This window comes from Diadema setosum, chromosome 8 (genome assembly GCF_964275005.1).
Source record: "Diadema setosum chromosome 8, eeDiaSeto1, whole genome shotgun sequence".
In the NCBI taxonomy this organism is placed as follows: domain Eukaryota; kingdom Metazoa; phylum Echinodermata; class Echinoidea; order Diadematoida; family Diadematidae; genus Diadema; species Diadema setosum.
Window position 1 is genome coordinate 10,227,182 of NC_092692.1, and position 562,882 is coordinate 10,790,063.

The 562,882-nt window shown below is 38.1% G+C and overlaps 14 protein-coding genes across 15 annotated transcripts; 5 read left to right on the top strand and 9 right to left on the bottom strand.

Moving 5' to 3' along the window:
• Positions 1-18,681: 18,681 nt before the first annotated feature.
• Positions 18,682-60,527, bottom strand: LOC140231803 (tectonin beta-propeller repeat-containing protein 1-like). The gene is made up of 25 exons (XM_072311955.1): positions 60,522-60,527; positions 59,755-60,054; positions 53,681-53,869; positions 48,462-48,590; positions 47,183-47,305; positions 46,310-46,490; positions 40,332-40,429; positions 39,662-39,784; positions 35,391-35,896; positions 34,567-35,282; positions 33,812-33,945; positions 32,812-32,967; positions 32,384-32,536; positions 31,610-31,755; positions 30,617-30,744; positions 29,660-29,762; positions 28,796-28,871; positions 27,954-28,033; positions 24,276-24,338; positions 23,623-23,797; positions 22,722-22,857; positions 22,108-22,200; positions 21,184-21,290; positions 19,581-19,688; positions 18,682-18,849 (listed from the first exon to the last, which is right to left on the bottom strand). Exons 1-25 carry the CDS (start codon positions 60,525-60,527, stop codon positions 18,682-18,684), a joined length of 4,197 nt encoding a protein of 1,398 aa, XP_072168056.1.
• Positions 60,528-72,834: 12,307 nt separating this feature from the next.
• On the top strand, positions 72,835-85,297 carry LOC140231804 (CDP-diacylglycerol--glycerol-3-phosphate 3-phosphatidyltransferase, mitochondrial-like). Its single transcript, XM_072311957.1, has 9 exons — positions 72,835-73,077; positions 73,811-73,888; positions 74,524-74,807; positions 75,741-75,922; positions 76,989-77,677; positions 80,614-80,773; positions 82,116-82,181; positions 82,886-82,968; positions 85,178-85,297. Exons 1-9 carry the CDS (start codon positions 72,835-72,837, stop codon positions 85,295-85,297), a joined length of 1,905 nt encoding a protein of 634 aa, XP_072168058.1.
• A 10,237-nt stretch (positions 85,298-95,534) lies between these two features.
• Positions 95,535-106,271, bottom strand: LOC140231805 (WD repeat-containing protein 13-like). Its single transcript, XM_072311958.1, has 14 exons — positions 106,137-106,271; positions 105,525-105,580; positions 104,617-104,708; positions 103,643-103,694; positions 102,813-102,937; positions 102,109-102,191; positions 101,245-101,385; positions 100,407-100,573; positions 99,728-99,871; positions 99,176-99,234; positions 98,233-98,352; positions 97,672-97,790; positions 96,032-96,180; positions 95,535-95,597 (listed from the first exon to the last, which is right to left on the bottom strand). The coding sequence occupies exons 1-14, from the start codon at positions 106,219-106,221 to the stop codon at positions 95,535-95,537; spliced, it is 1,455 nt and encodes a 484-aa protein (XP_072168059.1). The 5' UTR covers positions 106,222-106,271.
• Positions 106,272-115,727: 9,456 nt separating this feature from the next.
• On the bottom strand, positions 115,728-132,056 carry LOC140232303 (eukaryotic peptide chain release factor GTP-binding subunit ERF3A-like). The gene is made up of 14 exons (XM_072312431.1): positions 131,728-132,056; positions 129,153-129,284; positions 127,060-127,173; positions 126,287-126,320; positions 125,503-125,580; positions 124,298-124,478; positions 122,696-122,850; positions 121,505-121,745; positions 120,153-120,233; positions 119,477-119,578; positions 118,519-118,590; positions 117,687-117,776; positions 117,029-117,197; positions 115,728-116,400 (listed from the first exon to the last, which is right to left on the bottom strand). Exons 1-14 carry the CDS (start codon positions 131,936-131,938, stop codon positions 116,360-116,362), a joined length of 1,701 nt encoding a protein of 566 aa, XP_072168532.1. The 5' UTR covers positions 131,939-132,056; the 3' UTR covers positions 115,728-116,359.
• Positions 132,057-136,050: 3,994 nt separating this feature from the next.
• Positions 136,051-141,807, top strand: LOC140231977 (transmembrane protein 180-like). The gene is made up of 5 exons (XM_072312128.1): positions 136,051-136,083; positions 137,906-138,833; positions 139,316-139,470; positions 140,439-140,522; positions 141,528-141,807. Exons 2-5 carry the CDS (start codon positions 137,928-137,930, stop codon positions 141,805-141,807), a joined length of 1,425 nt encoding a protein of 474 aa, XP_072168229.1. The 5' UTR covers positions 136,051-136,083; positions 137,906-137,927.
• A 17,279-nt stretch (positions 141,808-159,086) lies between these two features.
• LOC140232043 (uncharacterized) lies at positions 159,087-171,813 on the top strand. Of its 2 annotated transcripts, XM_072312194.1 has the most exons (12): positions 159,087-159,216; positions 160,494-160,595; positions 162,002-162,115; positions 162,244-162,357; positions 162,959-163,072; positions 163,730-163,843; positions 164,292-164,405; positions 165,071-165,184; positions 166,088-166,201; positions 168,549-168,662; positions 169,789-170,130; positions 170,849-171,813. In XM_072312194.1, the coding sequence occupies exons 2-12, from the start codon at positions 160,538-160,540 to the stop codon at positions 171,181-171,183; spliced, it is 1,647 nt and encodes a 548-aa protein (XP_072168295.1). In that variant the 5' UTR covers positions 159,087-159,216; positions 160,494-160,537; the 3' UTR covers positions 171,184-171,813. The 2 variants fall into 2 exon arrangements, with proteins under 2 accessions (XP_072168295.1, XP_072168296.1); XM_072312195.1 differs by lacking the exon at positions 162,959-163,072.
• Positions 171,814-198,026: 26,213 nt separating this feature from the next.
• Positions 198,027-411,817, bottom strand: LOC140231807 (uncharacterized). The gene is given in 170 exon segments (XM_072311960.1): positions 198,027-200,079; positions 201,136-201,305; positions 202,201-202,320; positions 202,945-203,058; positions 203,710-203,829; positions 204,553-204,666; positions 205,208-205,324; positions 211,406-211,519; positions 212,022-212,150; positions 212,404-212,772; positions 213,553-213,666; positions 214,219-214,332; positions 214,809-214,922; positions 215,281-215,394; positions 216,010-216,123; positions 216,899-217,012; positions 217,592-217,705; positions 218,367-218,480; positions 218,935-219,051; positions 219,654-219,764; positions 220,623-220,739; positions 221,124-221,234; positions 222,059-222,169; positions 222,648-222,761; positions 223,070-223,180; positions 223,591-223,704; positions 224,532-224,642; positions 225,294-225,407; positions 225,888-225,998; positions 226,455-226,571; positions 227,102-227,212; positions 227,776-227,889; positions 228,442-228,552; positions 228,917-229,030; positions 229,482-229,595; positions 230,236-230,349; positions 230,542-230,652; positions 231,668-231,784; positions 232,317-232,427; positions 232,963-233,073; positions 233,852-233,965; positions 234,357-234,467; positions 234,865-234,978; positions 235,450-235,560; positions 236,191-236,304; positions 237,449-237,559; positions 238,162-238,275; positions 238,895-239,005; positions 240,885-240,998; positions 241,663-241,776; positions 242,383-242,496; positions 242,979-243,092; positions 244,072-244,185; positions 244,864-244,977; positions 246,625-246,741; positions 247,196-247,309; positions 247,681-247,794; positions 248,425-248,538; positions 249,169-249,282; positions 249,737-249,850; positions 250,655-250,888; positions 251,403-251,516; positions 253,407-256,712; positions 257,593-257,706; positions 258,991-259,815; positions 259,930-262,851; positions 263,194-263,892; positions 264,226-264,339; positions 265,207-265,320; positions 266,310-266,423; positions 266,845-267,300; positions 267,574-268,275; positions 270,006-270,128; positions 270,243-270,380; positions 272,988-273,332; positions 274,266-274,441; positions 274,670-275,123; positions 277,277-277,846; positions 281,187-281,300; positions 282,027-282,140; positions 282,991-283,104; positions 283,751-283,864; positions 284,365-284,703; positions 285,536-285,649; positions 286,024-286,137; positions 287,550-287,663; positions 288,224-288,337; positions 289,202-289,315; positions 290,486-290,599; positions 291,084-291,197; positions 291,576-291,689; positions 292,066-292,179; positions 292,901-293,698; positions 294,299-294,412; positions 297,126-297,239; positions 297,636-297,749; positions 298,838-298,951; positions 299,586-299,699; positions 300,389-300,502; positions 301,627-301,740; positions 302,216-302,329; positions 303,099-303,212; positions 303,755-303,868; positions 304,394-304,507; positions 304,991-305,104; positions 305,743-305,856; positions 306,057-306,170; positions 306,795-306,908; positions 307,944-308,057; positions 309,377-309,490; positions 311,642-311,755; positions 312,410-312,529; positions 313,059-313,307; positions 314,349-314,594; positions 315,013-315,255; positions 315,830-316,072; positions 316,951-317,070; positions 318,216-318,335; positions 319,079-319,198; positions 325,960-326,076; positions 332,909-333,028; positions 333,313-333,432; positions 338,447-338,566; positions 343,014-343,133; positions 344,125-344,244; positions 346,524-346,643; positions 347,246-347,365; positions 356,354-356,473; positions 358,443-358,562; positions 358,833-358,952; positions 359,324-359,443; positions 360,541-360,681; positions 362,300-362,419; positions 367,399-367,518; positions 368,367-368,486; positions 368,807-368,926; positions 369,232-369,351; positions 370,284-370,403; positions 372,067-372,186; positions 372,718-372,837; positions 373,215-373,334; positions 374,028-374,147; positions 374,989-375,108; positions 376,318-376,437; positions 377,966-378,088; positions 378,614-378,847; positions 379,264-379,497; positions 379,864-379,983; positions 380,518-380,757; positions 381,565-381,801; positions 382,317-382,550; positions 383,197-383,430; positions 384,059-384,175; positions 388,198-388,434; positions 388,794-388,913; positions 389,589-389,699; positions 390,500-390,619; positions 391,764-391,877; positions 392,176-392,292; positions 393,002-393,133; positions 393,861-393,977; positions 394,464-394,595; positions 395,111-395,263; positions 395,742-395,894; positions 396,356-396,508; positions 397,003-397,152; positions 397,635-397,784; positions 398,578-398,645; positions 399,110-399,338; positions 411,601-411,817. Coding segments are annotated over 170 exon segments (32,109 nt in total). The 3' UTR covers positions 198,027-199,923.
• LOC140231662 (uncharacterized) lies at positions 270,469-272,940 on the bottom strand (the record flags this gene model as incomplete). The annotated part of the gene is made up of 2 exons (XM_072311819.1): positions 272,481-272,940; positions 270,469-270,899 (listed from the first exon to the last, which is right to left on the bottom strand). Coding segments are annotated over exons 1-2 (891 nt in total), but the record flags the coding sequence as incomplete, so codon positions are not given.
• A 27,568-nt stretch (positions 411,818-439,385) lies between the features above and the next one.
• LOC140231510 (uncharacterized) lies at positions 439,386-445,362 on the top strand. The gene is made up of 4 exons (XM_072311644.1): positions 439,386-439,744; positions 441,522-441,714; positions 442,326-442,568; positions 443,854-445,362. Exons 1-4 carry the CDS (start codon positions 439,395-439,397, stop codon positions 443,956-443,958), a joined length of 891 nt encoding a protein of 296 aa, XP_072167745.1. The 5' UTR covers positions 439,386-439,394; the 3' UTR covers positions 443,959-445,362.
• A 3,355-nt stretch (positions 445,363-448,717) lies between these two features.
• On the bottom strand, positions 448,718-452,905 carry LOC140231942 (protein chibby homolog 1-like). The gene is made up of 4 exons (XM_072312090.1): positions 452,832-452,905; positions 451,332-451,538; positions 450,153-450,271; positions 448,718-449,028 (listed from the first exon to the last, which is right to left on the bottom strand). The coding sequence occupies exons 2-4, from the start codon at positions 451,519-451,521 to the stop codon at positions 448,927-448,929; spliced, it is 411 nt and encodes a 136-aa protein (XP_072168191.1). The 5' UTR covers positions 451,522-451,538; positions 452,832-452,905; the 3' UTR covers positions 448,718-448,926.
• A 4,588-nt stretch (positions 452,906-457,493) lies between these two features.
• On the top strand, positions 457,494-461,161 carry LOC140231808 (uncharacterized). The gene is made up of 3 exons (XM_072311961.1): positions 457,494-457,609; positions 459,392-459,525; positions 461,046-461,161. The coding sequence occupies exons 2-3, from the start codon at positions 459,393-459,395 to the stop codon at positions 461,159-461,161; spliced, it is 249 nt and encodes an 82-aa protein (XP_072168062.1). The 5' UTR covers positions 457,494-457,609; position 459,392.
• A 41,525-nt stretch (positions 461,162-502,686) lies between these two features.
• Positions 502,687-516,455, bottom strand: LOC140231809 (uncharacterized). Its single transcript, XM_072311962.1, has 4 exons — positions 516,110-516,455; positions 506,754-506,883; positions 503,609-503,676; positions 502,687-502,934 (listed from the first exon to the last, which is right to left on the bottom strand). The coding sequence occupies exons 1-4, from the start codon at positions 516,453-516,455 to the stop codon at positions 502,687-502,689; spliced, it is 792 nt and encodes a 263-aa protein (XP_072168063.1).
• Positions 516,456-532,053: 15,598 nt separating this feature from the next.
• On the bottom strand, positions 532,054-536,511 carry LOC140231618 (uncharacterized). The gene is made up of 4 exons (XM_072311768.1): positions 536,172-536,511; positions 534,451-534,580; positions 533,176-533,243; positions 532,054-532,307 (listed from the first exon to the last, which is right to left on the bottom strand). Exons 1-4 carry the CDS (start codon positions 536,509-536,511, stop codon positions 532,054-532,056), a joined length of 792 nt encoding a protein of 263 aa, XP_072167869.1.
• Positions 536,512-548,875: 12,364 nt separating this feature from the next.
• LOC140231500 (uncharacterized) lies at positions 548,876-559,785 on the bottom strand. Its single transcript, XM_072311633.1, has 4 exons — positions 559,446-559,785; positions 556,154-556,283; positions 550,270-550,337; positions 548,876-549,129 (listed from the first exon to the last, which is right to left on the bottom strand). The coding sequence occupies exons 1-4, from the start codon at positions 559,783-559,785 to the stop codon at positions 548,876-548,878; spliced, it is 792 nt and encodes a 263-aa protein (XP_072167734.1).
• Between the last annotated feature and the right edge of the window lie 3,097 nt (positions 559,786-562,882).

The following is a 562,882-nucleotide window of genomic DNA, read 5'->3' on the forward strand; positions in this document are numbered from 1 at the left end:
AAGATGTTACGAAGTTGCCAAAGAGAGAGCCAGCAGTGAGTGAAAGAGAGAGTGAGAGAGTTTAATGTGTTACCTGTTTCCTCTTTGTTTTGGCTGTTTGTACATGGTAGTTGTAGTCTATAGTCTTGTGAGAGCTTATTACGGTCATTGTTTGAAATCAGGGAATTATGCATGAATAACCTTCTTATTTGATAAATAAACTTTTATAGCATTGTCCTTGCATTCTTTGTTTGTTTGTAGATGAATGTTGTGGTTATTTATTGAAAGACTGACAAAAGATGGCAGTGGAGAGCCAAATATTTTGCAAGATGTCGCATTGAAATGGTACATCTGGTAGGAGTCCTTGTTGATCTCAAGGTTAAAACAAAGATGCTATTCCTTTTTAAACTTAGAAATATGCACAATTTGTGTATAAATATAGTCCTTTTGAAATCAGATGTTTTCTCAAGAGAGCAATGCTGATACATGATTATGAAAGTCCTGCAAATCATGAATGGTTTGAAAATTGTAAGCAGAGAAACTGGTGACATGTTAAAATTTACCTCAGTCAAGTACACTTGCCCAGTGGCGCAGATGTTTGGTATTGTGTAGAGTGAACTAGAGAATTTATATTTTGCCGATTGTTTCTTTTTGTAAGTAAATTATTAGGGTGTTGAAGTCACCTGAATGTCTTGTGACTCTGACTTTGTATGGTGATTGCAGGATAGACTGTCGAAGAGGGCAAATATTTTGCTCGAAGTTGTCTTGTTTTAGGACATGCTTCATGAGAGTGAAGGGCTAGTGTATCTTTGTATATAAGAGAGTCATAATTTAATGAATTTTGTACAATAGGTAAGAAAAGGATATTGTATATAACTTATTGATGGTGCTAGAATTGGGCAGTTATGTATCTGGCACTGGTTTCAAGTAATGTGTACATGGAGGTTATTAATTTCCATAATGTTGACATTTCACAGTGATGTTAAACCCATGTATGATATTTTCTCCATCACAGTGTACGATGGTCGTGTAGTTAAAAAAAAAAAAAAATCAGAGATAGCAAAGACTTGTAAATGTTCATGTACGTAATTTATGCCAATGCACAATTGGACAGGCTAGAATGAATAAGATTGTAGTCTTTGTCAAAGACAAACAGAAATAGTGAATATCCTATGTATTTTCGTTTACAGCGTAGTTGTCAGTCAATAGTCATGGTTAAGCTCAGTTTTGTACTCTGTGTATTTGAAACTACTGTGCCTCCATTATGTATATCATTCCATCTTCAGTTTTTTATTCTTGAAAAAAGGAACAGAAATACAATTTTTTACTGTCAATGATCAGAAATTTTGTATGGTCTGAGGTAACATTGTTCCAGATTTTGTCATTTTTACAACTGACATGTCGATGCATCGCCTCAAATGAATTTATTTAAAATGATACCAATTGTGCAAGGTGCCTATCACACAGGGCCATATCTTTAAGCGCAGTATGAAGAAACACCGAGGGTTTAGCAGATTTTGGGGAAAAAACATATGGGTGCAGAATTTTTGGTCTTTTTTCCAACATGGGTTCCTCTTGGTGCATTTTAACTTGCTTTTCCCCGAAAGATGGTGCCAATCTCTTCTTCAGCCTCTGCTTGATAATTTTTCTTTTTGATAATAGATTCAGTTTTTGGTGTCTCTTTTCTCCGAGGTCAAGGGTCAACAAAATGACGACTATCCATGCTTCAAAATTGTATGGAAATTTTTTTTTTTTTTTTTCTGTATTGGGAGCTTTTCTGTGATAACACATACGTGTACTCATGTACATACAGATGTAGCAGTGGTCAACAACAACAAAATGGAAGGTACTTTGCGGCCAAGTACTGCATCTCATAGGATGCATTACTGCAGCATTGATGCTCTGCAGGGTCTAGCACTGTGACATGAAGTGTTATGTAATTTATTCACTCATGCTTAACCTCTCACAGCCAATTGTAATCTTTGTGGAAAAGATGCTAGGGAAATTGTTCCTTAATCTTGCATAGGATTGGAAACAAACTAATGTCATGGACCAGAGAAACAAGTGTTTTTGTCACATTGACCCTTGACCTCTGTCGTAGATACTCCGAATGTGTTCGATGTCTTTCACTTCTTTGATGATCGTGTGTCTGTTTCATCGTGTGATCCATTACTCGGTGCCTTGCCTCACTGATACAGTGGAACATTGTGACTTTTGCAAGGACCATGGAAATCATGTCGTTATATCAAGTTTCTTGTTATAGCAAGGTTTTGTTGTACCCAACCTCTATATTGACATATTTCATTGTAATTTTTTCTTTTTCAAACAATACTGCCGCCTGGAAGCCCCTACCTATTCTCATTTGGAGATTAGTTCATGTATGTCCTTTGTAAAAAAAAAAAAAGTGATTGCTGTATTAATAGATAATGTCTTGTGAAAAGTGATTTTCCTTGAATTCTGCCCTTACTCACATATTCAGCTGCTACAGTACATGTGGACAGATTTTCTTAAGATTCCATATATGTCAGCCCTGTATCATGTAGTTTTGTATGTGATCTGCTTTTCATTTTATTTTCTCATTATGTTGTAAACTGCTACACTGTAACTAGTATAGCTCATGTTTTGTGCAGCTTGAGTAAACAAAGCTTGTTTTTGTTAGTTCACACTTTTTCTGGAATGTAATTATTGGGCATAGTCACCTCTGTATGTGTATTATTTAGCATAGATTGAGCCTAAAAAGCATTTTCTAGAGAAAAGTACTATGCAGTTCAATTAACAAAGCATATTTACAATGCAAGATGTGCAATTTTACTGCATGGCATTTCCAAAAAGATTCTGCAGCTTAAGTTTGTAAAGAGATGTGTGGTCAAAATTCAGTGGATTGACAACTCGAACAAAATGATCTTATCAAGGTGAAGTTAAAAAAGGTTAGTGATATATTTTGGAAAGAACAAATCCACCTTAACCCAGCTGTGCAACAGATGCATGGACTGATGTAGTGTCTCAATTCATGCAGGTTCAGTATTCACATCGAGTGATGAGAATTCAAAAGATTAAAGGTGCCCGCATTTCTGGGAGCTAAAATAATATTACTCCAGCATCCACAGTGGCAATGCAGTGGGATTGCGATTCTGTATCGAATGGTCAAAAGGCATGTCGTCCCATTAGGAAAACTTTTCCAAGTTCCGCTAGAGTTGTGAATCTGCCCAAATCGACCACATGCCGGCATTTAATTGCGCTTCTCATTTTGTTTGCTCGCAACATCCCCTATACACTTTTCAGACATGCTGTAATATCCTATGGGCGGTGTTCAAGGCCTTTTATGAGCCTTGTTCAAATGATGATGATATATGTGAGAAACTCAAAATTGATCACGACCACCTGTGAGCGTGATGTTGGGTGTCAATTACTATTTTGTTGTGTATTTTTGTACAGTTGGAGACAATAAAGAATATGGCGAATGATTTCAAACAGAAGACAACATACCACTGTATCCTCATTGTTATTTCAGAGATTTTTTTTCCTTCGTATAATTTTATTAGATACAATAAACAAATGTATTGTTTAAATAGGCAAGTTGTCATCATGCATAGGATCTTACATCAGTACAAATTATATTTTACATGATATTACACTTCCGGAAAACTTGAAGAAGAAATGATATAAACTTGAGATGCACAAGAGAACAGAAGGATCTGTTTTGACTGTAGTGAAGGAATAGCGTCACATAATGCAAATCTCTGCACTGACAAGGAAAAATACCCATTTTGTACTCAATAGGACAAATGAAACAGTCACACTAATTCATGCGCATGACCTCACAGAAGTATAAAATTTGACAAACACACATACCCATTGATATACCGAATAACAGTGAATCACATGCACACGAATGAACTCGGGGGAAGATTTCTTTCTGAGCTCAAGCCCGCAGCATAGACAGGTACATGTACGTACAGTACCATCTTCCAGTGCAGTGCGCATCTATTACGACAAATTTAATCAGGCTGCATGTTGCACTTTAATACAGAAATTTACTTACAAATCCTGTAATTATAAAATGGTCAGTTGCATGACGATGAAGCAATTCATCGGAGCCGACTGTCAAATGTCGCAAAGGCAATCACGTACTACAAGCGTATCGCTCAAAAATGTGGAATTTAACAACTTGCACTTGGTTATGAATGTTTGACAGACACCGCCCTGGTTTTATATATGATACTTGTCATATAATGCTATTAACCTCTTGAAGACAATTCCCAAGAATACTCGGGCAGGTGTCTGTGGGAAATGCATGTTATAGCAAAATCAGTCCATCCTCAGTGGGTTAGGGGAACAGGCTTGCTGTTTTCATCATCTACAGCAGAGACAGAGCAAACTACTCGCCTTGCGACAATTTCATTCTAAACCAACCCACACCCACTAGTAGGTGTACAAAAAATCTCATGTTTGCACATTCTTAGCAACCTCGACATCCACGATAGTCGCAGTTCAGCACCAACTATTAAATGTAAGACTAGAAACATTCGTGGCATGAAACTTTCGCAAATTGGAGCTGAAAGCCTTTTTTTTTGCAGCATTAAACCTACGTGAACTGCCACAATGGCATTCAATGCAGTGCGTAGACAGAAACTTTTGCAGTCATTTTACTTTCGTGAATCGTGGCTCCTTTCGAAATTTGCGAAAGTTTCGTGCATTTGGAAATTTCTGGTCACAAACCAATGAAACGGCATGCAGGATTTCAACACCACTGCAATGCTCCAGTGAGAAATAAATCCAAATTTTTAGAGAAATCCATCAGAAATTCACATTTTAAATGATTGATCACAAAAGCATATCTTGTAACAGGAAATCCTAGCATAACTTAGAACATGCTGGATAAGACTGGTATACAATTATAAGTGCCACTATCAATTCTTAAACAATTAACTCCAATACACTACACACATTTATATGTACCTGCCTATCAGAAGGGTATACATATCATCTGTCCCAATCTCTATCAATACGCTTGAATGTGTAGGTATTATATAAAATTCTGTACATATAAATATGATATATAATTATCATTATTATTATTATTATTTATTGGCAGTACAGTGATCTTTTCTGACCGCCATCAAACGGCCAAAGTTTTCGCAATAATCAAATCGGAATAACAAGAATCTGTTGATTATCAAGTGCATTGCACCAAATCATTTTACGACTGGAAATCTGTCCCAAGTGAAAGATTGCAGAAGGGTACAAAAATCTCTCGTAAGATTCTTTTTTTTCTCTCTCTCTCTGGTTCTTGGAGTGTGCTCTATATCGAGTATCTCCACAATGTCATCTTGACAGTTAAAAGAGAGCAGGCACAAAGATGAAAGGCATATCCATATATTGATTATACGATGATTGTCGATTAATATTATGAAAAAAAGGAGGACTTATGAAAACCGACCAACCAAACAAAAACACAGACGCATAAACTTCTTGCAAGGTAGCCATTCCAAGCATGCCGACACTTGGTATTGACAAGAAAGAAATTGACCGGGACTCTGTTGTCAACCAGAATGGCTCAAGCTGATTCGATAAACATCCTAATTTTAGAAGTTTTGCACATCACAAACCTTACAAGCTGCTGTCTGCGCAACGTACAGTCAACCTCACTTAAGTCAAATCCACAGTGACCAGAGAAACTTTGTTGACTTACACACATTTTGACTTAACAAGGTACATGGTGGAAGTAAAACATGTTAATCATCCATTTGAGAAGAAGTTTTCTTTGACTTTGAGCGTCAATATTTCAACTTGTGTTAGCTTGACTTGGGTGAGGTTAACTGCAGTTCATCAGGAATATGATGGAATTAACACGTATCAATGATCCTTTTGATTTTTTTTTTTAAACTTTAATAGCCAATTTGCGATGTTAACTTGACAAGTTAAATTCATGAGTAATGTACTTGACTTATATGAAAATTTTGTGAATGGTTGAATCTGCGATCAAGAACCACATTTACGGAATGAGAATGAAGTGTTAGCACTTTCTAGAAGCCACCTTCAAGATCACACACAACACACATGTCAGGGGAGGCAATAGTTGTACGAGTTGTTCATTTTGCAAATACATGATGTATTTGTTGATTAGTGATTTTCATGAAGTATACTGTGTATACAGTAGATATCTTTAATATGTGAATGTGTGGCACAGCTCTTGTTCTAATGACGACAATGATAACAATAATGGTACACTCGCAAAACAGCACGCTACATTGATGCTAAATAAAATGCTGCTTTGGGCGGAAACAATCTGACTGTTCTGTCTAAAATGAATGAAAACTGCTAAGAATTTATGTCCAAACGAATCTCAATTTTTTTAACATGCTGTACATCCAAAGTGACAGGCCTTGGGTGAATACACAGAGGCAGGTGGGAAAGAAAAAACAAACAAAAACAAACAAACAAGTTAGAGGATATGGATGTAAACATTGCCAGTGTCTCTACACACACACACAAATGACACACACACTTGCCAAAGTGTAGGAAAACAAGGACTTCTGTTGAAAAGTATTGGATATACATTTCATATGCATACATTTGATTGCACCACTTTGCATAATCTACTGTACAAGTTTACAAAAGAAACAACTGCTACATATATATAGAAGCACAATAGCGTTTTCTTGATCACTGAGACTCTGTACAATGTATTTACACTTTCTTAATGATATTGCACTTTTATGTATCATTGGTATGTTTGTATACATGTGTATGATGAAAATGTCATATTTTCAGCTAAAATTTTTCATACATACATGTAACTCTTGGAATAGTCTTGCCTTGAAACTTCATTCACACATACAATGTATATGTATGTATACACACTGCAGTTTGTCAAACACGAATACGAGGGCAGGTCAAATTACATGTAGGTACACTTGGCACACTGCAAAAGTGGAAATTTTTGCAGTGAATAAATTTTCATGCATTTCGGCCGACATGAAACAAGCCCAAGAATAAAAGGCAGTTAGCATGAAAATATTTTTGCTTGTAATAATATGCAGTAATATCAAATAAATATAAAATTCATTTTATATTATTCATTATTACTCATTCATTATCATTCATTATTCATTTTATCCACCTGAGCATGAAAAATAGTTCCAAAAAAAAAAAATTCCACCTTTACAGCAGGTTTATACACAGAGTACAATGCCTTTAAGATTTGTACACACATATGTGTATACATTGGAGCATTAAGGCCTCAGGCACAATGTACATGTACAATGTAGTACATGTACTGTACTGGGAAACTTTAAGGCCTGAATTCACAAGGCTGTTTGAATCATATTGATGATTTAGTGCAAAACTGCCATACATGTGTACATGTAGGCCCTACATGTACCTTTCACATGCGCATACAGATGTATCAGCGCATGTTCATAACTGATGTCTGTTGGGTGCAAACATTTTATCATGCAAAATTATGCAGTTGAAATTTGTGTACCCAGTAATTTGTGGCCCAAATTCAACCTACCTTTATATATATATATATATATATAAAACTATCACTATCAAGTCCTGTAAAAGTGGAAATGTTTGCACATTTCTTGCAACGAGAAACTTGCCTGAAAATATATGCACGCAAATCTTTTTTGCCTGTTACACACAACACTATTTTAAAATGCTTTTACTCTGCAAAATTAAAAACATGAGAAATTCATCTGACGTGGCTGAGTGCAAAAAGTTACTCCACAAAAACTTCCACTTTTACCATAATGGATTCATATGAAAATAGAGACAGAAAACACCATCTTTCCCATCTGCAGACAGTGATATGATTCCTACCTGTAGAAACGAATGAGTATTTTCACCACCATAGCTGCAAGTGAGCTAAAAACCTCTAACAAGAAAACAAATGTAGCAAACTAAAGCAGCAATACAATGTTCTCTTGAACCTCCTCATCAATACATGGAATTGGGTAATCAGGATCCCATTTCATTAAAAACTGCCGCATTTCTACGACAAATTTGCTCTCAGCCAATCAGATGCAAGGATTTTAGTAGCTTATAACAACTATCGTAACTTGTTATTGATAATAAGTTTCATGAACTAGGCCCTGGTTTCGCATTCATACTTTCAGTTTCAACTAAAGAAAACATCAATATTGTGAGAGAGTGAAAAATGTAGCTGGAACACTCAGGGATCTCTGGATGCTGCTACAACTTTGATTGCTATTCGACGTAAATCAATTTTGATGAAAGAACATTAAGTGTTTCCTGAGTACAGCCATGACTGGCGAAAATTTAAAAGTTAACCCTGAACCATGACCCTAACAACCACAAATTATGCCTACACTCTTTTGAGTAGATGTCCTGTAACTAAAACGAAGTAACAAGGTCAGTTTCAAGGAATGTCATTATATGTTTTGCATAAATAAACAGTGTTCATCTGCAGAATTTGACCTCGACCTTTGGCCATTGACCCTCACTGGACACTGCCCACAAATATGTGCTTTCAATTTCAAAAAGCATTAGATTGAAAATACCTTGAATTATTGCATACTCAAGAATATTTCCTACACATACTCTTATCCAACAGACATGTACCGGTAACACTAAAAAATGCAATGCTGTCAGCATCATTTAATGTGGAATAGAAAACAAATTCTGTGGCAATACTCTCCAAAATTATTTGGTAAATGAGTAAAAATTATTACACTTCACATATCTCCTTTGTCGTGACGTATTCACTTCTCACTGAACACTTGACATAATACTTTTAAAAAGGTGATAAGATAATGCCTGAATATATAACATACAGATGATAGAATTTCACCTAACATCCCATTATCTGATGCAAAATAAAATGAAGCACGGCTAAGGCACCATGCAAAAGAAAATTATCTAGGCATATATATGAATATAAAGATCTTGTAGAAGAAGGTTCATGTGATAAACAATATAATTTTAAAGATGATAGCATATAAATTCATATCAACTAAATGATAATAAAATTGTAAGTTGTTTTAAAGCTTGATAACATCTGGTGAATGCATAAACATTAATGTATTATTGAAATACACATCCTTATATAAATCATATAAGTTTAAAATTTATCAAATCCAGCTACTGATAACATTTGCAAAGATTTCCATATAAGCTTTTGAGTATGCATTTGGCAAGGCTGAGCACCAAAATTCACATCTTTAATCAAAATTCTAAAATTTCAGACAAACAGCAGACCACTAAGATATATGAGTGCCAAAGACTATGATTGTTGAAATTTTACAGTGCTTTTGAATTAAATTCAAGAGCCAAACTAATGTGCTGTAAGCCTGGCAAGTACATTATGTAGGGCAACAAGACAAAATGAACATCTGTTTGAGCACCCAAACAATTTTGTTGCAGTAGATGCATAAAAAATGTAAACAGCTTCATTCCATCTGCAGGTTAATAAAACATGAGACAACTATTACTCTTCATGTTTGAAACAGTGATGCAAAGACTGCAAAAATAGAAGAAAAAAGCTGAAAGAGATTCAAAAATAGAATCTTAAGATGCTGAAAAACAAGAGAATGTTTTGAAAGAATTCTAAGATGCTGAAAAACAAGAGTGTTTTGAAAGAATTCTAAAAGATTATCTACCTTAAGGTTTTGGCCATTGCCAAAGTGGTATCTGTCTTACTTAACCCTTTGTGTGTTAATAAAACATGAGACAACTATTACTCTTCATTTTTTAAATAGTGACGCAAAGACGTGCAAATATAGAAGAGAGAAGCTGAAAGAGATTCAAAAAGAGAATTCTAAGATGCTGAAAAACAAGAGAGTGTTTTGAAAGAATTCTAAGATGCTGAAAAACAAAGAGTGTTTTGAAAGAATTCTAAGATGCTGAAAAACAAAGAGTGTTTTGAAAGAATTCTAAGATGCTGAAAAACAAGAGAGTGTTTTGAAAGAATTCTAAGATGCTGAAAAACAAGAGAGTGTTTTGAAAGAATTCTAAGATGCTGAAAAACAAAGAGTGTTTTGAAAGAATTCTAAGAGATTATCTACCTTAAGGTTTTGGCCATTGTTACGTAAAGTGGTATCTGTCCTACTTAACCCTTTGTGTGTTATGAGTGTGGATTGATACAGAGAACCCATACCATTGCACACACTGCCCAAAGTCCCTAGCACAGGGAGGGTAGAATATCAGCTGCCATCTACCCAAATGATTAATTGATTAAGTCAGCTTCATGAATTCACAATATCAGGCTTTCAAGCGGGATAATGTAAAAAAGTAGGAATAAAGTAGGAACAGAATCTCTAAAAAAGTAGGAAAAAGTAGGACATGAGAGGGAAAAAGTAGGACATTAGAGAAAAAAAGTAGGAATAAATCAGGACATGTGCAGGCTTTTTGGAGTAGTTTTCGTCGATACTCACCAGAACTCTTGATGTTACATGTAAATCTTAATTTGTACTCACAACCCTGCTGCCTCAGCCTCACTTTTGCTCCTGGGAGAGCCTGAAAAATACAACAAAGGCAGGCATTCGTTAGAACAATGTCAGGAAACAAACATAAATGCACGCTCAACCGTACAGGCAATATAAATCTTGATAACTTACTACAATACTTGCATAGAAAAGACATCATTCTGTGATTGACATGAACACCCTGCATCACAACACCAACAAAAAGTCGGTAGACATGGATTTTAGTTAAGAGCAGATTCTGAAAGAGCACACTTTATGCTTTAAAATGATGTATAACTCCATTCAAATGGACTCTCCTAACCTATCCTAATATTGGAATGAAAGCACACACTCTGGAAAATGTGAACTGAGAAAAGGGGCTCTGAACTATAGCGTCTTTCCAAGTGCTTAATCTTTATCAAGCTGTGCTAGCTCTGCAATGAATGGAACAAATAACAGGATGTTAACCACTGGAGCAACAACAATGAAGAGATTATCAGATTAAGCTGTGCATGCTTTATTAACACATTCTGTAGATGATTTATGCCAATTTTCAAAGCAGTAGCATCATCATTTCTGTAGTTATTGGAGTTGAAAGTTAATGGAGTATGGACAGGGTTTTTAGGACAAGAAAAGAGGACTCTATGAGGAAACACCTAATCACACTATTCTACCCAAAAGTGTTCAAGAAAAAACTTGCTGAAAACACAATTTCCTTTTCGTTTTATGATCCCAAAATTAAGTATAATATAGAAGAAGACTTGGTCTTTCAGAAAATATGAAAAACTCAAGATTGGCTGTGTTGGCCCATATCACCTATTTTCAGTCCTAACACAAAATCAGTGTGTGCAACTTATTGTTGGTTTTGTGATGCAAAACTACTACTGTTTGCAATCTTTGCCAAATTCACTGCAGATGCATCTTTACATTCAACTTCTTTTCAGCTCATCATGACCCTTTTTGTGGAATACACATACAGCTATTTGATCTTTTTCAGGAAGTTTCTCCATTTTGCAATATCATTCCAGGCACTTTTAAGCTCATTCAATATTCTTGAAATCAAACTTCTTCATATAATTTTGAGAATATTATATCCTTCAGCCTTTGAAAGTTTACAAGGTTGAGATTCTGCTTTTCTTTCTCCAGATATTTTGGGGCTCTGTATTTCAGCTTGTCAATTTTATAAACTACTCTTTGCAAGACAAAATCAGTGTGTGCAACTTATTGTTGGTTTTGTGATGCACGGTCACATATCATCCCACAAAATATGTCATAAACATTCCATGATGTGTAAGTTATACACTAATGCCAAAGGTACGTTAAACACTTCCATAATCAAAAGATGACATCTTTTATCTACATTCATTTGAATGTTTTGAAGTTGTGGAGATAATTTTATGTGTTTCATTTCAAAATGTGAAAAAGATTGAAAATAAGGATATTTGACAAAAGCAATTAAAAAAAAAGATGGCACTTTTATATACAGTCATTTGAAGTTGTGAAGATATTTTTCATTTCAAAGTGTGACGAAGACTGGAAATAAAGATGTTTGGCAAGTATGCTGCCAAGTTCCAGCTAAATGACCATGAGATAAGCAATAGACTAACTTTTCAAGAGACCTTCAATTTCAAATACATGTAACCAGGTAACATGTGTTCAAACATTTTAAAATAACAGGATACATATTGTAATTTAAACTACTTATATGTAGCAGTCAGTATTAGTCTCTGAGAGCATGTGTTATCATACTACATTTCTGGCAAGACATGCATGAAGAATGGGTTGTCTCATGACAGTGAGGCCTTACAAAGTGAAATGATATCTACCAATGCATTAACATCTCTATTTTGCAAATCCTGGTCCACTACAAATCTACACACTCAAAAACTGTGTGTTTATGGCACAGTGTCCACCACTGAATTTCCAGTGATATAGATTACCTTGGTATAATCATATGATATAGATGGAAACATACAAGGCAAGCTCAATTTGAAACACTTTAACCAATAGAACACAAAACATCCAAAGAGAGAGAGAAAAAAAGCAAATACTTTACATTTCAGTATCAATCAGGGAAATATAGTATTGTCACATGTACAGTAACAGATGACTAATATAACCAAATGACTCCACTTTAAAAAAGTGAGGAGCATGTATGTATATCTGCTTTTTGTTTCTTATTGTCTGTAGTCTTAGCAACTTTATAGACCTAGCAAAAGTGACTCTATTTTTTTTTTTTAAATAATTTTCTGTGGATAACAAATAAATCGTTTTCATTTCTTTGGTGTTCTGTAGATGCTAGATTTCATGTATTCTTGAATGAACTTACATTTGTTAATTTAGAAAGATGGTAGAAACTTATCATTCTGTACTTTCCAATGACTGTCTACTGTTTGCAATCTTTGCCAAATTCACTGCAGATGCATCTTTACATTCAACTTCTTTTCAGCTCATCATGACCCTTTTTGTGGAATACACATACAGCTATTTGATCTTTTTCAGGAAGTTTCTCCATTTTGCAATATCATTCCAGGCACTTTTAAGCTCATTCAATATTCTTGAAATCAAACTTCTTCATATAATTTTGAGAATATTATATCCTTCAGCCTTTGAAAGTTTACAAGGTTGAGATTCTGCTTTTCATTCTCCAGATATTTTGGGGCTCTGTATTTCAGCTTGTCAATTTTATAAACTACTCTTTGCAAGATCTGGGGAATAAACGGTGATTGTCATTATCATTTAAGTCCTTGCTAGCTTCTCTGATTTGTCAGCAAATTCCAATTAACAAATCTTTTTGGCTCATGCAAATACACTCTAGATGATCTGTAAATTTACCATGCAGTTCCCACCCCCCCCCCTTAAATACAGTGTATTTGTGCCCTTTCAATTTTGATACTCTCCATTGTTCTTTGGGTATTCACCTTCAACTTACAGTTTTGTATGTTGACATAATTGGCATACATATCCATTCATTCACTTTTTTTCTTCTTTAAGAAGTTTCCCTGTCTCACATTTTACCAAGACTCTTTCAAATTGTTCAATATTTTGGGTATGTTACTTCAGATGATCCATCACACTTTAACCACTTATAAGGGATTTCTGTTCTACCATTTTCTCACATCTTGTTCAAACTAGCTGGGTAATAAAAAGATGTTCAGCCTTAACTAAAATTTGCAAGATCTACGGAATAAAAAAACGTCATGGTTTCTAATTTTTCTGCAAGTTGTTTCCTCCAAACTTAACAAACTGTTCTTGGCAGTTCAATCTAAAACATTCACACACTTGATTTTATTTGTGGAATATACTGTACATTCATTATCTTTCCTGATTGTTTGTTTTTTTTTTCAGGTATGCTTTAGATGGCTTTTCTCTCTATATATTTCTGATAGTTCTGTAAGTGTCTTCAGGAAGTGGACTTCAACGTCCCATGGTTCAACTTCAATCAATCAATACGGAAATATTACTTTTGTGTTTGTTTTCCATGAAGTTCCTCCATTTCCTACTTTCTTCTAAGTTCTTCAAGGTAATGTATGTCTTACCTATGATACAATTCAACATCTTAAACAATTTGTAAGATGTAACAAGCCATCAACTTTTAAGATTGTCCATAAAGAGGTTTCTGCTCTTTATCTTCCAAGATGGCTTTGAAATTACTGTTGTTCTCACTCCTTGGTAACGATTTGTGGGATCTGTTAATCAAAAATTTCTTCTTGTTCATCTGATTTTTCAGCAACTAACCTTCCTCGGCTGTTTAACTTCAGATGAATTAAGGAAGATTTCTAGTAGTCGTATCTACCACCTGCCCATGATTCAAGTGGATATCACAAGTCATATGTCTCATGTTAAACCTTATAAGTCTTCCAAGTTATCTTTTGACAGATTTGGCGACTTACATTTTCTTTTCTTGAACTCTTACCAAAAGATCAAACTGATGTAACCTGAGTGCTTTTGATTTAGCCTCAGTAATATGCAAGTTTCATGCAAATGGGTCCCTACCAATTAATGCTTTCTAGGGATTACTCATCCTCACATCAACCAGATCTAGTTTCTGTGGTGAAAAACTTACTTTCACATTAAGTTTGTCATATTGCAATCATTGTTAATCATTATCAAAACATATATATTACTGAAGGATTTCAGGCAAAGGGGATCTGAAGGTGTTATTTCTTGTTTTAATATGACCTTTACAATTGATGTGGTAAATCATATTTTAGCAAAGGAAATTTCTGGTTTCTGAGGATTTGCATGCCAGCACATGCATGAGACATGATCTGCTTGAACTCTACATTCATTAAAACTGGCTGTAGGTGGCATTTTTCCCTCAGTTGTATTCTTTGGAAGTCACATGTCAAATTCTACTTTTCAGTACTAGTATATGGCAAGCTTACCTGGTAATTTTGAGCAATGATGAGAGCTGGTTGAGCACTGCCCCAAGTTCTAGGCTGCAATATCAGTGGGTTCAATCACATCTACACAGGAGCAAAAGGTGAGGCTGGCAGCAGTCTTGTGGTTGATTGGTTTGTGTTATCCCTCTTTCATGTTGAAGACAGAGGCTCTCCCCACCAGTAAGCATCTGCAACTAGAGTCTACTCATCATTTCTGAATATAAACTATTCAAGTAGCCTTGCACATTTTTTTTTTTTTTTTGCGGGGTTTTTCACCAAAAAAGTAGGAAAAAGTAGGAAAAAGTAGGATTTTGAGCAAAAAAGTAGGAAAAGTAGGAACAGCAGTAAAAAAGTAGGAAAAAGTAGGAAAAGTAGGATCACTTGAAAGCCTGCAATATTGACTATTTCTCGCACATACATTATTTTCATACATGCAAAATTTCTCACACCTGCAGTCTTCCATGCCATTTCTACAGCTGAACGCTGCATTGCTTCGCTTGCAATAATTATTGCCATACCGGGCAAGTGTTAAGGATACCTCAAGTAAGGCTTAGGCATGCATCTTTTGGATTGCCATGGATGAATTTGCTCAAGAAGAGCTCATCATATTTGATTTCTGGTACAGCAATAAATCGATTAATAGAGTTGTGTCACCCACACAGCATTATTTCAGATGACAACAGTCAGTATGCACAAAGGATATGGATTAGTGTTGATTTTCACACAGATCTTGACAAATATTTTAAACATAAACTAGAAATGTCGCTTTGGCGACTGGTATGCCTCCGCCATAATGCATGATTTTCCCAATAGGTCTAGATAGTACATGTGGACACTGTGTGATTACATTTTCACAAAATTGGCAAAATATTGGAATGACAAGTTTGTCACAAATGTGTTGAATGTTCACCTTCCTTGACGTAGGTTTAATTGGATGAATAGGAGAGCATGTATCTAGGGATTTAAGGACTTTAACTTGACTTTGACCCAATCATACATTTAGGCATTGAGTAATTTTCAAGGTACAGGTGTGGAGAAAAAGTGCAATTTCTGAATTAAATAGTAAATTGTTACCATTTTCATCTGGCCCTTGACCCTAAAATTCATAAGATAATTACTTTCAGGTAGAACATGCATAATATGTACTAAGTTTCAAGGTAACTTGAGCCACTTCCGAGATATGGAGGAAAAAGTTAGTTCAGCACTTTCACTTGATCTTTGACCTTTTGACCTTTGAGGCAAAAAGAGAAAAAAAAAATCTTTCCAGAGAATTTCTATTAGGTTACACATGCATACACCAAGTGTAAAAAAATAACCCTGCTGGCATTGCATAAATATGAGGGTAATAGTAAAATTTTGAAGTCTTGCACTTGACCTTTGACCCCATGAACCCTACATTCTCTAGATAATCATTTCCAGTCAGTACATGTATATACTATGTTCCATGAAGATACCTTGAACAATTTTCCAAGGTACAGAGAAAAAAAAGAAGTTTTAATACTTTTACTTGACCTTTTAACCTTTGACCTTTGACCTCATGACCCAAACTTTCACCAGAGAATCTTAATTGGGTAATACATGTATACACTAAGTTTCAAGAAAATATCTTCAGGCATTCAATAGATATGGTGGAAATAGTGAAATTTTATGTATTTGACCCTGACCTTTTGACCTTTGACCTTTGACCTCATGACCCAAACTTTCACCAGAGAATCTTAATTGGGTAATACATGTATACACTAAGTTTCAAGAAAATATCTTCAGGCATTCAATAGATATGGTGGAAATAGTGAAATTTTATGTATTTGACCTTGACCTTTTGACCCTTGACCTTGAGCATGTGCACCCAAAAGTTGATAGGCACAACTTCATCCCCTAATACACATACATGCCAAGTTTCATTAGGATACCTCAACAGGTTTCGATAGTTACCTTGTCCACAAAATTCATTACGGACGGACGGAAGGACGGACGGACGGACAACCCGAAAACATAATGCCTCCGGCACCACTTCGTGGCGGAGGCATAAAAATCATAACAACTGGAATGTTAGGGAAGGTCCATCATTGGATGTTTTGTGGATATCACACAATAACCGACCTTGACTTGAGTTGTGAGCATCGCGGTCATACGACTGCAATGTTTGTTGTTTTGACTCTCCAAGGAAACAAAACTGTATTCCACAGCCACTGTTTGCATTTGATTTTTCCTAACCTCACTGATTTCACTTGCGTCATTCGAGTATGGTAGTGGGGAAGACACTAGCAATAGACACGCTTTATCTGCAACATTACAAATGTTAGAGTTCTCCAATGTAGTCACAGCTACTCTTATAACAAATATTAATGGATACAACTCCGACAATAAAAAGATCATGACCCTTGTGTCATTCACTCGATTTTGTGCAAGTTTTCACCAACCTGCTGATTTTATCTGATTGCCTTCAGTTATAACACTCCTTCTTGAAAAATACAGACCTTCTATTCTATTCCACTAAACTAACATAGCAAAGAAAGGAAGAAAACAATCATATGCGAGCGTTCTTACTCCATATAGAGACTTCACAATTCCTTCTCTTCCGACTATTCATACGTAACACAGCCAATACTAAAAAAATCGCGAGTAATTCATACATCAGAGTATGCCTGAGTCTCCACATCCGTGACTGAATGTGAATGTGTCCAATTTGACCAGTGTCCATAAGAAATGTGTGCACTGCACTCTCCCTGTGGCAAGCTCAAATCCTGCAAAGGCACAACGCAACCTTATCTTCTTGCATGGGGGCAGCAATAATATGGCACCACGCCAAGTCATGCCCACATCTGCAGCAAAGAGGATTGGCTTTTACTTACAGCACTGCGTAGCTAAACATCCCTATCGACCACTGTGAAAAATCACAGCTACATGTATCACTTGCAAAGAGTTCAGCTGCAATGCAGAATTGCACAAAATGTTCATCCACTCTGCAGAATGTAAAAACTTGGCAGCATGCATCGTGGAGTTCAGTCATGGAATAGAGTCCTTTCGATTTGAGGAAGGTTTGCGTGCACATACAACATAATCAATAATCTAGACAATGGATCGCAGTTTTGACACCAATACAAATGCACAAGTGTCTGACGCAAACAAACCGAATTGCAGTTGGAGTGTAATCGTATGAGGAAAGGTCAAACAAAACTTTTAGATAGATTTGTTGTTCTTTTCACATATCAAGTCTTTTTTCTAAATATGGAAATCTTTATCATCTCACAAAAACATGACAATGTCTAGATTTCCAATGTAATGAAACTGAGTTCTCTAACATTCTCTTTCACACTGTAACTGTGAAATTATCAAAATGAAAAACTGGAAAAAAAAACCAACAACAAACATTGCCACATCAGAGGTTCATCAGTGAGAGTGCTAGACATTTTCTCTCGGTGCAAATGACAAGCTCTGTTGAGTTTAAAACAGATGAGAAAGATCTGGAAACATTTCAAAGAGACTTGCTGGTATGGAAATACAGCATTAGAGTGTATGCATGAAAACACCGATAAAGTACAATGATATTACACCATTATTAGCAGATGGAAGCTCAAAATGCAGGGACACACACGAAAAATGTAACGACTGGACATCATGGTACCCTGCTGTACATTGTATATACGGTGGTCAACCCTAGACTGTCCACTCTGGCTGGCAAACACAAAGAGCACATGCTGGATGTACCTAGTAAATATATCCTACACTGTATGCCTTCTAAAAGAATACCAATCCAGGATTTAGACAAACAAATCTGAACAGAGATTTGAGACATACTAGGACAAGATTCCTCTGCAAACTTGCAAAAGGGCTCCCTCTTGTGGTAGAAACTAAACTTTCCTCGAGAAAACGCCGAGCCCCGACCGCTAGCAGACGGCATTGCTGTCGGAGCTGATGTAGGGGCGGAGTGGATCGGCCTGCCGGCGCGCCTCCAGCGTGCTGCCGTGGATGGTTGCCATGGCGCTGTCCTCCACCTCCAGCTCCTTCTCCTCCTCCTTGGTGCACCCTCGGACACACAGGTGCATGATGCCTCCCTGTGGGAAGAGCAAGAGATGACAAATGAATTGATTCTTGCCTCTGTATCAGACGAGGCCGCTGTAGAAAACTGACTATGTGCTGTACAGCTGTCTCTGCATAATCAGCTACCATTTTAATATCCACATACAACCTAAACAAACAGTTTTGATGCCTGTCATGTTCACTGAATAATTGGGTAGGTATTATGGCTAAACAGGTGGAAATTTACCAGACATACATCATCTATTCTCATAGTGACCAACAGATATTCTGTAAATATACATGTAAATCATAATACACACAGCAGATAAAATAATGATTCCATTATCTCATAATTCTCTAAATTTGTTGTGAGGGTGAGACATAATCTCTTGGTCTAATTTACATAAATGTGATTGTGACTGTTTAATAATATTCTATGAAAACATGACAGATTTCTACTCCAGTACTTTCATTTTATGTGTCCAATCTTGACAAAAGTTTCACAGCTCAGTTTGTGCGATTTTAACCTACGCACAAAAGTCAACATGAACATGCCAGGGCTTTTCACTTCAAAAACTTGACCATGACAATGATAATCTTGAATGATGAGTTATTTGGAGGCAAAAGAACAATTCTGCCAAATTTAGTCCAGCTCCCATGTTTCCAGCTTTAAAAAAAAGTAAGCAAACAAATTATGATGATGATAATCCATAGATACAAATCTATTTGTGAGTTGAGGGTGATAGATATACATCACTGGACTCACCCCGGCTCCTTTGTCCCAGGCTGTCCCTGTGCGTTTGTTGGCAGTGATCCCATCTCGTCTGCAGACCACACCCCTGGCCCCATCCACCTGGTCTGCCACAATCCACACCTTGTAGACAGAGACAAAAACAGTAGCAAACAAACATGGGAAAACTTTAAAGGTATCGTACAGTGTTGGTTAAGACCCGATTTCAGGTTTCCAACATTTTTTGGTGAAATAATGAGAAACCTCTTATGAAATATGAAAGAGCAAGTAATTCTATGAGGAGTTCAATGTTTATCTGATGAAAATTGGTTTTGAAATGGCTGAGATATCAAAAAAAGAGCAATTTTAATAAAGTGTGGGACCCACACTTTATTACGATTACGATCGCTTTGTTTTACTTTGTTTTTGAATGTTTCAGTCATTCCAAACCCGATTTTCATCAAATAAACTTTGAATTCCTCTTAAAATGGTATGCTCTGTACTATATCATAAGTGTTTTCTTGGTATCTCGCAAAAAGTTAAAAGCCCAATTCTCATCTCCACCAATACTAGTCATCCCTTTAAAGTCATTGCCCAAACAATGTTTTTAGCTCAAAATAAAGACAAACTAGAAACAAAACTGCACATCATTGCCCGAAAGCTACCAGTGTATGCTCTGTACTATATCATAAGTGCTTTCTTGGTATCTCGCAAAACGTTAAAAGCCCAATTCTCATCTCCACCAATACTGTACCATCCCTTGAAAGGCATTGCCCAAACAATGTTTTAGCTCAAAATAAAGACAAACTAGAAACAAAACTGCGCTTCATTGCCCGAAAGCTAACAGTGTAGCTGGCACGTAAAAAAAAAAAAATATGCTTTGAAAGAAACAGCAGTTTAACATGATTGCTATCAAAGTGCTTCAATATATATTAAACTCACTGGGTGACCAGACTCACAATTTAATTTGTCTCTGGAGAGAATAGGTTAGAATAAACTCTTCATCTTACGGTTTCTTCCAAATAGTATGACAAAATTTGTTCAAAGACCCCTCAACAGCTTACATTTGATTCTAACAACTATTGGCATGGCAAAGGTCAGTATCATTATGTCAACTGATATGACTCCACGCAATGTTCATGTTTGGCCCAGATATCTTCAGGTGTTTGCCATAATTTGAAAGAGTCCAAGACAAATTCACAACATCAGTACATATAAACTCCAACTGCCACCTACAATGTGTATCTACAGTGTTTCACTGTATTCTCTCCTTATTTTTATTTTTATCATTTTTTTGTGTGTGAGTGTGTGTGACCATCCAACGAAGAAATTTAAAGTTTTGTACGTTGTGTTCTCCACATTAGCCGGATGTTAAAACTCTCAAATTGCATACCACTTGAAAAAGAAAAAAAAAATCTGACATTTGACATGGCTGATGCAGTGAAGATTACACCATCACATCATGCAAACAGGGCACTGAAGAGTCAAATCTGCTACAGCATCATTGTTTGAAACATCTTACAGGTAGGTATACTTTACATTTTAAGCATTGCATGGACATTATACATAAGAGAGAAGAAAGGCATGTGAGACAGAAATCATCAACATGGGAGATATAAAAGAAGAACTGGACGCTCACCTGGTCCTGTGGGCCGACGGACACCTTGCGTACCTTGGGACTGACCTGAATCCACCGGGTGCCTTCTGGGAAGGTTGGGGTGATATCCTGTCTGAACCATAGGTTCACTGGAGTTAAATCAAAACAAATTGAAAGAATCAGAGCTTCTTCTTCTTCCTTATCTCTTTTACTCTCTGTGAATAAAGATTACACATTTGATCTGTATTGTAATTGACCCAAATGAAAAGGAAAGGAATCAGCCTGGGATTTGAACCTATCACTTTACTGGTTTCTGGGCAGCAGCACTTTTACCAACAGACCTGACGCTGTTTTTTGTTCATTTTCTTTTTCTTTCTTTCTTTTTTTTTTCTGAGAGAGTGTGCACACTCCAGCACACTCTCTCTGAAAAACAATGAATGGTGTTTGGAAAAGTTTAGACCCCTTCTATCTGAACCCTCCCCTTATGATTATGTGCCAAACAATTCTAATGTTGCCTGCCAGACTAAATGATACAAAAAGTGCTAAAGAATGAAACAAACTCGGCATCACGATCACCAAGTTTGAGGAGGACCTTGTTATGTTATTTCATAGGAGTCATGGTAAATTCACCAAGAGTTCCTACAAGCATAAAATATCTGATGAACAATCTAAATCTGTCCTTCTCAACCCTTTTCAACTTGAGGCCCACTTTGGCTCCTACAGACTTTTTTCGAGGCCCAGATTGATAGAATGTAAATATCTTTTATTTTCCTTTTTGGCCGACATTGCAGCCCACCAGTGAGAGCCTTGCAGCCCAACCGTGGGCTGCAGCCTATCGGTTAAGACAGCTCTGCATGATGATTTCTGTGACTTAATGCTGTTTTTGTTGAATATAAAAATCGGATTAATGACTGGTTTCCGTGGCTATGAAGATTGGTCAGTTGTCAGGGAAGGGCTCCAACTCACTTTGGGCATCGATGGCCCAGGCGCTGGACATTCCAACCGAGATCTGTTTCAGAGGAGCCACTGACGGTGGGGCGATGTGGAACCATGTTTCACCTGCAGAAGAAAATCGAGTGCATTATGTAACCAGCTTTCATGCCAAAAACGTCTGGACTTACATGTAATTGCAAGTGCTTGTGCATTTTCCTTGAAGATGTGATTTCTACCATCACAGTAGGTCTCGTCTTGCACTGTATGATCCACGTGCCACTGCCATCAAATTCTACGTTATGTTGGCATGAATGACAGTGTACAAACTGTACAGACTGCTTATTACTAGCCTTTTTGGACAGGTACAGTACAGCATGTTGGCAAGCCAAAGTATCATGTCGTGACTAGAAATTTTCCTAGATATGATTTTGTTTACTCTGATGAGATTCACAAACACAATCTTATGAAAAAAATGGCAATGGCAAGGTAAACACATAAACAGAATACAGAGCCAGGAATCAGAATGTTACGGATTTACCAAGCCCATACTGTCACTTTCATGGAAGCATAAAAAAGAGGAGGCAGAGCTCATTCCTCTTCGCATTCACCAAATTAAGAGAGGAGAAACGTGTAACAGGCTGACGTACCTGTCCTGTTGGAATCACTGACTCCGTTGCGGAAGAAAGCAGAACCGTCCCTCGCCACAGCCCATATCTGGTACTTGCCCCCCACCGAGATGGACTGGAAGGGCTGGTCCGTCGGTACGTGCATCCATGCAGTGCCCTGCAGAATCGAGAGATACACTGTACCTTGCATTTTGTTCTCATGATGACTGACAGGTGGTTATGTGACTTGTTAGCCAGTGGTAGCCAGGCAAAATGTGAATTCAACAAGGCAAGAAGCATGTCAACACCACTTTTGATATCTTGATAAACTGTCACACTGGTATCAGGGGTGGAAATTCTTGCCAAGAACACACAGTCACCAGTCTCTTAAACTGTTGAGATACACTGTACATTGTATGATATGCTTTGTATTACCCCAACTATCACAGATCTTAACAATGGTTATTTTTGCATTGATTTCCACTGGTGACTATCCATTCATTAGATCTTTTGCACTTCAATTTAAATACAAAAAGAAAAATTACCACAAATTTTGAAAGAAGTCTTCTAAAAATTGAGAGAAGGCTGCTGGACTGAAGTGGCTATACACCACTTAAAAGTTTCAATAAGCAACATTTTGGTTTTTCATTCATTTTGATCACTTTCTCTTTCACACACACCTACTTTTCATAGATACAGGTTTCCCTTGTTACCATGGCAACTGCATCTTTTGGAGCAGAACTCCGGCTCTCACCTCTGACCAGGCAGTGATCACACCTAGCCTGGTGACAATGTCCTCATTCCATCAACAGACCTTTTTTCTTTATCATTCCCTTTGATCATTTTCTCTTTCAACACACACCTGGTCCTCATTAGTCACAGATGCAGGTATCCCTTGTTACCATGGCACCTGCATCTTTTGGAGCAGGGCTCTGGCTCTCACCTCTGGACAGTCGCTGGTCACGCCCAGCCTGGTGACCACGTCTCCGTTGGCGCCGATGGCCCACAGTGCGATGGGCCCCTCGTGGTGATCGTCGACGTCCACCTGGAGCGAGACGTCCCGGAGAGCCAGGTTCTGGATCTGCTTCCAGGGGCCGGACGTTGTGATCTGACACCGCCTTCAGCCATCCAGAATAAAACAGAAGTGATTTTTGCAGATTAGACAAGTTTGCTTATCACTTAATGGCAGTGCAATTCATATCATATAAATGTTCCTTTGTTTGTTAATATTTCCATCTAAGAAGATGGCTGGATAGCCCAAATTCAGCTGCACTAGCTGGTCTTCCATGGGGTCCAGTTGGATGTGAGATGGGCCCACTTCACTGGTTTATGTACCCTGCTCTTTGCAATGAATGAATGCAGCAGGATCATTTACATTGTGTATGTGCATGAGTTGTGACTCTCTCACACGAGGGACCTACATTTTATGTCCTATCTGAGGGACAGTGTGTTTGCCTCTAACTAGAGGGGATAGTATGATTAGACACAATATTGCTCTGGATCTGGAGGCAGACACCCTACCGACTGAGCCATATCCCCGCCCAAGTGAATAAATTTTTGTTTCAGAAGTCTCAGAAAGGCATATTATGCTCTTACCTGACCCATCGTCTCCTCCTGACATAGTCATTCCACCTTCTGTCCTTGTGGAAGGCCTTGGTGCTACATTGCAAGGAAACAAGGGGACGCTGTCATTGTTACAGTGAAGAATCCAAATGGTCATACAGTTAATCAAGTGTAAAGTTTTGGAGGGTGTAAGACATACAATTTGTACATGTAATCAACATCTTCAGTAGCTCTGACCCTTTGAGTGCTTTGAGTGCAATTGGCACAAAAAACAAGTCCAACAACAACAACAACAAATAATAGTAGTAAAAATAATAATAATTTAAAAAATGAGAAATAAAAGAATAATAATAATAATAATAATAATGATAATAATAATAATAATAATGATAATAATAACAATAATAATAATAACAATAATAATGATAATGATAGTAATAATAATAATAATAATAATAACAATAACAATAATAACAACAATAATAATAATAATAATAATAATAATAATAATAATAATAATAATAATAATAATAACAATAATAACAATAATAATAATAATAATAACAATAATAATAATAATAATAATAACAATAATAACAATAACAATAATAATAACAACAACAATAATAACAACAATAATAATAATAACAACAATAATAATAATAACAATAATAATAATAATAATAATAATAATAATAATAATAATAACAACAATAATAATAATAATAATAATAATAATAATAATAATAATAATAATATAATCATAATGATATTATTATTATTTTTATCATTATTATTATAAATAAACAACCATAGTGTTGTACACAAAGCCCAAAGTTCCTGGCACAGAAAGAGTTATAACTGACATACTTTATGATGTGCACCTCTTGTGTCGGTAGGTTACACTGTATCAAATGTCTAAATTGACTTGAAGTTATCATTTATTTTGGCATATCTTTTGATGCACACTGACACTGACACTTGACACTGACATTGTGTTTTCACATCTATAGCATTACTTTGATGTGAATGGCAGCCAGCATCAGTTTGTATTTGAAGAGTTTGTTTGCAAAAACTGCTAAGTCCATATTTGCCAAGTGGAGATATTTGCGATTAAAGATCAAGAAAAATAAAGAGAATAATAAGAAAAATTTTGCTTCTTTTGACCATAACTTTAAAAACATACCTTTTTATGTAGTGACCAATATATCATTTAAAAGGTATTATTTCGTACTTTATGACAGAGATCGTACTTCAAAATCTTCAAAAATGGACTTATCGGTTTTTGCAAACAAACCCTTCATTTTGTTATGCTAGTTTTGTCCTACACAGAGATGTTCTGGCTATACAATTCAGAAGAGGGAAGGGGTTTATTTTTAGGGCCATCTTCTTTTCCATTTGCAGTTTTCCATGACTGTAACAGCATTTTACACACATGCAGAGTCCCAGCACACAAATTTCAAGGTTTTCAACCCAACATGCAAAAACCAAGAAACATAGCAAAATAATGATAATTAGTCTTTATCAAACACATATCAGTCCAATATGTTTTCAACCAACAAAAAAAAAAAATGACTCACATTTCATTGTCAGGATGTATAAATGAAAATAAATGCAGCTTAAAAATGTGTACTTTGTAAATGATAATGAATACAGTTAAATTAAACAAAAAATACAGTTAAGAAAAAAACACAACTTTCATCCCCACCAAGAATGATTTGGGTCTGGAATTAAACAGAAAAATAAGAAATGACATGAAATCTTCTCCATAACCCATAAAACCCAAAATAAAGACATCCTTACAATGTACTCGTGGTATATGGAAAGACTTGTTTGGGGCTTTGATACTCTTACAGATCACAGATACATGAGAGATTTTTTTTTCATTAAATTTCGAAGGATGCTGAAAATGTACGCTGGCCACAAATACTGTAAAACGAGGAATTTTCGCGTGCACTTTAATTTCGCGAATTTCGCGAGCGCCAAGATTCGTGAAATTAAAATGCACTCGAAAGTCCTTGTTTACACTATATATGCATTGAACGTTTTATGCCATGTGTAATACTCGTTTTCTGTCTTTACTCGTTAAATGTTGTCCTAATATTTATACTCAGAAGAAGACAACAGAAAACAGTAGAACTGGAAATGTCATACTGTAGAATGAGGAATGTTCGCGCGCGTTTTTAATTTCGCGAATTTCGCGAGCGCCAAGATTCGCGAAATTAAAATGCACTCGAAAGTCCTTGTTTACACTATATATGCATTGAACGCCAGTGGCACTTCGCGAAAATTTCATGCCACGAAAAAGGCTGTCGGTTCCAATTCGTGAAAAATTCATGCCGCGAATATATCATGTTTTACAGTAGTAAGATACAAGATCGGAACATGGGATATCTTTATTGGTTTTTGGGTAAAGCACACTCAACTAACAGATGTAGCAACAGCGTAGGACCTAACTGCATTTGCACTCTCTGTCAGGCATTGAGCATGAACCTGTATGTAACCCATCACCTTTGACCTTTGATCCCACAACCTCACAGGCAGAGGTCAACCAATAAAAAAGAACAGTGAGCTACCTGATTACTGGTCTCTGGTTTGGAAGTTGCATGGGGAAAGACATGAGGGCAAAACCCACAGGGAGCTGGGTGTTTGGGTTGGAGCTAATGAGAAGGGTGGGCCGCGTAGGGGCAGGGAACAAGTAGGCCCAAAGAGTGTTAAAGTGGTAGAAGTGCTATTCCATATCAACATAACTGCATTTCTTCTTCTCAGTACTAGATTTACATATAGTTCCACATAAACTCTGACCATTCTGGCAGATACATGTTTATTGAAATTTGACATTTTGATCAGTTAATCAATGACAAGGTGCATTTACTTTTATAAAGAGATTTTGATGCAATTTCCTGTTTAGGGTACAGTGGACTCCCGTTAGTCCTCTGGACCCGCAATTTTCTTTCGTTATATCCGAACAAATGAACAATAAAAATACATAGGGTGGATTATGTTGCGGCCTGAATTTTAACTTTCTTGTAACCGGAATTTCTTAATAACTGTGTTCGTTGTAAAGGGAGTGCACTGTACTACATGTAATTGTCTGTATTATACAAGAGCACAATACAGTAATAGTGACTGTCACAAAATACATAAAGAATTTATGGCACGCACTGGAAAGGCATATCAATAATTCTAAATCTACTGGAGATAGTCCTGTGACTACAATGTATATTTGTCTTGGATGATACACACAAAAAAAATTCACAAATTTCACAGCACAACATAAGAACACCAAATGCATCATGAAGACAGCCAAGTAAAACACAGTGACAATAACATAAAGACGTCTGAGATTCGTGTACACATTTTTGTAGTACAGCGCACGATATTTGTATAGTCTAACTTTAATGCCTAAACCCAACCCAAACACAACTTTTGAGGTAGCCCACTGTAGAAATATATGTACCTTCTCCCCCATTGCTGTATTATACATTTGTGAAGAAAAATGAAAAAAAAAAATATATATATATAAAGAGGTGCATATGTATATTTTCATGGCATACCACTGGAATATCATTATGTATCTAGACAACAGCAATATACTAGATAACTTGATACACATACACACACACACAACTAAATAAATGTCTGTATATAATTATATTACATTAAAATGATCCAAAAAGAAAAAAATCCAGAAATGAAGAACAGACTTACTTTTTGAATTCTTTTGCATACTGCCATCCCTCCTTGTCTGTACTCCCAGATATTGAAAAATCTACCTTCCAGTCAGAAATCTGCAGTGAAAGATGATATTAATTCAGATTCAATTGCATCACTTGTCATATTTTCATTTAAGTCTTAATTGCTTACTGTCTTGGGGTGGGCACAGCTGTACAGAAGTGCAGTGGAACATTTACATTTGTATTGAGGTAAGCTCTAATAGTGACCTCAATGTTCATATGCTGTTGGGACTATTGTAGGTTCCTAAAACTATTGCACAAAATGCCATGTTCAGTCATTATCCATGGAAAATGATATCCGTGCTGACCCTACCTTACTCAAGAAGCAAATTTCATCACTTCAACGATCTCAACCACAATCCAAAGATCTAATCTGCCAAACCTCATGTTTAACAGATATGAACAAATGGAAGGAAAAATTTGCAACATGAATTTTTATTCACTTCCTCAACTTCATTACTCAAAGATGGGCACTACAACAAAAGCACAACAATGAATTTTCCTGGCAAAAAAATGGGAATATTCCTAGAAACTAGGTCCAGTTGTTGGGTACACCAGACAATCAGTCAGACATGAAAATCATGGGATTATGATTATTTTCATCATTATTATGGGAAAGTGACAGCAGGAAAGAAAAAAAAAACAGAAAGAAAGAAAAGGTCGATCTTGCACTGGGCAACAGGGACACACTCTCCATTCCTCCAGTTGGAGGCTCAACACATTAACCTTTTGAAAATAATGAGGGTCACTGAGAGTGGACAAGCGATCAAAGATGAAGGATGCAGCTGAGAGGAAAAGGGTTAATAAGATACACACCCACTGCCAGTGTGGAGAAGGAAGGGGCAGGTCTCTTGATTCTAGCATCTTGTCAGATTCCGTCGTCCACATCCCCCTTGTGATGAGAAAAAAACAGAATGATTGAATAAGCAAAAAATGTGGAAAAATACAATAATGTTAAGGTAGGCACACCATGACAGTAAAAATGAGATCTTGAAGGTGACAAAATTTCACCGTTTTCCTTCTAGCTGTATTCACTCTTTACTTTTCTCTCATTTTCCTTTGGTCACAAGTCAAAACACAGCTATGACATGAATCCACACCAGTCACCACAATTACTATTCTTTTGAATGATGAATTAACCAGCATTCTCTATATACAGCTTCTATATTGTACATCATTATCACAGTACTAGCAAAACAAAATAAACTCCAAAACCTTATGCACACATTTCCGTGTATTTGCGCTTCTTTTATACTTTTTTTCTAGCATATGGAATAAATAAATTGAATTGAATTTACAAATTCTTGCCTTAGCAATCAATCTGTCTACATGTATCAATATATATTTCTGTGGTAGTTTTGTTTTGTTTTGTTTTTTGTTTTATTTTGTTTTTATCCAGATCAAGCAATGCATTTTAGATAATCATATGCTTCCTGAACATAAAAAAAATTAGCTGAAGAGATAAATTGACAATACGTACAATGTACTGGGTAACGTGATGTAGCAGCACTGTGAAGGCATTCACTAGTGTCTACCCGCAAATACATGAATACACACAAGCAGAATGACCGGCAAACAGACTCACGAATGCTCATACACACACATACACATACAAAACAAAACAAAACAAAAGTAAAGAAATGAATCCTTTCTAATGAAGAGTCAGTTAGATGTTAATACCTGTCGGTGAAGCCAGACAGAGGACTCCATCGCTGCTTCTCATAGACGTAGAGGTTCTTGGAGTCAGTCTGGGGCTGGATACCAAATGTACTACTCGCTATACCTACACAGATTTCGACAGAAACAGATACAGAAATCCACATTTTTGCAGAGAAAATGTGTCAGTATATTATATGAAATCATCACAAAATAATATGTAGGACACACGGCAAGATAAATCAAATGAGATATGTGGTTTAGTGCTGTTGATGTTTTATGGGGTTTTTTCGGGGGGGGGGGGGAGGGGGAGGGGCAGATCAGTTCTAGCTTCATGAAATGAAACAAGAGTGGTATATTGACAAGAACTAAAAACTATGAAACCAGTGTACGCGAGTGGTCCCTAAGATTATGTATCTACTATGGCTGAATAAGTTGTGAGAGGAAATTTAACAAAAGACTTTTCTGACATAAAAGTGATGATTTGATGTGATGTTTACAGTCTGGTCATTAAGCCTTTGCCAAGACAAAATCATTTCTCTACACTGCTGTAACTACCAGCACATGGTTCATTGTAAAGACAATGCTTGATGTCACAACAGTGTAAGAAAATTTATGTTAGATGGCAAGTAAAAACAAATGGTGAGAGATGAAAGCAACAATAAAGTTCCCTTGTTTGGGGAACATTTTCTATTCCACTAATGCAAAAGTACAAAATAATTGGCAGAATCAAATAATATTGATGATACATGTATGTTAATAATTGTCATCAACATTTCAGTCAGCAACAGTTGAATGCTGCCTCATGAATTTACCGAAGGTAATCGAAATGTCCCGATCATTTAATAATCCCCATCAGTGCAGTGACTATCAATCAAAATACAGCAATTTCATCATCATCACAACATTCCTCTCTTTTCCTTTTTTTTTTCTCTGTAATCCTTGTCATCATTTGCACCTGGGTCATTTACAGTCCCTTACCCTTGAAGACTCCACCACCATAGCCTCCCGTGTAGACCCAAGGGGTGTGGTCAAGCCCCAGACCCCACACCACGCCCGCACCACAGCACTCTATGCTGGCCATGTGACCTCCTATCTGCCTCCAGTACCTGACAAGGACAGAAAACAGGTTTAACTCTTTATACATGTCAAGGCACTGCCAAGTTTTTACATCAGCACTCAGTAATCCAGCCACAGTTGACTTAATTGTAGAAGAACAAGCCTACTCAGGTGTACATGTAGCAATGTGCCTCAGTCCACCAGGAAGGCTATGGTGACACAATACAGATTGGGGGATTAAGTAATCTCTATTTATTGACATTTAGTTTTCAGACATCTAGATCAATCAGTGAACGGGCACTTCAGTGATTGTGCCAATTAGTGAAAAAGCACAGTACAGGTTGATAAAAATTACCAAGCCGGTATCATAGTTTATCTACATCACTGACACTAATGCCGCACATCTCTGGGTGATACAGAGCCTTTTCCGTCTTTTACACAGATCAAATGAGAACATAAAAAGTTGTATTTCCCTTATGGGTGCCAGCAATTAACTATTTCATTTGGACTAATACACAGACATCACTTGGTTTCAGAATCATGCCAGTGTTACCAAGTTACCAATACAAACACATTTGTTCATTCTAGAATACTGCAATACTCTACTCAAAATTCTGAAATGAAACATATCATTCAAACAAATCCAGCCCAACTAAAATCCCTCATATTATCAATAATGATGTGAAGCTCACAGAAAAGTACATGCATAGAAGTTTCTACTTGATTTCATCGAAGTATGTGACCAGGCTATGTAATTTAACATTTATTTTCAATAGTCCTTTCTTTTTTTGAAGTAAACAAAATGAGGTACGGAAAATGAAGTTATAATTTTGCACAAAACCACAGGGTGTGGATTGTATTCAGATTTTACATTATCAAACATTTACAAAAGTGAGGATGTAATCAGACACTTACAAATGTGAAGAAGGGGCGATCTGCATGTTGGGCAGAGTCTCATGTATGAACACGTCTCCCCGACAGGTGACTAACCATGCTGCCCTGGGCGAGGGCGCCCCATAGATGCCTCGCACCTCATTGCAAGCCATGCTTATGGCAGCCACCTGCAACACAAAAATTTGTGATCACAACATACTTCCCTTTGATACTTCGAATGTCTGTATTTTGTTCAGCAATGTTCTCTTTCTCAATTATCCAAACTAAATCCACTCTTGTTTCTTTATCATTCACTGCTTTCCTTCATAACTGATACAGGAAGCTATATCATTTGTGACCCATCTCTCATTTATTCATAACACCTACTCATGTATTAATTGGATAGAAGCAAAAGTATCAGACATCATAACTAATCTTGGTTTCATTATTTGTTTTCAACACTAGAATGTAATACCCTTCTTCCCTGTTGCTCCAATAATTCACACTTGCTCCCCCCCCCCCCCCAAAAAAAAAAAGAAAAAAAGAAAAAGAAAACAAAATAAATAGATAGATGGGAAAAATTGTACATTATCATTAGACTTTCCCAAAGTTGCATTCCCTTCTACTCCACAACTGGTAAAATGTCATTAACCCGTTGAGGACGGATTGATTTTGCTACAACATGCATTTCCCATAGACACCTGCCCGAGTATACTCGGGACTCGTCCTCAACGGGTTAAAATAGCATTGATACTGCCGTGCTAAATTTGGGAGAAATTTCGTGAAGAGTTGTCAAATGCGATATCGCTGTCTCACCCATTCCCGCAGCTCCTTGTCGTTGTTCACTCGTAACGAGATGGGCTTCCGGTCCAGGACCCTCTTCGGTGTGTAGATGCAGAACGAGGGTCGCTCCGAGCTGTTGTTGACCTCCACGACACAGGTGATCTCACTGAGCAAAAAGCTGATGAGCTGATGACAAGGAGACACAAAGTTAAACAGAAGATTACCTGGTGAATGCACTCAAATCACCTGTATCAGGTTTGGTATCAGTGCGAACATCATTGCTTTGGTGACAGGCAGTGCTACCAATATCACTAATCTTTGATATTGGATGATTTTTTGTTAAATCTGTCAACAACTTCCAGCATTCGTATCCTCATCTTCATTCAAACAGAAGGTACTTTTTCTGTTTTTTGTTGGTTTTTTTTTTACATATGTGAATCCAGGAGGTGTTTCTTGCTTACCTTCTGCTTGCCAATCGGCTGGAAGTGTACCGAGAATCGGCTCTGCTGGCGCCCCGTACCGTCCATGCCCCGCTCCAGCTCTATGGTGCAGTCAACCCACTGACGGCGCCTCCCTTCCGAGCACCACTGCATGGCGCCCATCTTGGCCCATGAGCTCTACAGAAGGGCGTGGAATTTGCAACATCAATATTCACTTCACTCAATTTCATTTCATTCATATTCCATCTTTCTTACGGGAAGATATAGCAAATTATAGCAAATACACCAAACACCACAGATCATCTGACTATTCTCCCTGAGTACAGATTTGACAAGACAAAACGATAAAAGACACGGTTCTACTGGGGTACCAAAGAAAATGAGAAACATGATGGGGCCCCCATGAAAGCAAGCTTGTTTGACTGCATGTCCTATTAAGAACTGGTCTTCAACAGATAATGGATGGATGCAATGTAAAGCAATAATCCTCCCCTCCCCCCCCCCCCCCCCCATAATAATAATCCTACTTATAATACCAGGGGAAGCTGAAGAAAAAGTGTGACATGCACGGTAACCACTGTTGCATTAATGCGTGTGCCCTGGTGAGTCTGTACCTTTATATCATTACAGATTGGTGCTGGTTTTGTCCACCTACACTGATGACACACTCATATTGTGACTCACAAATACCATGGCTTCAATATGGCAGGCCATGCATTCTTCCACAGCTGTATGACATCAGTACATGAGGGAATGACATGTTCTAGGTGACTTGTTCAAAACAGACAAGAGATTCCAAATGTTCATCCATTCTTTTTATGTTTTCCTTCTTTGTATGCATCCTTCTTTCATTATTTCTGTATGTCTTTCTATTTTTCTATTCAACTGAATTTAGATTCCTGTCTCAAGAAACAAACAAACCTCTCCCCCCCCCTAAAAAAAAAAAAAAAGTTATAACCTTTCAAAACCCAAACAAATGCAATGAACAATGCAAGAGAGAAGCAGGGACCATTGGACTTACTCTCTCCACAGCACAGGGGTAGTGTTCATAACCTTTGACCTCTTCTTCCCTCCTCCGTCTCAGAAGCTTGAGGATGGAGCCTCTCCACGCTCCCTCCTGGAGTCTGTGACGGAAGCTCTGCTGGCTTAGGGTGGCTTCATAGAGAAAGTGATCGACAAAGAGTTCACAGTTAATACTACCAAAGCCCACTGTCTAAAATGCTGCTGTATATCATATATAAAAACATGTTACCCTTAAAATTCCTTTAAGCATAACCATACTGTGTATCAAAAACACTGTGAAACAGAGTGGCAGTAGTTGTTTTTTTTTTTGGTTGTTTTTTGGTTGTTTTGTTTTGTTTTTTGCATTTTTGCTGTGCATTTTATCAATGTGTTGACTATGATTACTGCGCAAGATTTTTCTCAACTTGCAGCTACATGTACTTTTGTAAAGTAAATGTATTGATGAAAGGAATGGGACAGTATAATCCCACAGGTTTCAGTATCTCCTGAAATTTCAACCTGACAAAACAACTTCATTCTGCACACTCCAGGAGCTTTTGCATGTTTTCTAATTCATGGATGTTTGGAACTAGTTAAGGTACAGACCATGTACTGCACTCATAAGACACATGACTGGCATTTCAAGACTATGTGCACTCAACAAGCACAAATACTGACATTGTGTAAATTTCAATTATCAGATGACTCTCCAAAATTTGACACACTCATGCACAATACCCACGTTCTACAAATGGATTGTTGCATACAATCTACCTTGATAGAACCACTTTGGCAGGGATGTCGGTTCTACCACGCATCCACCACCGCTGACCCACGACCACCGGACCTCCTCCTCTTCATCCGCTGTGGTGGACAGGTCCACCATGCTGTCGCTGTACGGCAGAGGCGATTCGGCCCGTCGGGGGAAGAGATGGGGGGACATCTGCTGCCGCGCGTGGGCGAGGCACAACAGTTTCCTCCGCCCGTAGAGCCTGTCGCCGGAGTCTACCATGATGGTCGGCATCGCCTTGTGATTCGCATCACTCATTGTGCTGGGATCCACAGCCAGGTCATGACTGCTGATCGAGAACTTCAGTTCAGGAGTGGAGTCCTTGCGATACCTTCGGTCCTCCCCTTCAACAGATTCGGGGATTCCGGTGGTGGACGTAGCCTGGTGGCTCTGCTGCTGCAACAACTGTCTAAGGTCCATGGTGACGTCTGGGCCCACCAGGGCTCCGGGAAGAGACTGCACGCAATCGGGCAGATTGTCCGTCTGGGTCCCTTTCTCGCTGCCGCCACCCGCCAGAGGGTTTTCGCTGGAGTCCTCCTCATCGTAGTCTGTGATGTAGTTGATGGGCGTGTCCGAGAAGTCGGAGTGATAGCTGGGCTGCCTGGCCAACGCAGGCTTCTCCCCTTCAACCGGTGTCTGGTTGTGCACCTCGTCCACCGTTAAGCCCTTGGGCGGTGCAGACTCCGGTAGAGCACTGCCACTTTGAGTGTCACTACCAGACGTGGCCTCTGATGCCTCCTGGCAATGGACGCAATCTCCTGGATCCACCATATCTCGCTTGGACACGGAGTCCTCACCAGCTTTCGACCGGTCGGAATCCTTTTGCCTCTGCGCTTCTTTCGCTCTGTTGTAAGAGCTGAGGGAGAGCGAACTGCCCATAGTTCTTGACTGGCCCTGTATGTCCGTGTAGGAATTCAAACTATCCTCAAACTGCGAGTAAATCCCCGAGACGGCACTGGCAAGGATACCGTCATCGGTCTGCACACACATGGTCCTCACCAGCTTCCCGTTGTGCATGAACTCATCTCCCAAAACCGATGGACCACTCATGTCCTCATCCATCATCGAGAGTCCCGAGGGGTCGCTCACGCTCCGCGCAAAGCGGTTGTTGACGTCCAGATACTGCATCTTCCCCGACAGGCTGATGGAATAGGAGGCCAAGCTCTCGGCTATGCTGATGCTGTCGTCGTGGTAACCCGTATCATTTTTGTCGGTGATGACGATGGACTTCCACTCCCTGCCACTCAGTTCCTCATAGGACACACCGGACCGGAAGACTAGGCAGGGGCGATCTTCTGCTGTCAGTGCCCATACCTGTATGGAGTTAAATGGGGAATACTGGTAGTATTACAATTTAAGTCTATTATCATCTGGCAAGTATCATTAATGAAGGCGCATCAACAAGACATTTATTATGTTGCATAAGTTTCTCTGTTTCAACCACAGCCTAATGCTGTACTTATGAATTACATCATGTTACATCAATTACATCAAAAAATAAAATGTAAAAATTTCCAAAAAACCGGATATTCCTTTTAGTAATCAACCAATACACACAAGTGTACATACCACTTTGGGTCTGTTTGTTTGTTTATTTGTTTGTTTGTTTGTTTGTTTATTTGCATTGAAAAAAAAAAGAAATCAATTTACATGTGCTGGATATATCAATCAACTATGTTTGAAGACTGCAGACAAGCCATTCATTCTGTTAAATATCTAATATTCAACTACTGAAAATAAATAAACAAAATGACCAATAACAAACACTGAGATGTAAATTATTTTTGTACACAAAATGACCAATAACAAACACAGAGATGTAAATTATCTTTTCATTAAAGGACAAGTTCACCTTCATTAACATAAGGATTGAGAGAATGCAGCAATATTAGTAGAACACATCAGTGAAAGTTTGAGGAAAATTGGACAATCAATGCAAAAGTTATGAATTTTTAAAGCTTTTGTGTAGGAACCACTGGATGAGGAGACTACTAAGGCTCGTGATGTCATATGAGTACAACAGTATAAAGAAAATGTAAAGAAAATTCAACATATTTTCACTTTTTTCGCATAATAAAAGAGCACTTGACTTGCCTCTTTCTAAAGGCAATGGGAATAATATTACTAGAGGTGGGCTATAGAGGGTCAATTTTAGGTCACATTTTCAGAACATGCTCATCACACCTTAGTTTGATGACTTTGTGCCTACTGACACCATTTTTGAAAAAAAGAACGAAAAAAATGCGAAATCCGGGATGCCCCGGCCAAAATCGTGAAAAATCCAAGATGGCCGCCGTTTCAGCTTAAAAAAGACATTTTTGGCTATAACTCTGCTATTTTTTGGTCTATTGTGATGGTTTTGGTGTCTAACCCCATGTTTTAGGGGTCAAGGAAATGGATTATAATGATCATTTTAGTGTAAAACCTAATCTTCCACATGATACTAACCTTTTTCCCATATTTAGGGTTAAATTTTCCTTGTCCTTTACCCCTACCCCACACGCCATTTTTTGCACTTTTTTCCGTATTTTTTTCAAGTCATGTTGACCACCATACTCTTAACAGCAAGTTCTAGCTATCAATCTGGTGTTTTCCACCAACAATACAGCAAGAAATATACAAATAACTTTATACATTAACGTTATACATGTACATGTATCATGCAGATACCGGTATGTGGCTGGTGCATTCAGGATGTATGGTAACTGTGAAGCCAGTGCTTATACTGTATCATGCTTTGTAGTGCTAATTAACATTTGGTAATTAGACATGTAGTCACAGTGTACAGTTCTACTGTAGGTGCACAAATTGAATTTTAAAATGACTTGAATAAGCCTATACCAATATTGTCCAGCACAAGGGTAATGTCTCGGCTGGATGATGCATCCCATGAGCCAATAATATTATATTGTACATGGAAGAATCTGCATCAGCAGTACTGTCTGTACATCAGCTTGCTTTGGACATCACTAGTGCCGATGCTGATCTGTCCCTTTCATTCTTTCCATGTGTTCGAGATGCCTCATGCTCTTGGTCTCAACACATACCAAGGTACAACCAGTACCAATTTCGTGCACCTTTGTATGTAATCCAATATCACAATGCAGAATTCATTGATGCCCAGTTCACTATCAACAGTTTCTTCAAGGTTGGAGTGGACAGTTGGTTGTATAATTGCACTGGTTGACTTTTGATTGAATGCATTCACCATGTCATCTTCAGTAGGCAGATCAGGGGCAGGGAGATTATCAGACTCTCCTCCAGTCAATAGAAGAGTCAAGTTCACCTTCATTTCCACCTCAGAGATTTGGTATCAAAACCTTATACACGTGTGGGTGCACAATAATCTTGATGGGATATGAGTGTGGTATGACAGCTCTCCAGGTAAAATAGCTTTGAGTTTGGTAGGATCTTGGGTATCCAGGCATTCCTTGAGTTCATCAACATTGTTAATGGGCCTCCCCATGTTTTACATTCCTGTAACAGACAGCCTACAATGGTTGTATGCACATACTCTAACTGCTTGTTGTGCTTTGGCCACGTTTTGGAATTGGAAAAAAGAACTGGAAATAACTAATAAAGTCAAAAGATATCAATTACCTCAGCTTTTGGCACTTTCAATTCAGTCACAGAGAGTGAGATGATGACTTTACCATAATAAATGTGAGGAACATACATTGTACATAACATTTGTTTGTCATAGAACTGTTTGGATAATCACCCAATTGGTATCAAATTTCCCATCAAAAGTGAGGACTCCATTGCTGTATAAAAGTACAGCATACATGTACATGGTAGGGAAAAGCAGGCATGAGTAATAAGGGACCAAGTCGTGATGGTGAAACACCAAACCAGGCTAAAAGATGAAAAAATGACTGAGCTATGGTAAAAATGTGTTTTTTAGGCAAGATGGCGAATACAGTGTACACTTGTACATCATCCAGTCAAAACATTACATGTACCTTTGTGTTGGACAATTGGCATATCATAGAAGGCTTATCCAAGTCAGTTTACAAATTTGTACACCTACTGTAGAACTGTACACTTTGACTATTGTTAAAGGTCTAATGACCAAATGTTAATGGGCACTATAAAGCAGATACAGTATTAGCACTGGTTGCACAGTTACCATGCATCCTGAATGCACCAGCCACACAACGGTATCTGCAAGACACATGTATACATGTATAACGTATTAAAGTTATTTGTATATTTCTTGCTTATTGTTGGTAGAAAACACCAGATTGATAGCTAGAACTTGTTATTAAGAGTAAGGTAGTCAACATGACTTTAAAAAAATAAAGAAAAAAGTGCAAAAAATGGCGGTTGGGGTAGGGGTAAAGGACAAGGAAAATTTAACTCTAAATATGGGAAAAAGGTTAGTATCATGTGGAAGATTTGGTTTTACACTGAAATTATCATTATATTCCATTTCCTTGACCCCTAAAACATGGGGTTAGAAACCAAAACCATCACAATAGACCAAAAAATAGCCGAGTTATAGCCAAAAATGTCTTTTTTAAGCCAAAACGGCGGCCATCTTGGATTTTTTACGATTTCGGCCGGGGCACCCCGGATTTCGCATTTTTTTCGTTCTTTTTTTTCAAAAATGGTGTCAGTAGGTACAAAGTCATCAAACTAAGGTGTGATGAGCATGTTCTGAAAATGTCACTCTCTATAGCCCACCTCTAATATTACCCATAACATATGTCCGTACCGAGTCAAGGGAATGTGTACTTTTTTCAAAAGGTGAAATTTTGTGAAATTCTCTTTATATTTTCCTTATACATGTATTGTTGTACACATGTGACATCATACACTGCAGTAGTCTTCTCATCCAGCGGTGACTGCACAAAAACTTCAAAAATTCATAACTTTTGAACGGATTGTCCGATTTTCCTCAAACTTTCAATGATGTGTTCTACTAATATTGCTTTATTCTTTCAATCCTTATGTTAATGAAGGTGAACTTGTCCTTTAAGTGGAAAAATGAAACACACTACACACATATTGGCAAAACAAAAGCGACTGGAAATAATAATTGATGTGTGATGAATAACATTCTAAAAATTGTCTCACCTGGTCATTGGGTCCCACCGACAACTGGCCGACTTGACCAAACATTTCAATCCAGCTCGTACCCTCGCGATTGCTGCGATTTTCGTTCCCTACAGTGGACATGAAGCCTTTCCTGAACCAAACCTTAGACAATAACAAAACAAAAACAAAAAATCACCAAACATTGTACAGTATTCAAATCGACCAACATCTCTATCTGCACTGTGATGATCATCAAAGACTGGTGGCCTGTAGAGGAGGCACAAAAAAAAAAAAATACTGGATTTATCCTACTTCATTTTATCATCTTTATTATCATTAAGTATAAAAGAGTTCTTCATTCCATTCATATTATACACACACAACACACACACACACATCCACACACAAGCCGGACATACGATGTATGCATTCTTTTTTTTAAACAATCGATGAGTTGCCAATATTAATAGTTGGTAATTGAATCTGCATACCCCTAAATGCAATGATGCTGCACACTAGCCCCGATCATCTGTATATCCCATCACAAAATTTAGAAACTTTCCTGGAGAAAGATAAATTTTTACATTCTAACATCTAGGGCTTTGGGCATTAACTATGAAGAATGGATGGAAGTGAAAGGCAGCAACAGAGAATGAAGTGAAAACTTGGCAACTCCACAAGCTGGATCTCTGCAGTACTTCTGTATTACCTTCTTATCTCTTGTTAGGGCCCACACAACATTGTTTCCCATTGTCACACTGGCCAGCAGTCCTTTTTCGGGTGGACTAACGTATGTCCAACTCGTACCTGGTGAGGGAATATAGGCACAAAAAGTTCTGATTCTTGTCTGGCCCTTACCAAAGTCACAATCTTGCAGTGTTAACATATTGCTTTCAAGATCCCACTGCAAAGAGCAATCGGGAGTATACTTGTGTATAACATAGGTCAAGACAATACTCAAATGTGATGCGCTCCGTCGGAATGAGTCAAAAGTCGCAAAAAATGAAATCGTAGTTATGCCAATATGTGAATTCTACAGACTCTAAGCTTTACACTGATATATAATACAACTCATTTCGACATCCCTATAGATCATAAAAACGAATATTAACTACGCTTATGATGTCAGTCCATTTTCTAAATAACGGAGAAAATCGCTCTCAAAGTTCAGACTATGTTCAAGCTCACGACCTGTTTCTTTCACGGGACGAAACAATACAACAGTCCTGCTTAGCGACGGCGTTTACGCTCCATCGCACGCACTACCATATAAGGCGATAGCTTGGGTGTGTAAGATAATTAACCAATCGCCGGACAGGTCTATCATTAACGATTCTGACCAATACTGCAGCCCGAATGTAAACTTCGGTGCGTCTGTGTCCGTGCCGCTGCCTCCGCATGAATGAGTCGGTACGCGTTGTGTTTCGGCTGCGGTGTAGTTTGCCGCAAGTTTTGAAGTCACAAACAATAGGAAACAGTAGAAAGAAAAAAAGGCACGCAATGCGTATTACGAGAAGCGTCTTTTAGTGAGGGCGTTGATCGCTTCCATTCTCCTCCCATGTTGTTGTCAATGGAAACGTTTAGCAAGTACCAATAGCTAAATAGAACCTGTGAACCCATTGTAGGCGGGAGTTCAAAAGACAGCATCGGTAGAGAAAATCAATGAAGTTAATTAAGGATAGTCGTCTTTTGAGATTGTGTTCTTTGCATGTATTAAAAACCCTCAAATTATGCACATGGTCGTAATGTTGCAGAGCATCAAAGACTGCTTTCGCGTCTGTTCTGCTGCAGCTGTATACAGTCGTAACATTCTGAATTCCCGCCATATTAGGCACATTCCTTTTATAGACGTTGCGTCCACAGTAATTATCGCTTATCACACTTGCCAATGCTGCACATACTATACGTATCAGAAGCAAATATCGATGTAGGCCTGACAGCTTGACGTTGGGTTTATATGATTGTATCATAAATATACTTCTTATTCTTGGTCACTTTTGTAATACCATAGCATATAAAGAACCATTATATTAACTTGTGGCTTAAGCTTAATGTTTTTACATCACATTTACAATTACAATCTTTCTGCATTTGAGATAGATATTTATACTGACAAATATTCGGAATTAATACTTAGGCCTTCTTCATTTCGTTTTGTATTCACAAACCTTACTAAAATAAAAATGATTGCTTGATTACTTTCGGGTAAAGGAACCACCGGAAAAGGAACTGCATTTGATTTTCTTGCTAACGAACCTAAGCTAATAGCGAACCATATTTCATTGTGTGATTAACGAACCTTCAGGACAATCAATTGTATTACCCCCCCCCCAAAAAAAAAAGAGCATTTTAATGTCATGCGTTGTCAATAGTGATAAAAGGCCCGTTTTTATTTCGTAGTGTGTCTCAGTACCCCTGTGTTTATCTTTAAGTATGTGTCTCTCTTTATGATTGCGATTGATGTTCAACTATTTCTTTCCCGCAAGCTTGAAAAGGAAGAAGCTAAAATTGAGGCAAGGAGACGAGTTTTCTTCTATGAGATACAATCATTAAGACATACATGTATTCCCGAAAGTTGTGTGATTGCTTATGCACTAAAGAATTGTGTCCATTACATGTATCAGGCACTATACACAACGGTTGAAATGTGCTGAAAGTCGAACTTCGTTTTTTTTTTTTTTTTTCTATTTCCATTTCAAGCGGGGATAGACTAGAAATTAGTTTGTCTATACTGGCAGGAGACATTAGTTTTCCAGTACATACTCCACATTTAAACAGTCGCCATATTTTCGTGGTCAGAATCAGATAATGGACACGTGATATATTATAAAAATGAAAATACAAAACAACGAACATGTCATATATATATATATATATATATATTTATATATATATATATATATATGTACAAACATTATGAATTTATACTTACCTGTGATATTCTGCATAAAAAACAAGCACGCCAATTAAATAACTTAATAGAATTAATAGAACACACTGTACACAGCGATATCATGCATGGCAGATCAAATCAAGTTCAATTGGTGAGAAAGCTAAATGCAGTTAAAAAGTTGACTTCTTTACGTTTCTCTTTCAATTTATGAAACAGAATTACTTTGTATATCTATTGAAGCGGATTGTCTCTGTTGCGAACGATCGTCATACATGTATATAGCATTGTTAGTCTTCTGAGCAAATCCGAAACCCTAAATACTTTAATTTTTGCTTGATAATGTAATAACCCTTATAACTTTATAAAGGACTCGCAAATTCAAAGTTTCAAACCGTATACTAAAACATTACATTGTACACGATGTATTTTAATGCGTTGTGCGTTAGCATGTTAACAGCATCAATCTGCCTTTTATTTTCCGTACGTAAAGCGCACAGAAACGTAACCAAACGTTACCAAATACAGTGGAATGCATTTTACGGCGTGGTATTATCATTAGAGGTATATCCCATTCCTTTTTACTTTTATTTGCTTGAAGCAGTAGTCAAACCATGTGTCATTTTCGTAGCGACATCACTTAGGAATTAAAATGTATGAAGATAATCGTTACTTAATTATTTTGCGCTATCATTATAGCATTTACATTTTCCAACTACGTATTATTGACAGGATTATGTTACTGTGATGGTTACGATTACGAATGTTGGTTATGAATTCAAAAGACTGGTTCATTAATCGAACTATAAAGGTAATAGCCGTTTTGAAAGTTGTTCGGTACAAGTTCAAAACGCATCGTCATAGGGGGAACTGATAGCTCTATAGAAAACTTGTTTAGGCCAGTAAAGATTGCCGTATGCAATCTTTTTAGAAAGTTTTGACTTAGGCCATCTTTGAGTATTTTGAGAAATTATATAAAGAACTATTCGTTTTGATTATGTCAAGAATTAGTTTGAACTATGAGAATAAAAAGCCGCGGTTACCTCAACAATGTCGTAGTGCGATTAGACATGATGGGTAAAGTGAATTTCATGACTTGTTGACTTATCCTTACTGAATTGATGATCACTTCTGTAAACCATCAGTTAAGTCTTGTAGATGATACCTCTGTAATCGTAGTAAAAATTCTTTTGAGCGATGAGACGAAAACCAACAAACAAAATGCCATGTATCATCGCTCGAGTTTCCAACATTTGGCGTCACCCGACCAACAATAAGTGCCGAATCAAATGGAACATTATATTGTGGGATAGTAGACTGTGTTACGATTTTTAAATATTGCGAGCAATTGTAAAAAAAAAAAAAAAAAAAAAAAAAAAAAGAAGAGGAAATGAGGCAAAGTTCAAGAAATTCGAAAAAGCATGTAAATGCAGGCGATCATGTTTAATAGTCAAAGTAAGAGATTACAATCGGCCATGCGGATGTATTTATGATTGCCTAATATTTACATGCCTGATTTTTGTAAACTATGTTATATTCAAATTTAAGTTCCCTTCCCTCCTTGATAAAAGTTGTGTTGGGTTTTCGCTAAAGGCATTTACAGTATTAGGAAACGCTATAAAAACGACAACAAATGCCTACTATACATCAAGAGATGACCTATACATACATGAAACACAAAAATTCTGTACGTTCTGATATAATGCAACTGCTTGTTTGTTTGTTTGTTTGTTTGTTTTGAATTACCATGGTCTTTGTTGGGGTAAAGATGAAGAAAAATAGTAAAGTGTATCACTCTCAAATCCGGATTATTGCGATAAGTGTGTATTCCCGCCATTTCTATACAGGTAAACGATTTAAGCTTGGTATGCTTTTATAAAAGCCTATGGTGTCACGCAGAAGAACTGATTCCGCGATCGCTTTTAACCTTTCATAAAATTCATGTTTTAAGATAGTAACGATAGCTTGTAAGAGATAAAGTAAGTTAGCGTCCCTGACTGTGGTTCTGAACACAAAAGGGGACTGAAAAATTCTTTTACAAATTAGCATACATAATGCCGATCCTCCAACACTGTTGCTCCATTACAGTATGTCACTGATTCTGCTATCAATGGCGAAGAAAGAATACTGGTTGCGTGATTATCCACCCCTTGATAGCAGGAAGTTTAACTTCATTGTTCAAGGCTTCGTTGATGCGGGGTTTACTCGGATAAAAGGCGTGAACAGTGTCGCCTGAGTTCTTTCATTCGAATTCCTCACAATACACAATTCAATAGGCAATTAGCGCTGCTACTTCGCAAAGCTGTTAGCCAAATTCTTTGCAGACTTGACCTCTCACATGTCAGCTACACGTGATACACGACAAACAGCTATCATTACAAACATTCTGATAAAAAAACAAAACAAAATGAAGAAGCACACTTTTGAGTAGCGACACAGCTTTCTGTCACTTTCTCAAATAGGTCTTCTGAAAAATACACAGATGACAAGAGTCAGAATATCCTCCAAAGGGAACACGAGCTATTTGGGCATAATAATAATGTTTGTCTTCCGATTTCTCTCCGTGCCGTCACGGCCCAAACCATCATAAGTAAATAGGGCAATAATTTTTATTAACCAGGGAAATAATATTGCGCATTACATACATTTGGCTAATTATCACACGAATTGTCGACTTTATAAAAACGAGAATAACTGACAACTTAGGCCCTACTATATCTCCAAAGATGAACTTTAAACAGCAAGTCACATACCAGGGAACGAAAGTTATAATCATTTGAATGAATTCATTAATGAGGCCAATAACCGTTGTAAAAGTACACACACGCATCACTAGAGAGGTTTCAAGTTCGATATGTGATCATTTTAGCTCATTGATAAAGTATCATAAATTTTGCGTGATCGTCGTTGGAATAAAATTTTTCAGCGCCATTTGTGCGTCACATCAATCACCACTTCATGAAATGTGGTGCATGTATCAAACGCAACTCGCTGGTCATGCAATTGATAGCTGCCTTGGTCAGCTCACTGTTATTGCGTAATTCTAAAGCCCTCGCCGCCGCCGCCGCCGCCGCACGCATCATGCTTTGTCTTCAATGGGGTCAAGAGCAGTGCTTCATTAGCATACGCCCTAGCAACGGAGGCGGAGACTCGATCGGGCGAGAACAATAGGTGCGAAACGCAACGCAAAGGCGAGCGTTCAAAAAAAATGTAACCGAAAAAAAATGGTCTCAGAAAAACTGTGATTTGGGACACTTGCACTCATTTTTACACACTGAAATTTTCTGTACAAATAGATAAAACATCAAGGAATCAAAATCCGTCATAAAAAAATTTCGGCCCGAGCAGTGCTTCCCCTTCATTTTCGGCTCATTACGGGAAAACTCCCCGTGCGACTTATGACTCATTTTGTTGGAGCGTCACACAAATCAGGAAGGATTTTGCATTCTATTTGGAAGCCATGAAGAGAAAATGAAGTTCTTAGAAAGCCTCCTGCAGAATAAGGGATACTTGGCAGCTCTAATGTACATGCAACTGATCATAATGGGTAAGTGTCATTTGCCTTGTTTCCCAAAGTGCGTGTGCATGTGTGTCACTGCACTAGCACTCTACTCTTTGCAAAACATTACGACGTTCATATACACTATAGAATATATGATAATGTAATTTGAAAGCGGTCAAAAGTCAACAAAAGTATGTCAGAATCATTTTAATGACACATCATTCTAATGGTAAAGTCATAATAGGCTTTCAGAGTATGGAGAAACCTTGGTGGCACGATATCTCTCCCATCTAACCTAGAGGATGGTCCCTGGAGACACCGATGCGGATCACCCCCTGTCCGTCCCACGTCACTCCCCACACCACCCCAGTAGGGCCGACAGAGAGCTGCAGCAGCCCCTTGCCCTCCGACGTGAAGACTTCTCTCCAGAGGTAGCCCTCCGGGTTTTTACGGGTCACACCAACTCTACAGAACACCTGAGAATCGGGCAGAGACAGTTCAAATGAACATCAGAGATTCCAGTTGCAAAAGTGGGCATAACTTCTGCCATATTCACTTCTCACATTTGTTACCAAGGAAAATGTTCATTCAAGAGTACTGTATTGCATATGGAATCCATCCATATCCAGTACATATTGCCAGACAACAGTCACCATCTAAATATTATGTACTTATTACAAAATGAATGTCATTTTGTGAAACTCTATACATACAATGTCAATAAAGCACTTTTTCTATCAAGTATATTATGTAGTTTTTGTATCTTTTTTTCTGAACAGCACAGCATGGCCCTTCTTGTTATCTTTCATTTCATGGTTGGTTTTCCCTTATTTAAGTTTAGAAAAATGATTTCATTTCTATTTACATATAAAGACAGTCATTCTCAAACAAACAGGAAGCCACATATTTCTCAATCTCTGCCTTTTCTTTTAACAACAAAACACAAAGAGAAAAGTGATTTAACAGAGATGATTACAAGCAAATATTTCCATAGTGACAATCAGCTCTAAAACAACCATTGAAGGGATTGTAGCACATCATCTGAGGTTGCAAAGTATCAGAAGAAATGAACTTGGAACATCTCTGCACATGATTGGAGATCTGCAATAATGCGATTTTATAAAGATCCATGACCTTTGATCTCTATCACCAATATCTCACGGATTACCTTTCCGAGAGCCGATATTGCCCAGACCGAGAGGTATCCCTCCGACTGCCCAGGAAGTTCATGGCCGCCAACCGATAATTCCATCAGCGGCTCTTCCAGCGGGTCCGAGTGGATCCCTTTAATCTGACGACACCAGAAAAACAGTTCGGGCAAGGTGATTCGGGTTTGTGGTGCCGGTAAAGATTGCATTATCTTTTCAGCTATCTTATCGGCCTTCAACCTACATTCCCCAAGGAATTATCTGTGTGACCAACATTGAACTCTAAATATCAATGAATGATGGGCATAATTCTCATATGGCTACACAACTGTCAATTTTTGTTCTAAAATGTACACAAATGGATAAGAAATGTGTGACATAATGCGGTAATAACACAATTTCAGTTGGGTTACAATAAAACGTGAAATATTAACCAAAAGCTTCTGCCAAAAGTACTACAATATCAGAGATTACCAGATCATGGTTGTTGCATGATGCTTCATATTCAATTAAAATGTACCTCAATCACATTACATCAAGCCCTGGTGGTATCCACAGCGCGTGAGAGTATATTGCCTGCAGCATGTTCTGCATGTGGTTCAGAACAACACTGCTTGGACACGATTTGATCATCAAGTACATGTAATAGCAGCCTTCTACATACCAATTACTGAGCAGGGAGGGTGCTTCAGGAATAAATGTCAGTATGTCAACTTTTATTATTTCACACTTTTGATCTTGAAAATACTACAAAACAACTCATTATCCCAGCAAATCAGGTCAGCCAGACAAGTTTCTTGGTAGAGCTTTCTGATAAATTGCAAGAAAATTCCAAACAGTGAGAGATGAATTCTGATCCCTTCCGAGTACTAGGTTCTTGCTTTAAGTGGTAATGCACACATTGACTTTGAGTCTTCAATGAGAGCACAGCTACGTATTATTGCAAACAAAAGGGACAGAGAGAGATTGACAATGACAATTTCAAATAATGTGTTACCATTTGTTTGCCTGATAATGACAGGTGTACAAAAAAAAAAAGTCTGGTTTTTTTTTTTTTTGAATGGCTACAATTGTTGAAGACGATCTATTTGGCATTACCATCGTCATCTAGGATGAATACTATTTTTATGAGGACTATCCGATCAAAATTTTAAATGGGGTGTATCGATCATAGAGGTACCATACTAATTACTATACAAAATATCATAGAAAAAAAAAAGACACACACACAGAGAAAAATACAAATAAAGGTTTGAGACGGAGACAATCACACATGAGAAAGTGCAAATTAAGGAATACCTGAGCCCATGCATCCGTAGCGATGTACTTTCGGTAACGAATCCATTTCCTCCTCCTGACGCAAGAATTCCACCGCTTCTCAGACGTGTAGTTGTCATTGGTATTGAAATTGACCGCATACTGCCAGCCCTGGTTAATATCAAACACAAAATGTCATTGTGATATGTACAATAACTATACACACTGTAATCTAACTCCATCCGGCCATGTTGCATTCAAATCATGTGAGGAAGGCTGTCTGTATCCAAAACTACATGTGCCTGCACTCCTTTCAACATTTTACACTTTAAAGCAATGTTCAATAGACACCCTCATACATTGTACTGTACCTGCACTACACACTCTGAGCACTACGTCGAAGCAGTATGGTTTCAAGTGGACCACTTACACATGACACCCAAAGGCAACTGGTAAAACTATTGCAAGATTTTAGTGGGGGGGGGGGGGGAATACAAGTACAAAAATCTAGTCATCCAATCACATTCTCTATTAAATATTTATAGTAGTAAATGTGGGAAGACCTTCTATGTAGCATTAAATGCATGTTGCACTGTACAGAAAGATACTATTTCCACAACAGCTTGAGTTGATGAAATAAAGGACCCTTAAAGCATACAAGACTGCAGTAACCAACTTAATCTGCTCCTGGACATATCTTGTTACCTTCCTGCATTGCTTACTGCTATCATGTTAGTTTTAATGATGGCAATTGACTGTGATGATCACTTTCATATCAAGCACATTAGGGGGGGGGGGGGGGGAAGGCAGGGAAAAGACAGCATACAGTATCACTCACAAAAACAAAAGTCCTCATAGTAAAGTCTTCTATGGCTGTTGAAAAACAGCCATGGTTGATGTTAGTACTGTCATTAAATATTAAAGCGAATAAATGGTTATATATGAATTGCTGCATGAACCACTGCAATATGCTGTCATGTGAACAGTGACACTAACATATCATGACCACGGTATCTCTGCTTAAATCAAATGCTCATGCCTTCTGGAATTATTGATTAAATGGCATACACAGACATGAATTGAATAAAAACTTATTTTGACTCGTTATACAATTGTATTTGATGTGAACAGCTGTTTGTACGAACATGTATGTGAAGCCCACATGTGCAAAGTAATTTCCTTAGATTTATTAAATTATGATTTTTTTTTTTTTAAACTTCCATGTTCTGTAATTATTTTTCTTCTCTCTTACACACACCCTCTCTCTATGTTTGGAAAATTCCTGCTACATTATAGGGCTATTTGCTGCTTCTCCCTTTGTAATTCTGTAATTACAAACAGTATCTTTTTTCATTTATGATTATGATAATGATTATGATTGTGATTGTGAATTTTTTTTTTTTTTTGCTTACTAAACTTATACATTCTAGGGTCCTTGACACTTCAGACACAACTGCAGCATGATACATGTTACTTCCTTTCTCACCATACATTGTAGCATGAGGCAATGAATTCATTGAGCTATTTACAGGGTGACACGACATTTGCTCCTGCGACAATTGCTCCGGTCTTATTTTCTCCAAGGACTTAGGGTTAGGGTTAGGGTTGTGATAGGGTTTCAGGTTTATTTTGATGTGAGGATTAGGATTAGGGTGAGGGTTATGTGTTTGAGTAGGTTTTATGTTGGGCTTCGCCTACAGATATTTCATGGGAGCAATTGTCGCAGGAGCAAATGTCATGGAACCATTTACAGACTCTACTGTAAAGCCCTGCTCATGTGCCCTGAATACAGTTGCCATGGCAAATGCCACTTTTGTTGTTGGTGTATTATGCAAAGACGGAACTCTGCTAATGTGTAGACCCATCACATAGACTTTTCTCTCCATACATACAAATGTCATAACTTTGCTGTATTGCATGGAGACATCTTTATGTTTCCAGCATACATGCTATAGATTTTTGGCTTAGTCTCTTACCACCAGTCATTCCAAGGACTTTGTATCTAGACCTTGATTCTGCATTTCTTTTTTCTTTCTTTTTTTTTTTGGGGGGGGGGGGAGAAGATTACACTTTAGGTTTTACATTGTACAATACTGAATTGTTTCAAATTTTTCTGAGCAAGATTTATGGTTAACTCTCATCAACTGACTTTGTCTCTATTACAAAGCAAGAGTCAATTTTGTTTTTAATATCAAAGGCAATTAGTGGTAGAGATGATCTATTAATCAAAGTAATTGCTTCACTGTCTGAGAAACTTAAAAGGAGCGTTTCATCTTTTTGTAAGTTCTACTTCTTCCATTTGAGAGATATGCAATTTTGATCATCCCCATCATGGATATTATGAGCAAACTGGGCTGGTTTTCCATGGGAACTGTTGTTGTCTCTCAGCAAGATAAATTCAGGTGCTTTAATTCTCCACAAGCCTCAACTTAATATGTTTTGGCTTTTGATAACTTCCTGAATGAGATCTGATGTGGTCTGGTTTCTGGTGTACACTCAGATGTAGGTTTTCACAGTCACTGGTCAAGATACAAGGGCTGGTCAATCAGAGTGTGCATTTTATTTCATTTTATTTCCTTTTATTTTACCTTAATTATCATTATTTGTTGTTGTTGTTGTTCTTATTGTTGTTGCTTTTACTATTATGATTATGATTATGATTATTATCATTATCATTATTATTATTATCATTATTATTATTATTATTATTATTATTATTATTATTATTATTATTATTATTATTATTATTATTATTATTATTATTATTATTATTATCATTATTATCATTATTATTATTTATTATTAATTATTAATTATTATTACTATCAGACAGATGGGCTAAGCCAACACTGATTTCTGGTATTAAACCTCTGGTCAAAATCAGTTTTTATCACACCCTGTACCGTTGACCCTTTTCTCTCATAAATTTGCTCAAAGGAAGTTATGAACTACCTGTTCCAGTTCTCCTATCCAAACACAACTCTGGCAATGCAATACACATACAATGCAGCTTGACAACGTACATGTTGTATGTGGCAAATCACCTTTGAAGTAATTATGTTTTTGTTTCAAAGCAGTTTCGCTTATTCTTGCAAGTCAGACTGTTTGATGTGAAACTACTCAGCGGTAATCTGCGTATTTTGACCCCCACTCATTAAAGGAACTACTGTATTGACGTCAAATCAAACGGATATGGTTGTATACCTACCTGGGCCATTCCTCTTTTATCACCTATCTACTAGAATACATCTAATAGCAATAAGATAGTTATATTTGCATTACGGTGTATATCAGGGAATATGAGAAATGCAAATATATCCCCCTGCTGGTTTTCATTTCATGCCACAAGACAAGCCATACACTACGAGGCATGTGAGCATAGCAATGTGTAAATAAAAGATTGCTCATACATCAAAAGAGATAATCAATTTTCTTTCTGTAGTACCTGTGAAGCCTGAAGCTTTTACATTGTTTGAATTCTCTCAGACGTCATATAATAAGCCGGCTTGTTGACACCCACTCGAAAGATATTAAACAATTGGCAGTTTCACTTTAGAAAATGATAGTACACAGCCCGAGTATGAGTTATGCCATCTTACAAATGAACACCAATTCATTTTATATTATACTGTACAAACTTGGGTTGTATGACATTTACTTGCATCATAGAAATTACTTGATTGTTGTTACAGCTGTCCTACACACAACTGTAAACTTGCTCTCTCTGCCATACACTGTCATAAACAGAATGAATATGCTTTATGAATTACAATGTTTTAAAAAAAATCAACACATTGGCAGCCTGTTCAAATACATTGTCATTGACACTTTCAGGACTTAAAGCCAACCCTAAACATGGAGTTTTTCTTCTTCTTTTTTTTCTCCTACATCACCTTTAAATAAGGTAGCTGTCATATGAAAAAAAAAAAAAAAATTTTATTATCACATATTCAGGCTGGAAAGATTTCATGCACGAACTTGAGAGTTTTCAATGCATTATGGGTGGTTCAAAGAATTTTGAGATATATATTCAGCATACACCTTGATGAATACATGCACTTGGGGATTTTCAACATTGTGTTTTAAATATGTAATTGCTGCTTAAAAAGTACATCAACCCTCAACTGCTGTGTCGTCACATATAATTTTTGATGCCTTCCTTCTGAGATAATGAAAGCATTACTACTCTGAGTTATGCATTGATGACATCATCTCAGCTGATTTGTACATGCAATTGCAACCAATATATTGATAATTGGATAGAAGCAAGTGAAAGTTCACAATTCGTTATTCCACAACCTTTTTCTTTTTCATTCTAAGTCCAAGTTTGATGACGTTTTACCATCTTGTTTTATCTGTTTACTTTATCAGAGTTAACTTGAACATGGTGAGAAACTGAGTTTCAAGTTGTCATTAAATCTGGGTGAAGAAAAGAAACACAAACATGGAAATCATGCTTAAGAAAAAAAAAAAAAAAAAAAAAAAAATTGCTAACCGAACTCGTGGACAGATCTATTGTGAGGAAATATTGCAGACAATATGACATAATCTACCAAGTACACTTCAGTTTAGTATGCATGGGGAGGTAAATTCACTCTTTCATGAACAGACATACCAACAAGTTTGTATACTCAGGTTTATCTTTCTTTTATGTTCGTTTTTTACACATACTGATAAAATAAGAGCTTCTTCGTAACATACGAAAAAGAATGATGTACACATAGATAGGACAGACTGCAAACCTTGGTGAAAAGTAGAAATATTGACACTTGGCATTCCATAAACCAATGAACTGATTTGGCTGCAGCCATGAGTTGAAGGGAAGGGATTTTGAGAAGACTATAATATTATATATTGCTATAAATGTTAGCCCAACTTGGAAAATATTCGGGAACAACAGGCTCTTACATGTGGCCCAATTTGGAGAAACTTATCAAGTGGTTACAGACTTCTTTCAGCCAACATCCTGGTCTATGTGTCAGGATTTGTACCATAATTTGTTTTGGTGCACATATGGGCCGATGCGGAAATTCCATTCCAGCAGGTCACTGCTGGTCGTAGTTTCTGAATGCAATGCAAATGAAGATCAATGTAATTGAAGAGCTACAACATCTCCCGGTCAGCTCCCTTTAACCCGTCGAGGACGAGTCCCGAGTATACTCGGGCAGGGGTCTATGGGAAATGCGTGTTGTAGCAAAATTAGCCCGTCCTCAACGGGTTAAGGGCCACTTGTGCCAACAGCAGAGGCTGATGTAACTTACCCCTTTACCCGTGGGCTGACCCTTGAAGTTCTCGTCGATGTGCCAGTCCGATTCCCACTTCCAGTGCTTGTTGGGCAGCCGCACGTCGGAGGGACGCGGGAAGAGCCGCCCGCCCTTTTCATCACTCCATGGGGAGCGGTCCGAAAAGATCAGGTTCTTGTCTGCATACCCCTTGATTGGTGCCCATCTCTGAAAAGGGGGAGACAATAGAGAGAGATTTTAAAATACTCCCAACATGAAGGCTGGGTCAATATCAAAATCAATACACAGAAACAAAGAAAAACAATGAATACTGGTACCACATGAACCTTGAAATTCACATTTGCCAACTTCACTGAACTACCGTGTTCCTGGTTTAGAAGCACTGGAGGTGATTCTTTGATTTCGCGATCAGTCATAGCCCAAGGTTTTATTTGCACTTTTATTTTTTTTTCCCCAAACAAGTGCCAGAGAAGATTGGAAAATTCTGGTAAGACACTTGCTAACAAACCCCATGCATACAAAATATCTGCCACGCTGCGAACGTAGAAATGCTAGTCCTGATACTTTCTGAGACTTCAGTTTCGAGGATGCATTCTTCAACATGCTTGCCAAATGCAGTGTAAAAATCACTGCCAACTTCTGACTTTTAAGGAAAACATTTCCCTTATATGATGGATGGATGGACACATGAACTATGCTCCAAGTTGAAACGAGTACAAATTAGATTTCGAAATTTGGCACTTCTGGATAGTCTTATCCCCCCCCCCCCCCCCCATGACCCCCAAAACAAATGGAGGGGTGGTGGTAAAGAGAATAAATGTACATTCTCTTTTGCAAATTGTAGTGTGATATATAGAGGGTTTGTTCCATTTTCAACATTGATTTGCTGCAACTTGCTTACATATTCCTCATTGTTTTGTGGGGTTTTTTTCAGGGTCTTGGAATATGAAAATGTGATTAAACACAATGATCAAGTTGACTGAGTAAAATCAGGCAGACAGAATCATAGAATTATTCATCAAGACTTGACAAGAAATAAAACAGTCACATAATTTTAAAGCTTCACCTTTTTTTACCAAGTATAGTGATATTGATCAGAAACAGACACAAATTATATGAGGCACTGAGTTCATGTACAATGTACTCACAACTTTCCCATTGTTACGTACCCAAAAAACATATATTTAGTTTCAAAATTTATTGTCAAGAACTTAGCACCTGCAACCCCTTTTCCATAAAAGTCTTCTTTGCTAGCTTATTGCTAGACTGTAATAATATGATGTGAAGGATGTCAACTTTTTATTGAATTCCAGTCACTTCAAGGAAGTTCATTGAAGATTAATGTTCAGGTCAATGAGAGATTGAAGAGTTCATTTATAATACAGCTGTACACCAATACATCCTCCATTTTGCATACTGTAAAACCAGAAATATTCGTGAGATGAAATTTTCGCAAGTTGGAGCCATCCATCTTTTTCACGGCATGAAATATTCATGAATTGCCATGAGCATTTAATGCATTATAATGTAGACACAAACTTTCATATGCATTTTAAGATCATGAATTTTGGAAAAAATTTGCAAAAATTTGTTGTTTTACACTATGTGGTTGTGACAAACCATGTTTTGAACATGAAGAGAGAAAATGGATAATGGGTTACCGGTAGCCTTTCTAGAAGTGACCAAGTTATTGACAACGTGGCCATGTTGAAGTTTATGGACCATTAAAGGTTTATCATAGAACCCTCAACACAAACCTGCAGTCCTGCAGGCTGGCCTGTTAATTTGACCTCTTTCATTAACAGATCTCATCCATTCAGTGAGACATTCATTATTCCTTCATGATAACACTCAAACTTGAAAAAAAAAAAGTGCAATTTGTCATTGTTGTCTTTAAGATTCATGTGCTCAGTCATGCATGACATTTGTCAACACAATTTGTATCAATGGAAAGAAGAAGAGTTCTTCTTTCCTCACAACTGGCATTGTGCTCTCCATGGCTGACAATAATGAAATAGTAGCCTTCCGAAGTTGGATTTCTTTTTTTTTTCTTTTTCTTTTTTTGATAAGCACTTTATATTTAATGACTATGAAGGTGAGATTTCATGCAGCTAGAATGGATTAGAGAGTGAGGGGTGAAATGGTGCAACAGACTGACCTGGTTCCTGAAGTGAACTCTAGACATAGAAAGGGAACGGCATTCCTGGACACAGACACACACACACACACAAATGAGAGAACTAGTGATGTTTGGTTACCGTGGTGCTGGTGAGAGCGCATCACCAAGAACTGGTATTCATGCCAATTATAGCCTTTTGGCAGGGCCTCGTGGCTGAAAAAGAGACTAACTGCCAGAGAACAGGTGAATGCAAGACCCCGAGCGGCACAGCCGCGGGGCCTTTTGAAACCCGACATGAATTTCTTGAGCGTTGTTTCTCGCCGATTCTGCTACCAAAAAGGTAGCGGCCAATCAGCGACTGCATTGTTCGCAACGTATCACATCTAATGAATACGCATAAGTATGCGTGTCAGTGGCTCGCTCATCTGTATCCAGCCTACGCTGCCTGACTGCGGAAGCTGCCTGCATTGCCAGCATTGATACGTCCTCATTAACAGCAAACCAGCTGCTGTCCGACTCATGAATATATGAATACTTCATACTCGCGTACGTCGCAAAGCAGCAGGGAATATAAAAAAAAAAAAAAAAAAAACAGGTTTCAAAAGGCCTCGTGGCTGCACCGCTCGGTCTCACATTCACCCATTTCTCGCAGTGCTCGGTATGGCGAGTTAGTCTCAATCTTCACCCATGAGGCCTTGTCAAAAGGCTATGCCAATTATTTAATGTTAGTAATGATGGCTGCGATGCCAACAAAAGATGGAAAGATGATGATGATGATGAAGATGAAGATGTTGATGATGATGACACTGATAATGAGCCAAAGCCCATTGTATGACTTTGGGAGACCATCAGGTGAGAACTTCTTATCAAGTCTTCTCTTTGATTTTGCTGGTCATATGAAGTGAGATTTCATATTATCATTTTGGTCAAACTTTTAGGAAATAATACAAAATTTACCAAAAACTTTGACAATCAGTCCAAATAGCACCAAAAGCTTAAAATCTTGTCAACTAAACTTACAGGCAAATCATTTTTCAAATGAAAAAGTCTAAATATTATGTTGCTATCTCACTACCAGAATCAATCAAAATATATAAACTATCATAAATATCAATATTATTTGAAATGGGGGGGTCTCATACTGCTCATTTCCAAATACCTACATCTGCTGTTGTAGATATATTCTTGTACTTGGTCTGCAACAACTGAAGTTATGCGAAATTGTTGGGCATTAGCTGGTTTGTATGATCAATCCATATGGGGTATCCATTCAGATGACCAGATATTACACTATACTTTTTAGCAGCAGAGAGATCAACATTTATAAAGTAAATTCAAGAGGTTCAAAACAGCATTTAGGTAGGTGCCTGTCTATTGTAGGCATTTCAATAGGCAAAGAGATTCCTATATCACACAGGACTTTTGATATCCTCTCAGCAGGACATGAAGAGATATCTCAGTATTGAGGGGGGGGGGGGGGGGGGTCTCATGCAGGACCAGAGAGACTTGGCAGCTCTGCCAAAGTTGATGTTCAATATAGAATTGAGGGAAGTGAAAGAGGACAAGAGTGACACTGATAATGGCGTCATAAGCAATAGAAACATCCTGGTAGATCATGCTATTGTGATACAGCATGACTTCCATGGCTTTCATCACAACACACACAAAAGAGCTGTAGTGTGTATTATGTGTTAAAACAGCTGGAGATATTGTGCAGTACATGCAGTTACATAATCAGCAAGATGGTACTCCTTAGACAATTAATGTAGTCATGCAGAAAGGAGAAGGGGGGGGGGGTGCAGGGATTGCTAGTTTCTGGCCATGTTTGAGCACTCAAAAGCAAACCGAATCGTACCATACCATACTATACTGTACCATGCCATCCCAGATTGGAAGCAGACTCGAGTCAGAAGGGTCACACATTACGTGTACATAGCAGCTACATACAAGTGTCCTTTATAGAGAGAAATCAACTCTTTGTACTATTCTTCTCATCAACTGGTACAGAACGCTTTTGGATCACTTTGCATTCAAGCGCTCTCTGGCACAGTACGCCCGAGTACGGTACGGTACAGTACGCTTTTGGAGCACATCAGGAAATGGTGCACTTTTGATATGGTATGGTACAGTACATTTGGGAGCATTCAAGCTCTCCTCTGGCATGGGTATGGTACGCTTTTAATAATAGGAGACTTAAAGGTGCATGGTCCCGGTGTTTTAGTCAAATGCGTACGCGGGCGCATGGCGCAAGTTTCCTAAAGAGACCTACGCTATCGACTCCTCTTTAGCGCTTACGCTTTGGCCCACTTCCCCGAGTCCGATGAAGTCCGATTCACTGTAGTCAGTGGCCGGATCACAGTTCGGCGCATGATTCGACTGAGGGGGTTGACAGCTTTAGCAAACTTCTTCTGTGATGTCATAATAACAAGCACATATGCACGCACCCTGGCATTACTACAGACTGCGCGATGCGCAGAGAAGACAACGAAGGCAAGACAACAAAGGCAACATTACTTAGCAACAGCTACGCACTTTACTCTTGATGACAGCACAACTTCAGTAATCTTCGTATCAATGCTAACGGTGATTGGCAGTACCATCAACAGCGCCCTCTACACTACCGGGACTATGCCCCTTTAACACTCAAACATACCCTTGATATGCCTTGCATTTGGCAATGAAATTACCATACAAGTAATTCTCAAGTTCTGTGTCTGTCATCCCATAGAAGCAAGACATGATACTTTCCATTCATTTACTGCAATGCAATGGTTCCCCTTTCATTATAAAGAGGATATCCGCATGACGGATTAACTCCTCTGTGTATGTTTTGAAATAACATGCACCATGCAGTGACCATGCAAGGGATTTTTTTTTCCTTTCTAGCTACATATACATGACCTTACTCATAAATAGATCGTGCACATTGACAATTTGATAATATTCTTTAATCACGCGATGAAATACAAAAACTTTGTGAGTTCATGAATGCTATGACCATTGTAAATAGAATCCTTTTTCTACTTTCTAAAAGCATAGGAGACGCACAATGTCAACTCTGATTGACACTTTGTATGCATTTCCGTAAGAAAAAATAACAGGAAGCAATAGGAGCACTGTATGAACTCATTAAAAAAAAAGTGATTTTCACTCTGCAATGCCACATAGATGGATCAATTTTTCCTGAGATAAAAGCGGCAAAGGGAAAGCTTTTGTTTGGAAGCATTTATGATTGTAAGAATAGTGAATTATCTACAGAAACAGCAACAAGTATCAGACTGGATAATGACACTATGGGCTACTTCACTACACTTATAAATTACAATTTCTCACCTTCTCTGAATTTGGATAGAAAAAGAAGTGATTCCGGTAAGACTATACCTATGTAATATAATGATACCTAGGGCAACAATTATACAGCATCAAGACAGAACATACCCTATCAGCTTTACGTGCATGAGTTTCGCTTGCATTTTAATATCCATGGTGTGCTAGCTGATGAGAAAAATGAGACACAAAGATAATATTGGCCACTGCAGCTATTGTGAGCATGTCTGCATGAAGATTACGATATTTTGCTAGTTCGGCATTCATGAACACATATTTTGAGGTTCTATTTCATCTGCAAATGAAAACCATGGCCAAAATAACTGGGTTTAACTTGTAGCCTCATAAAGATAACCAATAAATGTATATTTTGAAAATGAACAGGTCTGAGCACAGCCACTAAAAATCACTGAGACAATGCATGAGACGACTTCTTCCACTGATCATTGCGGAAAAAAAAAGGTATATTTTCAAATCGTAACTCACCCTGGATCATACTCTGTTAAATTACAAGTGCTACTCAGTTACTCAGACCATAATATCAAATACAAAACTTCTTTGAAAACAAAACAAAAGTTAGCATTAGCTCTACCAGTATATAGAGAAATGGTCACTTCCCAGTTCACTGAACGCAAGATAAACCCACCTGATTCTCGTAAGTGTACTCGAGACAGCGAATCGGGACGTCGCTGCCGAAAACGTAGATGTACGGCTGGAGGTTGGACCCAAGGCCCCACACCACGTGCCTCGCTGCGGAGATCCGCTTGAAGCTCAGCACCTGCTTGGTACCATAGGCTGCGCTGCGCAGCTCCCAGACCTGGCTCTCGGTAGACAGGGCGTAGGCCTTCCCGCTGTTGCCGATGGCCCACAAATACTGATGCTGGCATTCTCGTCCTACTCTCTCTCTCTCCTCTCTCTGTCTTTCTGTTTCTCTGCTTGCCAAATGCTGCTAATTTTTAAGCAGCTCAAAACTCAGCATAATGCCATGACGAGGTAGACAGGGTATACCACAGCCTATCTGAAATGTAATGTACAGAGTAATGCAAAATGTAGAAAGACATTTAAATTATTTGACTTTCGAATTTAAAACACAAGCACTGTTATAAATATTTAGTACAATATACAGTATAAACTGTACATGGCCGGTATTTATTCATGATGAATAAACGGCACTGCTACAGATTTTTCATTACTAAGCCTCCATCCTGTTTGCTTATAATGCTTATATTTATTCAAGAATATTTATTTCAGTATGCAGACCACAACAAACACAGAAGATTTACTTGGTGTACTCACACACTGTAGCTAACTGGTCAAATCCATGCATCAATCAGTACAGACCCATGAAAATAGTTACCGTCCTGTAGATTACTGTCTATCATTAGAAATTTCAACATTTGTATTACAACTCACCTCCATCAAAGTGGTACACTCATTCTATTCAAACCCACAGCACAGTGTCACATGCTTCACAATATTTCACAATCATCACCATACAGTCACATGTCTTAGCCTATTTGATTTGGGTACAATGTATCATACATGCATGAGTTAATTCCATTCTTTTGCCAATCTCCCAGTATCCCAACTTTCATTGTTTCCCCATTATTTAAGCTTTTGTGGTTTTTTTTTTTGTGGGGGAGACTTTTGCTGTTTACCTCAAGTCTCGAAAATAAACCTGGCCAGAAGCGAAAAAAAAAAAAAAAAAAATCCGGGGACCATTTTTTTTTTGATCTTATCTTTTTTTTTTAACTTGCAATTTTATTTTTTTCTATTTATGGCAATGACCTCTATACCAAAAATAGTGGTGTTTAGATGCAAGAAACGCCATTTTCACACACAGATTTTCAAAAATTCTCCCTACTGTGGGAGGGGGTACACCCCCTTCCCACACCCTCCCCCCCCCCCCCCCCTTGCTCGCTCCGCTCGCATACCGCCCCCAACCCCCTTTATAAAAAGCTAGATCCGCCCCTGCTGGCACTACAGGATTTGTCCCATGGCACTGGCTGAAAGCTCAAGAAACACATTAAAGGCCACCTGAAATTCTGCTGATGTAGATACATGTAGCATGTATTTTTATCATACTGTTGTATATTAAGGAGTTACAATGTATTTGATCACAGTGTTTTTATATTTACTTGTATCATCACATTTTTCATGGTTTCTGCAACAAAAGTCAGACCCTAAGAATAGATATATTCCTTTTGGCTATTATGATGTCATCTCCATTAAAGTCAGCTACAATATATGACACTTGGTGCAATAACTCACAATAGCAGCAGAAATTATAGGATAAAACAATTCCTACACAGCATCGACTTCTGCTAACTGGCAAAAAGGTTTAGAGCTCTTATTCTAATCCAGATAAGACCAAGTTCCACTTCTAATGAGTTTGTGTGCTAGTCAAGATTGTTTTAAAGAATTGTATCTGTGATGATAAAACAAAACCTGTTTGGGGGGATGTTCATGGATAGACTTGTTCACACCTGGCCCCTGTTTCATAAAAGATGTTAGGATGTCAACTCTTGCTGAAATGACAAACTTCATATAGCATTAGCAACAGCCAATCAGGAAGCTGCATTCTTGTCATTACCATGACAATTCTCGCTATCACCAATGACGTAAAAAGTACCCGGATGTTGATTTAAGCATCATTTACAGTGCATTATGGGATAGTCCGGTAGTAGTCAGTTGAAAGCAGGAGTAATAGGAAATCCATGTTCTGGCAAAATCAGTCCGTCCTCAATGGGTTAAGGGTCAATAATAGGGTTGACTGACACCATTTCCTAAACTGCTTCTAGCATGTGGTATGCTTACACTATGCCTCTTGAAACAGCTTCAACTGTTTCTGAAAATGCTTCCTAATATGGAAGCTGTAAACATGATTCAATTCGTTGGAATACACCCTGTTTTTCATACACATAAAATTTTGATTTGATTTTGCAATTTGATACCACTTTGGTACCTAGGTACCCCGCTTATACTGTGTCAAGGTTTTTGAGCCTCCACAAGGAGGTTCGAAAACTTACTCAAAGAAGTGGTCTCTCATCTGTTTATATTACTGCGCGAGCTAATTTTGTCCAAAGCAGGTCCTAGCAGGCCCAACTGGCTTCATTCCCATGGTAAATGCATTCCCCTCCGGATACATGGCGCCGCCTTTTGAATTTCTTAGTAAAACCACAACATGATCGAGCGCGAAAGTGTGCAAGTTGTGTGGCGTTTATCAGCGGCAGTTGGTCACGACGGCAGGTCGCTTATGTTAGCTGGCGATTCCAGTGATAACTTCCACTAGTTCCAGATCATCAAAAAAAGTGGCTTCTTAAACCTCCAGGCCCTAGCGTTTACACTGCAGCCTAGGCTCTTTTCAAAGCTGCTATCATGCTATAATAGCAGGTTCTGAAATACAAAAAGATCTGTCTGTCCGGAGGAGTCTTTTATTTTTTGGACGTTATCGCTCTCCTCCATATAGGAGAGATCCGTGAAGCCAGACACTGTCTCCGCAGAACATAGCCCTGACGACAGATATCTCCAGACGATCTTTCGGTCAAGTTCTGAAACAACCCCCTGGACGTGGTTTCAGTTCAGTACCTGTGCTATTAAATGTTACCACGGGTAACATTATAGTATTCAGTAATTACACAGCAGAAGAGTAACCCCAGGTAACACTAACACTAGTATTACGTAACACTAACAGAACTAGGGTGTCTACAAGACAGTAGAGATCATTAAATATTGATACAGCCATTACACTACAGGCACAGTGCAGCACATTCTTGACCAAAAGATCAGTCTGTATCTGGTCGTCAAGGATAATATTTGTTCCACGGAGACTGCGTCTGGCTTCATGGATCCCTCCTCCAGAGAGCGACAACATCAAAAAAATAAAAAAACTCCTCCGACATGATCACATCCACACAATGGATATTTCTGTCTAAGCACATTCATAATTTCATGTCGTAGGCATGCATGTCACATTGCCTTTTTAATAACACGTCCTACCCGCACGAATGCCTAAGTAAATGTAAGTATAAAATAGACTTGAAGCATAGCCGAATGTAGAGCTACACTCAGCTATGCTTCAAGCCTAAAAAATTACATAGATCTAATGAATGTAGAAGCATATCATCAGAACATCTTTGACTATGAGATAGACTAGTCTAGACCTAGTGAATTAGAACCCTACTGCTGTATGGTAGGGGTCCAACCTACCGACCGGGTCCATAACGACCGACCGCGCATTATAATGGCATTGCGCGTACAGAAAGAAAATGTACGCATGGGACTACGCGCAACGGTGTTCGATTCTTCACTGGCTACGCTACCGAGTAAAATGTGGCGAAAACAACTAAGTATTCCCTCTAAATTACCGAAATTTAGCAAAATCGAATAAGGTTTAGCGTGTAAACTACATATAACTAGGCCTACCTTTGCTGACTCGTTGTTAGATGTAGAGTATCCTTCCGTAATAAATTGACGATTTTGACCGCAAAATTGTCACCGCCGCTTGTCAGATCGTGCACACACGTTACACCTATACACATGACATAAACATTTTGTCGCCCGCTACGACCGTACGAGTTGATGCAGAAACGAGAAATGAATGTGAAAAAACAAACCGACTCATCTAATTTATTTCAATTACGATGAAAAGTTTCCTAATGAAAATCAAGTCAAATTCATCAAACAGTCCTTCAAAAGTAACATCGAAGGATTCAAAATATATTCAAATATTATTGGGGAAAAAAATTACGACTAGAAAAAACAGCAGCTTGTCGAAAAACGCGTTTAAGTACGCTTTATACGTATTGTCAATAGAGGGCGGGGTGGTCGGTCGATATGAGCCCGGCAACTGAGTGCGGAAAAAATGACACCCTTACCCTGCCCACGCGTTCGAAGCCGCCATCTAGAGCGCGTACCTCAGATCGCATTTTCAGTGCGCGCTGTGAATCCGAGTATTTTCTCCACACGTGAGTAAAATTTCAGGCAAATTGTGAGATTTTTCACGTTTCTATTGATAGAAAAACGTTAGGTGTCCGATATTATGAACACCCAACCATACACTAGCCCGAGTGTATGCAGACCAGCTCTGGCTAGGCTCTGGTCTCTTTAACAATAAACATGCTTTATTTAGCTATTAGCCTCGGGTTAGGCTACATTCGTACATAGCAGTTATCTAGGCTCCTACACCCATAAATAATTTTAATTCATAAGACGTCGATTATCAAACAAACCAACAGGCACCGGTCCGGGTGATACACGCCACACGGGTCGGGTAGACTTTCCTTTTTCTTAATTTTTTCGGAGGTAAATGTTAATTAGATGGCCACTTACACAACCATATCTTCCGTTGTTGTGGTTTGCCGGTCCTCGCTCCACTACGCTAAGTTCACAAAAGGTCTTGCACCAGTGAGAATTGTACTAGATCTAAACTTTACATGTAGTAATTTTGACTTCCAGGTGGTGTTTCTGTCTCTCACAATCGGCCACCACGGCACGAGACATACAGCACCGTTACACACCAACCAACAGACACTCCACTGTACATACTAGTAGCCCTCAAGAAGTTAGGGGCTACGTCCTGCGGATGATATCTACTGTACACACAGTAAAGGGAAAAATATTACACCTGACACACAAGCAGTACTCGTCGTCTACACTTCGAATGTGCACAGAAAGATGTATGGGATGCGGTTGGGTGAAAAAGTTGTTCACTTTTATCGATTTTGTAATTTCTCCGGTGTTATGACCGGGGGGGGGGGGGGGGGGGGGGGGGGGCGAACATGAACGTACCCGGTATGATACATTTATTACGGATAAAACCGGGATAAGTTTTCTAGTCTCTTTGAACATACATGCAATTTTTACCAATACAAGGATTAATCTGATAAAATGGTTTTGAACATAATTCAGATTGCATTGGTTTTGTTTTTTATTTTTCATTTTTTATTTTTTTTAAAGAATTGAAAAAGAACAATCTGTGAGTGCACACTTTTTGTAGAAATTGTCCATCCCCCAAGCGTACCGAGTCTATCGAAGGGACCAAGCAAGGGAAGGGTAGGAGCTAAGGGTGAGGTTGGGGTATGTGGGCCCATCCCATTCGAGGGAGAACATTTTTAGACATGAAATTCAACAAAATTCAACAAAATTCTTGCACACACATTTTGGTAGAATAATTTGACTTTTTTTATCAAACAAACAAAAACCGGATTTCGAGAATCAGTTTCGGGAATCAATGTCCCCTCCCATTTGCTGGTACGAAAGTGACAGATCTGGTGCACACTTTTGATGAAATATTCGGAATTTTGTCAATCTCCAAAGTGTACTAATCATGTAAGGAACGTTTCCCCCCGCCCACGACAGGGAAATTGTTCATTTTCAGAATTGAATTACACCGATATGGTGCACATTTCAGTGAAATGTTTGGACAATTTTCTATCAGAACATGCAAGAAAATGTTTCCGTTTCTCGGGAATTATTTGAGGCAAAATGACATGTTTGCCCCCCCCCCCTGCATATTTTCATGGAGGGGGAGCAACTGTGGACTGTCAAATACCAAGAGGAAAATTAATGATGGAGTCAAGTCTGAAATATTTTGTTACATCTCTTGAACCAATGTGCAGTATGTTCCTTTGTACAATACAGAATAACACATTTTCATGATTTTGAGTTTTATAATTTCAGTACCTTATCATTATCCATTTCTTTTTGCAGTTATTGAACTCTTTGTTGTAAAATGTGATAGGCCTAAGTGAATTATTGTTTATTATTTACTGAGAGTGCAGAAATAAGTTTTCCTCAGATAAGGAAGAATATCAGTATTATTTTGAGTTTCGTTTTGTATTTGTTTGTTTCATTTTTGACAAACGGTCTTATAGTGCCATGATTTCGTAGACCTATTTTCATACAAACAACACTATGTCTTGCGTTCTTCTTTAGGTCTATATAATACATACATTTTATACAACATTTTATATTATGAAACATGATGGATATTCTTTCTTTCTTTCTTTTCTTCTTCTCCTCCTCTCTTCTTTCTTCCCTCTCCCTTCCTTTCTTCTTCTTCTTTCTTCTTCTTCTTCTTTCTTCTTCTTCTTCTTCCTTCTTCTTCTCTTCTTCTTCTTCTTCTTCTTCTCTTCTTCTTCTTCTTCTTCTTCTTCTTCACAGCTAAATACCGGTAAGGGAATTCGTTGAACATAGTACATTCCATGTAGTAAGAACTCAAACACCCCCTTCCCCACCCCCACCCCAACCTGGGCCGGCCGCTTGAGATCCTCTCAAAGTCGAACGTCTTTCACGATCTCTCATCTGTTTCATAGTTTTTGTAAATCTACCCAAAGTGGTAAGTAAAGAGAGAAAGATCGGTTACAGAATATCATGACTCTTTGAAAGTTTGATTTTCAAACAATTCCTCGATCGGTCAATCCTTGAATACATCCCCGATTTCATCACGGATGCGGTCATGACATTGTAAGTCTACTGCCCTCTTTAGACAGCAACTCACAATTTTGTGATATCAGAGTCATCTAATCTCATAAGAGGGAGAATCAAGTAATAATGTAGTCAGAACAAGGAGGTGATGGAAGAGTCCACCTCCCTGGTCAGAAGTATTCTTACACAATAATCATTCTTGCATGTAAGAAAGAATTTCGTTCTTGATGCAATAATAGTTCGATGATTCTTTTTTTTTTCATGTTCCATATTCCACATTTCATACAAGTTTTATATTCCATTTGATTTTGAAAAAGAAATGTTTTTAACACAATGGTCAGTTTGAAACAAAATTGCACAAAAAAAATGTATAAGGACGTATATTATTGACGTGTAATATGAGGAACCCACCAAAAAAACAAAGCTTGTAGGATGTGGGTTCCAAAAATATAACATAGGCTTTTAGTACAGTATATCAATGTCAAAAGTGACGTAACATGCAAAATACAAGATGTCGAGAATGTTATAAAGTTTACGGAATGTACAAAGTATTGTATGATGTTTATGATTAAACTTATGGTATCAATGCTAAGAAAAGTAGCAAGTTGATCAAACTAATGTAGCCATCCGAGCGAGGCATCATTTGAGTATGCAGAAATTTTTCAAGTGATCACGGCAAAATAATTAAACGTATATGATTTTAGAAAATTGGCTTTAAGATTTTGCTTGAAGGAACTTTTGAAGAACTTGATTGCAACCGAACCGAATCTAACTCATTCCAGAAAGAAGGGCCAGTCAATGCAATTGTCTTAAGGGCTAAAACTGTACGAACAGGGGAAAAAATGATATGATTCACTGTGTCTTGTAGGGCAAGTATGGATATCACTGTTTTTAACAAACATTGAGAAAAATATACCACGAAGATCACCAGTATTCAACTTATACATAAAAAATTCCACCATGATACAAATACAAATCAGAAATTTTCAACAATTTACTTGAAACAAACAATTCACTAGTGTGATCAAAAAATGTGCACGATTGATAATCCGCAAGGCCTTTTTCTGAATCAAAAATAACGAATCGATTTTAGTCTTTGAGCAATTCCCCCAGGCCAATATTCTGTAATTAAAGTAAGGTAATAATAGAGTTGTATAAAAGAGAATGCAATACTGGCTTTGGGAAGAGATATTTCAGTTTGTGAATAACTCCAACATTCTAACACAACAATTTACATAAACAATCAACATGTACCTTCCACGAAAGGTTACTGTCAATATAAATACCCACAAATTTTGTTGAATCTATTTGGTTTAACTGTGATCCGTTCACTAAAACTATATCTGGAAGAGATTTTATTGTGTTACTGAAAACCATATAATTAGTCTTATTTATATTAAGCGACAATTTGTTTGCCTGAATCCACTCAAAGAATCAAGCAAAACATAAGGATCTGAGTGAGAATAAAAGAGACTTGTATCATCTGCGAACAGAAGAAAAGACAGCAGAGAGGATGAGTTCCGGAAGTCATTGATATATAAAATGAATAAAAGAGGACCTAAGAGGGAGCCCTGTGGAACACCACAACAAATCGAGTTTATTTCAGAGTCATGATTATTTACTGAAACAAATTGAGTTCGACCGTCAAGATAACTTCTGAACCACTCAAGGCCTTTCCACGAATACCGTAATGATTTAGTTTATACAAAAGAATTTCGTGATCTATTATGTCAAAGGCCGTGGAGTAGTCCAGAAACAAACTGACTGTATGCGACTTTGTGTCTATAGCTCTTACAACTTTCTCAACCAGTAGTAATATATAGCATGAGTGGTTGTATGTTTTTTCCGGAACCCGAATTGATTATCAGCTGAAATATCACATTCATTTACAAATTTGATTAAACGATTATAAACCACCTTCTCAAGTAATTTAGAAAAGGAGGACAGAAGCGATTATTGGTCGATAATTTCTTAACTCATCCTCTCTGCCTTTCTTCTAAATTGGGATAACTTTGGCAACTTTCATATTAGTGGGCACGATACCTGTTAATAAAGATAAATTCAAAATGTGAACTAATGGTGAAAGTATTTCATTTACAATATTTCATTTACAATACGTTTCATCAGGTGATTAGAAATCCCATCATGACCTGTACTCTTCTTGGGGCTAAAAGAATTGACAATATCTAAGACCTCTGCTTCAAGTACTGGGAGAAAAAACTGAGGAAAAAGACTGAGGATTGGAATTTAGTAGATATGAATGAAAGGGTCTGTGTACAGATTAAATATTGCGGGCCAGATTCGGACCAATATTAACACACACAAAAAAAAAGGTTAAATGCTTCCGCAATTTCGACATCATCTGTTAAATTCTTCCCTTCACAAAGGATATTATCAATAATACCCTTATTTTACACGTTTATGAATAAAACTATTTATTACATGCCAAGTAGATTTTGCGTCTGACTTGTGCTGTTCAAACAAAGAACAAAAATAATCTTTTTTTTTTTTTTTGCTTTACGCAACGGGGATGTAAGAGTGTTCCGATATTTAATGTACTTTGATTTATTCAAAGCTGTATTACGTGATTTATATCTGTAAAACAAAGTATTCGTGGATTTTATGATCATACATGGCCAGACATGACATTGCTATGATGAAGACAAAACCGATGGAGAGAGAAAGAGAGAGAGAGAGAGAGAGAGAGAGAGAGAGAGAGAGAGAAAAGGTGTTGCACCGCATAGTGCATAAGACCATGAATATGACGTCATAGATACGTGATAGATCTTCTTTTTTTTTTTTAATCGACATCGTGTATTGATCTGTATATTGGCCCCTTGTTCAATATGATAAACAAAATAATGTGTATAATTCGCATCTAATATACCGCAATGAACCCTTTTCATCTGCGCTATAGACGATGAAATTTCACATTTCAAATTCAAATCAAATTTTATTTCCAATATTGCAATTTTGTTCAAGTTTAAGGAAAGTAAAACATACAATAATAATATGTGATAAAAACACATATATTGTATATTGTATATTATATATATATATATATATATATATATATATATATATATTATATATAATGTATTTTGTTTGAATTTCTTGTATGTTATTCTGTAATCCGCAGTAGAGGCTATCATTATAGTAGCTGCGCAATATAAATGTCCTTTATTTTATATATATATATATATATATATATATATATATATATATATATATATGTATATATATATATATAAATAAAAAATAAAAATAAATAATAATAAAAAAGTGCGAGAGATAATTCCCTTCCCAAACGTACGCGGTGCCTCATTGTGGGTAGCATATACTGATTAGTGAGTAAAAGAAATCGGACTGAGGTGGACGTTGCTCTCGATCTTGAGTCTCCCTTTTAATCAGTCCGAAAGCTCAACTGATTAAAAGGGAGACTCAAGATCGAGAGCAACGTCCGCCTCAGTCCAATTTCTTTCAGTATAATGTTCATGATTCTTTGGTTGCCACTCTGAATGCCACCATAAGTGCTCAAGCACGCCTATAAAATATTGAAGGAGCCACATCTCCATAAGAAGAGATAAATTGAAATAATTTATTAACAGTCCCTGACTGTAAGACTAATCTCACCTGTAGGCCTACTATATATAGGTTATGCTCATTCTACCAAAAGGTCTTCCATAAAACTATAGCTTTGAACACCCTTTTATATATATTAAAAAAAAAGAAGAAGAAAAGATCAGGAATTTTGTAGTCATTTTGAGAAGGAAATGGGAGAGACAATGGTTCATTTCTTTTCTGATTATGAAAAGATTTTTCCCAATTCGGAGATGATATGTTTTAAACATGATAGAAAATATTTCAGTAATTTCCAGTTAACCGATTTCGAAAAAAAAAAAGGTTTATCTTTAGATAAATGTATTAGTTTTGTATTAGTTGTGAAGTTGTTTGATTTTGATAGCAAATTATCAAATATTGGGGTTTTTTCAAGTCTCATAAAAAGCAAAACAAAATTAAGTGTCATTTAGCCAAGAAAAGAAAGAAGCTTACTTTACATAAAAAAGAGAGTTTTGATCCATGATTTATGTTCATGATAAAATTGTCATACATGTAGTTGTTTTATGCCCCTAAATTTCAGCTTATAAGGGCGTATTTTCAGATGTAACGACTTTGCAAGGGATGTGTATTGGTCCCGCCATTTATGTCGTCAATGAATGAGGGAGCAGTGATCCCTTCGACATGTGTATGATAATTTTTTTAAAATACATGTAAAAGATTCTTGTCACATATTGTTTTTGCTTTGTTTTCCTTTTTTCATGTTGACTGCTAATCATTTGTAAATTTTGCGATTCTATGTGATTGTGAAACATAAAAGCATATTAAAAAACAAAAACAAGCTTATCCCATATTATCCGCACACGCAACTCTGTTTCACACGTGCACTCCCCTCACACACACTACACACACAAAAAAGAGCACACAGTTCCGAATTCCGTTCGCTCACTGCGCGCGCGCGTGCGTCGCGTACGACGGTACTTGTACGTGGTGTGTATGGAAGCATGCATGGTAACGTGCACGTGCATGAAGCCAGTCATTGCCAGTGCAGTCGTGGACAGTTTAGTGTAGTGTGTTATGACGCAATCTCAACTCTGTCGTGCGACAAGCTAAGGCCTTGGGTGGACGATTGCATACTTCCTCCGTTGTACCAGGCCGGTACTCTCGGGTGCCCGCTCCGTGTAGCTCCGCTCCGCTGCCTAGCCAACCGTACCGGCGTTCTGAGCTCTTGAGAATTCGATCGACATGATCGAGTATCTACCCGAGCCTTCAGCCTCGGTTAATTTACACACGTTATCGCTACCTACGTACCGGCCTATCACTAATCAGGGCTGTGCTAATTCACCTGCCGTTTTTTTTTTTTAAATAACTTGTAAGGTAAGGAACTAAACTGTAATTGCCTAACGCTTACTTGTTCCTCAGGCACAGATAGACAGGGGGTCTTTTCCCGTCCCGGCCCTTTCTTGGCCTTGCTTATACTATATAGGCCTTATTTCCCAAACAGTTTCAGCCTCGCATCAGGCCTCAGGATCAGGAGCTGCACAGGATCAGTAGAACACAGAGTTGACCGACAAGTATGTCTAAGGCGAAAAACTTCTCATTTATAATAATGACATTTGCTGGGTCAGAAGCGAACAACTGACCCAGCAAATGTCATTATTATAAATGAGAAGTTTTTCCAAGTTTTTCGCCTTATACTTCTACTTAATTGTCGGTCAAAACACAGAGCAGCTATTCCGTAGTCTATGAGACTGAGTGTCTAGTAGTAATATAGAGATCACAATAATAGTGTAGCCTGACCAGACCACTGTGTGACAGCGGCTGCGTGTAGTTGAATAATAATAGTGTAGACATATGAATTCCCCAATTACCGTATCTTTTCGTTTTACAAGTGGGAATTGATGTCTGCTGGCAAAGTCAATGCCAATTTGGAACCCCGGTAGTGAGATTGAGAATGGGTATAGAATCTAATGTTGTTGATAGAAATGACATTTATTTATTTACAGAGTTGCCAAGCCTTCCTTGAGTCCATAGTTGTCCTAGATCTTATCTATGTGACATTTCCTGTTATAAATTAATTTATCATCCAGGCAAATTGATGAAAGCTTGTGTGATTAAATACTGGTATACCTGTACCCTGTTTCATAAAGCTGTTCGTGAAGTTACGAACAACTTACGAGCGACTGGTGTACTACGTGGCTTCTCAATCAATGCGCGAGAAGGTAAATAAACAGCATAATTTATCTAGTTACGACGACAAAACTGATATTTAGAGCACCGTTTCTTCTTATTTTCCTCAAACCTCCTCTTTAGAGCTAAGCTTATGATTTTGAAACATTTTTCCTCTTCAAATATCGAATGCTGGACCGGGCGGGACCCTGGGCCTGGGTGGCTGGTCAAACGTTCAGTCACTGAGAAGCGTGTGCCTGTGTGTGGTGATCAGTTCTAGCCTGATGTGCTATACTTATCAGAATTTCCATAATTCAGCACAAGAACTGATCACCAGTCGCTCGTAAGTCGTTCATAACTTTACGAATCAGCTTTATGAAAACCCCCCTGGTATTAATTGTTTATTGTCATTGAGATACAAGATGTAGCACACAAGTACACTGTATCTTCTTGATAACTCCCCCCCCCCCCCCCCCCCACCTCAAATCTCCCTGGTTTTGATTTCAAGTCAAGGTGTTTGAATTTTCTTTGACGGTCACTTTATTTAGAGTTGAGGCAGCCGGACTCGACTATGTACCGTCTGATGTGCCAGACGACCCTTGTGGTATGCCTTGGAACTCGGCGGGTGGCGCAGTGCATGCAAAACGCGAATCGTTCCCTGACGACCATGATGGAGGCCGTAGAAAACGGACGAGACACTGCCAGCTTGGCCTCGCATTTCCGGTGGATAAAGGTGATGGCGCCAGAGTTCAGAGTTCGTGGAGACCAGATTACTGTGTTGCATGACCCCTCAGAATTCTACAACACAATCAAGGTGAGCATGTTCAGAACGATTCTCTGAATGTAAGGCAGTAAATGAAATCACAATATGCAGAAATGCACTATTGAAATACGTTCATAAATGGTTTGATGCAAATATGATTTGTAATTTTCATTGTCTGACTAGTACATGAGAGAGAACAGTAAGGGTATGGAAGACCATCTTTGAGATATTTGCTTTATCACTTAAAGCCTTCAAGAAAAATCTGATGATGATCCAGTGAAGAACATACAATTCTTGATTTTTACATGCAGCCTGGCGTTTGAGTTTGTATCTAATACAAATGCTACCCTTTTGAATTATGTATTAATGTGTACTTTTGTCAGTGTTGATGTACACAGGGCCAACTGAAATAGAATGCAGAATACATTTTTGTTTTCTAATCAGTTTTAGACCATAATGTTGTGGATACTTTGCATCAAATAGTCACATAAGGGATTTCCAGCAGTATATCATCTTTAATTTCTTCTGTGACATGAAATCATATATATTTTAAACTTTTGACATGATCCACACTTAAGTTAAATGCTCTTCAGAACTTAATGTATACAGAGCTCCTGAAATAGTACTAAATGGCACAGTTACCCTTCATCATCTGGAACATGCTGAGTAACAAACTTTACACATTGTACATTTCCAGTGGCATCATTGGTTGCCTGTATGCGTACATGTAGCTAACGTATTGAATATTGTAAACTTTGTTTTGTAATTTGTATTTTATACTCAGGAGCAAATTGGAATCGCGAGAAAAAGTGTTGTGTTGGCCTCCCTGTACCTTGGGGATGGACCCATGGAGCAAGAATTGGTAAGACCTCTAGCACTAGATCTCCACTTAAGTGAAATATGCCAGTATGTACATGTATTACTTTTAAAGCCTGCAGTTACACTGTACATGTATACATTTCCTTCATCCATAAGGACCAATGTTAGACAGTAAATGATGTGCAAAGGTAGTCACCAGCTGCTTACCTTATCTTTATACCAACAGGATTTCTTTTTACTTGATAGAAAATGCTGAGATGTCATTAAAAGAATAGTATCTGAATTTCAGTTTGAAAATGACATTTGCTTTATTCTTTAATTACATCCAAATATAGTTTTTGTCATGATAGTATTTCTGTGTGTAGAAAATTGTGGGAATTTCTCCCACCACATTTTTGTGAAACTCTGCAAGAACTACACTTTGTTCATTCTCCTTGGAGCTTCAAGAACATCAGCATTGACATACATTGTATATGCAAGGTTTAGCCCTGCCTGTATATCCCTTATATTTAAACCAAAACTTTAAGAATGTATAACTTTAGAATCGAAACATCACTGATGTGTTGTCCTAATATTGCTGCTTTTCTCAATCCACATATATTTGGGTTTTTGTTCCCTTAAAGTGAAGTTAATCATTTTAAAAGCCTTTCTTCTCTGCAATGCCCAAATTACCTCCAGGTCTCCTGCCTGCGCCAAGCCTGCCAGCGGTCCCTCGCTGACTGTGAGCAACTGAGTGTCCATGTCTTGCTGGATTGTGTGAGGGGGTCAAGGGGGAAGAGTAACTCCCGGACCATGCTGCTCCCGCTCATTCGCGAGTTCCGAGACCGCGTGTCCGTCTCCCTGTACCACACACCGGAGCTGAGGGGCGCGAAAAAGGCCCTCATACCAGAACGGTTCAATGAAGCCATTGGTCTCTCTCATCTCAAGGTCTACACATTTGATGACAACCTATTAATGTCAGGGTTAGTTCGAATTGACAGGATGAATATATACATATATATATATATATATTTTTTTTTTTGGGGGGGGGGGGAGGGGGAAGGATGTGGACAGTGCATGATTGGTAGAAATATAAGTAGATATTTAGTCATGTTTTATCTACCATTGATTGTTTGCCGTACAGTAATTACTGTAAGAGCAACAAGTCATTGTTTGCCAGTTAGCATGCTTAAACTGAAGCTTGATGGCCTTATCTTAGGTGCATATTCAGGACATATAAACACTTACCAACTTGAGAGTATTATGTATATGTGGACTCTGTAATACCAGTAAAACATTGTGATTAAGATCACTGTACAACATGGTGACTGGTTTTCCAACCACAAAAAAAAAAAAAAGAAAAAAAAAAGAAAAGAAAAGTAAATTAGAAAGATATGATGGAGGTTGAAAAGATGGCAAAATCAAATTGATTTGCACTTTGATGCAAAATGTAATGAATGTGTGTTTGTTCTTTATTTCAGATGTTGTGGGTATCACAGGAAAGGAGGTTTATGATTCATACAAATCAGTAATGATATGAACTACATTTGAGTGCGTCTGCTTTGTAGGGACAATGCATTCAGCTTCTATGAAATATCGTCTTGAATACATACATACTGAATCATGAGAAATAGTTTTTTCCACATTCTAAGATAGATTATTGCTGGAGTTAGAAAAGCAGACTGCCTAATTACTTGCTTGCAATGCATATTCATTACCTAACTGTAGAAAAAAAAAAATGAAGTAGATACAATTGTATGTGTGTGGAAAATGTAATAAATATGAGTACAAAAGAGAAAAAGGACTTGTTAAACAGATATCTCTGTCACACCTGTGTAGATGGTTGTGCTACCCTTTTCCTCAAGGTTTGCAGTTTGCCATTGTCCAGTGATACCACATAACCATTCCTGTTGCAGTGCTAACTTGAGCGAGATGTACTTCAGCAACCGCCAGGACCGGTACATTTTGATCAGGGACTGCCCCGAACTGGTGAGCTTCTTCAACCGCTTGGTGTTGGGTGTGAGCTCCATGTCCTTCCAGCTGCATTCAGACAACTCCCTCTCTCTCTTCTCAGATACCAGCATCCATCCAGTGAAAGGTGAGTTCAGGGAGCATGCATCCAAGGAGGAGATTTATTATTATCATTTTAATGATGATGATGATGATGATTATTATTATCATCATCATCATCATCATCATCATTATTATTATTATCATTATTATTATTATTATTATTATTATTATTATTATTATTATTATTATTATTATTATTATTATTATTATTATTATTATTATTATTATTATTATTATTATTATTATTATCATTATCATCATCATCATCATCATCATCATCATTATCATCATCATCATCATAGTGAGGATAATAACATCATCTTACTTTTGCTCTATGGAGTAGAAGGCTATGTGGCAGACTGATAAAAAGTTTTTTGAGATCCACAATGAGTAAGAAAGTAATAATCAGATAAATGTCAAATTGTCATTTTTAAAACCATCTGATTACCACTGTCTGAAAAGTGTAATGTTGAACATAATATGTCACACAGTAGGTAGTTGTTTTGACGGCTACGATGGTATTGTTGCATTCAGTGGGAAATGTACAGTAAAGAGGTCATCTTGATTGTTAACTTCATTTCATAATCACCTGACAGTTTTAGGGTAATTTTCTGACATTCAAACTGATGTAAGCTTGTGGTATATTCAGCCTGTCTCATCCTTATTATGTGGCTTTGATTTCATCAGAGACAGCCTTTTATTTCTAAATTCCACATTTGGTGTCATTTCACCATTTCGACATCAGAGTGCAGGGTCAGCATTGTCACTTCTACAAGTGTGCATTGTTTGTCTGCTTCTTTTTTGTCTTGTAATGCCAAGTGCAATAAGGGCTCTGATCAATGATGTTGAGGTTTTCATGCCACAACCTTTTGATTAGTCAATACTATATGAACTTTTACCTTGAATGTATTGATTTGTGAATAATATGCCAATTTGTTGCTTGTCACAAATGATAGGATAATCATTGTACAGTTGTCAGACATTTATTTCAGGGCAGGGAATCACCATTGACAGAAAGTTGAGGAATGTATGTCCTTGTCATATTCTGATGGCTAAATTGTGCATAAAACTGTTGCCTTCTGCTCTCACAGGAAACATCGATCAGTTTAAGCAGCAAGCATGTAGGGCAATGACAGCTCTCATAAGCCCCGATGAGACTAGCGGGATTGTGTGTTCAGTGAGCGAATGGCAGAGGACGATGCTGCAGAAAAGCCGAGGTAGCTTGATGCAGGAGGGCAGGAATACGCACCACCCTCGCCCCATTTCAGGAAGGACTGAAAATGCTGTGGGTCATTCAAGTGTGGGAAACGGTGCATTGAGTAATGATAGGAGGACGAGTTGTGGTGTATTGGAAAGCGGTGGAGGAAGTGCCAATGGAAGCGGTGCTAGGGAGGGGCATCCTGACAGGGAGGCTGGACTTGGTCAAGAACCACTTGTGCAGGGGGACAGTGGGAGGGGAAGGACCAGAGACCAGTGTCAAGGGGTGGAAAATTGTGGGATGACGGGAAACGATGGAAGTCCTGCAAAACAGTCCAGGATGACCGCTGCATCCGAAGCGGACGAGGTGTTGTCAGGAAAGGACACCGTGATATATCCCCTGGTCCAGATGGGACCCCTCGGAGTGACCGTTGACCAGGAGGTGACCAGGAGACTGCTTGGCGAGGGGGATGGTGAAGGTGTGTGCTACCTGGCCTCTGGCTACTTCAACTTGACCTCGGAGTACATGGACACCATTCTCAAGTCCAAGCCAACATTTGAGATACTGATGGCTTCCCCACAGGTCTGTGTGAAATCTTCCATTTTTTGTATACCTGGTAATGCTACATTTGGTGAAATTAGTTCAAATGACTTTCTGCAATGATAGATTAACCCTTTAATACTGTATTATCTTCACAGATTGGCACAGATGTCTGGAAATTGATTGTCAGTGAGTAGGGATTACCTAATCCCTTTATGCTGCCATTTCCTTCCTGTTGGACTGAGGCACATTGCTATGCCTGAGTGGGCTTACTAACATTATGTCTACAGTTGAAGGTCAAGTTTGAATTGAAAGTTTAGATTGATCACTGACAACAGATAATGAAAAAAGCTGGGCAAGTTATGCTTAATGTCTGGGCGCATAAAGAGTCAAAGTGATGTTGATTTTCAGGAAGAATAACAATCATGCATATTATCAAAATGGCAGTGTCAGAGACATTTTTAAGTTTTCACATTTGTGTGTACATCGTTCTGTAGCCAATTTATCTATTTGCAATCATTTCCCCCCTTCCACCACTATAACTTGACCCTGTAATTGAGCCTACCTCTGTGAAATTTGGCATGGTACCATATTCGAAACCAATCCAAATACCTTATTCTTTTCCTCTCTTTTAATTTTTTTAAGCTATGGTTGACACTGATTGACCAAAGGGTTAAGGTTATAAAAGTTGATTATAATATAAGTGGTAGAAATTGAGGGAGTAAAAGTAGTTTTATTGTCCCCGCTGAACGAGTTCGAGCAGGGGACTATGAAACGGGCTCCGTACGTGTGTGTGTGTCCGTGTGTCCGTGTGTCCGTCTGTCCGTGCGTCCGTGTGTGATCAAAATGTTCAAAATGCTACTCCTTCGCCATTTCTAACCCGATTTTGATTCTGTTTGCTTTATATGATAGCACTACATGGGAGCTTTGAAACTTCTATACAGAATTTCAGTTGTGACCTTTGACCTTGACCTTTGACCTATATTGTACATTTTGCTTCAAAATGCTACTCGTTCGCCATTTCTAACCCGATTTTGATTCCGTTTGCTTTATATGATGGCACTAGGTGAGGGCTTCAAAACTTCTACACAGAATTTTGACCTTTGACTTCTTTGACCTTTGACCTTGATTTTTGACCTATATTGCACATTGCCTACAAAATGCTACTCCTTCGCCATTTCTAACCCGATTTTGATTCCGTTTGCTTTATGTGATGACACTAGGTGAGGGCTTCAAAACTTCTACACAGAATTTTGACCTTTGACTTCTTTGACCTTTGACCTTGATTTTTTTACCTATATTGCACATTGGCTACAAAATGCTACTCCTTCACTATTTCTAACCCGATTTCGATTCCATTTGCTTTATGTAATGGTACTAGGTGAGGGCTTCAAATCTTCTACATAGAATTTTGACCTTTGACTTCTTTGACCTTTGACCTTGATCTTTTTACCTATATTGTACATTTTGCTACTAAATGCTACTTCCGGCGGGGACATATATTACGCACCGCATGATTTCTACTTTTCCTTGTTAGCTGTGTAGTGCAATGGCCAATTATGATATAATGTTCACTCTCAGGCATTTGTGTGTGTGTTTGTGGTAGAGCTAATGAAAAGCTAGAATCACACCAGTCCAAAATCCAGGTCAAATTCCAAAATTCTACAAATATTGCCACAAGTGACAGTCAATAAATGCCTAACAAAACGGTACCATTAAACATAGTACCATGGAAACTGATGATAGTATTAGTCTTTGGTACATGAGATATTGGGAAAAGAACCACTATAAATATCAATGAATTGAAAGTCCAGCCCATGTGTATGCAGTGTATTAAAGTGGCCTAGGATGTCGGCTACACATACATAATGTACGGGTATCTGCCATTCTGTTCCTAGGGCATATTAGCACTTGCAACAAATGTCCCATATAATTCTCCATGAATTGAGCACTTGGCCATATGTATCCTGTTTTCCTTTCCATACAATTGTATACATCTGAACTATCAGTTGAACATATGAGAATATACTTATATAATATGTGTATATATACATTGTATGTATCAATTATATGCAAGCTCTTTTCTCCAGAAGGATTTTTTCCCTTGCTTTCAATGTAATAACATTAGTGTCTTGTAGTGTGTGTGATACAGTTAAAGGGACTGTGTAGTACTGGTTGAGGTGAGGATTCAGCTTGTAATGTTTTGTGAGATATTAAGAAACCACTCCATGAAATGTTAAAGAGCATACAGTTCTATAGGGAATCAAAAGTTTATTTGATGAAAATCGGTTTTGAAATGACTGAGATATCTAAAAACAAGGAAGAACAAAGAGTTCCTAATAGAAGTCATGGCCTGTCAGTTTTATTAGGATCGCTTTTTTCGATATCTCAGCCATTTCAAGGCCAATTTTCATCAAATAAACGTTGAATCCTTCTTGAAATTACATGTTCTTTCATATTTCATAAGAGGTTTCTCATTATCTCACCAAAAAAATGTCATAAACCTGAATCCTCACCTCAACCACTATTGTACAGTCCCTTTAAACTTCGTTATAACGAGATCTGTAGGACCACCGATATTACCTCGTCATAACCAGTTCCTTGTTATGATATTATGCATTATAAACAAAGAGAAACATAGCATGGAGTCATATATACAATGTACAAGTAGTCAAACTTGTCAGCAGTCTTTGCATTGCTATTACACAAGCTTGTATATGGATTTAACAAGGGAGATCACCTCATTAATGTGGTTCCTCATCATAAGCGAGCTCATTATAACAGGGTCTTTCTCTATCAGGCAGTATAATTCGATCTCGAGCTTGTCTATGTTACATGTACCGGTATGTGTATGCACATTAGTCGTAGTTTCTCTGTAGTGCTTCAGAATGGACATGCCTGTGTACCTAAGATATAGAGTGTAGAGTTGTATCTCGTACATGTTTGACACAGCGACCTCTGCCCTATTCTTTTCAAAGGTCAACGGTTTTTATGGGTCACGTGGCATCTCTGGCTACATCCCAGACTCGTACACGTTCATCGCCTGCCAGTTTTTTGGCACTCTCTGTCGTCGGGGTCTTCAGCACAGGATCAGGCTCTACGAGTACTACAGGGACTCCTGGACCTTCCATGTCAAAGGTCGGGAACAGGGATTCGGACAAGTGCCAGCTAGCACTTTATGTGGCCCATTTGTTTTTTAAATCTGTCTCTTGCTTTGGATTAGGTTTACTGTACAGTGCACTCCCATTACAATGAACGCGGTTCATAATGAAATTCCGGTTACAATGAAACAAAAATTCAGGCTGCAGCATTATCCGCTGTATGTTCTTTATTGATGTTTTTTATTGTTTATTTGTTTGGTTATAATGAAATTTTGATGTGATGAAAGAAATCTGCTGTTCCCGAGGACTTTATTATAAGGGAAGTCCACTGTAATCACAACTGTAAAGTGCTCTTGATTGTATGTACTGTACGAGCTGAAATTTTCGTGTACAGATATTTTCGCGAATTGCTACTTGGAGGACATTTTCGCATGTTGTTATTTTCGCGGTTCAAAAGCGATTCGCGATATTCGCGAAAATAAAACCACCGCGAAAATTTCAGCTCGTACAGTATTAGGGAGCTTTAGATTTTCACGATGCAGATATTCGGAAGAAAAAACAACAACAACTGTTGATATAGCACAATGGAAGACTAAGGTCCAGTATACATGCAAGAGATATAGACCCCGTTTACAGTGCGAGGCTCGGCCGCGGCCGAGCCGCGGCCGAGCTCGGCCCCGCTTGAGTGTAAACGTGCAAAAGGCCAAATGCGAGGCCAAAATTGGCCTCGCATTTGGCCTCGCTCTGGAGGTGGTCTCGGCCGCGGCCGAGCCGCGGCCGAGCCCTGCCTCTTCTTGGTGTAAACGCAAACTGGGCCAAATGCGCGGCCAATTGCGCGGCCAATTTTAGTCTGGCTTCCAAACCCTCTGCCTGTATCTTTCGCTATTCAGGATATTAACCCCCTCAACGTGGAAAACTAGTATAGTTTAAGGTGGTTTTGTCCTGCAAAGGATTTTTCCTTCGGCAAAGGCCTCTGCCCGAACGGCGACTTCGTCGCCACGGAATCCAGTTGGCAAAGGGTCTGAAAACCAGGCTATACCAAATTGCATTTGTTTACAAGCAGAGCGCCACTACGACAAAATATTGAAAGGTTTGAATTAAAAGCGCGGCCGAGCCCAGCAGTGTAAACGGACAAAATTGCGAGGCTCGGCCGCGCAATTGAGGCCGGACTCGGCCGCGGCCGAGCCGCGGCCGAGCCCGGCCCCGCACTGTAAACGGGGTCTTAAAGACCAACATATTGACTGCAATATTACCTGGGCATGGTATTCAAAGTATGCTGAAATCTGCATATGTTTTATACTCCGAGACCATTTTGATTATTTGATTCATTCGTTTACTAATCTTTTCATTTTTTTATTCGTTTGTTTTTGTATGCACAGGTCTCTGGTATTATCTTCCAGGACAGAGACGGCCCACACTGACGCTCATAGGTTCCCCAAACTTTGGTGAGTATAATAATCAAAGACATAAGCTTGCCACTGGCAGTACCAAGTTGTGTTGCACAATCCTACCAAAACATTTAGTTCTTTTCAAAGATGTGTTTTTGTTTTTTGTTTTGTTTTGTTTTGTTTTGTTTTGTTTTGTTTTGTTTTGTTTTTTTTTTTGGGGGGGGGGTTGTTTGTTCTTGTAGATGACATATCCAAAGTAATTTTTGATGATGAGGAAAATTTGTCAAGGAAAGCAGTGAGAAGGAGGCATATCATAGTTTGTGCAGTCTGATTCATCTGATCTAGTGTCAGAATGCATTATATATGTTCTTCACGGTGGAACAACAATTTGCTGCAGGCTGATTGAGAGCTCCTGGAGACAGGATAACAACTGAAGTCAGCTCATCAAGATTCACAGTACACTCTTATTCATCATGATGCTTGATATGCAAGTTGAATGCAGTTAGCGACCTTTTGCTTCTCATTGATGCAATCATATGTGATGCTTGCATGATGCACGTTAAACGCAATTAGCGATCTTTTGCTTCTCATTGATGCAATCGTATGTGATGCTTGATGCAAGTTAAACACAATAAGCGACCTTTTGCTTCTCATTGATGCAATCGTATGTGACGCTTGATGCAAGTTAAATGTAATTAGCGACCTTTTGCTTCTCATTGATGCAGTGGCATGTGTTTGTTTCCCCACATGTTTGCCTGAAGGTCATAGGTCGGTTCATCGAGATCTTGAGGCCCAGCTGGCCATCGTGACGCAAAATGACTCCCTCAGAGAACAGCTGCACATGGTAATGGTTACTTGCTTTTCTTTTCTTCACGATGATATATATCTGTTTGTATGTGAATATGAGATGTGCTTTCCATGTTGCATTCATGATCGAATTCATCATGAGTATGTGATATTCAAACAAAAGCTAAGAAAAACGTCCGACCAAGTGGCCCTTTTGCTACAGGATCCTGAAGTCCTGTACACTCTAGACAGGAATAAGTGAGACCCTGTAGGTCATAATGGGTTGAAATCAGTTTGATCTGTTAGCTCTCAGTGTGTTTTAAGCTTGTTGGGCCCATAAAGTGTGTAGAAAAGTGTAGCCATGGCATATTGTTCATATCTTCTGGTAGTTGTATGCTGCATTTAGCATTTGTATATGTGTGTTAGTTATATTTTCCGAGATGTTATTCTTCCAGCGATAGCGTTTGTCCCATTAATAATTCAATTAAAGAGAAGGGGGGGGGGGGGGCAGGAGAAGTGTATTGCCAGAGACATTTTTTGTGCATTCTTTCCATAGAAGGCTAGACCTTGTGACTCTAGTTAGCTGTACAACAGCATTGTCAATTGACCATTGCTTCACTATGTAATATTTATTGATTCAGCAGTGCTGCATCCTGTGATAGACAAGCACAGTACATAAATTTATCCACCATGTGAGATCAGCATTATCATGATATGAGTATGAATATCAAACAGCTTTGTACACTGCAGTGATTTTAACGAAGACAATATACAGTATACATACAGTTATGTTTGTGCACTATATTGTGGAGGTTTTTCTGGCTGATTGGATAAGAGCGCTTGTCTGTGAATCGCAAGAGCATGGTATGTGTTTTGGGGTTCAAGCCCAATGAAGCCTGACACATACTAAATACTTGTCTGTAAAGCTCATTGAAATTCTTTATAAGTCTTTAACATGCTATATGAAAAATAGCTTTTATTATTATCACTCCTTGAAGAAAAAACAAACAATCAAATTGAATACAGTGGATAAGTGGATGAGTGGATAAGAGCGCTTGTCTGTGAATCGCAAGAGCATGGTATGTGTTTTGGGGTTCAAGCCCAGTGAAGCCTGACATGTACTAAATACTAGTCTGTAAAGGGCATTGAAATTCTTAATAAGTCTGAAATGTGCTATATAAAAAATAGCTTTTTATTATTATTATTATCACACCTTGAAAAAACAACCAACAATTAAATTGAATACAGTGGATAAGTGGATAAGAGCGCTAGTCTTTGAATCACAAGAGCTTGGTATGTGTTTTTGGGGTTCAAGCCCAATGAAGCCTGACATGTACTAAATACATGTACTAGTCTGTAAAGGGCATTGAAATTCTTAATAAGTCTGAAATGTGCTATATTAAAAATAGCTTTTTATTATCATTATTATCACACATTGAAAAACAACCAACAATTAAATTGAATACAGTGGATAAGTGGATAAGAGCGCTAGTCTTTGAATCACAAGAGCTTGGTATGTGTTTTTGGGTTCAAGCCCAATGAAGCCTGACATGTACTAAATACTAGTCTGTAAAGGGCATTGAAATTCTTAATAAATCTGAAATGTGCTATATAAAAAATAGCTTTTATTGTTATCATTATCACTCCTTGAAAAAACGACAACAACAATCAAATTGAATACAGTGGATAAGTGGATAAGAGCGCTTGACTTTGAATTGCAGGAGCATGGTATGTGTTTTGGGGTTCAAGCCCAATGAAGCCTGACTCATAGTGAATACTAGTCTGTAAAGGGCATTGAAATTCTTAATAAGTCTGAAATGTGCTATATGAAAAATAGCTTTTATTATTATTATTATTATTATCACTCCTTGAAAAAAAAACCCAACAATCAAATTGAATAGAGTAAGAGATATCATTGTTTGGATGGTTGAAGGAATGTTTTATTTCCCCTTTACCCGTCATCCTAACTGGTTTCTGGCTGGAACAAACAAAGGTAGTGCATAGTTAGTTCATGGATTATGTAAATATCGACAGTTCAAATACATGTTACACATCACAGAGCCCGACAGGCAGCCAATAATAAACACATATTGTACTTTACAAACATGTGATTGCGGTATGCCTCTTTCACCATAGGTTAATCCATGGGCTAAGTAGAGAATGTGGATTTTTATTATTTTCAAAGTACATGTACCTTTGTGAATTTGACTGAGAACATGTTATCCTAATTACATTTTTTGAAATCCTTCCATTGATCCCTATTTTAGGAGCAAGAGAGGCTGTACGCTAGATCGCAAATGGTGACCGGGGAAACATTCACGGAGCCCGACAGAAAAGTGCCTCTCTGGACGAAACTGGTTGTCAGTATCACAAGGAATTTCTTCTGATTGAGAGTTGGGGGGGGGGGGGGAGTGGGTGAGTGAGTGAGAAAGAGAGAGGGAGAGAAGGGGAGAGAGAATGGCTTGAGACAGGTTCAGAGGGAAGGAGCTCGCAGTGGGGAAAAGAACTAAAGGGCAAGTTTCATGCCCCATTGACGAGGAACTGTAACTCAGGGCTATTTTTAGTCAGCACTATTGCAAAAACACTCTGTATGATGTAGGCCATGCAGCTGTTTATATTACTGTATGAAAATGTCATTTGCATTATTGTGTATTAAGTTTTATTGACTTTGTACGAGGCACAAATAAGATATTTTATACATGCCTTTGGTATTACTTGCATGGTATAATGTACTTAGTGTGGCAACAGGTGAGGGCTATTGCTCAGTGTTGCTCCATGCATGCAGTCATTGTAAAAAATATTTGAGCATGTTTACTTCACCATGTCCCCCACTCTGTGCAATCAATCAAGTGAAACTGTTTAATAGTCTTTGTCTGTGTCAGGGGATGAGATGTCAAGATCTTCCAAGAGAACCATGTACTGTTGCAGAGACTCCAACTCTCCTGCTTTCGACGGGAGATCTCCCACTGAAAGCCCATTTTTGCAAAATCTCCCACTCTCCCGCCTGAGATTTAATTTCTCCCTTACTTAGTGTCATCGTATGTTGAAAAATAAGCCTTAGATAGCATGAGGGAGCATCTAGAACCCTAGAGCTTCCAGGGCCCTTAAGCAGGCTCTGGACCCTGGCCGCAAGGAACTTCGCACTTCGCACTTATGCGCGCACATCAAGTTTGAGTCTCCCGTTTGCTAGGGGTTTTAGGCGGGAGAATCTCCAGATCAGAAGGTGCTTGGGGTTGGAGTCTCTGCTGTTGTGTGAAATATTTTTTTTTTAAGTGGAAACTTTTTTTGTGTGATTAATTTCTTGCTATAGGGTAAGCCCCACTACCCTATAATTTGGGAGATGAGAATAGTTTTTCACATATATCAATATCTCAAAATAAATATATACATGTATGTACCATATTTTTATACGTTTGCTGCTATTTACATGGAGATTCATTTAAAGGCAAAATTCGCACAAAATTTCCATGCCATGAAATACCATGTCATATATTCCACGTATCAGTAGCATGTAAGCGTCCTGTATGAGGTATTTTATTAAGAACACACACAAAACTCTCCAAAACCTTGTACTACAAGAAACTCATGAAAAAGGGGAATTGTATAATTTCCTCCTCTTTTCCTTTGAAATGTGGAAACATTTTGAAACATATTTTTTTAAGCCCTATCACATATAGATTACTATTTGCTGTGTTGGGGGCCAGTATGCTGTGAATTCACACAGTAGCAATAGACTCTGGGGACTGTGTGGTGTCCAAAAGATTAGGGACTAGAGGCAGATATGCAGGTATGTAGAATACAGGAATTTAGATTAAACAGTGCACCAGTTTGTGCAATTGTGTACAAGGATGGATTGTGCACTGTTCTGTATTCCAGGGCATGTATGTGCTATAAAATGTTGATAGCACAGGAAAGAGGTGCAATATTGTCAAGGCCAGATGATAATATCTTTGCTTTGCATCTTGCAATTTCATTTGTCACAGTATTAAATGTACTACCATATGATGCGATAAGTTGAAAGCGAATTTCCAGATATGAGTCACTGCAATTAAGTAACGAAAGAGTATTCTTTGTGCAATGTATGCCACATCTGTGCCTGGTAGACAGATAGTTTTCCAACTATGTCAGAGGTGAACCTCTAGGGTTGGTATTGTTATCCCGTTTTCTGGAACAGGAAACGGAGTGAATTACCGCACAATGTATTCTTATATAGCAATATCAGTTGCTGGATTGCATACCTGTGCAAGCATTCATATGATAGGAACCATACATATTACTAGTACTCTCATCTTTCTAGGGTCTTCTTTTCCCAAACAACAGTCCTCTGCAAGGACTACACACACATGGTGTTAACAGCAAACCTCTCTTCTTCATACGTCACCATGTAAACTTTCAAACCACACTAAAAGTTTATCATATTGGATGCACTATTTGTGACCCTGCTTCACAAAATAAACAGAAAGTCGCCAGACATGAAATTTTAGTTAAGAGCATATTCTGAAAGAGCACACTGTAAGCTTTAAAATGATGTATAACTCAAATCAAATGGACTCTCCTAACCTATCTTAATATTGGAAAGAAAGCACACACTCAGGAAAAGTGTGAACAGAGAAAAGAGGCTCTGAAGTACAGTGTCTATTCAAGAGCTTAATCTATACCAAGCCGTGCTGGCTGTGTGATGAATTGGACAAAAAACAGGAAGTAAACCACCAGAGTAACAACAATGAAGAGATTATCAGATTTAACTGAAATTGAGCATACCTTATTAACACATTCTGTCCATAATTGATGTCAACTTTCAGAGCAGTAGCTTTGTCCTTTCAAAAGTTATTACAGTTGAAAGTGATGAGTGTGTACAAGGTTTTTTAGAAATGAAAAGGGGACTCTAACGACACACCTAATCACACTATTCTTCAAAAAAAGTTCGAGATCAACTGCTAAAAAACACACTTTCCTGCCCGTTTTATGATCCCAAATTTTAGCATAATGTAGAAGAAGACTTGCTCTTTCAGAAAAGATGAAAAAGTCAAGATCGGCTAGGTTGACCCATTTCACTTATTTTCAGTCCTCGCGCAAAATCAGTGTGTGCGACGTTTTGTTCGTTTTGTGATGCACGGTCACATTTATTCCTGCATGACAAAACTTTGCTTGTGCATTTACAGCGAATGTGTGCCCATCCAGATATGCAGCCTTGACTTGCCAAAGTATTTCACTGTCTTTATGTCAATTCCTTGGTCACTTACTGTTTATGTCATGATACAGCAGTGGCTTCGTATTTTCAAATTCTGTCGGTAGATCGCTACGTGTATTCATGAAATTGAAAATATGCCATACCTTAATACCCAAAATGCTAGAATAACATGCATGCAGGTAATAATTTCTGCAACGTGCAATTAGTACGCAAGAGCAGTCATGCCTTTAGCAATGGTTTTATGTGTATATCATTAATTTAACCACTAAAGAATTTGTCCTACAAGTCTTGATTCGTAAAGATTTATGTTCATGAAATATGTATTTGTAAGTACTAGTACCCTCAAAACTTGGCCTTATGGCAAACTGAAATACACTGGTTCAACACATTGGTGTGACCAAAATATCCTTTTGAGGAAGGATGTTGATGTAGCTGATCACATGTTTTGGTCTTGAGTACAACAACTGAGTTGTATATGACTCATCAGTCATGGCTGAACTTAACAGTAATTTTATTCCAAAGATTTCCTTCATAAAGGTGGAGTAAAGGGAAAGGAGTTCAAAAATTATCATTAGACTCCCATGAGTTCCCAGTATTAGCAATTGATATCATATGTGTTGTCCTACCACCATGTATGTGTTCTATTTTGGACTTAAGATGCTGAAGGGTACTGCTGTGCCTGTTTTTATAAATACAGTCGACCTCGCCTAAGTCAAAAATTCTTCCACTTGCATGATATCCACTGTAGACAATTCAATGAAGAGATGTACATATCTATCCAAGATAGAGGGATTTTTTGGTTGGTTTTTTGTTGTTGTTGTTGTTTGTTTGTTTGTTTGTTTTTTACTATTGTAGCCAATTTGTAGACTTCTGCAAGGTCGACTTGGGTAAGGGTGATTGTACATGCGCATGTCAAAACATTTGTTCATATCCTGTATACTGAAAGATACAGCACCAAGCAACAATAGTGTTGTTGTTGTTTTTTTCATACATCCATCAGGAGAATTTTTAATACCCTGATGGGAGACTTTCAGCACCCTTACAGGAGTCAGTACAGTGTTCTCACTCCATATGAAACTGTTGCATATGAACAGTTCTGTGACCTCTATGTGTTTTAGATTATCCACTATTTATCTTTAGTTTCCTTTTACTTGGTTTGATGCAATGAGGTCATTGTGACCAGAATACAGCATTTGGGCATACAGTCAACTCCACTCAGGGCGATCTTGATAGGATTTAGGAAAATTCAGTGACTGCGGCGATAATTAATATCTGCGTGCCTAGAGAATTAACACATGTAAGACCATGAATGTAATTGGGGCTTTTTATTTTCATTAACCCAGCTGATTATTCAACGTAGGAGCGGTCAACTTACATGTACATAGAGTTGACAGTATGCACATGTACCAGTATTGCATAATCAGAAGCTGTGTTGCCCAAAGACAAGACATGCCGTATGGTTCAGGTCTAGATCGAGCTGAGTGTGTTTCAAGTACACTGTATGTCACCAATGAGATAACAATGTCAATTCATATTTGAACTGTGGAATTATAATCAAATTGTTCCAATCTGAGCTTGTGGTATATGTTTTTGTTTGTTTGTGTTACTGTCTGAAACAGAGGGTAAATAAACCTATATATGGCAAAGAATCAACAGAACTGAAAATATTATTTTTTATTGTGTGTGTGACATAAAATGATATATCTTACACATGTATGTCACATAAAATAGAGGGAGCGTAAGGGACTTTTCAGTTCACATTCTTCTAAAAGCACTAAATTTGACACACATGTAGCCCTAAACCATACTTTCTACAAGTATTTCAATTTTTGACAGGCCCCCAAGGACGCCCACTGGGGCGGCCATATTCAACAGCACTCTATGAAATGTCAAAGAGCATACAATTCTAAGGGGAATCAAAAGTTAATTTGATGAAAATCGGTTTTGAAATGACTGAGATATCCAAAAACAAGGTGAAACTAGAAATGTCGCTTTGGCGACTGGTATGCCTCCGCCATAATGCATGATTTTCCCAATAGGTCTAGATAGTACATGTGGACAATGTGTGACTACATTTTCACAAAATTGGCAAAATATTGAAATAACAAATTTGTCACAAATGTGTTGAATGTTCACCTTCCTTGACCTAGGTTCAATTGGATGAATAGGAGAGCATGTATCTAGGGATTTAAGGACTTTAACTTGACTTTGACCCATTCATACATTTAGGCATTGAGTAATTTTCAAGGTACAGGTGTGGAGAATTGGTGTGAATTTCTGAATTGAATAGTAAATTGTTACCATTTTCATCTGGCCCTTGACCCTAAAATTCATAAGATAATCACTTTCAGGTAGAACATGCATAATATGTACTAAGTTTCAAGATAACTTGAGCCACTTCCGAGATATGGAGGAAACAGTTAGTTCAGCACTTTCACTTGATCTTTGACCTTTTGACCTTTGAGGGAAAAAAAGAAGAAGAAAAAAAACTTTCCAGAGAATTTCTATTAGGTTACACATGCATACACCAAGTGTAAAAAAAAACTAGAAATGTCGCTATGGCGACTGATGCCTCCGCCATAATGCATGATTCTCCCAATAGGCGTATAGTACAATGTCTTCACAATGTGTGATCCATGACAGTTTCACATAACTGGCAAAATATTGAAATGACAGGTTTGTCAGAAATGTCTTGAACTGGGTTTGCTATAATTTTCTAAGAGTGCAGGTACACATATTTGGGGAATTTTGGGAAAGTTTATGCAATGAGTAATTTCCAAGGTACGAAGAAAGAGTGTGATGACGGTACAAAATATATATATTTTTTATTTTTATTTTTTATTTTTTTTTTTTTGGGGGGGGCATTGAAACCTGGCCTTTGACCCTTAACCTTTGACCTTCTGGCTGGAAATTTCCCGGAGAATCTCCATTAGGTAATGCATGTATTAAGTTTTGAAACTAATAATGCAAGCATTGCACTAGTATATGAGGGAAATAGTAAAATTTTGAGGAGTTGACCTTGACCTTTGACCCCTGACTATTGACCCATGACCCCTAAATTCCCTAGATAATCCCTGCCAGACAGTACACGCATATGTACCAAGTTCCACGAAGATACATTGAAGCATTTGAGAGAAAAGTAATATTGCAACATTTTCACCTAACCTTTGACCTTTTGACCTTTGACCTTATGACATGAAACTCTCTCTGGAGAATCTTTACGCAGTAGTACATGTCCACACCAAGTTTCAAGAAAATACCTTCGGGCATTGCATAGATATGGGGGAAATTGCAACATTTGTAGCATTTGACCATGACCTTTTGACCTTTGACCTCTTGCCAATGTCACTAAAATCTACTCCACTAATTGTCCAATCATACATCTTCCTTGGACCAAGTTTGGTGAAAGCTGCTTCATCCAGTTTTGAGTTATCACGTAAACAGATAAATTTTAGGATTTGACCTTGATCTTTGACCTTTGACCTCTGTCCGATTTCACTGAAAAACTAATCAAGTAATTGTCCCATCATACATCATCCTCCAACAAAGTTTGGTGAAATTTGCTCCATCCAGTCTTGAGTTATCGCGTAAACGGATACAATTTCATGATTTGACCTTGACCTTTGACCTTTGACCTTCAGCCGATTTCACCCAAAATCTAATCAAATAATTGCCCCATCATACTTCATACTTGGACCAAGTTTGGTAAAATTCCAGTAAATATTACTCAAGTTATCGCGTAAACGAAAGCGGACGGACGTACGTACGGACGTACGTACGGACGTACGGACGGACGGACAACCCGAAAACATAATGCCTCCGGCACCACTTCGTAGCGGAGGCATAAAAAATAACCCTACGGGCATTGCATAAATATGAGGGAAATAGTAAAATTTTGAAGTGTTGCACTTGACCTTTGACCCCTGACCTTTGAACCCATGAACCCTACATTCTCTAGATAATCAATTCCAGTCAGTACATGTATATACTATGTTCAATGAAGATACCTTGAACAATTTTCCAAGGTACGGAGAAAAAAAAGAAGTTTTAATATTTTTACTTGACCTTTTGACCTTTGACCTTTGACCTCATGACCTAAACTTTCACCAGAGAATCTTAATTGGGTAATACATGTATACACTAAGTTTCAAGAAAATATCTTCAGGCATTCAATAGATATGGTGGAAATAGTGATATTTTATGTATTTGACCCTGACCTTTTGACCTTTGACCTTTGACATCATGACCCAAACTTTCACCAGAGAATTTTAATTGGGTAATACATGTATACACTAAGTTTCAAGAAAATATCTTCAGGCATTCAATAGATATGGTGGAAATAGTGAAATTTTATGTATTTGACCTTGACCTTTTGACCTTTGACCTTGAGCATGTGCACCCAAAAGTTGATAGGCACAACTTCACCTCCTAATACACGTACATGCCAAGTTTCATTAGGATACCTCAACAGGTTTTGATAGTTACCTTGTCCACAAAATTCATTACGGACGGACGGAAGGACGGACAGACAACGGACAACCCGAAAACATAATGCCTCCGGCACCACTTCGTGGCAGAGGCATAAAAAAGAGATCCTGATAAAAGTCGTGGCCTGTCGCCTTTTATTATTATCGCTTTTTTTGATATTTCGGCCATTTGAAAACTACTGTACTTTTCATCAAATAAATGTTGAATCCTGATGAAAATTACATCCTCTTTCATATCTCAGAAGAGGTTTCTCATTATCTCACTTAGGAATGTTATAAACCTGAATCCTCCCCTCAATCAGTACTGTACAGTCCCTTTAAGTGACCTGTGGGCAAAATTTGGTGCTTGTGGAAGAATTTGAACCAAACACTTCATTTTATGCACCCAGACCCCTGACTAAAATGAATGCAAATCTTTGATCTTAACAGATTTGCTGTGATGGATGTTCAATGGGTAAACAGCTACAGTACAATATACATTGTATTCTCGTGTAAATACATGTAGATGCAATGTATTTACACGTACATGTACACACGTACATGTACACATACATGTAGATGCAATGTTAAAGTGGAAAGCTATCACTGTATGTTTCCTTTTTTTTGTGGGTAAAAATCAGGACTCCTAATGCAAAAACAAATAGACAAACACACGTACAGACACTTCCTGACACAATAGTTAGTGGTAGTACTCGGATTATTTAATTTGCTTCATTAGCTAATTAGTTTTATAATCAATTCATCTTTTTGCACAATCCTTATCTCAAAAATATAAGTACTGTATTCCCATGGTCCATGGCAGCTAATTAACAGTCATAATAGAATGCATGAGTGACATATACAAGAATAGACAATGTACTGACATCCAAATCATATGCATAACTTAAGTGCAAAGACATACTGAAAGCTTGGTTGAGGAGTGCCCAACGTAGTAAACATGTGTACCTTGCACTAAGAGCCTCTGGTTGAAATTATGTATTCAGAAGAGACAGGAATAGCACGATCTTCGGAAGGACCCAGTTCTGCTAGCAAAGGAATCCATAATTTGTCTGGAGGCTCGAAAAGGCGCATGATACAACAATGTATATTTGTATTTGTATCCTCAAACACATCTTAAAAAAAAGAAAAGCAGAACATTTTTCACTAACAATAAACATTCCTCTAGTTCTATTGTTTGTTTACATACTGCAGCACAGATGATAATGCACTGATTAGACACAGTAAGAAGTAGTCTACGATGCCAGTAGTACTACAGTGCACTCCCATTATAACGAACATGGTTATAACAAAATTCTAGTTACAACGAAATAAAAATTCAGGCTGCAACATTATCGGCTCGATGTATTTTTATTGTTTATTTGTTTCGTTATAATGAAATTTCGATATAACGAAAGAAAACTGTCAGTCCCGAGGACTTCGTTATAACAGGAGTCCACCGTACAGACATTGCAGTGATCCATAGTGAAGAAAGAAGGACAGAATGCTTGAAATCATCACAGCCTCAACACAGAGAAATAAAATGCTCCAACTGTAGCAGAGCCAGGCATATCACATTTGAATATAAGTGTAGGAGGAACAAAATGAATTGAAGGAGAAATATATCAGAAAACAAATATTTTACTTCAATCCCACAATGATTGTCTCATTGAATTTCAAGGTCCAGAATCTGAATGACAATGGCCTTAAATATGTGTTTCTGCGCTCACGAGTCAACGAATCAGGAACGATAGCAATTTGAAGTGAACTGTGTCCACACCTCACATATCCAACGACAATGGACAAAGTCTTATTTGACAGACTTAACAGGGCAGCAAGCCAGGCGACTGCAATCGACATGACACTGCATGCTGGCCGGGCAGGGCAGCGAAAAGTGGCCAACATCCATAAGATAAGATAAGTAATATAATATTCCATTCATTCCTCTTTATTTTTTTATTTCTTTTTTTACCAGAAGTTCAGTTCTGCTTCATCATTTTACAAGAAACAAATTGAAAAAAACAACAACAAACAAACAAGAAAATCACGACATAAAATACAACATTCCATCAGATTTCAGATTAAATAATACAGTTCCATGCTTTACAACTAAGCCTTTAAACTTAGCCTTACATTACACAATGTATTAAACTTCAACAGATACAATTGTACAAGTACTTTATGATAATGGCAATAGCTTGAATTGTAAGAAATAGACACCAGAAATAAATATTGTATGCTGCATGAAATGAATACATGTCATCTATTCTTGTTTGTTCTGCCATTATACGGGCATTCCTCACTTAACTACTGTAACAGACCCTATGGCGCCATCCTCTGCCACAATAGTACAATCCTGGAGATGTTTACGATCAACTTATTGCACTGAATACATTCACATGATGGAGCCAGCATTGACCAGCTTTGCACACTCCAAGCTGATGCACGATGCCATACGGGTGAAGGGCTTGATGGGGTAATACACATAAGGGCACCTGTTGCCCAGACTAGCTGGGCATGTATTACATACACAAGGCTGTTCAAAGACACGCAGAATGCTCCGAGCAAGTGCTCGGACTCTTGTCCTATTTAGGATAACATGAATGAAACTTGTCCGTCACAGGAAACATCCTGTTCTGCTCTTCAGATGGGGCTGTGTGCATTGGATGATTCTGCAGCATCTGTGCCTCTACATTTCCACACATCTCCTGTGCAGAACATTTTGTTGGAGAACATCACGGACATGAGCACAAGTGTAAGACCCGAGGACATCTCGCATCGCAAATTTGCGTTGAGAAAACCTCTGGAACCACTCCCGACACCTCACTACCATGTAGCTTTTCAAGGGTGCATTAAATTACCCCTCCTTCCTGGGGGTAACACCCAACCCCCTTCATCCTATCCCAGCCACGGTATAGGAACGCGTCAGTCTTCTCCCCCTCCTCCTCCCTGTGTCCTCTCATCAAGGGCTCATGTCTGCTCCGTGGCCGTCACTGCCTCATCCTGGTGTCTCTTCCAAACTATCACCAGGCCCTGCAGATCAGAGATAGGCAACAGGGAAGCTAATGATTAGCAAGGAGCTAGAGGTGATACTTTAGCAGGGCTGCAATCATTCCCACATCAAATCAGGAAGAGGTTCCAAAGAGACACTTGGGTACCTAAATAGGCAAACATTATTCCCAAATTCAGTTAGCGGATCCAGGAGAGGGCACACCAGGCACGCACCACCTTTAATTTTGTTCTTTTCTTTTTTTTAATAAAAGACATAAAAAGAAAGGTGTCCCCTTTAATTTTTGTTTTTGATTTGAATGAGACCATCCTTGTCAGGACATTGTGCTCCCATGTTTTGTGCTTGTTGGCTGACTAAACCCGGAAATGGTAAATAAACTGCTTTGCACCCCCCTTCATAAAATTCCTGAATTCCCTCTCATAGAAGCATTCCTCCTAAACCCCCATATGTGCCTCACCTCTGCATCAGATGTTGCCAGGAGACTCTCGTCATAGTTGAAGCCGACACCCAGGACAGGGGCTGAGTGTCCCTGGAGCTTATTGACACAGGGCTTGGCGGTGCGCTCGATGTCAAAGAAGTACACAGTCATGTCTTCACTGCCGGACACTGAGAGAATCAGAAGAGTGATGTGTTCACGTCAAATCAAATTGGAAAATGCTGGCAGCATCTAACTTGAGCAACAACAGTGCGCATTTCATATTTAAAGCCGTTACTTGGGTTATGACAAAAAGCAAATACTCTTTGCATACAGTTAAACTCGCCTAAGTCGACATCGCATATGTCGAATAATCGCGCAAGTCAATGATTTTAAAAAGTCCAGATTTTTCCCCATTGACTTACGTGTATTAATTCACTCACAAGTCGAATTTTGTAAGTCGAATACTCGCCTAAGTCGATGAAGTTCCAAGAACACTTTCACAGAAAAACCATTAAATTCACTGTGCCTAAGTCGAATAAGATTTTATTGTGCAATAAATCACTGTCAAAATCACGAGACGCCAGTTTTTGTTTACATAAAACCTAGCCCGACCAGACAGGTGACAAAAAATGATCTAAAGTATCAAAATTCAAAGCGATCGCATGCGATTGTTGAACTCTCTTCGTGTCTGGAGGTCCGCTGGTACAGCCCTGTCGCGCTACGTACAGTATATAGCAACTGGGCTGTGTATAGTTTGTGCGTACAGCGACTGGGCTGTGTATAGTCTGTGTATGTTTGCAGTCTGCGCTGTGCAGTGGATGGATGAAGCTGCTGAGTTTTCAAAGCGGAAAGTAAGGGGACAGTTACGGGCACGGGTAAATCAGAATTACAACTCCACACGCATTTCAAGCCACGGCATGGTAAACTGGAATCAATCACTGCTCAAATATCGTTCATATTCACTTCCCCAAGGTTTAACAAGGGTGTAAAGTAATCGGACCTGTGCCAATACTAATGCACTGTCCATGCAAAGTTAGCCGCGGCCCTGCTGGGCGACCCGTGCTGCGGCACACCTCTCTAGCTCTCGGCTCCAGAGTAGACAACATACATGTACATTTATACATAATGTATGTGTGTGGTGTAACTGTTGTTAAGTCGATTTTTTTTCGACTTACGCACAAGTCGAAAATCGCCTAAGTTGACGTGTTTTGCTCAGTCCCGAGAAGATCAACTTATGCAAGTTTAACTGTACTTGACATCTCTTAAAGGAGCTGCCAGCAGCCTCTACAGATCAAAAAATACATGGACAATATTAAGAAAATATTATACAGGTGTATGACTGTAGGCTCTATGTGATATGAGACTTATTCAAGCAATGATGATGCTGGAGCTAGTAATGATGATGATGATTATAAAGACGATGATGCTGATGATAGAGAAAATGACAATGATGATAGCAATGATGATGACGAAAAAGAATATTAGAATGATAGATGATAATAATTATGATTACGATGATAGTAATGATGATAATGATGATGATGATGATGATGATGATATCAATGACCATGAAAAAGAGAATGAAAATGATGCTAATGATGATAAGAAACATGACAATGATATAGATTACAGTGAAGATAATGACAATGATGTCCACCAAGACATTCTGATCTCTTTACCCACACATGCTCCCTCCCTGAAGGACATCAAGGGACAGAAGGAGCTTCTCACATTCTCCTTCCTGTGTTTGATGGAGAACGTCTTCTTCAGACTGACCTCCCCATCACTGCCTGTTACCCTGCCAAGAAACAACAAAAAAAAATTCTCCTGCACTTTTGATCAACTGCTACTGATGAAGCTTGAAACATCTGTTTTAATATTCACATGTAACACAATACTTTTTGTTAATAGTCTGTCCAGTAAAACCAGCAAAGTGATTTCATTTCCTACGAAGGTGCATGTTTGCTCTGCTAATAAACAAACTACCCACTTTATAAACATACCCATACTTAGGCTAACCTAGTGATGAAATGTTCAAAAAGGAGCAGCACAGCAAAAGTTAATAATTCTTTTTATTAGAATATTTCATTTCTCTCTCGTGTCTCATGCCTGAATGACAGTCTTGCAGACAACCTGTGGAATCTTACGCATAAGACTAAATTCTCCTTTCCAAACTGGAATTGTAATTCTTCCCTTTCTACCACAGATAACAGTCAGACAGAGGAATAATCATGTAATACCTGTAGAGGCAAAGCTGGTTGATGGCACAGTTGATGAGGAGGAGAGGGTCACGAGCCTCCCTGGATGCCCAGGCCCTGAAGGAGAGGCATGTGATGGGACTGCCCTCACACACCACCAGCCTGGCAGATGCAGAGTTAGAAGTAATCACTATCATGATAATCTATGAGTGGGGCTACAATTGCAATGTATTAGACATAATGTCTTAAATTACTACAATTCAATATTGCAATATAACAGAAATAATGTCTGAAATCACTGCAGGGGTACATATATAATCTTACCCTATTAGTATGTTAGCATTGGTAGCTTTGGAAGAAGGAAATATAATCACTCATACAAGTATTAAATCATTAAATCATAAATCTATTATATCACACCTGAAATACTACATAGAAATACTGATAATTTACAGGAATAAACAGGGTTTCCAAAGACAGGGGAAAGGGTAACTGTCATAGGATCCATCTACTGTTCTTATTTTTCCTGAATGAATATTTACATAAAGTATACAACCAAGTCAACACATTGGCTCAGTAAATCAACAAGAAAGACAGCAGTACAATAAACACATTAAACATCATGATTTTGTTAAATCTTACTGTTATCACATCCATGTCAGGGGCAGATCCATGAATTCCCTAGAGGGGAGGCACCTTAACAAAATTAAAGGGAGGCGCATGCGCCTCCTTTTTTCTTTTTATTTCTTTTGTTTAAAAAATAATAATAATAAAGGGGGTGCGCGCCCGGTGCGCCCCCCTCTGGATCCACCACTGCATGTGTCCTGGTGGTTCACAGAAATCTATGAAATGCATCTTTTATAGTTACATCAAATTTGATCTTTCCAATATTCATTGGTACACTGTATACAATACCATTTCTTCTTCTGCAATAGCTATAAACCTGTCATCATTATGTGCCTACATATTTGTACATAAAACATACCTCTTTCCCTTTGACAGTTTGCCTGTAGCCATGTCATACTGGAATGATGAAATTACACCCTGAAATAAAAAGAAAGCCCACAAAACAAATGTACAGTGCATAACAACCCTTATTACACTGCTTCTACAAAATATGCTTTTAGGTATCACACTACAGTGAACAACAAAAATGATAAAATCGTTGGCACTCACACTGTACACATTTGGGAAATAAGGACCTCTTTGCTTACACAAATTTCTTCAAGATGATAATTGACAATGTACAATATGACAGTGATTTGATCATTCACTTTTGTGGGAAATACTATTGAATTACAGCATCCTTTCATCTTTTCTTATTCTCTTTTTTTATTTCAGTTTCTCCTTCACACACTACAACAGTAACCTTGCCAAACAGATGTTTGGATACTTGTGTGTTATACATGAACTATAATCTGCTCGCTGGAAGGAAGGTGGTAGTTTGATGCTGTGACGCTAAAAGTACACTGCCATGTTGACACACAATTCAAGTTTGCCTTGTCTCAGAAACCAAACAGGGGCTCAAATTCCTTACCTTGTCATCCCCTCCCCACAGCAAGGCACCCGTGTCATCAAAGGTCAAGCACAAGACCTGACCGGTCAGTTTTCCCTGGCCCCCCTTGGTGGGTTTGCCCGTCGACACGTTCAACACCTGAACAACTCCACGGGCATTACCAGTCTGTTATGTTGTTGATGTTGTTTTTGTCAGAGGGTGCAGATGTTAAGGAAATTGTTCTTTATTTTTTCTTATGATTCAGAATATACCATATCTTCTCCATTCAAGCAAATACAAAGTGTTACATTTCTCTGTTTTATTTCAAAGCTAATAAAATATGTCAATAAGATATGGCCCAAAGTGTACTGGCACATAAAAACCCTAGAATTCAGTACCATGCTTCTTTGCACATTGGTAATAAAAAAAAATGACAGAGTTTTGTGAGTCCTCTCTATACATTCAGTCATTATAAAATCTTACTTTATAGAATTACAAAAATATTTCATAAAATTATGAAATGTCATCATTTTCACGCTTCTAGCAAAACTGCCAAATAACAACTACTGAGTAAAAAACACACAAAGTGATCACCATCAAAATAGTTCAGTTAATTTCTACTGCAAACTGCATAGGCACATAAATGGTTGAAGAACAAAATAACAAATCAGGTTGTGCATGACAGAAAGTTTCTGACTTGACCGGTACACAGAAGGGATACGACCACCATGTTGTTGTTGAGTGGCTGGAAGCAGCAGGAAAGGAGAGGCGACTGCTGGGGGTCAGTCACCGTCCGGGCACATGAGCCACTACTGACCACCCAGAGTCTGGCCGTGCCGTCCAGGGAGCAGGACAGAATGAGGTCATTGGACAGGGACCAGCAGAAATCTGTCGATCAATAATAAAAAAGCAACAAACAAAACAAACAAACATAGATAACCTAAGGTCTGCTTCAAATGTAGACAATAACATTCACGTACGATGACAATTTTAACAATGGCTACAAAAAAATCTTAAGTATCTATTCAACATTTACTGGTTGTTGCTGTTGGTTATGAAACGCTGAATAATGTGTATCACCATCTCAACTAACCATGTGTCATGTCATAAATACAACATGGATAATAACACAGGGTATCCGTATGTCCCTGGCCATTCTGTCTAAGTGCTCAAATGGCACAAGAAATTCCTCACATGGCATACAGAGGAAAGAGAGAGAGAGGAAAGTGAGAAAGAAAAACAAAGTTATCAGTTAATCATATCCTAAATTAGATACACGTGTTTTCAGTGCTGTCTTTTAAAAAAGAATCAACCGACAGAATGGTACAAATATGGAAAAGAGCTTATTCCAGAGAGTGGATCTAGCATGAACAAGAGACATGTCACCCCACATGATTTTTGTTCTGAGAACAATGAGAAGGCCAGAGATACAAGAACGAAGTGATCTTAACGAAGTGTACTGTTGAAACTGAAAAGTATCACAATGGGGAACAAATCTATTTAAACAATAAGAAGAAAGGAGTAACAGTTTAAATTCAATGCAATACTTGGCTTGTTACCTGTGACACCTTTGGTGTGTCCCTTTAATGTACAGACAACCGTTGCTGGGGACGGCAGGACCTGGCACACGGAGATGGTCTTATCAAGGGAGCTACATGCTATCCTGGACTTGTCATCATTGGCAAACTTGACAGCGGTCACTGCAATTCAAATAAAATCACAGCAGGCTACTGATAGACGTGTGCATTACAAAAGAGATGATTTGTAAGACTTTTAGCACAACCAGCCTGTCATGAAATCAAAATGTCTGGATAACATGTAACTCAGATTGGTCTATTCAATACTGTTAAACACAATATTTTTGTGGCATGAAATTTCGCAAACTGATGGCCTTTTTGAGGCATGAAATTTGTGTGAGTTGCCTTAAACATCTAATGCAAATAATGTACATTGTAGACTAGTACTTTTGCATGCATTTTTACAATTCCACAAATCTTGGCTCTCACGAAATTTGCGAAATTAAAATGCATGTGAACAATCCTCATTTTACAGTATCTTCTACAGTGGACTCCCCTTATAACGAAGTCCTCGGGACCGGCAGTTTTCTTTCATTATATTGAAATTTCATTATAACCGAACAAATAGAAATACATAGAGTGGATAATGTGGCCTGAATTTTTACTTCACTGTAACCGGAATTCTGTTATAACCGTGTTCTTTATAACGGGAGTGCACTGTACAATTAGTATTACCCATGTATCTTCGCACTTCATCAAACATATGTGACAGCATTCTCCAATCTTTAATGGAAAGACAAATATAAGAAAAATGGGTTGCAATCACTGTTTCCCAAGTTCAGTGTCCATCAATATAATTCAAATCAACTCAAACCACCATGAAAAAAAAAAGAGGATTGGAGGTACCTGCTTTCTGGTGGTGGTCAAAGATGTGGTGCATTCCTGTGAAGGCATAGTTCTCTGCCAGCGTCGTTCCTCCAGCCATAGCCCTAACACATTGACAAGTGCAATGAAAAATTAAGCCAATGCATGCAAGCTGTAAGTATGACAACTGATGTGCAAGACATCAAATAAAATTGGACATGCCGTACTCAAGCTACAGTCTTACTTGAATGTCAAACAGGTAGCAAGTGCTTCACATCATTGAGTAACTATAAATGGCCTCTTTGGTCATGTCACTGAATAGCATCAACGGAGGGGAAGAAAAGTGGTAAATGAAGTCAAATTGAGTGCAGGAATGACATCAAGAAATGAAATTCCACTTTGCACTCAGCATTCATAAAATGTAGGAATGTTTTACTGTCTCCTTTAGTTAAAACAGTCAAAATTGTATTCTTTTTAATTCAAAATGGCATCATGATCATGAAAGAAACTTCCAAATAAGCCATTATTTCAAACCAATCTTTACTGATCAGTTTTTGCTTGAGGCCTAGGGCAGCCATAGGCAAATGTTAGCTATTTATGACCACTGCATGAAACTGTAAAATCTGTCATTGTACACACTATAAAAGTGGCATTGTTGGCACGAATGGTCAATAGTTTGCACTGCCTATAGTCAGTGCTTCCCCGTGCAAAATCTATAGCCATGCAAGCCACCTGTCGCAACTCACTTGCTGGCATCGGCATTCCTGGTTGGCACGAGACGCATCTGGTCATCTTCTTTGTCCAGCTTGAAAGAACCCTTGCTGTGCTGTCGGCGATGGGTGCGAAAATCCCCCAAACTATCGTCAAGCATCTAGAGGATGTTAAACAAACAAACAAACAACAGATAAAGGTTTTTCAATTTCACTCATTATGATCTCTGATAGTATTCAAGATATTCGATTAGTAGAGATAGCTATGTCACTGTAAGCTTCAAATGAGCTCAAAAACATACACATACAGTGCAATGCCATGAATTAAACATGTGAAAAAGGTGGTTGAAAATCAAGTGTACAGTTTTCCTCAAGAATCTATGTTTTTCCTCAGTACCCACATGTACAAAAACCTGAGCCTGTTTCTTCATTAGTATCATGAGAGACACACATTGTGTTTGTTACATGATGATATCTTTTCACCGATAGCCACTCAATGCATTACCTGTATTCGTTGTATACTTTGTTACTGTACTTGTTTTTGATGGATGGACATGAAACATAATGCAGTACTCATAATGATAAACACTACTTCAAAGACCCATTATGATTCTTCAGTACATTGTATCAGTGCCATCATTCATGCCAACTTCATACTATAGATGTTTATTACTGTGGAAGACACCCACTTCTACATGTTCTTACAGTTTTGCCAGCACGTAAGCTCAACTTCATACCCAGTTTACATTGCAAATGAAAGTCATGTTTATACATGTTTGTTCATGCTTGTGGTGAGGTATGCTGAAAAGACAGCCACAGGATACATATACAGTCCTGTGAGGGTGAATCAAGAAAACACAACTCACATCCAGATTTGTCCTGCTTCCCATCATACTGGCACTTCTGCTGCGAAGGCTGCTACTGAAAATAAAGATGAGAGCATTGGTGACAGGATTTTCCTCAAACAATTTCATTCCATTCAAGGATAAATGGGAATACACCAATATACTTTAATACTGCTACATATCTCACCTCATAGAGACATTTCCCAAGGGAACACCCACACTATCGAATTCACCTGCTTTTTCTGGTACTGTATCTACACAATGAATCCAGGGGGTGTTTCATGAAGTCGAACTTACTGTAAGATTGACTGAAAAATTATGGTATGCCACTGGTCTCCCTATTCAATTTCATTAGTCTTTTATCACCACCCACTTCAAATTATCCGAAATGTTCACAGAACAATTCCACTGTTATCTATTTTATCTTGTATTATCAATGGCTACATGAAAAAAGTCTCCAAATCTTCATTTTTATTAGAAAGTTGAGCAATATTGAAGACACACACAGCATACCATAATTTTTAGTCAATCTTTAAAATGCTAAGTTCGACTTAAATTCTTTGTGAAACACCTGCCACTGTTGCTAAATCAGGTAAGCCTTGAGCAAACCATCTGGTTGTCAAAACACATTTTCTAGTACAGGTATGCATGATATAATACTATACTAATGTACTCATAGTCCAATATCTTTGACATGAAATATACTTACCATGTAGGCCTATATCTTTGTGGACAATTAAGTACATCAATCAATCAGTACCTGACATACATAATGTGTAAAGCACAGATTGCTGTATAGTAAGGCAGTGGACCTGCAGAAAGCATTTGTGTGTGTGTGTGTGGGGGGGGGGGGGGGACCAAGAGTGGTAGAAGGGGGAGAAGGGGAGGGGGAGATTGGGGTGAGGAGGAGGGTTTAGAGAAACTAGCATGGCAGCTATATTGTAATGAAGGCTGAATATTGCCTTGAACAGAGGGTTAAAAACTGCTGTACTTACCCCTGGTCAGACATGGAAATATTCGCCCCATATCGCTCAGTGAGAAGCTGGATCCTCTGCTTCATGTACTGCTTGCGGATTTGAGGATCAAGCTGGCAGGGGTAAAGGAGAAAAGATGTGTCAAACTGGGGCTTTAGGCTGCGTTCACATAGAAGTATTCGGTATTCGGTATTCGCTATTCGTTATTCGGGCACCGAATACACCATCACCCGCACCGTCAACTCACCATCCCATGCAGTGAGGATTTCTTCCTCCTACATCCCAGCAAATCTTATTAACAATTTCTAAACTACATCAAAATATCAGTCTACATGTCTAGTTTTGCTAAAGGGCAAATCCAGACCAAAAGTGTCATTATTTCATAAACGAGAGACGGTATACGCTGCAAGAAAATCGAACAAGTTCGATTCCCAATTTGCTATACTTTTCGCAGCTATTCGTACTTTCGAATAGTGCCCTCCTATGTGAACCGGTGTGAGGTAATCCTATCGTTCGATTCAAGCTATTCACGTGCCCTCGACAAACGAGCCCGAATACCCGAATAGGGACTTCTATGTGAATGCAGCCTAAGGGCATAATTACAAGAGCTCACCTGCAGCAGCAACAATGATGAGAAACATCATACACATGAAGTTGACATGCATAGCATACTCACAGACTATTATTGTATTAATATGCAAGACTGAAATACCATCCATGGTACTGCTGCTGCTGCAGTGCTGGTACTTTCTAGAAATGTATGGGTTCTGAGGCATATCCCTACTTTTGAAAAAAAAGGTAGGGTCCTAGCTACACTCAAAATTTGGATATGTAAAACAATTAAAACATGTTGAACCTCAAAGCATCCTTACTCATGGAACCTTCAAGTAAACTATTTAAAAAAGCACAAAAAATAATGAACAACTTACTCCGGATGAAGCGCTGTCTCGCAAAAGTTGACTCCGTCGTCGAATGTACAATGTTCCTGAAATAAATACACACCAGATGAAAAAGTTATGAAATAGAAATTACCAGCTAAATTTCCATATGAAAGAGACGAAACTTTACAAGCCTAAATAGTAAAAGGATCTAACGAGCTAAACCTAGAAGCCATATCTGAACTTCTTTGGATAATTTATGAAACTAGATGTAGGCCTAGGGGTAGTAGGAGTAGGACCCTAACAATTACTGCTGCATGTCCACTCTTCTTCTCGTTCTTGCCCAGCATAGGGCCTATAATACAATAATTATTCTACAATTCTAGACATCATTTTGTATTACTAAAAACACACAGGTGAAGACGAGCAGAGATCGACTGAGTCAAAGCTATCAAACAACGAAACTGCGACTCCACTTTCTCATCCCGGACAGCCGCGGGAATTTGTCGGCCGACCGACGGGGAGAGAACAATCCCCGTGGGCGTGGCGGCCGCAGTGTTCCAGCAGCAATCGCGTTGCACTGCTGCATACGCCCGTAGCTAGCCGCGGCTACTCTCATTCATTACAATACAAAGCGTCAAAGCCGGAGAAGTGTTTACTTACGGAATTGCGGGTTGTTGGGGGTCCTGTACGCGTTATATCTGGCGTCAATTGCCAGAATTTGTTGCCACATTGTTGCCATCGTCATATGATAGTAAAATAAACGTTTAATTCATCAGCAGTGACAGGAGACTCGAATAAATAAAAATCCAGTCACAAAATCCAAGCATCGGTCTCCGTCACTCCGACCTCGATCTGTGCGAGTATGGTAGGGTTAAAGCTACAAAGAGCCCCAAAGATCGTACTATTAAACTTGCCCAGAGTTCTGTGTATTGGCCCCGCATACACAACGAGTAGTGACACCGACATCGCAGAGCTAAAATTGTTATTGCTAGTTTCGGAACCAGTATGTCAGAGCTTCCATTGATGTTGGTTCTGCAATGACTCATCATCTAACCAAACCAATATGTCAGCACAAGCTATGAACTGCACAACAGGAATCCAAATGTTGGTGTTATCTTTCTAGTTTGTTCTCTCTTTGAATCTATAGAAAACAAGGAAAGGGAATATATATATAATATATATATATATATATATATATATATATATATATATATATATATATATATATATATATATATATATATGTATATATATATATATATGTATATATATATATACATATATACATATATATATATATATATATATATATATATATATATATATATATATATATACACACGCAACCGTTCCCTATCTTTCATTTGTGATTACTTGCATGATTTCCATCAAACTTAATCTATTCATTACTCTCAACTTTCCATAAACGTTCTACAAACTTCACAGCATTGCTTTCCAATGTTCTTTGCAGATAAATCTGGTATATTTATACAATTACCAACTATATTTCCCCCAATACCAGTTCATATTATGTACTTTCAGACTATAACTGAGCTGCCACATTCCATTCAAGCATGGCTCATTTTCAACCAAATTGAGCCACTCATTTGAATAAAAAAAAAAAGTCAAATCTTTGATTTCGTTTTTTGATAGGGGTATAACTGTATCTTTTTTATCATTTTGCATGTACATTGCAAACATTTTGTGAATAAAAGGAATAATACCACATATCTCTCTTTGCTATAGGTGCCACATTCCATTTAAAACTGGAAAATCATGGTTTTTCAAGCTTCTTTGTCCTAGACGTTTATGTCCAACAGCTGATCACTCGTGATCTATCATATGCCACTTTCTGACGTCTGATGTCTGCTATCAAAGCAGAATTCTAGTCTGATAAGAAAGAATAACCCGGGTAACAATTTTTTGAATATACTAGCACAACACTGGAAATTTGATCAACTTGGAGGTAAATTATAAAGAAGTTAATTGTGAAATTGTGATCTTTTTTTTTTAATTTTCACAAGACATATCTTGAGCAGTCAATATGAATATGCAAATGAGTGAGTTGATGATCATGATGTCATCACCTCACAGCTTGCTGTATACTTTGTACGCAACTAAAATTACCTCTCTTTCTTTTTTTTTTTTTCAAAAGCAGCTATAAGCCTCACCTCTGATATCTGTAGGCATCTATTTTGAACTTTTTCAGCCAGGAATATCATTATGTTTTAAAATTTTGTAACTGAAAAATTAATTTTTGTCAGTTTTTTTTTTTTTTTTTTTTACAAGATCAATGGGAAAGTGTGAGGTAATGGCATTACCAGCTAAACAATCTTTTGCATATTCATATCAAAGTCTTAAAAGTTATAACTTTCCCAATTCTTATATATCTGATTTTGATAAAATTTTCGCTATTAGTTCTAATAAAATTGTAAGGCCTAGGCCTACTCTTTCCTTTCAGATCAACATTTAACTGGTTTGGAATTTCCCTATAGGCCTCACGGTTGTTAAATTTATAATCCTCAAATTGGCAACAAATTTTTAAAAAGTTACCTGTTTCTCTCATATAATTAAACAATTTTTGCACATTTTTGTGTGTTATATTAAAAGGGATGGTAGAGTTTCGGTTGATATGGGGCTTCAGCTTTCCATTTTTTGATGATTTTCTGAGACAATGGGAAACCTCTTATGAAATATGAAAGAACACATAATTCTCAGAGGAATTTACATTTATTTAATGAAAATTGGTTTTGAAAAGGCCGACATCTCCAAAACAAAGTGATCCTAATACAGGGCAAGTGCCAAATTGTGTCTCGCCCATTCGCGTACAAGGAATTAATATTTTTTATAACTCCCAGAAGTTAATTGACCTGCTTATGACCTTTGACCTTGTGGTGACCTTCAACATCCCATGGGACATTTACCATCCAAGTTTGGTCACAAGCGGACAAAGGGATCAAAAGTAATGAGCCATAATCGGAACGTGCCATAAAAACATAACATTGGGCCCTAAAAATTAGTTGACCCCTTTCTGTGACCTTTGACCTCGTGATGACCTTTAACTCCCCAAGGGACATCTACCATCCAAGTTTGCTCACAAACGGACATAGGGATCAAAAGTTATGAGCCACAATCAAAACGCGCCCTAAAAACATAACATTGTACTTGTTGACCCCTGTCTGTGACCTTTGACCTTGTGACGACCTTCACCTCCCCAAGGGACATCTTCCATCCAAGTTTGGTCACAAACGGACAAAGGGATCAAAAGTTATGAGCCATAAACGAAATGTGCCCTAAAAACTTAACATTGGGCCCTAAAAGTGATCGTTGACCCGTCTGTGACCTTTGACCTTGTGGTTACCTTCAACTTCCCAAGAGACATCTACCATCACCCAAGTTTGATTGCCATTGTAGCAACATATGCTGAGTTACGTGTGATAAGAGAGTCTTGCAAGTAAACTTTAACGTATGACCTCAAATGACCTTTGACCTCATCATGTGACCTCTTACGGCACCATAACATGAAGGTACCCCCAGTGCATCCATCACCCAAGTTTGATTGCCATTGTAGCAACATGTGTCGAGTTACGTGTGATAAGAGTCTTGCAAGTAAACTTTAACGTATGACCTCAAATGACCTTTGACCTTATCCTGTGACCTCAAACGGCACCATAACATGAAGGTACCCCCAGTGCATCTATGACCCAAGTTAGGTTGTAATCCAAGCAACTTATGTGAAGTCATTTGTCAAAAGAGAGTCTTGCAAGTAAACTTTAACATAGAAAAGAGAGTCTTGCACATACTCTTTACTATATGACCTCAAATGACCTTTGACATCATCACATGACCTCCGACAACACCATAAAATGAAGATACCCCTAGGGCTTCTATCACCCAAGTTTGGCTGCCATTGCTGTAACAGCTGCCAAGTTATGCATCATAAGAGAGTCTTGCAGGTAAACTTTAACATTTGTGACGGACGACGGACGGACGACGGACAGACGACATTTGGATCCCTTCACCTCCAGTGGGCGAGACAATAAGGTGGGCCAGTCTTTTGTTAGGATCACTTTGTTTTACTTTGTTTTTAGATATCTCAGTCATTTCAAAACTGATTTTCACCAAATGAAACTTTGAATCCCTCTTAGAATTATAGGCTCTTTAAAATTTCATAAAGTGGTTTAAAGTACATGTATCTGGTTAAAAGATAAAAGCTGAATCCTCCCCTCATCCAATACTACACTGTCCCTTTAAAGGTAGGGGATACCTTTTACAGACCTCCCAAAATGCAGCAAAACATTAAATATGAACCTCAGGGGACTTGCTTAGGCCACTGCTTAGAAATTTGGAAGTCAACAGTTATCTAAAATTTGAATAATGCACAAAACTCAACTACTCAGTAGTTCTGTGTGTCAGCTACACTTAAGCCTTTTGTTGCATTCTTCTGTATTTGTGATCTATAAACACAAATCTAAAAGTACAAGAGCTGATGTAATAACATATAGAGTGTGTGGCAAGAATGTATATAGAAATGTTTGTAAGTGTTGATGAACTTTCTTCACAAAATATACATGATGGACACACATGCAGTACATGGGTCTGCAAAGGTAGCCTAGTAATGTACTGGAATTTACGGTGAGCCCCGAAAACAATTCAATTCAAAATCTAACGGTCAAAAAAATGTACTAAATGTTACCTTCCACTTTCGATACTTTATGGGAATTTCTAAAATGATACTCTCTTCAACATACCACTGTATTTATACAACTCTTCATTTAAGGAGTGCAAATGGGATTCCCTACCTTTAAGGAATCAAAACACAAAACAATCTTCAAAACCAGTATATGATTAGTGGGGGAAAAAAGCAGAAAAAAAAAAGAGAAGAAAAAACAAAAGAAAAAGAAAGGAAAGGTCCTTTTTTGTTCAGATTTTAATGATTTATCTAAATTTTGCTTTTGAGGCTTTCCAAGCAAGGAAAAAATATCTGTAAAAATGAAATGTATTTGCAGAAATTTCAAGATTGGCAGAGAGCAATTCAACATCTTTTGCTTCTGGTGCCAAGGTCATATCAGTGCGAGATGATAGTCACTCTTCTTTTCCAAAATCTTTCATTCTCCCCCCCCCCCCCCCACTTCTACAAAAAGTAAGAAGAATCATCCTTAGCATATTGTCTCGCTTACAGTACAGAAGTCAGAACCAAGAACAAAGAGACACCGAGCACACTTATGTAAGATATCCTGTTGATTTATTATCATTGATGATACAACCTTAGTAATACACGTTGTACATTACAATGTCTAATCATCCCACATGTCAGAGTATCTCTCACATTCTAAAATGTGGGAAGGAAAAAGAAAATGTATGAGCCAACTCGGATGTCAAAAGTTGTGTCACTGAAATGTGCATTCATTTGACCAAAAAAAAAAAAGAAAGAAAAAAAAAAGAGAAAATGTGCTCTCACTGAACATATCAATATACAAAGTTGTCTTGTCATACTCTCCTGTAATATTTTCTTTTTGTATTATCAGGAATGGCTGCACCACATCAATGCAGAGACTGTCCTGGTAGTCCAGAAATAGTTTTGGCTCAAAGAGAGTATCAAGAGATAAAACAAGAGTCAAAGGCCCATGGGACTTTTCAAATTGCCAAGAGGAGCGCACACACAGAGAGCAGAATGCTGACAAATCGACAGGAGGAAAATAAGAGTCACTGAAGAAATACAGCGTTAGATATTACCTACATTATGATATAGTCACGCGTCCGTGAAGTCCACAAGGGTCTACGGTACGACCTATGTTGTAGTAGCATTCAGTGCAAACGAAATAATTCTCTATGATGTTGGCAAAAGTCGGAAGCTGCGCGAGCTTGCCCGTACAAAATCAAAGTGCCATGCAGGAGGTGAAAGGAAATAACATGCAGGCCTTACAGATAAACAAGGACAGCTCTAGTCTGCCCACAAATACAGGATTTTTTTAGGGTTTCTTACATACTCCACCTAATGGACACATGCTTTAATACTTTGTGCTAAAGACCGCCATTGAAGAATCCTGGAAACATGTACACTTTTTGCAGGAAATCTCCTACAGAGAAAAAAAAACAAACAAACCCCCCCAAAAACCAAAAACAAAACAAAACAATACAACTAGGAGCATTTGTCTTGTTCGATAATCTAGAAGCCAAAACTGAAAGATGCAACTGTCAGTTGAGTTTTAAAAGAATTAAGAAATAGACATACATGTAGATGCAGATGAAACAAAAATCATTTCCCATGTCTAAACTCTCAATTTAGTGTCTTAATCTCTGACAAAGTTGTTAATGATGACACTTACTGAGATTATTTTGAACAGGTATATGTAGGAGATTCATTCCTTGTCTCTAAGATTGAGTACATGTAAGTTCCCATACAATGTGAACCCATGTCTCATAGGCAATAAGTTCAAAGGGCATGGTTTTGTTTCATATCATCATCAACACGATTCCACTAGAATGGCACCTGATCAACTCATGGGCTGTAGCTTCTTGTTCAATACACACTATAATCACATTTATTTCAGCATATTCATAGAACTGCTCATTATACTCCTTTCTCGCTTCCTCTCAAATTTAATTGGCTAGTTAAGTATCGACATTCATTTGGCTATTCTCAGGAAGGACTGCGGATCCGACGTCCATCTGGACGCGTCCACCTCGTACATATATCCACATATTCCAAACATCCTCTGACAATGATGCTGTGGTATTTTATAGAGGAAAATTGAGGGGAAAAAAAAAACACCTTTAGGATATATTCCCCTCTATTTGTACTCAATTAAGCTAAAAATAGTATCAAAAGAAATAATAAGAAAAAAAAAATGCAAGTGAAAGTTATTGAAAAATGTCACTCAGGTAATTTGGCTACATCTAATCTCTAATCTATGATCCTCGATATGAATTAACTCATTTTGTTTAAAATAATACAAATATGGCCTTTAGAAATATAATCATGCAAGAGAATGATCCATATTTCTACAGAAAATTCCATTATCTCACAAGGGATTTGAACAAAATTTGACATCTGTAACATCAATCTTTATACTCCTTGGTTCCCCTGATCGGATAGGACTGAGAAAATGCAGCTTTAAAATACGAGTTTCACAGATCAATTGTGAAATATTCTGTGACTGTCCTTGGTTTTCTGCTGTCCAATACACAGGATTAATGATAACAGCATTGTAGGGCTATGGTGTAGTGTGTCACCTCAGACCATCAAGCTCTGTTTAAAAGCACATCCTCTTCAGTTGGATCTCATTTGAATTTGCAAAACAACAGAAGATTAGGGAGAGACTAGACCTCTTGATTTCATAGACAGTCGATAGAACAGGAGATACCTTTGCAACAGGCAGCAAAGCTTGATGTCTACCTTGGGTTTCTTTGACAAAAGTCCCCCAAAACAGAGACAAACAAAAGATTAATGGTTCACTCCCTGTATGGAGTAAATTAAAGGAACCTCAGCAGGGACAGAATCACAATTTTGATAAGCAGTCTGACAAAATTGATATAATATCTATGCACGCACACACATACACTCGTACACAATCTAGCTGAAAGTATGAAGGCTACATGTGATTTCACTATCTTACAATTACTTTTGGCATTTAAGACAGGACAGCAAAGAATTAAGATGAAAATGGTGTACAACCGATGGGAAACGAAGGTTTCAGAACACAATGTCATATTTAAACAGTAGCACCTCCCTGGTATGGGTACATGCCAGCTCATCCGAAGCCAATATTTGATGGGAGAAGCTTTTTATATATGATAACATTTACAGGAGTTCAATATTTATTACAGTGCATGTTTATTACTACAATGACTGTCTTGTTTAGAAGGGATAAAAAAAAAAAACCACACAAAACAATGTAATGTTGATTGTCTCTTCAATATGAAGACTAAAGCATTGCATTATCTTAAAGATGGTAATGACTCTGAAAACAAGACTATCGAGATATACAATGTAGTTAAGCGACCGGGAACGATGGGAAAAAAATTTGAATCACTCCCGATGACTGTAACTTACCACGTAAAATAATTCCCTTGCTAAAGTGGGCAGCGCATCACCCTCCAACTCTCCTCATAAATAAATGAATCCCTGTGAAAAATTTCTTTAAGTCTTGCTGAATGTTTTCTTTGAAGCACTTGTGGCGGTCACTACACGTTCATGGATCGGCATACCCTACGAACTGATACACAACACCATCATGACCAGTTTTTCGCTTGGGACACATGCACCACTGATACAATTCTAAGCACATATCCCCTCTAACATCAATTGACTGTCACATGGTTGGGGGTCTATCCACAAAGGTTACAGACTGATAATTATCAGAAAAATATGCTTCCCCCTCAAAAAATAAAATAAAATAAAAAATAAAATAAAATAATGTGAGGCTCTTCCTCTCAGTCATTTCAACTCTGAAAAAAAAAATAATAATAAAAGACAAATAAATAATAACTTGGATATTACAGCACAGAAAATGAAAACATGTTTACAAGGCCAAAACACAGTTGCAGGTTGAAGTCACAGACAGAAGAAAATCATCAGCGCATAAGGCCATCAACGACACAATCATCATCATCATCATGTAGAAAAACATTCCGATGATTCTAGGGGCCCTCCGTGGCAGAAATGACAAAAGTGGCAGCTAAACATATTTTATCTCGTGCTCTCTCTCTCTCAGACAACTTGATACCAACTGTGGCCATAAATCGCATAATCTATTCCTGTCCCACCTGTCACCATTTTAGACTAGCCCTGTGTTACAGTCTATAGAACGAGTGTCATAGCTATGATAAAAAAAAAATGAAGAAGAGAAATAAAGTAGCATGCCGGTATAGCTATTAATGCCTCAGTTCACTTCACATCTGACAGCCATCTTGGATGGAGAAGTACATTGCACAAAAATCTACAGGACATTGATTCAGCAGAAAGTTACAAAACAGTCGGTGGACATGGGTATGGGTATGCCAGGGTTTACTATAGTTCCTAATAGAAGCAAGCTTTCTCCACTGCATTGGAAGACGATCAATGCACTGAGTCTGACACGATATTACACCTGCACATGGTACTTCCCCTAACCTTGAAGTCCTTACCCATGCATATATCTCCATGCATTTGCTGGAACATCGTATTGACAAAGAATTGCAGCCCCATCCCCCCTTCCCCACTCCCCCCCATTCCCCAATGGAGAAAAAAAAAACCGAAACACCACATGAATGAATATGGTGAAGAAAAAACCTTTGTTTTTCAACAGCCAGACACTTGTGCACACATACTTGGCAAATAATGTGAGACATTTTGATGGTTACAGCAGGTGCATACAAATACTTCTGAGAAATGGTCACTGACTCCGCTCTTTCAACAAAGTTTGAACACAGCATCATAATGAGGTCCAATTACGCAGTTCTGAAGAAGGCTGGTCAACTGGTCTGAACTGATCCATACTGGCGCTAATCTTTGAGGTCATACGTGTTTGTGTTTTGCTTCTTTTTTTTCCCTTCTTGTTTTTAAATAATTTATTCCTTTGTCAGAGTATCTCACTTAGGACAGAGGGGAGATTTGCTGCGACCACTCAAAAGACAGACCAGTGAAGTGGGCGGTTCTGCGTCCATGCCTTCTGGCACACCGGCCAAAGGCTTGCTCAAAGATCTGCTATCGTGTCCTTAAAATCGAACGTTGGCTAATCGGCGGTACGTGGGTAGGCTGGAGAAGCATCATGGTGTAGAGAAGGGCCCTCTCGTGGCAATGCAGTAACTCTGAAGTGACGGAACTTGGCTGCATCAACTCCCTGTACCGCCTTTTGTCTTGATTTGTTTGTTTGATGTGTGTGTTTGTGTGTGTATTGAGTGTCTTCTTTCTTCAAATTCTGATTAACTTTATGGCATGTACTTAGTCACAGATCCCTGGACCAGAGACTCCAACTCTCCTGTTTTCGACGGGAGATCTCCCGCCGAAAACCCACTTTTGCAAAATCTCCCGTTCTCCCGTTTGAGATCTAATTTCTCCCGCCCTGGCTCTTTGTCTCCCGTTGGAAGGGAATTCTTACTTATTTCTATCGTATGTTGAAAAAATAAGCCTTAGATAGCACAAGAGAGCATCTAGAACCCTAGGAACTTTGCGCTTCGCACACATCAAGTTGGAGTCTCCCGTTTGCTAGGGGTTTCAGGCAGGAGAATCTCCAGATCAGGTGCTTTGGGTTGGAGTCTCTGCTGGACAAGTTTTCCCTTCCCCTTTCCATCCTGACTTCAAATGTTGTGAGTTTAAGATGAGACAATGACATAGAGAGGACGACAGCAAAGTTTCCCTGAAGCCTAATCTCCACAGGCCCCCAGGCCCCATGTCTTCTAGGGCATTGATCTATTTATTCTAAATGTTTGTGATGACATGGCGAATAGTCAAGGCACACCATTTCTTGTTAAAATGGCCGTAATCCTCTTTTGCTTTAAGGATGTTCCATTCAAAATAAAAGAAGACATCCAAACAAGCAAATCTTACTCATATCTTTACACCCTGTTACTGGAACAACTATGGAGGGATTTACGTCCTGAAAATGAAAAGATAACTATCAAGAATGAAAAGAGAGAGTCTTAAATGAGGCAACTGTTTCGACATAAACTGCTGGGAGGGGGGATGCTCGTATTGCCTGGAAATTTGCTGCCTTCTCTTTAGACCATTGACTCTGTTCAGAGTTAGCACAGAGTGTGGATGTACGTTTGTCTGTGTGTGTAACCCAAATTTCCTGTTCCTCATGTTGCTTAGTAGTGACGCTTGCCAATTGTCCGTTGTGTGTTGGGGTTTGCTCGTCGTATGATGAATGCATCCAGGTCCGGTCACGTGGCTGAACAGTTTACAGTAGCTTCAGCACCTTCCCAATGGCAATTGTTCTCCCTGCATGCACACACACAGAAAACAAGAGGTACAAGTTCTCTAAATTAATTGCTGCACTCGGGGGGAAAAAAATCAAAATTATTCCTTTTGCACCGGAAAGTTTCTTGCAGTAGGAACATCTACTTATGCAGAGTGAGTTTTTTTTTGGTTTGTTTGTTTGTTTGTTTGTTTTCTCAGTGGGAGAGGGTGGACACGGCGTTGGGTGATTGAGTTGATACATTATGATATTGATGATGATGAACAGCATTTATATAGTGCAATTTGTCTTACGATATGAACCAGGCAAAGTGACAAACATTTCCTGAACTTGCAATGGTTACTCAGGAATAATGTCTAGAGTGATTTGCTACCATTTGATATGGATAACATACACTGTAGGATTGAGGTATGATGAGATTTTGCTTTTACCAGACATGAAAATTATTCTTGTAGTGATTTTTGCACAGAATGTTTACACTCAGAAAAAATTCCGATATGCAAACTGGACATCCTGCTAAGAGTTGCCTTACTGATGTCACAATTGCTCTTAATAACAGTCCCATCTGAACTTTCACTCAGCTTATTCTCTATTTTTCTTTCTAAGGTAAGGCCTGTCCTATTGGCTCCCATGTGGGTGTCATTCATTTACCTTCATCTCGCAGCGTAAAGCGTCCCATTTGGGAGAATTCCTTGAACGTCTCCATACACACCACGCCGGTCGTCTCCAGCCGCGCGATGGCCACCTGGTCCTGTTTGATGAAGCGAGGGCGCTGTTTGCCTCTCTTCCCCGTCCTCTTGTCAACCATTGCTATGAGTTTCTGAAAATTGGATCGACAAAAGAATGGACTTCATACAGAGTGGACTTTAGCAATGTGAAGGAGAAGTCACTCGTTACATCAACTGGCACGTTGGGTGAGGCCATTCAAACTAAGGTATGCGGCTACTCAGCCACAACTGTGTGCATATAAATTTGAGTCTACAACTAATTCAGATTTGAGTCTACAAATTCATTTCATATTATTCAGTAATTACACCTTACATTTTCACAAAATTTGTGCAAGTACGATCTTTGCATTCCTATCGTATGATTGTAAACATCTACTGAGTTTGATAATCATCCATATCTTGGTTGATCACATCTTAGCACTGAGACTGTAAACATCTATGCATATAATTATCCACATCTTTGTTCGTCACATGTTAGGGATAAACAAAAATCTTTCTAACCTGCCACAACCCGTTTCAACCTGTCCTTGAAAACATACCAACAAACATAGCAAACAAACAAACATACAAGGAACACTTACAGTAATCTGGACCTCCTCCACTGCATTGTGGATGTGAAGTACGGCACCATAACCTGGGCAGATGATGGACTTATGTTCTACTATCGCAATCTGTGTGAGAGGACAAAAATTTGACGCTTAACATTGCATGCACATTAATGTAATAGAGGAAGCTGCTAATATGACATTACAACTTGAGTCACCATGCAAGAATCTGACAGATGTCAATTATCAACATTCCAACTTTTATCATGGCCAATTCCAACAGTTTGATGTCAAGCTACATGTACATCTAGCTTCAGTGAACATACCACTATTTCTATGTGCCTAGTTTGTATACCTCGCAAATGAGTGCTATACAAACCTGGAATAATTCATAACATGGTATCCGAAACTTTTTCAGCTTGTTCAAAGCCAATTTAATCTTTTTACTTAATTCTGCACTCATCATACACAGCTACAATAGCTCTACTTGCCCTTATTGTGGGTCAGTGCCATATTGGAAGTGCACCAAAAAATGCTGGCATGAATGGATGGGGAAGAAAAGTATGCTTTCCCACATATGATGTACCGGTAAAAATTTATTGACTTCTACTTATGCATCTGAATGAGATAAGGTTTTACAATGGCTTGTTCATTGCAGGAGGTCAAATTTCATCAACAAAATATGAAAACATTAAAAAAACTGCACATGCAATATCTAGCTGCCAGCTTTCATTGTGTGGAAATAGAGTCAAAGTTATGTGCTACACCGTCAAGTTTGAGGTGGCACTTAAATAAATTGCAGGTGGATTTTAATGAAATTTCTGCTGAAGACAAAGGAGTCTTCTAGGATGAGGAGGGAACCACTCACCTGGGCATCAAATATTTTGGAGGTATGGCAGACATCAGTGGGTTCACACAGCACAAATCCCTGCGAAACATCCTGTGCAATTTGATCAGAAACAAATAAAACAAACATCATTCAACAATTCATATCAAGGCTTCAAAACTACAAGTTCTGTGGAATTTGATCAGAAACAAAGGAACAAATGTCATTCACCAATCGATATCAAAACTACAAATTAGTGCAAGACACACATCGAATGATATTCATATGTAAAGAATGAACAACAGCAGTTCCCCTGCGCTAAAGCAGCACCAGTTTGTACAGACGATGACCAAGAGCTGCCATAAACCATTCCTTATGTGATCCTGGGATATGAGGTTCCTGTGGCGTCAGTTGATACACAGGAACCTGGTATACCGGTTCCCAAAATATAGATAATATAGATAAGAGTGCAGGTATTGGTGGCCTAAATTCATGTTTATTTGTGTTATGCTGCCCAGAAGAATGGCTTTGATAGAAAGATTAGAATTTCTTCTATCAATATCTGTTCTCATTCTGTATGAAAACTGTATGTATCACAGTATTGGCTTATTTACCTTTTTTCAGTGTAGTGTGCACTTGTTTTGCAGTAAAACTCATATGAAAATGTAGCAATCAAGATATAGCTCAGCAGAGTTTGACTTTAGCTGACCCCATTCAGGTGCCTCTTTTGTGTGAAACAAAGAGTTTGTGGGCAGCCATTAGCGCACAATCTATTCATACCTCACGCCCAATTAATAATTTCACTGTTCAATGGCACATGTACAATGAAGTTGACCATGGAAAGGGGATACAAGCAATGCTTGACTGCTTCCGCACAGGTGGATTACCAACCTGTCCGCTTTCTGTCGACCTGCAAAAAGAATCTCATTTTGGGGGCATTGAAGGCTCTCGGAGAATTGTGGGAGGAATGGGTTAACAGTGGATGTGGCATGTAACTCACGTCTTCTTCAACCCCTCGGACCTTGATCTTCACATTCTCGCCAGTCCCTGCAAAGTATGTCTCCTCCTCGTCGGAGATGATTTGGAGGATTTCAACGCTAGTCTGGAGGGAAGCAAAGCAGTGATAGCGGATGGTGGGAATGTTGATTGTATTCTCACTCTGGTTTTGTACAGAGCATTTCCAAATTATCGTGTGGACATTATAACAGCGATCTACTGCAGGAAGGACAGTAACAGAATCATTTGTTAAGAAAATAAGTAGCTAATTTCAGTATCATCCTCCTTGTCATTACCATTTACTACCATTTATTGTCAGCAGCAAAAGTACTTGCAGTTGTTGGGCTGATTACAATCAAAATGAAGATACCATTCATTGATGGCTACAAAATAAATAGTGTTAGTAATATTGAAACATCTAAAATGCAAACATGTAGTTTCAGCTTCTACCAACCTTTGACATGCTTAGTTTCTAGCCATCTGCTGCAGACAGCAAGAATCTGTGAGAATAATTACTTGGTTTAAGAAGGTCGATGACAGTCGACAAAAGCTTGCCTACTATTAGGACTTAAAGGTTGATAGAAGAAGCTTCTTGTTATGACTACCCTTAACCAACAAAAGTTTCTTGCGTCAAAAAACAAAAAAAAAATCTGCATATTGATGGTAATGTTATTTCTTACCTTATTGGGCATCAGTGTGTAGGACGACCCCTTCCTGATGCTTCCTGATTCAATTTTGCCCAGCAAGATGGTTCCCATGTCCTTCATTGCGTATACAGAGAACACATAAAGTGCTTTGGGTTTGTTTGGCATGCTTTAAACATTCATGCATGGTGCTGAAAACACCGTAATCACAGCATTCTTTCTTCAGTTGTCACTTCGTAATTTTCTTCCATTTTGTGCACTAGCATGTCAGTCCTACACACAAAACACTTTTTCTTTTTTGCTACAACAAATACCATTTATTGTAAAAGTGGATATTTTTGCAGGAGTAATTTTTCGCCCTCGGCAAAGTAAGATAATCTGTGTGTTTTCAATTCTGTGTAATCAAGACATTACATAGTGGTACGTATAGCAAGAAAAAATACTCACATGCTTGTATTTTCGAACTAGCTTCTGGTTGCACGAAATGCGCGAAAATTTCCACTTTTACAGTATACCATGAATTTACGTTCAAGGGATGGTTTCCCATGTTGCGCTATACAATCATAGCGTTAACATTAACCATGCTTGGTGTTGTCTTCGATTGAATGGCTCTTCTACAGACATTCAATTGCATGTGCTTCTTGCAATCCTACTATCACAGCCAGATACATATTTGAGTGGGATTGAGTCAGTGTTGCTATTTCAGGAAATCTTTGCTTAACTTCAACAAAATCAATGGAGAACATACATATATGTAGCTCTCTAATTTAAAGTGAGTTAGCAGATTTATTCACTACCTGTAACCCAGTCAATGGACACCAACAATTAGAAACGACAACCCTACTATAGATGACATTATGATTATTCACTCCTTTGGACACTTTCGGTAGATTTTTATCCAAAAATTCAAGAAAATTTCGATATGACTTTGATGACATTTGTTGCCATCTACCAAATAAAGTAAATTTGGGTTTAACTTCATCTGCATAACAACTGAAACACTAAATTTCCCTCTTTTTGACTGTCTATCATATTTTCACTAAGGTAAGAATTTCTGCTGGTAACATCATAAAATCCAGGACACTGCTTATGCTAATACTACAAAACAAATAGCTTCTGATCAATATTGATGACTAATGTCCAAAATGGGATAAATCTGGAATGCCTAGAAAAATAATATCTTTACATTTCTTTTGTTATGCAATTGAGATAAAACTAAATTCATAATGCATCTTAGCATGACAATGTAAGGTATCAAACCGATGCATCAGTGACAACACAAATCTATAATTTTATAAGAAATTGGCATATCTAAAAAAATAAAAACTATGGGTATGAATAATTTTGCAATAATCTGTAAGTTGTGCTAGGTTTTTGGCTCAACCCACCTTGTATCTGTCGGTGATAGGCAACCGGAGGGGCCCATCGAAACTCCTCGCGGGCAGAGGCGGGAGGTCGTCGATGTACTTGATGAACGGCGGCCCCTTGTACCAAGGACACTTGTCGCTGGCCGAGACCTTGAGGTTGGCCCCCGTGATCCCGGACACAGGAATGAAGTGAATGTCTTTCTTGGGGTTGAAGCCCACTTTGCGGAGAAAGGGAAGCAGCTTCTCTCGGCACTCATCGTACCTGTGCAAAGATTGACACATGAAATATGATATACAATATGTCAAAAAACAACAACAATTACAATCGGATTTCCGCATTGCTAATTTTCAATATGATTTAAGTGCCTGAATGCTATTTAGGGTCTAAAAATACAACATCTTAATTATATTTTGCGGAAGACCCCATAAATTTGGTTTAGTGGGCACAGAGAAATGTGGATCATGGTAAAGCATGTCATGGGTCTGTTTCTTCCAAGTTTAGCACTTGAATGCTCTTGGAATTGCATATAAATGTGTTATTCCTGACATGCACTTCAAAGATCCTCATTTCTCTTTGACCACGGAAGCAAATTGGATGAGGTTTTCTGTAAGTTGTGGGTAACAAGTTACAGTTTTATGCCCTGAAATTGTACTTGGACTGATTCACTATTTTTTTAAGTTATCATTACGGACGGTCCCATTGTAATTTCTTGGGGGGGGGGGGATATGGTAGATATAAAGAAAGAGAGAGAGATAGATTGCATAGAGACATAAAAAATAAAGGTAGGTAGATGTTTACACAGATATAAAGATAGATAAATACATGTACACATGGATGAACATATAGATAGATGGATAGATAGATAGATACAATTGTAGATAGTGAAATAAGATTAGATGACAGACAGGGAGACAGTGCTTAAATTACTAGAAGGTGAGAAAAGACACTGCTGATGACGTTTGACACCATATTTCAAAACAATATATGAAGAGAGCAAATACATTTTTTGTTCGTGTGAATTACGTTGACACACAAGAAACCTCATAAAATATTTTGCAATTGTAGAGAAAAATGAAATGTCTCAAAGCTGAATGGAGTAATCTGGTATGTTTTGTTCATGTGAATTATGATGATACACAAGAAACCTCACAAGATATTTTGTAATTGTAGAGAACAATGAAATACATACAGATCCAAATAAAGTACAGTACCTTGCAAGTGACCACTCTACTGTTGGATCGTCCATTTTGTTGATGAGAATGACTAAGTGCTTGACCCCCGCTGTCTTGGCCAACATGGCGTGCTCCCTGGTCTGGCCTCCCCTCTCGAAGCCCGTTTCAAATTCACCTTTGCGGGCAGATATTACCTGAAATAAATGGGATCCAAGTAAGAAGGGTCTACAAATATGCATTTTTAACTCATTTTTGGATTGATGGTAATATATGGTGGGGGGGGGGGGGTGGGCTCCCTCCCACAGAAACTGTATACCTGGTGCTGATACCTGGTGCTGATGGAGACGGAGATTTGAGAACAATGCAATGAACCGTTATTTTGAAAGCCTGGTTTTGAAGTCACCAACTATCAATTTTACAATTCTCTAACAACACACAATGATTGCACTCTCCAAAAATCAAAGCTTTTGTATCCAATTTGTCCCACTCCACACCCAAAAGTCTACTATTGAAATAGGAAAAAAACCTGGCTTCCTGATAGGCAGAGTGCAAAGGAATTCAGGTTTTGAAGTTTAAATCAAGTCCACAAATGGAGGAGATGGGTTTTTACAATTACTATTTCATTATTTACAATGACAAACACGAAATCCTTGTACCAGAGTCAAGTATGTTAATCTATCTTCAGTAAAGTCTCCAAGTGACTCGCATCTAGAGTTGGCTTATTTCAAGAATAATGCTGATTAACAGGGTGGCATTGCATGTCATGGACAAAATGCATAATCAAATGTACGCCTGTGTGATAAGAAATTCAGCAGACATTATAATCAGCCAAGCAGAGAAGGAAACCACAGAGCTTAAAGGCCAAACTGTGACCACAATTGACAGTGATCACACAAACAAAATGATTGTTCAACCACAGCATATCTCAATCCCCTCTCTGACAAGCTTTTCCCTCACTATCAAACACAACAGAAGTTCAAAGCACTCGGTGCAAGATTTCATTCAAGCGATCCAAATCACTGCACACACAATACAAAAAAAAAAAAAAATACAAAAAACAATGGACACTAGAAAAGAACATGTCCAAGACTTGAACACAGGTTTTACTAGCTACTAGCGAGAGGTCCACTAGTACTTCTTTCTAATATGAGCTGTTGTAAAATGGCTAACATACAGCACAACTTTGTCAAAGCAGATCCATCATTCTCTATCCCCCGAGCCCCGACGAAATAATAAACAAATATATGAAAATATTGCTAGCTTGTCCCATCCAGGTACAAGCATGTACAAGGCAAAAGTGTATGAATCTGGACCTTTAAAAAAAAAAAAAGGCATCACAGCAATAATGTATTGATCTGGGAGAGGGCATGGTATACAAATCAACCTAAAACAAAGCAATCCAAATAAAAAGTACCCCCACCTCTCTTTCTGATCACTTTGTTTTGATATCTCAGCCATTTCAAAACCAATTTTCATCAAATAGATTTTGAATTCCTCTGAGAATTAAATGCTCTTTCAAATTTCATTAGAAGTTTTTCATTATTTCACACACACATATAAGTTGGAAACCTGAAGCCCAATTCTCAACTGAAACCATACCATCTCTTTAAGTGGATAGAGATTCTCTGCACCAGCACTCACCAGTACAGCTAGATCAGCCTGTGCAGCACCCCCTATCATGTTGGGTACGAAGCTCCGATGGCCCGGGGCATCCAGGATTGTGAAGTGCTTTTTCTCTGTCTCGAAGTAGGCCCGCCCCACCTCCACCGTCTTGCCCTTGTCTCTCTCCTCTTGGTTGGTATCCAGTGCCCAAGATAGGTACCTGGTGGAGAGGATCAATGCAGTCCCTTCAAGTTAGTGTCCTCAAGCCAATTGCTTTTATGCAACCTTAAATCATTTTATGGCTACTTTTTCAAATACTGTGCATGATGAAGAGTTTACTGGATAAATATTAAATTGAAAAGTGATTTCTATGTCCTTCTTAAAGGGGATGGCTAGTAACTGATCAGTGGGAATCAGTGGGAATGCTGGGGGATGATTGTTCCAATCCTTGTGGGATTCATTAAGAGTACATTAGATATCTATTGTTGTGTGAAAATTATTTGCTTCAGAATGGTCTCATATTCAAGTAATGTGCAGTTCAATGTTTCCACGTTAGCACGCCTGTTCAGTGACGGGGCGATCGATCAAGACTGAGTTTGCTGTTAAAAATCACTATATCAATCAAGGGTGCTCCAATGGAAAGTTAACAACCATTTTTGTAAACTCATCACATAATCTGGAATCAAGCATACCTGCCAACCCTGAGACTTAATAAATCTGAACAAACAGAGAAAAATTATTTAAAAATCTGAACTTTCATAAATTTCATATACTTTACTATTAACAGATATTTCCAAAAATCAGAACACACTGAAAGTAATGCATTTTCTTTCAGTGCAAAATCTGAATGTTCAGATTAAAACTGAACAGTTGGCAGGTATGAATCAAGTGTACTGGAAACGAGGCCTCATCCACAATGTACACACAGTGTTGTTCATAATGTTATTGATCACTTCTAAAACAGCGGAGAAAAGAACAAACGTAACCTAACACCACGATTGATTCTGAGTCGCTCAAAGTGACCATGCACTTTACAAAACCTTTTTTTTTTTGCTATGTATCGCCTTGAAAACAATTACTACTATTCGTCTATATTGGCATTATATCCAGTGTGTCTCCTACAGGACTGTAGGTCCAGAACAGAACACTTCATGCATACATGTATCTCCACGATGGAGGCCTCACAAGTAAAGATATAAAATGAATAAGTACAAGAATTCTAAATCAATATCGCAAAAACTCACCAACTCTCTCTGTTTTTCTCCTTGGCCTCCCGTTCATACTTCTCCAGGGTTCGTTTGTCCACACCTCCAGTTAAAAACCTGTTACCATGGAGATGATGGAAAGGGAATACTATGTTGCACTTCATTTCTCACACATAGCTTATTAGATGCAACCAAGGGGTCCGTTTCATAAAAACACCACATAGAAGTCTTTACATAAATCTCAGAATGGCCAAAGTGGCTCATATGTAGCTACGAGTGACTTTCAAAAAAGAAGTAAAATCAATTTCATGAAGTCTCTCATAAGTGTGTCTTATGTGCGAAGAGATCTCTCATAAGACTTTCATAACACGGACCCCAGGAACATATATTTTGTCAACAAGGCATTTCTCCCTCATTCTGTATCTCCTTATTTGTGCATATCGCCTTCTCATTCAGCACTTTGTGCCTGGAGAATGCTGACAGTTGCTAGCCACATGAGGTAAACCACGACATCACCCTACCATTTTTTTGGTGTGTGCTCGTCTGCACATTGGGATAATTAACCCACACTGACATGATGTTATATGTCTGTTTACAAATGGGGACGAAAATATTTTACACTGACAAATGTCAGGAATGTGAAACAGAAAATTACAAACTGAAATTGTCAGTCAAGTATAGACATTTTGGAAACAGACACTGACAAAACACTGATCGTACTGTTGCTTGCGGTTGACTCTTGAAATCCTGTACAAATCCTTCATCTATGTCAAGTCAATTCTGTTTTTTCACAATAACACACAATGTACTACAAATTACTCACATTATATGACCTCCAATAGTGGACTTTCCAGCATCTGAAAAATAGAAGAGAGAACAAGTTTCAAAGCTCCCATGTAGTGCTATCATATAAAGCAAACAGAATCAAAATTGGCTCATAAATGACAGAGAAGTAGCAAATTGAAGATTTTGATCACACACGGACGCACACACGGACACACGGACGGACACACGGACGGACACACGGACGGACGGACGGACACACGGACACACACACGTACGGAGCCCGTTTCATAGTCCCCTGCTCGAACTCGTTCGGCGGGGACAAAAATATCACATCAGGAATCTTTACTTTCTTTTCAATAATGCATATTTCTTGTCACAATAAAATACTACTACTACTACTACTACCACTACACTTGTACCTCTGCCAGCACCATTTCAACTATGATCACAAATTACTATAAACACTTCTACCATTACTAACACTGCTTCTACTGCTACCACTTTAACTAACACTGCCATGACCACGAATCTGCTACTGCTGATAGAGCTACTACTGACACTACTACAATAGCAGTGATATAATGTACAAAGTATATCATCATTTCCTGCACTTTTTCTTTTCTGAGATGATAAGGATGCCACATTCCACTGCTCAGATCAAACAATGAAACGTGTTGCTTTTACTTTCTCACACAGCATAAGATTCAACAGTGTTGCACTTACCAATGCACATGGCAAGAAGGCACCACGACCATGTCAGCATAAAGATTAGCTCTCAAAATGAAGGATTTGTTCAAAGAGAAGACTCACCTACGTGTCCAATGAACACGACATTTACATGTTCCTTTTTGTCCTTGGGTTCCTCTTCCTTGACTGGTAGCTTAGAAGGTTTCATAGCTACATTTGCCTTCATTGGTCCATTATCTACACAATCACAGAAAAGGAGAGAGAGAAAAAGGTGAAAGTAAAGAGAAGGGGGAGCACACACACACACACACAGGATGAGAGAAAATAACAGACAAGTCAAGAAAGGAGAAAAATAGAGACATGTCGAATAGTATCTGAATTCATTCTGCACAAATAGGGGGAGGGGGATGCTAAATAACATGATGATTATGTTTTCCTTTTCTTTTCAACTTACTGAAAGTAAAAAAGAAAAAAAAAATGTCCATGCAAGCAGGCATGTGGATTTATTGCAACCTATATTCTTACAACAAAAAGAAACAAATACACCAAAAAAAAAAAAAAAAACAGGAGAGAGAAAAAAACAACAACTAGGTATGTAGTTCAGGAATGAACCAATTGCCCAACATAATCACATGAACCACAATACCATGCTCAAGTGAAAATGACTAAGAGACCAACACATCTACGAACTGCTGGCAGCCAATAGGCAACTTCACACAGACCCAATGAACAGTCACACATCTGGTCACCAGACCTACACTTCTGCAGGTCTACCCAGAATATTATCAAAAGAAGGGTCCCCTATCAGTAAAAGGTTCCCTCATACTCTCTAATTTTGCAAGCGACACATAGACTATGTGAATAGGGGCATTCAGTATTGGAAGTTTTGTGGTTTGCATACAAACAATAAAATCTGCAGCTGCCTGGAGGGAAGTTCTTCAATTCATTGCGGTACCCTCACTAAAAATCAAATTATACCCTTATCTTGCAAAGTGACAAGGGATTGACTCATCTCATTACTATTCATGAGATCTGACAGCATCTTAAATGCAAAAACAGCCTTCAGATAACTAGTATCCAGAGGCAGAAAGAAGCATGCCTTGGAGTGGATGACAGGTTATGGGTGTAGTTTTCATCTGCCCAAATGGAGCAAAATACATTTCTGAAATGTTCTACATTTTGGCTAGAGAGTTGACCCAAATGGAAAGGGGTTCACAGGGAATCTACACAGAAGGAGATCTAAAGCTGAAAATCATGTGAACAACAATCAAATGCCCCCACTGGAACTACTGGTGAGTTCATTTTTGTGTAGGTTGCACCTCATGGGCAGGTCAGATTCATGGTCTCATAAATGATATCTACATTTCATTTGTTAGTTTGATTAATCATAGTGACAAAATTAAGGTTCTGATGAATTAATTGAATATAAAACTCACAGAAGTCTCAAGTCCTTTCATGACAATACTAGAGTTTTATTTGCCAAGTTCACTGCAGAATTCTCTCTTATCATGATTGGAGCTCCAAGATACTTGTATCCTTCAGCAAATCAGCAAATATTTCTTTTTCTTATATGACTAATAGAGATAATCGCTTTTAGGTACAGCAATCCTGTTTCAGACACTGTTCAAATAAAAGCTCTATCCCATCTCATTAAGTATTTCTTAAATCTTTAATGTATACTAACAACTGGGTAATATTTTTATTACTGGGTAGCTGTCACCATTGTGGTTGTTAGTATGGTAACTGCAATTTTGAAAACTTAATCACATTTTTAAATTGACACTGTGTAAATGAATGGCTTGTCCCATCTCATGAAGTATTTTTTCAAATAATTGTAATTTCTGCTGTATGCTAGAAGCTGGGTAATATTTTGATAAATGGATACTAGCTGTTATGATTTCAATTAATACTATGGTAACCACAATTTAAAAAAAAATGAAGTAGAAACCTCTATGCAATTGATCTTTCCTGCTAGGCTAATTTCAGTGAAATGCACTAGTTGAGTCAGAAGTGTGAGTTTTGTTTTGTTTTTTTCATTCAAAAACCAGCAATTAAAAAAAAAAACTGCATCATTCTTATTTTCACGCTACAACTGTACTTCAGCAGAGCATAAAATCAACAAAAATCTCCACGAAGTGATAATATCTGTACACAGTAGCTTGCATCAATTTTATGCCCCATGAATCGACTTCGGTGTGAAGGCTGTGGGTTTGTACCTGGGCCCTCCGAGGGTTCCGGTGAGGAGTCTGGGGCGGACGGTTCCTCCTGCATAGCTTCCCCCTCCTCTTCCTCTCCTTCTGCATCTTCCATCTCATCTTCATTGGCATTGGCTGCCTCTAGTGGTGTAGCTGCAATGGGATGGGGAATTGAAAGAAAAAAGAGGGGGGGTAGGGGCACAAAATTTAGTTAATGGGCACAAAATTTACTTACTCTGCACACTCATTGCCAATTCATTCATTGGTGAAGAAACTTGCACATCTGTATAAAATGGAAGTGGTATGTGTCAAGACTGGGGAAAGGCTTGAACCTTCCAATCAATCCAGATGGCAAAACAATGATGATGATGATGATGATGATTATGCAAATAAAAATAAAAATAGAAATAATAATAATAATAATAATAATAATAATAATAATAATAATAATAATAATAATAATAATAATAATAATAATAATAATAATAATAATAATATTGATGATAATAATAACAAGAAGAAAAAAAAAAAAAAAAGAAGAAGAGGAGGAGGAGGAGGAGGAAGAAAGAGAAACAATAAGCCAAAACAGAAAGTGAGTGATTGCACAACTGAATGAGATATGAATTATGTGTACTTTGCAACATCATCATAGTGAGTGGGTGTAAAATGTATGTACAGTATGTGAGTCGACGTTTACTACAGATTTTGATGACTGGCCAAGTAACAATGCAGCTGTGACTCTTCAGCACAACTGTGAAAGTATTCCTAATCTCTAGATTATTGAAGTAAATGTTTCATTATAGTTTGGACCATACATGTTAATCAACACCATTAGGTTTTGTTTTACCTTGTTTCCATTAAATTATGACAAGTGATCCGACTCAGAAAACCATGTTACACAGGGCAAAATGAATTGAATTGCATGAATTTGTTATTGTTGTTGCTGTTGTTGGGTTGTGCTTTGTGACTGACTCAAGAGGAAGCTATGAATCTGTTTACATTATCAATCTAAAACAACAATACAGAAACTCACTGATAGCCAGAAATGTAGAGGTCATGTATGTAAAATGAATTATTTCCAGGCTTTCTTCATCCACATTCTCTAATAGTGGAATTGGAGAGAAAGCATATTTTTCTCTTTTCATTTGTTTATACAGCAGTTAGTTGCTATATATTCGTCAAGCCATTCACTTTCCATTTTAGATTTATCTTTTATCTAATCATCCTCAATGTTAAACAAAAATAATGTACCTGAACAAGACAGTTATTTCTATAGTCAAAGCAAAACATGCAGTTCTAAGTAAATGAATGACTGAATGAATAAACACAAATACAATGAACCAAATAAATGAACTGATGTGGATAGAGCAAATTTTGGACTAGTTCCAAAAAGCTGTGGTAATTTCAGAGTCAGTGAGGCCATCACAATAAAGCATCCCGTACAGGATGCACATGTGTGGTATACATGTACGTACTAGTACTCTGCATGTAGTGTAAGAGAGAACTGACATGGTTTTAAAAGTTCATTTTTTCATAATCAGAAGCACTGAAATGTTCATTGAGTACACTACATATTTGTTTTTATGACTCCCTATTTGTATTACTATCAAAGCAACATTCATTCATGTCATATTTCTGGGAGTAAAAGTCTCTTTTGCTTAGTTTGGCAAACAGATTCATTAGGTATGCACATACATGTAGAGAATTCAAGGAGACATTGCCATTGTTTCTCCACTTTATCAAGGTGTTACAAACTCTCTCAAAAATAAAACAAAATTAAAAAAAAAAACTACAAAGAAATATAAAATTTTACATACTCTAAGAACTCGGCGACAAAACCTAAAAGGTATTGAGCCATTGTGCACTTATCAGTGTCATAACATAACGTCATCAGAAAAAACAAATTAACATGGTGAGTTTGGAAGAATGTTTTTTTTTTTTTTTTTTTAAATACATCCATATTAATTATCCTGAAATTATAATACCGGTAGGCCTATTGGTTGAATTTGGCAAAGATTTCTCACAAACCCTTTTATTTGCACTTAATGTTACTGTAGATTCTGAATGATAAAAGAATAATTTGTAGAAATTCTTCAAACAGGCCTGAAATAATTTTTCTTTTGTTAGTTGAAATACAGTGCACTCAGGCCATGGGCCATCAACAAATAAATAAATAAATAAATAAATAAATGTAAAAAACATAACAAGGACAATAACCAATATTCAATAATAATCAACGTTTCCTAGACAATAATAGTAAGGGCCTAGCGGTCTAGACATTAAGTGAACAATAGAAATAGTCGTACAACATACAACATAATACATGTACATGGACCATACACACGCACACACACACAAACACAGTCTCAGACACAAAAAAAAAAAAAAAAATCTAGAGTACTGCTTCATCATGTTCATATTTCACATAGACCTAGCCATTTCTAAATCCATTCGACCATTGTCATTGATATTGTTATGTTGCCAAGTCTGCACTGAATCATTAGAGAACTTGATTACATACAATGGACTATATTTTACCCCATCGGTACTCCTGCTACACAAAAACATTAGTGCAACAATTAAGCAATACCATTACCATTCACTGGTTCTGCAAAAGCCTGTGTTTTGGTAGCATATGACGGAACAAATGCTGGTGCATTCACATTGGGAATGAATGGTTTGGCCTCCACGTTCAACGTAGAAAACTGACTGGATAGTTCAGTAGTGGGATAGTGATCACCGGGCCCGGGGTCTTCTTGATCTTCCCAGTTGTCCAGACCAGACGATTCACATTGCTCTGTCTCCATTTTGGCGACTAATTCGCGATATCGAGAGATTTACGCTCCCCACAGCGCCACGAGTCTGCAATGTATCCACACAAGAGAGCCTATTTCGTTTCAATGATGAAGTCACGCAGTCTGCATGTCCGTCTACACACAGCATGAGCAGCATGCATGCATTGCATAGCATTATTGGATCCACACTTCATTCGCCGTGCGTGCACTGTAGAAGTAGCATGTGCAGTTTTATCTTTCTTTGACGTCATTTGGCGACAATGAGGGCGTTTGTCGTATTGCGCAATTCGTGTGTGACATTGTGCATGTCGCACTCGTCCTGCAGTCAAAATTGTTTATAAACTATACGTTTCTTTTCCTAAACAATGAACAAGTAAATGCAAAGAGAACAAAGGAACAAAGTAAGAAACAATGCTATGAAGTTAGAATGTGTACCTCAGATTTCATAGAAGTTGTGGATTGTATTACTACGTTAATAATCAGTATAAATCTTAAAATGTATAGGCCTATGTTACCATTAAGAATACAATGACCTTAGCTCTCAATACAAGAGCATGATCAAGTCGCATATAAGTAGTTCAGCACATCATGATTTTATGAAACGAAGCGTCGGACACGGATAATGATGGAAGACTGCAACTGCACCAACAGTTGCTGTTATTGATGTCAAAATAATAAAGCATACAATTATTTTCTCTGTGCTGTAAGGCTTTTATGTAATTCATAGCTGTGTATCGGTGAATATATCAATCTTCAGGAACCAATTCTCTTCTCAAGCTTTATCTGCTGCCAATGTGGTAATCAGCTGTATAACCAGTTATGAATTGTAATGAATTTCTAATTGTTGTTTTTTTAAGAAGGAGTATGAAAACATGTGGAAAATGCGAAAATCAGCTCACACTGGTTAAAATATTAGCATAATTATAATCTCTCATTATCATTCATTGATTGTTATGCTATTTCAGCATACTATAGCTTTTTTAAGGTCATTTTGCTTGACAATACAAATCGTACTAACCACTCATTATCAAGTACACTACGATGATGGTCCACCGAAAATAAGTGTTACACAAACAGTTGAAATTTGGCTGATCTTTGATCCAGGAAACGATAGTCCGTTCTTTTTCTCCAGACATTTAGAGTACACTGAGGGAGAAATGCATGCGTATATGATAAATAAAATTATCATTCAGTAGCAATTAATTTCAATACCAAGCCGCCATATCGTAATCACTCTGGCTTATACCCCTGGTCAAATGGAGACTCATGAGACATATAATATCTAAAATTATGCTTTCTTCAAAATGTTATATATAAGGAGAATGTTTGGTGTCCATAGCGTAGACCAAGGATACACAATGCTGACATTTTCTTTTTGATTTTGCTTTCTTCGGTGAATTTAAAAGGCAACTTATAGATAGACCGAAGTAGGCCTGTGAATAAGAGGAAACCCTTTGAAGCTTTCCACCTTAAATGCTACCTGATGAATATTTTTTGTTCTTTCTATCTCTCGCTTCTTCTTCTTCTTTTTAGTGCATAAAAATTCTATCAAACTGTCTCTTGGTCCGTCTGCCTCTGACCCCAACTTCTGACGGACCCTTCCTCTTCATTTCCATGCGTTGCTTGATTCATGTTCGTTTCTTTTTCTAGCTCTCCGCCCTCTTGCGCCTCTTTCTTTGACTATAATTATGTTCATGTCTACAGGAAAATGAGTGGTGGATAATCACGTGAATAATCAATTTTGAAAGAATGCATGCGCCCTGTTGCAAATCTTTCATTCAATATAGCATATTCGATAATAATAGAAATGTTGCCAGTTGTTCTAAACATCGCGATTGCAATTCAAATTTCTATCACAATGGGGGGGAAACAGTCATTTTTCTATCACTGATTTTTTTTTCCATTATTACTTTTTCGAGTGGATTCAATTGCATGGGAACGTGAAATGCAGCGTCCACATGTTATGATGATAGTGATGTTTTAGAGAGAGGGAGAGGCAGTGAGAGGGAAGGAGGGGGAGAGAGCTCCAATAAAGGAGAAGACGGTATTCATACGCCATTTAAGTTGAATGGAATATATTCCGCCTGGCTCTCGCTGGTGTAAAATATTCAAAATATCGACTACTTCGAGGGACAAGGGTAGATCTATTTGCACAGACGGTGATTTCTCAACAGCACTCTGCTCCGAGACGAAGTCGAGAGGCACATTTATGGCCCATACACAATAATGATTATTGAGAAATCCCCGACTCAGGGCAAATAGGTTTAATCGTGACCCGAAAAGAAGCAGTCAGTATTTGTTTTATAAACCGCATTCCACTTAAGAGGAATTAAAATGAAGTTGTCGTGGTTCCGATGGTAGAAGTATACATAAATTAGAATTAATTTCACAATGCGCAAAGTATCTACGCGCATCTTAAAAAACCGCTAGCTGACAGTGCCGCGAAAACTACAATAGTGACAGGGCAGCTTTAGCCAATCAGAACCGAGTATTCATCAAATGAGGTATACACCGTTTTACCAAAAATGTGCTGCTCGAAAGAGCGCACGAAATAACTCCCAACCGAAATATTGAATGCTTAGTTCTTATTACCAATCTCTTTTTCTTCTACAACATCAACTCAGATTGAGTGCAATGCCGGTATATGCAATACCAGTTTGGTGTTCAGTCATTATGCTCGCCGTTTTCAGTGATATCAAATCTTATTTTTTAAGTGCATGTGCAGAAATCGATCTCGATAAGATCATTGATAAAATAGCATTAAAAGACAATGAGAGTGTAATTTTTAGAAACCAGCCTCATGCTTTGATACGTCCTCATCATGCTCATGTTGATCTACATAGTTTTTTAAATTCATCGAAGAAAATGAAACCATTATGTCGCTATACAACAGCATTGGTAATTCACTGCATGCATATAATATAGCCTAAACTCCTCATCATCATATTTTAACTATACCTCCCCCGCTCTCTCTCTCAGACGAATGTGTTAAGCTGTGTTTTTTTTTTAATCTTTTATCATTTTTTCTTTCATCAGGAATAGGTCCTGTAATTACTTTCGTGTTATATATATATATATTCTTTTGTTATGATGCAAAACTAGAAAAATTTCTATAAACTAGGGCTCTATGAGAGGCTGAAGAGAAAGTAAAAAATGAGCAGAATTGTGCTTTATATTAGTTTTTTTTGCCAGCTAAAAATACAAATTCTACTTTGGCGAAAATGTTGTCGAAAGTGATACTAAAATCGCGAAAACCAAGAGTTGTTTGAGAGAGAATCACGCACGTATATGGAATAACTGAAGCTGCACGCTTTTTTTCTTTTTCCCCCCTTTTTCTCTCTCAAAAAGAGATGTATATATCATATCGTCATTAGCGAGTGACAGCAATAAACAACAACAACAACAACAAATCAAAAAAAAAAACAAAAACAAAAACACAAAAAAAAAAAAACATACTCAGGGGCCGGGGCGGGGAGACTGGGAGGTTGCAGGCCCCAACACTTTCGCCTCGTCAAAATGAATAGATAAAAAACCCTCTCAACATCGTGAATTCAATTCCCAAAGATTCCGTCCTTCCCGTATAAAGGGTGGGTTGGTGGGGGGGGGGGGGAGGGGGTACATTACCTTGACTCCCATGTCAGCAGTAGCAGCCCCACCCAACATTGGGAAAAAAAAAAAGTTCGACGGTCCCGGATATTAAATGTAATATGAAATATTGGGCATTTCGCTTTGTAGGGCCTACATGAGTTTTAACCATAACGATATTAGTACAAAATCTTGGAATAAAATCCATGACAAACTTAACCTGCTAACTGCATGCTGTTACTGAAAATAGAGATAGGCCTTCTTCTCCTGACCAGAAAAGCAGAGGAAAACGGGCATCTCAAGCTATCCAGTTTCCTCCTGAAAAGGAACAATGGTATGTAATATCTAGGGTATGTACTGATTTGGAGATGATTTTTCAGGGTGATTGATTCAGTTGGGTCTCTCAATGCACCGGTCGAGTTGCTTATGTCTTCACATGGTCGATGGGCGAGTTGTCTGATTACACCGGAAGTTATTTCTCATTTGTTTACTGTACACAGTACTTGTACGTTGTTCTGCTACGTTTGACGGCTTCTGTGTTCTACGTGGCTGCTCAATCAATGTGCGAGAAGGTAAATAAACAGCTTAATTTATCTAGTTATGGAGACTAAACTGATATTCAGAGCACCGTTTCTTCTTATTTTCCTCAAACCTCCCTTCTCTTAGAGCTAAGCTTACGATTTCGCAACATTTTTCCTCTTCAAATATCGGATGCGATGCTGGAGCGACCGGGACCCTGCCTGGCTCCGGCCCTGGCCCTGGCTGGCTGGTCAAACGTTCGGTCACTGAATGATGCGTGTGCCCTGTAGTCCCATTCATATGTATTCACCGAATGAATTTCAATCGTTGTTCTACAGTTCATATTCACTGTGACCTTGCCCTTACTTCGCCCCATTTGCCATTTCGAGTAATTTTGTCTCTGGGATGGAGGTCAGACATCTAAGACTGCTTGCTAGTTATGTGAGATTGGCATAATTAACTCGTTCCGTTCCATATGTACCGGTATATATGGAATTGGAAACCTGGTGTCCTCGCCTCGGTCTCTCTGACCGGCTCTCTGGCCTCTTAAATAACTTGCTAACGTTAGGCTCTAGACTCTAACGTTAGAAGCTATCCTTTAATTGCTTGGGACTGGGTTGAGGTTTCAAAATTCAGTAACATTAACATTTTAACACTTAACAGTATCACTAGTATGGAGTGGTTGTTGTTTTTGTATTTAAGGCGCGTCATTCAGATATGAATATTTGGGCCTTTTAGTGTTTATCTTTATAATATCATTATTTTACATATAATTAATTTCTCAAAACATAAACTTTTTACAATTATTTTTATGTGCCCTATGTGTCTCCTGTTATACCGTTGGGGCAAATAAGTTCTGGTGCATGCTGATGGCAAACTCTGATCAGCCTGGCTCGTTATTTTACATTGAGCAGGCTTCACTCGGTCGCGCACACAGACCTAACGTTAGATCCCTCATTTGCCGCACTCAGGACCCTCTGCCCAACGCATATGTGGGTTAATTGCCCCAGTGGCAGTGCTTTCAGTCGTCTTCTCTTCATGTTCATGTTGACTGTTGTAATTAGCAAATTTCTCATTTTAAAGGGACTGTACAGTACTGGTTGAGGTGGGGATTCATGTTTTGAACATTCCTAAAGTGAGATAATGAGAAACCTCTTATGAAATATGAAAGAGCAGGTAATTTCATTAAGAAGAACTCAACGTTTGAATACTTGAAGAAAATTGATTTTCAAATGGCTGAGATATCAAAAAAAAAAGTGATAATAATAAAGGGTGACAGGCCACGCTTTAGGATCTCTTTGTTTCACCTTGTTTCTGGATATCTCGGCCATTTCAAAACCGATTTTCATCAAATAAAATTTTGATACCCCTTAGAAATGTTGCATGCTCTTTGACATCTCATAGAGTGGTTTCTGAATATCTCGCAAAACATTAAAAGCTAAATCCTCACCTCGACCAGAACTGTACACACCCTTTAAAGCCAGGCTAGATGTGGAACCTACATGTAACTTACACTTAGTTTAGGTGATGACTGATGTAGCGCTCAAAATTAAATTGCTAGAAGAAATTAAAAATTAATATTATAAGTATTACTATGTAGACACAGCCATATTTCAAATTGCATGCTTCTGGCATGCACCTAAATACAAGTAAATTTATATGTATTTCTAGAACAAAGTACTACAAAGGAGCAATCCGCACATTCACTTAAGAATCAATTAGACTAGGCACCCTTATTGTTGCAATGTGCCTAATGGTCTTCTGAAGAAATGAATGTGATGTGAAAACCTAATCTCCCCCATCCTTTGTATTTGAATTATGTATGTATGTATGTGAATAATTTTATTGTCTATTAAATCATTACCATGGCAACAGGTGAATCTTCTGGCTGTCCAGGATGCGGCAACTCGTGAACAGGAATGCCTTTGCGTATTCCATGACCTCACTGGCAGCAGTTCTCATGAACTCTGTCTTCCGCTTCTACTATGTACACCTCTTCACGGAACACTACCACATTTCGGAGACATGGTTTCACACGGCCCAGGTCATATACATGATCTGGAATGCTGTCAATGATCCACTCTTTGCCTACTGGCAGGACAACTCGAGCTTCAAAGCCTTCCGGTCCCGACGGCACTCCATCATGTACGGGGCCCCGATCTTTGCGGTGTGCTTCCTCCTGCCATGGTTCCCATGGAAACACTACGAGGCCAATGAGTGGATGATCGGTGTCCACCTCACAGTGTCCTTGTGCTGCTATGACGCCCTCTTCACATTCGTTCTACTGGCGCACTGTGCCCTGTATGCAGAAATATCCACCCACCATGAGGATAGGCTCAGACTCACAAGATATGCCCAGGTGGCCTCTCTTCTTGGTTCTACTTCCGTGCTTGTCAGCGAATTTGTCTCTGATAATTTGAACAACTTCCATTCATTCCAGCTGTGGTGTGTAGTGGTCGCATTTTTCAGCTGGGCAGCCATGAACTACACAGGGCAGCATGTGCGGACGCGCTTCGAACTTCAGCCGCAGGTCCAAGAAGATGAGGGAAAACTAAATATGGAGAAGAAATCAATCGGGCACGCTAAGCAGACAGGCTCAGTTGCATTGTCCTTTGACCAGGCCAAACAAATTATCTGCAATCGGAACTTCTTGATTTTTGTCTTCACCAACTTCTGCCAAATTCTTCACATGGAATATGGAGCAAATTTTCTCTCAGCCTTTGTCACCCAGCTCATTCCAGAATCTGACCTTTCACACTTCTTCAGAAAAGCCCTGTTTGGTTCAACATTCATCCTACCACAGGTAATTGATCCCAGAGTCTTTGTAGTGAGTCTGTGGCTGAACTTTTGATCTTGCACAATTGAATACTAGTAGCTTTTTACAGTGTGACTGTCAGTCATCCGTCAGAGCAAGAAACCAAGAATTTAACATTTGAATTTGTGTGAAAATGTTTTATTCGTCATTAAAATCATGAAACAAAATAAGGAATTAAACTCCATATGTTAGGACCTCTGGAAGTGCTGTTACAGCTGTGACTTATCATATTGACACTCCATGCAGGTATCAGTTCTTGAGTTATCAATTTATAATGGCTGTCATATAGCATTTCATGGAAACAAATGGATGCTCAGTTACACGGGTCAGTATGGACAGAATATGTGTAGTATATTTGAATGTAAAGGCTTTTACATATATGCTTGGCCCAGTTTGCAAGGTTGATTAGCAGCAACCTTTCGTGTCCTCTGTGGATACCCTAAGTGTTATTTCCTTGTGTCATCTTTCAGCTCCTTGTCCTGTTTCTGAGCACTTTCGTGTCCCGGTTTGGATACTACCAAGTCATCAGGGTGTCTCTCCTCGTCAAGATCTTCTCTGCCTTACTGATGTTGATCATCGGTTCCCACCACACCCATATCATGGTCTTCTTCTTTCTTGTCGACAGGTGAGTCTTGCCTGTCGCTCTGATTTAACAGAATCTACGTAGCTGAAGTCACAGAATCAGCCATTTAGTGAAATGAGAAATGGGAGAAAGCCTTGGATAGGAACAATGTTGGACCGTTGAAAACATTTTAAAAAGTCTTATAAATGTTAAGAAAAAATTAAAAGATGTAATCCATTTAAATCCATACACAAGGTGTAATCTTTTTCATAATTCATTCTTATATTTCTATATGATGGAAGCAGTAGTGTTGTGCATGTCATACTTATGTTATGCTCAGAAAAGGCATTTATACCAAGGAGCTTTAGATACACAGTGCCAAGAATATGGGGTCACCATAGCTTTTCTTGGTAAGAAATGTTGAAATTTTGCAAATAAAGAAGACTTAATTTTGCAGTTTCATGAGTGTGTAGCCATTGATAATTTCTTTGTTCCCCAGTTGCATTAAGTATGAAATAAGCCATTGTTGCATTATTATGATAAATCATTGTCATTTTCTCATCGTTATTTTTGTTGTTATTATTATTATTATTATTATTATTGTTATTATTATTGTTATTGTTATCATTATTATTATTATTTTGTGTGTGTGTGTGTGTGTGGAAGCAAAGGGAATCATTTCCTAGATGGAACAGAGAATATATCGCATGTGCTGACATCTGAATCTTATTGTTCACACTGTATATAGTCGGTTGTTTTAAGGCATATGACTGCAATGTATGCGATTTCAGGAGAATGATTAAGTAGGCTTTATGTTCCGTCTTGTATGTATTATGAAAATCTTCCCCCAACAGGAAACAAAAACTGTTTAATGTTCCTGTGGCTGTTGCAGGCGTCTGAGGTGCAATTGTTGGAACCAGAGGAGGGAAGATGGGGAGGGAGGGGGCAGGCTCCTCCTGTTTCTGAATTTGATGGAATCAAATATATATTTTTATGTGAAATATTTATCCCCCCCCCCCCAAAATACACAGGAGCCTTCCTGATGCCATCTTCAGCTTCTTCAACCTCTCCCTCTCTGATATCATCGATGAGGATCAAGAAAAGTTTAGAAGACTGTGAGTTCCTCGGATATGATCGCATGGCTCTTTGATTCTAGATTCTGAATGTTTGTGCTCTGAATGTAACAGTGTGTCAGGATATGTTGACATTGCACTTCCTTTAATAAGTCATTGACAAATCTCTAGTTAATGTCCTTACTGCTTCCCATATGGAAGAATTGCAGCACTCCCATAACTTATTTAGATTGATATTAATAAGTGAATTGAAATCAGATTAACGGAATGTAGAGTTTTCATCAAAATCTGACATACAAGAATTTTAAACTTTCAAACATGCAGTTTGGAAGACTGTAGTTATTCAATCACTATTTGTTTTCTTGTTTTTGGAATGTTCATAAAAGCTGAGTGAGGCTGCATCTGTTAATGCTACTTTGCACTTCTTAAATCTGCCTTAAAAGTATGTGATGAGCATACTGCTTCAGTGAACATTCCCATAAGATGCTGTACATGTAGGAAAACCAAACTTACTGCTCCAGTGACCATCTCTCTTTAAATGTTGCTCTATGGATGAGAAGTCTGCCTTGAGCCATAAGTCCAAACTTACTACTCCAGCGAGTATCACTTCAAGTTGTGTTACACCTGGGAACCTCAAGTGGTTAAAAGGTGAATATGGTAGCATTGTTGTAGATTGCAGAAAACTGAGGTGTGCTCCAAAACTGAACACTCCATGGAGATTTTAGCCATTAGCATTATTTTGGAATTTCAAATTCATCCTATAGAATCTACAATTCAGTTTGTAATCTTATCTAACCTAATCTTCATGAGATCTCTAGTTTTTGTTTTCTTGTATGATTGTTAAACCTTGGTAGAGTATATTAGTGGTACTTGTAGTTACCTTCTTTAACCAAGGGTATCTTTCAAGGTGGTTTAGAGAAATGGGCTGATGTAAACATTTGTCATGGGACAGCAGATGTAATGATCTCATACAAATTGAGTGAAAAGGTCTCCATGACAACAGTGATATTGAAATGTTTGTTTGATTTCCCATTTGTACTTGCCCAGGAGCCCGCTGTCCTCAAGTGTGTTTGGCTATAATGCCCTCTTCACCAAGCCAGCCTCCTCCCTAGCTCCCATGGCCATTCTCACCATCCTCAACAGGTACGGCTACCAGGATCTACAGGAGGAGAAGCTCTCCCTCGGGGACACCATCGAGCTCCGGGGCATCATGTTCTGGATCGCCTGCCTCGTTCCCATGGCGATCGGCACCTTGCAGCTCCTCGTGTGGCAGGGCTACAGTCTGCGCAGCAGCCACGTCATCGTCGCCAAGCATGTGGAATCGTAGGGTTCCTGTAAGAAGCTGTCGATGAGAGTAAAGCAGATCAAACAGAGAAACAAGCAACATGTGTAGCTGTAAGTTAGGATTCAGAGCGAGGTGTGTGGACATTTTTGCTAATGTTGCGCTCAGCTGAATTAATACAAGAAGTAGAATATGAAAATATTGAAATATGCACAGAACTACTCTCATCCTGGATCCTGTAGGCAAAATCTGAAATTAGGCCATTATGAAAATATTGATTGTGCATGCCAAAAATATCCAGTTTTACAGCAATGTATTCATTTTACACCATTGCAGAGAACCTTTTAAACAGTAATTTCAGCATGTGGTCAAGGAATGGCAGGTGTACACTATCATGTTTTACTCATAAATTGTCAAATGCTGTAATTTTTTCCCTTCTCAACTGATATGATGACTTAATAGTTCCTGAGCAAAATAAAAAAGAAAAAAGAAAAAAGAAGGGGGAGTGCTGCCATGAAATACAAGTGTATATTTTTCCCCCTCACTTCCGATACTTTCACTGAACATCATGAAAAAAAAAGACATCTGCACTGTAAAAGTGGAAATTTTCTCGCATTTGGTGCGACATGAACGTATCGCAAAAATAAAAGCATGCGATTTGTTTTGCTTGTCATTGTATGCAATACCGTGTGTTTTGATTCCGTAGAATTAAATTAATCTTATGTGGCCAAATGTTAAGAATTGTGCAAAAATTTCCCCTTCTACATTGTATTTGATAAACATATAATATTGGTAATGCTCAGTTAGAGTCAGTGTATGACATAGACTCTGGGTGAGACATGCCATCGTTCTTGGCATGCATTTATTTATTTATTTTTTTATTTTTTTTTTTGATAACATGTTAAACCTGGTCAAGAAGTGTGCTGATAGTAATTAATCCTGTTTTAGTTTATGTTACAGTGGCTGCTGTGTGCATTCCCCATAATGAATGAACCACTGTGTAATTTTAAAATACATGTACTGCATATTAATATACATGGCTTGCAACTGGTGGTGTGCTATATACTATTTATTTGTGACTGCTAATTCCTTTTTTCCCCAAGTTTACTTGCACCTAGGTGTATGTTCACTTTGCAATGATGTGCATTAATGCATGCCTGAACAAATATCTTGAAAAAATACCGACTGAGAAAGAATGTTGGTATTTAAATCCAATATTTGTTTATGTTTGTCTCTGGTATTGTTAAATATCATTGCATTTGTATGTCAGTTCATCATCGGAAAATTGTATTTTGCCACGTGTCTTCCAAATCATCTTTGGCCTGATGATGACAGTTGATATTAAAAAAAGAATTCATTGCAATAAGCTTATAAATGTTTCCCACGATTTTCATCAATGTACAATGCACTCCCATTATTACGAAGTTCATGGGACCGGCATTTTTTTGTCTATCATTTAGATATTGAAATTTTGTTATAGCTGAACAGTAAAGTACATAGAGATATATAAATGATGATTTTGAGTCCTGAATTTTTATGCCTCCGCCTGAAGGGTGCTGAAGGCATTATTGTATTGTAAGTTTTATAATGTTAAAATGAAAATGGATTTCATTATAACCGTGCTCCTTATAACGGGAGTGCCCTGTAGTGCACTGTAGTACACTTTATACTCCATAGCAGTGCAAAGTTGCTGTCATGGAAGTGACCAGTGTCCATAGCTGGTCCTTCTGTGTGCATTATGTACACAATAATGCTTTTGTCAAACTGAGCCATTGTTATTGATTGATTGTATAGACACATGTGCATGTTTGCTTTTGAATCAGACATATAGATGCTAGTATGTCTTGTGCATTTTTATTTTGTGTGTGTGTCTCGCATATTTCTTACCAGGTTCTTCAACCATTATTGTAACCTTCAACTCATCATTGTGACTACCGGGTATTCATATGTTTTGTTTATCATGTCCTAGATGCAATGTGTTATAGAGCCTTGAGAAGGATTTTTGTTTTGTTTTGTTTTATTTTGAATTGTATCATTGGGTTGTGAGGAAACTGACTAGTAGAAATTTCTCCTGAAAACCTGGATTGTAAAAAAAATGCTTGTTTGAGATTTATAGCATAATAATTTGGGTCTTTATATGAACGATCTCTTTCAATGAACATGAAGATTTTATTTTTGTGCAAGTGAGATTACTTTAAATGTTGAATTCATGAATATATAGAACTATATATTTTGTATTTTTAAGGAAATTACCATTTCTTTAATGGAAGCTTTTGTTTTGTAGTCTGGTCTTCCTGTTGTAAGGGAGTACAGATTTTAAATCCCTACTTCACCCTATTCCAGAAGTGTATATAGCCAAATCACAAAAATGAAGTTGCTTTGATTTGTTCATTACCTTTATACACCTTGCCTGAATTGAGATTATGTTTTCTATTCTTTCCCGTCCTCTGTGATGATATGAAGGGAAAATATTTCAAGCTGTCATAGAGTGACTACATGGTATGTCAGGACACATTGTGGCCAGTGTTTAGTGGCAGTGTACATTCCAATGCTGGGAATCAGACTTCCTGTGACATGCATTGAGCCAAATAACCAATAGCTCACGAGGACTTTGTAAGAACATTTGATATGCCACTGCTGGCACCATTCAGGAGAAAGTTCGCACATGGTGAAGAGGGATATGCACAAATCTGTTTTCATATTGATGGAAGTGAGATGAAATCTATGTAAAGGCATGCTCAAAACTTATATATTCATACATGTACAGATTTTTGCATGTTTCTTTATTAATCCTTAATCCTTAATCCTAAGATTGCAATCTCACAGTCCTAGTGAATGAAGGCGTCTCTTATAGAGGCAAAAGGAATGTGACAAGGACAAAAAAAAATGCACACTTACTTGTTTTGATGGGGAGGAAGGATATATTTTACCTATTTTCACAGCATATTTTATTTGGGGCTTTCCCTTGAACTGGTCTCTCTATATGGCATTTTAGTTCGGCAAGTTTGTCTTCATTTCATGCAGGGGCCTACAATATAATATACTTGTTGGATAGCTGCCAAGGTAAAAGGCCACTAGTTAAAATGAAGAATCAACACACTGAATTCAATGTTTGCGTACTGTATACATGATAGCAGAATAACATTTGCTGCTATTTGTCTGCAGTCTGACAGAATATAAGGCATTACTTGTGCCTATTGTAGCAAATTGATGCTCCTTCTAAAGGAAGCACCACAGAAAATTTATTAGTGAAAAGAATGCTTAAATTTAAATTCTGCTTGAATGTAGGATATTTGCTCTGTGTGTTGTATCAAAGTGGTATTGCTTTTGAGCAAAACACCACAAGGAATTCATTTGCTTGAGAGTGCTTGGATGGAGAATACATGCAGTAAACAGAGTATAGTAGTATCTCAGCTAAGAGGTTGCAATTCAGAGAAAGAAATAGCTGTCCTTAACTTGGTGCAGAGATGCCTGTCATTGCATTTTATTGCAGTATTTTGTACTGTTTTATACTGTCTTGTTTGCGGGAAACTACTGTCCCCCCCCCCCCAAATTGTTTTACTACACATATATATTGCAGGAAATGTGCAAATACTGTTTTCCCACCATATATATGCTTTTTCTACTCTCAGAGTCAGCTCTGTAATATTTTGTACTAGGTTGGCATCCTTGATATATTTTTGCTGAAGTTGGTCACTCTGCTTCTATTGGATCGATGGATTCAATGACTTACGTATTTATCTCATCAGGGTTTTGGATACTAATTATCATGAATCAAAGATTTTGATATATTATAGACAGCAATGAAAAATAATGTCATTGTATGATTCCCCCCTTACAGATATTAAATGGACTGATAAGGAGACAGAACAAAGATCATGCATATTCTTACATTCTTAAAGCACCTAACAAATCTAACAAATAGCAAACTTTGAAAATGAAATAAGTATTTGATTTCATTCATTTTTTGTAAAAATGCTGGAAAGTAATACTTAACTAGCACACAAAGCATAATAGTAGTATTACACACATGTGAAATATCAGGCTATGCTGAAATATCGGTGACAGTTTGTACGAACCAGAGGGTATAGGTTTACTGTATTAGTGCACTAAGCTATTTGAGTTGCAAGATGTGGTCAGACTGGCAAAAGCGCGGAGATCAAAAAGTTTGGTGGGGGTGGCATATGGGGAATTGTTGAAGTGGGAAGTTTCACGAGAAGTTTTGTGGGGAGTTTTGCGGAAAGTTTGTGGTCACACTGGCAAAACTTCGAAGTCCTAAAGATTGCGATCATAAACTTCTCGATCTTTTGCCAGTCTGACTGCGCCTGCAGTTGAAACAAGCCTTTTTATTGATTTTGTCTCCTGGTGAATGAGGCTAAAAGTGGACAAAGTGCACTTTTTAACCAAGAATTCAATTCATCATGTATATTCTGCTTTCACAACAGAGATGAATGTCACAGGCCATAAATGAACTCTCTTGTTGCACTGTATTATATCATACCAGGTTAATTTAGAGCTATGGAATTAACATTCAGGATTATACCACAGAACTCTACACACAGAGTTCTGTGGATTAGTTTTGGTCTCCACACAATGTAGTATGTTCTGATGAAGTATAAAAATTTCTTTTTACTGAATTCCCAAGTGCAAATGGATCCCTTGCAGATCTGAATCTTTGTATGTATTTTGCATCTTGATCGTATGCAGTGTGCTGTGGATTTGGTCACTCTTATTTCTGAATTCTTCTTTTTTTTTGTGCTACAATGTATTTTGAGTCTGTTTCCATTTGAAAACTTGTGTGTTTTTCTAAACAATGAGTGATAATCGTACAGAAAAGTCATGGTAAGGGCTTTCAGAATTTACGAATATGCAAAGCATCGCATTTATTATTTTCAAGCTATTTGGAGGGCTTGACTATCTCCCTCCTCGAAGGAGGAATACACATATTTTTATGTATTCATAGAATAACTATATGTGGGCAGATATATTCCAGAGACTATGACTTATTATACATATGTTACGCTTAATTCAGACATGTAGTATGTGTATTGAGGATTTGTACTCTCGGAAAATGTAATTTCTTGTTCAAAATTCGCTCCATGTTCAAGAATGTCAAAGGTGCTAATCAAGTTGAGCTTAAAGTAAAAAAGTTTGGCATGATTCTCTCGTGAAATAATGATATCGTTCTCACGATGGAGATGAGATTATGACATAATTATAGCCTATACCAAGACTCCAACTCCCTTATACACAATTTTTCACATAGTTTAACTTATTTATTCTTTTTTTTTTACCTTTTTGACATGGCTACAGCAAGGAACGATTAAATCCTTCACAACAAATTATTCTTGAATTGTAACAATCAATGAAGAGGCTAAAGTAGGTAATTTATCGTTAACCAAAAGACTGATTTTGCTGTGAAAGATTGTGATCATTTGTCTCGTATCTGCTGATCTACATTTCAATAAGCATGCTCAGAAAAAGGAATCAGTGAAAATCGAACCTGCCATCTTCTGCCTTCCATGCAGGCAGCGACACTTTCACCAGGCTGTCCCTGGTTGCCAGCAGTGACACAATGAACTTACAACAGATTCCTAGGCTCGTCAATTCCAACATTATTATTAAGTAGTCCAATGCAAACAAGGTTTATTGAATGAAATCAAGAGGGGGTGAAGGGATGCTATGAAAGATTTTGAGCATTTGTCTCCCTCTGTACATGTATAAGAATATCATAAAGAGTGAATTTTTGATATTCGTATGTACAAGTAGTAGGAGAGTTGTAAAAAATTTCATTCCACAGTCTTATTTCCATCTTATGTATGTGTGACTGTCGACACTAAGCAAGTGACATCTAAAAATTCTGTACGTTGCCATATTCTTTGTCCCATATTTAATGGAACTTCAACTGTTCCGTTTGATTCACCTTTCTCTGCTATACACCTGAAAATCAACTCCCACTGCATGGAGTAAAGTTTTTTTTTTTTTTTCATGAAGAATCTGAAATATGCTAAAATCTGTGTAAATTGAGATAAACAGCCTGCATTGTTTTTCACATTCTAATATAATCGTTACTCCTGTTGTAGGAGTATCATTAACTTGTATCTATTTTCATCTGTACTGCTGCGAAGTATCAATTAAAAGAAGAGGAATAAAAAAGACATATTGCAAAGGAGAGCATCTTGCGTATTTCTGTGCCAGTGGAATAAGCAACGCTGAAATACGTGTATGAGCACTTTCAAAACTCCCGTTTCCTAAACATTAGATGATTGTTGGGTCAATCATTATGTTTAATTTCAGCATGGGGATACTACTGCAGTTTTTGATTCATAGATGAAGCCTTGGATCTAAAGATCATTTCACAATGCGTTCTTTTCAATCACATGCCTGACCGGAAAAGACAAAAAAAAAAAAAAAAAGTCACTACATGGTTCTGACAGAGCACGTTTGCTCCATTTTGCATCATTTCACATTTGACCTCTCTCCATACTCGGTCGTACTGTGCATTCCAGGAATGCACAGTGTCAGCGAGTGAGTTGTCATTGTAAAGAAAGTTAATCAGGCTTTCTTACGATGTCACACCTGAATGAAATGATGCTGTTTTCAGAGAAATGATACATCAAACTGGAAATGCAAGACTTTTTGAGGAGTATATAATAATATCAATGATTTTGTGGGTATATAGTATATACATATACCGTTTGTCCCCCCCCCCCCAAAAAAAAAAAAGCGGAACAGTGGATTTTCAGTACCGTGCGTTCTAAAAGTGATATATTTTTTGACATCATTAGAAAGAGCATCTTCCGCAGAAGACAATGATACCAAAATCATTAAATTTGGTTCAGTACTTTTTAATCTACGCCAATTTCTGTAAATGCAGTCATTTTCAAATTTCGCTGGATTTGTGCGACGTATGAGCTGATAATTTGGGTGCGATACGCGTTCCATACGGTGTATTGTGTAAGCCCGTTGATCCATGTCAACAAAAGATACAACTTTCATATTGGGCGCAGGCCAGAATGAGGACTTCCACGACTATAATACTGGCGGCGGACCGGAAAAAAAAACAAAAAAACAGTGTGTGTGTGTGTGTGTGTGTGACATGTGTGTGTGCGTGCGGAAAGCTATATCTTTTATTGACATGGATGGGCTTACACAATACACCGTATATGGTATATATATATATATATATATATATATATATATATATATATATATTTAGATATATAGATATATATATCACGTGATATGATATGATAATTTGAATTAATTTGTCCTTGCATACAATCGGCACTAATGATATTGAAACGTCCTTCCGAAATGCCAATCGGTATATCCCTTTCTCTTTCAAACCAATTAAATCATCGTATCACTAAGCATTAAAGGGTGTGTACAGTTTTGGTCGAGGTGAGGATTTAGCTTTTCACGTTTTGCGAGATATTCAGAAACCACTCTATGAGATGTCAAAGAACATGCAATTCTAAGGGGTATCAAAAGTTTATTTGATGAAAATCGGTTTTGAAATGCTTGAAATATCCAAAAACAAGGTGAAACAAATAGATCCTAATAAAAGGTGTGGCATGTAGTCTTTTATCATCACTTTTTTGATATCTCAGCCATTCGAAAACCAATCCTCATCAAATAAAGGTTTAATCCTTCTTAAAATTACATGCTCTTTCATATTTCATAAGAGGTTTCTCATTATCTCACTTAGGAATGTTCAAAACATGAATACCCACCTCAACCAGTATACTGTACAGCCCCTTTAACCTATTGTGCGTGAATGACAATTTTCACCATTATCTCGAGCTTTCAAAGGGAGACGTGAAAGTCACGCTCGCCTGATTCTAAGATTAAATTCGAAAAATGAAGGAGACTGCCAATTGCACAAAGTGGATTATTATAGTATAAGAACGATAGAAAAAGAACTAAAACAACGTCAACGGTCATTCTTGTCTACTTCTCTCGCCAATACCCCGTCAGAAATTAATGCATTTGCTCAGTCAGACGAAGTGGCTCTCTAGTTTCCAATCATCGGGCGAGATAAGCACATCTCAAAGATACTGCGATTACTTCTCTATTTGACTTTTGTGATGTTTACCACGCATAATGATTTGTACTCCGCTCTGAAGATTATTGACTGGCTTTCTTTCGTATGTCAAACTTTATCACACGGAGAATGGTAAGCTCAGTCTGTATAACTCAAACGCAGTCAGACCATTAGGCCTACATATTTCAAGCTTGATCGCTTACGATGGTGGTCTCCTGTATTCAGTTATCTCTGTCATTTACTGAAGAATACTTTATATCTTATTGTATGTTCCTGTATTATGTATTCTGCTCCATACAATCCCAAGAATTATTTTGTGATATTTTGTAATATGTTTGAACTGTCAGCTGGCAAAAAATAGTTGAATATTCAATTGTAATGATACAGGAGGGATGATGAAATCAAATAAAAAAAATTGTTTCAAACAAAGTTATATGTATATTGATAGATATATATTTATATATACGATTACATTTTCATTATGTAATACAACAAATATAGATTAAATATCGCGGCAGGTTGTGGGGTCAGACCATTTAATAATTACAAAGTTACTTTTAACAACCTGTGTAATGGTTCTCATTTCATATATGCGTGTACCGTTAATATAGAATTTAAAACAATGGCTCTAGCAAATATTGTGAAGGCTAATACACATATAGGTGTGCACTGAAACCATGCAAATTATTAACATGATTATTTTTTTTTTACTTTCCTTATACAGTGCAGCTATTTAATCGAGATATATTTACTCTCACCGAATAGAATGATACAGTTGATTGCAGGTATCATCTCTCTTTTATTCTTTATTCATGTTCACTTTACAACGAAATCTCATCACAATGCAGATCTGTCAAAATTATTGTCATCACAATAAGAATTCCAGTAGTTCCACCTATATTTTCATCTATGTTCATTGTTTATACTCACCAGAGTGAATTTTATATAGGCTACATGAAGAAACCTACTACTAGTATAAAAGTACAAACAATGTCCCATGAATGAAATGTGTTGTTGTTGTTTTTTTTTTCTTGCTGCTCTTTCCTTTTTTAGAACATCCCAAGGGCGTCGACATTCGGTTACTGCGTGTTGTACATTCTTCACCTGGGTAAGATAATGATTAATATTGAATGAATCGTACATATTAACAATACCTTATCAAAATGTCTTCAAAGCGCTCCATAATATTACAACCAAAACACTCTCACATGCAATTTGTTTCTTTCGGTAAATGCGATTTTGAAAGCATTTTTTTTTTAAAGAAACCATTCAAAACTATGGGGATGTCCTCTATGGGGATGTCCTGTCCCTTTAAAATGTTTTAAAATATCTTAAATATATATACATACTTATAAGCATAAAATCCAGATTTCTCAATTAGCTGTCAAACCAAGGAGGTTCAAGAGATGGAGTAACAACAGTCCTATTCCCTTTGATTCCATGTTAAATGCCGCCACTCAGAAATATTTGAAGTATGTGCTAAACTGGAGCTGCCCCACAGAATTGATTCATGTGGCATTGCATCATGACTAGTCACTCTAGGAAGATATGTCTTTATGATGGTAACTACTTTTCGCCGTCCCTTCTTATTAAATATGAGCGGTACGTGCAGGCACAGACACCACTTGGACATGGGGACGTGCGAATAAAAATTGGGCAAATATTGGTGAAATAAAAATCAAGATTACTCGACTTTACATAACTTTACACTAATCTAACATATAAATGAATAAAGAACTATATTTGAATATTATACCATATCACTTTCATTTGTCGGAAGTGCTCGGAAAGATGATAAAATCGGCTTTCCAGTGAGGGTACAGTTTTGAATATTTTTACGACAGACAGCTCAGATTTACACTTTTGCACATAATTTCTGGACGGGATTTATTTTTGTTTCATATGCCTTATTATTAATAAAAAAAAATTCATTTCATTCATAATCGAATAGAATATAGCCGACGCTATGTTTGCGTTTAAAATGAATCTTCAGATTGCTCAGAAAGACGGGGGCATCGAACCTCGATCATCAAAGGCACAAATGCTCATGTGGAATACTTTTGTGCATCAATAGAAAACTGACAGCTGTTTCAATAATTACAGCCTGTTGGAACTCCATCTCTTGAACCTCTTTGGTCAAACATGTCGTTTTTAACCGAGTGTGTACTTCAATTTACGTATAGTTATCTATAGACTTACAATGACTTATCAGGCCTGGTCCACTGTGACAATTTATAAGTGTTGTACTTTTTTTGTTTGTTTGTTTGTTTGCGGCATTATCCCGGCTAAAAACTACGTCTTAGGAATATTGGCCATCGGCTAAAACCTGCATGTCAGTGCATGTTATACATTCAAATTCACATGAAGTTTGGAAGATTAGTAATGTTTTCAATTCTCCTTGAGCTTTAACAGGCATGGCAAGTATTACGTAATATGAACACAATGTTATTATGTCGTCCGTCACATCAGTGTTTATAAAATGGTTATTATTTCGACTCATCAGATCCTTGTATATCATTAGCTTTCTTTTTGCACACATTGTCTTGATCTGTTCTCGATACATTTTAATAAGCATCCCTACAGCCCACTCCAATACTTCTGGACTAAAATGGTGGAAATAGGCCTGTATATTCATATTGACTTGCATCTCGGTTAATCATATTGAGAACAAACGCTAATCAGTTGTTGGAGGCGATTTCTCTTACCAACATGCAGCATCGCCGACCCCATACGACCTGCACCCTTGCCTCACCAATAGCTATGGTCTGAACTACACGCTGCCTAAGATCAAGGGGTGTCAGATTCAGAAGACAGTAGGTCCAGGCGGAAACCTGGTCCAGACTTTTCCCAAATTAACGCCGGCCTCATCTGCGGGACCAAGCTGCCGGAACCAGCGGCAGAGTCGTCTGGGAATTCCACAAGGAATGATCGTCTGTCGAATACCTGGTGGGCGTCCATTTTTCCCCGTTTCAAGAATTACGTACTATTGAATATTATGTTAATCAGTCGTTCCTAAATGTGAACTTCCACTTGTCATGTTTTATTCTGGTCATTTGCTCAATTTAGTTTTGATATAACCAAGGAGGTTCAAGCGATGGAATCATAATTACAGTCGAGGGGTGCGTTAGACCAACGGCGTAGCCAGGATTTGATCTTAGGGGGGGCGGTTAGTCTGCGAAGGAGCGAAGCGACCGAGCCCGAGCGAGCGGAGCGAGCGAGGGGGGGAGGGTGTGGGAGGGGGGTTTCCCCCCTCCCACGGTAAGAATTTTTTTGCATTTTGATGTTGTAAATGGTGCAATTTGATGCATGTTTTTGCGCGTTTTATCGACGTGAAACAGTCCCACTTGTTTAAGGTAGTGTAGATTATTATTGAACAATTTGCCTATAAAATGGTATAATTTCTATACACTACTTGTGTTAATTCTTTTCACTGAATATCATCAACGCGACTGAACCCGAGCGAGCGGAGCGAGCGAGGGTGGAGGGGAGGGTGTGGGAGGGGGGTGTCCCCCCTCCCACGGTAAGAACTTTTTGCATTTTGATGTTGCAAATGGTGCAATTTGATGCATGTTTTTGCGCGTTTTATCGACGAGAAACAGTCCCACTTGTTTAAGGTGGCAGTATATTTTGATGTAGATTATTATTGAACAATTTGCCTATAAAATGGTATAATGTAAATACACTTCTTGTGTTAATTCTTTTCACTGAATATCATGAACGCGACTGAACCCGAGCGAGCGGAGCGAGCGAAGGGGGAGGGGAGGGTGTGGGAGGGGGGTGTCCCCCCTCCCACGGTAAGAACTTTTTGCATTTTGATATTGTAAATGGTGCAATTTGATGCATGTTTTTGCGCATTTTATCGACGTGAAAGAGTCCCACTTGTTTAAGGTAGCAGTATATTTTAGTGTAGATTATTATTGAACAATTTGCCTATAAAATGGTATAAATTCTATACACTACTTGTGTTAATTCTTTTCACTGAATATCATGAACGCGACTGAACCCGAGCGAGCGGAGCGAGCGAGGGTGGAGGGGAGGGTGTGGGAGGGGGGTGTCCCCCCTCCCACGGTAAGAACTTTTTGCATTTTGATGTTGCAAATGGTGAAATTTGATGCATGTTTTTGCGCGTTTTATCGACGAGAAACAGTCCCACTTGTTTAAGGTAGCAGTATATTTTGATGTAGATTATTATTGAACAATTTGCCTAAAAAATGGTATAATGTAAATACACTTCTTGTGTTAATTCTTTTCACTGAATATCATGAACGCGACTGAACCCGAGCGAGCGGAGCGAGCGAAGGGGGAGGGGAGGGTGTGGGAGGGGGGTGTCCCCCCTCCCACGGTAAGAACTTTTTGCATTTTGATATTGTAACTGGTGCAATTTGATGCATGTTTTTGCGCGTTTTATCGACGTGAAACAGTCCCACTTGTTTAAGGTAGCAGTATATTTTAGTGTAGATTATTATTGAACAATTTGCCTATAAAATGGTATAAATTCTATACACTACTTGTGTTAATTCTTTTCACTGAATATCATGAACGCGACTGAACCCGAGCGAGCGGAGCGAGCGAGGGTGGAGGGGAGGGTGTGGGAGGGGGGTGTCCCCCCTCCCACGGTAAGAACTTTTTGCATTTTGATGTTGCAAATGGTGCAATTTGATGCATGTTTTTGCGCGTTTTATCGACGAGAAACAGTCCCACTTGTTTAAGGTGGCAGTATATTTTGATGTAGATTATTATTGAACAATTTGCCTATAAAATGGTATAATGTAAATACACTTCTTGTGTTAATTCTTTTCACTGAATATCATGAACGCGACTGAACCCGAGCGAGCGGAGCGAGCGAAGGGGGAGGGGAGGGTGTGGGAGGGGGGTGTCCCCCCTCCCACGGTAAGAACTTTTTGCATTTTGATATTGTAAATGGTGCAATTTGATGCATGTTTTTGCGCATTTTATCGACGTGAAAGAGTCCCACTTGTTTAAGGTAGCAGTATATTTTAGTGTAGATTATTATTGAACAATTTGCCTATAAAATGGTATAAATTCTATACACTACTTGTGTTAATTCTTTTCACTGAATATCATGAACGCGACTGAACCCGAGCGAGCGGAGCGAGCGAGGGTGGAGGGGAGGGTGTGGGAGGGGGGTGTCCCCCCTCCCACGGTAAGAACTTTTTGCATTTTGATGTTGCAAATGGTGAAATTTGATGCATGTTTTTGCGCGTTTTATCGACGAGAAACAGTCCCACTTGTTTAAGGTAGCAGTATATTTTGATGTAGATTATTATTGAACAATTTGCCTAAAAAATGGTATAATGTAAATACACTTCTTGTGTTAATTCTTTTCACTGAATATCATGAACGCGACTGAACCCGAGCGAGCGGAGCGAGCGAAGGGGGAGGGGAGGGTGTGGGAGGGGGGTGTCCCCCCTCCCACGGTAAGAACTTTTTGCATTTTGATATTGTAACTGGTGCAATTTGATGCATGTTTTTGCGCGTTTTATCGACGTGAAACAGTCCCACTTGTTTAAGGTAGCAGTATATTTTAGTGTAGATTATTATTGAACAATTTGCCTATAAAATGGTATAAATTCTATACACTACTTGTGTTAATTCTTTTCACTGAATATCATGAACGCGACTGAACCCGAGCGAGCGGAGCGAGCGAGGGTGGAGGGGAGGGTGTGGGAGGGGGGTGTCCCCCCTCCCACGGTAAGAACTTTTTGCATTTTGATGTTGCAAATGGTGAAATTTGATGAATGTTTTTGCGCGTTTTATCGACGAGAAACAGTCCCACTTGTTTAAGGTAGCAGTATATTTTCATGTAGATTATTATTGAACAATTTGCCTATAAAATGGTATAATATAAATACACTTCTTGTGTTAATTCTTTTCACTGAATATCATGAACGCGACTGAACCCGAGCGAGCGGAGCGAGCGAAGGGGGAGGGGAGGGTGTGGGAGGGGGGTGTCCCCCCTCCCACGGTAAGAACTTTTTGCATTTTGATGTTGTAAATGGTGCAATTTGATGCATGTTTTGCGCGTTTTATCGACGAGAAACAGTCCCACTTGTTTAAGGTAGCAGTATATTTTGATGGAGATTATTATTGAACAATTTGCCTATACAATGGTACAATTTAAATACACTAACTGCTTGTGTTAATTCTTTTCACTGAATATCATGTAACGCGACTGAACCCGAGCGAGCGGAGCGAGCGAGGGGGGAGGGGAGGGTGTGGGAGGGGGGTGTCCCCCCTCCCACGGTAAGAACTTTTTGCATTTTGATGTTGCAAATGGTGCAATTTGATGCATGTTTTTGCGCGTTTTATCGACGAGAAACACTGAGTCCCACTTGTTTAAGGTAGCAGTATATTTTGATGTAGATTATTATTGAACAATTTTCCTGTAAAATGGTATATCATTTAAATAATCTTCTTGTATTAATTCTTTTCACTGAATATCATGAACGCTGTCTGCACTTCAGTAATTAAACAGAAAAAGCATGCACACGAGGGTGTAGATAGGGGCATATCCCCTCCCACACGAAGGTGATTTTGCGTTTTCAGACCTGAAATTCAGCGATCTGGTGCAAATTTTTGGTGCAATACTATTTCATCGAAGTGTTAAAATCACGGAATTTAGCTCTTATTCCGAATGTGCACCATCTGTGTGTATGCATAAAGTCTAGTGAGGTAGAGCTGAGGGGAAGGGGGATTCCCCCTGCCGCTCGCGGAGCTTTTGCGTTTTTAGAATTGAAATAAAGCGATCTGGGTATAGCCACAGTCTATACTTCTATGCATGGCGGAAGGGGGGGGGGGAGGGGCGGGCGAGCAGGGAGAAGGCGTGGGCGAGTGTTATCTCCACCCTTCCCTTCCGATGGAGCTTTTGCCTTTTTAAGGTTGAAATTGAGACATCTCGTATACGCATTTTAGATGGAATCAACATTTGGGAAATCACACACACACACACACACACACACACACAAACTGATGGGGGGGGGGGGGCTGAGGGAGGAAAGGGTCGATTAATAGGGGAAATTCCCCTGATAAGTCTTGTGCACTCAGAATTATTCATCTTTTTTTTTTTTTGTAAATCTAAAAAGTGTACTAAGCTAGGGAAAGAGGCACAGAGGGGGAGGGTTTGGGAGGGGGTTACCCCCTCCCAAGCACGAGAGATTTTGCATATTTTGAATTGAAATTCAACGATCTGGTGCACACTTTGAGTGAAATATTCAAAAAAATATCTTATTTGATGAAAGGTTGCAAAGGAGACCCGCTTCATGTGCATGCATACAGTATACACGCATTTTTTTTTTCCGCCTCCCAAATCCCCGGTCCAAATCTTAGGGGGGGGGGGGGGGCGACCGCCCCCATCGCCCCCCCTGGCTACGCCTTAGACAGCTCTGCTAAAGCGTACCTTACCGTACCTTACCCGCGCCAATTCTCGATCTGTTCCAAACAATATATAGATGATGACTGGCGGGGGAGGGAACATACCGAATGTTCCGCCCGAAGGGTTTGAAATGCTGTTGAGGAAGGTTACAAGTCCCGAGACGAAGTCGACGGACTTATAGACTCCCAAAATAGCATTTCAAACCCTGAGGGTGAAACGTTTGGTACATGTTCCCGACAACAAAAGTCATCATCTGTTATATTATAATTATGGGTTAATCAAATACGTCAAATACGTCAACGTCAACCACCAGCACAACGGACTTGATCGCTCTCGCAGAGCCAAATTCACTGTGCGCGGATCCTTCTGTCATTTGTTACGTGAAAATGTTTTCTCATGGGAGAACGCAGGCGCGGTGGAGCACCTCAATTTGCATCTCATTATCACCCCGTTCTATTTGAATTTCCAACGGGCATCCACGGCTGCCCGAAACTGTGTGCATGAAAAAGTCAAATCTTTACCTTCTCCTTGTGCCGCTATGCGTGTCGCTAGTAAACTCAAACTTCTCACACTATCTAAGTTTTTTAAAAACCTTCCTTTTGATGAAAAAATTATGAAATTTGCTGCACTAGAACTTGAGATATTAAAGCGTTTTGAAAATCACCTCTCGCAAAATATGCTCTCCGTTTTTTTGGTTTTTTTTTCCCGACTGGACTATGGCCGGGCTCCAATGTGTCCGAAATTGGCAACATAAGTTCATCAGGCCTCAATCCATATATGGTGAAAGTTTTCGCTTGGTTCCACCTGTACTTTTTGAGAAATCAACTTGTCTCTACAGGGTTTGGAATAGAAAATTGTAGTCAGCGAACCATTTGAAAATGACGTCATTTCTTTTCCCGTAATACAGGTATTGTATTGGGCATGCATGGTACGTGAGATTCAGGATTTCGTGCTCATTGTTGGTTTGCATGTGACGCAGTCAATTTTGCTGAGTGTCGCACGGCGGTGACTGCTGAGCTGCTGCCGCGCACGCTGCACGCAGCAATGCGTTGTGTGTGCTGCACGTGACATGCAACGCTACAGTGACGCGATTATATATACATGTTGCCGACCTGTACGCTTTGCGTTCGTGTCATTTTTGACATCACCTTCTGTTTTTTTCCGACACAACCATGGCCGGGAATATTACGGTATGAAATTTAAAATGCAAGCAGATAAATAAATTTCGGTGTACTTTATTCGAATGGCGCTTTGGTTCCGCAATCACACTTTGTGAATTTTAGGATGATTTTCGAGGCATATTTTTGGTAATTTTGCTCGCAAGATTTTCGCTAAAATTTCACATTTTATCATTGTCAAATCCTTTAATATGTTATATGTGCATATTCGGACATGTTTTCAAATTCAAACTAACTCAATCTTAATCCGAAAATAGGTTTCCTTAAATTGTTGTTAGCTTGAGAAGTTGTTTACTTTTTCTCAACTACGCGAGTACATGTTGTTTACTTTATGCAAATGAGGCTCGGCTGCCAATGGATTTCTGCGAGATAATTGGGGTGCTCCACCGCGCCTGAACGTTACAAAAATGTTCTCCCATGGGCGAACATAACCAATGTTCCTCCATCACGTGACTGTGTTTAGCCAATCACTAACCGGTATTTGACTAACCCATTTAACATAAAATTTTTCCCCCACTACCTAATACTCGTACTCTTTGGTTCAGAAGTTGGTATGAGAAGAATGCGCGTAACACACTACGTCATAATACGAAGAGTTAATTCTCTTTGTTAGGGACACCTGTCAATAAGCGTGACAGGTGCATGACCCTGTTGCTAGAAAATGTATCTGACTGGAGGGTGTTTCATCAACGCTTGTCAGCGCCGACAACTGTCGGCACTGACCAATTTCAGCAAAATCCTTGGTTTTGATTGGCTGAGATGCTCTGGTCACTGACTGTTACTATGGTGATTCAAGTTGTCAGCGCCGACAAACGTTGATGAAACACCCCCCTAAGGTACGTTTTCTCCACAGAGATCTCAAACGCTCCAAATCCGGCATGTTATGGCATGGTTAGCTTTACTTGAGCGCTTGAATGTGACCTTTTCCCTTTGATCGTATGTTTGATGCCGCGACTCAAGAGTATTTGAAGCATGAGCCAAACTGGAGCTGACCCATAGATACGAAAACACTTGATTCATGTCTCATTGCATATGACCTCACACTCTCCATGGAAGATAATGTTCCGTGGAATATGTCTTAATGATGCTAATTTTCACCCTTCCAATTTATGATAAAAAGATGAGCTGGACATGTCTGATGGACACTAATCTGACATACTAACGTCTAATCAAAAACTATAATATACCTCAAGAATACAGCGTATCAGTTTCATCAGGTCTGTCAGAATTGACCAGAAAAAAGGACAGCTTTCAAATGAGAGTACAGTTTAAAATACTTTCACAAAATAAAACTCGGATTTGTATTTTGTTTCACATATTTCATGACGGAATTGACTTTTGTTTAGGTGCTTTATCATTGGGTGAAATTTGATTTCATGTCGGGCAAAGTCTATCCATTTTGTTCGCGTTCAGAACGTATCTTGAGATTGCTGAGAGAGAGATGGGAACCTCAAATGCTTATATTGATAACGGTGTCCCCCACCTGAATACTTAAAGATTTGTAATGAAGATATGCATTATTTCACATGATTATTTACTTTGAATGTGAACTCTTGTTTGTATTTTCATGACTTGTGAATAATATGTTTGATATGTTATACTTACTTTCTTTTGCAGCGGAGAAATAGAACTTACTGAAACTGAAAAAAAAAAGATCATAAACGGTGCAAATGCTCCTGTAGAAGTCTTTTGTGCATCCATTGAAAACTGACAGCTCTTGAAATAAAATTGGTCAGTTGGAACTCCAGCTCTTGAAACTCCTTGTTTTGAGTTTAAAGGAGATGCAGTCACAACCGTCTCATTCCCTTTGAGACCATGTTTGATGCCATTACTAAAAAAAAAAAAAAATAAAAAAAAATCGAAGAATGTGCCAAACTGGATCTACCTCACATATATTTAGGAGAACAATCAATTGATTTTGATAAAGTCATACATTATAAAGCGCTCAACATTCGAGGTGGCCCAGGCCTACCAGAAAATAGATTTGGGCCACCAAAGGAAAACGAAAACTGTCGAGCGTTGATTTATCACTATATATATATATATATATATATATATATATATATATATATATACAAAATATAATTTCATATCATCGATATTTATGTCAAAGATTGCCAGAGCAACCCGTGCTTTTCTGGGTGGTGTGAAGAAACCATGACAGCGTATGAGTGTCACTGTCCGCCGGTATACACTGGAATCCATTGCGACGAAGGTAGGAACGCGTTAATTCTTGTAAAGCAGCAGAAAAAGTGTGTGTGTGTGTGTGTGTGCGCGCGTGTTTGTTAGTGTGTGTGTGTGTGTGTGTGTGTGTGTGTGTGTCTACATACGTGGACGGACACTTTTGCCAATTTGTTGTGGTATAAAAATAGTAGGATTCAGTCTCTCTTTCAAAAACCCGAACGATGATTGGAAAAAGCAATTAGTTTATTGATGCCCAACTTGTATTTTCGAATTCAGGCATGACCGTTTCAGAGTGGACATGGTCAGCAGTTATGGCAATGAAAAAAAAACAATCCTCTCAAAATAATAGCACTAACAGTGATACCAACACGGACCTCTGTTTGGATGCATATGATACGGTCCGATCGCAACTAGGGCTAACACCATAGTGACACGACACAAACCAAAATAAACCATTGTTTCCCTCATTATGAAATTTGCGATGGTAATTGTTTGATATCTTAAACTGTTACCATGATTACTCGATTTATTGCGGATGTGGGTGAGAAACTGAGGAAACGTAGCAACCCGGAGTCATAGAGAGTGTTGCAATTATGTAGTTCTTCTAAGTATTGCAAATAAAAAAAGAAAGAAAAAAAACTTAAAAAATGCAACTGACAATAGAACGTTGGGAGTAGTGAATAAAGGTAAAACAAAATGAACTTAAGAAATCTCAAGCACTTAGAAATGTTCATCCACATATTGACCTGGAAAGCGTGAGTCATTAAATCTGAGTCAGCCACGTACTGCAAAACTGTGAACCTTTGAGATTATAATTTCCAAGCTGAGTAGATGATTAATGGTCACTGCACAGTATTAAGCACCATTAAGCAATTTTTTTTTAGTCAGAAAAATAAGACAAACACTTAGTTATCCATCAAAGCCTCCCCCAAAAAAACAACAACCCCACAACAACAAAGAAAAAACAAATAGTGAAACCAAATGAGAAAAAAAAAACCTGTTTAACTTCAACATTTAATCTAAAAATGTATAAAAATGCATAACAATGCATACAAAATGTTTGTTATACATTAAATGTATAACAAACATTTTTAATCTGCAGAAATTAAAACCGAACTGATATCTTTCATTGTTGCGTGACATAACCATGCGGACCCTGCTCTCAAAAGGAAGGAGGTCGGGTGTTCGAACCCCCTGAACCCCCAACCCCACCCCTGTTACGGGCCTTGGAAAAAAAAAAATCAGGAATGCAATGTGCCTGTCTTCAGTTAGATTCAGAGCGAGAGTGGAGCTGCTATGCTCCCAATAGACAATAATTTTCGGTTTTAATATTTCAGCATGATCAATTTCGTAGATTCAATGTATAAATGAATTTTATAATCACAATGAGAGAAGTCATATGTCCACCATCATTATTATGTCCCCATTACTCTTTAGATATCAATGAGTGCATGTGCAACCCATGTCAACACGATGGATTGTGTATCAACCAGGTGGGCTCCTTTGTCTGTAACTGTCAAAACGGAACGACTGGAACACTATGCGAGATCGGTGAGTGAGGATCTTTAAAGAGAGTGTTTTAGAGAATTTTAACATCCTTTAGTTGGTCGTTGCATACAGTTGTAGAGAGCAGAGACTGTAGGTGGTAAACATGAATATGAATCCTCGTTACTCTTCAGATATCGATGAGTGCACGTCCTACCCATGTCAGTATGATGGATTGTGTATCGACCAGTTGGGTTTCTTCGAATGCAGCTGTCAAAACGGAACCACTGGAACATTATGCGAGATTGGTGAGTGAGGATCTTTAGAGGATGCTTTAAAGAATATAAAATGTTCTTTCGTTGGTTATTTGAGTCTCTTAGGTGTGAACAAGACGTGATAATATTCCGGTAGATAAAGGAGGAAAATAGCAAGATGTGATCACAGTTGAGAAGACGCGCGATATGAAAGCACGGTGTGTTTGAGTGGTCCATTCATCCGTTGATCGGGCCGTTGATCAATTAAATTTGTGATCAGCTGAACATGTGTACCTACATTGCACCATTAAGCCTTTGTCCTTAGACATTAACTTATCCTAACTAAGTATATACATTAACATCAGTATAAAACTCAACATTTACGATTAGACCAACTTCAACTCTTATCATTAATTAAGGTGTATATGATTGTTTTTAAGGAGAGTGATGTACAGTATATCGTATATTCGCTAAGCTCGTATTCCTAACACGGAAAATTAGGAAAATATACCGGAGCGTTCGTAATTCCAAGCATTGAACATCTTTATTCCGGATATTTGTTGCATTATTGCGAATCTTGTTTTCATAATCATCCGTGATGATGACCTAATTCAATTGGAGAACAACTACAAAATATAAATCTTCATTACTCAAGATGTCAACGAGTGCATTTGCAACCCATGCCAGCATGATGGAGTGTGTAACAATCAGATGGGCTCCTTTAACTGCACTTGTCATCCCGGAACGACTGGACCACTATGCGAGCTCGGTGAGCAAGGGAAATAGAGTGTTCAGAGAGTCTTTACATTGTTTTAACAATATGAAGGAAATATAAAGGTAATTCCACTAAAATTCATTTTTCATGAAAGTTTAGTACACATTCCATCAACTTGATACTGATATAATTATGTTAAGGCTAGCAATTGTTCCCCCTGCTTTGTGAAAGAGGTTAATTAAGTGCTCTTTCATTATGGTAGAAAAGATAATTTTTACGGAGTTTTCTTTATATTTTCTTTATATTGTTGTCCACACATACGTCATAACCTCTAGTAGTCTCTTTGGGTTTGGGTTTCCTTTAAAGTAGACCTTGGTGAAGGGGTAGACGAAAGGTGTCCGGGCACCACTTTAGCGAGCAAGTCTTTTTTCCGTGTTAGGAGTAGGCCTATCCGAGGCCTCTGTAGCAGCAGATTTACTCTTTCTTTTGCCAGTTTCTCTCTTCTTTTATCTCCACAAGAACTATTGAATATAAGATATAAAACACTATTTCGATTTCTTATCGACGAAAAAAACCAGCAACAACAACAACAACCGCATACACACACAAGTTTGAGAGCGGAGCCACATTGCCATATAAGCTGTTGTCGAATGTGCGGGCAAAATGGAGGAACCCCGACACAAATCGGTATGAATCATCATTATTTTTCAGATGTCAACGAATGCATGTGCAACCCATGTCAACATGATGGAGTGTGTATCAACCAGGTGGGTTCCTTCGTCTGCAACTGTCAAAACGGAACGACTGGAACACTATGCGAGATTGGTGAGCGAGGATTTTTAGAGAGTGTTGTGAGGAATATTAATGATCTTTCGTTGGTCATTTTAGAAACCTTTCTGGGCGTTGGAAAAAAGAGGTGACAATCTTACAGCAAGAAAAGGTAGAAGAGAGGAAGATTTGATTACAACGAAGAAGATACGAAACTTTAAATGAAGTGTGTCCGCGTGATGGTCCATTCATCTGTTGAGGGTAATGTGGGTAAAAACATCTTGTCCAACGAGGTAAGAACTGGGTGGGAATCGAACTATGGTCCTCCAATTGGGAATCTGGAGTCTTATCCATTATGCCACAGCGATGCCGAAAATATTTGATGTTATTTCATCCGAATATTATTGTATTAATCCGAATCGCATTCTTATCGTAATGACGATGACAGTCACAATGGGACAACCCATGATTTTATCAATATGAATCCTCAATATATACTCTTCAGATGTCGATGAGTGCATGTCCAACCCATGCCAGCATGGGGGACAGTGTATCGACCAGCTTGGATTGTTTGTCTGCAACTGTCAAAACGGAACGACTGGAACATTATGCGAGATCGGTGAGCGAGGATCATTTAGAGAATGTTGTGAGAAATATTATTGTTTCTTTGTTGGTCATTTTAGAGCCTCTTCTAGGAAGGAACAAGAGATGATAATCTTTCCAGGAGATAAAGATGGAAAAGAGCAAGAGATGATTACAGCGATGAAGACACAAGAGATGAAAGAAAGTGTGTCTGAGTGATCCATTCATCGATTGATCAACTAAACAATGTCTTGTCAGAACTTGTAAAATTCTAGTCATGCTAGTTATCAACTGAATATCGTTGGATTGCACCTTACGAACTTCGTACATGAACACTTATCTGAATGAAATACACTGTATTAGCATCCACATACGTAATATTAACACTTAATTAATATTTTGAAGTCAAAAGGATCCTGAAGTTTCGATCCAAGTATGTTCTTCAGAGATAGAATGACCAATACTTTGATTGTATTTTATGATTTGTAGTACTTTATTTCCCGTTGTTCCCAGCACGTAAAATTCCTGTACCTGAGGGTCCGTACCAAAATCCAAAAATCAAAGGTTTCTTTATCCGAAGATTTTGCTGCATTAAAGCGAATCTTATTTCTATGATTCTCAGTGATGATGACAGACATGTATGTATTAATCACGATGAGAGAACAGCTACCAATATCAATCCCCATGGCGTATACTCTTCAGATATCAACGAGTGCACGTCGAACCCATGCCAGCATGATGGAACATGTGTTGACCAGCTGGGCTCCTTTGTCTGCATGTGCCTGCCTGGAACGACCGGAACACTGTGCGAGATCGGTGAGAGAGGATCTTTTTAGAGAGAGTGTATTAAAGAGTATTAGTGTTCTTTCGTTAGTCATTTTAGAGTCTCTTCTAGGAGTTTTAAAGAGTTAGACCAGTTCGTAATTCTACGTTGCGCATGAGCAGAAAAAGGTCAATTGACCAGGGAGGTGAGACGAAAATGACCTCCCTAATTGTAGGGCTACCAACAGGTACGTTGGTTTGTAAATTCACTGAGATAAGCATCTGTGATAATATGACGATTGTTCATGTGATCCTAATAAATAGTGGTTTCCAACACATCCACCTGGCGGTAAGCCTGGTACCTGGCAGTTTTACTAGAAAAGAAAATCTTTATACATTCAGGGTGAAACAATGATATATCCTTTCCCAGGTGTTAACTATTGAGAGATCATTCTGGTCTGCGCAAGTTTATTCTTTGTCAGAGGAAGCTCACGCATTGCATTGCGCTGCTTTCAGGGCAGGTGAAGTACCTAGCCAAATGAGAAGAAAGAAAAGTCTTTTATACCAATGTACACAATGAGCTAATTACGAACTGACTTATCAACGTTCCGTCGATAGTCATTTTAGAGCCTGCTCTAGGAGGTAACAAGAGATGAATCTCTTGTTACGGATTTCCTTAGCCGAATATTTTGTTGCATTAATCTGAATCTTATTTCTAAGATCCTCAGTGAGGAAATTGCCAAAAGTAAAAACAAACTTGATTTGCCTGAGGCAAAGTGAAAAAAAAAAAGAAAACATGATATCCACAGAAAACTAATAGAAGCTGTTCAGAGAAGGCTTCTTTTCTTGCATTAAACCGAATCACATTTCTCTGATACTCAGAGACGATGACATACATGTATATAACCACGATGAAAGAAGAACTACCAATATCAATCCCCATTATAAACTTTTTAGATATCAACGAGTGCACGTCGAACCCATGCCAGCATGGCGGATCGTGTATCGACCGGCTGGGTTCCTTTGGCTGCACGTGCCTGCCTGGAACGAGTGGAACACTATGCGAGATCGGTGAGAGAGGATCTTTTTAGAGAGAGTGTTTTAAAGAGTAGTAACCATGGTAAAGTTCTTTGTTTAGTCATTTTAGAGACTCTTCTGGGAGTGAACAAGAGGTTATAATCTTACCAGGAGATGAAGATGGAAAAGAGGAAGATAATCATTATGGTGATCGCAATGAAGAAGACACGAGACATCAACATGATGGAAGAAAGTATGCCAGCGCGGACCATTTATTTTTTGTCTGATGTCAAACTAAACGTTTCAAAGGATGTTAAGTGCTATAAGTAACAGAGAGTCTATCCGGACTGCAATAGAAATAGTAAATGATGTCAATGGTTGCACACATTGAAAGGATTCGGAGAACTACACGAGAGCGCAAAACTCTGTCAAGTTCACCGAATCACGATAACAGAATAGAACTGTTTTGTATCTTGTACACATCTTGGATCTTTATTGTGCTCCAAATCACCACCACAGATATTCCCAACTGGCGAACAAACGAAAAAATGAACAAACATACTAAAAAGCGCCAGCAAAAGCATACCCTCCTGAGCAGAAATAACAGGACGAGAGGGTATTGTTAGACAACTTTCAGCAAAGCTTTTCTTTGCCTTGTGCATTCATTTCTCTCTTTTTTTCATAAGAGACAGGTCTGATTCTAAACAATGAGAAAATAACATTAGTATCAATCAAAATTAGCTTTGTAACGAATTGTATGGATTTTATGAGCATCTTATTCCAAGTAACGTTATGCTTATGTAGCAGCAGTATTATGTCAAAGTTATGTCATATCATTGAACACAATCAAAACTAGTAAATTACAGTTTACTCCATATACATGATACTACCAAATCTTTTCTTTTTCAAATACGTAATGAATGTATGTTTATTGTACTTTTATATCATTACTATTAAAACTTCTTAAGTTATGTTTCATTGAAGTGCAATGCCATGCAATGTTCAAATTGGCTTTGATTATAGAGTATCGTTAGACAACCAGAACTATAGAGGTCTCATCACGGTATAACGCATAATCATTTTCCTGAGATTCTGAGATATTAGTCTGTTTTAGCGCAATCGAGTCTTTATTTTTGTTGTTTCACAAGACCAAGTCAGGTTGACAGTAATACTAATTCCTCATCTTTTTGCGTAGGTTTTGACAAATCTCGATCTTTTCTAAAAACATGCGAAATCTTGGAAATGCATTTCTTATTTTTATGTCCATGTAGGATGAACTATCTTAACATTCTTATTTATGTCTGCATGCAAAAAAAAAAAAATCATCTGAAAATAATCATTTCGCTTGATGCCATTATCACAGGCATTCATCGGATGATGTTCATGACATTTTGAGATATGTATCGAACATGCCGGGTAAACATGTTCATTGATTCACAATACCCCGGTCATCAATTTGTGGCCATAATAACATTTCTACTATTCAGATTAGATTATTACTTCAGATTACTTTATATAATACGCCTAAAAGACAAACAAACAAACACACGTTCTGAACCAAGATTCTGCCAGTGACTTCATCTGTCGATCATTGGTAAAATGCTTTAATGAATCACAAAAGACATTGGAGTGCGCTTCCCCCTTGACCAAACCTAACTCATCCCAAAAATAGATAAGCTTCCAAAAAAAAAAAAAAAAAAAGAGAGAAAAGATATACCCTACCGAACGATACAAAGGTTACTGACAAAAATTGGAAAAGACACAAGGGCGATATGACATTTTGAAATTTCACATACTCACATTTTTTTTTTCGAAAATCATTTATTGACCAGTCCTTATGAATATTCAGATCAGAAAGTTGACGATGTCATGCTCTCACACATTTCATATTCATTTCATATACAGACGTGACAAGAAGATCTCATATTTCAGCTGTATAAATACAAAACTTGTCTTAAAAAGTCACCAAAAAATGTTATCTCTCAGATATCTTGGTATGGGAACATGCTTTTACTTGTATTAGCTAAATATTTTTTTTTCTTGATTTCTTATATAACATACATGAAAAACTGCGAGGGTGTGACATCATCAACTCGCTCATTTCAATATTCATAAAGACTGGTCGAGAAATGTTTTCCGAAATCATGTGAAATTTAAAAATGTCCTAGCTTCCCTATATTTCTTATCCAATTTTTAAAATTTTTCTATCATTCTGTAAGGAATATCTTTCTCTTTCTTTTGAAGTTTATTTAATTGTTAGCGTGAATTTCTTCTTTCCTCGTTTACTCTGTACCAGTACATGTATAACCAATCTATAGTTGCTCCAATGTAAAAAATGTGGAATCCATCCGGAGGTCTTCTTTGATATTGTTATTTTCGTTGACTTGTTATCCACTGTTAGATGTGAATGAGTGTGAACGCAACCCCTGTCTGAATGGAGGAACATGTGTTGATCTTATGAACAACTACACCTGCTCATGTCCCAGTTATCTTGATGGCTCTCAATGCGAAATTCGTAAGTAAGAATTGGATTTATCGGGCTTATAACGTTTAGTAGGCCGAATGTCGACTGTTCAGTGCAGTTAAAAAATCAGTGTCACGATGTTGTAATGCCGTCCCTGGGTTTTTTGTCTTAAACTGCTGAAATGGTTTTATAATTACTAGATATCTAAGATATCTTGAACCTGTTTATTTATTTTTTTGTGACTTAAGGTTTTCAACGTCTTCTGAAAGTGTATGTAATCCTTCATTAAAAAAAATTAATTACATGTATGTGTCAAGTACCTTTTAGAAACGAGGCGCAGTTTTCTTAAACAGTCATGTCACGTGACCGACAAAACGAAACGAATTGATGACGTATAAGTATACGAAGTCGAGATCAGGCTCAGCGTCCACTAGCCATTCAATCCTTGCAGGATGGAGTGGAGGGGGGGGGGGCAATGACACGGTAATAGGGATGCAAGTAGAATGAGGGAGGATGAGATAGGCATACATCTTCTTTTTTCTTGATGATGTTACAGGTCCCTACAACACCCCCCCCCCCCCACCCCCGCGTCGCCTCATACTGTTTGCTGAAATGAATTGCTTTAGATCTGTATATTCGGCACTCTAATGCCTTATTACCATCACAAATTATGTTATTACTGGTATTTCTGCCATCATTTTTGTCAGCAATAGTATGTTTAGATAACCACATTCTCTTCCATTCGACTCTCTCACGCGAGAAAGTCCTTCCTTTATCAGGAAGCCATCTGTCTGAAAATAAACATTAGGCCAATGTAGGCCCTATTATTCTTCCTGCATGCTAAATATTCCCTGTGTCTTTTATCTAATGATTAAGTATCTTTACATGCGATGAATTGTATTTTCAGAATTTAATTTAATTTTTCTTTATAGTATGAACCCTACTACAATTTCGGATTAACAAACCTTCGCAATAACAGACGGTAATAACGATAGAAATAACCAGCTGTTACCCATTTTCAAATGATGGGATAGTATCAACGCCTAACAAATCACTCTTCACCACAATCATTTCCGATTTGATATGTCAAATCAACAAGAATTATAGTGTTTCCGAAGTTAATGATGAAATGGTCGTGATTGCTATTCTTTATTCATATATTTTCTTATTCTGACAGTGAGAAATTTCAGCATTCGCCTGGTTCATAACAGTGACAATTGGGTACGTGGCAGGCTGGAGGTGCTGTGGAACAGCACATGGACAAGCTTGCGCATCAACACGTATTATACTCATAATCTATTCGACAACAACGCAACTGCAGTTGCGTGTCGTCAGCTCGGGTTCACAGGGCACTCCTCTTTCCAGCAATTGCATCATACGAGTACGGAAAGCGTGGTCTTCGTCTTCTATCTCGTTTGTAGCGGTCAGGAGACTGATCTCGGGCAGTGTCAACATTACTCCATATTCCTATCAAGAAATCATTATTTTTCAATTGTAGTACAAGAGATCACGTGTGCAGGTAACTTCCTGTTTCTTTCTTGATTAAGACCTTATACGATGCTATCATTTGCAATGTTTATGTGTTGTATGTTTGCCTTATTTCCCTTTTGAATTCCATTTTGTCTTACTTTTATTTTGTGTTTTTTGTCTGTTTTACACGCAGCGTCCTGTGCAGTTGTTTCTAGTATGGCTTGCCTTTGGCAATTGAAGGAACTTCCCGAAATGACAAGAAAGTAGATTAGGCCCATCTGACACTCGCAATTGCCAGCTACATAGAATAGACCTATATTATAAAGTATTACTACAGTATATCATGCCGGCCTGTCGGTCTTATCATCTTTAGTGATGTTGCGTGTTGTTGTTGTTTTCGTCATCGCCGTCGTTGTTGGGAGAATACATGGACAAAAACCATGGAGCGCCAACATTTCGTTACGAAATCAGTCACTTCGTTAACAAAATGGCCATTTCGTTACGAAATGTTGTCATTTCGTTACAAAATAATATTTTCGTCTACGAAGTGACTGAATTTGTAACGAAATATTCCGTGCGACACTTGGCGCTTCATGGTTTTTGTCCATGGTTTAAACCATGGTTTAAATTGTACATGCAGTTGTACCACCTTCGTGAATTCCGGCCAAAGTGTTTAACGTCTTTCAAATCTGTTCTTTTGTTGCACATGCAGTTATTACTCTGAATTCGCTTATACTTTATCATTCTTGTCCATTTTGTTTCATCAGAAACCCAAGTCCGTCTGACAGACGGCTCAACCTCCGACCTAGGTCGAGTGGAGATCTTCTACCAGGGTACGTGGGGAACGGTTTGCGGCAATCTGTGGGATGACGAGGAAGCCGGTGTGGTGTGTCGCATGCTCGGGTACAGCTCGGGCGAGACTATCCCAGCACTCAGTGTCAGCACCAAGCCTATGGTACTTAGTGACGTCCAATGTGTCGGCTCGGAAACCGATATCGGTGCTTGCGAGCACTCGCCATTTATGACGGGGACATGTAATAACCAACCATCAACCAGCCAAGGGCAAGAAGCCTGGGCGTCTTGCTATACTCTTTCTAACTGAGAATTCACGAGAGACAGAAAGAAAATACAAACAAACCAACAACCCGGGGCTAACAGACACTAAAATTGCAATATGCGTGCTGAAAATGATATTTGCACAGAGCGAACTAGATTACGTCGTAGTTATTTCCGTCGCAAGTGTTTTTTAAGGATTTCTGTAGCAAATCATATCTTGATTAAGGATTGATCTATTTCTTATACTCCGATGAAAGGAAAAAGTTGGAAAGACGAAGCCCAAATAAAGATTATTATATACGTAATCACCTCTGTAATAAGATGAACAATCAGAATAGAATTCTCGCTTATATTTTTTTTTTCTTTCTACATCTCAGCTCTTGGTAAACTACTATGTATACTGTACCAGAATTATAGAAGCTGTACCGCGAAAGAACTCGAATTTTCACAGTGGTTTATGTTAAGTTAGTGCAGGGCCGGCGGAGCATTCAAGAGTGTGGGGGCCCACTTCCGGGTTTCATGAGCTAACAAGCAAAAAAAAAAAAAGTCCTCGGTGGAAAAACATAACCTTACCGCGCTCACACTTCAAGATCTCTATCTATTTCTATTTAGTGCTACTTACGTACTTTCGGGTTAAAAAAAGTGTGGGGGCCAAAAGTGATGACACCTTATGTATTCCTTTGTATGGTGCACAAAAAGTGTGGGGGCCCGAGCCCCCACGGCCCCCACGGTTCCGCCGGCCATGTAGTGTGTATGTATTTGGTCAGGGGTCGGTTATTACTAAAAGGAAAATATCTTTTTCTTCACGAGTGCTCGTGTTAGTTTGTATGTATGGGTTGCAAGCACTCTTTATCACGTTAATTGCATATAATGGTGAGGAAATCAAAATAGAAAACCATCAAGACTCGAAGACAGCATCAAAGGCTGACAACGTTCTTCAAAAATGTTCAGTGAAGAAGTGTATAGTTGTCCCTCCTATGACATTTGTCAAAATCATTATAGACCACAGAGAAACAGACGCAGCCCTAGGTCTTCAATATTCATCAATATCCTTTAGCTTGTTTAGTCAGTCCCTTTTCCCCAGAAACAAATCACCCTTTGGAACAATCTACCACACTCGGGGCTGTTAACCTTACAGGATTCGATTTATTTGTAACCAACAGCAAAGAGGCTGAAATAGTTTTGTTGTTGACAAAAAGAGAGATTTCCTGATACACGCAATGGGAGAGTTATAAAGTATCATCCCCTAGTCTTATTTCCGTAATTATTAGTTACGTTCAGACAGTTGTGTAACGTAACTTCGAGGATAAGATCGTAGGTAAGTATGGGGCACCAAGTGTTGCATGGTCTCTTTCGTCACGAATTACAATTTCGTGACGAAATTGTTTTTTCGTTGACTGTAATTGACGTCGTCACTTGTCAACGAAAAACGATTTTCGTCATCAACGAAATTGTCATTGATTTTTTTTTGTGACGAAAGAGATCATGTGACACTTGGCGCCCCATACTTAACAATACTCAACAATTCTATTTTCATGTACAATGTAGAAGTATCAATTAAAAGAATATATTACAAAGGAGACCGTCTCTTTTTATCTCTGATGATGTGTATTTCATTGTACTAAACCGAAATCACTTCGTGCTATTATTTTCTCCAAATATCAAAGGGATGTCAAAGATATTGGCATTGCAATAGGGTGTGCAGGTGAATGAGACATATTCATTTCCTTTGATTTCATCTGTTTTTTCATTACAAAAATAAATGCACAATCATTCGCACAATGTACATTGTACTTGTATGCACACTAGTTGTTTTTTTTTTTCAAATATTAACATTAGCCAGTGAGTTGCTAGTAAAATAAGATAACACACTTTTGGACAAAGTCACAATAAAGTTGTATTATATAGTGGGTAATTAAGTAGGCGGTTGGAAATAGCGGGGATTGCTAAAATGCTTAGTCTGTTTAATGCAGTATCCTCCGGGAAAAAAATCCACAAATGTGAGCAACCCTTGCTGTTCATTACGAGAGAGAGAGAAAAAAAAATAATGAGAACAAAAGCGCGGAAGTCAAGGGGGGGGGGGTGGGGGAGACGAAAGCTTTAAAAGACATTACGAACAAAGGAATTACAAGACAGTGCGTACAGTCAGGGGCCAGTCAGGAAAGGTGCACGTCACAAACTTGATACCCATGAGTCATACAGCCAACGAGTCATACAGCCCATGTCCACATAAGCTCGGCATTAGGCATTAGGGCATCGAGTCCCATACCAGGCAAATAAGGCCCACGAGTCCGACACTAGGCAAAGAAGGTCCACGTGTTCGACATTAAGAAGAAGAATAAAAAAGGCCCACGAGACCGACACATTGAGCCCGGTGCTGTAATGTCGATCTAGTTGACCTGTTTTGACTGGTGTCGGACTCTAGGGCCTAATTTGCCTATCTGTCGGAACCATGGGTCTTACTTGCCTAGTTTCGAGCTCGTGGTCTGTAAGGCTAATGGGCATTCTTTTCTTCTTTTTTTTTAAATGTCGTTATGTGGTATGATTCGTGGGTGTTAGTCTTTTTGGATGACCCCGTCAAGAAGAGGCAATTGGTGTCTGCATAGGGAAAATGTATGCACTATACATGCGAATGTCTGGCATGATGAGTAACGAACAATGATGAGCTTCAGATAAGACTTGATCATGGTTTAAAAAAGATTTCTACGATTTAATTATTGACGGTATTAAAACTGAGTGCATGTAGGATAGTGATAGCTATAGGGAGTTCCAAAACATAAGGCCACTAGAGACACGAACTGATTTTGTTCAGTTGTGCGCGTCAAGGGTGAATGATATTCATTCAGTTTCAATTTATTTCATACTTTTCATATCAAGTTACATCAGAATGATAGCATAATTCTGGTATCTTATCGATGATAAACAAACGAATTTACATAGTATAGCATGCACAGTAATCATAATGAGCAATCGAAATTATGGTTCGGTTTTTAGAACAAGAAGTATGACGTGACCTACATAAAATCAAGCCTGTTTGGCTGTAAGCCCTGAATACTAAATCAGCGATGTTTATGAATGGGAAAGGGAGAGCGGATGAGTTCAGACCTGATAAAAATGAAAAAAAAAAAGAAAGAAAAAAGAAAAGAGAAATGAAGAATGCTTTTATGATATGAACTAAATTCAATGTAAACCATAATTGTGACCGAATCCCCACTTCCTTTCAGAATAAAACATGACGATTGGTCACCTAGTTTGGTTTGGTATACACAAGACTGTTTTTCTTTTTTCTTTTTTTCTTTTTTTGCACTGGATTCTGGAACTAAACAGGTATTCAGCATAAAGACAAAAAGTGTCATGTGCAATCATTGAACCATCAGAAGCCCGCCTTTGAGCTCTGGGTAGAAAGAGAGAGAAATGAAAGGGTGCACGTCAAGAGACCGACACCCACGAGTCATACAGCTCACAAGTCATACAGCCCATGAGTTATATACAGCACACGAGCCATACGGCCCATTTGTTCGACACTAAGCCAACAAGGCCCACAAGGCTGACACATTACGCCCCGTGTTATGTAGAACGCATCGGCTGTTTTTACCTAGTGTAGAACTCATGGGCTTTTATTTGCCTAGTGTCGAACTCATGGGCTGTATGACTCTTTAGCTGTATGACTCATGGACCTGTTTTCAATGTCGAACTCGATCGTGGGCTGTATGACTCGTGGGTGTCGGTCTAGTGGGATGACCCTAAACGGAATAGACTGCGGAATTTAATACTCATGGCGACGGCAAGGCCCAGATTGCAATCTGTAGCGTGTGAACAAGTTATTGATAATAGGGCAGTAATGTATAACAACATGAAGACGCTGCAAATCTATTCAGTATCTACAAGATTTGCATTCAATAAAAAGTGATAGGGGGGGGGGGAGGGAGGGGAAGGAGAGATCATTACAGTATCTGGGGCCTTCATCGATTATCGTGTTTGTTGTTGTTGTTGTTGTTGTTTTTTGTGTTTTTTTTTTGGGGGGGGGGGGATTTTTGTCCGAATACGCAGCAGGTGAAATGCGTCATAGCTGAAAATCAAACTGTTTTCTCTGAACATAATGAGTAGAAAGATCAGGTAGCTCCTTGGTAGAAAACTGATGCATAAAATGCCGACGTTATAGCAGATCTGTAGTTTTCAGCATCTTGTTTTTCGAGAAATAAAGGGTTTGCGTGAGAAACCATGATATCATAAAACACACACACACACACACACACACACACACACACACACACACACACCCAGATCACTCAGCCGCATCATATGCAAACTGCAATGAAACGATACAGCTATTCATTCGGCGTGGCTCAGAAATGTTCGCTATCTCATAATTATATTCAACGTATATAAATGCATATGTACCCTATTGGTACGTATTTATGTATATATATATATATATATATATATATATATATATATATATACATAAATAACAAAAAAGTTGATATAGATGTTAAAGCAATCTATATACGTACATCATCAGGGTCGCTACAAACTTCCGAAAGTCTATGACCCGCCAATCGACCGTCACGTGATCAAGGCAAAGACGTCGGGTCATTCTGCTGATGAAGGCTGTAGCGTTGGCAGCTGAAAATTCCGGAGGTAAATATTTTCTATTAAGATCAATTTCAATTTCATATGAATGTCCAATGCTGATGAGCTTCTACTCTTAGAAAACGAGAAGTGATTAATTATAATTGCATCAATATTATCCTTGTTGAGAGAAATTAGCTCTTCGGTTTATGCAATAGACTTGATAGACTATCTTCCATTCCTTTTTTTTCCCATTGTATTTTCAATCGGCACTAATGACATTGAGACGTCCTTTCGATATGCCAATATCCCTTTCTCTTTCAGACAATTAAATCATCGTATTACTAATCAGCATTAACCTAAATGTGTACGAATTAACATTTTTGGCATTATATCACGAGTCTTCAAATAAAGACGTGAAAGTCACGCTCGCCCCATTCCAAGATTAAATTCATAAAATGAAGGAGACTGCTAATCATACAAAATATAGAAATATATAACGAAAACAACATCAAGAGTCCTTCCAGAGTTCTTTCGCCAATGCCATGTCAGAGAGTAAATGCATATTACCTCCGTCACAAAGGGTGGCTCTCTATCATAGTTTCCTGTCATCGGACGAGATATAAGCACATCTCAAAGCTACTGCGATTCGTTCTTCTCTTTTCGTCTTTGAAAAAAAAATGTGTCGAGATATACAACAACAACTTTGTAATCTGCTCCGAAGATACTGACAGGCTTTCTGTCGCACGTCAAACTTTATCGCAGGGAAAATGGTAAGCTCAGTCTATTATAAGTCTAAAGCAGTCAGACTGTTATTACATAATTTTCTATACGCCATGAGATATAAAACCAAATTTATATAGTTATTGATAAATTGACACCACGTATCAAGATACATGCCAACATGTAATGCGACATGGAATGTTTGAATATTACGGCATGTTGTGGGGGTCAGTTGTTCCAATAATTTGAAGTTACTTCTAACAACGTGTGAAATGGTGCTCATTTTATAGTGATAAAGATGTATACTTCATGAATTAAAATATCGGCTCAAGCAATTATTGCTATAAATACGCAATGCGCACTGAATCCATGCATATCATCAGTTTGTTGTTGTTGTTGTTTTCGTGTACAGCGTAGCTTTCAGGTCGGAATATCTTTATCACTATCACCGAATACAATCGTACATGTTGATTACAGATATCATTTTTTCTTTTATACATGTTCACTTTAAAAAGAAAACATAACACAGATCTATCAGAAATTATTGTCATCAGAACAAGAATTCAATTAGTTCCACCAATATTGTCATTTATGTTTCTCGTTGGTCATCAGAAGGAATCTTCATAGGCTACATCACTGGACCTAGTATTATGTAAAAGAGTAAGAATGCCCGATGAATGAAATGCCTTCTTTTCCTTGCTGCTGTTTGCTTTTTCAGAACATCCCAAGGGTGTCAATATTCGGTTACTGCGCGTTGTACATTCTTCACCTGGGTAAGATGATGAACGAATACAATTAATTGCCATTATGGTTTGAATATATTACATATAACAATAAATTACACTCCCCGAACTTCTGATACGGCAATTAATGTATGAATTTTGTATTTCATTTCAAATTATCATGTTGTGTATTTTCTCTTCAGACTGCGCTTTGGATTTGGCAATGCGGTATAGGGTGATACACGCATAACTTTTCATACCCCAAAGTATCTTCAAACAGCTTCATAATATTACATCCCGAATACTCTCATATTACTTATTTCCTTCCTTCAATGCAATTTTGAAAGTGAACTTATCTATTTTCACTATATCCTGCTGTGGAGCCTTGAAGACTATGGGAATGTCCTGAATGTCCTGTCCTGCTATTATGCAAAGGACAAGTCTATGATATTAGTAAAACCATGGTTTTATAGACATTCTGGATTCATTTGATAAATAAAAAAAAGTTATTTTGCTTGTTCTGTATATAATTTTTAAACTTCATTCTACTTTGATTCTTTCTCATTTACATTTTATATGTATTTTCTGCGTGGGCTAGCTCAGATAAACTTTTGATTGAAATAGTTTCTTTATTACAAAAGAAGATTCTATGTAATACTTTACGTACCGGTGCGTGCTTTATTCCTCTTGCCGATTTCTCTTGCCGACATGCAGCGTCGCCGACCTCATCATGCGACTGCCACGCTTGTCTCGCGAACGGATCTGGTCTGAATTACACGCTGCCTAAGATCAAGGGGTGTCAGAAGACAGTAGGTCCAGGCGGAAACCTGATCCAGACTATTCCCAAATTGACCCCGGCCTCATCTGCGAAAGTGAGATGCCCGAACCAACGGCAGAGTCGTCTGGGAATTCCACAGGGAATGATCGTCTGTCGAATACCTGGTGGGCATTTCCTTTCTCTGTTTCAAGAAATAGTATTGAATACAATACACCAGTCGTTCGTAGATGCGGACTTACACCTGTCATGTTCTGTTATGGACATTAAACGAATTAGCTTTAGGATAAATAAGGACGTTCAAGAGATGGATTCAAAACAGTCGGAGGGTGCCTTCGATACGCTTGAAGATGAAATATATACCTGTAACAGTTTTATCTGACGGAATTAATCAGAAAATTGTATAATCGGCTTTCCGGGAGGTTACTGTTTCAAACACTTTCACATCATGCCGCCCTGGTTCACATTTTTGCACATTTTAGGGCCCTACTTCTGAATGGAATTGAACCTTGTCTTGTGTCATGTTTTATCAAAAGTTGAAGTTTCGTTTCATTTAATGAGAACAGAATGAATCGTGATTACAACACTGGAAATGAAAACAAAAACAAGTAGGCCTAATAGTATTTGGCTGTTTATATTTCATTCCTGTTGGTTTTTTTTTTTTCAGGGGGATTGATATGACTGTCTGTGATAGCACGTTTTTCAACATGTACAATGTGAATAATATCAAAGGGATCATAATATAGTACATTGACGCAAGACATTGATGTTGATAATTGTATCATATATAAATATATGTACAGAATTATTTGACAGGCCCGATGGCTTTTGCTCAACCGAAATAGATGTCGAAACAGCCCCCTTTTTTTCTTTTTCTTTTTTTACAGAAAAAAAATATGATCAGGCCAACAATTTCATTGTCGTGCCACAAAAAGAACAAAATTAGTGTCTCTATGTTTGATATTGATGTCAAAGATTGCCAGAGCAACCCGTGCTTTTCTGGGTGGTGTGAAGAAACCATGACAGCGTATGAGTGTCACTGTCCGCCGGAATACACTGGAATTCATTGCGACGAAGGTAGGAATACGCACAATAAAGAATAATTTCAAGGCCCTCGTGAGAAATTCTTGTCAAGGGCATGTGTGTGCGTGTGTGTGTGTATGTATGTGTTTGTTTACTGTTTTGTTTGTTTGTATGTGTGTGTGTGTGTGTGTGTGTGTGTCTATATGCTAGGACGTGCACTTTTGCCAGTGTATTTTGGTATACAAGTTAGTAGCATTCAGTCTATTATCTCTTTCCAAACCCGAAGGACGTTTTTAAAAAGCAATTGCTATAATTAATAGACACACAATTTCAAGCGTGTCCGTTTCAGAGCGGCCACGGCTAATACATGTATAGTTATGGCAATGAAATCCCCCCTCAAGAAAAGAAAAATAAAGATACAAAGATAATAGCATTAACAATCATCCTAACACGACCTCGGTTTGGATGCATGTATGACAGCTCCGATGGCTATGATGGCTACCACCATAGTGACATGACACTAACCAAAAATAAACCATTATTTCCTTCATTGTAAATAATACTTGTTTGAGATTAGAATTTTTTACTATATTCATTGCGGATGTGGCTGAGAATTTATGAGGAAACTCAACAAACACGGAGTCAAAGAGAGCAATGCAATGATTGTTCATTTTAGGTATTAGAAACAAAAAAAAGAAAAGAAAAAGAAACTGAAAAATCAAAACTGGCAGTAGAACCTGGCGAGCAGTGAATAAAGGTAAGACAAAATAAACTTAAATTTTTCAAACACTTCATAAATATTCAACCACATATTGACATCAGAATCTGTGGCAATGATGTACTGCAAAACTCTGAATAATTAAAACTAAATTTCCATGGTGAATAGATAATTCGAGATCACCGCAGGATATTAAGCACACTTAGGCATACTTTTTCTTTTCAGTCAAGAAAGTAAGACAAATGGTTGGTTATTTAATTTTTAAATGGCAAAGAAAAACTAACACAAAACAAACAGAGAAAGCATATCATACAAACTTTTTAAGTTAAAGATTTATTTGAAAGTGTATGAAAAAGTTGTATACAAAATGTTTTTATAAATTCAATTTGTAAAAATTAAAACCAGACTTAATTCTTTCATTGTTGTGTGATTAGGAAAAAAATATTTTGTTCATGCGGACCCTGCTCTCCAATGGACAGGGGGAGGAGGTGGGGAGTTTCGAACAGCCTGAACCTAGGAGGTCACAGAGAAATTCAGGAATGACAATGCGCTCGTCTTCAGTTAAGGCTCAGAGTAATAGTGGCGCTGCTATGCTCAAAATAGACGATAATTGTCGGTTTTGATATCTCAGTATGATCAATTTGATAGATTCAATGCATTAATGAAATATATGATTACAGTGAGAGAAGTCATATATCCACCAGCATCAATTATATGCCCTCATTACTCTTCAGACATCAACGAGTGCACTTCGAACCCTTGCTTTCAAGGTGGGGTGTGTACCAACCACGTGGGCTCCTTTGTCTGCAGCTGTCAAAACGGAACAACTGGAACACTATGCGAGATTGGTGAGCAAGGATCATTTAGAGATTGCTTTAAAAGAATGCTGATGTTCTTCAGTTGATGGTTTTAAAGACTTTTCTAGGAGGGAACAATACGTGCTAATATTTCCAGCAGATAAAGTGGGAAACGAGCAAGATATGTTTACAGTGAAGAAGACACGAGAAATTTAAGAAAGTGCATGTGTCCGCATGGTCCATTCACCCGTTGATCAAGTTAAAACTTGTAAACTTGTGATCGACTGAACAATAAAGTGCTGATAAAGGGTATTCAACAAGTCACTTAATGTCAACATGTACACTTAGGCCTATATCATTTCGATTCTTATGGTTACCTAATGTGTTACGATATGTCGTAGCGGTGGCGTACCGTGGGTCAAGACATTGGGGGGGGGGGGCACCTCATGGCAGCAACATCAGAATTGCATAACGTAACAATTAAATGCGAGCGAGCGGAGCGAGCGAGCTTGAAAATTTTGACATTTTACAGTCTCCAAACTGCCGTTTGTAGCTAGTATATATAATAATATATGTGTGTATATATATATATATATACATATATATTTGCTTTGGAAATTAAGGGGGTTGCACCGGGCGCAACTACTGGCAGTTGCTAGCAGTAACATCACGAGAATGGCATAACGATTAAATGCGAGCGAGCGAAGCGAGCGAGCTTGAAAATTTTGACATTTTACAGTCCCCAAACTGCCGTTTGTAGCTATATTTTTTCGCTTTGGAAATTCGGGGGGGGGGGGGGGGCGCACCGGGTGCAACTGCTGGCAATTACTGGCAGTAATATCAGGAAAATGGCATATAACGGTTAAATGCGAGCGAGCGAAGCGAGCGAGCTTGAAAATTTTGACATTTTACAGTCCCAAAACTGCCGTTTGTAGCTATATTTTTTCGCTTTGGAAATTAAGGAGAGGGGGCGCACCGGGCGCAACTGCTGGCAATTACTGACAGCAACATCAGGAGAATTGCATAACGATTAAATGCGAGCGAGCGAAACGAGCGAGGTTGAAAATTTTGACATTTTATAGTCCCAAAACTGCCGTTTTTAGCTATATTTTTTTCGCTTTGGAAATTAAGGGGAGGGGGCGCACCGGGCGCAACTACTGGCAATTACTGACAGCAACATCAGGAGAATTGCATAGCGATTAAATGCGAGCGAGCGAAGCGAACGAGCTTGAAAATTTTGACATTTTACAGTCCCAAAACTGCCGTTTTTAGCTATATTTTTACGCTTTGGAAATTAAGGAGAGGGCCTGGGCGCACCGGGCACAACTGCTGGCAATTACTGACAGCAACATCAGGAAAATTGCATAACGATTAAATGCGAGCGAGCGAAGCGAGCGAGCTCGAAAATTTTGACATTTTACAGTCCCAAAACTGCCGTTTGTAGCTATATTTTTTTCGCTTTGGAAATTAAGGAGAGGGGGTGCACCGGGCGCAACTGCTGGCAATTACTTACAGCAACATCAGGAAAATTGCATAACGATTAAATGCGAGCGAGCGAGGTTGAAAATTTTGACATTTTACAGTCCCAAAACTGCCGTTTGTAGCTATATTTTTTTCGCTTTGGAAATTAAGGAGAGGGGGTGCACCGGGCGCAACTGCTGGCAATTACTGACAGCAGCATCAGGAGAATTGCATAACGATTAAATGCGAGCGAGCAAAGCGAGCGAGCTTGAAAACTTTGGCATTTTGCAGTCCAAAAACTGTCGTTTGTAGCTACATATATATTTTTTCGCTTTGGAGGGAGGGGGCGCCCGATGCGCCCCTGGATCTTTTTTATCTTATTTATTTTTATTTATTTATTCTCCACTCATGGGATGGATTGCCCTGGTCAGCTTAAAGCTGGTTTTCACAGGGGTCCACCACTGGTAGTCAAGGGTGTCGGTTTATGTTCATGATTGGGGGAGGTATGACCAGCGAGGGGGCGTCGAAGTGACCAAGCGGGAGAAGGATGTCCAAAATCTGCACTTTATAGAGAGAATCCCCTAATTTGTTTGTGTTTGTGAGTGTGTGTGTTTCATATAGATGGAAAAGTTAGGAAATAGCCAAGGTCAAGTCTTATTATTGGCAATGCAAGGCATTTTAATATAGACTAGTATGTAAAACAACACTGCAAAATCAATGATCGTGAAAGCTTTGATAGCAAATGTGTACAGCCTATCAAACATCACATTGCGCAACATTGCAGCGACTCTTTTTGCCATTCCGATGTTCTGAGTACACAGCGCACATCCTGCTTGTATTCAAAATGCCAACCAGGAATCACACTGAATCACAATCTTTTGTCGTCTCCGGGCTTTTTGAACAATGTTTCACTATAATACCTCTTTAATTATATGGTTAAAAGAAATCTTAGAAAAATATCTTTTTTTCTTGATCATCCTTTCATGTCGATTTCAAAAGCAGTTTACTAACCCTTGAATTACCATTTTGGTAGGGTTTTTTTTTTTTTTTTTTCTAACCAGCGGATTGGGGGGGGGGGGGCACGTGCCCCCCCCCCCCCATGCCCCTCCTCCCCCCCCCCCCCGTAGTTACGCCACTGTGTCGTAGGGAGAGCAATAGTCATACATGTTGTACTGGACTCAGACCCGAAATACGTCTCTGAGAAGTAAGAAAAGGTCCACTGGGCTAACATATTTGGTATCCCCAAGGACGACTCTTTAGATCCTGAGGTTAGAAATTATATAATGCCTTCCCAGATGGGTGAAGATCTCTTGAAGAATCCGAAATACAAGACATGGAGGTCTGATAGGCCCTATGGCTTGTATATCATAGTTATACCAAGAAGGTACTAGGCGGGCTAGCCTAGCATATAGTACCTCCTTGGTATTCCTAGTACCTCCTTGGTTATACTGATGGTTCATGCGTATATTCCGCAAGATCGTTATTTCGAACACATGAAATTTTTGCACCTGTGGGTTCATTTATGACAATGTCATAGTACTAATATTGATAGGGTTGTTGTTTCATTAGTCATAATGTTATCTTAATGACCATCACAATAGGAGAATTCATAATGATACTAATATGAATCCTCGTTACTCTTCAGATATCGATGAGTGCGCGTCCTACCCATGTCAGTATGATGGATTGTGTATCGACCAGTTGGGCTTCTTCGAATGCAGCTGTCAAAACGGAACCACTGGAACAATATGCGAGATTGGTGAGTGAGGATCTTCCAGAGAGTGCTTTGGAGAATGTTAATGTCCTTTCCTTAGTTATTTCAGAGCCGCATCTGTGTATAAAGAAGAGGTGGTTATAGTAGATAAAGGTGGAAAATATTAGGATGTGATTACAGTGAAGAAAGCGCACGAGCTACGAACGCAAGTGTGTCTGAGCGGTGCATTCATCCGTTGATCGGCCCGTTGGTTAACTAAATTTATGATCAGCTGAAGATGTGTACATTGCACTAATAAACTTTTGTCATTAAACATTTATCCGGACTAAGTGTGTACATTCACATCAGGACCAATGTTTTACTCTTAGCCCAACTTCAAATCTTATAATCTTATGTTTAAATGATTATTCTTAAGAAGAGTAATATAATGAAATTCCTATATAGGATAGGACTCTGTCTGTGAGAATCGGGTCATTGGGTTAACATGTTTGGTAACACCGAAAAAAGACGTTTTGTGAGGTCATTAAAGGTCGTGGCAGATTCTCAGCTTTGGTGAAATTCTCGTTAAAAGCAAAAGTACAATACAGTCGTGATATGGCTTAATGCCAGTTTTCCTGAGGGTTCATAATTATATTCGGCAAGCTCGTTCATTATTCCAAACACGGATGATTACGAAAAGTACTGGAAGGTTCCTATGTCCGAATATTGAAAGTTCAAAAAGTGCCACAAACTTTGTTTTCCGAACATTTGTAGCATTAATTTGTAGCAATAAATCCTTATTACTCGACAGATATCGATGAGTGCATTTGCAACCCGTGCCAGCACGATGGAGTGTGTAACAATCATGTGAGCTCCTTTAACTGCACATGTCAGCCCGGAACGACTGGACCACTATGTGAGCTCGGTGAGCAAGGATTTTTTATAGAGTGTTTTAGAGAATCCTTACATTGTTTTTTTTTTTTTTTTAGTTCATTATAGATGTTCTTCATTCATCCACTGTCCTTTTCAATACTCATCAATATTCAATGAAATATAAAGATTAGACGAGAAATGTCCCTCGGAGTTTGAGATTGATTTTGATGAGTAATTTGACGTTAAGAATATGGGATCCCGCCCACGCATGGCCAACGATGATTTTCAAAGCATTGATAACGATATGCTCATAGTCACGACAGAAAGCTATTATGATGATTATAATATTAATAGTAATGATCATAATGATGATGATAATGATAATAATAATAATAATAGTAATAATGATAATAATAATAACAATAACAATAACAATAACAACAACAACAATAACAATAACAATAAAATAGCTTCAGGTGGTCGGAACTGGCCAACCCTTGAAAAACGGACATATCGAGGGATGTGATCCAACTATGCATGAGTATACAATTCAAAACCACTTTAATGTACTAGATAAAGCGCTCCTAGTTGTACTTGAACAACTGTTGGTTAAATAACTCTATTATGAGCTCCAATATAAATTTTTTGATAGTATGTGTTAAAATAATTTGTTTGCGCTGTCAGAATTCTGTTCATTTTTCTTTCTGTAAACCTCATACTAATCTTTGGTTGAAACTTCTGAGATGGCGCCACGAAACAATTAGGTGCGATTAATTAATAGCATGGTTAAATGAGTACCATCCATAATGAAATAATAATTATCGCCTTAATTGTTAAGGTCTGTCAGATCTGTAAACAATCTCAGTCTGCCATTCTTTTTTGGCCTTGTACAAAAAATATTAGACATAAACTCGTCTGCATCCTGGTATTGCGGGAATATGGATGGAAACCATAAAGCCTTCGGAAGTCATTGTGTGTCTGCCTCTCAGAATAACCTGCCCAGGCACTTTGTTGCTCATGCGGGTCCTGCACTTGTTTGGGGAAGTCATTTCCAAACAGAAGTTTTCAAATTTTGCCGAAGTTTTGCAGAAATGTGTGAATTTCGCATTCATGTTCTCCGATGCAGCTCAACTCAAAAATTTACGTCTGCTGAGTGTACACACAACGATCATTGTTTAACCTTGAGGTGTTATTGATAATGTTTTTGATAATATCAAAGGATTACGACTATAAATATTTTGATGTCGATTTCTTATTGGGGAAGAAAGGTCTGAAAACGGAGCCACATTGCTAGCACGTTGTTGGCGCATGTGCGGGTAAAATAAAAATTATCATATGAACATAATCCGACACCCTCCAATATGAATCGTCATTCCTCTTCAGATATCGATGAGTGCATGTGCAACCCATGCCAGCACGATGGAATGTGCATCAACCAGGTGGGCTCCTTCGTCTGCAACTGCCAAAACGGAACGACTGGAACACTATGCGAGATCGGTGAGCGAGGATCTTTAAAGAATGTTTTAGAGAATATTAACGGTCTTTTACTTGGTCATTCTATAAGAGATTCTCTAGGAGGAAACATGAAGAAATACTAATACCAGCAGAAACAGTGGAATAGAGCAAGACATGATAATCTTATTAGCAGAAACAGATGGAAAACAGCAAGATGTGATCGCAGCGAAGGAGACGCAAGACATGAAAGAGGGTATGTCTGAGCGGTCCACTCACCCGTAATTGATCAAGTACACTTGTACAAGCTTGTGATCAGCTAAATATTAAGGTTGTTCATTGCATCATTACATTCGTCGTTCTTCAAAAGTTATCCTGATGAAGTACGGCATATATAAGTTCATAATAGTAACTTTAACATTTACATTTAGGCCAATGTCAAATCTCATTATTTCTTAAGTTGTTAAGATTATTTTCATGGAGATCAATAAATTTCTATTATGATGATAATTCTATATTTAGGACTTTGACGCAAAATCCGTGCGCAAGAATCGGACCAATTGGGCTAACATGTTTAGTAGTCCTAAGGACGACCCTATAGATCTCGAGCCATTTAATGTCGAGATAGAAAGACTTTCCAACTGGTTAAAGTTTTCGTTAAAAAGCAAAAGTACAATACAGGTAAGGTATGGCTTGATCCTAGTTATTGCATTACCTCATGGTTCGTTGATCCAAAAATTTGTAGGGTTTGTTTATCCGAATACTGCTTCATTGATCCATTTATTTTTCAATGACGATGGAAAAAAACAATGGGAGAGCCCACAATTCTACCAATATGAATCCTCGTATTCGCTTCAGATATCAACGAGTGCATGTGTAACCCCTGTCAGCACGATGGAGTGTGTATCAACGAGGTTGGCTCCTTCGACTGCTTCTGTCCAAGAGGAACGACAGGAAGATTATGCGAGATTGGTGAGCGACGATCTTTAGAGAGTGGTTTAGAGAATATAAACGTTCGTTCGTTAGTCATTTCAGAGACTCTTCTGAGTAGAACAAGAGGCGAAAATTTAACCAGAAGAAAAAGGTAGAAAAAAAGCAAGATATGCCCACAGCGATGGAGACGCAAGACAGTTCAGAAAGTGTGTCTCAGTGGTCCATTCATCCATTTATCAACTGAATTTGTAAATTTTTGGTCAACGGAATATGTGTTATTGCATTAAGAAACATTTTGTCCTCAAGCAGTAAAACTAATGACGCATATACACTAACATTAGTAAAACATTTAAACTTAGGCCAACTTTAAATCTTATGATTTCTCAATGTGTTTATGATTATTTGTAGAGAGAGTAATTATGTTGAAAAATGCTAACCAGGACTCTGACATGATATCATCAGTCTGCTAGAATTGAACCATTGGGCAAATGTTGGGTTACCATCTTTCGTAGCTCCAAGAACGACCGAAGTGTTGTGATGAGATAACTTCCCAGCTTGATGAAAGTTCACTTTAGATAATCATTGCCGAAGCACAATAAAAGCGTGGTATGGCTTGATACTGGTTTTTCCGATGTTTCATGTATTCTGCAAACTCGTTATTCAGAAACACGCAAAATTGATGTACCTGATGGTTCGTTGGTTTGTTGGTTTAGAAATTTAAACAGTATTTGCTCATACGAATATTGTGTTGCATTGATCCGAATCTTATTTCTCTGATCCTCAGGGACGATGACATACATGTATATAGGCACGATGAGACAACAGCTACCAATATTAATCCACATTATACTCTTCAGATATCAACGAGTGCACGTCGAACCCATGCCAACATGATGGAGCATGTATCGACCAGCTGGATTCCTTTGGCTGCACGTGCCCGCCTGGAACTAGTGGAACACTATGCGAGATCGGTGAGAGAGGATCTTTTAGACAGTATTCTGGAGAATGTTAACGATAGTTCTTTGGATATTATAAAGATTCTTCTACGAGGTAACAAGAGATGGTAATCTTACCAGGAGACAAAAGTGGAAAAGAGCAGGAGATGATTACGGCGAAGAAGACAAACGAGATGAAAGAAAGTGTGTCTGAGTTATCCACTCATCGATTGATTAACTATAAAACAATGTCATGTCAGAGGTTGCAAACTTCTGGTGATCAGCTGTGAACGGTTGGATTGCATCCATACAAATTCCGTTTGTATAAACAGAATAATCTTGATGAAGTATTTTTCTTCACATCAGTAAGACTCAACATTTACGCTTATGCTTATACTTATTTTGTGTATTGATTTATTTCTGAGTTCACTTAATATCGTGATAAAATGCATTCTAAGTTGAGTGAAAGTTCTCTTTAATAATAAAGCCGAATAACAATATAGGCGTGAGATGGCGTAATGCTGGTTATTCTGAAAGTTTATATTATCAGGCTGATTTTCCCCAAATTTTCGTTAATGTGAGAGTTCATTCTTTTTTTTAAATCCGAATATTTGTTACAGTAGTCGAAATATGTCTATGATGACGATGACATACAGTGTACATTGTATAATCACAAATGGAGAAGAGCTAGCAATATGAATTCTCATTACTCTTCAGATATCGATGAGTGCATGTGCAACCCATGCCAGCAAAGTGGAGAGTGTATCAACCAGGTGGGCTCCTTTGTCTGCAGCTGTCAACCCGGAACGAGTGGAACGCTATGCGAGATTGGTGAGCGAGGATCTTTAGTAAAATTACTAGAGAGTATTTCAAAGAATTTTTAACGTTAATTCGTTGGTCATTTAAAAAAAAAATAAGTAGAATTGTTTCAGGCCGTAATGCTTATATAGGCCGTTGTCAAAGTCTAGCGATTTGTTTATTTGCGGTCTCCTCCATCTGTATGCTTAAAGATGTGTCGTCATGAAGTGATATATGTATCATTTACATTGTATGTTCTGAGAACTCCTGCTTACATGTCCATGACTAGCCTAGCCTAGGTTAAGGTATATTCCATATCTTTTGTTAATCACATTAGTTTTGTACCAATGATTGACAGATGATGCCACTGGCAGAAGTATTTTTTTCTATTTTTTTTTTTTTTTTTTTTGGGGGGGGGGGGGTCGTGTTTCTCCCAGGAATCTTAGGAGAAATAGTAGAAAAATGTTATAACATAGAGGGCACGTATTTAGACATCCATTTGGTCACATATCCAAGTGATGTTGAGGGTAGCATGAATAAACACAAGCAAACATGCACTTGCACTTTATATTTCCTTTACTATGTGTACATGGAGTGCATCAATGTTCCTTTTGTCGTCGTTTGTTATCCCGATGAGACACATTCCTTCACGCCAGTAAAACTCAACATTTTATGTCCAGTTGACATTATCATAATGAGCAGTTTATTGTTATGCAGGACTTCAGACGCGCTTGTTTAGTTGTTGTTTTCGTTGATTTGTTATCCCTCGTTAGATGTGAACGAGTGTGACAGCAACCCCTGTCTAAATGGAGGAACCTGTGTTGATCTTATGAACAACTACACCTGCTCATGTCCCAGTGACCTTGGTGGCTCTGGTTGCGAAATTCGTAAGTGAGAATAGGATTTATAGGGATTTGTATGGTCGGTAGCCGATTCTTCAGTTTTTGACAGAAGTCAATAAATGCAACAAAGGACTTTCTTCCCTTGGTCATAGTTGCCTTGGAATTCTAGGCCTACTGCCTAAGTGGTTTTGAGATTGTGAGATATCCAATTTCCTTTAAGAGTTTTGACTTCAGAAAGTTTTCAGCGTCTTCATGAACAGCATTATTATGATCCTCTGGAAAAATAGACAATTTCTCGTAATATATTATGTATTTTTTCCTCAGCAACTATGGGCGCAGTATTCGTAAGTAGTCATGTCATCCAACCAACCAAACGAAAGTGATTGATGATACAATGCAGAGTCGAGTTGCTATAGCTATGGTGCCCGTAATGAGCTCGACACCCACAAGTCATATATCCCACGAGTTCGACACTCACGAGTAATACATCAGCCCATGAGTTCGACGCCGAGTGAACAAGGCTAAAACGCCCACGAGTTCGATATTTCATCACGGGGCAGAATGTAAACAGTGTGGAGATCGTGGGCCTTTTTTGCCTAGGTGTAGACTGTATATAACTCGTAGGCCTATTTTGCTTGATGCCGAGCTCATTTGCCTTGTTCCCTTAGTGTCTAACTCGTGAACAGGTATGACACCATTTAATCCAGCCGTGGAAGGTGCTCCGTGATCCTGGTAAACCTACTCGGTATTCTGTGTGAAGCGAACCCACTTACTACAGTTTATGTTTCTTCTTGGGGGGGGGGGGGAGGGTAAGGTTCGGAAAACTAAAAAATGCACACACACACAAAAAAAAAACTACAGCAAGAACAACATAAACCTGGATTTCTCTTGGATGTGCGTCTTTGTGCAAAAACATCCTCCAGCGTCAAAATTTGTCCCTTCTGAAAGTGTTTTGTATAAATCTAGATGGGGTGGGGGTGTAGATATGTAGACTTTTTCTTTCTTTCTCCCCGCCTCGCCCCACACTGTTCGGTGGAGCGAAACGAAATTCTTCCCCCTCCCGTGTATAGCCATATATATATATATTTTTTTTTTTTTTAGTTAATCTGCTTATGAACTCTTCAATTTCCGCTTTCATTTATTATATCAAAATACCAATCAACAAGAATTATGCATGTGTCGGAAGTCCATGACGACTTAGCCGGTATTCAACATGTTTATCCATACATCTTCTTATTCGGACAGTGAGAAGTTTCACCATACGTCTGGACAATAATAATGGCAACTCGCTTAGTGGCACCCTTCAGGTACTGTGGAACAACGCGTGGAGAAGCTTGCGCGTCTATTCTGTTTATCCATTCAATGACAACGAAGCTGCAGTTGTATGTCGTCAACTTGGGTTCACCGGCCACTCATCTAGATCGCTACAGCGATTGGTTCATACGAATGCCGACATCTTGACCCTTTTCAGTCTCTCTTGTAGCGGCCAGGAGGATGATCTCGGACAGTGCCGGAATCACGTCAAATACTTAAGTACAACATATTGGACAAGGCGTATTACGGTTACATGTTCAGGTGATTTTGTTATCATCATTTTTTTTTTGTTAATTCAGAGACTTGCGATAGTATAGGTTTTTCCGGCCTGTTTCGCACTTTTGTAAGTCCAATTCCTTTTTGCTGCATTCAATGTAGCAACATTTAGCGTAGATGACATGTTCGGTATTTCAATTTTATGATCTCATCATGCAAATTCATTTGGGAGCATTCAAATTATCTTTAACCCCATTCTAATCAACACTTTTTCAACTAAAACCCGTAAGACAAGCACCATTTCGTTCTTCATTCATTCAATTTAGAATGATACAAAAAATGTCACGTAATCACATATATGCTGCACTCGTTCAATCGAATTCATTTTTGGGCATCCAATTTGATATCTCCTGCAGTCAATCTAACACACATGTTTATGCTTTGGTTCTTCCTTTATTTCCTTTCATCATAGTTATTGCTTTGTAAGCATCATTACATTTCATATTTTCGTATTCATTTGAGAGATTTTGGCAGAAGTTTTTTTTTCTTCTTCAATGAGCTTATTGAGTCTCCCAGTCCGAAGATGCACGTGACCATATATCACTTGTCTGGCCGTTGAGCTCCGTATTCCGAGTGTGCCGGCCAGTTCTAGGAAATCAAGGTTATGATCATCAAACTTAATGTTTCTATAATTCTTTCTCTGTCTTCTTGATATATGTCTGTATCTAACTTCTGCTGTCATGACTGTAACAAGATGAAGTTAATCTGTCGTACTGGTACATATAGGCCTATAATGAGGGCGTTACACAACAAACTCGAGTTATAAAGGGTAAAAAAAATATGCTTTTACTGCTTAACAATACGTGGATGAAACAAAAAAGTCACATAGAAATACACGTTAAATGTTCACACCTTTTCAACAACAACAACGACAACAACAACAACCAAAAAAATAAAAGAATAACATGACATATCTTTGAATGAAAATGTTTGGAATTTGACTGCCCATTCGCGAAATTGAATGACTCAAAGAACCTTTTCGGCGAGTGATGACAAATTTGAATGAACATAGAGTACAATGCCAACTTGAATGTCCTTTTTACGAATTCGAAAGCCACATGTGCAAATTTAATTGATCGAAAGGCTAAATTAAGCACAAGGTGCAATGTTGAAAGACGGACTGTGCGACGATAACGAGGGGGCTTGCTAAATTGAATGAACCTTCTATCAAATGGACTGACAAAAGTGCGAAAAGTGGAAAACGGATATCAAGTATACTACGTGTATAGATATAAATAACATATGACATGTATTTTTGTATGTGTTTGGTAGAGACCTACGACAATATAGGTATTATACATATACATGTACACACATACACACACACACATGTGTATATATATATATATATATATATATATATATATATATATATACATATAAAGATAAGTAACAAAACTGGAACAAAGTTCATGCTGTATTCATGCACCAACGGTTTATTTCTGCACACAATTTTCAAGCGTCTCGCCGCCCTTTCTCGAGTCTATCAATACAGCATGAACTTTATTTCAGTTTTGTTACTTATCTTTTTATCTTGCCAACACGTGGACAACCTAATCAACATATATATATATATATATATATATATATATATATATATATATATATATGTGTGTGTGTGTGTGTGTGTGTGTATGTGTGTGTGTGTGTACACGTATGATGTGTTTTTGTATGTGAGTGTTTTTTCTTTACTTTTAGCAGTGTTTTTTGTTTGTTTCACACCCAAAGTCGGGCGTTATGTTTCAAGCTTCCCTTTGGCAAGGAATCTAAAGTAATGACAGAAAGTAGATTAGGCCAACCCACTTGAATTGCTAGCGCCAACTGGCCTATAACAATATAATACGGTATATCTTAATAAGCTGTCGGGCTTTCATTTTTTTTTTCTGTGTATGTGTTGGGATGAATAGCTTGTAATGCTATGAATATCGCGAATAGGGGGGAGAGGTAGAGAATTACCAAAAATGTAAACCTCGATCAGAGTGCACCAGATTGTTGAAATTCAATTCTGAAAATGCAAAACCTCCCTCGTGTGGGAAAGGGAACTGTCATTTATTGCATCCTCCCTCCTTCTCTGCGATCCTTCGCTGTGTATTCTCACAAATTGATGAATGTATCCCCCACGGGAAAAATCGCGCGTTCTTTCTTGTCTGCATGTGTGTGTGCGTGTGTGTGTGTGGGGGGGGGGGTTGCATCAATATGTTTGTGTTACTAGTAATTATCTCTTATTCTAGGTGAACACTAGTGTGTCACAGATTCTTATTGGTTTTATCAACAAGTGATTCCTCATACGATCAATTTATGACTGTCTGTATAAGCCAGTTCACAGTTCCAATCTGAGCATGTGCAGTTAAAGGTCATTGCAGACCTTCTCTCAAAATGGATTTGCAACTGAGGTATTCAAAACCTAGATAGGGCTTCATGACAACTGTGCTATAAATGAACCAGGTGCAGATTGGTATTTACAGGTGAATGTGCATTCTTTTCAGCAACATTAACAGAAGCAATTATGCCGCACTGACATGTAAATTACCACTTCCCGCATGGATGTTCTTCTTGAAGACTATTCCATGTATTGCAAAGTCTGTGGTTGGAGAGGTCATTGCAGACTAGTGCTAACTGTGAACTGGCTTATTTCAGTCTTGTGTGTTCTTTGTGCGTGTCTGTTATTATTTCGTTTCGGATAACTGAATAAACTAAAGTGAGTACTAGTATGTAAGTATACTATAAAGAGATTAATGGGTAACATTCGGTGTTATTGGCTACAGAAAATTGAGAAAACAAACATGATGACAAAATTCTATACGTAATGATTTGTTTTTGTTTGTTTTTTCAGGAACGAATTCTTCAAGTTATACACGTCGTTCAATATATAGATAACATCAAGAATTGCTGCAGTTTCCCTTATGATTGCATTATATAAGTAAAAGATAGAAAATCATCGATTCAGTCCTTTGTCAATAAAATTTTCCTTATATTTTTTTCCAGAGTTGCACAATGATCCGCATGTTGATTTATAACAGTCAAATAAGCCTCCATTAACAGGCTTTTGAAATAACATTTCCCACCTGATCATGATCGTGGCCTCCTTTCTCAAATTCAGATTGCATCCCTGAATTCGTCTATATTTTTGTCTCCGCGATCTTCAGAAACCCAAGTCCGTCTGACAGGTAGCTCAACCCACGACCTAGGTCGAGTGGAGATCTTCTACCAGGGTACGTGGGGAACGGTGTGCAACAGTTTGTGGGATGATGAGGAAGCCGGTGTGGTGTGTCGCATGCTCGGGTACAGCTCGGGCAAGACTATCCCAGCACTCAGTGTCAGTGCCATGCCTGTGGTACTTAGTGATGTCCAATGTGTCGGCTCGGAAACCGATATCGGTGCGTGCGAGCACTCGCCATTTACGAAGGGGACATGTAACCAACCATCAACCCGCCAAGGGCAAGAAGCCTGGGCGTCTTGCCATACTTAACCTCTTCCTGAGGAAAACAAACAAACAAACAAACAAACAAACAAACAAACAAACAAACAAACAAACAAACAAACAAACAAACAAACAAACAAACAAACAAATAAACAAACAAACAAACAAACAAACAAACAAACAAACAAACAAACAAACAAACAAACAAACGCAAAACCGAGGCTAAAGAACAGGCAATAATATTGCAATGTGCGTGCTAAAAATAGTTTCAGAGCAAATCAGATATCGATTATCTCTTACTCGTTACTTATTTCCGTCGCAGTACCTGTTCTATGTTTCTGGAAGATTTCTCTGCAAGCAAATTATATCGTAATTTTAAGAGTTGATCAATACGTCACACTTGGCATTCTGGAGTAAATTTTTTCATATAGGTAGACGACAACCTCTCTCCGCGAATCCCCCGTGAGTATACAAAGAGTAAGGCTTCAAATTACACATAATAATATCAATCCATTGACGATTTCGGCACAAGATTGGTCAAATCCCGCAAGAAGTTTTCAAGCGGAGAGCGAAAAATCGCAACTGATTAAAGTTAGCCAATTGGGGGGTAAAGTGTGTATTTACATGCACCTACGTACGTCATTTGCACGAACTATGATTGCCTTCTCATGTTGGGGATTCCTGCCCGATTTAATAAAAATCCAGCTACCTGTTTTAAACAAAATGATGAAAAAGAAAAAAAAAAATGATCAAATTGGCTAATTCGCAGTAATCTTGCCTCGTTCCAAAGGAACCCTTCCATCGTTTTCAAAAATTATGATCCCTTTTCAAGGTTGACCACGATTCCTACTAATTAACTTTGGTCAAAGTCCAGAAACCAATTTTCCTGAGGAAGAAAAGAGTGACAATCGTAAAGATTTTGGGCTACAACTTACTGTACAAACTGTTCTTCACTAGCGTTGATGATCCTTTAATTGTCAAGTTTGGTCAAATGTTTTCTAAGACAAATCCAATATTAATTTTATTCAGGATATTTTGGCTCGTGCATGGATTTCTTCTCTACGATCTTTCCTCGGTGTTTTAGGCCTACATGTGCAAGTACATGTGTACTTGTTTTTGTTTTGTTTTGCTGTTCCCGATGAAATGATATTTTACAAAAGTGCTTTTGCTATGGTCCTACAATGTCGATATTTAGAATGAATCTGTAATGTTGTGAACCTTCAGGCCCTATTTGTCATAATTATCATGACAAACATGTAAATCTTCAACTGGTGTTCCGTTGGCATATTTCCTTGAATAGTGCATACAACTTGTTTATCAACTCTGATTAAATCTTCGGAGAATATTTTCTCCAATGTCATGTATATCTGGCATTGATATTGATATTGATATTACATTGTTGTATATCTCTTGTATGCATATCATATCAATGCATTTATATGTTACACCCATGTTCTGTATGGGCGTGCATTCTACGTATGCGCCAATGTAATGTTTATGCATGCAAACAAATTTGATCCAGGAACGGAGAACAAAATCGAATGAAGAGAACAGAAAATCAATGTTGCATATGCGTGTACATCCAGACATATTACATAATAACAAAAGCCGCGATGAAACGTCTGTAATTTGTGTCGCTTGAGTAGTTTTAGCTTGAGTAGTTTTAGACACACAGTTCTCTTGAAGTGAGGTGATTTGCTTCTCCCTTCTCTCATCACCTGACTAGTGTATAGACATCACCTGACTAGTGTATAGACATCACCTGACTAGTGTATAGACATCACCTGACTAGTGTATAGACATCACCTGACTAGTGTATAGACATCACGTGTGACAGCATCATTACCTTTCTTCTCCTCTTCATAACCATCAAATCTTAATTTACACCAAGACTGTTTTCGCCCACTTCGTATAAAAAAAAAGAAAAAGAAAAAAAAAAAAGAAGACCTATTGACACTCAGCATGTGTTCCAGTGGGCATGTAAATGTAGATTAATGATGTGATTGCAAGCTTATTTTTCAACTTTTGTGCCACATATTCTTGACCATCTCTGTCAAACTTGCCATTAAAAAGGACGAATGCATATTCAGAAAAGTTATGAAATTTCTCTTTGCGTCATACTAAATTCCATTTGAAAGTCAATAAATTAATGTTTAAGTAGCAACAGGAATGGTATCAAACTGGTCATTTTAATAAAAATTCTAACTTCTTGTATGATTACATTCCTTTAAAAAAACAACAACATTCAACTATACCTTTAAGGGGAAATTCAGTCCAAATATAAGTTAGTCTGATAAGAAAGAGTAAAATGTTACGAGTTCAAGGTATAATTTTGATCCAAATCGGATAAAAAACAAGAAGCTCATGATATTTTGAAGTTTAGCTTGTTTTTGAGGAAACAATTCTTGAACGGTCAATATGAATATGCAAATGGCAAAATGAACATGCCATCCCCTCACAACTTGCGATTATGGTTATTGCATTATAGCTTGCTTCATTATAATTTGTACATAAAATTTTGTAATTTCTAGTTTTTCAATCAAATGCAATTATGCCCAAGGCTCACATCCTGATATATATATCTATCTGATCACTATCCAACCAGGAATAATATCATGTTTCAGACTTCAATGACAGAAGCATTGAATTTTCATCATTTTTTGTACACGATCAATGGAAAATTGGGAGGGTATGACATGGTCAGCTCACTCATTTGCATATTCACATCGACTGTAGAAGAACTGTTTTGTAGAAATTAGCAAAACTTCAAAATTTCATAACTTCCTAATTTTTCATCCGATTTCTGTCAAATTTTTACCGTTGAATTCATAAGGTCTTACTCTTTTTTATAAGGCTAAGTTATTTTTGGACTGGATTTCCCCTTTTTAAGAGTTCAAAGGTGTGCCTCAGATTCTGTAAAACTGATTCTATCAGCTGGAATTAAAAACAAACAAAAATAACAAATGAAATATTTGATCACAAAATGGGTTAAGCACCATGTCAAACATTTCAAAGTAAGTCAATAATCAGATGAAGCAAAACAAAACCTTTCCAGTGATACCTGATCAGTCGTTACATCAGGAATATTCTTCGAGTTGAGATAAAAAAAAACCACCATATTTTCTCATTAATTTCTTTGTTTTTTTAGCAGGTTCTATCACAAATATCTCAAATTAACAAGAATGGAGTTAACTCCTTTTGCAATCAAACTCTGCGAATGTGTATCTAAGGTGTGGGTTTAAAATGTGTACAGCCATTTCCTTCTGATGAAGTCAGAGAAAGTGTGATGATGACTTGAGATATGAAAGATGCACCCTTGGGTAATAAAAACTGTTACAGTTGCCGTTGTGACCTTTTTGTCCTGTAAGAAAAGATGTGTAGTTGTATTGAATGGTCAATGTGTGATCTTGATCCTATACACATCCACCTGGATTCCAAATATGCTCTCATGGAGAAAAATTTCTCTGTACCTTGTCAAGAGGGAACTATCACACAGACATAACAAACAGTTTTTCATTTAATAAATGGCCCTTTAGGCACGTTTTATTTAATATTCAGATGTGTATAAAATGATCAAAAGTACAAAATAGAAATATTTCCACATGCCAAAATACAACTTAGTAAAATATATGTCCTGGTATGACATGGGTAAAATGTGTATGATTTTTGGAAAAAATAAACTGTAAGGTATATATACCACATTTTCACATTGTATACATATATGGATTTAGAGAGGATAATATTTTCATATGTGTTCATAACGTCAGCTTTTGCTCTATGCTGAGATTGTTATAGCACCATGCGCAGTATTGAATGTGTACAGAGTCAAATCTAGTGACAATACACCATATGCAGGAATGCTGGGTAAGACGCATACAATTAGTAATTCAACTTGAAATATATCATACATTTCTCTATGCTCTATGTCAAGTAAAAAAGTGAAATGTTGCTGTTCGCCAGCTTGCATTTTCTTTCAAATCTACTCAGTTGCATTTTAGGCTAATATACAAAGGCCATTAGTGGGTGAATGTAGCACAGATTTTTGAATTATTTTTTTTTTTCCAGATGTAAGATAAGTAACAAGGTGACTAGAAGTTTGAGCAAGTTAGCCTGCTAATCAAATTATTCTTTTTTTAAATAAACAGCAATGGTACCGGAAGAAATTTCTACTATCAAAGAGGAGATAATATACTAGTATCTACATCCTGAGTACATCCTTCACAATTAAGAGAATAGTTAAAACCGGCAGACCATGCACTTGTTAACTTGTCAAAGATTCTAATGGTTCAAAGTTCTCAGTAACTATTTATATATATTTTAAAGCATTATTATTAATCAAGCGATGAGTTGACTGGATAAATGGCATCATCATTTTACATACATGTATATTGACAAATATCCATCATTATCTGTCGAATTTCATACCAAACACTTTGACATGTTCCCACAACACAGTACGTTACTTCAGAATGCAGTGAAAACATACATGGGATGACACCTATATGAGAAACAGCAATGATGAAATACAATGTACTTAGTAAAATCCATGACAGATATGACAACTATACAGTGTGTACATACAAATATGTCCAAAAATGCATTGAATAAGTTATAATTTCTTTTTACAAAATATGTAAAACTTCATTAAAAAGAATGTGAAATGCCACTCAACCAGAGAAAAAAATCTTTACATGCTGTTGAAAGATACAATACAGTACAAGACACCTGATGAAAACCAATAAATACTAAAAACGGACACGTAACATGTTCAAACACCAGAACTATAACCACAGACATACAACATACTTTTGTTGCGTATATGAGCAGAGATGATGCTACTATTTAAAAACAACAGTCTTAGTATGGGCCGTCAGAACAGAAATATAAAAATATACACACATCCACATAAGGTAATTCAGTTACAACATCATGGTGATATGAATGGAGAATTGTTGCATGATCAAAGAAACGTTTAAACGCTTTCAATAGAATTTAAGATATCAACAAGAAGTCCAAATTTCGCAGGATGGGAGAATTGATTCCTTGAAAGACATTCAAATATGGAAATGTGTTGACAACGTAACAACATAACATAGAATTTGACATTGACACATATGAAACAAAACTTTTTTTTTCCAATACTTGTAGTACTTGTATCATAGATTTGCTTCAGTACAAACACCTCTAGAATTACAATTCGGCATCAGACCTGGTAATCACACACAGTGAATCACATACAACGAAACAATGCCAGTTCACAGTTAAGTTTGTTGTGCTACTGTATCTCCAAGTATCAAATACTCTCATAAATCATAATCTGTAACACACACTCTAAGATGTATCTAGCTTTGAAAAAAGGTTTGACGCATAATACTAGAATCTCTGCTCAGATTGTGAGTGGTAATAATGAGGGGTTTATCACGTATTGCAAAGGAACAGAGCCGCGACTCTGTCACAGCTAGTAATACGATGACTTCCGTCTCGGCGACGTGCACAAGCAGTAGAGGACGACGATGAATACAAGGATGAGGAATATTAAGACGCAGATCACCGCTATCCACCAGGGTTCAATCAGCAGGCTACCGGACGGCTCTTCTGCCGTTGATGCCCCTGTCTCTGGAAGTCCTGAGCTGCTGCTCTTTATGCCTGAAGGCGCTGGTAGGAAAGGGACAGCAAAGGCATGCAAATATAGTGAGAATTAGCAAAAGAAAGATGAAAGAATGGAGCACGAGATCTCAGCACAGTATACATAGCATCACACTGTCCTAAAATTGAAACCAGGGGCCCGTTTCATAAAACTTGTCATCAGTGACAACTGCCACATTTCTATGACAAATTTGCTCTCAGCCAATCAGATGCAAGGATTTCTGTAGCTTGTCACAGCTATGACAACTTGTCACTGATGACAAGTTTTATGAAACAGGCCCCCTATGGCCATAAGAATATGGCATTCTCAATTTTGCACAAAGTTGGCCCAGAACTTGCTTAAAAAAGCTAATCAACATCCGAAACAAGTATGATGCCTACAGAAGATCACACAATGAAACCCACACCACAAGAAGGCTACATGAATATGTGAATCTTTAATTAGAACATAAACCTTTGCATAATCTGCAGGCTCTTTTCGGGGTTGCCGCAGATTTTGCTTGCACTCACAAAGTTGCTGCCAGATCTTGAGAAACTCCATTGGAGGTCATATGATGGCTTAAGATGGCGTCAAGGGTAGCCTAAAGTTTATATGATCAAGCATTTTCCTTTTAACTATTGCATGTATATACTTGCTTATTTTTGGGACAGTATGCAAAACCGATATAATATAATATGAATTGATAGGCACGCATTCTGATTAACAAGCAAGGGTGGCAGCAACGCGAGCATACTATTTCCATAGCTTTTGACTTCCCTCAACTGTCATTTTTGAACTTTGCATTAGGACATCCTCTTGAAACTGTAGTGTAACTACATGAAGCTTGCATGCCAAATTTTACATGCTGTTAAACATGAAGTCATAATATATCAAACCTCATCAGTAGCTTTGGTGTGTGTGTGTGTGTACATGTTCTTATGCATGAAAGCAACTTCTACATTTTCAGGAAAGAGAAACTATAATGATAAGCCATGATGTCAGACACATTTTAAACCTGTGCATAAGCAAAACTTAATCATACACAGAAAATAAATGCAAATTACTTGAAAGGCTGCAAAAAAATGCATCGTACTGCTTACCTCTGTCACAGTTTGTGCCGGAGTAACCTCCAACGCAGTAGCAGCGATAGCTACCTAAGGTGTTGAAACAGGACCCACCATTCTTGCATGGACTGGCATCGCACTCATTAATGTCTGTAACAAAATACATTTCAATAGATGTCTTCATACATAATCTTCATGTGGAATATACAATTGCAGCAATAGAGCACTCTTGGAGGCTACATGTAACATACTTTGGATTGGCTGCTGGCGATACACAGACATACATTTATATGTGGGAATTGCAAATAAGTAGGGTTTCATAAGAGGTTCTGAGGAATGTTTATTTACTGTGCCTCTTGTGCAGTTTGGTAGCACTGACATTAAAACAAAATAACCCATGCTTTGGATGTGGGAATTGCAAATGAGTAGGTTTCATGAGGTTCTAAGCAGTGTTTATTTACTGTCACATTTGATGCAGTTAGGTGGGTAACACTGATTTTAAACAAAACAAACTAGGGAAACCTGGATGTGTATGGTAGGCAAGGCTGAAGCCATTAACTGCTCAGTGGTTCTAAGAATTAGAGCACTGCTCGTGTGTGTCTGAGAGAGGGAGAGAGGCATTATACATTGTATATGTACCTACCATCGCAGATAACAGTGTGCAAATACTGTAGAAGTGGAAATTTTCATGGCATTGAAACTTTCGCGCCTTTTGGCGCAACCGGTAACTAGCAAGAAAATAAAAGTACACAAATTATTTTGTTTGCCATATATTCTAGTCAGTGATGTTTAGATTCCTTGGAATTAAAAACACACAAAACTCATCTTTCGGCCGAGCGCGAAAAATTACTTGCGTGAAAATATCCACTTTTACAGTATAATGTAAGTGGTTAGTTCCTTGTCTATATCTACAGTAAGGATTCAGAGCTGCATGTACATGTACAGTATAGATTATCACTCTCATACAAAATTTTCATGTGGCACTTTAAAACTTCAAACTCAGTTTTGATGTTTGACCAAAAAAAAAAAATGTCTTTCCACACACCTGTATTGCAGTTATCCCCGGTCCAGCCTGCATCACACTGGCACCGATAGGCTCCGTTCCCGAGGTTGAGGCAGGTTCCAAACTTGCACGGTCTGCTGTCACAGGGGTCTACCTCAATTTCTGGAAATGGGGGAAGGGGGATGGGGGCAAGGAAGAAGGGCAGAGGCGTGTCACTTGAGGACTTATAGAATATACCTGTAGGTGATGGAGCACTTTAATGTCTCAATACAGTGCACTTCCATTATAACAGACACAGTTGTTATGAAATCATGTTAGAACAAAATAAAATTCAAGATCCCCCAAACTGTAGTCTTTATATTCATATATACATGTACTTTACTTGTTCAGCTGCAATGAAATTTTGATATAACTAAAGAAAAATGCTAGTCCTAAAGACTTTGTTATAACAGGAGTCCACTGTATTAGTCCTGCCGATGTTCAGCTATCAAACAACTACAGAGCTCATAATTTGGTAGGAGCTTACTTGCCGCCTTGAGGAAAGAGATTCAGATCAGTGAAAACATTCACTTTATGTGATAGAAGCTAATTTTGATTTGAAGTCTCACACATTTCTGGACATTTCAGGTATGGACAATTTACATGTTCTGCAGAGAATGGTATTAGCAAAAATAGTTATGATTCCAAGGCTGTACGTGTCATTCCTAGTCTCACACGCAGAGGAAAGAGTTGCGACAGTTGTCTGTACACTACCTCATAAAACCAGTTGGAATAAAGATGTCTTACCTTGTTCACAGTTGGTTCCTGTAAATCCAGGTGCACAGAAACAGTCATAGGCAAAATTTCCGACGTCTACACAGGTCCCTCCATTGATGCAGGGGTCGCTGACGCAAGCGCTCCCTAGGAGAAGGATATTTGTGAATGATGTCAGTACAGTATTCATATGTCCAACATACATGTATCCTCTCACTTTCTTCATGACATTCTCTCTGTCAATTCTGTTTTATGATAAAAGTCACTCATTTCTGGTGACTTAATATGATAGATATGCACCATGCATTTATGAAATATTGTAAGTGTGTAACATTGCATTCACTGCTGTTCACTTGGATCCTTCCAAGTAAAATTTCATATATATATCCAAGATATCCTTTTTCAAAAGAAATGCAAAGTCTTTGCAATGGCTACAAAATAAAGTAGTTGCATATTAACCTTACACTTCCTGACTGCTTGTTTCTTACAAAGACAAAAAGTGAAGAATAACTTTGATGTTCAAGTAGATTATTAAAACTATCTTCTAGAATGGTGAAAATGTATAATGTGCATCCTTTATGAAGATTTATCAGTATGATTGCACACAGTGCAAAACACAATAAAAGTATATACTGGCTTGGAAGTAAAAGAAATTTGGAACAAGATGGTCTTTAGCATGACATCTAGGGCCAGGGACACACATGTGCATGCCATGTTTGCATGTCACACAAGTTTCACACACACAAAAAGCAGATTACAAGAATGGAGCACAGAAGAAACAGCTCTTTGACATCTTACCGAATTGGCAAAGATCTCCAAAGAAGCCTTCTAAACAGACACACTCGTAGGAAGTGGTGCCTGAACTAACGCAGGTTGCTCCATTGAAGCACAGGTTCCCATCGCAGGGATCTGGCGGTGCTGTTTGAAAAAATGAATTTTCAAATGAATAAATGAGTGAATGACAGAGTTTGAGTGGTTCCTGTTTTACCTCTAAATAAGACATATATTTCTAAATATCTAAATAGACCAAAGTAACATCCTTACAATTTTTCTAGCATAAACATGATGGTAGCAATACCAAACAAAACTGACATAACAGCAAATTTAAAGTCAAAGTTGTAAAATTGTTCAAAAACATGATAAAGTCTAACCTCGTTTAAATCAGCCTCACACAACTCGGATGGATACAAACATGTATCAATTCTATGATGTCAGTTAAGACTCTATTTATATGTTGAAGGATTTTCTTTGGTTTCTTTGGATTCGATTTCGGTGAGGTTGACTGTAAGTATGTGCAATGATTACCCTGATGTAACAATTCTTGTACAAACCAAATCTTGGCTGGCATTACCCTGCATCTGATTAAAGAATAGCACATCTAAACTCCCACACTACATTTGTGTATTTGTGAGCTTCAGAAGATGGCTTTCATATTTTTCAACAGCATACAAGCATAGGTAGAAGACAGATAACTTCAGTTTAAATACATGAAAAAAACTTTAACAAATAGCCACTTCAGTGACATGACGTACGATGTACACAATTGATGATCTCTGAAATGTGATCTAAGTTTTTACATAACATTACACACAAATATGCATGATGTTGTCAACATGTATATGCGTGATGTTGCAGGCATACCTATTTGGCAATGTACACCAGTATAGCCGTCGGCACAAATGCAGATGTAGCCATTGACATCATCAATACACTGTCCTCCATTCAGGCAAGGCGTACTGTCACATTCTTGGATATCTGTGTGGGGAGAGAATGTGATTATTAATTTCAAAACATTGCTTATAAAGAATCTGTGCACAAAGACTGTATGAACTACAAATCAAAACTGACGAAAAAAAAGAAGCCATTTTGCAGCGATGTAAGACTTGATGATTAGATGTATCATTTGCCATTGACGTTCCTCATCATAATATCAAAATAATAACCTCATGACTATTAGGGTCACAAAGTGGAAACCACTGGAAAAAACAGAAACAACAAAAAGGACAAACTACAAGCAGAATAACATAAGGACGTATGAAATCAAGATGTACAACAGCTAGGCTCTTAGGTCACTTGACTTAGAACACAAATTCATGTGTTTTAAAAACAAATGTGCTTTCAAAGTTTCCATCAATACATTTGAACAACAACAGAACAAGGGTAACACTATGCACATCAGTATCATCTAGACACTGGCAAAGAGGAAAAATGAAATGAAAAGTGAGACCATGGCAATTGTAATTTGAGGCACATTTTGAGCAGAATGTTGAGAAGAATGAGAAGATCCTGGACTCACTTGTCTCACAGTACGTGCCGGTGTAACCTGGGCTACACTCGCACGAATACTGATTCCCAGAGCTGACACACTGGGCTCCGTTCAGGCAAGGGGTGGTGTCACACGGATCGGGTGTTACTGCAAATAGAAGGTACAATCATATACATTTTCCATGAGGCTATGAAAGAGCAACACTCAACTAAAAAGGAAGGGGTTATCAAGGATATTCATAATGTACAACAGCTACTGTACTTGGTTCTCATGCTTCTAATATTACAATTCTATTACGTAATACTCGTATAAGTCTTCAGAGGTTAGCATTTCCCAGGTGTTTAAGGCAGTGAAGTCACATAATGAAATTCAAAGTAGGTAAAAATTCCAGGCAGTCCCAGTTGCCTATAAATACCCGTGTCAGTGAGCAGTAAGCATCTTTTTCAAGTGTGACGGCAGTGAATTATACCAGGGAGGTGAGACACCTCCGTGATTATACATCTCAAACTCCCATGTCTAGTGATCAGGAAGACGACGCTACCTCTCAGCCCCCATCCCCGCGGGGAGATCAGGGCATGGAAGGCCGCCTTGAAGCTCAGCTAGAGAGACCGAGATACTCTCCCGCTTCATGGATAGGGCGGCGGCACACCGTGGTAATGACAAACGGCATGCGAGCCATGCCAGCTGGTGCAGGAGAGCTTCTCCTCCCGGCGATTAGTCCGGACATGCGAGCCATGTCCGCGAGGACAGGGGCGCTGCCCCGCCCATCGAAGACTTCAGCGAGCTAGCCATCCCCATCGGCAGCTCAACAGACGACGATATTCTCATGTCAGCCTCCTTCCTGGCAAAACTGATTGCGTTGCCCTGTATGGGTGGCCTGGACTCTGCCCTTGTGGTTATGGTCATTTTGACAACCGAATTGATCCGGATGCCATGTCCTTACAGCCAAACTCTTTCAAAGCCTGGTACCAAATTTGATTTTAACTTAAATTCTGATCTCATTTGGGCCAAATTTAAAAATTGGCTGATTTGCTAATGAAGGCAGTCACACTGCCCATATCAGAAGGTAAGTGCTCTATAAAATCGCGAAGCAAATGCTCAATTGCCATCGAATGCCCAAGCAGTTCTCACACCAAAAATCGAGAGCAAAATTTGGGCGATCCTCCTTCACGAGGCCTTGGGTCTTGTGAGCTCCCAACTTCTACAACAAAATGTAGTGAAGGGACTTCTACCACATAGATAAATCCTTTCTGAAATTCACATATCATGCACGGATAATCATCCATGCAATTGACACAACGAGAATTGTAACAACTCATGTCACCATCGATGGCCTGACACTCCCGGGCTTTGCTTATCGTATGATCCGAGCATGCACCATCGAGGTATCTTAAAACCCCATCTCAACCCTTCTCAGCAACACTTGCGCAGCAAGTCGATTCCACTTGGTAGAAAGTTGTTCAGAAAGACATCTGAGAGAAATTGACAAGTGTCACATAAGCATACATCGTGTGTCATGAATGTCTCTACGCAAGCCAGCAAAAAAAAAAAAAAAAAAAAAAAAAAAAAAAAGAAAAAAAAAGGATGAGTACTGTCCAAGACCGCTCAGTGCTAGAAATCTCAAGCTTTCCAAAGATGACTGGTCAAAATAATTCCCGAGCCTTGGATATTGGCCACAATATTTGGCTATGAAGCCAATAATTTCATTTCAACCCCATACCAATAAATTTTTCCTCTACAAAGTGTACATTCTACCGAGGAGGAAAAGGCAACCCATGAAGAATTGTCTCCGAACATTCTCGCAAAGCAAGCTATTAGAGAGATTCCTCACATGGAGTATCAACTCTATTCTAGCGCTACCAAAGACCGGCGGTCTAAGTCCAATCATAAATTTGAAAAACTTGAACAAATTTGTAAGATACCAACACTTCAGAGTGGAACAGTTTCGCTTGATTACGGCCTTAATTTTGCCCCTCCAAAGGGTGCATATTTATCCGTATCCGTTCACCTTGTTCATCAAGCATAGTCTTTCGAATGGAAATACTAAGTAGTATTTTCACTGCATTCCTTCAGTGCCTTCCATCTGGCCTTAATTTGACCCCACAGAATTCCCTTAAAGTTATGAAACCTGTCTTTGCCTCGGTGAGTAGTGGCATTACAACAATCACCTATTTCGATGATATCCATATTCTTTCTCACACCAGAGAAGAGTGTCTTGACAAAGCCAATGATCAACTTGTCACCCTTAAAGAGTTTCAGTAAGGATTTCGACAAATCCAGTTTCAACCCAAAGCACGTCGAGACCTTCCTTGGTTCTCATATTAATTCCCAGCAAATGATTTTCAGTTTTTTCCTCAGAACAAGCTTGACAAGGTTACTGCCCTTGGAAATTCAATCTTGTATGGCAACGAAACCAAATTTCGGGATTCTAATGCCTTCCACAAAGAAATTTACATTCTCGTCAATTAGGACTAGAAAAAATAAATCAACTAATGCTCTGCGTAAAGCAGAAGATGACATCGACACGAAGTTTGGTGTCGTTATCTAGTCATGCGATACAAAACATTCTTTGGTGGTGGCTGTCTCGCAAGACAAAGAATTACTTTCCACCTTCATTAGCATGATAATTTCAAGCGATGCTTGCATCCCAGTATGGAGAGTAGTTAATTCTGAACAATGACAATTCCTTTGCTCAGAGAGTCTGGAGTGCCAAACAGAATTCCCCGCATAGCAATGTGTGTGAACCTCTTGCAATTCAGAACGATCTTGAAGCCCTGTGTGGCTCGTGTACAAAAAATGTACTTATTCATAATTCGGTCAGACATTTCTACAGCTACTAGTAGCATATCTGACCCGAACGAATTCACGGCCAACATTGGAATTGGTGTCTAGCAATTGGATATCAGCTTCACATTCAACAGATGTAGATAATTCTTAAGTTTTCTGCTTGTCTCGCAGAGACATGAACAACTAATTACTATTTTACATGTTTTTCACCACACAATCCACAAACTCTACATATGGATTAGGAACTTTCCTCATGTCAAATGGAAGCTAAGTTTTATTGCCCTGAATTTCGATGCCTTTTTCCTTACCCTAGAACGTTTTCAGTCCTCCACAAGCTTCAACTGAACAAGGTGATCTGAGCAATCCTCACTGCCCCAATGGCGGCGGCAGCCATGGGCCTCATTATCGCTCAAAATGCGAATAGCCCCACCTCTATTACTCCTAGAGAAAACTCTTGCCCCACACCCTCACCCACCGACGAGCCTCCAGCTCACACTAGCCGCCTGCATGGGTGCTCTCTGCTAGCGATGACAAGTGGCAGACACATCGCAGCACATTGCAAAGCTCCTCTCATCGTCATGGCGAGACAATACCAATAAACAAAACAAATGAGGGTGCTTGAAGACAGTAGCAATGTCTGTATTCTGAACAATCTTGTGATCCTTTTTAACCCGTCTACAGAACATGTTGTCAACATCTAAGCCTATAGCATAGCTTTTCAACAAAGCCCACCCCACGATTAACTCATAGACCTGCTCGGTCTTCCATACTACCTGAAACCGAGAGCTATGACATAGGCAAACAGCCCCTATAGTCAGAACTTATGAAGGGTGTATCTAACTCCGACCCTCGCAAGCCTAAATGCAACAACATTGGGGATGTTTCAATTGTTTTGAATCACTTTTTATCGTTTCAAGATACCTATGAACTATAGACTCCTTCAGTGCCTTGAGCCAAAAACAATTTTCCTAGCTCGTTTCGGCAAAACGTACACAAATGCTGAGACATCTAGTTCTTATGACATTACCGGAAGATGATGCCACGTTTGCACATTAGAGATATGGAAGGTATATCTCTAACCAGGTAATTAAAGTGCCTTCTTTTACCTCCAACCCTAAACTCTGTGTTCCGATCAACTCTTCATGAGTATATTAAATGCACAGAACATCTCCAACGAGCAAGTTCAGAAAGCAAACTCATAATTCCTCCGAAACATCCCAACAAATCGGTGACGACAAGCATCTTGGAGCGGAGGCTGAAAGCCAGTCCCTCGCAGCTGCTTGTATAAACACTTAAAATATAACTAATATACTGTCAATAGCTGTACGTGTACATCCCTGTACACTGTACTGACTGTTGCATACAATTAGGTATGAATGTATTGTTGCTATGGGAACATGTACCGAGTTTGATCTGTCTTCGAGATCAGTATGAAAGGGTACCACAGGACGTATATACCTCGTGCTCATATACATAAGGATTTGGGAGCACAGTCATCCCGCGTTCATCCCAGACTCTGGTCTGGTAAGACATCCACGGATGCTAATATGAAAGTGGTATCACATTCTCAGCTCATAGCTACAGAAGCGCCGCAACTTCTAAACTTTCGCGCATGAAGTATAAAGGTCATAATGAAATCTTGTCCACAACTGACTGGACGAACGCTGGTACATTTTGAACCTTCTACCTTCTAACAATTGATTCCACATTAGTTCAACAATTCTCAGTTCTACTGAGTTAGAAAGATACATGTAAATTGTGATAGTATGTGTATATACCTGTATATTAGTATCTCAGTTAAGAACAATGTCATAATATGAGTCAGATAAGACACAAGACCATAAATCACGTTACGTTGTGCATTGGAAAATGGCGACACATTATTCGGCCACTCGTTTAGGACATTCGGTCCACCAAACTGATGAATTTAAACTCTAATATCAACCCAAAATGCAATGGACTTGCCTCTAATTATTGCTGCAATATTACTATGCCGAGTATGAACTGGTTAATGTCTAATTCTTCCTTCAAATGTACATGAATATTAAGGAACATGATTAGGATTATGTCTTGATTGGAAAATCGGTACAAGAGGTCCATTGTATTTGATTAACTTGTCTGTGCGCTATCATGCTTAATCCTGCTCCAGTTAAAGCACGCAAGGTATCAAAATGATATCATACTCAAAACCTATGCCTTGCACCTTATACTAGTAGGTTCTCAAGCAAACTTTGCTCGAGTTCTTCTCTTGTTTGCGACAATGTGTGTCACCATCGATAGATATTCTCTATGCATGAGGAGTCATGACCAAAGTTTCAACCTTGTTGTGAAAACTGTCCATCATCCTTCTTGTCCTCTTGCCCTCACTCATGCCACTAGACTGACTTCTGTACGGAACTTTGAACATGCTAACCTCTGAAGACTTATACGAGTATTACGTAATAGAATTCCTAAATTATACAAGTAATAAGAAGTATAATTAGAATTCTATTAGTAATAATGAAGTATAAGTCGAAGAGGTTCCCACCCAGCATCTCATTTGATCGATACTCTTCAGTTCTGAACCCTCCCTTTACAACACTGAACAGAAGTCAAAACTGGTGGGCCCTTATACTGTATACTGATGTTTTGCTTAATTGCTTGACTTGAGATGTCCATACGTATAAGAATGCTCCGTGCCTTTGGAACAGCAATGATTGTGCTTTACTTATTGCTTGTCTGTATGATGAGAAGGACCAGTGAGCTAATTGTCTGCATTGCACCCAATACTGCATGGTGTTGCTGGTCTGTCTATTTAAAGCCGTATTCTCTTTGAAAAGATGCTTACTGCTCACTGACACGGGTATTTATAGCCAACTGGGACTGCCTGGAATTTTTACCTACTTTGAATTTCATTATGTGACTTCACTGCCTTAAACACCTGGGAAATGCTAACCTCTTCGACTTATACTTCATTATTACTAATAGAATTCTAATTATACTTCTTATTACTTGTATAATTTAGGAATTATATACCAGATGGAGTAAAAAAGCTAACAGCCACCTGCCACATATTCCAACCAACAATTTACAAAGGGCTTCAACCAATCACATGATTGATATCAATATATCGTATATATCAAATATCTTTTCAAGTAATATTTCTTGCACTGATTTGTTTTGATTGCAACTGAGTGACAAACTGCCCTTGATTTTTGTACCATGGCTATTACTCTAAACATTGAATCATTGGCGATTATTTATGTCAATATGCACACACATACATGGTACAATTTTGTATATATCAATTAACCCCTTCCATGCTGAATTCTGAAATCCCCATAGACTGAATACACTGGCCACTAGGTTCTCGTAGGGAGTGGGTTAAGGTGAAAGTGCAGTTTCTCTTGCCACTGGCCAAAGAGATTGCTGCACCAGAGTAGCCTGTGTGTCCATACTTACTCTCCTCACAGTAGCGGCCAGAGAAGCCAGGGGCACAGTTGCACAGGTAGCTGGTCCCGCTGGGCACGCAGGTGGCTCCGTTCATACATTGGTCGTAGTCACATGGATTGGCACCTGGTCAATGATTGGGATTCAGATATACGATGATGGCCCTCAACGTTCAAACCAGTATTGCAGGAAGGTAACAAATTTACATTTTGATCGATGCTTGCTGCTAAGAATACTGGTAGATCACAGCAGGACATTGATGCAGTTAGATATAATATTACCAGTATTGCATCAAAACTTTGAAATCAAAATTTTGACTAGCTCTCCTTTTTAGTAAACACTGTTGTTCACAAAAATGACAGTTTAACACAGCATTGCTCTTTTAGAATATGTTGATATGCACATGAAGGATTACATAGCAATGAAATAATCTACTGATTGGATAAGTCAGTACCACAGACATCTTATGATATCAGCCTATGCTAATTGTCTATTGAAAATATCTAACAATGCAGACAAGCATTCAACTGAGCAACGACAACAACCATCATTGAAGACAAGAAAACAAAGCACAAAAAGCAGCACAAGAGAAAAGGGAGGAGTGAGTATACAGAGAAGACCAACTTACCGACGGGGACCTCGTTCTCACAGAGGGAGCCGTACCATCCGGCTACACAGTAGCACATGAAGTCGTTGATGCCGTTCCCTGTCTGCACACAGTCCGAGCCATGGAGGCAGGGGTAGCCATCGCAGTTAACTAGGAGAGGAGAATGTTTCATATGTTGATATTATGTCAAACTGCATGAACACTAGCTCATTCTCTTTTGGACTATATGCAGAAAAATTTGATCAGCACACATGTTGGAGTGCCTTCTTTCTAATGGCGCATTTGTCTAGAAACAAACAGTTGAGGAAAAATGATTACCTATAATACTCTTAATTTGTATCACCATTTGTGTCACCATAATAATAACAATGAGTGGGATATCTGTTTTATAAAATTCACTCACATGCCAGTGCCTCGTCGATGACTCGTATCGAGAAGCCTCTGGCCGTGAAGCTGCCCGTCTCTTCCCCCGTGGTGAAGACGATCCAGAGCTCGTTAGAGTCCGAGTTGAAGTTCGCTGGGATGGTGTTGCCTGAGGCCCGCACGACCACCGAGTTCCTGTCGTTGGGGTCCAGGCCGTTGCCAGCCTCGAGGAAGTCCAGGCCCTCGCGGGTGCTGAAGTCGGTGAAGATGACCCGCATGCGGCGGTCGGTCGGCATGGTGATCAGCCAGCGGCAGAAGCGCCGGTTGTCGTACTGGTTGGGGTAGTTTGGCGAGAGGATCTCCACCTGGTCGTTGGCAGCCAAGTTGATGGACTGGATGCATTCGTTGGCTGCAATTATTTTGGGATGTGAACATGAATAAAGATATCAAATTACTGGTGGAACTCATATGCCATACTTTGCAAAAATAAGGGTAGCTGGCAAAAAGTTGATTTTCCCTTCAGAGAGCAGATAACAGCATGTCAGTAGGTACAGATATATTGAAGATATACTCAGATAGATACATTGGAAACTGAATGTACTGAATACAGATATACAAACTTGTACTAAGGATACAGATATACTAAAGATAGGCCAAGACAGAAGGCATGACTCTTTAAAATCTACTTTGGATATATGTGCTGATTAGTGGAGCTGGAATGAAGACTTTTAATGCTCTCTTTGAAATATCATTTTGGTTTTTAAGTACATTTGATGTTTTATAAGAAATCATGTGTTAACTAATCTTAACAATGCAATGACTAAATATTCAACATGGAATATACAAGTCTTTGCTGCTAGGCCTAGGAAGGCAATGCTATAAATGAATTCATAAATTGGCATACAAATATTAGCCCTGAAAATGATTTTGAATACATTCCCCATTATAAAACTTTTTGTCAAAATCATGTAAAGGTACGGGCTGTTTCTTTATGATTTACAAAGCGTTCATTCTGTCATCGGCAATGAAACAAACTTAAGAATACCTTATGACACACAGTTGCGTATGTAAAGTACAAACCCTCTCAAAGCTTGATGTAGTTTTTATGAATTCATATATGTATGTTTTCAGTAAGATTATGAAACCAAAGAGTAAAAAGATATCCGTAGAATGATTCACTGTTGCTTACCTTCCTCACACCTCACACCCGTGAATCCATTAGGACAGATACACATAAACTCGTTGATTAGGTTCTGACACACTGCTCCATTCTCACATGGGTTGGAGGCACATTCATTGATGTCTGTTGAAAAAAGAAAGAAAGAATTGAACAGAAAGCACATTACAATGAAGCAATATAAAAAAAAAGTGTGTCATGTTTTATAAAAAGATCCGTTACCAAGAACTGATGAAAAAGGCAAACTATGTTAATCTTTCATATTTTCTTCCATAACCCAATTATTAAGTTTATTTGAGGTATGTCCATTAAAGAGAACAAAATATTCACATAGTGTACAAACAGGGTATGTAATGAAATAGCAACATAAAGTACACACACCTCGAAGGCTTGGCAAGGTCTACATAACAATATGCATAATTATTTGACATTTTCAAATGTGGAAATTATGACTTACTAAATAATAGCATGGATAACAATGCACTTTTTACTACATATTCTTGCACAAAGCTGTACAAGCCGTGTTTCTCTTGGTAAGCACACACTGTTAGATCCTGTACTTGACAACATCCTGTACATCATCATCAACATTCCAAAACAACAACAACAAGAAACAGCAACCCTGCATGCTGCCTTCTTCAGTTCTCTTTCCTTCAAGTGATATAATATTGCATATACCTGTTTCACAGAAGGTGCCTTCATAGCCTGGTACACAGCTACACATGAATGCATTGACCAGATCCATACAGGTGGCTCCATTAAGGCAGGGGTTGTTAGCACACTCATCAATATCTGTAGGGAGGGAAAAAGAATGGTGCCGAGTTAACTCGTCTAATGACTTGTTTGTCAGCTATAAAACAACTAATTGTATCAGCTGAATGATTATCACTGTTATTCTAATCATGATTAAACATATTCTTATTGTCAGTATGTTCACATTGCCAAAACTAGCTTCAAGTAGACTCCTTGTATCAAATCCACAGCCGGTAAAGGAAAACAAGGTTTGGAAATGATCTCATTGTTCACATTGAGCACACTAAGCAAGCAATTGTATGTAGACCACCACTGTCACACATATTGCATATTGCCAATGTATCTGTTCTCCCCTCATAGAGAAAGCCTACAGAAAAGATTTAGTGTATTACAGTTATAATTTTCATTGACAGAAGAACAATATACAAGTGAATTATCTAAGACATTATTTTATCATTGACATGGCAAACACAAACACACACAGACAGACAGACAAAACTCTCAGACATGCTGACCTGTCTCACAGTTGACTCCTTCAAAACCTGGTGGACAGGTGCAGGTGTAACTGGAGAAGAACTCATTACAGGTGGCTCCATTTTCGCATGGATTGGACTCGCAGGCAAACAGTTCTAGATTGGGGGCAAAAATGATGGGTGAAGTGAGAAGCTGTCCACAATATAATATGGCATACAAAAAAAATATATATTTTGCTGAAAAAGCATGAAATGGTGTGATGTAGCTCTCCCACTCATACAAGGAACATTCAAGGAATAAAATGTACACTTGCAGCTCTTTTAGACAATTTTTTATTGAACGATGGATGCAAAGAGAACTACAATTGTATCACATGTCTCAAAGAGGGTATATTATGTTATCAGTATGTTCATGTTTTTATTTTCTGCACATAGTAACTCATTCAATATCACAAACAACAATTGCTAAATGATCTTACGACATATAATGTATTTGTTTTTTTTTATGACTTACGAGTTTCGCAATTCGTTCCTGTGAATTCAGGCGGGCAAATACAGACGTAGCTGTCAATGTTGTTGATGCATGTTGCTCCATTCCGACACTGATTTGGATTGCATGCATCAACGTCTGATGGATTGAAAGAAGTTTAAGAAGGGAGAAATCAGATTAAGAAGGTAGAGATCAGAAACATGGTACATGAATGTCATAAGGAATGAAGATATAGTATGACAAAAGGCATGGGATTTTGCATCACACAAATGAGACATGCATATTAAAGTTCCTGACATCTTTCTTCCAAATTAAGAAATAACTTTTAACTTTCAAGAATAACTCAAATCCTAAAATTGTGACATGCCTGAGCCTGACATGTGATTTATGTGTAGAGTTATTGCTCTTCAAATACATACACACAAATGTGATTCACGGCTAATATATCCTTTTAGCCTGAAAAACAAATTGATTATATTCCCTTAGAAAGACTACAAGACTCTGGAAGAACTGAATAAATAAAAGGAAATGTAAGCAAAAAGACCAAAAACAATTTGAACTTTAACACTGCAAACCATGAGGGGGCCAAAATACAAATGTACAACTGTAGGTTCATCAAATGTATCACATTCATTATGATTGCTGATTTCAATTTTTATAAAAGATATGGAATTTGGAAAGGAAACAAGCGAGGAAATCTGAAATGAGTATAAGCGAGGTTATGTTGTCATTAGTACCCATTCCATTCCTTACCAATTTCACAATTTGTTCCTTCAAAACCCGGTGGACATGAACAATTGTACGAAGTGAAGAAGTTGTTGCAGGTTGCTCCATTCTGGCAAGGGTCTGGCTCACAGGCATTGAGTTCTGTGTCGGATAACACATGTGTTGTGAAATATTAGGAATAGTAATTCAGCCTTGGTGTAATAATTTGTGAGTAACTGTTTAGAGGCAAGTTTTTATTTCTCTTCTCTTTGGTGCCATTAATGAGTGCTAACATACTGTAAAAGTGGACATTTTTGCAGTGTAGAAATTTTTGCGCATTTCGTGCAATCAGAAACTAGCGCAAAGATAAAAGCACGCGAATATTTTTGCTTGCCATATGTTCCTGTAGTTGATGTCTTGATACTGCGGAATTAACAACACGCTAAACACTTCTGATCTGGCCTAGCGTGAAAAATTAGTCACGCGAAAATATCCACTTTTACGGTAGTCCAATTCGTGTGATAGTAGCAAAATCTTGCTACTTACACTTTAATGTTGCTACATATTACACACAATTTATTTTTGCATTAGCTGAGATACAATACCGAGCACATAAATCATGAAGGCTTTTACACTACTCATTTTCAAAGTTTTCTCCCAGTGCTACTGGCCAAACAGTGTGCCTTGATATATTTTACATATTTACAAAAATAATTACACGTAAGCACAATATACTATGCTGTTATGATTTGCTGACAAGGAGTTGCTTGATAGGTGAAGAAAAGAATAAAAAAAAGAAAATATCTGGAAGGAACTGATGTTTAAGATAACTGGCATAGAAAAGGCATAAAAAAATGGCATAAAGATATATGTAGAGCTGCAGTATCAAACTCTGCTGCTTCTGTTACCACTGAACTTTTTGTTGTTAATGGCTTACCAGTCTCACAGTTGTCTCCAGTGTATTCCTGCGGACATGTGCAGGTGTAGAATGTGATGAAGTCATTACATGTGGCCCCATTTAGACATCCATTGCCATCGCACGCATTTTGAACTGCAAGAGATCAAACACATTTTCCAATGTGACAATATAAACAACTTAGTCTAACCCACTCTTTAATGGAAGTTTTATATTACATAGGAATCACACAAAACTGGGAGTGAGAATGACCTGCATAGACATTCCATTTTTCATCCAAGTGTAAATGAACCCTCTGGAAATAAATCTAATAGCTTTTTTTTTTTTCATGGAATCCATCATCAAATTTCTACTCACTTCCAAAAAGCTCTACAAGATGCATACCAATGATTTGACTTTGTGTTAGAAATCATTTGACATTGTGTTACATCTATGTAGGAAAAAATAAATGCAGAAATAAAATCTATCAACGTGTGGAAAGAACAGTTACATGGGTTCAGAATTTCTGTGTATACCTGACAATCTTGGGCAAGGAGGTTTACTTCTCAAACATTCATATAATATGGGAAAAAAAAATGAATCAAAGTTATGATATAGAGTAGGACCACTACATAATTGTATTTCTACTTTGCACTAAGCAGTACTGAGTAGAGGTCTACTTGTTTTCCATCAGTGATGAATACATGATGATATCATATAACCATAGTAGCATACCATTCTCACAGTCCATCCCAAAGTACCCTGGTGGACAGGAACAGTTGTATGAGTTGAGAACATTGGTGCAGTTGGCATCATTCTGACATGGGTTGCTGCCACATGCATTAAACTCTGCAGAAGCAAGAAGGAAAAAATAAAGTTTATAATATACAATCAGTATTTAAAATGATGAGCGTGCATTTGACTTTTTATTTCATTCAATTTCGTTTTCAATTTATGCCCATAATTCTTAAGAGACTAACAGACCAAGAAAAAAAGAATGCAAATCATACGAAGGTTACAAAATAGAAATGAGGTGAAAGATTCACCTGAACATACAAAACTATATTGCCATATGAAAAGAAATGTAATGGTAAATTTACAGTGGCATTGGTGACTTTAATCTTGCAAAGTAGGAGAAATGTGATGGGGCCTTCAAAAAAGCAAGTTTGTAACAAAGTTGTAGGTCCCAATATAAAATTAGGTGTAAAGAAATAATGGATAACTATTCTGACCAAAAAACTGACTGCAAAAGGTATTAAAATGGTATAATGTATGTACTGGTCTTTTAGTCTGCATGTTCTCTTGATAGCGCAAATCACAGGCAAAAGGATTTAGGCACCAATTCTTGACTAGCTGTATGCCAACATGAAAATGGATGTTGAGAACTATTACATATTGCAATGTGCAAACTTCGAACAATACAGACGGAGAGTTTATCATACTTGGCATGGCAATACCTCTAACTATAATTACATCATGCATACATCCTATGGAGCAGGATCTAACCTACCTTCTGTGCAATTGACTCCTTTCCATCCTGGAGCACATATGCAGATGTAGTCTCCGAGATCGTTGATGCAAGTTGCTCCATTTGCACATGGGTTAGGGTCGCATCCATCAAGTTCTGCCAAGAGAACAAAATTGCAGTGCATTCATCAAAATTTTGACTTCAAAATCATGGCCTTTGATTACAGCATCAGGTGTGGAATTGAATTGATGATGATGATGGTGATAATGATGATGATGATGATGATGATGATGATGATGATGATGAAACAGCATTTATACAGTGCCATTTATCTGTAGAAACATTCAAAGGCACCCGGCTCCCACAATGTGTCACATATCATTCACAAAGTTGCTAGAAAAGATAAGTCTTCAGTTCAGACATTGAGGTATTGCACTTTGACAGGAAGAGAGTTCTTTTAAGAAATCCCACAAACCAAAAAGATGCATGTATTCTGATGTGCTGGATTAGACAATACTCTGTGAAGTATGGTTAAACAAATTTTGGGCATGATGAAAATAGGAGAGGCTACAGTACATGTATTTATTCCACTGAAAGTCAATATCTTTACCTATTTCGCAGAAATCTCCATCGTATCCCTGCGGACACATGCAAGTGAAGGTGAAGTCTGGGTTCTGGGTGCAGGTGGCTCCATTCAGGCATGGGTCACTGGCACAGCCTGAGTATGCTGTCAAAGTGGAAACCACAAAGTGCATCAGTGATATCATGATACATTGTAGGTGATAAGTTTCCAGTATTTGAGGGGTGGCAATGTCATGAGTCTTTTTTTGAGGCCTTTTTTAATAGACAATATCTAAGACATTCAAAGCTACTTTTATAGCTGACTACACATAGGCGAATGTTGGTTTTCTACATCAGTGCATGGCAGAACATCGAGTTTCTAATCAGTTGCCTGTGAGATATACATTCCCCCCCCCCCCCCGTATTAATGCGCTTAGAAACATCAGTATTAAGCACTATATAAATGTTATTCATTATCATTACATGTATGTTTTTCATGGACAAAACTATAATATGCAAGAAACTTGTGTCACTTCAGCTGTACAGTCTTTTAACACAACAAAAGAACCCCAGGATGGGTGACTGTTGTACACATATCTTTATTTTTTTTTTTTTAAATGAAAGCACTGGGAGTTCTGCATTATTTTAGTCAATTCTTCCCTGGAAATACTATTCAAATCATCTAAAAGTCTTTCCTTTTAGTAATAACATGGCATACCTCACTGGGAAAATGTGTTTTTGCTGCACAGTGAATCAAGTACAACTTACTTTCACAGTTGTCTCCAGAGAAGCCCATGGGACAGTCACAAGTGTAAGATGTCCTGAAGTTTGTACAGGTGGCTCCATTCTGACAGGGGTCTGGATCACACAGGTTTATCTCTGTGGAAGGAACATCAGCCATGGAATAATCACCAGATCACCTGACATTTTTTTTTCTGTTTTCACAAAATACTGCTCTGAATCTATAAATATTTCACAAGCAGTACAGAAATAGCGTCCTAAATAGAAGCTACACAATATGCCAACAAATGGTGCTTAACACTTACTGTATTACTTGTGTTGCCACAAACTTGTATCACGAAGGCAACATACATGTACACTGTACATTGTATGAAGAGTTTGATCTTGAAATGGGATAAGTCCCCTTTGTCAATATTTTAAAGTACATTGTTAGTCCATTATTACACTGTAGATAGAGCAAATTCAAATCTTTCCAGAGATACCTCACTTGTTATATAATGAGGAATATTCTTGAGGTTATAATTGAAATTATCCTGCATTTTCTTTGTTTTTTAGCAGCTGTAATCTCAATTTCTCAAATCAAAAAAAAAAAAAAAAAATGGAGTTAACTCATTTTGCAACCCAACTCTTCATAGGCAATCCCTTGACCACTACCCTTCCAGGTAACTTGCAAGCACGGCAAATTGAAAGGCGAACATAAAACCATGATATGCAGTCTGATATACACTGTAGAGCACTGTAAACATCAATACCACTGGTATGTTGAACAAGGAGATGATTTTCATGTGATGTTTTTTATAACACCTATGGTAGTGTTTGCCTAATTGAGTTATGGATCTCAAAAAGACAAAGACTTTTGACTTCTGCCAAATTTCCATGATCATTTTCTTTCCAGATGTATTATATACAATATAGCATGCATTGGCAAGGGAAACCTGCCATTTCAATTTACAGCAATGCCAGAAAAGTTATCATATATATCAAAATGGTTCATACCTATCTCACAGACGACACCTTGGAAGCCCGGTGGGCAGTCACACCTGTAGGTGTTATTGGACTGCTGGACACAGGTGGCTCCATTCATGCAGGGGTTGCTGTCACAACCGATGTAATCTGCACCATGAAAATGTACACGATTGAGTTTTATTTGTGAGTTTTACAAAAACTTGTTGAATGTACAATTGTAGGAAAATACAATTAGTGTACATCATCACTCATGGATTTCCCCCAGATTAAAGAACATTGGGACTGACTTGTTAGCAACTATGCAATACAAATTGAGGAGAATACATTCATATCACATGCACACACAACATTATACTACATGTGCCTGCACATGAAAAAGAAGATCTTAATATTGTTTGTTTGATTGTTTTTGTTTTGTTTTTTGCTAGAATGCAGCATTTCATTCAACATACATTAAAACATTTGGAGGTGTCTTCATTTTCATCTGATGTAGATATGTACGGTTGACACAAGAGGAACAGCAAAACTAACCTTCACACAGAAGACCAGAAAAGCCATCTGGACAGACGCACGTATAGGATGTGTTAGAACTGACACAAGTTGCTCCATTTTGGCAGGGATCACTGTCACACCCAACATAGTCTGGAAAAAAAAAAACAACAACAACACATCAACATACATAGCTATCCATTGGTAAACAGGATATTATGCTCGTATCACCACAGATACACTTATAACGTAAGTTATGCACACAGCGACTAATTCAGGGATGTTGACCTTGCAGACAGTATTGCAGTATTCTGAGAGCTGAAAAGGCATACCAGGTATTTTGGTAGAAAAACAGTACTTTAACCTTTCCTCCAGCAGACATGAGTAGTAATAAAATTTGAAGAAAACAGTATTTTCCATGAAACGTGCACTATTATTAGCCAAAAGTGAGCAAAATATTGCAAAGAAAAGTAGCAGTTGGCATCCTAGCCAATCCCCCTTCTTCGATCATGCCATTACAAAAGTCAACATTACCATATATCTCACTTCATTTGTAAATCAGATTAGGCCAGATTAGGTCAGACTTTGTGAATGATTGCTTTTTTTGTCATCCATTTTTTGTTTTGATTAACTTGAAATACAAAGTAAATGCATGGTAATGAATTAGAATGTGAACATATTGTTTAATAGTTATTCTTTTCAAGGTGTAAAGGAGGTGTCAGGCCACATATTAGACCTCACAACCCTACATGAAAACTTCAAGCTGATAAATGCATGATTTTTTTTTTTCAGAAAAGATTTGCCAAGGAATATACATGTATTTTACGTATGATATATGCACAGTCTGACACTAATTCTTGATAGCGCGTTAAATGAAGAGAAAGACTTACGTATGATATACATATTGTACGCACAGTCTGACACTAATTCTTGATAGCGCTTTAAATGAAGAAAAAGAAAGGATTTGCATACTGTACCTTCGCAGTTCTGTCCAGTGAATCCCATAGGACATGTGCAATTATATGAAGTCCTGAAGTTGGAGCAGGTGGCTCCATTCTGACATGGGTTTGGATCACACAGGTTGATTTCTGCAGAAAATAGGCAATATATTTGTGATCAATAAACCTGCAGGAAAATCTGACCTTGGAGAATTGGACGATCTCAGTTAGTACATGCCATGACAAGGCAAAGGAATAATTCTATAGCACTGTTAATGGGTGTGTGATAAAAGTACTGAACAAACCTTTCCTTACAGTACAGTGCCGAATGCAAGTGTGCAATTACATTGTACTACAGTATTTGTCACAGGAACCTAAAACGTGTTCTCCTGTACTGGGATTCACATCATATATACAAATGTATGTAGTAGACAACACAATTAATGTTAAAAAGTAGAGATCAATAGGATTGAAGTACTAACAGAATACCCAGCAAGAAAAAAGTATCATTTAGACAGTTTTCTCCATTCTGCATTGTATGTCTCACAAGTAACACCAGACAGGGATTCGTAAGTCTTCATACCCTATTGAACACATTTCACGGATCACTTTACTGCAGATGACCAACCTTCTTCACACAGTAGTCCCTGGAAACCCGGTGGACACACACAGGTGTACGAGTCATTGCCTTGCTGGCAGGTGGCTCCGTTCTGGCAAGGGTCACTGTCACAGCCTGAGTAGACTGCTCAAAAAAGAAAATAAGTCCATATAGATACAATGTATGATAAAAAGTCTGCAGTATCTACCATACAATACATGTATATACAAGATGAGGGCTTATTACTTATACACATTCATATAGTTTAGAGTCACAAGTTCTAGCTGAGGCTTATCATGTTGTATTTCTCTAGATATGATGAGACAGTCTTTACAACCTTTTACAATTTACAGAGAGACATGACTTCCAGTGATGCAGTTACGTACGTTAAACATAATTAAATGTATCTTATTACACCCAGAGGCGTGACCAATACAAGTGCCATACATTACCTTCACAGTTCATCCCAGTATACCCCTCCGGGCAGTCACAGGTGTATGAAGTCTGGAAGTTGTTACAGGTTGCTCCATTCTGACATGGGTCTGGATCACACAAGTTTATTGCTGTGGTGGAAGGATTTAATAGATAGTATCATTATTTGTTTTCTTTTGAATTCCTTTACACCAAGGTTGAAAGTAATATTATGGGTTTTCTTTGAAACAGCGTTTCAAATAAGCCCAATCAGAACATGTGCTTTATCATGGTTTCAAAAAGCAATTTTAAGTATGTATTATGTACTTTGGTATCAAATATTAAATGAATTTGTTATCCTTTCTTATAACCACATTCTTTCTAAATTGCAATAATTATATCTGGCTAGCTAGCATAAGATCGGCCTGCACAGAGCCTGAAATTTAAACTTTTACTTACTGTTATACAAAACACTGTTTGTCAAAAACATGTACTTAAATCTAGAGAGAAACATGTAGAGGATACTGAAGGGAAAACTTTGGAAACAGAAAATCATTCTCACCTATTTCACACATTGAGCCAGTGAAGCCAGGCGGACATGCACACATGTAGGTGTTGTTGAACTGGGCACATGTTGCTCCATTCTGGCAGGGGTTGCTTACACAGCCAATGTAATCTAACGTGGGAAAGAAAAAGAAGGGTTACTGTCAAAACAAAGAGTTTACTTCACTCAAACTCAAGTGCCACAGCAGTTGCAAGCACATTACAATTACTTAGAAATCTCGTGATCACAACAGAATTATGCTGCCATGTTCTAGCATGAGTGCATACTGAGTACAATATGACTGTGGAATAATTATTGGAATAATTTCGTAACACATCATGGTAAAATTGTTGCCATTTGAACCATCACAGAGACACTTCACACTGATATGATATTATGGTAATAAAGAACATGGCATTTAAAACAAATTCTACAGATTGGCATGAAAATCTACATAAGAAGGGATGATGAAAACACTTTAAATAGGTCATCTGTAAAATCTCCATATATGCCACATCTTGGCAATACTAACCTAATGTGCTACCTATTCCAAAGATGAAAAACATGTATTTTGATCACTGATGAATTGACCAACAGCCCAGTTCAATGGAAATATCAAATGTATCTCAAATTTGGGAACTCTGCAGCTGTGTAGTCTCAGAAAACAAATGTCTCTCAAACTACACATATTAGATACTCCTTGAAATTAGATGCATACAGGAAAATCCTATAATAATGAGCTCACTTACAATGAGGCAACTGTCATTAAAGGGTAATCAACCCATCTCTCGTTAGGTGCGTTTACAACAAGGTACCAGCTATACAATAACAAAGTAAAATTGGCAGTCCAAGCGACCTTGTTCTAATGAGGGTTTTCCTACAATGTGTTTATTCTATTTTATATATACATACATTTTTTTTTGTTGAAGTGTTAGACATCTAAAGGTAGAAATAATTACCCTGGCAGTTGACTCCGCTGAAGCCAGGCAAGCAGTCACACGTGTATGAGATCCTGAAGTTTGTACACACAGCCATGTTCTGGCATGGGTCTGGGTCACACAGGTTGACCTCTGCAAATATAAACGGAGTAAATGATGTCAGGTGTGATCTTCCTTTTTGACACGATAAATGAATATCTGGAGTGTGTTTCACAGCAAGAGGGGAATTTTTGTTTTCTTTATCATTCGGCCAGAGGTAAATCAATCTTAACTGGCCAAATGGACTCAAAGGCATTCACAACTTTTAAGGGTATACTTTCGTTTCCTTCAGGTTAAAATGTGACACTTGGTTTGCAGGTGTCATTGTGATTACACACATAAGAATAGTGAAATCTATTTTGCAAATCAAATGACTTGTTTCTCCCCATTTGCCAAGATGCAAAGCAAAGAAAATATGATGATGTCTTTGATCCAAAGTACCTCTGTCAGTTACTTCTTTTTTAGCTTTCAATCTGGAGTAAAGTGCAATCTTCACTACAGAGATGACTTTCAGTTTTTTTTTTCTCATATTTTAGCTTACTTTGGTTTGGCATTCTGCTTTAGACTACATTACCCGTTGAGGACGAGTCCCGAGTATACTCTGGCAAGTGTCTGCGGTAAATGCGTGTTGTCGCAAAATCAAACCGTCCTCAGGGGTTAAAAAAAAGGAGAATTTCACAATGAAGAGACTGGGGAGAAACATGATATTCTACATGCAGAGGGATTTTGAGTACAACAACCTACCTTCTTCACAGTTGGGTCCTCTGTAGCCTGGAGCACACTGACAGATGTAGAAGTCTACAGCCTGGAGACAGGTGCCTCCATTCTGACATGGGTCACTGTCACAGCCCGCATACACTGGTGATGAGAATTGATGGGAATACAACTGAATTAAACCATTGTGGATGCAGCATTTACATGTAACTCAAGCTTGATTGCACAGAATAAAACTTGGAACAATGGTGGTTGCAACATGTCTATGTGCAAAACCACAGAAGCTGTCAATCTTTCTTGCACATCCAAGAATAAAAACTTGCATGCAGACATGTCTGTGCTTCATACGAATGCTTATTGCCACATAAAGGAGCATTGTGTAAAGGAGATATTGGAATTTGAATGTTATCATTTCACAAGGAAGAGCATCAATACAATGTACAGTGTAGATTTACATTTCCTTCGTAAAGACAATTTTCAGTTGATTCATTCTTCAAACTTTCCAAAATATAATGTTGTTGCCTTTCCTGTGTCATTATATGGTAGATGTAATTATACTGACATTCATTGCATATGAACTGTAGTTCAGCATCCTTTACTGCACCACAATGAGATTTATGTTACCTTCACAGTTGGTTCCAGTGTATCCTTCTGGGCATGAGCAGTTGTATGATGTCCTGAAGTTATTACAGGTAGCTCCATTCTGACAGGGGTCTGAATCGCACAAGTTGATCTCTGCAGCAGAAAGGGTATCAAATGCAGGATGAAAAATGTTAGCTATGACTATTGAACATTCCTGAAAAGAAGGCAAACACATATCCAAAGAAATCTAATGAAGATGTGGAATTACTAGGCTCTCCCTAACAAATCTGCTTGATGATACCTTGAGTGTTACATTTGTTTAAAAAATTAGGTCCTCTTTAGTTGAACGATTATGTCTTTACTGGAAAAGTGTAAATTTTTGCTGTGTTGAAATTTTCATGCATTTCGCGCAACTAGAAACTAGCACAAAATAAAAGCACGCGAATATTTTTGCTTGCCATACATTCCAGTAGTTGACGTCTTGATTCCGCAGAATTAAAACATACGAAACTCTTCCTACCAAGCAAAAAAATTGGTCGCTCAAAAATATCCACTTTTACGGTCTTATTTTTGTGATGCTATAGGAAGCAGACAGACTACTGCACTCACCATTCTCACAAAGCTCTCCTTCGTAGCCTGCAGGGCACAAACATGTGAACGTGTTGTCATTGTTCTGTGAGCAGGTGGCACCATTTTGACACGGGTCACTTGCACAGCCAATGTACACTGCAAGAAACAAAGAGGTACAATATGTTTGCATTGTGTCAGTTTGTTTGTTTTTTTTCCAGGCATTTTTAGTTGGTTCAAAGTGAGCTAGAGTGCACAATGTATTTCATTCAAAAGGTTGAAGATTTTTAAAAGTTTCACCAGACATCACATTTTTGAATAGTAAAAAAAAAAAAAAAAAAAAAAAAATCATACAGAGACGTGTGCATGTACATTTATATCTTTACAACAATATAGATTTCCAAATCTGTTGGCAACAATATGATATACTACCATAATAATGAAAACACTGTATGTATCATATTTACATCAGTACGATTGTACAACATTCATGCGTAGCGTTGTATATTGACACACAGCAAATACGCATTTGCTTCATATCAAATGCAGTTTGGAAGTCAAAAACCAGAACTGTCTAGAAACCATCAAAAATGACAAAGAAGGCTGGCTTCAACATAACATTTAAAGATGACTTTCATTATGTATTGCAGATGCACACATCCTGCACATATTTTTAGGATGTGACTTACTTTCACAATTTGTCCCAGTGAAGGCTGGTGGGCAGGTGCAGTTGTAGGAGGTCTGGAAGTTGGTGCAGGTGGCTCCATTAAGGCAAGGGTCAGGGTCACACAGGTTGATTTCTGGTCAATAAAACAAACCCACACACACACACACACATTGTAACTCAGAAACTGGTGTGCTTGAAAAGTGCAATGTACAATAATCTGTATATGTTCTCTTACCATAATAATTGTAATATCTCTGAAAGGAAAAAAGTCTTCAAATAACTATGTGTAGACCGATTAACAACTACAAATGTGCAACACATGTTCTGTATAAATGGTAATTGTAACAAAGATTATCAGATTTCTTAGCCTCTCTGCTAAATGGGTCACATGAGAGCCTTTTTGAAACCCTAATTTTGATACAACACTATATTGCTAGGCCGTCTTTTTTTTTTTTTTTTTTTGGGGGGGGGGAGATGAAAAGTTTGGAAAAATATCAAAATTTTGAAGCAGCAATTGCCGAAGATAGGTTCATATCCCTGTCCTGATAATTTGTGCACATAGTTACATTGTTACAAAGAGTGATAAGAGCTGACTTTTCACAAGATGCAAAAACAGGCATTGATCAATTGAATGACATGGTGAATTTCATGTAATTAAAGATATGGGAATTTATCTGATTAACATCTCAGCCTTACCCAGCTCACAACTGTCTCCCTCATACCCTGGTGCACACAGGCAGGAGTAGGAATCACTGCTCTCTTGACAAGTGGCTCCATTTTGACAAGGGTCACTGTCACAACCAGAATATTCTATGAGAGGTACACAACAAATAGTAAAAGAAATTATGACGAAGAATGCATGCATCACTGGAAAAGGAAGTTAAGGAACATTATGATGATGAAAGGACTTTGATGTAGAGATAAGGTGATATGAGGACACTATGATAACAAAATGACTTTGATGTGGAAGAAAAATATTGTCCTTTTTTCAAGATGGCATGATACAAAATCTGTTCATTTCTACAAATACATTGTAGAAGGGGCCTTTGCCACTCGAATATGCAAAAGTTAATTTCATGACAATCTTTAATTTTTACAATTAAGTCTCTGTAGAAAAATGGAGGTGAAGAATGTTATGGAAGATGGGATATCAGCATCAGTATAATATGACTTGGTTAATGTGCAATTAGTTTGTTTTCTCTTTCCACACAATGCTTTGTAGTGGACTCTAGAAATACTGCCAGTTTCATAGGGTCTCTTTTCTGCCTTTATCATAACATGAAATATATGGATGAATTGCACAGCTTCACTTCTGCTAGAGTGAAAGTGAATATCTGAATATTTGTAGACATACTAACTAACCTTCACAATTTGTTCCAGTGTATCCAGTTGGGCACCGGCACTCGTAGGATGTCCTGAAGTTTGTGCAGTTTGCCCCATTCTGGCATGGGTCAGGGTCACACAGGTTCACCTCTGTTCATGGAGAAGACAAATTGCAAATCAATTTAATACTCAACAACATGCTTTGACAAGAGCTTATTGGGAAACCCTAACAGATTACAAGATTAATCCCTTTGTTTCCCACAGCTCAAAAATAGTGGTGGTCCAGTTGCCAGAGGCTACTAAAACTGATGTTGGGCCACTAAATTTCTAAAAAGGTTATCTTTTGATGGTCTGATTGGGCAACTGAATTTCAAAATGAATTTTGAAATTCAAAGGATGCTGGTCAACTGAGACATACAAAAAGGTTTAAACAGATGTAATGATCAATATGATTGCTCATGGGAGATTTTCATTAACATTAAGAGGAGTAATATTGAGCAAAATCATTACTTACCATTCTCACAATTTGTCCCAAAGTAACCTGGTGGGCAGCTGCAGTTGTAGGTGCTGAGGATGTTGGTACAGTTTGCTCCATTCTGGCAAGGATCGCTTCCACAGGCATTGAATTCTATCAAACATTACAAAAATAAAAGGAAACATTTCAAAACATTTTTAACAAGAATGTAGGACAATTTTTGACATCTCACACATATACAGTGGGGAGAAACATCCAATCCTAACACACCTGTGTAGCATCATCTTATTTACATAGAGAATTTGAATGTATAGCTTTATCTGCATTGAGATTGCCAATTATTAGGAGTTATGTAAACTACGCAAAACAATAAAATATGAGATACGAGTGGCAGGAATTCACACAATTTACATGCATTTTCTTTTTCTTTTTTCAGTACTGTATCAGTCTCTGCTTTTCTTAACGAAAGCTACTCTAGGCGGTGCAACAATCAGATTTTGATTTGATGCCTGCTTAATCTGCAACATGGATGACGGTCCAGCACCACATTAAAGTGATGACATTTGAAAGTATACCACTTTTGAGTAAGTGTCCTTTGGCTCACCCTCTGTGCAGTTGACCCCTTTCCATCCTGGAGCACACACACAGCTGTAGTCTCCAAGATCATTGATGCAGGTTGCTCCATTTGCACAGGGGTTGGGATCACAGCCATCAAGTTCTATAGACAAGTGAGAGGAAAGAACAAATATTAACCATGTCAATCATACCAGGGGGGTGTTTCATAAAGCTGTTCGTAAAGTTACGAACAACTTACGAGCGACTGGTGATCAGTTCTGATATGTTATACTTTCAGAGTTTCCATAATTCAGCACAAGAACTGATCACCAGTCGCTCGTAACTCGCTCGTAACTTTACGAACAGCTTTATGAAACACCCCCCCAGGGCTGTTACTTGAAATTGAGAGTGTGTGTCATCTACCAAACATGAATTTTGACAATGATAATGTACTTACATGTAATGTACAGAGTAGCACCCATTACAGCATTGAGACATATAGTACAGTATGCTGTTTGACACAATATACTAATGGTTCACAATGTCTAATCTTATCCATTCATGGCACAATTATCATGTGGTTGATGGAGATTTAGTGATGCCATAATATTGACAATTTTATGGTTTTGTTCAATGCCATGAAAACATGTGTGAATTCATGACTTTGCTTTCTGCTTGACCAATAATACAAGTGCTTATTCCCAAGAAAGGTGCTGGAAATGAATTTACAGGATTAGGATAGAAGTCTATTTGTATCATTCTTAATATTCTGATGCTTTGGTGTGCAATATGACTGCCCTTACCTATCTCACAGAAGGTGCCAACAAAACCCTGTGGACAGGTACAGGTGTAGGTGTTGTTTCCTTCATTACAGGTGGCTCCATTCAGGCAGGGGTTGCTGTCGCAGCCAGAGTACACTACAACAACCAGAACAGCAGAAAAGACATATCAGTGATATCATAATATAGTGATGTTGCATCTTAATTTTGTCAGCATTCAGGACACCAATATGAGGTCTACAAGACAAAAGAGATTTATTTGCACATGTGACATTTTACTTTATTTGCTTTAGTGCGGGTTGCGCACAAACATGATTGAAGATACAGTACCTTCACAGTTTGTTCCAGAATATCCTTCTGGACACGTGCAGTTGTAGGAAGTCCTGAAGTTCATGCAGGTTGCTCCATTCTGACACGGATCAGGGTCACAAAGGTTGACATCTGTGTGTTGATGCAACAAGTATAAAGTGAAATGAAATTATTGATAGTATGCATTTAATCCCTCACAGAAGTTTCACATAACAAATGTTTATATACTCTGTATGCGCTTTTTTTCAATCAACAAACTCAGTAGTTTCTTTTCAATATGTTTTTATCATCTCTTTTATTCAATTGATATTTCCAGAGTGATTAATGACATGAAAACTAGAGTTACCACTACAATATAAACACATAAACACATGTAAAAAATAAAAATGGGTGGCACTGACCTGTATGCTGAATTGAAAATGATATGTGCACAGGCATTGTGAAAAATGACAATATAGTGCTAATTTCAATGTCTCTATGGGTGCGTTCGAGCGCTCTCCTAAAGCGAACTGTACCGTACCGTACCCGCGCCATAGGAGCACTCGAACGCTCCTAAAGTGTACCGTACCGTACTGCACCGAGCCAAAAGTGGACCACTTCCCGATGTGCTCCAAAAGCGTACCAAAAATTTGCTGTAAAGCATGCGCGTATCATGCGCATACGTCACAATGCAAAGACATCATTCTCTTTGTTCAAGACAGCTGAAAGTAGTTCAAGCGCCAGGTGAATGACAGTTTTGCTACAAAAATGCGTGACCTTTTCTAAAAATAACTCGTGAGGTATGCTTTCTCAACAGAGTGCTCAAACGCTTCAAATCTGGCACAGTTCGGTACGGTACGCTTTGGTTCAGTTCGCTCTGGTTCGCTTTAGAGTGCTCAAATGCACCCTATATTATATACTCGAGACAATCCTGGTGACTGTATCCACTTATCCTCCTCAGATTTTTCTCCAAACAGTTGACGTATGGATAAACTAATTTTGTAAGTGTATCACCAAAAGTTCCTAGTATACTGTTGCAGTAGAGGGGAAAGAATTGAAAAGTTAGATTGCCCATGCATTCTCATTAGGAATTATACCATTTGCAAATCTTGACAGAGTTATAACTACTTGAACAACAAAGCAAAGTGGGTGAGACTCAGACACATACCATTTTGACACATGTTGCCCTGATAACCAGGGGGGCACATACAGACGTAGGTGTCATTGGCCAGCTGAACACAGGTGGCTCCATTCAGACAGGGGTCACTACTGCACGCTGTGTAATCTGAGTGGAAGAGATTAGAGAGACACAGTGTAAGAGACTTTAGTTTTTACTCAGGGTTAGCTTCCTGCAACATGAAGCTACATTACAAACAGTTGTGCACAGTTGATGTGACTGGCAGAATGGGAGAGTATTTTTTTATTGGATAAATGAAAAAGTTAATGGCTTAATCATTTTCCAGTGAAAAGCATTTCTGCAATACATTCTGTATTGCAGAAGTTAATACAAACATTGATGTATTTGCTACAGTACACTGCAATTAGTTTACTGCAAAAATGACCTGATCTTCAAAAGTCTTCTTCTTTTTTTGAAGTACACTGGACTCCTGTTGTAACAAAGTCCTCGGGACTGGCAGTTTTCTTTTGTTATATCGAAATTTTATTATAACCAAACAAATAAACAATGGAAAAACACAGACAAACATAGATCTGAATTTTAACTTCATTGTAACCTGAATTTTGCTAAAAAGTGTTCCTTATAACGGGAGGAAAACTGTCAAGGAAAGATGGCAGGTACTGTAAACACATTCCCTTACTTTGACACAGCAGGCCACTGAAACCTGGAGCACACACACACGTGTAGGAGTCATTCAGCTGCATACATGTTGCACCGTTTTGGCATGGATTGCTGCTGCACCCATCATAGGCTGGTAACAAAGACAGAAAGAGAAGACAAGTTTGCTTGAATAGTTGTTGTTGTGTTAGAAAAAAAGAAAAGAAATGGGACCCTACTAAAAAATGATTTGTCCCAATCAATTCTGACATCAAATCAGACCAAAATAAATCTTAAACAAATCAAACACTATTATTTACATTGTCATAAAACATTTTGATCTCCACAAGGGAGCTCATAATAGAATAGTGTTTGCAGCCTTTTTTAACAGAAAACAAGATATCTCATTGGTCAATCAAGCACTGCAGCTTGTACCTCTACATTAATGTAAAGTACATTGTACAGACCATCCAGATAAACTCTCTATCATATAGTAGAAGTCACAACTATTCTCATGAATTTTTTTTTTGTTCATGATCAATATGCAAAAAGCAGCCTGTAGTCTTTATCATGCTGATATAAAACTAAGAATTTATTTATCATCACTATGACTTGTCCACTGGACATAACACATCACAAAGCTTTGCTTCTGATATACATTATTGTACATAGATGTGATGTAATCTTACTTTCACAGTTGTTTCCAGTGTATCCTTCAGGGCAAGAACAGTTGTATGATGTCCTGAAGTTTATACAAGTGGCTCCATTCTGACAAGGGTCTGGATCGCACAGGTCGATTTCTGCTCAAAAGATATGAAAGTATGAGTCATATGTGTACATGTGTATATGCAAGTTTCTCATAAAACACAAAAACTATGCAGGACATCTGTTTGAAGACTGGATGTGACTTGTATGGGTATTGCACATTGTGATCAGGAAGTTCTAGTTCCAGGAACAACTTTAATATATATATATATATATGTGACATATCAATCCAGTGTAATCTAAATTGCTCCAAATACATTCAGTCATTATGTCTACAGCATGCATGTAATGAGGTCATTCTTATCAATCATTTTGAGCCAACCTTTCTTTGTCACTATGCCTAGTAAAACAAAAGAAAAGAATACAATTGGGTGTAGTCATCACTTCAGCTTTGTCAATGTCAATACATGAACATTACATGTACAGAGTTTGAGAGAAGGGAAACACCCCTCTTTAAAAGCCATTTGTTGAGACTGTACGGTACAATACTCTATGGTGAGCAGCTTTCGAGATGCGATAAACATTTCTGTGTAATACTGTCAGATGAAATGTAATGGAACAAGACTCAGAAACAGAAACAGGCCTACATTTGAACGTATGTTACGCTTAAAGGACAGACACAACACTGCAAGGTAGATATTACAATAAAATGAAGTGCCTGATGCTCTTGGATATGATGCAGTGTATAGCACTTACCAAAATAGAGTGTGGCTCTGTATAATTGAGAGCTTTAGTTTATCTTAAACAAAGTGAAACAGAAATACAGCAGACTCTACAATTTAGGGCACAAATCAACTATTTCAGACAGCATACCTTCTTCACATTCAATGCCCTGGTAGCCTGGTGCACAGATACATGTATAGTTGTCTGCATTCTGTTGACAAGTTGCTCCGTTCTGGCAGGGGTTGCTGCCACACCCGTCATAAACTGAAGAAAGGAACCAGAAATGTCATGTTTCACTGCGTTTGCCACAATGGATAAAGAAAATTGTTTGCCAATATCCATTACTCATACATATGTATGGGTACATGTCATTTATAGCTCTTGTCAAGCACATGACATGTAATATATACCCATCCATTGTCTTATGTAAATTCTTTACACATATCATTTACATTGAGTATGGTAGCTTGGTAGATGCTGAGATAAAGTTATTATATTTCCATTTAGTCATGTATACATATAATCATACACAGTGAGAGTAGTGGTTTCAAAGTTTATGTGACACCTTAAAGCTGTAGAGAACTTATAGTTCTTGTGGGAGCCAAAAGCTTTCTCAATGTAATAAGAATTATGATATTATGTTATGATTACAAACCTTCACAGTCTTGCCCTGTGTATCCCACAGGACAGGTACAATTATATGAAGTCCTGAAGTTGGTGCAGGTGGCTCCATTCTGACAAGGATCAGGATCACACAGGTTGATTTCTACAGGAAGTTGTAAAAACATTTCTAGATTTAAGCATCTAATGCTGTTCATCAAATGCTCATGTATCTGATTCCATGAGATGACATTGCGCATTTAAACAAAAATAACAGAAAAAAAAATCTTTGATACTATCACTCTATTCAAATTTCAGGTATGCACTTTGTGCAGATAGAATTCATCACACAGAGGATGTTTGGAAATATACAAGCATAAAGTGTCTTTCTTCTTTTTATTGTAAAACTTAGAAAAGTAATCATATTTGATAGTCTATTTGACAGTCTTGAAAATGACGGATAAACTGACCCGCCATGAGTTGTGTAATTTCCACCTCATATGTTTTGCATGCTGGATACAGACAGACAAACAGATAAATAGACAAAAGATGTACATTTGTACCTGTTTCACACATCAGACCAGTGTATCCTGCTGGACATGCACAGACGTACGTGTTGTTGACTTGTGCGCAGGTTGCTCCATTCAGGCAAGGATTACTCACACAACCAATGTAATCTGTTCAAAACACAAAAGCAGGAACCATGTCATAGACTAGAATTTACACAGTGAAGATGCACTAGCATTGCATGCTACACCAAATAAAAGCAATTGTAATGGTGTACATGTATATGGACATCACTATCTATGACTGCAAACAGTAAGTAGTGCTTAATAAGTTGATAAAAAAACAACAACTTTAAGCTTCATGTGTGACAGTTACCATACTGTATTTTTTTTTTGGTGTATTGCACAGCTGTTCTATTGCAAATGAAAAATTGAGCAGTAGCTCTACATACAGAATACTTAAAATGAAACACATGTTGTTGATTTTCACGCTTAACTATCCAAGGAATAAGAAATGAGCATTATCATTTTCCGTAGAATCTAAATAGAGCATTCACCAAGGGACATGTTAACATATATTTTATCATACAAATGTACTCAACAAACAATGGGTGAATATTGTTGTTAACAGACAAAGAATACCTTGACAATTGACTCCACTGAAGCCAGGCAAGCAGTCACATGTGTATGAGATTCTGAAGTTTGTACACACAGCCATGTTCTGGCATGGGTCTGGGTCGCAGAGGTTGACCTCTGCAAACAAAAGACATGCCATATTCATGAAATTCTTCAAACGAGATATCTTGAGGAATTTCATGACTTTGAATGATTATGCAGTACCCAATGCATTCTACAGGGATTAGAACCAGTACTTGCTGTCGAGCGGAAGCTCGGTGGCCTGGTGGAAATGACGACGCCTGTCCAGAGTCCAGGAGGTCGTAGGTTCGAATCCTGCTTGAGTATGTACGCCCAAGATTTCTTTTATCATGGCTACTACAAAAAAACTCTGATCAATTCAGCACTTATTTCCATCAATGTAGGGCAATTTGTCAATCAGATGCAGTTTGGATGAGTTATAACATGTTTGGTTCATGAAGTCATATTTCTTTTTTGAAAAGAATGTGTTTTGGGTGCATATGAAAATGCAATATTTGTCACAAAGTGAAATATGTAAGTATGTACACATATCAAATATTTCTATTCGATGAGCAATAATGTATCCTTGAGTATATTTGCTGTCTCTTGGAAAGGATGTGACTGTATCCATGCTTTTCCTATCTATAATATAAAGATGTGTTAGTCTGTTCTCAACTTTGGACATATACTGAAATCATAAAATTATGCTGCACCTACAACAGAATCTGCCGAAGAATCGTTACATACCCAGTTCACAGTTGTCTCCAGTGTAGCCTGGTGCACACTGACAGATGTAGAAGTCTAAAGCCTGAATACAGCTGCCTCCATTCTGACAGGGGTCACTGTCACAGCCCGCATACACTGCAGTGAAGAAAAAAAATATACAAAGTGTATATATATTTCAGGATATAAGATAGATCTTCAGGTTTCTTCCAAAGGTTGTGGGCAAGTATATCAAAGTCAAATCTGTGAGGCAAAATAAAAGATTTCTTTGTCTTTCTTTTGTGCATACTTAGATAATGGGGAACTAAAAGTCCATCATGTTTAGCTGCCAACAATACACACTTAGTAATAGGCTGCTTTGCATGATATATTATGTGATCCATAATTACACAAAAACATATACTGGTACACTGTATATACAAATGGCCCTAAAACTTAATAACTGTAGGCAACATTAATCTGCCATTAATGTTCTGTTTATATTAACAATGAAAGAAATACAATGAATCATGAAGACAGTAGTTGTTTGTTTAATCATGACTTTATTCAAGTTCAAGAAAGTGTGAGAATAACAAGTATACAAAAGAACCAGGTCCACCGTTTCATTCAAACGAATGGCAGGTTTAGACACGTACATGGGGGTACAAAACAACAATATTAGAGTTTACATTATTGCAACCCATATCACACATAAAATATCAAATATTACCGGAGATCAATTAATAAAAAAAAAAAAATCAATACATATACTATTTCTGTGTTACAATAACAGCAGTGATGTAGTTATCATCCACAGTATTAATACAATAATCCCCATTAAAATACAATATAATAAATTATACAAATACACATATAGGCCTTATGTATATGCATATACATACATATACACACAGACATACAAAAAAAAAAAACCCTACATAAACCTTATTATCATCACCATCTCATCAAATCTTCACCAACATTAATCTTTATTTGGCTCATACCCCTCCCCCCACCACATATTATAATTATCAAAACCCATCTTATTTACAACTATAAATGTTTTTCAACCTAAAACCAAAAATTATAAACAAACATTTTTTCTACATTTTTTTTCAATTACCCATTCACCCATAATATTACAATACATAATACTAATCTCATCTCAACTTTCCAAACATATCATTTAACCTCATCGACACACCATATTTCACAGTGTTCTATTTTATAGTCTTTAGACACTCAGTAATAGACATTCAGTCTATGTAGCGCAATTAACATTTGTGAAGCCATGATCTCATACCTTCACAGTTGGTTCCTGTGTATCCTTCAGGGCAGGTGCAGTTGTATGACGTCCTGAAGTTATTACAGGTCGCTCCATTCTGACAGGGGTCTGGATCACACAAGTTGATTTCTGCAATGTGTGATTTCAAAGTAGAACAGAGTTAAGTTGTACATCATTGTTGTCATAACAGAGGGAAGGTAAACATACATTATAAGAGGAAGTTTTCAAATATGTCCAACCTGTCTATAAGAACCTCTGTCTATAGTGACCACCTGCCGTATGCAACTAAACACAATTTCTCCCAGGGGAAAAGCAATGCTAACGACCCTGTCTATAGCGGCAATCTGTCTATAATGACCACTTTTTTCGTTTCCCTTGGGGTGGCCACTGTAGACAGATTTGACTGAAGTATTACGTGTAGGTATGGGAAAAACCTGATTTGGAATAATGCATTGGCTTGCCTTTTGAATGCAGCTCTCTGTAGAGCAAAGAAGATAGTCGCATCCCAGTGAAAAAAAATTGTAGCCAAGAGATACAAAGTGAAATGGCTGATAATCTACCATGAGAGAATGTTAACTCCAGTACAGTGCATGATTTTACTTACATTGTACCACGACCTTTGTAACTTTTGTAACAAAGAAATCAAGCATATAAATATTGCTGGTGACATTGCTACAAAGCAGCTTATAACACACATTTTGTGAAATGATGCACTTGTATTAGTTACTCACCGAGTTCACACAGATCACCTTCAAAGCCAGGGGGACACTGACAAGTGTAAGTACTATTGTCTTGAACACATGTAGCTCCATTCTGACATGGGCTGCTGTCACATCCAATGTAGTCTACCATAGTAGAAAGCAATATGAACAGCAAGGAGTTATATTGTGAGAATACATATATGCCAATACATTTCTATAAGCACACTGTAAATTCAGCAGTTTCTGGTCTGTGATGCACTACAATGGTAAGGTAATATCAGAGAAATTGCAAGATTGCATTACAATATCTATGCCAAAGGTACAACTGACAAGGAGAAAGGATTTGTAATGTAAAACCCAGCTGGTAAACAGTCACACATCTTCTCCGTATTGCCAAAAAGCACCAAAACAATCTCTTATTCCTACCCACTAAAACACTACGACTAAAATCACAAAATACAAGTATGCAATATACGTATTGTAATGGGAGACAGGATAATAACAGTTATGATAGTTATGCTGCACCTTTTCCAATGGATACAATGTGGTTCAGATGTCATCCCTGAGTCAGCAGCTATGTCAAACTATGTACAAATTACCAGACAGTGATATATGTAGTGCAAGTCAAATGATATAATCGTCAAAACAAGTATGTAGGCAGGCATTGTTTACAATATGATGAGTTTCAAGGAGATGGTTGTACCTATTGTGTAACTGCTCTGTCTCATTTGATCAAGACTGTTTTGTTTTATCACACTCATACCTTCACAGTTGGTGCCTGTAAATCCAGGGGGACAGGTACAGTTGTAGAATGTCTGGAAATTTGTGCAGGTGGCTCCATTCTGACAGGGGTCGGGATCACATAGGTCCGTGGCTGTGGGGAGATTCGACAAAATGTGCCCAGGTTCAGTTAAGCACATTTCATGAGTGGGTTGAGAATTCATGTACATCATTGCATGACTGGCCCTTGTGTGCACAAAACAAGTACTCAATGCAGCAAAGTTTCAAGTGAGTAGTTCACTACTAAAGATGAAAAGATGTTTACACATCGTAAACAAGAAAACAGTCAAAAGAATTTGGCATTACCCGGTACTGAATGTGAAAATAACAACAGACAATGAAAGACAGATTCTCGTGTGTATGGACCTGTCACCATGACACCAAGTCAAAGTCACCATTAAATCAGACTCTGCATTTCAAGCTTGATAACCAATCTGTGCAAATCATTCTATTAGGCTGCTGTCAAACTACACAAAACTATACATAATTTACTTCCTGATGACTTCCAGAAGTTATCGGAATGTTGATACTGTGTCGATGTAGGACATGCAATTGGTTAATAAGTTGTAACTTCCAGTAGTTTGAGCATGTGGTTACGCAACAGACAACAAAATTTGAGTGATGCAAAACTACATAAACTCATAGTTCGGGTCCACATGGTCCATACTAACAAAAACAGCACACCCTCCTTGAGCATCAATAATGCAAATGCGCAACAGCTTGCAAAACAATGCGTGATGTGCATAAACAACTTGAAATGGATCTAATCATGTTACAAACTTCTCAAAGTTTCAGCCACACATGGTTTTGTGAGAAGTTAGAAACTCCAAAGGTGCACGCAAAAGTTTTATTGGAACTTTTGCAGGTAACTTCTCAAGAAGTTTGGGGTCATGCTGCCAAAACTACATTTTACACAAAGCAAAATACCGGGTAGGGAAAGTATGCATAATTTTGTGTACTGTGAAAACAGCTATATTCAACAATTTGCACAGGAAGACAGCATAATGATGTATCGAACATTGTCTGGATGAGAATGATAAATGGCCACTAGGAACAGCGACAATAATCAAATAATGGTCATATAGAATACATCAGTGAGATGAATGTAACATTGAGTTAGTAATCTGTGACATGTGCACCTACTGATAAACCTCAGTTGTTGATGCAGAGTGTTATCATAAATAGATGTGATATACAAAAAGAATGAAACAAAATATGCAAAGGGCAAGGATTGCATCTTGGATTACCTGCACAAGAGAGAACAAAAGAACACTGCATTAGACATAACAAACACATACAGTGTAATGACAGTTACATGCACCACACAAGCAGTTATTGAGATGGCAAGTATTTCTTTTCTTAATTATCTCCTTTAAGATCTTATCAAGAAAGTTTCTATCTAGATTAATAGCTTTGTAAATGCTTTTAATGGGGTTGACATTGAGCACACTAGTGTGTACATGTACAAATGTATACCAGACTATGAAAGACCTTTTTGTACATTCTTCTTTTTTAACTATTTGTCTGTTTCTTCATTATTTTCAATCAGTTTCACAATGAGGAATTAGGAATATGACAACAAGGTACAAGGAAACTGGCATATACATGTACACATGATAACATGTACCAACAAAGATGCGAACATACATGTACATGTACAACACATACGTATTGCATATGAATAGACACAAACACACACGCATGCATAAACAAATATATAGACACTGGCATGCATATGTTCAGGTTTCTTTAATACATATTCAGTTGATTTAACACAGTCACAAGAAATTAGATTTATTACAAATAAGAAGACAAACATGTTAGAACAAAAACCTCATGAAACAGGAGCCGTGATAAAACATATCGAATGTTTATCATCGTCGAGATCATGAAGGTGCCACTGTCCACAAGAATTGCATCAGAGCTCCCACTAATAAAAAAAAGAAGGAAAGTCACATATTTTGTAAACTTACCTATCTCACAGTTCTCCCCTTCCCAGCCTGGAGCACACACACACTGGTATCCATTGATAAGCTCTGTGCATGTCCCTCCATTCTGGCAGGGGTCGCTGGCACACTCGAGGATTTCTAGACGGGAGCAAAGAAAAAATGAAAACTGATGTAACTCTCCTTCTAGATATTCCACCGTAACTCAGTTAACGCATTAAGGACAAGTCCTGAGTATACTCGGGCAAGTGTCTATGGGAAATGTGTGTTGTAGCAAAAATCAGCCCATCTTCAACTGGTTAAGAGCAACTGTAGACCTATTCCTTCATGCTGACATAGTGTACTGGTCCCAAAGTCTTGAATGTTTCTTGTAACAGTGAGAGGCAAGACTATTAATGTCAACTTCTAATCACTGGGATATTGCAATTATATTATGTCACACTTGGGAATATTCAGGAAGCAAAGGCTATCAACACTGGATGAATGTAGTTCAAACCTCGCCCCTTCAGATATGTCTTTTTCTATTTTTTTTGCAGGAAGAATCAGTACCACATTTACAATGAATACCATACATGTATATGCAAAATATTTTCAATACAATATGAAATTATTTGCAAACGTTTTACCCACACTACTTCATAAAAACTAAAACAATGCATGTTTGCATTCACCAAGACCATGCTTTCATATTGTTCTAATCTAGGATTTTCAACTCAACCCATTTAATAGGGAGAGGGTGAAAATGTTATTAAATCTGCATTTAATCATTTCTTTTTTTTGCTTTAAAGTGTTTCAAGATTCTCACCAGTTTCACAGTTTGTGCCCGTCCATCCTGCTAAGCACTGGCATTGGTAGCCATTGATGAGATCTACACAGGCTCCTCCATTTTGACAAGGAACACTGAGACACTCTAAGACCTCTGTGGACAGCAATTGAAAAGAGAGTGACCACAAAGATAAAATGAGAAAGAGATGAAGACATGGAAAAAATATAGAAATAGAAGTCAAACTATCAAAATGGACAGTGGTACTGGTCAAATATTTAAAGTCATTTGTGGTTATTGTTATTTTTCTTTGTTCATGATGAACAGAGTCCCATGTGAGTGATAATTTATGTACACAGAAAGCAGAGGTGACTACACATCGTATGACTTTACAATGCCATTAAGTAGCTTACTTACATGTAGATATAACGAATCAAATGGCCAACATGTGAAATGAAATTTGCAAGAATGTTTACCTGGGTCCCCTTTTATCAAAAGATATAATCGATTATAAATTTCCTCACCACACAGGCTGCCATAGACTTACCATGGAAATCAACTATACAATCAATTATAATTTTTCATAATACAGGGCCCTGGCAGCATAAACATCTCTTGAATCAAGTAAATGCCCATAAAAATACAGTCATTCAGTCACTCTGTTTGGAAACTCCCCACTGGCAAACAGCAGGTAGAGATGGCTCTAAAGGTAGACAGTTATATACTTGTAGGATCAGAAGGAATGTATGAGGTCCGACTCACCTGTTGCACAATCTGTGCCAGTCCAGCCTGGGGCACAGATGCAGACATAGCCCGCCACCTGGTCCAAACATGTGCCATTGTTTTGACACGGATCTGAAGCGCACTCATCGATATCTGCAACAAGAATTTATACACGATTGACATGGTTCTCGTCAATTTAGCTACGAATGATTACCAAACACCATGTGCAGTTACTACAAGTTACTATGAATGCTTAAAAAGCATTGTCCCAGATATTTGTAACAAGAATTTATACAAGATGTGGGTCTCATCAATTTAGCTAAGAATGATTACCAAAAAACAACATGTGCAGTTACTTTGAATGCTTAAAAACCAATGTCTCATATGTTACACACTTAAAATAATTGTAAGCAGAATCTATAGTGGCTTTCACTAAAGCCAGTTATATGCATACTGTCAAAACATTAGACCCTGCATTCACACTGTAAAAATACATATTCCGTGAAATGTAATATACACATAAAAGCTTAAGCAAAGTAATATATATGATATACATATGCACATATACATGTACTAACAAAATTACCAAGTTTTGTTACCTTAGAGCACACCATTACAGAAGATGATGAACTTACTGTTCTCACAGTGTGTACCGTCAAACCCTTCAGGGCACACGCACTGGTAGCCATTGACTTCTTCAACACAGGTTGCCCCATTCTGACAAGGGTCACTGGAACATTCCAGAATATCTGAGAACAAAGAGAGAGGAGAAAACAATGTTATAGTTATTTGTGATGGCATGAGAGTCAAATATAATATTGTCTCAGGCTACATGGCTAACATTCAGTACTACACTTGGTATGTGACAGAATCATGTATCCTGTCCATGTGAATCCGAGGGCAGCATACATTGAATTTCACCATTTGAAGCAATTGGAAATCGTGTCACAAAAATGAGCACGAATGTGCTGTGTGTTATGCCACATTGACTAGAATTTGTCATGGCAGAAGAGTGTTTCAAAACATTACCCCCCAAAAAAAATTGTGCAAGGATTTGTTTCATATACCCAGCAAGCAAACAAGAAAGAGATGCAATGGGATATTCATATAATGTACTTGAACGGTACACACATACAGTTGAACCTCTATTATCCGGCCTCCCTTTATCCGGATCTCTCTATTATCCGGACGCAATCTCGCCGTGATTTTTTAATCTTTTTTTAATAATTACGGGAGGAAACACACATGAATTACATATACTTGATACATTTCTTAATAATTATTTAGGTAAATCATCCCAAGAATTTATAAAAGAAAATGATTTCCGCTTGCAAACACGAACCTCTATTTTGGGGTCTGTTACTGAGTGTAACAATGAAAAGGTCGCAGTATACACATTACTACATGTGGTACTACAATGGGCTACATCAGTACATGTGTATGTGTATGTACCATAGAGCTCTATTATACGGCATGTACATGTATAAAGCATTGAGTCTCCCATATCCGGCCAAATCCCTTATCCGGATGAGCCCCGGTCCCGACTTGTCCGGATACGAGAGGTTCAACTGTACATTGTACAGTGTACACTTTATCGAAAGTTGCAGTTAAAGGTCCCTGTTTCCTACTGCTTACACAGTACTCGGAGTGCTGTATGGATGAAATGCAATTGGTCAACCCATAAACAAAAAAACACACAAAAAACCGCACTTTAACAAAGATTCTTACCAGTTTCACAGTGCACACCAGTCCAACCAGGTGCACATGTGCACTCGTATCCGTTGGTAAGGTCTACACATGTAGCGTTATTCAGGCAGGGGTTGCTGGCACATTCCAAGATGTCTAATCATGAAATGAAATGTACAAACCAATGTGCTGATGTGAATTTCTGATTCTGTGAAAAGTGCATTTAAACTATCATTGTTTTCTTGTATAAATACATGTAGCACCAGTGCACTTTGAAAACACCTGTATAAAGCACCATATAAATGCAATGATTATTACCATTATCATTAGTTATTCAAATTTTCTACTCCTAATTGGTTGAGAGTTATGCAGTCTACGGTACAGGTATGTTGCAGGATATATGAACTGTACTGTGATTTTCATAGTGTTCCACATTACTGTACCAGGCTTTATAGTAACCCTCTTTACCAGGACCAATGTCAAACACTTGATTAAAAAAAAAAATAGGTTCATCAGACCTTTTGGATGAACTATTAGAAGTATGTGGATTTTCATAATTAGATTTCTTGAAATTTTGCAGTGTGTAGTCGATTGCCCATCTGGTACTTACGTAAGATCCACTGACCAAGCATTGTGTTCCATATTATTTCTCACGAACAGAGCAAATTTTACATAGAATGCATTATCATTTTCAGCAGACAAATACTATTTTACCTATGATAGTGCATTGTCATCAAAAGTCAGGAGAGAATTGTACAACCCCGCAAATGATTTCATACCTGTCTCTAGCAACTGGACAGGTAAACAACCTAATTGGGTATAGCATAGACTCACCAAACTCGCAATGGACACCAGTCCAGCCTTCTGGACAGATACACTCATAGCCTGCTATCAGGTCCACACAGGTGGCATTGTTCATGCATGGCATGCCCATACACTCCAGTATTTCTGTGTTGAGAAAAATCACACAGAAATGACTGTGAATGTAAACATGTCTAAAAAATAATGACAGAAATTGGATGCTTGTCTATATATGAAGAGTTTGTTTGCAAAAACCGGTAAGTCCATATTTGATGCACCACGCATTACCCCGGGGTACCGTAGTACCCCGGATTACCGCGTTGTGTAGCGCCACCTCACGTCCATTCGAGAACAGTCAGAGAAAAATGCATGCACTGTGTGCCTGTACATAGTCCTTCCCATGCCACTGCATGTTATACTATGCATGCATGAAAGCTGCGATACCACTAGCGTGTGCTTTAGTGTAGTGCAGTGCAGTGGCTAGCGCGCGCTAGCTCCAGCACCAAAATAATTTCCTCTTTTTGGCACCCAGGGTACAACCTTTTTAAAAAAATAAATAATTCAACAAAATGGCTGATTTTTATTTGGTACCCCGGGATACCATTTATGTCATCATTTGTCAAATGGAGATATTTGCGATTAAAGGTCAAGAAAAATAAAGAGAATAATAAGAAAATTTTTGCTTCTTTTGACCATAACTTCAAAAATATACCTTTATATGCAGTGACCAATATATCATTTAAAAGGTATTATTTTGCACTTTATGACAGAGACCATACTTCAAAATCTTCAAAAATTGACTTATCGGTTTTTGCAAACAAACTCTTCATATGTTCATGCAAATGGTGTGGTGTACAGTGACACTCACTGTTGTTCTGAAATGCAGACTTGGCAAGTCTAGTCCATGTACTTGTCATGTAATAAAGATGACTACCGGTACATGTGTAAGTTCAGCAGTGAATGGCAAGACCATATCGAAAGTTGAATAATGTCTAATCACTGGGATCATCCACCATTTTAAAATGATGAAGAAGATTATAATCAAATAATTGGTCAACAGCTCACACATGACCAGGTATTTATTTTGCCAAACATATCATTTTGCTTATAACTGGTCATTAGCAAAGTATAATGACTGGTCATTAGCATTTCCATGCCCTGATGGTGACTGGGCAAAAGTTATTATGATTATGATGGATGACCCTGTTACTATGTAAATCTAAGTAATTGTGAAAAAAAAAAACAACACCAAAATTGTTGGTCTTGAAGTAGATCAGGCTCTTGATGAAGAGGACAGAAGTTACACATTACTTACAGTTAGACCTACAATGTATTTTACTATGCTTGGTTTAGATTCAACGATGGATCTAAGTTAGATGTCGATCTAGTAACATGTGAACTTTGAGATGAGGGCGATTTCTCAAATGGAAAAACAAAAAGATCTGCTTCATCATTCTGTAAAACAGATAATACACATTACTTTTCTTTTTTTCTTTTTTTTTTTTGCTGGGCATTAGTATAACTACTAAACACTCTTTACCTCTTAGACAGTCCAAACACCCTCAGTTACTATCATCTCAGGTGTCTTACGACTCTTCCACAGGTACATATGTACATGTACCTTGTGTGGGTAATTCTTACTAATGCCCTCACAGATGTGCATTACTTGTATTCTGCTTCCTATGACTACAAGAAATATCAAGACAAATTTTACAAGAAAGAACTTTCAAAGGAAATTGTTTCCACCAGAGAGGGAAATGTTTGATGTCATGCTAATTTGTGTTTCCTGCTCACCGACTTCACAGTTTGTTCCGTTCCACCCAGGAGCACAGATGCACACATAGCCTGGTCCAACGAGGTCCTGACACGTTGCTCCATTCTCACAAGGGGTACTCTGACACTCATCAATATCTATCAGACAGGATGATTAATAGGTAAGCGATGACAATGAAAATGATGAGAGTAATGACAAGGAGAATAATGGTGCTAGAAATGATAACGTGACAAAGTACAATCTAAGATCCCATCCGTAGAAGAGCTGCAAGTCATACAGCAATTGTGAAGATGATGAAGTGTCCAGGATTGGATGCGAAACCATTCTCAGAATTAAACCAGTAAGTCCAGATGAATTGATTTAATTTTGTACCTTTATTTAACATTACCTGGATGACTCATTGATATGCAACGACTGTACAGATGTACAGTATACGGCAAATATTTTGCGAGGTTTTTATTTTCACTAATTTCGCAAGTCAGGTGCTATTAACAAAATTTAAAGACATGTTATATGCTAAATATATGACATACATGTATATAGTAGGCCTATGCAGTGTTTGAGAACAGAAATCTTGATTGAGTCCAGTACCTATCTCACAGTTGACTCCAGTCCATCCCGGTGGGCATATGCACTGGTAGGACCCAACCAGATCTACACAAGTGGCTCCATTTTGACATGGTACACTGCTGCACTCCTCAATTTCTGAGTAAAAACAATAAGATTTTAATAAAAGCGTATGCAAACATCATAAATTTCCTGCATGATTGAGCCTCAAATGTACAGAATGCATTTCATTACTATTACAGGCATACAGTGATAAATATGGTGAAAATTGTGCATCTGGTGCTTTTTCAGTTGTACATGCCACATGAGAAGATTTATGAAAAGTATACGGTATATGTCATCAGCAATAAGTAAGAATGCATCAAGACTGGAACATGAGTAAAAGAATAAGTAATCTCTTACACATACTCCTGTACCTGCCAAATGTGCTATTAGTACTTTACTGCAGTGAAGTACCACATGTCCTGTATAACTAAATTCACCCCTGGGAACCCTGGCCCCAAACTCACCCGTCTCACAGTGTGTGCCGGTCCATCCCACGGGACAGACACAGGTATAGCCATCAACCATGTCCACACAGGTGGCATTGTTGTCGCACGGGTTGCTGCTACACTCGAGGATGTCTAAGGGAACGAAATTACAGTTGTGTATTGATCAGAAGTAAGCAGTGATACAACTGAAATTAAGAACATTAAGAACAAAACATTAAGAACAAATACAGATTATCTTTAAGCTCTTACAGCAGGCATAACCTGGAAAACATAGGTGACAAATTAATTCTATTCTGAATATAAAAAAAGAGAAAATTTTAGTTTTCTGGGCATTATTTCTGAAGCGTTGGTCATTGAGTGCGCTGCTTGAAATTGAAATGGGATCTCCTCTATGTCAGATCTTCTATTAGATGAAAAAGTTTGGTCTCAAACACTGCAAAACCTTGAAAAAAAAAATCATTTTCATGATTACAACACACATATGCAAATAGCCTGAAATTCGAGTGAAAATTTGACATTCAAGTTACATGGATGTGTATCTTTGCTATGAGAAAGATCACAAATCAAGGTTTCCATTGCATGAAAGATTCATTCTATAACTAATGGTGACTTAACACATGCACACCTACAAGTAGTCATATAAATTCAATGCTGATTGGCTTTTTTTCAAAAATAGTTTTTACCCCCACAGCTGTACATGTATCTCTCATCTCCAATTTTGAATGGTAGGTACATGAATAAATGACAGCTCCAAGGGCTTACCATTCTCACAGTTTGTCCCAGTCCAGCCTGGAGCACACACACACTGATAGCCAGCAATTAAGTCAGTACAGTTTGCACCATTCAGGCAAGGGTCACTGTCACATTCCAAGATTTCTAGTAGAATGTCAAAAAAAAAAAGAAGAAGAAAAGACCAACACAAAACCCTGTTATCTGTTCTAGGAAGTTGGATAAACTTTAAACTCTTAAATGACCACATTGTTTCAAAGCTGCAGTGGATACTACAACTCAACATTCAAAGAAAGTATATACTTTATGCTGGTCGGTCTGACAAATATATACATTTCATAATTTTCAAACAAATGCAAGTTGAAAACTGAGTGAATAAATAAGACCTATTTTATTGTAGATTTTCTCTAATCATTCAATTATTTTATAATTGTTTCATTGATCAAATACAATGTTGTATGGGAGTAAGGCAGGTTTAATCTTCATGTGCACTGTTGAAGGGTGACCTCCATTAGCAACAAACAGCACTGTCTATTCAATGCGCACACACAGTGCAGCAGTAGCAGTATAACATATATTCAGGCAATAGATAGGACCCAACACTACCAGCATTATAACATTAATAAAACAAGTGTTTTTATGAATTGTCTAAATTAAAAAAAAATATATATATAAACAGTATTACATCAATATGAATCCATACCTATATACTGCTGACAGGGTTTGCATGACGCGAAAAATTGAAGCAAAACAACAGAAAAAACATAAAAAACTAACCAGTTTCGCAGTTAATGCCTGTCCATCCTGGAGCACACACACATGTGTAGGCTGCAATCTGGTCAATGCAGACTCCACCATTCTGGCAGGGATCACTGGCACATTCCAGGATTTCTGAGGGCAAGAGAATCATTTGTCATTATGAGCAAGGGTTATACTTGTACATGCTTGTACCAGGTAACCTAGAACATCAATGTATAATTGCCAGGAAAGACGCAATAGAATTTGTAAGAATACCGTGTGGACTTGACATTGAAATTTCTACCTACTTGTTCTTTGGAAATTACTGTAATATGAGGAATGTTCGCGTGCATCTTAATTTTGCGAATTTCACGAGCACCAGGATTCGCGAAAATAAAATGCATGCGAAAGTTCTTGTCTACACTGTATGCATTGAACGCCAGTGGCAATTCACAAAAATGTCATGCCACAAAAAAGGCTGTCGACTCCAATTTGCAAAAATTTCATGCCGTGAATATAATTCTAACTTATCATGTTATACAGTAATCATTCAGTTTGTGGTAGTTGTATTTTCACCGATGCAGCATTGGCACCTAAGTGATCTTACCTGTCTCACAGAATGGACCAGTCCAGCCAGCAGGACAGATGCACTCATACCCGTTGATGCCATCAACACATGTTGCACCATTCAAGCAAGTGTGGTTCACACATTCATCAATATCTGTCAAATCAGAGAAAATTCATACATTTGAACAGAGCGGTCACATATCTGAAGCAGTATTACATAGGTAGAAATGTACCAAAGGATTTTATTTATGCATGGACAAATGTAAGAAATTCATCAATATTTGTTACGAGAAAATTCATAAGTGGTCACATGCTTACAGCAGTAATACATACATGTAGGTGGAAATGAACCAGTGGGATTTTGGTTTATGCATTGATTGCATGTACTACACTTCCAAAGAAGTATTCAACAGTCAAGCATATGACCGTCAATACAAAAAAAAAAAAAAAAAAAAAAAAAAAAATGTTGGTAGAATATGACATCTTTGTAGGACAATGGTAATTTAGGTGTACAGCAGAGATCTTGAGGGCAATATATCGATGTAGCATTAACTTCTCTTCTGTGTGTCCTTTACAGGACAACAGCAGGCAATTCTCAGTTTGACACATGAGACTTTTTTTTTTTTTTGGGGGGGGGGGTAAATTGTGTTATTTTTTATACAATTGTCCTATTCTTTTCCACTTACTACTAATAAGCTAAGGGGGAAGATATTGAATACACTACTTAAAAAAGGAGTGTGAAATATGAGCTCTATAAGGATATGCATTTTTCATGTAAATGTATGTTTCAATCTCTTTTTCCTTCTCTACCTCTCTCTAGATGTACGTCCATTTGTGAAAATACATTTATACATTAACACATGCAATCATTTATCTGTAGGTATATGGAAATATATATGTGTGTGCTGCTATCAGTGGGTTTAGTGGTTCAAATTTTATCATTCTTGTCATCATTTACCAATCTCACAGTTGACCCCAGTGAAGCCTGGTAGACATGTACATTCATAGAACGTCTGGAAGTTGTTGCACGTGGCCCCATTCTCACACGGGTCACTCGCGCAAAGATCAATGGGAGTTTCGCAGTTGACACCCGTCCAGCCCGGCTGACAGAAACAGACGTATTCGTCTTCTTGATTGCTCTCAAAACAGCGGCCGCCATTTTCACATGGTGAGCTAAAGCACGGGGGCAGATCTGTGAATGTAAAAATCAAGAAAATGTAATCAGTGCTATCATAACAGTTAAATATGGTGCTTATCATAGCACAAAAATACAAGGGGTAACTTAATAATACAGGCACATGTAATGTAGGACCCTACAGTCCTACATGTACATATCAAAAGAATCACATACAGTTAGTATAAGTCACCTGTATATTAACCTTGGAGCCTCAGTACTGGAAAAACAGAAGTTCAATGATGTCATCTGTGAAATAAGTCTCACATGTGACGACCATTAATGTCACAATAAAATGTCATTCCAATGAAGCCAAAGTTTAGATACGAAATTGAAGAACTTTCAAAGCTTTGACGTTATTCACCATTAGGTGACTCTCCTTTCTAGACATACAAAATATTCAACCATTAGCTAGAAAGGAGGTCCAAGGAAGTGATGCATTACAACAATGACATGCTGAAAATCACAAGCACTCAAATAAGTAATGATCCCTCTTTCACATGCAGCTTGAAAGTGTTGATGTAAATCTTACCTGTTTCGCACATGGATCCAGAGAATCCCATAGGGCAGACACAGCGGTATGCGTCGATCAGATCAATACAGGTGGCACCATTCAAACATGGATTGCTTGAGCATTCCAAAATTTCTAGACATTGGTAAGGGAAACATAATATATGGTGATGAAGAGGCATTGGATGGCTAATTCAGTAGAACAGTACAGCCATGTGTGCAGATTGTTTTCAGAGTGACTCTGCCAAGTATCTGTTGTAGAAAATGGCACAAAAGCCAAGGAAATACATTATCACTGAAACGAGAATAAAACAACTGCTGAACACAGTCAACTTGAATCCCCTGCTGCTCATGCCACCACCGTAAGTGTCATACAAAAATTGAAGTACATGGCTCATCATTTACAGTTTGCCTAGGCTTTACTGACCTTGAACACTTACCAAGGATTGACCTTTCAACCTCCCTGCAATAAGATTTTTTTCTTTCCTATTCATTCCTATCCATTAGACCAAAATGCATTCTTCTTGGACTTAAACCTTGTAGAACGGACACATTTTAGATAAATTCTGGTGACCTTTGACCTTAGCTAAATTCTGGTGACTTTTGACCTTAATCTTGAGTTCATATCAAGTAACTAATTGATTTCATTTCTATTCTTACCAGATATCACCAATGACAAATTCCCAGCTTATGTTGTGGCTGGAATATGACATTTTTTAGAAAGTACAGTGACCTTCGTCCTTGATCTTCAAAATAGTACACCTATAATGTTAATGCAAATGATGGTCAGAATATTTCCACATTGGGCGTTAACTATACATCATCTCTATTGACATTCCTAACTGAAATACTGACCAAAAATGACTCTTTTTCTGTCACAAAAGTGCAATGACCTTTTAAATCATCCCTTCACCACTATCATTTTATAGTGGAAATGACTCTCTCTCCTAACAGATTATATCACCAGTGGATATTTCAAGATGAAATGATGGTTGGAAAATGCTAATTTCAGTCAGCCTTCAGTTCAGCACGATCAGCACATCTTTACCTGCATGCCTGGGCCAGGTAACAAAAAAATTTCACTGAGTCATTTTTCTTTGTAAAATGAGATTTGGGATGGACAAAAGGAAAACCTGAACCATAATGCCCTCTGCACCCTTCAAGGCAGAGGCATAAAACTCAGGATTCTTCCTTTTCTTCTTTATGTCAAAATGAGAATCTTAAAAATACTTGCTATGACATTCAATAACAACTGAACAGGATGCCACATGACAATTCAAATCTGTAATGCAATCAAAAGATGATGAAGCCGACATACAAACCTTTGTAGGTCCTATTCTGAAACATCAAACATGCATGTATTATGTCTTTATTTCTGTTAGGAATTACAATGAACAAAATAATCAATACGTGATGTAAAAGCAACCAGTACATGATTACAAATTATGGACTAATAGTAGATACATTGATGAGAAAGTGCATTTACAGTTGTAATAATATTGGTCTGGACCACTAGATGTTTCTACGATGTGCAAAATGAAATGTTGTGCATCAGTTGCATATACAATCTTGTTGAACACACACTCCCATTGTCAGATGATGCATCCTATATGTAATACTTCATTGCTTGAGATCATAGTTGCCATGCATGCGATGAATATTACGTAATAATGACACATAAATGCTGACAACTGATATTAGCACATAATGCATCATTAGGGGTAACGCCATAATCTAAATAAAAAAGCAGTAAGTTACATGCAATGTACAGTCACATGATGATTAGTGCCACCAGTCATGCACATTTATCTTTATATCACACTCTGATGTAAATACAATATTTACTCTTCATCTTGTATAAGGGCTCAGCTGTTATTATAAAAAACAAGGCAGATTAGACCTGGATGACTGGTTAGCTGATGAAAAGCATGCATGATGGTTGTTGATAACTTGTGCAAATGGGCTTGGTGGTATGGCCAAGAGCTACATGAGGTGCACAAGACATAAACTTGGCGCATACTGGTACCTGTCTCACAGAACACTCCTCCCCACCCGGGAGGACATTGGCAATTGTAACCATTGATGAGCTCAACACATGTAGCGTTATTCTGACATGGGTTACTTGCGCATTCTGGGATGTCATTCTCGCAGTTGACTCCAGTCCATCCTGGTGCACATTGACAGGTGTAGGCGTTGATCATATCTGTGCAGGTTCCACCATTCAGGCAAGGGTTGCTGCTGCATTCCAAAGTCTCAATCTCACAGTGAGTACCCATCCAGCCAGGCAAGCAGCTACACACATATCCATTGATCAAGTCAGTGCAGTTTGCACTATTCTGACATGGGTCGCTGGCACATTCAAGGATCTCCAGTTCGCAGTTGATTCCAGTCCATCCTGGAGCACAATGGCAGGAGTATGCATTGACCAAGTCTGTGCAGTTAGCTCCATTCCTACATGGATTGCTCGCACACTCCATGATGTCAAACTCACATACAGTTCCATTGTAGCCTGGTATACAGTGACAAGTATAGCCATTGACAAGGTCGGTACAGTTTGCACCATTCAAGCAAGGGTTACTATCACATTCATCTATCTCCTCTTGACAGAAGGTTCCATTAAAGCCTGGAGCACAAACACACTCGTAGCCATTGATCAGGTCAGTACAGTTGGCTCCATTTTGACATGGGTTGCTTTCACATTCAAGGATCTCCACCTCACAGTTAGTGCCACTGAAACCTGGTGGGCATAAACAGGTGTAGCCATTGATGTCTTCTGTGCAGTTGGCTCCATTCTGGCATGGGTTGCTTGAACATTCCAGGATCTCAAATTCACAGTGAGTACCATTGTAGCCAGGTGCACAAACGCACATGTATCCATTGATGAGGTCAAGGCAGTTGGCTCCATTCATGCAAGGGTTTCCAGAGCACTCTTGGATCTCGTTTTCACAGTTTGTTCCATTGTATCCTGGTACACAGATGCACTCGTAGCCATTGATCAGCTCTGTACAGTTGGCACCATTCTCACAAGGACTACTTGAACATTCCAGGATTTCTGTTTCACAATTGGTTCCTACAAATCCAAGAACACATTGACAAGAGTAGCCATCAACAAAGTCTGTGCATGTACCACCATTCAAGCAAGGGGCACTGGCACATTCATCAACATCAACCTCACAGTTAACACCAGAGTAACCCGCAGGACATTGACAGAAATACCCATTCACCAATTCGGTGCAGTTGGCTCCATTTTGACACGGGTTGCTTTCACATTCAAGGATCTCTACCTCACAGTTAGTACCACTGAAACCTGGTGGGCATAAACAGGTGTAGCCATTGATATCTTCTGTGCAGTTGGCTCCATTCTGGCATGGGTTGCTTGAACATTCCAGGATCTCAAATTCACAGTGTGTTCCATTGTATCCAGGTGCACAAACACACATGTATCCATTGATGAGGTCAAGGCAGTTTGCGCCATTCAAACAAGGATTCCCAGAGCATTCTTGGATCTCGTTTTCACAGTTCGTTCCATTGTATCCTGGTACACAGATGCACTCATAGCCATTGATGAGTTCTGTGCAGTTGGCATCATTCTTGCAAGGACTACTTGAACATTCAAGTATTTCTATCTCACAATTGGTTCCTACAAATCCAGGGACACATTGACAAGAGTAGCCATCAACAAAGTCTGTGCAAGTACCACCATTCATGCAAGGGATGCTTGCACATTCATCAACATCAATCTCACAGTTGACACCAGAGAAACCAGGAGGACATTGGCAGAAATACCCATTCACTAACTCGGTACAATTGGCTCCATTTTGACATGGGTTGCTTTCACATTCACGGACCTCTACCTCACAGTTAGTGCCATTGAAACCTGATGGGCATAAACATGTGTAGCCATTGATATCTTCTGTGCAGTTGGCTCCATTCTGGCATGGGTTACTTGAACATTCCAGGATCTCAAATTCACAGTGTGTTCCATTGTATCCAGGTGCACAAACACACATGTATCCATTGATGAGGTCAAGGCAGTTTGCGCCATTCAAACAAGGATTCCCAGAGCATTCTTGGATCTCGTTTTCACAGTTTGTTCCATTGTATCCTGGTACACAGATGCACTCATAGCCATTGATGAGTTCTGTGCAGTTGGCATCATTCTTGCAAGGACTACTTGAACATTCCAGGATTTCTGTTTCACAATTAGTTCCTACAAATCCAAGAACACATTGACAAGAGTAGCCATCAATAAAGTCTGTGCATGTACCACCATTCAAGCAAGGAGCACTTGCACATTCTTCAACATCAACCTCACAGTTGACACCAGAGAATCCAGCAGGACACTGACAGAAATAACCATTCACCAACTCTGTGCAATTGGCTCCATTTTGACATGGGCTGCTATTGCACTCAAGGATCTCTACCTCACAGTTAGTGCCATTGAAACCTGGTTGGCATAAACAGGTGTAGCCATTGATATCTTCTGTGCAATTAGCTCCATTCTGACATGGGTCACTTGCACATTCCAGGATCTCAAATTCACAGTGAGTACCATTGTAGCCAGGTGAACAAACACACATGTATCCATTGATGAGGTCAAGGCAATTAGCGCCATTCAAACAAGGATTCCCTGAACATTCTTGGATCTCGTTTTCACAGTTTGTTCCATTGTATCCTGGTACACAGATGCACTCGAAGCCATTGATGAGCTCTGTGCAGTTAGCACCATTCTCGCAAGGATTACTTGAACATTCAAGAATTTCTGTTTCACAGTTGGTTCCTACAAATCCAGGGACACATTGACAAGAGTAGCCATCAACAAAGTCTGTGCATGTACCACCATTCAAACAAGGGGCACTGGCACATTCATCAACATCAACCTCACAGTTGACACCAGAGTAACCCGCAGGACATTGACAGAAATACCCATTCACCAACTCTGTGCACTTGGCTCCATTTTGACATGGGCTGCTATTGCACTCAAGGATCTCTACCTCACAGTTAGTGCCATTGAAACCTGATGGGCACATACAGGTGTAGCCATTGATATCTTCTGTGCAATTAGCTCCATTCTGACATGGGTCACTTGCACATTCCAGGATCTCAAATTCACAGTGGGTACCATTGTAGCCAGGTGCACAAACACACATGTATCCATTGATGAGGTCAAGGCAGTTGGCTCCATTCATGCAAGGGTTTCCAGAGCACTCTTGAATGTCAAATTCACAGTTTGTTCCATTCCATCCAGGTGGACAAATGCATTCATACTTTGCCTCTAAGTCTACACATGTTGCTCCATTGAGGCAAGGGCTGCTAACACATTCTAGAATGTCTGAAATTTGGCAAAGGAGGATTAGATAGGAGGAAGAAGCTAAATTAGATTAAAAGAATAGAAAAAGGTACAAATTCAAGTAGCCATTCATTAACACTGTATAGCTGCACAGAGCAATATCAGTTTTGTATTCTCATGGGGTTCATCCTAAAAATAAATAGAACAAGCTAGAGGATAATTTAGCATAAACAGAATAAAATGCATGTAGATATGAGGTTTGTGAATATGCTCATTCCCGTGATACTGGAAATATCACATGCAGCCTCCATTTTTGTTTCCAGGGTCAGACACATTAAAATTCACTCTACCAAAAGCTGTGTTGAAAGCAATGAGTGCCAAATAGCTCACACATTAGATGCATTTAGGAAAGGTTGCAGTGTAGTGATCATAGAACAGCATATAAATGCAAAAAAACAAAAAACAAAAAACATTGCAGACAACAGAAGAAAGCATAGAAATACAAGGAACAAATAAAGACTTACAACAAATCAGAAACATGCATTTAAAGTGACATGTAAGATTTAATTGATCAGCAATATGCATGCATAATTGAGACAATAATCCTGTGTTGCATGCAACTTTCAGTCAACTAGCACTTTACATACATAAAGTGTTCAGCTCAGCTAGGAAGCATTACATTGCATTATCTGAAAAAAAAAAACAAAAAACAAAACCACACCATAAAGCACCACTAACCATTATCAAATGCATGAATAACAATTGAATTAATCATTAAGCAGATGTAAATTACAATGTGATAGATAGCATACATACAGTAACATGCAAATGGAATCAATCTCTCACTTTGGTTATAAGAGGTAATTGACTACATTGTATATCAAGCTGAGTTGAATACAGTACTCTAGAACAATGTACCCACCAGTCTCACAGTTGACTCCAGTCCAGCCTCGGGAACACTCACAAATGTAGCCAGCAAGTTGATCAATGCAGGTGCCATTGTTTGAACAAGGATTGCTTGAGCACTCCAGGATCTCTGAAATGTGCCCAAAGGAATGTACATGGGGGTGATACAAGGTGAGCTGTATCAGAAGTTTTGTCTCTTCCTTGATTATTGAAAATAAACACACCAGTTGCCTATTCTTTAGCATCATGTCACTTTTGTGATAAAACATCATATTGTTCACTTGAAAAAAAAAAATCCTGCATAAACTTACCATCTGGAGCACCAAATACTGTACATTAGTCTGCATGCTTATCATTATACAGATTATCATGATTACACATCGCTTACATTGAAGAAACTGCATAAAACACAAGTCACAATGTACATGAATGTGTTTATGCGTATACATGTACTATTGCAAAATAATGCAGTCTTTTACAAACTCCACAAACTACTGACAGATTCAATTAAACACAAGCACCACACAAAGGAAAACATCAGCTTAAGGTATTGCAAAGAACATCATGATTTATTTCAGTGCATAGAAGACATTTATCTTGTCAGCTGAACAGACCTGAAACTCTGAACAAACATTTTTCCCATAATCACAACAACATACAAGTACTGTTGCAATGTTACAACACACAGAGAGTGCAATATTATCTTAGAAACAACAATCATCTCTGAAGAAGGTAGCTAGTCAGTCTGATCACCAGTCTTGAAGGTCAATTTCTAAGCCCTTTTATTTCAGTTCTCAGGCTGTGATAAATCTCAGCATTCTTCTTTGGTGTGATGAACTACTTTGTTAGCACAGGCAGGATCTTGGAGATTAATTTTTCTGGTCTTACAGAAAGTGCATTACCTTGAAAACCTCACCAGTGCGAAGAAAGAACACGATCATGCAGCAGGCAACAAGAGAGGTTCTAAACACACAAGTGCACTAAGAGACTAAAGAAGACTTCAAACAATGTTAAATTCTATATATTAAACTAAGACGGTCATACTCACTTCAAAAAACTTTCACAAATGCACAAAGACTTAGCACTGTTAAATTGTAAGATTACATCTGTTGGAAAAAATCAAAGCAAAACTTGGCAATCATTGTAACTGACATCTATAACTGAAAGTGATATTCAGGGTAAAACTTTGTAGCCATGCTACTGCAGCATATATCATAACACAAACAATAGAATAATACATATACATGTACAATCAGTTGGATTAATGCATGCTTGTATTAGTATTTGGCAAGATGAGGATAAGTGACAAGATATTGCAAGTGAGGATGGTTGTGAGTATTAAACAAAGAACAACCAAATCATACAAAGTTAAAACTGAAAGCACGTGAATAAGATTGAATCACATAAGCCCTACCGGTTTCACAAAACGTGCCATTCCAGCCTGGGGGACAGTGGCACAAGAATTCATCGATGAGCTCCAGGCAGGTGGCTCCATTCTGACATGGACTGCTCTCACACTCCAAGATCTCAATTTGACAGGTGTCTCCAGTCCAGCCTGGTGCACAAATACACTGAAATCCATCAACAAGATCTAAGCAGAGTGCATCGTTCTGGCATGGATTGCTTGAACATTCCATGATGTTGACTTCACAGAAGGTGCCATTCCATCCTGGGGCACATAGACATTCAAAGCCATCAATCAGGTCATTACAGGTTGCATTATTCTGGCACGGATCACTCTCACATTCCAGAACCTGGACCTCACAGGTCAATCCAGACCAGCCTGGTGCACAGACACACTGGAATCCTTCTATCAGGTCCATGCACAGTGCATCATTCTGGCAAGGATCACTGGAACATCCCTGGATGTTGATCTCACATCTGGTCCCATTGTAACCTGATGGACATTCACAGATGTACCCATTGATCAGGTCAGTACAGTTTCCTCCATTCAGACAAGGATTACTGGCACAGTCCATGATGTCAACCTCACAGTGGGTGCCATTAAATCCTGGCTCACAGATACACTGATAGGCATTGATTAGGTCTACACATTCTGCTCCATTCTGGCATGGGTTACTGCTGCATTCAAGGGTTTCCATCTCACAGTTGATTCCTTCCCAGCCTGGTAGACACTGGCATTCATATCTTCCAACCAGATCAAGACACACTCCTCCATTCTGACAAGGGTTGCTCTGGCATTCTAGTATCTCATCTTCACAGAATGTCCCATTCCATCCTGGTGCACATAGACAATCAAAGCCATTTGTTAGATCAATGCAGGTTGCATTGTTCTGACATGGATCACTTTCACACTCAAGAAGCTGGATTCCACAGGTCACTCCTGTCCAACCAGGAGCACAGACACATTGGTAGCCATTGACAAGATCTAAGCACAATGCATCATTTTGGCATGGATTACTAGCACAGTCCATGATGTCAATTTCACAGTGGGTGCCAGTCCAGCCTGGCTCACATAGACATTGATAGCCATCAATAAGCTCTATGCAGGTAGCTCCATTTTGGCAAGGAGAACTTCTGCATTCAAGCACTTCTACTTCACAGAAGGTGCCATTCCATCCTGGGGCACATAGACATTCAAAGCCATCTATCATGTCATGACAAGTTGCATTATTCTGGCATGGATCACTCTCACATTCCAGGACTTGAACCTCACAGGTAATTCCAGTATAACCTGGTGCACAGACACACTGGAAACCTTCTATCAGGTCCAAGCACAGTGCATCATTCTGGCAAGGATCACTGGAACATCCCTGGATGTTGATCTCACATCTGGTCCCATTGTAACCTGATGGACATTCACAGATGTATCCATTGATCAGGTCAGTACAGTTTCCTCCATTCAGACAAGGGTTACTGGCACAGTCCATGACGTCTACCTCACAGTGGGTGCCATTAAATCCTGGCTCACAGATACACTGATAGGCATTTATTAGGTCTACACATTCTGCTCCATTCTGGCATGGGTTACTGCTGCATTCAAGGGTTTCTGTCTCACAGTTGATTCCTTCCCAGCCTGGTAGACACTGGCATTCATATCTTCCAACCAGATCAAGACACACTCCTCCATTCTGACAAGGGTTGCTCTGGCATTCTAGTATCTCATCTTCACAGAATGTCCCATTCCATCCTGGTGCACATACACACTCAAAGCCATCTGTTAGATCAATGCAGGTTGCATTGTTCTGACATGGATCACTTTCACACTCAAGAAGCTGGATTCCACAGGTCACTCCTGTCCAACCAGGAGCACAGACACATTGGTAGCCATTGACAAGATCTAAGCACAGTGCATCATTCTCACATGGATTACTAGCACAGTCCATGATGTCAATTTCACAGTGAGTGCCAGTCCAGCCTGGATCACATAGACATTGATAGCCATCAATAAGCTCTATGCAGGCAGCTCCATTTTGACAGGGAGAACTTCTGCATTCGAGCACCTCTTCTTCACAGAAGGTGCCATTCCATCCTGGGGCACAGAGACATTCAAAGCCATCTATCAGGTCATTACAGGTTGCATTATTCTGGCATGGATCACTTTCACATTCCAAGACCTGAACCTCACAAGTCATTCCAGTCCAGCCTGGTGCACAGACACATTGGAAACCTTCTATCAGGTCCATGCACAATGCATCATTCTGGCAAGGATCACTGGAACATCCCTGGATGTTGATCTCACATCTGGTCCCATTGTAACCTGATGGACATTCACAGATGTATCCATTGATCAGGTCAGTACAGTTTCCTCCATTCAGACAAGGGTTACTGGCACAATCCATGATGTCTACCTCACAGTGGGTGCCATTAAATCCTGGCTCACAGATACACTGATAGGCATTGATTAGGTCTACACATTCTGCTCCATTCTGGCAAGGGTTACTGCTGCATTCAAGGGTTTCCATCTCACAGTTGATTCCTTCCCAGCCTGGTAGACACTGGCATTCATATCTTCCGATCAGATCAAGACACACTCCTCCATTCTGACAAGGGTTGCTCTGGCATTCTAGTATCTCATCTTCACAGAATGTCCCATTCCATCCTGGTGCACATACACACTCAAAGCCATCTGTTAGATCAATGCAGGTTGCATTGTTCTGACACGGATCACTTTCACACTCAAGAAGCTGGATTCCACAGGTCACTCCTGTCCAACCAGGAGCGCAAACACATTGGTAGCCATTGACAAGATCTAAGCACAGTGCATCATTCTCACATGGATTACTAGCACAGTCCATGATGTCAATTTCACAGTGAGTGCCAGTCCAGCCTGGCTCACATAGACATTGATATCCATCAATAAGCTCTATGCAGGTAGCTCCATTTTGGCAGGGAGAACTTCTGCATTCAAGCACTTCTACTTCACAGAAGGTGCCATTCCATCCTGGGGCACATAGACATTCAAAGCCATCTATCATGTCATGACAAGTTGCATTATTCTGGCATGGATCACTCTCGCATTCCAGGACTTTAACCTCACAGGTAATTCCAGTATAACCTGGTGCACAGACACACTGGAAACCTTCTATCAGGTCCAAGCACAGTGCATCATTCTGGCAAGGATCACTGGAACATCCCTGGATGTTGATCTCACATCTGGTCCCATTGTAGCCTGATGGACATTCACAGATGTACCCATTGATCAGGTCAGTACAGTTTCCTCTATTCAAACAAGGGTTACTGGCACAGTCCATGATGTCTACCTCACAGTGGGTGCCATTAAATCCTGGCTCACAGATACACTGATAGGCATTGATTAGGTCTACACATTCTGCTCCATTCTGGCATGGGTTACTGCTGCATTCAAGGGTTTCCGTCTCACAGTTGATTCCTTCCCAGCCTGGTAGACACTGGCATTCATATCTTCCAACCAGATCAAGACACAATCCTCCATTCTGACAAGGGTTGCTCTGGCATTCTAGTATCTCATCTTCACAGAATGTCCCATTCCATCCTGCTGCACATACACACTCAAAGCCATTTGTAAGATCAATGCAGGTCGCATTGTTCTGACATGGATCACTTTCACACTCAAGAAGCTGGATTCCACATGTCACTCCTGTCCAACCAGGAGCACAGACACATTGGTAGCCATTGACAAGATCTAAGCACAATGCATCATTTTGGCATGGATTACTAGCACAGTCCATGATGTCAATTTCACAGTGGGTGCCAGTCCAGCCTGGCTCACATAGACATTGATAGCCATCAATAAGCTCTATGCAGGTAGCTCCATTTTGGCAGGGAGAACTTCTGCATTCAAGCACCTCTTCTTCACAGAAGGTGCCATTCCATCCTGGGGCACAGAGACATTCGAAGCCATCAATCACGTCATTACAGGTTGCATTATTCTGGCATGGATCACTTTCACATTCCAAGACCTGAACCTCACAAGTCAATCCAGTCCAGCCTGGTGCACAGACACACTGGAAGCCATTTTGAAGATCAAGACACAGTGCATTGTTGAGACAAGGATTGCTGTCACATTCAGAAATTTCTCTTTCGCAGTTGATCCCAGTGAAGCCAGGTGGACACTCACAACTATAGCCATCAATGAGGTCAGTGCAATTTGCTCCATTCAGGCATGGATCACTTGCACACTCCATGATGTTGAGTTCGCATTCAGTACCATTCCATCCTGGAGCACAGATACATTGGTAAGCGTTGATGAGCTCAATACAGACTGCGCCATTCTGGCAGGGATTGCTGCTGCATTCCAAGACCTCGTTTTCACAGTTGGTCCCCTCCCAGCCTGGTTGACACTGGCAAAGGTACTCGTTGATCAACTCCACGCACAATCCTCCATTCTGACATGGGTTGCTGCTACATTCCAAGATCTCAACTTCGCAGAAGGTCCCATTCCACCCTGGAGCACAGAGACAATCAAAGGCACCCACCAGATCTGAACAGGTGGCATTATTCAGGCATGGGAGGCTGGCACACTCCTCCACCTCAATGCCACAGTTTGAGCCACTCCAGCCATCAGGACATTGACACATGTATCCATTGACCAGCTCACTGCAGGTTGCCCCATTAAGACAGGGATTGCTGGCACACTCCATAATTTCTGTCTCGCAGTTAGTACCCTCCCAGCCTGAAGGGCATTCACATTCATAAGATGCCAAGAGATCTCTGCAGGTGGCACCATTAAGGCATGGTGTGCTTGCACATTCTTCTGTGTTCCTCTCACAGTATGTGCCCTCCCATCCATTTGAGCACAAGCACACATACCCACCTACCAAGTCTATGCATGTAGCACCATTCATGCAAGGTCCAGCATCACACTCAATTATTTCTGGAGGTAAAGAAAACAGCCAATACTATAAGTTACAAAAATGTGTCATGCATTATAGTTTGAAAAGCTTTACCATCTATGTTGTCACTGGAAAATCAAAGGTGATTTAAGAGAACTGTTCAAATTAAATGCAGTGTGTTACCTTATCATGCATACAAATGTGCACTCAGACATAACAAATACAGAAACACACAGACACACAGCTCAGCATTTTAGATTTATATTTTGTGCATTTCAATACATCAATTGAGTTTGTACAAAAAAATTATCTGTAACATCCTGTCATGCCGATGTGATGTTCTACTTGTGATATGACTCTTGATAACAGCGTACCTTGTTCACAGTTTGTTCCAGTGTAGCCGTATCGGCATATACAGTCATATCCATTTACCCCATCAACGCAGGTTGCACCATTAAGGCAGGGGTTACTTGCACATTCCAGAATATCTGTTACAAACACAATAGTGGTGGAAGTAAAAAAAAAAAACCTCTGAAAAGTGGCAAATATCAGATTTGACATAGCATCAATAAACATACACATGCAAGCTGTATCACCTGCTTCAAGTGACATTAAGAGAAAGTTACACAAATCTTCAAAAATTAAGCATAACGCAACTCTGGTAATGGGTGCAAATCCAGTTTCATGACCTGAAAACAATGCAAAAATAAGACCCCATGTGATTCATTCAATATGACTAGCATACAGCATTGACTGCGTATATTGTGTCATACAAATGAATGCAAATGATTTTCATTCATTGAATAGTAACAACAGTGACTCCTGTCTCTATTGATAAAAGCAAGAGAGATGTGTGTTCCCATTGCACTTTATCCATGTAAGTCTTTACCTGAATCAATCCTGTCACAGATATACATGTACTTGTACCATCAAACTTCAGCAACGTCTACAATGAATAGTTTGCCTGCTTTTTTTTTTTTAAATTTCCATCTGACAAGATGGCTGGGTAGCCCATATTCAGCTGCACTAGCTGGTCTTGTATGGGTTATGCAACCTGCTCTCCACAATGAATGAATGAGGCGAGATATTCTATAAGAATGGGTTGTAACTCTCTCATACATGGGACCTCTATGTAAGGTCCTATGCGAGGGACAGGGTGTTTTGCCTCTAGCAGAGGAGGGAGCACAATAACACACAACATTGCTCAGTAAGACACAATTGGATTTGAGTCCACTCCCGCCCCCAAGCAATTGGATTGAAAGGCAGATGCACTACTAAATAAGCCAAATCGGCCCCCATTAATATGATCTTCTCCATGGAAGGATATGAACATGATGTATATTCTGTTGGCTTACCTATGCTGCACATTATGCCTTGCCATCCATCTGTACAAACGCACTGAAAAGTTCCTTGTCCATCAATGCAGACAGCACCATTCATGCACGGTTGACGAGCACATTCCATTATTTCTTCAAAACGAAAAGAAAAATATGCAATGAATCACTCAACAAAGTTTCCATGAGAGTCTTAAACATGATTTTTTTTTTCCTGAAACCTCCTCCTCCCCCTCCCCTACAAAAAACAACAACTATACACTGCCTTTGCCTCTTGAGACATAAATATGTACATGTTTGGCAGACTGAAGGTAGAGATTTACCTGTAGCAATTAATACTTTCATTTAAAGGGGCATTCCAGATGATTTTCATAATCTAACATCTTGTAGTGCATAAATCGACAGCTCCATGTATAGATTTGTGGATTTTATTGTGGTCCTTGAGCAGAGAAACCAGATGTTGTGAAAAATCTTAAACAAATTACATGGAACAATGTTGATGATATAGGAGCCTCGCATATTTCAGAAATGTAGCAGTGCAATTCCAGCACAATACCGCTTGCTTAACAAGTTCACCTGTGTAGAATCTATGCATTCCTTCTTCTTTTGTTCTGCTTCCTTGAGCCCATGGTGGGGCTGCCATGTCATCATCCTTCTTCATTGCAATTTGTTATAAATTTTGAAAACATTCTTATTCCTCATCCCAATCACTATAAAGTCTGAAACTCTGTATTCAGTATAACTAATTTATAGTTGTTCAAATCTCAAGTTCAAGTTCAAGTCTCAAAATCATCCGGAGGTCTCCTTTAATACAAAGGACCAATAGTTTCATTTCATTTCATTTCATTTATTTATACTATATTTCATTTATACTATATTTCATTTATTTATACTATATTTCATTTATCATACTATATTTATTTTACTATATTTATTATACTACATTTATTATACTACATTTCTACTATATTTCATTTATATATACTATATATACAAGTATATAGTCCATACAAAGTGCCAAAGAGTTAACATTTCCTCTAAAGAAATGTATCCCTATGGTCAGAGCACCACCTTCTGTTTTCATAGCAAATGCTAGGGGTTTAGATAGTAGATACTCTTCTTACCATCCTGACACAGGTCTCCTTCCCAACCTGCAGCACACTGACAAACGAAGCCATTGAAGAGATCTGTACAAGTTGCACCATTCAGGCAAGGGTTGCTCAAGCATTCATCAGCCTCTGAAAAGGGAATGTCACACATCCAATCATTTAAAAACCTCAGGAAGTGTAATGTATGTCATTAGTTTTAAGTCACAAGCATTTATGCAGTGCCACAGATTCAACATAAAGTGTGAAATAAAGTGTAAATGGTGACATGGTAGCTTAAAAATCAATTTTAACAAACATGATCTTTTCAAAGATAATACAGAATACAATGCATTGCTATTTGCATGGCAATGATTTGTACTAAATATGTTTATAAATAGGTAACCAACTTTGCAAAGATCTGTAGAGACATTCTATCACAAGGCAAACAAGTAAATCAACTAAACCTTACTTTACAAAGATGAAACAAGCAGAGAGAGAAATGTTCCAGATGACCAAGACATAAAAAAATGTTTAGTTAGCTTGAAACTGTGTCTGTGTTTTCACTCTTTACCTGATTGACAGTTGGTCCCATTCCATCCTTCCTGACACAAGCACTCGTATCGTCCAATGAAATCCAGACATGATGCCCCATTCTGACATGGGTCACTGGCGCACTCAAGAATTTCAATCTCACACAGCGTGCCCTCCCAGCCAACTGCACAGTCGCATCGATATCCACCGATGAGGTCTACGCACAAAGCTCCATTTTGGCACGGATCACTTGCACATTCTTGGACTTCAAATTCACAGAGACTCCCAGTGAAGCCTGTGGCACACTGGCAGGCAATGGCGTCTATTCCATCGATGCACGTGGCTCCATTTTGGCATGGATCACTCTCACATTCTTGGATATCCATCTCGCAGTTGGTTCCATTCCAGCCAGGAGCACACACACACTCATACATAGCAATCTGGTCTATGCATGTAGCTCCATTCATGCATGGATTTCCAGCACATTCCAGTATTTCTGTGCATGTGAAAGACAATGAAATGCAGGAGTTGTTTGACATATAAACAATTGTACAGTACATGCTAATATCACAGATCAAGTATCTTCCATGTTTTGTAGAGGAAGAATCAGTGTGAACAAGGTGGCATCGCTTTAAGTAATACCATATATCATACACCTACAAGCAATGTAATAAAAATGTACCAAGTATACAAGTTTCTATACATTTCTTTTGCTGCAGTGCGATAGCTGCAATTTAAGAGGTCATAATAATACATGACAAACACTCACCGACTTCACAGTTGGTGCCATTCCATCCTGGGGCACATATGCATTCATATCCGCCCAAGAGATCATTGCAAGTGGCTCCATTCTGACATGGGTCAGACTCGCACTCATCAATTTCAATCTCGCAGTGGGTGCCTGCCCATCCTGCTGAGCATTCACATTCGTAGCCAGCAATAAGATCAACACAGGTTGCTCCATGCAGGCAGGGGTTACTCAGACACTCTTGGATCTCTGTGCCACAGAATTGATCTGCCCAACCTTCGGCACATTGGCAAGTGAATCTATTCACCTCATCAATGCAGGTGCCTCCATTAAGACAGGGATCACTGGCACACTCATCAATGTTTACTTCACAGTTGGTTCCATTCCAGCCTGGTGGACATTCACAGAGGTAGCCAACTTGAAGGTTGGTGCATGTGGCACCATTCAAGCAAGGATTATTCAAACAATCATCTATCAATGTCTCACAAGTTGTTCCATTCCATCCTGGAGCACAAATGCACTCGTAACCACCTATCAGCTCTGCACATGTTGCACCATTCTGACAAGGGTTACTGGCACATTCCAGGATCTCTGTCTCGCATCTTGAGTCTTCCCATCCAACTGCACAAAGACAGACAAAGCCTCCAACAAGATCCACACAGGTGGCTCCATTTTGGCAGGGATCGCTGAAACACTCTGGAATTTCAACATCACACAGGATTCCTCCATAGCCTACAGGACACTCACAGATGAATCCATTGATCTGATCAACACAGGTGGCGCCATTTCGACATGGGTCACTGGCACATTCTTGGATATTATCTTCACAGTTTGTTCCATTCCATCCTGGTGCACAGATGCACTCATACATTGCTAGCTGATCAATACATGTAGCTCCATTCATGCAGGGATTTCCAGCACATTCCATGATTTCTATTGTGAATCAAAAGAGAGAACAAACACTTAAAAATTTATCATAGTCATCACTGAGAAAGAAGATTTGTAGATTTAAAAAACAAAACAAAACAGACAATGGTGACCAAGAAATCAAAACCGTATCAAAATGAAAAATGAAACAAAGGTGTTAGGTATCTTCATGGAAGATATCAACTTATTTGCTATTCACATCAATTGGTTGTCTTCAGTATCTGAAAGACAAATGACTGAAAGACTGACTTGAAGACATTTAACCCTATTCTAACTGGGGGGGGGGGTCAAATTGACCCCCCCCTCGACGTTTCGCGCCACGATTTCGCAACGCGCAAAGATTTTGCCGCATCGTTTCACGACTTTTTTCATTGAAGTCTCCCGCATATTTTGAGACCAAATTTGCGACGTCCGGGTACACCGTTTTGAAGTTACGTAATGTTTTGCATATGCATGTCAACCAAAAAACAGCTAAAATTCATGATATCATGTGCAAATCCAATGCAAATTGTGTTTTTTGGTTAAATTGATATAAATTAGATTATTTCAACTTTTAACCATTGAAATTAATCAATTCTAGTGTAGATAAGCCTGAAAAAGTGCCTGCAACAAATTTTGGCAAAAAAACAGTAGAAAACAAAAGGTCGAAAAAACAATAAAATACATAAGAAATTAACAAAACAATAAAAAACAAAAGAAATTTATTTCGATTGTGCTAATTTTTTACAAGAAAATTGCTTGATGTGTCTTGAGGAATTCTGACACAAAAATTTAGCAATCCTCCAGTCTTTTTAATGGAGTTATAGGTGAAAATATGATTTCATGCACAAATTTGCATAATTAATTTATTAAAAATAGAAAGGCAATATTTTCTATTGTATGACCATGTTATCTTGTAGTTGACATCCAGCTCTATCTTCAGGCAAAATTTTGCGGCGATCGCACGAACGGCGGCCGAGATCTGAAGGGGGGGGTCAAATTGACCCCCCCTCAGTAAAAACTTGGTCTCAAATAGCCCAGTTAGAATAGGGTTAAGATACACATGGGCAAATCTCAATACAATATTGGACACACACACACAAGATTTCAACTCCAAATTCATGCCCTTTTCCATTCTTGTAAAACAACCTACGAAAGAGGTTTCACCTTTTTTTGGGTACATGTATTCAAGCAGGCAAATATATAGCAGACGGAATTACATATTATCTTCCCTCTCCTCCATACATGTAGTTCTTGATTGGTGAGTAACGAACCCCAGTTCACACTATGGAATTGATCTCGAGTCAAATCGTAGACATATTCCATTAATAACATCAATACCTGCCACTGCACCTTGTAACTTATTTGAAGATATGGATTTTCTGAGGGAAAGCTTTGTGTGTGTGTGTGGTTAATATTTGCTTACCCATTGTTTTTTTCAATGAATAGATTTGTACAACCATACAACATGAAAATGAGTAAACAGCACTTCACCCAATATCTGAGTAGGGTACAGTAATGTAGCTTACCTAGTGAACAATCGGTGCCATTCCATCCTGGTGTACAAAGACATTGGTAACTACCAATCAGGTCAACACAGGTGGCTCCATTCTGGCAAGGATCAGATTCACACTCCATGATCTCAACCTCACAGTGAGTGCCTGTCCAACCTGCTGAACATTCACATTGGTAGCCAGCAATCAGATCAACACAGGTTGCTCCATTCAGGCAGGGATTACTCAGACACTCAAGGATCTCTGTACCACAGAAACGACCTGCCCAACCTTCGGCACATTGACAAGTGAATCTATTCACATCATCAATGCAGGTGCCTCCATTAAGACAGGGATCACTGGCACACTCATCAATGTTTACTTCACAGTTGGTTCCATTCCAGCCTGGTGGACATTCACAGAGATAGCCTACTTGAAGGTTGGTGCATGTGGCACCATTCAAGCAAGGTTCCACAACACAATCATCGATTAATATGTCACAGAGAGTACCATTCCACCCTGGGGCACAGATGCACTCATAACCGCCTATTAGCTCTGCACATGTTGCACCATTCTGACAAGGGTTACTGGCACATTCAAGGACTTCTGTCTCACATCTTGAGTCTTCCCATCCAACTGCACAAAGACAGACAAAGCCTCCAACAAGATCCACACAGGTGGCTCCATTTTGGCAAGGATCACTGAAACACTCTGGAATGTCAACATCACACAGGATTCCTCCATAGCCTACAGGACATTCACAGATGAATCCATTGATTTGATCAACACAGGTGGCGCCATTTTGACATGGGTTACTGGCACATTCTTGGATGTTATCTTCACAGTTTGTTCCATTCCAGCCTGGTGCACAGATGCACTCATACATTGCTAGCTGATCAATACATGTAGCTCCATTCATGCAAGGATTTCCAGCACAGTCATTGATTTCTAGGAGAGAACAGATTCAAAAGAGAAGTATTACTAGCTGACAAATTGTACTTGCATAACCTTTGGGTTATATGAGAAATGTCTTTTACTATATGGAGTGGCATACCATTATTTATTAATATATTACAAAGATAGTTGTTAGATACAAATACATTAATGTTAATATATCATGTAAATTGATAAACAACAAACTTGCTAAACTGCTCACTGAATTCATGTAGACTTTATGTCAGACAAGTGGTAGTTTTTAACTTGTGTATTATTTCAAATTCCAACATATCTGAGAGAAACACCATCTGCTTTTTCTCAGTTTGCCATAGATGTATCATGGACAATGCTTTCATGCGCATCTTCAATAACATATACACTTTCTTTCTCCCTGCTTGTCAGTAAGTTTGTAGACACGACCCATGAGGCGTAATAAGATCAAAATTATATGAATAAGAATGATGGGCTTTGTTGCAATAGCATTCCACTTACACTGACTCTCCTCTGAATGGTCAATATTCCTTACCTCTGATGTGCTGACATAAAAAAATTCTTTACAATATCCTCTTTTCAATCTGAACAGAGTTCCTTGCACTCTGAAAGACGTCATTGATATCATTACATCAGTTCAAGGGTTACAAGATGTTATTTTTAAACGAGAGACCAGGGACTCACACTTGCCCAAGTATTGCAAGTTCACCTTCCACGCATTCTTGCAGATTATAACCTGAGAACATTCCAAACTTGGGGGCAGCTTGGAAGACCTACTGGGGGGGGGGGGGGTGGGCATGGCATCCACTTTCATAGTTTATATTGTATCACACTGGTAAAAACATCTGCTAAGGACACTGTATTCAGAAAATTTGACCACGCAGTTTCAATGAAAAAGATCATAGCATTAAAAAGAGGTCTTCAATTTGGTCCTACCTAACCCCTGGATCTACCATAAATATCTCAAAAGTACATTCACAAATGTATTTACTTTAATGAAGTACCTGTGGTCTTAAACATTTTTTCTTCTTAGATTCTCGAATTAGGGGGTCCTGGAACTCTTGTGTTGAATATATATCGTATTGTCACCCTAGTAAAAATGCCTGCTAAGTTTGGTGACAAACACACATACCAACGAAGCCTTGTGCAGTTGGGTGCCCCTAAAGTAGGGAATTACGCCCATTTGTACAAATACATTTTCTACACTGTAATGTTAAACAAAGCCAAAAGAGAAGTGTTAATTCATGAAAAATCATGTCTATGAAAACAAAAATAAAGAAGAGAGAGCTTTGAACAAATTAATATCAGTATGTTATGAACAGACTAATTCTCCCTTGAATGGTGGAAAACAATTGTAATTGTCATGCTGTTGAGCAATTTTCAATTCAGTATACCGTCTCTGTGGTTTGAATTGGAAAAATGAGAAAACAAATCCCCTACACGACCCCACTACAAGGGGCCAAATTTACTCACAGATACAAGAATCATTTTACTCAGAATAAAACTACCGGTGCTCTGAAATACATGGAGAAAATAATTCCTGCATTTTCAAGGGTAGGAAGATGTTACTAAAAAGAAAAGCTATATATTACAACAACCTACCTGTTTCACAGTCTGTGCCATTCCATCCTGGTGTACAAAGACATCGGTAACTACCAATCAGGTCAACGCAGGTGGCTCCATTCTGGCAAGGATCAGATTCACACTCCATGATCTCAACCTCACAGTGAGTGCCTGTCCATCCTGCTGAACATTCACATTGGTAGCTAGCAATCAGATCAACACAGGTTGCTCCATTCAGGCAGGGATTACTCAGACACTCAAGGATCTCTGTACCACAGAAACGACCTGCCCAACCTTCGGCACATTGACAAGTGAATCTATTCACCTCATCAATGCAGGTACCTCCATTAAGACAGGGATCACTGGCACACTCATCTATGTTTACTTCACAGTTGGTTCCATTCCAGCCTGGTGGACATTCACAGAGATAGCCAACTTGAAGGTTGGTGCATGTGGCACCATTCAAGCATGGGTCCAACACACAGTCATCGATTAACATGTCACAAAGAGTATTACTCCATCCTGGGGCACAAATGCACTCGTAACCACCTATCAGCTCTGCACATGTTGCACCATTTTGACAAGGGTTACTGGCACATTCCAGGATTTCTGTCTCACATCTTGAGTCTTCCCATCCAACTGCACAAAGACAGACAAAGCCTCCAACAAGATCCACACAAGTGGCTCCATTTTGGCAGGGATTACTGGAACATTCTTGAATGTCAACCTCACACAGGGTTCCTTCGTAGCCTACAGGACACTCACAGAGGAATCCATTGATCTGATCAACACAAGTGGCACCATTTTGACATGGGTTACTGGCACATTCTTGGATGTTATCTTCACAGTTTGTTCCATTCCAGCCTGGTGCACAGATGCACTCATACATTGCTAGCTGATCAATACATGTAGCTCCATTCATGCAAGGATTTCCAGCACAGTCATTGATTTCTAGGAGAGAACAAATTTATAAGAGAATTGTTACTTGATGACAAATTTTATGTTCTGGATTTGATTTGAGCTATCCAAGAAGTACAATACTAATTATTCAATTTGAAAGAAAAAACCCAACAACAACCAAGAAAGGAGAGCTTTGAAAATTTGTATCATATGCTAAATGGAGTTCTGACATCTGGTCAGATTGGAAGCTTAACTCCTGTGACTGCTGTGATATTTAAGTACATGTAGTAGTTGCTATTTGTTTCATGAATAATAATCAGAGCTCTAACAATTGCTTGTGAGAAACAGTCTCACTTTTCTCTATCTGCAAGAGAAATGCTTTTCATATTTTCACATTCTTCACATATACTACGCTCTTTCTCATCACATAGGTCTTATCAATCACCCATTCTTGATAATTTTTCATAGAAGACATAAAGCACTTTGTAATTGTTTGAGCATAGTCATATGAGATGGTCTCATGCATCATGCAGCCACAGAATATCACAGAAGCAGCTCTTCTCTTACCTGAGTAATCTGAATTCCTTGCACAAAACGTGATGTCACTACAATGTCAAATAATATTTGGCTTATCACAGCATTCATATCAGTTTCCTTCAAAGGTTCTTTGAAGATTCTATCTTCAGGTATGAAATTAGTACAAGGTTCATTTTACTAAATATTACATTCTGTTCACCCATGCTAAACACACAAATTTGTGACATGTTAATGGCTGGATATTAGCAAAAGTAGCCGGGCATTTCAGAAATTTTCATTCCAAAATTAATAAACAAAATGACTTAACACACCCTCAAGACATTAACAACCTACCTGTCTCACAGTCTGTGCCATTCCATCCTGGTGTACAAAGACATCGGTAACTACCAATCAGGTCAACGCAGGTGGCTCCATTCTGGCAAGGATCAGATTCACACTCCATGATCTCAACCTCACAGTGAATGCCTGTCCATCCTGCTGAACATTCACATTGGTAGCCAGCAATCAGATCAACACAGGTTGCTCCATTCAGGCAGGGATTACTCAGACACTCAAGGATCTCTGTACCACAGAAACGACCTGCCCAACCTTCGGCACATTGACAAGTGAATCTATTCACCTCGTCAATGCAGGTGCCTCCATTAAGACAGGGATCACTGGCACACTCATCAATGTTTACTTCACAATTTGTTCCATTCCAGCCTGGTGGACATTCACAGAGATAGCCAACTTGAAGATTGATGCATGTGGCACCATTCAAACATGGGTCTAACACACAATCATCAATTAATATGTCACAGATGGTACCATTCCATCCTGGAGCACAGATGCACTCATAACCGCCTATCAGCTCTGCACATGTTGCACCATTCTGACAAGGGTTACTGGCACATTCCAGGATTTCTGTCTCACATCTTGAGTCTTCCCATCCAACTGCACAAAGACAGACAAAGCCTCCAACAAGATCCACACAGGTGGCTCCATTTTGGCAAGGATCACTGAAACACTCTGGAATGTCAACATCACACAGGATTCCTCCATAGCCTACAGGACATTCACAGATGAATCCATTGATTTGATCAACACAGGTGGCGCCATTTTGACATGGGTTACTGGCACATTCTTGGATGTTATCTTCACAGATTGTTCCATTCCAGCCTGGTGCACAGATGCACTCATACATTGCTAGCTGATCAATACATGTAGCTCCATTCATGCAAGGATTTCCAGCACAGTCATTGATTTCTAGGAGAGAACAGATTCAAAAGAGAAGTATTACTAGCTGACAAATTGTACTTGCATAACCTTTGGGTTATATGAGAAATGTCTTTTACTATATGGAGTGGCATACCATTATTTATTAATATATTACAAAGATAGTTGTTAGATACAAATACATTAATGTTAATATATCATGTAAATTGATAAACAACAAACTTGCTAAACTGCTCACTGAATTCATGTAGACTTTATGTCAGACAAGTGGTAGTTTTTAACTTGTGTATTATTTCAAATTCCAACATATCTGAGAGAAACACCATCTGCTTTTTCTCAGTTTGCCATAGATGTATCATAGACAATGCTTTCATGCGCATCTTCGATAACATATACACTTTCTTTCTCCCTGCTTGTCAGTAAGTTTGTAGACACGACCCATGAGGCGTAATAAGATCAAAATTATATGAATAAGAATGATGGGCTTTGTTGCAATAGCATTCCACTTACACTGACTCTCCTCTGAATGGTCAATATTCCTTACCTCTGATGTGCTGACATAAAAAAATTCTTTACAATATCCTCTTTTCAATCTGAACAGAGTTCCTTGCACTCTGAAAGACGTCACTGATATCATTACATCAGTTCAAGGGTTACAAGATGTTATTTTTAAACGAGAGACCAGGGACTCACACTCGCCCAAGTATTGCAAGTTCACCTTCCACGCATTCTTGCAGATTATAACCTGAGAACATTCCAAACTTGGGGGCAGCTTGGAAGACCTACTGGGGGGGGGGGGGGGTGGGCATGGCATCCACTTTCATAGTTTATATTGTATCACACTGGTAAAAACATCTGCTAAGGACACTGTATTCAGAAAATTTGACCACGCAGTTTCAATGAAAAAGATCTTAGCATTAAAAAGAGGTCTTCAATTTGGTCCTACCTAACCCCTGGATCTACCATAAATATCTCAAAAGTACATTCACAAATGTATTTACTTTAATGAAGTACCTGTGGTCTTAAACATTTTTTCTTCTTAGATTCTCGAATTAGGGGGTCCTGGAACTCTTGTGTTGAATATATATCGTATTGTCACCCTAGTAAAAATGCCTGCTAAGTTTGGTGACAAACACACATACCAACGAAGCCTTGTGCAGTTGGGTGCCCCTAAAGTAGGGAATTACGCCCATTTGTACAAATACATTTTCTACACTGTAATGTTAAACACCTGTTAAGTTCGGTGGAAATCTGACCATGCATTTTCAATAAGATGAATATGTGAAAATTGGGCCTCGCTTGAACCCCGCCCCCACCAGCCCACCTCCAGATCTACCCTGAAGAAACTTGAAACTACAGTCATCATCAGCCTTGAAAACACATCTTTTCAGTAGCAACTAGTTCGTAGCTGTATATATAACATTTATCCAATTATACATACTGTCGTACATGTTTTGAATTGATTGTAAGCGCTTTGGGCCTTGTGGGAAAAGCGCACTATAAATAATAGTAGTAATAATAATAATAATAATAATCAATCTATCTGCTCATAGCACTTGTAAACTTAATTCATCCCTGCTGGTTCTATCTTGAGAAGAAGATTTGTACGGATTTCTGAATTTTTTGGCTTTGTCTCCCCCTCCATACATACACATATTCTATCATGCTAACAATAATCCCTGCCAAGTTTGGTGAAAATCTGACTATTCATTTTCAAGAAGAAGAAAAAAAAATGTAAATATTGGCCCTAATTTACTGTATAAGCTGTTATTTTTGCCCTGTGCAACGTGCTCCAGAGGACCACCAGGTGGGAAATGGTGCCCATTTGAACAAATTGATATCCTATCTCCCTAGGAGTGCTACCTGCCAAATTTGGTGAAAATCTGTCATGGGGTTTTCAAGAAGAAGAAGAAAATGTAAAAAGTAAACAGATACATGACGCACGATGCACAATGGACGCCACAGAGTGAGTGGTAGCAATTGCTCACTTGCATTTTTAACACAGGTGAGCTAATACTGTAAAAGTGGATATCTTCGCAAGACTAATTATTCGCGCTTGGCCGGGTAAGAAGAGTTTTTTTTTATTTTCGCGCTAGTTTCTGGTTGCCCGAAATGCGCGAAAATTTCAACACCGCAAAATTTCCACTTTTACAGTTAAGTTATACTTAATATGAACAACCTACCTGTTTCACAGTCAGTGCCATTCCATCCTGGTGTACAAAGACATTGGTAACTACCAATCAGGTCAACACAGGTGGCTCCATTCTGGCAAGGATCAGATTCACACTCTAAGATTTCAACCTCACAGTGAGTGCCTGTCCATCCTGCTGAACATTCACATTGGTAGCCAGCAATCAGATCAACACAGGTTGCTCCATTCAGGCAGGGATTACTCAAACACTCTAGGATCTCTGTACCACAGAAACGACCTGCCCAACCTTCGGCACATTGACAAGTGAATCTATTCACCTCATCAATGCAGGTGCCTCCATTAAGACAGGGATCACTGGCACACTCATCAATGTTTACTTCACAGTTGGTTCCATTCCAGCCTGGTGGACATTCACAGAGGTAGCCAACTTGAAGGTTGGTGCATGTGGCACCATTCAAGCATGGGTCCAACACACAATCATCGATTAATATGTCACAGATGGTACCATTCCATCCAGGAGCACAGATGCACTCATAACCGCCTATCAGCTCTGCACATGTTGCACCATTCTGACAAGGGTTACTGGCACATTCCAGGATTTCTATAAAAAGGACAAAGCAGGTATCATGTTATAGTGTATGCAGAGTCTTTGCCAAGAGTATTACAAATCTCATCATCTTTAAATTACACACACACAAAAATCTGCTATAGTCAGGTTATTTTCAGAGCCAAATCTGAGTGATGTACATTCACAGCAAGGCTATTTGCAGCTATCTATAAAAAAATGCAAGAACTATTATTGTGTACCCTTATTATGAGAATGAAATTGGCAAATGCTTTTTGTTAAAAAAGTGGAACTTAAAATACAAGTGCATAAGATAGCAAAGTATATTGGTTTTATCTTGGGGCATTTCATTTTCAAAAGGGCAAATATACAGCTCAAGAAATCATAATGCTGGGTATTGACCAGTCATTTGCCATCTGCTTGAATAAACCACAGACTAGAAAATTTGAAGTCTAGCAATACCTGTACCATACTGTGGACAAATTGATTGTTAATGAATTGAAAACGCTATTCAAAACATGCCAATATTGCCATTCTTAGTCACCACATGTACAACCTAGTTGTAACATGTTCTCTAACATTCTAGTAAATCATATCATATGAATGTGTACTTCTATGTGATACAATGTATGGGTGTGAATGTCCATGAGACATTTTAATATAGGGAGTGAGCACACAACACAACAAATTGTGAGTCTGTGAAGGGGAAACGTCATACTTATCTTGAAATTGTTGCTCTGGGGGTGGTTAGATATTTGCAGGCTCCATTGTTGGGGTTAGACACTCAACGCAGAACGGGTTAATCGCAAAAACACGGGTATATGGTGGTGGTGGTGTCAGTCACTGACTTAGTGCAGGGGGAATCTGACGAGCATGCGGCATAAGTTTTAGTGGCTCACTCAAAATGTTACGGGTCAATCACCACACGACACAGTTACAAATTGCGCAATGATTACTTGTCGTCCCCTTGCTGTCGAACAAGCAATCTGGCAAATATGCCTTGTCAATGCATGGGAATATATATGAGTGTTTGTCCAAATACTTGCATTTCACTTTACAGGAGCACAGATTTGCAGAAACATCACATGCACTGTTATGGTTAGAGACTGCCAGGAACAATGCATCACTTATCAATTGCACAGAATGCTGAATAAATGTATATGAGTGCAAAACACATGTTTTAGGCATGCAAAACTTTGAAATGACAGTATTACACACTTCAAATCAAGACATGCTGATGTTGTGGTTATTGATCTAATTCATGCTTCACTTTTTGTAATGTTTGTTTCATGAATTAATCACTGAAACAGATATTCAAGAGCTTTCGGCAGGTTGCTTTACACTATACACGATAGGCATAGGCAAAATCAAGGACTCATGTATTAACCCTAACTTACCTGGGCTATTTAGCAAGCTTGAATTCCTGGGGGGGGGCCATTATGGCCCCCCCTTCAGATCTCGGCCGTTGATCGCGCGATCGCCGCAAAATTTTGCATGAACATAAAGCCGGATGTAATCTACAAGACTGTTAAGTTCAATTTTCAAAAAATTTGCAGTTTTTATTTTGAATTAATTAATTATGCAAATATATGCAAAAAAACTCATTTTCGTCTATAATTGGCTTATAAAAGCTTATGGAATGCTGATTTTTGTTTTAAATTTTCCTAGTGACATTCCGAACATTTGTACGTAAAAAGAAAATCAGTATCAAAATTAATTTCCTATGTTTTCTATTGTTTTATCATTTTTTAATGTATTTCTTTGTTTTTTCGAACTTTTGTTTTTGTTGTTTTTTTCAGCAGAATTTGTCATACACATCTTTAGAAGCATAGCTATACTAAAATACATTTATTTCAGCCATTAAAATTAAAAATATGAATCTTTATATGAATTAATTGAAAAAACACAATTTGTATTGACTTTGTACACAAAATCACGTTTTTGAGCAATTTTGGGGTGGACGAACATTTTTTGAAGGGGCGTGGCTTCGGAACGGTATGCCCGGTCGCGACAAATTTGGTCTCAAAAGTTGCGCGAGACTTGAAAGTAAAAAGTCAGTGAGCGGCGCGGTCAAAAAATTTTGCGCGGCGGAATGGTCGCGGAATTTGTCGAGGGGGGGGCCATTATGGCCCCCCCCCCCCCAGGTAAGTTAGGGTTAAAGGGGCATTCCGGACGATTTTCATAATTTCACATCATGTAGTACATAAATCAACAGCTCCATGTATAGATTCGTGGAATTCATTGTGGTCCTTGGGCAGAGAAACCAATAAATTGAAAATGAAAATGAAAATGAAAATTGAAAATTGAAAACTGAACAGTGTTGATGACATCAGAGCCTCATATACTTGAGAAATGTAGCAGAGTAATTCCATTACAATACTGCTTGCTCAACAAGTTCACCTGTGAAAAATCTATGCATGCCTTCTTCTTTTGTTCTGCTTCCTTGAGCCCCAACTCATGCATTCTTATGGTGAGGCTGTGATGTCATCATCCTTGTTCATTGTAATTTGTTATAAATTTTGAAAACATTCTCATTCCTTATCCCAATCACTATAAATTCTGAAACTCTGCACTCAGTTTGACTAGTTTATAGTTGTTAAAATGTAAAAGTCTGAAAATCATCCGGAGGTCCCCTTTAAGTCATTTGCAGATTTTTGACTTTGTTTTGACCTTGTTTGCAAATAGAAATGACACCAACAGCTGAGTTGAGACTGAAGATAATGATATGTATGCCACATGATTCATTTTCTATTTCCTATCTTTTCCCCTTCCTTCTATGATATTGATTGCTTAATTTCAATTGTCTGTTAGTTTGTCTCGGGCATATCATGTACAACATGTTGGTGATGTGCCATGTTTGATGTATGATCAAGATCTGTTCTTGCTCAACATATCAGAATGTGAACATATGAGAACTATGCTACTCAAGAGACACTTTATTTGTCAAGATATTGTCACATATTAGGGAGGGTACCAAGTCACACAACACACACACACACATGCAAAGTTATGCATTATTTCTGCAACTACTCATTGTACAGGACAACATAAAAAGATGGTGGAAGGCAAGCACTATGAAATGGACTAAGCTAAGTTAAAGTTGGTACGATCGTGCATTGATTGTGCATACACATGCAGGTCAAGAACTGTATGCAGGCCTTTAACAATCATTTAAATGGGGAACATCAACACCACAATTCTGATCTACATGAATGTTATGACATACATTGCAAGAGACGTGCAATAACAAACGTTATTAGAATTACTGAATTGAACATGTTAAAACAAACTTCACAACAGGAATAAAACAAATGATAGGGAACAAATCTACAAAACACGATGAATTTATCAAACACATGAAGCTTGAAGTTCATACCTTGTTCACAGAGGGTTCCAGTGAAGCCCAGAGAGCATACGCACACGTAGCCATTGATGAGTTCCTCACAGGTTGCATCATTCTGACAGGGGTTGCTGGAACACTCCAGGATTTCTGTGTAATTTATGTCAGAGACATAACAAGATTATATTTCCTATGCAAACAGATAGACAGCATTTCCATCCTGTATGTGTTGTGCTTGACAGCTCAGCACACAAGGAAAGCATATCATATCACAGGTGACAGGTAAATATCACTTTCTGCCAGTGGTAAAAGTTCCCTTAATACAATGCTGGAGACAGAAGTTACTATCAAATATACATTAATATCAAGTGAAAATGTTTTTCTGAATACGATGTATGTCCTTTCTTGACAGTGTTAGATAAGTCACTACATGAAGATTGTTCATAAATGCCTCTATTGTATAAAGGATTTTATCACTTGTGTAAGTTAGGTGCCTACACGAACAAGAGGGCAGGATAATCCTTATGTTTGGAGCTCTTAAGATATCACTGCAGACTTTGTGCAGTGTTTTAAGTCTCCTCTAGCCACACACAAGCCTCAAAAATGTACTATCAATCTCCTTACAATTGTAGTGTCTACTCTCACCAGCATTAGTGGTTTCATCTCCTAGTATTGATATTGTGCATATAGAACACTTAAAACCAAAGTTATTTTTTTTCCATTGTTTGCAATCTATCTTTCATTTTGCAAGCGCAGGTCTACAGAAAAAAAAGAAGAAGACAAACGAGGGTGAGAGAAAGACGTAAGAAGCAATGATGAGAACACCAGTCCCGACTTCATCATCTTTTTTTTTTTTTTCGCTATGATAGACTGTACCTGTTTCACAGTTGACACCAGTCCAGCCAGCAGGGCAGCGACACTCATAAAAACCAATCAAGTCCAAGCAGGTGGCTCCGTTCTCACACGGATTGCTGAAGCATTCCATGATTTCTTTTAAACAATTCAAGGGAAAAAGAAAACAACAGAAAAGAATATTGCACATGTCATAATCTGGAAAGTTTTTCTGCCAGAAATACTGTATACAATGTACACGTTAGTTTATGATATGTGTTTTGTAAGTTTAATATTTTGGGGATTGGGAATTTCACAAATGGTTCAAAATGCAACTGAGAACAGCAGCTGTGGAATGAGAAATAAGTATTCGTCTCTTTCAGGAAGAAAGTTAATATGAGACAATTCCAGACACTATGCAGTGCATACATACTACCAATGGCCAAACTTCTGGCAGTGACAATTTTATGAAACTCACAATAAAGATAAAAAGACTGTGAGATGTATACTGTGTTTACAGTGTCAGAAATGATGTGAAAACAGTTATTTTAAATAAAAAGTTGTATTTAATTTGCTTATGCGTAAACACTGCATTGTACATGGCCAACTACAAAAGTGCACTGTAGGTCCTCTTTTAAAATATCATGGATTATGCATGTATGTACAATGTACACTCCTGCCATTGCTGTTCTTGAATACAATACGTACAGAACTGGCACATGTCTCCTATTCAATTGCATCTTCTGTGTAGACTCAAATTACTGAGAGCATCCTAATTCACTACCTGAATCGCGAGTGCTGAATCAATCAGTCAATGCATGGACTGCCTTTTAAAAATGAAGAAGGAACCCATACAATATAGTGAGGCAGCACACTGAAAACCTACTGTTTTCTTTCAGTTGTCCCTTTTGCATCTATGCCAATACTACTACTACATTGTACTTGTATTACGGTGTGGACGGATTTAGGATTGAACAAGAATTAGAGTTAGAGAAGAATGAGGACCCACCATTTTCACAATGTGTTCCAGTCCAACCTGTCGCACACAGACATTGGTAACCATTGGTGAGGTCTACACAGGTTGCTCCATTCACACAGGGGTCGCTGGCACACTCCAGAATGTCTGAACAGAGAGAAGGGACATGACAGTTTTAATGCTTGACATGTTATGTGATTTTCACTCTTGTGTGTTATTTGCATAAGACAATTGAAATCTTCCATATTTCTTAGATAATTACAATACTGGACCAAGAGCAACTTAAAACTAATGTAGGCCTACAGTATATGATTTCTTTTGATGAACAACACTGCACATTATCAATTTTAACATCAGGAGCCCATCAACATGATGTAGTACATGTAGTTATAATATTGTGCCATGTACAAAATCAGTTCATAAAATACCTTTGTGAAGTAGCAGGATACACCTTACAGATATATAGTACACTTGAAATGAAGTTGACTAATTTATGATGGATGGACAGAAATTAAAAATGACTTTTGTAAGGAAACACCATCATAAAGAATTAAACATTGATGTTAAAAACTTCAGTTTGACTGCTAAGATACACACCATTGTGGCTATAATGCTGCAAAGGTATAAGAATTCTTCCTAATCACAAGTCATTGAATTTGTCTTTTGCTTAATTTTTCAATTTTCTGCAGATGGATCTATCACACTCAGATGCTTGTCAATAAACTATTCAATCACTTCATCTTGACAAGTAATGCTGCTATCATCTTCCGTCCACAATGTGTAGGCTACTCACCAATCTCACAATTTGTACCAGTCCATCCCGGCTGACAGACACACTCGTAGCTTGCAATGCCATCTACACATGTAGCGTTGTTTTGACAGGGATCACTGTCACATTCCATGATTTCTAAGGACAAAAGAACACAAGACATACTGTAACGATGCAAACATGGCCAGTGGAGGAATACCTGGGTACTTGTGGCACATGTGGGTCTCTTTTAATTAAAAAACAAAGATAGATAAAGATAGAAAAACAAAAACATGTACATTTAGATGACAATGTTCCAGTGTTTTTTACAGCATATTATCCTATTTATTGCAGTCAACTCTCATCATTTCATTTTTATATTTCCATCCACTGTGAGCAACATAATTTTTGTAGGTTACAAAGAATGTAAAAACATCATGTCCTCCCATGTAAGTAAAATGTTATACACACTTTAAGGATTTCAGGTAATGTTCACAAGTTTGTGAGCCATTTTATCTTACAAAGGCATTTTCAAATAAACATCCAGCTTGTGCAAAGCATCTGCAACTTTATAAAGAGGATATGAAGGAACACTAACAAAATTCAATGCACTCGGCAAAATACATTGCATGTTATGATTCTAGGGGACATAGTCGTACGTATTTCACAAAAGCTCCCTCTATAGGCCGGAGGGCACAAGCACACAAAGCCAGCAACCAGATCGATGCAGGTGGCTCCATTTAGGCAATTCATCTGCTGGCATTCGTCAATCTCTGTCTCGCAGTTGCGGCCTTCCCAGCCGTCCTGGCAGAGACACTCGTATCCCACGCCCCCGTCAATGCAGGCCGCACCGTTCTGGCACGGATCGTTTGCGCAACTGACGACAATTTCGCAGAATGTGCCATTGTAGCCCGGTGCGCAATCACAAACAACTCCATCCGTGAAGTTATAGCACATGCCACCATTCAGACATGGGTTAATAAGGCACTCTGAAAATTCTAGGACAGTGAATAGGTAGAAAAGAAATGCACGTAAAGAGAGTGCTAGCAGATAAAGCATACCAGCAAAGCAAAGTGTATCATTCCGAAGGTGGTATTATTCTGATTGTGCATAAGATTGACAGCAAATATGTGAATAACCATGCATGTTAGCTCAAATATGCTGCAAATTATTCCATTCCAAAGTAATGACTAAAGAAAAATATATTCATCTATTTTTCTAAAGCTAAAAGGAGTATTTTGTTACATAGACATGAAAGTGTCAAAACAGAAATAACAACACCGACATTGCAGAATCATTTCAGAAGAAAAGGAACAAAGCTGATAGAATTGGACTGCACCACTATTCAGATGTTTTGTGCAGAAAGGTTTTCAATCAAAGGAGCAAGGACTAACCGCACTACAACAGTTAGATTTCAATACAAGATACATGTACATGCATCCATTAACGGAAGATTGATTATAGACACATGCTGAAGGTGTAATCAGAGTGTAAGACAGTAAAATTGCAAAGGTGGAAACTGCACTGCAAAGCACATACAATGTATATCATTTTGGAATGAAAGAATAAAAAAACAAGATTCAATGTGGATGTGGTAGAAGCCATAATACATGTCGCTGGAGACTGGCATGATTAAAAGATAGAGTGCAAAACAGAAGACAGGTAACTTGGTCGTTGTCAGATAATTATTCTAAGTGTTACAAAGACCATCACACAGCACACATGTGCAGCAGCTCACCGATTCAACAAGGTTGATTTGAAACATAAACCTGCCAAGAGAACCTGGAAAGAATTACGCACACACACACACACACACAAATGGTTTTTTACCTTCTTGACAGAGTGTGCCTGAGTAGCCAGGGGGACAAAGGCAGACAAAGGCCTGGTTGATATCCACACAGGTGCCATTGTTCTGGCATGGGTTGCTGACACATTCCGCTATGTCTGTAGAGAGTGTACACAAACAATATATTGTACATATTGTCATCAGCAGGGGAAAAGAGAACATTGAACACCCATACTAAACTTTGGAAACTTGATAGCAGAAAACTACTGCAGGAAAAAAAGAAGAATTTATCCATCTAAACATATTTTTCTGACTACATACACTGTCATGGCTAATATAAACATCTTTCATTATACCTTACTACTGTAAGTCTTATTGGTACATTGTACTTCATAATTCAAAAGTGCACACTGACCGAGTAAGACTGAACAATCTCCAGGCATATCCTACAATTTTTTATGCATAGAAATCATATCATTGCACTGCGAGTGAGATAATATGTACAGTACAGATTGTGTGAAAGAAGTCTCACCATCTGCACATGTGGTTCCAGTCCAACCTGGAGGACACTCGCACAAGAAAGATGCGATACCTTCAGTACAGGTGGCTCCATTCTGGCAAGGGTTGGGGTCACACTCGTTGATATCTGATACAAAGACATCCCCAACAAATAAAAGATTACTTGCACAACCAACCAATAAAATCAAACATAATTGTATGAACTGAACATGGATGCATAACAGGTGGGCAATGCTAATGAAATCTAGGTTTCTCCATTGCATTGTATTCAAAACAGAATATCCATTCATTACAGACCGTAGAATGTTTCACACAATTAAAGCAAAATACATGTATGCTCACATTGCAGAACAATTGACTAGTCTTGAGCAATAATGAGCTTTTTTCTGTGTACATGTAGCTGCTTCTGATGATGTAATCCCTAAAATGTGGATGTTTCATTGTACACAGTATACTTAAATGCTTCTGAAGAATGCATTTCACTGTAATTCTACACCACACTATTTGGTAGATTGTTTTATGAACACCTATTTTGTAGCAAATAGAAGTTCCCATATTGTTCAAACAAAAATTAGAAACAAATTTGCAGGGGATCATGTAAATGTCAGTCATCAATCTGTATAGGAATATACAAAGCCGGATATTGCAGTGTCAAATTACAAGCATCATTGTTGACAAATTTTTATTCAAGACATGCAACTACTAAGTACATAATTTAGGGATCTACTAAAATTAAACCTTTTTAAGTTCAAGCTTACCCACATGGATATTATATAATGTGCCCTTTCATGAGATTGTAAAACGGATAAGAAATTAATTTTACTTATTTGGTCAAACATGTTGCTGTGCAAATCTTTCCATGGTCTTTGATCAGCTGCAACAAAGAAATGTCATAAATCATTGGCTGACTGGCTGGTTAAAGGACAAGTCCACCTTCATATACATAAGAATTGAGAGAATGCAGCAATATTAGTAGAACACATCAGTGAAAGTTTGAGGAAAATTGGACAATCCGTTCAAAAGTTACGAATATTTTAAGTATCTGCGTAGTCACTACTGGAGGAGAAGACTACTACAGTGTATGATGTCACATGCGTACAACTATATAAGGAATATAAAAAGAGAATTTCACAAAACTTTACTTTTTGAATAAAGTGCACATTTCTTTGACTTGCTACTGACGTATGTTAAGGGTAATGTTATTCCCCCTGCCTTCTGAAAGAGAGAAGTCGAGTGTTCTTTTGTTATGCGAGAAAAATGGAAATATGTTGAATTTTCTTTATTCTTTCTTTGTATCGTTGTACTCATGTGACATCACCAGTTATAGTAGTCTTTTCATCCAGCCGTGACTGAGCAGAAACTTCAAAAATTCATAACTTTTTAACGGATTGTCTGATTTTGCTCAAACTCTCACTGATGTGTTCTACTAATATTGCTGCATTCACTCAACCCACATGTCTATGAAAGTGAACTTGTCCTTTAAATACACTGTGCATCAAACCCAAAAATTGCTGACATTTGGCTCTATAGAGGGCTCACCTCCTTCACAAAGTGTTCCTTCGTAGCCAGGGGCACAGACGCAGAGAAAGCCACCGGTAAAGGCTGTACATGTAGCTCCATTTTGACAAGGATCACTGGAACAAGCGGTATCCTCTGCAAATACACATTACATTTGATTTCCTTTACTCATTTTCATTTTCAACAAAAAGAATATGTGTACAAAACATAGCATGCTAAAGAAAAGCATGATAAGAGGATGGTATTATTTCATGCTTTTTGATACACTAGACATTATTCATTATCTGCACATACTAGTCTATGAACAGCTCATGAAAAATTTACATCATTCCAACACTTGATACTACGTTCCAATAACAGTCAAATATTTATTTGGGATGACAACCAATTTATACACTCAAATATTGTATGCTATTTGCATAGATGACAAATGATGAATGAGTGCTCTCCTTTGCCAGTGGATTAACTTTGGGATTAGAATGTAAATACTCTGATATTTCAAGATTCAACTCCCCCCCCCCAAAAAAAAAAAAGACACTCAAACAACAATCAGTCATAAAAGCACATGTTTATATTCCCTTCAGGAAAAACGTCATTACCCAAATGTTATTCAAATGCCTAAATGCTACCACATTGCTTGAATGACTTTGCACCTGTCCAACAGAAAAATAATTGAAAAATGCATCCATGTGTACCTAGTTCACAGTTGGTTCCTGTCCACCCTTCAGCACACTGGCACTCATAGCCACCAATAAGCTCAGAACAAGTCGCTCCATTCTGACAAGGGCTGCTCATGCATTCTAGCAATTCTGTGATGATGTACAAGGTAACAGACTGAAACAATTAACACGCACAAACTTGCACATTTCAGATATTCAACAGTTAGTTTTAAAGGGGTCTTTAAAATAGCATCAATACTCTGTTTATTCAGGTTGACTCATATTTTGTTACACACTTCTTACCAATGCAGAGTGCAAAAACCATAATTGCTAGCATCAACAGACTAAGCATGCATTGTTAAAATTGAGCTCTTCATGTGGAAGCATAAAATGACTTCATAAAAGTCAGATGTTATGTGAATAGCTCTCTGAGGCTATGAAGAGAAACTGTCTTAGTCAAATCACTCTCTCTAAAAATACAGTAACATTATTTCTTCACTTTCTGTCTTTATATTTACAGACTTTGAGAGCCTAACGTCCATAACTTATCATGGAAGTATGTATCTCGGAAAAAGTAAGTAATAAGTTACTTTAGTGATATTTTATTGCAAAAGAGATGCAGAAGATACTTGCACATAAGCAACATTGTAACGGTATTGATGTATTTCCTGGAGGTGTTCATTAAATAATTGTTCATCACATGATTTGGAAATTTAACACATATTTCATGACATATTTAATGCTGAAACTGTCATAACTCCAATAATTGTTGTTATCATATACATGTACATTGTACTTCTACCATTAACTGCACAAACAATCTATCCAACAATTTCAGTGACATCATTCAACTTTTCTTCAAAAACAATTTCTGCTTTGAAATCAACCTTTTTTTTTTTTTGCATATAAAGACTATTATCTTCTACAAGGGCAGCATCTGTTAATAAGCTTATATGTTTTGTCAGTTGTTAAACTTTGTATGTGAACTAAACCAGGAAGCGAGTGCATGCCTACCAATCTGACAGAGAGTGCCATTCCATCCCTGGGGGCACTGGCATTGGAAGCCATTTGTGAGGTCGAGACAGGTCGCTCCATTCAGGCAGGGGTCACTGGCGCATTCCAATACGTCTGGAGCAGCACATCAAAGGGTGTGCGTGTGTGCATGTGCATGTGTGTGTGTGGTGTGTGTGCGTGTGTTTGGAGAGACAGAACATTGCAGATGGCAAGGGAAAAGGGAAGGGATGATTCATGAAGGCGGGTGGACAGACATAGACCGGATATACCACGATTAGAATTTGCCACATTCACGTGTGACATTAGTAACAGGACATTACACCGTGTAATGATAGACCAGAGGGATTATACAACAAAATGTGCCACAAAAAGACAATGATAATACAATAGTAGGATAGAAGTGGAATGAGTAAACATACACGTAGATAAAACAGTGGGTGAAGAGAACAAACCTTGATTATTATATTACAAGATAACTGACATTTTGCTTTTAATATTCTACTAAAACTATCATTTTCTTTTCTGGAGAAAATATATGGTCTCAGAACAGTCAACACAACATATTTTACATGCAAAACACAAAATTATGCAGCATCATGTATGCAATAAGGTAGCATTAAGAAGTCTGAGTACTACTACAATTTTTTTTTTCATTTCTATAATGAATGAAAATGCATAGTAATGTGCATCAATTTAGGAACCCTTATTTTTCCTTTTGGACGACAGACATGGTAGCACTTTGGGGAAGAATTGTTTAGGAAAGAGAGTACTGCAATTACTTCAGTCTGTAAATCAAGGATCTTTCCAAGCTTGACTTGCCCTTAGGGATACAAACTGTACGTAGCATAAAATGTAATTTGTTCTTACTCCTGCCAAAATGAGAAGTTTAAATTGTAGAATCATTGTCTCGCACTCATACAAAGAGAAGTGCAACATGTGACACAAAGTGCAATTTCCACACACAGCAAGATCTGAGATGAATTTTTAATTGAGGTCATGGGCGTGCAAGGCTGCCAGCATTCACATATGAAAATCGAAATCATTGAGATTCCAAAGAGCTGTTGTGGTGATATGTACTTGTGTGCTACACACAACTGAATGGACAAAAAATAATTCCCAAATCACAAAGATTTTCATATTTTCTTATCCAGACAGGAAGAGATATTAAAGCTTTCAGGTAGCCTCCTGTACAATCAAGGGGGCTCGGCAGCTCCATCTACACATGACCTCAAGACAGTGCATATTCAATACAAGTTTTATCAAATGATAAGATTTGATGCTTACCGAGCTCACAGTTGATGCCTTCCCAGCCTGCCACACATCTACACATGTAGCCTGGTAGAAGATCCACACAGGTGGCCCCATTTTGGCATGGATTGCTCATACACTCCATAATTTCTTTTAATAAAAGATTCAGAAAAGGACAGATGTGAGGAATCGAAAACATCAGTTTTACAATTTGGTGCAGCTAGCTCTACAAAAGAGGAAAGTGTAAAAAAAAACTGAGGTGAAATTTTCTTTAGTTTGTCTCCCTCTGCCAATGAAATTTGTGAGATTGCAACTGCTGATGTGATTAATATTCTCTTGCTTAAAAAAATCCCAAACAAACAAACCTGCCAAAAATGAAAATGACAATGAAAGGAAGTACAAAGGTCCTTGTTGCTGAATAGACAGTGACACTTCTTTTCAGGCTTGAATGTACATTGTACATAGAGGATGAAGATGCATGAAATAAAATGGTACAAGTTGTCTTTTGGAATAATGATAAGGGGTATGTGTTGGGTGTGTATTGTTTGTGTGTGTATCTGACTGTCTGCTTGTGTACTATTCTGTATCATTTTGTGTCAGTGCATTTTCAATGCAATGTTCCATTTTGTCTTACCTTCATCACAAGTGAAACCTGTCCAACCTGGAGCACATGTACATGTGTAGCCATTGATGAGCTCATTGCATGTTCCCCCATTCTGGCATGGATCGCTAGAGCACTCCAAGATCTCTGTGCGGTGAAAACATCATATACATGTAGCAATGAAAGAATGCAGTTTGTATTGATACTTTGATACAAACTATGACATCGACTACTGGGCAACTTTAATTTGACATATATGTAGTGAGTTAGAGAACACAAACGCAACAAAATAATGCCTTTCCCACAAACAAACAAATTTCTTACAATGCTGAAAATGTGATGAGAGACTCTTAACAACCTCATACCGGTAATGCCTACAGATCTAGACAAAATTATCAGCTGCTTATCACCGCATGAGAGCATTTAGGATTTTTGTAAATAGTAGGGAAATACTGGTCCATAGCACAATATCTCCTGACAAATCCAAATACGAAGATCAAAGACGCAAAAGTTTTGGATGTTTACCTTCCTCACAGCGCAGTCCTTGCCAGCCAGGTGCACAGACACATTCAAAGTTGGCCAAGCCCTCGATACAGGTAGCTCCATTCACACAAGGGTTGGAATCACACTCATTGATGTCTATACAGAGGGAAACAAGTACTCATAATTCAGCTCATATATGCATAATGATCATCTTGAATCAAATCAGACAATTTTTTTTTTAATTCAAACACTGGAAATTGATTATGCAGCAATGTACCAAGAAATAGTGTTCTGGCCTGCAGTAGGAGCTACTGTATGGCATTTGGAAACCACTTTATTGAACTAGTATTGAACAAAGTAGAATAGTGACAGAATGTTGGGTCTTTAAAAATCACAACATTTGGCCAAACTGAAATCATACTGAAATTACTATTACTAAATGGATTAGGCTTGAACAAAATGTTAGGGACTGAAATATTAGGGAGATTGTAGCCTTTTTTACATGCACAGTTTTATATCCAGTTGATTCTACCTTGTTCACAAAGAGTTCCCTCATATCCTGCTGGGCACTGGCACACATATCCAGATACGACATCAATACAGGTTGCTCCGTTTTGACAAGGGTTGCTGCCACACTCATTGATTTCTAGAGGAAGTGAGCAGGATATTATGAAATGAAATGAAATTGAATTTTGATGAAAGCAGGAAAAAATAGTGGTGAAAAGAACAAAATACAACAATTGCATCCATAACTTTATGTAATGAATGCTACAAATTTGAACTTTACCACGATGTTAACTTGATGTAATAAATTGCTACAAATTTGAACTTTAATATGATTTTAACTTGATGCTACAAATAAATTAAAGAATGAACAAATGCTTCAAAATCAAGCCCATTAGGAAGACGAGAATAAACAAATGCTTCAAAAACACGCCCATTAGGTTCCTAAATCTCTAAAGATTTAAAATGTGGGAAAGTTCCTCAGTTTCCCAACTGATGGATTGCAATTATCACATAACTTGAACAGAATCTGCATCCAGCTACCAACTGTATCACACCCTACACAATGAAAAACACTCTCTACTTATGCCACGTGCATGGGATGTATCTGAATCTAAGCTGTACAAGAAGAAAATGAATAGGTGTGCAATCACTTCAAATGTTAAGGTCACTTCAAGCAAACAACAATAAAAAAACAAAACAAACGCTAGTTGCAACTGGCTTACCTTTCAACCGTGATTTATCACACTTAAACTAATTCTTATCCAGAGACACATGTTTACTGTGAGAGAAAAAGTGCAACATTTTCTGTAATATGTCATTTTCGTGACAGCTGATGAGAAAGGATGAAGTTATTGACAAACCCTCTTCACAATCTCTGCCCGTCCATCCATCAGCGCAGACACACTGATAGCCAGACTCCAAGTCGAGGCAGGTGGCACCATTTAGACAGGGGTCTTCTGAGCAATCTATGACCCTGATCTCACAGTTAGTTCCATTGTAACCCTCTGTGCAGTTGCACTCATAACCGTCGAAGAAATCTGTGCAGGTTGCATTGTTGAGGCAGGGATCGGAGAGGCATTCGTCGATCTCGAATTCGCAGTTGAGTCCCATCAGTCCAGACGGGCAGCGGCACTCATAGTCTCCAATCAGGTCAATGCATGTTGCACCATTGAGGCACGGGTTACTCATGCATTCCAGGATTTCATTCTCACAGCGGTTGCCGTCCCACCCATCGGCACACTGGCATTCATAGCTGCCCGCATTGTCTTGACAGGTGGCACCATTAAGGCAGGGGTCGCTGGCACACTCGTTGATATCCACCTCGCAGTTGGTGCCGTTGTAACCATCCGCACAGATGCAGGCGTAACCGTCGGTGAGCTCAGAGCAGGTTGCATTGTTCAGGCAGGGACTGCTGGCGCACTCCAAGATGTCAAACTCGCAGTTGGTTCCTTCCCAACCCGCAGCACAGACACACTCGTAACCGCCGTCAAAGTTGTTACATTCTGCGCCGTTCTGGCAGACATCTGCTGCACACTCATTGACGTCCTCCTCACAATTTGTGCCGGTCCAGCCCACTGGACACTGGCACTCGTATCCATCAATGAGATCAACACAGGTTGCTCCGTTAAGGCAGGGACCGCTTTCACATTCCATGATATCTGTTAGTGTTTTGGTGCAGCACAGCAAAATTGCACCGGAAGAGTTTGGAAAGAGAATAAGATTGAAGCACAGCAACTGGACAAAACAATTCACAAAGTACATCGAGCTTCCTAAAACTTCAAACTCCTTCACAGAAAAGCCACAACAAATGTCTATATCTACAAACTGTATGTGCAAGAAGACCTACAATGTGACATGCCTAGGCAATAGACAACACAACTATCACCTGTACACAACTGGTACATCAACTATGAGAAAGGATGAATGATTGAAGTGCTGGCACACACACTACTACTCACACCTACTTGGAATTTGATACTATTTGAAATTCATTTGATGATACTGGCCATAATACATTGCTCCTATAAACTGTAATTTACATACTTTGACATTGTGATATATCCTTCTGCTAGTTTCTCCACTGCAGCAGCACTTGCAAAAATAAATTATTTTGGTAATTTTGCATTACAATGGTAATCTTAGGAATTACGGCACACAAGATATATATATATATATAGAGAGAGAGAGACAGAAAATAAGGCAGAGAAGAGGGCTACAGAAGTGATACTCTTTAGAAGATCAGAAAGGTGCATATATACCAAGTTCACAAGATTGACCAGTCCAGCCAGGAGGACAGAGACAGAAAAAGCCACGCCCAGTTTCAAGACAAGTAGCCCCATTCAGGCAGGTTGCATTGAGGCAAGAAAGCACCTCTATAGTGTGATGGACAAGGGAGAAGAGAAAGTGCATGCACTCACAAAAACATTGTAGAGGTTATCGTGTTTGTTACCACAGAACCAAAGTGTACTAACTTATGTGTGTCTGCACAGTGGCAGATCCAGGTGGGTCACACCAGGTGCGTGCCCCCTCTTTTTTTTTTAAAAACAAAATAAATAAAAAGAAAAAAAAGGGGGGGGGGTGCATGTCGCCCCTTTAATTTTGTAAAGGTGCTCCTCCTTAATGGAATTCCTGGATCTGCCCCTGCTGCATGTGAGTGATGAGTGTGTGAGCTCATGTTTGCAAATACTTGAGCATATTTTTGAGGTTTGCCAATACTGGAAATAGGTCACCAGTAATCGGCCATATTTGTGACCGGCGACAACGGTTTCAGGCAAAAGTCGGGAATTTTGAAATTTCATTTTTTCGTTGAATCACTTTGCCCATTTCCTAAGCTTTACATTGATATAAAACACTTGTATTCTCCGGTACTGTAAGTGGTCATATAAAGTGAAATATATAGCACTTTTGGATTTGTTAGCCTGACAAAATTGCGAGAAAACAGGCTTTGAAGATTCCCCTCATGCTCAAATACAATGCCCAGCGGCGATGCGAGGTGAGAATTACCGATCCGTACAATGGTGCCAATCGAGATTAAGCTCCGCCTCTAGCAACCATAGCGGCTTCTGATTGGCTCACTGAGAGAGTCAAATTTCCTGGGCGCCTTCCTCGGAACTCAGTGTATGGAGCCGAATGCACAATGCGTTTCGCTCGGGTTTGTTTACTAGTACGTCTTTCAAGATGGCGGATACGATAATTACAAGCTGCTGGTTGCATGTGTATGGTGCACGTATTACTCAATGGCATCCACACGCTTTGCCTGTCTGTATATACGTCACGGGAGCCGCGGGCAGCGGGTGGCACTTTCCACATCTCTAGAAATCACGTTTTCATAGCGGTTGACTTGTCTTGTAAATTTCGTCATTGGGACCCTTTCGAAGGCAGAAACATGAAAAGGGTCACGCTTCCTGTTGTTATTTTTTTTTTCAAGCCGTGAATGTGTTGCATTGTGCGGTAGACAAGCAAGCAAACACACGAATATACAAACAAACACAACTTTACTTAGTCTGGTGCAATTTTGACGTGTACTACAGTGTATTATATGAATACTAGTCATTTACGACCACTCCTTTTCTCTCTTCTGCTGTCTTTTTGAGTCAACCTGCTGTCATATTTACTACAAGCACAATTGAAAAGTCAGTTTCCGATCGTATGTTGCACGATTTGTGTGGCAATTTAATTGTCACTCTGATACGCTTAAACCATGTTCCCTATCATATCTAATTTTCACGTTAAGTTAGTGCTGCCTAGTGTTGCTGTTCACTTTTTGTTTCACTTCCGTTGTCGAACATTGCGGTAGAAAAAGCTCGGATAGAAAGCCAAACGAAGAGCATACGCTAAAGACCGAGCGTACTGATATCTATTGTAGCAACAACAATGAAGCATGCATGCGTGGACAAAACATTTCCGACACGCTGCGAGGCGTATCGCCGAAAGCCGAACTATGTAAATGTGTGCGACGCACTATCCAATCGCACGCGAGATGCCTCGCCGTAGCAACACTGGGAATAGTGGCGCAGCGTTCGAAAGAAGATCTAAACTGACGAGTGCGATCCAACATGGGGTGTTTAAAATTCCATTTTCAGTAGGAAAACCTTAATGTTATGCTGTGAAATTTAGTGTAGATGTACAAAACATATCAAAGATTCAATTTCTGAAAAAAACCCAATCGACAAAAATAATGGTCAAAATCTTTGTATCCCACCTAGGAGGGAATTTGCTCTTGCGACTTTTGCCTGAAACCGTTGTCGCGGGTCACATTTGATTTTGCAGCTTTATATTCCTGTATGAGTATCTCATATCGTGTTCTTATTTGTTGGTAGAAAATGCAATTTGTCTGGATATTCATCTACAGATGACTGTATGGTTGCAGATCAAGTTTCTTGATACTCCCAGTGTGAAGACTGACCATACGTACTGATACTCGAAAAAAGATTGCTGTCTTCAAAAGTAAGGTCTTTTATGTAAAGTGCGGCTGTCTGTGGTTACTTAAGTCAGCCTACTGTACAGTGTATGTCATGACTGTACACTCAATCAATGTAACAACATAGAAGGGACAGGTACGAGAACAAGATGATTGCAACAGCACAGTACATGTGTACAAATACTTCGAAGAAAGAAAGGGAATGAAATAAGAGTCCTGCACATGTCTTTATATCACAACATAACATACAAGAAAGTCAAGACTGCATGTACAGTACACGTAGAAGAAAAATGTAATACACTCACTTCAATTTTCTGGACAGAATAAAAGAATAAGTACTGTAACATCAAGGCTTTTTTTAGTATCATGAGACTGTTAAATTCCAGTAGTTTTAAAAAGGGAAAAATTGAATATTTGTAGAGCTCTTGTGGTGGGAAACACAGATATACAGTTGTGCACAATATGTGCAAGTAAGAAAAGTGACTGAAGATTTCCTATGACTTACAAAAAGAGTGCAGGTTTTTTTTTTTTATCAATAAGAAACAGAAATAAGCTCACACTCATGCAATTAACAAATCTTCAAGCAGTGGGAGAAGGAGAAGCAATGTGAAGCATCATACACAATAAACATGTGAATATCTCATTCCAAAGGAGGAAGAAAATACCTTCTTCACAGTTTGTTCCATTCCAGCCAGGGGCACAGATGCACTCATAACCAAGATGAGCATCCACACAGGTTGCACCATTTAGGCAGGGGTCACTGGCGCATTCCTGAATTTCTGTTTATGAACAAAACCAAACCATATTTTCAAGTCAAAGGCTCATTACTGAATATCTGTTTGTAAGAAAAACTAAACCAAACATTCAAATCAAATGCACATTCCAACATGTCTGTTTATGAAAGAAACCAAACCAGACTAAACATTCAATAATACATTTTACAACATTGGCTTTTCTCTCACCAGACACCAGTTGCACTGATAGTGACATAAGGTGTAACATAATACGGGTATAACAACACAAGCAGCTGGAAAAAGATAAATTGGACATAAAACACATTTGTATGTACATTGCATGGCTAATAATGTATATATCTAGTCTTCTGTAACACAGTTGTGCAGGGTACCAAATGTTCATCAGTGTAACTGCTTTTATTTTCTCTTCCTCTTTCTTACCTAGTTCACAGTTCCGGCCTTCCCATCCAGCAGGGCAGACACACTCGTAGGAGCCGATGTTGTTCATGCATGTTGCATTATTCACACAAGGATCTGACAGGCACTCATTGACATCTGCAAAATGGCAAAGAAAGGTGTGGCTGCATATAAATGGCAAATCCTAAATGACAAATTCTGTGTTTTTGTGCAAACTCTAAAGTATAAAAAAGTATGAAAATATGCTTGGAGTTGATGCTTGCATTCTGTATTTTCAGCTCAGGTGAGCATTTGTAGCAAAGTCAAAATCATGGAAAAATATCTTGCAAGAGGTTTTTGCATTTATTATTTCTTTAAATAATTTGGAGATATCTACAATGTACCTCCGTTTTATACTTACAACCTTGTAGATCAAGAATGTATATATATATATATATATATATATATATATATATATATATATACTATTAAAAAAGAAACTTTGCTTTACAATACTGCACAGATCATTGTAAAATGATTTACCATAGACATGTAATTTGATTTGAATTTGAATTTGATTTGAATTTATTGGTTCCTGCATTATATCATTGCTCATGCAGATACATACATATATATCATATACATTGATGGTACCATACATATAAATGGATATACATAAACATTAATTGCTAACAAGGTAAGTTTCTTCATTACCTTTAGAATGTACAGCAATACAATTTCTTCATTGCCTTTACAATGTACAACAGAACATAATCAGTGATGCAATGAGAAACGCAGAAGGGCTACAGCTTAAGCATTGCTTGATTTGCATGCAGCCCTCGTACGTAATACATAACATTATTATAGGAAAATAGGGGGAGGGATGACTTGCATAGAGATAGGATAGGAGAAAGGAGAGAGGAGAGGTCTGTCTGCTTTCGGTAATACACAAAGTTAGATCACCTGGATCACTGAATAGTTAAGCATGGCAAAGTATTTTCTCACCGAGGTACAGGTGAACAGTTACAGGTCATGATCGGTTACATAACATTACGCAATAAATTCTGAACAGTAATCACTTGAAACATTTGTTCACATGACTTTGCTACTGTATCGTTACTGATCTACACTTTTGTATACTATAGAATTACATCATAATCATAAACACACACACGCACACACACATGAATGCACAGCTATACAGATAAGTGCTGATTTAGATATGTGTAGCTCAGCCCATTTCTCACCAGTTTCGCAGAGAACCCCAGCCCAGCCTGGGGTACACAGGCACTGAAACTGAGCCAAGAGGTCCACACAAGTTGCTCCATTCTGGCAGGTTTTAAATTCGCATTCGTCGATATCTGCATATGAAAAATACAGTATTCCCAGTTATCTAAGTACAAATCCTCCGAAAACAGATAGTGGAAGAATACACACTGTTGTATAGAGAACGATAAGCGATAACAAAGCAAAATGATATGCAACCAAAAAGCTGGACATTAAAAATGTATGTCTCCACTGTACTGCGTATGAAATTCATATCGTCGCTGGGGCGACAAGACCTTGTATCTGAAATTTTGGTGAAAATTACTTTTTTGGATTAATGGTCAGATAATCAGTTAAGTGATGTTCTGTCCATATTCTAGCTGTCTTACCCCAAAAAAGCAGCCACCATGGCATGGTCAAAGGAAAGGCTATCCCATTTGATATACATATCGTAGTGCTTTGGCTGCCATGTTTTTTTGATCTCCTGAACATATGACATTTTGTAGATACGAGGTCTTGTCACGCCAGTTACAATATAAAAGTGCCTGCCGCACAGAAATTCAAATATCTAGTAGTTCTCAAATAACATTTCTGTTTGTCAACAAACAATGCACATACATGTACATACGGTACACATACTGTGAAAGGAAGAGACCATCAGATCGGGGTAAAACATCCAAATTCTTGCGTGTATCAATACAGAAAACCACGTCCCAGTAAACAGCTTACCGATTTCACACAGGTCTCCTTCCCATCCTGGTGTGCACTGACAGAAGAAGCCATCCACGTAGTTCAGACAGTTGGCTCCATTTTGACATGGCTCACTGCTGCATTCATTCATTTCTGCGAGAAGAGGAAAAAGAGATTTGTCATTTCTCTTCATATATTATGCCTATCACATAGACACAGATCTACATTGTATTCTCCTTCCTCTTTTTAAATAACTTTTATTAAGTAACTATTTAGAAGAGCATCTGAGCATTGTCTTGAATATGCAATATTAATTGTGGAAGTAAAGTGGTAGTTATAATTGCCAATTACTCTAATTCACATCCAAGACAGAATTTTTTTTTGATCATTGGAAGTTACAATATCAATTCAAAATGATATCGTTATTATAGAAATGATGCACAGGACAGAGTGGATCAGTGAAAATTGGATGCGCGAGTTTCACTTTGGAACTGTTTGAACCCAAACCCACAAGCACATTAGACTGTTTCCAAAGTTAGATGAGAGCATCCAATTCTCAGTGATCCACAAAATAGGCTGTGCATCATTTGTTTTATAAAATGGGTGTGTAAATTCATAAAATTCAACCTTTTTCCCCATCATGCATCCAGCACACCTACACTACTATAAAAGACTTGAGCTATGCGTTCAAATTTTACCGGAAGCATGGATCAATGTGGATCAGTAAAAATCAATGCATGATAACTGACCAATCATATTGTAGAGATTCTGAAGCCCACTTTTTAAAGCAAGATACACAGATCAGCTTTAATATAGCACATGATAACGGGATGAAGTCCTACCAAGTTCACATGTGACTCCTGTCCAACCCTTCTCACAGATGCAGCGGAAGCCGTCGACCTCATCGATGCACTGTCCTCCATTCAGGCAGGGCATGCTGACACATTCGTCCAGCTCTGTGAGGGGTGGGGGTGGGGAAGGGGGAGATATGGGTGGGTGGGGTGCAGGGTGGTCAGAGTGGCAAGGTGTGTGGTGTTGGGATGGAGAGGGATGGGGTTGGAGGGGTGGGGTTGGAGGGGTGGGGTGGAGTGGGGTGGAGGAGATGGGACACATTGGGGTGGAAGTGAGGTCAGATGTGAAGCCAGATGTGACAGAAGGCAGTCAGGTGGAGAGTGTAGCAGAAGAGCGACCAAAGTTTGATTAAACAGAAGAATAATGGAAGGAGAAATCAAAGCCAATTTGACGCATATGAATTGAGTGATATGAGTGGTTAGTGAAAAGGTAGAGGGAGATTTACAGTGTAGCAAGAGAGGGGAGAGAGAACAAAGGAATATTGAAATTATATTCTTGGTACGGTTTATGGAACCATCTAATCATCCAGACACTACAATATAGGATGGTAGCCATCTTACAGAGTATGCACATGCTCATGCAACATCAAGAAATGCTTTCATCCACAACAATCAATATGAATTTCAATGCTTCCTTTGTATACTACAAGTAATGTTTAGAACTTTCAGAAGTCAATAGTCAAAGCTGTAAATACAATGAATACTCAAGTCTGTAGCAGAAAGACAAACTTTGTTAAAAAAAAAGAGAAGATATTACACAATGTACTGTACTGTGACACATACACAAGTTGCATAAAGACATAAAGGATTGCACTATAAAATCAACAATATAAGCTGTATTGTATACAATGCACAATTATGTACATGTACATTGTACATGTTATGTGTAGAGGAAAAAAAGACCTGCATATGTGTAGAGGGAAAAAAGACCTGCTCTCACTTTAATTTTTTTTTTAAATTGCTACAGTGAAGATGCGATGTTTAATGTCAGTGTACACCATTTATTTTCAAGCAGTTTAGCTTTAGATTGCCATGATATACACATATAATGTACATACAGTATAAAGTTTTAACTGTTACATATTTGAAGAATCCGCAAACCTTACAAATATGGACATTAGGAAAGATAAACACAACAAAAAAGGAAGATGCAGAAATAATGTCCTATGTATCCTCCAAGAAGAAGGACAGGGACAATGTTGTTCTAAAACCAATTGTTGATAGAGTACCTGTTTCACAATTTGTTCCTGTCCACCCTGAGGGGCACTGGCATTCGTATCGTCCAATCAGATCCAGGCAGGTGGCCCCATTCAGACACGGATTGCTGGCACATTCGAGAGTTTCTGTAGACATGCCATACAGTTGGATGCATTACAAAACACAGCAACATAACACAAAGATCCTTAGATACAAATTGTATCTTCAGCATATATACTGCACAGTGTAGGCATTGAGTGTTCAATATTCACACACTACAGGGAAAATACTCGACAGCAGTGCACCTTTCCCCTTTATGCTTTGAATATGGTGGTGCAAAAGACAGTCCAATCTCAATATTGGTCTATAGTGACTTCATTTTTCAACACACAAACTCAAACACAAGTACAAGCACAAACACACAAGCACACATGCATGCAAAATTTCTTATGTTATTCTCCATGACCTACTTCATCCAATCTGCAGAGTGAAGTCTTAATTTCATGGGAGCAATATTACCATACACTGTACTTCATGAAGACGAATCTCTAATTTACTCAAAATGGCAGCATTTCTGATGACTGACACACTTTGGCTACAAGTATTTACGATTGCACAAACCTGTTTCACAGAGAATGCCTTCATATCCAAGGACACAGTCGCATTGATAGCCATCCACAAGATCTATGCAGGTTCCTCCATTTAGGCAGGGGTCACTTAAACATTCATCAATGTCTGAAATTTAGGGCAATTGATAATGCAAACTGTTTAACCAATCTTTTATATTTGACATTGCTGTACAAATTCAAATTCAAATTCATTCTTTGCTTCAACTTTTCATTAAGCAGAGTTGTCTTCTCAATATGGTAACGATTTTGAAGAGTGTACACGTGTGGAGGTGCTTAATGAGTACACCCTCTGTACAGTTTTGTAGAAATTGGTGCATGATTGAATAGTTTTGACTGAACTTTGACTGGATGCAATTTATAGGTAGATTTGCTTATAATGTCTCAGAGGATTTATATCTTGAAATTTATCTCTATGCATAGTTTGAATATTCATCTCTGGTCATATTTTGAATATTTACATGTACAACTCAGAATGTTTTTACACACTGGAATTTTCTTTGAGGAAATAGGATGTGATGTGATGACAAATGACAAATAATTATAATTTCACAAATGTTGTATGCCCAATATCACACACCACTATGATAAATCTGACACACTTAAACATCATCTCTTATTAGATGATGTCTGAAAAAGACACAGTACAATTTCCACAGACTGGAATTTTACTCATAGTTAAACATGTTCATGTATCTTGATAGATTCTGTGAAGATTGAGGTAACTGTGTTAACCTGTTGAAGACAATTCCTGAGTATATTCGGGCAAGTGTCTGTGGGAAATGCGTGTTGTAGCAAAATCAGTCCATCCTCAATGGGTTAATACATATCAAATGATGTCGTTTCCTGGCATAAATCGCTTGAGTACATGTACATACCTATCTCACAACGCTCTCCTGTCCATCCGCTGTCACAGAAACAGGAATATTCCCCGATGAGATCCAGGCATATGCCTCCATTCAGACAGGGGTTGCTTGCACACTCTTGCACCTCTGTTCCACCAACATCAAAAACAATAGAAAGAAAGAAGGAACATGAAGAAAATTCCAAGCTTGCCATTTACATGTACCTTCAAAAATACATACTAATATCAAGTAGCTGCACAGACAACTCCAAAGTGACACACTCCAGTGACAGGATATGTATGTCCATAATGCCTGAATATTTTTGTCTTTATTAGCACTGTTCAATGCTTCTAGTCTCCCTCCTTATCATATCATTGTTTATAGCTGAATAATCTTCATGGCATATCACCTCTGACTTATGATTACTAAAATGAAATTAAACATGCATTTAAGAATTTGGATACATAGTGAAGGAAACAATTACACACCTATCTGTTTTCATCCATTGCTACTAACTTTGTGTATGGCCATCCTTCTACAAAGACTACAACATTTTGCTCTCTACAGAACTGTTTGTCAGATATTAAAAACTGAACAAAATCAGTATGAGTTTTGAAAAGGTCACTTTATTGTTCCCTCAGGTGGCTACAAGGCAACAAATATCACTCATGAGAACGTGATTGACAGACCTTGTTCGCAGTTGATTCCTGAGTATCCGAGGGGACAGGAACACGTGTAGGAGGTGAAGAGGTTGTTGCAGGTGGCATTGGACATACACGGATTTGAGTTACATGGATTCAAGGCTGCAGTGACAGAATTAAACATAAAACACAGTCACAGGGATTGTGTCATTCATGTGGTATATGGGCCATTTTTTGACCATATGACAGTGACATACAATACAATATTATTCATTGTATCAATCATGTTGTCAATGAGATATGATAGTAACATACTGGTGCAGAAAGTTTTTGCATCTCAAGACATAAATTCAAATCAAACAAGGTTTCATTGTGCCTGCCCGGTAGAACAGAAACTAGTGAATGCATCATCCGTCAGTAGAAACTTTATTACTGTCTGTATGAACAACTGAAAAAGAAAAGAGGAGAAGAATCTTACAATCATTAAGTGAGTACAGTAGCCTGTTCCATTAAAGCATCTGTAATAATTGGCAAGGCTCGACGAGTGCAGTTACTCCTTCGACAATTGCCATCATGGTCACCGGTATTGCTTCAGTCTTTCAAACTGAAATCATTACGGTTTGACAGTGCTGCATAAACTCTCATGATACACACCGAGGAGAAAATGAATATATGCAGGGAACTCACCAATCTCACAGAAATTGCCAGCATGGGATACGGGGCAATCACACCGGTAGGAGTTCAGAAGGTCCACACAGATACCACCGTTCAGACACTCATGTCCAATGCAGTCATCCACATCTATTTGCAGTAGAGGTAGAGATGTTTCAACAATGTCAACAACAACATACAAAAAGATTGCAACATCAAGGGCATGGGGTACTCTTTTAAAACTGTTGTAAAACATCAGAAAATCACTCTGTTATTGAATATTTTTCCTTCTTTTTCTGCACAAGGACTTTAATCACTGCAGACGCCTATGTTTACATTGTAATAAACCCCCTGAAATGTAGCATACTGTGCACATTAATTTTGATAGTGCTTTACAAGATTCGCAGGCACATACAAGAGCACAGATAAATTCACTTTGAAAAGTAGGAGGACCATTTCTAATCAAAGTTCAATGGCAAGAAGCTGGAACTTTATGCCTCTTGCAATAACCAATAAACTGTGAATACGCCTTTTTAGGATCATATACAATGTGCATACTACACACGGATTTAAATAAAAAGCATGGTGGTTAAGTTTGGAAGGAAATGAAGAATTGTACATGTATCTTCTTACCATTATCACAGTTTGTGCCGTTGAAACCTGTTGGGCATTCACACTCGTATGTTGTACCCATATCCCTACATGTGGCTCCATTCTGGCATGGATTGGGGTTGCATTCATCAATTTCTGCATGAAAAGAAAACGTACATTAATATATATTGTGAAATAAACATGTAATACTCACAAAACTACAAAGAAATCATATGTACATGCATCCAATTGATGTCAGAGACAAGCTATGTATTCTCCTTAACTTAAAAGCTTTGATCCGTAGTCAAAACTGCATATCTTATCTGCAAAGGTGCAGTACTGTACTGTTTACTAGGTGCCTGTACATCTCTGCCTACGCAAGCAAATTGTATCTCCCTTTGATTTGAAACTTTACTTAGACAGATTGAGAAAACAAAATGTTTTCAATTACATGAGATAAAGGCAGTCATCAAGTGTCAGGAAAGACAGTGCCAATATTGTAATTCACATAAGATGTTTAGACCTTGAATTACAATTGTACTATCAGACTCTAGCAGTTTAAAAACGATTCAGAATAACACTTCTAAGATTTCATCCATCTGAATTTTACTCAGTCTATCAAAACTAACCTTGACACTGTGTGGAATTGCACTCAAATCAGGTAACAATCTCTAAATGAATGACGTACTATGATATTAATTGTATGTTGAATGCACCACACGTAAGTATAACATACATGGTACATTCATCATGATTGAGCTGGTACAGTGTTTTAATAGTTGTTGTTTTCCTACCAATTTCGCAGAATTCACCAGCATAGCCCACTGGACACAGACAGTTGTGAGAGCCCACAAGGTTCTGGCACGTGGCGTTGGCTGAGCAAGGGTTGCTTAGACACTCGTCTATGTCTGTTGGAGCACAAAGCAAGAATCAGTGAGCAATACTGAATACTGAACTTTAATAGTAGAGTACGAATCATTTTCTTCTCAGGAAAAAGAAAATGACAGAAATTCCTACATGAAGCACACATTTTACAGAAATGATACAAATTCTGGATATGTTATGACAGGTGGAAGTAAGAAAAAAAAAAGCTGTGGGTAACACTTACCAGTTTCACAAATATCCCCTGTCCAGCCCTCATCACAGATGCAAGCAAAGCCATTGAGCTGGTTCATACATGTGGCATTGTTGAGACAAGGGTTGCTTTCACACTCGTCAATATCTAGAATACCAAATAAAAGAAATATCAGGTAATGAAGCTCACAGCACAGCTACATGTACAAATGTACGTCTCTGTTTGAATTTGGATGCCTGAAACAAGCAGCACTAAATTCTATGTTAGTCAATGGAATAAAATGCAGTGTACATGTACATCTGTTCAAACTATCACATTTTCTGATGAGTAGAGGTTGAAGAAAACTTTGGATGCCAAGTGGTGACTTCTCGTCAAATTCTGAATGATCAACACTACTCAATATATTGTGTCCATGCAAGATGATATTTTCTATGGAATCTATATCTACAGGCTCTTAAAATATCCTTTCTGAGTAAAACAATCATAAATCAAATACAATGAATGACACAGAGAAGGCATTCATTCTTATTGACTGCTAGAAGTATTACAAGGGTACAGTGTTTGAAACACATTGATTTCTAGCATGGAATACAATGTATATGACTTTAATGTTAAAAACACTTCCTCTATACTGACTACCTTGCAATACGGGCTACAATAATTGTGATATGCACAAACAACATACTGTACTGTATGTATTGTAACATTTTCTGCAATGCAAATGCAATGAGATGAATGGCTGCATGGATAAGCTTTTGTTTCAAATCTTACCAATCTGGCACTGTTTGCCAGTCCAGCCGGGCTGACATGTGCAGATGAAGGAGTCATACTGGTTCAGGCAAGCTGCTCCGTTAAAGCAAGGATCTCCTATGCAGGCATCTTTTGCTGTGGGGGTGTGAGGGGAAGGGGCCAATAAAGCATAATTTGTCTAAAAATAACAATACTGATGTACAGGTGTGTAAGTAGCAGCAATGTTCACGGTACTGGTCAGTAAATCCAAACTGGATCATGTTTTGATACAGCGTCCAGGCCACAGAAGTGGACAAAATGCACTTCCACACAGTATATTATTGAATTAATGCTTAGAGCAATTGCCAGCACATATTAGCTTACAAGTATCAAATAATTTGATTAATAAAGTAATTACTGTTTACATTGTACCTGTAACACAAAGAAACTAGAAGGTGTCTATGGTTTCTCATTTTGTAACAAAAATTATGTACACTGCACAGGAATGTTAACCAAAAGAAATTGGTACAGCCTGATTAAAAAAACACCAGCTTTCGTTAAAATGCATGATTCATTAACCTACAGACGACGAGTCCAAAGAATACTTGGGCAGATGTCTATGGGAAATATGTGTTATGGCAAAATCAGTCCATCCTCAACAGGTGACAATTTTTCATATCCCCAGGGGAGTAACGAGGTGTTTATTTTCTCCATTCCCTATTGTCTGTATCCTTACCAACATGCTTCTTATCAAAGACTACACAGTTTGTGATGTCACATATAAAAGTTATACAAGAATATAAAAGCAAATATGTAGAGATTTCCACAAAATTTTGTTTTATTATGAAAAGTGGACATTCCCTAGACTTAAGAGACATACAATAAGGGTAAGATTACTCCAATTGCTTTCTGAAATAGGCAAGTTGAGTACTCTTTAATTATGCTAAATAGGTGAAAACATGTTGAATTTTGTTTATATTTTCTTTATATCTGTTCCATATGTGATGTAACAAACTGTTGTAGTCTTCTCATCCAACAATGGAGGCACTGAAACTTATCAAATACATAACTTTTCAACAGTTTGTTTGATTGTCCTAAGACTTTCACTGGTGTAATCTTCCATAATACAATGCATTGCTCTCAATTTACAGATGGCAGATTATCCAGACCTGTCCAATACTGCAAACTTACCCGTCGTGCAGTCATCTCCAGTCCACTCAATGGGACACCTGCACTCATAGTGGGTCACGTTGCCACTGCACTGACCCCCATTGGCACAAGGGTCGGAGTCACAAGCAGTGACGGCTACAGGAGAAGTGGGGGGGGGGGGGAGGGGAGGATGAAAATGAAGCAACCAATGTGTGTGGGTTATGCAAGGAGTTAATAAGAATTCATGGTCCAAATACCAAGATGGATGCCGGTTTGGACTTATGCTTTGGGTAAATTTTTAAGATGTGGAAGGGGCTTGGGGGATGATGGAGTGGGTCTTGACGCATTTAAAAATACTATTCTTCAGTGTTACGAATGAAACTTGAAATTACAGGGCACTAGATGATGGGACTGCAAATGGCTCCAGGGTTACTTCTAAAATTTCAGACTAGAATTCACATTTCCTGGTTCATGGAAACTGATTATATGATGACTAACTGATTTGAAAGAGGTGTAAATGACTTAGTATTTGAGCTCTGTGATGCTTACACCAAATCAATTAATGCTCTGTCGCAATGTCTGAATAATTAAAATTGAGTCCCTTTTTTATCATTTTTTTTTTTAATATCAATTAATATATTACTGTCGGCATACAATCAGTTCTCCTGAATTAGAAAACAAATGATCCGGGCACATTCACATGAAATTATCCCCAAATGATCAAGTAGCTAAAACAATCTACGTTAGGAACTAGACTACAGTGTTAAATCTAAAAGGAGAAGCTTTTTCGAAAGAGAAACTTTTTTTTTGTTGATGTCATCAGTTACAAAAAAAAAGAAGCTAAAGAGGCAAATTTGACTCAAACTGAAAAGCAAAGGGCAGCAATGACCAACAGTTTTAAGCAAAACAGGCATTTATTTCCTAAAACCTGCTGGTTCATATAACTTGCAAATATTCTTGGTCTTGCAATGATTTGACGATTGCCAATACCACATTGTCTCCATATGAATCAATGAAATCAAGGCTTCCGTTTGTCAAATCGGCTATATATGTAATGAATTCTGACCACTCTGATATTGTACTACTACAGGTTATACCTTATGTTGTCATTTCACCCATATCAGTCCAAAGCATTCACCTGATTGCAGTGGAAAATTTGCAAAGTGTGGCAAATCAGTTGCAAAGTGTGGCATGTTGACCATTCAGCAATTAACAGCGACAATGCATTGACATTGAAAAGTACCAACACTTGCCCATGACGGGTTGAAACCAGATCATCCTGTTGTTGACTTGCTACTTTAATACAAAATTTCTCTCGGTTTTTAAAAGTAGCTTTCTCTTTTGAAGCAAGTCTCCTCTTGTATTCTCAAGACTAAACTAGACTACAGGTAGATGACATAATCTACATGTATTAATAAGCAATGATTCATGGTGAATCACAGGAAAATATGAAAAGCCAATGGGATGATACTTACAGCTTTCACATCTCACTCCAGAGAAACCCAGCAGACAAACACAGGTGAAACCACCAAATGTATTGGTACAGGTGGCATTGTTCTGACAAATTCCAAGGTCACATTCATTGATGTCTGTCATAAGATAGAAATAAAACATTCACAGTGATTTTAGGTTCCACTGACATTTGTCTTCGAAATGAAATAAGGTTGACATGCGTACAATGGCATTTCAAACTAGAAATGTCGCTACGGCGACTGATGCCTCCGCCATAATGCATGATTCTCCCAATAGGTGTATAGTACAATGTCTTGACAATGTGTGATGACAGTTTCACATAACTGGCAAAATATCGAAATAACAGGTTTGTCAGAAATATCTTGAATGTTCACTTTCCACGAACTGGGTTTGCTATAATTGTCTATTAAAGAATGCAGGTACACATATTTGGGGAATTGAAAATTTTTACTTGACTTCTGACCGACCTTATTATAAGTTTATGCATTGAGTATAATTTTCAAGGTATGAAGAAAGAGTGTAATTACAGTACAAAATATTGTTTTTTCATTTAAACCTGACCTTTGACCCTTAACCTTTGACCTTCTGGCTGGAAATTTCCAAGAGAATCTCCATCAAGTAATACATGTACATATATTAAACACTTTTAAAACTAATAATGCAATCATTGCATATGTGAGGGAAATACATTAGTAACATTTTGAGGAGTTGACCTTGACCTTTGAACCCCTGACTATTGACCCATGACCCCTAAATTCCCTAGATAATCCCTGCCAGTCAGTACATGCATATGTACCATGTTCCATGAAGATACATTGAACCATTTGCGAGAAAAGTGATATTGCAACATTTTCACCTCACCTTTGACCTTATGACATGAAACTCTCTCTGGAGAATCCTTACGCAGTAGTACATGTCTACACTAAGTTTCAAGAAAATAACTGCGGGCATTGCATAGATATGGGGGAAATAGCAACATTTTGTAGCATTTGACCTTGACCTTTTGACCTTTGACCTCTTGTCAATGTCACTAGAATCTACTCAACTAATTGTCCCATCATACATCATCCTTGGACCAAGTTTGGTGAAAGCTGCTTCATCCAGTTTTGAGTTACCACATAAACAGATAAATTTTAGGATTTGACCTTGATCTTTGACCTTTGACCTCTGTCCGATTTCACTGAAAAACTAATCAAGTAATTGTCCCATCATACATCATCCTCCAACAAAGTTTGGTGAAATTTGCTCCATACAGTCTTGAGTTATCGCGTAAACGGATACAATTTCATGATTTGACCTTGACCTTTGACCTTTGACCTTTAGCCGATTTCACCCAAAATCTTATTAAATCGTTGCCCCATCATACTTCATACTTGGACCAAGTTTGGTAAAATTCCAGTAAATATTACTCAAGTTATCGCGTAAACAAAAGCGGACGGACGTACGGACGTACGGACGTACGGACATACGGACGTACGGACGTACGGACGTACGGACGGACGGACGGACAACCCGAAAACATAATGCCTCCGGCACCACTTCGTGGCGGAGGCATAAAAATTCCATTGAATGTCTTTGCACTGTATGGTAAGAGATAACTCTACATGTATATTCATGGACTGTAAGAATCCATATACAATGTACCAACGATTCAAAAGGCATTTTCAGTTTAACATCTGTGAGTGTGTAACTTCCAATGTCCTTCTGGTATGATCATTCATTACTTTTGACTGTTTGCAACCCTAAAACAATGTGAAGAAAATTACAAGAAAAGAAGTGTGATATTCCTGTGAGAGTCTTACTGATATGGAGGGATTTTAATTGTACTGTATTCTTGTGCTCTGTTTTGATGAACAATTCACTTCATTGTATGAAGTATATGAATTCCATGAAAATTACTGTCAATCTGTGAAATGATCAACAGATTTAACTCAGTAAAAGTGGCTTGATAACTATGTTGTTGTTGTTGTTTTAAAGAACGAAAGGAAAGAGAAAGAAAATGGGGCCCTATACAAATAATTTGGCCATCTGTCGCCAAGGAAACTTGATAACTACATGCGATGAGTCTATTCTTAATGGGTAAAAAGCAAACAGTCTTCCTTAAACATCACAATTGAAAATGATGACAGGGTACTGAAAATGATATTTTTGCCAAAGTACACATATGTACATGTACACTTTTTGTGAATGCAATAACATTGCTGTTATATGAAAACACCTACAAATGCATGGAGATAACAATCATGATAATACTGTATGGGTGTTACCTTGTTCACAGTCTTGTCCTACAAAGCCAATGGGGCAGGCACAGGAATACGATGTTCTGTAATTGGTGCAACTAGCGTTGTTCTGGCAAGGGTCTGGGTCACACAGATCAATTTCTGCAGGAGAGGAAAGTGGGACAAAACGTTTGCAATTTATGGGTTACAACTTGTGCCAAACCCATGTGGTACTGCAACAGCATTTAAGGATGGACAAAAAACAAACAAACCGATGACTCATTTTTGTATGAGATCTCTGATAATGCATGCACAATCCTACCTATCATCATTTGCACTGTGTATAGTGGCCTCCTTACTGCCCTCTATTGTTTACCATTGATGGATACATGAATAACAAGAAATTGAAATTGGAGTGTCATCGGACTTGTCTGGTACGGGAAAGTGGGATGAAGACATCGTCTGATATTTAGAAAGTACAAGTGTATGAAGAAGTAGGTCCCTGCAAATGTTATGCACATCTTAACAGTTTCCATGGATCAGCAAAGCCTGGTTACATGTATCTAACCATTTTTGTGTCAATGAGACAAATGTGGACAAATTTCACACATAAGCCTATGGACCCAAAACTGATGTGGCATGCAAATGGTTAACTTGCGTTGATAGAAAAAAAGAATGTGCCACATTTCATGGTAAAATGCCTGACTAGAATACTTGAGCATCAAAACAATCATTTTGAAATGAAAACCATGTTAGTATCACACCATCAAAAGTTACTGTAACTTCAAGGGAAGGATACTACTCTCTCTCTCTTACCGATTTCACATCTGTCGCCAAGGAAACCAGGAGGACACTGGCAGATGAAGTCAGTATCATTGAAGACCCGGCAGGTGGAATTGTTGAGACAATCATTGTTCTCACAAGGATCATCAATACCTGTGCCGGTTAAGAAGTAAAATTGCCGTCACTGTTTCTGTTCAGAACCAACACCAACATTTTGAATAAATGATATACATTCGAATAAAAAAAAAATCATAAATGCATGATTGATGTTGCTGTCTGCCGAATTACACAAGTAGAAGGCAGTTAAAATATTGTTGCTTATATTTACAATGAGACAGCAAAGCACAAGTAATATATTGATCAATTTTTCCTCATTCAACTGTACAAGCCAGTACAAGCCAGTCCAGTACAAGCGTACACCTCATACTATCCAATCACACACAAAAAATTACTTGATTCACTTTCAATACGGCAGGTACACATCTAATGCTGATTTCACATCCTGTTCTGAACTACTACATGTATATGGCCAAAAATGTTTTGCTAGTGTATGTGCTAGAACTCTCAATATTTTACATGTATTTGAATGCTGCTCATTGAGACATACAGATAATGTGTACAAGTACATGTATATGACGAAGGAGCTGTACAGCATGTGTTAAATATGCAGATTACGACTTACCCAAAACGATGACTGAAAATTCGCATGTAGCTGCATTTCCGGAACTGTCGATGGCTGTGTACCCGATGGGCGTAGCCCCGATGGGGAAGTCTGCCCCCTGGGCAGGGCCAGCTGTCTGCTGCAGGGTGACCTCCCCAGCATTGTCTGAAGCCACGGGTAGGTTCCAGGTGGCAATGGCCGATGAACCCCCTGGAGCGGTCTGGACGGTGACATCTCCCGGGCATAGGGTGAAGACCGGATTCTCTGTGTCTGTTGTAAAAGGAAAGAAAACAAAATTAATGATATTCAAATTACGCAACTCAATTCCTTTCACGCATGACATACAGTTGTATTCAAGAGTAGTATATAACCCAACCACTGTTATTAAATTAACCTAGTATCACATGCACCGCATGCTACAAAAATAGACTCAGTTGCATTTGCATTATGCTCTGCTGCTTGTGTGAATAATCTCTGAAAGGTCCTGCAGTAGACTCAATTTAAAGGGAAGGTAAACCCAAAGAGCAATGTGGATTGAGTGAAAGCAGCAACATTAGTAGAACACATCAGTGAAAGTTTGAGAAAAATCGGACAATCGATGCAAAAGTTATGAATTTTTAAAGTTTCGGTGTTGGAACCGCTGGATGAGGAGACTACTAGAGGATATGACGTATGAGTGGACAACAATACAAAGAAAATATAAAGGATATTCAACAAAAATTCACTTTTCTAGAATTATGAAAGAGCAGTGGACCAACCACTTTCAGAAAGCAGGGGAATAATTGCTACCCTTGCCATATGTCAATATCAAGTTGATGGAATTTGTAATTTTTATGAAAAATGGATTTTTGTAGTATTTTCTTTATATTTTCTTGATATTGTAGTCCACTCATACGTCATAACCTCTAGTAGTCTCCTCATCCAGCGGTTCCAACATAAAAACTTTAAAAATTCATAACTTTTGCATCGATTGTCCGATTTTCTTCAAACTTTCACTGATGTGTTCTACTAATGTTGCTGCTTTCACTCAATCCACATTGTTCTTGGGGTTTATCTTCCCTTTAAGTTATGACAGCTTTAACAAAATCATACATTCCATTTTATCACAGTAATACATGTCTTAAATCAACAGAATAGATTTCCACTTACAAATTCTAGACAAGAAAGCACAGTAAACTGCTTGTGTTAAATAGGCTTATATTGTCTAGTGTATGTAATTTTGAAGGTTTGGATTACAATTGGTAATTACTCAAAACAGGCATGTCTTGCTATATGGTATCCTTAAAATTCAAAGACACAATGCAAACTCACCTATGACAGTAATGGTGAAAACACACACAGCACTGTTCCCTGCTTCATCCTCGGCCACATAAAGGACAGTGGATGATCCCAGCCCAAACTGATTGCCCTCCGTGACATTGGTCAAGAGAGAAACCTGAGCTTCTGAGTTATCTGTCGCAGTGGGCGTCGGCCACGTGACGGTAGCAGTGGGCTGGGCGGGGTCCGTGGTGATGGTGGAGTCCGGTGGACAGAAGGTGAAGACAGGATTCTCATTGTCTGATGGGTTTAAAATGGACACAGTTATGATATTATGATGGATGATATGATTGTAGATGATAGGATTTTAGGTGCCCATGGAGGCCATATAATGAAGTTGTGGTCTTGCCATGAACAGAACAAACTCATTTTTTCCCCTCTCTCTCTTCAGTAAAGTACATGGAACAGTTGAAGTAAAATAAAAACTTTACCCAAAGAAAGTCATCTGAACCTAACATCACAGTCAGCAGCAGTCTCATTTGTGGTGAAATAAAGGTACATTGTACAGTTGTGACTAGGTACAAGGCAGTTGCCACTGTCAATAAATGATGTCTACACTAGACTAGTACAAAACTCATGATTTGTTGATAACTCACTATACTATCAACGCCCATTATCTACCTGATGCATTTATATTTAAAGTTCCATGAGTCCCTACCTTGGACTAGGATGGTAAACGTGCACGTGGCAGCATTATCGGCTGCATCGCGAGCGACGTATGTTACGGACGTGATGCCGATCGGGAAGGAATCGCCGCTGTCTGACGAGACCGTGATATCTACGACTCCCGAATTATCCGAGATGGTGGGTTGGGTCCAGTTGACCGTGGCCGTTGGCAAGCCAGGGTCAGTGCTGACCATGATGTCATCAGGACATCCCATGATGAAGGGAGGCATGAAATCTGCAGCAAAGTGAAGAAAATTATCACATGGTCAGTGTGGGAGAAAATTTCAGCACTTTAGCAAATGGAAGTGGTTTCAACCTCTCCACTCACCCACTGATGAAGCAGTGAATTTTACACACAACTTTGCATTGGGTTTACACAAAATTGATCAAATATCTATGGCGATTACATTGCAGAATGAGATGGTACATGGGCCATATGAAGTAGACATAGAACATGCACATTCCCACATTCTGTATCTCTTACACCGTTCTCTACGGGCACATACGCATACAAGCATGGTTGTGAGTAGATCAGAGATCTTTTTCAGAGGGCCAGTTGTGGGAGGTCAAGGGGGATGCAGCGTTAATCTGCATTTTAATCGCGCAATTCATGTCACAATTATTTATTATCAACATTTTCTATGCATTTCTCAGTTTCCTGATTGTGTGCTACTGTATATGGGATACCAAAATTGTATCAATGCAAAAATAACAACAAAAAAACCCTTTTGTGAATTATAAAGCCTTTACAGCGTACTTATGTGAATTAATCCATGCAAGACTACATGTAGCAACATTAGCAGCAGTACCTTGAACAATAATGTTGAAAGTGCACATGGCTGTGTTCCCACTGGGGTCAGTTGCTGTGTACTCAATTGTTGTGACCCCTATGGGATACAGGTCCCCATTGACGGCGCTGGTTGCCAGGGTAACGGCACCAGAGTTGTCAGTTGCTGTGGGTTCAAGCCACGAGACGAATGCCGAGGGGAGGCCTGGATTGTTGGCGACTGTGATGTCTGATGGACAGCCTGAGATAACTGGTGGTGCATCATCTAAAAAGTGGAAACAAGGAGCATGCATTATATTCTTTGGATTTGAAACTTCTGGGTTTTTTTCACTATTAGAGACATTGGTATTACAGAGGATGTGATCTATTGGACAGGTTAGCTTTCAGGTTAGAATGTTAATTCCACTGATTATATCTTTGTGGAGTTGAAACAAGGAGTATATGCATTTTATATTCTCCGGATTTGAGACTTCTACTTTTTTTCTCTGCTAGAGGCATTGGTATTGCAGAGGATGTACAATGTAATCTATTGGACAGATTAGCTTTTACGAATGTTCATTCCACTGATTATATCTTTGTGGAGTTATTATTATCATTATTTTTTTCTTTTGGCTATGGCAAGCGAAATGTTGAAAAATCTCATTTTCTGTAAAAAAAAACCCCAAACATTGATCATTATGCTTCATGTTATGCCAAGTACTGGCTCATACATGTAAACTGCTGAAATTTGTTTGCTAAACTGTTTCTGAATGTGTTCCATTTATATTTTTGAGCTTGCAGAGCAAGAAACAAACCCCATAATTACATTCAGGACTCCTAAGGGTAGGAAAGAAAATGCTTTAAATCTTTTAAGTATCAAAAACAGATAGGACAAACATAAAAAGCAAATGTCATAAACATCAAATGCAATCAGTTAATTGCCTCATTCATACAAGGAAAAGAACACATATACATATGTAAATTGGTCCATGGATTTGTCTATGATCAATTTTCTAAAGCAGTGAAGTTGAAAGTACATACAGCATATCATACTTGTTAACTCAGGTCAACAAGTAAATGACAATGAAAAAAAAAAAAAAGGGAAAGACAGTATTAAAGAATGAATTCAATTTTTTTTTGCTGCCAGGTAAGAGTGGTGTGAACCTGTTTCGCAGTTCATTCCGGTGAAGCCCTCTAGACAAAGGCAGTAGTGGCTCGTGGCGCCACTCCCCTCGAAGCACGTAGCATTGTTCTGACATGGGTTTGTCGAACACGTGGTCAGGTCTGTTACAGTTAGAACATTAGCACACAACAAACGGAAGACATGAATGACTGCAACACTGTACACATAATGACATAAGATATTAAACAATATTGGATTAAGCACAAATTAAATTAGATAAAATTTTACACAGGGAATACATGAAATGCAAAATCAGGCTTACACAACGACATTACTGTTACTGATTATTGTAAGTCACAAGAGTAACAACAAGTGCAGATGCATGCTTATAGATATATTTGCAAGGCATAAGATCTGTTACATTATGATAAAAAGCTTGAAGGTAGACAAATTCTAAAACTAATGAATATGAAAAAGTATTGTTGTTAAAGTATCACTCATTTAACAACTTCTGCAGTGAGGGTTGGATTGAGTAATCAGTTGAAAGAGGGTTATACGAGTCACACTCATCACATGAAACATTACAAACATTACATTGACTTTTGATCAACATTGTACAGTGCATCAACAATGCTTTTGAGAAGTATTAGTGACAGCCTACAATAGTTGTGTTGCCTTTGATATAGCATTTCAACAGAAATAGAGATCTATGCATGCTCTACATTTGGAAAGTTTGGTCAGCTTTACGATAATATTGCATAATTGGTTAATTTTGTGTATTCCATGAAACTGTAAGAACTGGACGGTGATTGAATGTGTAAAAGCTCTACCACTATTACTACATCATATAAGCAACAGCAGTCCTGGTCATGGATTGCCTGTTTTGAGATACTTGAAATGCTTGATATTGAGTATGAAGTGCAATTTTCAAGTGTGTGCACTATCGAGGTATCGTAGATTAGTCTCAATATTCAATACAAGTACAATAGTGGACTCATATTGGAATGGGTGCCCGGTGAAAGTGTTTCTTTTGAATGAGGGGTTAAACTAATCCAGGATTTACGCAAGCTTGTTTTGCTATTCAGCTCAAGCTTGATGTAAAAAGTTCCACTGGATGAAATTATTCATGTGTGATATCACTCATCTGGACAAAGAGTTAAACTGTCACAAATTCATGAGTATGGTCAAGACAAACATACATGAACAGTATGCCAAATGTCAGCATGGTACTGCAACAAACCACCATTACTGAATTGACCATCCATATCACGGCAACCGCCACAGTGATTTATAATTATGGGCATACCGATTTCACATCTGGTCCCCTCAAATCCTGCAGGACAGAGGCAGAAGAAGTCCCTGCCACCATTCTCCTCAAAGCAGGTGGCGTTGTTCTCGCACGGACCACTGTTACACGCTTGAAGTTCTGTCAGTTTGAAAGTAGTGAGATGTCAATGAAAAGAAATAAGCTGTTTAAGAACGATGATTGAACATCTATGAATGACAAAATGCCTTTGCAGAGCTCAACATTAGGGGTGGCCCAGTGGACCAGGGCCACTAAAAATTGGTGCTGGGCCACCAAATTTCTCTTTTCCTGGTCCAATTGGGCAACTGACATTTGTAGATTAAAAAAGAATTGTTACCATTGCTTTCATTTTAAGCCACTACAGTGTACATACATGTATCTTTTTTTTTTGGCCACTAAATATCTTTTTTGGCCACCAAAATTTAAGATTTGAAGATTTGTAAATGGCCCAAATGGGCGATCAAACAAAAAATTTTTTTGTCAAGCCCTGCTTTGGTTTTAAGGGATGAGGTGGGGGATTACAAGTTTTCAATCATTTTTTCTGACACTACGAGTAGCAGTGTCCTCCCATAATGACATTTGCACTTGTCAAAAAAAGATCCTAAATAGTCTACTTCTAATCACCTGAGTCATCACATCATCAGAATTATCATTTTTTAGTATCAGTGGCCGCACTTCTGATATGAATCAGTTTGTTTTGTTTGCTTGATAGTAAAATGAAAAGAGAACATGTTTTAGATACTAAAATGCATATACTCACAGACTTGTACACACATACATATGTTTACATTTACACTGACAAAACAGTTGCATTTGACATTTTCATCAACAAGAAAGAGAAAAGATTTTTGTATATACTGTACCTAGTTCACAATTTGTTCCCTCAAAACCATCTGGACAGAGGCAAATGTAGTTGTTGCCCAGTGCATGCTCAAAGCAAGTGGCTCCATTAACACATGGGTTGCTGTTACAAGCAAGGATTTCTGCAAGTCAGAGAAAGAATTGTGGTGATTAGTGCAGCTAGGCTCAAAGTGAAGACTGCAGCAATTAAAGTTTGAACGATTAAAAAATGTTCTGTGAAATGTTCATCTCTGCTGACATCAACTAATATACTGCAGGAAAGAAATTGTACTTGTTACTGACAGCAATGAACCAGGAAGTTTCCCACCTTTTGCTCTCTGCAAAGAGCTTCTCGTGTATATGTGTATCTTCAATCATTTTACACAAGAACACAGCAATAATACAGTTGAAAGAAAGACATTATTCAGAGGTGGAAGCTTCAGGTGTGAGTTTCTTCAATTTGTCTCCCTCTAGCACCTGAAGAATACAGTTTTCGTGGCAAATATCAATTTAAATAGACACCAAACAATCTTACTTTCCTGCTTAGTGTTGATGTAATAAGTTGACTAAGATGAATAATATATGCATTTGAATTCTAAACAGCAGGGATTTGTATTGTCACTCCCCTACACTAGCAAGGTCACTCCACTCATCAACACCAAGTACACTGCAAAGGATTATCAAACTGCAACGAAACACTGACATTAACTAGAAATGTCGCTTTGGCGACTGGTATGCCTCCGCCATAATGCATGATTTTCCCAATAGGTCTAGATAGTACATGTGGACACTGTGATTACATTTTCACAAAATTGGCAAAATATTGGAATAACAAGTTTGTCACAAATGTGTTGAATGTTCACCTTCCTTGACGTAGCTTTAATTGGATGAATAGGAGAGCATGTATCTAGGGATTTAAGGACTTTAACTTGACTTTGAAGCATTCATACATTTAGGCATTGAGTAATTTTCAAGGTACAGGTGTGGAGAAAAAGTGCAATTTCTGAATTGAATAGTAAATTGTTACCATTTTTATCTGGCCCTTGACCCTAAAATTCATGAGATAATTACTTTCAGGTAGAATATGTACTAAGTTTCAAGGTAACTTGAGCCACTTCCGAGATATGGAGGAAAAAGTTAGTTCAGCACTTTCAATTGATCTTTGACCTTTTGACCTTTGAGGCCAAAAGAGAGAAAAAAAAAACTTTCCAGAGAATTTCTATTAGGTTACACACGCATACACCAAGTGTAAAAAAATAACCCTGCTGGCATTGCATAAATATGAGGGTAATAGTAAAATTTTGATGTCTTGCACTTGACCTTTGACCCCTGACCTTTGACCCCATGAATCGTACATTCTCTAGATAATCACTTCCAGTCAGTACATGTATATACTACATGTATGTTCTATGAAGATACCTTGAACAATTTTCCAAGGTACAGAGAAAAAAAAAGAAGTTTTAATATTTCTACTTGACCTTTTGACCTTTGACCTTTGACTTCATGACCCAAACTTTCACCAGAGAATCTTAATTGGGTAATACATGTATACACTAAGTTCCAAGAAAATATCTTCAGGCATTCAATAGATATGGTGGAAATAGTGAAATTTTATGTTATTTGACCCTGACCTTTTGACCTTTGACCTTTGACCTCATGACCCAAACTTTCACCAGAGAATCTTAATTGGGTAATACATGTATACACTAAGTTTCAAGAAAATATCTTCAGGCATTCAATAGATATGGTGGAAATAGTGAAATTTTATGTATTTGACCCTGACCTTTTGACCTTTGACCTTTGACCTCATGACCCAAACTTTCACCAGAGAATCTTAATTGGGTAATACATGTATACACTAAGTTTCAAGAAAATATCTTCAGGCATTCAATAGATATGGTGGAAATAGTGAAATTTTATGTATTTGACCTTGACCTTTTTGACCTTTGACCTTGAGCATGTGCACCCAAAAGTTGATAGGCACAACTTCACCCCCTAATACACATACATGCCAAGTTTCATTAGGATACCTCAACAGGTTTCGATAGTTACCTTGTCCACAAAATTCATTACGGACGGAAGGAAGGACGGACGGACGGACGGACGGACGGACGGACGGACGGACGGACGGACGGACGGACGGACGGACGGACGGACGGACGGACGGACGGACGGACGGACGGACGGACGGACGGACGGACGGACAACCCGAAAACATAATGCCTCCGGCACCACTTCGTGGCGGAGGCATAAAAACACAATACAGCAAAGCAACAGTAGGTGTCAGACTGTGTACGGTATCCGTTGGGCAGGTAATATCAGTTTTCAGAACATAGTCTGTCTCATGGATGGAAGACTGCAACAGGCAAAAACTAGACATGTGCATTGCCATTTATACACAACAGACATACGTGTATGCAGCAGGGTTAAAAAATCAGATAAATTGGAATAACAACCACGGCAGTAAACTTCAAGACAGTTTCAGATGAATTGGTGTGAAATCACTAGTCTGAAAAGAAAAGAAAATGCACACTTTTGAACACATTTACAAACACACACAGTGCTTCTACATGAAATGACAAGATTAACAAAGTAAGAAGAATCTGTCATAGGTCTTCAAGAGAAATTGCAGACTGATTACAACCTGAAACATGTTAATCAAGTCATGGCACACTGAGCACAAAAGTAGAGAGTCATAAAAGTACAAATCTTGTATATTGCATGCTAAGATGCAGTGATCACAGCAAATCATAGCAGTGGGGTTGCTACATTGCAACACTTTGTTGTAGGTGGTGCTCGGGGAAGAAAGCAAAGAGTGATCACGTAGCTTGAGTGTGACACACGGAATCAACAATCACTCCAAGCATGTGTTAAGTGCATTCCTTGTAAACACAACAAGAAAAAGTTCATCAAATAGCAATATACCCAGTTCACATCTCTCTCCCTCGAACCGAGGTGAACAGATGCACTCGAAGCCTGCAATGAGATCTACACAGGCTGCACCATTCAGACAGGGGTCGCTGGCGCATTCTAGGATCTCCGTACCACAGTCTGTTCCCTCCCAGCCTTGTGTGCAGGCACAGGAGTATCCATTTGTCAGTTCGGTGCAGGTGGCACCGTTTAGACACGGATCGCTGGCGCACTCTAGTATATCCACCTCACATAGTCTTCCCATCCACCCTGACTGGCACACGCAGAGAAAGGCATTGATCAAATCGACGCATGTGGCCCCATTCTGGCAAGGTCTGTTGATGCACTCGAGAATTTCTGTCTCACAGTTGGGGCCAGTCCATCCCGGCACACACTGGCAGTGGTAGCCATTGCTTTCTTCCATGCAGGTTCCACCATTGTCACAGGGGTTGCTTGCACATTCTTCTATATCAAGCTCACAGAGGTGTCCCGTCCAACCGGGCAGGCAAATGCACTCATAGCTATTGACCAAGTCAATGCATGTAGCACCGTTCTCACATGGCAGGTTTATGCACTCCATGATTTCCAGCTCACAGTGAGAACCCGTCCACCCTGGCAAACACTGGCAGCTGTAGCCATTAGTCAAGTCTGTGCAGGTGCCTCCATTAATGCAGGGATCACTGGCACACTCTGCAATATCCAAGTTGCATAGCTGTCCAGTCCAACCTGCAACACAGTCACAAGTAAATCCGTTCACGCGGTCGTGGCAGGTGGCTCCATTAGCACAGGGTTGGTTCACACATTCCATGATATCCAGCTCACAATGTGCGCCGGTCCAACCCGGTGCACACCTGCACTGATATGCGTTGATTAGGTCCATGCACACGCCTCCATTCATGCACGGATTGCTGGCGCACTCGAAGATTTCTGTCCCGCAGTGGGTTCCCGTCCAGCCAATGAGGCAAATGCAGTTGTAACCATCAATCAGCTCCATGCATATGGCGCCATTCAGGCATGGATTGCTCAAGCATTCCAACACCTCCACCTCGCATAGATCACCCATCCAGCCGGCAGCACAGCGACACGCAAAGCCATTGATGAAATCCAGGCAAGTCGCACCATTTAAGCAGGGGTTGCTCTCACATTCAAAAGATTCTGTCGCGCAGTCGCTACCTTCGTAGCCAGGAGTGCAGAGGCAGACATAGCGTCCTGACTCCTCTTGACAGGTTGCTCCATTTTGACATGGATTGCTAGCACATGGTATGACTTCTATTATGAATGAAATGATGGATGATGCATAATGATAGATAATTAATACACACACCTCATTGCTGTCTGTATCAATAAATACATTGCACATGGGTCTCAGTGATATATCAATAATAACATTGCCAGTGGCATTCGGTTTCTAACAGATACCACACCTCTACCGAGAATTTTCAAAGAAGTATCAAAGAAAGAGTTCAATAAAGACATACAGGTACATGTTGTATGAAACATACCTGGAATTGACTACATATTCTTTTGAATATAAGCAGAAACATATGGTAAAATGCAACTTGTAAAAGCTGGAGAATATGCTTGAAGACAGACACATATTGATGAACAGAGCTACACAGTCTAAATACAGAATGTGCTGATGTTCAGCTGATGAGGACAGCATATGGACATAAATGGAGGAGTTTCAACTTCATGCTTGTACAGCACACACGCACTGAAATCTACTTTCTAACCTGATATTTTGTTGATATACCAGTAGCATTTCATTTATTGTGTCTCTCATTCAAGGAATATTTGCCTTGCCACTTGTGAAATTCAAAGCTATATTTGCATCATGCAGTATTCTCCTTCAATACCTCTTTTTTTGTGCAGATGGCAAACAGCATGAGGATTATGTGTGCCACTGTTGAATGTCAAAGTGCCTCAAAGTTACAACAATGGAGATACAAGAGTAAATTACTCTTAGAATAAATGCATCGGAATGTCAAAGTGCCTCAAAGTTACAACAATGGAGATACAATAGTAAATTACTCTCAGAATAAATGCATCAGAATTCCCTTTCATTTGCAATGATATAGGCATCTTTCATTTGGATTAACCCATAGGATGTATGGTTCTGGTCCTCCAATTATGAGTAAGCATATAATCATTTTGAGCCAGAATCAGGCTTGATACATAGGTCTAATGTCTGTACTTTTGTATGGTGTCCAGCAAACGAGGACAAAGAAAGACGTAAATCGATGTGGAAAATGAAATCATGTGGTAAGTGGGACAATGTGTATTGTTGCATCAGTGCGTTAGGGCGCGTTGTGACAATGCCAATGACGCAGCTTGCGTGTGGTTGGCATGGGCACAACGCAACTTTTATTTTTACGGGAATACAAAGACGCATATTTAATTCATTTTTCACATCTACTTCAGAGACAATTGGATGTACTTTTTGTGAGTTCTCGGTATATTCGTTACAAGCACTACGTACACGTACACAGCTGTGGGAACCCGGAGTTTAAAGTAATCATATATGTATCGACAGACTGGTGAGTAAAACCTTTTCAATTTATTATGATTCTTCTTCTTCTTCTCCTCCTTTTTCTTCTTCTACTACTATTTATATACTAAGTCGAACTGGAATTGCTGTTAAACGTGAATTATTGTATAAAATCAAAATATTGAGCTAATGATATATGGAATTTATTTTCATCACAAACTAAGAGATTGGTTGAAATCATTTCATTTGTGATATAGTCATTGTTATAAATAATTGTAAAGTTTGACAATTATTTATGCTTGTTTACCCTTTATAGGGGCTGTTTTGTTTTCCTAATAAAACGATCCTGATTTCAACTGGAGACGGTGTCGTACAGTGTCATCATTAACCCGGCTTACAACAATCAAATCTACCAGGAGTTCCTGCAGTAAATGGGTGGGTTAATCCGTACCTGCTGGCATGGGCAAAGGGTGGGGGTGGGGTTTGGAACTTACACCACTGCCTCGAGTCTATCATTTGATCCACATCTGAAGGTAATCACAGGTGAAGTATTTATTGGTGCCATATGAATGGAATGCTGTGATGAAGACTGATAAAGGACTATAGGTAATTTGTATATACACAATAACTGACTAAAATCCATACCTGTTTCACAATTATCCCCTTCAAAGCCTGCTGGACACATGCAGAGGTAGCCCCCGCTGGAACCCTCGAAGCACATGGCTCCGTTCTGGCATGGGTTACTCTCACAGGCAGGAACTTGTGTCACTGCAAAAGGGGCAAAAGGACGTATGTGAATAAAACTGATCACAGATTTGTCTACTTTTCCCTCTCGCTCTCATATATTTCAAACCTGATGCACACTAATTGTATAATTTCAAACATCCATATACTGTAAAACGAGGAATGTTTGCGTTCATTTTAATTTCACAAATTTCATGAGAGCCGAGTTTCGTGAAATTAAAATGCACGCTAAAGCTCTTGTCTGCACTATATGCATTGAATGTTAGAGGCAAATCGCAAAAATTTTACGCTGCGAATAAGGCCGTCGGCTCCCATTCACGAAAATTTCATGATGCGAAAATATTGTGTTTTACGGTATATTCTGCAAAGCGTGAAGATTTGGTAATATAACAAGTGGAAAAATATTTATAGCAATGACAACAACAACAACCCCCCAAAAAACAACAACAAGAAACAAACAAACAAACAAACATTAAGCATAGAACTGAGAACACATTGTGATAGCACATCACCCAAAATCCAAACAAATTCTGTCCACTGAGGATGAAAAGGAGGAGAGGGTAAAAGGAAGACAATACTGCATCAAATGGTTACAGCTAGGCCTGGAATATTAAACCTTCCAAATGTTCCTCTAACTCTACATCAAGTCTAAACAGGCAGACAGCACCAGGCATCTTCTACCCTCTGTATACTTGTCAGTTAAAAGACAGATTACTGCTGGTACTGAGCAAACTTCAAACTGGCATTGCCTGGTCTTTGTACCTGTTTCACAGTTGAGTCCCTCGAATCCTGGAGGACACAGGCATGCGTATCCTCCCTGCACCCCCTGGAAACAGGTGGCGCCGTTCTGGCACGGGTTGCTGTCACAGGCTGCCACTTCTGTGGGAGAGGACAAAAAGTGGTGGTGACTTTAATACATGGCAACGAAGTGACTGAAAGATCACTTGTAGTGGAAGGTCAAGTACGGTGTATGTAGGGGCTTTCATATCAGGCCTATGTAGAGTTGTGTAGTGTTGCGTATCGACTACACTGAGCTTACACTGTATTACTCTGCCCTACACTGTGCCTATTCTGGCCTACATGTATCTAACAATACACTGAGGGAAACAAAATGTTAAGCGTGTTACAATTTTTTTTCACATACTTTTGGCATAGAGCACAGCACATAGCAATTTACAAAAGTATACATGTGTATGTATACTATTATTAATACTCAGTGGCGTATCTAGGGGGGGGGGGGGGGGCAAAGGGGGGCACGTGCCCTGGGCGCCACTCCTTGGGGGCGCAAAAAAACGAAAAAGAAAACGAAGAAGAAAAAAGAAAGAAACGAAGAAGAAGAAGAAAAAAAGAAAAGAAGAAGAAGAAGGAAAAAAAAAAACTCGCCCTGAAGGGGGCAGGGAGAATGGTGGGGGGGGGGGGGCAGAAAACCAAATCAAACAAGATAAAAACAAAACATGATGATGAAGCGGACAAAATGACAATGTTTATTGTGTTCACACAAAAATTCCATGTGCTGTGAGCTGAAATATAAAATTTTTCGGCTCGCTCGCCAAAATTTATATAAAAAAGAAGGTAAGAACAAAACGTGATGATGACAAAATGACAGTGTCTATTGTGTTCACACATGTCATTTCATATTTAGCAGGCAAAATGCAGCGGCTGCAATTTTTTTCGTTCGGAAGCGATCGCCAATTGGATCAAAAGAAGGCGCCAACGGGTTCGAACATAGGGGGGGGGGGTGCGCAAAAAATCTGAATCAAACAAGATAATAACAAAACGTAATGATGACGCGGAAATATACAAATTTCGGCTCACTCACTCGTACTAATTCAGAGTACTTTTTCAAGTCCTCAGTTTGTTGGTATAGGTGTAAATCGTTATCTATAAGGCCGTCACTATACCTTGATTAGAATTGTAAGATTTAATAAGCAAAAAATAACAAGAGTTTCATGATTTGTAAGCTCAAATACAAAAAATTTGTATAAAAAAAGAGAAGAAGATAAGAACAAAACGTGACGATGACGCGGACAAAATGAAAATGTTCACTCATGTCATTTTATATTTAGCAGGAAAAATGTTACACGGAGCAGCGACTGCAATTTCATTTGTTCTGAAGCGATCGCCGATTGGATCAAAAGAGGACGCCAACGGTTTCGAACATAGGGGGGCGCAATAGGGGGGCGCAAAAAAAAATCAAAAAAGATAAGAAAAAAACGTAATGACGACGCAGAAATATACACATTTCGGCTCACTCGCTCGTACTAATTTAGAGTATTTTTTCAAGTCCTCAGTTTGTTGGTATGAATCGTTATCTATAAGGTTGTCACTATAATTGTGAGATTTAATAAGCAAAAAATGACAAGAATTCCATGTTTTGTAAGCAGAAATACAAAAATTTTCGGCTCGCTCGCCAAAATTTATATAAAAAAGATAAGAAAAATATGTGATGATGACGAGGACATATACAAATTTCAGCTCACTCACGCGCACTAATTTAGAGTATGTTTTAAAGTCCTCAGTTTTTTGGTATAAATCGTTATCTATAAGGCCGTCACTATATTTTGATTAGAATTGTAAGATTTGGTAAGCAAAAAATGACAAGATTTCCATGTTTTGTAAGCTGAAATACAAAAATTTTTGGCTAGCTCGCTGCGCTCGCTCGCCAAAATCTATCAAAATTCATTACATTTAAATCACCCTCAAAAGATCCCTAAAAGTGCTTGAAGAAACATCATGTGGACTTTGTTTAAAGTCCCTACCGGGATGGGGTTGGGATTGAACATTTTTCGGAAATTAGGGGCGCAATTTTCGTGCTTGCCCCGGGCGCCGTTTTCCCTAAATACGCCACTGTTAATACTGTACATGCCAATACTTATGCAATAGTACACTTCCCAAAAAAATCTTTTGAGGCTGGATCAAATAAATTGCATAAAAAGAATTCTTAATCTCATTTTGGCAATCACTTGTTTCCTTCATTTTTTTGTTTTCATTCTTAATGAGTATATGTGGCCTATTTTGGCATACTTGGTACGCCACTCTCATGCAACTCTACTACAGCCCTGTGTGAAAGCCAACTGAAGGGTTGTACGTGTGAAATATACATATCATTCATACACAATCAAGGTTAGGGGAGACATCACATCCCATGACATATTGATGCAGTGTATGGCACCATCAGCTAGGGGTCAAATTTAATTTGCAATTTACAGGACCACCATGTGAGAGCAATTAAATGAATTTGGGATGCAGATACTTCATGCCTTTGCTGCACTCTGCAGAATTCTTTTGAAGCTTTGTAAAATGTTTCATTTCAATGAAATACATTCTACAGCAGCTCATTCTGCTTTCATTGGAAACAGCTACCGTGGCAAACATTTTCCCAGAAGAATTAGCATTTTCCCAGAAGAACTGAGCACAAGGATATGAAATGAAGTGAATCATGAGAGTAACTATTGTGATGAACTATCTTTGGGGAATCAAATGTGATACACTATTATCATTGTCTAATCTTGACATTATCCATAATCATTCTGAAAAAGTCATTATATTATCACAAATGATTCAATCCTGCTATTCATTTGTGTATTACAATGTACATGTGCCTGCAACCCTAACTTCACGCAATTTCTGAAACCATCTACGCAACTACTGTAGATGTATGCCTAGCTACAAAAGCTGACTTCAATTCTAACTTCCTTTTGTAAGGTATCGAAACACTGACCCACTAAAGTTTTTGGAGGATTGAGTACCTTAAAAAAAAAAAAAAAAACATATAACTTCTTGCTTGGTCATTCTGCAAGCATGTTTTGTAGGCATGATTACACCACATTTTTATAGTGTTTACGCAGTATATTTCCCTGCGATTTTATTTTTGTGAATTTTGCAAGTGGACTAGATATGAACTTAACAACTCACAAAAATAATGCCTCTTGCACACAAATGCAGTATACGTCATCTACAAGGTGGGGAATCGATAATTTATCTCTTGAAAAGTAACAAACCTGTCTCTCTCATTCCATCAACTGGTATTCTACATTGTACATCCAACATTGAATCATTCTTTAATTGTCTTGCAAGTCCTACCTCATGTGAGGATACTGTACATATATTTGATATTCACGTACATGGTATTGAGACCCTTTCACTATACCTGCAGCATGTATCACTAAAAGGGTGAGGAGATGGGGAGTGGGCTTGAAAGCACAAACAAACTGCAACTGAAAGGAGACATTTACCTCAACCAACATATACAGCAGTCCAAAAGAAAGCAACATACAAATCGTTTCCAGTGAGGGTCAACTGTGCATGCAGGTAATCTACCCCACAAAAAAAAAAAAACCATAAATACAGTCGCATATACTGTACATGAACATTCATGCTACTTGTGTTCTATATGTGCAATGAAACAGAGCATGGAAATGATGAAGATGCAGTTAGTGAATAAGAGTGCTTTGCAAAGCTTTTCTTGCGCAAACTACATATGAATTAATTCATGCATGGTAATGGTCATGATGTGAGGTTCTATAATCTTAAAAAAAAAAAAAAAAAAAACTCTACAAAATTTGCTCTAAAAGTAAGTCTGCTATCACTTGAAAACCCCATGGCCATATATCTCATGAATATCATAGTGAATCTAATCATTTTTTCCTTTTTCTTTTTGATGCAAAATGAACACACAAATGTTTGAGATACCAATTTCACAGAAGATTCCAGTGTATGCTAAGCTGCAGACACAACGAAAGCCGTCGGAGGTATCTTGGCACACAGCCCCATTCAGACAAGGATTATTGGCACAGTCAGTTATTTCAGTCTCGCAGTTGGCTCCTGTGAATCCATGTGAGCAAATGCAAGCGTAGGAGTCGCCTGATTCGACACACGTTGCGCCATTCATGCATGGGTGGCTTTGGCAGGCGGCCATTGTCACATTTTCGCAGCGAGTGCCACTAAATCCGGCGGGACACACACACTCGTAACCACCAGTCAAGTCAACGCACGTGGCGCCATTCAGACACGGCTGGCTGTTGCATTCAAGGAGTTGCGTCTGGCAAAACCTGCCCGCCCAGCCGGCCGGGCACTTGCAGGAAAAATCTCCGATCAAGTCGATGCAGGTGGCGCCGTTCTGGCACGGAGTCGCAGAGCACTCATCCAGTTCCTCCTGGCAATGATCGCCATACCAACCAAAGATACAAAGGCAGCGGTACTCGCCAACTCCGTCCAGGCACGCTCCCCCGTTAAAGCAGGGAGTGCTGGCGCATTCATTGATATCACCCTCACACAGTCTTCCAGTGTAACCTCTCGGGCATTGGCATGTCATGGAACCATCATTCTGATTGACACATGTGGCGCCATTGAGACAAGGGCGGGATGAACATCTGTCCACCTCTGGTGTGGGTTTGACAGAAAGTTGCACGTCATGGATTAATAATCTTCTGACATGACTAGCTTGCACAGCTTTACCACTCAGCACCGTTATGGATTGGGAATAATGAGAACTATAGCAACAAATATCAATATGCACTAAATCCACTCTGCAGAATCATCAATGCACACTGAATACTTCAGTTTATGGTATATACACACAATGAAACTAATGTTATGATACTACCAGCTATCTACAATCTACATATTATATAAACGGCAAACATCCATGCAGCAATATTTTTATAATGAAAGTGCCCAACTAGAAACAAACATGCATTTAGAACAAATTTGCTTTTACTTTGTTTGACTATGAACTTTGCTTTACTACACTCTACACTAAGGTGATGAAGCACAGATTGGTATGATAAGTAGTAGAATTATGTATCCAACTGTTTTTTCTGCTGATACAAAATGTTTTGATTTATAATGACTGAATTAGAACTTAGCAAGATGTTACTTGCTTACATTTGTTTTGGTTCATCGTGTTAACGGACAAGTTCACCTTCATTAGCATAAGGATTGAGAGAATGTAGCAATATTAGGAGAAAACATCATTGAAAGTTTGAGGGAAAAATCGGACAATCCGTTCAAAAGTTATACGAATTTTTGAAGTTTTTGTGCAGTCACCGCTGGATGAGAAGACTACTGCAGTGTATGATGTCACATGCGTACAACAATATAAGGAAATATAAAATGAATTTCACAAAATTTCATCTTTTGAAAAAAGTACACATTTCCTTGACTCGTTACTGACATATGTTATGGGTAATACATGTATTATTCCCATTGCCTTTAGAAAGAGGCAAGTCAAATGCTCTTTCATTATGCGAAAAAAGTGAAAATATGTTGAATTTTCTTTAAATTTTCTTTATACTGTTGTACTCAAATGATATCACGAGCCTTAGTAGTCTCCTCATCCAGCGGTTCCAACACAAAAATGTTAAAAATTCATAACTTTTGCATCGATTGTCCAATTTTCCTCAAACTTTCACTGATGTGTTCTACTAATATTGCTGCATTCTCTCAATCCTTATGTTTATGAAGGTGAACTTGTCCTTTAATGTGGTTGGTATAAAAGTATGAAGGGTTATGACACTCCGTTAACACACTGTTTAAGATGTTTCAGGGCCCATAACCACACAGTGCCTAAAATAGATAGGGTGAGCAATCATCCTTAGTCAGCCACATGATTTAAAGAGCACTTTGCAGTGTTGTAGCTCATTTGACGTTATGCGGTGAGAATGAAACAAACGTGACACACACGACAGTGAATAAATACATGTACTCCCTGGGTTTATTCTCTGCAGCATGTATGGTCCAAGCGAGCACGATATAATTTGCTCTGACCCTGCGTGCTGTGAAACATGATCTAATGGGCAAATACTATCCATGTATTGAGGGGGAGGGGGAGAGGTATTAAGCCCACAACTCGACATGCTCATACACATTGCATCTTTCATTCGGTCTACTTGAAGACACTACCGTATCTGCAAACTTGATCAACACAACCCATGTAAAATGGAAAGTATCACATTGTTTTTTCTGTTACCAAGTCATGAATTGGTTCAGTACACACTGATGACAAAGTACAGGTATTACCACTAGGTACGAGCCTCCTAACATCTACTTTATAGAATTAGCGGAGAAGCTTAATATCCTACATTTTGATGACTATTAGTACATCATTATTTCAAATGATGAATTAATTTGTACGCTTTTTCAAGAGACTTATTAATTTTCACCATGCAGAAACAATGAACGAAAATTGTCAATGTTGACAGCGAAACACCATCGTGAAAACACGCAAGAGAGGGCGGCAAGGAGACGCGGTCTGCAATTTAGACTTGGCATCGTTACAACTGACAGGACAGAAGCATAACCACTACCACAACTGTGATAACTTTAACTGGTTGAGGATGGACTGTTTTTGCTACAACACGCATTTCCCATAGACACCAGCCTAAGTACACCCGGGACTCGTCCTCAACGGGTTAATGATCATGTTACTCAATTCAGGCATGGGTTATCTGCACAAACAGCCATGAATTACTTAGTGAAATGTACCACAATACACAGACGGCACACAAAATTTGAAGGGATTAAAATGACAACATGTGAAGACAAGGATAAAGACGTACAGTTTGTACTGTGCATCACCACTATAGTGTCTACATCATCAGAAAACTACCGACATCTAGCAAACAATCTCTACACTATGATAGATCAGATAAATTGTACATTGTACCAAGAAAGAAACAGTTGTGCAGATAAAACAAAAATGAAAGTGTACCAGATTCACAGTTGGTTCCCTCATAACCTGAAGGACAGAGGCAGACGTAACTACTGCCACCATTGTGATCAAAACAGGTTGCTCCATTCTGACAGGGGTCGGAGGCACAGGGTAAAATTTCTGAGATGAAAGATAATGAATGTATATGATAGGTAATGATGTGACAGATTTCCAATAGAGGAGACTTTAGTTTGGACTGTCATAAATATTGAACTGATGGAGGTAATTCGTTGAAATGCAAAGAAGGCAGTTGAACAATGTATAGATGCTATGAGATAATGGGAAATTGATTAAAAAAAACACCTGATGGTAAGGCATGTATTCGGTAGCTATCAGACATAGATTTGATTACATCATGATAAGATAATGCAACAGACATACAAAGAAGAAAATATGTTAGTTACCAATTTCACAATTGGTTCCTCCATATCCAGCAGGACAGAGGCACACATAACCACTCCCACCACTGTGATCAAAACAAGTTGCTCCATTCTGACATGGGTTGGAGGCACAGGCAAGGATTTCTTATGCAAGATAAAAATTGAAGTAAAATAGAGCTTTCAGAAGAGATAGAAACTTGAGATCACAAACTCTAAATAGGTAAAGACTTTAAAGTGAAATAGGAAACAGTTACAGTTTACCATGTGAAGTTAAGCTGAAATGTATAGTATTATAGTCGATTAAGGCAAAAAACAAAACAAAACAAAACTGAAGTTTGATAAAAGGGGACAATATTTTGAAGAAAATGCATCTTGATTTGGAATAAGTGTATTGAGCATATATTGAATAAAGAAAATAAAGAAGAAGTACATGATTACAGTTATGGAACAAAAATAATCTCAAAACAAACAACCCCCCCCCCCCCAAAAAAAAAAAAACAGAGAGAAGGAGAATTTTTTAGAGACAAGTACCATTTTGACAGTTATTTCCTTCAAAGCCTGCTGGGCAGAGACAGACATATCCACTGCCACCATTGTGATCAAAACAGGTTGCTCCATTCTGACATGGGTTGGAGGCACAGGCAAGGATTTCTAACAAAATACAACACACACCACAGAACATAAGGTGGAGGTAAAATAGGCATGTTTCATTGGAAAATATGAAATTACATGTATGGCTGTGGATGTCACAGAGTTACTATAATCGAGATGAATTAGAAACAATGATTTGGTATGATAAAGATGTAATAATCATGCAGAGAGAAGGATGTTTTATATGTTTATGTGATACACTGATATTATTTACTCCATCAGTTTTCAAACAATCTGTTTGGAAAACATGAAAGCTGTTTATGGGAAATAATTATAAGATGCACTGCAACAGCAGGAATAGCCCACTGGAAACTTTCAAAACCTACATGTACATTGTTTCTGGCATTCCTTTTGTTTAAAGGGATGGTATAGTTTTGGTTGAGACCTAATTTCATGTTTCTAACATTTTTTTGGTGAGATAATGAGAAACTTCTTATGAAATATGAAAGAACACATAATTCCATGAGGGATTCAACGTATATTTGATGAAAATTGGTTTTGAAATGGCTGAAATATCCAAAACAGAGCAATTCTAATAAAGTGTGGAACCCACACTTTTTTACGATCGCTTTGTTTTACTTCGTTTTTGGATGTTTCAGTTATTCCAAACTCGACTTTCATCAAATAAACTTTGAGTTCCTCTTAGAATGGTATGCTCTGTACTATTTCATAAGTGTTTTCTTGGTATCTCGCAAATTCTCATCTCCACCAATACTGTACTATCCCTTTAAACATGCATATGATAAAATGATGTGACTCTTTCACTGCATCATATTCAGTATCAGTCTCTGGATGGTACAGCAAAATTCAATCTTCTAATTATTGTTTCCAGATATGCACCACCTGACACTGTGTTGTTACTAAATGGGCACCAAAGATAAAGTGCTGTATAATTATTCCTTATGAAAAAGAAAGTTTTGATATCATTATCATAATTACCCTCATGTCAAGAGTGTGCTTATAATTTGTTAAAATTTGACTGCACATGAAGTAAATAAATGTAATATATCCTGAGTGTGTTTTAATGACAGTGTACAGCATGTACCAGTAGAATCCCATTATAAAGATAAGCATTCCACACTGGATATTCAAGATAACAGGCCATTATTTGTTGAAGCGTTCAGTAACACCTCACTTGCTAATCTTATAAGCTGTTACTATTAATTATTATTACTATCTTCTTTTCTTTCTTTCTTTCTTTTTTTTTTTTTGGGGGGGGTCATAATATACTGAAATTTCTTGAGCCACGAAAGAAAAACACAAGCACAGACAAATTAAAGCTTTACAACTGGTCTCTTCAAATCTAGCAGGCAAATAAGGATAAAATGAAATATCTAGCTTAGATCAAAAAAATATACCATTTCGGCAGTTGCTTTGGTTGAAAAGTTCTCTTACACACATAGACATTAATCGAGTCACAATCTGGTATTAAAATGAAACAGACAAAAATGAGCAGTGGAAGGGAAAGTACCAGATTCACAGTTGGTTCCTTCATATCCAGCAGCACAGAGACAGACATATCCACTGCCACCATTGTGATCAAAACAGGTTGCTCCATTCTGACATGGGTCGGAGGCACAGGCCAGGAGCTCTTTAGTCACAAATGATAGAACAGAGATGGCACAATACACAAGTCATGATTACATGGACAAAGGAGAGTAAAATATAGTATAGATAGAGGAGATACATAGCTTTGGATAGATATAAAATCCCACAGATACACGTAAATACAAACAAACAAACTTTGAGACTGACAAACAGTCTCTGTGAACAAAGAAACTATTCGTGTGTTCGTGGAAGAGACGTACTGGATTCACAATTGGTTCCTTCATATCCAGCAGGACAGAGGCAGGCATAACCATTGCCACCATTGTGCTCAAAGCAGGTTGCTCCATTTTGACACGGGTTGGAAGCACAGGCAAATATTTCTGGTGAAAAAAAAAAAGAAGAAGAAGAAGAGGAAATACAACAGAAGAGAGCAGAAGTGGAAAATATTAGAAGAAAAAAATTAAAAAAAGATGTAGACAATATGAAGTAAAAGTGAGATAGGCAGAGTGAAGCTGCACACTTTACAATATGTGCATTTCTTGTTTGAATCAACATATACACGTATGCCAAGAACAAAATTTAATATCAAGCACTCTTCAGCAGGAATCAGATAGTCAGATTTCATTGATGCTGCTGCCAACTTCCAAGAAGAGTATACAGACTGTATCTGCACAAAAAAAAAAGTCAAAAGAAGAGTACCATTTTGACAGTTGGTTCCTTCAAAGCCAGCAGGGCAGAGACAGACATAGCCACTGCCACCATTGCTTTCAAAACAGGTTGCTCCATTCAGACAGGGTTCGGAGGCGCAGGCAAAGATTTCTGATATAGACAAGAAGATATAGGCAATAGAAGTTAAAAAAATGAAGGATAGATGATACACAGCAGAAAGGAAACATAGCAGTAAAGGCAGTGAAAATTTAAGCTACACAGAAAGACATAATGAAGTCAAATGACAATAAAAGTGAAAACATGAATACAAGCAGAAAGAGGGAAGTACCAGATTCACAATTTGTTCCTTCGAAGCCAGCAGGACAAAGACAGACATATCCACTGCCACCATTGCTTTCAAAACAGGTTGCTCCATTCAGGCAGGGGTCAGAAGCACAGGCAAAGATTTCTGATATAGACAAGAAGATATAGGCAATAGAAGTTTAAAAAATAAAGGATAGATGATACACTGGAGAAAGGAAACATGGCAGGAAATAAGAAATTTATGCTAGACAGAAAGACATTAATGAAGTCAAATGGTAATAAAAGTGAAAAAAAAGAAAACAAGTAAGAAGAAGGAAGTACCAGATTCACAGTTTGTTCCTTCAAAGCCAGCAACACAAAGACAGACATAGCCACTGCCACCATTGCTTTCAAAACAGGTTGCTCCATTCTGACAGGGGTCGGAGGCACAGGCAAAGATTTCTATTGAAATAAAGAGGAGGAGAGATACATAAGGATAAAGAAAAAAGACATTGAAAGACAGGAAAAAGAAGATGTTGAGTCATACAGGAAAAAAACAAACAAACTCTGAAAGAAGGCATAGTCAAGCTGCTCACACAAAACTAGATAAAGGGGCATGACAGATACCCCTTGAAATCATGATGTTATTAATCAAAGAGTGAAAATGTAAACCAAGAAAACTATATGTCATTGTCCAGTTCAAAACCAACAAGAAGTACTGTAGGCCACAATGAATTTCTAATTTTCTACGAAGTTTAAAGAGTAAGCTCTAAGCTTTGAAATGATGTGTAACTTGTTAAAATTAGACCCTCCTAACCCATCTAAAAGGTGATTGAAATAAGTGAAAGAGGTGCTATAAAGAGGTGTTCTACAGATAAGTTCATTCAACACCTGGGTTCTGTTGCATAAAAGTTACTTTTATGGTAACTTTGCCATCCAATGGTAACTCCCATGGAATTCTTGATTTTGATTGGCTGTTGAGTATTGTTGCCATGGTAGTTGCCATTGGATGGCAAAGTTACCAGGTACGGTGTATGCTGTGCTGAAGTATCAATGAAAAGTTTCTATTTCCTAGTGAAAGCAGCACCAATCCACAGAAAATATGGCCCCCAAAAAAACTCTACTATCTTGATTTTCGTTTCGTTTCAAGCTGCCAAATTTGGCAATAGGTAGAGAAAAGATTACTCTGCCAGGTAAGAACAAACTTTAAAAATTCTGAGTCGGTCAATCCATATGACACACTTTGGTCTATTAATGGAAAATCGTAACTAGTGACTTATTGCTGATTTTCAGCTGCATGGTCACATGTAGTATCAGAGTTAATTAACTATTTTTTGTCAATCTAAAAAAATACTTTAGGACTAAGTGCATCAGAAGAGTACCATTTTGACAGTTTCTTCCTTGAAAGCCAGCAGGACAGACACAGACATATCCACTGCCACCACTGAGATCAAAGCAAGTTGCTCCGTTCTCACAGAGGTTGGAGGCACAGGTAAGGATTTCTGGTGTGCAGAAGATTAGAGAAAGGTGAGACAGAAAGATGCAATAACATCTAAGACAAATCAGCATTTCAAGATAGAGATCGACACCTCAATCTATGTAAAAGAGTGTTATTCATCTAAAACAAGGTGGGAAGAATACTAAGGCAACCTACATGTACATTGTAAGTGGTCTTCAAGATATAGAAGTGCTAAGAGCAACAGAAGTGTGAAAACTGTGCAGAAATGTGTGGTGTTGTGAATTCATACAGCATTCCTACAGTCAAATGAATCGAAAGGAACAAGCTTGATGTCAAATAGTATGGTGTGAGCTTGGAATCCACAGAAAAAACAAGCACAGCAAAGGACATACTGGATCCATAGCTGGTTCCCTCAAAGCCAGCAGGGCAGAGGGAGACGTACATGTATCCACTGTCTCCATCTACCCCATCACGGTATTCGCAGATGACACAATGGACATAAATGAATTAAAACAGAAGCAGGGACTAACAAAACGCTAGATCTCATACCATTTTCACAATTGGTGCCCTCGAAGCCCTCCGGACAGAGACAGACGTAGGACTGCATCTGTCCACTCTCAAAGCATGTGGCTCCGTTTTGGCATGGGCTGCTGTCGCAGGCAAGTGTAACTGTTGGAGAATGTGGCATACCAGTGTCTTGTATTACAAACTGTCTGGTTTGAGGTTGGTAATGAGTGCAAATGATAGGCACACACCGTTTCATGCAAATCAGGGGGTGTTTCATCAACGTTTGTTAGCGCAAAAAGTTGTCATTGCTGACAATCACCATAGTAACAGTCAGTGACGAGAGCATCTCAGCCAATCAAAACCAAGGATTTTGCTGAAATTGTCAGCGCTGACAAACATTGAGGAAACACCCCCCGGGACTATTGTACCTTTGCTCCAAAGCTAACTGCTAATAGATCACAATTGTTGCCACAGAAACACAGAAGTGCTGTGATTTTAAGTTCATCAATTCTTGCCACAAAACTCAAACTACAAAGTAAATATCATATAAACAAGTACAATCATACACACAGGCGAAACTTTTGAAATCAATGAGTGCATTATATAATGCAAGTCAGTATATTTTCTAACACTCCTCTTCACAGCTTGTATATATAAATTGAAAAATAACCCTATAAAATGTATTGTATTTCTGTTTTCTACTGAAAGTAATTCATTAATGAGCACTTATTGTGTGTGCATAGATGAAGTGGATGGAAAAATGTAACTCTATGAAAGTTTTAAAACACAGTTTGGCAGAAGAACATGAATTAGTCTTTATTTCATATGAAAAAGAGCTTGACATATATCGTACTTCCAGTGCCTTTGCTGTGAAAAGCAGACATATTCCACTGCACAGCATTTCGACAACAAAGTGTATTGGACTAAAGTGGTGTTCTTCAATCTCATATTGCGTAATACCTGTGTTGATTTCACAGTTCTTGCCCTCGAATCCAGTGGGACACAAGCAGTGATAGGAGTTTCCGTCGGTGTGTTCAAAACATATCGCATCATTCTGACATGGGTTGCTCTCACACACTGACAGCTCTGTACGGTTGAAAGTGACACACGACAGGTCATCAATAAGTTTTACAAGAAAAAATAACCAAGTGTACTTGAATCCTACACTGCAGAGGGTTACTCACATCCAATTATCACAATGTTAATTAAGAATCAATCCCATTCAACTTTAAACTGCGTGCACTTTTCTCATCACTAATGTCTGTTCATGTAGCAATAATCTTTCTTGCACCATGATGCATGGACAATTTTTAAGAGGTGCATGATGCATCAAAATCTGAAAAGAAGCATTGCATTATAAAAAATAAAGATAATTTGTGCCATGGTGTGTGAGTACACATCTATATATGTATATACAGTACACTTTATGGGTAATTAGTTGCATATTCTCTAAAGAAGAATGGGCATTACATGCAACGTATGCATGAACAGCACAATTGTAACAGCATTTTAACACATGAAAATCTTTATTGCAGTAAAAGATAAAAAAAAATGCAATAAATCTTTTCTACAAGATGCAGCTTTTGCAAATTACCACTTTCACAGTTCGTTCCAGTGAAGCCGGTGGCACAGAGGCAGACATAGCTGCTGGAGTTTGTGTTGGAGAAACAGGTGGCTCCGTTCAGACAGGGGTCGCTGTCACACGAAGGTGATGCTGTGGACCAAAGCAGATGGAAGTCATCAACCCATACTGGCAAATTTTTGGATGGTTTGATTTGACATTATGGCTTGCATTCACAAAGGCTGTCTAAATTGAGCCTAGGATTTATGCAAATTTTTTTCTGCATAAATGTGTGTGACTGATAGCATAATGTATCCTGACAGACATCCAACCATAACTGTGCACTGATACATGTATACGCACATGTTAACGGTATGCCTATATATTTCATGCTTATTTAAGTCCATGGGCTGAAAGTAACCATGGCTTTGATTTAAGCCACCTTTTGTGAATATGGGCCTGTAAATTCAGTGGTCCTCTCACTTACAGAGCAACACGAGAAGCATTAACATTGCAGATTTACACAAATTACCCAATTATTGACTCATTATGAATTCAGACAATGTAGACTGCGTTGTTTGAAACAGGACCAAGACTTGCGTTGCTGGCATGTGGCAGACTCCGACAAACATTTGAATTTTCTGCACAGGATGGATGCTGCAGATGACATGAAACCTTTTCTCAAGTGTCGTTGCATTTAAATCCCAAAATTTGACCAAGTTTGGATTCCTAATGTTAGTGAATACAAATAAGTTTGACATGGCAAATCTTTCACACAGAAGGGAAGTAACATAAAAATCATGCTTTTATTTATAGATTGGGAGAACAACTGTACACAGCAAAGAGAGTCTTGGGAATTTCGAGTGTGACAAAGTGAAAACCCATTTAAGAGTGAGGAAAAATTCTAAATATATAAAGAAAAAAAAAAAAACCAGTGATAAGAATGTACCAGATTCACAGTTGGGTCCTTCAAATCCAGCAGGGCAGAGACAAACATAGCCACTGCCACCATTCTGATCAAAACAGGTTGCTCCATTTTCACATGGGTTGGAGGCACATGCAAGAATATCTGATGAAACAGACACACAAAGTGAGACAAACACACAAGATATGAAATGTTAGATGTAGATATTAGTATAAATGTATATCAGAATCATGTAAGATACACACACATTAATACATATGGAGATTACCAGATCAGGTAGTTATTATAGAGGAAACTCCAGTAATAAGGAAGAAATAAGCATTACAAACAAGTCATGTAAAGTTATATAGCAATGGTTTTAAATGAAAAACAGTGAAAGAAAGGTACCAGATTCACAGTTGGTTCCTTCAAATCCAGCAGGGCAGAGACAGACATATCCACTGCCACCATTCTGATCAAAACAGGTTGCTCCATTCTGACATGGGTTGGAGGCACACGGCAGAATTTCTGGTATAAAAGATTGGATAAAGTGTATGAATGAAGAGTAAAAGATATAGAAATATTGCATGAAACTACACGTACCACTTGATACAGATAAAGATATGAAACAGTAGGAAACATACGGACATGCTATAATAACTATAAAGGTACATGTATGAGGCACTACTATGAAATGTTGGAAAGTGATCATTCAATATGAATTAGGGACTAAATGAAGTCAAAATGTGATAATGGCATCAATTCAAGAATCAGGAAAATAGTGGAAGAAGACTGAGTTATGCACAAGTGTCTTTGAAGGACGTGTATAAAAATGTAGCACAAATGATGTTTGATGTAAATGTACTATTTAGTGAAATAAGTATTTTGAGAAATAAGTACATGATAATAAGATGGAAACAGAAAACAAATGGAGAAAGTAAAGTACCAGATTCACAGTTGGTTCCCTCAAATCCCGCAGGACATAGACAGACGTAGCTACTTCCACCATTCTGATCAAAACAGGTTGCTCCATTCTGACATGGGTCCGATGCACATGGTAGAATTTCTAACATGGAAGAGAGTATACAATATTTTGACACAAAAAAAAGTGCATAGAAATTTGATGATAACAGAACAGAACAAAACAGAACAGAATAGAATATGTGTAAGACAGAGATATCTACAGAAACATATGACTGAGTAGCACACATAGATCATTAAGATGCATGGATAAAGGAACATAAAAGACTTATGACCATTCAAGAGCAAGGATTCAAGAAAGTTATGCATTCTATAGGAGTACAACAAGATGATGACTTTACACATACACACACACAAAATGAAGAATCAGTCAATGTAAAGTACCAGCTTCACAGTTGGTTCCCTCAAATCCAGCAGCACAGAGGCAGACATAGCTACTGCCACCATTCTGATCCATGCAGGTCGCTCCATTTTGACATGGGTTAGAGGCACATGGTAGAATTTCTAGGGCAAGGGGAAGATTAAGATTGTTTAAATGTGTGGGATTAAATATTTGATGAAAATGAATGCACTTTGTATAATTGACAGAAGTTGATAGAGCATGGAAATTATGTTATAAATTGAGTATATGGGCTACAATCACTAATACGAAATCACTATTAGCATTATTGAAAAAAAAATGAAATCACTATTATGATTATTTGCTGTCCAATATAATTTCAAAATAAAATAATATTACATGTTTTTATGAAGGAATGATTTTGATGGCAACGGCTGCAGTAAAAATGAAGGAAAGGTAGCTGCCTGATTAAAACTATAATTTTGCTAAGATGGAATGGACAACCAGAATGTGAAAATAAAGTACCAGATTCACAGTTGGTTCCTTCAAATCCAGCAGGGCAGAGACAGACATATCCACTGCCATCATTCTGATCAAAACAGGTTGCTCCATTCTGACATTGGTTGGAGGCACAGGGAAGGATTTCTAACATAGACAAGAGACAGGTCATAGAACAAGAAAGTGATAGGTTGGTGACACATAATAAATAAGAAACATGGAAGCCATGAAGGTTAGAAAATTATCAAACACAAATAGACATTAATGAAGTCTCGATATGGCATAAAAATGAGCAACAAGAAAACAAGCAATAAGAAGGAAGTACCAGATTCACAATTGGGTCCTTCAAATCCAGCAGGGCAGAGACACACATAACCACTGCCACCATTGTGATCAAAACAGGTTGCTCCATTCTGACACGGGTTGGAGGCACAGGCAAGGATTTCTGATATTAAGAATAGGAGATATGACATAGAAGAAAAAAATAAAGGGTTTGTGATACACAGGAGACAAAATAATAGATAGCAATTGAAAGTTAGAAAACTATGTCACACACATATGCATTAACAAAGTCACAACATGGAAAATATATGAAGCAGAAGAAAACAAGCAGCATAAGGGAAAAGTACCAGATTCACAGTTGGTTCCTTCAAATCCAGCAGGGCAGAGACAGACATAACTACTGCCACCATTCTGATCAATGCAGGTTGCTCCATTCTGACATGGGTCGGAGGCACATGGGAGGATTTCTAATTATGAGGAAACAAAGAAGACAGTAGAATGCATATGATAGTGATAGGAGTGACACAAAAGATGCAAAGTTTTGAAATGATAATAGAGAGAAATGTTAAAGAATATGTGTAGGTACAAGTCCCTAATGTTGAAAATGCAATGGTGATATAAGACTAAATCACACAAAACAACAATGTAGAGATGTAGAGCAATATGCAACCAAGTACTTGTAGGCAACAAATCAGCAACATTTTCAAGTGGATAGTTTTCTTCTCAATGGGAGATAAATTGTGAGAGTAAAGTACCAGATTCACAGTTGGTTCCCTGAAAACCTGCAGCACAAAGACAGACATAGCTACTGCCACCATTCTGATCAACGCAGATTGCTCCATTTTGACATGGGTTGGAGGCACAGGGAAGAATTTTTGTTTATGAGGGAACAAAGAAGACAGCAGAATGCATATGATAGTGATAGGATGGACACAAAAGATGCAAGATTTTGAAATGATATAGAGAGAACTTTGATAAAATTTGATACATGAGTTTATAAAAGTGAGAATATGATGGTAATATAGGACTGACTAATCAAACGAAATGAGTATAGGGATTCAGTGTAATATGCAACCAAGAAAGCAACAATTCAGCAAAAGTTTCAAGTGGATACTTTTCTTTTGAATAGGAAATAAATTGTGAAAGTAAAGTACCAGATTCACAGTTGGTTCCTTCAAATCCAGCAGCACAAAGACAGACATATCCACTGCCACCATTGTGATCAAAACAGGTCGCTCCATTCTGACATGGGTTGGAGGAACAGGCAAGGATTTCTGATATAAAGAATAGGCGATATGACATGGAAAGAGAATGTGAAGAGTTTGTGATAAATAGGAGACGAGATAAAAGATAGCAAATGAAGGACTCAGAAAGTTACAATACACACTTTGAATTGATATTAACAAAGTCATGACATGGTAAATATATGAAACAGACAAAAATGAAAGCAGTGAAAGCAAAGTACCAGATTCACAGTTGGTTCCCTCAAATCCAGCAGCACAGAGGCAGACATATCCACTGCCACCATTCTGATCAAAACAGGTTGCTCCATTCTGACATGGGTCAGACACACAGGGTAGAATTTCTGATTATGAGGAACAAAGAAGACAGTAGAATGCATATGATAGTGATAGGAAGGACACAAAAGATGCAAGATTTTGACACAATGATAGACAGGCATTTTTTTAGAATAAGTACATGAGTCCATTAAATGTACATTTATAGAATGTAATGGTGATACACGTCGGAGTAATCAGATGAAATGACAATGTAGGGATGTAGTGTAATATGCAACCAAGAAGGCAACAATTCAGCAACAGTTTCCAGTGGATACTTTTCTTCTGAAGAGGAAATGAATTGTGAAAGTAAAGTACCAGATTCACAGTTGGTTCCTTCAAATCCAGCAGCACAGAGACAGACATAGCTACTGCCACCATTCTGATCAAAACAGGTTGCTCCATTTTGACATGGGTCGGAGGCACAGGGTAGGATCTCTGTTTATAAGGGAACATAGAAGACAGCCGAACGTATATGATAATGGTAGGTTGGAAACAAAAGACTTTAAAACGATAACAGAGAGAAATTTGATACATTTGACGCAAGAGTTTATAAAAGTGAGAATACAATGGCGATAGGACTGATCACTTAGTCACATGAAATGACAGTGTAGGGATGCAGTGTAATAGGCAACCAAGAAGCAACAGTTCAGCAAAAGTTTTGAGTGGATGCTTTTCTTTTGAATAGGAAATAAATTGTGAAAGTAAAGTACCAGATTCACAGTTATTTCCTTCAAATCCAGCAGGGCAGAGACAGACATATCCACTGCCTCCATTGTGATCAAAACAAGTTGCTCCATTCTGACATGGGTTGGAGGCACAGGCAAGGATTTCTAACATAAAAGAATAGGTGATATGACAGAAGAAGAAGAATGTAAAGGGTTTGTGACAAAGAGGAGACAAGATAAAAGATAGCAATTGAAGGACTCAGAAAGTTACGATACATACTTTAAATAGACATTGATGAAGTCACAAAACGGTATAAAAATGAGCCAGAAGAAAACATAAGAAAAATGATTCACAGTTGGTTCCTTAAAATCCAGCAGCACAAAGACAGACATATCCACTGCCACCATTCTGATCAAAACAGGTTGCTCCATTTTGACATTGGTTGGAGGCACAGGGAAGGATTTCTAACATAGACAAGAGACAGGTCATAGAACAAGAAAGTGATAGGTTGGTGACAAATAATAGGTAAGAAACATGGAAGCCATGAAGGTTAGAAAATTATCAAACACAAATAGACATTAATGAAGTCATAATATGGTTTAAAATTGAGCCAGAAGAAAAGAAATAAGAAAGATGTACCAGATTCACAGTTGGTTCCTTCAAATCCAGCAGCACAGAGACAGACATAGCTACTGCCACCATTCTGATCAACGCAGTTTGCTCCATTTTGACATGGCTCAGATGCACAAGGAAGAATTTCTGTTTATGAGGGAACAAAGAATACAGCAGTATGCATATGATAGTGATAGGATGGACACAAAAGATGCAAGATATTGAAATGATATAGAGAGAAATTTGATAAAATTTCATTTACGAGTTTATAAAAGTGAGAATATAATGGTAATAGAGGACTGAATGATCAAACGAAATGACAATGTAGGGATGTAGTGTAATATGCAACCAAGAAGGCGTCAATTCGGCAACAGTTTTCAAGTGGATACTTTGCTTCTGAATAGGAAATATATAACGTAATCATAAAGTACCAGATTCACAGTTGGTTCCCTCAAATCCAGCAGGGCAGAGACAAACATATCCACTGCCACCATTCTGATCAAAACAGGTTGCTCCATTCTGACATGGGTCAGAGACACAGGGGAGGATTTCTGATACAGACAAGAGATAGGTCATAGAGGATTAATGACACATAATAAATAAGAAACATGGAAGCCATGAAGGTTAGAAAATTATCAAACACAAATAGACATTAATGAAGTCATGAAACGGTATAAAAATGAGCCAGAAGAAAACAAGCAAAAAGAAAAATGTACCAGATTCACAGTTGGTTCCATCAAATCCAGCAGCACAAAGACAGACATATCCACTGCCACCATTGTGATCAAAACAGGTTGCTCCATTCTGACACGGGTCAGAGGCACACGCAAGGATTTCTGATATAAAGAATAGGAGATATGACAGAAGAAGAGTGTAAAGGGTTCGTAACACACAAGAGACAACATGAAAGATAGCTATGAAATGAAGGTCTCAGAAATTATGATACACACTTTAAATAGACATTAACAAAGTCACAACATGGTAAATATTTGAAACAGACAGAAACAAACAGCAAAAGGAAAGTACCAGATTCACAGTTGATTCCTTCATATCCAGCAGGGCAGAGACAGACATAGCTACTGCCACCATTCTGATCAAAACAGGTTGCTCCATTCTGACATGGGTCGGAGGTACAGGGAAGGATTTCTAATTCAGAAGAAATACACACATACAGTACAAATGAATGTAGAAACTGATGTTTATAGTAAAATGACACACAAGAGTAGATAGAATTATGATAAAATCATGGTGTGCATAATGGAAGAGTTAATGGTAATATACGACCAATAAATGTACACATGCTATGAAAGGACAATGGAAAGATTGAAAGATGGAAAGAAAAGGAGACAATATAACAGCATTTTCACTATATACCTGACATTTAACTTGAAAATAACTATTAACTGGACAAAAACAGAAAAAGGTGATGGTAAAGTACCAGATTCACAGTTGGTTCCTTCAAATCCAGCAGGACAGAGACAGACATAACCACTGCCACCATTCTGATCAAAACAGGTTGCTCCATTCTGACATGGGTCGGAGGCACAGGGGAGGATTTCTAATACAGAGAACAAACACACATACAAATACAAAAACTGATACAAGAAAAATGATGCACACAATATACGTATTGATACAACAGTAAATATAATTTTGATGAAATTGTTGTGTACATCATGGAGGAGTTAATGGTGACAAAAGACCCAACTAATGTACAATTGTAAATATATACATATGATGAAAGTACATTTAAATCATTTTAACATGCAAATGCAAAAGCAAGAATCAACAGCAGTTTAAAATTCATACTTTATATGTACTTAGAGCATGATATTGCAATGGACCAGAAAAATAATAATGGAGGTAATGTACCAGATTCACAATTTGTTCCTTCAAATCCAGCAGCACAGAGACAGACATAGCTACTGCCACCATTCTGATCAATGCAGGTCGCTCCATTTTGACAAGGGTTAGATGCACAGGGAAGAATTTCTGGTGAGGCAGATATGACAAGACAGATATACAATATATACATAGATATAAATGTACATTGGATATTATGCAGTACATGTACATGCATATATGCGATTTTGTATATGATATGTATGTGTGGGAATATACAGGAGTTTAGTGAAAAAAAAATCACCATGAACTTAAGTTGAAGATTGAAGCTTTACACGTACTAGGATTTAACTGAACATGTTTGTTTGTCCACTAAAATGTTACGGAGCTTATCAACAAACATTTGCTACCTCCTGGCTCTAGACACCTGTCCTGGTTCATTGATTATAATGACACAAATATGTGCATATGAGAGCATGAATGACACAGAATTGCTGAGTAAAATGTACCAGATTCACAGTTGGTTCCTTCAAATCCAGCAGCACAAAGACAGACATAGCTACTGCCACCATTCTGATCAAAACAGGTTGCTCCATTTTGACATGGATTGGAGGCACAGGGCAGAATTTCTGGTGAGGCAGACGTGATAAGACAGATATACAGCATGATATACAAAATTTGATAGATATATATGAATATATATGCATGCATATATTATATGATACATATGATATTTATGCATGGGTACATGCAGGAGTTTGGTGAAAAAAAATCTATGTGAACTTAACTTGAAGATTGAAGAAGGTGTTTAAAGGTTTTACCCAGAATCGTTTTTGGACAAGACTCATAGTGATTAAAACAAACATTTGGTAATTCCTGGCTACAGATGTGAGCCCAGGTTTAGTTATTACAATGGCACGAATTAATATATAGTATCACAAACACACACAGAACAGAGATGATGAGAGAGTGTACCAGATTCACAGTTGGTTCCTTCAAATCCAGCAGGGCAGAGACAGACATAGCTACTGCCACCATTCTGATCAAAACAGGTTGCTCCATTTTGACATGGGTCAGAGACACAGGGGAGGATTTCTAATTCAGAAGAAATACACACATACAAATGAATGTAGAAACTGATGTTAGTAAAATGACACACAAGAGTAGATAAAATTATGATAAAATCATGGTGTGCATAATGGAAGAGTTAATGGTAATATACGACCAATAAATGTACACATGCTATGAAAGGACAATGGAAAGATTCTGATATTCAAAAGAAAAGGAGACAATATATAAACAGCATTTTCAGTATATACCTGGCAATTATTTAGAAAATAACAATTAACTGGACAAAAAAAGAAAAAGGTGATGGTAAAGTACCAGTTTCACAGTTGGTTCCTTCAAATCCAGCAGCACAGAGGCACACATAGCTACTGCCACCATTTTGATCCATACAGGTTGCTCCATTGAGACAGGGGTTGGAGGCACAGGGGAGAATTTCTGGTGAGGCAGATATGACAACAGATTTGTATATATATAGTGTGATATATGATATATATAGAGATATACAGTGTCTGTACACTGTTTATACAGAGAGAGATATACATACAATACTGGCATATATGTGATATGTACGATTAACATGTGTTGGTACACAGTTCAATGAATAAAATGAAACAAAGTTGAAGGTAGAACAAAAGCTTTGAAAGCTTTCCTCAGAATCATATGTGGACATGTTCTTTTCTTCATGAAAGATGCATGTGAATGCAGGGCAAATAAATAACTAGCAATTCCTGGCTTCAGATATGAGTTCTTGTTTTTAGTAAAATTACACAGAGATTTGCATATAGGAGTACACATCAAACAATGATGCTGAGAAAATGTACCAGATTCACAGTTGGTTCCTTCAAAGCCAGCAGCACAGAGGCAGACATACATGTAGCTACTGCCACCATTCTGATCAAAACAGGTTGCTCCATTTTGACACGGGTCAGAGGCACAGGGTAGGACTTCTGGAGTGGCAGATATGACAACATGGATGTATTGCATAATATACAAGTATGCATACAATATGCATGTATACAGATTGGTATATCAGATATATACAGAAGTAATATGTGTAATACACTTGTGTGGGTAAATATAGGAATTTAGTGAAAAAAAGAAAAAAGAAAGAAACCCAGCATGAATGGAGTTGAAGACTGAGTAACTCGTTTGTAAAAAAAGATTAAGAATGATTTTTGGATATGATTCTTTCTCCATCAAAGATGAACAAGCATAGCAAACAAATGGCTGGTAATTCCTTGCTTCGAACGAGAGTCCAAGTTTATGACAATACTAGGAAAATGTGTATAGAAACTGTATAAAGCAAAAATGGAACATAGATGCTGAGAAAATGTACCAGATTCACAGTTGGTTCCTTCAAATCCAACAGGGCAGAGACAGACATAGCTACTGCCACCGTTCTGATCAAAACAGGTTGCTCCATTCTGACATGGGTCGGAGGCACAGGGTAGGATTTCTGGTGAGGCAAATATGATATTTATGATATATATGATAGATGTGTTGCATGATATACAAGATATATACAATGTATATCTATATATCTCTATATACAAATGTACATGGATAAACGCATTATGTGATATACAAGTGTTGGTACATAAAGGATTTAGTGAAAAAAAAAGAACTTGTGTTGAAGACCGAATAAGGAGGTTTTTAAGATATATACACTTTCATTTCTGCACATGTTTCTTTCTCCACGAGTGATGCAAATGCATTGGTAAATCCCAGCTTCAAACATGAGTCCTAGTTTATTACAATGAGACGGAAATTATATACTTAGATCACACACAGAACAGAGATGCAAAAAAAAAAAAAAAATAGATATATATATATATGTACCAGATTCACAGTTGGTTCCTTCAAATCCAGCAGGACAGAGACAGACATAGCTACTGCCCCCATTCTGATCAAAACAGGTTGCTCCATTCTGACATGGGTCGGAGGCACAGGGGAGGATTTCTGATGAAGAGGGAATATAGAATGACAGGATACAGCAACTAACAATAATGGGATGAAAACTGATGTGAAATACCACACATCAATACAGTGTAGATCAAAGTTTTTAAATTCACAGATAATTTGTTTCACACATTTGTTCCACAAAATAGTGTATTAGTCACATAATTATGTTAGAGACTCAAAGCATACCCATAATTCCCATAACAATGATAATATAACAATGCACCTCAATATTACAGGCAATATGCAGATGAGCCAATAATTGTTCAGAACACAATGAATATACATGTAGTGTCTGTATGTCTTTTCCAGAATCCTGTAGTATTTGATGAGATGTTATAATGTGAAATCACACATACCACTCTGGCAGGTTGGTCCTTCGAAGCCCGGTAGGCAAATGCACACAAATGAACTGCCGCCATTTTGATCCACACACGTTGCGCTATTTTGACAGGGATTGGAGGCACAAGGCAGCATCTCTGAAAGAGTGCGAGAGCAGAATATAGTAAAAAGGTCACGTACAACATGCATTGTGATTGGTTAGATTGCATCATGTGATTGTGTGATAATTCTGATGCAGAGGACAGCTGTGCCGTAGATACCGTTCATTTTGGTACAGAGAATCCCACATTAATAAATAGGAGATGAGTCATTTGTTTACAATTGCTATCAATGGAGATCAATTTTTGTGGAATTTAGGATTCCCTTTGTACAATGTACAGATACGCTTTTGCATCCTGGATCTATATAAAATCAGTAGTAGATCTAGTAGGGCCCAGACCTACGTCGTGTACAGAAAATGCATGCACAAACTATAGTTTGCAGAGTTATTTACTATAACAATTGGTACATGTTCTATTGATGCACCAGTACTGGACTAGAGAACTTCAAATACTAAATTATCCCTCTTGCAGTTCTAATTAATCTCGGCCTGTGGCCTCGGTGAAACAAAATGGCGCTCTGGATAATTTAGTATATTTTTGTCGTTGCACAATCCAGTACAGTGCATGATATAGCATGCACCGATTGCATAATCAAGTGACAAAAAGCTACTCAGAAATTTTCTTATGATTTGCAGAAAGTTGAACACTGCAAAGTATCGTTTTGAGAACAAATACAAGTCCATCATACAATGTGCAAAGCAAAGGGTTTGATGGCAGTAAAGTTAATGAATCCACACAACAGAAGGAGGATGGTGTAAATCTACCGAGTCATTACGCAGCATTTCAAAGAGATCAGATGATTCCAAAAATTACTATGCTGATTACAATACTCTGAAGTATGCTGGGTGTGTTCAGAGCATACAATTTTGTACCTAATATCTGCAATTAAAGTATGCATAAATGTAATAAAAACATTAAATCCTATTTCACAAAAGTGATAACTACATACATTTTATATCACATACATGTACATGTAGGATATGTTTATCTTGGTGAGTCAGTTTAAACTGACCACAGTTTTTAAATATTGGACATGAAGAATCCAAGCACTTAGAATTGTGTCCTGGACAGTGAGGTTTCAGACACACGAAGAGGTTTCAGATCAGAGGTTTCAGAGGTTTCACAAAATCCAGAACATACCATTTTCGCAATTTGCGCCCTCGAAGCCAGAAGCACATAAACAAACATAGCCTACACCATTAGCCTGGTTGAAACAAGTAGCTCCATTTTGACAGGGGTCGCTGGAGCAGGGCAGAATGATTTCTGTAGAAGAGGAAATACGAGATGTATAGCATGACTTTGACAAGGCAACATGACCAAGGCAGACAATAAGTAATGATAATACTATTCAGATCTCCAAAATGCACAATACAATACATTAGTCTCCATGTGCATACATAAAAAATAACAAAATGTATGTGTATATTCTTATATCACTGACATAACCAGCAATTATCAAGAAGGATGAGTTCATATCATCACAGATTTGAATACATCAAAATCTGTAATATGTCTCATATTTAGGGGGGATTTTTCCATAATTTTTGTGTCATTATTCTAAAAGCCTTATCACCAAATGTCAAATTTCACACTTATTTCAGACAGCAGATTCTCTGACTTTGAACACTGCTTATGTGTAGGTACTTAATGGCTTAATGAGTTCTCTGAGATAGCATGAGCATTTCCACAAAGGCATACAGTATAAGTGTAAGAACCTTAAACTTGATATGAGATCTAATCAACAACTAATGGAAACTATGAAGGACAGGAGTTCAATCACTGAGACACACTTCTTTATCTTCTTCCATGAGCTCGAAAACATGACTACTTGTACCTAGATATCTATGTCAATATAGTTATGGCACATTTGCTTTGCAATAATTGGAGCTTATACTTGAGCAAAAAACATAATCAGCTATTGTCCACTTCAAACACACACTGCATGGTGGGAGAGTGAATTTACAAAAACTTGACCAATTATCCTACAGAATACTAGCTGATTGTCAATGTTGATATTTGAAAGTGAAAAAAACAAACAAACCGAAACAAAATACAGCAAGTTAATGTAGACTTCTTCTCATGAGGTACAGATCTTTTTTTTTCCCTTTCAACTCCTATATACAAATAGAACTACATACTGTAAATACTACATTTTTCAGTTTGTTTTTCCTTACTAAGCAAACAATGACACTCAACTTGAAAACATATTTTTTCCATTATACTAAGAAGTGCAGTTTAGTTAAACTGACTTAAGTTATGCTCATGATAAAAGTCTGCAGTGGAAGAAGAAACAAATGACCTGTTTTCATTTTTTTTTTTTTTTATTGTAAACCAAGAACGCAGCAAATACCTGTTTCACAGTTTGTTCCTTCAAAGCCTTCTGGGCAGATGCAGGTGTAGGTTTGATTAGCCAGGTTCTCAACACATGTGGCTCCTTCGACACAGGGGTTACTTGCACATGGCGGGATAGCTGGCAGTGATGAAAAAATGAGATGAGTTTTGAAAGTGCAGCTTTGAAAAGGAAGACCACATGATGCCTCAAAGTACAACTGTATGTAATGAATTCAACCCACTTGTGATTGCAATGAAAATAACATTTCTTTTTTTGTCAGCCAAATTGAAAAAAAAAAGAATTAAACTTGTTCGATTGCAGAAACAGTGGTGATCCCTGGTGTGCTGTTGATGAGCAATTGGCATTAGTGAGATTTAACACCTTTCTGTTATCTATATGGTTGCACTACAATGTATCAGCCAAATAAAACAAACAAACAAACAAAACACACAAACTTGTTAGATTACATCATAGCAACATGGGGTCAAATAAAATTATGAAGTAAGTTATCTATTACTCTAGAAAGAATTCCAGGTCTCAAGTGTGAATTGAGTGCTAAATATTATCAAGATCACTGATGTGCAATCAAGGTAAGGCAAACATACATGTAACTGCCTACATACAAATGTACGTTGTACATTGGCTCTGTTCAGCTAATATGAAAGCAGTCTTGGTGGCATGAAGGGACCTTTCTAGCTCTTGAAATATCAAAAATATAAATTTGAGAGACTAAGGATTCCTTTCATGGGAGAAATATTTGCACAAGTGTATATAACACTTGCACAGCTCTTTCCCTTCATACTGTGGTTAAATCCTCATTCGAGTTGGTGGTTGTCACAGTATAGTTGTGTATTAATGTCCGACTTATCATATGGCTGATCACATTACTTATCTGTGATCCACATGTAGAATGCTGAGCATGGAGAATGAAAACTACAGTATGGTGGACAGGAAGGGATGTTCGGCATATGAGAAAGGCATGTACCATTTTCACAGTTGGTTCCTTCAAAGCCGGATGCACAAAGACACACATAGTTGGCACCACTCGCATGGGCAAAGCATGTGGCTCCATTCAGGCATGGATTACTAGCACAGGGTTGGATTTCTAGGAAATGAGAGGTAGAGAGAGATAGAATAATTCTGAATTACTGCAACAGCAGAGACAAGATATGTACCTATGACAAACATGCCACACAGAGCTATAAAATGGCGCAGACACATGACTTCAAAAGACTAGCAGAATGCTTGTTTATGAAAGTTTCCTTACCAAGTAAAGCTTTGCTACAGTGTACATCACTACAAAACAGAAAATTAATTATCAAAAGTACATTGTAAACTGATTAAGGAAGATGGTGTAGATATATTGTACCCGTATTACTTCAAAAAATTAGAAGAATGTTGAATAGTTTATGAAAATCTTCCTATGCAAGAGAAGTTTTGCCAAATCATTCCAAAACAGAAAATTGATTACTAGAGGTACATGGTGAATAGTTTTTTTTTTCTATCTGCTACATGTACTAGTCAACAGCAATATCGATACACAATTGTAAGTAGGTTACGTGACCATATTGATTACATTGTAAGAAGAGGGGTTTTTTGAATTTGCAGCAGGAAAAGAATACAAAACTGTACTGAATGACATGGTATGGATTTCTATTATCAGTCAGAACAAGCTGGGTAAGAACACAACAAATTTACAAACTTTTAGAAGACACAATATCTTAGGCAGTATGTGAATACAATGTAGAAGAGAGATATGAAATACAGAAAACTAGATATGAATGTCATGTACCAGATTCACAGTTCGTTCCTTCAAATCCAGCAGCACAAAGACAGACATATCCACTGCCGCCATTTTGTTCAAAGCATGTCGCACCATTTTCACACGGGTTGGAGGCACAGGCAAGGATTTCTGTCATGAAAGGTACCAGAAAAGACATAGAATATATGAAAATGAAAGACGACAAACAAAAATTTCATGCAAGCTATAGCATGCAACAAAAAGAGGTTCATGCACAAAAACATTCACATGAAATATAAATAGTAATGGATACTAGATTTGATGAAACTAAGTAAACATTGTAGATTCTACAATGTTTGACCTGAAAGCAACTCAGAAACAAACAGGGAATGTAAAGTACCTGATTCACAGTTGGTTCCTTCAAATCCAGGAGTGCAGAGACAGACATAACTGCTTCCACCATTTTGATCAAAACAGGTTGCTCCATTTTGACAGGGGTCTGAGGTACACGGTAGAATTACTAATGCAAAAGATAACAGACACACAAAAACCCACAATTAAAGGTACAGTTTAGCATTGGGAGCAGTGATTTAATAATGTTCGAGATATCACATCTGATGCATATGTATAGGTCAGGTGTATCACAAAAAATTCCTACCATTCAAAAGAATTGCAATAAAGCCTACAATATAAGGAGATATCACTACTTTTCTCAATAAACCATAACTGTAAATGGTTTAGTCTAGAAAACATTATTATCATACCTATTGGTCAGATTTTGTACATTTAACAATACTTAACATGAATCACACATGTGATTCAAATTCTTACATTGGTTGCTTCTATACCTAATGCACATTTCAGAATTATTTTGAAGCACTAAAGCTGGGTTTTTGTTTCGTCTGCAAATGGTAAATTATGCCTTTAACATAATGAGATAATATATTCAAGGGACACAGACAGATTAGTAATGAGTGAAAAGTTAGGTATTTAAATTTATTGTATTTATTGGCTGGACTAGAGGAGCAAGAGTACAAATGAAGAAAAGAATCTAAGACATTACTAATAAGCTAAACAGCATGTGTCATAACTATAAAGATTTTAAAGGGGAACAACATGATAATGACATTACATGGAAATGAGATGGTGATAGTAATGTACCAGATTGACAATTGGTTCCCTCAAATCCAGCAGGGCAGAGACAGACATATCCACTGCCACCACTGTGATCAAAACAGGTTGCTCCATTCTGACATGGGTTGGAGGCACAGGCAAGGATTTCTGACATAGAAGATACAACAGTACAATAGGAAAGGATAATATGATGTAGGATATTGAGGATAGTGGATATTGGATAAAGGATATTGAGATTTATATAAGATAAAGAAGTAATTTGTTAAATCAATGAAATATATGAGAAGTTCATAGACTATGGTGTAGGACTGAAAGAGGAAATAGGATATTATATCGTCTGTTGAGAATGATAAGGGCGTTAAGTTGCCACAAAACCCATAGGCCCGAATTCACGAAGATGGTACAAATGAAACCATGGTTTAAACCATGGACAAAAACCATGGAGCGCCAAGTGTCGCATGGAATATTTCGTTACGAAATCAGTCGTTTCGTCGATGAAATGATTATTTTTTTACGAAATGACAACATTTTGTAACTAAATGAACATTTCGTCTACGAAATGATAATTTCGTTAACGAAACGGTCATTTTGTCGACAAAATGACCAATTTCGTAACAAAATATTCCGTGCGACACTTGGCGCTTCATGGTTTTTGTCCATGGTTTAAACCATGGTTTCATTTGTACCACCTTCGTGAATTCGGGCCATAGTGTTCAAGACCACTTAACCCTATTCTAACGGGGGGGGGGGGGGGGGGGTCGACGTTTCACGCCACGATTTCGCAACGCGCAAAGATTTTGCCGCGTCGTTTCACAACTTTTTTCATTGAAGTCTCCCGCATATTTTGAGACCAAATTTGCGACGTCCGGGTACACCGTTTTGAAGTTACGTAATGTTTTGCATATGCATGTCAACCAAAAAACAGCTCAAATTCATGATATCCTGTGCAAATCCAATGCAAATTGTGTTTTTTGGTTAAATTGATATAAATTAGATTATTTCAACTTTTAACCATTGAAATTAATCAATTCTAGTGTAGATAAGCCTGAAAAAGTGCCTGCAACAAATTTTGGCAAAAAAACAATAGAAAACAAAAGGTCGAAAAAACAGTAAAATACATAAGAAATTAACAAAACAATAAAAAACAAAAGAAATTGATTTCGATTGTGCTAATTTTTTACAACAAAATTGTTTGATGTATCTTGAGGAATTCTGACACAAAAATTTAGCAATCCTCCAGTCTTTTTAATGGGGTTATAGGTGAAAATATGATTTCATGCACAAATTTGCATAATTAATTTATTAAAAATAGAAAGGCAATATTTTTCTATTGTATGACCATGTTATCTTGTAGTTGACATCCAGCTCTATCTTCAGGCAAAATTTTGCGGCGATCGCACGATCGGCGGCCGAGATCTGAAGGGGGGGTGGGGTCAAATTGACCCCCCCTCAGTAAAAACTTGGTCTCAAATAGCCCAGTTAGCATAGGGTTAACGCCCTTCTCATTCTCAACAGACGATATGAGCATGTAAATATTCAGTACTTGACAGAGTCAATGATGATTTGTTAAATCAATTAAATCTGTAAGAGATGTTCACAGACTTTGGTGTAGAATTTAACTAGAAATATAACTAATAGAAAGAGTTATATCAGCACAGAAACATGAAGCACTTGTCAGAGTCAAAGGGTGCAACCTGACAAGAAAATAATGCAACTCAAAGAAACAATGGAAAGGAAAGTACCAGATTCACAATTGGTTCCTTCAAATCCAGCAGGACAAAGACAGACATAGCTACTGCCACCATTCTGATCAAAACAGGTTGCTCCATTCTGACATGGGTTGGAGGCGCAGGGGAGGATTTCTAAAATAAAAGATACCAGAGATATGAAGAATATGATATACAAATGACAGATATTGAGATTTATATAAGATTAGGAAATGGTTTGATAAATCAATGACATATACAAGAAATGTTCACTGACTATGATGTGGAGTTGAAAGAGGAAATAGAGTACTGTATGAGCACGTAAACATTCCGGGCTTGACAGAGTCAAAGTTTACTACCTTATGAGAAAAAAAAAATGCAACTCAGAGAAACAGTGAAAAGGAAAGTACCAGATTCACAATTGGTTCCTTCAAATCCAGCAGGACAGAGACAGACATATCCACTGCCACCATTCTGATCAAAACAGGTTGCTCCATTCTGACATGGGTTGGAGGCACAGGGAAGGATTTCTAACATACAGAAGAAGATATCAGAGATACGGAAGATATGACATACAAATGAAGGATATTGAGATTTGAAATATTACACAAAGAATGACTTGTTAAATAAATGAAAATATTAGAGCTGTTCAAAGATTATGTTGTAGAATTGACCACAAGAGATATGCTGTAGATAGATTTGATATCAGCATAGACACATTACGCACTTGATAAAGTCAAAGTTCACAACCTTAAAAGAAAACAATGCAACTCATAGAAAAACAGAGAAAGGTCAAGTACCAGATTCGCAATTGGTTCCTTCAAATCCAGCAGCACAAAGACAGACATAGCCACTGCCACCATTGCTTTCAAAACAGGTTGCTCCATTCTGACATGGGTCAGAGGCACAGGCAAGAATTTCTAGCATAGAAGATACCATAGACACAGAGAATATGACATACAAATGAAGGGTACTGAGCTTGACATACAAGATTAAGATCATAGGAGGTTTTCACAGACTAAGACGTAGAATTAAATGAGAGGATGGGATAGAATAACTTTATAGTATATTGAGATTGACATGTAAGATTGAGAAGTTAACAGTTGAATCAATGAAATATGTATGGGATGTTCGCAGACTAAGATGTTGAATCAAACAGCAAAGATAACAAATAAATTGTTCAGATCAAGGATTTAACATCAGCATGGAAGAATTTGGCAACTGACAAGTCAAAGCTCACAACCTAAAAATCCCCTCATGCAACTCAAAGAATATGATGAAGGTAAAGTACCAAATTCACAGTTTGTTCCTTCAAATCCAGCAGGGCAGAGACAGACGTAGCTACTGCCACCATTCTGATCAAAACAGGTTGCTCCATTTTGACATGGGTTGGAGGTACAGGGGAGGATTTCTAGCATAGAAGGTACCAGAGATATGGAGAATATGATGTAGGAATGAATGATATTGAGATTTGAAATGTAACACAAAGAATGATTTGTTAAATGAATGAAAATAATATGAGCTGTTCACAGACTATGTTGGAGAATTGAACAAGACAATTATGGAATACAATGTAGATAGATAAATTCACATTAGGCACTTGACACAGTCAAAGTTCACAACCTTAAACAAAAATAATGCAAATCAAAGAAACAGTCAGGCAAAAGTACCCGATTCACAAGTGGGTCCCTCAAATCCAGCAGCACAAAGACAGACATATCCACTGCCACCATTGCTTTCAAAACAGGTTGCTCCATTCTGACATGGGTTGGAGGCACAGGCAAGGATTTCTGATATAGAAGATATCAGAGGTATGGAGAATATAATTGACATACAAGATTGAGAAGTGATCAGCAAAATTAATGAAAACCATAAGAGATGTTGACAGAAAAAGATGTAGAATTAAATGACAAAGACAATTGATGCACTATATAGATGGATTAAACATCAGTATGGAAGCATCAACCAGCTGACAGTTAAAGGTCTCAACCTTACAAGAAAATAATGCAACTCAAAGAAGCAATGGAAGGCAAAGTACCAGATACACAGTTGGTTCCTTCAAATGCAGCAGCACAAAGACAGACATAACCACTGCCACCATTGCTTTCAAAACAAGTTGCTCCATTCTGACATGGGTTGGAGGCACACGCAAGGATTTCTAACATAGAAGATACCAGAGATATGGAGAATATGACATACAAATGAAGGATACTGAGATTGACATGCAAGATTGGAAAGTAGTCAGTGAAATACATTTACAGGTGTTTACAGACCAAACCGTAGAATCAAATGATTCTATAGGATATTATGAAGGATAACTTGTAGTAAATTGAGATTGACATACAAGATTGAGAAGTGATCAGCAACAATTAATAAAAGACATAAATAGATGTTGACAGACTAAGATTTAGAATGAAATGACAAAGATATTTATAATACATGATATAGATAGATTAAACATCAGCATGGAAGCATTCGTCAGGTGACAGTTAAATGTCTCAACTTTACAAGTAATGGAAGGCAAAGTACCAGATTCACAGTTGGTTCCTTCAAATCCAGCAGGGCAGAGACAGACATATCCACTGCCACCATTGTGATCAAAACAGGTTGCTCCATTCTGACAAGGGTCAGACGCACAGGCAAGGATTTCTGATATAAAGAATAGGAGATATGACACATGACACTGGACTGAGCAATGTTGTGTGTAAACATACTGTCCCCTCTAGCAAGAGGCAAAACACTCTGTCCCTCGGATAGGACATAAAATGGAGGTCCCGTGTATGAGAGAGTCACAGCTCATGCACGTAAAAGATCCCGCTTCATTCATTCATCGCAAAGAGCAGGGTGTCTAACCCGGTGAAGTGGTCGTACCCCACATCCAACTGGACCCCATGGAAGACCAGCTTAGTGTAGCTGAATATGGGCTATCCAGCCATCTTCACAGATGGAAAATGAACAACAACAACATTCTGACATGGGTCAGAGGCACACTCAAGGATTTCTGATATAGACATGAAGGTATAGGTAATAGAAGAAAAAATAAAGGGTAGGTGAAAGATAAGAGAAAAGAAAAATGGCACAGGCACAGATTTCTAACAGAATATAGCATAGATATAGCGATTATGACATACAAATGAAGGATATTAAACTTAGCATAAGAAAAGTGATGTGTTAAATCAACGACATACTGTATATAACAGAGACGTTTGAGTTAAGTGACAAAGATAGGTAATAGATGGATTTAACATCAGCATAGAGGTATTTTACAGCTGACAGTGAAAGTTCTCAACCTTACAAGAAAATAACACAACTCAAGGAAACAGTAAATAAAAAGTACCAGATTCACAGTTTGTTCCCTCAAATCCAGGGGCACAAAGACAAACATATCCACTGCCACCATTCTGATCAAAACAGGTTGCTCCATTCTGACAGGGATCAGACGCACAAGGGAAGATTTCTGAGGTGGAAGATACAATGTTGTATGATACATATTGCACAGAATACAGTAAAGGAGACTAACAATACACGGACCATGTTGTCCATAGATCATGTGAATATGAGAGTATGGAAAAAATGTAACACATGCAGACACACTTTGGAAATCGTTAAGTTATCTGTACAGAGATGAAAAAGAATGGCACACTGGATTTTTTAGATATATATTGAAAGTAACAAATTCGGGATGAAGATAATGACCATTACAAGCATACAGTTGTAAGTCTAAATGAGGAAGGAATATGTATGTACCATCTTGACAGTTTGTTCCTTCAAATCCAGGGGCGCAGAGACAAACGTAACCACTGCCACCATTCTGATCAAAACAGGTTGCTCCATTCTGACATGGGTCCGATGCACAGGGCAAAATTTCTTGTAAAGCAAATATGACAAGACAGATACATGTGTATGGTATGTTAGGAAAGGTACATATGGGTATATTTACATATAATTATGGGTATATTTACATATAATTATGAAATATGTGATATGGGAGGGGGGAGAATCATACCTAATTTCAGTAAAGAATTTAATAAGCTGTTAAAAGTCTGCATAAAGATATCGTAAACTGAGAACTTAATAAGCTGTTAGAAGGTTACATAAAATCAATTTTGGATGTTAATTTATCAATGAAAGATGTAAATGAGCTAGTGACAAACAAATAACTGGTAATTCCTGTTTTCCGACACAAGTCCTAGTTTATAAGAATTACATAGAGATGTGCATGATTGTGTACAGCACACATAGAACAGAGATGCCGAAAAAAATGTACCAGTTTCACAGTTGGTTCCTTCAAAGCCAGCAGGACAGAGACAGACATAGCTACTGCCACCATTTTGATCAAAGCAGGTTGCTCCATTTTGACATGGGTCGGATGCACATGGTAGAATTTCTGGTGAAGCAGATATGACAAGATAGATATATACCATGATACAGATGATGGATAGGATATATATATATACATTATGTGTTTGGTTGTTAGGTAAATAATATGTAAGAGTGCTATTTTTTTTTTTGTAATTTCTGGCTGCAGATTTGAGTCCTGGTTTATTCATGATAATATCACAGATTGATGTACAGTGACACAGCATGTTACGAGCAGATATGGAGTAAAGATGTTGAGAAAATGTACCAGATTCACAATTGGTTCCTTCAAATCCAGCAGGACACAGACAGACATATCCACTGCCACCATTGTGATCAAAACAGGTTGCTCCATTCTGACATGGGTTTGAGGCACAGGCAAAGATTTCTGATATAGACAGGAAGATATAGGTAATAGAAGATAAAAAATAAAGGATAGAAGATACACAGGAGAAAAGAAACGTGGCATTAAAGAAAGTAAGAAAATTATGTTACACAGAATGACATTAACGAAGTCAAATGGTATATAGTGAAAAGAAGAAAACAAGCAGAAAGAAGGAAGTACCAGATTCACAGTTTGTTCCTTCAAATCCAGCAGGACACAGACAGACATATCCACTGCCACCATTGTGATCAAAACAGGTCGCTCCATTCTGACATGGGTCGGAGGCACAGGGTAGGATTATTGATGGAGACAGAGAAATGAATGACAGACGAAAACAGTAGCATGGAGTATATTGTGACAAAGATGAAGATAATCATACTTTGTAAGACTCATAGATACACCCAGTATGTGGATTATCATGATGGTATTTATACATGGCAGTGGAATAAAAACAACAAAGAAAAAAAACTTTTGATGTATCACAAAAATGTATCACAGGGAAAGTGTTTTGTTTGTTTGTTTTTAACATTTTAAAAAATGAAGTAAGTGTCAAAGCAGCAAAGATGAATGATTTGAATAACCAGTGGTGTTATTATTTACAATCTGTATAAGATGCACAATTTTACAAAAAAAAAAAAAGCAGTGGTATGCATGGTCATGTTAATGAATATGTGAGAGAACTTTTGCATCAGGATTCATGTGATTACATTATGATCCTAACACAAAAATGCAGAATATGAACATGGATGCACAGACCCAGATACAGATAAAGACATACATTCACTCATTCACTGATTTATTGAAAGTCATACCACTATCGCAGGTGGGCCCTTCGAAGCCAGGCATGCAGATGCAGATAAAGCCACTGCCACCACTTTGATCCACACAGGTTGCTCCATTTTGACATGGACTGGAGGCACAAGGCAGGATCTCTGAAAGAGTGTGAGAGCAGAATATAGTAAATAGGTCAAGTATAACATGAAGGGAAAGTGTAAAAGTATGTCAAGTGTGAGATTGCAAGGATTTTCTTAAATTTTAAGAGTTGACTGAAATTTGTGAAATGGCCTACATGTGTGTACCAAAAATATTTCCCCAAGCAACGCAAAGATGATCTATATCTTTTTCCAAGGTTGGAAATTGCCCATTTTTCTCATGAGAGGTGCTAATACTTCTTTCTTAATCTGCCAGTGTCGTTCTGGATTGTGAATTCAACCACTTGACAAGTTCAAATGTGCAAAAATATTACACTTGTGAAATGTGTGGCGTGTAGAGCAATTATGGTCTTACAGGTCGAGCACAGGGACGTCAACTGTAACATGCATACTAATCTTGCAAGCCTGAAATAAGCTCTGAACTACATAATCTTGTATAAATATATTGATTCCACGTTACATACAAAACATCAGACCTGATTACGGCTATCTATTTATTTATTTATTTTTTTTAATGGTGGGGTAAAGTAAAAAAAAAAATGCGAGTATAACATCACATGTTTTCAAACATATAACAAAAATTAGCGTAGTATAGAGAAACATTTGTGGTAAAATTCAAAGTATTTGTTATTCATAGAAGTGGGAGCTTCAATATGTTTTGCATTTCATTAAGAAGTCAGTTGAAGTCGTAAAAGTGCTGGACCATCACATTTTTTATTTCAGCTTGAATGGCAAATCACAATAATATCACAAAATGTGCTATCACAAAGTATTGATTTCTTCACTCATCATAGCCGCATTATCCATATCATCCACATCACCTTAAATAGAATGCCCATGTAAAGTATGTATTGGAATAAGTTTGGTTACAAATTTACAGCAAAAAGTTACAGATAAATATAATAACACACAAAGGGCAATGAATGCAGTTGGTATTGAGTTCATATGTACTGTATGGATTGAAACAGATATGTATACAGTTTAGGTATGATTTTGGGTTAGGAAATTATCATTAAAGAAATCATTATCTTACAAGTATTTACAAGGAGTCCTAACAAATTTGCTGGTGTTAGGTTAACTGCAATGAATGCAAAGGCACTTTTTGTTAAAATAACACATTTGCCCAAATTTCTCTTTTAGATATTTGAAGAAGATACATATAGAGAAGAAATGCAAAGAGATGGACAAAATGCAACGTATGTATGCAAGAAAGAAATACTGTGCACAGAAACTCTCTCATCTGACACAAGTCCCATTCATACCATTTTCACAATTTGCGCCCTCGAAGCCAGAAGCACACAGACAGACATAACCAGCTCTATTAGCCTGGTTGAAACAAGTTGCTCCATTTTGACAGGGGTCGCTGGAGCAGGGCAGAATGATTTCTACGGGAAATGAAAGGTTGACAAGATAAGGAATTCAGAAGGGAGATGAAGGATACAAATAGAAGCAGAACACATAGATATGGTGGATAGTTATGTTTTTCTTTGTTCTGAGTGAGTATCCTTTGCCAGGATTTTTTGCCTCAAAATCATGTGTCTGAGCATTTTACATGTACAATCTCAAAACCTATACTTTGCATATAGCAAAAGTCAAGCCCTAAAGCGAAGACAAAATCCTAATCTAAATTTGAACTTGGCGTTGCAGCTAACTATAAACTTGCTTCAGATATAAATGTAAACTTAATTTTCACTTATGAGACTGTTTTAGCGTGCAAGCGCATCTTTTTAACTTCTGCATCAAAATCATTCAATATCCTGTTATTAATGCAAGCCATATCTACATGTACATCATGTAGCTTGAATAATCAACAGATAACTCATCTTCACTCCACTGACTTTGTTCAACTGATACAAATTAGAATTTGTATAACTTACACAATAAATCTAAAGAAACATAGATAAAGAGACTGATATTCACAGATCTAAAGAAACACACTGTACAATATATGTGTAGATAAACAGGCAGATATCCATAGATCTATAAAAGAAACATACAAAATGCAGATTAAGAGACAGAAATTCATAGATTTAAAGAAACATAGATAAAGACACATATGTTCTTAGATCTAAAGAAACCTAGATAAAGAGACAGATATCCATAGATGTAAAGAAACACAGATGAAGAGACAGATATCCATAGATCTCAAGAAAGTACCATTTTCACAATTTGTTCCTTGAAAGCCCTCTGGACACATACAGGTGTAGGTTTGATTAGTGAGGCTCTCAACACATGTGGCTCCTTCGATACAGGGGTTACTTGCGCATGGTGGGATAACTAAAAAAACAGAAGAGTACCAAAACCTTGAAGATTGAGGACATACATGTACCAATATGCTGAGTGAGTCACAACACGTGTACAAAAGGACAATACCATAGCACTGAAAGACTATGGTGTGTATTCCGTATTATACAAAATGGAATGGCACATGATTATCATTACACTTTATGTGTAAAGTTTGGAAATATTTAACACGGTTTTAAAGGTAGGGAATCCCATTTGCATGCCTTAAATGAAGAGTTGTATAAATACAGCGGTATGTTGAAGAGAGTATAATTTTAGAAACTCCCATAAAGTATTGAAAGTGGAAGGTAACATTTAGTACATTTTTATTGACCGTTAGATTTTGAATTGAATCTTTTTTCGGGGCTCACCGTAAATTCCAGTACATTACTAGGCTACCTTTGCAGACCCATGCACTGCATGTGTGTCCATCATGTATATTTTGTGAAGAAAGTTCATCAAAACTTACAAACATTTCTATATACATTCTTGCCACACACTCTATATGTTATTACATCAGCTCTTATACTTTTAGATTTGTGTTTATAGATAAAAGATACAGAAGACTGCAACAAAAAGGTTTAAGTGTGGCTGACACACAAAACTACTGAGTAGTTGAGTTTTGTGCATTATTCAAATTGTAGATAACTGTTGACTTCCAAATTTCTCAGCAGTGGCCTAAACAAGTCCCCTGAGGTTCATATTTAATGTTTTGCTGCATTTTGGGAGGTCTGTAAAAGGTATCCCCTACCTTTAAGATGTTTGAGGTATGCTTATGAGAAAGCATGCAGAGTAGCAATCATGCTGCAAATATATGATGCATGAAGAGTAGCAATCACACCGTCAGTACATAGTAAGACATGACTGCATATCTATAACCAGTTGATATAGTTAAATGTGTATCTATATGGGTGACACAAAACACTCTTTGGAAACTGCCACATTGGGAAATGTATGTAGGTGACACACAACACTATTATGAAATTGCCACACTGAGAAATGATGACATAAGGTCAGAGCAAATGATTGATCCTCGAACTGTTGATAGCTATTGAGCATCATACATGTAGATCCAAATTATTTTACTTTCACATTTCAGTGCTGAATGCCAGAGCTGCAATGTTTTTTTAATTACATTACCAGGGGTGGATCCAGGAATTCCATAAATGGGATGCGCCTTTACAAAATTAAAGGGGTCTGCACGAGCCCCCCCCCCCCATTTAAAAAAAAAATTTCTTTTGTTTTCACAAAAAATAAAGAGGGAGCGTGCGGTTGGTGCACCGCCCTGTGGATCCGCCACTGCATTACAGCATTTTACAAGATCATTCGGTATTTCACAGTTAACATCTATTCTATGGAGAGAAATGAAGCTATGTTCAAAGAATGTAGTGTACATTGTGTAGGTACCATTTTCACAATTGGTTCCTTCAAAGCCGGATGCGCAGAGACACACATAGTTTGAACCACTCGCATGGGCAAAGCATGTGGCCCCATTGAGGCATGGGTTACTAGCACAGGGTCGGATTTCTAGGAAAGGGTCGAGAAAATAGAATTTCACACATTTCTTGTTAGCAAGGTACATGTATCTACAACAATGAATGACTGTATCTACAGATACACTCGGAGCATCAGGAATTCCAATATAAAAATGACACATAGAGAGAAACACAGACACACACACACACACACACACTCACATATCTCATGCATAAATACATGATGTGTATGTACCACCATTTATATAAATATGGAGGATAATTATGGGGGATATTCTACACATGCAAAAGAATGACTTAAATGATCAGGTGATATGATATTGGGCTAGCTGCTTACATCAAAAAAGAACAATGTATATCATTTCACACACATTCACACAAATTTCAGATAAAGCTAAACAACTCAAAGCCAACTTGAATTCATCTGCAGTATATCGGCAGGTATTTTGGGGTGTTTACCAATATTAATTGCTGTGATATTTTGTCCAAAATAGAACCATTATGAAGCATTTCACCCTAATATCAGAGTCAGGCAGAGTCTGGAGATTCCTTTAGAAAACTGAGGAATGTTCGCATGCATTTTTATTTCGTGAATTTTGTGAGAGCCAAGATTTGTGAGACTTAAATGCACATGTAAGTGTCCACACTATACATGTATGCATTGAATGTTAGAGGCAACTCGCGAAAATTTCATGCCGCGAAAATATTGTGTTTTACAGTATCTGTCTGTAAACGGGAGTGGATTCTTGTTTGTTTGTTTGTTTGTTTGTTATGGAGATGACAATGACAAGGATTTTTTTTTTTTTTTTTGTCAGCCTGCTCTGCATATTTCAACCAGAATATCATCTTAGTAACATCAAAGAAGTGAAGAAAAAGTACCAGATTCACAATCTGTTCCTTCAAAGCCAGAAGGGCAGAGACAGACATATCCACTGCCTCCATTGCTTTCAAAACAGGTTGCTCCATTCTGACATGGGTTGGAGGCACAGGCAAGGATTTCTGGTGTAGAAAACATGACAGCACACACACATTGCAGAACAGAATGAGTAAAAGAGCGCATGGGCATGTGAAAATGAAACAGAATTTTGAGAACTCAGGTGAGAATATACAAGCTGGATTTGAGGAGAGTAGATGATGTTTTATAACAGTGGTTCTGGAAGTATGAATGGATATTTATTTGGTTCGATGAAGAAGTGAAAATGACTAGTTGCAGTATACATTTTCTCTCTTTCTCTTTGGCCTGCCTTCCAGACTGCAGTCATAACACATGGAATTAGTGATATTCATTTTGGCAGCACAAAGAAGTGAGGAAAAAGTACCAGATTCACAGTTGGTTCCTTCAAATCCAGCAGCACAAAGACAGACATATCCACTGCCACCATTGCTTTCAAAACAGGTTGCTCCATTTTGACAGGGGTTGGAGGCACAGGCAAGGATTTCTGATGTGGAAAATGTGACAGCACACACACACACATACAAAAGCATGAAATTGCAACATAAAATTGCAACATGAAGGCTTGATTTGAATAATGGCACATGATGAGGTAGTGTATATTGTTTTTTAAACATAAAGCTTTTTTGTTTCACTGTCTTGAAGAGATATGAAAATGATAATCAAGGGGTTTTCCCCTGCCTTCCCAGTAGAATTATATAATTGAAGATGCAGTTTGCAATACTCATCCCAAATATATAACACAACATACAAGATTCATCTAAGCAGTGAAAAAGAGGTGAGGCCATGTACCAGATTCACAGTTTGTTCCCTCAAAGCCAGCGGGGCAGAGACAAACATATCCACTGCCTCCATTGCTTTCAAAACAGGTTGCTCCATTCTGACAAGGGTTGGAGGTACAGGCAAGGATTTCTGATAGAGAAATTTGTCAAAAGAACAATAGTAAAATCACAATGACAGGGATAACATGAACATGAAGATTTATGATGAGAAGACTAATAGAAACATGAAAGTTACAGAAATTCGTTGAAAAAAAACACACACATTTACAAACAATAGCTGGTACAAAATGGATGGAAAATGTGTACTTTTTGTCCTAGGCTAAATGAAATAGAGAGATGGAGAGGAAGTATGATGTTGGGGAAAACTGATGGAAAAGGAATTGTATTCAATTAAATACTCTCAACTTTGTCTTGGAGTCATAAATGGTTTCCAAACTGGTGAGAATCAATGAAATCAAAGAATCAGTTTCACAGTTAGTTCCTGGAAAATCACTATGGCATTGACAGATACTAACTGCCATCACCTGTCATCAACACAGGCAATTCAGCTGTGACATAAATTTGGAAATGTAGAAAAACTTGTTGATCAGCAAGTTCAAAATTCTGTCACATTCAAGTCTGATTTTGATGGATCTTTCATGACTCTATATTTGCTTCACTCTCACTCTGCCCATGATAAATCTTCAACTCGAACCTACAGAGAATGCACTTTGAAAATAAACGTACTGCATAAATAATTTTGAAGAATGTCCCATGGCATTGATGAGATGGCTGGACATAGATACTGACTGAAATCTAATTTTTCAAAAAGGGACTGCTTTCGAAAGCAAGACAAGATTTAAAAAAAAAATTCAATTGGACATGCTGAGAAGTAGGTATAATGGAAGATTCTTACATAATAAGGATCACCTGATGGAGAAGTTTTCAAGTGATTTTGTTTTGGTGTTTTCCTTCTTTGGGAAGATTGTAAAATATAACAAATGAAGTTTTGTGTGTGTTCCATGAGTCAGAGTTTATTAACATGCATTGTGGAAGCACAAATTCTATAACAGGTGAGAGTACCATTTTGACAATTGGTTCCTTCAAATCCAGCAGCACAAAGACAGACATATCCACTGCCACCATTGTGATCAAAACAGGTTGCTCCATTCTGACATGGGTTGGAGGCACACGCAAGGATTTCTAACATAGGAGATAGCATAGATATGAAGAATGTGACACACAAATGAAGGATATAGAACTTGAAAAGAGATTAAAAAGTAATCTGTTAAATCAATGAAACTAGAAATGTCGCTTTGGCGACTGGTATGCCTCCGCCATAATGCATGATTTTCCCAATAGGTCTAGATAGTACATGTGGACAATGTGTGATTACATTTTCACAAAATTGGCAAAATACTGAAATGACAATTTTGTCACAAATGTGTTGAATGTTCACCTTCCTTGACCTAGGTTTAATTGGATGAATAGGAGAGCATGTATCTAGGGATTTAAGGACTTTAACTTGACTTTGACCCATTCATACATTTAGGCATTGAGTAATTTTCAAGGTACAGGTGTGGAGAAAAAGTGCAATTTCTGAATTGAATAGTAAATTGTTACCATTTTCATCTGGCCCTTGACCCTAAAATTCATAAGATAATCACTTTCAGGTAGAACATGCATAATATGTACTAAGTTTCAAGATAACTTGAGCCACTTCGAGATATGGAGGAAAAAGTTAGTTCAGCACTTTCACTTGATCTTTGACCTTTTGACCTTTGAGGCAAAAAAAGAAGAAAAAAAAACTTCCAGAGAATTTCTATTAGGTTACACATGCATACACCAAGTGTAAAAAAATAATAACCCTGCTGGCATTGCATAAATATGAGGGAAATAGTAAAATTTTGAAGTGTTGCACTTGACCTTTGACCCCTGACCTTTGACCCCATGAACCCTACATTCTCTAGATAATCACTTCCAGTCAGTACATGTATATACTATGTTCCATGAAGATACCTTGAACAATTTTCCAAGGCACGGAGAAAAAAAAGAAGTTTTGATATTTTTACTTGACCTTTTGACCTTTGACCTTTGACCTCATGACCCAAACTTTCACTAGAGAATCTTAATTGGGTAATACATGTATACACTAAGTTTCAAGAAAATATCTTCAGGCATTCAATAGATATGGCGAAAATATTGAAATTTCATGTATTTGACCCTGACCTTTTGACCTTTGACCTCATGACGCAAACTTTCACCAGAGAATCTTAATTGGGTAATACATGTATACACTAAGTTTCAAGAAAATATCTTCAGGCATTCAATAGATATGGTGGAAAAAGTGAAATTTTATGTATTTGACCTTGACCTTTTGACCTTTGACCTTGAGCATGTGCACCCAAAAGTTGATAGGCACAACTTCACCCCCTAATACACATACATGCCAAGTTTCATTAGGATACCTCAACAGGTTTTGATAGTTACCTTGTCCACAAAATTCATTACGGACGGACGGAAGGACGGACGGACGGACGGACGGACGGACGGAAGGACGGACGAACGGACGGACGGAAGGACGGACGGACGGACAACCCGAAAACATAATGCCTCCGGCACCACTTCGTGGCGGAGGCATAAAAAAGGAAGATGTTCACAAACGAAAGTATATAATTAAGTGAAAAAGTAATCTGTTAAATCAATGAAAAAAGGAAGATGTTCACACACGAAAGTATATAATTAAGTGAAAAAGTAAGTTACTGTAAATGGACTTAACATCAGCATGAAATTATTCTGCAGCTAACAGAGTTTCCTTCCTAACAAGAATATGATACAACTCAACAAACAGCGAAATGCAAAGTACCAGATTCACAGTCGGTTCCCTCAAATCCAGCAGGGCAGAGACAGACATAGCTACTACCACCGTTCTGATCAAAACAGGTTGCTCCATTTTGACATGGGTCAGAGACACAGGGGAGGATTTCTGATGAAGTTAAGGACAATGAAGATGAATTGAAAAGATATGCTGAGTAGGTTAAGAAAGAGTAGGATATGGAAGGTAAATGGTATTTAAATTTTATCACATTATGTTCAACCTACAGATGTTCACACTCACTATGAAAAATGATATATACACACATGTAAAATATATAATATGTTTGTACAGGGGAGAAAATGTGTAAATCTCTAGATTAATTGCAGATCAAAATTTGAAGAAATATTGGGAAAAGGATATGATATAGAAGACAATCCATTAAATAGCTTCACAAATTCAAATTTACATTTGTAAAATAAATGGCATTAATCACTTAACAAAGGTACCACAGCAAATATTCATGTTGTTAGGACATTAGAAAGCAGCAGCACAAGCCATGAGCCAATGAATAAGATCTAGATATTTTGAAGGTAAGGGTGGATAGATAGAGTAACTATGTAATATCATGCACAAAATATGGACATGTGTAATTAAGTATGGGAATATATATTTCCTTCTTGTAGAAGGAAATAAATGTACCAGATTCACAGTTGGTTCCTTCAAATCCAGCAGCACAAAGACAGACATATCCACTGCCACCATTGAGATCAAAACAGCTTGCTCCATTCTGACAGGGGTTGGATGTACAGGCTGATGTTCCTGTCAAAACAACAGGGAGTTTAAATTGTTCAACCATTCTGATGAATGCACTGGGCAGATCACATAACATGAAAACACAGTAATACCACTCATGACATATACATTATGATTAAGGAGCAAATTCAGCTTCAAAAGATTATAAAATAACATTATGATTATGTTATTGCATGCACACAGAAATATTATCAAATGCTACAAAATGCTTAATTTTGTACAATTCAATGTCACCATGAATTTGGTATAATAATACTCAAGTATTGATAAAAGGAAACAAACAGTATTATGAAATAAGTGTTTGAACTAATGTGACAGCAACAATTTGGCTTGAAAGAACACACAGTGGAAAGGTAGAAATTATGTCCTCAAAGAAATCTTACTGGATTCACAGTCGGTTCCTTCAAAGCCAGCAGGACAGAGACAGAGGTATCCACTGCCATCACTCTGCTCAGAGCATGTTGCTCCATTTTGGCAGGGATCACTGGCACAAGCTGAGGGTCCTGCAGACATAGAAACACAAAGGACAAAATGCAATGTTTAAATGATATCAAATATCCACAGACAAACAAAAGAGCAAAGACACATGCATGTACATTTACAACCCTTGTCTGATATGATACATGTAAAGCGCATAGAGCATTTTTTAATTGATTATGCCCTAAATAAGTGCCACTTCTTTATTATTATTATTATCATCATTATTATTATTATTATTATTATTATTATTATTATTATTATTATTATTATTATTATTATTATTATTACTATTATTATTTTATTATTATTATTATTATCATTATTATTATTATTATCATTATTATTATCATTATGATTATTATTATTTTTACTACTATTATCATTACCATTATTTTTTATTATTACTGTACATGCTCTACATATAAGACTTCTAATACAAAGATAAGGAATTAAAATCTGACACCAATACAAATGGAATACACCATACTATTAAGAAAAAAAAAAACATTTCACTGTAAGCTATTTGAAACAGATTGATTTTGCAAATACAGGGCACAAGAAATAATCAAGTTTCATACAAGGATATCATTGTTTCATGCAGATTTTTGTACAGATAGTTATCAGCATCACTGAGCACAGCACAGCTACACCAACACATGTACAATCAGTAGTTTATACAATTAGTGAGGTAAAAAAAAAAAAGAATCTTAGATTACCAGTTTCACAGTTGGTGCCTTCAAATCCAGATGAGCAGAGACATACGTAGCTCCCACGGGTTGTGTGTTCAAAGCATGTTCCCCCATTTTGACATGGGTTGCTGCTACACGGGAAAATTTCTGCAACAAAATGGTTTGGTATCATAGATATTAATCCATCCTTTTCCACAAAAGATGACCCCCCAAAAACAAAACAAAACAAAACGAAACAAAACAAAACAAAACAAAACAAAACAAAACATACCATGGTGTGGTGGGATATTACACTCTGTGATCAATTAAGTTATACCATGGTACTTGTTTGCAGTGGAATCAAAGCTCAACAATTACGTCTTCTTCTTTTTTCTTTTTTTTTTTCATAGCAAGCCAGGCAAAGATCATTAAAAAATCCTTCACTTCGAGGCTGACAACTGCACAAGTTGTGAACATACACTGTTTGAGGAATATCCTCATTGCAGAACAGACAGCAGAAGAAAGCAGATACAGTTCTAGTTTTGCCAGAATGTCCCGTTACATTTTGTACTACATTCACCCAGAAAATGTCTACCATTATATGAATATTTCACTGTATGCTACATCAGATGCCACACTATCTATGCATAGAGCACTTTTTTTTTTACTAAGTGTAAAAAAGTAGAATTGTCGTGATTTTGATAGATCCACACAGACATGACAGCAGTATTTGTCATCAACTACATGCACCAACTTCTCAAGTTGAATACACAATTACAATTGTACATCTTCTGAAATACAAGGTAAAATTGAACTTTAAATAGCTATTAAATCAGAAATAGTACATACAACAAGATTTTTAAAAATGCTTCAAATTAGTGCAGATAGACTTAAAACAATTATACTACGATACTCGTTAGATTTATAACATTTAATTGTAAATGGTGAATTAAGCATGATGATGTGCAGGAAGAAATATCAAGATGAAGATGATGATGATAATGGGTACCAATTTCACACTGTGATCCCTCATAGCCATCGTCACACTGGCAGACGTAGCTGTTCCCAGCTGCATGCTCGTAGCAAGTCGCTCCATTCATACAGGGGTTGCTGGCACAGGGAAAGATTTCTGTAGACACCATGGATGGAAAGGATACCAGGGAATACAAATGCCGCATGGTTCACCAGGGGTAAAAGTGGAAAGAGACTGCACAAAGCAGTGTGGGAGGGTATATTCAGGGACACAAGTTTTCAGCCACCATGATACATATTGGTTTTTATTATTTTTGGGAGTATAATGTGAAGAGTTTAAGTGCAAAAACTGAAATATCCATTTATATCAACTTGAGACAATTTGAGATTGAAGCTGCTGAAAAACAAGAAAACTATGAGAATATATGTGATAGTTTTAATGATATCTTCAAAAATACATATATTCCTTGTAACATAATGATTGCAGCATCATTGGAAAGATTCAGTTTTTCTGTGTTTGATGATGACCTTAGCTAAACAACTTTGAAAATGGCCTTTATCTGTTTTTGCATTCAAACTCTTCAATGTACTTCTTCATGTACATTATACACCAGCAGTAGGACGATGTGTTTGTGTTTTGGAGAACCTCGGACTGATACACATACCAGGAAAATAGATGCACTGACAAGTGGCCATTTTTAGAGGACTTCATGGAACATTTTTAGTATCATTTTCAAAAAGATATGATGTGAATGATAAACCAGCACCACAGGCCAAAGGATGACAAGAGAAAGACTGCACAGAACTGCACAGTCAAGGTTGTTTTCTAGCTTTGAAGAGAGCATGGGAACCCAAATACACCACTGTATATGGAGATACTGTATATATGCCATATATTTCGCAAGTCTAAATTTTCGCGAATCGGGAATTCCCGACAATTTCGTGAGTGGTTAAATTCACGATTGTGAAGTCCTGTACTGAACGGGGAAGAGTACATGTGTACATCACATTCATATCGGGATCAGAGTCAATATTTTCGTGTGTCTTTAATTTCACAAGTGGCACCTGACTTGTGAAATTCGCGAAAATAAAAACTTTGCGAAATATTTGGCATACCCGTATGCAGTATACAATGCACTTATAATGAAATGAGAGCTGACACTGAAAAAAAAAAAGAAGAAATAAAACAAATTTTGGTTTCTTGCAGTTTACAGGTAATACCTAAGGAACACCCAATGCGACAGAATTAAAAGTCACCAAATTTATACACCCATGTGATGATTCCAAAATCAATGATATATATGCATAATACAAGGGAGGGTATACTGGTACATGTGATTTGCAAAATATAAAATACAAATAATACCAGTTTCACAGTTTTCTCCCGTGTAGCCTGATGCACACAGGCAAAAATAGCTCTCAGCGGCAGCATGCTCAAAGCATGTGGCTCCATTCTGACAAGGGCTACTAGCACAAGGTAACAGCTCTGATTTATGGGACACAAACAGACCAAGAGAAAAACCAGAAGATTACTTCACAACTCTGTGTAAATAAGTACTTGCAATGCTGTATGCTGTAATTACAAAGCATAAGATTAAATCAATTAATACTGTGAGTACTTCCATCCTCTGAGAATATGAAAGAGTGATTGGCGAGAAATGCTGCGTATGAGGTGCGACTCTGCTATCAAAACAGATGAGAGGGCAGCACAAAAAGTACACGTGCAGGTTTGTCATTGATTAACACACTGCTTCTCACTAGCAGCACACACATCAGAGCCAGCTTTTAACACTTGTATACTTTTCCCATTTGTTTCTTTTTATTAAGTTCTGAGATACAGTTGAGAATTCTTGTATGAATTTTGTTATTTATGTACAGTGCACTCCCGTTATAACGGACACGGTTATAACAAACTTCCCGTTATAACGAAATCAAAAGTAAGGCCGCACATTATCGGCTCTATGTATTTTTATTGTTCACTTGTTCAGTTATAACGAAATTTCGATATAACGAAAGAAAACTGCCGGTTCCGAGGACATCGTTATAATGGGAGTCCACTGTAAAAGCTCCCTCCTCAATTGCTATACGATCTTACCTCGTTCAGTACAGCTATAAATATTGTACACAGACTAGCTCTAAAGGGATGGTACAGTATTGGTGGAGATGAAAATTGGGCTTTAAAGGGGATGGCTAGTAACCGATCAGTGGGAATCAGTGGGAATGCTGAGGGATGATTGTTCCAATCTTTGTGGGATTCATTTAAGAGTACATCATATATATCTACTGTTGTGTGAAAATTATTTGCTTCAGAACGGTCTCATATTCAAGTAATGTGCAGATTAATGCCCCGTCACTGACCAGGGACGCTTACCTGGAAACATTAAATTGCACATTACTGGAATATGAGACCATTCTGAAGCAAATAATTTTCACACAAGAATACACGTAGATATATAATGTACTCTTAAATGAATCCCACAAGGATTGGAACAATCACCCCTCAGCATTCCCACTGATTCCCACTGATCAGTTACTAGCCTTCCCCTTTAACTTTTTTTCGAGATACACTGTACCAAGAAAAAACTTATGTAATAGTACAGAGCATACCATTTTAAGAGGAATTCAAAGTTTATTTGATGAAAATCGGGTTTGGAATAACTGAAACATCCAAACACAAAGTAAAACAAAACTATCGTAATAAAATGTGGGTCCCACACTTTATTAGGATCACTCTGTTTTGCATATTTCAGCCATTTCAAAATCAATTTTCATCAAATAAACGTTGAAATCCTCATGGAATTACAAGCTCTTACATATTTTATAAGAGGATTCTCACTATCTCACCAAAAAATGATAAAAACCTGAAGTTAAGTCTCAACCAAAACTATACAATCCCTTTAATGCATATGAGAGAAATCATACCACATTAGGTAGATAAAACCTAACTAATGTAGACATTGAATGACAATGGTTGGAGCAAGAATGTGCGAAGCAAGGTAGACCTGTAGACTCACCATTCTCACAGTTCTGTCCCGTATGGCCTGGTCCACACAAACAGAAATAGCTGACTGTGTCCCCATTGGCAAAGCAAGTTGCACCATTGAAGCATGGATCAATGGTGCATCCAGTTATTATACCTATAAGTGGAAATATACAACCAAAAAAATGTTAATATTTCACTACACAGTACAAAAGCACTGCTGCCAATCACTCTCATTAGAAAATCTTATAAAACAAGGAGTTGCAGAATATTTCTTGTATCAGTCTGTTCTGGGTAGTTTAAGAGGACAAGTTCTTAAATCTGTCAGATAAAAACTTACTCTTTGTACTCACTACTGAAAGTAATGGATATACAGCACACTATGCAATTGTTCACTTAATACATCTTTTTTTTTTTTTTTTTACATCAGATACTTGATACTGTTGCGGGAAGACAAACACACTGTAGACGCCCAGTTCTTATCATAGGACATTCTTGAGTACAGAGAGAGTACATCATTGATCAACCACTGCACTACAGCAGATTTCACAGATTTTTCCCATGGCAGAACATTGACACACGATGGCAGAGGCAAACTTGGTGCAGAGGCATCCGTGTTTAGTGTGAAAAACAACAGTCATCTTCAACATCTTACTCCCTCCCATACTACAGCATCATATACCTTGTTCGCATCTGGTCCCGGCAAACCCAGAGGGACAGTCGCACTCGTACGAGGTCGTCAGACTGCGGCAGGTTCCTCCGTTCAGGCAGGGGAACGGGTCGCAGAAGTCCACGGGAGTCTCGCACGTGGCCCCCTCCCAGCCACTATCACAGCTACAGAAGAAGCCATCGCCAGAGATCGAGTCAAAGCAGATGGCTCCATTCTGGCAGGGGTTACTCGCACAGGGCTGGACAACTACAAAGAGGACACAGGCAGAAACAAAGAGTCTTGAGATGTTAACAATCATAGCAAACAGCAAATGAACACCTTTCATACAAAATGATTAACTACTTAAGCTTTCCCTGATATACATTGAAGGACTGATACATGATGATAAAAAGAATCAAAGTAGTCATGATTTTGATATTAGTTTACTTTTGAGTCTAAGATTTGTTGAAGATTCAGCCTAAAATCTGACATAACAGAAACAATCACAGTGAAAACTTTTCAATGATAGTGAGCACAATGATGCTACCACAAAAAAAGACTATCATCATGATCCAGAAAAACAGCTTCAAATCCTAAGACTAAGACTACTTTGGATGTTACCTGAAAATATCAGATCAGCCCATCAAAAGAAAAGTTGAGAAATTTGGAAGATGTTCTCTTACCCTGATCACACAAGGCACCTGTGAAGCCCATTGAGCACAGACAGACAAAGGTTACACCAACTTCCACACACGTGGCAGCATTAGCGCAGGGGTCTGGGGTGCAAGGTGTGACCTGGGTCTCACACGTGTCACCCTGATATCCATCTGCACACATGCAGAAGAATCCTGCACCACTCTCCTGCCGGAAGCAGGTGGCTCCATTCTGACATGGTTCCAGCTCACAGCCAGTCAAGACTGATAGACAAAAAAGAGAAACGAAATTAAATATGATTACAATTTTGTCTCATCTGAACAACAATACATTAAATTGAATTCCCATAGATCTTCCAAGGAGCTATTACATGTGATTGTCAACTTCAATAAAAATCACAAGTACTTCACTTAAAAAGGTCAAAATAAACAGATGAATCATATTAAGTAAACAAATCATATCTCTTCTCAAGAGAGTAGATGAAAACAGAGGGGACATGTGATAATATTTGATTTTAAAAATTTGGGCTGCGTGTGAGGCAATACTACTTGGGATATATGTTGAGAAGGAAACAGGTCAAAGTGTGAGGAGTATTTTTGTTGTTGTTGATTGATCATGTCTGGTCTCACCCGTTTCACAGTTGGTTCCGGCGAAGCCTGCCTCACAGCTGCAGAAGTAACCACCACTGCCAGATGCTTCGAAGCAAGTGGCCCCATTTTCACACGGGCTGCTGGCACATGAGGACAGTGCTGTAGATGCAAAATGGCAGAAAAACTTGCAACACGATTTGCAAAATACAGACTGTGAAACACTGTTTCATATTGGACAACCAGATGGTCACAAAAGTAAGCAGAGTTCCTTGCTTTTAGGCATTTATTCATCAAGAAGTGTGCATCATAAGCAGAACAATATTTGATGTTGGGTCTGTACAAGACCCTAACTTGAAATCTGGGCAAAGTCTCCACAAAGCAAGCAAAGCCCCTCAATAAAACAAAATATGATTGGAGGTTGAACAGAATACATCCTAATTAGACTATCTGTAATCATTTACATTACGTTGCCTTTCATGAAACTACACAAAGAAATTATTGCCTTACATTTTTTTATCCTCTACCCCTGGATTGTGGGTGCACAGAATGCTGCAAAATCTGTGTAGCAGTAATGGTTTGGTGTACTTCACCGAAGAATTTCTTTTTTTTTTAAATGGTAAGAATCAAGTGTGTAATGAGTTCCAGTCCACTATGAAAAAAAAAAAATAAAAGGATTCCAAACAGCTCTCTCACCTGTTTCACACACAACTCCTGTAAAGCCAGCTGGACACTGACATTCAAAGGAGGTCTGCTGGTTCAAACAGGTAGCTCCATTGAGGCAGGGGTTGGCGGGCTGGCACAGGTCAACAGCTTGCTCGCAGGTCACGCCCTCCCAGCCCTGTGGGCACATGCAGATGAAGCTTGGGCCACCATTGGATGGCAGGAAGCAAGCTCCTCCATTCAGACAAGGGTCATTGGTGCATCCCGTCACAGCTGTATAGATGATTATATATGTGGATTATCAATTAATTAGGTTGTTATAAATATGGATATATGCTAATTAGTGCAGTCATTTGCATATATGCTATAATTAGTGTATTCATAAATTGGTTCCAACAAAAACCCACACAGTAAGAAGCTTCTACATATTGCACACATGGCACTTGTGGAATTCAGAGTTTTTGTGGTTTCCTCTTATTCATTTGGTGGGGATCTGGCTTCAATACTTTTTAATGCCACAGAAATGGTGTGTGTGGGGTTCATCATCACCATCTTCTTGAGGTCATAACGTTCATGCATAGTGCACTTCTATTGTATGCATTATGCATAAAATGTATCAGTAACAGCTTGGGATTTGGAATAGCAGTAAACCCATGGAAAATTTGATGACAAATTTATACTCTATGCATCACTTTCCTACCAAAGAACTTGAAAGTTATATGACTGAATCATACTATGTACCACAACCAATCCGTTCCTCAGTAAATTCTTGACATGCTGAAACAACCTTTTTTCTTTCTCTTGTCTCTAGTGTGCAGGACTTGATCAATGTGATCAAACCTTGAAGTAAATCACAATCAGTCGCAATAAATGTAAAGTGACAGGTAAGAATATTTACCCACTGAATGTATAGTGCAACATGCTCAACAACCATTGCAAACAAGGGGATAAAAGGAAAAACATTGAAATATCAATGACGAGACCAGTGATTAACATAGAAATCCATCCTGTGTATTTCGTAGACCAAGTTGGGAAATACAGCACCTATTTTGTGCTCACACACACACCCACATATTGTACCTATTTCACAGTTTGGCCCATCGAAGCCGTCGGCGCATTCACAAGTGTAGGAGGTCTGTAGGTTGTTGCACGTGGCTCCGTTCATGCATGGCGATGAGGCGCAGGCATTGGTGGGGGTGTTGCAGGTGTCCCCCTCCCAGCCCGCCCCACACAGACAGTGGAAGCCGCCGCTGGACTCCGAACTCTCAAAGCATGTAGCCCCATTCTCGCATGGATCCGTGGCACAGGCAACAAGAACTGCAAATGAAAGACATCATTCAGTGCATAAAGAAATATTAAACAAAGTTGCGCCAGTAATGATATGCTTTGCATTGCGTATGTACACTGGTCATTTTGTCACAACTTTGGAATGAAGAATGGTATAAATTTCTCAGGATGTCATATATGAAAAATAACAAACACTGGGTTGATAATTAGTGCCTATTTAATGCTCTGTTTGTTTTAGGTGGCAATTGGCACGGATAACCCTATATTGTTGCACACACTGTCCAAATATCCCTGGCACAAAAGGGTTATTCATAAGCAATCCAGAAACATAAGTTAGGCTATACGATAATTATCTACTTTGACGATAATACCTGCAGAAACTGAGTCAATGTCTAGCCTTAAGTGTAATCTCTATCACATCTTGAATCGACAAGATTATCTGTTACATATTCAAACAATCAAGACTAAAATGAAAAAAAACTCAAACAACAAAGCATGATTAATCAACAGTTGGAAAAGGTCTCCTGTATGCTGGAAGTGCTTACTCGTTTCGCAATTGTCTCCACCGATGCCCTGTGGGCACGAGCATGTGTATGATGACTGGAAATCGTTGCAGGTCGCTCCATTGAGACAGGGATTCGGGTCGCACGCATTGACAGCCACGGTGCAGTCTGCTCCCTCCCAGCCAGCAGAGCACACACACATGAAGGACGAGGCATCAGAGTTCTGGAAGCACGTACCCTCGTTCTGACAGGGCTCACTGGTACACGGTGACGCAACTACAGAATACAACATACAAGTACGTGTAAGCTCTTAGTGTTTGGGACATTTTGAAGGCTGATCGAAAAAAATGAGCCAATTATGTCAAAAATATACCTAAACATTTCCAAAATTTGGGAAAGATTTTGTCTAAAATGTGAGTGGAAGTAATGTAGATTAACACTCTCCTGCTCAGTTACATTTCAATCACAGTAATTCTGTTTGGATACTGATGTCATTTGCAGGCAAGCAAGCTGCATATTAGCTGTACTGGATTCCAGTGGAGTAAATTTAAGTCTGCAAGTTGAAAAAAGATAATACAGTCAAACCTGTCTATAGCAGCCACCCAAGGGAGATGAAAAAGTGGCAGTGATAGACAGGTTTTTTAACATGCTTTTTCTCTTGAAGGAAATTGTTTTTAGTGGTCATATATGGCAGGTGGTTGCTAAGACAGGTTTGACTGCAACAATCTTTGCTGCAGGTATTCTTAGATGGGGAATGGAACATGGGATTGATTCTCCAACAAAAACTCAAAATTCGAAAGGGTGCATAAAGAATATATTCAGAATGCAACAACAAAACAAAAAACAAAAAAAAAACACACACACACACAAAAAACAAAGTCAAAGTCTAAAATTAGAATTAATAACAAGGTTGCAACTGTACCATTTTCACAATTCAGCCCCTCAAATCCGAATGGACAGTCACATGTGTAAGAGGTCTGCAGGTTGTTACAGGTGGCTCCATTCAGGCAGGGGGATGAGTCACACTGATTGACGGCAGTGTTGCACGTGTCCCCCTCCCAACCATCAGCACACATGCACAAGAACTGGTCCACATTGGCAGCTTCAAAGCAAGTTGCTCCATTGAGACAGGGGCTGCTGTTGCATGGTGTGATTTCTGTGGGTAGCAAAATGGATATCAAACTTTTGAGTGTTCTACTCTTTTCAATGTGGATAGATGGCACAGTGTGGCTCTCTCAAACTGCCAAAATCTAGTTCCCAGAAGGGTTCGAGATTTGTCCTCCACTGTTTGGAATTTGCTTGCAATACATCAAAAGGGTCTACCAAGAAACTTACCTGGCTTATATGTTTTGCCGGGATGATGAGTTGCTTTGGAACTCACTTTGAGATCAAAAGTGTACAATACTTTCAATCATAATCTATGCATACAACTTTAATTCCAGAATAGCCCTTCCCGTTCAGCATTGTGGGTGGGTAGAATATTATGTAATGATCGATCATGCCCTAACAATTGTATTTTCCAACAAGCTCCGTGCAATTCACTCCAGCACGGAAGATCGGTGAGCAATGTTTTTTGCTGATTGTCAATAATCGATTATAAGAAGTCATGCAGCAACCATGATTAGGTATGCTCCCGTCAAATTTTGGCAAATACTTCACATTTTTGTTGTTTCCCAACTGAAATTGTATTATTACAGCATTATTTACCAGATTTCTTATGCATATGTTGACAGTTCTGCAGGCATACATGATTGAGAATGCTTTTACTTCAAGTCACTGCTAACCTGTCTCACAGTTTGTGCCTTCAAACCCGACAAGACACTGGCAGAAGTATCCCTCGTCTGTCCCATCGAAGCAATTGGCTCCATTCTGACAAGGGTCACTGGCACATGCTTGGAGAGCTAAATCAGATGTAATGACATACAAAGTATCGTGAACATAAATGCTCCTAAATGAAGTTACATATTGAAGAAGTGTAAAAACAACATGCATAAGCTCGCAAGGCATTGACCATTCTTACCTAGAGTTATACACCCTACAGGAAATGGTGGGGGGGGGGGGGGGGACACTAACATACATTACAACAGTTACTTTGTATCAGAATTATTAACTCTTTAGTCCAGGCTAGGCTCCATAGAAAGTGCACCTAACCTTGTTTTTTTATATATACAATGTTTTTTGATGGTTTCTTGTCAATTCGAGGGTGCTGATTCCAAATCCGATTGATGCCACTGGCGTAACCTTGAGCATTTTCGGCAAAATGCAAAAATTCAAAATGGCCGCCAGATATGCTAATTTGGCCATGATAATCCCAGTTTTGTCAATTTTATGACAAATTATTCCATCAAAGTTTTTTAAATTTTTGTTCCTTGAGTAATTCTACTTGCACGTGCAAGAAATTTTTCATTTGAAGAGGGACATTTAGTATTTTAAGCTTATTTTCAATTCAAAATGGCCGCCACTCCTATACTCATGTACTACATGAATGGCACAAATATGCATAGAAATAGAAGACGAATTTTCAGTCACATACCTACGCTTTTATCAAGTTTTGCATGTGCAACGCAAATCTGATGAGTGCCACTAGCAAAACAAGCAAACAAACAAGCAAACAAACAGAAAGTTTATTGTTTTTAGGCTTGTTATATTCTTCTTAATACAAAACTTCAAAATGGATGCCACTCATTATACCCCTGCACAATATGAACGGCAGAGCGTGTGAAATAAACAAATTTTCTTTTTTTCTGTCACTCAGGTACACTGTTTACCAATTTGTGTGCTGATTTTAAATTAGAAGGTTGTTACTAACAAAGGCTGTTTTATTTTTTGATGCAAACATCCAAATTTGCTACCTCAATCTGAATTTTCCCTAGGTATTTGGAAAAATCCACCAAAACTTGAATTGACGCCAACATCAAGATCGTTTATGAGGAATTATTAGATATGCACATTTGCCTTGCCTTGAGATGTTCAACATCAAAATATTCATTCTGATTTACTGAATTAAAAGGCTGAATCCTAGATGATGACACAAATGAAATTTCCAATTAACTGTCATGTTCTACACTATCTAAAAGCAATAATATACACACTTTTCAGTCCCCTCATCCGAGAAAGAACATGAGGCAGGGGAAAGTGGAAAAAAGGGACCACCTCACTTCCTGTTGTCAAATCTCTGAAATGAAAACAATGCCCCAAAGTTTTTTAAGTTAACCCAGATGAATTATATATGGTAGATGAATTTTACCGGGGTTTTTTTCGGAGTGAATGTGTTTGAGTATAGGCCTATGATGTCGAGGGAGACTCTGAGATCTGTACAGTCCATGCTGCCTCATTCTGAAAGCAGTGTTACAACAACTTCACTCTGCTAGTCTTTAATCTTCAGCATTTGCATATTCAGGATTGCTCTCGGTAACCAGACCAGCTGTGTAAGGACTCTGAATGATGGCCTCCTAATGGTGGCTGTAAACTACCACTAGAGGTCTTTTTAACATATATGTGGTGACATTACTTCCACTTCACGTAGGAAGTTTGCAGATGATCTTGGCTTTACGTCTCATAGAAAGTCCTTGGATGACATGAGCCGAGTACTGACCCATCTCAAGACAATAGAGGAGTACTTCATCTTCAGGAGACTTTGTCCCAACCTTTATTAGATTGTCATCAGACCCATGCCTTCCATCTTAGTAACCATCTTGCCAACACTATGTTCAAGGTAGCCCTCTGTGGCAAGCCTTCCAAGTATAGGCTAAGGAAGTCCACCCTCCTTCACTGCAGCACTCGATCACTCTCCCTCACACTGGAAGGAAAGGATGGCAAGTGTCACCAGTGCCGTCAACGCATACCCTGACCTTCCAAACACGATAGCATGGGGGGGGGGGGGCATTTCATGAAGCGTTTTGTCTGACCAATTTGCTCTCAGCCAATCAGATGCAAGGAATTTAATAGCTTATAACAGTTTGTCAAACAGAAAAGATCTGACAAAACACTTCATGAAATGCCCCCTTGAACAACCTGCCATCAATGCGCCTGAAATTCCACAAGCCTAGATTTCCCTACTGTAACTTGAAAGCTTTGACCCCAAAACAGGTTGGTGAAGATGCTGGTCTGATGTCATCTCTGATACCACCCAAGTTACCTACAACACTGTCTCTGGCCTGGCAACAAAGCCATAAGGCTTCAACGGGTGGTGCTCAAGCAAGTATTCATGTCTTCATCCTGTTTCTATGGCAAATAATCGCCCTCTGACCACTGAGGAAGTGCTGAACATCACCAGATGTGGTTGCAATTAAAACAATTGCAGGACTAATATGCATCTTTAGCCTGAGAATTCTGCAAATTTTGGGCTGATGTCGCCTGCTGCTAAACATACAATTAAAGGGTTCTTTAAAGACAACAAAAATGAAAGTTTTAGTTTTAAGACAAGACTGAATGGGATCATGATGTCAAATTGTATATCATCAACACCTGGGAACTGTGAGAGAACTGAAAGAGGTATCTCACATTGCTCCTTGGTTGATGTTTTATGAACAGTTTTGTACGGTATTGCATTAGGACAGTTTCGTTTATGCCTTCAACAGTTTTTGTTGTTGTTTTAATTCAAGAAAATCAGGTTTGCTCTATAACATCAAGGCGGTACTTCTAAATTATATCACATCAAAGTGATGGAGGTTATGATCCATTTCAAACTCGTCGACCCCCCCCCCCCCAACTCCTTGCTGGAAAAAATCTACAATGTAAAGGGTTTTTTAGTTGTGTCATTAATGTCCGGTATGTTTTTGTCTGCAACTATGTATCTCTGCATTTCCTGTATAGGATTTTTCTGCACTTTGTTAATATGGTTTTAGGGGAATGCATATTACAAGCTTTGCTTTCTAGCTTCTCCTCCATTTTCAACATTATATGATAAATACCATGTATCTAGGCTCCTTAATATATTGTGTTAGTATTATATTTTTATATTCAACCTGCATGTAGAATATGATGGTATATTGATTCCTTGCGAGACGTTTAGCGAACTTATATTGTTGAGACTTTTGTTGAGACAAAATGAAATATATAAGAAATTGTGTTCAACATCGTAAGGTTTATGAATATTAAATGCTCATATATGTAGGTCCCCTATATACTGTAAGTGACACCCAACATATTGCACATGCAACACTTAATGATAGCGTAGGCACGGGACTGGAAATAAAGTAAATTTCTTCTATATTTCCATGCATATGTTTTGCCATTCAATAGTACGTAAGCATAGGAATGGCGGCCATTTTGAATAAAAAAATGAGCTTTAAATGATAAGTGAACCTATATGATTTGCTTGCAAATGCAGATGGAGTAACTCTGGGAACAGAAATGTACAAATTTTGGTGGAATAATTGGTCATATAATGCACATTATTGTGTTTATCACGGCCGAATTAGCATATCTGGCGGCCATTTTGGATTTTTGCATTTTGCCGAAAATGCTCAAGGTTACGCGAGTGGCATCAATCGGATTTGGAATTAGCACCCTCGAATTGACAAGAAACCATCAAAAAACATTGTATATATCAAAAAACAAGGTTGGGTGCCTTCTAGCCTGGACTACTTTGAGTAGTTGGCACATTCAATGAATATATGTCCTACCTGTGAATACGACAAAGTCTGAACCTACAAGAAAATAACATTAGAGGGCCAAATTAATACGGAGGGAGATAGATACACTTTCCGTGCAGTCAAACTGCTCAAGGATAGAAGACTACGTCTTGAATGATTACTGTAAGGAGGTGGCATAGCAAGGGAAGAGAACTTGTTAGAGGGGGTGGGTGATGTGAGCAAAGCACCTTTACAAATCACTTGTCCATTTCATTTTGTAAACTTTGACATGAATTGCTTATACTATTCTACTCAAATATCCACAGTCAACTACAGTGGAGTCTCACCAGTATCACAGTTTTCTCCGGTGAACCCCGACGTGCACTGACAAACATATGATGTCTGGAGGTTGACACAGAGGGCGCCATTCTGGCAGGGATCAGGGTCGCATAAATCAGACGGCGTCTCACAGTTTGTTCCCTCCCAGCCCAAAGAGCAGGAGCAGAAGTAGCCACCTCCGCTCTGGGATTCAAAGCAAATGCCTCCATTCATGCAGGGATCACTCATGCAGGCCTGTGCGACTTCTGCAGTCAAATACAGCAGAAATACAACAGCACGGATGAAAGTATGGATTGGAAAAAAAAAAAGTTTATTCTCCAACTTCTTTCTGAGGTAACGAGAGTCATTAAATACATGATGAAACAGCATTTGCATATTGTTGTACCTTGTATGCAACATCACAAAGAATATCTTACATCACATATATTCATGTACAAGTTCTTATGAAGCTGCTGATATTGCAAATGTTGGACAAACAATAATGTGTCTTTCGTTCTGCCATGAGAAACATATAGCACTGGATTTTCACTGAATATCATGTATCATAAGTAGGAATTCAGAAGACTAACATAAACATTTTGCAGTGATGATACACAGTTTATACCTGTTTCACAATTGGTTCCAGTGAATCCATCCAGGCACACACACACGTATGTGGCTTGGTTTGCCTGCTGAAAACAAGTTCCTCCATTAAGACAGGGATCAGCATTACACGGCGTTTGCACTGGAAGAAAAAGATAGAGAATATCATTTTAAAAAAGTACCGATGGAGTTCTTCTGTATTCATTCCACTTGTAGGATCATTACTGTTTAGCAAATTTTGAACAAAACAGAGCCAATGACCTGTTGCAACAAAGTGCCATGCTGTATTACTATAACAAAATGCATACCGCGCATTCTGACTTGACAAATCTGGAAGTGAAATCTCAAGATGTGGACCAAATTCCTTTTGATGCAACCACATTTCCATGATTTCATGCAAATCACAATTCTCAGAGATAATCCTCACTATACATTTGATTCCACTGATTAATTCTCTCCCATTTCTGTCATGTTTGTACATGTATAGGCCCTACGTATTTATTCATATATTATTATTATTATCACTATTATTATCATTATTATCATTATCATTATCATTATCATCATCATCATCATGTCCATCTGAAAATTTAGTCATGTGAATACTGTACGAGCTGAAATTTTCGCGTACAGATATTTTCGCGTGTTATTAATTTCGCGGTTGCGAGGGTCTAACTGAACTTAGCTATTAGCGCGTTGTTATTTTCGCGTGTTGTTATTTTCGCGGTTCAAAGGCGATTCGCGAAATTCGCGAAAATGAAACCACCGCGAAAATTTCAGCTCGTACAGTAACAATGAGAAGAGGCTAGCTACACACCTTCACAGTAAATGCCTGAAAACTGTGGATCACAGAGGCAGACAAAGCCACCCAGTGCATCGATACACAGTCCCGAGTTCTGGCACGGGTTTCCGGAACAGTCAGTAATATCTTGGGGGGAAAAGACAAAGTAGTGAGACAAGAAAATAAACAAAGTATTTCTGACCCTCTAACTCACATAATAAAAGTTGCATAAAAATTGTGTGAAAAGGTAACCACAATTCAAAAATTGATTCAAAATAAAAGACGAAATTGAGGGACAAAGTGCCATAATGACACTGCTACTATTTCCACTGTGACGGAAAAAAAAACAACCTGTCAGATATTCATAACATATCAAAGAAAGTGATTCTTTCTAAGTTTTATATACCTCTATGTTTCTTTTCTATTCCACAAATAGCACTGGTGCATCTTTATCTTGAGAAGAGTGTTTTTAATTGTATTCTGAGAATCACCCTAGATCAAGTATCTCAATGATATACTTATATTCATTTTCAAAATAATAAGTTTCCTTCCGATTTTGATTTTGTGTGAATCACACTTCAAGCTGTGGTGGATTTATATGGTAACAAGCATCATTCTGGAAGTTTCCTTGAATCAGTAAGAAGAACATAAACAGGGGTGGATCCAGGAATTCCATAAAGAGGGGGCGCCTTTACAAAATTAAAGGGGGGAGGGTGGGCGCCCAGTTAACTCCTCCCTTGATCTGCCACTGATAGATTACAGGAATGATGAAACTTCTCAATATCTATGAACCATTTACATTAAGTGTCGACAAATTAGCTGATGCATGTTAATATACAATGTGGAGGGGGTTATAAACAGAATGAAGCGTTTTTATTTCAAATCAACATTAGTTGACCTTAGCTGAGTGACGGTATTTTTTAATGAAATATTTTGTGCAAACCTACTTAATTCACAGTTGTCTCCAGTGAATCCAAGCTCACAAGTACACTGATAGTCTACGCCATTGAGACCGCACGCTGCTCCATTTTGGCATGGGTTGGATACACAAGGGTCTACCAGTTGAGCTGACAGGGAAAGAGATACATGTAGTATGAAATCAATTTGTATGTGTGCTCTTTAAACAAAAATGGTATAAATTAATGGTATGACTAACTTTCAAACAATTGACATATTGCAGACTAAGATTGAAAGCATCATTAGATACTGATTCATACCTTGCCTCATATGTATCAAAAAGTTGTAACATTGCACGCGCACTGCAGTCTTTCAGAACATGACTATTAATTATTATCAACTTCCTTCACGTAATATTAGATCAGTCTGTATGTAAAGTTTCTAGTACACATTGTCCAGCCCTTTAACATGCGTTAAATGACTCAGTTCTAATCATACATTTACATTTAAGGTTGAAATATTAAAATAAGTGAGGACAACCCAGTACCAGCCCTATCTAGCAAAGCCCGAGAGGCACCGCACAGAAACCTATAGATGGGACTAGCGAAGCAGACGTTCAAATTGCGTTTTTCTAATTCTCGATCTCGGACTATGAAAGTTCGACGTATCTTCAAATTATTGCAATTTACTCCCTAGAGTTTCATTGTGACACTTACTCTATAAGTGCATACCTCTGGCTCGGAGTAAGGAACGTAATGTTCATAATGAACATAATCTATCGAAACAGTTCTTGATTTAGTTAGCAGACAGCGGGTTTACGCGGAAAAGGCAGCCCTGCTTCTTTTCTTCGTCTAGGTACCCCAGATAGAGCTCTGTATACAGCTCTATGGTACCCTTCTAGTATTTCTTCTTTTGAGTAGAGAGGGCAGCAGTCACAGCAATCGAACGACGATGGGTCAGGTGCGACGATCGACGCGAACCGTCCTCAAAATCGGGTGTGTATATTATAGAGATGATAACGTTATATACACTTGGCAGAGCTGTCTTAGTACCGTCACCGTCATGGCATATAATATGATTCCCCAATTTCCACTTTTCTGTCTCTGTTTTCTTTTCATTCTGTTTGTTTCTTTCCTGTCTTTCTACTGTTGTTATTTCTTCTAGCATTAAATGTTAATGTTTGTTTCTCTCACTGTCTATCTCTCTAATACGAATGTTGATCGAATATCTCTCATTTCACCTGCCCACGGGGAGGTGAAGGTTAACGAAAGCAGTTTTGGTACACTCACCGTCCTTTACTTCATTAATACTTACCAGCTTCACAGTTTGTTCCAGCAAAACCACTTGGGCAGTTGCAGAAATAAGAGTCCGTTCCGGAAAAGCAAGTTCCCCCATTCATGCAAGGGCTACTCGCGCATGGGGCACTCTCTGCAGATGAGAGAAAGTTGCAAATGTATGATTAAAGTGAAACTCGACATCTGCTTTCAGATTTCACTTGAAGCTACACTAGTACCCATGATTCATGCAAATCGATCTTTTCAGAAAAAAAAAAAAAAGGATCATAATGGCATTATAGGCCTAATACCTTTCATGACACGAATGCAGCTATAGGGACCTACACAACAAAACAAAACTTTTTTTTTTACATTTCTGTAAATGAATAATATTTATCAAGTGGAAAAATTATCTTTTAACAAGAATCTTTCAAAGTGTTTAATCAGCCTACCTGTCTCGCAGTTCGTGCCGGAAAATCCCGAGGGACAGGAACAGATGTAACCTGTTCCCGCGGAAGCAATGAAACACACTCCTCCGTTCTGACACGGTGCCGAGTCGCAAGATGAAGCTGTTTATCAAACACACACGATAACAAAAAGAAAAAAAAATAGAAGCACATACGTTATGAAAATAACACATACAATCACACACACACACCACCTTTCTATCCATTCATATACCCACTAATTTTTCTCATTTCTTTGTAAAATAAAAGAAGGCATGTATCAACACTGCCTCTGACGTATATGCATAATTTGGCTGTCTCATTTTCTTGAGCCTGGCAACATGATGTGGACTAAAACAAATAGTAGGACAGTAGGGTGGCTATGATTCTATCATATTGGTCTGTGATTCATCATAATGCAGTCACGTGAATGCAGGAAAGATCGAAATCATTACGAGGCGCCATCTGTCACCTTTAGTACTTGCTGTATACCTTGTGTAATATGGACTGAGGCCACGGAACATTTTGTATTTTTCATGGGTCTTCGAAGGGAAGAATCCCCGCGCGGAAGCCAAGGAAAATTACAGGTTTTGTTGTGATTTTTGATAGTTTTTTTTTTTGTTTGTTTTTTGCTTTTGTGTGTTTTTTATGAACCAAAAGTGTGTGCATGTGCTATCAATTGGCTATGTGAGGGAAGGGGGATACATAAGTCCCAGCCTCCAGTCCGGTTCCGCGGCCCCTTATTTATAGGTGTAAAATTTCCCAATTTCTGCACAAGAAGACATTACTATACAATTCGATCGCTTGCTACTTTTCCGAGAACCAGTCCTACCTGTCTGTGCGATGTTCTGGCAGTTCGAGCCCGTGAACTCTTCTGGACACATACAGGTGTACGATAGACCATCGGCAGCGTTCAGGCACAGGCCACCATTTTCACAGGGGCCGCTCTCGCACGGATTCACCCCTAGAAGACGAAAAATTACGCAGCATCGCGTCATTAGTATCATCTCTGTTGAATTCATCGGTAAGTTTAATGTGTTCTTTTATTACCAGGGCCTTCTTATTACCCTTGAATTGTGGATATACACCGGGTTAATATTTTTTGATGCCTGTAATCGGTTGTAGGTAGTGATAATACTACCTTTCACGATGCAGTTAGTGAATTTGCTTATGACGATCGTAATTTCTTGTAATGTCACTGAGTTTCAAATGATGTTAGAGTAGACATTCTACACAAATTATATGTTGAGACACAGTGTCATGACACGTTCAACACACAAAACTTGAATTATTTTGTTCGTGTTATGTTCGTGTTATGTTTTAGCAATATCCAAGCATGTCATACGTACGTTAACACTGGTCATTATTGTGATGTGCAATAAAGGAGAAATATAATTTTAACAATATTACTATATTATTTGAAATAGAAATACAATCCATTAGACATTGTCAGATACGCTTTGCAAAATCCTGACCGTGCTAACTTCATCATGAAGTCTGCTGAAATTGAGTTATTCGCAACTTAATATTGCTCCATATATATGAGTAATGTAAACAACCGATGTTCATTGTACTTATTGCAAAAGTAAATTAGATTTGATTAATTGGGACATTTGTCGACACTTGATGGGATCTCATGTGGGATGGCTTGCTGGTTTAAAGTCAACAAAGAAATACAGAGCACTTCGCACTTGTTTCACAGTTGACTCCGGCAAACCCAGTGGAGCATGCGCAGAAGTATCCGCTGCCGTCTGACGAGATGAAGCATTGGGCGCCATTTTGGCAGGGCGATGAGTCGCAAGCAGAAGCTGCATGTGAGATTTTAGAATTGAGTATATAATTAGTGATAAACGTTTGTAACAGAGCTGACGCGTTTATCCCAGAATATATACTAGATACACATTCTTGCATATCCAATTTGCAAACAAAAACCTGAAACAATGAGAGTTCACATTATGTGTCAATACAGTTGTTATAATTAAATCACGTGACTTCATTACCATACACTTCGAGAGTCGTGTGAAGAGCACGTATTCATGCAAACTAACTTTTTCATTATCTAAATTGCGGCGGTTTGTTATAATGACATACAATGATATTTGATAGGTTCTGCGTGTATAGCTTAGTCCACTTTATAGGTTCAACCTAGCGTTATCCGTGGTTTTGCTGCAAAAGTTTGAATTGACTGATTTGAATTAAGCCCTTAGAGAAAAAGGCATTGAACTTTCTAACAACAGTACAAAAAAGTATTTTAAAACTATCGACGTCACAATCACGTACACATGTTGGCTTACCTGTTGTTGTGGCCGTTTCACACTGCAGCCCGGAGAAACCCGTGGTGCATAGACAGGCGAACGAGGAGTGATCCCTTGCAGAGAAACAGGCGGCGCCATTTTGGCACGGGTCGCTCAGACAGGGATTTATGACTTGGGGATTTAGGAGAGAAAAAACAAAACAAAACGGAAAACTCATTGTAAACCTAACGGTATTTGGTTTACAACATAATAAGTGACTATTTTCTTCAGATACAATGCACGATATTTTGAGAAAGGTAAAATATCCCGCACATCTACAGGTCCTTTAGTCAATGCCCATCATGTACAGCTGGGTATACATTATTTCAGGTTATCAATGTACTTATTTGCAAAATATATAATTGAGCGTTGTATTTCATATCAGTGTTCAGACTGTTTGGTAATTATACTGTATTTCGCGTACACATTATAACAAAGGTACAGGTTATGAAAATGCAAGGTTGAGTTTTGTATAAAAGTAGGGTACATCATTTTCGGATAAAAGCAACGAAGAGTTTTCGTCATAAATCATAATTATAATATGTGCTATAAGTGGAATAGTTCCCATAGCTCAAAATATGGGAGACTTATGAGTAGTGTAACATATTGTATGATGATATAAATTCATCTTTTTAAAAGTATCTTACCTGGTGAGGGTGTGGTAATAGTTGTTGTCGAAAGAACCTCACAGTTTGTACCAGAGAATCCAGAGGAGCAGAGACACCTGTAGGCCGAGTTGTCACCCAGGGCAAAGCACTGGCCGCCATTTTGACAAGGACTCGATGAACACGGATTCACCACTGTATTATATGAAATGTCCAAGAGGTCACATGTGAACTCACAACTTTATATGTAAAGCTTCTCTACAGGAACTCCATAAATCTATCTATCTAAATATCTATTTATCTATCCACAATGTATCTATCTATCTAACTCTCTATCTACAATGTATCTATTTACCTATCTATCTATAACAACTGTATATTATGTATATGTATTATCTATCCTATCTATCTATTTACATACACATACATACATTCAATTAGAATATGAAAACAAATTTGAGGATCTGAAAGGCTAATTAAGAATGTTTTGGATTTAACCGTGAACAAAGCATGTCTTTGAAAGACATATGTAAATTGAAATAAAATTGAAAGTTCAAAATTGATCACGCTCTTGTGATATAGAGAAATGATGCGTAACAACGTATGATTTAAATGTAAAATACGCTACAATCATACACGATATAATGAGAGTGTCTCGTGACAATACACATACGTGGAGCTGCAGTTGTTGCTGCGATTTGTGCAACGACCTGGCAGTTGATTCCAGTGAAATCAGAAGGGCAGAGGCACGCGTATGCTGAATTGTCTGCTTGTGCAAAACACTGGCCGCCATTTTGACACGGGTTCGACAAACACGGGTTGACAGCTGCAAGTTGAAATATGACAAAGAGAAAATAAAAGAGCAGTAATAATAACTGACAAAAAGAAAAAAAAACATGAATAGGCGAATGGCGATAAACGAATATTAATGAGATAGCATTTCACATCGAACCAAAGTCATAACACCCATCTACCAAGGACAGAAAAATCTGTCTGTTAAGGAGTTTCACATAAACGGTGTATTTTTTCGACTTTGATGGCTCTCCTCATACGAGGTATATAGTCTCCGTCTTAGTCTTAGACTGATTTCTTGGTCAACCATATACATTTTGCTACCGATTAATATCCCGATGACGCGATTCTTACCTCGAAAACTTTCTGCTTTCAAGCGTGCAGGATTTCACCTGCAACATTTTATTTTTCACTTGTGTATCACACAATAACCCTTCAATATTGCTGATCAGGTTCAAATAGAATGAAAATTAGCAGACAATCCATTTCACTTACTAGGTGCTGGAGTCGATGACTGCGTCAGAGCGATGACCTGACAGTTTGTACCGGAAGAGCCTGACGGACAGAGACACGTGTACGCCGAATTGTCGCCCTGTGCAAAACACTGGCCGCCATTTTGGCATGGGTTTGACAAGCATGGATTGTCAGCTGTATGGATATGAAAAGGAGTACGAATACCAACTTAATGATTTGTATTTCGACGGGAAGTAAGTATAATTCGTCATATCATGTTCTCAGCAGTATCGTTGATCTGATACACGACTTGCAGCAAGTATGAATGATTACAGATGAGACTGTGACATTTTCGACATTTTGCTTTCTCTTTCAAGTTATTAGTATCGGACTAAATCAAAAGCCTCGATCACTGAATGCACGTAAAATAACGGTCAGTCATTGGACTTGTAGAGACTCGAATAGCCATAAGGACAAGCGGGTACATCGAGACCATGAGAAAACATTAATAATAAATTGCCTTTATTCTGCAGTGAGTACTACGACGGCGATAAGGAAACAATCACTATTATTCTTAATTTCCGAAGCGTTCGAGTTGCGAGCTTTATCATCCTTTCTTATAAACAGATGAATTCAAGTGAAAAAAAAAATCCTAAAATGATCAGATTAAGAAAAGAAAGTCTACCCACTTGTCTCTGCGGCTGTGGCTACAGTCGAAACTGATGTTTGACAATTCGTTCCCGTGAAGGCTGACGGACAAAGGCACGTGTATGCCGCATTTTCACTCTGAGTAAAGCACTGGCCGCCATTTTGACACGGATCTGATATACATGGGTCCGCTAAAAGGCAGGTGAGAAAGGAAATAACTTTTTGTGTTTGTAAATGTTAAAGCACTCGGTGTTACAGTAAACAATATTACCACTACCTAACAGCCTAATATATAGTATCTTTACATCACACACACAGGTTTATAATAATTACATTTCTCCTTGGTTGCCTTTGCCCAATTCTAATCTTAAGTAATAATAATGACATAATATACTGTTCAGACATATTGATCGTATTTTTCCATCTCTCCTCGATTTTCAGATTTTTAATTCGCTTCGATCTCCCTTTTCTTCTATAACATTCCAATGAAATTTCTTTCAACTTTCTCCTATTCGTTTCATTCCTTTTCCTATTAGTCCTTATAGCCATTCATTCTCCCCCACTTCTTCTCCTTCTTGTATAGTCCTCCTTTTTGATCTACTCCTTGTCCTTTTGATATTTTTCCTTTTCTTTCGACTTATCTGCCTCTGTCCTTGTAGCTATGTAGGCCTACCTGGGGTTGTGGTGGTAACAATCACTGAAGAGACTTCGCAGTTTATTCCAGAGAAGCTTGACGGACACAGACATGTGTACGCGGTGTTGTCCTCGTGAGCGAAACACCGGCCACCATTTTGACAGGGGTCTGACAAGCACGGATTTACGGCTGCACAAAAACGAAGAATGATAATCATCGAAGTCCATTTCATTGGCTGTTGTTGATGTTATTTGAATTTATTTGGCATATTTCATTCCCCTAAGAATATTTACGCCAGATTAGCGATAGTATAACGCATAGTCACTTTCCTTTTAACATTATTTCGATATTTTGTGGTCTTAAAGTCAGGTCCAGGCCCGCTACATAATATGTACGTATTACTGAGAAGGATATAGCAGGTGTTATTACAATTTTTGAGGGTAGAATTTGGTGTCTTCTTCCTTCCTTTCTTTCTTTCTTTCTTTCTTTCTTTCTTTCTTTCTTTCACTTCTACCTGCTCTTTCCTTATCTGATCTTGATTTTTATACACTAATACTATGTGAGTTGCTGTGTGGTTCTTGATTATGTTTTGTATAACACTACGGTGCCGAATAAGGAAAATGATGAAAATATCAAGTAAGGAATATCATTAGTCTAAAGTCACTTAAATGTATGTGCAAGCCACTTTCAGTGTCTCTGAATGTTGACAACACAAAAGAACCCTATTAACATAATATGAATTTGATTGACACCGTATGACATGCCAGCATTCGAAAGATACTTTGGTATACGAAGGCATAGTTCCTGAATTTGATTGACACCGTATGACATGCCAGCATTCGAAAGATACTTTGGTATACGAAGGCATAGTTCCTGTCTGGTTGATTTCCACTTTTTTATGATTATCTGACTTAAGTAACATACAGGGGTACACATCGTTGCAATCGATGAAATACACGTGTATGAGAACATTCATACTTACCCCGTGGCGATAATGTACTGGACTGAACCTGTACCCAAAACGTCGAACGAACTTGCACAAAGGTAGCTCTGCGTTGAATATGACAGAGAATTGCTTGAATTAAGATACATGTAAATTAGATAAATTTTATATGCCCGTGAGTATAGCCCTAATAGTAAAAGTTGCCATTACATTTTTATTCTCAATACGTTTCAATATCATATTCCCTATCGTAATTCAGTGATATAACAATATACTTAACGTGTGTGATGTCTTTGCATGTACATTTGTAAATTAAATTCATATAGTTGAATCCTTGTATAGAATATTATCATCTAATGATTACTATACGCTGTAATTTGCGAGATAAAAGGAAAGGCGATGGGAGAGAAAATAAACGGACATGAACATGAACAGCAAAGATAGACATATCAAAGTCAAGTCAGCTAAACAATCAAAAGTCCACTACGTAAAGATAGAAAGAAATAAAGAACAAGACAGAAGAGAGAACAAACAAACAAACAAACTCAAACAACGAGGATGGCGGACTTACAGAAACTGGATTTCTCCCAGGGCGCTAGATGGAGCTCGCCATACAAACGCGAGATCCGACGGAGTCTTGTCAGCGTTGTCCGAGTGTGTTACGGCGTTCGAGGGCGATGAGCAGTCGAGCGTTTGAAAAGAGGACGGAACGGACGTCCACTCACCGACGGGATCCGTGGACCCGACCACCCTGGCTTGTAGGAGCAGGCCCCGTAACGATTGGGTTCCAGATATTCGAACTGTGAACAAGATGCGATAGAGATAATTATTATGATGTCACTTTTGACTTTCATCTAATACTCTCTCTATATATAATATATACTTCATTGTTTCTATACGAATTTTCACAGCTCATAAAGGATTGTTTCTTTTAAGCACGTTAATATATTGCATACTAATGGCATTTGGTTCCGCCATCGCCCGATAAGAAAAGTACGGCAGTTTGTTCTGTCATAATAGGACACCGGGATACAGAAATGTAATTGTACAAAATAAGATATTCATCTCTTTTTTAATGAAAAGTACTCATTGTTATGGACATTATCTTGACATTGCTATGTCCCCTGCCTTCTGATAGGGGGACAGCTATACGATGCAAGTCGCCCTTCTTGATATGCTACAAAAATTAGAATAATTGTATGCAGAATTCTCTTTATATTTTCTGTGTAATCAATTAATAATCGTTGCCCTACTATGACGTCATATCTGCTGTTGTTCTCTTCGTAATCATGATATCCAGGGACAACGGCGCATGGATTGAACCAAAACTATAGATATTCATAACTTTTGAAGGGATTGTCCGACTTTCCTCCAGGTTTAGTTATATTCTGCCTTCACTGAAGCCATGCATAAACGTATGTTTTGAGTTTACTTCTCGGGTGTCAAGTTGATGAGGGGATAGGCCTATATTTCACTGTGTACATGTACATCATTTCTGACTTGTTCCTCTTTGTTCCACCCCCCCCCCCCCGAGACAAACGACAACAACAGCGTGATGGGTGCCAGTCGCCATACGTGATTCTAAATCATTTCTTTTTTTTCTAAATGTTTCTACGTTCATTTATTTTGTTTTATCGTAATTCCAGATATTTGTACATGTACGTTCACTTAATCTTATATTTACATGTACATGTTACTGTATCATGACAGTGTCCCGTTGTTAATTTGTCACGAATATTTATCTTTAAACAAATTGATTTGTTGTTGTTGTTGTTGTTGTTGTTCACTCGATGTTCAATGGATTTTAAACAACACAGCCCTGAGGAAGACCGGCAGCTAGTCTATTTTAAATCTGCATGATTGCATAATTTCATTTCATCTTGAATTTATTGTCTTGATATGTGTCTACTTTATGTCTTTAGAAATGTGTTTGTCCATCCTATGCTGTTTATATATTTTATGTTGATCAGGCCACTCTGTATAAAGATTCGCAATAAATAAATAAATAAACAATAAAAACTCACAATCGTTTTGAGACATGGAGCAATATTGTATCTGTCAACTAGTTTGTGAGAACGCAGTTTTGCTTACATCAATTGTATTTCCTTCATGAGCAGTACTGAACACACTATCGTATACGAATGTGGCATACATGTATGCTGGAACTATGATTTAGTGCCAAATCGTGCTTTCTCTATCATGAAAGAAGTATCGAATTAAGAAGAGAAACACCTGCAAATACGAAAGCACGCTGGAGACATGATACTGCTGCAAGAATCGTACGGTATACATCATAAATGTTATAATGATGTATACTTCATGATGTTCAAATACAGTGTATTGTACACATAGCAAATAACAAAAGACTGTTTACTGTGATCTCACGATTAATATCGGGAATTAATATTGCAATTTCACCTTTTTTTAGTGCGCTCTATGCACGTACATTGTACATTTAGTTGAAGAAGCTTGTATAATTATACATCTACATGTACGTGTGTGTGTGTTACCATTACGTGTACTATTATAGTCATCAGCAAATTATAGTAACTGCAGTCTCAACGATCAGGATAACGGTGTCACACGAAATAAATAACACTTATGAAGGATATATTTTACAGTTTGGCTTCTTTCTTCCATTCATCTCTTCAAATCCAATGTTGTTTTAAGTAAAATCATGCCAAACTTCCAGATCTAAAAACAAAAATAACAACAAAGTTATTGCGTGTTTTTTTACGCATATCAAAATCGATTTACAATGGGATCTTATACCGCTCACAACCTTTATTAGGTTTCTGTAATTTCATTTGCGTCTTGCGCAAGAAATCCCGGACTATTTGTGACTTTATTTTCCCCTCATGGGACAGGATTTTAGGAACGGTTTTTTTTTTTAACATAGTAATTATATCACCAAAAGTCACCAAAAGTTTGAGGGCTACAAAGAGTAGGTGTACACGCTTTACTGGAAATGTTCGTCATGATTCATACATACTGTGCTTACCTGATGAATTGATGAAATTGATGAAGAGATGCAGTTTTTTGACATAGCTACTGGATAATCTCATTAAAACCAGTACTTTTCTAACCAGAACCAGTTCACTCGAGTGATAAGGGCGAGTTTGGTAACCCACTCACGACCTGTAAAATAGACGCCCTTTCAATTGCACTTCCTTGTGCTTTTCAGTGCATGTGGCGTCGTAAACATAGTCACTCTTACTGTAAGTCTTGGGTTGACCTCGTGAAAACTGGCACGCATGGATGTACTTTTGAGGCCATTGTTTGGCACTCGTATTATACACGACTTCTTAAGCTATTCCTATGTCCTTCAAAGTGAGGAAATGTTTGGGCGGTAGCAAGATATTTTCGGAGAAATGGCCAATTCGTAACGGACGCATCACATTAATCATATTACTCAGAGGATAATAGCACTCCTGTTAAACAAAACTGCCTCGAAAGCGTGACAATAGAAAGAGTTCACATTTGCGTAACAAAGGCTGAAGTGTATTGTGCTGGCTGATTATTTAATGTGCTGTTACGGTCCAGCGGAATAAGTAGTGCGGAGAGATAGAGTGAAAAATAAGAAGATGTTGGCAAAACCAGATTTCACGTGTTGAAAGCCACAATGGAAGAATCTACAAGCTTACCCGGCCATGTATGCACTTGAGGATTTACCGAATTCATTTTGTTTAGTGGTTTGCGCAGCTTTTGCTCTTCGCGGGTTTACTCGAATTTGCAAACAGACGACGCAAATACGAGTGTTTGTCCTTTCTTTTTCTTTTCTTTTTTCCTGCCCCCATTCGCAAAGTCACACGTTGGAATTCATCACATTCCTCATCAGATCGGAAGTGGTAGTGGACAAAAATGCGGAGCAGGGCTAAATGTGCATGAATGGAGTTGTGGAATGCAGCTGGGAAAGAATAGAGTGAAATCGATTTTTTGAAAGTGGATTGACACTCAGGGACATGATCTTTTCATATCAAATACACGCTACAATAACTGGAAAAACACAACAAAAATTGCATTCAAATGTCCTTTCATGTGTGATTTGCCCTTGAAAAAAAGGTGTGAAGAGTGAACACACGTAAGATAAACTACACTGTGTTCTAAAAATCGGATATATAATCGGAAATTTATGAATTTAAAATGCAGCGCAAGTCTTTCGGACACAAGGACTATCAGTCAAAGCCCCGTGAATACGCAAATGAGATGACACTTCCAAACGGTTTTAAACAATTATGCATACACAAAATAATATACAATTCTGATTCAGCAACTAGAATTTCTCCCTTAAAGAGATGGTATTGTTTTGGTTGAGATGGGGCTTCAGGTTTATTTGTGAAATAATGAGAAACCTCTTGTGAAATACATGCTATATATATATTTCAAAGAGGAATTGAAAGTTAATTTGATGAAAATTGGTTATGAAACGGCTGAGACATCCAATACAAAGCAATCCTAATAAAATGTGGCCCCACCTTTCATTAAGACCGCTTTGTTTTCACTTTTTCTAATATCTCAGTCATTTAAAAACAAATTTTCATCAAATAAACATTGATTTTTCTAGAATTGTATACTCTTTAACATTTCATGAGCGGTTTCAAACTATCTCGCAAAAGGTTAAAATGAATCATCATCTCAACTAATAATATACCATCCCTCTAAACAAAAGTCGTCAATGGTAAGTCATTCCATCTCTAACAGATACATGTACGTATACATTGTATGTTGCCACGAATAAGACTTCATTTGTTTGATTTCATTCAAGGTGACACTTAGTTTAGATTTAAATGCAAATCATTGCAAGAATTAACAGGCAATGGTATCATCCCCTCATCTGTTTTATGTGAGGTACAGTGGCTGATTAACATTTCATGAAACCTCATTTATACAGTTTTATTTGGATATGCTTTTTATTCACGACAAATTTTCATGTAACATCTAGCTACTATTATGTGTGCTTGTTTGTTTGTTTGTTTGTTTCTTTGTTTGTTTTTTGAATTCTACTTTACCTATACTGGAAGTCAACTTGAACAGGACCTGGCGGGGCTATCATTTCGTTCATATTCGATGATGTTTTCCTGTGCAGAGCATATCGCACTTTGAACATAATTATTTTGTACATTATAGAAGAATGAAGTTTGGTATGACATCATTTTCGTAACTTCTTCACCATCCCCTGCTTTTTTGTTCACATTATGATGGGATATGAGTTATTCCTTGCTCCTACCACCAAAGTAATTTCTCGAGTTAAAAAATAATTCTGTCTTCACAACGATGTTGTTCTCCTTTTTTTTTTCCCAGATACTATACAGGTCAGCCATAATTATGCTGGGTTGCATTCGTTTGGAAAGAAGTGCAAGTCTATCCACCTGACATTTGACTACACTGATTGAGAGAAAAGGAGAGAGACAGAGACAGAGACAGAGACAGACGGACAGATAGATAGATAGACAGACAGACAGACAGACAGAGATAGCTACGGTAGCTAGACATACGGATATTTTGTGTATTTATAATTATCTGGAGAGTCCCATGCATGCATAACACGCGCCTCGCGCGCGTTCGCGTCGTTCTCCTTGGCACACCCTCCTTGAATCGCGTGCGCTCACGTCGTTTTCCGGGCGCACGACACCCTGATAATCATTTACCAGTCACTGTTCGCCCCAAAGAGAAAGGCATGGATTATGATGGGTGTTGCCGTATACTATACTGTCTGGGATTGATTCCAGCACCAAAGAGAATAATGGGGACAGTGTATAAACTGACGCAATCACTGTACACCAAGAGGACGCCACTTGGCGTTCTGGAAGAGGAAGGGTTCCTAACGATGATTGTTCTCCGCCAAGATGTGGGTTTTCTGCACATAGGCGCTGAATTAACTTTAATCACTTTATTGTGTGGGTTCCCTCAGCGGGTTACATTGTGTTAGGAGATTAACCGGTTTAACATGCCTCTGCTACCTATATTCTTTGGGTGAAAGAGATGCCGTGGAGTAATCCTCTACACTGTCTAGAAAGTCGCCACGTTTTGCAGGCTCTTCTGAAATCCCTAACTACATGTATTCAGAAGATGGTATTTGATGTTGAAAGAATACGTAACTTAACTTCGTTTTGGTATAGCTATGAGAGATAACCTTATAATGTACTCCTTCTCCTCAGTCTTGCTTTATCGCATTTCATAATTTCAGACAGGTGGTTTCGAATGCAATATCTCTACATGTACAAAACAGGCTGCCTCATTTTGACCATCAGTCTCATCTGAGAAGCATCTGAAGTAGCAAGTTGTATGTCCCTGTTATAAGTGGGCCCCTCTGGAAAACAGTTTTGCCATATGGTCATCACAGACACGAGTATAGGGCCATCCACCTGTGCATCTAAATGAATCATCAAAGTATTGTTATATGTGTTCTAATAATAATAGTAATGATGGTACACATAATAATAATAATAATAATAATAATAACAATAATGATAAAATAATGATGATAACAATAATAATAATGATAATGATAATGATAATAATAATAATAATAATAATAATAATAATAATAATAATAATAATAATAACAATAATAATAATAATAATAATAACTATTATTATTATTATTATTATTGTTATTATTATTATCATGATGATGTTAATGACAACAATAACAAGAAGAAGAGAACTTATGGATAAAAATAATAACAATTGTGATTACATAGCGTATAACACGGAAATTAATTACCATACCATACCATGGTACTGTACCGTACCAAACCATATCTTTCCTAAAACTACTCTGAGATCTGCATACAATATCCCACGACGGTTTGAACATGAGGACACGGTATACAGTGTGAACTACACTTTCGCAGAAGTATCTGTCGACTATCATGACTGAACTGTCCAATGGTCGGCAGCAGAGATACTTCCATGTTTTACAGACAATGGGTATGTCAACACAGTCGAAGGAGTAGTTTTACCTACACTGCATACAGGTATAGGGCCTATTGTACATGTGATGTAAGTAAAAGTATTGTGGAGCGCCTAAATACTAATACGTTTCTTCCGGGTCGCTGAACCACTTACAAAACCATCGATCTGTCGATCCATCCAGGGAGCCCCACTTCCCTGATCCATCAGAGTCAACTTCTGCCTAAACGAAACCGCGTGATTTGATACTCTTATATAGGGGTCTTTTTATCTCACTGGAGAAGAAGTCGCCGCGAGTGCTGCGACTGATCAGTAGTGGCGACTCGTGTGGTTCGGGGAAAAAACAACGACAAACGGTCCACGCTCTCACCACATGTAAGGTCGACGTCGACGTCCAAGACGTCTTTAAAAAAAAAGAATAAAATTTCGCTGGGACGTCCCCGACGGTCTTGTATGGCGACTTCTCGGAGACGTCTTCTTAGTAGCGAAGACGTCTCCCTAATCGACAAATAAAATTGACAGTCTCCATTACGTGGCCGAAACTAATAGGGACAAATAGGAATAGATGGACGTCTCCAAGACCAGCTGGAGACTGCAAAGAGTCTGCAGGGCCCAAATGAACACATTCGACTTTCCTGGGACTCTCCGGAGACCCGGCTAGTATACAATATGTATGTCTCCAGAAGACGTCGTGGAAGACGTCTCCACAACCAGAGGAGACTTGAGTGGCCACCAGCTAGGTTGCCACCTAGTCTCCAGTCCAATCTGCCATATTCAGATATTATGACTCGGGAACACTCAGTCGGTGTATGATCATTTCACCATTTCAGAGGCGCCATGGTATATCGTAAAAGCCTAACTGTTGAAAAACGTAACGATAAGGTTCAATCTATGGGCACATATCGCGCCTTACTATCTATAGCAGTTCTGCATTCCATGGACCCCTAGTATCAACCTCATCCCTCCCGCCCATCTCCCTTTTCACCTGGATTCCAAATGCTTTTAATGTTGTCTGTTTTTGACATATTTTGTGAAAGTTGTTGTGTCAAGCTCTCGTATCACGTGCCGAACTATTTGCAACGCATGGACCGTGTTGTTTCTTGAAAGAAGGAAAAAGGTGACGAATATCAGTATATTGATCCGAGACCATACTGTACATGTAAGAGATCCGATTAAAGAGTAAAGAGCTTAGAACTACTGAGGGTGCTTACAAAGTATTTGCACATTGTAGGTCCCAGACTGAAAGGCTGGACTGTTGGATACACACATAATTGTTCTCCTCCAATGCAATTATTGCAATTGTTATTGCTACCGATATCAAAATTACTGATGCTTATACAATGTTGACCTTGTACCACAATTTTCATTATAAATGTCATTATTGTCATGTACATCTAGTTATTCTAAGATCAACACTAAACTTAAAGTGTCAGGTTTGTTCGTGCCTTGCTTTTTTCCTGTATGTTTCATTTGATCTTAATGAATGTATTTCAAAAGCTAGAATCTAGCTAATACACTTTTATTGATGATGCGGTATGTGAGGCAGGTATTAAGCAAGCTTTTCTGGTTCTGAAGAGCAACATTGGTCACCAATGTCAGTAAAATGATATATATATATATATATATATAAACGTTTGCTAATAACTCTACGGGCCATTTTGATGACATGTTTGTACAATGTAGATGCAGCATTCAGAGATCGTTGATGAGCGAATACAATCTTTTCCAACATAATTATGTGAGCATAATAAACACATTCAGTGACTTACTCTGAGGAGCAGATGGACATACATTGTAATTCGTGATTAGAGGGAGTTACAAAGCTAAAATGAGGAGAGAGAGAGAGAGAGAGATACGAATATACATTGTATAAACATATCTATTTAGCAAATATCTAGCTTACGCAAAATTAGCAGGGAACTGGACTCGGCATTTCCGCCGCTGGATAATCTCACATTCAGGCATGGTCACAGCCTTTTAATGAAAAGCTATTTTGTACAACTTTACGTGAGCCGGTCCTCTCATCAAAGACAAGTGAACAACTGATGATGCGCCCTTCTGTTTCTAATTCCTTTATCACCATTTTTTGCGATGTTGCGAGAGATGCATTCAAGGAGGTTGATCAAGGGTGTTTGTGCCAAAGAGTGCTAGAAAACATTTACAAGAATGATTTAACCATTGTAGTGCCCCAAAAGAATGAAAATATTCATGCAAAAGTAAAAAGGCAATTGTTAATATTAACTGGTGTCATGTCGTGAAAATGGAGCCATTAGAAACTCAATTATTAAAAATCTCTTTTTCCCCGTGCGTTTCTTCATTCATTTTCCGCAGTCGCAAATATTTATCGTGTGATACTAAAGTGGAAGTATGTTTTTATCTCAGGGAGATCGCCTCCCTGGTTATCTTTAACCGAGTTACAAATAGGATAATAGGCTTTGCATCATTTTTATATTACACAAACCAATGCGTGACAGTTGCGAGGCAACTGAAATCATAGCATTGTCTATTTTTCAAAATGTGAATTACATGTAGATTGACGTCACTGCTTTAGGAAAATCATAATGAACTTTAAAATTTCACTTTTTCCATTTTTGTCTGACTGAATTTCAACTGCTCCAGCTTTTTGTACTTATTCGTCTTATTAAAGTCTAACTGAGCACAGAGTGTTGACTTTCAATTAATAAATCAAGAGTGTTCACACATTCAGAATTTAATTAATATAAGCACAAAACATACGGTATAAGTAACGTGGTTAGCACTATCTACGCTGGCATACGTACATGTAGTTTATAGCATACAGTTACTCTGAACCTTACTGGATACGCGTGCAATAGAAGTTGGGATATTTAGCTAATTGTAGATTGAGTTGCCTCTTTAAATAAAAAAAAACCAAAAATACAAAGAAATACAAACAAATATAACTACATTATAGCTAAAGAGACTACATTGTAGTACAATTCCTAGATTCCAGAAGAACAACAAAAATTCTTTCCAGATTATCTGGTGTAAAATAAGATAATCATACATGTACAAGTTGTACAGTGTGGCAACTAATAGAGCCCCTATTGGTTCCTCTTTCAAAACATTCTGTCCTTGATCAGTCTGATTATTTGAAGATTGTTTTCATTAAACACACGTCAGACATTTGTCAGAAATACAGACTGTAAGTAGAATAGCGCGAAGTCACTTCTCAACACGGCCTTATCCATTTATTTCGAGACATTGTACGCGAATAGGCTTATTAAGTACTCGAAGAAGTGATTATGCGCCCTTCAAGCAGGTTGAGCGTCCTATACAGTGTAGAGAGACTTACTACGACTATTGAATAGTCTTGAGAGTATCCGACTGTGAGAGAGGGGTCCTCTTCTTTTCTTTACGTTTAGGCAACAACGCTTTCGTTGTCCTAAATGTGCTGTATCTCTTTTTCTTCTTAAAAAAGGAAAAAATCCAATGATGTCTGACGGAGGCAATGATGTTGAAGCAAGGATAATGATTATTAAAACACGACTTAAATATTACTGTGATTTTGCGACATTATGTAGACGTATGAAGCGCACGTACACAATGTATATTAACATGACTTACAGTACATGTAATATTCACGGATTATCGGGATTATTCAACACTGAATTTGAAGTGATTTTCCATTCCACGCACCGCGTGGTCCATTCGCAATGTCTATACAGCACTAAACATATAAAACATATCAATATACACATGTATACATGTAGAGTGTATCAACTGCAAAGTTTCCTAACATTAAAAGTGATCTAATCGGATGATATTCTGACAACCTAGCTAAAATCGGCCTACGCTACAGAAGCCATTTCGAATCCCACTCGCAGTGCGTGACTTGGATAGAAGAGCACTGATATTAATAAAATAAACGAATTTCGGATGGTGAGAAGTACACTGTACATGTACATTGTATTTAAATCATTTCATAGATATGATCAGGAAGTAGTGCCTGACTTGGGTTTAATAAAAAGATGCACAAGAGGACATAGTAAAAAATTATATATATTTTTTTTTTACCACAAACCACTATAAGAAGAAATTCATTTTACAGCTGTACATGCGTATCAGGAAACCATGGAATAGTTTACCTAGAAATTTAATAGATGCACCCATCAGTGTCTTCAGCTTTGAAATTGGTTTGGATAAATTCTGGGACAACGAACCTATAAAATTTAAATTTGACGCCACGCCACCTGGTCACGACCCAGATCATCGGAAGGACTGAACCTGGATCTGAATACAGAGGCTCAGCCTGCGTTCAGAAGCTTCCATACACTTGTAGGTAGGTATCCATAGGTAGGTGTATTTTATGCAATGTATAATTACATTGAATTCCAGTTGAATACAGTAAATCATCATTTGATCCTCCTAATGTATAATGTACCAGAGTTTATTGCAATCATGGTATACGGTCAAAGATCCTACACAATATTGTGTAGGCTCTTTGGTACAGTACATTCATGAAACGCCGAACTGTATTTACTCTATATACAGTATATAGCTACAAAAGTATATGAATTATATGGGTATTGTCTTGCCGAAGATGCCCACAATCAATAAGTTGGTTATGATGGCACTAATTTTTTAAGAAATACAAGAATGTGTGTACACATCTGATTATATTATGTTGCTAACCAAACACGAAACTTTCAATATATACACATTTATCTGTATAGGTCCTATACGAAATACATGTACATCTTGTATAAGGAGATTAATTGAGAAAAACACCTGTTAACAACGAATCTTGCAATAACGGTGATCATCACTAATGTAATGACAAGGAAAAGTGTATGAATATACCCATTGTTACTTTGCTTGTCATGGTTGCAGCTGAACTAAAATATCACGGACACAAATGTCCTCTACTTACAGTATCTCGGTGAATCTGATCTCGGTATTCATCGCTTATTTCAGAAAAAAAAGTGTATTAATGTCTACACACTCTATCTCCTGTTCTGTATGTACAACATACTGGACACATATGAGTCATGCAATGCAATACACAAAGATACATTTACATGTACATTAAATTATATCGAACGCATTATGCGACATCATGCATGTACATGTGTATAGTCGATTCAACTTTAGTTTACCGACGGTCATGTTGGATAATAATAAAGAATACAAGGGTAGTTGCATTAAATCTACTATTATAAATATATTCATATCGATCCTTGATTTTATCGGTATGCGCGCCATTGTGCACCATAATGAAAACCAGAAGCGTCACGTGTTGCCACCCATGTCTTACTGGTATTGATCTCAATTCTTTCTCAATTCAAGTAATTAGGGTATAGAAATTTGTATATAATATACAAATATGTTGAAAATGTATATACATGTACATAATTATGTATACCATGAATAATTTATGTAAAAGAAAATGTACAGTATACTGGTATCCATTTTTATCAATTTGAGATATTTGAGAAGAAAAACTGCTGAGAGACGAAGAAAATTATTAAAATACATGCCTTTTATGTACAACTGTATGTGATAATTTTCATAATACCTTGAAAAATATTTCTTGACATAATCCAACATCATTGAAATGTTTCACTTTTCTCCAATAACTGATGATGACTTTTCTTTAAAAAAAATGAGAGTGAATTTGATCTGTTTTCTTCATTCAAAATCTCCATGTATGTGTACAACATGCTTGTGGGGGTGTGTCTATTAGCCTTATAATGTGCATGATTGTGATACATCTTCCATAAGTAATTATCACAGCAAAACGGTATTTGATTAACACAACGAAAGAAAGCGATTGCAAAATTAGCGTTGATTGGGAACGTAAATGGTTGCGGCAGTAAATTTGCTCAGGTTATGCAGTATGGACTTCAATGCACGGCATGTGAGACCTTACCGTTTTCCATACATACAATCTCTGTATCTCTGTACATACACTGTAATATTCGAAGCAATTGTTGAAAAAAAAAGGTCACCATTCTGTCTTGTAGATTATTTAGTGGAACTCATTTCACTATAATGGCACTGATTTTGCAATGTCCACGACTTAAAGTTGCCCTGTGATTGTATGCGATTGTGTGCGTTTGTGTATGTGCGTGGGCGTATTTGTATATCACTGAAACCTACTTCCGTCTTTTTATAGCAAGTGTTTACCTGTGACCGTTCCTCCCAGAGCGTAGGTTGCCTCATCCGTAGTGATCGAGTACGGGCTCGACGTCGTCTGCGCGTCAACTCCGTGCCCAGTTGGTATCATGTCCAAACAGGCCAAGTCTGGTGCCCCTGTGGGGTACGCGTCCGACCCCCATCTTGGGGTAACGGTACTGAGTATTCCTAACACTAGTAATGATAAAATGTGTGTCCTTAATTCCATGGTATCAAGACTGTCTTGGCCGTATCGTGCCAGTGGCACTTGGCGATGTTCAGGTGAACACAATTCACAGCCCAGGAGCTGTATCCGCAATATCAGCGCGAGTAAAAAAGGGGTGTGTTAGCTACAGGTAATGTTCAGAACACACTTTTCTGCACTGACTGGCATTGCTGACGCCAATCTTTACCTTCCTTGGTACGGTTGAAGCCCTACGTCTGGGGGCGAACTTTACATCACCGTGCGAAACCACTGTACGTCTCCCCCACCTTTGGCTCGGGCGAAAGTTGTTTTCATTCACCTCACACGATAAACGTTTTGAATATATTCCTCACCTTGCTCCTAGCCTGAACACATCACCTTTCGTAAAGGTGATACCAGATCGGGTATGATTCAAGCAATCCAGAGCCTGGAGTGGTGTGAGAACGGGAACAGATTTTAGCAACGCCCAATTTCACAACACGCAACCCTCTCACGGCGCCCGATTTCGTCTCTCATAACACCAGAAGCTTAAGAAAATCGGGGCTATTCATTGATAGTAGCGTGCGGGGAGAAAGCGAGAGAGAGAGAGAAGCTTCAAGAGGGAGAAAAAAGCATCCGTATTTCCTTCCATAGTGTCCGTTTAAATCAGGCCTTTATCATGCAGATAGCCGATGAAAGTAGCACAATAAACTCTTGGGCGTGGGGGTAAGCCATTACAAAGCGAATGCATCGCTACTTTACGGGGGAGGCACTGATGCGTCAAAGGATGAGTGAAAGCTCGGAATGTGAACCATTTCAGCAGGTCGCTTCAGTGAGCCCATCCAAAAAATCACACGTCGCACCTCCGTCTTGGTGGTTATGCGACAGAACACTGCTGAAGAAATTGTAAATTCTTTGCATATTTCCCCTGAATCTTTACGCAAAAGGACCAACCAAACCACAAAACTCGGACATGTGAAATGTTGTCTTAAATGTTTCTTTATTAAAGCCACAACTTCGTCATGTCGTGTGTGATGTGGGCTGATCACAACAATGCTAACATAGTATGTAAATCGATATGCGTCAAACAGAAAAGTGGGATGCCAACCAGTGAAGCGGAAACCTCACTGGACTACAGTGTATACTTTTTTTTTTTTTCAGTGAAGGACATTTGAAGAATACGTCTTCGTAAATAATTATAATCAGAGTGTAAATGCCGCGCCAGATTTGACTTTCAAGACCTAGGATAACTTCAATCAGCTGACAAGGAGATAAGGACACGAAGAAATGCGGTAAAAAAAGTAATTTGAGCGAACGGGATTTCTTTTAAAAACATCTATTTTCTCGAACAATCGTCTACACTAGTATGTATAAATAAGGTAAATAATACACTGTATGTTCCTATTACACGGGCACATACATGCAGCTATATTCACATTTATACTTTCTATAATACACTGCAATATGTTTTATCATAATTATATAAACGTATTTTATGTGCACATTTGTCATTCACACACAAACACAAACTGACATGCGCACGCACATATATGTACATGTTATATACATACATATTTATATATAGGGGCCTACATAATATCTATATATATATATATATATATATATATATATATATATATATATATGTGTGTGTGTGTGTGTGTGTGTGTCTATGATATCTTCTGGAAATCATTGAGGGTTACAGATTATTTATAGCAGCACATAAAAGCGAAGCGTCCTGATGACTCATGTTGAATGTTGTAGGTTTGTAATTCATCTAATGGTCTTGACAAGAAATCGCATCCACACACGAGATAATGATGTATATGCTCCACGGGGATGAAGGTAAATTACGTAATCCTGTTGTCATGCTTTGGTTGTGTATAGGAGAGCAAGTAAAAGCTATAGAAGACGGCGATCGAAATTGAATAAGGACGGGAACTTGCGAAACAGGCCGACGGGGATGAGGGAGAAGCGCCGCCGTGAAAAGATCGACGTTATGATTACACGATACTCTTTGACCTGGATATGACGTGACCTCCGATTAACTGGACGCCATGCTTAAGTAGCCGTAATAATTTTCTCTCAATAATGGTATTTCCATGTTGATTCATATCTATAACTCCACTTGTATCCATCTGCACCACATCAATAAATCGACAAACTCCGCTTAAATTCAGATTCAGATTTCGTCAGCCACAGCTTCTCTGGATATCATTCATCACTGTTAAAAAAAGAATATGATGAACCACACGCTTTCGAAACTACATGCATTCAAGGTGTGATTTAATTGGAATGTATTGCAAGTTATTTTTGTCTTTGTTGAAAAGGGGCTGCACAGATAAACGGTGAACAAGGGAAGGTAGTAATTCAATAGATAAAGAAAAAAAAATTCACAACAGTCGGAACGGGATCAGAGACCCTCTAAGAAAGACGTTACAATTCTTTTTTTTTTTCAGTGTGTAGACTGTGTGTAGACCCAAAATGGGTGACTAAAAGTCCGCTCTTTCCTAATAATGAATAAACTGACTTTCGTAACCAAAACGCGCTCATGAGGAAAGAAAAGTCACCTATATAAGATACTTCTTCTCCTTGTTGTGTGTGTGTCTGTGTGTGTGTGCGTGCGTGTATGGGTGTGTGTGTGTGTGTGTGTGCGTGTGTGTGTGTGTGTTTGTGTGTGTGCGCGCTTGCACGCTTGTCCAGGTGCACTTGCGTGCGTGCAGAGTGTGTGTGTGTGTGTGTGTGTGTGTGTGTGTGTGTGTGAGTAACAGCCTGTGTTTGACTTTCTTTCGGGGAACCTACTCCCACAAGCATCTGCTTCTATGTATGTTCCCACCACACACAATTTTATTTGTACGTCATGAATGTAATGTTATTGAGAATGATTTCAATTGATTTTGTACCATGTAAATGTAGCTTGTATAAACTGAACTTATAATTTATAATTATGTTACTTTACATTGTCATGGGTGGACATTGTAAACACAACACTGTATGATTTGTGTGGAAACTTAAAGAATGAAATGAAATGAAATAACTAGTACCAATAGAGTTAAGATCACCAGTCCTCATTATGTAACAAAAGACATATTCTGTGTTACAGTAATTCCATGCCACACCCTTTTAGGGAAATATTTTGAATTCATCCTCTCAAAGGAAAAATTTGTCATTTTTCGTTAGCATAATGATCTTCACTATGCCCTATCTCATACACATTACATCCATTTCGGTAGTGATCTATAATGTTCACCTAAAACTGAATTATATGCAACTAAACGTGGTCAGCCGTGCATGCATTAGATACTTATATCAATGTTGGATGTGATTGTCTACTTAGGCTGCGTGTACACCATGTTCCCGGCAACAACGGCAGCCCCGTTTCAGGCCACCGTGAAAAAAGGGATGGACGTGAAAATATAATAAACACCCTCCCATGGCAACTGCGACTACATTCCGGTGACATTAATTTCCTACAGAAACATCCAACATAATATAATATGATGTCCTTAAATTAAAAAGATTATAGTTGAATAGTGAGCAGTAATTCGAGGGCCTTAAACCAAGTCATAATCAAAATAGTGACAGTTTGTGCAATACAATTCAAACGCATTCCGTCTACCTATGTTGTACACCGTATGACCAAACGAAAAAAGTGTTCTTTTATCACCGAAATTGCAGCTAGTGATCAAGTGAGGTGACGTCCACCAGCGTTCGTAACAGCTTTCAATCGTGACCAGTGGCGTAACTACGGGGGGCACCCCCATCCGCTGGTAAAAAAAAAAAAAAAAAAACAGAAAAAAAAGAAAAAAAAAGAAAGACAAAAAAACCACCAAAATGGTAATTCAAGGGTTAGTAAACTGATTTTGAAATCGACATGAAAGGATGATCAAGAAAAAAGATATTTTCTAAGATTTCTTTTAACCATAGAAAGGTATTACGTGTATAGTGAAACATTGTTCAAAAAGCCCGGAGACGACAAAAGATTGTGATTCAGCGTGATTCCTGGTTGGCATTTTGAATATAAGCAGGATGTGCGCAGTGTACTCAGAACATCGGAATGGCAAAAAGAGTCGCTGCAATGTTAGGCAATGTGATGTTTGATAGGTTGTGCGCATTTGCTATCAAAGCTTGATCATTGATTTTGCAGTGTTGCTTTACATACTAGTCTATATTAAAATGCCTTGCATTGCCAATAATAAGACTTGACCTTGGCAATTTCCTAACTTTTCCATCTATATATGAAACACACACACTCACAAACGCAAACAAATTAGGGGATGCTCTATATAAAGTACAGATTTTGGACATCCTTCTCCCGCTTGGTCACTTCGACGCCCCCTCGCTGGTCATACTCCCCCAATCATGCACATAAACCAACACCCTTGACTACCAGTGGCGGATCCAGGGGGCGCACCGGGCGCCCCTCCCTCCAAAGCGAAAAAAAAAAATACATGTAGCTACAAACGACAGTTTTTTTACTGTAAAATGTCAACATTTTCAAGCTCGCTCGCGTCGCTTGCTCGCATTTAACCGTTAAATGCCATTCTCCTAATGTTACTGCCAATAATTGCCAGCAGTTGCGCCCGGTGCGCCCCCTCCTGAGTTTCCAAAGCGAAAAATATAGCTACAACGGCAGTTTTGTGACTGTAAAATGTCAACATTTTCAAGCTCGCTCGCTTCGTTCGCTCGCATTTAATTGTTATGCCAGTCTCCTGATGTTGCTGCCAGCAATTGCCAGCAGTTGCGCCCGGTGCGCCCCTTCTCCTTAATTTCCAAAGCGAAAAAATATAGCTACAAACGGCAGTTTGGGGACTGCAAAATGTCAAAATCTTCAAGCTCGCTCGCTCGCATTTAATCGTTATGCAATTCTCCTGAGGTTGCTGTCAGTAATTGCCAGCAGTTGCTCCCGGTGCACCCCCTCCCCTTAATTTCCAAAGCGAAAAAATATAGCTACAAACGGCATTTTGGGGACTGTAAAATGTCAAAAATTTCAAGCTCGCTCGCTTCGCTCGCTCGCATTCAACCGTTATATGCCATTCTCCTGATGTTACTGCCAGTAATTGCCAGCAGTTGCGCCCGGTGCGCCCCCCCCCCCCCGAATTTCCAAAGCGAAAAAATATAGATACAAACGGCAGTTGGGGGACTGTAGCGTTAAATGTCAAAACTTTCAAGCTCGCTCGCTTCGCTTGCTCGCATGTAATCGTTATGCAATTCTCCTGATGTTGCTGTCAGTAATTGCCAGCAGTTGGGCCCGGTGCGCCCCCTCCCCATAATTTCCAAGCAAAAATATATAGCTACAAACGGCAGTTTTGGGATTGTAAAATGTCAAAATTTTCAAGCTCGCTCGCTTCGCTCGCTCGCATTTAATCGTTATGCAATTCTTCTGATGTTGCTGTCAGTACTGGTAATTGCCAGCAGTTGCGCCCGATGCGCCCCTCCCAATAATTTCCAAAGCGAAAATATTGTATATAGCTACAAACGGCAGTTTTGGGACTGTAAAATGACAAAATTTTCAAGCTCCCTCGCTTCGCTCGCTCGCAGTTAATCGTTATGCCTCTCATGTTACTGCCAGCAACTGCCAGCAGTTGCGCCCAGTGCAACGCCCTTAATTTCAAAAGCAAATAAATTATAATAATATTATATAGCTACAAACGGCAGTTTGGGGACTGTAAAATGTCAATACTTTTCAAGCTCGCTCGCTCCGCTTGCTCGCATTTATTTATACCGTTATGCAATTCTGATGTTGCTGCCATGAGGTGCCCCCCATGTCTTGACCCACGGTACGCCACTGGTCGTGACGTCAACTCGTAACAATGCGCCTTCCCGTTTCCGTCACGTGCCAAGCAAAATCGACGTAACAACCAAGTAGTCGTCGCGTAATGCGGATTATCTCTGAAAACCAGCCTTTGGCTGACGAGGGTGTTCCACCCCATGAGTGGAATATAAAAATTGAATTGAATTGAATTGAATTGAATTGAATTGAATTGAATTGAATTGAATTGAATCTGCTATACCGCCCTCTTCCCTCCCAGTGCCACTGATCGCCCAGTACCATTGACAGCAAATGGCAGTGCTTTGATTGAGCGTCTGAGAAGCAGAGATTTTAAGTCTTGTGTCTTTCCGAGCATGCCCGGGAAGTAAAAGATTCAAATGCGTCGCCAAAAGTATGTTTTACAGATTTGTAAACTATACAGACTAACGGAGCTTGACACCACCCGTAGGACAGATAGACTTATGGCAAATAAGCTGCTGTCTTTTACGGGATAATTCTTGCATTGTATGGTGTACACATAACATCTCTTATACGGCAAGCCGACAATGAAGATACACCCAATAGATCAGATGACATTATTACGTAGCGGCAATCTAAAGTGGTTGGAATTGAATGTTCCGAAGAAAAAGTGCCACTTTGGCAAAACGACACAAAGCTTCGTTGCATCCGATTATTTAAATCCCGTGGTTGCGTCATGATCACAACCTTACGACACAAAATTCTCCAAACCGTGAGGAACGTTTAGAAAAAAAAGAAAAAGAATATAACCCCCCCTTAAACACAGGGGGCGCCCTTTCAATAATAGTTCAGAGCGCCATCCATGAGTCTCGATCATTACAGTTTGTAACCAGTAAACTTTCTTTCCTTATACGCTGTCCTGCCTCAACCTCCTCATCCTCATCTGGCGAAATGCTGGCTGGCAAATGAGTAATGGCATAAAACAGTATAGATAGATGATGACTGGCGGGGGAGGGAACATACCGAATGTTCCACCAGAAGGGTTTGAAATGCTATTGAGGGAGGTTATAAGTCCCGAGACGAAGTCGAGGGATTTATAGCCTCCGCGAAATAGCATTTCAAACCCTGAGGGTGGAACGTTTGCTACATGTTCCCGACAACAAAAGTCATCATCTGTTATATTACATGGGTTAGTCAAATACATCAAATACGTCAACGTCAACCATTACCACCAGCAGCACAACACACTCGATCGCTTGTTCGCGTATTGCAGATCCAAATTCACTGTGTGCGCGCGGTCCTGGGCCTTCTGTCATTTGTTACGTGAAAATGTTTTCCAATGGAAGAACATAACAAAAATGTTCGCCCATGGGCGAACATAACGAATGTGCCTCCATCACGTGACTGTGTTAAGCCAATCACTAACCGGTACTTGACTAACCCATTTAATATTTCCCATTATGGTTAAGTGGAGTTAAGTTGTTTGTTCGATACTTACCATTAAAGTTCCTGTGTGAAGGGAATGCGCGTTGTTAGTCCAGAGTTACTGCTGTGGATGGCCACTTATCTCAGACAAATTTACGTCGCTGGCTGTCATGAGTAACTTCTTGTAGAAACAAGGCTTAGATGTAAGTACATTATAGAAGTGTATCAAAACCAACAAAATGCAGAGGCTGACAAAAAGCTGATCACTACTACTATGTCAGCACAGACTATTCATTTTAATTATTTGAATATCAAATATACCGTTAAGTCGAGTGGCTAGGTAACGACACGGCGTAATTGATAAGACAAACCATGTTCTGTGCTGCGGGCTTCAAGTCCCGAGTACAAAGTGAGGAAACGATATGAATTGAAAATAAATATATCACTGGTTGGGTGACTGGATGACATCAGGCAACAAGATAACCATGCGACCGGACTATTCCTTTTGCCCTGCTGTTCTCTCGTCCCCTCTGATGCTGCGTGCTGGCATTAAATTCTGGGTCACAGGGATGGAATGATATTTGTTCTAATGCCATTCGTACGTCTGTATGGCAGTATGACGAGAGTGCCGTGAGCTCGGCGTTCATTTATAGAGGGATTTCTACTTGCAACCATGTGGCAACATCTGTTCTGATCATGTATGATGCTTATTCGAAAGTAATGAATGGCAATGAATAGCAAAGAATGAAATAGATGGGACTATGATGATATGTGTCAATTTAAGATATATTATTTCTATATCTATCTATCTATGCATATATATATATATATATATATATATATATATAAGTGTATATTAGATTATAATTTTCATATATAAATACATAAAATTTCATTCTATTTCATTTCATTTCATAAATATATACATGTATGTATATATAGAGAGAGAGAAAGAGAGAGAGAGAGAGAGAGAGTATCATATGAATAGATAAAATGCGATTTCGTCCAACATTACTTTTCTCTCTAGATCCACCTGCGATCGTGATAAAGAAAAGAAATAATCTTCATGGTGTCTTGTGCTGTGCAAAAGATCTCTTTTGGTGCTTCATCCTTGCAGATCGCATTCCATTCCTTCTTCATTTGAAAGAGGCAAGTTCTTCAAATCACTTCTCAAAATGTTCTTTCCGAAAAATGTTAACCTTGCTTTTGTCTTTTCTAATGATATTTTTTTTTTTCATGAACACAAAGAAATGCTAAGGGCAGTGTTATGCGCTCTTCAAGAACGGTTGTGATCATTATTTGGGATTATATATATTGTAAATAATATACATGTATATAACGTACATTTTATAATGTATTATGTATATGTATATACATCAAAATTTTAAGTAACAACTTAAAGTATGACTTGAAGGTTCTGTCAAAACACATTTAAAATGGTTAAACACCAAAATAGCTCAACAAACAATTCAGAGAAGATATTGGTGCAAAGGTATTGAGCAAGAGATTTACTGTAACTTATGTTTCCATAAAATCAATATATGCACATTTTTTTTTTTGCATTGTGTCAGGGGAAAAAAGTTGAATATTTGAATTTATCATTATACTTATACATTATACTTATACTTATACTGTGCTCAATTTGTTTGTTTAATTGACTTTGTATGCCATTTATGTATGAAAAAGAAGTTCAGAAATAAAATCAGAATCAGAATCAAAGTTTGCCCCTTGATGAGATCTTTTTTTTTTTACGCGATGCAAGATAGCTCGCTTTTCTTTTCCTGTCCATGTAATGGAGCCACGCACGAAGTAGCATACATAATATATTCATGAGATATAATGATCTACATACAGGATGCTCTTAGCTGAACGATTTCTAATATTTAATTCGTTTCACCGCCATCCTGCCCGCTGTTCGTGATGAATATGAGTTTGGCAGCACGTACTTTAAATTTTTTGCGGTTGTCACGCTAACTTTAACAGACCCTTCTTTGGCATAAACCTTAATTTCACCCGCATGACCGTACACGACGATTATCATGATTGAAAATGAATGAAAATTTAATGATTTTTGAGAGCGTAGACATTAAATTGAGAGTGTATAAGTCAAGCTTGCCTTTTCAGGTCGCGAGGTATAGTAGTATGCTATGAGGCAATACTTTTCCCTCAAGCCTGAGCTTTTAAGCATCATATTTCACGGAGTCACTTTTAAACTAAAATCCTTGATCATCAGTTTCGCTTATGAGAGAGAGAGAGTTAACGAAATTAGATCGCATTAACAAAGTCATGGCGTGACGCCGACACGTACTGGTGCCTTTGCGCATGCGTGATAACCAGAACACGTTATCGAGACGAAATAGTAAGCCCATACTTCATTTACTCCTGTATACGTCATGAGTAACGACGCACATACCATGGTAAGTGAATGACCGCTCTCACTGTTTTCTTTGTTTCCTTACACATTTCAAACTGTTCTGGCTTAGAATTTGCCTACTTCATGTATTATGTCTGATTTCATTATCAGTATTATTGCTGCATATTCAGGAATAACTCACGAACGACTGATGTATATAGCTGTCTCTGTACGCAATGATATCAAATGGACATAATAATTTATTAATACGTTATTCCTTAAGCTTTATTTGTGTTCATCAGACACAGATTGTACAAAGAAGAGTATCTACTTATTGAAAAGGAGTAGGCCTATGTGAGAGATAAATGTGCGTGGAACAAAGACAGTTTTAAAATTGCCAATATATGCAATCACATGGAATTCACCCGACACGCGATGGAAACATTCACTAATAAAATTATTCACTTTGAGCCTTTTCTTGATTCCGATGAAAGATAAACGAAGAATGCTAACTACGAATTGGGAACATATAAATAGAGCTTAGCTCTTGAAGAGTTTTATCGCAAAACGACTCAACACCATTCTCGTTAAAATGAGATATTTGCAAACAAAGGTGTTAAAACAAAGAAAATGATAAGGAAATATGCGATATTTGTAATCATAACGTCAAGAATATCCCTTGTTATTTTACAAGTGAGGCATCACTGAAGCGGCTTTATTTTGCTTATGTGATGATGGACTTACTTTAAAATGTTAAAAAATGGAGCTCAGCTCATTTTGCAATGAAACTCTTCGTTTTTTAGGTAACCATAAAATCATACAAATGTTCAAAAACAGATCCTACGGGACCGAAGGCACTGATTTTCTTTCGATGTGTATAGTAAATAATCATTTTGTATTTTGCTCTTTCTATATATTAAGACACAAAGATGGAAAATTACTTTTTTAAAACGTGTTCTACTACCAATTGGAGGTAGAAAATAGAAAATACAAAATTGGAGGGTCGCCTAATTTTTTATTGTGTATTTTCTTTTTTCAAATAGAAGATAGAAAGAGTCATTTTTGGTCAATTTGCTATTTTCTATTCGAGTAAAAAATTGAATTATCCAAAGATACCGTGATTCTCGGGGCACCACCATTGCTGTCAGGACTCAAATCAGGAACAGCATGACTAAGATCTTGATCTTATCAAGGGATCCAATTACGTCCATGTTAAAGGCGGTGTCAAACCTTTCCGGGCAAGCTACGCGAGCTTGTTGCGAGGAGGGTGAGAAGTACCTGCGTTGGAGTTGCCTGCAAGTTGCTGCCGGTAAGGGTCTCCTACTGGTGTTCTGCGTGTACCTCTACGAGCGAACCCCCATGACTCGCTCGGAACAAGTTTTGAGCATGCTCAAGGCCTTGTCATACCGTATCTGGGGAAGTTGCAGCGGCTTGACTTGCGGGGAAACAAATTTGCTACCCGGCGCTCTCCACAGTTGGTCCGCACCTGACAGTACCTATCGCATATCTCGCCTGTAGTTGCCCTGAGGTGCGCACGCAAGTCCGATTTAACCGCAGCCAAGTTTTGAGCATGACCAAAACTTTTTCCGAATGAGTCGCGGGGATGCCCGGAGAGGTCCACGCAGAACGCCAGTAGGAGGCCCTTAGCGGCAGCACCTCGCAGGTAACTCCCACGCAGGCACTTCGCAGTCCCCGTATGCAGCCAAGATATAATGATATTCTGCGGGAGTTCTGCCATTCCTTCAGAGGAATTCCTTCACTGGGTTGTCAGCACCCACGCGCCTGGCACACAGGTCACACAGTATACCCGCAAGTAGAATTTAAGTGGAACGTGTCCAGCAAGTAAGACACATGCACTGACTCGCCCAAATCCTTATCCGCCCTCAGAAATTGTTCGGTATGCTGGAAAATCCCTTCACACAAGAAGCCCGCGTAGCTTGCCCAGAAAGGTGTGACAGGGCCTAAACATGGTTGCGGGTAAAAAGGTTTGAGTGCGCACCTCCGGGCGACTACGGGTGAGATACGTGCTAAGTACTGTCTGTCATGTGCGGGCCATCTGCGGGGACCTCCGGGTAGTAAAAATTGTTCTTCGCATGTCGCACGCAAGGCTTGCCTGGAAAGGTGTGACACGGCCTTTAGTCGGCTGTATTGGTTACTTGTACTGCCCCCCCCCCAAAAAAAAAAGAAGAAGAAGAAGAAGAAAAGAATGAGGATCAGATTGTTCGTCTATGTCAGAAATGGTTGTCATTATTAGCTCCCCTTCTTTTCTATATGCTGTCATTATTAAGAATTAAGACTAAGACAGACACTAGGGAATCTGCAAAACCTTTGAACTTATTCCTTTTCCTGATGTATGAGACGAAAGTTATGTGAACGCATAGATAGATAAGTATTATGGGCTATAGTACATAATATTTCAGATTCAGAAGTGACCTGGAGAGCTTGTTTGCGGCTTCTGAGGATCTTGATTACCTCAACATAGACCAAAAGGTCAACCTCTATAACTCCTCACTCATGAAGACATTTAATCATCATGCGCCTGTGAAGTCTGCCAGTGTCCAATTAAGACCTCAAGCGCCTTGGTTTGACCACCACCTTATTACTCTTAGGCGCAAAGTCCGTTCAGCTGAAAGGAAACGGAGGAAGTCTCATCTTACTGTTGATAAAATGTCAATGAGGTCTGCTTTGTGTGTGTATCAGTCTGCTCTCAAAATGGCTAGGAGAAATTATCATCGAGAGAAGATGGAACTGTTCCAGTTTGTAAACGACATCTCAATGTGGCAACAACACCTCTCCACTTCCATCTCATAGTTTGAAACAAGAGCTTGCTGAACTCTTTCTCAACAATTTTCAAGCAAAAGTCTCAGACTTATGCTATTCTCTCGTACTTACAACAAGTGAAGTACACAGTGTATCATTGAACGACTCAGCAGAGGCTCCACAGGAGTTCATGTTAAAGAGATTCCATGCTGTCAGTCAATCTGATATTCAGAAGATTATTACTACATCCAAGATAAAGACATGTCAGCTTGATCCGCTCCCTGCATCTGTGATAGGAAAATGTGTCAACATTCTCCTTCCAGCTATCACTATATACAAATCAGTCAATATTGTCTCTCAGACATTGTCAGAAGAACAAAAAAGAGAAAAAGATGATGTACCTTCAAAATCGCTGGGTTTCGCAGCTGCCGAATTACACACCAAAATAATATGATTTAAATGCATACGGTTATAACTCCAACTGGCTGCATCAATCTCAGTTGTCATTTCCCCATAAAATTGACTCCGTGTTTTCTGCATTCATACTATGTTGTTATTTCAGTATTGCAAGTGTTGTGGTCATTAATATAACTGGTGAATGAAGTGAAAACAACAGGACGTAATACCTACATTTCATGACATTATCATTATTATTATTATTATTATTATTATTATTATTATTATTATTATTATTATTATTATTATTATTATTATTATTATTATTATTATTATTATTATTATTATCATTATTTCATATACAGTAGACCAAATGCTGATTGCTATGAGATTTTAAACCCCACCTTATCCTACAACAACAACCACCAAGTACCATCTTGTTATGACCGATTCTTCATGTAGCACAAAAATTAAACTGAAGGAACACTGAAAACGTAATTGCATTGATACATCAGTACACTGTTTCGTGATCAAGGTCAATTCCTAAAAGACAATATCATTGCTTTGCGTCATATCTTGTATAAATATCATCTTCCATAGAGACTTTATCAAAGTATTGCTTTACTCTCTGATCACCTTGATACTATATTACCGTTGTTATAGCAACCTGTGACGAGATATCATAGATATAAATGATAACTAGTACCTCTAGCCATATACTAATATTAATACCTTCTCCCAGGTGGTATCACGCCCTTTTGCCATTCACGCTTCAGTTCTCGGCACAATGGAACTAGGTTGCGATCGATAACGAGGGTAAAACGTTTTTCTATATCATCAGAAGTTTATGCGCAGATGGAATGAACTTTTGAAAGTTGGAATGAATCAGTGTCTCAGCGTGTGGCTACATTCTTATCACTGAAGCTGAAAGAAACAATGATATTACATTGGTGTAATTCGTCTCTCGTTGTTGTTTGTGCGCTATTGCATTGTATTGCTCCTGATGCAAGGCGCAACTAAAAGGCCGATGATCATTTTTGTCTTTTTTTTTTGGCTGTTTTATGGAATTATGATAATCAATATATCTCAACACTATGGTGCGAAAAGAAAGAGGCAGTAAAGAGGGAAAACAATCATATTTAAAAAAAATCATGTAAGTACACAGTATACCTACTTAATCCATTGAAAGCAAGAACTATTTAGCAGAGGGGTGAAGGTTGAGGTGTAAGTTTTCTTTTATGATAACAAATGAAATTTGTAAAATCGCAACTGCTGATCTACATTTTTTTTTTTACAAACATTTCACAAAAAGAAACCAGCGGGAATCGAACCTGTCATCAAATTTCATTTGTACAGAGGGAGACAAAGTGAAGAAATCTAATACCTCAACATATAATTTATTATAATTAATTCGTCCCACACACACAAAAAAAAATCAACAACAAATTCAATTTTGATTGAGTAATTAGGCCACTTCAGCTGTTAAGAAGGTGATTTCTGAAAAGTCGTAGTAAGAATCATGGGAAGAATAGGTACCTTTACAAATTGTATACAACTTGCAAAGTAACACTAAATTTTACCTCTCGTTTATATGAATTATATCTATGTACAATCCTACTGCGTTTGATGCATTATAATTCTTCTGTAGTTGGTGATTCTATGCTTCTGCGCTATAGGAAATTTGTATCAAGTGATGGATTGTTCATGAAAAGAAGTAAATAAAGTAGTAAAACTAAAACGTGATAATGTAAGTGATGCAGGTACCACGTGTCATTCACTCTTTTGGTTTAAGTGCACAGTCGTGCAATAATGATACAGCCACGGGGCCATGGGGTTATGTACCTTTTGAATTTGTCAGAACTCTGTCGCGTCTTACATTCCTATAACAATGTATTACAATATTGTGTAAACCATTAGAGGGAATACATCAACACGTCACTGTTTCAATTCAATTCAATTCAATTCAATTAAATTCAATTCAATTTAATTCAATTCAATTCATTTCAACTCACTAAACACGTTGTATAAGAGCATAATTAGACCTGCATGCATTTCAATACGTCACCTTGGCTTTCTTTATTATAAGAGCGAACAGGTATACTTAGGCATAATGTAATTGAATTCGCCTAATCATAAATTATTTACGCAGTTTCATAATTACATTGAGAGCGTCGGGATCAGGCCTTTCCCTCTCTGTGCCCCTATCAATTTCATTTGTTTTCATATTTGTATCAATTTGTATTAATTTGATAACACAAATCACTTTAAGTGATGAAATAAACTCGTGGAGGAATACTATATTCTAAATTTTCGTCCATAGGCAAGTGAAAGGCATTAAACTTTCAAGGATAACTTGTGATATATGGCAAATATAGAGATGAATATGATTTTAAGATATGCACAGTGACTTACTTGAAATTAATTACTTGGCACTTCGAAGAGATTACGTGAAGCGAAAACTGGTAATTAATTTTGATACATCTGTCGCCACACTAATGGATGGACTGCATTGTGTTTGAGTTTGTTTAATATTTCGGTAGAGCTTCTCGCTGATGGAAAACGAATCCTCTGAAGACCTTGACTGCATCTATTTTATTTATATTTATTATGTAGGTATGTATGTATGGATACGACCTTATTGTAAAAAGAGTAAAATTAATTATTTGAGGAAGTTCACTGAACTTAAACCGGTATAATTTGATACCTTGGTTGGTACAATAAAATGAACGGACTTCATTGTGTTTGGCGTCGTTTAATATTTTGTTTGTAGAGCTTCTCGTTGATGGAAAACGTATCCTCTAAAGAACACAATAAAGATGATTTTCACATTTTGGTTGGCTTCAATTTCTTCTTCAAAGCGGATATTTTTTTTTTTTTTTAGTTGTTTAAGTGAAGGGCTAATCTGAAGCAAAAACTGGTATCAAAATAAAGTTTTTGCTTTAATTATTTCGTTTTTGCATTGATATGATTATACATGACAGTGCAATGTTTTGATAGCTATTCTTAGATAAAAGGCAGTACACACACATACACACACACACGCGCGCGGGCACACAAACACACACACCCATTACATGTATATGGCTCTTGTTCTCTCTCACACACAAACACATACACGTATGTATTATATATAGGCCCTATATATCTAATAAAAATGTCTGAAAGTGCAAAGCGCTTTAGGGAACGTTTTTACCGTTATACTGTTAAAAGCAAACAAGCATGCAAGCAAAGAAACAAACAGATAATACATTCTCCAGTACGTCCTATTCCTAAATGTAAGACGCTTCACATTATGAAGTATTCCTCATGGAGATCCATGTTCACATTCGTGCTTTTTCCAGGATGATACATAGGTACCCTATACATAGGTTAGCATGAGCACCATGCTGTACACGACAGCAGTAATACGTGGGCAAGATGTATATGGTCGGTGATGAATGTTGTGTTGAAAAAAAAAAAACAACAAAAAACTAACGAGAACCTGCTCGTTGTACATTTTGCTTAGTAGCCCATGAAACCCGGAAGTGCCCCCCCCCCCCACTTTTGAAAACGTTCCGCCGGCGGTGTAGTAGATAATAAATATTTCGTATTAGTCGGTCTCGGTATAAATCGTGATTAGCATAATACAGTTACTTGTGCGCCAGCACTTCCTCGCTGCATCCGATAGCTCGTTTTGTGAGTGTCCATTATATCGCAATCACGTTTCCATTGTACGATATTCAGAACGCGAGGAACATCATGAAACTGTATATTATCATGAACTTTAGCCTGAGATACACACTACGACAGCATAACAATAATAAAGCAATACATTCAGTGTATATCTGTTGCAGAGCAATGATGAGATTTCTTTTCTCTTTTTTCCCCTCTACAGGGCCTAATTTGGAAAATAGCGGTATGCTTTATTTTCACCCAATCCCTACTGAAGCACAGTAAGTAAACTCATGAAGGTGCCTATAAATCATGTGTGCATAAGCCTGACATGTTCTAATGATGTTATTTTTCTAACGTAGGGATATATACATTGTAGTTTTACGTTTCGAAAAATGTGTCAATTTCTTACTCACGCTGAGGTTACCTGCATCATCTTACGTAACGCGACATGAAAGCATAGCACGTAACATGACATGAAAGCGAGAGAGCAACCTATGAGAGCAACATATGAATCATACGAATCATAAGAATTCTCAAGGGTTAACTGGGGGAGGGATATAGCATCACGAACCATAGTATAAAGTCGTAGAATTAAACTGAACTGAATAAAAAGAAGATGATAGGCCTACTAGAAATGCCATTGGAAGCAATGCTTAATGTTTTGCAATTATGATACGACTGAATGCCTAAAAATGCCTGATTGACGAAAACTGATGATGAAAAACAATGATTGCTGTCATATTTCTTTATAGAAATGTGACAGGAGATGACATCAGTGAGGATTTTAGACGGAATTGTCTGTATTCCATCAGACGATTATTGAGACTGTATCATAATCATTGATTTTATTAATTTTGATCAGCTTACGCATCTAGTGGTGCCACCACTTCGTGCGGCAGTGGCTACGGGCAGAGCTACACCCTACCGATGTCAAAGCCGTGCCCGTTGATGAGGACCCAAAGTGGGGACCTGGTCCAGTCCATTCCGAAGCTTATACCTGTCCGAATTTTACAGCGAGCAGGGAGGGGCCGGAGCGGTTCCGGTATTCCGATGGGATATCGCACCTGTCAGTTACCGGGTAGGTCCCGCTCCAAATATTGGTCTCGCTGAATTGAATGGTTATTGATTGAATACGCGCACGGAATGCATATTGTTTACAAAAGCATTACATTTATGTATGTAAATATGCATTAAAAATCTCTTTGGAATAGTTGATGTATATTAATGTTATTTCTCTCTTTAGGTCTATTAATGTGTGTGTGTGTGTGGGGGGGGGGGGGTGTTTGTGAGTGGGAGTGTGTGAGTGTGTGTGATGAAAATAAGGTACCTGTGTACGTATAAAAGAAAGTAAAAGGCGGTCAGTTTGTAATACCGTGAGAGCACTACAAAATAAAAAAAAAATCTAATGTTAGAACTCGAAGAAACAGAAAACATTACAACGCCTGTTCCTACCATGTCATCAAACAATCAGAGTGTGTGACTCTTGGTATGACGTCCGCTTGTATGTCTTCCTTTTTCTCCTCAGGAGAAGCATGATATATTCTGTAATGTGTAGAGGAGGTATAACATTTCACTATAGTAACGTTCATCTCTGCATAACAAACACCAATAATGATCCCGGAAATATCCAAGAACTTTCGCTGCATATGACCTTTTATCAACATTGTTAATATCTTGTTGAGATATAACTTAATGGGCCATACAAATATTTGACGAAAGCGGGCACACTGCGGTGTACACATTGCTCCGCTAGTTGAGATAGTGTGGACTGTGAAAGTCTGCACAAGTGAGACCTAAAGGAAGTGGTATTTTTGACCTTTCAAATATGACACGTATTAACATGTTTTGATACACCGTCAGATACGGTAAATGTGAGTGAATTATCTTCATCAATTATCATTTCGATTATCACTTCTTCTTTCTTCTTATGTATCAAGATATAATGTCCCTGTCAGTAGTATACGTTTCCACCATAATATCCATGAATTTACTTCATTTGAGCACATAGACGCTGTAATTCACATAGATTATAGTATTTTAAGTTAATCCTGGCATGTCCGGATCAAAACTGGAAAGGCATTCTTGACCAATGAAAATCCGAACCCTCGGCATGTCCAGGAGTACCCACATCACCTTTGGTTCACCGTGGCGTCATAGCAATTTCTGTATTCTGTCATCTATCTTAGCATATCTTCAGGTCCTAAATAATAAGCTGTTTGTATTTGTTTTATTTTGTACTAAAAATTATGTGTCGATATACTGTTTGTCATAAATGACTAGTACATAATCATACCTGATGTAACGGAATTAAGCAGAAATAAATCAAATCAAATCAATTCAAATCAAATAAACGCATTAAATGATTATCAATTTCGCCTGGACAATCGAGTTAATATTATACACAAAAGTAGACATTATATATGAGACTTTGGTTACTTCATTATTTCCTATTGTTTTGTTTTGTTTTATGTTTTGTTTTTGCAATGTTTCTTGTTGTTTATCTTTGTATCCAAAGCTTGTCACGGCGAACCGTGCGGGGAGGGACGGTGCGAAGAAACGATGGCGGATTCCTACTGTCACTGCCCACAGTCCGCTGCGGGAAGCTCATGTAAATTGAGTAAGTTGTAGACCGTAATTCACAACACACAAACTTTGGGGGCCTTAAGTGGTGCCAATCTAGGAGGGAGGGGGTAGTGGATGTGTCCTCCTTGATATTTTCTGGGTGGATTGTCCCCCCCCCCCCGTCTCGATTGTCAAAGTTTAATGTATTCATGTTTCTACTTTGTGAGCATCTTTGATGCATTTTGTATAGAATATTAGTCAAAGCTACAAATACAAATGATTTATTATGTATTGCTGCAATTTATTCCTAGAATAAAAAAAAAATTACGTTTAAGAATCTAATCTAATCTCAATCTGCGTGCTCTAGGAACAGCATCTGTGGTAACCGCTGAAGGTTAAAAAAAAATGAAAGAAGCAGATCAAAACTTGGATTATGAGGTCACATGCAGGAACCGATATAAAACCGGAAATGGAAATAAAGGGAAAAATCCAAGACACAAACAACAAAAGAGAGGAACAAAGAAATTAAACAACAATAGCCAGGAATTAATATTAACCTATCTTGGAATTTTAGCCTGAAGAATGGATTTATTTGTGCATTTATGATTGTTATTCATGGTGTATGCAATTACGGAGAAGAGTTCTGTAGATTTTCTTTCGTAAAACCTGCTGTCCATAATTACGCAAGCAGCGACACAGACAACTGACTCGCCAATCAGCGGTACATCAAGCCGAGCGCTCCAAACCGAAGACACATCGGATAACAACAAAATACCAAAAGTCGATGTCAGAGCTGCAGTTACCATGGCCACACCAACCTATGCGGCCACAACTGAGGGCATGAAAAACGGAAACGGGGCGACTGCAAGCATTCCAAGATTATCCACTTCACAGACTTTCTACGCAGTATCTGGCTCTTCACATCAAACTACGTCAGGTACCTATCAAAGTTACACGTCTGATGTTGGAAAGACGTCGTCAGATGCTGGCCAAACACCATACACTGAACACCAAGCGTCAAAAGCCGACACAAACCAGGGTATTGTTCGTGACTACATCACAACGACACCAGGCGTTCCAACATCTGTGTTTGAGCAGACGATGTCGTTTGAAACGCCTCCTCAAACTACGGGTAATTCCCGAGTCAATAATCATCTCGAGCCAGGATGATAACCACAGATAGATTATGGAATTGCATGTATAGCCTTAAAAAAGAGAGAACAAAAAGGCAAGAAGTTTCTTTTAGAGTACCCTATACTAAAGGACATCTCTCGGAGGAGGGCTATGGATAGAAAGTTTTCTATCGTAAATCCATTCATCCATTCATCCATTCGTTTTATGCTGAGAAGACAACTCCACGTGTCCGACAGAGCCATGTGTTGTTGGCATTATGATGCAGCAACTATTGTTCCATAACACAGATAACGCCACGCAGTAAGTCAGGAGTCGAAGGACCGAGTAGAAAGTCCAATGTAAACTTCAATCTTCTAAGTTATCAAAAGGGATTTAGCGGTTTTGATCAAGAAACAAATTCACAATTATATTAAGAAAAAGGAGGTGGTTCCTGTATCTCTGTTTAATATAACACGTATGATCTTATAGATGACAATTGAGTTAAAGGGATAGTTAAGAGAATTTCTGCCTTTATTTCCAGCTCCTGATGCATGTTCAACTTCTCCATGTGAGCACGGGGGCACTTGTGTACATGCTGGCAACGTGTCCTGTATTTGCACTGACGAATGGACGGGAGACTATTGCCACATAGGTGAGATACTCAAACTGAGTGCACGTCTGTTATCCTTATATTAAAGGCACAAATCTAGCCCCTCCCCCATCCTGGAAATATTCTCCGAAACATAATCATAATCTATCAGTATTATTTGGGAAAAAACAAAACAAAACATGAGGTCGACCATGAAGGTCAAAGCAAAAATGTTCTGTGACAGAACAAATTTGCCGTCGACTTCATCATTCTCTTTAAATCACAATAATTACAAGGAATTATATCGATGTTTGTATTGGTCATGACAACTATCCTTGAAAATGTAGACGTGAGGTAAAAGTCACCATCAATCTTGTCAATCTTGCCAGGTTATTCATTTCTATAATGACAGCTTTTTGCAACATGCAATGCCACAGAAATCACATGAAGATTACATGCATTGCGTCTGTAAAGAGTCATGACGTATATAAAGTATGTTATTGCAACTAAAGCGAATGACAAACCTATATATTTCTTTGATGATATTAATCATTGCCTTGTAGTTGCAAAGCCATGTCTTGCCAAGTATTATTTGTGCGAGTTGTCAGGATCCGATAGCTCAATTACATACAACACTACTAAACATTACAATGCAAAATTATGGACGACATTCTGGTTGTGAGGCATTAATCACCATTTAATGATACAATTCTGAAACTATTCTTTCTGTAATCAAATTTTCGCAGCCGTTTGCCCAAAGGGATGGACATATGGTGGGGGCAAATGCTATCAAGTCCTGTCCACTCCCACCTCTTGGTCGTATGGTAAGGCTTCATGCAACGGCGCTCCAGCTGTCACGCTCGGGGACAATCTGGGGCAGCGGCAGCCGTCGTTGCTGTTCCTCAATAGCGACGAGGAGGCCGACGTCCTCATGGCGCTGTTTGAGTTCAACGCGAAATGGGTTTGGATGAACTGTAACGACCAGGAGAAGGAGGATGAATGGATATGCGAGTCAGATGCCAGTGGAACCATCTCAAACTTCAGAAGTTCGTAGCTGAGTATTTGATAATTTATAGATATTGCCTATTATATGGGGGCCTTGTTTGTCGGGTGTTGAATCTAGAGGGAATTCTGTAGGAAACCGCAAGTAGCGGATAGAAAACGTAATTATCAACACGTCGCTGGCAATACGAGGGCTCAGAATGATTGGCAATGTAGTGTAGGTTCACACCAACTGATGACGTATTGGAAAATGGGTGGTGTATAAGAAGTCAAGGTCTTTTTTTTTAATTTCAGCAGACCTTTTGTAAAGAACAGAATCCATCTTACGTTACTTGAAATGAGTAAGTTCTTGATAAAATGCACATATTGAGGTATACTATATCTCCTCATAAATAGGTCCTACCTAAACATTCATTTCCGGTCACTGGTCTCGTCGTTGGTCAACTGGTCCCAGAGGGCCTTACACACATCATCTATTGCTTGTGGAGCCGGCTAATTGGGAAATTGAATATGTCGGAGACAGAATGATTTAATTCTTACAAAATTCCTTTAAACCAATCATGCATTGTTTGGTTGCGATACATGTCTTGAGCTATTTCGATAGCCAGGAGCTTCATAGTCTGGCTTCCAGACCCTCTGCCCATACTATTTCGCTATCCATGATATTAACGCCCTCAACGTCGAAAACTAGTATAGTTTAAGTTGATTTTCTCGCGCCTTTGCCTTCGGCAAAGGCGGCGACTTCGTCGCCGCGGAGTCCAGTTGGCAAAGGGTCTGGAAACCAGACTAGGAGCTTCACAATGTCTTACAATTTTTCGTATGTAATCCTTAACAGGGTACTGGTTATTTTCAAACACTTTACCACTAATCTCGTAAGAAATGGTTAAAATTGCTAATGCAGAGTATGATGAAAAATAAATGTGGACAAGTATTCAAAAAAAAAAAAAAAAAGCAAACTCTTCTATCTAGTAATAACCACTGTGAATATTAATGTTACCTGTAAACTCAGGCACGTGTACCGAGAAAACAACAACAACAACAACAACAACAACAACAACAACTATAAATTATGAACATTCCCAATGGTTGCCTATCTGTTTTTGTTTTGTTTTTGTTTCTGGTTTTTGTTTTTGCACGTATACACAGCTTTCAAAGTGGTGTTAGAAAAATGATTGTCACAATTTTAACAAAAGCACATCAAACTCCTTGTGTTCTTACCTCGAGAAAGACAATACACTTTAGCATTCATTGCAGGTATAACACAGACTCAATTGGAGTTTCATTTCCCGCTTTTCCCTACATCATTGTCAATCCTGGCACAATTTGACAGTCGAGCTGTCCCTAATAACAAGATTATGGTACCGCAGGTAGGCTCAAAATCTGTACCATTTTTCTCTTTGTTGGTTGATCTTGCACAAAAACAGACTGGGCCGACAAGCAACCGAATGACGGCCGGCTAGGAAACTGTGCAATTGTGCGAGTGTCCAACTTTGGAACATACGTGCCCCGGAAATGGTATGACAGTGGCTACGGCTGCGGACAGAGGAGTGACATAAAAACGGTTTGCCAAATCATCGTGACGCCTTAGCTGGCGGTATTCGACAGGACTGTGGCAGCGGCAGTGGGTGCACGTCACAAGACCGACACCCGCGAGTTATACAGCCCACGAGTCATACAGCTCACAAGTCATACAGCCCATGAATTATACAGCTCACGAGTAATACAACCCATTAGTTCGACACTAAGCAAACAAGGCCCACGAGACCGACACATTAAGCCCCGTGTTGTATCTGTCGAACTCGTGGGCTGTTTTTACCTATAGTGTCGCTGTATTTGCCTGGTGTCGAACTCACGGGCTGTATGACTCGTGAGATGTATGACTCATGGACCTGTTTTCAATGTCGAACTCGTGGGCTGTATGATTCTCGGGTGTCGGTCTAGTGGGATGACCCCGCGGCAGTGAGTGTTTATTGACATTGAGGGTGAATTGACATTGTATTTGGTATTGGTATCGGTATTGATATGGACGTTGAAATTGACATCGACAATTTATATTGGTGTTAAACATTGATATTGATATTAGTGTTGATATCAATGATGATGTTAATATTGATATTGAATATGAAAATGGTATTGATGTTGACTTTGATGTAGATATTGAAATTGATCTTTCAATTATTGGTTTCCTTTTACCAGGAAACCTAAGTATTTCATTACAATCAGTGTTTCATTTTTGTAAGACTGAAAATAACATCTCGTCTTGCAATTTTAAATCGTTATAGAATGAACAACCCCAAACTGACCTAAGTGTTGTTCACTTGAGAAGAAAAATGAACAACAAAAAAAAAGATGAATAGCGGAGTCGATGAATAAACGATAAGAACTGGAAAACAGAAGAGGAACACTCCTTCAACTTATTTCGATAGACTGTCACGTCTAGAGAAAATGGCCCTTCGTATAATTTGCAACGTATACTTACGTATCATGGGGATCTCACATCTTATGTTTTGTTCTCTGAAAACAAGATTTTCACGATAACTGATCGTTATTGTCATTATCTTGGCCATTTTATGTACTAATTCAGTAATAATTCATTTCCTGCCATTGTCACTGTACTAGCATGTCTACGAGAAACTGCTCCTTCCATACATCGGCCGTGATTTGGTAGAACTACGTACGTATCTCGGTTTTTTTTACTTTTTTTTTTGGCTTATTGAGTTTTTCATAACATCATGCTTAATATGTTAAAATATGATGTTATAACTCTTCGTCATTGTTGAAATGAAATTCTCAAATATCAAGGTTTTGGGGTAAAAATGACGTCATTTAGCTGGCAGAACTACGTATAATTGCTATACAACACTGTAGTGAGATAGTTTTGCCTGATCGTACTCCATTGAGACAGCTTGAGCGCTTAGCAGAGTATCTCAAGTTCCAACGATCCTTTACGCGCGTGTCGTATTTGTACACAATCAATGGGATTCTCACGATCAGGCAGAACTATACGTATCTTTTGAGAAACTCTAAAATTTCTCTAAATATGTGGCAATGAGCATGAAATTTGAGTCAAATAAACATAAAAGTTATAATTTTTGTTATAGAACGCAATTCTAAGTTATGTAAATCACTCTATGTAAAACGACAGGCGTTTAAACTTTAAACGTGAATATCTCGAAATCGCTTCGAACTAGATATTCTATGTTATAGTTTTGCCAGAGCACGGCCGAAATACCCAACACATTACTCTAATGACTCTCATTTGCCTTTACCAAGGACTATTTTCACACAGTCTATATTTACATTTGCTTTGGACTCCAATACTGTAATTATCTCTGTGATAGTTTAAAAGCGTCCCCAAGTTTAAGTTCTGGCAAGAATAATTTGAGAGATTGCTTTTTGGTTACCTACAAAAATTAATCTGAATCTCATCACCAAAGTTAGCTTTTTATATGTTAACATTACGAAGTCGTAGAATTTTGCCGATCCTTTTTTTTTAATGGTTAAAGGGACTGTACAGTACTGGTTGAGGTGGGGATTCATGTTTTGAACATTCCTAAGTGAGATAATGAAAAGCCTCTTATGAAATATGAAAGAGCATGTAATTTTAAGAAGGATTCAACGTTTATTTGATGAAAATTGGTTTTCAAATGGCTGAGACATCCCCAAAAAAGTGCTAATAATAAAAGGCGACATGCCACAACTTAATTAGGATCTCTTTGTTTCATCTTGTTTTTGGATATCTCAGCCATGTCAAAACCGATTTTCATCGAATAAAATTTTGATACCCCTTAGAACTGCATGCTCTTTGACATCTCATAGAGTGGTTTCTGAATATCTCGTATAACGTTAAAAGCTAAATCCTCACCTCGACCAGAACTGTACACGCCCTTTAAAAGCAAAAGCAAAAACAGAACATCAATCCATATTGCAATTATTGCTTGGCGGCTCCAACTATCCACTAATTTTCTTCTTGTTATAGTTCTCTACCTTTTTATCTTCACACCACGTAATTCGTTTCTCTCTCTCCCTCTCCCTCTTCCTTTTCTACTGCATGACAGTAACATAGTGTACATGGTGTAGGGATTTGTTATAAGATGTTTGTTTAGGGATAGTTAGGATTCCGTCTCTTTGTTTCGTAATCCGCTTTTCATGTATAACAGTAAAGCAATCAAGTGATTATATTACGTGTTGGGGAATGCACCCTTCAAGTATTGCATTACTCCCCATTTCCGTATACAATATTCTCTCATATATTTTGCAAACTTATACATGTCTTTCTATTGTACAGTTAATGTAATTTATGCATTCAACTTGTCAAATATTTTTTATGTTTCTGCTGAAATAAATGAATGAAAGAGTGAATGAATATGTCAGCGAAGTGTATATCTAGTAATAAAACTCATCTCCTTCAATCTTTACTTACGTATTTGGCCGAGAGACATAAATCTATAATGCAGTAGGGAGATAACGATAGTATGTTACATGAATCAGCGAACGAAAACGCGAAGAGATATATAGCAAAATTTAATATAAATCATATTGTGTTTTCGGGATTTCTCATAATCATTGCGCCAGGTCCCTGTTCAAAGTCATGAACACACACACACACACACAAAAAAAAATAAATGAATAAAAAATAATAATGATAGTCGGAGTTATATGAAAACAACATGAATATACACTGGACTTCGCGTTGGCATGACATACGTAAGGTCTCTCCAGTTAAATTCAATTGTTTCGCCATTTCGGTTTTCTTTGTAATACATTCTTCGTTTCATGTTACTTCAAAATCGACATTTTGAGATTTATGAAATTGGTTTTACAATTATGAAACATAATATCATTTGTGTTTCTTTAAACTAGCAATTAGCAGGTCCCATTTGGTACTATTAAATTTTTCATTAAGATGTCCTAAACTAAGCATGTCCTAATTCATGTGGTGATCACAGTCATGACAATTATTTCACTTATTTACAGTCGGGCAGACTTATGCAGTTGATATTCCTAGTCTAATGTGAGCGCAAAGTGAACGCACTCCATTCTTCTTAAGACGAAATATTTGCGATTAAAGCTGCTAAAAAACAAGACATTTTATATCCAAGAGGGGTCCATCACTCTACAAACATTGTCTTTTCAGTGGGTCCCTCCGGGTTTTTTTTTTTTTTTTCACACATTACATTGACAATTTAATAATTTACTTTCGTTACCTCAGCAACCATTGCAGTGTATCGCTACTGTAAGTTTTCAATCATTGTTGTTTTCTGTCACTAAATAAAGTGAGATTTACGTTTACAATAATAATACAGTATCACTTTATTGTGAAAAAAAGAATTAAATTTGAATTTGAACTTGAACCAACTTTGAAAATTCTTACAATACGGTCTTAAAACCTGAATAAACCAACAACCTATGTAGCATATTTTAAGTTGTTGTTTTTTTGGGGGGGGGGGGGGAGCGGGAAGCGTTTTCTTTAAAGACGGCACAGATTGGGGCATGGCGCGTGTTAAACCTATGGGAAAAACGTTGGGTTAGGGTTTATGGTTAGGGTTAGGGTTAGGGTTAGGGTTGGGTTGGGGTTAGGGTTAGGGTTAGGGTTAGGGTTTGATGGTTAGGGTTAGGATTAGGATTAGGGTTAGGTTTAGGGATAGGGTCCCCAATGTGTGCCGTCTAAAAAAAAAACACGCGAGCGGGAACATAGCATAGTTTTGACATGAGCAGACCTGTCCAACATTTACATGACGGAATCTTTCGCAAGGGGAACATTTGCGATAAAAATTTGTCCCCCGAAACATGCAATGCATGGACGTAGAGGGCGGGATTTTCATGCCGTGTTTGTGTGTTGCATGCTTGCGCAATTTACGCATCGTGGAGTACGGAATTTTTACACTCACACTCGCACGCTTCTATTCTCCGCACAACGTGCAAGTCATGTACACACGTACACGACGGAGCGAGGCAATTGATTAGCCACTTCAAAGTGAATGAGTGGGACTGCACGCACGCACCAGATAATTTGCACAACGAAACTTCTACCAAGATGGAGGGTGGAGACAACCTGGAACAGGTAACAGAGACTGTTGGCGTAGATGTAGCTCCACACTCTACCGACGAATCCAACACACAAGCAGTTGACGGCAAGAATGGAGAAACTGAAAATTCGATGTCTGAGTCGCTTTTAGATGATGATCTTGTAGTAATTCCTAACCAAAAAGAGCAAGCACAGGAACAGCATGGCGACAAAACGACACTTCCACAGCCCGATCTCATTACGCCTTTGGCAGCGGCACAGGGGGAGCCCGCACCCGTACCCGCAGCCGTACCAATACCCGAGGTGATGCAGCCAAATCTTGCGGATTCAACAAGCGTTACTTCTGGGACAAGTCCAAGGTAAATAACTGTTTGCCACTGTCATGACTATTGGCTGTTTGCACATTACTATACAAGCACAATTGATATCCAGAACGTAGGGTACAAATACAACTAATTTTACGAAATTACGAACAGCAGACTCGTGAAGTCCGAGTCGTATTCGTAAAACGAAGCCATGAATAATATGATTTGATTACTTGTCGTAATCAGGTTGTGGTAAGATTAAGAGACAAGTCAAGGTAGAGCTGGCCCGATCAGACGCTGTGCTGTGTGAATCACGACACTTGTGTAAAGCGACAGCAGAGACTCCAATCCCTAACGTTAGCACCTTCTGATCTGGAGATTCTTCCGCCTGAAACCCTCAGCAAATGGGAGGCTCCAACTTCATGTGTGCAAAGCGCACATCATGAGCGCGAAACGCAAAGTCCCTTGCTGCCGGGGTCCAGGGCCCGCTTTCTAAGGGCCCTGTAACAGGGGTCGCACAACTTTTTTTTTTTTTTAACTAGCCAGGTGGACTACAATTTTGACACTGAAGCAATATTTTGGCTAGCCAGACGGATTAGTAACTTCAGAATTTTTTATTTTTAGCTAGTCCGACGTGATTTCGGGTGGCCAATGGCCAGCGGACCATTGCCAATTTCGAACCCTGCTGTAAGCTCTAGGGTTCCAGATGCTCTCTCATGCTATTTCAGGCTTATTTCTCGACATACGATGACACTAAAGTATACAAGATCATTTCAAGTGGGAGACACAGAGCCAGGGCGGGGGAAATTGCATCTCAAGCGGGAGAACAGGAGATCTTGCAAAAATGGGCTTTCGGCAGGAGATCTCCCATCGAAAGCGGGAGAGTTGGAGTCTCTGCGACAGGGCTGTGTATAGTTAAACAAACATTAACTTGGGGTCTACAGTGTGAAAAGTAAGGGGCTTCATAGTTGATTTGTACAGTGTACATTTGTACATGAAATTCAAGTCCATCAAAATTCTTTCGTAGGAGGAGAACGAGAAGCCTGCTTTAATTTATGACACACATCTCCTTCCATCTGCAAGAATCTTCACTGACTTTCCAGTGTAGGATTTGAGTGGCAGGCAGGTCAAGAAGAAGAAGAAGAACAAGAAACTGATGAAGATGCCAAAATGAATCTTTGAACGGAACTAAACTGAAAAGTTCTGTGTATTACAGATTGAAATAGTTGTTTGGAATTGTGTGAAAATCATTCAGAGTGATTCTGGATAGTTGCACATTTTTTTTTTCTTGCTTTCTTTGCATTTGTTGTTGCTGTGAATGAAACCTCAGACATTTTGATTAAGATTCAGTTTGAACACCCATTCCAAGTGGCATTCATTTCCTAGTCTCTAAGAGGAAGCTGTAATTTGTACAGAATTTTTCTGCATTTTGTGGTTAAAGCCTATCAAAAATACTAGTACTGTGCACTCAAGTTATATAATGATGAACATGGTTATAACGAAATTGTGGTCTCAACAAAGTAAAAATCCAAGCCCCAATGTAATGCGCTCTTGTTTTTTATTGTTTGTTCAGTTATAACAAAATTTTGATATGACACAAAGAAACTGCTGGTCCCAAGGACTTCAACATGATTTTTATGTTGTTGTTGTTTTTTTTTAACGAAACATGCAATATGCAATTTATGCTGGCTGTTTACTGTAGGTTAGACATTTTATCAAAAAGGGTTTTTCAGGAATTGCTTCTTTTTGATAACCAGGCATCAGTTCTTTGGCTTTTTCTGCCAATTTGCCATCTTCAAGTCTTTGAAATTTGGTTGGCTTTGTCCTTCAGCAAGTCAGTGCCACCTCCCACCGGATCAGCCACAGAGCCTGCGTCCACCCCAGTCAAAACGGCAACGACAGAACCTAAGCCAGCAGGCCCCAGCAACCCTTCAGCTCACCAAAATCCAGCCCCTAAGACGAGTCAACCGCCAAAAGCAGCAAAACCAATCACAGTTTCAGATCCAGCCGATGATGATGATGAGGTAACCTCAAGAATGAAAGATGTGGTGTCAGTTGATCTTGTGTTTCCGTGTTGAATCTCTTTTTTTTTTTCTTTCTTTTTTTTTTTTTTGGGGGGGGGGGGAGATGTACATGATACAAATCAAAGATTTTAATGATTGTGATTGGTTCCATTTTGCTGATAATAATATACAATGTATGCCCAAACCATTCATCTTGTATGTGAAGCAAGCATACACTGTATTGATACTACACAATGACTGTAGTGTGATGAATGACTAAATTAAGTGATATAAATGATGTCTTTTTTCATGACTTCTCTCAACATTTATCGGGACTGTGTAACCGGAGGGGGGGGGGGGGGCATCCACTTTTTGGGTTTGTCAAATAAAATGTAAAAAAATCAGGTAAAAATGCACAACACCTATCAATTTCCAAAGGTTCTTTCCTTAGATTCTTCCTGTCCAAGTGGGATAAGGGGGGGGGGGGGGGGATGGGGGGGGGGGGGAGTGCCTTCTGTAGCAATAATTGATCAAGTATTAGCCATCATTCTTGAGATAAAATGAAGACAAAGCATCTGGAAAATCACCCCCACGCCAATGTGCTTTGCCATCCACTTTTCTTCTCATTTTAGGACTTTGAAGATGAGACCCTAGTGGAGAGGTTATGGGGCCTGACAGAGATGTTCCCCTCAAGACTTCGCTCTGCGACTGGAACCACTGTCAGTCTCTCCTTCACTGGCCTGCACAAGCTCTTCAACTTCACGCGGAGCGCCCTCTGGATCGGCAGCACGTCCTTCATGGTCCTCATCCTGCCCATCGTGTTCGAGACAGAGATGGTGCACATGGAGCAGGCCCAGATTCAAAGGCAAAAGCAGGTACAATGTACATCGACAGCATTAGATATATTAGCACCTTCTCATATAAGTTGTACATGTCCAGACATTAAAGGCATAATTTACCATTTGCAGATGAAACATAAACCCAGCATTAGTGCTTTAAAATAGTAGAGTTCGGGATAGAAACAACCAAGCTGTAAAAATTTGAATCCGTAGCTGATGTTAAATGTTGTTAAATACACAAAATTTGAACAATAGTTATAATAAGAATGTTTCCAGACTATGAAACCGTCTACAGTTAGAGTTTATTGAGAAAAACATTGATATCTCCATATATTTTAGGCTCTATTGCGAAAATTTTATATGGTTGGATGTTTAAGACACAACAGACCTACGGTGTGATATCTTGAACAATTTTGATATCACTGCTCCCAAAGGTAAACAGGACCTTTAACAAGACAAAAACATCTTGATTTTTTTTTTTTTTTTTTTTTTTTTACTTTGCAATGTCATATTGGAGGCCATGACAACAGCAGCCATCTACCATCTATCCAAAGGTTAATTGCTGGCAAGGTGTGTGGAATGCCAAATACTACCAACAGACACTCACTTGGTGTCATTTGTTGTATAAATTTTTTGAAAGTTGAAAGCAAGTGAGCCTTAAATATGTGAATTGCAGGACTGTGCAGCAATATTAGTAGAACCATGGAGTTTGTAGCTCCATGGTAGAACACATTGAGGTTTGAGAACACAAACCGTTCAAAAATACAGCCATCGGTGGATGAGAAGGCTACAACACTTTGTGACACACACACTGACAACGAGAGAAAATTCAACATAATATTGCCACTTTCCTAGCGTAATGAAAGCACACTTGACTTATTACCTCTTTCAAAAGGCAGGGGAATGATATTGACCATAGTGTATATGAGTGACAATTTAAAGGCATGTGTACTTTTCATGAACATTTCAACTTTATGGAGTTCTCTTTATACAGTTTTTATATCCTTGTCCGTACATGTATGACATCATGAAGTAGATTTCTCATCCAGTGATGGCTGCACCAAATTAAGATTTATGTTGTATCACTTTTCAACAGATTGTCTGAATTTCATCAGTTTGATGATAATTGTTCTACTTACAGTGCTGCATTCACTCTATCCACATTGATATTTGGGTGTGGTGTCATTCCCCTTTAACTCTTCATGGATTTAATTCTATCGCTGTATTCTTCTGTGGCGCAGACTGTCTTGTGCAAGAGAACTACAAATTATCTCTTTTAACTCATCTGTGAATGAACATTCTTGTTTCACTGTCTCACCAGATTCTGCTGGGACCCAATGCAGCAACAGCTGGAGGCATGCCAGGAGGTCTGACCCCGCCCATACCAGGAGTTGCTGTCGCCCCACCCCCAGTGGAAAGCAGATAGTCATTTACTATGTATCAAAATCTTTGTATGGGAGGGCAAGGCAGATTTGTACAGTGCAGGCCTTGTGATTTCATGTGTTTTGGATGTACATCAGAGATGTTTGTTTCCTTTGCTTCAGAGAAGATCCAACAGTTACTAAGAGTGCTGGACATGTAACTTTAAATTCATTTTGAGATATCTCATTGAATTTCATGGATGGCTATAGCCCTTGGTCACTTGCATATTGGACGTACAGGTGAGCTGATGTATTCTGGTCACTCTCCAAATATGCAGTGTCTACTCTGTATTTAGAAGCAAAGAAATTGAACTCAATCTGAAAACTAGTGGATGCATATTGCAAACTGCCCCTTCTTATTCTCGAGATGAGAGGTAATGAAATTGTCCATCATTCTATGTTTCATTCAGTGCTCTAGTTGAATTCTCACACAAAGCATTAATTTTACCTAGCAGATGTTTATTTCGTACATGTGTATGATTATGTCTTCTCTTCGAAACTTTGTGCTGCATGTCTTTTCATGCATACATCATGCAGCACATCATTGATCAGTGCAAGTGGTAACCGTATAGTGCCCCTTTTTTACTAGGCTATAAAGGCATCTCCCCTCGATGGTGATAATCAGAGGCGTACACAGACTGAGATAGATTGATACAATGCTTTAATAGCTTATGGAGGCCAGTATGAAAGGTTGTGAAATGACTGCAATCCAGAATTAAAGATTGCAAAACTAGACTATAAAGCAAAAAAATTAGCACATATCAAACTTCTGCAGTAATTGAATAAATGTATGAGAAAAACAGATATAAATGAATTAATATATGTGTACACACTAAGTATGAATATTATACGTGTATAAACTGACTGGTTTTTATTTTACTTTACACAACAGCCTGCATATAAGCCATTTATACTTTCTGGTATGGTTGTGACCCTTGAAATTTCTTAAATCTTGAAGGTTCATGTTCAACAGTAAAGGTATTTCCTGCATTTTTTTTTTTTTCTGTGACCTAGACCTCTTTTTTTCATACTGATTTTGTTCTCCTCACCTCATTGTAGGCTTAGGGAGTAATTGATAGTTTATGATTTCAAAATATGCTTTTATGTACATCTAATGCATGGGAAAGTTATCCAGTTCTTTGCTGTTCACTTTCCTTCCTTCCATTTAACCTCCCCACCCCCACCCCCCCCCCTCCCCCCGTAATCTGTATCCCTGGTATACTGATACATACATACCACAGTGGAACAGCATTTGTCTATTCCATGACGTGTAGGAAGCAGGTAAATGAAAGGCGCATAGAACATATTGATATGCTTATTGTTGATGGTGTATGTTTGAATGGTACTGCTCGTATTATACTGTACTACTGTACCACGTTATACTAAGTTGAAAGGGAATAAATTCAACACATTTTATTGCTATGTTTGTGTATTATTGCTACTTTGATACATATATTCATTGAAAGATATCGACACATGTAGAGACATGAAATATGCAAATGAAACAATACTATGTACGTAAGCCAAGACAGTGACACTATTTTTGTGTTTATAAAAACATATTATGTTTATTTACTCTCTCTCGACGTATATATATATATATATATATATATATATATATATATATATATATATATATATATATATATATTTCCACACACACACAAACACATTGCTCTATTCCATTTCATAGGCAGAAATAGATATGTACCAGTATGTTTGTGGTCTTTTGATTTTGTAAAGCTTTTGGCCATTTTGGTTTGCTTTTTTTTTCATGTTTTTTATTTTTTCAAAGAAAAATGCTGAAGCTGAGGCTAGCTGAAAGCTGGGAGAACCAACGACCAATGTGAGGAATTCCTCACTTACACTTATCTATTTCTCCCTACATGACAAGTTAAGCATATATTTAAATATCTATTATATATACATGTATATATATATATATATGTATATATATATATATATATATATTTATATATAATATGTATACTTACAAGTTTAAATGCAAAAACCAATATATATGCATTTTCATACATTAAGTTTGAATTTGCAGAAAAACAAAATGTTATTAAAACATGGTAATTCACTATGTTCCAAAAAATTTGCTGTTATGTAACAAGTGCATAACATTGTACAAGTGAAAGGATATTTTTTCAAATTCGATCATTACCTTGAAGAAATGTGAAAATGGCATTTTGGTCTTTGCATTCAAACTTCATTTTAATCTGTCTGTATATTATAGATAGATATAGATAAAGATATGTAATGCGTATCAGATCTGAAAAAGTGACTTTTTTCATTGGTATTTCTAAAAGCAGTACATGTAATTGGTTTCTTGTTCTGATGTTGGATGTGATTTGTTCAACGCTAACAGTATTATGGTATGTGAGCTTGTATTGATAACAATTTCATCTTAATTAGTAATTTATTGTCTGGAGGACTAGTGGATATTTGAATTTATTTGGATGTAGGTTTGCCCTTAATATATGACTTCAGATGTTATGCCATTTCTTTTTTCTCTGTCTTGTGCTGAAGAGATAATGAAGAAAACTATTGTAAGGTCATACAGCGTACAAATTGTACTTGAGCATTTAATGTTGTCACATAAAAAATAATAATAATAATTTCTAATATAATCCTGTCAAAAATTGTCACGTTTTCTCACACTCCTTGCAAAGAAAATAGGCAGTACAATGTACTTATAAACAAATGTTGACCTCTCATAACTTTTTCCCAGTTCACAAATAGGATTTTATTTTCTTCAAAAACGCATTCAAAAATGTCCAGGTCCACATGAACGGCAACAACATAGTTTCTCACATTGCTTCCACAGAATACATTGGTAACAAGCAATCTGGAATAATACATTTGCACTCCAAAAAAATTCTGCATTTGAATACAATATCTACATACAGTATTTACGCATCAAATTTAACCATGGCTACTCTTATCTTGAAAAAGCACTGCGAAGGTTGACTTTCTTTCATCTAATAATTAGTGTTGGCAGAAAAAATCCCAGTGCTATTTACAAAACACACACACACACACACACACACACACACACACACACATACACACACAATATACCTTGCAGATTAAATCAAGAGTAAAATCTCTTTCCTAACACCATTCATCTATATTCTAAAGACTAAGCCTCACTTCATGACCAATCAGGGAGACAACCTGCTCCTTTTTTTTTCAAGATTTCTACTACCAGTATTTGCATCTGGTAGATAGAGGGTGTACATCCTGGAGGCAGCACATCAATGTTTGCATGGCTCAATGTGAGTGAGAATGTAATGGTCCTGTTTGCACCTCTTAACTTCACTGTAGTACCATTCTCTTCAAGGAATTCATCTAATGTCAGTCAAACACCTAATTATAACATTTTTAGTGCTCAAAGTTTTAATCTTCATAGGAAATGACTACAGATAAAGCATGGAGGTGGAAGAAAATCTGTCTACTCATGCGAATGTTGACTTACATGGAAGTCAACAACACAACACAAGAAAAGAAAATTTCAGGACTTCCCCATTGTGTCAACCTACACGACTTTGTCAACTTAGACCCCATTTACAGTGAGCGAAAAGGCCGGGCTTGGCCACGGCCGAGCCTGGCCTTCATTTCAGTGTAAACGTGCAAAAGGCCAAATGCGGGGCCAAAATTGGCAGCGCATTTGGCCACGCTCTGGAGGTGGTCTTGGCCGCGGCCGAGCCCAGCCTTTTCTCAGTGTAAACGCAAACTGGGCCAAATGCGGTACCAAATTTAGTCTGGCTTCCAGACCCTCTGCCTGTGCTATTTCGCTATTCAGGATATAAACCCCCTCAATGTCGAAAACTAGTATAATTTAAGGTGGTTTTGTCCTGTAAAGGATTTTTCCTTCGGCAAAGGCCTTTGCCGAACGGCGACTTCCTCACCACGGAATCCAGTTGGCAAAGGGTCTGGAAACCAGACTATGCCAAATTGCGTTTGTTTACAAGCACAGCGCCACTACAACAAAATATTGAAAGGTTTGAATTAAAAGCCCGGGCCGAGCCCGGCACTGTAAACAGACAGAATTGCGGGGCTCGGCCCCGCAATTGAGGACGGGCTCGGCCGCAGCTCGGCCCAGCCCCGCACTGTAAACAGGGTCTAATACCGACATCGATTAATGTGGAGGTTACTGTACAGTGTACCTCATAAAGTTTTGAGTAAGTATGTACCTGATTATGGGTGCTTCTCAGTCTTGGTATGGTATTCTCATGCAACATAGACAACTATATCAATCCACATGAAATTAAAAAAGAAAATACAGTGGACTCCCGTTATAACGAAGTCCTCGGGACCGGCAGTTTTCTTTCGTTATAACGAAATTTCGTTATAACCGAATGAATAAACAATAAAAATACATAGAGTTGATAATGTTGCGGCCCTGAATTTTACTTCGTTGTAAGCGGAATTTCGTTATAACCGTGTTCGTTATAACGGGAGTGCACTGTAATGTGGATCTTGTAAATGTGCAGTCGCTCTTCACATACTTTTATTTCTTCTCTTTTTCCCCCCATAAGGTTGGAGAGTGACCATCAACTGAATATTCATCTTCTCCCTGTACATGTGTGTAAATTTCATATGCACCCTCACTTTTCTTGTTTCCTGTATTTTTCACTCCATTAATCTGCCCACATAACAGTGGGGTGGGATTTTACAATAGTGTACAAGACTAAATGCTTTGAGTCTTGGATACAGATGCCATATTGTATACAGGCAAAGCGATGCACTGCCAGCAAAATTCTGAAGGCTTGGCTCCAAAATCGATCGGTGCACGCCCAAAGCTGTCCAGCAGCCAACCTCCTAGGAGGTGGATTTAATTGAGTCTGTGCTCGTAAGACAACATGATGTCCATCTCCTCGTTCTCTCCAGTGGATGGTGTAAGGATGGGGGAGGATCCATGTCAGTAGGGCGAGGAGAGGAGATAAAGTCTATGGCCATCTTCATCACCTCTTCTGGTTCTTGCTCTTCTTCTTCTGGTTTGATGGGAAGCCATAATCTCCCAGATCCTTCTCCATGAGGTGCTTCTCTGCAGTGGTTTCTGCCAACTATTCAGAAGACAAGAAACAAGCACAAATCCACAAAGATATTAAAAAAAAGAAAGAAAAGATAATATGTACAGATGAAAAGGTAACAAAATATACTTTTAACAAGGAAAAGTAGAAATTACGCGGTGCGTAATACAGTGTATATGTCCCCGCCGGAAGTAGCATTTTGTAGCCAATGTACAATACAGGTCAAAAATCAAGGTCAAAGGTCAAAGAAGTCAAAGGTCAAAATTCTGTGTAGAAGTTTTGAAGCCCTCACCTAGTGCCACCACATAAAACAAACGGAATCGAAATCGGGTTAGAAATGGCGAAGGAGTAGCATTTTGTAGCAAAATGTACAATACAGGTCAAAAATCAAGGTCAAAGGTCAAAGAAGTCAAAGGTCAAAATTCTGTGTGGAAGTTTTGAAGTCCTCACCTAGTGCCATCACATAAAGCAAACGGAATCGAAAAAAAGAGAGACAGAGAGAGAGAAAGAAAAAGTCCCGAGGATAATACTAAATTCACATTATGTATTAGCCAGGAGTATGTGGCTAAAAAATTAGAGATGATAACATCTCTTCACTATCCCTCAAATGGGTGTTGAATTAAAAGCCAAAATTTGTTGAAATACAGACACAGTCAACTTACTGTAAAAGCAGATATTTTCATGTGACTAATTTTTTTGCGCTTGGCTGGATGAGATGAGTTTTGTGTGTTTTTAATTCCCCTGAATCAAGACATCAACTACTGGAACATAAAAATATTTTATTTTTGCGCTAGTTTCTGGTTGCACGAAATACGCGAAAATTTCAACACTGCAAAAATTTCCACAGTATTATAACACATGTACAATATTCTCACAGACGTGTGGAGATGTCAGTTTATCAATGACCCTGGTGGCCAATGAGAACTATGAGCCGACATATACATGTACGTAACATCTACTTTAAGCGTGTCACAGTTATAACATCTACATCAATTTCCTATAGAGCCTCAACATCTAACATCTAACATTGACTTGTTATGTAAATGCACAAGATATGTCTTCCCTTTTACATGAATTACATACTGTAGTGAATGCATTTTTTTTCTCTCTCACACTTTTGACGGACAAGTAATTGTCAAATGTAACATTTCACCTACCATATCAAGGAGAAGTTCAATCTTGAGTTTGAGGAGGTTGTTCTCTTCCGACAGGGACTGGTTCTGCTTTCTCAGCTTGATGAATTCCCGCTGACTGATGCCACCAGAGGGCCCAGATTCTGACGGCAAAATGACACCAAATACATTGCTGGGATAACCTGGCAGCACACTTAACCTACAGACTTTATTACCGAGTCTGGAATACTGAAAACCCTGCCAGTCGATGTCCAGTGTAATGTTCACACTGACACATGAGCAAATTTTTCAATGACATCAACATTCCTAAACTCTATGAAATGCTGACAAACAAAAGTAAAGAGAATATGAGAATACATGTATTCTCTAGTGAAAAAAAGAAAAAAATATCCCCTAACCTCTAAACCCAGAGAAAAAATACAAACATGGCCATCCCCTACATCTCTACATACATTGTATTACTGATCAAATACCAAAGCAGATTGTGTTGTCAATATTGAAATTCCTTGTCAACCAAGAAGTGAAATACAAAATCATAACAAAAGTGTGAAAGTGACCTTAGTGTGCATCCATTGCACCAAGTAGTTGATGTACTCATGCACACTAAAATTTTCACATTCTCTTCTTGTTCTATTTGAACTACAATGCATTTGTATTCAGGTCCAACACTATTACTACAGTAATGAAATCTGATAATTTACTTTGTATTTTACATGTCACAAACTGCCAGAGCTTTTCGAAATCTTAGATTGAGTGCATGCTTGCAATTAAAAATCAATTCTGAGCATACCCAGAGAAGTCTACTGTACATTTAACTGTATCTATTTATGCATGTGTCTATCACATGACGTACATTACATACATGCTCAACTGAGATGTCAAGATCAAGTGGATATCTAGTGTGCTTTATTTGAAAGGTCTGTGGTTTGATCTCTCCTATTGGATTTTAGGGCCCCATTTTCTCTCTCTCTCCTTTCATCCTTTAAAACAACAACTATTGGATTTAGCAAGCATGCCAATGTAACAGTTCTCCATGGAGGCTATGATGACATAATAAGAAGTAGGGTAATGATACATAATATTCATTCATTGACAAGGAGTTTGAAGCTTAGGACATCTGTGCCAAACGATGAAATAAAGGGAGGAAGCTAAAGTGCTGATTAGCGAATAAACAGGGAAGGTTTACAATGTTGATTATCTTACCGGCTATCCACATGCCATTGTCTTCATCAAACTTGAGTTCCTGTCCACCAAGTTTGACCTTTGGCTGGCCATAGGTCATTCCATACTCCTCCTCCCTGATGGAACTCTCCAGCCGATTCAGATTATTCAGGGAGGCTGACCGACGTGGCGGTGTTTTCTTGGTGTTGAACTTGTTTCCAAGCAAAGGCATTTTGCCTTTTTGTAAGTCTGGTTTGAATGACAATGATAGAAAACATTGATGCTGAGCCACTTGTCTCCCCCCCCCCCCCCCTTTAATAGAATGCCAGTAACACTTGACGGAAGGAGTCATTCTTTTTTTGACACAAGATTTAATTTACTCAAACATTAACGCATTGAGGACAAGTCCCGAGTATACTCTGGCAGGTGCCTGTATCGGAAATACACGTCATAGTAAAATCAGTCCGTCCTCAATGGTTTGAAATAAGTCAATAGGTGTAGAAAGTTGCTAGTCTCAGAGCTCACCAAGTATGAACTACGCTGTATGATTATTTTACTTTGTGATCTTGAGAAGTAGTCTATCCTGCTGAAGACAGACTGATTTTGCTACAACACGCATTTCCCATAGACTCCTGCCTGAGTATATTGGGGACTCATCCTCAAGGGGTTAAAGACTATCTACACCACTAGATAACTCTATACTATGCAATGTAGACAATTTTGTCAACAGGTTTAGCATGTACTAAGATGCATTCAAGATTTCTATTCAATGTACAAAACTCACTTAGACATTATGGAGTAGCACTAAACGTTTAACAAGCACTTGCCCGAATGCCTGGGGCGAGTGGAAATCAGGAAGGTGTTTTGAAACAATGAGAGAAAATGTTGCCCATATTGGACAAGCAAATGGGCAAGCAAAAAGTTTGAAGCTGGTGTTCTGTTGACTGTAGAGGTTCTACTAGTCTATGATTACTAAAAGTCGTGAGAGCTTCACAGTGCGGCGCTAGATATGTACGCTGCGCGCTGCGACTGCTCACATAATGCCACAATCACTGACAATGGACAAAGAAGATTTTGCAGCCCATAATTGATAGTTCTGACGTGATAGACTCTAGTCTAGTCGACGTCGATCTCGGCGCTTCCCGAAGACCGATTTGGTTCAAATTTACGTGAGTGATTTTCCGAAAATAAGCTATCAAGTATATTCTGTGACTTTGGTGCTATATGGGTATGCGGAAGGATTTGAGCTCTCTTCTAATACAGGTGTATCAACAATGAGCATTACCATACATTATTAGCGCCCACTACCTACACAGCTGAACACAGCACAGCGGTGCACCGGTGCCAGTCTAGTGCAGTGGTCTCTAACTAACACAGAATATTACGAGTCGGATTAAACCACTTGCAACCTGCTAGTGCTAGCTGTCTCCAGCTGTCATAGTCGTCGAGAGTATATAATATAATGACAAATTTGTTTGAGATGTACATACTACACATTCAGTTCGTCAGTTGCTAGTCAGTTGACGGTATTTTGTCACTTACCTCTCGATTACCTGACCCCAATCTAGCTTCTAAACGTTAGACTCTATCGGTAAGTCAGTGTACGCAGAATTTGGTGTACGCGACAAGCCGTAAGAGGGCGTGACATCCGAGGATTACGCAGATCCTTCTTTCCTGAAAAATAAATATTAACGTATTACTAGTAGATGAATCATATCATAATACCATGAGCTTACATTCCCACCTTTAAAAAAAAAAAAAAAGTATCGGCTGATAATCTGACCCCCCCCCGAAAAAAAAAACCCGCATACATTGTTTCCAATAATTTTGTCATATGAATGAAATCCGGAAAAAACCCAAACCAAACAAACAAACAAACAAGCAAACAAATTTCTGCAACAAGCACGCTGTGTGCGAGGACCGATTCATATCTGTTCAAATGTATACAAATAACTACTCAAAGGGAACGTGTGTGGAGCTGTCATTAGTATAAAGAGGCATTCTTCACATAATGCTGGGGCTGTCGTGAATAAAAATGGTAATTAGGCCCTTAACATTTATATATATATATATATATATATATATATATATATATATATATATATATATATATACGTGTATATCATATATATATATATATATATATATATATATATATATATATATATATATATACACATATATATACTGTACCCCCGTTTTCTCTTTCTCCTTTCTTTACAGTATCATTGTGAAATATTGTGATTTATAATCGTATTTATTTTTGTATGTAACTGTAATCAATGAAGACATAAATTAAGAAAAAATCCCTAAAACCTATTATCACTTTTTTTTTTCAAATTCAAAATGAAAATAATGCCAGAGTATACCCACCACTTGACTAATCAATCAATTTCTGAAATGTAACCAGAAATCACTGTATCATCTGCATGTAATCAAACACTCGCCTCTTCCATCGGTAACTTCACAAGTATGATGCGACAATAAAACGGGTATAACAAAACACGTCCCTGGGGCATGGCTTATAGTGTCACAATGTGAGCGTCAAAGGATTTTCGAGCAACCTTGATTCTCGCGTCTGATTCCTGCCTTTTCAAATTGTAGCAATTCGACACAGTGATCATTGAGACATAAAAACACATTCATTTCCAGTCGTTGATTCCTCTACGTGCATGGGCCATTCATTCTTTGTTTGTAATTTGCATATAATGGTTCATTTCTAATTACTCCGGCGTCTGAGCAGACGGTTCACATTCATGTTCGGCAGAATACGCACCAGGAAATGTACTTGACGTCTCGCCGGGAAATGTGTAAACCTCTAACTTTGCATCAACGGGCAATGTGGAAACATGACGCCGGGAAATGCATAGGGCCTACAAACGTTACATTTTTATGGGAAATGTACAAACGCATTCGGCATTTGTGCAAATCATTTACTTCAACGGTATAGATGGTAGATAAACTCAGTATCAAAGCTGCGCATGAAACTTTTCCATTTTCGGTTTGTTTGTTTGTTTTTTTTTTTAACCCCTCGAAAACCCCTTGACGGGCTTTCACTAAACTTACATGTAGCAGCTAGAAGCATTCCTAGGGCATGTATAGGGTGACAGTATCTCACTCGGCCCCGGCGGAGGGTGGAGCCTCAAAGTTCCCCCTCCATCCCCCCAAATGGATTTATTATCTTATTTAGAACCATACAGAAGAGATACGGATAAGTTTACTTTATGAAGACATCAATGACTGTATAAGTTTCAAGTTTGCTTATGGCAGGTGGGGGGGGGGGTGGTGCAAAACTTTCACATTTTCAGATCCATCTTGAAAACCCTATGAGAGATCTTCACCAAACGTGGCAGGTAGTATGTAGCATCGCTATATAGGGTAATAAAAACTCATTTTGTTAGAAGGGGCAACAAGTCTTTGGGTGGGGGAGGCTCTTATCTTAGATATTGTAAAAAAAAAACAAACACACACACACACACACACAAATCTTCTGTAGAACCAGAAGTGACGGAGACATTTCCCTTCATAGTCCTAATGAACAGCCACGTACAAATCAATTGAGATGATGATGCCGTTAAAACTCATATTTCCCTCAGTCTCCTCCATGAATAAATCCTCACTGTATTTTTTTGCTGATGTGTATAGACCGGTTCTGCTATGTATTCAGATTTTATGCATGCTTCGTTCACAAAAGTTTCCCTTAACAACAACAAAGTTTACCGGAGGCCTGCCCTACCTAGCAACAACTAAGTGAATTCCAGCCTAGCAAGGGAGCAGGTGAATGGAATGGTTCGTTACAAGGCTGTAGAAAGAGAGAGAGAGTGGTAGGTATGTAGCATCGCTATAGGGTATGATAACAACTCATTTTGTTAGAAGGGGCTATGTCTTTTGTTAGTCACATTAATATGACAGAAACATGCAAGTTATGCTGAGTCAACAGGAAGGTGAATTCCAATGTCTTTTGTTAAACATTTCAGTACTTTAGCAATGATTGACAGATGAGGTCATCTCAAAAATATTAACATTGATTGATTTGGAAGGATTTTTTTTTTTTTTTTTGCGGGCGTTCCCAAGTAATCTGAGAAAAAATAGAGGGGAAAAAATCGTAAAAAATATATGAAATGTTTCTAGATATTTGTTTTACCGCAAAAGTGATGTTGAGAGTATCATAAATCAACACTAATCAACATGCATTTGGATTTCAGGGCCCCTTTAATCTTTTTCTCGTACTGTGTCGGTCGATTGCATGACGTCCCGTCGACGAAAGATTGCGTTTTCCGAATATTTGTATTCCTTGAGCCCTTCAGAATTGTTTGAAAATACTGTACATGTACACAGGTACATACTATGTGTACAAGCACAATGGCAGGATCGTACTTGTGAACATTATAGAAAAAGAAAACAGTAGATGCCTATCATTACAAGTACAGTAATAAATTGGACTGCTATAATTTTATTTATACATTGTATCTGTAATGAGAATAACAATGATAACTGCAATAAAGATAACTAACTTATTATAAACTAATCAGGGGGCCTTACAAACTAACTAATTAACTAGGTAACTAACTAAATCAATCAATGATGAGGAATAACAATGATGATGATTATGATGATAATATTAATAATAATTTTTGTGTGTGTTCAACATTCTTTATTATGTCTTTAAACATTGTACCATTCAGAGCGTATAGGTTGTCACCTAAAATAAGAGGAGACGCATTCGTCACGACACAGACTAATTCAAAGTGTCACAGTTTGAGTGATGTTTAAAAATATTTTCTGAATTTATCTCGAATCAAAATCTTTTGTATTTGTCTCTCAGACAATCATTTCTATTAGCTAACCAAATTCTCTCATTCTTCTGTTTTTCTTCCTTATAATATATATCTCTCTCTCCCTTGATGTTCAATCTTCGCCTGCTCCCTTCTGCTTTGTTACGTGACCCACACTCCTGCGCATGACACTCTCACTAATTTCTCTGTATCTTCTCTTTCGCCCCTCCTTGTTCTTGAGCTCAGCTCCCTCCGCGCTCCCCCCCCCCCCCCCCCCCGCTGCGGAGTGAAATGAAATTTGCAAGGGGACTCCAATAACAGGACAGACGTTCTGCCTTTAATGGTTTGGACGCTGAATCAAGTTTGATCCTCCTCAAGGTTAGAAAGGATATTAAGAGGCGGCGACGACGAATGTTTCCAAATCATTAATAGACCTCTCTTAAGCGATGATGCTCAAGATTTGGTAATATCGATGAAATGAACATTGACCCTATCTTAGCAATATTGCTATAATATTACAAATAATTAGCAGACGATGACAGTGAGCGTCTTCGAACCTCAACCGCTCAAGGTATAGCTCTAAGAGGCGGCTTTTTGAGTTGGGGGAAAACGATCAAGAGAGAAATGTGACGCTCGATGTCTTTTTGTTGCTTTTATCAATAAAAAAAAGCAAACTGTTATTACAGATATTTTAGAGACGATGACAGTAAATACCTTCGAACCTCAAAATCACTGTATATGTGTAGGGGATGATTCGTATCGTGACTGATGGAAATAATCCATCGAGTGAATATTAATTGTTACCTCCGACATCTTTATCTCCAATATCTTTAATCTCTTCTTTGATGTTGATTATCCTATTTTTACTGTTCTGGCACCATGACAAAGTTCTATTCCTTTAAATTCGCCATTTAAGCTCAAAGTATTTTTCCTGATATATTAAATTCTACAAAAACTTCAATGAGGTAATAAAGTCCTATCCATTTTAGAGACATACGATGTATATGTAAGAACAAGCATCTTTTCTTTTTCCTCTATATCTCCCAAATGACAGTAATGTATGAAATGAATCCAGCCAAAAATTGTGAAAGTGTAGCTGTAATAATATGCTGTTCTGTTTTGTTTTTATTCGAGGCTTGAGAACCATTGAGGGTATTCCGTTGCAGGTATATATCACGCTTGAAAATTAAAGTTGTGAAAAAAACGTTCTTTCTCAAAGTAAAAAGAGAATAAAAGCAACCAAACAGAAGAATGGAAACGACAAAGCATGGAGTTTAATGAGCGGCAAATCCTTATAAAGCACGTACCTTGTTCAGCGTGATTAATGTGACGATGGAGATGGATTAAAGTCATAAAGTCGCTCTCCTCTCGGAACATCTGTCCACCGGTCGGCGGGACCAGGATTGGGAGGGTAAAATTGTATAAATACAAGGGATCCTGAGCAACGTGCTATACAGACTCATCCTTAGCGGCATCATCATAGACCCACCATCCACGTTTTCTTTTGGTCTCACAATCGACACAGGTCTTCCACCAATTTAGCAGGTAAGAATCTCCAAGCGAAAGTTGAATGTGTTCATGAATTGTGTTTGCTCTGACATGTCTGATGTATATTTTAATGTCGTGCAAGAGGTGTATCAATCTCTTTAAGGTATAGACGCTTGTTGCCATGTGGCAGGTTGCCGTTATAGCTAAGTGGATACGACCATGGACTCTAAATCATGAGATCACTGGTTCGAGACTCCTTTGGCAACAGTGGTTGTGTCTTCAAGGGAGCAGGCACTCTATCCCCATTTCATTCCTGGTCCTCAGGAGGCCAGGGGACTTACAGTTGTCGGCACTGTGGAAACTTGCTCGTAAGAATCCAAATGTTTCCTTTGTGGCCACTTAAAAAAATCCAGACAAAGAAGCTAAAAACGTGAATCAAGATAAACATGTAATCTATACTTTCAAACGACAATCCCGACCGTAAAGCTTACAGATGGTATATCCTCTTCCATCGAAAATGTCAACACAGTAGCAATACTATATAGATTGAAAAGTTTATTTTTGCCAAGTGTTACTTTCTCATAATTGCCTAGACAACAAAAATAAGTGCTTTGTTTTGTTTTTAGAATCAATGTTTCCTTCATATACATGTACAATTCGTATTGGATGGAGTAACAAGAATATCAATTTACAGCGATCAAAGTTCGACATGCAGGGAACTCATGCGTAGGAACATCTGAAAGAGACCGTTACTATAGTATCAAAATTGGTGGATGTTTCTTTTTAAAAAGCCTGTAGCAACAAACCATCTCATGCCCTTGCTCCCTCCAATTCTAGTTTCTTCGGCAGGATTTTACTTGACGTTCATCAGTTGTTGCTATACAGGGGGAACCTCAGGCAAGCTTTATAGTTGTTCTGCACAATCTTGTGTGAATAAAGCATGCACAAAATTTCAATACATTACAAAAAAAAAGATTATATTCTAGTATGCGAGCCATATAACTAGCTGCGTATCAGTATCTGACTTGGGTTTTCCGATTTACAAAACTCTCCATAATCTTATAGAAAATTTTACCGGAACGGCTGGTGAGCAGATTGTAAGGCGCATAACATACCCAGCAAATTTGCCTCTACGTGAATTGTTTTCAGTTAATTTGATATAGTGCAGTCGATACTGTAATTGACTAATTAGATGTAGAATCACGGAGGTGTGCTTTCAGCAAAGTGTCTTTGAGCTGGCTTGTGCAACCTAGAAATGGATAATGATGACTATCAACAAACATGGCAAATCAAGTAATGGATAATTTAAACCCTAGTGTATGACTGATACCAACTTACTGTGAAGTTATACATCTTAAGGGTACTCACCATTGGGAGCAGTGACTTCAAACATGCTTGAGATCTCACATTTGATGCATATGTATAGGTCAGTTGTATCACACACACAAAAAATGATAATCTTACCATGCAAACATTTCGCAATAAAGTCTTAAATATAAGGAGATATCACTATTTTTCTCTATAAACCATAACTGTAGACGGTATAGTGTAAAAACATTTTTTGTTGTTGTTATAACTATTGTTCACATTTTGTATATTCAACAATACATAACATGTATACTCTTTTAATTTTTTACATTGGTAGTTACAATCCCTAACGCACATTTCAGAACTATTTTGAATCACTAAAGCTGGGTTTTTGTTTCATCTGCAGATGGTAAATTATGCCTTTGATATCACATATTTTAATCTCTTATGTTCTCTTAATGTTCATGATGTTTCTCATCTTGTACTTTGATAAAAGTCCTCTCCTTTTCTTGTCGACGCTTTCGACCACAGAATGAAGGTCTTCGTCTTTGCCATCGCTGTCGCCGTGCTGGTCGCTTCCGTGGCCGCCACACCCGAAGAGCTTGACGATCTGGAGCAGGCTGTGTACGGCTCGGAGCCGATGGTGAAGAGAGGTCGATTTGCCTGTGAGTTCTAGACTATTTTGTTTTATTTCAGTCATGAAGTTTGTAAATTATTTGTTTGCAAAAAAAGTTATTTGTTTCTTAGCTCAGCTTTGATGAGAGGTCGTCAAATGGAACAACAGTCTGCATTTTCTACGGATACTTTTATGATTTGCAACCATGGCAGTTTTCTTAGCTATTATGTAATTGTATGTACAGTGCATGTAATTGTATGTACAGTGCATGTAATTGTATGTACAGTGCACTCTCGTAATAACGAACACGACTATACTGAAATTCCGGTTTCAACGAAGAGAGATAAAAATTCAGGCCCTAACATTATCCGCTCTTTTTTTTTTTTTTTCACTGTTTGTTTGGTTATGACGAAATTCTGAAGAAAAACTGCAGGTCCCTACATCCTACAATATACAAATTTCACAATAAAGCCTAGAGTATAGAGAGATATCACTACTTTTCTCAATCAACCATAGTTGTAGAGGTTTCTAGAAACAATGTTAATAAAACTATTGTTCACATTTTGTATAGTTAACAATGCTTAACATTGATTATACTGATAAATATCTTTACATTGGTTATTTCTATCCCTAACTCACACATTTTAGAAATATCTTGAAGCACAAAGGCTGGGTATTTGTTTCATCTGCGATGGGAAATAGTGCCTTTAACTAGTGTGGGCACCACACCCTTCACATCTTTTTTTGTTCCTTTGGCAGCTTGGGCATGTTGGGATCATTTCAGCCTGACTGCTACAAGCAGCTTTTCGCGCACTTTGTATTGTATTTTACTCAAGTATCTTATTTTCCGTCATAAAAACGATATACAAACAAAGAGATATTACACTTGCCAAATTCAATCACCGTTACTTCGTCCAGTTTTCCACCTACGCACCTGACTGCTGTAATTATGATTCTGCTTCGAGTTTCAATGCGAGAGACTTGACATGCTTGAGACAGAGATCATGAAATTGCGCGATATGTGTTCCTTTCTTTAACCTCTGTCTTGTATGATTGATTTAACTTGAGATTTGTAACTTTTTTCACATAAAATAATGTAAAAAGCTTTTGATAAAAGGTCTTGTCAGTAAAGTATTGCTGTTCTTCTGCATTTATCAATTTACGGGTTTTGACGTTGTTTTGTGCATTGATTTAATGATAAAAAGAAGACTTTAACATCCCGCTCCACACACAATTTAAAGTTCTATCAGATTACGGAACTATAATAAATCTTGTCTTCTGTTTTGTATGCTTATTTCAATTTGAGATTTGTGTTTTCTCGACACTAAATGTAAAAAGCTTTTGGTAAAAGATCTTATAAGTATTGCTGCTTTTTTTCTGCTTTTATGAGTTTTGACGTTTAGTGCATTGATTTAATGATAAAAAGAAAACGATAACATTCCGCTCCACACACAATACAAAGTTCCATCCAGTCAGTAGAAGTACCATACATTAGCCCCTTTTTTGTAATTCCATTGTTTAACCTGTCAGTTCTCTCTCAATATACCTCCACATGTGCTCCTCATAAAGTCTGCACCGGACTCCACGGTGAAAACTGCATCTGTGACCGTCGCTACAGGCGAAAGGACAACAGGAGATACCTCAGTTGCCGCGCCTCAGGTCTCGGTGAAATCGAAAACATCTAAGCGTAAGTCTTTTTTAATGTAATATGAATTCGTATGTACATGAAAACGACAAGACAGAAAGAGAGAGAGAAAGAGAGAGAGAGAGAGAGAGAGAGAGAGGGAGAGGGAGAGGGGGCATTATAGAGGGAAGACCAGAGTTTTTCAGCACTCAACATACTTGAGCAAGTATACAAGTACACGGTGTTTAAAAAGAAACATTTCCCTCTTAATAGTTCCAAAACTATACATCAGATGACACTGTCATTGACATGAGTAATAGCTGCATAGTGTACAATTTGGTTGGAGGTGAATTGAATATGAGAGCATGAATCAGTTTCGTTAAATCCATGATTAATTCTAAAGTTAAGTTCCAGATTTTGGTCAAATTTTAACCCTCTGTGAAACATTGAACTTTACACATGAACCAATGATGCGTATGTGAGTGTGTGCTTACAATGACCCTGAACAATATAGACACGAACACCATGCATACGCACCTTTTCAGAGCTCTGCTGACTAGGCTTCTGGTCTCTTGCTCCAAGGCAAATGAATGCTTTATTGATGATTTATGATGGATTGCCCTGGGCACTGCTAGTCTGAATTCATGGCAAAGGGTAAAATGCATGCCCATGAAAATATGAGCTCATGTTTTTCATGTGCTTGCATGCACCACATTTCAGAATGAATAAAGACTAGGTGTGATAGTGGAATTTCTCATAAATATGTAATACAGTGCGTATCAAAAAAAAAAGGTAATCCAAATTTTGGAGGGCTACTATTTCATAATTGTCAGCTATGGAGAGCACAATGTGGGATATGAGGAAAGAAGAACTCTTCCTCTTTCCATTGGTACCTAATTATGTTTACAATTGTTATGCATGACTGAGCACGTGAACTTTAAAGGCAACAATGACAAATTGCTCTTTTGCGTGTTATTGTGAAGGGAAAATGCATGTCTCATTGCATGGATGAGGTCTGTTAATGAAAGTGGCAAAAATAGGACAGCCTGTACGAATGCAGGTTTTTTGATACGCACTGTAGAGCATTTAAACCCTGACCATTGTTCAGGACCATTGTATGGGTGTTAACCACACACTCCTATACACATCAATTGACCCCTGTGCAAAATCAAAGCTTTGTACAGAGGGTTGAAAATAGAGCAAAATCTGAAACCTCTATAACTTACAAATAATTATTTTGAATTCGATGAAACTGATTTATGCTTTCATTTTTTAATTACCTCCAACAAAACTGTACACAATTCAGTCATTGCTCATATCAGTATCAGTGTTATGTGATATATAGTTTTTGAACTATTAAGGATCAAAAGTGGGAAAAGCTTTTTTTTTGTGTATCACCTAGTACAACGAATACACATTGTAGTCTGTAAATAGAAATTATACACTTATCATCATTAGGCCTATTATATGACTGACAGACAAGAAACAATACCTGTACAACAAAGTCGAGTATGCAGTTTATGTTACCATCAGGAACTGCACAGTTACTGGCTGTCATAAAAGATGCGTTTTGAAAGTTGATCCATCACACTCTTCCGACTTCCCTGTTACGTACTTGCTGAATCTTACCTGTATCTTGTCTTCTGTGTGCGTGTGTGTGTCTGTGTGTGTGTGTTTGTTTGTTTGTTTTCAGACAACTTTTCATTGTATTTAAGTCAATGAATTAATTAGAAATAATAACGATGCTTTGTGACAACGTCTTTTTTATTATATTTCAATAATCAAAAGAGAATGTCATTTATGGTATAGGTGTACCTTCATTTCTCTTTTCTAGTGCTCAAAGTGATCCTAATTCTCCGCACTATGAAAAGAACCCATCTGGTACCATGGATACCACCACTGCGCCCTCTGTAGGCTTCCGTGTCAGCAACGATGCTCATTCTTCCCGACCATGCTCGAGGTGGGACGAGAATCGCCTGATTATGATTATAATCCTACCCAAATTACTCTAAGCATGCAGGGTCCATGCTCAAAGTCGGCAGCCGTGCTCTTTACCGGACGATCATTGACTGCTATCATTTCCCCGAACCCATGTGCATAACCTCAAATAAATTGTGATTGTACAATAAATTCCAAAGTGTGATGGCTCTATACTTTATATAATTTATGCACGCTATCATGTGTGTGTGTGTGTGTGTTTATGACTATGTATGAATTATATACGTGCACACATACGAATATTCACTCTCACTCCCTAATGGAAACATTGTCTATGGAGACATCTGTTACGTAATGCATTTCCATAACTTACAGCCTCAAGGAGACAGACGTGAGTGGCTAATTATTATACTTGCAACAAATCTACCTAATCACAATCCAGCTACTATTTTTTTTTTTTTTTTTTGGTCTTTGTGCGTTGGGCAACCTTAATAGAGACTCATGAGACAAAAGCGTGGGGCTCATTGTCATAATTGTAATTTATCTGTCCTATCACAATCCAGTTCTTATTTGCTCTTTGTTTTGATGCATTGAGTAACATAAGGAGACTTTGTGTAACATTAGTGTGTGGTTTATCATCACAGTTTCAACTTATCTATATTCACTCTCAATCCATTTCTCATTTGCTCTTCGTTTAGATGCGTTGACTAATCTAATGTGGCTTGGTGATATAGAAGTTTGTGGTTCATTATCATAATTGCAACTAATATCCAATCAATCAGAAATCCAGCTCTCCTTTACTCTCTGATTTGGTGCGTTGAGTAACCTAGTGGAGACTTGAGATAGAAGTATGTGGTTCATAACTTATATATCCGATCAAAATCTAGTGTTTAAAGGCTCTTTGTTTTGGTGCATTAAGTAACCAAATGGAGACGTATTTGCATTTGCATTTGTATTTATTTTTCCATTGATTTATTCATCACTCATGGGATGGATATTCCTTTCCGATTAGCAAATGGTTGTTTTAGAATGGGTCCAACCAAAGTAAAAAAAAAAACAACAAACAAACATAAACAATGAAAAATTTCAGTAGGGGAGAATGAACAAACCGACTAAGCAAAGAATACGTAATTTGACTGAAGCAGTAAACAAATAACAATATATACGAATACACGTAAGTCAAAGAAGTCAAACAACTGAGTAAATTTCTCATAAAGAGAAAAAAAATTCAAAGATTAGATACGAACTAAGAAGAAATAACAGCTAAACAAAGATAACAACTCATACCTATCATAATATCAAATGCCATGAACTCAATAATGTAAGACATTGAATGCAACTGGGTTGTCATTATCTAAATGACGTTTGAAACTCTTGACTGAAGTAATTTACCAACACTAATGTCCAGACCATTCCACAGCTTTGCGCCACGATATATTAGAGATCGTTTACCATAATCAGTTTTTGGTTGAGTGAGTCTGAGTTTGTGGTTTCCATATCTCGTTATATAGAGAGTTCACTTAGTTTACTTTGTATATTGTTTGTTTGATTCGTTTTCTTCAGTATAATTTCATACATGAACCAAAATTCTTTATAGTAATATCTTGAAAAAAAAAAACAATATATAGATTGCAATGTACATTATTCAAAGGGGAAAGGATAAATATGTACATTACTTTCATTGCCAAGATATATTGCATTATCAAATTTGCAAATAATTATCTAGGAACTTATGCAGAAGAAGGACTGTTACTACAACAGCATGAGCAGATGCTTGAACACGTGGCAGCCGAGGAAACCTACTTACGTATTGTACATACAGGTGTACTTAGTTTAGCATAATGGAGAAATAAAACCTGAATCTATACAATGCATTAACATTTCATATTCTAGTGCGTAGATACTAATAAAGATGTAGTAAAGTATGATTATGATGAAAGAGTGATGGTAAAAAATGTGATCATGAAGATGAAGGTAATGACGATAAAATAAAATAGTAGGCACAGAAACATTTCATTTACGGTTTAATTACTGTAGTTTTCAATCTAATTCACAGGTAAAGATCTGATCAAAACAAAACAAAATCGATGTTCACAGTTTGTAGTCTGACAGAAACATGATTTTCAATCTTGTCTTAAAAGAATATATCAGTTTACATTATTAAACACAATCTCGAAGAATGTTTCAATGTTCCAAAGGTTTGGTCCATTGTATGTTATGGATTTTTGAGCAATTAATAAGTTGCGATTTACCCGATAAAAATTTTGCGAATTACGAGTGGGATAAGAATGAATCGTACTATTCAATTGAGAAAACTCATAAAAAGAAGCTGGGAGTAAATTATTCAAATATTTTGATATAAAAAGCTAACATGGAAATTTATGAAATTTGTAGATATCAAATTAATCAATGTTTTTAAGTAATAAAAGAGTGGATTTGAATGTGCTTAATATCGTGAGCCAGTACAGATACGAATGACTTTCTTTAGGAGTAAGTAATTGAATAGGCACTTGAGTTTAGTCTTCGTACTCGTAGCCCATAGATTACAATACATAGTATAATCTTATGGTAGGATAAGGAAATTGTGAAGCATAAAAAGGGTATTTTCAGGAAGACAACTTTTAGTCTTAGAAAGAATACCAATATTTCTGGAGATATAAGTTGTAACATAACGTATGTGGTCATTCAAATTACGTTTTCATCGATGAAAACACAACGCACATATCTAACAGAACTTTTGCGTTTAAGAGGTACATTATCAATCATTATATTACCTGCAAGTTTTGTGTGAGTATTTATATGGTTAAAATGAATATAACGTGTTTTATCAATACTTAAGTGATCTTTTCCGGACTCATGCGTGCATTGTGCTTCATGATTCTCACTTAAAGGGATTGTACAGTACTGGTTGAGAAGGGGATTCATGTTTTGAACATTCCTAAGTGAGAAAATGAAAACCCTCTTATGAAATATGAAAGAGCATGTAATTTTAAGAAGGATTCAACGTTTATTTGATGAAAATTGGTTTTCAAATGGCCGAGATATCACAAAAAGTGCTAATAATAAAAGGCGACATGCCACAACTTTATTAGGATCTTTTTGTTTCACCTTGTTTTTGGATATCTCAGCCATTTCAAAACCGAATTTCTTCAAATAAACTTTTGATACCCCTTAGAACTGCATGCTCTTTGACATCTCATAAAGTGGTTTCTGACTATCTCGCAAAACGTTAAAAGCTAAATCCTCACCTCCGACCAGAACTGTACACACCCTTTAACATATGCTTAATGTTAGGCTTATAATGTACGATGAGAAAAAAAAAATCTTGTTAGTTAAACGTATAGATCGATATCCTTTGTAATTATTGGGCCTTATGAAATTGAGTGCATGAAAATAGTGCTTGAGCAAACCTGTACTAGATAAAGAATGTCTGTAATGAAGATGTCTTAGTAATTTACAGATTAATACTAGAAATTTAAACTTCTTGCAAATCATATCACGTTGTCAGGTCAATCTTTGGAAAAGCATAAAACAAAAAAGCGAAGAAGGGGGTTTTATTCATAATTTTTGGTCAGATATCCTGAAAATCAAATATGGCGTCTACATGACTTTAATATTACTTGCTGAATGATAACCACTTGACTGAGGTTAAATTTACCACTTCTTTTTGTAGTTTGATCTCTTTGATAGCTAAAACCACAATGAAGACCTTTCGCAGCAATTATTTTGAGCAGTTGGTCAGGGAAATTTTTTCCCCCCGAATATTGACCTGCCAAATGCGTTTTGCTTAATAAAAAAAAAAAAAGAAAACATGGAGCCATGTGAAGCTTGAGATAAATAATGTTTGATTACATAGCAATCTAATTAAACATAAAACACCCCGCATTCCCTTTACTGACAAAGTATTACGATTAAATAATCTCAGTCCACACCATGGATCCAGACGTATATTAACACGGAGACTTTTCGACAAGATTGGTTGTAGTTATTTACTTAGCCTACAACATCCTGAGGAAATGGAGCAGTATCACTCAGATATTCGTTAATTGCACAACACTGCACAACGAATGATCGCAACTATGGAGCTGAGTTTTTAACAATTGAGTATCTGCATTTGATGTTAAATGTAATATGTGTTTAGTTTTGTATGTTGTTTAAATGTTTTGATACTGATAGTGTGATAAATCCAAATCTGCATTTAAAAAAAAAAAATTAAACAGCAATTCGACAAACGAAGAATTGGAATGAAATGAATGTACTCTTACCTCTCATGCATTTCTATTCTATTTCCAGCTACACGTATAAATTGAAGAAAAAAAATCACGGTAACTCATTTTTCAATCTATCCCACTTCGGTAACCAAGACCGAAGCGAATTTATCTGCAATTGTAGACCAACAAAACGAGTCACAAGTTGAAAATACTGAACTGCTGTTCGCAGCCTTTCAAAAGGACACTTCACTGAATCGTGCATGTGTAATCCCTGTCTTCCATTTTCTTCATCACACGGTCGCCGACGACCAGACATTGTTGCAATACCTTCAGCGTATCCAGGTGTTTCTTGGGGTCAAAAGCGTGCGACTGGTTGGTGAAGTTCTCGATCTCGAACAGGTAGTTGATGCCCATCTCCTGTAGCCCGATGCTGAACTTCAACAAGACATCCTTGTTGACATCTGGGTTACCGCAGTTTGTGATGATGACAATCGGGGGCTCTCCTGATGAAAGAAGAAAAATGGAACAAAGAGCCTCAGCCGATTATTCAACTGTAATATAATACGTCTGCATTCCTTCTCAGCGTATGTAGGCAATATATTCCTCCACATGAATGGCCCTTCAGTTACGTGTATACATAAAATGCATTTACCTTGAAGACGGATTATAAGTACTGATGTTTACTAAATCCTCACTCATTTTTCAATATATCCCAGTCCACCACATCAAGATACATTCACATTCATTCATTCATTCATTCATGTTTTTATTTTCATTTCCAATCAATATACATAGGTAATACAAATGTCAAATGATAACATTATCTTGTAACATAATACATCTTGTTTCATAAAAGACTTGGTGGAAATGAAAATTAAGGGCTGCTAAAAAGCGAACTTTTATTGTGCAGTCCTCTCACTTACTGACGTGACATTATACATTAATACATATTTTACAAAGCTACAAAACATGTAACTGTACAAGTTAATCATTAGAAGTATACACTTTTCATTACGTATCGATGGTAACATGAGGCATACGCATTCACACACACATACACACACATACACACGCACTCAACACGCACGTACACGCAGACACATACATACACACACAGAAGAGAGTAGGGAAAGAGAGAGAGGGGGGGGGGGGGGTAGAGAGCGAAATGCAGGTCAGTATTCTCGATGCAGGGCGAAGAAAAAAGAACAACAATTTCAAATGAGGTAAACTAATCATGGGGTACATATAAAGTAATCAGATATTTCTTTAAATTACCAGAAAATGATTTGAAACTAGTAGACTCTTTTATATTTTTCTCAAGGGAATTCCATAATTTTGGGCCACTGTAAATAAACGTAGATTTTGCAAAAAGAGTTCGAGTAAGGGGCAAATGATACTCATCTATTTGACGAGTGGGTATTTATGAATATTTTTATTCTTATTAAACATATTAAAAAAAAACCAAAGGAAGTGAATAATTTTGTAAACTATACATAAATTGACCAAGATAATGATAATATAAATCTCTAACTTTCAAAACCTTTCTCCACAAATAAATCGTCAGTATGGGAATATCTATGAAGGTATTGCATATTACTCGAAGTGCTTTTTTGTAAAAATAATCTGTCCAAATAAGTTGATTGTGTAGTGCCCCATACTATAGTTCCATACGTTAGATACGGTAAAATTAACGTTGAATATAACATCAACATTTTAACAGGAAAACAAAACTTTACTTTATCAATTACACCTATGTTACTGGAAATTGTACGGCATATACAATCTATATGTTGTTTCCAAGAAAGCTTACTATCTATAGTTATATAGACCAAGAAATCTAACAGAATGAACCTGTTTGATTACTTAATTTTCAAAAATCATATCATGTGGCAATTTATCAGGGTTATTGCTAAATAACATCACATTTGTTTTCTGCAAATTAAGCGATAATCTAACATGCCATCTTCAAGCTGAGTTCATGGCGGGGAAGTGATAGCTTAGCCAAAATTCAATGAAAGAATTAAAAAAAAAATCAGCCTTCCTGCTTGTTCCTCAATCATCGACATATCAGATGCACATATCATACTGTACAAAAGAGTGTTAATCAGCAGTCTTTCCTGCTTCTCCTAGCAGCCATAATATCATAGTCAAAGAGCCTGGTACTGCGACTGTATTTGCTGATGTATATCAGCGATCTTCTTCTTCGCTGGTGCCACAAGAAACCGGGTTCTCCACCATGTTGTGTATTGGGATCGATTTAGTTTACAGAGGTACACTCAATGAAGTGTCCTGGCACACTTGTGAGTATATTTTGGAGAGCACTTTATTCAAGAAATGTTTGGGAGCGATATCCTCTCGTCGAGCTTCAGGTTGCAAGTCCTCCTCTGAATCATACATTGCACTTAATCCATGAACATTCATAATACACATTGGTTGATTTTAATGGGTGAATGGGTGATTGGCGGTGGAGTCCTTATGTTAAAGAGGAGTTTTCAATTGGGCTAAACTTTGGTTGTTATAGAAACAAAGGCGAGACTAGTTCCAGAAAGGTAGTATTTTTGGATTTGGATTCAACAACGGTGATAATAAATCAGTGGGGGAAGGGCAAGATGTTTGGGTTGGACTCGGCTTTGCCGTAAAATAGACGAGGAGATGTATACTCAAAGGATGATTAAAGTCGATGACTCACTGGAGGTGGAGAGTATTGGTAGGGGTCATTGACTGGCCGGAGGTGAAGTGACGTGTACATATCCGGTCATCGTAGTGGAATCGGAGGGGATAGTGACAACTTTGTGTATCATAACAATATTTTCATAAAAAAATACTAGTATACAATGTAAATGTTCTCTTTATAGGGAAACTTTTGAGCTATGAGATCAAAGTTAAAATGCAGAAGGTAAAGAAAATGATGAAATCTTTATTTTCCCTATATCTTGGAAATGGTTCATGTTACCATCACGAAAATAAGTATAGCATGCATGTATTGCCTAACAGCGATTATATTGATAATTTTGGGGTCATGGGTCAAAGGCCAAGTGTCAAACGGTCATTTGAAAACGGAACAATCTTCTATTTGATGGTGAACTTACACAGTATTTTCTCTATACATAGATAATCAACCAGTGCATTATACTGAACTAAGTATGTACTATACAGCGCGTCCCACAAAAAGAAAAAAAAAACAAAAAAAAAAAACCCACAAAAACACATGCTGATGGCACTTTAAATGAGTATAATTTGAAAATTACCAAATCATATTGTATCGTAAATTTTCATGTATTTTGTACAACTGGCTTAGATTTTATGCCATATGGTCCATTGAATACAGAGATATGTGCCTTCTTTCAGCACTCATCGGAAAACCTCTCAATCCAAGTTTTGTTATTACGTTGAATAAAGTACGTAATCCAATTGCGTGTGGGACGTTGTTTCTCCTGCTACTTTGTTGGGGTTCTTGAATGAGACTTTGCCTCATGTGGTTCATGTCAATGATTTCTCGTGTTCGAAATGTTACTCCTCCCCCCGATCTGCCCCTGTTAAGGTTTTTTCTTGTACCCATTTCCCTGTATTTGAGCACATTTCTGAGTATTGTCGCTTACATGTTGCTCATTGATTGAATTCTGCCTCGAATTCATCTTGTAATATAATCTGTTAAGATTTCGATCAGATTTCGTCATGTTTCACAGAACGCACAGGCGTAAATATGCAAGAATTTCTATTCATCAAAGAGGGATGAATGAATAGGTCATCCCAACGTCCTGAACAAGAAAATGAAAATCCTTGCACATTTACGCCCGTGACTGGACGTGAATAGATATTGCACCACTTGAATAAAAAACAAATCTTGTTAGCTGAATCTGACTACACATATGTACTGACTACAAAACTTGGATGGAGAGGCTTCCTGATGTGTAATGAAAAAATGCTCATATCTTTGTGATTATCAGACCATATCTCATTAATCAATCAAGAGGAAAATTGAGTAGATTTTCTTTTAAGAAAGGAGAAAGGGCATACACAACCAATGAAGGCTTGCTTATTATAGTGTAATTATGATTATTTAACTGTTCTACATTGTTCTCCGTTCCTGTATTCTTTGTTTTTCATCTCAATGGATCTTAAATGACAGGTTCACCTTCATAAATAAGCAATATTAGTAGAACACATCATTGAAAGTTTGGGGAAAATCGGACAATCCGTTCAAAAGTTATGAATTTTTGAAGTTTTTGTGCAGTAACCGGTAGTGGATGAGAAGACTACTGCAGTGTGTGAATAACTTAGATGTCACATGCGTACAACAATATAAGGAAAATATAAAGAGAATTTCACAAAATTTCATCTTTTGAAAAAAAGTACACATTCCCCTGACTCGTTACTGAAAATGTTATGGGTAATATTATCCCCCCTGCCTTTAGAAAGAGGCAAGTCAAGTGCCCTTTTATTATGCGAAAAAAATGAAAATATGTTGAATTTTCTTTACATTTTCTTTATACGGTTGTACGCATATGACTCACAAGCTGTGGTAGTCTCCTTATCCAGCGGTTCCAACACAAAGATTTTAAAAATTCATAACTTTTGCATCGATTGTCCAATTTTCCTCAAACTTTCACTGATGTGTTCTACTAATTTTGTTGCATTCTCTCAATCCTTATGTTTATGAAGGTGAACTTGTCCTTTAAATTGCATGCTGACAACGCCCCACACTAACTACACAATGACAATTCATCAATTTAAAGACAAACTTACACACAATGACCTCACATAGTCCCGCAAAAGTAAACCAATAAGAGAGCAATAAACAACAAACAAGACATTTATACAACGTTCATGTTATCAGTTTCATTGTAGTCGAATGGTTTTTTCCCCGAAGGTGTCAACCAATATTCCATAATATTATGCTCGTCTGTAGGCCCATACAGTGCCTAATGTTTGTTTGTTTGTTTGTTTCATTTTCCATCTAAGAGGATGGCTGGATAGCCCATATTCAGCTGCAATAGCTGGTCTTTCATGGAGACCGTTTAGATGTAAGGTGGGACCACTTCACCGGGTTAAACACCCTGCTCTTTGCAATGAAGCGTAATCTTTTACGTGCATGAGTTGTGACTGTCACACATCGCAACACCATTTTACGTCCTATCAGAGGGACATGTGCCTGTATTTATTCCTTTTCTTGGAGCTCGAGTTCACAATTTTCAATGAACAGGTGGACCTCTACTGCAAAATAGATAATATTCATCATAAGTCCCAATATATTCAAAGCTAAATGAAAAAGACACACGTACACGGCCCCAAACTAACTTAATTCAGGACTACTTTTAATTTTAAATGCAGTTATTTGGAACATGGTTGCCTATTCACGAATATTAATGACCGACTAGATTCCGTCGCCAGCTTGACATGAATTTGAATGCTCATTGCTGAAATGAATGCTCCTCTCTTAAATATGAATGCTCCGGTAGTGAATTTGAATGCTCCGAAAGTGAATTGGACCCCGTTTACAGTGCGAGGCTCGGCCGCGGCTCGGCCGCGGCTCGGCCCAGCCCCGCTTCAGTGTAAACGCGCAAAAGGCCAAATGCGAGGCCAAAATTGGCCTCGCATTTGGCGTCGCTCTGGAGGTGGTCTCGGCCGCGGCCGAGCCCGGCCTCTTCTTGGTGTAAACGCAAACTGGGCCAAATGCGCGGTCAATTTTAGTCTGGCTTCCAGACCCTCTGCCCGTACTATTTCGCTATTCACGATATTAACCCCCTCAACGTGGAAAACTAGTATAGTTTAAGGTGGTTTTGTTCTGCAAAGGATTTTTCCTTCGGCAAAGGCCTTTGCCCGAACGGCGACTTCGTCGCCACGGAATCCAGTTGGCAAAGGGTCTGAAAACCAGGCTATACCAAATTGCGTTTGTTTACAAGCAGAGCGCCACTACGACAAAATATTGAAAGGTATGAATTAAAAGCGCGGCCGAGCCCAGCAGTGTAAACGGACAAAATTGCGAGGCTCGGCCGCGCAATTGAGGCCGGGCTCGGCCGCGGCCGAGCCGCGGCCGAGCCCGGCCTCGCACTGTAAACGGGGTCTTCGAATGACCGGATTTTGGATTTGATTAATGATTCAGTGCTGCGAGCGTGGAATGCGTGAATTCGAATGCTTGGAATAGGAACTTGAATGACAAAAGTATGAAATTAACTGGGAATACCTTTATTAACAGCTCCAAACTGTCATGAAAGTTAATGCTCAAACGTCCGAATAATTGGTTTTTTAAACAATTCAGCTGTTCAAATGAAATCTTGTATACATATATAATATATATATATATATATATATATATATATATATATCCCTAGTTGGCACCTTAGGGAGACATATTGGGGGGAAGTGTCTTCATTAGGGAGACAACTGGTCATTAAGGAGACAATTTTCGTGTCTCCATTGCGTAAATTGCCATTGAACATGTATTTTAAAATTTGCATATAAAACAAATGGAAATGTCTTCCAAATGACCCATCTAGGAGTATATATATATATATATATATATATATATGATGGAAAAAGCTACACTGGTTCTGTACACGGTCGGGACCCCTTCTCGCATAACTTATAAGCACTTAACATAAAAGAAGTTACCCTTAAAAAATCGCTCTAATTTCTAAATCTGGAACCTTTGAGGAAATCTGGATACAGGGGCATGTAGCTTTATTTCTTAGCTGCCTTTCATGTCATATTCAGTAGATATCAGTCGGTCACGATTCAGTGAGCATACTGTAAAGGCAAAATGGTCACCTTTGAAGTTCACTAACTCATTTTCGTAACTACGATTTAATAATATCGGAATAAATTTCAAATTTCCAGCATAAGGAGGCAGGTAACATACAACTTATATCCTCCCTATCGTACCGTATGAATTGTGGGCGAAATTTCACGGTTGAGTGACCACTGAGAAAAAAATGCCGATACTGCGTATGTTACGCTTCAGTGAGCACAGAGAATGATGAGCAATTATGCAAATTAAATCCTTGGGACCTTGCTATTGGATGTTGATTTGGCGTTAAGATCTTGATTCTTGGTGACGTCATGAAGTCATGCATTAACTCATGGTAAAAATGAGCATATTATTAAATGAAAAGGTGCCAAATATCACTTCTGATAAATGTTAATGTCCTCCGTTGTTGAAAATGATATGGTTTGACAGTAAGGAGACAGATGTTTGTTATAATGTCCACATTATTATACATGAGTGAAAAAAGAATACATGCCCGAATCTTTTACAAAATAACACACATTCAACACACACGACATGAACATAACCAAGTTTCTTCTGTATAAGCAATATGTCTGAACTTTTGCAGATTTTTTGATAAGATAATTCTGACAATGAAATGCCGATATTCACACATAACATGTAAAACTTCTTCATAAACACGAGGAAATTTTGTAAACCTCAAGAATTCAATTCGTTTAAAATTTTATTAAGAATAATTTGTTACACACGAAATTGACATACGCTTGCAATAATGCAAGAACAAGATGCTTTTTGTTATTCTGATTTGTGAATGACAAAAGGCGTATTACAAGATTCAGAAGAAAAAAAAAAACACTGAATGAAGTATGAAAAACTGATTACAATATAGCAATATGCATGCACTGCTTGAAATTCCTTTCAAATTGAAATGTAAAGTATTTTTTTAAAATTTAAAATTAAGTTTGATGTTATTTTTTGACGTCATTCAGTCATGAAAGGGCCGAAGTTGTATAAAACATCTGCTTCCCTATACATGTACTGTCAGATCATTATTCTTAATAATGGTGAAAACTGATGCTGAAATTTAGCACTTATTATTGTATTGACAGCCTGTGTTCATGCTACAGTGAGTTGATAATTTTGAAATCTTACACAACACAGCAAGGGTAAAAGGGTTTTCCTGCCCCATGTGCTCATTGAAGCGTTATGGAACGCCATTAAGGAAACAATACAAAATTCATTTCACTCCAGCCAATATTCATTTCACTTTTAACAAATACATTTCACTCACAAACATTGATTTTACTTTTTATAAAAATACATTTCACTTTTCACAATAATACATTTCACTTTTAAATTAAAATTCATTTCACTTTTCACAAAAATACATGTCACTTTTGCATTAAACTTCATCTCACTTTTCACAAAAATATATTTCACTTTTGAATTAAAATTCATTTCACTTTTCACAAAAATACATTTCACTTTTACATAAAGATTCATTTCACTTTTCACAAAAATACATTTCACTTTTACATAAAGATTCATTTCACTTTTCACAAAAATACATTTCACTTTTAAATACAAATTCTTTTCACTCTTCACAAAAATACATTTCACTTTGGCGTACCATATCACTCAGACGAAACCATTTCACTGCGCTAAAACCATTTCACTCTGATAAAACCATTTCACTCCGATAAAAAAAAATACGTTCCTCTTTTTTCCCGGCCAAAAGGTGGCGCCAGTCTGAGAGGAGTCACAGTGCCATGGCACTTAGCACTGAGCTGAGGTGAGTGGCCGCCCAGCTGGCCGGCTGGCTATGCAGTACAATGTACAGTACCTAGATTTAGCGCGCTACGCTGGCGCGGAAGCGACGCGAGGCGAGCTAGCAGTCGACGGTCCTCGCCTCGGCCTCACTCACATGCACGCTCGTGCCGTTACATGCATACTACAGTGAAACCCCGTTATAACGAGGTCCGTGGGACCGGCGATATTACCTCGTTATAACCGGTACCTCGTTATAACCGTACGCATCAAAAACAAAGAAAAACATAAGCACGGCGTCATAATATACCCAACAATGAAAGTTAAGAACATCCTTTGCGTTGTTATTTACACAATTATGGATCATTATTATCGAGAGAATAAAGGGAAATTATTTGTGAATTAGGCGAAAAAGTCGGGGTTGAAATAGGTTAATTCTTTATTTTTCTTCCGAAAATCTCTTCGCATAATAGTGCACGTTATGTTCTTGAGAAGTATAGGCCTATATTATATTAAAATCACATTGTATAAAATGCGTTGTTTACCGTAAGTTTGTTTAATCTTAATTGGGAAATGCGTTGTTAAAATTGTGATAATGAACAAACTCAGATCTATTCAAATTGTTAAATACGTTTGTTTCTTCTGAACACCGATTAAGTAGCTAAACATGCTTTATTCAACTATATTTTTACGCTACTGTCATCCGGCGAGATCGCGATGATTTCAGAGTAACATTCGTGCGTCGATATTTATATATTATATTAAAATCACATTGTATAAAATGCGTTGTTTACCGTAACTTGCGAGGTATTTTTACGCTGTTGGTGTCAAGCGGGAATGCGATAATTTCATGAATCATTTCGGCTGTATTCTTATACAGTGTATGATCGTTGCGCCCGAAAGGATTAAAATGCGTTGTTTATTTTCTTCCGAAAATCTCTTCGCGTTTTGTACATTCGTGCTTGAAAAATAAGCGACAGGATTGAATTTAGAAAGTTGTGATCCTTTTTACGCAGATCTGTTCCTCATAGACCATTCTGAAAGAAAGAAAATCTTCATTGTGAAATGCGTTGTTAAAATTGTGATAATGAACAAACCCAGATCTATTTAAATTGTTAAATGCGTTTGTTTCTTTTTCTGAACAACGACTAAGTAGCTTAACATGCGTTATTCAACTATGTTTACGCTACTGTCAACCGGCGAGATCGCGATGATTTCAGAGTAACATTCGTGCGTCGTTTAGCGTAACTTGCGGGGTATTTTTACGCTGTTGGTGCCCAGCGGGAATGCGATGATTTCATGAATCATTTCGGCTGTAATCTTATATAATGTATGTTCGTTGCACCCGAAGGGTTTAAAGATGCGTTGTTCATTTTCTTCCGAAAATCTCTTCGCGTTTTGTACATCCGTGCTTGAAAAATAAGCGACAGGATTGAATTTAGAAGGTTGTGATCCTTTTTACGCAAATCTGTTACTCGTAGACCATTTTGAAAGAAAGATTGTTTAATCTTAATTGGGAAATGCGTTGTTAAAATTGTGATAATGAACAAACTCAGATCTATTCAAATTGTTAAATACGTTTGTTTCTTCTTCTGAACACCGATTACGTAGCTAAACATGCTTTATTCAACTATATTTTTACGCTACTGTCATCCGGCGAGATCGCGATGATTTCAGAGTAACATTCGTGCGTCGTTTACCGTAACTTGCGAGGATATTTTACGCTGTTGGTGCCCAGCGGGAATGCGATGATTTCATGAATCATTTCGGCTGTAATCTCATACAATGTATTATCGTTGCGCCCGAAAGGATTAAAGATGCGTTCTTTATCATCTGCCGAAAATCCCTTCGCATTGTATCCATCCGTTCTTTAAAGAAAAAACCGACAGGATTGCGTTATTCAACTATTTTTACGCTACTGTCACCAGGCGAGATCGCGATTTCATTAATTATTTCGGCTATAATCATACACTCGTATTTGCTAACCAGCAAAAGAACTGAAGTCGGGACTACAAATGGAAAGGATATAATGTTGAGTTGAACACGCATTCCAATTTCCATATTTGCCACGAGTGTCGCTACATGAAAAGTTTTTGAGTGCGTTATCTTTTTTCCCTTGTTGCGCTGTGGTCTGACCTCACATCACATTACGCACGCGTGTGATCTCGCGAAAAAGAAAATCGAGTGATTATGTTTAATAATTTAGTAGGAACATCGAATGGCATTAATGTGTTGGGTTTTTTTTTTTTGCGTGGTTTAGAAGAAAACATGGAAGGAACCGTTCTCTGCAAAACGTGAAAAAGACATGGATAGCGTGAATTCGATTTTCAATGTTTCATTTGTCTCGTGTTTGAAAAGCGGCAAGTCAAGAAATGGTACCTCGTTATATCCGATAAAATTTCTTATGTTTTTCTTTATCATGATGCGCCGAAAAAGTCCTCGTTATAACCGGAATCTCGTTATAACCGAACTCGTTATAACCGGTTCGTTCTGCCATAGGTTTACACGCAAAGGAAAACGGGACCGACGCGATCACCTCGTTATAAGCGGTTCCTCGTAGTAACCGAACTCGTTATAACGGGGTTTCACTGTACATCGAGAATTGAATCTACGCCTGACTTGATGAATTATTAACGTGTGTTTTACAAAGCTTTTCAACAGCGATGTTGTGAGGTAAGTTTGATGTCTGACTTCTTGTGATCGACATGCTATTTTTTCCGGTTCAAAATGAGTATTTTTTTTTGCCGTTTAAATAGTATCTCGAAGTTGACATAGTATTTTTCCTCTTTCAAAACATTCCCGAGTTTATAGCTGGCTGCTGACCCATCTAAAAAAGGGGATTGATGTGACTTTTTGTTCATCAGGTCGGCAATACTTCGTGCTTTACGCAGATACCAAGATCGACGGTGCCCTAGAAGCATAACTTGTTAAAAATTAGGCCTGAAGATTGCATTTTTAGAGGCCAAATAATGTATTCTAGTCCTCCGGAAGGTCACGTGATCGCATCTAGTGCGGAAGGGGACTTTTTCGGACCGTAAATGCACCGTTGTTAACGATCTCTGCGGAGGTGCAGGGTCAGTCCCATATATTGAAATTAGCGTTGTTCATTCGCTCAATTGGAACTTCGTGATATCGTGTGTTGTGTACAGTGAGTCAGTGTAGGCCGGTGGCGGTAGGTCTACAATTGTATGTGGCGATGGCAATTTGTAAATTTGAATTTACAACTTATTCACAAAAATTGTACAGTGTACAATGTGTATGCTGTCTATAATAAACAGGGTCTTAGTCTTCATCTCTTAGTAGTTAATTATTATATGATTTAGGCACCTACTCATCACTTAATACAAACAAGAACAGTATAGATTCAATATTATTATTATTATTAGTTTTTTTCTTTCGCATGGAGAAAGAAGGCACAAGAGCGATTCTAGTATTTGATGTAAACATAATTTTCATTACATGTTTAATAAGAGTTGACCCGGCTGCAATGTTAACACTAATAGAGTACCAGGCTATTTGAATTTTTCAAGTTGGTATACAGGTTGTCAGTAAATATAGAGAAGTATTATTAGTCTTCCGCATCTACAATTTGTAACAATAAAGTTTACGAGGATGTCTGAATGAATGCAATTATTCTCAGAATAATATGAAGAGTTTGTTCGCAAAAACCGATAAGTCCATATTTGCCAAATGGAGATATTTGCGATAAAAGGTCAGGAAAAATAAAGAGAATACTAAGAAATTTTTTGCTTCTTTTGACCATAACTTCAAAAATGCCCTTTTATATGTAGTGACCAATATCTCATTTAAAAGGTGTTATTTTGTACTTTATGTCAGAGACCGTACTTGAAAATCTTCAAAAATGGACTTATCGGTTTTTGCGAACAGACTCTTCATATGTTTACCATAGTACAGTGCATGTCTGTAGTTTCTCTCTGCTTGAATTGGGGTTTACTCCAACATAATGTTTTCAGACCTGTTATTGTGAATAATGGTTTATACTATCATCTATGATTAATTTTCTCTATTTGCGTCACATTGTATATGTAGGTATCCCCAGTACCTGACATCACACCGATGGAACATGCATATTTAAGGTGATTCTCTTCTCTGTGGCCTCCAGGAAAATCTGCATGACATAAACGAGAAGATCTACACTGTCAGTTCTATAGTGTATTTTGTTTTCTTGGATGCACACGTACCATTCAATCTCTGACAGATTTTTATCAAGGAGAGCACTGCTGTTTTGCAAGCGCTGAGTGACTTCCTCACAAGAATAGAAACAACTGATTAGTACACCTGTCAACTTTTTCATTTCATTGAAAAACCTAGAGCAGTATGTGATCATGATAACCTACCTCAGAAAGGTGCTAAATATGTGATATGATACAATAGGAAGAATGAAGTTGATATACAATTGTAACATATTACAGTATGTTACTGTATATCAACTTCATTCATCTTTACGGTAACATTTTTAGTAAAGAGGATGTACATGTATATTCTTTGAAAAGCACGGTTGTTGTAGTAAATGTGAAGTTCGACCATTACAGATACATCAATGTGTGGAACTATGCAAGATAGTATATGTTAAATTATGTGAATTTAAATTACTTTGGAGTTTGTACAGATGGCAGAATTATGAGCCCTGATTAAACTAAATATTATCCTTCATGATATTCTTGATAAATGTTATGGAAGCAAGTACATTGTACAGTATGAAGTAGAATCTGGACGTACAGCCATTACTCGACAGGGGCATGTCTTGTTGCTGAAGGTATGAATTTAATTTGTACATCATCACTGAAGCACTATAAGAGGTTTAGTTAGTACATGTATGCATGTTTTATTGCTAATATTTTGGTTGTGACCCATTTCAGAAGAGGTTTCAAAGATGTAAGAATTCTGTTCGATCAGGAAGATACACAAGGTATGTCACCAAAAGGAATTGAACGGTCAAGAAGGGATAAGGAAGATGAAGATTTTGACACAACAGTTAGATAGATGATACATTACATTAGTACTTCCCCCAAATCAACCAAAATTTTGAACATGTTCGCATTGAACGGACATGCTCTTATTAGATACCTATAAAGAAAAATTGTGGACCTTGTGAAAGGTAAGATGAGCAGATTTTTATAACACCTGGGGGGTTTCATGTTGGCCTGTAGTCTACCCCAGGGTTGTCGAGTGTTGTTACTGGTAAGGGGTTCGAATACACATTTGTATCATTCACTCAGTCATAACCATGAAGAGAGTGACACACAGATATTTTAAATGTGTATGATACTGCTTGTGTACATGTACTGATTCATGTGTATTCAGTTGACAGAGATGTTGGGATGATTAGTTTGCCTTTTGACATTTCAGATAAGATTATATACAGTCAATGCTAAAGTTGGGAATGAAAGATTTCTTCACATAGATGTTTTGCAAGATGCTATAAGGCCAAATCTAATCTGTCTGCTTCGATTTCCAGTAATATTGATGTTTTAAAGTTACTTTAAATTTTTTATCTGTTTAGTTCCCAGTAAGTGTACTTCATACATTGGCGGATCCAGTTAGGACCGCAACTGGCGCACGCCCCCCTTTATTTTTTGTTTAAACAAAAGAAATTAAAAGAAAAAAATGGGGGGAGGGGTGCATGCGCCCCCCTTTAATTTTGTAAACGCGTCCCCTCTTTACGGAATTCCTGGATCCGCCCCTGCTTCATTTGTAGTATGTACACTTCTGAATTGTTGATGCAGCTGCCAGTTCATGTGTTTGAAACATTGGCAGTGTGACCAATAGATACATTGTACTTGCCTTCAAAGTATTTAAGGGCATATGTACACCTTCAAAACATTCTCTGCTGAAGAATGAAGTTTATATATTTTGTACATGTTTCATTTTGTTTCCAGTAAGTACACTTCATATGTATACATGTACACCTTCAAATTGCTCTTGCAGCTGCCAGTTTACTGTCACCCTCTATTCATGTGTGTGAAACCTTGGTGATGTGAATACTATAGTTGGTACACGTATGTGTACCTACCATCAGAGTACTCAAGGGCATTTGTACACCCTCAAACATTCATGCAGTTTGAACTATTAATGAAGTTATCTCTGTACATGTATCATTTGAGTGAAACCTTGCCAAAAGTGTAGATGCCATGTAATTTACAGAGTATTGCCTCAAAACATTTGTGGTATTCTTGCTTGATTTTATTCACTTACATAACATTCAAGCCATATTCACAACTGTTTCATGTTTGTGCAACATCGGTATCAGTATAGTTTGTTTATTGCCAGTGTCAAAATTTGCCGGCATTTTATTTGTACAGATCTGCTCCATACAATGTAGCTCTGCAATTGTTCAAACTACCTGGTACATTCATTTGCTCTTGTCTTATTACTGGGCTTCACCAGAAGAATTTTTTTTAAATGTTCACTGTACATCACTGTTGTAGTCAAGACAGACTGATCCTACTCGCGTTCCTACATGTACTCACAAGACCGCTGACAGTTGTACCTTTCGCAGGTCTCTTACATGCCACTTGGCTGGAGACTGAGTCCAATACCACCACCAAAAAATAAATTAAAAATAATTAATAAATGGATGAATAAATAAATGAGAGTTATAAAAAAAAATAAAATGATCTAAAACTGCATTTGACTATACTGCTAAAAAGTAGATAAACTGTAGACTGCTTATGCAGCTCTTACTTTAGGTATTATTTTTTTTTTGTTATGTGTGTGATACATTGTCATGAAGATTGGTGGATACCTTGAAACTTAACTGCAATGTAGTTCTTTCAACACTTACATGTAATAAATAAATAAATATGGAGATGTATATACATTTATAAAGAAAAAAACTTGTGGATTGTGCTCCTTTCTCTGTTGTTATTAATGAAAAAAAAAGGTATTTTATTAATTGATGAGAATGGCACGTGCAATAATGTATGTAAATTTCTCTGCCTAGTTAGGTAGGCCTATAGTAATAGAGTGAAGTAATGTAGTGAAGTCCTTGGGATCAACAGCTTTCTTTTGTTATATCAAAATGTTGTTATAACCAAGCATGTAAAAAAAAAGTGGATAATGTAAGTGGAATTTTGATATAATGTATTCGTCTGTGTTCACTTTAGCGGAGTGAACGGTATAAGTAGTGGTTATAATGTATTTGAGTGGATGCTTAGGATGCTTTGAATTGAGAGAGAGTGATGTGAATGATTGATGGCAGAATGAAACTGAGAATCAGACACTTCCTGTTGACGAAATCAGAAGGGTGGACAAAAGCAAACAAAACAAACATACATTGTATTATGAATAACAAGAACAAGACATATAATCAAAAAAAGAGGAGAGAGAGAGAGAGAGAGAGAGGCCCAGCAAGAGACTGTAGACTATTAGTACATAATGTCTAATGACAGACACAAGTACAGTATGTCACAGCTAGACGCTCGAAACTGACCACGTGTATTTACGCTGGGGTCGCTCATACAGTAACACACACGTACAAAGGCATCGAGGACACACGTCAATTTCTATATGTGGGACAATACAGTACTTCGCGATTTCGTGCCGAGAAAAAAAGGAATGACATCCCTATGATATCAGCTGGCTGCTGACCCATCTACAAATCATCACATTACACTTTTAGGTATCATCTTAAAGCTGAATAAATTTCCTTTTACATGATATAACTTTTGTTGGTGCCCCACAATGAAAAAGAAGACTTTTAGGAGAATTTTAGAAGAAAATCTGTATCCATTATTTCCGGAACATCTGCAATTAGTTAGCCACGAAGTTGATAATCTTTCATGTCGTTCTTGGAAAAATCAACAAGATAGCATCCAAGTTTTAACCTTTACCTATCAAATAAAAGAAAAATCATGTGAAAACGTAATTCAGTGGACTAAGATATGAGCATTTCAAAACGATTCTCCAATCGCGCTCTCTATGACTTGCGGGGTCAACTCGCGCGCGAGGACTTGGATATTCTAGACGGGTTTCTTCGGGCTTGCCGACTGACTGGCTACTCAGTAAATCTTGGTACTGCATCACAGTTCTGTGTACTGCATGCATAGCCAGCCGGCCAGCTGGCCGGCTACTCACCTCAGCTCAGTGCTAACAAAGTGCCATGGCACTGTGACTCCTCTCAGACTGGCGCCACCTTTTGGCCGGGAAAAAAGAGGAACGTATTTTTTGTATCAGAGTGAAATGGTTTTATCAGAGTGAAATGGTTTTAGCGCAGTGAAATGGTTTCGTCTGAGTGATATGGTACGCCAAAGTGAAATGTATTTTTGTGAAGAGTGAAATGAATTTCTATCTAAAAGTGAAATGTATTTTTATGAAAAGAGAAATGAATCTTTATGTAAAAGTGAAATGTATTTTTGTGAAAAGTGAAATGAATTTTAATTCAAAAGTGAAATATATTTTTGTGAAAAGTGAGATGAAGTTTAATGCAAAAGTGACATGTATTTTTGTGAAAAGTGAAATGAATTTTAATTTAAAAGTGAAATGTATTATTGTGAAAAGTGAAATGTATTTTTATAAAAAGTAAAATCAATGTTTGTGAGTGAAATGTATTTGTTAAAAGTGAAATGAATATTGGCTGGAGTGAAATGAATTTTGTATTGTTTCCTTAATGGCGTTCCATAAAGCGTGACATCTTGAAAGAAATGCCACAGGTTCACTGTACGTGCATGCACATTGGTCTTTTACTGCATAATTTCAAGATGATTTTCTGTTTGTTTTATGATGTGCTCATTCAACCGTAAATTGACCAATACTGTGTGCAAAAGTCCGTCGAAAATTTCATTTGTTGGAATACCAATGTACCACGAGAAACATGTCCAAACTGCCATTTAGGCAATTTTTACCCCGTAATCACTCACCCGTGAAATTTTGCCCACTATGGTACGACAAGAAGCACATAATACGTTGCATGCCTTCTTATACTGAAAAACTGAATTTGGTTCGATATCAATGATTCAAAGTTAGGAGATAGAGTTTGTGAACTTAGAAAAGTGACCAGTTTGCTTTTAGGGTATGCTCACTGAAGCGTGACCCGACGATATCCAGGATGCTCGTTAGTCCGAGAATGAATGAAATGTTCGTTAATCCGAACATTTGTAGCATTATTTCGAAGGTTCGTTACTCCGAAGGTTCGGTTGTCCAAAAAAGATATAAGGTTCGTTTTTCCGAGGGTTCGATAGTCCGAAAATGAAGTTCGTAATTCAGAAACTGAAATAATTTGTTGCGAAAGCAGGAAAAACTGGAATGGGGGGGGGGGGGTCGTGTTAGAAGAAGGGAGGCGCACTGGCGGGCTTACAAAAGTTATCTTAATAAGATATTGGGTGGTATTTTTTAACAGGCAACTAAGCTGATTTCTATAAATAATGGTTCAAGATTTATCTACATCTAAAGCAAAAAGAGTGAAAAAGTTTCATACATTAAAAGGCTTGTATCAAAGCAAATTGGCAAGGTGATGATCACATTGCCTCTTGCATAACTAGCCACTTTATTTATACATAAAACTAACCAAAATATCACTTTCACGTACTAAAAATCTATAACTCCATGAATATAAAGAATACAATATATTATGCAAATCATCATTACTAAAACACTATATGTAATATTGTGATTTGTTAGTTTCATTGGTTTGGCAGGGATTTGTGTGTGTGTGTGTGTGGGGGGGGGGGTTTGGGTGTGACACCCCTCCCCCCTCACACACACACATACACACAGACACACGCGAAAATTATCGTGGGTAAATGCGCGATCACTGTCCTGAAAAGATAGAGAGAGAAAAAAAAACAGAAGGAAAATAAAGAAGAGGAAAAGAAACTGTCCTCTTATGCCAGTGTATGCGATACAAAGATGTGCACCAGACATATGACTGGTGGGAGAATACTACAATAATTATGACCAATGCATACCAGTCGCCATAGCGACAGTTATGTTTATTTCTGCCAATGTCTTTATTATGTTTGGATAGCCCTAACTGGATCTGTCCTTTTCCTCTTTATATACAAGCAAAAACTGTGAATTTAAGTTAATTTGTCAAGCTGAAGTAACTCATTCGAAGTCCATTAATATCATGAACAATGGTATCTGGAACACTGCACTATAACGTATGTCATGTCACTATACGTGTGTTAAAGTAATGTATTATCATACTTTTCTTTGACATCGTAACTTAATAAGCGATCTTTGGTATGAACTCCCCAAACAGGAGAAAGAGGAAGGGAGATTAAAATAATGAAAAAACCAATTATCCATCAATGTAATACCTACCCGTCATATATTGAACGGTATTAACGAGCTCTTTCAGATCTGCCGGCTTCATATTCAGACCCCTTGCACTGTAATAGAAAACAAATACAGAAGAATTGAATATTTGTATTATCCGAAATTACTTGTATGCCATTGGTTTCCAAGGGTCTAGGGCAATTACCCCCTGGGCAATTACCCCGGACCCTTCCCCTGGCCCTAATCCTAATCCTAATCCTAATCCTGAACCTAATCCTAACCCTAACCCAAACTCCTAACACTAAACCTAACCCTAACCCTAATCTTAACTCTAACCTTACCACTAACCAGTATTTAGCCGGGGGGTAATTGCCCTCTGGGGGTAATTGCCCGAATACGGGTTTCCAAAGGCTTTGAAGGAATGTCACAATGTGATAACCTTTTATAGCAGTGTATAGAGAGCGTAAAAACACCCCCCCCCCAAAAAAAAAAAACAAACAAACAAACAAACAAACAAACCCTTACGGGTGTACGGTTGAGGAAATGAGTTCTTCTGTGTAGTGTCAACGTCACATCGGTAATATAGGTTTTGCCGGTCAATTTCATACTTTTGTCATTCAAATTCCTATTCCGAGCATTCGATTTCACGCATTCCACGCTCGCAGCACTGAATCAGCAATCAAATTCAAAATCCGGTCATTCGAATCCACTACCGGAGCATTCAAATTCACTATCGGAACATTCAAATTCACTGTCGGAGCATTCAAATTCACGATCGGAGCATTCAAATTCACTATCGGAGCATTCAAACTTAAGAGAGGAGCATTCATTTCAGCAATCAGCATTCAAATTCATGCCAAGCTGGCGACGGAATCTCGTCGGTCATTCAAATTCGTGAATAGGCAACCATGTTCCAAGTAGCTGCATTCAATTCAAAAGAAGGCCGGAATTTAGTTAGTTTAGAGCCGTGTATGTGTGTCTTTTTCATCTTTCTTTGAATATATCGGGATTTATGATGACTATAATTTATTTTGCAGTATAGATCCACCTGTTCATTGACAAATATGAACTCGGGCTTCACGAAAAGGAATATACAGGCACATGCCCTTCAGACAAGACATAAGATGGAGGTCCCATGTGTGACAGAGTCGCAATTCATGCATGAAAAAGATCCGACTTCATTTATTTAGCGCAAAGAGTAGAGTGAAGTGGTCCAACCTTATATTAAGCTATTGCAGCCATCTTCTTAGATGGAAAATGAAACAAACAAACAAACAGACACAGTATATGCCTACAGACGAGCATGATACGGAAGATTGATTGACACCTTCTGTCGGAAAAGAAGCAATTTCGACTACCTACATTAAAACTGATAACATAAACATTGTATACGTCTTATTTGTTGTTTATTGCTATCTTATTGGTTTATCTTTTGCGGGACTATGTGAGGTCATTGTGTGTCAGTTTGTCTTTAAAATTGATGCATTACCATTATGTGGTAAGTGTTTGGGCGTTGTCAGCATGCATCAAGAAATATGATTAGATTTTCGTTGTGTTGTTTGGATGCACTGCTGATTGGACCTTACAATTTAGAATTTCTTGAGATGAAAAGCAAAGAATACATGAACAGAGAACAATGAAGAACCTAAACAATAATAATGTAAGCAATCGTTGGTTGTGTATGCCGTTTCCCCTTTCTTAAAAGTTGATCGCACGAAGTAGGAACTTGATCGCCTGAAAATGAAATTGTACGCTCCAAACAAGCTCATCGGGACTATTGTAAATGACTTTTGTAAATGACATCCCAACACAATGCACACCGCACTGCACCGCACGCCCTTCGCACAATTACTTCCCACTCAGTGAGTGGCAAGATTTTCTTTATGTATCTCTTCGTTGTGCCCTTTGCACAATTACCCCCCACTCAGTGAGTGGCAAGATTTTCTTTATGTATCTCTTTACCTGAGGCCATCTTCCTCGTCAAGCTTAGCTTATGATGATGGTCCCCTGCATTTCATTTTTATCATTTCCTATTGCTTCCTTTCATATATGATATTCGTTCTTGAAAAAAAAATGTATGTAAGATCCAAACGTTACGAATATTAGCTGTGTAAATGACTATGTAAGTATTTTGTTGATTTGTGGATTTGTATTGATTTTGAAATGCAGAAATAAAAACTGAACTGAACTGAACTGAACTGAACTATCGCGTGAATTTGAATGCACGAGTAGAAAATGAAATGCTCGCATTTGGAAACTGAACGTCCAATCGTGAATTTGATTTCATGCCTATAAATGAAATTGATCACTCGGATTTTGAATTTGAATGCCCGAATATTTCCGCGTGCGTGCGCTGTGTGAATTTGAATGCACGTTAAAGGGATCGTATAGTTTTGGTTGAGAGCTAATTTCAGGTTTGTAGCATTTTTGGGTGAGATAATGAGGAACATTTTATGAATTATGAAGGAGCATGTAATTCCATGAGGAATTCAACGTTTATTTGATGAAAACTGGTTTTGAAATAAAGGCCAGATACAAGTACAGTGTACTACTGGATTCATCAGTCGATTAATGCAAGCAAGATCCTTCTCGTCGGCTTCAAGCTCATACGACAGGTATACATAAATTCTGATAAGTCTTTAATACTTTTACAATATTTCATGGTAATGTATCTGCATCTTTATTAAAAGAAATGTTTCCTATTGCCTTGAGGCTGCGCACTGTTAAAAACTTCCAGCAACACACCTTTTTTCGGAAATGCAAGCAGCATAAAGGCTGAATTCAATTTTGCGGGCGAAAAAGCAGTCTGAAGCCAGATAAGAAACAAAATACATAACATCATTCTCCATCCCCAACGCGTCCAAAAGGTCCCTTCCCTCCACTTCAGCAGCAGCTTTTCTTCAAGTTAAATAGTGGAAGGGAAATATGACATAAGGTACAGTCATTGGAATTTGGACGATTTGAGGAGGATTGTAATTTAAAAAGAAAATGTTCTGATTACTACAGACAAAGCTGCAGCTTTTAAAGGATGTGTTCAGTTCTGGTCGAGGTGTAGATTTAGCTTTTAACATTTTGCGAGATATTCAGAAACCACTCTATGAGATGTAAGGGGGAGTGCAGTTCTAATGGGTATCAAAAGTTAATTCGATGAAAATCGGTTTTGAAATGGCTGAGATATCCAAAAACAAGGTGAAACAAAGAGATCCTAATAAAGTTGTGGCATGTCGCCTTTTATTATTAGCACTTTTTTGGATATCTCAGCCATTTGAAAACCAATTTTCATCAATTAAACGTTGAATCCTTCTTAAAATTACATGCTCTTTCATATTTCATAGGAGGCTTTTCATTATCTCACTTAGGAAATGTTCAAAACATGAATCCCTACCTCAACCAGTACTGTACAGTCCCTTTAAGAACTCCTGAAGGAAGTTTGATGCCACTACAAAACAGGCTGTTAGCAAATGGCAGTGTTCATAGTTGCAGGGCAAACAGACTGGACTGCGCACATACCAGTGGCAGATGCGGGTTATTATAGATCAGGCACTTGTAATCTTCGATGTGAGGAGTCAGATGATGCTGTTCTAATTGGTGACTAGGAATAAGGAGCAACAAACGTGAGACTTACCACGCTTCAGACTGTATGAACTGCATGCATATTGAAAACTTTCGGTCATCTGCGAAGCCGCGCTTCCGCGCGAACGCTACAACACGTAAAACGGGTCAAAAATCGACGCATTTTTCCACAAAATCTGCCATTACTTTTAAACTATTTAAGAAGCAAACTTGGGGCGCCCGGATTCTGAATGTAGACACTTTAGGGATTATTTATGTGTATATATCATTATTGTAACATTTGTAGTCGTGACGCAAATTTGATCAGAAAAGTACCTTATGAGTAGATTTGTCTATGGCGAACAGTCCAAATTTGACGAATTTGAGCATATTTTCCCGTCTTGCAATTCTTCCACACGGGATATCTCGAGAACGGAAAGTCGCACGAACTTGGGGCGCACGGTTTTAGAAAGTAGAGATTCTGCCCATTTTTGTGATATAAGAATCTTGTTCATTGGTTGGGCAGTCCTGACGCAAATAAGCAGTAAAGCTAGACTACCCAGTCACAATTGCTGTCATAGGGAACGTGTACAATCCACACAGAGCTATCACGTGACGAGACTACCAACGAAAATTTGAGCCGTTGAACTTCACTGTCTGCCGTCGTCAGCAGTGTGAATTCCTGTGATTTCAAGCTTTTGTTTCTCGCCAAATATCATTTTCAATGTAATATCAAGATACAGTTGTATGTGAGACATTATCTAGATACGTAGCAGCCTTATGAGCAACATAACTGTTAAGTTTGGGAGCAAAAACAACCAAATATATTTCACATTCCGTCTCATTTTTCGATGATGGCTCTAGTCGGACTGGTGCATTTTCTTCGGAGGTGGTAATAATGTAAGTAGTTGCAACGGTCGCTTGCCACCTGCTGTCTGCAATCGGGTGCTTATATACACGTTTTGTGCACATGTAATCAACTGAAATAATGTTGTAAAGGAATGATAAGGTCCTAGATTATATCTCAACTGTATATTTAACCCGATTTCTGCCGCCTACACACAACACACTACGCGTGAAATTATGTGAACATGATGTCCCTCCACGCACGGTGCTGCAGGCCACCCCCATTAACGTGTCGACTAGCCACTCGCCCCACACGCACTCACTTTCTCCAGCGTCTGCTACGTCGGATTTTCTGCGTGAATTAGGGCGAAAGTTTTCAATATGAAGCCGAGATCCTGTTTGCTTTTAATTAATCACTGAAATATCACATTACCCTAGTCCAGAATTTATGATAAAAGTGTGGAATACTTGGTGTGTAACCTGCTTTACACTTTAATAGTTGATCTATATGTTCAGAGATCACCTTACATGCCTTAAGGATCTGTATTATCGCAAGCCAGAAAATGAAAAAAAAAAAATGATAAACTGGAAATGGAAGAAAGTTTTCTTGAAATCAAGTAACTTTGAATCATTATATCCTAAACTCAACTTAGCCAAAGACTCAAGACAGCGAGCTAATATTGCAAATAGTCGTCATTTAACGTCTGGCGTCCGTCTTCAGTCATGCATGAAATCAATTTACAAATCATTGATTCTTTCTCATTTTGATTATGGAGACATTATGGGGTCATCCCACGAGACCGACACCCACGAGTCATACGGTCCACGAGACCGACATAAAAAATAGGTCCAGGAGTCATACAGCCCATGAGTTATACGACTCACAAGTCATACAGCCCATGAGTTCGACACTACTCACAAAAGGCTCAATCAATCAATTAATCAATCAATCAATCAGTCAATCAATCAATCAATCAATCAATCAATCAATCAATCAATCAATCAATCAATCGATCAATCAATCAATTGATCAATTCAGATTCTGTTTAAAAACCCCATGTAATGACAGATTTTTCAGCAAACTAGGCGAGTAGCATCCCAAGGATGACAGACTATCAAGTTGTTTAAATAGGCACCGTGTCCAAAAGGTCCCAGAACCCCGAAATTAAGGAATCTATCATTAAAAAAAAAACTAGAAAAAAAGTGTACAACCAGATATTATAGAGCTAGGTATACAAAGTGGAATATCTTTGAGACTGCATAGTTTTGAGTTTGCTTTAGCATTTTCATCTTTTTTAAATATTGCATACATATTTTTGTACGTGTGGGCACCTGCTGCTTCTATAAAACCAGAAGAGCATTGAGTGAATACATCAGTGAGATTATTAGCATACTTTCAAGATTGTTTATGGCAGATCCAGGGGTGACCCCCTTGGGGCTAGTGCCAAATGGGGACCAATTTTCACACTTTCATCATCTTCACGAAAACTGTGTTCAATTTGTTACCAAACATGACTGGTAGAATATTGGTAAAATGGATACCATCCACCCCCTCCCCTCCGCAGACCACAGGATGCCCAAAGGTACCTAAACTAAAATCTGATCTAGGCGCAGCCGCCTTGGGGCTGGAACCAAGTTATTGGAGGCCGCTTTTGATTTCTGATCTTTTTTTTTTTTTTTTTTGAAAACACATGGTCAGATTTAGTACAAACTTAGTACTGTAGGTGTTATCGCCAGTGCCATGAATATATGGACATCATGCCTCCCTGGGCCCTGGAGGTCCCAAAAGGCTTCCAGATATTGCCCTAGAGGTTCCCAAAGTCTTCCAATATCCTTTCTCCCAAGTAATAGTCTACAAGAATGCATGGAAGGTGAACTTGAGATACTTGAGATACAAAAAAAAGAGAGAAAAGAAATAAAAGTATTTCAACATAGACACAAGTATAAGCATTAACATGAGGGCAAATTACAAATATAATCATGTAATATCATGCAATCATGAAATATTTTTAACGAGTCCTATGACATAATTTGAGACTTTGAAATTTCAATTCAATTCAATTTCAATTCATTTTCATATTTCTCGATGAAAAAATACGTCAAATACAACAAAATTAAATGAAATACATGATATCCAGTTGGAGACATACATAGAATTTTGCAAATATATAAAACATATAGTGGTCGATCTATGAAGTTTGGAATCTGTGAATGAATGCTAAAGAAATATGAAGGAACCTACTAAAAAGCGAGCTTGTTGAGCGTAGGTCCCAGTTAAAATCGAGTTAAAGATTAAGATGGGGAGCACGGATACAACAATGACCGACACATAGAGAAAAACAAAAAATAAAAAAGTACAATTATACAGTTATATAGCAAATTCTTCTCTAATGCAGATTTGGGGTCGGATAAGCCACATGCTGTAGGCGGATGAACCATTGTCGTTGGACAATAATAACAATATGACTCAAATATTATATAATAACAATGATACGGTTTAGACAGTATTAGAAATTAATACATTACGTGTATTAAGAAGGGAACACATGGACCTGCAAATCCAAAAAAAAAAAAAAAAGGCATTCAACAACCAGTTACAGTGCAGTGAGAATTAGAATACCAGCTGTTACCTCGCCCCAACTGTGGAAGAATGTACAATAGGTCATGAACACAGTTACAGAATTTGAGGGCGCAAACAGCAACTGGGCTCTTAAAGTCTTGTTTAACATGACAACAACCCTGGAGTACAGTACAGCGGGATTGTCCTGGACAGCACAAAACAGAATTTCAATGAGCTGAATTAATGTAATTATTCAATAAATACTGTCTTAATTTGCATTTAAAGGATGATAGTGAAAAACAACCTGTGAGTTCAGAGGGGCGATCGTTCCAGTATTTCGGTCCTGCATACATAATTGTTTTCATCGCGAAAATTGTGCGAGTACGTGGAAGGTGATAAGCGTCCCGTTGGCGGATGGGATAATATAGTGAACTGAGTAGTTTCTTGAACATGTGAAGAAAAACATCAGGAAGATCATTCGTGGAGTATTTCATAAAAATACCTAGGCTGTATTCAAACAAATTAATCAATTTCAAAATTTTATTCTTGTGAAAAAATTCATTTGTATGAGATAGATATCCGGCGTTATTGATAATTCTGATGGCGTGTTTTTGGAGAAGGAAAAGCGAATCAAGTAAAAATCTGGATGAATTACCCCATGAAAGAATTCCATAGTTGAGGTAAGGGGAAATCATTGTATATAATTTGTAATATATGTATGGGGAAATAATATTTCAGCTTGTTTAAAATTCCTATGTTTCTGGACAAAATTTTACTTAAATAGTTAATATGTTTTTTCCAAGATAGATCTCCATAAAATAAGGTCTTAGATACTTGAAACTATCTACCTGGTTGAAATTGATACCATCGATCTTAACATAATCAGAAACAGAGTGCAGAGAATTGCTGAACAGCATATAATGCGTCTTATCAATGTTTAGTGACAACATATTTGCGGGGATCCAGGACTAAACAAGTTTGAGTTCATTGTTTAACATATGTATAAGCGTGTTAGAGTTACGATGTGAAAGAAATAATTTTGTGTCATCAGCAAAGCATATGAAAGAAAGAATCTGAGATCAATTTTGGAGGTCGTTTTTGTACAAAATAAATAATAACGGGCCAAGTAGGGAACCCTGGGGGACACCACAAGAAGTTGTTTTCAAGAGAGACTCATAACCTTTTAAATAAACATATTGCTTTCTATTAGTAAGGTAGTCTTTAAACCAATCTAGAGCTGTCCCACGAATGCCGTAATGGCTTAACTTATAAAGCAAAATATCATGGTCTATCGTATCAAACGCTTTCGAGAAGTCGAGAAAAACACCGATGGTATGGGAAGCGTCGTCTAAAGCAATGTGCTACTTTATCAATGAAAGCTAACAAAGCGTGGATTGTGCTATGCCGTTTTCTGAATCCAAACTGAAAATTTAAAAGAATATTGCAATTGATAAGGAATCTAAGAGTTCGTTTGTGAACAAGCTTCTCCAAAATTTTTGAAATTGAAGTTAAAAGAGATATTGCATGGCTATTGCTAACCGATTCCTTAGCACCCTTTTTGAATATGGGAACGACTCTAGCAATTTTCATCTTTTCAGGGACTTTTCCAGTTGACAAAGATTGATTGAAATCTTTGTCAACTGTCAAATCTTTGTAAGGGGAGTAATTATTTCAGTTACTATGTTTTTTTTTTAAAGAAAAAATTAAATTCCGTCATCACCTGTTCTTTTCTTGTTATTTAGTTTGCGAAAAATTTCTTTGATTTCTTCCTCGATAATGGAAAAAAAAAAAAAACCCAAAGTCTGTGCATTCCTATCCCTTAGAAACGAATGAAAAGGTGTCCCGGAGCGAGGTATTTTCTTGGCAAGATCTGGCCCAAGGTTAACGAAGACGTCATTGAATATATCTGCCATCTCCCCTGGATTGTCTATCACGCGACCCTCTTTCGCCTCAGTGCTGGATTTTAAAGCTGTGTTGATCACCTTCCACGTTACACAGTGGCGTATCTAGGGGGGGGGGGCAAGAGGGGCACGTGCCCCGGGCGCCACTCCTTGGGGGCCCAAAAAACGAAAAAAAAAAGTAGAAGAACAAGACAAAAAAAAAAAAGAAAGAAAGAAGAAGAAGAAGAAGAAGAAGAAGAAGAAGAAGAATACGAAGAATAAGGAGAAGAAACTCGTCAAGATATATAGGCATAAATAGGTTGTATGGCGGCCATTTTGAATTTATGCAAATTAGGCACTGATCCACCACTCGAATTTTAGGGAATTTTTAACATGTTATTTTAGTAGCTCTTCCAGGTCAAATGCAAGTGTAATCGTTTCTGCTGCAATTAGTTGGGGGTCATTTCATATTTTGACTGGACTATAAGTGCTTTGGAGGCGGATTGTTGCCGTATGATTTGATGACGTCACAAGTGTCACGTATTTTCACAGCGACCCATGCGCGCGTCAACCTGCGCTAATGTATATTTGATTATGCATGTAGATATCTCAAATTCCATGGGATCACTGTCATTGCATCAAAATATTATAGAAAACACTTCATTCTACCCTATTTTAAAATACCCATTTGAATTTGAATACAAACATGTTGATATCGATGACAAATTGCATGTCGTCGTTCCAAATAACTCACTCTCACTCTTCGCGAGCTTTGAGGCGCACGCTTCTTGCACAATCTGAAGTCAGAAAAATAGGAATATTAAATTTGTAAAGACCGTCCTCAAATTATATTCAAAATCATTACATTTTAAACTCATTATACTGCTTAAAATTAAAAGTAATGTCGTTCAATACTGATAGCAGTTTAAGCTCCTGTCATGCCTGTTCAAACAAGCCAGTTCGGAGTTAGCTCATGGGCAGATTGGTACGAAGCAGCTTTTTTTTTTTTTTTTTTCTCAGTCGGTTAGGCGCATTTCATTTGTTTTCAGAGCGACGTAATACCTACGCTTTATGGAACAATTTATGGGATTCATCAATCCTGTTCAAACAAAGAATGAACTTGTGTACACCGGATGACCATAATGATCCCTCAGTTAATCCCCTGTCTTGGGAAAGCATCCATTTCATTATTTTGCACTGAATGTATTAACATTCTCTTTCTATTAATATTGCCAAATACCACTTATGCTGTTAGTTGGATGTGCTGGAAAGCAGCATTTATAAAAAATTACATGAATAATCTTTGCTTATTCCAGTGAATTTACAAACCAACATGCCTGTCGGTACGGACGCCCTTTTTTCTGCTCATGCAAAAAGTTGAACTGCGAAATTGCTTATTACAACCGTGCGACAGCAGTTTGGTACAATATAATCCCGTTATAACGAAGTCCTCGAGACAGGCGGTTTTCTTTCTTGTAACGACATTTCCATGGTCAATTAGTTGAGTAAATGATTTATCCAACTCAGTTGTCCAGTCGTTATCTTGAATACCCCTTATTATGCTTGCTTGAAAGAACGCAGTGATCCACAGTGTGTTCACACTGCGTTCACATGCATGAACGCTCGAATTTAACAGTGTGAAAATTATTTCACACTGATGTGGTTTTCACAGGAAATATACGGCAACAAGAAATACATGTATTTTCTTTTTGCAGTGGGTTTCATTTATGAGCGGAAGGGAGTATTAGCCCAATGTTACGCTTTATCAAACACTATTACTGAGTTCTGTTTTTTTTTCTCACTGTTTCAATAGTAAGTAATCATTTACATACCCTTTCGTTCATAATCATGGCGGTTTTAACAAAGTATATTTCAATGACGTTCGTCGAGATAATGACCTTTGATTATTTGGTAACCTTCCGTTAAAGAGAGATGAAGTTCAGATACAATTCTGTCAAAAGACATGTTTCCCAGCACATCAAATTTCTTGACTTTAGATGGACACAAAACATCCAATGAATATTTGCATGCTGTCGCATTTCTACACAATATCAGGACATGGAACATCTGCATGGTCGATGGGAGATTACTTTTTTCATGCAGCATGTCAACTCGTTGCTGAGATTCAAGCCCCTTCCGCTTCTGTGGATCCTGGATCTGACCATGTTTTGTTTCTATCCACAGTGCAACGAGTTTGCTATTTTTTGGTTAATTATTCTTATTTTCCTTGATATGTCGTGTACGGCGTTTGATGCCTGGTGACGAATAAAGTTAACTTACATCCGTTGCCAAAGCCAAAATACTGCATTTTTATTTTTTCCTTACTGTATGCATCTCAAAATGTGCCCCTATTTATGTTCAAATCTTGTTTTTTTTTTCAGGGTGTCTGTATTGGCTTGCCCAACCACTTAAATAATGTGGCAATGGCCACTCACTTGCCCTTCGACTATAATGAAGAAGTTCCAGGGGATTTCACAATATAACTATTCAGCTAGGCTATGTAGTGTGGATAATGTGTAGTGATACACAGAATTATCACTACCCCCTCCCATTCCACTACGATGACCGGCTAAGTGCGTCTTCACGGTCCCTAACTATACATGCTTAACCTCGAGGTTAAGGCTTGTCAAAAAAAAGTGTTTATTCAAGGCTTTGAAAGTTTTTTTTTTATTGTCATGAAATTATTTCCAATTATTAATTTGGTTTGGGCAAAGGCACAATCTGACGAATTTCATCATTATACATACTGTTGGAGTTTCTTCCGGGGGTACTCTTGCCCCGAAAAAAAAAAATCGTTCCTGCGTATTGTCATCCCCCCCCCCCCCCATTTCTTGAAAACTTCGACTTGTCTGTACCCATTCATACTGCTACTGATTGGGCCCCTCGCTATGAATAATATTCCCCTGGCACTGCGACAGTGTCAAAAAATAATGTTGAAAAATTACTTGTCAATGCATAGGGAAAAGAAAGAAAGAAAAAAAGAAAAAAAGAAGGAAAAACATGTCAGATGTTATGTTAAACATTGGTAGGCGTTGCCCTTTCTGAATCGTTGGGAAATGCAAAGCAGTCAATATGAAAAGATACGATGTTGAAGCAACAGCATCATTTTGCTGCCGCTGTTTTTCCTTTTTTCCTTTTCTTTTTAGACAAGGTAGTTCTACACAATGCGACAAGAAGAAAAAAAGGTGATAGATATCATATTCCTTTGTTAAAATTCAATTCTTTATTTCAATTATCAAACTGGGTTGTTAAAGTACAAAATATACAAGCAAAAATCAAGCAAGCAAGCATACACAGTGTAAAGAATTGAAGAGTACCAAATATATATGCGAATGAATGTACATGTATAATGGCATAAAACACGCAGTGCATACTTAGTAGAACTGACATTAAGTAGTACATACAGCCATGAAAAAAAGTGATCTACTAAAAACACATGGTACTCTTTACATTGTTCTTTAATATTGTATTACTTTTTCTTACTTTCTGCCTGACAATTTTTCCAAGTACGCTCTAATATCAAGGGTAAATTTCACACTCTGGCGTGGTTTTTCACAGTTCACATATTAATGTTCGACTTACACTGTGAATTATCTTATTTGATTCACACTGTGTTCACAATGTTAAAACGCTGTTAAAAATAGCAGTGTAAAGAGATTGCACATAGTAGTTCACACTGTACACTGTGTTTATGCATTTATGTATGTATTTATTTATTCATTTATCATCATTATTATTATCATTATTGGTTTTTTTTTTTTTGGGGGGGGGGGGGGGACATCCCCTCCCCTGGCAGATCTCCATAGACTATACTAGTAAAGACGCAAACACGCAAGAAAAAAAGTAAGAGAGAGAGAGAGAGAGAGAGAGAGAGAGAGGCGATGCCACAACAGCTATTTAAGGCCTAAGCTGTCCTTGAATGCTATATTTTTCTTATTTTTGATTGACAATAAATTTTCCATAATATTCCACCAAAAGGTGTGCACCAGCTCGTTGAATTTCGCCTCTAGAAAATAAAAAAGTCTCCCTCATCTGGGAGGGAGCTAATCCCCTACCACACCTTCCCTATTCTTAATGGACTGAGTACAAATTTAAGACACACACGAGCAAAAGTTATTACACACAGGTGACAATACCATATTATTACCCGAATGATGATTATTTTTCCTTTGACTCTTGGATTGACAATTTTCTAAACATCCTCCAGAAAGTCTTCTCCAGATTGTTGAATTTCAGTTATAAAAGTGCTAAAGCTCCATCCTTTTAAAGGGGCATACCTCCTCCCACCCCTTCCCTTCTGTTCATTCCCGTAGACGTAGAAGACGAAGACTGAAAAAAAGAGAGGGAGTTTGTGTGCATCAAGCATGGTGTTGGACCTCTGGGCCTAAGCAGCATAGCAAAAATTCCCGAAAATGAACATTCGCATTGAGCGGCAATGTAAATTTCTGGTGAACATTCGAGGACTGTGCTGTAATGTGTGGAATAAATGGATAAACACAAATATGATTTATCTTTGCGATCACTTGTCTATTGCGATTAAAAAATTATTGTCACTTGCCTATTGCGATCACCTGCTTTATACGACCACTGAAAACAATTCCCTCCGAAGCATGTGAAAGATAGCGGCCTCCTGACTATAACGGCCACTATTTTTCGTCTCCCTTGGATGGCAGCTATAAACAGGTCTGCCCACTGAACATGTACAGGCATATCATGTATTATCAACGTGCATTTAAGTTGTTTGATTCTTGATATCTCTTTTCCTTTACAATAACGGCATTGATACGGAAGAGGTAGTATTTCGGGAAACGGACATTCCAGACGATTTTCATAATTTCACATCATGTAGTACATAAATCGACAACTCCATGTATAGATTTGTGGAATTTATTGTGGTTTTTGAGCAGAGAAACAATACTTTGAAAAACCTTAAACAAATTACACTGAACGTGGATGATGATGTAGAAGGTTCACATATTTCAGAAATGTAGCAATGTAATTCCATTGCAATACTGTTTGCTTAGTACGAGTTCACCTGTGTATAAGTATGCATGCCTTCTTCTTTTGTTCTGCTTCCTTGAGCCCAAACTCATGCATACTTACGGTGAGTCTGCCATGTGGTGTCATCCTCCTTGTTCATTGCAATTTGTTCTAAATTTTGACAATATTTTAGTTCTTCATCACGATTATCACAAATTCCGAAACTCTGTCCTCAGTATATCTAATTTATAGTTGTTCAAATGTAAAAATCTGAAAATCATCCGGAGGTCTCCTTTAATATGGGAAATGCGTGTTGTAGCAAAATCGGTCTGTCCTCAACGGGTTAAAACCATGTCCTTCGTCAACGCGATTAATTCGGCGTTGCACTGTTTATCGATATCGTTATCGAGCTAGCTTAATACAGAAGGTGTAAACTACACTTGGTGAAGACGACGCTACACTTCAAAAAGTCCGGTGTTAAATATGAAACACCGAGCTGGTGCTAAAATTCCGGTGCTCATTTGTGGTGTAAGCTTAACACCTCAGGGTGTCATTTCAAAAATATAATTTTGTTTTTGAATAGTTTCTTAGTTACTGTTCTCCTTGTTGATTTTGAACTTCAGCAAGGCGATTCAGGATTTTTCGATAAAGTACTTGATTTCTGAAAAAAAGGTGTGAACACATTTACACCATAGTAACACCAGTTGGTGTGGTCTCCAAGAAACTGGGCGGGTGTTATACCATTGACATTAACACCAGCAACATCAAATCAACATCATTCGGTGTCATTGTTGAATGAACACCAGTGCAGTGTCAAAACAAAAACACCACCTACAGTGTCAAATTAACACCAGGAAGTACCAGGTGAACACTTGTCAACACCATCACAACATTACTTTCTACACCTGTGGGTTTGGTCATCTATTGACACTTGATCGGTGTTAGATTTAACACCCATTGTGTTAAATCTTATCCTAATGTTTTTGCAGTGTATACAGACCCAGCGCTATATCACAAACCACAACTTTTGATAAAACTATACCTGAAAAGACCCCCAAAGTGCACCGTTTCCTATTGATCAGTACATGTAGGCACCATTGTAACATGAATCTTCAGCTAAAATTATCTAGTTTCAGAATTCGCTCGAAGAAATTGATATCATACTTCAGTAAACTTGGTGAGCATTCGATCAATCCCCCGAAATCGAGAAATTTAGCGAAATCTCCATGAGGGAAAATGAAAACATGGACATTTAAATGTCAAAAGTGGAATTCTTTCTTCTCCTAGAATAATTACAAAATTAGTATTATTCTACGTAGGACCCAAGAAAGTTTCAAAATCAACCCATTTTTCTTGTTTTGTTTTAAATGTGACTTGCTTCGCACAATCATAGTCAATTCCTCAAAAAGCACTAGGCCTAATAGTTTCCATGTTCACTTCCCTCGCTAAATGAGTTCGGGCGGGGCGTGCGAAGCAGATGTGCGAAACTTTTCCATACGGAGTGGCATCTTTCATTTCGTTTTCATATTTCTTAGTATAAAGTACATATAAAAACATAAAATCTAACAAAATGATATGATACATGATAGCTTGCTAGGATGCACAATGAAATGATGCAATATACATAGGATATTGTGGCCAATCTATGTAAGTTTGAATATAAGTAAACGCAAAAGAAATAAGATGGAACTTCCCTAAAATCAGGCTTATGTTCAGCGTAAGTAATAGTGCACGTATTGAAACCAAGTGTAAAGATCAAGATAAGGGGCACGCATGCAACATAGGACCAAAATATAGAAAACAAGAAGATCAGACCAAAATGTTTTTGGATATAGCAAATTTTTCACAAATACATATTAGGAAAAGAGAGTAAATTGTAATAATGCGATTTGGGCAATATTAAAAAAAAAAACTATACATTTGAGTCCTCAGAGGAGACGTGGAAATAATGGGAAGAGAAGAACATAAACCACCAATTGAAGAATGATCTACCAACTGGCAGTTGCAATGAAGTGGGGTCGTCCCGGGAGACCGACAAAATTAATATGTCCGTGAGTCATACACGACGAGTTAACATGGTTGAAAAGCTCATTAGCTATACAGCCCATGAGTTCGACACTAGGCAAATAAAGCCCGTGAGTTCAACACCAGGAAAAAAGAAGAAGAAGAAGAAAAAAAGGCAACTAGGCGCATAAGGTCCACGAGACCGACAGGATGGACAGCGCTATGTCAAATACAAGTGTGTATCTATGCAGGGTGTTGCATAAATGCCACAAAAGGGGAAAAGGAAAATCAGAAGAACCATGTACGGCTTCAAGTTTAGGTCTTTCCATAATGACATCGTGCTGATTTTAATAGGCTTACCATTTCTAGCTAGAAGATGTATTTACAGGATGTAAGATTTGACTTTTTATTTTTTCATCGCTCCACTATAGTCCGGCCTTAATACTAGATACTTATTGTTGTTGTTGTTATTGTTGTTGTTGTTGTTGTGTGTGTGTGTGTGTGTGTGTGTTTCAGATTTACCTCCTTTTTTTTTTTTTTTTGGTCCGAAGTCGGTAGGTTTTCATACACGATTGAAACCACCCCTACATTTGTACGATGTTTCTTCAATGTTACACCGTGACTGTATAAACTACTTTGCTGTATAAACGTCTCTGGTTTTTCTTCGAATCAATGTCATATTGCATAACGTTGGGTCTGAGTTCAACTGATATCTTTATGCAGTGGCGTACCGTCGGTCAAGACATTGGGCGGGGGGGGGGGGGCACCTCGTGGAAAAGTAATTTTGAGGGTGTGTCATGCTTGTGCGTGCGTTCGTGTGTATGTGTGTGTGCGCGTGTGAGAATACTGCGCGTCTACGTTGAAGCCCTTCCAGCAGACATCTCACAGAATCGTGCATTTGTTACTCTCCTTGTTCTTCATGACAACGTCGCCGACCACCAGGCACTGTTGCAGAGCCCGCAGAACGCAGATGTGTTTGTCGTGGTCGTATTCGTGCGACTCGACGGTGTAGTTCTCAAGCTGAAACACAAAGTTGATGCCTATCTGCTGTAGCCCGACGCAGAAAGACGACACTACATTCCTACTTTGTGGATTACGGATGTTTGTGATGATCACGATTGGGGGCTCTCCTGATAAATGTAAAATGGGACAAAATGAAGAGAATAAAATCGTACAATTTGGTAGAACTGCGTAATATACTAATATGCCCTTGTCTTTTCATGTAGTCAGTAGGCCTATATTCCGTATGTCATAATCCTAATTCAATTACTTGTAAATGAGGTACACTGCTCTTGTACAAAGATCTCGAGCACTGGTTTCAGACCCTCTGCTAAAATAATTTTCAATATTAGATTATAACATTAGAAATTCCCATTACTCTTTCCTATGGCTGAATCTTTACAGCGGAAATTAAAAGTTCAGCTGAAATGTATGCTTTTGATTGATCAAGACTTTTCACTCCAACCTGTCGTTCATTATCAATGATATCTATTTCTAACTATACTAGAATCTATATGGATGACAATATTTGGATCCGTCCTCTATCTCATTTTTCTGCGTGCATAAATTGTGAATGTATTAAATAGTTTCTCCCCTTTTCGTAAAAACATTCTGAAATCAAGATATTTCATAGATAATGACATCTGGACACTGTTGTTATACGTAATGTCACTGCAAGTGTAAGCGCAATGATGACGTCGTAACCTCCCTAGCGGTCTTAGGCATACTGAAGTCTGAAATTGAAAGGAAATAAATTGACAAAAATTATCATGTAATTGAAGACAGTCTTTATCATCACACATACCCGTCATATTTCTAATGGTATCCACAAGTTCTTCTAGATCTTGCGGCTGCATAATCAGACTTCTTGCGCTGTAAGAGAAAACAAAATAGATATGAATGAATTTGTCTGCAATGTGAAAATGTATTCGATTATACTAATTTCCAAACGTTTTGATTTAACGCAATGGTCTAGTGATTTTGGATGGATGCAGAAAATAACCTGTGTGTTAGTAGTATGTGTGTGAGTGGTCTCCTTTTTTCTATGTTTAGTGTCGCAATTCTCAGCTACTGGTACCACCGGAAATCATTGGAAGGTATGAAAGCTGAGGGAATGGAAATGGGTTCTTTGATTTAACTTTATCAAAGTGGTATTGAATAGATGGTTTGCGATCGTGTTTCTTGAGAAAGGAAATTGCACAGAAAAAGAAAAATTCAAGAGCTAGTTTGGCTGTAACGTATATATTGGTATTGCACAGAGATTAATGGAAAAATAATAATATGCTTGCTTGAGCTGCCGGCCAGACTACGGGCATTTTTTTTTTTTGAAAGTGACTTCCGCATTCTGTTTTGACGAACATTATGGACATTTTATGGGAGAGCATCGAATCAAAATGCATAGAGCCGTGTCAGCTACAAAGGTTCAGAATTTCACTTCATTTCATAAAATATCTATGACGTTTTCACACATATTACATTCATAACATATACATCTACAGACCAGTGAATAATAACCAAAAACTGATATTCAGTGTATAAAAACTATTATATTCATATTATTTGTTATTATAATCAGTTGAGAGAATTTTATATTCATATGGGGAAATGATGAAATGCGAGGGAACCTACATAAAAGCAGATGCTTGTGGGGTAGGTCCCCTGAAAAGCATTCGAAAACATCCAGTAACACGCACACACACACACACACACACACACACACAGACACAGTATGCATGTAAGAATTCCTGGACATTCCTGGACATACACAGCCACGCACACGGCAAAGAGAAAATGATAAGAAGTAACCACAATATCATAATATTTATGTCAGGACATCATTAAGTTAAAGGGATATTCCAGACGATTTTCATGATTTCACATCGTTTAGTAAATAAATCGACAACTCTATGTATAGATTTGTGGAATTTATTGTGGTTCTAGAGCTGAAAAATAATTCTTTGAAAAACCTTAAATTACACTGAACAAGGATGATGACATAGAAGGTTCACATATTTCAGAAATGTAGCAGTGTAATTCCATTACAATACCGCTTGCTTGCGAGTTCACCTGTGTAAAATCTATGTATACCTTCTTCTTTTGTTCTGCTTCCTTGAGCCCCAATTCATGCATTCTTATGGTGAGTCTGCCATGTCATCATCCGTGTTCATTGCAGTTTGTTCTAAATTTTGAAAATATTCTTATTCTTCATCCCAATTATCACAAATTCTGAAACCCTGTCCTCAGCATAACTAATGCATAATTGTTCAAATGTAAAAATCTGAAAATCATCCAGAGGTCTCCTTTAAAAGTGCCATGCAAGTGTGGGAGAAAAGAAAAATATCATTAAAGAACAGGAAATTGCAGATGAGACCATGTGAACTGTTGTGACGGGCAGTCTAAATCAATCTGACACAATCGAAAGCAGTTACTGATTTACTGTGTATGTTATCACCAGAGTGTATTACTGTTTAAATTTTTTGGTTAAGCTTTTAAATGTTTACAATTTCGGAGATCGTTGTCATTACGTATTTGGAGAATTGCAAAATTTTGGGTCATCATAAATGAAGGTATTCTGCAATATTCGTAACTCTAGTTCCTTGTATATGATACAAATCACTCCGTTCAGTTGAATGTTCCTGTATTTCTTTTTTCTAATAAAAACTCCAAAACTTCAGAAAGTTCGTGTTTCAAATTATTCAGTTTATATATAAAAAACTTCTAAATCAAACCGCATAAAGACTCCAAAATTTCAGGCAGTTCCCAACGATTAACGTTAAACATCAATATTTCCTAAAATTCATTAAATAAAAAAAAAAATCATCTTTTTGAACAACACTATGCGGACGTAAATCACAATAATGAATTATAGCTGAATATAACACTTATGATATTCTAATAAAAAAAAAAAAGATTCAGCATGTACATTTAACAGCTTATTTTTTGAAAAGGGTTTAAAGGGTTTTTAAAGAAAAAAATGCTCTTCCTTCACGAATATTTGTTTCAAGTATCTTACAAAACGATGAGAATAGTAATCATTAGCAAAAGCTTTAAACCTCATTTTTTCCCCACAATCTCCAATCTCTGTGCACTCATAACAGAGTACGGTCTGTCATTCAGGTTGTCATATATCTCCGCTAAATCTGGATGTAGTCTTCAACCACTTGGTAGTAGAAAACACATTTTGTATCGCAATGCAAAGCCTCAATTCCGGCCGGAGCATTTGAATCCTAAAATAAACTAAAACATATTAAAAACTGAAGACATCTGTACGAAATTTGCATTTCACTGTTTTCCCAGGTGAGTTTTTATCCTTGTCGAGTATAGTCTATGTCAAAAAACAAAAAACAAAAAACAAAAACCAACAAATTCGATAAGGTATAGCTAAGTTAATCATAGTAGTGTAAGGACATGTAAGTGATGACAGGCATTCATCAGTGTTGACAGCGACTTGATGTAAAATAGTTTGTCCTCTATATAGGTTCTTCATGAACTGCCCCCTTCAAAAGGAAACAAACAAACCTTACAGAAACAATGATCCGGCTCACAATTAAGAATTTGTATTAAAAAAATCTTAGCCTGTTCTTAACCTTCAATGAAAATTTTGTGAACATCCATTAACAACTTATTGCATTAAATTGCTCTCAAACGGACGCACACATACACACACCAACCCCCCCCCAAAAAAAAAAAAAAAAAAACAAAAAAAAACAAAAAAACAAAAAACCCCCCCCAAAAAAAACAGATAGACACACTCTTCTAAAGGTACAGTCTCATACATTGTCAAATACCCTCTAAAGGTAAAGGTGATCCTCCGAACTGGAAAAAAAAAACAAAAACAAACAAAACCTGTCGTCACGTATACTTTTAAGTTTAAATGTAGCAAACAATTATAGATGTAAAATCATAAATCATTAAAACAAAATATTATTGCAATGTGTACAGATATTTACCTAACGACCAGAAGACAGGTGTGGATTTCGCAGTCCTGAGACGAGCTAAAAGTTCTCCTCAGTCCCGACACCAACCTCTTAATGAAGTTACTGTCCCATTCCACCTCATGTTTGTCGCCGTACAAACCGGCTGTGGAAAGGAACATCACAATTTTCAATACAATACAATACAATGCAATACAATACAATACATTAATTACATTGATATAGGGCTCTTACAAACTATGATTTTTTCACAGCGTTTCACATCACAGTATCTACAATATCACAGCTTTTTGTGTACTTTGTAAAGACTGAAATCAATATTAGGGGGCGGGGTGGGGGTGCTTTTTTTTGTTTTGTTTTTTTGTTTTTTTGTTACAGCTCGTTATTCCGAAGGTTCGTTATTGCGAAGGCTTTTCAGTCCGAAGATTCGTTATTCCGAAGGTTCGTTTTTCCGAATTTCATTTTCGGATGAACAAATCTTCGGAATAACGAACCTTCGGAATAACGCCACAAAATGTTCGGATTAACGAACCCTTTTTCATTTTTCGGATTTACGAACCTCTAGGTATAGGGAATTTGTGTGTTTCGGATTAACGAACCTTCGGAATAGCGAACCTTCGGAATAACGAACAACACCTTTTTTTGTGTGTGTTTTTTGTAATCACTGTACGCAATGACATCATACAGTAAGCGGATGCCCATATCTTGCCACAGACTGCGAACACTGTTGAGCTGTCAAACACCAAGCAGCTCTTCCTCGAGTCTTACTACTACCCACCAAACGAGCTTTAGGGGGTTTGAAAGCTCTCTTTCTTCCTTGAACTGGAAGCTGCAGAGTCATCCTCATTGCTGGGGACTTCAGTCACCCTGACATTAACTGGGAAAGCCAGACCACAAACAATCCCAGCTCCTCCACAACACACCAAAAATAATAATAATAAAAGAATCTTAAACTCCTTATTCCAATCGGTATTTGATGCTACCCGCCTTCATCTGGTCAAATTCTTGACTTAATTTGCACATCAAAACCTATTTTTGAACAATGCAGAGGTAATATCTGGAATTTCCGATCACCATCTACTGACATAAACCACCAACCAGAGTTTCAACCCACAATCGTAGTCTGAAGGGAAAATTCACCAGTTTTATAACGCTGATGTCGATCAAATTCAGGAAGCTACAAGAGCTATGTCAGCTGGTTTCTTTCTCCCAGATTCTGGAAAGCGTTCTATTGAGCCTAACTGGATGATCTCAAATATCCTAAACAGGTTTTTAATTGAACTTATTCCATCAAAGATGAGCAAAGGAAAGAGGCATCTTCCATGGATTAATCAAGACATCAAACAGAAGATGAGAAAACGTGACAGACTGTTCAAGAAAGCTTTTTGGCAAGGTACTAATGCTGCATGGAAGACTTAAGAATAGCTTTTTAATCAAGTAACCAAAATTGTCTATGATGCCCATGACAATTATATCCATGTACATCAACATTGGAGAAAGTTGAAAGACAATCCCAAAGTTTTCGGGTCTTACATCAGAAGGTCCCGCACTGCATATATTGGAACTCCACCCCTGTCATGCCTACTGCACTGTAGATAAGGTAAGAGAAACGAACAACTTCTTCCATACCACATGCACCAGTCGAAAAACAGTTGAAGCAACCAAGTCCTTCCAAAAGCAGATAAAATACCCGATGAAATTAAATCCAAGTTACATGCTCCACGAAATTGCTCATTTTGCTGTCCTTCAAGTTTCAAGAGAGTTATAACAATTGCACAAGATACTATCTCAATGGAAAAGCTAGGCCCTGTCTCTCAAATTCACAAGTCAGGTGAAACGAGAGACCCTTCCAACTATACTGACCCTTCTCCCTCACCTGCATTGCCTGCAATATTATGGAGCATATAATCCTCATTTATGTCTGCAAACATCATCATTCTGTCATCAGCCAAGATTCTCATTGAATCCCAGCATGGCTCTCGTCAGGATCAGCCACCACATAACTATAAGTCATCTGCAGTACGTAACTGGTCTTCCATCCTTTAGAAAAGCAGCCAAGAGGATACCAGCGTCTTAACCCGTTGAGGACGGGCTGATTGTTCTACAACACGTATTTCGCATAATATTATCCATACACTATGTTGGCCGAGTAAACTGTCACATCTTTTAATCAATACTTAAACAAGTACAAAAATCAGCGGCTCGTTCACTGTGACTTCTGAAGAACAACATTCTTGTCAACCCTGATTTGGGCCCTTGGATAGGACAGCCTCCATACAGGCCATACTCGTTGGCTCCTCTCTCAATCAGTGGCGTATCTAGGGAAAACGGTGCCCGGGGCAAGCGCGAAAATTGCGCCCCTAATGTCTGAAAAAGGGTTTAACCCCAACCCCATCCACATGACATGCTTTTTCAAGCACTTAAAAGGGGTCTTTTGAGGGTGATTCAAATATAATAAATGGTGATAAATTTTGGCGAGCGAGCGTAGCGAGCTAGCCGAAAATGTTTGTATTTCAGCTTACAAAACATGGCATTATTGTCATTTTTTGCTTATTAAATCTTACAATTCTAATCAAGATATAGTGACGGCCTTATAGATAACGATTTACACCAACAAACTGAGGACTTGAAAAAAATAAATACTCTAAATTAGTACGAGCGAGTGAGCTAAAATTTGTATACTTCCGCGTCATCATTACGTTTTGTTCTTATCCTGTTTGATTTTTTTTTTGCGCCCCCGTATGTTTGAAACCGCTGGCGCCCTCTTTTGATCCAGTCGGCGATCGCTCCAGAACGAATGCACATTTTTGGTTTAAATTTTGTGAAGGCGCTCAGCCCGAAAGGGGGCACATAAGGGTGCTGTTCGTTATTTCGAAGGTCCGTTATTCAAGAGATTCGTTATTCCGAAGGTTTTTTAATCCGAAGCACACAAATTCCCTATATCTAGAGGTTCATTAATCCGAAAATGAAAAGGGTTCGTTAATCCGAACATTGTGGCGTTATTCAAGTTCAAGTTCAAGTTTAATACATATTTCCACTTTCTCAGTGATGGGATTACAAAATGATTGACAGTACAACAAGAATACAAAATATGTACAACCATATCTTTTGATTGGAGAAGAAAAAAAAAATAAAACAAATGTAAATGGTCATTATTATCTGAGGATATCACAAGTAAATGTCAGAAATATGATGGGGCCTACAAAAAAGCAATGATGCCAGACCAGACTGTACAGATTTTGCCGTGTTTACAAAAGAGTGCTATAACGGTAACATTAAATAACTTGGAGCTGCGGACACGGACAAAAGACTGGGAGTATAAAAAAAAAGTTGCTAAAAGCTTGGCAGAGTGTATCCACTAAGTAACAGCCGTTTTAATTTGCGTTTGAAGGTGAATAGGGATAAGGAAGAAGTAATATCTTGAGGGAGGTCATTCCAGTATCTGGGTCCAGTAAACATAATTGTTTTCTTTGCAAAAATAGTGCGAGTACGGGGAAGGTGATAGGCGTCGCTCTGACAAGTGGGGTAACAATGAATAGAGCGATTTCTTCTGACAACCAGTGGATAAAAACAGATGGTAATTCATTAGTTGTTAGTTTATGCATGAAAATTCCGAGATTATGATAAAATAGGTCCGGAATTTTCAGAATTTTGTTTTGATGAAAAAAACAACAACAGTTGGTATGAAAAAATATCCGGCGTGGTTTATGATTCTTATTGCACGCTTTTGAATACGAAGAAGGGAATCTAATAATGAATAACTTAATTGCATTTCCCCACGCCAAAATTCCATAATTAAAGTGTGGAGATATCAAAGAAGAAAATATGCTCTGCAAAATGTAAACAGAGAACAAATGTTTAAGCTTATTTAAAATTCCAATATTTCTGGACAAAATTCTACTTACAAAATTAATGAGTTTTCCAGGATAATTCTCGGTCAATTCAAAGCCTTAAAAATTTTGTGCTATCAACCTTCGTTAAACATAATACCATTTATTTTTATCTTATGTGGGACAACATTTAAAGAACTACTGAATACCATATAATGGGTTTTTTTTCTATATTCAGGGATAATTTATTCGCATAAATCCAAGATTGCGCAGACCTGAGCTCAGTATTCATCATGTCAATCAATGTATTAGGGTCTCGATGAGAACAAAACAAACTTGTGTCATCGGCAAAACAAATGAATGATAAGATTTGCGACGATTTTTGAAGATCGTTTATGAATAAGATAAATAAAAGTGGGCCCAAGAGGGAGCCCTGTGGGACTCCACATGAAATACTGCGAATCATAGCCGTTAATGTTAACAAATTGCTTTCTATCTGTTCAGTAACTCTTAAACCATTTTAGAGGTGTCCCGCGGATTCAATAATGACACAGTTTAGAAAATAAAATTTCGTGATTTTTCGTATCGAAAGCTTTAGAAAAACTCCAATTGTATGCTCAAAATTATCTATAGCATGAGCTACTTTGTCTATAAAAGCAAGCATGGGTTGTGTTGTAATATTTTCTGAAACCAAACTGAGAATATGATAAAATGTTATGATTTGAAAGAAATTTCAATAGTCGCGTGTAAACTAACCTTTCAGGAATTTTAGAGATTGAAGTCAATAAAGAATTGGTCGGTAATTATTCACGAAATCTTTCTGTTCCTTCTTAAGGATATAGGGACAACTTTTGCGAATTACATCTTATTGGGGACGTTACCATTAGATAAAGATTGATTAAGAATGTATATTAAATGAGAAATTATTTCATTTAAGAAAATTTGTAACTCCATCATATCCTGAACTTTTTTATTGTTCAAATTTTTGACGATATCTACAATTTCTTCTTCAACAATAGGTTCAAAAATATTGATTGAGGATTCTTATTACCTAGATATCTACAATATTCAGTTGATGATATCGGGATTTTACTGGCAAGACGTGGACCAAGACTTGCAAAATAATCATCAAAAGATTCCGCCATGATGACCGGGTCGTTAATCTAGCGGCCGTCCGCTGAAATATATTTAGGAGGATCGGTATTTGTGTTTGAGCGTCTCATCAATCACCTTCCACATACTCTTCACATCAGATCTACATTTAACAAACTGTCGCGAAAAATAATTTCACTTGGTAACACGTATTAAGGATATCAATACATTCCGATAACGAGTATAATACTCTTAATTTGTTTAAAGGGCATGGATCTTTGCGACATTTGTGAAAAAATAAATATTCTTGCGGTTAATGGACCTGAGAAGAGATTTTGTAACCCATGGTTGTCGTTGTACTCTTTTATGATTAGAATGGTGAGGCCTTTGGAGAGGAACACTAGAATCATAATTAGTAATCAAAATATTCATAACATTTTCAAAGGCTAAATCAATATCGCTTTGACTGTATACGGAGGACCAATCTTCCGAGCTTAATTTCTCCCTAATCTTTTTTTTTTTTAGGTTGGATTCAGACATTACACGAATACCAGGATTATGGGTGTGAAAAACGTTAGCAGTCATAAGATTGGACACAAGGGCAGAGATTGGAAAATGATCAGTGACGTCAGAAACTATTATGCCAGATGTGATTGTCAGAAAATGAGTCATTAAAAAAAAAATATCAATAAGAGTAGATATATACATCATCAGATATTCGAGTCGGTTTTCTTGTAAGGGGAATGAATGATTTCGACAACATAAGGTTAAGAAAATCGGGGTCATCCCACGAGACCGACACCCACCAGTAGTACGGTCCACGAGACCGACATCAAAAATAGGTCCATGAGTCATACAGCCAATGAGTTCCACACTAGGCACAAAAGGCTCACGAGACCGACACTAAACAAAGAAAGCCCACGAGACCGACACTACACAATTAAGGCTCACGAGACCGACAGTACGTAAAAGAGGCTCACGAGACCGACACTAGGCAAAGAAAGCCAACGAGACCGACACTAGGCAAAGAAAGCCCATGAGACCGACACTAGGCAAAGAAGGCTCACGAGACCGACAGGATGAGCAGCGCCATCTACATGTCAATTACGAATATGTACCTGTATAGGGTGTTCAATTAAGGGGAAAACTACATACTGGCGGGTGCAATGTCGTTACGCTGTGGAGCGAGAGATTAAATAACAGCACCATCTACATATCAACGACATTAAGTATGTATTGCTACACGTGTGGCTTTTTGGGGCAGTTCTGTCAGGCTACGGAAGCGACATTGTTACCATTTAAAAAAAATAGAATTGTCCTCTTCGTAGCCCCCCCCCCCCCCGAAAAAAAAAAGAATGAAAAAGTGATAGAGGACAAAAACGATGAATGGTTTACTTTTAGATGTCATCATGTTATATTAAGTAGGCTTTCCTAATTTCTACTTCGACGGTGAACAGGACCTAAGTTTTTTTTTCGCCCTTTTCTTTTTCGCTTCACCAGTTCAGTAGGCCTTATCAGATATCCTTTGTGCGTACTTTTACCCGCCTGCTTAGAGTTCAATTTGTAATTTTCTCTTTAACTTTTATGTATGAAATTCAAAGGATGAAAACTTTTTTTTTACCGCAGCAATTCATCTCGATTTCAGTAGCTTGTGTTTGTAAAATTATTCTTCTCAAAACAGTACATATTTCGTGAAATAGAAAAGTTACTTTCATGGATGCATCTTCTTTTTCCGATTTCTTAACGCTGCCTTAATTGACAATTACATTATTTTCTGTTATTTTTCATTATTTCAACACCCTTGGAGATGACTAGTCCCCCCTCCCATCTAAAGCAGGTGTGCAATAAAGCATTGACCATTTTGTGAATAATGTTCTTGTAGTGAACTTCATTTCATACCTGGGTATTTTTCTAGTTGGTTGATCTGAATGTTCACATCATTATTTTCATTATTTTCATTTCTAAGTAGGTATATACCGGTATGGGCTTTGCAGATAGGGAAACGAGGGTGTTTTTTCATTTTCGAAAATAATGTTGAAACATCTCGTGCACTTTTACTGAGTTTTGTTTATTTATTTTTTTAATAAACACTCACATACTCAAACACAATTGAAGATCTTGAACCGTTGGGGGGGGGGGGAGGGAGGGCAATTGACGGGGTAAAATCCTAGCAACTCTCCTTTTCCATCTCTTATACCTCCTTTATGCCATTATCTGGACACCCTATACAATTATTTGGTCTATAGGGGGCGCTGTTCATTCTGTCGGTCTCGAGGGCCTTCTTTCCCTAGTGTCGGTCTCGTGGTTACCTAGTGTCGGTCTTTAAAGTGTAGTGTCGGTCTCGTGGGCTTTCTTTGCTTAGTGTCGGTCTCAAAGTCGAACTCATGGGCTGTATAACTCGTGGGCTAATTTTACTTGATGTCGAACTCATGGGCTTAATTTACTCAGTGTCGAACTCTTGGGCTGTATGATTGGTGGGCTGTATGACTCGTGAGCTGTATGACTCGTGGGCTGTATGACTTGTGAGTTGTATGATTTGTGGGCTGTATGACTCGTGGGTGTCGGTCTCGTGAAGTGCACCCGAATACACTCTCAAAAATTCTCACATCACGCTGTATTTTTCCAAGAAGACACAGTCTAAATTCTGTGACACATAAAATCCGACTCCTCCACCTTTCTTCCATGTTCTATTATTTGTTATGAGTCTAAAGCCGTCTATTGTAAGCAGCGAAGAGGGTGATGTTTCCTTTAACTAAGTTTCACTAAGCCCGATGATATTATATTTGGATTTTGATGTGCTCACAAAAGAAAGAAATTGATCAAAGATTTTATTTAAGCTTCCGATAAATTGTGAAATAAATATAATGAAATAAATATAAATGAAAAATATTCCGAAGGTTCATTATTCCAAAGGTCCGTTAATCCTAAAATGAAATAGGATTCGCTATTTCGAAGGCTCGTTTATCCGAAAATGAAAAAGGGTTCGTTATTCCGAAGGTTCGTTGATTCGACAATGAAATAGGGTCCGTAACAAACCTACGGAATAACGAGCTTTGTATCATTTTCGGATCAACGAACCTTCGGAATAACGAACTGTAACCAGGAAAAAAAAAAATTGCATTAGTCAAGTCACTTTCTCACACACTATTTTTTGAATCATGCACACAATCAAATTCTTACCTTGCTTCAGCAGTTATCAATTGAATCATCATTGAGAGGATTGCCCGATTTTCCTCAAACTTCAATGATGTGTCCTATACTGATATTGAAGTGCTTATACTCAAAACACATACATTTCACACCGTTCTTGCTTTAAGTTTTGCTGGACCCTTCTTCATACTATAGCTGTTGTGCTGATGTAACGTGTTTGATCTGCCTTATAATTTTCTGCTCAATCTCTTTATTCCTCGTCATAAGGCCCTTATATTTGTTGAGATTCTATACTCGGGCAGCTATAAACATACAGCTGCCTCCATGAGAACATCCAAATTAAAGGGATGGTATACAGTATTGGTGGAGATGAGAATTGGGCTTATAGCTTTTTGCGAGATATCAAGAAAACGCTTATGAAATAGTACAGAGCATACCATTTTAAGAGGAATTCAAAGTTTATTTGATGAAAATCAGGTTTGGAATGACCGAAACATCCAAAAACATAGTAAAACAAAGCGATCGTAATAAAATGTGGGTCCCACACTTTATTGCAATCGCTCTGTTTTGGATATCTCAGCCATTTCAAAACCAATTTTCATCAAATAAACGTTGATTTCCTCATGGAATTACATGCTCTTTCATATTTCAGAAGAGGTTTCTCATTATCTCGCCAAAAAATGTTAGAAACCTGAAATTAGGTCTCAACCAAAACTATACGATCCCTTTAAAGTAAACATCAAGAATTGAAAGACAAGAATGATATTGTGTTCTGATAGGTATGATTAGTGTTGCTTCCCATTTTTATGTACTCAATCTCAATATTTCATTATACTGTTTTTATTAGTTCTCTCACAGGCAAGTTCTTTTTTACTAGTTCTCTCAGAGGCAAGTCGTACAATTACAAAGCGGCTCGCATTGTATTCTGATTCCATATACATGTATGATTGAATTCTATTCTGATCTGATAAGAAGAAAGTTACAGCATCAAAATTTCTCTGGCAAATGTACTAAAAGTTTACAGTAGGGGAAATGTCAATATTCTTGTGGATTTGAGCAAAGATTCGAAGAAGGCCTACATGTTTCCTCCTTATAATTCAAGTTGACTTTATAAGCAGAGTATAATCAAACAAAATAAGAATGATTAGTGAACTCGTACAAGTTGAATCAAATAATATTTTTTGACTGAAAATGTGTCATATGATAGTCTCACGATATCGCGAAACTATGTAAAATGTTGTATAGTTTGTATATTGCAAAACTGTACACTATAACTTTTGCCACGTGGAAGGCACCTACCAACTTGATTGCTCAGTTCGACCATGAAGTTGCCTCCGAGGTTTCGCATGCCTCGGTTGTCGACCAGGCTGATGTACTCCGAGATGTCATAGGAGTCGAGGGCCTTGGTTTTCGAGGCTTCCACAGCGAACCCTTCGGGGGCCTTGTTAACCCACCCATACTTCTTACCCAGGGTGGCGTATATCGCTGAGTTGATGAAAGCCGACTTGCCGACTCCTGGTGGACCAAACAGACCTATGCGAAGCCGTGGCGGAGGGTTTTGCGGCCTCTCCCTAGTTGACCGAGCGGTTGATCCTGGCTTGTATTCTTTTATGGCATCCAGCAAATGTCCAATTTCCCCATCCATCATGATTAATCAAGAAAGGCAGCTGCAGGGGAAAATATCGGATGAGAAACACCAATTTTCCAGCGACGTCGCGACGTAAGCCCCGAAAGATGAGAAATAAAAATAGTTTAAAAAAAAAGAAGACTTTTCAAGACACGAACCCGGCAATGCTCAAGTATTCAAAGAGAGATGAAATTTGTATTTTTCTTCAGAGAACGATACGGAGGTATTGGCTTTTGCATACCCAACGCGATCTGTTCTCATTAACCTGTTTCTATCTTTAGGTGCTGGGTTTTCCCACGAGAATTAATGCTATGCAATCGACCCTTGACACCAAAGGGTATTGTACAGAAGCGAACTGCGTACGCTTCTATACTCTTTGCTTGACAAAGACGCGTCCGTAGTCCAATACATGTAATTATACATCTCCGGTCCTTCAACCACATGTCTGTTTGATAATGAACGCGACGCAGTGTTTCATTTGATTTCATGTCATTTATTTCCGAATTCCAGATCTTTATTACAGTGTACACGAACAAAAAAAAAAAGGTAAGAACATAATAACATTCGGTGGTATATCACAAAATATTCGAAAAAATGGAATTCTACATTTTACATAGACACAGAGAACAAAATGGAATTCTTAAAAAGAATTTGAGGTGACAGGGCCATTCCTCTTTCTGCTTGGGCTCCGACTTGGCCTACATTTTCAAGACATTCATCGAGGAAATGAACTTTGATCATTTTGACAGCCTTTACAATGTCATAAAAGACGAGATAACGATGACACACAATTCCATCAAAAGATATTATGACAACATATACCCAAATAAAATACATGACGGTTTCTCCCCCGTGGATAGACACAGAATATCAGGTAAAAATTTGCATACTGTCGCATTTCCAAACACACCATAGAATGTCTGCATGGTACATATAGGAGTACAATATTGCTTTCATTTAAATGGCTTGCTTTATGTTGCCTATACTAGGTTCACACCACTTCCTGTTATGGTGATCCTCGATCTGGCCATGTTTTGTTATGTCTCTATCTTCAGTGCATCTTGTAAAGAGTTGCTGATTTTTCTTTCCCTTCAGTCGTGTAGCATGGTAAATGATGATGCCTGGTGAAGAGTGAAGAAAAATCATATCTGTGACAAAAGCTAAAAGCACTGCATTTTTAATTTTTCCTCGTAGCTTATTCTACTGTATCACAAATCAGCCCCTATTCGAGTTCACTTTTTTTTTTTCTGAGGCTAGGCCAACAGTTGCACTTAAACAATTTGGCAACTGACTTTCTTTTGCCCTTGAATTTGAAAATAAGGAACCAGTACAAGGGGATTTCACAACAATGATTTTCATCTAGGCTATACAGTATACAGTGCCGAAGGAGGTGCCATCTCCTTATTCGTTAATCGCGTGGGCTGTAGCCTGCAGCCGAACGCATCGGGGTCGCTGCATGGTGTGGTTAACGCTCGTCTGACGACGGTCATTCGGTTGCTTGTCACGATACCGACACCCACGAGTCATACAGCCCAGCGAGTCATATACAGCTCACGAGTCATACAGCCCATTGCTTTGACACTTGATAAGCTAAACGAGTCCCACGAGACTAACACATTAAGCCCCGTCACATGCCCGTGTTGTATCTGTCGAACTCGTGGGCTGTTTGTTGTTGTTGTTGTTGTTGTTGTTGTTGTTGTTGTTGTTGTTGTTGTTGTTTTTGTTTTACCTAGTGGCGAACTAATGGACTTTATTTGCCTAGTGTCGAACTCATGGGCCCGAATTTACGAAGGTCGACGAAATGATCATCTCGTACGAAATGACTGATTTCGTAAGGAAATCATGGTTTCAATATTGTACCACCTTCGTGAATTCGGGCCTATGGACTGTAAGACTCGTGAGCGGTAAGACCCATGGACCTGTTTTCAATGTCGAACTCGTGGGTTATATGACTCGTGGGTGTCGGTCTAGTGAGATGATCCCGGTCATTCTTTTGCCTTTAGATCATGACGGCCTCCCCCTCGACCTCTCCTTTAATAGTTGACCGAAAGGCCGATCCTGTCTTGTAACTATCTATGACATTCTGAAAAGGGCCAAAAATTTTACCATCCATCATGATTAATAAACACAGGCAGATACAAGGCAAAAGATCGGTTAAGGCCAACTTTCCAACAGCGCAAGTTCTAAAAGATTCAAAATAATCGAAAGAAAACTTAGCAAGACATGAACCAATAATGTTCAAATTAGGCATATGGACTGTTTTCCTCCGATCACTTCGGAGAACATCGGAGGTATTGGACCTGCTTCTATCTTTAGGCGCTGGGTTTTCCCACAAGAATTAATGCTATGCAATCGGCCCTTGACACCAAAAGGTATAGAAGCGAACTGCGTACGCTTCTATACCCTTTGCTTGACGCAGACGCGTCCGTAGTCCAATACATGTAATTATAAATCGTTCCGGTCCTTCAACCACTTGTCTGTTTGGTAATGAACGTGACGTCAGTGTTTCGTTTCATTTCATTTACTCCCAAATTCCAGATCCTTATTCCAATGTACAAGAACAACAAAGGGAAAAACATAATGTGACAGCTATTAGTAAGATTTTAACAGCTAGTGTCTAGTGATGAGGTATTATTTTCCCCTACTTCGTGCCACATAACACTATGAATGTTACTCCACACATACCTCTATCATGACGCTATACTACCAAGTACACAACTATGTACAGTTTATCTATTTTTTCTGGTGTGTCTTGTGTACATGAAGTCTCACCATTCCCTGTTTACAGGGAAGGGCAGGACGTTTCATGGGTCTTTGTTGGTTGTAATTCTTACCTTCTCCTATTCATTGCAAGCCAGGCCGGAAATTTATGTGCGTGAACTTGCCTATGAAACGAAAGATGCGTCATGAATGAGATGGTAAGCGTTAGCGTGGGTCGTGAGGAATTACATTCGCCCCCTTAATGTAGGACGCTGCCGTGAGGAGAGGTTCGTATAGCAGCTGCTCGTGACTTCTTTGACACACGTGTATACTCTGGTAGGAGTTTGACACATCTTGTGCTTTAGGCATACGTATACCATGCTCACCTTATATAGGTAATTCTTAAGTTAATTAAAGACATTCCTAAAATATGAAATGAAAAGTTAATGTCTAAATTGAAGTTCATGAGAGCTTTGGAAGAGTTTCACAAGTTATGATACGTCTCTGTTTCTATAAGGAATGTGCAATCATGACCATGTATAACTGACTGTAATTCAACGGCATGATTTACCGACTTTTTGTTTGATGTGTAATGCAAGTGCTCAATGTAAAATTGTGAGATCTGACAAGCTGGTGCTATTGATTAAGCCGGTGTTAAGTGATATTTTACCCATCAAAGCCCATGTTGAATATTTTCATAGGGGCCTATAATTATGTCCCATTCTGTCTTAGACCAGTAAATGATTTACCATCAAATCTTCGAGGGTGATTATAATTGCACATTGGGTAAATGTATTCCTGACAACACTGTGCTGATTAACGACCAATTTCCTATATAGTTTGCATCATTTAGAGTGTGTTTCGGATGATAGTTTAACTTGTGCAGAGCTTATGACTATGCATCAATTGTTGTCAATTCATTCCCCTATGTTGAGACCAATGCATACCCTCATCGTCAATGTTTACTTAAGCCCAGCCACTTTTATGTTGAAGATTAATACTGCCCTACTTTGGCAAAAGGAAGCAAGTGACAAGAGTGACATTTCTCGTAAAAGAGCAAAATGTGTCTGTTATTTACACTGACGTCAATGGACTATCTGATGTCTTATCTAACATATCTCTTAGTAGGATGAGTGTTCTGCATGAAATTTGGCCTGGAATAAGAGTTCATTATGTGAATTATGAAAACATCAATAACTCAAATTCGGATGGTATGTCACTTGCTTCCTTTTGCCAAAGTAGGGCAGAATAGTCGTGCGTGTTACCAGTACTACGGTAGAGTAGTTTGTAGTGTTAGTTTTTGTATAGTGTATGTGCAAGAGAGCACATTACAACGATGTATCTGCATGATTCTATTTTTATTCTTTGTTCTATTCTACTCTATTCTTTTCTTTTTCTACTCCCTTCTCAGCTAGTACATTGTATGTTTCTCCTTTCGCAAAATCTGTCGGTGTGATATATTAAGCACTCTGGTGTGTTAAATTCTAATATAAATTATAGGGACGTTTATATCAGCCTAGCGTATGGTCTATATGTGTATGTAATTATAATGATACAAGGTGGTTAAACGGGGTCATCCCACGAGTCCGACACCCACGAGTCATACGGTCGACGATACCGACATCAAAAATAGGTCTATTCATGAGTTATACAGCCCATGAGTTATACGGCTCACGAGTTATACAGCCCATGAGTTCGGCACTACGCACAAAAGACTCACGAGACCCACACTACACAATAATGGCTCACGAGACCGACGGTACGCAAAAGAGGCTCACGAGACCGACACTAGGCAGAGAAGGCTCGACCGACAGGATGAGCAGCGCCATCTAGATGTCAATGACCTGTACAGGGTGTTACATGAAGGGGAAAATTACATACTGGTGGGTGCAATCCCAATTTCGTCACATTGTAACCACAGTGTAATTGAACAGCACCATCTACTTATCAACATCAAGTAACTATGTATTTCTACACGTGTGGCTTTTAGTGGGCAGTTCTATCACGCTACGGGGAGCGACATTGTTACCAGTTTATCTCTTTTTATAAAGTCCTCTTCATGGGGACCCCCCAAAAATGTATGAAAAAATAATAGAGGACAAGAACGATGTATGGTTTCATTTTAAATGCCATCGTGTTATTTTTAATAAGCTTTCCCAATTTCTAGGAAGACGGTGGACAGGATGTAAGGGTTTTTTTTTTCTTTTTTTTTTCTTGGCCTTTTCCTTTCTCGATTCCTTAGATATCCTATCCTCCTGCTTATACCCGCCTGCTTAGATTTCAATTGGTAATTGTTTGCTGTACCTATAATGCATGACATTTCAAAGGATGAAAACGTTTTGTTTCGCAGCGATTCACCTCGATTTGTGGCTTGTCTTTGTAAAATTATTCTCCTCAAAACGGTACATTTGTCATGAAATAGAATTGCTGTTTTCATGGATGCATCTTCTTTTTCCGAATCCTTAAAGCTACCTTAATAGACGATTATATAATTGTCTGTGAATTTGTACTAAATCAGGACCTTTGCAGATGACTACTCCCCTTCCATATCATGTAAAGCAAGTGTGCAGTGCAACATTGACCATTTTGTGAAATATTTTCTTGTAAACTTCATTCCACATCTGAGTATTATTCTACTTAGTTGATCTGAATGTCCACATGATTTTATTTCTTTGTTCTTCTAAGCAGGTGTATACCGGTATATGTTTTGCGGAAAGGGAAACGAGGGTGTTTTGGTATTTTCGAAATTAATGTTGAGACATCTCATGCACTTTTACTAGATTACTAGATTACCGGGAGAAGAACAAGACGGAGATTCGAGAAATCTAAAACTATAATTATAAGAATATAGCTCACAAAACGTAGTGAAGTGAACGTGCAGTTGTGGTGTATGTTAGGAAATCATGTCTCAAACAATTTTGCTTTGGAGAAGCAGGCAGTTCTTAAAAGAAAGCTAACATTTCGACAGAATGATTGTCATTTTGTGAGCTCAATATTTCACTTTTCCGCAGCTTATTCCAGAGCAAAAAGGGATGGTAATGGTAGAGAACAGGTATATATCTTGTCATTAGGCAAGGTCTTATGCGTGTCCGAAAATGTGCAAATCAGCAATTAATGTCATTTTCTCAGGTTTTGTTGCTCCTCATCATCTGTTTTTATTCAAAGACATTTCTGTCTGAAAAAGGCACATCTTGCAGCGAAACAAGACTGAAATGAGGGAAACGATTCTTTTGTTAGTGATGATACATGATCGCACAATCGTTATTGCCCATACACCTGAATGTACTCATTAAGATGCACATAATCATGTGTCGGCGACGATGCTTACATCAAAGAGAGACTGCCGTGAACAGTCCATGTATATTAGATCCATGGGCATAGCAACAGTTAGTATTGCGACTGTGTAAGTGACGGTATGTCTGAGCTACTTGCTCTATATTTACATTCAGTATGGTATTGCTTGATGGTTGTCAAAGTGTATTAATGATTATTGTATTTGATAATTCATGGAATTTGTCTGTTAATGTCTGTTTGTATTTCAGGGTTTTTGCTTTGAATTTGCTTTTGAAAATTGAATGAAAACTGAATGTTTGAAAAAACGAACATGCTTTAGTAATACCGTTGGTAATTTAATTACATAATAGTTTTGGCTGAAACTCATCTAGAAAGAGGGGGAGTTTCTTATTCTAAATTCCTTTTGGTGTTATTGTAAATGATAAACTTTCTTGGAAATCGCATATTGATTATATTTGTAATATAACTTTACGTCATACAGGCGTTTTCAATAGACTAAAACTGTGTTTCCCTAAAAAATCATTACTTATGTTATACTCGTCATTGATATTGCCTTACCTTAATTATCAGTGATTATGGAGTTTTAGTTTGGGGCAACACTCACCAATATTTGTTGGATAGAGTGTCCCTTTTGCAAAAGAAAGCTCTCCGCGTCATTTTGGTATTCTCCCATACATTCTCATACAGATAATTTTATACTGTTTGCTTCTAATAAGCTGTCCAAACTTAGAGATTTGTTTTTATCTAATTTAGGACAATTATGTACATATAGCAATAACTCTCTTCCTTGTATCTTCCATTCCATGTTGATGAAATATCAGTCATTTCATGAATATCCAACTCGACGTTCTAATGAATATCATTTACCTCTTCTTCGTATGACTTTAGCCAAAAACACATTTGTTTACACTGGCCAAAATTAATGGAATTCCGTGAATCCCGATATAAAAAATGTCCCCTCTACATACTCATTCAAAAAGAAACTGGTTTTTTTTTTTTCTATTGCAATTTTATAATTCTACTGACTTGAATTAACCAGCTGTTATGACCCCCTAAGAACCTGGGTTATCACCTATTGATTGCTATGTATATTCTATTTCCTATTATTGATATAGTCAGATAAGGTTAGGATATTTCCCGGATTATGTCTCTGTTACCTTGTTCTTTCTCGCGTCACATTTTGTTTTTCTCTCGACATACTTCTGACAAGATCGTTGTCTCTGCTGAGCGTTTTTGTCTTTCTGTTCTGTTCTCTTACTGTTATATCAGTTTTGTCTCATTTTGTCTCGTCTCATAGTCAACTCTCCGTGGTACTGTATGTTTCTCCTATTCCAGTCCCGTTTCATGTTTACTCGTGTGTATATGTGTCTGTTTTTGTTGATCTGTCTTTCTAATGGGCTTCCCGATTTTTTCTTCCTTTGGACCAATGTTTTTCTTGTGAGGGGTCAACATCCTACAAGCTTTCTTTTTTTTTAGTGGATCCCTCCATTTTTCGAATTTTGCATATTGTTTACTTACTTTATTCACTTGAGTTTTCCAGTTTCGTTTTCAGTCCCGTTTCATGTTTACTCGTGTGTATATGTGTCTGTTTTTGTTGATCTGTCTTTCTAATGGGCTTCCCGATTTTTTCTTCCTTTGGACCAATGTTTTTCTTGCGAAGGGTTAAACTTCCTACAAGCTTTCTTTTTTTAGTGGATCCCTCCATTTTTCGAATTTTGCATATTGTTTACTTACTTTATTCACCCGAGTTTTATGATAATGTATCATTATCGTAAGGTGCTACATTCATTGTCACATTTTTCATCCTACATAGTTTTACTCACCTTATTTTCTGTTGCAAAACAAACGAAGCGTTGTCTATATGTTCTTGACGAAAAATTGAATAAAAATTGATATAAAGAATATACATGCATGTTGGCAAAAACCACCTTGTTTCTTTGTTTGATTTAACATTTGTTTTTTTTTTTTTTTCAAATCACACGAAACGGGAGAATGCATACACTTAAAAAATAACATATGGATTTTCCTTACAAGACTGTTTACGAATTATATAAAAGGAAGAATGCAAAGAACATAAGTGTATGGTGTCATGTCTAATCCTGCTCATGCTGTGTATGGGGTGCCACAGCGCTCGACATTGGGGGCCGGTATTATTTCTACTTTTTTTAATGAGTGTGCCAGTATGTGAAATGATGTGATTTGTGAGTGTTGTGACGTGGTAGAACTCACTGGCTGGTGATTAGTGACCTAATTCCGGTGACTGGTAGGCTTATCCCTTACTCTGTAGCGCCGCTAAATGCGTGGGTCTGCTGCCTTTGACGGCCCCTCTAGTTATGAATGATATTACCCACGCGGTCAAACATTGTGATCTATCTCTTTATGCAGATGATTTACATGTAATGTATGTATTTTCTTCTAATGAACCTGTTGAAATGGCAACGTGTATTAATCAAGACTTGAATGAATTTTTTTTTTTTTTTTTTTTTGTGGTTGACTGCGAATAACCTGATTTTTAATGAAGATAAAACAGAATATATAATTTTGGATCCCAGGATAAAGTGTGAGTATTTTCATGATTTTGGTATTATTTTTCAAATAAATGGTGTACAATTAAAAGAAGTATCTAAACGTATATATTAAGGACTATAGTATTTGATTCGATCCTCACATGGAAACTCCATGTTGATTATATAAGAGGGAAAATTTTGAGAAATCTGTTCCTTTTGAGACAAATCTGGTTTTGTGTGCATTTCAAAGCTGCAAAAATGTATTTTCCACGAATATGGAGTAATGCTGCAAAGTCCATTTTTGAGAAGACTGTTTGTTTTTACAGAAAAGGGTTTTACGAGTTGTATTAAAGGTAGATATTTCAGAAAGAACCTCGACAATTTTTAGTAACCCAGGTATTTATTCCATATATGTTCGCTGGAAAATAGTAAATGTGATTTTGTTACATAAAAGTTTGTTTGGGTTTGCACCACGATATCTTCCGTCAAGACTAAAATTTAAAGATCACAGTTATAAGCTTCGTAATTCCCAGGTACAAATTTGGTTACCAAAACCTAAAACAAATTTTGTGAAAAAGATTTTTTTTTTTTGTAAGTTCAAATTTATTCAACTCACTGACATTGGACATGCAGAACACCAGAGATAAACAATTGTTTTTATCAGAAAATGAAAATTTTTTAGATTGTAAATGGATTAATTTTTTTTATATCCTTGATAAATAGTTTTTTTTTTAAATAATGATTTTTTTTTTAATTATTATGATTTGGTTTTCGGTTCAAGTTCTAGATTTTGGATACCTCCACCCCCCAACATACACACACGTTCAAACACATTTCTATTATGTGGATTAGTATGTTTGTATAAAGGTGTTTAGTTGTGTTGAGTTCTCTGAGTGTATTTTTTTTTTCCATTTTTATTTTATTTTTGTCCGCTTTTTTTTTCTGTTGATGAATTGATTTTTATGTATTACTGTAATATGTCGACAGTAATTGAGTCACTTTGTTTATAATATTTTCTATGTTTCCGAAACTATTTGAATGTATCATATTAGTATTTCCACTGTAATTCACTTTCTTTTACAACATTTACCCATGTTGTATAAATTTTTGTTATGCATTTATCGCTGTTGTTTTATGTGAATTTTATAATGTATGTCAATGAATGAATGAATAAATAGAAGTATTTTACGACGCACAAGCTTAGCATACTGTTTTACAAATCATTTTAAAGTACATACATACATTATGAACATGACACTGAAAGATGTATAAGACGTATATCATAATATCACAAAAAAACTTCAGTAGGAAATCATGAAAATAACAGTATCGTAATTAAAATGATGTTTATTCGTTCATTCCAGGTAAGATTGGAAGCAATAGTTATGTTTAGGAATTTAGTAGACTTTTTTTTTATAAGGGATAACCAATCAGTATATAAGTTACATTCAATATCAGGTGAATGAACATTTTTGAAATGTATAAGATTGGTTTTATCAATGTTAAGGGAAAATTTATCGCATTTTAACCAAAAAAGAAACATTAATTAATTCAGAATCTAGTTTGCCGATAAGTGTCTGTGAATCTTTAATGTCAGGAGAATATATTTGTATCACCTGCAAACAAAAAGTAAGTTAAAATTGGTGAGGCATTGATTATATCATTTGATCATATAGAAATAAAAAAGGGCCTAAGATAGGTTCTTGTGGTACTCCACAACTGATTTGTAATATCCTAGAGGAACATGAATCAAATCGATATATTGCTCACGGTTAGATAAATAATCGGTGAACCATATAACGGGGTCATTCCACTAGACTGACACCCACAAGTCATATAGCCCACGAGATCGACATTGAAAACAGGTCCAGAAGTCATTCAGCTCACGAGTCATACAGCCCATGAGTTCGACACTAGGAAAGTAAAGCCCATGAGTTCGACACTATGAGGTAAAAACAGCTCATAAGTTCGACAGATACAACACAGAGGGTAATGTGTCGGTCTCGTGGGCCTCGTTGGCTTAGTGTCGAACTAATGGGCTGTACGACTCGTGAGCTGTATAACTCATGAGCTGTCAGACTTGTGAGCTGTATGACTCGTGGGTCTCGGTCTCGTGACGTGCACCCCAATATTACAAGGATATTCCTCGAACACCATAATGTTTAAGTTTTCGAATTAGAATTTCGTGATCAATAGTATCATATGCCTTACTCAGGGCTATGAGAACTCCAATAATATTTACCTTGTTAATAAAAGCTTCAATTATTTTGAGACAAAGTTGTATAATGACGTAATCAGTATATGATTTTTTCTGTTAAATCCGAACGGATTCGGAATGATAATTTCATTTTCATTTCAGAAAGAAATTAATCTTTTATAACTAGTTTTCTCAAAAATCTTAGATATGATGTGAACAAAGGATATTGGGCAATAATTTTTAATTTATATTTGTGGTCTTTTTCATTAATGGGTATCACTTTTGCGATTTTTTAGTGATTTTGGGCAGTGGCCTGAATTGAGAAAAATGTTGAATATGTGTACTAGTGGGTGCGATGAAATGAATAATCTGTATAAGGAGAGATACATTTAAACCGTTGTAACCTGAAGACTAATTGTTGGAATATCTATACTTATTTTTTATCCGATTTCTGTTAGGGAAACATTCAATTTTTGTTTGTTTTCAAAAAATTCAGTAGAATATAAAAGAGTATTCACCTCAATGTGCGGGAGTAGAATGTGGGAAGGGGATGCCTCCTCACACACAAGGGGGCTTTTGAATTTTCTTTTTGATTGAAATGAAAATTATTATAATATGTTAAACTTAAAAGAGGAAATTCACCCCAAAATGAATAAACTTTAGAAGAAAGAGAAACATATTAATTACAGAACAAAAATCAGAACGAAATAATAAAGATATGACATTTTGACATTTCATTAAAAAAAGCAAAAACATTTCATTTCAGTCCTTCGGAATATTCAACATAACATGTCGTACCCTCACAATTCATGCATTTCATCAATGTAATTCGGAAAAAAATAGTATTAATAGTAAATACAAGCAAAAGCATGTTCCCATACCAAGATATATCAGAGTTAGCATCTGTTCTTTTTCATTTTTGGTGGTTTTAAGGCAAACTTTATATTTGTACAGCTGAAATATGAGGTTTTCATTTCTGTATAGAAATGAATTCGAAATTGTGAGAGCATGACATCGTCAACTTCATGTATGTTCATAATGACTGGTCAAGAAATGTTTTCGGAAAAAAAAAAATAAATCTCAACATGTCATATCTTCCTTATTTCTTATCCGATTTGTTTTTTTTTTTTTTCATTTTTGTATCGTTCAGTATGGGATATTTTTCTCTTTCTTTCGAAGTTTATTCATTTTTTGGGTGGATTTCCTCTTTATGCATACCTTTCATAGTTCGACAGGACAGATGCCACCTTCCTGGTGTCACACTACACACATGAGGTACACACTCACAGAACACAAGAACGATGATAAAGGCAGCTGACGACATGGTTAAATTCACGAAAAGATATCACAAAGAAAGAAATGCTCTTGATCGCGCACGTTGTTTAGCTTTCTTTTCTTTTCGTTCCATCGCCTCAGATTTGTGTTTTTAACGATAAACTACGCAACATCATGGATACTTTCATCACGCTACTTATTTCACACTATCACTTCTTGGAACATGCAAAATACAAGTAGTTGGTCATACACTCAGAGCATAGCATAAAACAAAGTCATGGTCATTGATGTTCAGTCCCTTTTCATCAGAGGATGATATAATAAACATTATACATTACAATATTAAACATGTACTAAGGAACAGGGGCATCGGTCAGTTTTCACGATTGGGGGAGGGAGGAAGGGGCAAAAACTCGGAGTTGGAAGATCTATGCGAGAAAGCGGAGCCACCGAGCAGGGGGATGGTGTGGGAGTGGGGTATCCCCCCTCTCATACGAGGGAGATTTTGCATTTTCAGACCTGAAATTCAGCGAATCAATGATGCACACTTTGGGTGAATTTTTTTTAATAGTTTTTTGTCGTATCAAAACAGTAAGAAAAATGAATATTCACAGATATGTGAATGACGAAATCAGTATCTCGGCTTTGTGCGACGTCACCATGTACTAAGTGTATAGAAGTTGACGAAAGGGGGAGGGGTTGGGGAGGGTCGGTAGAGGGTAGCCCCCTCCAACACGACGGAGCTTTTGCAGTTTTAGAATAATGAAATAAATTAGAACGATCTGATGGACAATATTTGTGGAATATTCGGAAAATTGTCAATTCCCATAATGTGCCAGGTCTGAATCTAAGGATAGGAAATTAGCGGGAAGGGTAAATAAAGAGGATGAGGGAACTTTTTAATTTATTGGAATTGAAGTGACACACCTGATGTATGCACGCCGAATTCACGCCGAATTTACAAACGCCACTTACTTTCACTGTTACAGTCACGAGCCTACTTGCTTGCGACTATCTGGCTTCTTCATTCTGTCAGTTTTACTTGAATACCGGAGCGAAGCATAGTACTAGTACTTCGCTGTACATGCATGGTATATAACAGATCAGTCCACAGTTCCTGTCTCATTCTTGTTGGTTTTATTTTCTTCCACTACTGCGGTGAAAGTGAGATATCGTAAATTTACTGGGGAACTTTCCTGTCTACACATTTGATGCTCTATTATCTGTGATTGAAGTACCATCTTCTTGACTGAGACATCATCAAACAGTTAACCATCAATTTCTCCGAGAGTGCAATAATCATGTTAAAAATGACATGACTATGCATTGGAAAACAAAGAAAAACAGAAAGAAATACGTGGTTAGATATCATGTACATGATACAAGGTAAACATACTGTAGATAGACGTTGCTCTTTGTAAATCGTGGGGACATTCAAAGCAGTCATTTATATCAAAACTATGACGCGGAAGCAACAATATCATCTTGTTGCCGTCATGTTTACGTTTATTCTTTTTTTTTTTTTTTTTTGGACGAGAAAGTTCTACACTATGCGACCAAAAAGTACTTTGTATATAAAAAAACGCGAAGGAAAACAAAAGGCACTGAGCCTTCTGACTTGCCAGACATCAAACATCACATAAAGACATGCAATGGAATGCTATGAACATTTCTTCTTAGCGCCTATCAATGTTCTTCTCGATATTTCCAAACTTGCGTTCGAATCTGAACACTCCCTGACTGTATAGAAGCGCGTTTCTATGGCCTAATTACCATAATTGCATCCAAAACAAACATCCAAACTCCGCAATTACATAATGAATGTTGATTATCAGACAACCAAATGAGTACACAATTCTTATGACAGTCACTCTGACAAACTCAATTTGTTCTGAACAAAAAAGAAAAAAAAATGGAAAATCAACTGAAAGGACCTAATTGCAATTGATAGCGACCTCGTCTTTTGCTATGAATTAAAAAAAAAGAAAAACCAAACATGTGAAAATGATATCTCCACAAAATCACCCTCCCCCTTGTGTGTGCTTTTCCCATAATGCCTGCGCATTATTTTTAATTCTTTTTAGATTCAAATTTCAGCCAATGAGAAATAATCAAAACCTACAGACACAAACTACAATGCACAAGACAAGACACCACAAGACAAGTTAAACATGAGAAAACTAAACGATGAAATATTCCCTTCAATTTTGCTGTTTTGTTTTCACTTAGTAGAATTCATATAGAGCGGTTCAACACTCTTTGCACTACAGCTCTGTGAAATTAAAATCGTAGCGACAAAGTTGTGCAGGTTGATATATAGAAAAATAAATACCTCATGAATTTAACGACATGATTCCGACGGAAATTATCCATGTTTGAAACTACTGTGCTGCCGACCTTTTTCATTAAGCTGCGGCAAATTATTGGTAAATCATAATCATCATTATCAAAATAATCAATTCCATTGATTGCTTCACGATAGAAAGAAAGTTAGATACTCTCTCGTAGAAAAATAAAAGATAATAGCTTTTTCTCCTTCCTTAAAACCAAGGTTTCAAGCATCTGTCATTTATAACTGTCATGACTGTCGCACCAGTATTACCTGCCGACACATCGTGTTGATGCCACACTATTAAATAGCACAAAAGCAGAGCAACACGGTTTGCCGTGAATCTCTAAAACTATCCCAAGAGTAGTTTTTCGGTTTGTTACTAGTCTGTGAAATTTCATTACTCACAAGAGCACTTGGAACACTGAAAGTTCTTGGTGAATGAAGTATTTTGATCCACATGCAAGGATATGTACAGTCAGTAAGTACAGCCAAAATAAGAATAATGGCACACTAAACATTCTAAGATCACACGCTGCTACGTAATGTTGACAAAATCAATGTCAGTCAGGGAAACTCTCGATTTCCCGGGAGCCTGTGATGGTACTGCGTAGGACTCCCACAATGAAACAAGCAGCAAGTGAGTTGAAAGGGATCTTATAATATACATGGACAATTACTCACAGTCGTCATTAAGTATGATCTGTTGTTACTTGGATGCTCATTACTTTTTGCTATCTCTTGGTTTTTTGTGGTTGTTGAAATGAACACATCCTGAAATCTTTGAAGAAAGGTAGTTACTACTCTGTTATTGGGGAATAAACTAAATGTTGTAGGTGCCCTCTCATTGCAATAGTTTTGCCTGCAATAGACTCCCAAAGGACAGGCGAAACAGCTACAGTGAGGTACCATCCACAATGAGGTCACGTGACGGTCAACGAAACGTTTATGTGGTTTGATCCAAGAAACAGCGGAAACCACACCAGAAGTGGCATTGTCAACCTTCGTGCGAAGTCCGAAAGATATCGGTGATGGTGTTGAGTGGTTTTCCCTTTGGTAGTGCCATAAGCAGCCTTGGATCAACATTACCACATTGCGTGTACTTTAATAATAATCATTATCAAGCTTGCTCTGTCATGCACAATTTCTGACATAGTCTGACTAGCATCCGAGTGCCCGAGTGTACTATTATCTCTCATGCACTTCTATTCCAGCCGACCCGAAGGTTGACATGAAATACAACTGCATTGATAATACATGTCAGGCATTGAGAAAAAATACACGACTGCATTTACGGCCATTCGAGTGGACATCTCATAGAATCGTGCATTTGCTGCTCGCCTCCTTGTTCTTCATGACACGGTCACCGACGACCAGGCACTGTCGTAGTGCCTCCAGCGCGTCGATGTGTTTCTTGTCGTCGAAGAAGTGCGACTCGATGGTGTAGTTCTCGATCTCGAACAGGTAGTTGATGCCCATCTCCTGTAGCCCGACGCGGAACGTCGACACGACATCCCTTCTGACATGTGGATTATGGCAGTTTGTGATGATCACGATTGGGGGTTCTCCTAGTAAATGTGAACAAAAAAAAAACAACAAACAAACAAACAGTCGATTATCATTTATATCTCCACTTTCTCACACAGTTAAAATATTCCGCCACATGGATAGCCCATCAGCAACATGTTGACGAAGTACATTGCTCTTGCACACACACCTTGAGGATTAACCTTAGACTCTATTTGCACACGAAATATATTTCCAATTTATATCAGTCCTCAACATCAAATTTTTACAGAATGGGATCAAGAATACGGCCAAGCAGAAGCGGTGAACAGCTGGTGAAATGAGTCAGGTTTCAGTTCGTGATCAGACGTTCAAGTGGAGATGAAGCTCACTCTCAAGTATTCGCAATGTTGCACGATTGTATATACCCTTGAGCACACTGCATCTCCACCGACACACTCACACCTGTGCATTACAACATTATTCACATGACACCTTCTTAACTAAGTTAACATTGGAAAGTGTCAGTTAAAGCTAAAGTTCAGCGACATTTGACTTAGACATTTCACTTCTGTTGTTAACCAACTCTTTTTCTCCCTCTTTTTTTTCCGTACATGTAGTAATATCCAAGATTAAATGATCTTGGGTAGCCTTATTTGGAGCTGTTCTCTACCTAATTTTCTGTACGCAGAAACTGTAAATCAAAATTCTTGTCGAATTAAGCCCTTTCAAAATTCAAAGAGTTCATAGACATAGACACTTCATATGATATATATAATGCCACTGCATGAGATAAAGCAATGATAAGAATTGTATTCCTTCCGCGTCGTAAACTCATAGGCAACCTTATAGATGATTATGAAAGATAAGGGGAAATAAAATGAGAGACCCATTCTCAAAATGAAGACAGTCTTTCATCAAAATACGTACCTGTCATCTGTTGAATTGTAGTCACAAGCTCTCTTAGATCTTGCGGCTGCATATTTAGACTCCTTGCGCTGTAAGAGAAAACGATACATAAATTCATTTTTTCCCTTATCCGGAAATACTTTCGATCCTACAAATGGAAGGTGTAAGTACAACAAAAAATAACCTATAATGTGTGGTTGCATTCTTTTATGGAGTGTTCCCTCTTAATTGATAAAATCGAAAATCATTGGACATTTACGAAAGTTGAGGGTCTTTTGGCGTCTCTGAAGTGAGTTCTTTGAGGCAACTGTTTCAAAGTAGAATTGATTTATTATTGATCACGCAGTTCTGTCATTTGATCCGCTAGAAGGAAATTACATCGAAACCATATCAAGAGCTAGGTAAGCTATGAATTACACTTGGGGATTGCATGGAGATCACTGGAAAAATGTTTTCTTGATTGGCTGATGAGCTGCCGGAAACATTAGAGGTAAATTCCACTCATTCTAAGAGCGACTTTCGCATTTTGGAATTGAAACGCTGCTGCAGATGATGTAAATACTGACCAAGCAAAAAATCACTTGGTTAGTATTTTCCATATTGACCGTCCTACCATGAAATCTATTAATCATTATGTTCATTTCATTTCTCATTTTTTTTTTATATTGCTGTTAGAGTTCGACTTTTCTCTGGTTGTTGTTGTTGTTTTTGCTTTCCAATAAGGGGTCAAATCAAGGAGTCCATACACTGAAAAGGGAAACGGAGCCGGAGTTACTGGCTAATTGTTTCCTAGAAAATATAGAGAGCACAAACCTTCTTCAAGGCAGCTCATTTACGCCTAATGTGATCGTCTATAACAATATATCCGTATTCGGTATGTATATGGTATATAGGGCAAGTCTCCGGCAAAGCTTTGTAGTTGCTAATGGCAGGTATGTGGACAAAGCATCCATAAAATCTGAATATCACAGAATCGGTCTATTGCATAAACTTGCTATGAACAGTTAAATAGCAAACACACAAACGGAAGCTCGCACACATTTCACGTCTGTTTTTTAAATATAAGAAGGTACAGTCTTTGAAATGTACCCTGGTGGCTACAACGACAAGAATAAAGTTAAAGGCGATCTTCCGAACTGAAAAAAAAAAAACCTACGTGCTTTTGTTTACATTTCCCAATCTAACAAATAATAACAAATAATGATAATACTAACAATGATGATAATGAAAAAAACAAAACAAAATAATAGCAGAAAAAGAAAAAGAAAATTATAATGTATATGATGAAATATTTACCTAACGACGAGAACACAGGTGTGAATTTCGCAGTCCTGAGACGAAAGAAAAGTTCTCTTCAGTCCCGACACCAACCTCTTATAGAAGCCGCTGTCCCATTCGACCTCGTGTCCTTCGCCGTACACACCGGCTGCGCAAATGAACATCACAACTTTCCTTATTCATAATATTAAAGAGCCAGTTCAAAGATTCAGTTCGGAGTTAGCTCATGTGCACAGTGGTACACATGAGCCCCCTTTTTTCTCAGTTGATTAGGCGCTTCACCTTTTTCTTTTTTTTTTCTTTTTTCAAAACGACATACTGCAATAGCCTGCCCGACGTCACAATTTATGAAATTCATCACTCATGCTCAAACAAAGAATGAACTTGCGTAGACCAGGTAAAATGGAAGCATTCATTTGATTATTTTGCATTGAATGTATCGCAGTTTTCAAGCCTTTCCTATTAATACTAAACGATACCAGGCTTTCTGTTACGTGGCTGTGCTGGGAAGTATCATCTATGAGGATTTCATGAATAATCATCATATCACAGATGCTTATCTCAGTAAATTTACCATCATGCCTGTTGATACAAATGACAATTTTTCTGCTCATGCGCGAAGTGAAATTGCCGACAAAAACATTGGAACATATACTTCTCAAGAAACCGAGATGCCACTTCATGCTTAAGGTGACTTGAATGCATAAAATAAGAAAACATGAAATATGCAAATTGATTTTTTAGTTTGAATTACGTGCTCATTATACAGAAATGTAGTCACAACACAGCATGCAATGGCCGGCATGTATAGATGGGGCAATAAATGTCATTACATCACCTTATATAATCTCCAGTGGCTATGATTGGCCCTTACACAAACCTTCACAGAATAATTGTCCCTTTTGAAATGAATTAAACAATAAAACGTTGAACCCCTAGTACGTATCAGTGCTTGAAACTTTGTAAAAACAGACAAACTTATACTGAATTTTATAATGCTAAAATATTGGTTTGTTTATAAAAAAATCATTTTTAATTGTACGAAGATCAGAAATAAAGAAGCCTTTCTTATAACCCCTAAAATAATAACTTTTAACTATGCTTTTATGATTATTGACACTATAAATGTCAACTGACATCGATTTCATCCGTCAGGTATGCAATCTTATAGCTATTCCTGAAAGTCATAGGGCAGAGGGCATACAAGTAAAATTGCCATGGAATTTTATTTAATGTCAGAGAAGACTGTTGTGGATGTTTACATTTATAGTCCCATGTGTATTTATTCAGGCTCCAGCTTTTTAAATATCTTTTGTTACTAAATCTAGAATTAGATTTCATAGCTACGATTATAACCAAGCCATAGCTTACATTGTATTGACTATCATTCTCCATGCTGATGCAAGAGCAGACAGCTACATTTAGATTCAGGATAAACTCTGGCAAATTTGATTTTTAAGTTTGCATTAGAGGAGCAAAGGTTAACTTGCCTGCAGTTTGAGGTCGAAGGGCAAATTTTCTTCATATTCACGTTGGCTTAATGAATAGAGCAGATCGAACTATGAATTGGCAACAGTTTCATCAATGCCAGATTTTCATGCGTCATGAGACCATCATGTCATAACACAATTCAAAAATTTATAAAACATTCTATGCGAAATACATGTTTCTGAACTGTATCATCTTACAGTATGTCCGACATTGAACTGCTATGCATATACCGTGTAAAAAAAACCTACCAACTTGATTGCCCAGTTCGACCATGAAGTTGCCTCCGAGGCTACGCATGCCTCGGTTGTCGACCAGGCTGATGAAGTCCGAGATGTCATAGGAGTTGAGTGCCCGGGTCTTCGAGGCTTCCTCAGCAAACCCTTCGGGGGCTTGGTTGTCCCACGTCTCTCCCGTGGCGTACAGAACAGAGTTGATGAAAGCCGACTTGCCAACGCCTGGTGGACCAAACAGACCTATGCGAAGGCGTGCCGGTGGGTGTTGCGGCCTTTGCCTTGCTGTTCGCATGGTTGATCCTGGCTGGTAACTGAATATGGCACTCCGCAACTCCTGAATTCTACTATGCGCCATGATCAATAAAATATGTTAGGGATAATAAGTTATGATCGGACGAGAAAACTGACTCTCCAGCAATGTAAGCTCTGAAAGATGAGAAATAATCCAAACAAAACGTCGCATGAACTCTCTCTAATCACTATTATAGCATTTAAGCCCAGGTACGGGTCGCCGCCGAAATGCGAATCTTCGATCTCTTGAACATTGACAGAACGACGCAGAACCAACGCAATCCATTCTCTCAATCTGCTGCTATTTTTAGGCACTGGGTTTTCCCACAGCTCACCGCTACGGGGAATTTCGCAAGATGATCTGTACCGCAACGCTTTTTTACGGCCTGTGAGGTTGCACGGCGATGTCCAGTGCTATGTATTCGTCCCAAAGTGAAGTCTTCTAATAATGACACTGGACATTTCTTATGCCTTTATCACTTTCAGGAACAAAGCACTGACAGACAAAATCCCAACAGACCCTGTACTATGGACCACAACCGCTGACCGCGATTACCACGACATTCAGGAAGTGAGCAGTACACAGGAACTCACGGCAGTACGAGAGCCGTGTAGACACAGTACATACCACACATTCACAGACATGGCATACATGCCCTCTGCCTGGGGTTGCCAAGTACCTGGGAATGTCCTTTCCAGTGTGGTGAGGCTTACAATGTTGCAGCGCAGCTGCGGTTTTTAACGTATATTTTCTGCAGTTATTAATTGGCAATTTAATTGCCATATAGAAGAACCGAACTATGGCTGAAAATAGTCAATTTACGAGCCCATTTAGTATTTAGGCACATATTAAACGAATTGGCAATCTTAAACACTTGAAAGAAAAAAAATTCTTGTGTGGCGCTGAAAATTCCCCAAGAATCGAAACGCTGGTTATAATTCATTTCAGTGTTATTAGTTGCATTCACTGTTTACATATACCTAGATACATACCAATAATATTATGATGTTTGATCATTTACGTTGATGTAAGACATGTTAGATACTATTTTCTTGGATAAGATGACAAAATGTCTTTTCTAATGTTTTACATATCTTTTGAATGTTGTTCCTGCTACAATATGTTCTGAATATATTTTTGTAGAACAAAATTTGTAAACAATTAGTAAACACAAAAAAAAAATCATGATATGAACAACAATGATTGAAAGAAGAACGATATATCGGTATACAAATTGAGCATACCCACGGTAGAGATAGATACTATGTACACCTAAGCTACCGCCTATGATTATGACAGTAGGAAAGTATGCACATTGTATGCACATTGGATCCACCGATGGATAAGGAGACTACATATACAAGAGTTCATAACATCATGTGTGGACAAAAAAAAAAAGAAGAAAATATAAAGGAAATTCCACCAAAAAAAAAATTATTTTTCATGAAAATCACACATTTCATCAACTTGATCATGACATATGTTAAGGGTAGTAATCATTTCCCCTGCTTTCTGAGAGCGGCTAGTCAAGTGCTCTTTCATTATGCTAGAAAAATGAAATCATGTTTAATTTCCCTTATATTTTCTTTATAATTGTTGTCTACACAGGATGTCATAAATTCAAGTAGTCTCCTCAACCGGAGGTTTCAACACCAAAACTTTAAAAATTCATAATTTTTGCATCGATTGTCCGATTTTCCTCAAACTTTCATTGATGTGTTCTACTAATGTCGCTGCTTTCACTCAATCCACACTTCCCTTTGGGTTTGGTTCTCACCTCCCTGGTTCAATCCATGATATGTGTCGTCATCTTGGTGTACATGGAACGTTTGAGGTAAATCCCGACTCTGAGAGACATTGTGCAACTGAACGAGTGCCCGGGATTCCCCGCAAATATGATAAGGGTGTGTAAGACAAAAAGAGAGACGTTACCAAAGACAGATGGAGAAAGAGCTACTACTGCTATACTCTCCTTGGAAGTCATGCTCGGCACCGCCGAGCCAGGTGCATTGACAAAAGAGAGTTTACATGTACACAGTACACAGTAATCAGGACTCGTGCTCTGACAGCAGTAAAGGAGACTTCCTTCCCCCTGCTACAATTCGCTCTCTCTTTCAATGTCCTGGCAAAAGTATACATTTCTTCGACTAATTGTTACTGTAATGTTAGAGGCATTATTACCCCCGTCCTCCTTTCAGAAAGAGTTACTAGTAAGTCAAAGTGCTCATCATTAAGCTAGAAAAGTAAATGTATGTTGATTTTTATTTCCATAGAGAAGTCGTATATAATTTCTTTATAATTAGCGTTGTCTTTAGTGAGTGACGTCACGAAATGTAGCAGTCGTCTGATCCAGCGATGGCTGTAACAGATTGTCAGGTTTTCCTCGAACTTTCGCTACGTGTTTATCTACTATAATACAGGTGTATATGTCGTTTCCCTCAATCCGCATAGTATGTACATTTGGGTTTCAGTTTACCTGTCGAGTTGAAAAGGTTTGCACTGAATATCTGCGGACAAGGAAGTACTGTATACACGCTTGGGTGGCTTTCAAGAACACTGTACTCCTTCAAAAGCCGATTAGGAGTTTCTCTTTTCAAATCTACTCGACCCTTGCATAAGTTTTAATACGCTATGGTGTTTTCTATATATGTCAATCGACGCCTAAAGTGCTCGTATTTATATCAAGTTAGTCTCCGAAAGGAACAGTTACCCAACACATGGCTGATACGAGAGAAATGAAAGTATAAGTTCCAGACTATAGCTCTGAATTGTGTTGGTATGTGAATAGCGTTACTCAGACTATCATATAGTGACCAGCTCTGAATTGTTTTGGTATGTGAATAGCGTTACTCAGACTATCATATAGTGACCAGCTCTGAATTGTGTTGGTATGTGAATAGCGTTGAATACTCAGACTATCATATAGTGACCAGCTCTGAATTGTGTTGGTATGTGAATAGCGTTACTCAGACTATCATATAGTGACCAGCTCTGAATTGTGTTGGTATGTGAATAGCGTTACTCAGACTATCATATAGTGACCAGCTCTGAATTGTGTTGGTATGTGAATAGCGTTACTCAGACTATCATAGAATAGTGACCAGCTCTGAATTGTGTTGGTATGTGGATAGCGTTACTCAGACTATCATAGAATAGTGACCAGCTCTGAATTGTGTTGGTATGTGGATAGCGTTACTCAGACTATCATAGAATAGTGACCAGCTCTGAATTGTGTTGGTATGTGGATAGCGTTACTCATATAGATAGATGTCAGCCTAGCACAACACCACGAAGGATTTTGTGAAAAAGAAAACTGCTAGCTAAAAAGAACAGTTAAAAAAAAACAACAACATTCAGGATCCCTTTATGATTTATGAGGTTCTAAAGTATGTTTGGGAAATATAGTGAGCAATCATTATAGATTCTTTCGATTGATATACTGGATTAACACGGTATCATTCATGTCATTGTTTCGCCATACCTTGAACACCTGGTTACTTTTCACCACATGACGTAGCATATGGTTCCTTTGATTTTGTCTGTCATGGATGATTATGCTCCAATTACAATGCTCAAATGTGGAGTGTGGTGTAGTGCAAATTACACTGCAAGGCTCTCGTCACCAAAGAATGACCGTGCTATTATGACACACTGCAATGAGTTTGTTACACTTATGAAGAACTTACGACAGCAGGTGGACAATGAGTAAATGATTATTGACGTCAGTCCATCAAACAGTTTGAGAAGGAAATGCGTTGTAAAATCAACCGTTTCACGCTATACGTCTGGCTGTAAGGTATATCAATATCAAATGCTTGCTCAATATGAACTGACAATCCTCGACGTATTAAGAGCAAATAACTTCAGAATCAAATACTGACAGTGCTTTGTTTAGCATCCACAATGTTTATACTACCAGTGGCGTATCTAGGGAAAACGGCGCCCCGGGGCAAGCACGAAAATTGCGCCCCTAATTTCTGAAAAAGTGTTCAACCCCAACCTCATCCCGGTAGGGACTTTAAACAAAGTCCACATGATGCTTTTTCAAGCACTTAAAAGGGATCTTTTGAGGGTGATTTAAATGTAATGAATTTTGATAGATTTTGGCGAGCGAGGCGAAAATTTTTGTATTTCAGCTTACAAAACATGGAATTCTTGTCATTTTTTGCTTACCAAATCTTACAATTCTAATCAAGATATAGTGACAGCCTTATAGATATCGATTTATACCAAAAAAACTGAGGACTTTAAAAAATATTCTAAATTAGTGCGCGCGAGTGAGCCGAAATAGGTAAATGTCCTCGTCATTATCACGTATTGTTCTTATCTTTTTTTATTTATATATAAATTTTGGCGAGCGAGCGCAGCGAGCGAGCCGAAAATTTTTGTATTTCAGCTTACAAAACATGGAATTCTTATCATTTTTTGCTTATTAAATCTCACAATTATAGTGACGACCTTATAGATAACGATTTATACCAACAAACTGAGGACTTGAAAAAATACTCTAAATTAGTACGAGCGAGTGAGCCGAAATTTGTATATTTCCGCGTCATCATTACGTTTTGTTCTTATCTTGTTTGATTTGTTGTTGTTTTTGCGCCCCCCCCCCATGTTCGAAACCGTTGACGCCCTCTTTTAATCCAATTGGCAATCGCTTCAGAACGAATGAAATTGCAGCCGCTGCTCCGTGAAACATTTTGCCTGCTAAATATAAATGTCATTTTGTCATCATCACGTTTTGTTCTTACCTTCTTTTTTGTATAAATTTTGGCGAGTGAGCGCAGCGAGCGAGCCGAAAATTTGTGTATTTCAACTCACAGAACATGGAATTTTTGTGTGAACACGAACATTGTCATTTTGTCCGCGTCATCATCATGTTTTGTTTTTATCTTGTTTGATTTGGTTTTCTGCCCCCCCCCCCCCACCACTCTCCCTCCCCCTTCCGGGCGAGTTTTTTTTACTTCTTCTTCTTCTTCTTTTTCTTCTTCTTCTTCGTTTTTTTTTCTTTTTTTTTATTTCTTCTTCTTCGTTTTTTTTTTTCATTTTTTGCGCCCCCAAGGAGTGGCGCCCGGGGCACGTGCCCCCCTTGCCCCCCCCCCCCCAGATACGCCACTGTATACTACTCACGTCTGACTTAACACGAGAATATCACCACTCCTCTTTAAAAAAAAAAAGAGAAATAATGTAATTTTGGGTAAGCCTCTCACAAGCTTTGATGTTGTTTGTTTTGTGAACAAGGCATACAGTAGAACTTGAGTACATCATGGAAACCGTCTAATTTAGCACCATCTGCACACTACAGTTAGAGTTCAATCATGTGCCAAGGTTTGTAAAATGTAAATACTGTGTATAGTTATAGAGCCATTGTTGCACGGATGCAAGAAAGGGCAACAGAATAGTGTAGGTTAAAAAAAGAGGGGAAAAGCTGATCGGAACAGCAAATGATCACTGCATTTATTGACTGACGCCTTGAAAAGGCATTGTCCATCAACCGTGTCAACGAGATGGCGGCATGCCAACATGACAGGACGTATTCTGACGTTTCGATATCACATTAAGAGTGGCCTTCGGACTCTGTGCATGTCTCTGTATATAGATGTATATAGCGTTCCGTGTAAAGTGGTGGTTACCCCGATGTGATAATAGCACAACATTTCTACGGCACAGTCCTTTTATTAAATTTGTCTGGCAGGCAATTCTCTTCTGTGCATTGTTATCATGAATGTGGGAAGTGTGCAAATCGCGTTTTCTCCACACGAATGGCATAACAAGTTGAAACAAGGATTGCCCAAAGAAACTTCTAAAATGCCTTAAGGTCGATTAACTGACAAAAACCATCCCAAAAATTCGACTTTTCAGCCCACTGAGTATTCGAAATGCTTTTTTCGTCATACAAAACAAGAAAAGCAGGAGAGAGAGAGAGAGAGAGAGATAGAGAAAAGTAAAGATTATGTTTGGTTACTCTTGACCAAATTTAACACGAATCACTTATGACTTACCACGCAAACACTAGGGCTTACTCTACAAAAACTTTGATTGTCTCTTGCACTTTAAATATCTCCATGGTTTTTTTCATGCTGTCAAGGTACAGTGGAACTTTGGCAACCATGCATGTCATGCATGTGATTAAACACATCACTTCAGCAGCGAAGAACTCAGAGCTTTTGCCAGCCGTGGCTGATGTTTTGTTTTGATTAAGCATTAATTGGTTTATAAGCTAATGAAAACAAACCATTAAAGAAATAACTAAGGAATGATGTTATACTAAATTGATTAAATAGAACGATTTGATTGTTTTTCCTATACAAAATGCTCCTCATCGACAAAATGCTCCTCATCGACATTATCATTCAGTAACCATTGTAACCACAGAGGTTGCACATTCCTTCCCTCGCCTTCTTTACAGTACATGTAGTTACAGTACGTTCTGACGGTATAAAGCGAACTTCGAGGATAATGCTGAATATTGCAAAGTCACAAACGATCTTAAGCACACACACTGGATTTTTTTTCCTCAGCTCTCAGATTTATGTTTCCAAAGAAAGTCAAATGAACTACGTAACATCATGGATATCCTTTTATAATGCAATCTATTTCACAGTATCACTTGACCATTCAGAACACATATATATCGACACACACTCATAGTTGTAGCCCGAAATACTAGTAGATCATGGTTAATGACGATAATGATTAATGATATTCCTCAACAAACGAGGACCAGAAGTTGACCGCAAAGAAGACTCTGTGGGGTGGTCACTGTGAGAGTGAAAGTCTGTATTACATGCTCGAATTTGCACGTCAATAGAAAGGAGACGAAAAACAAAGAAGAAAGAACCATAAGTTAGATACGCACATTATAATACAAATTATATACGTCGATGGGCGTTGCTCATGGTAACTTGTTGAGAAATACAAATCGGTTGATATGACGAACTACGACGTACAATATCACAACGTTAATAACATTTCCTTGCCGTTGTGCTTGGGTGAATTTTTCAAACAAGAATAAGATCAACAAGCTTCATTGCGACCAAAAAACATAAACAATATAAATAGAAACAAAACACAATGTATCTAGACTCTTGAGACGTCAAACGTACCGGACCTAAGGAATTGCCTGCAATAAACGTTTCGTTTTAGCACCAATGCACTTACAATGAATATGAGGTACTTGCAACCCTAAACGTAAGCTCCCATCTACCTCTCGTGAGACCAGTATCAAAGGAATCTCTGCAAGCTATTTCAAAAACTGGAAAACAAATTCTTATGCTAAAATGTTTTGAAACACTACCTTTGCTCATCGAGGATCTTTTTGACATTTTCTGTTTACTCGTACATCTGAATGCAAAATTCATTCGCGCTTCTTCCAGATACGCTTCTCCATTCGGGTAATGGTACCAAGATGTTAATTACTATATAGTCGTATTGTACTTGATTGGGATGCGTGTTGCAATCTGAACACTCTCAGACTGTATTACAAGCTCATGATGATTTGATTGATGAGCTCATTACAAACTATTGTCTGTTTGTTTGTTTGTTTTTAAAGGAGATGCATATTGCTCTGTTATTATAAATATTGAATTACAAAGGGCAACAAACAAAACACTCCCTTAAAACTATTAAATCGATTCACAATAAATAAAATATTTCGAAAAAAATAAACAAAAGCTATTTAATCACTTATAGCTTCGCGACTTGACAGGCCTACTATACCACGGTGCCATCCACCAAAAGTCAGCTCACATAAGGACCACTGTTCGTTCACACTTCGGAGAAATACTTCTATTTGCAATGCTACTACACTGATACTCCATATTGTCTTCAAAAGGGTTTTTAACATTCCAACCCAGTGAATTTGTTAATTATAAGAAAACCAAGTAAGCAAATATAATTCATAATTTATGCCAATCTGACAAAGTCATTTTGTTCTGAACAACGATAAAAAAGGATAGAAAAACTGTATCTTAATCACCGCTAGCTCTCTTATCAAGGAAATGATTTTTACTGCTATGGAACTATGCAAACACATCCAATCTATTAATATCTCCACAGAAGATCGCATCTCCTTGTTTTTACGTCTTCCATGATAATGCCTTTTTTTCATATTCAAATTCCAACCAACATGACCAAAATGAAATTAAAGTCTATAGCAGACACAAAAATACAATGTAAAATATGCACAATTGCTCATGAAAACAGTTTAAACCAAACCACACACATGTCAGACAGGATCGAAGACGAGACGGGACGAGACAAGACAATACCAGACAATCTCTCCCGGATTTGATTGTATTTTTTTTTTCGTTCCATTTTTGTTTCATTGGCTTGTGTACAATCCTTTTCTCTTGTACGCTCTATATGAACTTATATTTTATGTTCCCTCTTTGTCACCGTGTTTGTAACCTTGTTTTTTTAAAACTCAAATTGTACTTTGTCCGTGATGCAGGGTCCCTTGGCAGAGCAGTTCCGAGTGAGCTGAAAGGGCTACCCTGCTAAAAGAAAACTGAATAAATGACAAAACGTAAAAAACCCCAACCAATATAACATTGTAGTAAATTTTGATCCTGTTTTGTTTTCAAACTCGCATTGAGCGATTCAAGACTCCAGACACTAACGCTTTATAAAAGTGAAATGGCAGTGACTGAGTTGTGCAGATCGATTCACAAAAATTTACATGATATGAATATCATGTAAATATATATTTGAACTGGGATATCTATCATTTTACATTATTCGCACAATGTTCATCAAAGCAAAATTTCATCCCAATACAGAGTATTTCTATTTAACACCAAAGCTCTTGATAAACAGGCAATGAACTGTCATGACTTAAAACGTCGTAAAAATAATAAAATGGTTATTGTAATAATATTCCCAATTACTATCTTTACATAAAGAACAAAACAGGTTATTCTTCCTCTTAATTTACAATCATAAACTTCCTTTACTACAAGAATAGTAATATAACTTAATGAGGAAGTGCTGCGCTGGTACCATTAAAACCCTAAAGATACATTTTTCGTCGTAACTGCATTTTCTAAACCCTAGTTCATTCTTCTTTAGACTTCATTTCATAATATATCAACGTATTGCACTCACTCAAGAGCAGTGGCGTACCTAGGGAAAACGGCGCCCGGGGCAAGTACAAAAATTGCGCCCCTAATTTCTGAAAAAAGTGTTCAACCCCAACACCATCCCGGTAGGGACTTTAAATAAAGTCCACATGATGCCTTTTCAAGCACTTAAAAAGGGATCTTTTGAGGGTGATTTAAATGTAATGAATTTTGATAGATTTTGGCGAGCGAGCGCAGCGAGCGAGCCGAAAATTTTTGTATTTCAGCTTACAAAACATGGAATTCTTGTCATTTTTTGCTTACCAAATCTTACAATTCTAATCAAGATATAGTGACGGCCTTATAGATAACGATTTATACCAAAAAACTGAGGACTATAAAAGATATTCAAAATTAGTGAGCTGAAATTTGTATATGTCCTCGTCATCATCACGTATTGTTCTTATCTTTTCTTATATAAATTTTGGCGAGCGAGCGCAGCGAGCGAGCCGAAAATGTTTGTATTTCAGCTTACAAAACATGGAATTCTTTTCATTTTTTGCATATTAAATCTCACAATTATAGTGACGACCTTATAGATAACGATTTATACCAACAAACTGAGGGCTTGAAAAAATACTCTAAATTAGTACGAGCGAGTGAGCCGAAATTTGTATATTTCTGCGTCATCATTACGTTTTTTTCTTATCTTTTTTATTTTTTTTTTGCGCCGCCCCCCCCCCCCGTATGTTCGAAACCGTTGGCGTCCTCTTTTGATCCAATCGGCGATCGCTTCAGAACGAATGAAATTGCAGTCGCTGCTCCGTGTAACATTTTTCCTGCTAAATATAAAATGACATGAGTGAACACAATAGACATTATCATTTTGTCCGCGTCATCGTCACGTTTTGTTCTTATCTTCTTCTCTTTTTTATAAATATACAAATTTTGGCGAGCGAGCGCAGCGAGCGAGCCGAAAATTTTTGTATTTCAGCTTACAAATTATGAAACTCTTTTCATTTTTTGCTTATTAAATCTTACAATTCTAATCAAGATATAGTGACGGCCTTATAGATAACGATTTATACCAACAAACTGAGGACTTGAAAAAATACTCTAAATTAGTACGAGCGAGTGAGCCGAAATTTGTATATTTCCGCGTCATCATTACGTTTTGTTGTTATCTTGTTTGATTCGGGTTTTTTTGCGCCCCCCCCCCCTTATGTTCGAAACCGTTTGCGCCTTCTTTTGATCCAATTGGCGATCGCTTCAGAACGAAAGAAATGGCAGCCGCTGCTCCGTGAAACATTTTGCCTGCTTAATATGAAATGACATGTGTGAACACAATAGACACTGTCATTTTGTCATCATCACGTTTTGTTCTTACCTTCTTTTTTATATAAATTTTGGCGAGCGAGCCAAAAATTTTTGTATTTCAGCTCACAGAACATGGAATTTTTGTGTGAACACAATAAACATTGTCATTTTGTCCGCGTCATCATCATATTTTGTTTTTATCTTGTTTGATTTGGTTTTCTGCCCCTCCCTCCTTCCGGGCGAGTTTTTTTTTCCCCTTCTTCTTCTCCTTTTCTTTTTTTTTTCTTCTTCTTCGTTTTTTTTTTCCGTTTTTTTGCGCCCCCAAGGAGTGGCGCCCGGGGCACGTGCCCCCCTTGCCCCCCCCCCCTAGATACGCCACTGCTCAAGAGATTATTAACGTTTGTACATACGCATTACAAACATTCTATTCTTTCAGTATTGTTCAGTCAACCTAATTATCTTCAACATCTTATTTCTATGTAATATGTAATGCAATGTTTTGAACCGAAACCACCGTAAATCAAAACCTGATGTACTATATTTACGGGGACAACGGAAATGATCGCCCCTTTATTTTTCCATCAAGACGTATTAAGTTGCCATTGATGAAAACCTTTACACTGATATACTCTATTCTTAAACGAAGCATAATGAATATGGGAACATTCTTTAAGTTGTTTTATAGCCAGACTGAAGAAGAAATCCACCCAAAATACAAAAGAAAAAGACAAATATTCCCTACAGAACGATACAAAATGACAAAAATTGGATAAGAAATAAGGAAGATATGACATTTTGAAATTTCACATTTTTTTTTTCGGAAAGCATTTCTTGACCAGTCCTTTTGAATATTCACATCAGTAAGTTGGCGATATTGTACTCTCACAATTTCTTATTCATTTCTTATACAGAAATGACAAAAAAAATCTCATATCAAACTGTGTAAATATAAAACTTGTTTTAAGCCCACCCAAAATAAAAGAGAACAAATGTTAAAAACTCTGATATATCGTGGTGTGAGAACATGCTTTTACTTGTTTTAGCTAAAGATACCCGGGTGTATACATGATATCTATTATAACAACTATGAAAAATTGCAAGGGTATTATGACATCATCAACTCGCTAATTTGAATATTCATAGGGATTGGCCGTAAAATGTTTTCCGAAAAAGCTTGAAATCTTAAATTGTCATATCTTCCTTATATCTATCCGATTTTAAAAAAAATCATATTATGTGGGGAATTTTTCTCTTCCCTTTGAAGTTTATTTCTTTTTTAGAGTGGATTTCTCCTTTGAGGCATTTTGTATAATGTGCAATATGGCTCATGCAATGGCTAACAATTAAAATCTGTTATTAGATTTTTCAACATAAACTAATCACATTATAGCATCATCATCGTGTTTGCTCATTTTCTGTTATCTCCTGGTTCTCTGTGGTAACTGGAATGAACACGTCCTAACCCCTTAGAAAAATTAAAGGAGCAACCACTGATCTTTAGAAGAATAAACTGAACTTGTATCTCTCCATTGTATAGTTTGGCCTGCTACACTCCCAAAAGACCGGCGGAGGCAGCAGTGCTGCAATGAGGTAATATTCACGATGACGGGACGGTCAAAGCTAAAAGCTTATGTGTTTTGATCCCAGTACCTGCGGAAACTAGACCGGAAGTGACACGATTGCCCTTCATGTCAAGGCCAAAAGATATTGGTGATGACAGGGAGGTGAGAATCGTCTCACCTCCGTGGTGATGGCACGTGCATGGTTTTCCCTGTAGTCAGGCCAATAGCCTTGGGTCGTCGTTATAATGCAATATGTTTACTGTGACAACAACTATACTACGGAAAGCGCTCTGGCACGCACAATTTCTGACCATAGCATCCGAATGTATATAGGCTACAATTATTATCGTCACTATAAAGAGGGGTATGCTCCTAATGCAGCTAACCCGAAGGTCGATGTGAAATACAACGGCATCGGAATAATGATGCATGAAGGCTAAAGCATTGGGAGTAATGCACGACTGCGGTACAGCCCTTCGAGCGGGCATCTCATAGAATGGCGCATTTGCTGCCCGCCTCCTTGTTCTTCATGACACGGTCGCCAACGACCAGGCACTGTCGCAGTGCCTCCAGCGCGTCGACGTGTTTCTTCCTGTCGTAGTCGTGCGACTGGAGGGTGTAGTTCTCGAGCTCGAACAGGTAGTTGATGCCCATATCCTGCAGCCCGACGCGGAACGCCGCCACGTCACTCCTGACGACCAGTGGGCTACAGCAGTTTGTCATGATAACAATTGGGGGCTCGCCTGACAAAATATGAACAACAACAACAACAAAACAATAATCTAGCTATTCGACTGCAGGGCCCAGTCGAGGATATGCCTCCACCTTTGACGCAGGCAGTTCCACTACATGTTGTTACTAACTGAAGAACATGTTTCTAGTACGCGGACCTTGAGAAATGACCATAGACCCTCTTTTCACAGGAGAAATATTCCCTCGATCATCTATTGCAGTCCACGACATCAAATTACATTCCCATGACATTCCCCAATATAGCACAGTTTATGCTGGAAAGTGATGTTTAGCTGGAATTCAGTAACATTTGATCAAGACCTTTCGTTTCTGAAATTTAAGCATTTTGGCCTGCATTTGAATTATAATACCTATTTCGAAATATATTCATTTTGGTTCTTCTTATAGATCCGTCCTCTACCAACTTTTCATCATAAGCTGGGTTCGACATTAGCGGTGGCCAGGTGGCCCGGGGCCCCACTAACAAAAGACCCAGGGTGGTATTTTGAAATCCTTCCTGCGAAGACATTTCTTCCTAAGTCAGGATTTTTTCCTAAGTGGTATTCTGAAAATCTTCCTAAGTCATGGTTACTTCCTAAGTCTGTTCCTAAGTTTTTTTTCCCCCTAAACTTCGGAAGAAACTTGGGAATGGGGCGGGAATATGAAAATGAGGATGAGATATGCAAATTCTGACTTAGGAAGAAGTTGGTATTGGTTCGCGCTCCCCGGAGTATCGCACCTTCACCTCCCATGCATTCTTGCAGACTATTAACTGAGAACATTGCATATTCTATCATAACGGTAAAAACAACTGCCAAGCACAATGCGCATAGAAATTTTGACCTCCCATGCATTTCTTTTTCGGGCCACCAGAGAAAGGAAGTAAGTGTTAAGCCATGTTCCGATTTTTTTTTTCAAAGTTTACATTCATATTCTTGTTGGATAAATCCCTATTGAAATTCAAAGGCCCGAATTCACGAAGGTGGTAAAATTGAAACCATGGTTGAAACCATGGACAATTTGTATGGAGCGCCAAGTGTCTCATGGCCTATTTCGTTACAAAATTAGTCATTTCGTTGACGAAAAAGAAAAACATTTCGTAGCGAAATGATTGATTTCGTAACAACATAGCATAATAGCATAATACGTACCCGTCATATATCTAATGGTTTCCACAAGCTCTCTTAGATCTGCCGGCCTTAAACTTAGACGATTTGCACTGTAAAATAAAACAATAAATACACAAAAATTGAATTTTTCCATAACCCGGAAATCCTTTCATCCTACTGGTTTCCAAACACTTTGATTGAATGCCACAATCTGGCGATTTCAAGGTGAGTGAAATCACTAAATATCAATAAACGAACAATCTGTGAGTGTATGGTTTACTGCAGTTCGTCTTTGTAGTGTTTCATAATTATCCTCGCTGATTGAGAATTATTGGACAACTGTTTCTTTCTTTCCTCATTATGAACACATCTTGCAAGTTTCGGGAAAATCCAATAGTGCAACAATTCCGGTGGTAAATATGAAAGACCTGGCTGGTGTTAAATTTCCGGTGCTCATTTGTGGTGTTAGATTAAAACCTCCTGGTGTCACTTAAAAATATAAAACTGTTTTGGAATAGTTACGTAGTTACAGTTACTGTTCTTTTTTGTTGATTTTAAACGTCAACAGGACGATCAAGAACTTTCCAATAAAGTACTTGTTTTGTTTTGTTTTTTAGAAAGTGTGAAAATATTTACACCACAGGAACACCAGTTGGTGTGGTCTCCTATTGACACTGGGCGGGTGTTACACCATTGACATTAACACCAGAAATATCAAACCAACACCATGCGGTGTCATAGCTGATTTAACACCAGCGCAGTGTCAAAAATATCACCAACTCATGTCAAATTAACACCAAGAAGTGCCAGGTAAACACTTCTCAACACCATCACAACATACTTTCTACATCCGTAGGTGTGGTCCTCTATTAACACTTGATCGGCGTTAGATTTATATAAACTCCCATGGTGTTAAATTTAAAGGGTGTGTACAATTCTGATTGAGGCGAGGATTTAGCTTTTGAAGTTTTGCAAGATATTCAGAAACCACTCTATGAGATGTCAAAGAGCATGCAATTCTAAGGGGTATCAAAAGTTTATTTGATGAAAATCGGTTTTGAAAATTATGTCTGAGATATCCAAAAACAAGATGAAACAAAGAGATCCTAATAAAATGCGCGACCTGTCGCCTTTTATTATTATCCCTTTTTTGGATATTTCAGCCATTTGAAAACCAATTTTCATCAAATAAACGTGGAATCCTTCTTAGAATTAAATGCTCTTTCATATTTCGTAAGAGGGTTCTCCTTATCTCATTTAGGAATGTTATAAACTTGAATCCCCACCTCAACCAGTACTGTACAGTCCCTTTAACCCCAAATTCCACTGTTTCTTTCGTACTTTATCATAAATACACCCTAGAAAATTGCTGAAAATCTGATCATCCCTTCCCATGTTATTGGAAGATTGAGTTATCATATGTCCCTTTAATGAGATGCCATGATCTTTCACTATGGACTTTTCTTGCCTCATAGTGAACACACCCTGAAAGTATTGTGAAAGTTCGTTAATCCGTTTTCAAGTTATCTTGTATACAAACAAACAGACAGACAAACATATGGAACCAAAAACATAATCTCCGCTGGCCGCTTAGGTTTTACCTTCTGGTGGAGGTAATATGCTATACTACAGGTTTTCCCATCATTTTCGCACTTTTGTCATTCAATTTCAAAGATTTATTATTCAATTTCGTCCCGAGAAGCAGGTGGAACGCAAATCCTAGCTTCAATTTCGTCAATTGTCATTGTAATTCGTTTTTCGTCAAGCATTTTCGAAGACATATCATTCAAAATCGTCAGTTGTCATTCAAATTCGTCCCTCCCGCTGACGGATCGCAGAATGTGAAGATCAAATTCGTCTTTGTTCACACAATTTCATGAATTTTTCATTCAAATTAGTCAGATGTTGTCGATTTTTTATTTTGATGGTGAACCAACTTTAAGCCGACATATTTTTAGTTTCTCTCGTAATCTGTATCGTTACACATTATTCCCTAACCATTTGCTTTAACAATACACATAAAACAAGACAACCAACGAAAATGATTGAAGGATAAACGACAGTCAAAAGTCATAACCCAAGACAGTATGTCAGTGTCACATTTTGAACTTTAACTCGTAATGTTCAGGTTTTCGCATCATAGGCCTAATAGTCTGGGTGCCAAAGCGACTTTTTGGGCCTAACCTTGTTTTACCGTCCACCCAATGTTTTTTTTTTATGGTTTTACCCTATTTCGGGGGTGCTGAATCCGAATCTGGATGATGCAACTCTTGCATCCTTGAGGGTTTTGAGATATTCAAGATGGCCGCCAAAATGGCCGCCCGAACTGGAAATTCCCACGTATTTCCTTCTAAATGGTGATAGATTGAAAACAATTGACGGTTTTACCCTATTTCGAGGGTGCTGAATCCAAATCTGGATGATGCAACTCTTGCATCCTTGAGGGTTTTGAGATATTCAAGATGGCCGCCAAAATGGCCGCACCAATTAAAACCAGAATTTCCCATGTATTTCCTTCTAAATGGTGAGAAATTGAAAATAATTGATGGTTTTACCCTATTTCGAGGGTGCTGAATCCGAAACTGGACGATGCAACTCTTGCATCCATGAAGTTTTTGAAATATTCAAGATGGCCGCCAAAATGGCCGCCAATTAAAAACGGGAATTCCCACGTATTTCCTTCTAAATGGTGAGATATGGAAAACAATTGATGGTTTTGCCCTATTTCGAGGGTGCTGAATCCGAATCTGGATGATGCAACTCTTGCATCCATGAAGTTTTTGAGATATTCAAGATGGCCGCCAAAATGGCCGCCAAATAAAACCGGAATTTCCCACGTATTTCCTTCTTAATGGTGAGATATGGAAAACATATCATATTGTGATAGTGATGTAGAGAAGTGTACTGAAATTACTCAATATTACCTGTCTTAATCCATGAGCAGTTTTAATCTCTTCATCCATGAACACTCAATTTGGTTATTTGGTTTATATTGATGGTCTTGATGACATTGTTGAAGACACGAGCGGGACATTTTTATAGTTATGCTTCAATTTTTTTTTTTCAATTATGATGTAACATTATATATGTGTATATGTATAATATGTATACGTATATATAATATATTACAAACACACACGAGGGGACGGTCATATCACAGGTAACGCGAAAAAAAATTGAGTAAAAAAACAAACGACATCATGGAAGGTACTAATTTAAGTATAAGAAAATGTTAAGGAGTTTCCGTTCATACAGGACATTTTAGATGTCCCAAAACCTTCAAAGACCTTCAGCACCCTCGTAATAGGGTAAGACCATCAATTTATTTTAAAACTTTTACCATTCAGAAAAAATATATCAACATTGGAATTCTGCCACTTACTTTGGCTGTCATCTTGTCGTCTAAAAACCCTAAAGAATGGATGAATTTCAACAACCAAGTTTCGAGGGTGCTGAATAGAGTCTAAAATTTTCCAATTTTTGACAGTTATATTGGCGGTCATCTTGGACATCTCAAAAACCCTTAAAAAGAATACGAAAGTTCCATCAACCAGGTTCGGACTCAGCACCCTCGAAATAGAGTAAAACCGCCAATTGTTTTCAATTTTACACCATTTAGAAGGCAACAGAGGGTTTACATGGAAAATTTCGTTTTTAACGACCATTTAGGGGCCATTCTGGCGGCCATCTTTATTATCTCAAAACCCTCAAGGAAGCAAGAGCTGTATCCTGGAGCTTCAAATTCAGCAAACTCAAAATAGTGTAAAACCACCAACTGTTTTATATTTTACACCATTTAGAAGGAAATAGGGGTCCACATATGAATTTCCGTGTTTGGCGGTCATTTTTGGCGACCATCTTTATCATCTCAAAACCCTTAAGGATGCAAGAGTTGTATCCTGAGCTTCGGATTCAGCACACTCAAAATAAGATAAAAACCACCAATGGCTTTCAATATATGGAAACTTCCGTTTTGGGTGGCCATTCTGGCGGCCATATTGAATATCTCAAAATCTTCAATAATGCAGGAGTTGCATCATCCAGATTCTCCTTCAGCACCCTCGAAATAGGGCAAAACCATCAATTGTTTTCAATTTCTCACCATTTAGAAGGAAATACGAAGGAATTTTCGGTTTTGGCGGCCATTTTGGCGGCCATATTGAATATCTCAAAATCCTCAAGGAAGCAAGAGTTGCATCATTCATGTGCAGATTCGGATTCAGCACCCTCGAAATAGGGTAAAACCATCAATTGTTTTCCATATCTCACCATTTAGAAGGAAATACGCAAAGAGATTTTCCCCAGTGAGAAAAATCTCTTTGGAAATGAGTGGGAAATTCCGGTTTTGATTGGCGGCCATTTTGGCGGCCATCTTGAATATCTCGAGAACTTCATGGATGCAAGAGTTGCATCATCCAGATTGGGATTCAGCACCCTCGAAATAGGGCAAAACCATCAATCGTTTTCCATATCTCACCATTTAGAAGGAAATACGTGGGAATTTCCGGTTTTAATCGGCGGCCATTTTGGCGGCCATCTTGAATATCTCAAAAACTTCATGGATGCAAGAGTTGCATCATCCAGTTTCGGATTCAGCACCCTCGAAATAGGGTAAAACCATCAATTGTTTTCAATTTCTCACCATTTAGAAGGAAATACATGGGAATTTCCGGTTTTAATTGGCACGGCCATTCTGGCGGCCATCTTGAACATGTCAAAAACTTCATGGATGCATGAGTTGCATCATCCATTTTCGGATTCAGCACCTTCCAAATATGATAGAATTATCAATTGTTTTCAATTTCACACCATTTAGAAGGAAATACGTGGGAATTTTCGGTTTTGGCGGCCATTTTGGCGGCCATCTTGAATATCTCAAAACCCTCAAGGATGCAAGAGTTGCATCATCCAGATTCGGATTCAGCACCCTCGAAATAGGGTAAAACCATGAATTATTTTCAATATCTCACCATTTAGAAGGAAATACGTGGGAATTTCCAGTGCGGGCGGCCATTTTGGCGGCCATCTTGAATATCTCAAAATCCTCAAGGATGCAAGAGTTGCATCATCCAGATTCGGATTCAGCATCCCCGAAATAGGGTAAAACCATAGAAAAACATTGGGTGGACAGTAAAACAAGGTTCAGCCTCTGGCACCCAGACTATAATGCATGAAGCAAAGTTTAAATTTCATACCCTGGAAAGCAGCAAACATAATTATGTTATCCATTCTTTGACATTAAATAGGCGACAATTCTACACTTAAATTTTGTCTTTAATCATGTTTGCCTAGAAATTGTTTGTCAGTGTTTTCGTTTACGAGACGGTATACGTACACATGGTACATGTATGTTTGTTTCAGTGTGTACTGGGATTGCTTGTGTGTGTCTGTATCTGTGGTTCTGTGTGTGTGTGTGTGGGGGGGGGGGCACTTAGGTGTATGTTAACTCCTAAATGTAAAATGTGAACGGTTACAGGAAAAAAAAAATACATGAATGACTGGAAAATCACACCGAGTAGAGATATGAGACGAATATGAATGAAAAATTAACGAAAATGATTGACAAAAGACGAAATCGATCCTGCTGTTTTGAGTGCTGCGAGTGAGACTGACGAATTTGAACTGTAAATGACGAAACTATATGCCAAATGACTAAATTGAATGGACTTTATTTGAAAATGAACGACGAAAGACGAATTTGAAAGTAAGGTTGGCCTACTCTCGACATTCCGCGACGAAGTTGAAGTAAAAATATGTGAAATTGAATGAAAAAAGTTTGAAAATGAATGGGAAAACCTATACTACTAATAATAGTAATAATGATAATAATAATAACAATAATAATAATAATAGCAACAATAATATCAATAATAGTACAAATAACAGAATATGCACATTACAGAAAAGAAATATTGCTGATATTTACCTAACGACGAGAACACAGGTGTGAATTTCGCAGTCCTGAGACGAAAGAAAAGTTCTCTTCAGGCCGGACACCAACCTCTTAAAGAACCCACTGTCCCATTCCACCTCGTGTCCGTCGCCATAAACACCGGCTGCGCAAACAGACAGCACAACGGTTTATATTCGCAATTACATAAGGTGATAATTATGTAATATCAGGGAGGTGATACGTCTCACCTCCCTGGTAATATACATTCTTCTCATTATGGGAGATGCTACTTCATGTTCAGGAATGCATGGAATATACGCACAACAACATTATATGAATTGGACGAGGAAATGAATATCATCACTTTGCACGTATTAAATGACTATAATTATTATTCAATTAGGAAATTCTTCCGTCGAGATGTTTTCATTGCAACTGATTGACAAATTGCCCAACATCGACGTCGACGTTGGGCAATTTGTCAATCAGTTGCGACTATATAATATGTTTGGCTTATACCGAATCTGAACATTTGTCCCTTTTGATCCCCTTGTCCTCAGAGATTACAGCTTTGTAGAGTAACTTATTGCGTTGTAATGCTAAGATACTTGCCAAAAGCCTGACCCGTATGTGTATCTTTTGTTGTTGTTGTTCTTCTTCTTCTTTTCGTACAGTGGAAACTCTATGGTCAGAGATCTGATATAAAAGACCTGATAATGTTATAACAAACTAATTTCTCCGCTCCCAATGAAATTATTTCCTTTTTTTTTGTATTGTTTATTGAGTACTGATATAATAAGATATCTGATACAAAGAACAATTGTCTTGGTCCCATTGATCTCGCTATCATTAGTGACTGAGTTTCCACTATACTCCACTATATTCCACGATACTGATATTACTTGCAATGGCAGCTTGTTGCCTGATAACACAATAATCGATTTACTTTATTGTCTTTCTCCTCAACCACTTTATCAGGTATAGGTCATAAAGCCTTACTCATCTCTGTCGAAATTTTACTTGAGCATCTTATTGAATCTTGCCGTATAGCATGCTCAGTTTTTACTTTTTGTTCTTTTTCATTCCTACTTGTAAAAAAAAATAAAATAAAACATGAAGCTGAAAAAATCTAAAAAATCTAAAGGTACAATAATGAATGAATTTGATTTGATTTGATTTATTGGTTCCTGCATTATATCATTGCTCATGCAGATACATACATATATATCATATACATTGATGGTACCATACATTTAAATGGATATACATAAGCATTAATTGCTAACAAGGTAAGTTTCTCCATTACCTTTAGAATATACAGCAATACAGTTTCTTCATTGCCTTTACAATGTACAACAGAACACCACAGTGATGCAATGAATAACGCAGAAGGGCTACAGCTTAAGCATTGCTTGATTTGCATGCAGCTCTCGTACATAATACATAACATATAGGAAAATAGGGGGAGGAATGACTTGCATAGAGATAGGATAGGAGAAAGGAGAGAGGAGAGGTCTGTCTGCTTTCGCTAATACACAAAGTTAGATCAGGGAGGTGCTAGAGAAGGAGAGACAACTCCTGCTCTCCTCTGAAGTCATGCGCGGCACCGCCGAGAAGTTATGCGCTTAACTACAGGTGGAAACCAGGTGCTTTGACAAAAGAGAGCATCAATAATCGGGATTAGCGCTCTCACATCTAGAAATACTTGCCCCTACTGCAATTCGCTCTCTCTTTCAATGTGATGGCAACAATGAATTTGTGTACCTTGAATTGGAGCAGCGAATCAAAATGCAGTGTAAAACTGACAATTTTAACACCCTCAAAATCACTTTTCCACAAGGTGCCCTCCAATGTCTCGACCGACGGTACGCCACTGTACATTATATATGTATATATATAAATATATATATATATATATATATATATATATATATATATATATATATATATATATATGTATATATATATATATGTATATATGTGTGTGTGTGTGTGTGTGTATGTGTATATTGTGTAACATACGTATGGTCTATCGTGAGCCCCCTCCAATATTTGCCCCCCCCCCCCCCCATCCAAAACTGCTTCCGGCGCGCCTATTAACAAGTCTTTCTATGACTTTAGAAAGATTAGGAAGAATGGAGATAGGTCGATAATTCGAAACAAAAGAAGAGTCATCTTTTTTGTATATTGGAATAACTTTTGCAATTTTACATGCGTTCGGAAATACACCAGTTGACAACGACAAATTACAGATATGTACTAAAGGTGTCAATATACTCCCAACAATCTGTTTTAAAAGAGACGTGCTCATGTCATCATGACCACATGTATGACTAGATTTTATAGAATGCACATATTATTATGAAGGATCTCATTAAAATCTGTTGGTTTGAAAAATAATGAATTATCGTTTGACGTGCCCAAGTACTGCGAGAAATCTGTCCGTGTATGATCAATCTTAGAAGCTTGACTAGGACCTATACATTACAAAGTACTCATCAAAACAACATGCTACATCTTTAGGATTACAAAACGTTTGCCCATTATTCGTAATTTGAGATGTTGACACCTTCTTTCGCTTACCAATGGCGTCATTAATAACCTTCCAAATGGCTGACATATTTCCAGTAGCATTTTCAAAAGCTTCCGTATACGACATTCTGCGGGAAAGCCTGATAATCTGTGTAAGTTCATTTCTGTATAATTTATATCAATAAACATTATCATTATCAGGATGTCGTAAGCTATTTTTATGTAAAACATTTCTTTTCTTAATGGAACGAAGCTACCAAGTGAAGATGTCGAGTTCATTCCTTGTCTTGTTTGTTTTGTTTTGTTTTGTTTTTTTCTTATTGTAGCACGTAGATTAAAGGGATGGTACAGTATTGGTGGAGATGAGAATTGGGCTTTTAACTTTCTGCGAGATACCAATAAAACACTTATGAAATAGTACAGAGCATACCATGTTAAGAGGAATTCAAAGTTATTTGATGAAAATCGGGTTTGGAATAACTGAAACATCCAAAACAAAGTAAAACAAAGCAATCATAATAAAGTGTGGGTCCCACACTTTATTAGAATTGCTCTGTTTTGGATATCTCAGCCATTTCAAAACCAATTTTCATCAAACAAACATTGATTTCCTCATGGAATTACATGCTCTTCATATTTGATAAGAGTTTCACATTATCTCATTAAAAAATGTTGGAAACCTGAAATTAGGTCTCAACCAAAACTATACGATCCCTTTAAGGAAAAACAAACAACTCGCATGTCCGGTAATGAACTTCTACAGTGACATACATTTTGTGGGAGGTATACCTACCAACTTGATTGCCCAGTTCGACCATGAAGTTGCCGCCGAGTCCACGCATGCCTCGGTTGTCGACCAGGCTGATGAAGTCCGAGATGTCATAGGAGTTGAGGGCCAGGGTCTTCGAGGCCTCATTAGCAAACCCTTCGGGGGCTAGATTGTCCCACGTCTCTCCCGTGGCGTACAGAGCAGAGTTTATGAAAGCTGACTTGCCGACGCCTGTTGGACCAAACAGACCTATGCGAAGGCGCGCCGGTGGATGTTGCGGTCGCTGTCTGGCTGTTCGTATGGTCGATCCTGGCCTGTAACTACTTATGGCACTCCGCAACTCCATGATTCTAGAATCCGCCATGATCAATCAATAAACCCCGATGTCAGGGATAACACCGGACGAGCTCTCCAGCGAAACGTTCGCTCTGAAAGATGACAAATAATCGAAAGGAAAAATAGCAAGAATTGTCTTTAATCACAAGTTTAGTATAGCACTTGAAGCCCACAGATAGGGCTCGATTCGGGGGAGTTAAAATCCCTATCTACGAGCTCTTCAGAGGACGACACAGGTATTTTATGGGTACTTAATAACCAACGCATCCCCGCTCTTAGATCTGCTGCTATTTTTAGGCACTGGTTTCCCCACAGCAGACTGCTATTACGGGGAATTTCGTGATCACAGCCAAGGGCGTACCGGGGGGGGGGGGGGGGGGTGTTTTGGGTGTTCAAACACCCCCCCCCCCCCTTTGCCAAAAGGGGGGTGTTTGAGGTGTTCAAACACCTCCCTTGGGCAAAAGGGAGGTGTTTGAGCTGTTCAACACCCCTCTTCAGCAATGTTTAGATGTTGACAAAATGAAACAAAAGCTGTCTTTACCGCTTTTATTTCCGTTTTGAATTCCGCCTTTCCTTTCTTTTGTGTTCATTTTCTCTCTCTCTCTCTCTCTTCCTTGTTTTATCTTAATGTTTGTGTGGATGATGATACATTATGGAGTTACATAGTATCATACGCACTAAAGAACTCGTGTACAGTACGTGTTAAATAATACTACGTTTACTACTGTACCGCGCGCGAAGCTGACCACCAAAAGTGTGCACCAGATCGCTTAATTTCAGGTCTGAAAATCCAAAATCTTCCTCGTCTGAGAGGGGGGTATCCCCCCTCCCACACCCTCCCCCCACTCGGTCGCTCCGCTCCCTCGCACAGATATTCCAACTCCAAGTCCCTTCCCCACCCACCATCATTACAGAACGATGCCCCTGGGATGATTGCTTTATTGACTTAAATCAAGAAAATAGACAAATACAATACCTACAGGAAGATAATACCAGTACCTTATTACATACAAAGAAATGGAGATCCATATTACCATTTCATTGAATATATTTGGGCATTATTCAGGGCTATGCTACGTTTTTAAAGGGGGGGGGGGGGTGGGTGGTCAAAATCCCCTGTCAATCAAGAAGAAAGAAAATCAAAAGATAAGAGAAACAACAACAAAAATTCTTCGTTCTTTCAAGGTCCGATTTTCCGCCAAAAGTCGGCTGATAAGCAAAAGAAAAAACAAAACAAAAACAAAAACAAAAAGTCTTCATATTTTTGCTGCCACTTTCCTCATACTTTATATTTCATGCAAAACAGTGGTACATTCGATCCCTGTTAACTGTGTGTGTGTGTGTGGGGGGGGGGGGGCGCCAAGCTTTTCCCCCCCCCCCCATCCGCTGGTAAAAAAAGAATAAAAAACTTACAAAAATGGTAATTCAAGGGGTTAGTAAACTGCTTTGAAATCGATATGAAAGGGGGATCAAGAAATAAGATATTTTCTAAGATTTCTTTTAACCATAACTAAAGAGGTATATAACGTGAAACATTGTTCAAAAAGTCCGGAGCCGACAAAATATTACGATTCAGCATGATTCCTGGTTGGCATTCTGAATATAAGCAGGATGTGCGCAGTGTACTCAGAACATCCAAACGGCAAAAAGAGTTGCACAATGTGACGTAGAATGTACACCTTTGTACCTTACGCTTCGTATATATCAAAGCTAGATCATTAATGATTTTGCAGTGTTGCTTTATACATACTAGTCTATATCAAAATGGCTTGCATTGCCAATAATAAGACTTGACCTGGGCTATTTCCTAACTTTTTCGTGTATATAAAACACACACACACACACACACACACACACACAAACAATTGGAGGATGTTCTAAAGTGCAGAATTTGGATATCCTTCCCCCATTTGGTCACTTCGACGCCCCCTCGCTAGTCATACCTCCCCAAATCATGAACATAAACCGACACCCTTGACTACCAGTGGCGAATCCGCCCCCCCCCCCTCAATTTCCAAAGCGTAAAATATAGCTACAAAAGGCAGTTTTTGGACTGCAAAATGTCATAATTTTCAAGCTCGCTCGCTCCGCTCGATCGCATTTAATCGCTATGCCATTCTTCTGATGTTCCTGCCTGTAATTGCCAGCAGTTGCGCCCGGTGCGCCCCCATTATTATAAAGTATAGCTACAAACGGCAGTTTTGAAACTGAAAAATGTCAACATTTCAAGCTCGCTCGCTCCGCTCGCTCACATTCAATCGTTATGCTATTCTCCCGATGTCACTGCCAGTTATTGACAGCAGTTAAGCCCGTTGCACCCCTCCTTAATTTCCAAAGCCAAAAAAGTATAGCTACAGACGGCAGTTTTGGGACTGTAAAATATCAAAATTTTCAAGCTCACTCGCATTTAATCGCTATGCCATTCTCCTGATGTTGGTACCAGTAATTGCCAGCAGTTGCGCCCGGTGTGCCCCCCCCCCTTAATTTCCAAAGTGAAAAAATACAGCTACACAAACGGCAGTTTTTGGACTGTAAAATGTCAAAATTTGCAGGCTCACTCGCTGCGCTCGCTCGCATATTATAATCGTTATGTTATTCTCCTAATGTTGCTGCCAGTAATTGCCAACAGTTGCACCGGTGCGCCCCCCCCCCCTTCATTTCCAAAGCGAAAAAATATAGCTACAACCGGCAGTTTTTGGGACTGTAAAATGTCAAAATTTTCAAGCTCGTTCGCTTCGCTCGCTCGCATATAATCGTTATGTCATTCTCCTGATGTCGCTGCCAGTAATTGCCAGCAGTTGCGTCCGGTGCGCCCACCTAATTTCCAGAGCGAAAAATATAGCTACACGAATGGCAGTTTGGGGACACAGAGCATGTCAATTATTTTCACGCTCGCTCGCTTCGCTCGCTCGCATTAATCGTGATGCCATTCTTCCGATGTTGCTGCCAGTAATTGCCAGCACTTGCGCCCGGTGCGCCCCCCTTAATTTCCAGAGCGAAAAAAACATATCTACAAAAGACAGTTTTGGGACTGTAAAACTGTCAAAATATTGTGAAGCTCGCTCGCATTTGATCGCTATGCCATTCTCATGATGTTGCTGCCAGTAATTGTCAGCAGCAGTTGC

Excerpts from the sequence above, each read along its gene's own strand:
- LOC140231803 (XM_072311955.1), bottom strand. Across the intron at positions 39,785-40,331 it reads CCCTAACAAGAGATAAGAAG|GTTTGGTTCAGGAAAGGCTT; the intron begins GTAATACAGAAG and ends TTATTGTCTAAG. Across the intron at positions 28,034-28,795 it reads CTTCTCCACACTGGCAGTGG|ATTTCTGACTGGAAGGTAGA; the intron begins GTGTGTATCTTA and ends CTTTCACTGCAG.
- LOC140231804 (XM_072311957.1), top strand. The coding sequence starts at position 72,835 with ATGTACCGTCTGATGTGCCAGACGACCCTTGTGGTATGCCTTGGAACT. Across the intron at positions 73,078-73,810 it reads AATTCTACAACACAATCAAG|GAGCAAATTGGAATCGCGAG; the intron begins GTGAGCATGTTC and ends TTTTATACTCAG. Across the intron at positions 75,923-76,988 it reads CAGCATCCATCCAGTGAAAG|GAAACATCGATCAGTTTAAG; the intron begins GTGAGTTCAGGG and ends CTGCTCTCACAG.
- LOC140231805 (XM_072311958.1), bottom strand. The coding sequence starts at position 106,221 with ATGACGATGGCAACAATGTGGCAACAAATTCTGGCAATTGACGCCAGA. Across the intron at positions 103,695-104,616 it reads ATTTCCATGTCTGACCAGGG|CAGCCTTCGCAGCAGAAGTG; the intron begins GTAAGTACAGCA and ends TATTTTCAGTAG. Across the intron at positions 95,598-96,031 it reads TGGCAACATCTGATGCAGAG|GGCCTGGTGATAGTTTGGAA; the intron begins GTGAGGCACATA and ends TCTGATCTGCAG.
- LOC140232303 (XM_072312431.1), bottom strand. The coding sequence starts at position 131,938 with ATGGAGACAGAGCAATGTGAATCGTCTGGTCTGGACAACTGGGAAGAT. Across the intron at positions 121,746-122,695 it reads GTAGAGTGGTCACTTGCAAG|GTACGATGAGTGCCGAGAGA; the intron begins GTACTGTACTTT and ends ATCTTTGCACAG. Across the intron at positions 117,198-117,686 it reads TGGAGGAGGTCCAGATTACT|AAACTCATAGCAATGGTTGA; the intron begins GTAAGTGTTCCT and ends TCCAATTTTCAG.
- LOC140231977 (XM_072312128.1), top strand. The coding sequence starts at position 137,928 with ATGCGGCAACTCGTGAACAGGAATGCCTTTGCGTATTCCATGACCTCA. Across the intron at positions 138,834-139,315 it reads CAACATTCATCCTACCACAG|CTCCTTGTCCTGTTTCTGAG; the intron begins GTAATTGATCCC and ends GTCATCTTTCAG. Across the intron at positions 140,523-141,527 it reads CAAGAAAAGTTTAGAAGACT|GAGCCCGCTGTCCTCAAGTG; the intron begins GTGAGTTCCTCG and ends GTACTTGCCCAG.
- LOC140232043 (XM_072312194.1), top strand. The coding sequence starts at position 160,538 with ATGACAGCGTATGAGTGTCACTGTCCGCCGGTATACACTGGAATCCAT. Across the intron at positions 164,406-165,070 it reads TGGAACATTATGCGAGATCG|ATATCAACGAGTGCACGTCG; the intron begins GTGAGCGAGGAT and ends TATACTCTTCAG. Across the intron at positions 168,663-169,788 it reads TGGCTCTCAATGCGAAATTC|TGAGAAATTTCAGCATTCGC; the intron begins GTAAGTAAGAAT and ends TTATTCTGACAG.
- LOC140231510 (XM_072311644.1), top strand. The coding sequence starts at position 439,395 with ATGGAGGGTGGAGACAACCTGGAACAGGTAACAGAGACTGTTGGCGTA. Across the intron at positions 439,745-441,521 it reads ACTTCTGGGACAAGTCCAAG|CAAGTCAGTGCCACCTCCCA; the intron begins GTAAATAACTGT and ends TTTGTCCTTCAG. Across the intron at positions 441,715-442,325 it reads CAGCCGATGATGATGATGAG|GACTTTGAAGATGAGACCCT; the intron begins GTAACCTCAAGA and ends TTCTCATTTTAG.
- LOC140231942 (XM_072312090.1), bottom strand. The coding sequence starts at position 451,521 with ATGCCTTTGCTTGGAAACAAGTTCAACACCAAGAAAACACCGCCACGT. Across the intron at positions 450,272-451,331 it reads CAATGGCATGTGGATAGCCG|AATCTGGGCCCTCTGGTGGC; the intron begins GTAAGATAATCA and ends TTTTGCCGTCAG. Across the intron at positions 449,029-450,152 it reads TTGAACTTCTCCTTGATATG|TTGGCAGAAACCACTGCAGA; the intron begins GTAGGTGAAATG and ends TCTTCTGAATAG.
- LOC140231808 (XM_072311961.1), top strand. The coding sequence starts at position 459,393 with ATGAAGGTCTTCGTCTTTGCCATCGCTGTCGCCGTGCTGGTCGCTTCC. Across the intron at positions 459,526-461,045 it reads GAAGAGAGGTCGATTTGCCT|TCTGCACCGGACTCCACGGT; the intron begins GTGAGTTCTAGA and ends CTCCTCATAAAG.
- LOC140231809 (XM_072311962.1), bottom strand. The coding sequence starts at position 516,455 with ATGGATGGGGAAATTGGACATTTGCTGGATGCCATAAAAGAATACAAG. Across the intron at positions 506,884-516,109 it reads CGAACTGAGCAATCAAGTTG|CCGGTTTGTACGGCGACAAA; the intron begins GTAGGTGCCTTC and ends TCCTTTCCACAG. Across the intron at positions 502,935-503,608 it reads TACCATTAGAAATATGACGG|GAGAGCCCCCAATCGTGATC; the intron begins GTATGTGTGATG and ends TACATTTATCAG.
- LOC140231618 (XM_072311768.1), bottom strand. The coding sequence starts at position 536,511 with ATGGCGCATAGTAGAATTCAGGAGTTGCGGAGTGCCATATTCAGTTAC. Across the intron at positions 534,581-536,171 it reads CGAACTGGGCAATCAAGTTG|CCGGTGTGTACGGCGAAGGA; the intron begins GTAGGTTTTTTT and ends TCATTTGCGCAG. Across the intron at positions 533,244-534,450 it reads ACCTGTGTTCTCGTCGTTAG|CGCAAGGAGTCTAAATATGC; the intron begins GTAAATATTTCA and ends TTTCTCTTACAG.
- LOC140231500 (XM_072311633.1), bottom strand. The coding sequence starts at position 559,785 with ATGGCGGATTCTAGAATCATGGAGTTGCGGAGTGCCATAAGTAGTTAC. Across the intron at positions 556,284-559,445 it reads CGAACTGGGCAATCAAGTTG|CCGGTGTTTATGGCGACGGA; the intron begins GTAGGTATACCT and ends CTGTTTGCGCAG. Across the intron at positions 550,338-556,153 it reads ACCTGTGTTCTCGTCGTTAG|TGCAAATCGTCTAAGTTTAA; the intron begins GTAAATATCAGC and ends TTTATTTTACAG.